This window comes from Narcine bancroftii, chromosome 1, assembly GCF_036971445.1.
Source record: "Narcine bancroftii isolate sNarBan1 chromosome 1, sNarBan1.hap1, whole genome shotgun sequence".
NCBI classification, from domain to species: Eukaryota; Metazoa; Chordata; class Chondrichthyes; order Torpediniformes; family Narcinidae; genus Narcine; species Narcine bancroftii.
Window position 1 is genome coordinate 423375545 of NC_091469.1, and position 497593 is coordinate 423873137.

Genomic DNA, 497593 nt, shown 5'->3' on the forward strand with positions numbered 1-497593 from the left:
ATCTTTACTTCCGTTGACCAAACCAGTACCTGTATTTCCACCAATTCTTGCACTTCGGCCCTTACCCTACCTTCCCAAGACAAAATCAGAGTCTCTCTGATCCACCCCATCATTCTCTGCATTCGACACATTATACTGCAATGCTTTTGCCACCTTCAGTACAATCCCACCACCAGTCACATCTTCCCCTCTCTGACCCTATTGGTCTTTCTTTGGGATGTCTCTCCAAGACTCCCTTGTCAGTTCTTCCTTTGGACCCTATTGAGTGCACAGTGGCAGAACAAACATTCAGATGGATTATGATCTTTTCTCCAAGGCATGCTTGCCCATCTGTTACTTTGCAATGATCAAACATTAGCCACCATAATAAGCCCCAATATAACTTTTTGACAAAGGTTTATGAGATTGGATTTTTTCTTTTGCAGTAGAAACTAGTGGTGACTTCACTGAAGTGATTGCTTAGTGCAAATTCTGAAAGAAAGCCCAAGAGTGATTGCCGCTATAACCTTGCTGTCCTTATCCTGCTCTACACCAGTAGTTGGGCAGAAAATTATGCATTTCTGTTAAGATTTGCTTTCAAAATATGGTCTTTTGACGCATGGCATCCTGCTGAAGTGCATGTATGGGCTTTGCTCACTGAAAACCCATGAAGGAAATGGTCTTCAACTGTGATCCCTTCTCACTTCCTTCTCTCCACATGTACATCCCTCTGCTTTATCTGCCTGATGTGCCATCAATAACTCAAAGATCTATAGGCTTTTATTTACAATAAACTTGAAGGTCATCCTGTGCTGTGACCCAGGCTTTCTGGGGAAGGGTTAAGGTGTTGGAGCCCTTATACAGGGTCAAGAGGGAGGATCCATGGGTACAGTCACAGGATGGGGCGGAGCCAGATTAATGAGTGTACAGCAGTTCCCCACATACACCCCTTGTTGCATTCTTCCAAGCATCCTTGATTAAGGCTAAGTAGTAACCATAGCAACCATATCTGAGAGTGTAGTTCAAACTTTGAATGAAGTTATTAACATTGTATCTGTCACCACTCTGAATGCATCAACTGAAATGAGGTCTGGAAGCACTAAATAGTTTACTGCTAACGGTGTTTAATGCAAATCAATTAGAAAACAAGCCACAAATAAATGACAATCTCTTTAAACAGACAATTTGGATGAAATCACAATGGAATGCTGAGCATTTGACTCTAGGTCCATCACTGAGATTCATGTTGCCAATACCATTATTAAATCAGCACGGACTAATTCCACCAAGTCTGTCTAAAACCTATCTGCACGAGAGCACAGAATCCACTTTCCAGTAAAGTAGGAGGCACATTTCACACTAAAAATTCATTCGTGCATACCGTATGCCAAACTGCGGATCAACTCATAAAATTTTAACTGTTCGTAATCTGAACTTTCTTGTAAGCTTCGGTTTAAAAAAAAAATTTACTAACAATTTTCTCAGTCCATTCCCTAAAGAGATGATCAAAAATCCCAAAATAGGATCAAAGAGAACAAATGGCACCATGAGGAAAATAATACTGCAACTTGATCAGACTGCATTATATTCTACACATCAATAGAGCTCCTATTAGGAACTAAATCACAACTTGCATCATTTTCACTTCAGTTGCTTCCTATTAAATGAGAGGAAATTTTGGAAAATTCCCATTGTTGATGTGCACTTTTGAGACCCAGGCATGAACTCTTAAAAGTAACGTACAGTGCAACTTAAAAAATACATTGGAAATACCTTACCAACTGCCGTGTTTGTATTAGCAGAAGTTTGCAGGATTGGACACTTGTAGCAGAGAATCACTGAAAAGGGAATCAGATTTTTTAAAAACACACAGCAATGCTGGAGGAACTCAGCTGATCTGGTCTTGCAGTGTCCATTGGAGGTAAAGATATTTATCAAAACTTCGTGCCTGAGCCTTTTTTAAGAACAGCCAGTGGTCAAAATAAAGACTGAATACTGGCAGGGGAAGGAGTCCAGACCAACAAAAGGTGTTAACTGGAATATGATAAGAGGAGAAGTGAGAACTGATTTTGGGTCTGTGAAAGGAGACAAGTAAAAGGGAAGAGAGAGAAAGGAGAGAGAGAGAGAGTGCATGCATGCTAGGTAAAAGAAAATGGGAGAGGGGGGTAGAGTTTAACAGAAACTGGAGAAGTCGATGTTTAATACCAGGAAATAAAAAAATAATCAGATTGCATATTACTGGGAAAAGAATAGGTTTTGTTGGAAGAACAGTCTTTCTTTTCTATATTCCTTTGTCTCCTTATCCACTTTAACTTGGACTTTTAATGTCAAAGCCTAGTCGATGAATTTCCAGAGGCTTTTGAAATTATCTGCCATAACTTTAACCAAACAACCATGGGAATCACAGGAAATATGGATTTAATTTCATTTTCCAAGGGCTCCACCGAAGGTAAAGCAGACAAAAGGAATATTCTCACAGAAATTCACATTGCTAACATCTGTTGTTTATGTACCTCCTAAAACTAGCAAATATTCTCTGTGAATGTATTCTTGCTGTGAATAGGAAGACTCTTTTGTGCTTTTGACGTAGATTGAGGATATCTGTGTTTATGAAAGATTCAGATGTGTGGCAGTGAATTTGAAATGGAAAGGTCAAAACCTCATTTTTAACCAAATTATTTTTGTTTAGAATAGACTTAATAACTCATGAAATGTGATTAAGGAACTGTGTCTTCCAAAAAAGTTGAGTGACACAAATGAGCAAGTGGAAAATTGTTTGCCGTTACCGGCAAACCTCCAAAATACCTGCTCTCCAGGAGAACTTCTGTTTTCCAGTTGTGACAAAGAGCTGACTGGAATTTATAAAGCTTTACAGCTTTTCTCAACCTTTTCATTTCCCTATGCCATCGGTGCTCTGTGATTAGTAAGGGATTGCTTAAGGTGGCATGCGAGTGGGAAGGGAAGGTTGAGAATCACTGCTCTAGACCCAATTGTTACTGAAATATTTTGCTTGAGAAAAATTGTCATTGGCCCATTTCCTTTGGAGTTATGAAACTGTGCACATAACAATCAATTAGGTATGATTAAAACAGTGGTTTTCAAACTTTTTCTTTCCACCCACATACAACTTTAACAATCCCTTACTAATTACAGAGCACCTATGGCATAGGGAATACTTAAAGTGGTATGTCAGTGGAAAGAAAAAGGTTGTGAACCACTGCTTTACAGCTTTAGGATGATAAGGTTAGTGTGGCAATTAGCACCACACTGTTACAGCGACAATAACCAGGGTTCAAATTCGGCACTGTCTGTTAGGAGTTTATACTTTCTCCCCATATCTGTGTGGATTTCCACTGGTTGCTTCAACTTCCAGCCACTGTTCAAAACATGCCAGGGTTGTAAGTTATTTGGGTGGCATGGGCTTGTGGGCTGAAAGGGCCTGTTATTGTACTGAATGTCTAAATTATTTTTAAAAATTAAAAATATATTAACAGGAAATATTTGGACCTGCTTCACAATGGCAGTGAAACAAAGATGCCAGAGATATACCAAATCTGATAGCAGGAGTCAGTAAATGTCAAAGGCAGTGAAGTTCACCTATGGATCCATGAGTGTAATTTGGGTGCCTACTAGAGAAGGTGACAAAGAGCATGTATTTTGCCATATAAACTGTACAAAAAACCCTGTATAATGGAGTTTAAAAAAAATTGTAAGGAATATCCAGGCCAGATCCACTTCTTCCAAAGATAGAGCCTGAATACAGCATCTGTGTTGCAGGAATATAGGGGAGATACCAAGATCAAGAAAATTCTTGTTCTGGAAATTCCTTCACTGTGACATTGGTCCCTGAGATATTATGGTTGGAGGTTTCATCCCCACAGCCACCAAGAGAAATTTATGGCTTAGCGCTGAGACAAGGCTTATCTGGGTAATGACAAACTTTGTTCCAACATTTGTGGAATTCTTGTTGAAATCATAAAGTGAGTGCTCTGCTTGACATGAAATCTATTGAGGAACATTATGTGCAGATCATGGAAGAATGCTCTTTCTAATCCCTTTCCATATAATTATTTCTGTGGTTAAGCCATCGATCTGGATTTGTGAATGAAGGTCACATTTAGCATTAACTATCAGCGACTGGATTACTGTGGGAACGGTAAAGTTTTGAAGTTCAGGTTAGCAGTTCGTTGCTCTTGTCCTGAATGTTGCACCCCTGATGGAGTACCTATCATATGGACTCCACATCATAGCTTGCATTAGTCTGGACGAGCAGCGTAAAATACATAAATGTTTACTGGAAACGCAGTAATATTCATAGAGTCAAGAGCTTTTATGGGAAACGCAAGCCAATAATTAATTTGTTCAACATATTTTGCAGGAATTAGTTTGCTTTGTCACACCTATTAATTGGCCAGAGATCAATGCAAATAACCATTCAGAAGATGTGTTTAATTTTTATTTACAACTTCCTCATGGTGATGGGTTTCATTCTATGCAGGAGCTTCAAGAAGCAGTTGAAACATTGAAGAAATAGTTCTCATGGACTCGTGCATTTATGAAGGAGTTTTAGGTGGCAGGTTGGAAATATTTTCAATACTTTTTTGAAGTTTGGTGAAAATCCAACATATATGCACCTCCTGTCCAATGTTTATTCAACATCAGGGGTATTCTGGGGTGTTCTACTCTGATTCTAGCGGGAGAGTTCTAGTGTCACCCGACAGAATAGCAATCAGGAGATTAATTGGGTGATTTCGTGTTCCAGATTCTCTTTGTTGATTGATGCACAGAGACTCTCATGGCATTCACGCCATTCATGGCATTCTCAACGAGCATACAAAGCTTATTTTGATGCCACAAGCAACATTGTTTTGTATGGGAGTCTACAGAGTTGAAATTTAATGCTGCATTGCTTTCAGGAGTCCAGATTTGACCTTGAGCAGTGTGATAGTATGGGATACTATCACCAATGTATATATTTGTATATATTTACATATAGTAGAGGTGATTGGCTGAGAATAAAGGGCTGCTCCTAACCAGACCCAGGTCAGTCTGGACTGGTCGACCTCGATGTACTACGCTCCAGTCTTTTGTTAATAAAAACCTGGGTTTGAGTCAACAAGTGAGTATTGAACCTGGAGATTGAAAGGTGTTGTTGATCAGTGACCTGGGTGTCGTTGTAAGTGAATCCTTGCACGTATGTATAGAAAAGGCTACTTATTTCACAAGGATCTGAGTACAGGAATGAAAGGTTGTCTTAATGAAATGATGTAGTGCTCTGATGAGACGTCATCTAGAGCATGTGTCCCTGTCAGAAGAAGGATACAGTTACAATAGAGTTTGTGCAGAAAAAGCTCAGAGATTATTTCCTGGGAGGAATGGTTCTCCCACAAAGAGATGACAAGCAGACTGGAGCTATACTTTCTTCATTTTAGAAGATTGACAGGAGACCTCTTTAAAAGATATCGATTCTCATGGAGTTAAGGTAGATACAGGAAGGATGTGTCTCCTGTGTGGAGTGTCTAGAACCACAGTCCAAGGATTTAAAATAAACAAATCATTATTCTGAACTGAGATGAAAAGCAATTCTTTCACTTAGAGGATTGAGATAATTGGAATTCTCTGTAGTGATTGTGTGCTACCTCCAGGAGGAATCAGAGACAGAGTGTGTAGCATCTGGCGAATGTTGCATCTCGAGAATGCTGTTGCATCTTGGGTAGATTCAGGATGGATGCCTCCACATGAGGTCAGGCATGTGTATGGTCTGTTCTTTGTGCTGTTTGCTTAGTTAATAAACCTAGTTGTTTTAAAAGAACCCAAGTTTCCTTATTGTATTAGAAGAAACATCACATAGTACCAGGAGTGAAAGAAATAGCCAGGAGTGGAAGAAACAGCCAAGTTCTGCTGTGCACAGGAGTGAAAGAAAGAAAAAGAAACACAGTGTGCATAGTGTGTAACAGTTGATATCAACAGTGAAAATGTGGAGAGTTTCAAAGTCCTGATGCAGTAAAATAGACTGGAAATGTCAAACATGAGTGGAGGATATTTAACCAAAGCTTTATGCACTACCTGCAGGCCATTGGAATAGGTAGCAAACCAGATACATGGAAGATTGCTCTGCTACTTACCATGGCGGGATCTCAACCTCTAGAGGTTTTCAACATATTTATTTTTGCTGAGGAAGAAGACCAGAGCAAATTTGACATGGTTATCGAGATGTTTGATGAACACTGTTCACCAAAGTAAAATGAAACTGTTCAGAGGTATATGTTTCGCTCATGCATGCAGCTGCAGGCAGAGAGCTTTGATACTTTTTTTTAACAGACTTAAAATTAAAAGCAAGAACATGCAATTTTGGATCACTGCAAGATTCAATGATCCATGATCAAATTCTGTTCAGAATTAATGATAAGAAAGTGAGAGAGAAGTTGCTACGAGAGATATAGCTTACCTTAGCTGGAGCTGTGAAGATATGCCACGCCAGTAAATTAGCTCTGCAGTATACAAAAATTTAGGTGAAAACAAAGGCATAGTTATAGCCACAGTGACTGGACACACACACAAACAAAATACAGGAACCAACAAAAAGATGGAGAGACATTCAATTATAAATGATGAAGTACTAAACATGCACCAAAGCAATGCCCAGCTTATAGGAAAGTCTGTAACAAGTGCAAAGGGCAGAATCACTATGTAATTTTTTTTTTCAAAGGGAAACTAAATAGAAGTAGAAGTGTAGACACTATAGAAGACCCTGTACACACTATAGAAGAAACTGCTCTCAGTGATACACTGGGCATGGTGGTGCAGGAAGTGAACAGAGGTGAGCAGAATAAATGGACTGTGTCATTGCATACAAATGGAACTAATATTCCTTTCAAGTCAATGAAGATAAAGCCGTACATCCATGCAAGTCCTGTACTGTTCAAAGCATACAATGAACAGAGCGTCGACACGAAAGGTACATGTAAACTCAAGGTGAAAATTAAAGATAAAGAGCACCACCTCATATCTGCAATAGTCCCATATGGATATTATTCACTGCTTGGTGATAAAGCATGTGAAGACTTAAACTTAGTCAAGAGGGTGTATCACATTAACAGTGAATATGCACAGAACAGCTTAGAGGAAATACTGGATCAATTTCCCAACATCTTCAAGGGGTTTGAAGTTCTACCATTCACCTGTAAGAATCACTTAAGCCAGTAGTGCATGCCCCATGATGGGTTCCAGCACCACTAAAAGAAAAGGTCAAGCAGGAACTTGTCCAAATGATGGCACCAGGGGTCATAAAGAAAATGGAGGAGCCCATAGAAGGGTGAATTGAATGATGTGTGTCAAAGAAGAAGAACGGTGACTTACATATGTGCGTGGACCCAAAAGTGTTGAATGCCACTATAAAGACGGATCATTATCAGATTCCAAACAGGGATGAAATTATATGAGATGGCCGGTGCAAAGTTTTTCACCAAATTGGATGCTTCTCAGAGCTTCTGACAAATAAAACTGCATGATGACAGCACAAAATATTGTACATTCAAATCACTGTTTGGCTGATACTCCTGTCTGAGGATGCCTTTTGGAATTTCCTCAGCTCCAAAAGTGTTCCACAGGACAATGGAGCACATCATAGAAGGCATAAATGGGGTACACATGTACGTGGATGAGATGATCCTATGGAGATCCACACAAAAGCAACATCATGAAAGGTTCATCAGAGTTCTACCACACATCCAGAAGTATAGATTAAAGTTAAACAGAGAAAAATGTCAGTTTGGTGTGATAGAAATCACCTTTCTGTCAGAGGCAGGTGTAGAGCCAGACATCGGCGAGATGAAAGCAATTTTCTAGATGCCCAGACCCACTGATAAAAATGGCATATTGAGAGTGCTGGGAAAGATCAATTTAATTGGTGAATTCATAGCAAACCTGCCTTCCAAAATAATGTACCGAAGGAAGTTGTTACAAGACGAATGTGAATTCAAATGGACAGACAACCCCTCACTGCCACTTCCTGACAGACCTCGCCCCACTGAGGAGGGGCTGCTGGCGGGGGATGTTGGGGCAAGGGTGGCCAGCGGGGGACGTCAGGGCTGGGGTGGCTGGTGGGGTTCATCCAGGCAGGGATGGCTGGCGGGGGATTTTGGGGCGGGGGGGATGTCGGGGGGGGGGGGGTGGCTAATGTGGGCTGTCACAGCTCGGCTGGCCGCTCCTGCACCGAGGCCACTCTCCGTGGAATAGCAATGGCGGTCTTCCCTACCCATAATTCCCTAAGTAGCTGGAACTGTTGTGGGAAACACAGAGCGGTTCCACCTGAATGTGGTATTATGAGTAGGGACGACAGCCATTGCTATGCACATATTTATGATGGGTGGTGCTACGGCACCAGTTACCCTGCCTCTGTCAGCCACGAGGTGCCTCTGGATATGAATAGGCCCTTACAGGTAGACAGGCATTGCTGCAGCAGCCTTTTAGGCTACCACCTGAAAGATGAGCCCGCAAGTTAAGATCCACTCCTGCCACCACACTCAAGGCGGAATGTCCACCTGAAAAGGGCTTAGTGATTCAAGAAGGCAGTTCACTGACACCTTCTTGAGAGTAATTGGGGATGGGCAATTTTGCCATTGATCCCCACATCCCAATATTAAAATAATAAAATTATAAATAAATTGGTGTTTACTGCTCTTAATCTAGAGGAGAAAACAATTTCTCATTATATGGTACCACCCAGTTCAGTTTCACAGTTAATGCAGAAAGAATAAGCAACAAAAATTAATGCAGCATTTTGTAAATCAAAAGAAGAAACAGAACATTTGAGAAAATTCCTGCAAGTCAGGTCACACCTTTGGAAGGAGAAAATGAGTTACAAGTTTCCAGCTGAAGACCATGCAACTGAAAAGTGGGCATAATTTTCGGAGAGTGTTAAACATCCACGGATATAAAAAGAACATAAAAAGAGAAATGAAAGTAGCCATGGTTACTAAGTAAGCCATGGTTACTTAGAATCTGTATTAGGCTGATTTCAACATTTATAAATGGATGTACCTAATTGTCGAGAAGATGCAAATGAACTTAGAAAATTACTGAAGTGGAAGAGGGTGAACAAATTTAAATTCCTGGGAGACACTATCTTGGAGGACTAATTTCACTGTGAAGAAAGCACATCAGCACCTATAATTTCTCAGGAACTTGTGGAGGACTTCAGAAACCTTGGCAAATTTCTGCAGAGGTGTAGTGGAAAGTATGCTGACTGGCTACATGAAGGCCTGGTATGGGGGTACCAATACCTCTGACTGGAAAACCCTGAAAAAGGTGGTGGACAGTATATCACATTGAGAACATTTATAGGGAACATCAGAGAGCATCAGCAGTCATCAAGGATCCGCACCACCCAGGACATGCTCTGCCATCAGGAGAGAGGTACAATTTAGGTACCAAAAAATTGTACTACTAAGTTCAGGAACAGTGGCTACCCCTCTGCTATCAAAGTCCTAAACAACAATCTCAATCAAAGATTCATTTAAGGACTCTTACTTTTCATTTTATTTATTACTGAATATTTTTTTCAGTATTTCACAGTGAGTTTGTTTACATTTTCTGTCTTTAGTATATGTATCTTTTTCTTGAGGACAGTATACAGTTACTGATAAGTAGAAATTCTGCATGGCCCACAGAAAAACAAATCTCATGGTTATACGTAATGTTATGTACATATGCTGGCAATAAATCTGAACTTTGATTTTGATGTATATATACTGTCCATTGTGATAAACATACATGCTCTGCAGGACCATTTGTTGTAATAATATGAAATTGCTTTTAACAATTCTTTTCCTCCCACTGAAGCTGCTCTAACCTGCTGATTTTCACTAGTAGACTGTGTTCTGAGATCAAATTTGTATTTCAGGCCCAAGCTTTGGGTGTGCCTGGACAAATAAATATTTTATTCTGGTGATTCTTTCTTGATTAATATTTAAAAAAAAACACATGCACTCACGTCACTGCCAAGGTATTCAGCAAATGGAAGTTCATCTATTATTCCAATCACTCCAGCTTCTTAAATTGGAAAATGAACCTTAGGTGAGCATGCTTCATATAATATCATCAATTTAAAATATATATTTTCTGTACATTTAAATTAGAAGAGTTTATCATATCACATTTATCACAATGTCAGATTTAGTTAATTCCAATGTTACTTCATAATTGTATGACATTATTAAACTATTTTACTTTGACTGAATGTTCCATCATTATACAGGTATATTGAAGATTTTTATAAGCAACATCCAAAATGGAGGTGAAGAGGGCAGTGGAAACAAATTGCATACAATGTCTTGTTTAAAAAGAGATGAGAAAGAATCATAGCATCTTCAACAATATAAATGATCATTCTCGGATCCTTTTTCAGATTTCAGATTTATGGTCAGAGTGCACACATAACATTCACATACAACCCTGAGATTCCTCAGTGATCACTGGAGACTACTGGGGTTTCCTCTCTTGTGGAAGGAGTAGCAGCAAACATGAATATTGAAAGATATATGGCTCACTCAATATTGTAGCATTTGTTGAGCGAATGTTCCAAAACAATAGAACATAGAGCAGTATAGCACAGGAACAAGCCCTTCAGCCCATATATCTGTGCTGATCAATGTTAAACTAAAACTCTGTTGCTCGCTGATTTAAATGAAAGGGACACAAGGAATCGAGAAACAAAGAGGCTTGATTCAGATTAAAAACATTTTGTAGTAGCGGTCTGTGTTTATTTTTTTTAATGATTTACAAGCCAGTACTTATTTATTCTTCATGCTTTAGAAGGCAGTAGGATCCAAAATGTTCTATTTTGAAGTCAGTATTTTTGACGTTTGAAAACAGTTCTAAAGGTCAGGTAAAGGGATTTCAGTGATTGAATTACCCAAGGGGGTTTCCTGCATATGTTATTTTAAAGACATTCTCTCACTTGGTTTCTGCAACTGTGAGCCATCACAGTAAAAGATTCTAATATATTACTGTCAACATGAGTAAAAATAAATTGGATAAATAAATAAAAACACAGATACATCAGTGGAGTTTAGTCATATTTTGGCTTTTACCTCCAGCTTATGACAATGTAGCTTTCCTGTTCTGCATAACATTTAAATCTGGAAGTTTTATTTCCTGTCCTGCAAATATGTGCAATTGCGCCAAGTGACATAGTTGAGGAAAGTGGAGGTAGGTTAATGACTCAAGTCTCTGCTAGTTTCTGAAGTATTTGACATCTCCATAGTTTCAGTGATGAAAGCAACTCCAGCGCCCAGCTTTCTGGCCCAGATAAACATCTCTAATCACTTTCATGTGGAAATAAAAGGAGCTGGGGAATGGCACAGACTGACTCGTTTCAAGTCTTAATAAGAGGCCCAGGGACATAGTTCTGTGAAATCATGTATAAATCATTTTTTAACCTTAAAGGAGGTCACTTAAGGGAGTTAAAGTTCTGCACTTCGCATACATGTTGCAGCTCAACTTAACACATAAATCTATCCTTTCTCTTTGCCAATACTCATTCTGGGATTCAAAGTCAATGGATATATTTTTTTGTTTAGCTGTGCTCTTTTGTGCCAGTCAATCAAACCTCACATCCACACATCCCACTGACCTCTTCACATTTATAAGCTTTATGATGTAGAGGAAGCCTTTGCCTCACGTTTCTGTTTCTTTTCTGAGTCCCTCTTGACTTGAGCATTATATGAGCAGTCAATTAGCTTAATAATCATCACATTTTTAGTTCAAAGGTATAATGTGCCAATTCCACATGCTTATTAGATTATAAAGTACAATTAAAACATGAGGTATACTTTAAACAACCCGAACAGCTACAGTCAATAGAATGCTTGCTTGTATTTGATAAGTTATATTTATCATGTTAATTTATGTAACCTTCCAGCATTCTGCTTCTTGTCTCAGCTTGAAAAGTGAAACATACCACCTTCTGAAATCCTTCACCAGTTGATAGGAAACATGCTTTGCATGATATGATTGGTCCTCAGTTCATGGCCTATAGGAGATGCAACATTCTGTTTTAACTGCAGTTGTCCCTCTGGTGGTCAGTCATAGGTACAATGGGAAACATGCAAACAAACAGTCTCTGGTGTCCCTCCTCATCAAGCATTGGCTTTCTTTTCCATCACCTGGACTGGAGCCTGGCCACCCAACCTGAGATCGGGGTTGGTGCCAAGACTATTTTGCACCCTAGGGCTGAGCATGGAGGGGTGGGGGAGGTGCTGACCGGGGTGAGCCAGGGAGTGGGGGGGGGGGGGGGTTGGGTGCTGACCAGGCTTGGCAGTGGGTGCAATACCTGATATGATGTTCAACGTAAGCCGTACCACTTCCTCCCTCTTCCTTACCAGACTAATGCGTGTGCTTATAGCACGTTAGTCAGAACCACGTCATTCATAATGCAGAGGGGCTAGAGCTGTTGGAAGCTCTCTTCAACAGCGCCCCTCTGAGGTCTGCACCCTAGGCGGCTGCCAAGTTGGCCTAATGGTAGCACCAGCCCTGCCTGGGATTGGACTATTTGTGACTGGTTCCAGTTGGCTTTAAAACAAAGTCTCAGGTTGGGTGGCCAGCTCAGTTCCAATGTATTCTCAAGGTATTGCTTGACAGTGGAGTTTGGGAACATGAGACCAACAGTATATGTTTGACCGGTTCAGATTGGGTTGGGTATCTGCAGGCACTGGAAGTCAGAAATTAAAAAAAAACAGTGGTGGAAATACTCATCAGGTCTGGCAGATTCTACAGAGACTGAATCAGTCAATATTTAATTAGAAAGAATATTGACCTGAAATATTGACTCTCTCTTCTCATGGCTACTGCCTGACTTGCTAAATATTGTTGAGTAGTTGCATGAAGCAAGTAGAAGTCCTCAAGCCGAATAAACAAATCTCTTATTTAGACTTTGCAATTTTGTCCATATTTCTTTAAATTAAGCCATCAGGGAGATATCACGAGGCCATTCAGAGTTTATGAATGGCCTCTTGAGTATTGCAGGAATAGTCACACTTCAAATAAAGATAGGAACAATCTATCAATATATTCTTAAATTATTTTTTGTACAGAAAGGTAAAGAAGGCACCAAGCAAATTGTAGTTTTGCATTTCATTTTATTAATTTTATTATGTTTAGATGGAATCTGTGATAACCATTTAGTGGGAAGAAAAATTTTACCTTATAGAAATTATGCTCCTCATAGGGCCAGGTTCCCGAGGGGCATTTGATAATGGATTAACAGATGCAGACTGGGGTAGCACAGTGGCGAGTAGTGCTACTTCCTTACTCCTCCAGGAGCCCAGGATCAATCCTGACTTGGTGCTGCCTGACTGGTGATATAATGAGTTTCCCCCAAGATCATCTAATTAATTGGCCACTAGTTTGGAGATGAATAATAGAATTCAGTGGGGAGTGAATGGGTATGTGGGAAGAATGAACAAAAATCAGATTAGTGGGCCAATGCCGTGTCTACTAAGAAGCTAACTTTAATTGACAAAAGCCTGTATTTAAACATTGTGTTTGTAGTCAGATTGCCATAGAAATGTGTGAATGGAAAAGAGATGGGCTGGATACTTTGAATTTTGTCCGTCAGGATGAAGTGGAAGATGGATTGGAATATCACCTGTTTGTTTGTAGCCTTTATGTCACCAGGAATTGTCATATGTGTGTGTGCTACCTATTCTGCATGCCCTTTAATTTAGATTAGCAACAGGCTTGTGGATTGAAGTCAGGAGAGGTAGTAACAATACACATATCAGAGATGGCAGCAAATGAGAGATGTGTGCTCTTCTCCACTAATGCTGCAGTTTTTGAATTATTACTTACACTCAAATCCCCTTAATTCAGTGCAGTTTCTATGGCAGAATTAGAATTGGAGGCAAACTAGCAAATGGACAGATTTCAGCATTCCTGTCCTAGAATTCACTGTAACAATAATAGAAAGAGAATCAATTAGGGGTTTCAAAAGGGAATTGGACAGAAAATAATTTGCAGAGCTATGCAAAGGAAAGAGACTGATGTAAAGTCTCTACAAAAAGTCAGTTCAGACTCATTTGTCCAAATGGTCTCCTGCCCTGTAACATCTCTGTGATTCTGTGTGAAATATTGCTGTCAACAGTTTTTCTACTCACTTGATACTTTCACATGGAGCATGCAACCTTCTAGCTTTTAAGCTTAAACTTTTGCCACAAATTTTAATTTAACAAAAAAACAACCCAGGCACACAGAGAGAATTGTAAATTGAGTGCAGGAAACAGGAATTGTGACAAGAGGAGTGATGACATTTTTAACACTGGGTGGAGCAGAATATTTGCTGGAATAATAATTGATAAGGACAAAATGACTAATGTAAAAATGGCCAGGAGCACATTGTTTAAGCAATGCACTTCAAAGCAACATTTAATAGAGATTTTGCAAGAACAATATGATCCAACTGTGTGAACCAAAGGCCTATTTGCTAAAAATTCCTCAAAGAATGCGGAACCCATATTAGTTGGTAATTTTTTAAATTAGAATTAATATTGCTTCTCACCATTAGAGAACAATCTGTATTTGACTGAAAAAGTGAGGGAATTAAAATTAAGTTTTTCTCTCAATTTCATTGTGGTTTAATCTGGAGAAGCAAGGGCCATTACATTCATAAATGCAACCACTCCTCCCTCCAAAAAAACATTTCCATTGCTGCTCCTTTGGTGCACCTTTCTATGATTTATTCTCTTCTTTCTTCTTCTTCTTCTTTTTGGCTTGGCTTCGCGGACGAAGATTTATGGAGGGGGTAAAAAGTCCACGTCAGCTGCAGGCTCGTTTGTGGCTGACAAGTCCGATGCGGGACAGGCAGACACGATTGCAGCGGTTGCAGGGGAAAATTGGTTGGTTGGGGATGGGTGTTGGGTTTTTCCTCCTTTGCCTTTTGTCAGTGAGGTGGGCTCTGCGGTCTTCTTCAAAGGAGGTTGCTGCCCGCCAAACTGTGAGGCGCCAAGATGCACGGTTTGAGGCGTTATCAGCCCACTGGCGGTGGTCAATGTGGCAGGCACCAAGAGATTTCTTTAGGCAGTCCTTGTACCTTTTCTTTGGTGCACCTCTGTCACGGTGGCCAGTGGAGAGCTCGCCATATAACACGATCTTGGGAAGGCGATGGTCCTCCATTCTGGAGACGTGACCCATCCAGCGCAGCTGGATCTTCAGCAGCGTGGACTCGATGCTGTCGACCTCTGCCATCTCGAGTACTTCGACGTTAGGGGTGTAAGCGCTCCAATGGATGTTGAGGATGGAGCGGAGACAACGCTGGTGGAAGCGTTCTAGGAGCCGTAGGCTCCTATTAAGTAGCCACTGGTAAAAGATCAAGCAAATAGAAACATCCATTGTACGTATATTAGAGACCAATTGTGTAGTTCTCTTGCTTCCCACTTTAGTGGAGGTATGGCATGCAAAATAGAGGTCGAACATATCACGAGACTAGGCAAATATAGGTTAACCATATCGAGTAGAGTTTGGACAAGTGTGTGCAGAATGCAGCACAAAGATTGGACAATTGTAGGAAAAGAATTCAGCATGGAAGTTTACAGTAACTGAGCATATAGTATGCAGATTAAAGGTCGGCATGTATTATAGAGTTTGGACAATTGTATGGTCCAGCTTGTAGCATAGGGGCTGTGTATCTGTCAGTTTACCACATGTTATTGAGGTTGAACAGTAGTATGTAGAGTATGTAAAAGCAGGAAACACTTAACAGGTCAGACAGCACCTTTGCAAAGTGAAACAGTTAATACTTCAAATTGATGCAACTGTTGGTGGAGCTTAGAGATTAGAGTTGGGACAGTGAGCATAACAATGGTGAGCTTTAACCTGAAATTTACAGATCTTCAAACATATATTTTGCCTCTAGGATGGAACTGTAGAACAGAGAAAATTGACCTTCAGAGGCATCTGGTTCAGAGCCTGTTCAATTTCATCAACTACTAGCACCAAGACAAATGATGGTTGGCACTGTCACTCACCTGGAGATTCATTCCTGTGCCCGGATTCAACCCTCCCTTCATCTTTGCCTGTCAGCTTTAATACCACGCATGCAAGCCATGGGAGAGCTTCTAAATCAAATTAATTGGGTTTTATTTTAATAGCTCCATCAGTGGTTTCTAATATTTTAGGTTCTTCTTGTGCCTTTAAAATTGGCAATTCCCTTGTTCTATCATGGCAGAGCCAACAGAACTTATAGTTAGAATTGTGAATATTCTACAAATGATGAGATACATTTTGAATGGTATTAGCATCTTGTGCAGAAGGGAGAAGGTACAAAATCTTAAAATAAGCAAAGTAACCCCCAGCCCATACGATGTCACCACCCTCTTCTCGAGAACACTGATCTCAAAAGACAGTTCAAAGCTGTTATTAAAGGAAGAACAGCCAGTTATGTCTGACACCGATGTTTGATAATGCTGCTACTCGCAGGCATCACAGTGAATCAGTCAACAGCGCTGAGCTAAGCTGAGTTATTGACTGGAAATATACACACTCATGTCAATTATAGGTCACTTGTATTACTTACCAAGCGACACCTTGTCTTTCTGAACTTCCTTTCTTTTTGTAATACTGGATACTACTTCCATTTTCACAGAGTTTCAGAATGAAATGTCTAATAGCCAGCGCTGCTTTTACACTACTGTTAGAGTTTAGTGTGGATTTAAGGAGACCATCAAAATACTCCAGCTTCCTATCTTTATTCTGTTAAATCCATCTCCTTCATTTGTTGAACAGAGGTATAAAAACCTGACAAGAAAATAAAAATGGATTACCGTTTCTGTCATTAGAATAAGATACCCGACTTTATTATGCATCAGTCATAAACACACGGATGAAATAGGATCTATGATTGTTATACATCATTTTTAATGTGGCACTTCCTGGACTGTAAATACTTAGTTGAGTTACATGCAAGTACTTATACCATGAAGGTACATCAATTATGTGTTAAAATTCATGAAGCATCCAGTTTATTATACCCTTCTCCTGTTGTCAAAATAATGTGAAACTGGAAAAGTCTAAAAGTGATGCTGAGAGATGAATGGTGAATAATATCTTCCTATTAGTTTTAGTCATAGAGCCATGCAGTATAGAAAGAGGCCTTTCTGCCCAACTTTCCCATGCTGACCAAAATGTCCCACCCACATTAGTCCCACAGCTTACATTTAGCTGGTATCCCTCTAACCCTATCCTATCCATGATTCTGTCCAATTTTTTCTTAAACATTGCAATAGTACCTGCCTCATAAAAACACCACCATCTGTTAAAAACAAAAGTTATCCCTCAGGTTCCTGTTAAATCTTCCCCCTCACCTTAAACTATATCTCCTGGTTACTGATTCCTCTACTCTGGTCAGAAGATTTTCTGTGTTCACCTGATCTATTCTTCTCATGATTGCGTGCACTTCTGTAGATCATTCCTCATCTTTCTACTCTACAAGGAATAAAGCCTTTGCCTTGCTCAACCTCTCCCAATAGCTCAGGCCCCGGGACCTGGCATCAACCTCATAAAGATACTGATAACTAACATGTTATTCAGGTCTGTTATTCAGACCTCCCATCACTGTGGCACAAGATTCCTGGATTCATGCATCACTTTGGTCTGTTACAACAAACACTTCTGAAAGACTAGCAATTTTTTCACCAACTTTAAGAAAGCTGAAGAGATTACCAACATTATACATTTGTCATCTATTGGATCATTAAAAAATTTGAACATAGACGCGATTCAAAAACTGCATGCTCCTTTCTGAAAGTAACTGATTCCACGCCTGGTATCCAGTTTCTCCCTCTTCCACTCTCTCTCCCTTTTCCTCTTCCTCTCCTCTCTCTCTTCCTCCCCCCTGCCCTCCAACTGTCATATAGTCGAGTTCATTGACTGACCCAAGAAACAGACAAGTCACTTAATGACCCTGTTATATTATTAAAATGTTGCAAATCTGCAATTTCAAATCTATTTCACCTCGATTACTCACCTTATATATTTTCCTCTTTTCCTTTAATCTGCAATGAATGACTGAGTGAAAGTGGTGTCGAACTTTTTATTATAACTACATAGAAGTGGTGTCTCAGTCTGAGATAAAATTATTGATAAAAGGCATGACCTATGATCAGGTTTCTAATTTAATTGAGGTCCACAGACTGAGATCAGAGGTCAGAATAGTGAGCAAGTTCTTAGAAGAGAACAGAAATATAACAGGGTAAAGGGTCTGAGTAGAGCAATAGAAAGAAGCAGAGTGGGAAGCTGCCAAAGGCCCAAAGGTGGTGACAATGCCGTCGGTTTATCACCAGCAGTGGAATCGTTAGATTTCTGAAAACCTCAGTAACTCATAAAATCAGAACGGCCCTGAAACCCAAGTAAACATCTAGAAACCTTGAGCATAGTAATAGAATGCCCAGGGAAGGTGTGTGTGCTCCAAAATCATTTGTCACATTGGGCCGAAAGTAAACTAGAGTGTAGGAAATACCTAGGAAGAGGCAGGGAACCCCTCCATCTCAATATGTTGGTAAGTAAAATATCGTTGCCATTATACTGCTAACCACACTGACCATTATTTAATTCACAAGTTAATTCAATGCTGTTTCATAAATAAAAGAATTTTACTTAATCTCCCTCCCAGCAGATAGGCTAGGAAGCATTGTTGATCATTAAATTTAGACATACATACAGCATGATAACAGGCACTTTCAGCCCACGTGCACATGCTGCACAATTGCACCCAATTGACCAACACATTTTTGAATGGTGGGAGGAAATTGGAGCATCCAGAGGAAACCCATTCAAACATGTTCTTACACACAACACTGGATTCTAATCCCGGTCACTGGGGCTGTTACACCATTGTGCCACCTTTAAATTGCATCATTATTTAGTCAATGATGCTTTGCTCTAACAGGCCAAAATCTAAATGGAAATTCCAAATTGTAGTATGCTGAACATAAAAGAAAATGGTACTTTATTTCCTCGTACTCTCATGTGTAAGTCAAAAAATGTTTTAATTTATTCCACAGAGTAGGTCAGACCAATGACCTTCAACTTTGTCCACAAAATCTATTCAAACTTAATTAATTACATTGGACTGAAGGAATTCAACTGAAACCTTCATTCTCCAAAAAATTCAAAAAACTAAGTAACACAAAAGGCTTTAAAAGAATACATTTGAAAGAGTTATCATAAATGGTTTCAGAACTATGAACAAAATATAAAGCCAAGTAATAGGCTACTTGTATTGCTCATTGCAACAATAACAAATCTCATTTGGGGCTGCTTTACCAGTGTGTCAATCTTGCAGATTGTCGCGTTGTCAAGTTGAGGCTGTCAACTCAACATGAATGGCAGACTTGGGATGCTAGAGACATCCAGTCAATCGCCATTTGTGCACAGAGGAGACGAATCAACATTTCCCAGAATGAAATGGTTCTGTTGGTATAGAAAACAAACAAGTTTGTATGCAATACACTAAAGTGCTGGAGAAACTCGACAGGTCATGCAGCAGCTCTAGGAAGTAAAGGAGGCCAACGTTTCTGACCTGCCTCAGTTTCTGCTCAATTTCTCCAGCACATTTATATATTACACTCGGCCGCAGCATTGCAGCCTTTCTTGAATTTTAAAGCAAGTTCATCTGCTGCGTTAAAGTTTTTTGCTTTCATTTCTAACTGCATTACCACACCTATTGATTTTCAAAGGTAGTCCTGTAGTTTGTGATGTCACTTGGTAAAGAAAGATGGTGCATCAATGTAAGCTTTCCCTTGAATAAAAAAATAATTATTAAATGTTTTTAAATAATTATTAAATTGATTCGAACATGTGTATTAATATTTTGCACATCTTTTCAATTCTATTGAAATTAAGAACACACAAAGAATCAATAATAATTTAGGTATTTTCTTTCTTTCTTTGGCTTGGCTTCGCGGACGAAGATTTATGTCAGCTGCAGGCTCGTTTGTGGCTGACAAGTCCGATGCGGGACAGGCAGACACGATTGCAGCGGTTGCAGGGGAAAATTGGTTGGTTGGGGTTGGGTGTTGGGTTTTTCCTCCTTTGCCTTTTGTCAGTGAGGTGGGCTCTGCGGTCTTCTTCAAAGGAGGTTGCTGCCCGCCAAACTGTGAGGCGCCAAGATGCACGGTTTGAGGCGTTATCAGCCCACTGGCGGTGGTCAATGTGGCAGGCACCAAGAGATTTCTTTAGGCAATCCTTGTACCTTTTCTTTGGTGCACCTCTGTCACGGTGGCCAGTGGAGAGCTCGCCATATAACACGATCTTGGGAAGGCGATGGTCCTCCATTCTGGAGACGTGACCCATCCAGCGCAGCTGGATCTTCAGCAGCGTGGACTCGATGCTGTCGACCTCTGCCATCTCGAGTACTTCGACGTTAGGGATGTAAGCACTCCAATGGATGTTGAGGATGGAGCGGAGACAACGCTGGTGGAAGCGTTCTAGGAGCCGTAGGTGGTGCCGGTAGAGGACCCATGATTCGGAGCCGAACAGGAGTGTGGGTATGACAACGGCTCTGTATACGCTTATCTTTGTGAGGTTTTTCAGTTGGTTGTTTTTCCAGACTCTTTTGTGTAGTCTTCCAAAGGCGCTATTTGCCTTGGCGAGTCTGTTGTCTATCTCATTGTCGATCCTTGCATCTGATAAAATGGTGCAGCCGAGATAGGTAAACTGGTTGACCGTTTTGAGTTTTGTGTGCCCGATGGAGATGTGGGGGGGCTGGTAATCATGGTGGGGAGCTGGCTGATGGAGGACCTCAGTTTTCTTCAGGCTGACTTCCAGGCCAAACATTTTGGCAGTTTCCGCAAAGCAGGACGTCAAGCGCTGAAGAGCTGGCTCTGAGTGGGCAACTAAAACGGCATCGTCTGCAAAGAGTAGTTCACGGACAAGTTTCTCTTGTGTCTTGGTGTGAGCTTGCAGGCGCCTCAGATTGAAGAGACTGCCATCCGTGCGGTACCGGATGTAAACAGCAATGAGCTCTCTGAACCCTTCTCCATTAACAATGGCGTGAAACAAGGCTGTGTTCTTGCACCAACCCTCTTTTCAATCTTCTTCAGCATGATGCTGAACCAAGCCATGAAAGACCCCAACAACAATTTAGGTATATCTATTTAGTCAAAGGTACAATTAAATGAAGATAATACAAATTAATCTGATTTGCATTATTTATTCAGAAAAATATTTGAAAATAAATTCAAGCCATTATACAGTTAGAACAGTATATTTAATGTCTTTGAAAGTGTAAAAAATAAACTTAACAGATCAATTGAAAAGAATGCTGGCACTCACATGTTTCATCTACATCATAGCTCTAAGTCCATTTGTCTTAAGTTGTTTTAACTTTAATGGGATACCACCAGCTCTCCCTCTTCACTTAAGTGGCCTCAAGTGTGATTCATCTGCTGCAACACACTGCAGATTTCAAGGACAAATGTGAAAAACTATTATAACCGGCGCTGGTGTTTGTAACAGCACTGGTGATGGGAATACAGTACTTGGATTTCCACACTCAGTAATGTTAATAGATACTGGCATCAGGCATGGATTTGGGCTGCTTTAACATTACTTAGTAGTTCAGTGATTTTTTTAAAAAACAAGGTAATTATTTAATAAATAACTGCAGTCATAATTTTTGCTATATTTTTAAACTTCCACAAGATGCTAATTTGGACAACTTCATTTATATCTGATCTGAACAAGATTATGATTTACTGGTATTTCTAAAATGTAAAGGAAATATATGCTTTTTATTTTACAGATTTGGTGAATTACCTTTTTATAATGAGCAGTTTCAGAAAATTTAAATATATGGATCCATATATTGAATTATGTGATAATAATAGCAGTTTTTGTCTTACTCTGTCTAATTTGATTGAATTTTGTTGGCTTTACATTCTATTTAACTGGAATGACAAAAAATGTGTCACAGAATTAGGAGCGTGCCAAATCAGGTCGGACATGCCCAAGATAGTTACCATAGGGTACAACTCACAGACATTCTCTAACTATACCGAGGCATTAGACACTAACGTTCTTGTTCTTGACCATCAACACTATTATTGCTTGTCCACCTAACATCAATGTTCCTGGGGTCACCAAGTGAGCACTTTAACTCTGATCCAATTATTAGATGCATGATTACATGAGCAAGGCAAAGATTATGAGCCTGCTCTTCAGACCTCTTGCATGTACGAGACAAATTATGAAGATGATTAGTACATAAAGGTTTACCCAGAGAAAAACAGAAATAATTTATTTCCAGTACAAACTGCAAATAAATAAATGGCTATAAGTAAAATGATACAATAGTTAACACCATCAATTAACACAAAAATTATGATAAAAGAATGATATTTGAAGTCTATCCTTGGTTGGCAGAGTTCAAAAAGCCACATTGTATAGTGAGTGCATGTACTGTACTATTGGTTCTGAAATATATTTCATTGACTTCATTAGAAAGAATTTCAGATGCAGGATAAAACATTTTGATGTTCTATATTACATTTAGTGCTATCAAGTGGGGATGACTTTTTACGCAATAAAATAAAAGGACATAAATGTTTATGATCACAATTTTTGAACTTGCATTTAAATGATGCTTTTCACTGCCTCGAGATGTTGCTCAAAGCACTTCACCACCAATAAAGTATCTAGGAAGATAGGTCTGTGTGAGAACAGCGCCTATTGAGTTTACAGAAAAGAGGAAACAGATTGAAAAACAACAGGTACCCTTGTTTCATTTACAATAAAAGAGAAGAAAAAGAAAACAATCTTCTGAGATACTGGGTAAAAGCACATGGGTGTATATTTTCCATCGGTATTACGATAAAGCTGGAGTTGGCCAAATAACTTTGGTAAATAGCAAGTAACTGAAGAAAACAGACTATTTAATATAATACTTCTATTATTGCTATTAGGAAATCAAATGGCAACATACGGCACCAAATTATTGTAATAGCTCTGACTGATTTCCTCTCCTTGCTTTTGTTGCTTTGAAATCATAAATGTGGCTCTAAAAAAAAGTTAATAATTTTGCTACAAATAACCCAGTGTGGAAAACTTCTCCTTTTTTAAATTTTAGGCATCCCTTGGGTTACTGAAGTGCGCAAAGCACAGTTGGAATAAACCAAATTATTTTCTATGGCTGGGTACATTTTTCACTTCACGGCTGGTATTTCAAGGTGAGTTCAACTATACTGTATAACAAATCACATTCCACTGATCCTGGTTGATACCATTCTCAAGTTTCCCACATCAGTAATATTTAGTTTGGGTTGTAGCGGCCCGCAATTGCGGAGATCGGGCTGGTACATTGTGCGGTAGCACACGGACAGAGATCGCGAAAGCGACTCCCAGGACAATGAACAGGTGGGGGTAGAACCTGGGGCAGGGACCAACAGCCCTAAAATGACATTGGTCAAGCTGGTCAGCTTACTCAGCAGAAACAGGCTGGGAAAGAAGGGCATTCATATGCGCCAGCAGCTCTCTATCGAAAGCACTGTACTTTAGTTCAGGGGGCCACAGATGTTTGCTGAAGAAAGCTCGTGGGTACCAACTTCCTTCTATCTGCTGCTCCAGGACTCGACCGATCACTATTCCTGAGGCAACGACTATGAGGGCCGTGGGTGCATCTTGTCTGGGGTGGGTCAGGAATGCAATTTTGGGCTTCTTTGGTTTCCACAAATGCACATTCGGATTCATTGTCCCAGGTCAGGTCCTTCTCCATCAGGATGAACAGAGGGTGCATCACTTGGGCAGCTTCTGGGATAAACCTGCAATAAAAGTTTATCATCCCCATGAACTCCTGCAGACCTTTGGTTCAGGAAGCTGTGGATGGCCTCTACCTTGTTGGGCAGTGGTGTAGCCCCATCCTTCGTTCCCGCCGGCTATTGTTATTCATATGGCTGACTCAGTCAATCAGCATAAATGGCGGGAACTGGAACAGTATAAAAGCAGCCTTTCCAGCCCTAATAAACGAGAGAGCTTAACTTGCCACACTGTGTGTGTGTGTGTGTGTGTGTGTGTGTGTGTGTGTGTGTGTGTGTGTGTGTGTGTGTGTGTGTGTGTGTGTGTGTGTGTGTGTGTGTGTGTGTGTGTGTGTGTGTGTGTGTGTCTTTGTAGCCGTTGTCTACTGGGTTATAAGGAAGTTTGGATATTAACATATCCATAAAGAAATTGTTACTATAATAAAAGCTCTCATGGCACATCTACTTGTTTAAATAATTCTTATACTGTGCACAGAATTTAACATGTATAAAGTTCACCAGGCTTCGGTGCTCGAAAGGTAAATGTTTACTGCTCAGGAAGGTTCTCGTAGGGTTTGCAGAGAGAGATTTGTTGTTCCAGGATTTCCACAACTGAGGTACCACCATTAGTCACCTCAATGTCTTGCTGATGAATCTTGCCCCATCAGGGTTCTCCAGATGATAACCTCTTTCTTTCAGGCTACCGCAGAGTTCCTTTCTGTTCCCCTTATTCCAAGTGGGGGCTGGAGAACATGTGGCGACCATCGTCAACTCAACAAAGCCACCACACTGGACGGGTACCCCTTGCCACACATCCAGGATTTTGTGGCAAACCTGCACGGGGCAACAATATTCTCAAAAGTGGACCTCGTGTGAGGATATTACTAGATTGTGGTACATCCTGATGACATCCCTAAGACTGTCATCATCACTCCATTTCGGCTGTTCAAGTTCCTGAGGATGCCATTCGGGCTCAAAAATGCAGCACAGACATTCCAGTGACTGATGGAGCCGAGACATGGATGGCACTTTCGTCTACCTCGACGATATCCTTGTGGCAAGTAGAACCTGACAGGAACCCCTTCAGCACCTCCAAAATCTCTGTAGTCGTCTTCAGGAGTTCGGCCTCACCATCAACCTGGCCAAATGCCAGTTTGGCCTGAACACCATCGACTTCCTGGGCCACAGGATTACAAAGGATGGGACTACACCACTGCCTGACAAGGTAGAGGCCATCTGCAGCTTCCTGAACCAAAGGTCTGCAGGAGTTCATGGGGATGATAAACTTTTATTGCAGGTTTATCCCAGTAGCTGCTCAAGTGATGCATCCTGATGGAGAAGGACCTGACCTGGGACAATGAATCCGAATGTGCGTTTGTGGAAACCAAAGAAGCTCTGGCCAAAACTACACTCCTGACCCACCCCAGACAAGATGCACCCACAGCCCTCACAGTCATTGCCTCAGGAATAGTGATTGGTGGAGTCCTGGAGCAGCAGATAGAAGGAAGTTGGTACCCACAAGCTTTCTTCAGCAAACATCTGTGGCCCCCTGAACTAAAGTACAGTGCTTTTGATAGAGAGCTGCTGGCACTGTACTTAGCCATCCGCCACTTCCGGTACTTTCTTAAGGGAAGGGCTTTCATGTCTTTGACGGACCACAAACTACTGACTATTGCCCTGTTGAAAATCTCCAATCCCTGGTCAGTCCGTCAACAGAGACACTTGTCTTACATCTCGGAGTACACCATCGACGTTAAGCACATCCCGGGCAAAGACAACGTGGTCGCGGACACCTTGTCAAGACACAGCATCCACTCCCTGGTCAACAGTCTGGACTTCACAGCACTGGCAGAGACACAGCAGCAGGATGACGAGATCCCGCAGTGCAGGACCGCTGTCACAGGCCTTTGGCTTCAGGACGTTCCAGTCGGCACAGGTACAACCACCCTCCTGGGCAGGTTCGACCTATTGTTCCAATGGCATGGAGGTGATAAGTTTTTGACTCCATCCACGGGCTGGCACACCCATCCATCAGGACTACGATCCGGCTGGTGGCCAGCAAGTACATGTGGCATGGATTGTAGAAACAAGTTTGGGGGTGGGCCAAGGCATTTACGCAGTGCCAAACAGCCAAAGTGCAGCGACATACCAAGGTCCTCCCACAACCTTTCGAGCCAATGGAACGCAGGTTTGACCACATTCACGTGGACATAGTGGGACCCTTGCCAGTCTCTCAGAGTTTCCATTACCTGTTCACAGTGGTTGACCACTTCACCTGGTGGCCAGAAGCAATCCCCCTGGCTGACACATCCACCAGGTCCTGTGCCAAAGCACTCCTCTCGTCCTGGATTGCAAGATTCGGACTGCCACAGCACATCACTTCCGACCGAGGCGCACAGTTCACCTCTAGTTTGTGGACCGACATTGCCAACCTGTGGGGCGCTCACCTACACCATATGACAGCATACAACCCGCAAGCCAGTGGAATGGTGGAGCGTTTCCACAGGCACCTCAAGACCGCCCTCATGACCAGACGAGCTACCATGGGCACTACTGGGCAACCAAACAGTGCCGAAAGAAGACCTCCATGCATCCCCCGCTGAACTCGTCTACGGAGCCCCACTCACGGTTCCCGGAGATTTCGTTCCACAGGCCAGAGGACAGCAGGAGGAGACAATCATCTTCTTGGACAGGCTGTGCGAAAAGGTCGGTAACCTGGCTCTGATTCCACCCTCCAGACACGAACAAGCCAAGCCCAACATCCCCAAAGAACTCAAGGACAGTGAGTACGTGTTTGTACGCAGAGGACCCCATGTTCACCACTGCAGAAGCCATACGAAGGTCCCTTTCAAGTCATCCGGAACAACAGAGCCACCTTTGAGCTGGACATCAGTGGTAAATCAAAGGTCTTCACTACAGATAGATTCAAGCCTGCCCACACAGACCCAGCAGAACCCATGGAGACACCAACACCTCGATGCAGAGGCAGACTACAAAAGACTTTGGGGACTATACCTACGAACACTATAGACTGTAACACCAGTTCTGGGGGGGAGTGTCATGTGGCGGCCCGCAATTGTGGAGATCGGGCCGGCACATCGTGCGGCAGCATGCGGACAGAGATCGCTAAAGCGACTCCCAGGACAACGAATCAGCAGGGGTAGAAGCTGGGGTAGCATCAGACCAACAGCCCTAAAATGGTGTTGGTCAAGCTGCCCAACTAACTGAGCAGAAACAGGCTGGGGAAGAAGGGCATTCATATGCATGGATGTTCCCGCCCACCATTGTTATTCATAAGACTGACTCAGTCAATCAGCAAAAACAGCGGGAACTCGAACAGTATAAAAGCAGCCTTTCCAGCCCTAATAAACGAGTGATCTTAACCTGCCACACTGTGTGTGTGTGTGTGTGTGTGTGTGTGTGTGTGTGTGTGTGTGTGTGTGTGTGTGCGTGTGTGTGTGTGTGTGTGTGCGTGTGTTTCTTTGTAGCCATTAACATATCCATAAAGAAATTGTTACTATAAATAAAAGCTCTCATTTAAATATTGGCATTTGATCTTTGAACCACAATGCAATTGACTTAAGACATATTTGATACATTATCTCTGATGTTTTCTGATTGCACCTGAAGGCTTTAATGCAGTCTGTCTTCAGACTCCAGTGAATTGACTGCAGGCATCAGCTTTTGAAAAATGTTTTCCAATGTAGCTTCAAAAACACTTTATTTTATCAATGCAAGTTCATTTTCAAACTGATTTTTTTTTTAAGGTTTCAAATGTAGTGTGCTTTAAGTATGATTTTGGTAAATGGACACAAAGATCATGTGTCACTTCCGAAGAAAGAATACATCCTGACTTTTATAGATTATTACTTTAACACTATCCACATTAATATTCACTCTACCTGCATGCATGAATCAGGAACAAGAAAGGCAATAAAAGCACCACAATCGGTCTCAGTATCCTGGGTTAAGAAGGAATGCAATCAGTATTCTTGTTCCTGATTTATTACCAGCTAGCTCTGTAGTAAAATATAAAATGTTCGTTCAATGCAACATTAAAATTAAAAAAACCTGTAAATTTTGGAAATATGAAGTAAATGAAAAATTCTAGAAATTCTCAGAATGTCGGGTAGTATTTCCGGAGGGAGAAAAATGGAAATGTTCTGATGAGAGATCAATGAACTAAAATATTAACCTCTGTAATTCACTTGCCAAGTTCTGCCCCAAACTGTTGAATACATGTAACACTTTTGATTTTATTCCAATTCTCTCTTAGTTTCTTTCCATCTCACTCTTTGTAAATATGAATTCATCAAAAAGTCAGAATTTAATTTGTATCAAATGCCATCTTCCCTTCAACTCTGTGCTTGCTAACCTGGATTGGTTCCAAATACAGGAACAACAACTATGTTCTAGGTATTCGACAGAGAACTTTATGGCTGTTACGAACTAAAGGACCCTCATTAGTATTAACACAGGAACAGCAATGCAAGATTCGCCAAACAGTGGTAAATTCAAAATAAGGTTTTTTTATTAAACTATTAATCATATAACAGTTCTCACTTAATTCTAAACTCAAAGCTTAAGCCCCAACTATGTGCAAATGTAACAGTATAAATGTGTGTGCATGCATGTAAGTCCTAACTATTTCAGTTTAAACTTGAGTCTGAAAAGTTATTTTTAAGGCCCAGTCTTTTAAAGTCTTGATGAACTTGAAGGTCTATTCAATTGTAGTTCAGAAGTGATTATGAAACATCAAGTTCATTTAGATTGTTGCTTAAAGCAGTAATGAAGTGTTTGTTAACAGTCCTTAGACTGTTCAAACTCACAAATCTTGTTGAGCTATTTTCCCGGGAAGAGATTTCTTCTTAAATTCTCTCACTGGTAATCTTCAGCTCCCTCTTAGCTTTATAAGAGTTCTGGAGTTTCTTTCCTTTATGAGACTGTAACCTCTATCTTCAAAAGAACAGTCAAGAAGTGATCTCCCTTTCAAAATCCACTTATTTCTGTGGTCCCCTTTTGTAAGGAGTCACATACCAGCACCTATTCTGCTTACTGTAATTTAACCCCTTGTTTCACACTGGTGTTCCAGCTACTGTGACATAGTGCAGACCAGTATCTCCCTCTCTTTCTAGAGATTACTGTTTTACCCCTGTGCATGCCACAGGGTCTTGACTTCTCCACTCCTGCAGTCTTCTTATTCAAAATGTCTCCCTTCCCATGTGACCTGACATTGCACAGCTTCAGTCTGTTTTGCAAAACCTCTCCTGTTCCAACATTTGATTTTGCAGTCTAGCACCTGTCACTCAAATGGATCTGGGGTTGTAGCACTGCCAGCACAAGGCTGAACGTCTCCAGTACTGTTCCCCTAAAGGTACTCATTGTCCTACTATCTATTGTGATTCATTGCTTGTCTACCATATTCATGTTTCCAAATTAACATCTTCACAAGATAAGATAAAGGAATGGAAGTAGGCCATTTGATCCATCAAATTTTATCTTGTTCTTGTTCTCTCTTTGTGTCATAGTGTTTGTCAAATGTGTTGTGGTGTGTTTACCCCTGTAACCAAGCCCACTACATAACCTAAGATATATAATTCTATGCTACGTTCAAATATTATCAACACATCTGTTACAATGGCCATGTCTCATCATATCAATGCAATCTCTTCCTGCGCAGGACATTCGGAAGAACCCTTTCCTTAGAACCCTTTCCTTAATCAATTCTAACCGACAGTGGTTCTCAACCTTTTCCTTTCCACTTGCGTACCACTTGAAGTATTTCCTATGCCATCGGTGCTCTGTGATTAGTAAGGGATTGCTTAAGGTGGTATGTGAGTGGAAAGAAAAAGTTTGAAAACCACTGTTTTAATTGTACCTAATTGACTCGTTATGTGCACAGTTATATCACTCCAAAGAAAATGGGCCAATGACAATTTTTCTCAAGCAAAATATTTCAGTAACAATTGGGTCTAGAGAAGTGATTCTCAACCTTCCCTTCCCACTCAGATACCACCTTAATCAATCCCTTACTAATCACAGAGCACCGATGGCATAGAGATTACTTAAAGTGGAATGTGAGTGGAAAGAAAAAGGTTGAGAACCACTGCTCTATACTATCCCAGTTTTACTTACCTTACCATCTGCAGCTATCTTCAATTGTCTCGGTCTTGAATTTTGAAATTACTCTTTTAAACACCTCAGCTTGACTTATCTATCTCTAATGATCTGAAATTTTAGCAACCTAAAAATTGAATTCACCTACCTTTGGTGTATTACATTTCTTCCAGCACTGATACCCAATTAGATCTAAAACAAATGAAAAATTGTGGAAAAGTAGATCGAAATTAGCATTATGTTGCATAGCACACCACCTCTTTGCTAAAGTGGGACACGTGTGGATCCTGCAAGCCCTTCATGCAGAGCTTGCAATTACATGTCAATGCTGCTTGGAAGAGTCCCAGTGCCTGAAGAGGTCTTCCTCTGGCAACCATAATACAATGGCAGAAAGGGTGCTATGAGATAGGGGAAAATGTAAGTGGGATATCTCTTCTCTTTGGCTTGGCTTCATGGATGAAGATTTATGGAGGGGTAAATGTCCATGTCAGCTGCAGGCTCGTTTGTGGCTGACAAGTCCGATGCGGAACAGGCAGACACGGTTGCAGCGGTCTGAGCTCTTCAGGCACTGACTCGTATGAATGATCAAAGAAATCCAAGATGAGTGAAGGGAGTACCAGTGAATAATTTATCATAATGCTGAGGTTGTGATTGATCCAAGAAATTTGACCACACTAGGACTAAGACTTTGAAACAACTTAGGTATTACTGGCCATGGGGAAAGGTGTGAATAGTAAGTCATGGAGTGAAGGGAGGGTCCGATCTTCACTGAAGTAAGGGTCAAGGTGTTGCAGTGGAGAAATTCTGATCAACTCGTTTAGGTTGAGCAGAGATCACAATTGAATGGGGGTCCAATGATAGACTTAGTTATTCATACTAACACTATTGAATTGTGTAGGCAGTGCAGGTCTGTACATATGTGTACTTCTATAGAGTGCAGCTTCAGAGTGGTACAAGAATCAACATTTTCAATGGATGTTCCTTCTCCCAAGGGCTGCACTTTGGCTCAAAATTGACTGAAAATATCAAGTGGACAACATTTCAAGTTGCAAAGGTCTTTCCACTGCTGCCCAAATACCTTCATTATTTTCTGACCGTTGTCACGGACTAGCTGGTCGTTGAGTGGGCGAAATTTCTTGCCGTTCCAGCAACACAGGATATTGATGGAGTACCCATGTGATAATATGGGGAACACATGGCACCATTAAGAAACTCACATTCCTTACAGGTCCTTGAGCTCACTCAAGAGAGAAGAAATAAAATCAATTCTCCCTGGTAACAACAGTCTCATTAGCTGTCTAATAATTCCAGATGGAAAATAATCCAACAGTTCAGAAACTATAAGAACTCTGTGTGCTTCACTGCCACCCATCAAGGTGATATTGGCCCTATTCTACAGAAGCAGATGAGGCTGCATTTTGTGGCAGATCCTTTTAGGAATAGAGACTTGTCCAGCATTTATCTTTTTCAGTTTGAAATCAAGTTTAATGCTCCCAGAAAGTCCTTTCTGGACATGTTTCTTGCTTAAAGTCCTTCTCCGCACCTCCTCCTCCCTCCTGACAAGCAGCCTTGCTCTTCAAGCCTTCATGCTGCCTGTAATTGGTCATGGCTAAACCTAAACAGCAGTCCTTGGCACACCATTGGTCACAATCAACTTCACAATGAATTCGGAGTGTCAGATCAGCCTGTCCTGCAACCATCTCCTTGAGGAGTTGTACAACTAAGCAGTGATTTGCCTTCTCCCAAAAGTGAAGCAAAGCAGCTGATTTGCTATCCAGATCTCTTGTTTTCACATCATACTTGGAAAACAAGCTTGCTTCATCAGATTAGTTTCAGTATTTTCTTTCCCACTGGACTAACAATCGAGCAAATTTAGATGGAACAAAGTGGCATATCTGCACACGACAGTTACAGGCGGCAGAAAGTGCAATGTCACACCTAAAAATAGTAACATCACACCTAAGGCCAACTGCTAGCATTAGTAAACAATAGCAACCAGGGGCAGGAAAGACCAAGAGAAGAATATTCACCAGGACAATAGAAAATTTTAAAAAATAACTGCTTGTTTTAATTTTGAAAAAAAATGTTCCCTGCAAAATCAATTCATTTCAGAATTATTTTTTTTTAACTTTGTTAAAAATTTCCAAAGAAAATCTGATTCCACGAAAGAGTCATTGTGGGAGATTCATTCCTTATGTCTCAACATGTCCCAGGAAGACATCCTTTCGAGGTATTTTGTTGGCATCAGTCAGAGAGAAATTATAGATTTGTGTCAAACACCATTAGTGTCTTTGGCTTTGCTTCGCGGACGAAGATTTATGGAGGGGTAAATGTCCATGTCAGCTGCAGGCTCGTTTGTGGCTGACAAGTCCGATGCGGGACAGGCAGACTCGGTTGCAGCGGTTGCAGGGGAAAATTGGTTGGTTGGGGTTGGGTGTTGGGTTTTTCCTCCTTTGTCTTTTGTCAGTGAGGTGGGCTCTGCGGTCTTCTACAAAGGAGGTTGCTGCCCGCCGAACTGTGAGGCGCCAAGATGCATGGTTTGAGGCGATATCAGCCCACTGGCGGTGGTCAATGTGGCAGGCACCAAGAGATTTCTTTAGGTAGTCCTTGTACCTCTTCTTTGGTGCACCTCTGACACGATGGCCAGTGGAGAGCTCGCCATATAACACGATCTTGGGAAGGCGATGGTCCTCCATTCTGGACACGTGACCTACCCAGCACAGTTGGATCTTCAACAGCGTGGATTCGATGCTGTCGGCCTCTGCCATCTCGAGTACTTCGATGTTAGGGATGAAGTCGCTCCAATGAATGTTGAGGATGGAGTGGAGACAACGCTGGTGGAAGCGTTCTAGGAGCCGTAGGTGATGCCGGTAGAGGACCCATGATTCGGAGCCGAACAGGAGTGTGGGTATGACAACGGCTCTGTATACGCTTATCTTTGTGAGGTTTTTCAGTTGGTTGTTTTTCCAGACTCTTTTGTGTAGTCTTCCAAAGGCGCTATTTGCCTTGGCGAGTCTGTTGTCTATCTCGTTGTCGATCCTTGCATCTGATGAAATGGTGCAGCCGAGATAGGTAAACTGGTTGACCGTTTTGAGTTTTGTGTGCCCGATGGAGATGTGGGTGGGCTGGTAGTCATGGTGGGGAGCTGGCTGATGGAGAACCTCAGTCTTCTTCAGGCTGACTTCCAGGCCAAACATTTTGGCAGTTTCCGCAAAACAGGACGTCAAGCGCTGAAGAGCTGGCTCTGAATGGGCAACTAAAGCGGCATCATCTGCAAAGAGTAGTTCACGGACAAGTTTCTCTTGTGTCTTGGTGTGAGCTTGCAGGCGCATCAGATTGAAGAGACTGCCATCCGTGCGGTACCGGATGTAAACAGCGTCTTCATTGTTGAGGTCTTTCATGGCTTGGTTCAGCATCATGTTGAAGAAGATTGAAAAGAGGGTTGGTGCGAGAACGTAGCCTTGCTTCACGCCATTGTTAATGGAGAAGGGTTCAGAGAGCTCATTGCTGTATCTGACCCGACCTTGTTGGTTTTCGTGCAATTGGATAACCATGTTGAGGAACTTTGGGGGGCATCCGAGGCACTCTAGTATTTGCCAAAGCCCTTTCCTGCTCACGGTGTCGAAGGCTTTGGTGAGGTCAACAAAGGTGATGTAGAGTCCTTTGTTTTGTTCTCTGCACTTTTCTTGGAGCTGTCTGAGGGCAAAGACCATGTCAGTAGTTCCTCTGTTTGCGTGAAAGCCGCACTGTGATTCTGGGAGAACATTCTCGGCGACACTAGGTATTATTCTATTTAGGAGAATCCTAGCGAAGATTTTGCCTGCAATGGAGAGCAACGTGATTCCCCTGTAGTTTGAGTAACTTTAAAAGAATCATTTTGTTTTATGCAGTTAAACAGAACACTTGGAGATGCTGAGGTCGAGTGCAGTACACGAAAGTGCTGGAGAAACTCAACAGGTTATGCAGCGTCCATAGGATAGGGGCCCCTATCCACCTCCCTGATTGCTGACAAAAGGCCCCAGACCCGAAATGCTGGTTACCTTTTACTTCCTGTAGATGTTTGCATGACCTGCTGAGTTTCTCCAGAACTTTTGTGTTTGGTATTTTGTTTTTTGCTGATCTTACTGTGTAATTGCATGACTGAAGGCACAAAAGCATTTATTTTACAAAATAGTCATCATTGCACTTTAAAGTGGTTCAGTGTATGTGAAGGGCTTTGCAACATTTTGATGCAATACTATATAAGCACAGTTAGGATGTAGTGTTTGTGTTTGCTATAAATCTGACATCACTCTGTCTTCCTACCAACTGCTAGATGGTTTGTTTCTACATGAAGGTTGAAAGATTTTGTGACAGTCCATCAATCTATCTCGGAAGGTTTGTCTGACATCTTGTCATTACAAAGAACACACTTCTTTTCTATGTCAAGTCCTAAATTAAGGAAACATTTTGTACCTGTCAAGGGCTTGTAACTAAGAAACTATTAATATCCAACTCCTGACAACTGCCATTCAGAACTTCTTTAAATGTGCTTCTCGCTAAAAAATGAATGGAGAAAAAACTCAATTCATTCTTCATACTTATATAAACCATACATTTTCTTGGTTATGGTTATCTGAGACAGCTCATAATATTGCTTGAAGCAGTCACAATTTCCCTCTTGTTTGCATTTTGCATTCAAGTTGATTGAAAATCCAAAATAGTCCATTCAATACTATGCACTTAAGGTCTAAAATGAACATTTTTCTTGGGCTCCAAATGTAGAACTTTATGCAGTTGTCAAGTACCTCATTGAGACAATAGACAATGTTTAAAATACATGAATAATGACTCATTTGTCAACAGAAGGATAGACAGCTTTTGAGCTGCTGTTTTCCATCTTTCAATTTTTTTGGTTATTAATAATCTTCATGCATTTCCCTGGAGAAAACAGCAAAAGAAAAATTAAATGACTGTCTCTGACAAGGAAGACAAAACAATGAAACATGATTGAAGAAAATCTCTTGGATTTAATAATCGTTACCCCAAACAATCATGGCATATGAAACCTTGAGAAAGTGAGACTGATATCAGTGTTAATTGATACTGAAAGTCACCAAACACACGTCTAGACAATGCTTAGTTGGGTATGCACAATAACATAAAATATGGAATTTGATCAGAATCTGGATATTTCAGCTTCTGCCCATTTTACATTGGCAAGTAAATTAAAATTCTCAGCATTTAAGAGATGGTGAATTTTTAATCAGTTGCTGGGCAATCCTTGTAATTTTCTTTTAAGTAATCCTGCTTAATCCAACATGACCTATATCTACTTCTAGTAGAATTTGATACCATTGAGATCCAACAGCACTTTTGAAAAGTGACATTAAAAAAAAGTTTTAACAAATTCAGGTAGATATTTTTTCTTAAGTAATACCTAACTCTTGAACTTCACTTAGAGAGTAACTGTATCTTTCTTTGGACTCCATAAGTAGGGTTTTCTTCAGTCACGGGCATTTGACCTAATTCCTGACATGACCTGATTCTTAAGATTTGGAATGGCTTTAAAGGCAGCTGAAAATATGAGGCAGAAACCTTATCTTTAGTATATGCCTAGAGTGGTGACATCTCTGTTGCCGTTACAGGATGCAGAATGGAGTTCTTCCTTGGTAATTCATGCATGCTTATCTCGTCTAACCCCTAGCAACTTTGAATATTCCACTTTGAATATTGTCCAAATGCAAAATACTGCCTAGGCAGTACATCTAAAATAAAACCTGAAAGTTATGGAAATATTTAGCTGTCCAGTGGCTTCAAATTGATGACTTTTTGTCAGAAGTGAGGAAATAAATCCTGATGAGAGGTTGTTCACTTGAAATATTAACTCTGATTATCTTCTGATGCTGTCTGACCTGCAGAGCATTTCCATCTTTTTCTTTTTATGTCATTTCGCCTTCCCAAGATCGTGTTATATGGCGAGCTCTCCACTGGCCACCGTGACAGAGGTGCACCAAAGAAAAGGTACAAGGACTGCCTAAAGAAATCTCTTGGTGCCTGCCACATTGACCACCGCCAGTGGGCTGATATCGCCTCAAACCGTGCATCTTGGCGCCTCACAGTTTGGCGGGCAGCAACCTCCTTTGAAGAAGACCGCAGAGCCTACCTCACTGACAAAAGGCAAAGGAGGAAAAACCCAACACCCATCCCCAACCAACCAATTTTCCCCTGCAACCGCTGCAATCGTGTCTGCCTGTCCCGCATTGGACTTGTCAGCCACAAACGAGCCTGCAGCTGACGTGGACTTTTTACCCCCTCCATAAATCTTCGTCTGCGAAGCCAAGCCAAAGAAAAAGAAAAATGCTGAACAGTTATTTTATTAAAACTATAGAACTTAATTAAGACGGGTAGCTATTACAACTCTAATAGTTGGAAACTCCACAGTTAAACTTGAGATTAACCCATGTAGAGAAATATCTTTTAATAGATCTGTTATGCATTTACTGAGTAGCAGAGTAAATGGTTTGATGGCAAAAGAAGTAACTTTGATTGCTGTACATTTGGGTGCAATTGAAATATGGATAGGAAATATGTCCTTTTAAAGGACAATAGCTAGAGAACAGCAAGCAAAGTTAAGGACAAAGGCACTAAGTTAGTGCTTTTGGGATTGTTGCTGGTCATTAGGTGCTCATCAGATAGGAACATTAGGATCATTGGGTTTAATGATTGTCTGGCAGTGAAAGAAGTGATTTTTCTCTTTTGTGCCTGGGCTTAGCTAATTGCCTTGTTAGAGCACAGAACAAAATCGAATGCCCGTAACAGAAGTTGTCCAGTAATTTAAACTATGAAAGCATTAGACAGCTTTCATTATAAGTTTGCTATATCATCTTTTCAATGCACTTCAGCCAGGTGATTATGTAGACCTAAAGAAGATTTTTCCCATTGAAGGAAAAAATAAAATTTGGTACTAAAATTGCCAAGTATTGTGATCCAAGGAAGATTTAGGGCATATTAGGACCAATAACAGGATAATCATTTTACCATCTCTGTTCTCATCAATCTTTCAAAGATGATGGGAAATGTTAAGTAAAGTGGTCAATATTTGGGTGTGTTTTCACGACAGAATAATTTGTACGTTCTTTAACGCTTTAACTAGAGTATGATAAATACCACTGGAAGCAGCATCTAAAATTCTGACACTAGTGAGACAGAGTGGAAACTTTAAACTTAAAATTGGGAGGTATGTTGAGTGCAATTATTTGTATGGCTGGAAACAGCACCGATCCTGTCACTAAGACTAAAACTTAAAGGGACAAGTTCTACTCACAGTCTACCTATAAATTGCATCATGCATGCCCTGGGGATTGAGCTGGAAGGATTTTTAACTCTCATAAGGATATTTTTTGGCTGGATATGAGAGGCATGGAGCCCCCTAAAGGTGACAGGACAGGTCAAAAAGATGGTTAATACGAGGGGTTTCTCTCCTTTATTTGCTGAGGCATCAACAGTTAGGAAACACCATAAATATACTCATTGAAAAACACGTAAATTCCTTGACGGACTCAGTAGATCAGTCAGCATCATGGAAGACAATGACTCGGGATGATAGGATTAGGCTTGATAATTCTTATTTCAGATGGCACAGAAGTCAAAGGCTGAATGGCCTCCTTCATTAATTTCTATGATTCTATGAAATATCTTTGTTTAGTATTCTTCTCTTCCTATTCTGTATTATCTTGAATTGTAAAAGTTAATATTTGAAACTTGATAGCTTGAATGAATTGGTTAAAAGGTGTCAGACCATGATGATCTCTAATTATATAGTTAAATGGTGCATGAAATTTCATTAATGTTATGCAACTCTTTTGTAATAAAGTCAGGGTTGCAAACCAGTAATTAAGGATACTTTCTGGTGCCAAACAAATGTGTAAAGAATCCTTAATTCCATCATAACACCACTAAACATTTGATCATAAACTTAAAAGTGTTCATTAGTTGTAACCAAATACTCATGTTGTCACCAAGAGGAGTTGGGTTTATTTTTTATTTCATTTCTATTCTTTGCCAGTGGGCAAGTGAGGCAAATTTGAAATGAGTATGTTCTTCTGGCTACATACCATAGATGATTTAGATAAAAAGAAAATTAAATTCTGAATTGCAATTTCTATGAACATAGAAAGTTGCAATTTACTTCCCTGCCTGTGTAAAGATATCAAAATGATATTTGCAAATAAATGTAAGAGCGTCCATAGAGGGGGCTACAGGAAGAATAGGAACTGTTCGCATCAACAAAAATGTGAAATCTTGGGAAAATTGATACAACAAGGGTGATGCCATCATCCACAGAACTGTCTCTAAAATATTCTCTAAGCATATGGCAATACTGACCTACAGTCACACACATAAAATTCTTAATAGAAAATATCAAATAATATGAGGCTACTCTTTTGCTGAAAACTAAAAAAAGCAAAAGCTTTTCCAACACTGTGCTGCAAATCACCTTTATTCAAAGCAGCTTGAGCTTCTCCTAGAGGAAAGTTCTTTGGGAAATTCCATCCATGTACTTTACAAGCTGCATTCCTGGTGGTGCCTGGCAACAAAGTTGAGAAAGGAGAACAGAAAGTGTGTAAACAGTTACTTTCCTGGCCGTGGCCATGAATGTAGGTTTTGTTCTGGAGGGAGATGGAAAAAAGGTTTCAATGCAAAAGAAGAATCAGCGATCGGCCATATTTGCAGCAGTGCAAATTAGAAGAGTGAAAATGGCAATTTTAGGGAATTTACAGAGGAAATGGTAAATGAAGAGTTAGGGAACCCAGAGAGGGTGCAAAGGGGGAACCACTAGGATGTTATTTGCACACCCAGATAGCATTGTGGCGTCAGAAGTGGGCAAGTTCCATGGCAGGTGACTAAAAGCTTTCAGGTGAGACGGGTTTGTGCTGCAAGGAGGAAGGAATGGGACAGATTCTAGTTGGTAATGAAGAGGTTGAGGGCAGCTTTGTGGCTGGGAGGAGTAGAATTTTAAAAATAAGAGTCCAAGAAGTTGGCAATAATTAGAATTAGTGGCAGAGCGTGTTCCAAAGACTTAGAAGGAAATGTTGAAAAAACACACAAATGCTGGAGAAACTCAGCAGGTCAAACAGGGCCTTTATGTAGCAAGGGTAAAGGTTCATGTGGTGATATGTATATACTGTTCTGTGGTTTTAAGTGATTGGACCGCCCACTGATGACTTGATCCCCTGTAACCCCATCCCCTGTGACCTGGCCATAAAGGTCGACCTCCTTACCTCGTTCCATTCATTCGAGCACATGGTGTTGGGCCAGCAGTGGTGTTCAGTCTACACACCTCTGGATACAGGGAGTAATAGTCCGTGACTACAAGATAGTCCTTCCCTTGGCATTTTAATAGGGCAACACCTACCTTCTGGTAAGGTCTGTATGTGCTGGGTGTGGCTTTAGTGGTTCAGTGGGATTGCTTGCTTGATATTTCCAGCATATTGTACAGTTTGACACTTCATTTGTTATATCATTGTTGATCCTTGGCCAGTACATCACCTTTCGTGCTCTTTTCTTACACATTTCGATTCCGAGATATCCTCCATGGATCCTTTTCAGCATCTCTTTCCTCAGACTCTTTAGGATAAGGATTTTGCTTCCTTTCTAGATGATGTCTTCAACCACTGATAGTTCCGTCCTGCAGTTCCAGTACTCTGAAACGTCAGGTGAGCAGTCCAGTCACTGGGCCATCCATCCAAGATGTTTTTTCTCAGTTGTCTCAGTGTTCCATCTTTGTTTGTCTCTGACTTTATGAGCTCCATTTTTGCATCTGAAAAGGGCAGTGCACTTGAGATCATGTCCACGAAGGCATTCACATCTTCATCCATTTTGGTGATTGCGGGCTCTCTCGTATCAACAGCTCTAGACAACATGTCTGCTTTGTACATGAGCTTATCCAGAGTACTGCATTCAATGTATAGCCTAATTTTCATTCATTGTATTATAAATGGACATTCATTCAATGGCTTTTGGAACAATGCAATCAAGTTCAGTTTCTACACTGATTGTTTGTCCTGACACAAACTGATAAAATCTTTCACAGGCACATGTGATGTTGAGCAGCTCTTTTTCAATCTGAGAGTATTACGTCTCTGAGTCTGTCATTGAATGTGATGCATCTGCAGTGGGTTGTCAGTCATCATATTTTTGCAGAAGAACTGCATCAAGCCCACTATGTGATGCTCCTGATGATATTTTGATAGATCTCGTTGGGTGATAAAATCTCTGAACTGGTTCCTCTGTGAGCAGTTTCTTTACTTCGCTCCATGACTTTTCGTGGTCATGATCCCACTCCCATTCAATGTTCTTTTCTGTTCGTCTTCTCAATGGAGCCATCTTTTCTGAGAGGTTGGATATGAATTTACCCATATAATTGACCATTCAATTAAACCTCCATACATCCTTTTTGCATTGTGGCCTTGGCATGTTCCCAATGGCGGACAACTTTCTGGGATCTGGTCTGATGCCCTCACTGCCAATAATGTCTCCTACATATTTTAGTTCTGTCACCCTGAGATGGCACTTCTCTCTATTCAGCTTCAGGTTTGCTTTCCTTGTTGCTTCCAGCACTTTCCTTCGTCTCTCATCATGCTCCATTCTCATGGTTCCCCATACTATGATGTCATCCATTGAGGTATCAACTCCATCCAGGTGCTCATAGACTATATGGATAATTTTGTGATACACTTCAGGAGTGGAGGCAATTCCAAATGGTGACCTTAGGAATCTGTATCTGCCAAATGGATGTGCACAGTCTTGAACTTGCTTCATCCAATTTTAACTGCCAAAATCCTGATGATGTATGTAACTTTCTGAAAAACTTTGCATTTGCAAACTGTGACATGATTTCTTCACCCGTCATAAGCTTAAAGTGTTCTCTCTTTATTGCTCTGTTTAGATCTCTTGGATCCAGGCAAATTCTAAGCTTTCCATTCTTTTTGTCTGCAATGATGAATAAACTCACCCACTCCATTGGCTCATCTATCTTTTGTATCATGTCCAACTCTGCTTTTAGTTGCTTTTGAAGTGCAGATAGAACTTTTCTGCATGGATATGTTATCGGTGGCACATTTATCCACTCTGATCGTGTGGTCTCCTGGAAGGCAGCCTAGACCCTGAAATATGTCATTGCACCCTTTCATGAGTTCATCATAGACTGTTTCTCTTTTGCTTTCCATCACAGGGACTCTTTTTACCATTTTATTGTTCCATTTCTCACAGGCTGTTAAAGCTAGTATGGCCTGTACGGCCTTTGGTACCACAATGATTGTTAGCATGTGCTCTTTATCCTTGTGTTTCACTTTGACCATGTATTCTCCTTGCACTGGTATATCGGCACCTGAATATCCTGTCACTTTCACTTTTGTTCCAAACAACTTTGGTCTTGATCTAATCTTCTTAAAATCAGCTCTAATATTACATTAATTTGTGCTCCAGTATCCAATTTAACTGAAAAATATATGTCATTCACTTTTAATCTCAACATCAATTCTTTTGTTTTCTTTTGCATTTTCAGTCACAATATCTACATAGAATTCCTCTATTTCCCTTTCATCTGCTGCATGAACCTTGCTTTGTTATACTTGGTTCCTTTAACAACGGGCATAATGGTTGCTTTTGTTGCACACATTGCCTGTTTTACCACATGCTGGACACCTTTTTGGTAGCTGTATACCACATCGATGATGTGGCTTTCGATTGTCCCTTTCATTTTTGTTGCTGGGCATACCTCTCTTTCCATTTTGATGAACTTTTTGTTAAACGGTTTATACCTGTTCTTGCTCATTGCAACCTCGCTGCAGCTCGTTTCACTGAACAGCTCTTTTGCCTGCGATTTTACAGTTTCTGTAACTCTACAGAGTGCTATGGCTTTTTCCAGATCTAGATTTTGCTCTCTTAGCAGTCTTTCCCTTAGACTTCTTTCTTTGGCTTGGCTTCGCAGACGAAGATTTATGGAGGGGTATGTCCACGTCTGCTGCAGGCTCGTTGGTGACTGACAAGTCAGATGTGGGACAGGCAGGCACGATTGCAGTGGTTGCAAGGGAAAATTGGTTGGTTGGGGTTGGGTGTTGGGTTTTTCCTCCTTTGTCTTTTGTCAGTGAGGTGGGCTCTGCGGTCTTCTTCAAAGGAGGTTGCTGCCCGGCAAACTGTGAGGCGCCAAGATGCACGGTTGGAGACTATATCAGCCCACCGGCGGTGGTCAATGTGGCAGGCACCAAGAGATTTCTTTAAGCAGTCCTTGTACCTCTTCTTTGGTGCACCTCTGTCTCAGTGGCCAGTGGAGAGCTCGCCATAGAACACGATCTTGGGAAGGCAATGGTCCTCCATTCTGGAGACGTGACCCACCCAGCGCAGTTGGGTCTTCAGCAGCATGGATTCAATGCTTGTGAACTCTGCCAGCTCGAGTACTTTGATGTTGGTGATGAAGTCATTCCAATGAATGTTGAGGATGAAGCGGAGACAGCGCTGATGGAAGCGTTCTAGGAGCTGTAGGTGATGCTGGTAGAGGACACATGATTTGGAGCCAACAGGAGCATGGGTATGACAACAGCTCTGTACACACTGATCTTTGTGTGTTTCTTCAGGTGGTTGTTTTTCCAGACTCTTTTGTGTAGTCTTCCAAAGGCGCTATTTTTCTTGACAAGTCTGTTATCTATCTCTTTGTCGATCTTTGCATCAGATGAAATGGTGCAGCCGAGGTAGGTAAACTGGTTGACCGTTTTGAGTTCAGTGTGCCTGATGGAGATGTGGTAGGGTGGTGGTCATGGTGGGGAGCTGGCTGATGGAGGACCTCAGTTTTCCCTTAGACTATTAACTGGAATACCACACACAAGTCTGTCTTTTATCATCGAGTCAGTCAGTCCACCAAATTCACACGTTTTGCTTCTGTTTCTCAATTCAGTCACATACTGATCAATCCTTTCTTCCATTCTCTGTATACATGTGAAAAATCTCTGCCTCTCAAACATCACGTTACATTTAGGTATGCAGTATGGCTCATTTTTTTTCCAGTTTCATTTTGTCTCTTTCAGCAGCAAATGTGAAGTTATTATACACCTCCAGGTCTTCATCACCCACAACATGTAAGAAAACTGATGCTTTCACTTTATTGCTTATCTCATCAGCTCCGACTGCCACAATGCTATTCAAATCTGTTCCAATAGTTTGCCACATTACCTGTCAACTGAAGTTTTGCTGGTGGGTGTAATCCTTCCATTTATCACTTTGTTAGCTTTTCTTCACTTATCATTTGCTGATTTTAGATTTTACCTTCTAATTTCCTTCATCCCACTCCTGTCATCATGTTTAATCTTATATTCATATGTGAGAGTTCTTTACTTTAAAGTTGATGTAAACAGCACATGAGGCATGCCATGAGGCTGCAAGTCTCCATTACAGATCTTGCTCTGTGTCAGCCCCATGCTGGCAGCCAAGTCTAATCAAACAGGAACTATAATCAAGACCTATGTAAACATGATCACTATCATCACAGGAGAGTGCCCAGATGAAAAAAATGCAGTGAACTCAATCTTCATGCCTGTCAGAGCTGTGGTCAGGTATTGTGATTGGCTCAAATTTCTGACTATTTCAGAGTTTTGAATGTGTATCTGTTTCTCTGTTATTTTTGTGGAATCATTACCTCATTATGAAAAGTGTGCTATTGGATTTCTTAGAAAGTCAATCTTGTTTGAGGAATTAGCTAGGTGATCAAAATTAAATTTAGAGCATATCAATCTAAATTTAGAGACATTTAAAAAATAGATTTAAATTGACACTTTAATATCAATTGTGGTTTGTTAGCAAGAACTATTTTCCAAACAGTTGCTTAAATATTGTCAAAAAGATGGCATCACTGCCAGATTTATTGCAATGGCTGTGCAGCCACTGGTGAGGACCCACAGAGAGTGAGGAGAGAAGACACAACTGTTTTAAATTGCCTGTTAAAGGAGCCGATGGTAGTTTACTTTAAAATCTGTGCCCAAGATGGCGGCGGCTATGTTCAGCAGCATCCTCAAGGGGTTGCAGATTCTGGGGAAGCAGAAGACTGCCCCAGAGCACCAGAAAACAGGTGACCACACTCTGTTTGAGAAGAAAAAGCAGAGGAGGCGACCCATGGGACGGTGACCATGATGATAGATTAATGAGTGACTGCTGGCGACTGCGGTCAAAGGACTCACAACAGACTGCTGGAAACTGACAAGTCTGGCTGAAGAGGAACTAAGTATTGGAACCATGATGCAAGAGGGTGCCAAGGGTGCTGAAGGGTTTGGATTTGGACAGTGGTGGATTAACTACCCTACCGGGACACTAGACTGAACTTTAGTAAGGCTCCCTCTGACCTTGCCACCCTGCCCCACCTTTCGTTGAATAGAATAAAGTGATGTTAAATTACTTTAAATAACTTATATCATTGTACTATGCATAATATCTTCTTTGGCTTGGCTTCGCGGACGAAGATTTATGGAGGGCGTAAAAAGTCCACGTCAGCTGCAGGCTCGTTTGTGGCTGACAAGTCCGATGCGGGACAGGCAGACACGGTTGCAGCGGTTGCAGGGGAAAATTGGTTGGTTGGGGTTGGGTGTTGGGTTTTTCCTCCTTTGCCTTTTGTCAGTGAGGTGGGCTCTGCGGTCTTCTTCAAAGGAGGTTGCTGCCCGCCAAACTGTGAGGCACCAAGATGCACGGTTTGAGGCGTTATCAGCCCACTGGCGGTGGTCAATGTGGCAGGCACCAAGAGATTTCTTTAGGCAGTCCTTGTACCTTTTCTTTGGTGCACCTCTGTCACGGTGGCCAGTGGAGAGCTCGCCATATAACACGATCTTGGGAAGGCGATGGTCCTCCATTCTGGAGACGTGACCCATCCAGCGCAGCTGGATCTTCAGCAGCGTGGACTCGATGCTGTCGACCTCTGCCATCTCGAGTACTTCGACGTTAGGGATGAAAGCGCTCCAATGGATGTTGAGGATGGAGCGGAGACAACGCTGGTGGAAGCGTTCTAGGAGCCGTAGGTGGTGCCGGTAGAGGACCCATGATTCGGAGCCGAACAGGAGTATAATATCATAAAGTTATATGAATCAATTAAGGCTCTTCTATTCATTTATTTTTCATTTTCTTTTACTTTTGTACTTAAACAACTTCCATGTTTTTTGGTTCACAGAAGTGTAAATGAGGATGTAAATCAGCAGATCAAAGCATATCTGATTCAATGTCCATGAGTGCCAGATGACTACGTTTCTCTTCGCTCATTGTTGAGCACAAATAGATTTTGATCCTCTTCAGTGCTGAAAATGAATACTCACCTGAACAATTAGTGATCATTTATGGACAGATAAATTCTAAAGCAAATGTATGTATTTGGATACATCTTATGCAGTCGATCTCTTGCCTGAGCTTGATACATCTCAATGACCCACAAATAATTCCTACCGGTGGGTTGAAGCACTGAAGAAATTGTACGACTCCTGACTCTGAAGCCTCCCCTTGGCCTACCACACACCAGAGGTCCTGATGCCCTGGCTCTGAACCCGCTCCTCAGCCTACTGCATACCGGAGCTCTCATCACCTGAATCTCTCATCACCTGAATCCCCTTGGCCTACCTGAAAGTGCGGCTTACGATTTTGCATCCAATGAATTCAGTTTTTAAATAAAACATTTTATTCACAGATCTCAGATTTACTTTGAAAATAAACCGAATATCGTTTCCTGACTTAGGTTCATGGCGATCCATGCATGTGCGGCATGCAAACCCCGATCCACGCATGCACGAGATACAATCCCTGATCCGTGCCAGCTAATAGCTGAAGGGCTGAATGTGACCAATCAGCAGGGTGCTTACATCAATGACACCCAATTGACTGGAGGCACACAAGGAGATGGCAGATGCCGTTGTCTGAAGCCGAATACAATCGGCAAGAGGAACACAGCAGGAGAAAAAAAAACAGTTGACGTTTTGAGCCAGGGCTCCAATCGATGACAGGTCAGAAAAATATTTGTCACCAATCAGCAATTGCTATAACCAATTTGCTATCTCTTCCAGGCCCCTAAGCTTGAGCCTACTCAGCCTAATGGATCTGGAGCTCAGGTTGCTGATGGTTTGGACTGAAGGCTGTGTGGCTGAGGGAGCATGGAGACAAATCAACGGACACTCAGTGCCTTGGGGGAACACTCTTTTGCTTCTCTTTCTCTGACTGTAAGAGGCTCCGGGCAATTTCTGCTGATGGCAAATCTGTCAGCCTTATGGCAGACTAAAGCAAATTTTGTGTAATATTGCACTTGTTTTATTACATGACAATAAAGGAGTCTTTAATCTTGAGTTAGAATAAATTAGTCCAGGTTTACATGGATTTTTGATAAGATCAGAATAGGAATAAATCTATGACAAAAGAGCTCAGGGAAGTCCAAAATACTTCTGAAATTCTGGTGGAAAATAGATACAGTAAAAATTCACTGGTGAATTCAAGGTCTCTGCAATCTGCAGCCCTTTCAGGAGTCACCCAACTAAACCACAGCTAAAGCCTGCTGTGGTGCCCAAAACAAGGCCTGACCTCAGGTGCACAGCGTCGTGACTTTCAATCCCTGTCTCTGCGGCTGGTGGGTTTGGAGTCTCTGCCCATTCCACATCAGATCATTGTCACATTGAGGGAAAAGGTGTTAGAAGATTTCCTGCACTTCCTGAGCATTCGGAGGGTTGATGCAGCATCAGACATTTCTGACGAGATCTGATGCACTTCATAAGTGATTGCCAATTTTCCCTAACAACGAGTTCAAAATTAACAAATCGTAGCGGTTAACACCACACTATTACAGTAGCAGCAACTCCAGCAAGCACTCTGTAGGAAGTTTGTACATTCTCCTCATGTCTGCATGGATTTCCTCTGGGTGTCCTAATTTCCTCCTACGTTCCAAAGATGTACATGGTTCATAGGTTAATTGGTCAGATGGGTGTAGTTGTGTAATGCAAGCTCATGGGCTGCATCTCTAAATTACAATTAAACTAAATTTAGGTGTAGGTAGAGGGTAAATATTTATCCTCTCACACAGTGGTTAACTCTCAGCAAAATAATTTGCTCATGTATTGATAAATTGGAGTGGTTTAGTGAGGCCTGAACTGGTTAAGCCCTTGTGATATAATTTCACTGTTATTTCTCGGACGGTATGTGCGCAGCAGCATCAGGCAGCCAGACCTTCTTGAGATTAAGTTTGGGTAGATAGGTGATTAGGTTCACTGGGTTATCAGATACAAACTTTGAAGTTTAGCAGCCTTAGAATGTTCCTGAGATTATAAAACATGTTGATGATAGGCTGAGTTACATGAAATTTGTATGGAATGGGCTTTCACATTCCAAAGCTTTGTCATGCTACATTTCAAGTCCAGATCTATGGATCCTAATGTCCATTGGTCTTTTTCATCACAAACCTTACATCTTCAGTCAGTTCCTCCCAGCACCACTTTCAGAGCAGTACCTCTATCTGTAGCACTGACTTAAGGGGAACATAGGATGCAATTGCAGATCTTTTTTTGATCATAATTCTGCATATTATGAACTCTATGAGGAAGAATATTTGCTGAATATTGTACAAATCAGAGTCTGTTCATTTTAACAGCTATTTTGTGACTGTAATTGTTGATACAATTTTGTCATATGATATACTTGTAAAAGTATTTTTTTTATTTCTGTGGCAATTGGATTAACTGAATCCTTTAAAATTTGATTGGATAATTTTATATGCAGTTTTTTAAAAAGAGTAAAATGCTCATATTTTATATTTTACTTCCATTTATTCACATCTGCACCTGTCCTTATTTCAGGAATGGAAGTAGACAACAGGATTATGTTAAAAGTTATTTAGTATTGAATACTATTCAGCCATATCTGCTGGACATTTTGCTATGTGCCCTGTGTGTGTACATGTTAGTGGATATTTACATATAAAACCAATACAGTCTAATCATTTTGTGACATTAATAGGTCTCATTTATTTGTGTAGTTGTCATCTGGCCCCAGAAGAGCAGTCAAAATTCTTCAGATCAATTTAGACCAGTCAGTTGACATCTGTTGGTATCACCAAGTCACCAAATGACAATACATTTTGCAGTTAATTGTGTGAAGCCAAGCTGCGGTGCATGACAATGTCTAGCAGTGCAACAGTGGGACATTATGAACACAGCTCTTTGCAAGAGCTGTCACTTAACTTGTTAATTACAACATTGTGGTTACCACATGTTCATTTTTCTTGAGATACAGTAGTGCCAATATATTTGCATAGTTAATCTTGCCACAGCTCGTATTTATTAGAGATGCTTTCCTTTCAGTCTCCTTGCTTTCTACCAGATTTAATTTCACCCCTGAAGCAGCAAATAAACTTCTTTGAAGTTTGAGCAATTTTACTTACTTTGGCAATTCTTTTCTAAATGCATACAAATCAAACAGGAAATTAATTCCATGGCTGGCTTGCTGACAGTTGCACTTTCACATACTTGATCTCTCACTGATGGACTGAAAGTTTCCTCTACCTGCTATGGGACCCTGGTCCCCATTCTGTTTCCTTTTTTCCTCAGTATGTGCCTCCTCTACCTCTCTGTACCCAAGATCCCCCTCTAACCCTAACCCTTTGCTTTAATTTCTTTGTGTGTCCCCTTTGTATCCTACTTCTCTCTTCTGGATCCTCCTGAATCCCAATGTCGAATGAAGTGCCCCTTTATATCCTTTAAAATTTCTGTATATCCATTCTACATTCTTTGGCTTCCCAGTAGGTCCTCTTTATACCCATCTGTTTCCCCAGGTGTTTGTTTATATGCCTCCAGTACTCTGCTTTTCTATCGATTTCCATAGTTTTTCCTCCATATTCTTCTACTCCCTGCAAGGACTTCTCTATAACCATTTGTTCCCAAGGATATTACTTCTTTATCCATTTGTTCCCGAGTGTGTCATTTTTATATCCCTCCATTCCATTGCTCCCTTGAATCTCTCCCCATTATTCATCTGTCCCTCAGCATGTTCTCTCTGCAGACTTCTGCTATCCAGGAGGTCCACTTTATATCTATCTACATCCCTGTGTATCCAGATCCCTGATTTCTAATATCTTCTTTACATTCCTCAGTCTTCCAATGAATCTATCTACATTCCAATTTTCTTTCTCACATCCTGCGATCCTCCAGGTGAAGTCCCATAAAATAAATTATATCCATCTGAAAACTGATAGAACCAATTTCTAATGGTTGTGCAGACCACCTCAATATCATGATACAGAGAACTGTACAGGACAAAAGTGGGCCCTTTGGCCCACTAAGTAAATACTATCAACTATCCATGGGAAGGGGAAATTATTTCCACTTCCCACTGAAAACACACAGAGAAGTTATGGGAGAATGAGATGGAGGAAGAATAGGACAAAACATAGACAAATTTTTTTTAGATCCATCTGCAGTTCTTAATCTATCAAATGTCCATACTTTCCTTCATGCTGTGGCTAACTGCCAGAGTTCTAAAGTAAAAAAGCAATACAGGAGTATTGGAATTTATTTTGTAACTCATTGTAGAGAGGCTTCAGGGTTATGGCTGTGATAAGGAGAGAGGTTGAATAAGAGGTTTGTGTTTAGTCTATCAGCTTTGTATGACACCTATAGGAAGAACAGGCAGTAGGAGGTGAGAAAAAGAAATCAGACTGAGGATCCCAGCCGTTTAGGTCTATGCATCACAGTGGGTCATAGATCTTTAACAGTGATGGCCAGCATTGTCTACTCAAGGTGGTAAAGCGATGTGGCCATGTCCACTGTGATCTAGTTCTTCTTGCTGCTGCTGTAGCCAAGTTGTTCTTTAAGAAAATAGAAAGTGAGTCAGTGGGGAAAATGCAGCCTGTCTAGATGATCAATGGTTGAATTTCTCAAAATGTGTGTGTTGGGGAGTATAGCCATGGGCTTGCAGCAGCTTGAGAATGAGAAGGCAAATTCTGATGAGCAGTGATCATTAGGGGAGAGCGACCATCATATGTGCAGGAGAGAGGCCCCCATCCAGTGTGTGGGTGGTCCAGTGGGAGGGTGGAGAATGAGCCCCCACCCCTGGAGAAGAGGGTGGAGAGAGAGAGAGAGAGAGAGAGAGAGATGTAGTTTGAGTAGTTGGTTCTGCAGTTGGTGGGATAGGGTGTTAATCTTAGCTACATATGGGCTTATTAAACTTCTTATTCACTCCTCCAGATCCTTTAAATTAAGCTCTGACATTATGTACCATCTACTGCCTTCTAATGTGTGCTTAGAAAGTCTCCTAGCTCCTTTCTGCACACCCCTGCTTTCCTTTAGCACCTCTATTTAGTCCTGTTTCTGAAAATTGAGGAGTATAATCTTCCTTAAGTTATGGTCACCCTGTATGATGGCTTCAACAAGTTTTTGCAATCAGAGTGCATTTCCCTTTTAAGAAGAACTCTGGATTTAATTATTACAGACTGTTTGTCATTTGTAGATTCCCTGCTGGTGTGATAAAGTTAGTATCCCAATAGTTAGCACTGGTTGATTGTTGAAATCATTATAATCACCCCAATATGCTCTCTACTCTTGGTCAAACAGGGACAGGTTAATAGGGAATCATAATCCATGTGCCCTTTTTCTGGGCCTTCTCAAATTAGCCCCCATGAGTTCACCTACCACTGAGAAATCTTAACAATATGAAGACCTTACTAATATTTTTTTTTGCTGAGAGTGCACTGCAGAGCTGCAGAAATCTGCAGGAACTAATTCACAGGCAAGCTTTGGAAGCAAAACTCAACAATCTATAAAGGTCATTTTGTCTGAAATTTGTGTGGGGGCTTACCATTGAGAAATCAAGGAATCTCCCTGTGGAATAGCAAAAGCAGTTAGAATTGTTCAATCAAAGACTGTTGAACTGAAACAGTTATGTTCTTCCTCCACATATGGCACCTGAGCTCCTCAGTATGGGCAGCAATTTGTTTAATTTCACCTAAAATGATCTGTTCATGATGTATCCTTCAGTATTCTGCTGATGTTAGGGAGAGAAGGTGGAGAAACTCCCAGAGCAATTCTTCATAAATCAGTGTGGAGTGAAAAAATGTCATGAAAAAAGGTAAAATGTCAAGAGTTTCCATAGAAAGGTTAACATGGAAATATGAATTGGGAGGCTTTCAACGTCCTACTTTCAAAAATTATCGAGTGGCACAAATGAAATTTCTTACCTCTTTTTTTGAATGAGAAGAAAACTGATATGAGTTAAAATAGAATTGAATAAAATAAGAGGGAGAAAAGCAGAAAAATTCATATACAAATGGGATGTAAAATTGATGGTTGGTGAAAAAGAAAAACCATTGTTGAAGCATCTCATATGGAATGAGATAAATGATGAAATCGGTGCAAAAGAAAGTGAATCACTTAAAATGCCCTTGATTCAAAATTCTTATAACTTTTTCAAAAGATAATAAACTTTTAGAGATTTGGTTTCGTAAGGGAATTATAAATGTTGAAGATTGTTATGAAAGAGTTCAATTAAGATTGCCAATATATCATTTAGAATTTGTTGAAATTGCATTAGTGGTGGCAAGGAAATGTATTGCAGTTACATGGAAATCAGATACACATTTGGGTATGACAAACTGGAAAGCAGAAATTCAAAGTTGTATTTCTTTGGAAAAAAAATAATTTGAGAAATAAATATGCTATATGTTTACAAATTTGGCACCCATATACTCACATATTATGTTTAAATTTATTATGTGTGCTTCCTGTGCCTCTGGACCTGAGAGAATCTCCTCTAAATTGTATTTTGTTTAAATATGTGCATTGGATGGTATCCCTCTGTGTAATCCTGAAAGTTCCTTTCTTTTCTTTCATTTTATACAACTAGATTATATCTTTACATTGACTATTTAGAGGGTGGGGGGTGGTGTTTGAGGAATGGAGGTTTTGGGAGGGGGATTGTATGTAGTTTTAGTTTCTTTTTCCCTTTGTAATCTGTGCTATTATATTAAATTAAATTAAATATTCAATAAAAATCAAAACAAAATGTGCACATGATCATATCCTATGATGTGCATTTTTATTTAACTAATATTGAGCTTACACAAAATGATGATGCTTTTATGGTAAGTGTTGGCAAATTCCTACTTGAAATTTTTTTTGCATACTCATTACTTACTTCCAAACATTTTGAAGTTGACTATTTAGTGCTATCATTCTTACAAATGCCTTGACAATTACATTCAGTTCTTCAAGTAACATATTCATTTATCCACACAATCTTTTTAACTAATTAACTTAGAAGTTCTTGGTTGCAACTTGATTGCATGAGATCAGGACACCACCACACTTGCCCACTGTCACATTTCTTTCAGCCCCACAAATCTGTGCCAGCCAAATGGCCGCAGGACTCTCAGACATTTTCAGTCATTCGTTGCTGCAGTCAGAGATCCCATCTCCTTCAAAGGGGGATCAATTAGTCCAGTCCCCAAGAAGAACAGAGTGAGCTGCCTCAATGACTATCACGTTGACTGTGATGAAGTGCTTTGAGAGGTTGGTCATGGCCACAATTAACTCACACCTAAGTAAAGATCTGGACTCAATGCAATATTCCTACCATCACAATCAGTCCACAGAAGATGCAATATCATTGGCTCTTCACTCAGCTCTGGATCACCTTGACAACAGAAACAAGTACATCAGATTGCTTTTCATCGACTACAGCTTCTTTCAACACAACCATACCCTCAAGTACTGGTCAATAAGCTCCAAACCCTGGGCCTCTCCAACTGGATCCTTGACTTTCTCATCTGAAGACCACAATGAGTATGAATCAGAAATAATGTCCCCTCCTCACTGATGATCAACACAAACACACCTCAAGGATGTGTGCTTATCCCACTGCTCTACTTGCTGTAAGCCCATGACTTTGTGCCTAGTGCAATTGAAATGCCATCTACAAATTCGCTGATGATGCCACGGTTATCAGCAGAATCACAGACAGCAGTGAGGAAGTGTACAGGAGGGAGATAGAGATAGATCAGCTAGTTGTGTGGTGTCACAGCAACAACTTTGCACTCAACATTAGCAAAACCTATGAGTTGATTGTGGGTTCTACTCAGATCATGAAGGGGAAATCAGGAAACCATGAACTGGTCCTCATTGAGGAGTCAACAATGGAAAGGGTTAAAAACTTCAAGTTCCTGGGTGTAAACATCTCTGAAGATCTGTTCAGGGACCTCCATGTTGATGCAATCATGAAGAAGGCTTGCCAGTGGCTATAGTTCTTGAGGAGTCTGAGGAGATTTGGTATGTTAGCAAAAACTCTTTCAAATTTCTATAGGTGTAGCCTAGAGAACATTCTGACGGGTTGCATCACTGTCTAGTATGGAGGTGGCAATGCACAGGACAAGAAAAAATTACAGAGAGTTGTGGACTCAGCCAGTGCCATCATGGGCATTAGTCTCCTCTCCATCGTGGACATCTACAAGAGGTGGTGTCTTAAGAAAGTAGCCTCTATCTTCAAGGATCCTCACCACCCAGGCTGTGTCCTTTTCACACTGCTACAATCTGGAAGGAGGTATAAGAGATTGAATTATGTGACACAAGGACAGTTTCTTCCCCTCTGCCATCAGATTCCTAAATGGACAATGAACCATAGACTCTACCTTACTTTCTCTTATATTTGCACTATTATTTATTTTAAATGTAATTTTAGAGCAATATGTGCATTGTAATACTGCCACAAAACATCAAATTTTGTGACATGTTCATGACAATAAATTCTGTTTCTGATTCTTTTCTTGGAAACCTTGCCATCCTAAGGGGTAAAGCAGTTAACTATCAATGACAAGCCATCTTATGATGGACTCTGAAGCCCAGACCAGAGCACACTGATGCCCATTTGACCATTAATTTTGTCAAAGGAGTTTGAATCCATTCAGATGACTCGAATGATCATTAATGGGATTGACTGATTCATCCAACTCATGCCTGACTTCTGTGTTTTAATACACGAGCATAGATATCAGGGACAACCTAATTGAATTGGTAATCAGTATATTCCTATAGCCAAGTCATAATATTAAGAATTAAATGTGTTTGTTGTATATGCTTGTCAATTATTTGTATGCAATCAACACTATTATGTGCAGGTAATGCACTTCCAGAATTGTTTCCAGGTTTTCCAATCCACAAGATGGAAACATGCACGTTGATGTTCCTCCAAGGTTTATGAGAAATATTAATCACACATCAATGAAGCCTTTACTGGAGAGTTGAGGCCCTTTCTCCTTCAGTTAAGGAGAATCAGGTCTAACTTCTCACCAGTTCCACTCTTAACTCTTCCCCTTCTCTCTCCATCTCCCATTGATAGGACTTTTGATGGCAGAACTGATTCCTTTCCACTGCACCCTCTCATCTACAGGCTTCTCATCTGATATTATCTGCTGCCCAATCATATCTGATCATCAGTGTCACGTTTCTCATACTGGTTGCCACTTCTTTTGGTATCCCTCATGCCTTCAGACTTCAGACTTGATCTGCCTTACCATCACTGCATCCACCACATCTGCCACCCTGATAAAAATAAGCAGGAGATCCATGACAAAAGTTGTGCAGACCTAATGAGGATTTGCAGCAACAATGAATCCAGAACAACCTGGCCAAAGCATTCTAACCAAATCTATGCAGGATAAACTAAGTAAAGATGAACATACTGTATACACAGAGAGCACCATATTGGAACAGTATGCAATCATTTTTCTTGACCAGGATTTACAGTTTTGCTTCATATCTGTTTTCTTTAAATGGTTTGTGCACACATGATAAAGGGACCCGACCTAGAACTGGATTCATTGAATCCTTCCAGCTTCTCTTTGTTCTATCATTATTCCAATATCTGCATTCGGGTGTTTCTCATGCCATTTTCTCCTCCTCGTTCCACAGGATTGATGATTTGATTTAATACCACACTTCAATGATTTTCTATGATTTGGCAATTTAACAAAGAAACTTAACTGCTTTGCCTCTTTTACAAATGGTTGTAGAAGTATAGTTAGGTAAGAGTGTTGTGAAATATGCCTCCTATATAAAAAAAGCATTAAACTCCTTTGATGTCCTTCTGGTGAGGCACTCCATGCAATAGAAGTTGAAGCATTAGTGACCTTCAATGGTAATGGATAGCGGCTGATTGCTATCTCTGTTGACATGCATGCATTAACTGGCATAGTTCAATCACAGCGATACAGCTGTGACTAACTCTTATTGTGCACTGCTCCTGGCCCATGTCCGGAGCTGACCCTCTTGCATCTGATGCACTGTCTGAGGTAAATTGTTACACAAGTATGTAATTTTTAATCCCTTCCCTGACTTCCAGATGCTTTCACCTCTGCCCTGCCTGTTGCTGATAACTGTTGGTTGCTATTATATTTAAGACATGCATTAAATAACTTCTCTAAATTCATACTCATCCCCTGCTGCTTGCTTCATGCCAGGCTAGGTCCATTCTGCATTTTAATATTCAGTTTCTGTTGCCTGGTTTACAATTCAGTCGAAGTCTCCAAGGAGTGGTTTTGAAAAGTTCTTTTGAGATTCTTGTTAATAGCTAGAGGGTTATCTGTTACTTTCACAGATTGTCCTCTGTCCAGTGCCTTGTGTCACAGATCGCTCATCAGGCCTCATGCTTCAGAGAAAACAACTCTCAGCTGTGTGATCTTTAATCCGATTTATGAAGGTGGAAAGAAATGCAAATGCTTCTGTTTGGTTGCACAGAGTATTACATCATCAGGTCTCTCTTGAAGGAGAAAGCCCAAACAGCCTCCCAGGTGGAGAAAAGTACAAGAGTAATTCAGCTGTAACTAGACTCAGGATGGGCTTATGAAACACACATTCCTCTGGGATGGAAACAAAATCACACCGAGAAATAATGATCTATCCTGGTGTTTACACTGCATACCAAACTGCTCCCTTTCCATGGTTCTGTAGGTAATTTTATAGCCCATCATTTTATTGCTTTGTCCTTTGGTCATTTGCATTGCTGGCCCCTTGTGTTAATGAGCACCTAACAAGACTTTATGTTGCGAACAACAGAATAGGAGAAAATCTTGCTAAACTAAAATTTATTTCTTTAACCTATCCTCATTGCTTAAATATCACATGTCAGGAGCTGTTTTGTTTTTTCTTGAGAGGAATGAAATGGTGATTAAGTTTTCGGTTCAGTATTGAGTTCAGAACCATAGCAAGAGTTCAAATCTCATTTTAACTGCTGAGAATTTAAATTAATTAAATATATCTTGAATAAAAATCTGGTAACAGTATCAGTGACCATGAGATTGCCAGATTATTGATACAAAATTTATATGATTCATTGATGTTTTCATGGGAAGGAAATCCAGTTTCCCCACTGTTTGGTCTTCATGAATGTGTAATAAATGCCAGGTTTACAGGTGATGTTTTGCATGTGTAAATAAACAAAAATCTCTGCTATCTTTTATCTATTGTTGATGCAATGCATGACATTTTCTGGATTTACTAAATCTGGTATCTCTAATATGCTAAAGTCTAATAAATATAATTTCATTGGATATTGAATTTTACACATTTGTTCTGTGCATAATGGGCAATATGTCTTGGGCTATCACTAAATTGGGTGGCACTAAAATTAAAATAACAAAATTGGGATATTGTTGCAAGAACAAATTGATGTGTTATTTTCTACTATTTAAAAGCACAGAAAGCTGACTGCATGCTTATAGATGCAGGTTGTCATGGAGATAAAGAAAGAGGAGAAAAAGAAAGTGAAAAAAGAGAGGGACGTTTTATATACAGAATAGCGGGGAGAGGGAAAATTGAGGGGATGGTGATGAAGTTGCATTGCAAGAGCTGTGTGATGGTGCCCTGTAGGTTTGTGGGCTCCCTTCCCATATTGGTTTTGTTCAGCAACTATCAGGTCCAAAGATCAGTGTGTTGAGTACAGAGGTGATGCCCTCTTTGTCAGTACTGCTTAGCATAGCAATGTGAGGGAGTCAGTTGGAATCCTTCATTTGATATATTTTTTAAACTCTTCTATGTGATGTACCTGTTCTATTGTGAGTGAACAATGGACATCACAGGTGGTGAATTTTCATCCAGTTTCTTTGGTTAGTGAAAAATAGATGTTTTACACATTAATGATGGCTTTGTATACGCAAAATACAATGGGAAAATACATTTGGGGGAACCGTGACAGCAACTCTTTTTTTTTAGGTCTACAGCATGGTAACAGGCCATTTTGGCCCATGGGTCTGTGCCACCCAATTTACACCCAATTAACCTACACTCCCAGTATGATTTGAACGGTGGGAGGAAACTGGAACCCCTGGGGAAAACCCATACAGACATGGGGAGAACATAAAGACAGACAGCGCGGGATTCGAACGCAAGTCCTGATCATTGGCACTGTAAAGACATTGTGCTAACAACTATGCCAACCATGATACCTCAAATTTGCAAATACAATTTGGAAATAGAAAGAAATAAATGAAAACTGAGGATGGCAATAATTACAGTGATTCCTGAAAAAAGATAGAGACCCTTTAAAATCTTCATTTTATAGACCTATTTCATTATTAAATATGGATTATAAAATTGTTGCAAAAATTTTGGCAAATAGAATGAATAAACTGTTACCTAAATTAATAAATATGGACCAGACAGGTTTTGTTAAAAGAGGCAATTGTCAGAAATTGTAGCTAGATTGCTTGGTATAATTCATTTGGTGGAAAAATGAGAAGAGTTGAGTGTTGCAGTGACATTAGATGCAGAAAAGGTGTTTGATAGATTAGAATGGGATTTTTTGTTTAAGGTTTTGGATATGGATTCCATTTTTGAAATTGGATTAGAGGATTATATAAAAATCCTTAAGCTAAAGTAGTAAGTAATGGACAAATATTTACCCCATTTAAATTGATGAGATCTAGTAGACAAGGATATTCTTTATCCCTAACTTTATTCATTTTAGCTACAGAACCACTTGCCCAAGCAATTCAGACTGATTTACAAATTAAGGATTTCAGGGTAGGCCAAGAATAATATTAAATTAGTATATTTTCCGATGATTTTCTAATGTATCTGACTGACCCTGAGGCATCTTTACGAAGATTACATGTTCAATTAAAAGGTAATGCAAAGTTTTAGGTTTTAAAACAAGTTGGAATAAAAGTGAAATTATGCCTTTAATGGAAGGTGATTGGGAAAGGGACACTTGTTAAAGTTGTGCTTCTATCAGGGTACAAAAAAGGTACAGTAACAAACCACAAAGTCCAAAGCACAGTCTTTATTAAGTCACACCAGTGGGAATGATGGGTACCAGTAGTGGGTAGACAGAGTCACCTCACTAGTACAGTTTGAACCTCATTCAAATAATCCAGGGCAAGGGAACAATATTTAATGTCCATTCTTGCATACAAATTAGATAACTATTTCTTTGAAAGTATTGTTACAGCTTGAGGTATTACAGTCAATATCTGCACATTTCGATACACAGGAAAATGGTTGATGTCAATTGGCTATTTACATGTCATAATTAAGAGATATGAATTTAATAGCATATATAATGAAAACAGTCTGGGAGGCCAGTTACAATATACAATGATTTCCTTGCTTATTTTGTTTGAGGTTGATCTCTAATTAGCACATGCAAATTTGAATTTCAATTTGAAGTTATCGAGGTTAACAATGAACAATAGTAAAATGGGATGGAGCCAGTGCCGTTAGTATCCCTGGATTTGTTCTTTAGCCTTTGACATTTAAAATTGCTTCTGTCAGGTTCTGTACTTACTCTAGCTAAGTTTGAGTGGGAAGCTGTTTTAAGAAAATTAAAAGCAACTTTTGTTTAAGTAACTATTTGTCTTGGTGGATGTCTATTGCTGCTGGGTTTTGCGGTCATCCGGACATAACAGGCACAAATGAGATTTCTTGCTTTATTTTAAAGTAAAAAATCAGCATTGGTTAATATAGAAATGAACAAAACGGGAGAGAAAAGCAGAAGAATTTATATATAAGTGGCAACTGAAATTGATGGTTGCTGATAAGGAGATAACATTATTGAAAATTTGCTTAATATTTGGCATAAAATAAATTATATTGGTGTAAGAGGGTCTATATCGTCTAAAATGCCATTGATCCAAATTCTTCTTGTAGCTTTTTCAAGGGATAATCACTCTTTGAATATCTGGTTTCATAAGGGGATTGTAAAGAGTGAAGATTGTTATGAAAGGGGTTAATTAATGTCATTTGAGCAACTGAAGAATAAACATCCTATATCACATAATACTCTTTTTTGTTATTTTCAATTAAGAGCATATTTAAGGAATAAGCTTGGACCAACTATGTTTCTACCTTGTTGTACTGAAGTAAAACTTCTTATTAGGAGAGGAATTGTTAAAAAAAAACTTCTATGATATTTTTATTTTTACAAACAAGAACTCCCACACAAGGACTTCATAGATCTAGACATAAATGGGAAACAGATATAAGTATTACAATTGATCAGCAAATATGGGAAGATTTATACAAGGATTGTACGACAATGCAATTAATGTAAAATATAGATGAGTCCAATATAATATTTTACACCAACTACACCTTACACCACAGAAGTTGAATAGACTGAAATCAGATTTATCTGATCAATGTTTTAGATGTGGTGTAGATGTAGGATCATTCAACTTGGTCATGTCCCAATGCCTTTTTGGACAAATTTATGGAATTTTTTGGAACAAGTTGCAGGAATTGTTTTTCTGCAAAGTGCTGATTTATTTTTATTAGGAAAAATTGAATGTCCAAGACCTAAATTAAAATTATAAATTTATCAATTGGAATTTATTAAATTAGCTTTAATAGTAATGAAGAAATACATAGCAGTTACTTGGAAGTCTGATAGATCTTTGGGTATGCTAAGGTGGCATGCAGAAATTCAAAGTTGCATTCCTTTGGAAAAAAATTACTTACAATTTGAGAAATAAGTATTCTATGTTTTATTTTTCCAAACTTGACACCTGTAACCCTAAATAATGGGATTAAATTTGTAATGATACCCTCCCTATGCCTCTAAACCTGTGAGACTCTCCTCTAAGTGGTTATGAAGAATTTGGAGATATGTGCCAGATGACGCCTCTCTATGCAACCCAAAAACTTTCTTTCTTTTTATTCTTCCTTTTTATACACTTATAAAGTTATAGTATGTATATTATTTTTTGATGGTGTAGGTTGGGTGGGAGGGGATTTTAGGATGTGGGAGGCAAAAACCATCATGTATGTAATTTTATTTTGGTTCTTTTGAAATCTGTTATTACATAATTTATGATTACCACATGTATGGAAAAGGTTTTAAGTAACATATCCAAAAATAAAACTCAGGAGGATATAGGGAAGAAAAAAAGGGGGAAGAAATTAGCATTGAAGTCAACTGTTTCATATCACCATTCTTTCCATTTCTATCAGAGCTTGGCCTGTACTGAGGAAAGAACATAAAACTAAAACATTGATTCAATTTTTGCCACTTATTTGTTGCCTGACCTAGTTGTATTTCCTACATACTCTGTTCTTGTTTCAAATTTCCAACATTTGTAGTGTTTTGTCTCTTCGGTGTTGTATCTTATAGTTCCTGATGGTGTTTTTTCTCTATATTCTCTTATTGCTTGCACCTGGAAGTTTGCCCTGAAATTCTGTTTTCATGATTAATCAAAATCTCACAAATGTAAGTTATTTCTGAAACTCAGTATATAACCATTCTGAAATCACTTTCCTCCTTCATTTTCATCAAGGGAAGACCATTCATCTCACAATCAAAATTAATATCTTGTATTTAAATGTGTCTTTTCCTTCAACTTCATTATTTGCAATTTTCCTGCCATTAGTGTAATTGCTAATCTTTTCCTTTAGAGGATGTTCTGTTATTTTCATCACCCCTCAACATTTTGTATTGCCAAAAAAAAATTCATTTTTTCATTACCTCTCACCAGGGAGAGATGATTTCTGGAGAGTTAGCCTGGAGCAATGTTTTAAGGGGTTTGGCAAGGCAATTACTGTAGGAGGGAGAGAACCACCTGGTGTAGTACTTTGGAGGGCAGAGGTAGACTGTATCTGGTTTGTTCGTTAGATCTCAAATATCTTTTTTTTTAAGAACATAAAATGCAATAATGAACAAGAATATGTTTAAAGTGATTCAGGATCTACTTTTTTCAGTATAAATGTTCCACTTTTTTCAGGCATACCTCTTCTAACACATTGCCACCAAAGGCTACAAATGCCCAATTTAAACATGCAGACAATTCTACATTGCCCATATCCACGATGACAATCACTCAGTGCCAGTTACTCAAGCAAAATCCACTTGACAAAATACAGCACCTTTAACCTGGAAAATTATTACAACATGCTTCATAGTCTGATCTGATCAAAATTGGTTACTACGGCAAGACTGATGCAGCATAAAGATGAGTTGTTCTGTTGTTGGACACATTTAATAGAAAGCTGCCTTAACTTGAGAAAAATGTGTTCCAATACAGGGGTGAAAGTGAACCTGTCACATTGCAATAACTGTAAGTGGCAATGAATTTTGACAACGACAAGTCGGACTCAGATTCAACAGTGATGAAATGTTTTGAGAGCCTGGTGTCGAAGCATATCAGCTCCTGTCTGAGCAGCGACATGGATCTGTTCCAATTTGCCTACTGCAGGAACAGGCCTATGGCAGATGCCATCTCATTGGTTCTACACAAAGCCCTGGAACACCTGGACAGCAAAGGCGCATACATCAGGGTGCAGTTTATCGACTAAAGTTCGGCATTCAACCCCATTATCCCTTCAAAACTGATCAGGAAACTCCAAGACCTGTGCCCTTTTACCCCACTGTGTAATAAGATCCTGGATTTGCTCACCTCCAGACCCCAATCAATGAGGATTGGTAAGAACATCTCCTCCACAATCTCCACTAGTACCAGAGTACCAAGGGCTGCGTTCTCAGCCTACTGATCTACATGCTTTTCACCTATGCCTGTGTGGCTTTATACGACAACATTTGCCAATGACACCACAGTAGTGGGATGTATAAAAAGGGGCAATGTGTCAGCATGCAGGAGAGAGATTGGAAACTTAGCTGAATGTTGTACTAACAACAACCTTGCACTCAATGTCACCAAAACCAAGGAGTTGATTGTGGACTTCAGGAAGGGAAAATCAAAAGTGTATGATCCAGTGATGATTGGGAGATCAGAGGTAGAGAGGCTGAGCAAATTTAAATTTCTAGGAGTCGATATCTCAGAGGACTTTCACACTAATATAATTGCGAAGAAAGAATGTGAGTGCTTCCTTTTCCTTGGGGGTTTGGTGTGACATCAAAAACCTTGGCAAACTTCTATGGATGTGTAGTGAAAAGTGTGCTGGCCAGCTGCAGCATGGCCTTGTCCGGGCATCAATGCCTCTGAGCAAAAAGCCATGTAAAAGGTTGTGGACACAGTCCATTACATCATTGATAAAACTTCTTTCACCACCAAGAAAATCTGCACGTCAGAGAACAGGAGCCATCAACAAGGATCCACACCACCAAGGACATGCTCTGTTCCCGCTGCTGCCATGAGGAAAGAGGTATAGATTCCAGAAGACTTGTCCCACCAAGTTCAGGAACAGTTGCTACTCTGCACCTTCAGATTCCAAAACAACAAACTCATACTTCGCACATTATGTATTATTGGGTTTTTTTTTCTGTATTGCACACTCAGTTTGTTTACATTTCCTTCTTTGTCTATATTTCTCTCTTCTGAGTACAGTTTTTTCCACAACTGATAAGTTGAAAATTTTCCTGGCCCACTGGCAAAAAAATCTCAGGATGTATGTGATGCCATGTATGTACTCTAGCAATAAATTTGAATTTAGAGGCCTAAATATAAGAAACCTGCAAAATGTATCAGCTACTTGCTCTAATTATCTTCAATATTTCTTTAAACTTCAGAAATATGAAATGTAATTCTATGTTAGTACATTATTTTTAAATCCCACTTTCACACATGTGGGATCCATTTGCTAGGTAATACAAAATGTATTGAGCTTAACAGATTGAAGTGCAGATATGTTTTAAAGCTTTGCTTGTGGTGACTAAAATTAATCCAGATATGCCCAAGGTAATGTGCTTTGGGAGGTCTAATTCTGTTAGGACATATCGAGTAAATGGCAGGAACTTTCATTTGTGGACAGAGAATCTATTGGGTGCACGTCTGCAGCTCCCAGAAAGTGGAAGCATAGCTGGATAGGGTGGTGATAAAGGCATTTGGTGTGGTTGCCTTTATATGTCATCACATTGATTATAAAAGTCGAAACATCATATTGCATTCGTGAAGGAAACATTGGTTAGACCGTACTTGTGTGCAGTTCTAGTCACCACACTAAAGGAAAGATGTAGTGTACTCAATAGAGAGACTGCAGAACAGATTCATTAAGATGTTGCTGCCTGGAATGAGGACTATAGTTATAGGAAAAATTGGACAGGCTGGGTTTATCCACATTGAGATGCAAGAGGCTAAGTTGTGACATTATAGTAGTTTCAAGCAGTGTCAAGTTTATTGTCATCTGATTGTACAAGTACAACACCATGAAACAGCATTCTCCGGTCCTTGGTGCAAAACACGCAGACACGGAAGCAGACATAGCACACATCTAGACAAACAATACATATGCAGGAAAAGTATTCCATCGATACAAATAAATAAATAAACATTGATTCATTAGTATGAGAGTCTTAGATGGTTCGTGTGAGCAGTTCCTTTGGTCATTCAGTATTCTCACTGGCTGTGGGAGGAAGCTGTTCCTCATCCCGGTGGTGCTGGCTCTCATACGCCTCTATCACTTTCCCAATGGGAAATATGCTGTGTGCAGAGTGGAAGGAGTCCTCAATTAATTTTTGCACCCTCTTCAGACAACCATCTGTTGTTTTGCGAATAGTATCAGGTTGGGTGGCTTCACAGAGAGATGAGTCTGGACACAAGCGTCACAATGAAAGGTAACTTTATTGTACACATGGGAATCAAACAGAGGAAAATGTCAAACAGTACTTAATCTCTCAAACTACCATTTCATCGGATGCAAGGATCGACAACGAGATAGACAACAGACTCGCCAAGGCAATAGCGCCTTTGGAAGACTACACAAAAGAGTCTGGAAAAACAACCAACTGAAAAACCGCACAAAGATAAGCGTATACAGAGCCATTGTCATACCCACACTCCTGTTTGGCTCCGATTCATGGGTCCTCTACTGGCATCACCTACGGCTCCTAGAACACTTCCACCAATGTTGTCTCCGCTCCATCCTCAACATCCATTGGAGCGCTTTCATCCCTCGAGATGGCAGAGGTCGACAGCATCGAGTCCACGCTGCTGAAGATCCAGCTGCGCTGGGTGGGTCACATCTCCAGGATGGAGGACCATCGCCTTCCCAAGATCGTGTTATATGGCGAGCTCTCCACTGGCCACTGTGACAGAGGTGCACCAAAGAAAAGGTACAAGGACTGCCTAAAGAAATCTCTTGGTGCCTGCCACATTGACCACTGCCAGTGGGCTGCTATCGCCTCAAACCGTGCATCTTGGCACCTCACAGTTCGGCGGGCAGCAACCTCCTTTGAAGAAGACCGCAGAGCCCACCTCACTGACAAAAGACAAAGGAGGAAAAACCCAACACCCAACCCCAACCTACCAATTTTCCCCTGCAACCGCTGCAACCGTGTCTGCCTGTCCCGCATCGGACTTGTCAGCCACAAACGAGCCTGCAGCTGACGTGGACATTTACCCCTCCATAAATCTTCGTCCGCGAAGCCAAGCCAAAGAAGACTCAACTCAATAACTATATAATAGGCATTCACATCGGATCCAGTTTGGACCCTGATACTGGTGACTGCTTATTCTCTACACAGTACAAGTCTGAAATACTATATCGTTGTAAGCAAGCACATTGGACACAAGGGACCTCGATACCAGTGGCTGCTTACCCTACCATGCTCTCCCACATGTGTACATATTCACAGATCTGGATTTCAGCAAAGACTCATGATCCCTGTACCTTGGGACAGTCCCTGTTCTCTGTACCAACTGGGGGGATGGAGTGGGCAGCTCTATGCTAAGTACTGCCAAACAATACTACAGTGTAGTGCACACCCTACCAATGACTTCTTCAGTGATGTCCACACTTAAACGACCTGGTGTAGAGCAGCATTTGTAGTCAGGACCAAGGAGCAGAGAGAGCGAACTGTAGCACGTATTAGAATGTATATGGTTCTGAGTTGGCATCAGGCCAATGATGAGGCTGCAGCATTGAAATGAGCCAGTGGGAAGATGTGCACGGATGAGGGGGTGAAGTCCAACCTTGATGGGCAGGTGATGTGACTTCTGGCTAGGTTCCAGACTGGGAATGCGTGAACCTTTGCATTCCACATATAACATTATCCCAGTTGATCATATCGATGTGGGGGGGTGGGTGGGGGGGCGGGAAGGGAGATTCCAGTGATTTTCTCTGTCGCTCTTATGGTCCTGTGGATTGACCTCCCATCCATTTCTCTGTAGAAACCATGCCACTCTCTGATGCAGCCAGGAAAGATGCTCTTGATAGAGCTTCTAGAGAAGGTTGACATAATGGTGGCTGGTAGTCTTTTCCACTTCAGTCTTCTCAGGAATAGCAGTTGCTGTTGTGCCTTCCTGACAAGTGAGGAGATGTTGTGTGTCCACGATAAGTAAACTCCAAGGAACTTGGTTCTCTCCACTTCTCTCTACTACAGGGATGTTGATGTGTAGTGGAGGGTGATCGTACCTGGTTCTCCTGCAGTCCATGATCATGTCTTTAATCTTGTCCACTTTGAGACTCAGGTTGTTACTCTCGCGCCATTTCACGAGATTTTCCATTTCTTTTCTGTAGAGCAGTGGTTTTCAAACTACCCCTCTAAACTCACATTCCTCCTTAAGCAATGCCTATGCCATAATGGCTCTGTGATTAGTAATGGATTACTTAAGGTGGTTATATGAGTGGAAAGAAAAAGTTTGAAAACCACTGTTTTAATTGTACCTAATTGACTCGTTATGTGCACAGTTTCATAACTCCAAAGGAAATGCACCAATGACAAAAGTTCTGAAGCAAAATATTTCAGTAACAATTGGGTCTAGAGCACTGGCAATCCCTTACTAATGACAGAGCGCTGATGGAATAGGGAATACTTAAAGAGGAATGTGAGTTTGGGTTGTGGGAGGGAGTTTGAAAACCATTGCTTTAGAGCGACTCATCTTTGTTGATGAGGACAACTACTGGTTGTCAGAATTTTTTCCCCCCAGATCAGGGAAGTCTAGAACTTAACAGCAAAATTTTAAGGTGAGAGGGGTGAAATTTAAGTGAGGTCTGAGGAAGATGCTTTTGTTGCAATGGTTATGGATATTTGGAATGTGCTGCTAGAGGAACAGGTAGAGGCCGATACTGCTACAATGGTTTAAACAGAAAGTACATGTATTATGAGCAGAAGGTTATAGGCCAAATGTAGGCAAAAGGGAGTTGGTCATTATGGACTCTTTCTATGCAAAACATTTCTTTGATTCTTTGATTCTATGACTTTGCTTACATGATGCATACAGCTTATTTTCCTGGCTTTTTAAATGTCTGCTTCTTTGGGGTGATTTGGGAACATAGGAAGAATGTAGTTTAGTCAGAGCCTGTACCTTGTACTGGAAGTGAACAAGATGGTCTGTGTTTCAAGTGAAATTATAGTGAAAAGGCTTTTTGGTATTGTTGTGTAAAAAGCCAACAGCTAATCACGAATTTGAGGTTGGGAACTTGTTGCAGACCAAATGTCATCACCCTTATAACTTCTGACATTCCTTTGCCTCACACTGTCACCATGTCAAGTGGACTGTGTGAGAGCAGGCAGGATTGTAGTGATGGAAAGCTACGTGATCCTTGTATTGCATTACCCAGGAGAAGGAAAACAATCTTCAATGGCAATGTCACTTCCTCATTTCTGAAAGCTTCCACGGGTTGTGCACAGGGAGTGGGGAACAGTTACTTTAATGTGTTGTCTTTGCATTTTAATGTGAGGTCAGTTCGCACAACACAGAAGGATGCAGCACCTAAAGCAGAGCAGCCCTTCTACGAGCTTCCCTAGATGGCATTGAGCTCCTGTTTTCACTGAGATGCAGGTAAGAAAGAGAGCAATTTGAAATTCTGAAACATTTATTGGCATGCAGAAAACTTCCAGGATTTTAAATACTGGTTATTTTGAATTGCGATAGTAAGTGGCAGTTCACGGAATTAGATTAATAAAGCTGGACATTTTTTTTGATTAGAAAATATCTATTTAGCCAACCATTGTGGAGGACCAGGGAAATTAACTTTAGGCCAATTGCATATTCACACATGTCAACACACATGACCAATATTTGAATTACAGGTGAAGACTGTAAAAAGTACAGAATGGAAGTAAACAAGCAGCCCTGTTTTGCTGTGAGCAGTAACCCCTAGAAAACAAATAAAACTGCAGACATTGATATCTGAAACAAGAACAGAGATAATGGAAAAACACAGCAAGTCGGGCAGCATCTGTGGTTGTGTTGCTCAGCATCTGAGGAACAATAATCACAGTTCTTGCTTCTGGAAGTATTAAGGGGTTAGGGTACCATTCCTAACATTGTCAGATCATGCCTTCGAATTCCTGGGTGTCAACATCTTTGAAGATCTATCTTGGGGCTTCCATGTCAATGCAATCATGAAGAAGGCCACCAGTGGCTATACTTTGTGAGGAGTTTGAGAAGATTTGGTATGTCACCAAGGACTCTTGCAATCATCTTCAGTATGGTTGCATAGGAGTTTATGCACAGGACTGGAATAAAAAACTACAGAGAGTTGCAAACTCGCCTACCACCATCGTGGTCTTTACTCCATTAAGATAATCTACAAGAGGTAGTGTCCCAAGAAAAGTAGCCTGTGTCCTCAAGGACCCTCTCCACCCTGGCCATGCCCTCTTCTCATTGCTACCGACAGGAAGGAGGTATACGAGCCTGAAGACAAACACCCAACAGTACAAAAGCATCTTCTTCCCCTCTGCCATTAAACTTCTGAATGGACAATGAACCACAGTTAGAACCTTACTGTTTCCTTCTTTTGCATCTATTTATTTATTTAAATGTAATTTATAGCAATTTTGCACTTGTAATGCTGCCGCAAAATCACGAATTCTGTGACATATGCTCATGACATTAATTTCTGATTCCTGTAGATTTCTGAACTTCTGATGAGTTCTGCAAAGACAACCAATTCCTCTTCAAATCACTAACCAACAACCTACAAATAACGGATGGCCCCTTTTATGGTCTTAGGTGGTTAAATCCATGGCTAAATGCTGGGTAAAAACTTTGTTAAGGGCTAAGAAGTGTCTGAATTATATCTACATTGGTTGATCTACCATTAGAATTTACTAATGCCATGAATGACTGTACATGAGCTATGTCTCAATTTGACAGTCAATACAATACATTGAAACCAATGCATTCAAGCACATTGCATAGAAATCTACCCAAATAGCAGTATATAAACAAAAGTGCTGGAGAAACTCAGCAGATCACACAATGTTCTTTAAGACAAAGATATATGTTATGAACTAATAAAATCCTATTATTACTAACAAAGGAACAATGATGGAAAATTCACCAGATACTGATAAGTTCAAAATAATATTTTTTATTAAACTATTAATAACATAACATTTCTCACTTAACTCTATCTTAAGCCCCACTATCTGCAAATGGATATATGTGTGCGTGTGTGATTAAATCCCAAACTATTACAGTTTAGGACTGAGTTTCTCAACATTTTTCTTTCCACTCACATACCACTTTAAGTATTCCCAATGCCATAGGGGCTCTGTGATTAGTAAGGGATTTCTTAACGTGGTATGTGGGTGGAAAGAAAAAGTTTGAAAACCACTGTTTTCATCGTACCTAATGGACTTGTTATGTGCACAGTTTCATAACTCCAAAGGAAATGGGCTAATGACAATTTTTCTTGAGCAAAATATTTCGGTAACAATTGGGTCTAACAGCAGTGATTCTCAGCCTTCTCTTCCCACTTACATACCACCTTAAGCAATCCTTGACTAATTACAGAGTACTGATGGCACAGGGATTAATTAAAGTGGCATATGAATGGAAAGAAAAAGGTTGAGAACCATTGGTTTAGGATAATTCTGAAAAGTCAATTTTAAAGTTCAGCATCAAATGACATGTTGAACTTGAATATTTTAAAATTGGAGTTCAGAAGTAATTATTAAGCATTCAGAAACATCATGTCCAGACATCTTTTAAAACTCACAACTTTCTTTTGTAGAGCCATTTTCAGGGCAATGTTCCTTCATATGAATGATTTCACAAACTCCTTCTTATCTTGCTTAAGAGTTATGGAATCTGTTTTGCACGATGATTTCTTTCTTAATAAAGTGTGACATTTTCATGGAGATAAGGCTTCCCTCTTTTCTTAAAGCCAGTCATAGTGGCTATTTCTTTTAAAATAACTCTTTTATTATGAAAAATAATTAGTGGATATGTTTCCAATCCTGTCGATGGCCTTCTCTTCTTCATCTGACCCAAAAATGTCTGATTTGGATAATATATTCATACAGATCTTTCATGTCACATGGTAGGACATCATAACATTGTTTGAAGTTTTCTGAACCTTTTTAACATCTTTATGCTAAACTGCAAAATTTAATCTTAGTCTTCCAAAACTTAAAATCAAAGTAATTGTTTTTGTTTGATGTTTCTCTCCTGCTTCCGAGTAGCATAGGATTGACCAGGTAAATGGTTCTTAAGTAAGCAGTCCATTGTTCTGAGTATCAAGAACCATCATAAAATCTTTTATCTCTCTGCTTCAACTGTAGTCACAGCAGACTTCTCTATCTCTGAGATGATGTCAGCTGCCATCTTGAAAGAATTTCTCTCTCTGTGTTTTTTTTAAAAGCAAATGTGTTGTCTTTGTGCCGCTGAAACCAATCCCACAGAATAACCTTATTAAGTCAGAAATATGAAATACAATTTAACATTAAACTAAAGATTAATCATGGCAAATTTGTCACATGCATAACCAACGTTTTGGACTTGGCCCCTTCATCAAGGTATGAGGAAATAGTAGACAGGCTCCTGAATAAAATGGTAAGGGAAGGGGCGGGGTGGGGGGATACCATTCCCACAGGCAACAGGCTTTAGGTGGATATGAGTCAGAGGGCAGAAGAGAAAAAAAAACTAGGAATTGATAGGAGCAGGGGATTGCTCCTTGTCAGTGAATAGAAAAGGAAGATCATGGAGAATGGTGGAAAGGAGACAGAGGGATAGCAAGTGAGCAAGAGAGAGAGAGAGAGAGAGAGAGAGAGAGAGGGGCCGAGTTGAAACTGAGAATTTGATATTTAATGCCATCTGGTTGGAGAGTGCCCAGATGGAATTTTAGGTGTTGTTCCCCCAATTTGCAGATGAACACCATTTTATTCAGACACTTCCCTGCTTTTTGGTCATACCTTGACGAAGGGCTCAGGCTCAAAAAGTTGGTTATGTATCTTTGCCATAAAGAAGGCTGCGTGACCTTCTAAGTTTGCCAGCACTTTTTTCAATAAACTATCATAATATCTGCCGTGGCGTTCTTGTTTAACTGAAATCTATACTTATCCTGTTTGATTGAAATTTGACTATTTTTGTTTGAATGTTCTTCAGGAAACCCCTTTGAGATGGTTCTTTGCTTTAAAGATTTTTTTAAAAAAGGAAATGTGTTCATTTTTTTAAGTTGGTGAAATCAATTATGCTGGTTCCTATCTTAATTACAGCAATCGTCACATGAACATAATTTTATCAAGGAATCCATGGAATTGCAGTTCTGCAAAATTAAATATTAAATGCATACTGTAATTGAGCTCCAGGGTAATCTCAATTTAATCAGGGTTGAGATCACAGTGACACATATCAAACAATGAAACCATCCCTAATAACCTTTCAGTCTGAGTTAGACTGTTCATTCTTTAACTTCATAAGATGTAATGGTTACTCCTCAGTAAATGCATTTGGGCAGATCAGAAATGGTGAGTGACACTGTAGTTTCTGGCCTGACTCCTGACCTTCCTTAATGCACTTGCTTGTGGGAACGGAACATCTTCCTTCTGAGATTACAACATGAAAACCTCTTCAAAGGGGTTTTAGAGGACTGGACCAAATGGATTGATATAGTGCAAACCTATCAGTCTTATCTGAAGATGAAAAACACTGAAGAAATTGGGAACATCATCTGGAATTTCAGCAGAATAAGGAAACTGGATTTATCTAAATAATATTTTGTAGTTAACAGCTTGTAGTCCATTTCTGTCCCCTTCTGCACAGAACTATTAGAATAATGTAAAAAAAAGACACAATGTTATATTATTATTATTTTTCAAACTGGACTTTTTTTTTCCCTTCAACAAAACAGTCTTTGCTACTGCTAAGGTACTTAGCTTCACATTAATTATATAATAGTTTCTTTACTGTAAGTCTATCATTGTGTTGAGGAATGGCTATCACTGAATGTTAACAAAATGGTTCATTTAGCTTTGTCTGGAAGGCTTCTGCTCAGCTTCATGTCACTGCCATAGAAGTTCGAAGTTCAGTGTTCAGGTCAAAGTTATAAAATGGCCATTCATGACTGTGTCAGCTGCTGTTGAACTTTGAAGCAACCTTTACACTATATGATTAATCATCCATAGGTAATAGCTGGCATGTAGGAAACCTACACAAGAAGTTTTGTTAAGGGAGCCGACTGCAGGTTTGTCAAATAAATTGGCAAAATGTTTCTTTGGTAACTAGAGTTAACATGTATGTAACTTTTTCTTCTAGTGCAAATTAGGTTTTGCAAGATTTCTGTCCTGGAAAATGTTCTCAGAGTTTATTAGTGGGTCTTACAGAAGCTATCAGTACAAGACCCTACATTGCATATTGGTCACTAAATCTGGTCATATAAAAGATCCCAATATTAATACAGAGGCTTGGTGATTGTCTGGATTTTTTTTCTCACTAGAATGTACTTTTCTGAGGGAGGACCTCAAAGAAATTTATAAAACTATGAGGGAAGGTAATCAGAGTCTTTTTCCAAGGGTGGTGAAATCTGAAACAAAAGGGTATTAGTCTCAAGTGAGAGGGAAGAAATTTAACAGAAATTTAAGAGCAAGTTTTTCACACAAAGCATTGAAAGTAATTGAAATAAGCTGATGGAGATAGAGGGAGATGCTATTACAATGTTTAAGAAACATTTGGACAGGTGCTAGACAGAGGGATATCCAAAGTGATGTAGGATTATCAAGCATAGGGCATCATGGTTGGTGTGAATGTTGGGCCCAAGGTCTTATTTCTGTTGTACAAGCCCGTGAATCTATGACACTGAATGGAAGATCTCAGTATTAGTTACACAATGCTGGTTAGGTAGAAGATTTGAATGTTAACCACTGAGTTCCAGTCATGGAGAAAACTCAGTATTGGTTACTGAGTTCTGCTTGTGCAAAAGCTCTTAGCATTACTTACTGAAAATGAGTTCTCAATGTCTGTTATCTGGCACTTGTTACGTAGAAGTGATCAATATCATTTTGTGAGCCCAAGTTACATAGAGGCTCTCAGTGCGGGTCACTGAGCCTTGGTTAAGCGGAGCAAGCAGAACAATCCACTCCCTTCTACTGCCAGACATTGCTTAACTGGGTGCCAGTGTAACCCAGTTAGCTCAATGGTGATGGGTGACAAGACTAGTTCAGTTGAGGCATGGTTACCAGAGGTTTTGATGACCTCATGTATATGGAGGGTATGGTGGGGGAGGCCATCTAGATGTGCATTAGTCAAGCCTGGGTCAATTTGGTAATTCTTTTCTGGTGGATGTGAAAGATCCTCGAGCACAGTTTAAAGAGGAACAAATACTTTTCCTCCACTGTGTCCTGCCAAAATACACCCTTCATCGCCAAAAAACATGTCATCTAATTGCCTCACCAGAAGCAGAATGACCACTGCATTTTTTTTGCATTACAACAGCATCACCAATAGTGAAACATCAAGCTAGATTTAGAGATCAGCATTTCTGAAGTGGGACTTGAACCAGCAAACTACTGATTCACAAGTCAGTGTACAAGCACTGAATCAATGCTGACCTGGGGGTTTCTTCAATTTCTAGCCAGAAATCCATACATTTCAGTCACGCAGCCAACTGTCACTTCAGTCAACTCTGGTATGTTGATTTAGCTCTCAGTTGTCACGTTAGAGCTTTGTGTGGTAGCAAAATATTTGAGCTGAAGGAACAGCTTTAAAAAAAGCCTATGTTTAACTAGCCTTGTTTTATTGAGATTTTCTATCAGGGAATCATTGCTGATGGTCATTGAGAACTTGACAGTTATCTGTTCAGCCCTCTTCAGCCACAGGGAACTCTTTGATGTTCACTGCTTGAGAAGGGGAAAAGTTGAGAAAAAATGATTTTACATGGAAAGTGCTTTGAACATTTTACCTACTTGTCTTTCTCCGTCAGGCACAAGTCAGAGCCTTTCCATCACACAGAAGCTGAAGGTAATGAATTGTTACTGAGCAGTTTGGGAGCGATGGTCTGTTAATAAGCTTCTGCTTACTTGAGAGAATCTAAGGTGCCCAAGTCTAAAAAGCCATTTACTCATCACTTCACACTCTAATACACTTCACTTCTTTTGACGAGCAATTATAGATTAAATCTTGCTCACACACAACACATTTTTAAATCTGACAAGATCTTTACTTCAGTTAGAATGGCAGTCAAGTTGCTCTTTCTCAAGTATGCGAATTGCACTGTCAAACTTCTAAGTCATTTTAAGAAGCCTTTTATCTGGGAAATAGAAGCAATACATGAACTCAGCTGTAAATTGTGTTTTCAAGCCAGATATTGTAGTGACTGGTGAGTAGAATTTCATAGGACTGCAGCAGCTGGTAATCAATACTTCCCCATTTCAATCATAGATGTGGCCACCTGATCCCTTTTATGCATCTCTCTGTCCATTCACACTGCCATTTATGGCATTTCTACTCAGAAAAATACTTCAACACAATTTGATACACCTGCACATTTAAGATCGCAACTGTACACCTTTTGGCCAGATGCCCGCACAACATGCTAAATTCTGTCAGTTAGCTGATCCTTGCTTCCTGTCCAGACAGCAGAAAGCTATGAATATTATTGAATGTCTCTGAAACATTTTAAGATCAACCCTGTAATAAACCTCAAAAAAATTAATTGAATGAGAAAATACACAAAAACAAAAATAATTAAAATTCTTGAAAACTTTTAAAAACAAACTCTGTCCTTGAACTACACTAAATGAACTTCAAAAATTTAAGGGACCTGATATTTCTCCCTCACAGTCATCCATCCAGGTCTATCCTCAAGATAAGTACTGAGGGTTTTCTGCAATGTCAAGATTCTGGCAGACAAAGGCAAACAGTGAGAAGATTCCAATGGGTTGTGTTTGGAACTTGAGTGAGCATTCCAACTTGGAATGTAGGACCATGAACTTGGTGCACTTGCCCAGGAAACTGCCCACAGTTACATGGTGAACTGCTGACACTTGCATATACCCTAATCTGAAGGATGGCAATACTGCACTGGATTTATAGCCAATTGTGTATTTTCCAACAATTAATAAATTGACTATAATGTATGGACAGCACTGATGGCGTAGTGATTAGTGCAACACCTTTACAATGCCAGCAATCGGGACCAGACCAGGGTTCGAATCCCGCACTTTCTGTAAGGAGTCTGTACATTCTCCCCATGTCTGCATGGGTTTTCTCCAAGAGCTCTGGTTTCCTCCCACCATTCAAAATGTACCAGGGGAGTAGGTTAATGGGGTGCAAATTGGACGGCATGGACTCGTGGGCTGAAATGGCCTGTCACTGTGCTGTATAATGCAGCAAACCTGTCAATATCTGAAAACTGGAAATTTTTTAAAAAGTTTCAAATGTTGGAAATCTGAAAGTCAAAAAGAGCTGCACTCTGCAGGTCAAGCAGCATTTGTGAAAAAAGAAACAGAGTTGGTTTCAGGTTAAAGACAATTCATTCCAGTGATCTGAAACATTGATTCTGTTTCTCTGTCCAACAGTGCCAAATTGTTGATTCTTTGCATTGTATGAAAAGTTATTAAGTTAGGATTGTGTTTTTTTGTTGGAACTGGAAACTTCATAAAGCATGTCCTTTATAACTAAATCTACAGTCTCTAAACTGGTTTGTCCAATGCCAGTCTCTTGTGAGCAACACAACATAGTTTGAATTATATTTAAACCATGAATGAAAAGAGGACTCAACACATGCACTGTGGAATACACAAAGGATTCTGTACAGAGTCAATGGCTGTCAACAAAGTATCATTACTGGATTTCACTGCAAGATTCTCCTTTACAATGTAGCTACCTGTGACCCCTGCTGTGGAAGTATATTTCTTCTCAACTTAAATGGGACCCTGGGAAACCCCATTCAGATAAGGACAAAAAACAAACTTCTGGAGGAACTCAGCAGGTCAGGCAGCATCAATGGGAGAAAAAGTACAGTCAGCGTTTCTAGATGTTGACCATTCTTTCTCTCACTAATGTTGCTCCATCAGTTTGGTTCCTCCAGCATGTGTTTTTTTTAACCTCAGTTTCCAACGTTGGTGTCTCTCATGTTTCCCCATCTTTAAATAATTTACTTACACACCTTTCCTTTGGAGTTCAGACACTTTCCCACAAACTAATCTCCTTGTAATGATCTCACCATTCATTTATAATCTTCTATCATTCTCCATTAATCCCTTCATCCAAAACCCTGCACACTTGATTACCTGATCTCACCTGATAGCTCCCACAACTTTAAACATTCCTTCTTGACAGTGCATCTCTTGATTCTTCAACCATTCCTCCCCACCCCAGAAATGGCTCTTGACATGACTGTAGCCCATTTTTCCCATCAGTGAGTCCCCACCCTGATTCCTCTGCTCATTCACCATCTGCGAATGCCTCTTCCAATCTCCCATCCCCAGGCACCAAATACCTCCTCCTCTTTCCTCTGCAGATTCACCCCTGCCTTGGATTCCATTTATGCCTTGTGCACTAAGAGGTAAAATAGACAATATGCTGACTAAGGTGTGTTCAATAAAACACGAGGCTTTAGATGCCAATTAAATCCTGTGGTAACAAGGGCCATTCTTGATTCTGATGGGTCTTTGGTGTGTTTCCAACATTTTCTGTTTTGATGCCTGTTATTCCATTCATCACTCTGCAAAAATCTGAGTTCTCTTATTAGATTTCAGGTCAATAAATCGTTCAACTGAACATTAATCTCATAAACCAGTGTTAATATTCTGAGCTGATAGTAATTGTTAATTTGACTGGTTATGGTTTTCATGCTCAAGATTATTTTCTGAATGATAGGGATCAAATAACTAATATAAATATGCAGATAAATTAGTCTTTTTTAATTCACTAAAATTTGACTATACTGTTATTAAATACTTATTAATGCAAATCAAACTTGTTATGAAGATTTGCTTTAATTTGTATTTAAGTATTTTGATCTTTAAATCTTAATCTGCATTCATGCTGACTCACTGTGAAGGGTTTTGATTCACAGATGGGATGAGTATCAAAACGGCGTTGTTGGGCTACTGGGTCGTTTCTGTCCAGCAAAGGAGAATTATCACCTTTAACAGCAGAATAACCATAAAATTACTTTATAAAATATTTTTGTCATGTTCATCTAATCATGTGCCATAAACACTTAATCAAGACAGCCAATAAAATCAAATTGAACCAATCAAGTTAGAGCATCTGGACTGCAAAATGAACTTTTTTATTCCAGGTCTTTTGCATGCTCTTTGCAACCCATTTCCCCTGTTTCTATGACGTGACATTAAACACTTGCATTTGCCTTGGATGACAAAAACTCTGATAGTATTCATGACCCACTGTTAGGTTTTGGCTGCGCCGTGCCCTTGATCCAAGTGGTTTTCCTTTCCTTGAATAAATATATAATGTTGAGGCTCACTCAAGTGTGACTGGTAGAAGCCAGATCCATAATTTTGACCTAACTGTTCATTAGGAACCAAGCATCATGGGAATTGTTCAGTTCAATGTTACTCCTTGGTTTATTTTTTTGGTAAACTGCAGCACCCACTGCCATTCCTCTATGTCAGCACCTGATGAATGAAACTTTCAGGGGCTGTGTGCAACAATGATGTAGCAGTAATTCCTGTCCTGGCTATGCTGAGTTCTTTGCCTTACAACCACATTTCTTCAATTTGATGCAGCAACCATTGTTTCCAGTGTATACATGTGTTTACAGATTTCTCAGTTGATATAATTTATCTCCATTCATTATTAATGCTGAATAACACCCAGCATTCCTGTCTTCTGTTTCATCTTAATTCAATTATGTCTAGATGATATACGGGCCTTTTAAATATTCTTCTGAATTGATCACTGGGTTAATGCAGCCTTGTAAAAGCAGATCTTCATGGCTAATCTTTTATCTCAGTGCCATGTATCTTGATACCCCTCGTCATACTTCATGCTTCACTGAATATCTAGTTTGGGAGGCCAGTAAATTAAAAATTATATTTAGACATACATACAGCATGGTAACAGGCCCTTTGGACCCATGACCTTATGCCACCCAATTGTTTTGAAGGGTGGAAGGAGGGAATAACCCACACAGACACGCAATTGTACAAACTCCTTAAAGACAGCATGGGATTTGAACTCGGTTCCGATTGCTGGTGTTGTAACAGTGTTGAGCTAACTGTACTCCACATCATAATCCAGTGAGGTCACAACATTGTACAGATGCTGGAATCTAGAACAAAAACAAACTGCTGGAGCAGCAACTGTTGGGGGGGGGGGGGGTTGGGGGCTGGGGAAAAGTAATGTTACTCAACCCTCTGAGTTCCTCCAGCAGTCTGTTTCAATCTAGTGAGGAGAAGTTCAAAAACTTCTCTATTTTTTATAATTTTCCTTAAGGCTCTTGAAGAATTGCTCTTGTGGGGTACTATGAGAAAAACCTGTGAAATCACCCCTCTTCCCTGATTGACAGATACCCAATCAAATTAATATCCAGAGACTGACAGTAATCTGGAGGTATGAGTTTTAATTCCATCATGGCCAATGGCTGAATTAAATCCTCACAATTAAATAAAAAATGTAACTGACCAAGAAACTAGGAATTCTGCTGTCCTGCCTGGTCTGGCTTGTGGCTCCAGGGCAATCAATGACTCTGAAATGGAATGTCCTGGAATCCACTAAGCTCAGAGAGTAATTCATTGTGGACAACTTCTGTTCACCTTGACTGCAATGTCCATGTCTGCTAAAGAAACGCATGTGGGCTCTCTGAACTGGAAAATTACAATGGGCACCTTTAGTTTTTTATGAAAATAGACACAAGCATTCCATCACTAGAATATTAACCACCATAATACTTTCATCTATGTATAGATAACTCATTCCTGACCTTCTGGCTTGTGAGAGATGGCATAAGATGACATAAAAATTAATCATGAACATCCTGTAGAGTTTCATCCATATTTGGGACAGTTTGTGTGTCTTTACCAGGAATTTAATGTGCAGTCATTTAAAGCTATAAGTTCTTGATGCTGAATTTTTGATTTCTATTGTATTTGGGCATCAGAATTGTATAGGCTGCAGAAACAGAAATTAAACCAAGTATTTTGTCTGCTATTCCCTGACAGCGCACATCCCCTTGTCTCCCATTATCATGGTTTCTTCAGCGTCTATTTCCATGATGCACACCCCAGGATGGGATTCTATTATTTATTTTTCTTTCTTTCTTCATCTGTGATTCAAATATATTTTTTTAACCATTTCAGCAATCCCAGTGCATTCACATATCAGGCACTAAAGGCTTTAATGCAGCAGTGCTGAATGTTTTGGTTTTCTTATGAATTCACTTAATTAAAATATTTTTTTAATCCTCGCTTGGAAGAGCAGTCGAAAGGATATGGAAATGGCAGGGTAAATACGAACATTTTCTTTGATATAATCTAAGGGAATTAAAAATTTTGAATTACACAAGCAATCATTTTATTTAATCTCCTGGAACCAGTAATTTTTTTCTAATCACCAAAGTGATGGAATATGCTGAGATGGAATCCTTTCCTCTTTGGTCATCAATTATCAAAGCATTCAGTAAATGTTAAGAGGATAGAAGGAAAGTGAAATTCCAGTGATGTGCAGATGAATAGAGGTTAAGGAGAGTTTGCAATGACTATGATATTTTAGGTCTCTTTCACAAGTGGATCAACATCCTTGGAAGAATATCCTTTTGAATGCTTGACTTACACAGTGTAAGTCAGATGTGTTTTCCATATGTACATCAAAGTCTGTAAATCAAAAAACAAACTGCTGGAGGAACTCAGCTGATCAGACATTATCCATGCACAATGGACAGTCGTCATTTCAGCTATCTGCTTTCATGTTTTCAAGGGAAGGTGTTGACCAGTTAATGTGGTGGTTTTGTGCAATTTGAATATTATTTTCAATTTGAATATTATTTTCAATATTATTGCTATTGTTACAAACACATTTAATTGAACTTTGAATAGATTTCCAATGACAAGTCATTCATAAGGAAACACATTTTTACATGTATGTAGAATAAATTTTGTATGCCATGGATTTGTAGCTTTTCCTTGCATGTGGTTATTGGCCATATATCAACTCATGATCTTCCAGCACTGCTGTGTCCTGATTGTTGATAGCTAATGTAGAAATGCACCAAACTGACTTAAGTTTGGAAAGTTTCTTTGAGAAGAGAACATGTTGTGCAGTGTGAGTTTTTCAGTTGAATGATTTGGAGATTCACAATTGTTGATGATAGGTTTCCATTTGTCATACCATTTTGGTTTTGTATCTGAACCAGGCTTCCATGTAATTTTCCTGGTTGGATCAACAAAAGCTAACTTTCTCTAGTCAGTGTACATTTTTTGTGCTATGGAATTAAATCCACTTGAAGATTGGCACACAAGGCTTGGTAGTAAAAGAAGTTAAACCCTGACCACAGTTATATTCATTTTCAGGAGGTGAAAACATTGATTCTTCTTGGAACAGAGAGGATGGGTGGACAAAAAAAAATACAAAACACTACAAATGTACAAGGTGGAGAGGAACATAATGAAGACAAAACAGAAGTATTATGAGCTAGGAGAAAAAAATGCACAAAATATTAGCTTGGCAGCTTAAAACAGAACAAACTAAAAGAACAGTATTGGCATCAAGGAAAAAGGACAAACAAATTACATATAACCCAACGGAGATCAATGAAAACTTCAAGGAATTCTACGAGCAATTATATCGAACTGAGAACGAAGGGAAAGAAGACAAAATAGATGAGTTTCTAGCTAAAATTGAACTACAGAAATTGCAAGAAGAGGAGCAAAACAAATTAATAAAATCATTTGAAATAGAGGAAATACAGGATATATTAAAAAAAACTACCGAACAATAAAATGCCAGGAGAGATCGGACTCCCAATAGAATTCTATAAAACATTTAAAGACTTATTAATTCCTCCTCTCCTGGAAGTAATGAACCAGATTGAAGAAACACAAAACATGCTAGATTCATGTAGAACAGCAATAATTACAATAATACCAAAGACTGGGAAAGATCCACTAACACCAGCATCATATAGACCAATATCTCTACTCAACTCAGATTATAAGATAATAGCTAAACTATTAGCAAACAGATTGGCTGACTGTGTACCAAAAATAGTAAAACTAGATCAAACTGGATTTATTAAGAAACGACGAACAACGGACAATATCTGTAAGTTCATTAACTTAATCCATGCAGTACAAGGAAACAAGACACCAACAGTGGTGGTTGCCTTAGATGCAGAGAAAGCCTTTGACAGAGTAGAATGGAATTATTTATTCAAAGTACTACAGAGGTTCAACCTACCAGAGAAATATATTAATTGGATTAAAGCATTATATAAGGGACCATTGGCGAATGTGACAGTAAATGGATATATATCAAACTAATTTAAATTAAGCAGGTCAACTAGGCAGTGATGTCCACTATCTCCCTCACTATTCACGTTAGCTTTAGAACCCTTGGCAGAACTGATAAGAACAGAAAATAAAATAAGAGGGATAAAAATAAAAGAGAAGGAATATAAAATCAGTCTATTTGCAGATGACATCATAGTATACTTAACAGAACCAGAATTATCAATAAAAGAATTACATAAGAAATTGAAGGAATGTGGAGAAGTATCAGGGTACAAGATCAACACAAATAAAAGTGAAGCGATGCCAATGAATAATGTGGATTTCACAAAGTTTAATAAAGAATCACCATTTAAATGGCAAACACAAGCAATCTAATACCTAGGTATTCAACTAGATAATAATCTAGGCCATCTATACAAATTAAATCATCAGCCATTAATGAATTACAAGTTGACTTAGAACATTGGAAAGATTTACCACTAACACTGATAGGAGGGTAAATTGCATTAAAATGAATATCTTCCCAAGGATACAATACCTATTTCAATCGTTACCAATTCACCTAACAGAGAAATTCTTCAAGGAGCTAAAGAAAATAATAAGGAAATTCTTATGGAAAGGGGGAAACTAAGGATAGCGCTAGATAAATTAACGGAATGGTACAAACAAGGGGGCTTACAACTACCAAACTTTAAGAATTATTATAGAGCAACACAATTAAGATACCTATCAGATTTTTATCAAACAAGGGAAAAACCAGATTGGACCAGATTAGAACTAGATAAAATAGGGGAGAAGGTACCTGAACATATACTATACAAGTGGGATGAAAAGCTGGTGCAACATAGGAATTCACCTGTACTGCACCATCTGCTCAACATTTGGAAGAAGATTCACATAGAGAAGAAAAAAAAACAAATTATCAATGACCAAAATTAATATTGACGCAAAATCAACTAATCCCTTTCACAATAGATAACCTTTCCTTTAGAGAATGGGAGAGAAAAGGGATCAAAAGAATAGAAAATTGTTTTTTGGGAAATAAATTATTATCTTTTGAACAAATGAAGTACAAATATGGTATAACTCATGGTACAATGTTTGGATACCAACAACTGAAAACCTACTTGAAGGACAAATTTGGAAGCAGGCTGAGGTTACCAGAAGGAAGCAGTTTTGAATATGTGATTACAGACACAATGATAATTAAAATATTTATAACAAACATGTTCATCAAGTTGCAAGAGAAGGAGAATGATGAAATAAGCTGTAAACCCAAACAAAAGTGGGAACAAGATCTAAACATAAAGATAAAGAATGAAACATGGGAAAAGCTATGCTCCAGAACTATGAGAAGTACAATAAACATGAGGTTACACCTGATACAATATAATTGGTTACACATGCTTTACACCATGCCCCAAAAGTTAAATAAATGGGACCCAACAGTATCAGATAGATGTTTTCGCTATAAGAAGGAAACTGGAACAACAGTACATGCAATATGGGCATGTGAGAAAGTGGAAAAGTTTTGGGAAGATCTAAATCAGGTATTAAATAAAATCACATAAGCAACATACCAAAAAATCCAGAGATCTTTCTTCTAAGTAATAAAAGAAGTAGAGAACTTGGCCTCGATTTGGATGAAGCACAAAAAACATTTATTATGATAGCCTTAGCTGTAGCAAAAAATGTATAATGTCAACCTGGAAATTAGAAGATAGCCTGAGAATACAGCAATGGTACATAGAAATGAATAAATGTATTCCATTGGAAAAAATAACATAATTTAAGAAATAACATCACAGTATTTGAACAAATTTGGGAAACGTACATGGAACACAACAGAGAACTCCTACCTCCACCCCTAAAATGACAGAATGAGAAGAAGATGAAATGAACTGACCCAGTGTGTAAAATTAGATGACAGAATTTTCTTGTTTATTTTCATTGTGTGATGACATTGTTTAATGGGTTTAATGTATTGTATATGTTGAATGTTTAGTGGGTGGGGAGGGGGGTGGGAAGGAGGGAGGGAAGGGAAGGGAAAAATGGGATAAAATTACACTGTGTATATTCAAGAAGGAAATGTTTACATGTATTTTGGTCAATATGGTTCATAGTGTGAAAAATTTTAAAAAATTTAAAAAAGAACAGAGAGGATGGAAGAGTTGAGAGAAGTGTAGTGATAGAGTGCTAGTTATACTCCTGACCACTAGAGGGAGTCAGAGATGAGTTGATTGCAGCTTTGGTTGGATTCAAGATAGATGCCTCCACATAGTCATGAGTTCTTTAGCTAAATAAAAATATTGTTATAAAAGAACCAATTTCTTTATTATGATAAAAATAAATATCACATAGTACCAGGAGTGGATGAAACACACAACTGTCCAGAGTGTGTATCAGTCAATAGCAGCAGAGATGCTGTAAATTGGAGTGAAATGTTGATCATAAGTGGAGGTTGTTCAAACAAAGATCCATGCTGTACCTGCAAGCCATTGGACTTGATAACAAACCTGATGCATGGAAGATTGCACTGCTACTTAACTTGGTGGGACCTCAAGCACTATAGGTTTTCAATACATTTGTTCATCAAACAAAAATGAAATGTTCGAGAGGTATGTATTTTACTCATGCATGTGGCTGCAGGGAGAGTGTTTTGATACTTTTTAAATGGACTTGAAATTAAAAGCAAGAACATATAATTTTGGATCACTGCAAGATTCAATGATCCATTATCAACTTGTGTTTGGGATTATTGATAATAAAGTGAGAGAGAGGTTGCTGTGAGAGACAGAACTCAGTTTAGCTAGAGCTGTGAAGATATGACACACCAATGATTTAGCTCCACAGCACATGAAATAGTTTGGTGAGAGGGCAAAAGCCAATGAAAATTAACACACACACACACACACACACACACACACACACACACACACACACACACACACACACACACACACACACACACACACACACACACACACACACACACACACACAAGATGGAAAGACATTCAATTGCAAATAATGTGACACTCCACATGTGCCAAAACAATGCCCAGTCTATTAAAAAGTTTGTAATAAGTGCAAAGGGCAGAATTACTATCTTCCAAAGGGAAACATAGCATAAGTGAAAGTATGCACCTTGTACACACTAGAAGGAACTGCCCCTCAGTAATGCACTCTTAATGGGCATGGTAGTGCAGAAAGATTATAAACCAATAGACACTGAAAACAACCAAGTGTGAGCAGAGTTGAGCAGGATAAGTGGACTATGCAATACATACAAATGGAACAAATATTTCTTTCAAGATGGACAGAGAGACAAAGGTCAATTTGATCTATGAGTGTGACATCAGGGCAATAAAAATAAAGCCATACATCCATGAAAATCCTGTACAACTCAAAGCCTATAATGGACAGAACATTGACATGAAAGGTATATGTAAACTCAAGGAGGAATAAAAGAGGAGAAAGTGCACCACCTCAGGTTCACAGTAGTCCCAGATGGACATGAATCACTACATGGTGACAAAGCATGCGAAAACTTGAGCCTAGACAAGAGGGTGTACACACCAAGGAAACCTACTGTGTTAGCTGATGTGTTATTCAGGGCAATATTGCAGAGTTAAACACACAATGAGAATTCCACAGAAACAGATGTGAATCTCCACATGAACCTGATCACTGAATCTCTTCCTGTATATGACATGAAATCCAAGCAGATCAAAACTGAAACAGAGAAGGAAACAGTTTTACAACAGGTCATCAAGAATCTGAATGAAGGATAGCTTAGAGGTGATTGAAACTGAGCACCAAAAACTGAAAATAGATTGGATAGGTTATGTTGTAGCGTCTTCATTTAATTCAAAGGCAACAAGGATAGCAATTTTGATTAATAAAAACCTTCCAGTTAAGATATAGAATAGGTTGTAATAACTAAACCTAGGTCTTCCGATTCCTTAAAATCAAGATATGTTTGTGAATATTTTTATTAATTTTTATTTTTATTCAATAATTCTTTGGGGCTGTATTCTATAGGGGCGGGAAGGGGAGGTGAGGGGGTGGGGTGTTAAATCATTATGTTTTAATCATTAGTATTTTGGACAAGACAATTATAATTTTAATGCATCTGTGAAAATTTAAATAAAATTTTCAAAAAAAGAAGAAAGACTACACAGTGGCTCAAATCCGTATCTAGCTCTAATGAATTACAGAGCTTTGTCATTTGAATGTAACATGTCACCCGTTGAGTTCCTGATGGGTCATAGACTATACACCACAATTCCCTACTCTGCAGACACAAACAAGAACAGAGATATGTCAAGGATGTCGAATGGAAACAAAAGCATCTGCAATGGAGACAAAAAGCAAACTATGACAAGTCAGCAAGAAGCTTAGGGCCACTGGCAAAACATGACACAGTGAGAGTCAGAGATTCCAACACTTGGGACAAAACGGCTCCTGTTCTGGAGGAAGTAAATCCAAGATCCTACACGGTCAGAACGGAGGAGGGTCAAATACTGAGAAGGAATCGAAAGAGCCTGCAGAAAACTCAAGAGACACTGCAGGAACAGATAAATACAGAAGATCCAACCTGCATAGCAACAGAGGAAACACCAGAAGTGCTATATAGTAGTGGGCCAGCAGAGCCGACACAAACACCTGTGTTAAGAAGCTCTTGACAGATTGAATCTCTAAAAGAAAAAGAACTGAACAGTTAAAAAGTTTGTGCTGCTGATGTGTTTACATTTGTTTTGAACTTTAAATTAAAATGAATATTACATTAGTCATCCCAAGGAAAGGGGGTGAAGTGATAGAGTGCTAGTGATACTCCTGAACACTAGGAGTCAGAGACTAGTTGGTTGCAGCTTCAGTTGGATTCAAGATGGATGCTTCCAAATAGTCGTGATTTTTTTAGATAATGAAATATAGTTATTATAAAAGAACCAACATAAGAGGTACTTACACTTACAAAGAAAATAGAAGATATACCATTAAAATTGCCATTGACAGAGGTCAAGAAATATATAGAATAAAGTTGTTTGGCAAAAAAAACCCATATAAATCAAATTTTTACCCGCTGAAAGTGGAAAGAGAGCATAAAAAAAAAACCTATTCTCTCTTTCTCAGATCTGAATGTATGCAAGTATTCAAGAGTGATGTGCAAATTTGTGATTTGCAGCCGATAAAGGAGACTGTAAGAGGAGAAATAGGAGAAGTGATCGACTCTATAGGCTCTGATGTCTAATATGAAGTATCTGAAGAAGGATCCTCACGGTCCATTCTTCTAGGATATATCCATAGGATGCTCTGTAAATTAGCCAATATTTCAGGACCTTAAATTCACTGAATGACAAAGAAGCAAATCCTATGGGTTTTCTGTTGAACAAGCATATTGTTAATCCTTCTGCACATGTTGTTTTTCCGTCAGTAATATTGGTAATGCTAAAATGTCACATGAATAAATCGAATGCACACATTAATACAGTATTGACAGTGATAATTTTAATAATAGTGTATAGCTTACCTTCTTAATACTTGTTCAGGTAAAATTGTGCTACATTGTTTTGATTTTGGTCTGAAATTACTTCATGTTGAAGAAGAGACTAATTTTTGCTCCATTTAGATTGACCTTTGTAATAAACTAAGAACCAACTCTAGCGAGCCATTCCATCCTTAGGGCGTCATTGTGTCTGGTTGGCATTGTAGACATGGCTGGTGTACTAATGTCACCATACTTCTGATTATCATGCACCATTATTGTTAACACCAGTACAGAAGAGGAAACCCAAAATGGCAGGTTTCTGAAATGTCAGCGATTGAATGATTTTCCTTGATAGAAAAGAGAGATCATTATCTATTTGCTGAAGCATAGACAAGAGCAGGCAACATTCTCTCAGCTTCCTTTGACTGAAAGTCAGTGTAGGAGTGAGTGGACTGGTGAGTCCGTTAATGTCAAGGGAGAAGGCTTAATATAAGCAGTAGAAGTGGGTCATCTGGATGAAAAATCTAAGGTTTCTTTTTTGTTAATCATTTATTTCTCTTATTGTGCCCGATGAAAACAAAGTCGATGACAGATACAATTAAGTAAAAATTTATTTTGGGAATCACATTCCAATGTATTATTCAAAATGACAGTCAATAAATCAAATAAAAACACTTTACTGGATATATTTTCTGCAGCAAAATTACACTGTGTGAATGATATATTACTGACAGAAAGATGAGGAAAGAGGAAACACTTTCATAACAAAATGTATTAAAACCATTCCAAAGTTATAACAGTTAACTAAATGACAGCTTTATAATATCAACATTGGGATTTCAGGTAATTTTCATTCTAAACATGATGAAGGGAGTATGTGAAGTTGATAGCTTATAAACGAGAAAACTGGCAAGTACAGATCCCAGATGAATCATTCTGAACTTCATATATTGATTTGATTGACATGATGTTATTGACAGCAATTAACAGGAACAAAAAGAATCTTTCCTGTATACCTTATAGGATGGTTCTGGCTTGTAAGTATATGCTGGAAAGATTGGCTGAACAAGCATAAATAAGAGAAATGAATGTCAGGTGATGTGGAACTGGTACTGCTAAAATAAACACTTAGCCCAGCAGGGCAGAAGGAAAGATGATTAGAGCTAGTCAAAAAGCATTTTGAGCTACTACAGATCATTTCAAGTGCATGAATAAATTTTCATACATTTCATTTTTATTGCATTTTATTTCTTTCAAAATAAGTGATCTTCACTCTCAAGCAAAACTTCTGGAAAAAAAATGATAAAGTTTTAACATAATGCTCCAGCAGAAATAAGGGTCATTTTGTTTCAAAATTCAACTTTCCTTTATTGTCAGGTGATAGTATAGAACATGTATGCCTTCTGCCTGCCATAAGACAGACAAGCAGTCAACATTAGTGCTGCCTGGCGCATCTTACAGTACGAGAGAAAGAGAATCCCTTCAGAGTCACTCTGTGTCTGTGGATTGACCTCCAGCGCTCCTGCAGCTTCGGCAGCCACATAGTCTCTGGTTCAATCTATCAGCAGCCTGGGCTCCAGACCCAAACCTCCGACATGATCAGGAAGCATTCAGTGCCGAGACCCTTCAGGAGCCATTCTTACCTCAGCACCTTATCAAATCTCGGCTCTGATACCTGGATCCCATGAGCCAATCTCCAGCAGCTCTCAGCCCATGTTGGTCTCTGACCACAAGTTGTTCCCAGACTGTTTAGATTCTTCAGCTGCTGACCCCCCTCACTGATCAGCCGCCATGGTCACTGTCCTGTCAGATTGTCTCCTCTCCTTCTGTTTCTCAACAGGGGGCTGTGTGTTCTTCCCATTTCTGTTGCCCTGTGCCAGTCTGCTGCTCCCTGGAGTCTATATCCCCTCGTGGTTGCTGTCAAGTACAGGTGCCATCATTTTGGACACACACCTAGAATTGCAGGAATTTAGTTTAAAAACATGATCGTCTCCTCTAACAAGCTGTTCAATGCCGGTACAGAGCCACTGACATTAGGACCACCGGAGCAGCACTCTCCAGAGCAGCACTGTGTCTCCTCTCTCTTGGGTCCACACTAACAGAAGGGCTGCAGTTCTTGCTCTTCCAGCAGCACCTCCATTTTTGCATGTTTCCAGCCTTTTGTCATATTTGGTATTAATTAGTTTTCTTCTCCCAAACCATACTCTCTAATCTTGCAGAATGAGGATAAAACCATTAAAAACAAAAAAATCTTCTGAATGATACCCTCTGATGAAGTTGTTGTATATTGTGAAGATGTCCACACGCGCAAGGTGGGAAAGAGATATATTATTGATATACAGTGTAATAAATGTTTTTCCATGGAATATCACTGAATGTCTCGATGGGCAGGCTAATAAATGTTTTTTTGCAGTTGTACTTCTTCAGTCATCAGATATGAAGAACAAGTTTTCATGGGTACAATTACTGCCAACATAAGTTTTCATGGGTACAATTACTGCCAACATCCAGCTGTTTAATTTTTTATTTAACATCTGGTTGCTCATCATAAAGTCTCTCTTTTCAGGTTGCTCACTGATGCACATGGAATACATTTTGTAAGGTCCATGCACAGTGAGATAACTATTCATCATCTGCCATCTGTTATATAAATAATCTCTCCAAGATAATACTTCACCTATTGAGAAAGCAGCATCCTGTCTAAGTAAATTGAATGGATGGTTGAAATCTATACTTGTTCCAATAACGTGGTCCACGTCAGAATAATATATAGAGATACCAACTAGAGAGAGTGAAATTCTAGATCTTATATTGGGAAAACGAGACAGGACATGTGACAGAGATATGTGTAGGGGAACATTTTGGGTCCAGTGATCATAATGCCATTAGTTTCAAGTTAATTATGGAAAAGGAAAGGCCTGGGCCTCGGAATGAGATTCAAAATTGGAGGAAGGCCAAATATAAGGAAATGAGAAAGGATATAAAATGCATGGATTGGGATAGGTTGTTTTCCGGCAAGGATGTGCAAGTTAAGTGGAGGACTTGAAAGGTGAAATTTTGAGAATGCATAATTTAAATGTTCCTGTCAGGATCAAAGGCAAGGTTAGAAGGTTTTGGGAACCTTGGTTTTCAAGGGATATTGGGGATCTGGTTTGGAAAAAGAAAGAGGTATATAACAGTACAGTCAACATGGAGCAAATTAAGTACTTGAGGAGTATAAACAATGCAAGAAAAACCTCAAGAAAGTGATCAGGAAGTCTAAAAGAAGACATGAGGTTGCTTTGGCAGACAATGTAAAGGTAAACCCAAATGTGTTCTATAAGTAAATTAAGAGTAAAAGGATAGTAAGGGACAATATTTGTCCCCTACAAGATCAGAGTGGTCGTCAATATATGGAGCTTCATGAGATGGGGGAGATCTTAAACAGTTTTTTTGCATCATTATTTACTCAGGAAATTGGCTTAAGGAAGGAAGGGAAACAAGCAGTAATGTCATAGAACATATTGAGATTAAAGAGGAGGAGGTCTAAAGATAGATAAATCTCCCAGGCCTGTCATGATATTCCCTCAGGTCTTAAAGGAGACTAGGTAGAAATTACAGGGGCCCTGGCAGAAATATTTAAAATGTCTTTAGCCACGGGGTGAGGTGCCGAGGGATTAGAGGGTAGCCATGTAGTTCAATTGTTTAAAAAAGGCTCCAGAAGTAAACCAGGAAGTTACAGACTGGTGAGCCTGACATCAGTAGTAGGTAAATTATTGGAATATGTTCTGAGAGATCAGATATACAAGTATTTGGATGGTCAAGGCCGATTAAGGATAGTCAGCGTGGCTTTATACATGGTAGGTCAAGTTTAATAAATCTTATAAAGTTTTTTGAGGTTACCAAGAAAGTAGATGAAGGAAAGACTGTGGATGTTGTCTACATGGACTTTAGTAAGGCCTTTGACAAGGTCCCACATGGGAGGTTAGTTCAGAAGGTTCAGACACTAGGTATCCATGGAGAGGTTGTAAATTGGATTTGAAATTGGTTGTATGGGAGAAGTGTTAGTGGATGATTGCTTCTCAGACTGGAGGCCTGTGACTAGTGGTGTGCCTCAGGGATCTGTGCTGAAAGTCCATTCCAAAGGAGGACATGTTCATAGTTTACTTTATATGTTACACACACATATACACTGTGTTTGCATTTGTTGTTTTTGCAATACACGGTATTGCAAAATCAAGAAATCCAAAAACAGTTTGTCTGTGTCTGTGTGTGTGTGTGTGTGTGTGTGTGTGTGTGTGTGTGTGTGTGTGTGTGTGTGTGTGTGTGTGTGTGTGTGTGTGTGTGTGTGTGTGTGATAGTAAAGTATGACCATGTCCTCCTTTGGAATAGCCACCCTAGCTGGGACCATTATTTTTTGTTGTCTATATCAATGAGATGATCTGGATGATAATGTGGTAAACTTGATCAGCAACTTTGCTGATAACATTAAGATTGGAGGAGTTGTGGACAGCGAGGAAAGCTTTCGAAGCTTGCAGAGAGATCTGAACCAACTGGAAAAAATGGACCAGAAAATGGCAGATGAAATTTAATGCAGGCAAGTATGAGATGTTGCATTTAGGAAGAACAAACCAAGGTAGGACATACACAGTAAATGGTAGGGCACTGAAGAATGTGGAGGAGCAAAGGGTTGTAAAGAAAGCTTTTGGCATCTTAGCTTTCATAAATCAAAGTATTTAGTATAGTAGTTTGGATGTTATGGTGAGGTTGTATAAGACATTGGTGAGGCCAAATTTGGAGTAGTGTGTGCAGTACTGGTTGTCAAGCTACAGGAAGGATACCAGTAAGATTGAAAAGAGAGCAGAGAAAATTTACTCGGATGTTGCCGGATCTTCAGGAGTTGAGTTGTATAGAAGAATGAGGGGAAATTTGACAGAGGTTTACAACATTATGAAGGGTGTAGTCAGAGTAAATGCAAGTAGGCTCTTTCCATGTAGATTAGGAGAGACAAATATGAGAGGAATGGCTTTCGGGTGAAAGGGGAAAGGTTTAGGGGAAATATTAATGGGAACTTCTTTATTCCAAGAGTGATGGAAGTATGTAATGAGCTACCATCTGACATGGTAAATATGGGCTCTTAAGTTTTAAGAATAAATTGGATAGATACATGGATGGGAGAGGTCTGGAGGTTTATGGACAGGGTGCAGGTCAATGGGACTAGTGGAATGATATTTAAGCATGGACTAGAAGGGCCAAATAGCCTGTTTTCTTTGCTGTAGTATTCTATGGTTCTAACAGTGAAAATACTGCACTGCTTCCATTGGATTCCTCATGGAGTCCATTGGCAGAGTCCCAATTTCCTGCAGTTCCCTGGTATTGATCACAGAGCTCTTGTCAGATTAGACTTTAGTAGAATATTGATTGTAATCCATTTTATAAACTTAAATGCTTTTAATTGTTTACAGGTGTTGTTAGGAATTTATTATAAATGAATAATGTTTTTGTATACACTTTTAATTGTTTTTGAATGTTTGTGAATCACACTCAGTCAAAGTTTTTCATTTCAGCAATTTTGTGAACATGAACTTATTTGCAGCCTCAGAGAATTGGCCTTTATAACTTACATTCCTTAATTCTCCTGTGCCTTGTCAATGGAGTTGGGACAAGTGCTCTAAGGCCATTTTCACTGGATGTTCAGTACAAAGCCAGTGTAGATTTAGGTGACAGCTTCCTGCTGTCAAGAAGTTGTTGGCCATTACTTAAGCTGTCTGGTCATTTATAGCAGCTTATGCAACTTCTGGATCTAAATTAGCCCGCATTTACAGTATATAAGTATGGCAAAATGCTAAAATCCCTAGACATTGGTCACCAATTACTCTTAAGATTATGTTTAGGAATTCTCCAATGAACTCTTAATTGCCACAATTGTTCCTTGGTCTAGTTTGATTCATCATTACATATTTTTCCTGCAGGCATTGAAAATATTTGTCATGGTTGCAGACCACTGAAACTCATTTGACTTTTGGCTAGAATTAAATTCATCCTTCACTCTTTCCACATCTAGAATTATTGCAAGTTTGATCCATGATTCGTAAAGTGACAAATCTCAATTTGACCAGAAGTATCCCAATATAAACTTTGAATTGAGGTCAGTGAGGTTATCCCACTAATTACAAATAACTAATACTTGAAAATAGATGCATGTGTATACATACTCATACATGTACGTAAATTAATAGAAAGTGGGAAAAATCCCAACTTACTTTCTTATTTAAATGCAAATAAGACACTGCATATATTTCATGCTCCAATGATCAATTACACTTCCAGTTGTGTTACCACGGCACCCTATTTGATTCGCACTATCAATAGAAAATGTAATAGGTAAGAAACTGAGATTATTTTAGGTGCTCCTAAAGTCATTGTTAACTAATAAAAGACTGCTATTATTAGGAATGGTTGATATTACCAAATATACAAACAAGAACATGAACTACAGCTGGCATTCTCAATTCTTTGGAATATCCTTATGCTACAAGGACATGAACTGGCCATCTCTGCGCTGCTATGGAGACCTGTAATATTATTTCTAGCCTTTCATTTAAAACTGACAATGCATTAGCCCCCCTGAACTTAGTCCGCACTGCTATTGTCTTCAAGGAAAGGCTGATCTCTGCTACTTTGCTGCTCTTCCCATGGATCTTCTAGGTGTGAAGAAGATAAAGGACCATTCATTTCAGATTTCTTAGCTCTGAACATGGGATCTAACAGAAAAAAATTTCTGTAAGTAAGTGATGATCTCTATGAGCAGTTTCTTGTATCTGTTGATCCTTCTCCAACAAATACCCTGCTACTTTGCCTTTTGAAGTTTCTGTTGATTTTCTTCTCGATTCTTAGACAATTCTCGCATTTTCTTCATAGTTCTTGGGTAGAATATAATTCCAAAATGAAATTTGTGAATTCACAGTGACTAATTCAGACATTTATTTATCACTATTGTATGAACAACTCAAGATGAACATGTTGTAAGTTACTGAATTACAGCAACAATGCAACATTACAGAGCAGTTTTCTCTTTTTTTAACTGGGAATAAATTAAATTTCAATCATTTTTTTTTCCTTTAAAGATGTATTAAACCCTTTATAACTCAAAATAATGAAAACACCTGTCTCCAACTTTATGGTGATCTCTGGCAACCTATCTGAGCTGAATTAAGGACTTAACATTCAAAATAATCTCTCCTCAAATCTAAAAAGAAATGCTTAATTAGATAGCAGGTTAATTTATTACAGGGGCGGTTATTTTTTATACTTTGCCTACAAAAATTAAGACATATCATGATTCTTTGCTGAGTGTGTTGCATGTGATAAAGAAATGGATTTACAAGAGCAGACTGTAAGGAGCATATATCCATCAAGAAGTGGGCTATTGATTGATGTACTTTAATAGGCCAAGTATTTAGGCAAAACTACTATTGATCATTTGAAATGGATTGCACAAACTCAGTCACATCATGTGTGTAATTTATTCTGCAGTAAACCATTCTTCTTTGTGAATAAAATTTAGATGATGTTACCCACCAGTTTTTATTCAATAATTCATTTGGTGCCACAGTTTAATGTCCTTATGTCTGAACTAAGAGCACCATAAGTATGACATGACTACTGTTTTTGGGAGGACCAATTTGAACATTAATATACTTATGTTGATTTAGAATATAAATGCTGTCAAACCTCTCCATAACAAATGTTGTTGCAGCAAATCTTTTATTAAACTTCATCTACACACTTTTAAGGAAACACAGTTATAATCAGGGGATGGTTTCAATGCTGTATAAGATGAATGTCTTTTAAATTCTAATACATTAATAATAATGAGGTGTGGTTTGCAAATCTCGCTATCAAATTTAAAATGACACCCACTGAGGAGGCAGATACCTTAATAGAGACCAAGTATGAGTACCAGCTAACAATCTAAGTGAAATTTTGAAATTATGTTAAAACATAGAGTGGTACAGCACAGGAACATGCCCTTTGGCCCATAATGTCTGTGCAGACCATGATACTAATCTGAACTAATTCCATCTGCCTGTACATGGTCTATATCATTCTATTCCCTGCCATATTATGTGTCTGTCTAACTGTCTCTTAAAAATTATCATATCTGCTTCTACAATCTTCCATGCAGCAGTTTCCAGGCACCTACCACATTCTGTAAATTAACTTGCCCTGCAAATCTCCATTAATCTTTCCCCCTACCATCTTAAACCTATATTCTCTAGAACTTAATATTCCCACTCTGGGATTTAAAAAAAAGTCTATCTAGCCTGTCTGTTCCTTGGATAATTTCATATACTCCTAATAGATCACCTCTCAGCTCCAAAGAAAACAACTCAAGTTTTCCCAACTTCATCTAAATGAAATACTTCTGCACACTCTCCGAATCCTTCACATTCTTCCTATAGTTTGGCGACCAGAACAGCATGTAAAAATTTTAAATGTGGCCTCATTATTGTTTTATACAGCTGCAACATGAACTTTATTCTCAATGTCCTGACTGAAGAAGGCAAGCATGCCATGCTCCTTCTTTTTCACCCTAGTACTTGTTTCCACTTACAGTGATCTATGAACATTCACCTCTAAATTCTTTTGTACATCAGTGCTCCTTGGGCCAAAATAATAAAGTTTCAATTGTTTGTGGCTGTCATCTCTGCTCTGTTATTCCTTAAGATGGGTGCCATTGCAAATAATTTTAATATGGAAAATGTACTGTCAATACTGATGTTATTGTGATGTATAAGGTCACTTACACAGTACGAGTCAACTTTTATAATGCAGATCCAATACAAGTTATCTGCAAAATTATTAGAGAATGGAAATATTATAAATTAACAATATGAACTTCGATATGAGAGCACATTATTATATTGCAGTGCCTGACACATGGTAAAGTTTGTTCAGACAAAAAAATCATTACAAACCTTAAAGACTTAACAAATTTGATTAGAAGAAATGCAAAAAAAATCAGATGGAACCTTTATGTTTAGAAACTAATGATGAAATATAGTAAATTGAAGCACTGATGTTTATATTAATTTTTCAGCATTTGAATATTTGTTAACCTGTGACTGTGATCCACTCTAATTACTTTTGAGTAAGTAGTGGTTAGATTCCCTCTTGAACTGCTTCAGAGCATCTAGTGAGGGTGGAGAGTTCTAGGATTTAGATCTAGACTTAGAGAGGAATGTGCAGGTGGTGAGGAAACCATGCACCCGCTGCTCATGTCCTTCTGATTAGAGTTTAAGAGTAGCTTTTGAATTGCTTTTGTTGATGGTGCACAGTGGAGCTGGAGTGCACCAGGTTGCACCAGTCTGTGAAGGAGCTTTGAATGAATTGGACACATTTTTTGAACTCCTTAAGCCTCAATCTGTACATACATAATAATAAATGTTATGAGAGATTAAACATACTTGGTTAAACAGAAGAATGCAAGTTGGCACAGTGGTAATTAAACAGTTTCTCAAGGGAAAGGAAGTAATTAAGGCAGAAAGCCTCAGAAGAGAGGCTCACATAACAGTGAAGTGCATGAGCAACATTAGGCCAGCATTTCAGCTAGTGTCTCTGTCACTGGAGGATAGGGGAAAACTTGCCAATATTTCCAAGCTAAGGTAAAAAACCTTTGATAAACTATTTACTTCTCATTAATGGTCAGGCAAAATTATATTAAATTATAGAAAATGCCATTGGGATGAAGCACATTAAATGTGAGAACCTATTTTGAATATATTAGAATAAATGATATGAGCAGCTTTCCTCAACTGAAATTGCTTGTAATACTTCCTGCTGTAGCAGTGGCCATGAAAAACACATTGCTTACATATTGTAACTCATGAAATTAAACAAAATAATGTGTATTGTTCCCCTTTCCCTTTACACCGCTCCTCAAAAGGAGAAACTAAAATCTCAGTGCATGCAGTAAAGACTCTAAAATGTCAACTTTGCCCATTGACATCCAGCATAGCTTTTGAGCTGCAGATCAATATCTCAGGCCATGACGGGGTGCATGCCTGCAGAATTGTCAATGTGCAGAAGGCTTGGAACATTTCTGAGTCTGGTTTTGATGAGTTTGGAAGCACAGAAGTAAGAAGGACAGCTGAAACAAAATAAACATAATGATACATGTTGCAAGGAAAAGAGGCTGAGTAAGTTCGTGTGATATGACCACCTGGCAGGTCAGTGATGAGAAATGGGATTTTAGAATGAATCTGATATATTGTTGCAAGTTATTGGGAAATTCAGAAGGGTTCCCAAAACATGTTCCATAATGTGTATTGTATGTGCCTAATTTGAGAAGAACTGTTCACAAATGGGCTCTGTTGGTTCTACCTGTATCTGTATGCATTCTCTGCAATGCACTTCGTTCAAGTTTAAAGAACTTTCATATACCAGCACTATCCAAAAGTGAAATAGGCTGAATTATTTTCAGATCCATTAAACGTGGAATAGCTTATTGACTCCTACCCATCTCATGCTGAATTTACTGATGAGCATGTAACCATATATAACAATTTACAGTATGGAAACAGGCCATATCAGCCCTTCTAGTCCACACCGATTTATGTGAAACTCCATTAGTTCCACCTACTGACTCCCATTGCCCATAACCTTCCCATCCCCTCAAATTCATGTACTCATCTAACCTCCTCTTAAATGACAGAATGTCTGAGGAGATGTTGTGGTAACTTCATCAGATTGGTATCTCATTTCTAGATATACTCTTCCACACTACTCAATGAAATGTCATTGATCCCCTGGCATGGTGATCACTGGAATATACTGGAAATTGGGGTCAGAACTTATGGCACATGCTAACTTCCAGATGTCTATTATCAAGGTGAAAGTTTCCAGGTCCATTTTTGACTGATGTCATGAGACTTTAAGATGACTGGAGTTAATGTTGAGGATTTCCACAATCACTCCTTCCTAATTGAATGTGTCTCTACTGTTTACTGGTCTGGTAGAGCCTGTCAATGAATATGAGGTTCTCCAGGATTATGTTTGAGGAAGTTCAGGATATTGGCTGAATACAGCTATTTAGTCCATTGGGACAGTGTTCTCAATTTAAGGGCAATTGTGCATTTACAGAGTCATTTGATATAACTGAGGCATATAAGAGGGTAGTTTTGAGTCTGGGTCTGAAATCATTTAATAGTTTAGATGGATTAAGAATCAGGATTGCTTGTACAAAAATCCAAGTACTTTAATGGTCACCATCAATAATTTAACTTAAAAAAATTATTATTGTGATCAATTAAATTTTACTCTTTGATATGTTAGAATTTGAATTCATGCCCATAGATTATTTATCTGGATTGTTATTCTAGTATTGTAACCATTAAATCATTATTCCTAACTATTTAAAAAATTAATCATAGCTATTTAGGAATTCAATGCATAATATCATTAAGCAAAAAAGTGCAGATGCTGAAAGTTTGAAATTGAAACAGAATTGCCTTAAATGCTTGGCAGGTCAAGCAGCATCAATGGAGCCAGAAATAGATTTAACAGTTTTAGATGGATGAGCTTTCCTTTAATTATGCGATAATTGTTTCTGCAGAATGCTACTGAAGAACATGTATTTTCCAGAAAAAAATAATGTCATGGTGACTATTTCTGGCCCATTTGGAAAACACTGGGCAACAATTTTTTTCTAAAGGTTTCCTTCCTGAAAAAAAATTGGAGATAGTCAACACAAATATAATGGCAGCTTTGCTGTATCACAGAGAAGTTAAATGAAATGTTATTGAATTTAACATGTTTAATTGCATAATGATGCTGATGCCACAGATTTTTGTTTGTACTCAGTACTGAGTCTCTCGAGTCAGGTATCCAGCAATAGTATTGATGGATTCCAGTTGACCTGATACCGCTTTTCCATGGTCACAACATACTGGTGAAACGGTTCATCATGTTCATCAATGACGACACCAAGATCAGCAGGGAAGAAGTCCAAGTGTAAATGAAGAAAATATATTTTCAATTAGTCGTTGCACTTCAACGTTTTGTATTTATGAGGTAGACTTAAAATATGTCTGGAAATCACAAAAGTAGGTTATATCTAAAAAAATGGTACATATAGGAAATTTTTAAGGTGATTTTCAAGATCAGCAGCCCAAAATCCATAAATTGCATCCAATAGTGTTCAGGAAGCAAAATCTTAATTGTCCAGTGTAATTTATCCATGCATTTCAACATGTGAGTCACACTTGGGATCTTGCTGGAATTGGTGCATCTGTGGCACATGGTGATATTATTTATTCTCTATTTGGTGCTTGTTTGGAACCTGCTGTCCCATTAGACCAGTGGTTTTCAAACTTACCCCCGAAACACATATTCCACCTTAAGCAATCCTTATGCCATAGTGCTCTGTGATTAGTAAGGGATTGCTTAAGGTGGTATGTGAGTGGGAAGGGAAGGTTGAGAACCAATGCTCTAGACCCAATTGTCACTGAATATTTTGCTTGAGAAAAATTGTCATTGGCCAATTTCCTTTGAACTTATGAAACCAGTCAATTCGGTATGATTAAAATGGTGGGTTTTTTCAAACCTTTTTCTTTCCACTCACATACCACCTTAAGCAATCCCTTACTAATCACAGAGCATTTATGGCATAGGGATTGCTTAAGGTGGAATGTGAGTCTAGGGGGACAATTTGAAAACCACTGCATTAGACAGTCTGGGAGAGCATAGATATTTCAACAGGATGCTGGACCAGCATGTTTAATTTACCCTCATCTTTCTGCTTTCACCCAGAAAATACTACATTGTGCCCCATCTCCAGACTAATTCCTGAGCCCACAACTCCAGTCCTCAATCCATGACCCCTTGAATGTGATTACTTAATCTATTGACATCAGATACTTCAGCCACCTCCAGCCTCAGTATTGGAATTTTTAGATAAAACACCAAAATTCAGTGAATATAGTAGTTATTAATAATCACTTCACAGAATTACCCAGCTCACTTGAATATACAAAATTAAATAGATTACAAACAAATTTCACATCAACATATAGATGTAAGGACTGTCATGATGAAAAGAAGAATAACTTTTAATCTGAAGCCTGATGAGGACATTGCTCACTAACATCCAGATCAACAGTCTGAGCCAAAAAATTATGGAAAAAAAAAACAATGTTACCCAAGGTGGCATTAACAAGATTGGTAATATTTCAATAAAAGTTTGTACAGAGGGACAGTAAGAGGATTGCTACTGTTAAAATACCACCTCAAACAAGGAGATAAGGTTAGCACAATGCACATGCTCACACACACAGATTTACCTGAAGTGGTCATAGTCTCATACAAGTTTAAATTAGCAGGTAAAACAAAGACCATAGAGGTAACATTCCAAATCCAGCAGCAGGATAACCAACAAGTCTGCACAATTAAATTAATTGAGAGCTATATTTTATGTTTCATAAATGGGTGCCATAATATTTTCATAATATTATGGACAGGATTGGCTGAAGTGACTATTTCCATGCGGTAGATCTCATTTGTCCACATTAGTCTCATTTGATAATGTGCCAATTTGAAATGATACTTGGATTGATGCCTATATTTAAAATCCAATTTGATCATTGCACTGGGCAAAATATCTGATGGAATGTGTCTGAAACCTGCATGTGGAGGCAGGGCAGTGGAAATTAGTCTCAAGACTGCACTGGTTGCATATGTGTTTTATTTTTGTCTTAAAACTTCTTAAAATTTTAGAACATTCACTCTTTCCCAGCCTAAATGTTAGCTTTTAACACTGGTCTCTTGGCTCTTCCTCCAGATATTCCTTTTAATCTCTGGAAGCTAGAAAATGAGGAGAATTTCTACAAAAACAAGGAGAGAGAAGGACACCAGATAGAACATGTCTAACTATACACATTTTTGAACCAAAAAGCCAGTGCTCAGACTTTGACAGAGATACTTGTCCATGTCCTTGGAACTTACCTTTTGCCTATGCTCCATCAGACAAAAATTCTGTTGGATTTCTGATGGGTTCCTGCCACAAGTCCAGCACCTACCTTGCTCCTGATGTTTCCATGAACATTAATATCAACGATTAAAATAACTCTTCTATTAAGTCACACCCCTGAAGTTCCTACTGACTGATAGACTCTGGAATGGAAACTCATTGTTCTACCTCTGCAATAGAAAGATCAGATTCATGTGGAGCATAATTCTGGCTATTGATATTATATCCTTCTTAATCAATGAAAGCAAATATTAACATTATTGTAAAACCAGAGCAAATAACCAGGCTATTGTAAATGTGATCATTGGTTTGCTGTTAACCCTAGCCTTCAATTCATTTAGAAGAACCAAGGTCTACGTAGGACAAACATTAAAACAGGCTGTGACTCATTACTGGACCATACATAGACAACTTTGAATGTGTAAAAATCTGACTGCTAACATGATTTCATTAATCGGAATAATACAACCTTCTCCCTTTGTCAGGGACATCTATAACAGTAGTTCTTCTGGAATTAGCTCGCTGAGTGTAATTCTAGGCTTCACAACATGCTGGATAAATACATTAACCAAATAAGATTGCAGAGTCCAAATGTCCCTACCATCTATTTTTTAATTCATGATTTTTTGATGGCTATGACCTGAAAGAGCAAAATTTCACAATGGTATTTGCACTGACACATGCAGACCAGTGAGACAACATGGTAAACGGCATCACCATGTAGGAAACAGCCTGACCACTACATATTATAATAATGACAACTCCATTAAAGTTAGTGTGACATAAAAGCCTCCCTTGCTATTGTGGCCTCACCACTGATTTATCTGCTGCACTTGTACTGAGCTTTTATCACCTTATGCATTACTTCTAATTATATTGTTAAAATAAATATTGGAATAATGCTGTTAATATTTTGTAATAAGAATATATGATTAAAATATTTTAGAATATAATTGGCATTTAATGCGTCAAAGATTCAAGTTGAGTCTGAGTTGAGCACAATTATTTCAAATCTCCATTCTGAAATGCAGGAAAGCACTGGATAAATGCAAATTATTCTCTTATATAGTATTCTGAAAATGTTTATACAAAAACATCAAATAAAGGAAGTGCTAACATGAACTAGCAGGAGGATTGAAGGAACTCATGGTTACTGGTTAAATCTTAACTATTAGATAACCGACAGTGAGTTTTGTGGAGCACAGCATGAGGGAAGAGTGAACATTCACTGACAACCCATCTGTTCTTTTGCTCAGTGGACCAAAGAGGAACATATGAACGATAAAGGCGATGCATCTGCAGCAATTATACTCAGGTTATAGGTCGCAACTAGGAGCATTAGGGTCAGCTAATATCTGGCATTATCTGCCTTTTTCATGGCATCTTGTGCCCCTTCCAAAACAAATGCTATTGTTGGAACTCCCTTACCCTTTTCCACTGAGTGTATGCCATGTATTCAGTTGAATACATGGCAGAATTTTGCTGACTTTTGCAAGGTTTTTCTCCTTTTCTTGAAAAAAAACTAGAGAGATAATAGCCATTCCGCACAGGGACAGATTTGCTTGAAAGAGCACTGTTGCTGCCTGGGGCTATAATGAGCCAATTTTGTTCTCTGAAAATGGGAAAAGCGTAGCAGCTGCAATGTTGTCTGGCTTCTGACAAATGATGCTGTCATTCTTCCTAATGATTGGTAATAGGATGGCATTTCACTTTTCACACAGATGAGACCCTGACATTGACAGAAAGTGAATGAAGCCGGCCACCAGTCCTACTGCAATTCTCTCTAATAATTTGGAAAAGGTTCACATTCACTTTGATTTCCTTGTGCTATTATTGTACCTTTTTCTCATTCTCCCTGATTGTCTAACCTTTGAAAAGATGTATGGGAGGGTGTAAGCATAAACATTAGCCATTGCAGGAATCAACAAGGCAGCAGAAAACATGCAGGCCGACACCAACTTATTTTCATCAGGTATTTCAATATGGGTCAGCACAGGGTTCTTATCCCAGAATCAATGTGCTAATGATGTTCAATGCTGCTCAAATTATGGTAAAGGAAAACACTTACTACCAAATTCTGATCCAAAGCCTCTCTCGGTCAAATGCACATGTTTACCCACAAAATAACTGATATGTGATTTTGGTAAGGAGCCACAAATATCATATCCTCCACTGAATAAGCACAAGACCTCTTCCCTACAAGATGGAGGAGGGGGATTTGTGGAAATAATAGGAACACATAGATGGTGTCAATTAAGTAACTCCTCAGTGTCTGAGAACTTGTATATAAAAAATAGCATTAGCAGAGCTGTTTAATAGTAAGGGAGGGAGGAGAAGGGTAGCTGAAGCTTTGAAAGGCAACTAATTACAAAATGGTTGGGGGAGGGTCAGAGTACCACCTTATAAAAAACAGAGAGTGATGTGTTTGGATAAAGTGGTTTTCACAGAACTCTTGTACAGCTTTTGTTTGGTATATCTATTTCCAAACTATTTACAGGTCCATGACTTTCTATTTTTTTGATTTTTTTTTTCTCAGTGCGAGGGAATTTTGAAGATTACTGCTTGTGAATAACTTCACTTGAATATAAATTACCGATTTCCACGCGTTGTATGTGATCAGTGAGGGAAGTGCTTTACAGCTTGATCTTTGTTCACTCAACACAAATTTTCAAACAAGGGCAACTTACAAAACAAAAGCTGATTTATTTTTAGTTTAAATGAAAATTCAGGAGAAATTAGATAAATAATTTATAAATATTAAAATTTTATATCAACATTCTTTGCATTGGTACAAATAGTACAAAGAAGATGTTTGATGTATAACCTTGAAGTTTTTCTTTCACTGAATCTGTTAAAATCTGCAGTGGTGTGATATGGCACACTCCATATACATAATTGCAATGCAATGACAAGCTTGTCTGGTTTATATTCATGTTCATTGATCTATTGCCTTGATAATCACTCCCAGTGCAGCCCAAGTATACCTTTCAGTCTATTTATATGTTTCATTTTGTTCTTGATTGGAAAGTATTAACAGAAAGTAATGCACGGTTATATTTTCTTGAAACAGTTCTCTCGTCCCTTGAAGTAACTGGGTGAGGATATGAGTTTGAGAGCAAGGATTAAGTTCGAGGTGACAGCCTGCTGCAAAGGTTGCATACTGTTAGTAAAAGATTGGTCCGCTCATATTTCTATGATACCAGCTGCCAGAGGTGCTACCCATCAGGAAAAAAGTCAACAACCAATCCTTTCAGGCTCTTCTGACTTTTGACTTTTCACTTTTCACTTTATTTTTTTTTGAAGGCTGGTGATCGAACCAAAATTCTTAACTTACCAAGAAGCTCTGAAGAAAAGAAGTGAGTTGGCTATTGATCTCCATTGTGGCCATGGAATAGTCTTGGATACACAACAGTTGCTGCACCTTCCAGGTGATGGTACTTCAAGGAAACATATTTTGCTGATATAATGGTGTATGGACATGACATAGCATTATTAATTAGTGAATTAATAAGCAACTTATAGCACGGTAAAGTACATTTCTGGAAGATCTTGTTAGCCATAGAGTCAGAGAGCTATGTCCACTGGAACAACTCGACTAGGGGAGCTACTTTGCACACAGGAGTGTTTGCCTTTACCCCTGCTAAATCATTCTGATTCATGTACCTGTCTATAAGTCTTCTAATTATTGTAATTGTTCCCATCTCTACCACTTCCTCTGGTGTGATTTTTTTTCCCCACCATTGTGAAAACATTGCTTCTCATGTACCTTTTAAATCTTTCCCCTCTCACCTTAAATCTATGCCCTCCAGTTTTAGACTGCTGACCTTGGGAAAAAGACTGTGATCATTCACCTTTTAGATGTCTCAAATGATTGTATATACCTCTCTAAGAATACTCCTCAGCCTCAAATATTCTAAGGGAAAAAGCCCCAGCCTATCCAGTCTCTCCTTAAACTCAAGCCCTCCAGACCAGATAACAGCTTTGTCAATCTTTTCTGCACCCTTTCCATCCTAATGAAATTCTTCCAATAGCAAGGCAACCAGAATTGCACATGATACTCCTTGTGGTCTCACCAACCTCTTGTACAAGTATGACAGCTCTTGTACTCAATTCCCTCACCAATTAAAGTAAGTAACTGTGTCAAATTCCTGTCAATGTTTTGCCACTTTCATGGATCTATGGACTTGTGGCCCTCGATCTTTCTGTTCCACAGTATTCTCCAGGACCCTGCCATTTACTGTGCTAGTCCTTAACTTACAGCTCACAATTAACTGAGTTAAATTCCAACTTCTATTCCTTGGCCCACTTTCCCAGTTGCTTTAGACCCTAATGTACTCTTAGATACAAAAAAAAACCCAAAAAACTCAATCACGGACTTATTTAAGCACTCTTAGTTTTGTATTTTATTGATTTTTTTTCCCCTCTCTGTATTGCATGGTCAGTTTGTTTACATGTGTACATTGTGTACAGTTTTTTTTAACACTACCGACTAGGGGTGGTGATTCTGCCTCGCCTGCAAGAAAAAGAATCTCAGGTTGTATGTTCTCTGACCATAAATTTGAAATCTGAGATAACCTTCCTCATTTTCCCCTATACCACACATTTTGGTGTCATCCACAGAGTTACTAATTATGCCACCTACATTCTCATCCATTACACACACACACACACACACACACACACACACACACACACACACACACACACACACACACACACACACACACACACACACACACACACACACACACACACACACACACAAATAGTATGTACTATAGTTGATGAACAACAGTGCTGGATCTCTGTGATCCAACCTTCTCGATAAAGCCTACCTCCCTCCTCCTGATCAACTACAAAATTAGCAATTAAATTGAAGAGACATTATTTCTCCTGCATAAAGCGATGCTGACTAGCATGTGAATAATATCTCAATTTTTACATACTTGAAATTTTCAATTTTATGTTGATTGCCTGTTAGCTTCTCCCCAGAAAATTTATTCTGCAATTAACAGAAAATATCTTTTTATAGTACATTAATTGACAAACAACCAGCCTTTTTTAAATCCAAAAATGAACAATTCTGTGCAAAATTCTTTGTTAAGAAGACACATGGTGTGTTGGCATTTATTAGTAGAGGGACTGAGTTTGAGAGCCATGAGATAATTTTGCAGCTCTATAAAACTCTGGTAAGACCACACTTAGAGTATTCTAGTCATCTCATTAGAGGAAGGAGGCCGATGTTTCCTACTTAGAGAGGGTGCAGAGAAGATTTACCAGGATATTGCCTGGAATGGAGAACATATTATATGAAGCAACATTCTCTTTGGAGAAAAGAGTTAATAGATAAATAAGATTATGAGCAGCTTAGATAGGATGGACAGCCAGTACCATTTTGCTGGGGAGTTAATAGCAAGTACCAGAGGATACCTGTTTAAGGTGAGTGAAGGAAAGTTTAGGGGAGGTGTCAGAGATTTTTTTTTTAACCTGGATTGATGGTGATGATGGCTGGTATAATATGAACATTTAAAAGACTCAGATAGGCACATAAATGTAAGAAAAATATAGGTTTGTGGATGTGTTAGATTAGATTGTGGAGGAGTGGGCTTATATAGGTCATCTCAACATCATGGACCAAAAGGTCTGTTTCTGTGCTGTAATGTTCGATATTCTATGTGCCTCAAAAATTTACATTTTTGACTGGTTTTTGCTTTCCTTATTTATTTTGCCTGTCTTAATATAATCTAATCTTCTGTCAACTTTCTCTTTGCCTGAATTCTCCCATTCTAAATTACTCTCCTTCTCTGTTTATTTCCCAATTCTCAAATCTCATTAGTTAAGAAGAAATGATTGCAACTCCATCATTCACCACGGTCCAACCATTACCCTCACCACAGTGTTACCAAGGCAAACTTTCAGCAACCATGTTTCACTTGCAAACGTTTATGATGGGCCATATCATTAAATGCTCGGTCCTAAAAAATTCTGGGCTGCTGTAATTAGATGAATATGAGAGTTGTTTTATGTGATAATTTATGTTGAGTTAGTTTGTTCTAATGGTAAACAAATCCTCTGTAATATTATGGATTAAATGTATCTTTATTTTTAAAAAATGACCATTGAACAAAAGGCTTTGAATTGTTTTCCTTGCTTAAATCTATGAATTGCCTTTGAAGGTTTTGTCCTTCACAATCAATGATTATAATTCTTAGGACTGTGATGACAGTAATTTCATTGCATTGGTTTTGCTAAGGAGTTTATAAATATTGGCATTTACCTCAAAAAGATACAATTTGAAATATATTCCAATAAAACTTGTCAAGTCAAGTTTGATTTTTTTTTAGTTAATTTATAAGATACAGCACTTACCATTGACTATGGACAAACCAATAATTCAAAATATTCATTTACAGTGAATTGGAATCAATAAATATTTGATAACACGTATATCCGTTTACACTTCAGTATTTTGCAAAATATAATCATTCATGCCATTTTTAAGTAGAACAGTTTGAAAGAGCTGAGGTTAAGTGAGGTCAGCAGTTTGAAATATTTACTGGACAATGAAAGATTGCAGCCTTGTCATATCAGATTGAAAAAAATACTAGCAGGTCTCAGTGAAATCAATTTTGTGGAAGTTTCTGAATGTAGCCTGTAATTAATGACCAACTCTCCAGGACTGTGGCATATTTTACAACATGCCTATTTGCTGCCAAGAATCACTATAGTACCACAATTCAGGGTTACATGGCAGAGTTAACAAGCTGGAGGTGGGTTTTATCGGCCTATTATACTGATTCTTTAGTTCAAGTAATTATGCAAGTGCAATACTGTGCTTTTGTTTCTTTTATGCCTTTTTTTCACCTCCTATGTCCTTTTTTTAAGGTAATAAAGTAAGCTTTGTCAAAAAAAGATTTTTGAGAAGTATTAAGGAAGGAAAGCAGCTGTCACTGAAATCACGATGACTAACATCAGCTTGTCATCCCTGCACAGGGTGTAAGCGGTTCATGGCACATCTCAGAGCAAGTACTGTGCACTATGCATCAGAGACTCCAAATCTATGGGCTTCTCCTTTCTTTGTCACTCAGGTATCAAACAAGCTTTTCAGTTTACAATAATTATATATCCCACCCATTATAATATTAAAGTGGATAATTTCTACACAATTTAGCACTAAATATTTTAGAGACCGTTTCCCCTATCCCAAATGAACAAGAGCACAACTTGAAATGATTTCCATCCCATTGTAAGGAAAATTTATTTGTGTTTTAACATGTAAAGAATGAACTGATGATATGATGCAAAATCTTGCTGTTGATATTGCTAAACATGTTACAGAGACAGATACACATCAGCTATTGGGAGGGAGTGCAGGCCATTACAGGCTGCAAACTGAGGGTGAACACTATAGATGGCTGTGATGCTTCTTTACCCGACGAGTTGAACACCATCTATGCCTGCTTTGAGAACAAAAACGAAATAGTGCCTACTAGAATCAATGAAAAGGCTGAGAACCCTGTGATATCTGTCTCTGAGGGCGACGTCAGAATATCATTCAAGAGGGTGAACCATCGCAAGGTGTCAGGCCCTGATGGCGTACCTGGCAGGGTACTGAAGATCTGCACCAACTAATGAGCTGGAGTTTTCATGAACATTTTCAACCTCTCATTGCTGCAGTCAGAGGCTCTCATCTGCTTCAAAAGGGCATCAATCATCCTGGTACCTAAGAAGAGTAGTATGAGCTGCCTCAATGATTGCCACTCAAGTAACACTAACTTCTACTGTGATGAATTGTTTTGAGAGGCTGGTCATGGCCTGAATTAACATGTACCTAATCAAAGATTTTGACCCGCTGCAATTCACCTACCATCACAATCACTCTACAGCTGATGCAGTATTGCTGGCTCTCCACTCAGCTCTGGATCACTTCGAAAATAACAATTCATACATACAGCTCGGCTTTCAATACCATTATTCCCTCAGTGCTGGTCAAGAAGCTACAAACTTTAGGACTTTGTACCCTACTCTGCAACTGGATTCTTGACTTACTCATCAAAAGACCACAATGAGTATGAATCGGAAACAATGTCTCCTTCTCAAGACAGACACACCCCAAGGATGCGTGCTTAGCCCACTGCTCTACTCATTATACACTTATGACTGTGTGGCCAGACACAATTCCAATGTTATCTATAAGTTCGCCAATTACACCACAGTTGTCAGCAGAATCACAAAGGCAATGAGGAAGTGTACAGGATGGAGATCAGTTTGTTGAAAGATGTAACAACAACCTTGCGATCAATGTCAACAAAACCAAGGAGATGATTGTGGACTTCAGGAGGAAGTCAGAGGAACATGACCCAGTCCTCATTGAGGGCTCAGTAGTGGAGAGGGTCAAGAACTTCAAATTCCTGGATGTTAATATCTCCAAGGATCTGTCCTGGAGCCTCTATGTTGATGCAATAATGAAGAAGGCTTGCCAGTGGCTTTTCTTTGTGAGGAGTCTGAGAAGATTCAGTATGTCACCGAAGACTCTCGTAAACTTCTACAGGTGTACCATGGAGAGCATTCTGGCTGGTTGCATCACTGTCTGGTATGGAAGCGCCACCTCTCAGGACAACAATAAACTCCAGACAGCTGTTAACTTGGCCTACGACATCACTGGAACCAGACTTCACTCCACTGAGGTCATTGACATGAGGTGGAGTCTTAAAAAAGCAGCCTCTATCCTCAAAGACCCCCACCACCCAGGCCATGCCCTCTTCACTCTGCTACCATCTGGAAAAAGGTACAGGAGCCTAAAGATGAGCACTCAGTGGCATAAGGACAGCTTCTTCCCCGCTGCCATCAGATTCCTGAATGATCAATGAACCAACGTCATTGCTTTACTTTTCATGCACTATTATCCTTTTATTTAATTTATAGTAATGCTGTAAAACGGCTATAATATGAATGTTTTTTAGCTTTATCCATAGCAAAAAAATGTATTGCTAGTATGTGGAAAGATACAAATATGATTGATATTAATAGATGGCATAATCAGATGAAATATTGTTTAATAATGGTAAAAATTACATATGTTTTGCATGATAATTATAATTCTTTTATTAATAATATTCAGAATATTTACATTGATTAGATCTTAATATGTATATTTAATTTTTCTTTAATATTTTTTCTTTTTTCTTTCTTTATGGCTCTCCTTAGGAGAGTTGGCTGAAGGGGGGGGGGGTTCTTTTCTTTTCTCTTTTTTTCTTTGGCTTGGCTTCGCGGACGAAGATTTATGGAGGGGGTAAAAAGTCCACGTCAGCTGCAGGCTTGTTTGTGGCTGACAAGTCCGATGCGGGACAGGCAGACACGATTGCAGGGGAAAATTGGTTGGTTGGGGTTGGGTGTTGGGTTTTTCCTCCTTTGCCTTTTGTCAGTGAGGTGGGCTCTGCGGTCTTCTTCAAAGGAGGTTGCTGCCCGCCAAACTGTGAGGCACCAAGATGCACGGTTTGAGGCGTTATCAGCCCACTGGCGGTGGTCAATGTGGCAGGCACCAAGAGATTTCTTTAGGCAGTCCTTGTACCTTTTCTTTGGTGCACCTCTGTCACGGTGGCCAGTGGAGAGCTCGCCATATAACACGATCTTGGGAAGGCGATGGTCCTCCATTCTGGAGACGTGACCCATCCAGCGCAGCTGGATCTTCAGCAGCGTGGACTCGATGCTGTCGACCTCTGCCATCTCGAGTACTTCGACGTTAGGGATGTAAGCGCTCCAATGGATGTTGAGGATGGAGCGGAGAGAACGCTGGTGGAAGCGTTCTAGGAGCCGTAGGTGGTGCCGGTAGAGGACCCATGAGTCGGAGCCGAACAGGAGTGTGGGTATGACAACGGCTCTGTATACGCTTATCTTTGTGAGGTTTTTCAGTTGGTTGTTTTTCCAGAATGATCCAAAATGAGTGGTGGACTAGCCTCGCCAAACGAACCCAGCTCAGCGCGGACATTGGCGACTTCAGGGGTTTCTACGAGGCTCTAAAGGCTGTGTACGGCCCCTCACCCCAAGTCCAAAGCCCGCTGCGCAGCTCAGACGGCAAAGTCCTCCTCAGCGACAAGATCTCCATCCTCAACCGATGGTCAGAACACTTCCAATCTCTTTTCAGTGCCAACCGCTCAGTCCAAGATTCCGCCCTGCTCCAGCTCCCTCAACAGCCCCTAAGGCTAGAGCTGGATGAGGTTCCCACCCTGGATGAGACATATAAGGCAATCGAACAACTGAAAAGTGGCAAAGCAGCAGGTATGGATGGAATCCCCCCAGAAGTCTGGAAGGCTGGCGGCAAAACTCTGCATGCCAAACTGCATGAGTTTTTCAAGCTTTGTTGGGACCAAGGTAAACTGCCTCAGGATCTTTGTGATGCCACCATCATCACCCTGTACAAAAACAAAGGCGAGAAATCAGACTGCTCAAACTACAGGGGAATCACGTTGCTCTCCATTGCAGGCAAAATCTTCGCTAGGATTCTACTAAATAGAATAATACCTAGTGTCGCCGAGAATATTCTCCCAGAATCACAGTGCGGCTTTCGCGCAAACAGAGGAACTACTGACATGGTCTTTGCCCTCAGACAGCTCCAAGAAAAGTGCAGAGAACAAAACAAAGGACTCTACATCACCTTTGTTGACCTCACCAAAGCCTTCGACACCGTGAGCAGGAAAGGGCTTTGGCAAATACTAGAGCGCATCGGATGTCCCCCAAAGTTCCTCAACTTGATTATCCAACTGCACGAAAACCAACAAGGTCGGGTCAGATACAGCAATGAGCTCTCTGAACCCTTCTCCATTAACAATGGCGTGAAGCAAGGCTGTGTTCTCGCACCAACCCTCTTTTCAATCTTCTTCAGCATGATGCTGAACCAAGCCATGAAAGACCCCAACAATGAAGACGCTGTTTACATCCGGTACCGCACGGATGGCAGTCTCTTCAATCTGAGGCGCCTGCAAGCTCACACCAAAACACAAGAGAAACTTGTCCGTGAACTACTCTTTGCAGACGATGCCGCTTTAGTTGCCCATTCAGAGCCAGCTCTTCAGCGCTTGACGTCCTGTTTTGCGGAAACTGCCAAAATGTTTGGCCTGGAAGTCAGCCTGAAGAAAACTGAGGTCCTCCATCAGCCAGCTCCCCACCATGACTACCAGCCCCCCCACATCTCCATCGGGCACACAAAACTCAAAACGGTCAAGCAGTTTACCTATCTCGGCTGCACCATTTCATCAGATGCGAGGATCGACAATGAGATAGACAACAGACTCGCCAAGGCAAATAGTGCCTTTGGAAGACTACACAAAAGAGTCTGGAAAAACAACCAACTGAAAAACCTCACAAAGGTAAGCGTCTCTTTTTTTATATATATAAAAAATAACATTCATGTTTATGGTTAATTGTTGTATATGTCATATATTATTTGTTTTTTGAATGAATAAATAAAGTTTTTTTTAAAAAAATGAATGTTTCAGCTATGAAGCTGCTGCAAAACAATGAATTTCATGACTTGTTCATGACAATAACCTCTGATTTTGATTCTGTTAAATGAAAGCCATCCTTACAGCTGAGGCAGTTTAACCTCAAAGAAGAACAAAAATGATCCATTTGGAAGCCAACATTCAATATGTCTGAAAGACATTAATACAGTTTATATGTATCTGAGCATATCAAAATTCTTTGAAGCATGCAGATACTGCACAGTAACAGGCCCTTCCTGTCCATGAGCCTGTGCCACCCAATTACACCCACATGACCAATCCACCAATGTTTCTTTGAAATGTGGGAGGAAACCAAAGCACCCAGAGGAAACCCACCTGGTAACAGGGAGAACATACAAACTCTTTACTGACAGCACGAGATTAAACCCAGGTCGATGGTGGGTGCTGTAATAGCAATGTGCTAATTGTGGCGCTAATTGTGCCTTGCTCTGGGGTTTGCTGAAGGTGGGGAGGGAACATGCACTCCAGTAATTGATCAGAGATGGACACGTCCACCTCATTCACTTTATTTCTTTCTACTTTCAGAGGTTCATTTGCTGCCTACCCCCTCCCTGTCCATTCTTCCCGGTGAGAATTATTTTGAGTTGCTGCATACAGGCAGGATCTAAAGGGAAGATCAGAATCTAGCCTGAAGAATGTTCCATCCCATTTCCTGAACCCTGGTTCACACCACTGTCAAGATTTCATCCTTACCCAGACTCTTACTTAAAATCTTTTGTATTGTGTCTGAAATTATCTGAGTTTAATTGGTTAATATAATGATCATTGATCTATTTTGCTCTCTCTTCATCTCTTGTGAATAGTGAATGACAACAAAGTAAATAGTCTCCAACTGAAAATGAATTGGTCAGCTGTCTTTTACCAAATGCATTATGTTAAGATTTAAAAAATGAACTGGAAAATAGATGAGGGTTCGACCCAAGTGTCAGTAATGCCGATAATGATCTGAGAGTAAACATTCCTGGAATCAATGTCAGTGATACAGACAAAGGATTAGAGGCAGCTCCTACCAATTGACCTCTTAACTAATGGCTGTAACTCAAGATCATGAAATGACAAAACCAAGAAGATGCGAAAACAAAACAAGATTTTAACCACACAGAGATGCTGACGAATGAGTAAGACAGGATCAGCCAATACAGTGAACAAACGGAATGGAAGGTATGCAGGTAATCTAAACATAGAATTGGGATAATGTGTCAGAGCCACAGCAGACCACTCCTATCGTTAGTGAAAAGGATAAGGAAAGGTCAAAGGACTAACTTGTTCCAGACAGCATTGGAATGCAACCTGTAATCCAAATCAAAACATTAGCTTTTCAAGGATTTTCATTTGAGGCATCTCAGGATCTAATATCATGCTGTCCTTGGACAAGCATGAGAATATGTGCTCGACAGTCTTTGACCTCATCTTGCATATCTTTTATATGTTAGACTAACCTCAAGAGTTATTGATTTTTCTAACTTGTTTGAAATTGTGAATTTCCCTCCTGCAAATGAGACTAATTAAATTCTCAGGCTGTTCAGGAGGAGAATGACAACAGATGGCTCTTCCTGGATCCTGGCGAACATTGCTCCCTCAGCAAAACAATAACACAGCCTGGGCAGATCTTCATTCCATTGCTGTTCATGAAATGTTGCCAGATTGGAATGGCTGTCATGTCTGGTACACTGTGTTCCAATTGAATTCATTTTGTGAAAAACCTTGAGACACTTTCCTAAAGTGATCAAATGCGGTATTCAGATGGGTAGTTATTCTGCACTACACATTCAAACAAGTACAGTAAATATACGTGTATAAAGCAAAATATTTTGTACCAAAATTCGAGCTCAAAGTAGTGGGTCGCATTATACACACATATTTATGGCAGCGCGAATCGGGCAGGCAAGGGGGAAGAAAGACGGCAGCGCAAATCAGATGGGCGAGGGGGGAGAGTGACAGTAGCGCGAAATGGGCGGGCAAGGGGGAAGAGAGATGGCAGCGTGAATTGGGCGGGCGAGGGGGAAGAGAGAAAGCAGCATGAATTGGGCGGGTGAGGGGAGGGGGTCGTATTATACACAGGGGTCAAATTTTTCTCCCTTTTTCCCCTGAAAAATGGGGGGTTGCATTACACTTGAAACACATTATACACACATATTTATGGTAGTATATATCTCAACTGTTAATCTAAACAGCAAATATAAGACATTTATTCTTCAGTTTATGATTCAGTTATCATGCAAACATTTTGCCATGCTAGTTTGTACAGACTGCTTTTTGACGCAGACAGTAAAAAATTAACAAGTGTTCTGAGAAACTTATTTTACCTACCAAGCACCTCCTGAGTATGTTGCCAATTTCAGCTCCAACACAATGTGTGAATTTGTTGATGATATGTTAGAATACAGAATGGAGATCAAGAATCTGGTTGTGCATGCAATCTACAATGAGCAAAATGTAACTTTAGATACGATGGGCATAGAAAACTTTTGGGCATTTATGTGTTATTTGAAATGTGTGCCCCAAAAACTTCAAGTCCATAAATTGTGTTTGATTTCAACACACGGGGTAAATCAATAGATGTAGACAGAGGAAGCAAGCAAGAACAACAATAAGCAAGACCAAGGAGCTCACTGTAGACTTTAGGAAAGGGAGGCTAAGGGACCACCCCTGTCTTCATTGGAAAAACAGGAATGGAGAGGGTTAGTACCTTCTCTCCTGGAGCCAGCATACCAAACCAACTATGAAAGAGGCACACTAATGCCTCTACTTTCAAATAAGTTTGAGGAATTTGGCATGTCATTTAATACTCTATCAAACTTGTACAGCTGTATTGACTTGCTGCATTACAGTCTGGTTTGGAAACTCAAGTGCGCAGGAACACAGAAGCCTGAAGAAAGCAGCAAATATAGCCAAGTCCACGACAGGCACCAAACAACATCCATTGAAGACATCTATGTGAGGTGCTGCTTTGGAAGGCAGCCTGCATCATAAAGAACCCCATACCCTGGCCACAACCTCTTCTTGCTCTTCCCTTTGGGCAGCTTGAGGTCTATCACCTTTAGGTTAAAGAACAGTTTATTTTTCAAACCCTGACCATAAACTATCCTGAGACCACCAGAAGATCTGCCTGTTCTATTAAAACTTCAGATTTTTGCATAAACTGCAACAGTAAATATTTATTTATCTATCCTTTTATATTTATTATCTATTTTTCTGTCTCATTCATATTGTTGCAATTTCTACCATGTAGTCAGTGTACCTCAAATTTCTGTATGACTGTGGTAAGCAAGCATTTTGGTGCATATGTACATTGTACATATGTTTATGATAATAAACTCTCACATTCATATTCACTCAAGTATCCAGAGAGGACAAACCTGTTCCAATTTGTAACAAAAATAAATGCATTTTTGCCATCTCTATCTATATGCAATGATTCACCACGTGTCCTGAAACCAAATACACTATATGTACTTGCAGTCTTTAAGGGACACAGCATTTCAATTAAGACATAACTGTATGAAAGTTTTCTATGTGGTCATCATGTCCAAAGTTACATTTCACTCATGTAGATCACAATCTGCCATTACCTAAATGAGAATATTGGTCCAGTATTGATCACAATTTGTAGGAGCAGAAATAAGCCATTCAGCACATTGAATCTGCTCCACAATTTGAATCATGGCTGATGTATTCTTCTCTCAACCCCATTCTCCTGTCTTCTCTGCATAACCCTTAATAATCAAGAGCCTATCAACCTGTACTTTAAATATACCCAATGACTTGGCCTCCATAATCGTCTCTAGCATCAAATACTACAAATTTACCATTCTCTGGTTCAAGAAATTTCTCCCGATATCTGTGCTAAAGGGATGTCCTTTTATTCTGAAGCTGTGCCCTCTGGTCCTTGATTCTCTGACTACTATCCATTTAGTTCAATCATTTCAATATTCAGTATGTTTTGATGTCACTCACTTTCCACTTACTGACCTATTAAATTGTTCTTTTCATAAACCAATTCTCCAGCGCAAGTTTCATCAACAATGATCAGCAAAACTCTGAGCAGTGGAAGGTCCAACTGATTCTAAGTCCCATGAAAATAATTGAAGAACTGGTTAAGCCATAGCACCAGAGTGAGTTGGATGTCAAAACTGTGAAAGAGTTTGAATATTTGTCAATAAATATCTCTGAATCAACAAATTTTGAAAAGCCGTTAATACATTAACAAATAAACTTATTAAGATTTAACATGTAAATGATTAAAATCTCTTTTAGAAAATCATAAAAGAATTTAAAAACTTACAATACACTTCAAAACAATTGGGCGGCAAGGTTAGTGTAGCAATTAGCACAATGATATTACAGCACCAGTGACCTGGGTTTGAAATGGGTGCTGTCTGTAAGAAGTTTGTCTCCCTGTGTCTGCAGGGTTCTTTCAGGAGCTTCAGATTCCTCCCACCCTCTAAAACCATATGGGATTTATAGATTATTTGGTGTTTTGAGCGGCATGGGCTCGAGGTCTGGAAGGGCCTGTAACTGTGCTGTAACTCTAAATTAAATTAAATTAAATAATAATTCAATTCGATAAAAAGAACAATGAAAACATCTATAACCTACCTCTTCCCAGTCTAGAGAATGAATGAAGTTGCTGAAACTTTGTCAGATATAACCCAACAGATCTCACACCATATTTGATGGGGGACAACAAAAAGGTTCATGCTTACCCAGGGAAGTACCATATCAGAAAAAAAAAATTACAGAGGCTTAATATCAGATGCACAAGATCCAACCTCTACACTATTATGGAGGAAATGGCCTAACAGTCCAAGTGGAACTGTAAGTATTTTGCTAGTCTGGCCAAGAGATTGGATGTTCATAATTTCTTGCCATGAAGGAATAGTATCATTTAAGAGGTGTCTGAATAGAAACATGAATATGAAGGAGATGAAGGGATACCTGTCAAAAAGCAAGCACCAGATTTTTGGTTTGATTGCACATCATGTTTGGCAGAGACACCCTATGCCAGTGGTTCTGTTCCTGCTCTGTTCTACATTCTATGAGCTTTCTGGAAAGGCAATTTCCTCTTCTTTGTGCTTTTTTTCTTGGTCCAAAACTAATTGAGGTGATCATTATGTCTTATTCTTCTTTCTTTGGCTTGGCTTTGCGGACGAAGATTTATGGAGGGGTAATGTCCATGTACAAAGTATAAAGTATAAAGTATAAAAGGTATTTGTCCTGACAAGCCTGGACTGACTTCCCATTCACTGAGCTGCACTATTGTTAGACAATGAGAAAAATAATTGCTCAATTGATGGTGAGAAGAATTTACACTATGGACGAAAGATTGCAGCCTGATTTCTGAATAAGGAGAGAACCTTCCTAGGGCAGAGCTCTCATATCATATGAAAGAAGAAGACCAATCTATAATTAAACTCATCATAAACTTGACTAAAAGTTGTTTGACAACTGGCTAAACATTAACCTCTAGTTCAGCCTCCTCGTTAAAGTTGTCAAATAATTAGGATTCTTCTGAATATGTTTGGCATTCAAAAATTGTTAAAACATTTAAAACACAAATGATTAAAAATGCAGAAGTTAAATTAATGAATATTTATCAAAGTCTTTTATACCTATTCCCTCTATTGAAAAGAATGAGAAAAGCACTCAGTCGCATAGGATTATCCCCATCATGTGGGGTGAAATCTGGGGTAAGATTAGTGTCAGAGTGCAGAAGAAATTGTGTCAAACTGTTGACTTTAATTTGCACAGAAATTCCCAAACTGCTGAAATGTGATGTTGGCAGAGAAAATTTAGTCCCAAGTTCAAGGGGATGCACCTTGAAGAAGTCAAATAGGGATAGGGCATGGAAGGGCTGATTTACAGAAGGAGTTTGGACTACATATCCACAAGGCCCTCTACGAAGATAAAGGGTGGTGAAGAAGGTGTGTAACAAGTTTGCCTTCACAGGACGGGGCATAAAATATAAAAGTTAGGAGGTAATGAGCAACTTTACATACTACTAGTTAGACCCCACCTAATAACACCCTATAGTGAGGAACGTGTGACTGAGCTGAAGCCCGTGAAAAGGTGATTCCCCAGGTTATTGCCTGGATTGCTGGACTTTCAGTTATGTGGAAAGATCAGATAGGCTGGAAGGAAGTGTAGGGAAGTCCTGAGTGAAGTATAAAAAAAATTATGAGGCATAGATAGGATAGGAAGATAGATTCTTTTTCTCTTGAGAGGGATATCAAAAATAAAGGGGTGAGGGTTTAAGATGGGAAGAAGCAATCAAGAGTCTGAGGGGAAAGTTTTTATGCAGAATCATTGATGAATGGAATGTGCTACCAGAGCAGGTGGTGGAATCATAATCACCATATTTAACAAGACATTCAGTTACTTGAATCTCTTTGGCTTGGCTTCGCGGACGAAGATTTATGGAGGGGGTAAAAAGTCCACGTCAGCTGCAGGCTCGTTTGTGGCTGACAAGTCCGATGCGTGACAGGCAGACACGGTTGCAGGGGAAAATTGGTTGGTTGGGGTTGGGTGTTGGGTTTTTCCTCCTTTGCCTTTTGTCAGTGAGGTGGGCTCTGTGGTCTTCTTCAAAGGAGGTTGCTGCCCGCCAAACTGTGAGGCGCCAAGATGCACGGTTTGAGGCGTTATCAGCCCACTGGCAGTGGTCAATGTGGCAGGCACCAAGAGATTTCTTTAGGCAGTCCTTGTACCTTTTCTTTGGTGCACCTCTGTCACGGTGGCCAGTGGAGAGCTCGCCATATAACACGATCTTGGGAAGGCGATGGTCCTCCATTCTGGAGACGTGACCCATCCAGCGCAGCTGGATCTTCAGCAGCGTGGACTCGATGCTGTCGACCTCTGCCATCTCGAGTACTTCGACGTTAGGGATGAAAGCGCTCCAATGGATGTTGAGGATGGAGCGGAGACAACGCTGGTGGAAGCGTTCTAGGAGCCGTAGGTGGTGCCGGTAGAGGACCCATGATTCGGAGCCGAACAGGAGTGTGGGTATGACAACGGCTCTGTATACGCTTATCTTTGTGAGGTTTTTCAGTTGGTTGTTTTTCCAGACTCTTTTGTGTAGTCTTCCAAAGGCGCTATTTGCCTTGGCGAGTCTGTTGTCTATCTCATTGTCGATCCTTGCATCTGATGAAATGGTGCAGCCGAGATAGGTAAACTGGTTGACCGTTTTGAGTTTTGTGTGCCCGATGGAGATGTGGGGGGGCTGGTAGTCATGGTGGGGAGCTGGCTGATGGAGGACCTCAGGCAAGCATAAAAGGACATGAACCTAATGTGGAAAATGGTATCAGTGTAGATGTGCAAAAATGTTGGTATGAATGTGCTTGGCCAAAGGGCTTAATTCTGTGCAGTAGAGCTCTATGTGACATGAGGAAGTGGTGATCCAAGCTGATATCCCAATAGCTCTTGTTTTCTGGCACAAAAAAAAGTGATATTTGTGTGATTAAAGGAGCTGCTGTAAATTCAACTACATTCTAAAGCATTGCATTTTGCATTGGATTTGTTACCAAAAGTCTGTGATTTCTTTTGTAGAAATAAGAGGCTAACTGCTCTCTGCAATACTGTCACACTGGCTACATCAGACTTCGGAAGAGAAAAGTGAGAACAAATGTAAGTGGGAACCAAGAGGACGATAAGGTGTACATTGTGAGGATCAATTTGCTTTATTTTGCCCTAGAATGTATATTGGCATTTTGCCTAATTAATTAAGATTTAATTACTTGAGGAATAGTCTTCTAGAAGTGTAAAAATTTAGAGATAGTGTTGATGGTTTAGTATGTTAAACATATTAGAAGTTTGCAGCAAAGTGGTGTGGAAGAGCCACTAAGGTGTGATCTGAAGGCAGATTATTATGAACCAGAATTGTTGTGTCTATGTTAGCTCAGTCCCTTTTCAGAAACAGTGTCCAGATTCAATTGATTTCAGAAACCATGGATATAAAATCCAGTTTAGGATATAGCAACTTTTAAGATAGAACCTGAAGATGCTCCACAGAACACACCATCCTACCCACACAATGAAAGCATGCATTGACCAATTGAGAAGGTGTTTGTACCTTATAAAAGTGTTGCACTTCATATGGGAGCAGGGAACAGACTTCAAGTAAAGCTGTTGAAATTTTCTCTGCTGAAAAAATTGGGGTAAATTACACTAGTGAACAACTTTCAGTTTATCGGGCTTCAAAGAGGAGGAAACTGCATGGTGACACATGGTGGGACAAAGAGGAGCAACTTTTCTTATTGAAGAAATGTCCTGAGAGAACACACAAAGCAAAATATTGCTGGCAGCCTAAAATCATAGGGGAGCCATCAATTTCATCATGCAAAACCTGCAATACCTTTCCTTTTAATTTTTGGAGAAGGAAATAATGCCTTCTTTGTCTAATTATGTACTATTTCTCTTTCTTCAGTCTAGTGGCGCATAAGGGCCTTTGGATAATCCTTGACCTTGTCAGAATGAATGAGGAGAAAGTGCAGCTGCCTGCAGGAGGAATGACTTTAAAGTAAAACGCTGTCAAAAATGCATTGCAGCTGTAGAAATCACTGAGGCAAATCTCCAGCCACCTCAATCAGACACACCTCACCTCAGCCCAGATCTGATGGTCCTGGTGACAGGTTGCTCCTTACAAACCACGTTCTACATTACCTTGGGCCAAGAATATGTGCAAAAGTGTAAGCCCAGTAAATTGGCAGCTTGTTTTGTATGTTTCTGGATTTTTGTACCATTAACTATAGTGAGGACAAATGGAACATCACCTGTTTCACAGAATCAGAATCGGAATTTATTGTCATGAACATTAGGGCAGCATGGTTGGCGCGATGCCTTTACAGTGCTAGCAATCGGGTCTGAGGTTTGAATCCTGTGCTGTCTGTAAAGAGTTTGTACTTTCTCCCCGTGTGGGTTTTCCCCGGAGGCTCCAGTTTACTCTCACCATTTGAAACATACTGGGGGTGTAGGTTAATTGGGTGTAAATTGGGCAGCACTGGGCTTTTGGGCCAAAATGGCCTGTTACCATGCAGGATGTCTAAATTAAATTTAAAAAGTCCCAATTTAAAAAGTCAAAATTAGCATCTCACCTCCTGCCATTAAATGCAGTTTCAGTGTAAAAGTGGATATATTGAAGTAACTTTCATTACATGGGAAGACTGCACAGGCTTCTTGAAGAAACCAAATGCTTACAGTAAACTGAGGAAGATTGATTTAAAGGGGCAGAATGTTCAGAAGCTGCTTCTGCTTATATGATGGTTCTAAACCATCAATGTATCAAATAAAAAGTGAAAGAAATTCAGTGGCCCCTTTCAACCACTGGCCATTTTCAGCTTATGCGCAGAGCCTGAACCAACCTGGGTTTCATTCCTTCAATGCAGCTTTCAGATCTTAATGCATTTGCTATAAACAAACACATTGGCTTTCATAACATATAACATAACATAACATAATAATTACAGCACGGAAACAGGCCATTAAGCCCTTCTAGTCCGCACCGAACTAAACACCCCTTTCTAGTCCCACCTCCCTGCACAATGCCCATAACCCTCCATCTTCTTCTCATCCATATACCTGTCCAACCTTTTCTTAAATAATACAATTGACTCCGCCGCCACTATTTCTCCCGGAAGCTCATTCCACACGGCTACCACTCTCTGAGTAAAGAAGTTCCCCCTCATGTTACCTCTAAACCTCTGCCCCTTAATTCTTAACTCATGTCCTCTTGTTTTAATCTTTCCTCCTCTTAACGGAAATAGTCTATCCACATCCACTCTGTCTATCCCTTTCATAATCTTAAATACTTCTATCAAATCCCCTCTCAACCTTCTACGCTCCAAAGAATAAAGTCCTAATCTGTCCAATCTCTCCCTATACTCTAGATGCTTAAACCCAGGTAACATTCTGGTAAACCTTCTCTGCACTCTCTCCACTCTGTTTATATCCTTCCTATAATTAGGCGACCAGAACTGCACACAGAACTCCAAATTAGGCCGCACCAACGTCTTATACAATCTCAACATCACCTCCCAACTCCTATATTCCATGCAATGATTGATAAAGGCCAGCATACTAAAAGCCTTCTTCACCACCCTATTCACGTGAGTTTCTACCTTCAGGGAACAATGTACCGTTACTCCTAAATCTTTCTGCTCTTCTGTATTCCTCAATGCTCTCCCATTTACCACGTATGTCCTATTCTGATTCTTCTTACCAAAATGAAGCACCTCACATTTATCAGCATTAAATTCCATCTGCCATTTTTCAGCCCACTTTTCTAAGCAGCCCAAATCCCTCTGCAATCCCAATTCATGGCCATTAAAGAAATGATATTGTTGTAAAGCAATGGCATCTTCTTCCAAATTATTAATTGCACCGCCTGACATCTGGCAGTAGTGACACCACTCAGTAAAAGCGGAATACCTGTTCAGACACACCTGCCTCTCCAAATTCTGCAAAAACTGATCGGTGAAGTGTGCAGTACCTTTATTTATAATTTTTTTTGCTTAATGAATAATCTGGATAGAGAGTAGCCAGGTTTTTAAGAATCAACACTGCACCAAATTTAGAAAATTGCCCAATCTCTGACTCACGAAGACTAGGTGCAAAGTCTCCTAGTGCTCCAGATAGTATTACATACCTGCCTAGTCATGAGCTGAGGGGGACAACTTTGACATTTGATGATGCCTTCCATTGTTGAATGCCTAGGGAGACCCAATTATATGCCTGGTCATCTTTTTTCAACCAGAGTAGCTTTTAGGAACTGGAGTCAACACAACTGAGAAGCAAAATGATGTGGTGTCTAATGGTGCAGAATTGCAATGACTTTTCCATATTTGGGCTGGAGTGTTAAGGATGGTGAAATGTGTGATGATATACACCAATGCATCCATTGCCTTACACATGTTTTAGAGCAGGAGTTGGCAACCTTTTTTTTTAAAACACTCACATTCCACTTTAAGCATTCCCTGTGATTCCCTTTGTTCTGTGATTGGTAAGGGATTGCTTAAGATGGTATGCCAAACTGCATGAGTTTTTCAAGCTTTGTTGGGACCAAGGAAAACTGCCTCAGGACCTTCGTGATGCCACCATCATCACCCTGCACAAAAACAAAGGCGAGAAATCAGACTGCTCAAACTACAGGGGAATCACGCTGCTCTCCATTGCAGGCAAAATCTTCGCTAGGATTCTACTAAATAGAATAATACCTAGTGTCGCCAAGAATATTCTCCCAGAATCACAGTGCGGCTTTCGCGCAAACAGAGGAACTACTGACATGGTCTTTGCCCTCAGACAGCTCCAAGAAAAGTGCAGAGAACAAAACAAATGACTCTACATCACCTTTGTTGACCTCACCAAAGCCTTCGACACCGTGAGCAGGAAAGGGCTTTGGCAAATACTAGAGCGCATCGGATGTCCCCCAAAGTTCCTCAACATGATTATCCAACTGCACGAAAACCAACAAGGTCGGGTCAGATACAGCAATGAGCTCTCTGAACCCTTCTCCATTAACAATGGCGTGAAGCAAGGCTGCGTTCTCACACCAACTCTCTTTTCAATCTTCTTCAGCATGATGCTGAAACAAGCCATGAAAGACCTCAACAATGAAGACGCTGTTTACATCCGGTACCGCACGGATGACAGTCTCTTTAATCTGAGGCGCCTGCAAGCTCACACCAAGACACAAGAGAAACTTGTCCGTGAACTACTCTTTGCAGACGATGCCGCTTTAGTTGCCCATTCAGAGCCAGCTCTTCAGCGCTTGACGTCCTACTTTGTGGAAACTGCCAAAATGTTTGGCCTGGAAGTCAGCCTGAAGAAAACTGAGGTCCTCCATCAGCCAGCTCCCCACCATGACTACCAGCCCCCCCACATCTCCATCGGGCACACAAAACTCAAAACGGTCAACCAGTTTACCTATCTTGGCTGCACCATTTCAACAGATGCAAGGATCGACAATGAGATAGACAACAGACTCGCCAAGCCAAATAGCGCCTTTGGAAGACTACACAAATGAGTCTGGAAAAACAACCAACTGAAAAACTTCACAAAGATAAGCGTATACAGAGCCCTTGTCATACCCACACTCCTGTTCAGGTCTGAATCATGGGTCCTCTACCAGCATCACCTACGGCTCCTAGAACGCTTCCACCAGCGTTGTCTTCGCTCCATCCTCAACATCCATTGGAGCGCTTTCATCCCTAACGTCGAAGTACTCGAGATGGCAGAGGTCGACAGCATCGAGTCCACGCTGCTGAAGATCCAGCTGCGCTGGGTGGGTCACGTCTCCAGAATGGAGGACCATCGCCTTCCCAAGATCGTGTTATATGGCGAGCTCTCCACTGGCCACCGTGACAGAGGTGCACCAAAGAAAAGGTACAAGGACTGCCTAAAGAAATCTCTTGGTGCCTGCCACATTGACCACTGCCAGTGGGCTGATAACACCTCAAACCGTGCATCTTGGCGCCTCACAGTTTGGCGGGCAGCAACCTCCTTTGAAGAAGACCGCAGAGCCCACCTCACTGACAAAAGGCAAAGGAGGAAAAACCCAACACCCAACCCCAACCAACCAATTTTCCCCTGCAGCCGCTGCAACCGTGTCTGCCTGTCCCGCATCGGACTTGTCAGCCACAAACGAGCCTGCAGCCGACGTGGACTTTTACCCTCTCCATTAATCTTCGTCCGCGAAGCCAAGCCAAAAAAAGATGTGAGACAGAAAAAAAGGTTGAGAACCACTGGTCTAGACCCAATTGTTATTGAAATATTTTGTTTGAGAAAAATTGTCATAGGCCCATTTCCCTTAGAAACTGTGACAATTAAGTACAATTAAAACAATGGTTTTCAACCTTCTTCTTTCTATTCACATTCCATATTAAGCAATCACTTACTAATCACAGAGCAGTTATGACTTAAGGAATACTTAAGGTGGAATGTGAGTTTTAAAAATAGATTGCCCACCCCTGACTTAGAGATTGTAATGAAGAGTTTTTATGTTGAAGAATGAAAATTAGTTTTTTTTTCTGAAGAACCTAAGTTTCTTGTGTGGCACTTTTGTCATTATAATAAATTCAACAGCTACATTCTTTTTAAAATCCACTTTGACCTTAAGATGTTTTCTTGACCTTTTTTGAGTCCAAAGCATTAATGTGCCATGCCTGCAGACAACAGACTAACCATTGAGGTCAGAACCAGAGACTGAGTGGTTTTGGATCAAGTGCTTAGAATGCAAAGGATGCTCCCTGACTTCAAATCATTTCATTTTATGGCAGTAGACAGCTGTCAGTAAACTGAGGCCCTAATATCCTCAAGCCTGGATGTAGGCCATGCTCTCTTTTCAAAAGTAAACAGAAAAGGGAAAATGCACCATATAGTATTTTACATTCAGTCATTTAAGCTACATTTATGCTACATTTGGCTGGCAATTCTGTGTTCCCAATAGCTCTGTATGACTTAAACAGACCCATGCCACTATCATGTTATCATCACCAATTTAAATATCCCTGGCACATACAGTCATATAATTCCACACTTCAAAAAAAGTTCAAAATGCAACATGAAAACTCCTTAATGAGACGGGATCACAATCCATTTTTGCTTTCTTTTCTAGTTCTTGATAGCTGATGCATAACAAGGACATACAACTCCTACTGAAATCAAATTAACAAGACAAAAAAAGCCCCACAGGTTATACCAAGATTTAAGATATCAGTCAATCTATTGTGCTCTTCCTAGCATCAGACACCAACACTGGCTCCTACTTGGCACTGGTCTTCATTTCCGTAGAAGTAAAGTCTATAACAAGTAGCTGACCCTTTCCTCTCACAACATCTGAAGGCTGCGGCTTAAATTGAGACTCACCAACTAAAAAGCAGCTGTTCATTTATTTATTCAATTCATGCCCAATCATTGGTCTCAAATGCAACCACTGAAACTACTGGTACATTTTTTGGTGGCAGAATGTAGAGTCCACACATCAAAAATGACATTGTAGGAATACAACAAAAGACAGAATGCCGGAAAAACTCAGTGAGTCGAGCAGCGTCTGTGGAGGTAAAAGATGTAAGTCAACATTTCATGTTGAGAACCTGAATCAGGAATGAGACGGAACAAGAAACGTTGCCAGTTTATAGTGGTACATGGGGGGGGGGGGGGGGGGGGGGTTGGGATCGAGGCTAGTGGGTGATCGGTGGAAACAGGTGGGGAGAAGGGGTGGGTCTGAGGCTGTTGATAGGTAAAACTGGATGGGGTGGGGATGATGGGAAGATAGAGTGGATGGCGAAGTTGGAGAAGAAGATTAAACAGGTGAGTGTGTGGGAGAGAAGAGCACCAGGCTGTGGGTTACTGAAAATAGAAAATCCAATATTTTTTATTATCAAGTGGAATTGAGACGTTATTGTTCCAATGGAGAAAGCTGAGGGCAGGGAGGTCATAATGGGGGTGGAAAGAAGTTAAAACAACATGCAACTGGAAGGTCACAAAGGCCATTGCTAATATAGTGCATATGTTCTGCAAAATGGTCACCGAGTCTGCGCTTGGTTTCTCTAATATCACAAGCAGTTGAAAAGGTTGGAAGAGGTGGAAGTGAATTTCTGCCTCACCTGGTAGGGCTATTTAGGTCTCTGTATGGCAGTGAGGAAAGAGGGGCAGAAATAGGCATTACATCCTCTATGGTTGCAGAGAAACATGGCAGGTTGAGTGGAGAGGAATTGGTAGACCATGGAGCCCAGAAGACAGCAATCCTAGGGCAGGAAAGGGTGACTGGTGAGGGGATCACCTACCATCCTCTGTCCCACCACCCCCACCTTCCAAACCTGGGTCCGTTTGCTTATCATACCCACCCCACCACCCCCCTACAGCCTTTATCCCACCCCCTCTTTACTGCTATACACAGACAATCCTTCCTCTTCCCACTCATTCTTGATTCATGCTCTCAACCCAAAATATCTTTAGCCACCATTACATTGCTTGATCTGCCAAGTTCTTCCAATTTTTGTTTCAAGTTCTAGCACCTTCTGGTTTCTTGGTCATGTGGGAATACAATCATTCCTGTTTCCCTCCAGGATAAATGGCATTATAACTTTGTCACTTGGTTTAAATTCAGCCACATTTCCTCTCCAAAATATGTGCACAATAAGAACTTTTAAACAGTAGACATATCCATGTTGTTGAGAGCAATTGTGCAAATCGAACACATCCCAGTGAAGTAGCCACTTCCAGTTCAAATAACCATATAACAATTGCAGTACAGAAACAGGCCATCTCAGCCCAATCTAGTCTGCACTGATTTAAGTGAACTCCACTAGTCCCACCTACCTGCTCTCTGTCCATAACCCTCCAATCCCCTCACAGCCATGTCGGGTAGTATTGAGAGAAATGTTTTACTGTGAAAGCAGCACTCGAGAAATTGTTTTAAAATTGATTGCAGAGGAGGAGATGATCATTCACCTCTTTGTGTGCATTTGCTAAGAATGTCTGGTAAAAGATACAACAGCCCTTGTTGAGAGTCACTCGAACGGTTGTATAACAGGACTCTGCGATTAATGGGCTGTTGACAGTGATGGATATTGAAACAAACACCAACTATTGCTGGGAGATCATCATATTACTGAAAGATGCACTTTGGTGTGGCGGAAACGTTTAGTTTTCCAATGTAAGGAGATGGCTGCAAGTGAATGCTGCTGACTGAGTGCTGAGGGATGTATTGAGACTTGATGCAGCCAGCTCAAAGGCATACATGGAAGAACCACAGTATAGGCCCTGCATCTATGTGATACTGAGGCAATTGGGGAAAGGATCACGGTGTAAGGCCCTGCATCCATAGACACTGAGGCAATTGGGGAAAGGATCACTGTTTAATGTCCTGCTTTCACAGGACACAGGACTAAACCTTGTGTAGTAGCCTCTCAAACATTTCACAGGTATATTGTCTACAGATGAACCATGAGTAAAGCTTAGCAAGTGGTGCAGTTGTGTGCTGATCACATTTCTGATAAATGTTATTGTTATGTCTTTGTGTTACTTGGGAGGGTTCTTAAATAACTTAGAGATGCAAGATTCACAAAACCAAAGAAAAAAAAGACTTTACTTACTGATACCTTCCACTATCTCAGGAAACTGTTCACACACTCATATACGGCCCACAGTGGTGCACTACAGTTACTTCAGTGAGAAGGGTGTATTCTTACGCGGTTACAAAATACTTTACATTATCCTGACTATATAACAGTTATTATGAATAAATATGGTTTTGAAATTTAAAAACAAAATCTGATTCAGAATCAGGTGAGGAATATGTCAGGTGAACAAATGGAATCTTTTGCCCAGAGTAGGGGAATTGAGAACCAGATGGCATAGGTTAAGGTGAGAAGGGTAACATTAAGGGTGGTGTGTGCATGCAACAAACTGTTGGAAGAAGTAGTCAAAGCAGGCACAATTGCTACATTTAAGAAGCATTTAAGATGCAAGGATCGAGAACGAGATAGACAACAGACTCGCCAAGGCAAATAGCGCCTTTGGAAGACTACACAAAAGAGTCTGGAAAAACAACCAACTGAAAAACCTCACAAAGATTAGCGTATACAAAGCCGTTGTCATACCCACACTCCTGTTCGGCTCCGAATCATGGGTCCTCTACCGGCATCACCTACGGCTCCTAGAAAGCTTCCACCAGCGTTGTCTCCGCTCCATCCTCAACATTCATTGGAGCGACTTCATCCCTAACATCGAAGTACTCGAGATGGCAGAAGCCGACAGCATCGAATCCACGCTGCTGAAGATCCAATTGCGCTGGGTAGGTCACGTCTCCAGAATGGAGGACCATCGCCTTCCCAAGATCATGTTATATGGCGAGCTCTCCACTGGCCACCGTGACAGAGGTGCACCAAAAAAGAGGTACAAGGACTGCCTAAAAAAATCTCTTGGTGCCTGCCACATTGACCACCGCCAGTGGGCTGATATCGCCTCAAACTGTGCATCTTGGCGCCTCACAGTTCGGCGTGCAGCAACCTCCTTTGAAGAAGACCGCAGAGCCCACCTCACTGACAAAAGACAAAGGAGGAAAACCCCAACACCCAACCCCAACCAACCAATTTTCCCCTGCAGCCGCTGCAACCGTGTCTGCCTGTCCCGCATCGGACTTGTCAGCCACAAACGAGCCTGCAGCTGATGTGAACATTACTCCTCCATAAATCTTAGTCCGCGAAGCCAAGCCAAAGAAGAAAGAGAAGACAGATAGATAGAGTAGGTTTAGAGTAGCCATTCTCAATGGGGCCATTCAGTTCTTTGGGGGCCATAGCACATTTAAATAGGCCATGGACTGCAATCCTAAATATTTTAAAATGTTTCTTTATACAGATGGTAGGAGAGAAGTATGGAAGAAATCAACCAAACTTGATTATTTCACAGGGAAGAGGGCCTATAACTTTGAGCAGAGTCCTAATGGGGGGTTGGGGGGCGGCATAGCTAGAAGAATGTTGAGAATGGCTAGTTTAGAGGGATATGGGCTAAACACAGGCAGGTGAGTCTAGTGGTAGTGGAACACTCTCGGTTCGCATGAGCAAGTTGGGTCGAAGGGCTTGTTTCCATATTGTTTGACTATAACTCTAAAATAACAGAGTTCCTTATTGTGAAACTCTTGACTGCCAGGGACCCTGAGAGGCGATTGAGAAATATTCCCACCCACAGAGTTACAGATACAGGATCCTGGAGAGGCAGTCCTGGGTCTGTAGTTTTTAACAAAGTGGGAGTAGGAGCAGTGAAATACGAAGGATGGTAAGCATCATTTAAGGCAGATGTGCTTGCGAGATAAAAAGATATCAGCCGTCTCACCAAAGTGCCCCTCTCCACATCCCATCCAAGGAATTAATGGACCATGTAAATCTTGGGGCGACATTGAAGCTGTGGATGAGAAGAGCGTACATATACTGTGTACGTGCCATAGAAAGGCGACAGATAATCTACAGCCAAGATCATCTATTCGGGCAGCTGCGCCTGCAGCAGGAAAGGTTACAATGGCACTCAACTTTTATATCAGAGACTCATTTCAAGCCAGCCACAAGAGCTTTATGTGATATTACCCAGGTGCTATCAGGCTGATCACATCTGTCAAGTCACTGATACTACTCTTAAGAGAAATGGAGCATTCATTAAACAGCGTAGAAATGAGGCAGCTGGATGATAGAGTCAAATAGTCTTTCAGTTGGTAGGGTTCTGCTTTCTTTCATCCTTTAAGAATAATATTCTGAAGTAATAGATGGTTGAGTGGAGACAAGGAGTGACCCCTTGGTGAGTTACATGAATGGCAGCTGATAACATTACACTGAACCTTGAATTGAATTGAGAACATTACTCAGGATGTTAAAGTGATGTTTTTGCAATTTGTATAAATCTGGAATATGCAAAATATTCCCTTGTAAGTACTTAGAATCATGATTGTTTTTTTTTCTTGTCCTTTCAAATGTCTGGACCTAGAGCTCCTGGAAATGTGACCCCACCAGTTCTGGACATAAAAGATCATAGACTAGATTGGCATTGGAGTATTCCCTGCAACCAACCACCAGATGCATCAGAATCATAAAAAAATTAAAACACCATTCCTCTTCCTTTAAGTGAATTAATCCCTTTAATCAAATTGAAATCATTCAATTTAAAACTCACCAGCAGCCACAAAATCTTCCTCTCACCTATGATTTTTCAAAAAGATTCTGTGAACAAATGCAAATGGATTTAGAGGGTTGTTTTTAATGAAAGGATTTTAAAAAGTGACACTAAATGCTCAAAGAGTTCATGGAAAATGTGGATTTGAAGATGAAATTGTCCAAACAAGGGACTAGAAAATTCTCCTCTGTTATTTCACTAAATGCATTAGATACTAATTTTACCATTTTCAGCCAATGACACAAATTTCAATGAACTGATAAATGTATAAATGTACTGCACTTTATTACTTGAATGGCTGCATTTTTTCCTGGTATTGTACTGGAACACACTGCTGAGAGAGGAGTTAATGCTGAAATAAAGTTTCATGTTTGAGAGGGAGAGGTAACCAAATATCTCACCATGGCTTTTGACAGAGAAAAGTAATGTTGCATGAGAATAGAGCACTGAAGAAGTCAGGAGCCTTGTTCCCCAAAACATGGATTCAATTTTGAAAAAACTTAACAACCTACAGGGGTGGTCAAAGCCAATTAATTCCCCCCCCCCCCATCAACATGATGGGAAGAGAGCATATAAAATCATGGAGAACCCCTTCCACCCTGCACACAGCATCTTTCAGGGAACAGATACAGGAGTATCAGAGCAAGCACCACTGGGCTGAGGAATAGTATCTTCCCACGGGCAGTGAGAATGCTGAACGACCAAAGGAGCTGCTCACACTAACCATCTGAAAAACTCATATTCATGGAACAATATTTTATTTAATTGCATAGACAAAATACTTGTCCTGCATTGTATGTGTGTTATGTCTGGCTGTGTGTCTGTCTGTTTTGCACCAAGGGCTGGAGAAAACTGTTTTGTCAGGTACTTGTACAGTCAGATGACGATAAGCTTGATTTGACTTGATTTAACTATATTACAGTCACCAGCATTATAAACTAAGCCTATCTCACCTTCAATCTATCCACACACTGGCTGGTATTCATGCAATCCACATTATTATATCCTTTACATGAAGAATTCAGAGAAATCTCTCATCTTGATGCCATCTGACACATTGTAATTGCATCTACACAATTGCGCGCACACACACACACACACACACACACACACACACACACACACACACACACACACACACACACACACACACACACACACACACACACACACACACACACACACACACACACACACACACTGTGGTGATATATTTTCAATCACAATTCCTTCTCTTCCAGGGTAGGTTATTAAAGACCAGTGGGACCTAAGAGGGGGAGGGGCAAGCATGACTCTATGGAGATCACTCTTCCTGATTGGCTAATGTTAAGTAACATGGATGGAAATGGGAGATATTATGTCCCCAGGCAGAGAAGGAAGTGTAGAATGCACCATGGGCCTCTCTAGCTTCCTGACTTATTCACAATTATTTCTGATGTACTTTGTTCTTCCAACATATCTTCACTCATTTCACAGATATTCTTCACACACTGTGACTTCACATGAAGATCCCCAATTCTTTTTAGATTTAGTCAGTGTAGGGTAAAAATATCATATGCTAAGTTTTTTTAAAAATAACTTTATTTATTCATTCAACAAGGTTATTACAGACAGTAAAAAAGTACATATTATGAACAATAAAAAATTTAATATATATGAAAAAGAAGAGAGAAAAAAAAGAAAGAAGACCCCCCTCCCCCTCTCAGCCAGCTCTCTTTAGAAGAGCCAAAGAGAAAAAAAAACCTGAAATATATTTACTAAAATCTAATCAAGGTAAATTCAAATGTAAATATTCTGAATATAGAGACCACTTATTAAGAAAAACAGAATAATTATCATGTAAAACATACATGATTTTTTTCCATTACCAAACAAGTTTTCATCTCATTATGCCATCTATTAATATCAATCACATTAGCATTTTTCCATGTACTTGCTATACATTTTTTTGCTACAGATAAAGCTAAATATATAAAAGCAATCTGAAATGTGTCTAATCCCAAATCTTTCAAAGGCTTCAACTCACCCAACAAAAATATTGTCAGGTCTCGATGTATTTTGATCTTGTACAAATATTCCAAAAACAATTGAATTGCTTTCCAAAAAGATTGTAAATGTACACATAACCAAACAGCATGAAAAAAAGTTCCAACCGAATTACCACATCTAAAACAAGAGTCTAATTCACTAAAACCATATTTTTTAAAACTTTTCAGGTGTTAAATACAATTGATGTAAAAAATTGTAATTAACCATTGCATAACGAACATTTATCAATCTAGTAATACTATCATGACACATATCTAACTAGTCATCATTGGAAAAAGTAAGATTAATATTCTTTTTCCATTTAATCTTAGATCTATCCCATCCCTTTTTTTCCATACTTTCCTGTAATATTTGGTACATCAATGAAATATATCCCTTCTTTGGTACAATCACAAGAAAAGATTCAAATTTAGTCAATTTAGGTAAAATTATATCTCTACCAAATATTTGTTTTACTAGGGATCGAAGTTGATAATAAACAAATAAAGAATTCTCATTAATACCAAAATCTTCACTCATTTGATTAAAGGATAAAAATTTACCTTTTTTAAAACAATCCCCCAAGTTTTTTATACCTTTAGATTTCCAATGTAATAAACATTGATTATACATTGAAAAAGGAATAAGTTGATTATTAAAGTGTTAAAGTCAATAATTTACCCTTAGAACCTGTCGTTCTATTTTTCCTCATCCATAACTTCATTAAATGTTTTAGTATAGGCACATTATATTGTTGTAATAAATTGATGTGTTTCAAATTCAAAAATGTTCACCATCTCAATTTTAGTCCAAATCCATTAATAAACTAATACATTTAAATTGAGCTGCCTCATAATAATTTTGATAATGTGGTAAACGTAATCCCCCTAATGCATATTTACAAGTTAACTTATTCAAAGCTACTCTCAGAAATATCCCCTTCCATAAAAATTCCCTAACCATTTTATTTAAATCTCGCTGATTCAAGAGACATCACCATCAGATGGTGGTGATAGTTTCAAAGAAAAGAAAAACAACAAAAAATACTACCAAAAGGTAGTAACTCCCTAAAAAAACTGGGTGTGGATTACCCACTAGTGTCTGATGACTAACAAAGAAGTTAGTGCAATCCCCTCCTCCCCAGCCAGCAATTAAAAATATTAATGTTACCAAAAAAAATCAGCCTTGAGATTCCAGTCCAGAAGGGGAACTCATTTCAAGAGTAGGTGAGCTCTTTCCATTCCCGTTCTTTCCACTTCTGCCATTTTGCCCATTTTCAAGTCCATCAGATTTTCTTTTAGGAGATAATGGTGGACTTCTTCTTTGTCCTCTGACATCTGGTAACGAATTACCAAAAACCATTGCTTCATGCTCACTCTCAAAGAATTGAGACTGATAGCTTCCATAAAACACTTTCAACACAACAGGATAACGAAAAGCAAATTTGTAATCTTTACACCATATAACATCTTTAACTGGATTAAATTCACGTCGGTGTCTGATGATATCTTGACTTAAATCAGGGTAGAAGAAAACTCTACTATTCTGAACCATCATTGGAACTTGCTTTTGTCTTGTATTTTGAACTGCAAGTCGAAGAATTGTCTCTGTCCAAACAGTTCAAACAACAAACTACCACAGCTCTTGGAGGTTGACCAGGTAGGGGTATTCTTCTTAAAGCTCTATGAGCTCTCTCCAATACCAATCCATCAGGAAAAGACTCTTCCCCCAACATCTGGGGAATCCAATTTTTAAAAAATTTGACAGGATCTTGACCTTTATACCTTCTGGCAAACCCACAATTTTCACATTATTTCTTCTGCTTTGATTTTCCAAATAGTCTATTTTTTTTTTGTTAACTCTTTTTCCCGGGCTCCTAAATCTTTAACTGATTTTTCCACCTTCACTATTATTTCTGTATTGGATTGTACCTGTTGTTTACATTCAGAAAAGGAAGCTTCAAATTTTTTAAAATTTTCCCAATTTTCTTTAGCTTCTGCCTTAACCACATTTAGGTCTGAGCGTATATCAGTATTCATTTGAACCAGCTGGTTCAATTGACCAGTAATAACATCCAAATAAGAAGCAATACCTTCAAACATCATATAAACAGGCTGAGATGCAGTTTGAACTGCAGGATCCGATTCCATAAGTTGTAACTCACTTTCTTCCAGTTCTTCTTCCATTTCCTGTACAGTGGTAGAGTAAGGTAAGTCCTCTTCTAGTTGTTCTTCAAAAGGCAGCATTCTAGTCATTTTGCTGCGAGTTTGGACACCCAACGACGACCCCCCGACTTCCTCAGGGGGTCGTCACTGCCGTCCCCCCGCAGATCATTTTTTCATAAAGTTACGGAGTTCTCCATAATTAACGGCGGTACCCAAGCCCACAGTCGCTATAAACTGTGTGTCTACCGTTACAGTCCTCTTCCTCTGCGCATCCGTCTCTTCCAATGGGGGTATTCTTTGTAACAAGCCTCCAGGCTCGTGCCCAACTTCTCGGGAGCGCACTCCTTCCTCCGCAGAATGGGTCGAACCAGTGCCATCTTGAGAATGGTGAGTAGCTGTAACCTTAACTTTTGTCCCCACTGGAGCAGTCCCCACTGAAGCTTGGGGATTGCTGAAAATGGATCCAAGGCTGTTTCAAGTTGTTTAGGCCCCAATTCTTCTACACTTTGAAACTGTATTTTCTTTTGTAACTGAGACTTAGTTTTTTTTTACATTAGCAGCCATAATGGCTCACCAAAATATCAAACTAAAAATTAAAGTTTTAAAATTAAAAATAAAGTGTTAAAAAACGGGTACTTAAAAGTCTGACCAGAGAGGGCAGGGATTACACGTCTAGTCTCTACGCCATTTTACCACGACCCCCCCCCCATATGCTAAGTATCACCATTCAATCAAGGCATACTAGTTATATTTAACCTTCAAGGAACAATAGTACATATAAATGTGAATACCAAATAGGTTTGAGCATTGTTGGTTACAAGCTCAAAATTTTTAAGCATCCTTTGTACAAGTACAAGGACATCAAATACATCCATTGCTAATCAGGAGGGGGTCAAAAGAAAGTCACTTTGTTTGCATACTGGAAATAGACACCCATGCCATCATACACCTTGGACACTAAACAGTACAATGAATGTCTAAGAAGCCATTTACTAATCTACTTGTGTGTTCAGGCCCTCAACCCAAATTGAAGTTCCTTACTGCACTTTTACAGCCTTATACCAGAGCTGTAAGGAGGGCAAGATTTACAAAATCATAATTCATATCTCATGGATGGGCTGGCCTGAATCGTAATGAAGGAACCAAGTCATAAATGAATTATGACTAGCTCTGGAGTGGTATATCAATCACATCCACAGTGCTTTCTCAACCATTCTATTTATGTCACATATTTAAGTAAATGGCTATAATGTTTAAACAAAAATGGTACTTTGATTGAAATGTTCATCTAAACTACAGACTATATTGCTGCATGGATTGTGAATTGATCCTAATGATCTCTGTGGCTATGATGTGGCTTGGAGGAAAGATTATATTTTGCATAGGTTACACTACTGTGTTTAACATGAGTGCTGTGCCATGAAGCAATTAAAAACTAATAAGAATTCAATTTATTAAGAGAATGAAAAATCTATCAGTTAAAAAGAGAGAAGCTAAGGATTACACAATTTCATTGGATTAATAAATCCTTATTTGGTTTTCTTCAATTACATGCAAATCCCCTTTGGACTATTTGGATTCTGCTGATCCAAATATGATTTGCTATTAATAGATGAATATTGCTTATTGCTATACAAACACTAGTCACATTTTATTTACATTGAATTTAAAATCCATCACCTCCAAGAACAATAATGGTGAACCATAGAAAAAGCCTATGCATTTATCTCAATGTATCGAAGTGCTTTTGCCCAGTCAATTATTTTATTTTGTCACACATTCTATTTATACTCCATTTTTATTATGGAATTCACATTAAGAGAATTAAATAAAACCCATTTCAGTGCAGATCGGCATAATTAAAGTTTAACATATCTAGATTTTAGGAGAAACAAATTTCCAAATTAAATGTATTTTGTTTCAATTTAGCCAGACTTGGTGAGAAAAAAAATGAAGGAGAATTTGAGAGATTTTTAAATAGTTGCCTGTAAAAGGGTTCCATGAATGGTAGCATATATCAAATTAAAAATTTTTTGGAAAAATCAGAAATGTTACATATACCAAAGGATTTGATTCATACTGCTTAGGACTGCAACAAAAAGAATCTACTATGTGGATATATTAAGCACAGGCTATTTCTCTGTTTAAGAAGTTGGTTTGTAATTGTTTTACAGCTGAATTATGATCAACACTCACCTTTGTGGAGTAACCTTTGTATCATTGCACTTTAATTGTGTTAGAATATTTTTAATGGCTTCTCTTGTATTATAATGGATACCTATGGACATTGCATGCTTAGCAGAAATGGTCCCCTGAATGGTAACTACATTAAATGCTGCATAGAACCACAGATATTACAGAAATAGGATTTTAGTACATTATGCTCATGCCAGTTCTTTGTTAAAGAAATTCAAAAGTGGTCCCTCTCCACATTTCTTACCAGAGGTCAATATCTTCCACTGCTTCGGAAATTTATCCAATTTCTACTTAAATATACAGTGATCTCCGCTTCAACCATGCCCTATGGCATAGCATTCAAAACTACATTTACTATAAAATCTAGACCTATGTCACAATACCACTCTTTCTCTTCCTTCCCTTTGCAGTGAATATTTCTTGAATTTTGTTTGAAATATCTTAATTTTGAAAACAAACAGATTTCATTCTTGAATGCCATACTAGTAATTTAGAATCAGAGGCCAAAAGGTCATCTTGGCTGTTGTTTAAATGCCTGCTATGCTATGTCTCCTTTTGCTAATACCTTGATAAAGAGCTCAGCCCTGAAATGTCAGTAATTTATCTTTACACCTCCTATGAATGCTGTGAGACTGGCTGAGTTCCTCTAGTATTTCTGTTTGTTTTTAACTACAATTTCAGTATCTGCAGACTTTTGTGTTTCTCTCCTGTCTGCTGCTGCTCATGGGGAAAATATCTTTTGTGCAGCCATAAGATACATTCAGAATGTCTACACAAAATACACAGAGTTTGGTGGGGGTAAGGCCATGCAAAGGATCTAGACAGACATGTCTTGGATGAGATCTCCGTGAAGAGTATTAAAAAGACGGTTTAAATTTTTAAAATTAAGATTTTCTTTTCATTATGAATGAACAAAATGATCAATAAGAAGCCAAGACAGCAAAAAACCAAACCAGAAGAGAGACCAACTCAGGCATGAATGTCGAGTGAAAGCCAGAAAGGGAGTGGCACAAGAGTGGCCTTGGGACCGGCTAAACCTGGCAGTGCTGGGTGGGGGGGGGGGGGGGGGGGGGCAAAGGGAGACCTGATTATAATCCTGGATAAGATGAAGACTTTATGCACTAATTTCATGGGTGTTGAAACTGCAATGAGAGATATATCAGAGGAGATGATGGAATTTAAAGAGGCAATTGATAATTAATGCAATGAAGGTGACTTGGTTAAAATGCAAGAAAAGCTAAAAAGCTTTAGAAGAGCGGCAAAGAAGTGGGATTTGGATAAAAAAGCTATGCTGGACAAGATTGACCATATGGAGAATTTTAGTAGACATGATAATATTCAAATTATTTGTTTGAAGAAAAGGACCAAAGGTGGAGATCCAACTTGGATCCCATGAGTGTTGAGCAAATAGTGATTGCTCATCAGACCTTCAGACCAAAAGATCTGACTAGTAGCGACCACGGCCAGTCTGATAAGACTTTTGAGTTACCGGGAAGGGGAAATGGTTTTGGGAGCAACATTTGAATATCCTTAAGCAACACAATGGCCACTTGAGATGGACAGTAGAAAGGTGTTATTCTTTCAAGACTTTAGCCCAACTTTGATTAAGCAAAGGAAGGAGTTTGATTATTTAAAAAAGCAACTGTGGTCAAAGAATATAAAATACTCAATGATATATGCTATGACTCAGAGGGTCAAAGTAACGGATGGCAATCAACATTTTATCAAGACTAAGGAAGAAGTGGAAGAATTTTTATGAAGATTATGAAAAGATTAAAGATATTAAACAGGAAGAATAAGAATGTTTATAATGGGACTAAGTAGAAAGTATATTTTTTGAACAGTCTTGTATTTATTATTAAATATTATTAAAATTTGGATGGAAATTTGGATGGAACTTGATAAGAATAGTAGCAGGGTGGAGACATTGGTCTAAGGGGGATGGTGGCCCTGGCAGAGGACCAGTTTTGCAAGATGGCGCTAAATTTTCTTTCTCGGAAGATTCTGCAGGCCTTTTTCCCAGGCTTCCGATATTTGTTTATATCACTGTCAGAGAAGGGCACTATATATATTTGTTAAAGGGGAGAGATCACTGTATTTCCTGGGTAAACTTGTACATCTCACTTTGTTCGTTTTAGATTGGTCACAGTGTTTGAGCTACTGAAAGAAAATAGACACACACGCCGAGAGCACTTCAGTTTATACAAATCTTTATTACAAATTCTAAAGCTGATATCAAACTACAATATGCAAGCCCTTCCCAATTATACTTATCAACACCTAGACTGGTCTCAACTGCCGAGGCGAGGCAATGACTGCACACTTGTAGTAGGTTGTCGGGGCACCGGTAGCAGCTTCTCCACCTCCCCCGACGGGAATGTTGGCTGGACTCTTGGAGTTCTTCTTGCTGAGAGATGTTGCCACCTCTCAGAGAGTCTCAAACTTCAGCAGCGGGACCATGGCTTATATTACCCCAAAACTGCTTACCCAAGCACCTATTCCCAGCACAAAAAGAAAGATAAGCGAGCAAGCTAGCATTCCTAGGCTTCTATTGAAAAACACAACTTTCTAGCTTATCACTTTGAATAAAATGGTTTATTTTGCTTCAAGGTTAGGTTGCTGTCTGCCAGTCTGTGACCAATATACTAAAAAGCAGGAAGAATAAATGTTGTTGGTACACAGATGTCTTTTGTCAGATAACTGTATCTCTGGGCCCCATGGTCAAATTTAGCTTATGTCTGCTGAGTCTCAAAGCAGGTTACTGATTCTCAGCCTTGCAGAAGCAAAAGCATGGTTTAAATCCTCCAATACACTGTATTACTTGATTAATCAAAAAGGTTTTATTGCTGAACAATATTTGTTTAACAATTGGTATAGATAGAACATTAAAGTTTATTAGTCTGAATGTTAACAGGCTAAATAGAACGGTGAAAAGAAAAATAGTCTTGGCACATAAAAAAAACTGAAGGCAGGTGGAGTTTTCCTGCAGGAAACACATCTTACTAAATCAGAACATGCTAAATTAAAAAGAGGATGGGTAAGGCATGTAATATTGTCTACTTTTGGTTCACAGGCAAGACGAGCAGCCATTTTAATTAATAAAAATGTTCCTGTAGAAGTAGAAGATATATTGATTGACCAAGATGGAAGGTTTGTAACGGCACATTGTAAAATTTACACAGAATCCAGGATGCTTATGAATACTTACGCTCCAAATAATGACGAAGCCTTTATAAAGGATATCTTTTTAAAAGCAGCAGAGGGTAGACAAAATATATTGGTCGGAGGGATTTTAATTTCTGTTTGGATCTAATATTTGATAAATCACCGAGAATGGTAATGAGGGCAAAAGCCGCAAAAGTGATGCTATCATTTAAGAAAGATTTAAATCTGATTGATATCTGGAAGCAACTCAATCCCACAAAGAGAGACTACTCATTCTACTCAGTGCTCCATGACTCACATAAAAGGATTAATTTATTTTTAATGTCTGCACATTTAAAAAGCAGAGTGATGAAAAGATGGAATATTTGGCAAGGTTGTTATCAGACCACTCACCATTAACTTTAACTAATGCAATAGTGGAAAAATGAGAAAATGGATACAGATGGCATTTTAATGCCACATTGTTAAAAAGGACAGATTTCTGTGAGATAGAACTATTTTGTGAGATAAATCTCCCTTCCACTGGTAACAGCTTTTCAATATACTTTACACTTAAATCTCTTCTGAGAGGGAAAATTATTTCTTTTACAAAGAATCTAAAAGAGAATATAATGTGGAATTGGATGATTGGAGAAAGAGATAACAGAACTGGAGAAAGAATAATGGGTTTACAAGAAAAATATAGATTCTTAGAGAATAAAAAAAATTGAGAAATAACACATGGCAAATGTATAAAATGGAAAAAAATTAAACTAAGGAAAAATATTATGAATTTGGAGAACAAGCACACAAGTTTTTGTCTTGGAAAGTGAAGTCAGAGGAGTCATCAAGGACGATAAATGCAATTAAACAGAAGCTGATATTCTAACCTACAAATGGAAAGAGATTAATAATTTTTTAGACAATATTATACAAAGCTATATAAATCAGAATTGTTAGGAGATGATAATAAAATGGACGAGTTTCTAGCTTCCAAATTTAGAGGTGAGAGAATAGATGGAACTAGATTCCCCTTTCACAAGAGAACAAAACTGAGAAGGCTCTGAGCACTTTGCAGACTAATGAGTCTCCAGGGAAGGATAGGTTCCTGACTGAGTTCAATAAATGGATGTGCTAGATTGGGCAGTGGAGACTTAGACTTTCCTGGACTCTTTTTCTTTAAAAAAAAATATTTTATTTACAATTTTGAATCATATGACATTAGTTATAACATAATGATACGAACATAATATAATTGAATAACCCCCCCCCCCAACCTCTATCATACACCCAACTAATGCCTTCTATCCTCCCCTACAAAGAAAGAAGAGATCATCACTAAGAACAAAAATGATCAACTTTTTAGCTGCAGAGACTGAGACATCCACCGGAGCAGACTGGGAGATTAAATTTAATACCAAGAGTTTTAAAATATGGGCTCCATACCTTTACAAAAAATGATAATTATCCCTCAAATTAAACATTATCTTTTCTAAAGGAATACAAGATTTCATTTCAGCATGCCATCTTTGCATTCCTAAAACTAAATCAGATTTCCAAGTAATAGCCAAACATTTTTTTAGAAACAGATAAAGCCAAATGTAAAAATTCAATTTGGTACATAGTCAATCTCAATCCTAAAGCAATCGACTCAATGTCCCCTAATAATAAAAAAAATTGGATCAAATGGTAAACTTACTTTTAATACTCACTCCAAAAATAATTTAAATTGTAACCAAAAATTCTTAACCTTAGAATAAGTCTAAGTCGAATAGAAAAATGTTGCTATATCTTGACATAAATCATAAATCTGAATAAATTAATTCAAATTTCTTTAAATCCTTAGGAGTTAAATACAATTGATGTAAAATTTATATTGTACTAGTCTATATCTTACATTTATAACCTTAATCATACTAACATTACACAAATTTCTCCAGACATTTTCATCGATCTTTCTAATTAAATCAAGTTCCCATTTCATTCTTGATTTATGATCATTCATCTTAGGATTTTATTTTGTAATAACTTATACATCTCAGAAATAAATTTATTTGATTTTTCCTTAGTGAGTAATAATTCTAAAGCAGATTGTCTAGGTAATTTTAAATATTGATTTTCCCAATAAACAAGTTTTAACATGATAATAACAAAAAAAGTAAAACTAGGAACTTGAAACTTTTCCTTCATTCGATTGAAAGATAAAAACTTCCCTGCTTCAAAACAATCTTCAACTTTTTAAATCACCAATTGATTCCATATTTTCAAAAAGGTTTATTTTGATATAAAGGCACTTTCGCTGAAATTTTTCCCTTTTCACCTATATGATAATCAAATTGATCTCATATTTCAATTCAGTTTCAAAATTGGTGGATCTATACCAATTAACAATTTTAAATTCTACTTATAAATAAATTCAGACATAAACTTCTCATCAATTTTATCTAACTCTATATTCACCCAACTAGGAGGTTTATTTAAATCAAACTTTGCATTAATAAATTTCATTGGCAAAGCTTTATAATAATTCTGAAAATGGGGAAGTTGTAAACCACCTAATTTAAATTTCCAAGTTAATTTTTCCAAATACACCCTATTCATTTTCCCCTTACATAAAAATTCCCTTACAATTAAATTAAGGTCTTTAAATTTTTTTGTGGGTACTAAACAAGGCATAGATTGAAAAATATATTGAATCCTTGGAAAGATATTCATTTTAAATCAATTCATTCTTCCTATTAAAGTAAATGGTAAATCATTCCACCTACTTAAATCATATTTAATTTTATTAAATAATGGAACATAATTTAATTTATACAAATTATCAAAATTTTTATGTTCTAATACCTATATATTTAATCTGATTATTTGTCCATCTAAATTGAGATACATGTTTATAACCATCATAATCTCCTTCTACTAATGGCATAACTTCACTTTTATCCCAGTTAATTTTATAACCAAATATTTCTCCATAATCTTGTAACTTTTTATATAAAGAAGCTAAAGAATTTTCAGGATTTGTTGCATGAATCAATACATCATCTGCAAACAAACTGATTTTATACTCCTTTTCATTCACTTTAATTCCATTAATACCAACATCTTGTCTTATTGATTGTGCCAGCGGTTCAATTGCTAAAACAAACAATGCAGGAGATAAAGGACAACCTTGTCTAGCCAATCATGTTAGTGAAAAAGGAGAAAGTTGTCCATTAGTGACTACTTTAGCCCCAGGATTGCTATATAAAGCTTTAATCCAATTAACAAATTTTAACCCAAATTGAAGTTTTCATAAAACCTTAAATAAATAATCAATTTTAATCTATCAAAAGCCTTTTCTGCATCTAATGATAAAACTAATGCTGGATCTGATTGTCTCTGAGAACTATGTATTAAACTAATTAATTTAACTATATTATCAGCAGAATATCTTTTCTTAATAAATCCAGCCAAATCTTTAGCAACAATTCTATCATCAACATTTAATAATGATGTAGGTCTATAACACTCTGGTTTTAAAAAATCTTTATCTTTTTTATATATTACTGTTTTTACAGCATTTGAAAAAGATCCAAGTAAAGAAAAGTTACAGTTGCTTGCATTAATACTTCCATTAATAAAGACATGTTTATAAAATTCAGATGTAAACCCATCTTCCCCAGGAGATTTTCCATTTTGCATAGAATTTAAAGCTTTAATAACTTCTTTCAATGTAAATGGAGAATTTAAATCTTTCAGAGCTTGGCAATTGAATGATGGTAATTGAAGTTTCTGTAAAAAAGTCATTAATTTCTTCTTCATTACTCAATGATTGAGATGAATATATCAAAATAATCCTCTCTAAAAGAATTGTTTATATTCTGTGGTTTATAAGTATTTTTTGAATTCTTCTTGACAGCATTAATAACCCTTGATGCTTGCTCCATTGTCAATTGCTAAGCTAAAACCTTATGTGCAATTCTCCCAACTCATAATACATGATACTTTATCCTTGGGGGACAGTGTGTTCTGAATTTCAGCAAGTCCACCTGAATTGTGCTGCCGTATCCACCCCCACCCCCTTCCAGTCATCTGGCCATCTCCCCCAACCACTGGTCCCTCAGCTGCCTGGCCATCTTGCCCAAGCGACAGTCCCTCGGCCACTTGGCCCAAGCGTCGGTCACCCAGCCATCTCCCCGACCACCGGCCGCCTCCCCAAGCACTGGCTGCCTGGCTGCCTCCCCCAAGCACCAGTCCCTCGGCCATCTCCCCCAAGTGCCAGCCGACTGGCCGCCTCTCTCTCCACTTACTGGATTTTGGAGCTTTCTGGATTTTAGATGTCCAGGTAAAGGATCATGTATCTGTGTATTTGTTTAGTTCTATCAATTCATTTCTCAGTTCTATGTCTGAATTGAATTATAATGCATTTTTTAAATTTATCAATTCTAACCTCTTTTTTTACAGATTTGTTTTGTAATTTTTTTCCAAAAATCATAATTTCTTCCAATTTATTTACTTCCTTAAGATAATTTTTTCTTAATTTTAGTCAAATAACATTAATTGTTTTAACGATTTTGTAGATTTATTTAAAATTGGATCTAAACAACAATTAAAATCTCCACCAATTATTATATTTCCATCTGCTTGTACTAAATTTAAAAAAAGCACCTTGAATAAAATTTTCATCATTTATATTGAGCATAAATATTCATAAAAATTCAAGATTATGAATAATTTTGTCAATTTACTAATACAAATCTACCAAAAGGATCAATAATTGTTGATTGTAATTTAAATGGAAAATTTTTATTAATTAAAATGGTTACTCCTCGTGCTTTAGAATTAAAAGATGAAGCTATAACCTGTACAACCCATTCTCTTTTTAACTTTCTCTGTTAAATGGGTTTCTTGTTAAAAAGCAATATTTACTTTCAACTTCTTGAGGTAAAACTCTTTCTTTTAATTGGATTATTGAGCCCATTCACATTTAACATTACATAATTCAAACCTTGTATTATCATATATTAATTTAAAAATATTCAACTCTCCTCTCCACCCTGGGTCATCCCAGTTCTCAAAACATGCCTCAAAAAAAAATATATTTAAAAAAACCCCAAAAGCACCAATTAGGTCAGCACTAACTCCCTTATTAATGAGAAGTGGCACGAGGCCTTGGAAAAGGAAAGTGTAGAAAAAGAACCCGGCTCCCCCAGACAGAATATAAAAATTAAACTTTTATCAGTCAGGTATGATAAGCTTCTTCAAGGTCTCTTTTAACTTGATCATCATCAATTTCAACTTGAGCCTCAGCTGGCTGTCTTCCAGGTGAAATCCCGCTTTTCAATTTTTCTTGATCCCCTTCGATTTGTTGAGGTACAGAATATTTCCTTCCATTTTGTTTAATATTAGGAAACAAATTAGCAAATTCCAAACCTTCAGACTCATTAGCAAAATATTGAGCTCGATATTGTCCATAAAAAAACTTTAAGGACTGCTGGGTATCAAAAAACAAATTTATATCCCTTATTCCACAAAACTGATTTTGCTGGGTTAAATTATTTTCTTTTCACAATTTCATTACTCATAGAAAAATACTCTATTATTCGGAATCACTAAAGGACTTTGTTGTTCTCTAGCTTTTTGAACTGCCATTCTTAAAATAATTTCTTATATTGATAGAGTAGACATTTAATCAAGATACAGCGCAGCAGTTGTCCTGGATACGGTTTTTTCCTTAGAGCTCTATGTGCTCGATCGAGCTCCAAACCATTTGGAAAATTCTCTGGTCCCACAAATTCATGCAACCAATTTTGAAAAAGATTCACTGGGTTATTGCCTTCGAAATCGTCAGGAAAATAACAATTTTCACATTATTTCTTCTACTCTGATTTTCCAACATATCAACTTTCTACAATAAATCTTTCTTCAGAACTTCCCATTCCATGAAAGAATCTTCTATATTATTAACTATATCTTTACATTCTTCCACCTCCATATGACATTCCTGGAAGTCTTCTTCAATTTTTTGAACTTTAATTTTAATTTTATAAACAGTTTTATTACCTTTTCCCATATCTTTCTTCATTATAGACATTTCTTCTTTAATAGCTCCCAACTGATTAGTAAAATCAGCTTTCACTTCAGCAAAATTTGCATCCATTTTCTGACTAATTTAAAAAAATCTTATCAAAAATCTATGGGCCAAGAAGTTTTGGGGTAACATAATATGCATCCATTTTACCTTGAATATATTGATTTTCTCCTTTTTCTGTTTCCTCTCCTTCTGACTGTTGCAAAAAAACTTTATTTTTCTACTCCAGGATCTTCCACTTCCTCCTCTGGTGAGGTTGCCAAGGACTGAAACTGTAAGTGGGCTTTTTGTTTAGCCTTTGTTTGACCTGCGCCTTTGATGGAGATGGGTCCACAGACACCGACTCGATTGCTTCTATGGCACGCATGCTCTAATTTCCACGCATGCGTGTTGTCTCTACTATCACCTCCATAGTTTTCTTCTGTGCTCCAGCACCACGTTTCCCAGCTCCCTGAGAAGGTGGTGCTGGAGCCTGAATCCTTATCTGAGGAGCCTTCATTGGTTGGGGCTGGAGAGGAACCAGGATCGGAGGCTGAGACTTCAAGGAAGGCCCTGATTCTTCCAACAAAGTAAGTTCAGTTGCAGCCGATTTGTTTGTAGTTTGAGTTCTGGATATTGTTGGTGGCCGTCTTCTGATACCTCTAAGAAATTTTCAAAACCAGTTAGATTTAAAAAAATAAAGGTCGGATACTAATTAATTCTGCCAGGAGAGGCATTTTCAATATCTTCTCCCTACGCCATGATGCCACACTCTTCCCTGGACTCTTTTTCAACACCAATTATTACAGTGTTGCCAAAAACATGGAAGAAAATAGCTCATCATATAGACCTATCTTGCTTTTGAATGCTGATTATAAGATAATGGTGAAGGCTTTAGCCAATAGACTGGGACAATATTTACCTAAATTGATACAGATAGATCAGGTGGGATTTGTTAAAGGAAGACACTCTTCAAATAATATGGGTAGGCTATTCATTGTAATACATATGGCTAAATCCAAATTTAATTCCAGTATAACAGTTTTCTAAGAAAAAGCATTTGATTGCTCAGAATGGCCTTTTTTATTTAAAACAATGGAGAAATTTGGAATAGGTAGAACATTCATAAATTGGATAAAAACTCTCTTTCATAAACCACAAGCCAAAATTATAACTAATAATCAGATGTGAGTGGTTTTCCCTCTGAGTAGATCAAGTAGATAGGGGTGTCCCCTGTCTCCAGTACTTTTTTATCTTTGCTAACAAACAGCTGGAGGAGATTATAAGGAGAAATCCGGATATTAAAAGCTTCAAAGTTGAACAAGAAAAACATTAAATCAGCCTATTTGCGGATGGTGCTATTTATCTGACCCAGCTGAGTCTTTGGAGAAGTTACAAGCAACACTAGAAAAAGATGGAAATGTTTCAGGTTGTAAAGATAATGGTGAGATAATGCCATTGACGCACTTTGATTATGAAATATATCATAAAGGAAGATGATTTAAATGGTAAGTAGATGGAATTAAATATTTGGAATAATGACTGACAATAACCTACAAAATTCGTACAAATTAAATTATACTCCCTTGCTAGAGAAGGTAGAGAAGAATTTGCAGAAATGGAAAGACTGGCTGATTACTTTGGTGGGAAGGGCTTAATGTGTCAAAATGAAAGTGTTGCCAAGATTATTATATCTTTTCCAATTGCTGCCTATTTCTTTGCTGAAAAAAATACTTCAAACTATTAAATAATTGTATTAGTAAATTCATGTGGAATTATAAACTAGGAGAATTTAGGCTACCGGATTTTAGGAAGTATTATTTGTCAGCACCAGTCAGATTTATTTAATCTTTCTTTGAGGAAGGAAAAACCCCCCTCCCCCCTCCGAATCTTGGATTCGAATAGGATTATAGTAAATGAAAAAGGGTCAACAAAGGATTTTATTTACAAGTGGAGTGTTAAATAGATAACAAAAAAAGATGGATAATACATCTGATTAGTTTATGGGAGTACATCAAGAAATCAATGAATGCATTGGGGAAAAAAAGCAGGGATATCATTAAGAGCACCATTATGTAAGAAATTAATGCTGCCTATGAATCTGGAATGACAAAGGAATAAGATACATTGAAGACTGCTATGAAGAGGGGATTATTATATCTTTTGGTCAACCTAAACAGAAACATGGATTAGCTAATGGGACTTTCTTCTGCCTTCTCCAGCTGATAGAGAAAGATGGGAGCTAATGTTGATCCCATTTGAAATTAATGAAATGGAACGAGCGATCTGGCTGGGGAATACACCTAAATTCATAACAAAAATGCATTATGCTCTCCAGAGAGAAAGTGCAAAACCAGGTTCAAAAAGGTCAAGAGAGAGATGGGAGTCAGACTTAGGCGTTGGATAGTACGTCATCAATGATCAATGCAAGATATGGACTGGTTCAGTATAACTTCCTACACCAACTGTTTCTCACACCACAGATCAAAATCAAAATCTGAAATATCAGAGATGTGCTTTAGATGTGGGATTGAAATAGGAATGTTTTTACATGTGACTTGGTCGTGTGTGAAGGTGAGGACTTTTTGGGAGGAAATTGCTGAAATATTAACTAGGATAACAGGAGTGGTCTTTGCATGTGACCAGGGCTTTATCTCTTCGGTAATTTTATTGAAATAAATTATAAATTAATTAAATTCCAGATTTCCTTTGTCAAAATAGCCTTAACAGTGGCAAAAATAATGTTTTGCAATTACTTGAAGTCCTCACTCATAAAACGTTGGACTGTGGAGAAAATTGCATACTATCAAAAAAAATAAGTATAACATATTTGTCAAGCTATAACAACCATATTTGGACCATATAGGGGCCCATTTATAATTAAAAAATTAAAGATAACAACAGATGCAGTTATAGTATAAAGAAATGTGACTTCCCGATATGGATTTTTTTAATAGTTAATATAGATGTGAGCTCAGATGGTGTGTGGATTTATATTTGTGGAAGGGGAAGGGGTTTTTCAATGTTTGCTTTTTGAATGAAAAAGTTTAATATATAGTGATATTGAAGATTTTATTATGTATATTTATGAAAATTAAAATAGTCAAGAAAAGTACACAGAGTTTGTCTGCATCCTATGCAGCTCCTTCTTTTAAAATCAAGGGTTACAAAATCATAAAACATTTTAATTCCAATAGTTCAACTCTTTTTCACAAATTACCTATCCTCAATCTCATCACAATCTAGAAATGCATCTCTTTTCTTGTTTTTTTTAAATTATTTTTCACACTATGAACTACACTGACCAAAATACACACAAACATTCCCCTCTTGAATATACACAGTGTCATTTTCTCCCCATTTTCCCCCCTCCCTTCCCTCCCTCCTTCACCCTCCCCTCCCCACCCACTCAACGTTCGACCTATATGATACATCAAATCCATTAAACAATGTCATCACACAATGAAAATAAACAAGAAATTTGTGTCTTCTAATTTTACATACTGGGTCAGTTCATTTCTTCTTCTTCTCCTTCTGTCATTTTAGGAGGTGGAGGTCCGCGGTAGAACTTCTCTGTTGTGTTTCACGTACAGTTCCCAAATTTGTTCAAATACTGTGATGTTATTTCTTAAATTATGTTATTTTTTCCAATGGAATACATTTATTCATTTCCATGTACCAATGTTGTATTCTCAGGCTATCTTCTAATTTCCAGGTTGACATAATACATTTTTTTGTTACAGCTGAGGCTATCATAATAAATCTTTTTTGTGCTCCATCCAAATTGAGTCCAAGTTCTTTACTTCTTATATTACTTAGAAGAAAGATCTCTGGATTTTTTGGTATGTTGCTTTTTGTCATTTTATTTAGTACCTGATTTAGATCTTCCCAAAACTTTTCCACTTTCTCACATGCCCAAATTGCATGTACTGTTGTTTCCGTTTCCTTCTTACAGCGAAAACATCTGTATGATACTGTTGGGTCCCATTTATTAAACTTTTGGGGCGTGGTATATAGCCTGTGTAACCAATTATATTGAATCAAGCGTAACCTCATGTTTATTGTATTTCTCATAGTTCCGGAGCATAGCTTTTCCCATGTTTCATTCTTTATCTTTATGTTTAGATCTTGTTCCCATTTTTGTTTGGGTTTACAGCTTGTTTCCTCGTTCTCTTTCTCTTGCAGTTTGATGTACATGTTTGTTATAAATCTTTTAATTATCATTGTGTCTGTAATCACATATTCTTGTTGATACTACCATTACATTTCCTCTGACAATAATTCCTGGAAGCTTATTCAATACATTGGCAGATGAACATTTCATAGTTCATTTATCATTTGTAATTTTTATTAATGTCCCTTGTAATGTAAATACTCCAGCAACTATACTGCTGCAGTGAACAATGGGTTTTGATTGAATCAATGGATTACCTTCAAATTATAAATTCAATCATGTTGATGCTTCCTCTTTTCTAAAGAAAGATAAATAATTCTTCACACATTTGTTATGTCTCATATTCTGCAAGTCTGGTCATCTTTGTTGTTTGCCTCTGTGATCTGATAATATCGACTCTCAGATTAGGTGATTGGAATTTATGGAGAGTTTAGGATTAAGTCTTTGTATGCAATTATAGAAATGTATTTATGGTCATCTACACTGTATCCCTCTATTAAATCTTATTTAGACTTCCTATTAAATTAAATACTCAGTTAAAATATGGACATTTAAAAATAAGGCAGATATTTGTCATTTCCAGGATGTTTAAAAGGATGATTGTTTTGCTCCTAAATAGTGTTTTGTTATATTATTTCATACGGTAACTTCTTAATTTTCTTATTTACCCCAAATGTGTCATAATATTGGATATTTCAATAGTTAAACAGAAGCAACTTTAGCCTTTCTAATTTTAAGTATGTCTTATTTTTGACCAACTCATATTCAGCCACACGATCAAAGCAAGCCCCATTATTACATGAAATGGATATTCAGCATTGTCCCTTGAAAATTTAGTGAAATACAAAAGTCTGCAGCTGCTGTGATTGTAGCAAAAACACATTGAAATGCTGGAGGAGCTCAGCCGGTCTTTTCAGCGTACACGGGAGACAAAGAATCAGTATATTGCCAATATTTCAGGTCTGAACTATTCTTCAAAGAGTAAGTAGAATAAACTTGAAGCAGGAAATCTCAGAATTCATACAAAATGGGGGAGGAATCAAGACTATCAAAAGGTGTTAATTGGACATGATAAGGGATAAGGTAAGAATTTATCATGTTTGCGTGAATGGAGATGGAATTCAGAGACAGAGAAGGGAAGGCAACAGGGAAGGGGGAGGAAAAGTTGATATTTAATGACATCCGGTTGGAGGGTGCCCAATAAGAAGGTGATTTGCAATACCTCCAATTTGCAAGTGGCCTCCATCTGGCAGTGCATGAGGCCGTGGACAGACATGCCAGCAAGGGATTGAAATGGGTGACCACTGGGAGTTCCACGCTATCGTGGTGGACAGAGCTGAGGTGCTCAACAAAGCAATTTCCCAGACTGCATCTTGTCTCTCCGAAGTAGAGGAGACCACAATAGGAGCACTGGATGCAACAGATTCACAAGTGAAATGTTGCTTCACTTGGAAGAACTCTTTGGAGACATGAATGTTGGTGAGGGAGGAAGTGTGGGTGCAAGAGGAGCATCTCCTGCAGTCACAAGGCTAGTTCCCAAGGAGATGATTGGTGGGGAGGGAGGAGTGGACAAGGATCTATTCTGTTAATTCTATCACAACACACAGCATTTATTTGAGGCCATGGAAGAGGACTGTGGTAGAGTATAAGCCACAACTGAATGGAAGAAGTGAGCTGCAGACACAAAGTAAGTATTCTGATATAGCTTTCCAATCCATTTCTAGTTCTGACTCCAGGCTTGGCTGCAGGTAGGACCTGAGAATTGTTGGGCTAGAAGAAGAATTTGCTTCAGGTGGGAAGTCCTCTGCTGTGAAAGACCCTACTAATACTCATGCTGACACATAAGGAATTAATCACTATGTAAGGTGGACACTTGTAACATTACCAAATGCCCAAAAACCTATTCCTAGCTAACCTTCAAGATAAAGAGGGAAGAGGGCAAAATCTGAAGCAAAAGGAACTGTAAGAAAAATGTATCCCAAAGAAGTGAGTACTCTGGATCTAAGTGATTCTTGCTCCTTCATTTATTATTGCGTCCCTTTTAATCAATATATAACAGCACAGATTCATGAACTAAAGTCATTAATAAGGTATATCCTCATTGTCCTTGTTGACTGTTGAAATAGTATAGAATATAACCAAATTAATATTTATTAATGAAGATATGTCTAAAGGCATGAGAGATAATTTGATGAGTGATCTACTTGCTTTTGTTTAAGTTTTAAATGGTTTTAATAAATGATTAGTACGCCTCAAGTGATGCTATTGGTGATAAAGTGAAGCATCTAGTAATGCTTTCAGAAGTGATATCCCACACAATATCGTAGTTCATTTTGATAAATAAAAGGAACATCAAGCTTCATGGCGACTGCAAAAGATTTGTGCAATGCTGAATAGTACAGTCTCACACACATTCAAAGCAAACTACTATTTGTCATTCACACAGGTTATGCTGCCTTTGTTTTAAAGCCATTGGTCATTTCACAAATGAGACATTTTCCAAATCATTTCAAAAGCTCTCAGTGTCCCTTGTTAGAAAGCTCCACTAACTTTTACATTTAATAAAAGCCTTTCATCTTTAAAAACATTCATAAATATTAATTATGCAGCTATGTACTTCTTGAATTCAAATATATTATCCTACAAGGGAGTTTCATGCAGGCAGGTATGGCAGCTCTGCTCTTATTAATTGTGGCTAAAATAGTGACAAGTGCTTTAAGAGTAGTGCCTGCAGGTTATATGATAAACCAGAAAATTAATTAGCTTTTTAATAAGAGTTCACACATCTGATTTCTTTTGTCTGCAATTTTACTATGTGATTTCTGAACCATTTTTGTAAAAGAGATGGGTTCTGTAATGATTCTAACCAGCAGCTCCAAAATGTGACAAAAAAAGCCAAATATTAGCTAGTGCACTCAGAAAATTTAGAGTTAGCATGCATAATTCTTTATCCTTTAAGTAGATACCATCAAAGTCATTTTGTATCTCATCAGGATATCTGCCAGTGTAACCACTGGATGCTAATACAATGAACCACATATTTTGAATTGATATTTCAGAAGGAAGAAGATTAAACCAAAACTATGCAGAATGGCATTTAATGCATGTGAAGACCAGGAATTTGAAGAATTTACAGTATTAGACTAAATAAGTCACTGGATTTGGATGGAATCCATACTATTGCTAAGTAAATAAGAGTAGAAGACAATCTGCATCTAAAATAATTTATTTGTGATTTCAATGAACAAATATTGGTTATTACATAACATTAAATTTTGCTCAATCATAAATGAAGTGCTGAGAGTTATTATTTGGAATATCTGGGAATCTTCCAACTTCATATAATTGAGAGTTATTTTTGTATGATAGATTTTTTTTCATCATGATATCCTGCCCTAGCAATGCTCACATTTTAATGTTCGAAGACTAGTGAATATCATCTATTCTGCTTCATCTAAGATTCCAGAATGTGTAGTATCATTAAATGTGGAGAAAGCTGTTTATAGAGTTGAATGGAAATACGTTTGAAATTTTGGAAATGTATCTTAAACCAACTACAGTAGTTATTAATAAAAATCAAAAATATGCCCTACTCAAATTGTTTTCAGGTTCAAAACAAGGCTGTCCCCTCAGCCCTTTACTTTTTAATCTGGCATTAGAGCCCCTTAATAATTCAAATGAGATTCAAGGTATTAGTAGAGGAGATCAAATACATAAAAGTCTTTTAGTCTATATTTCAGATCCTACTAATTCTGTCCCTGTGAAGCTCTCTTCACTATCGGATTTTGCTTTTTTCTGGATATAAACTAAATTTTCATAAATGTGAATTATTCAAAAAAAACTCACATGATCCTATTTATGATAATATGCAATTTAAGATTGTTAAATGGTATTTTAGTTATTTAGGCATTAAACTACTAGAATATTTAAAGATATGTTTAAATTAAAATGTTCTCCTTTATTATATTTTGTGAAACAATCTTTTACTAGATGGTCCCCATTGACTTTTGATTTGGTTGGTCGTATTAATGCTTTTAAGATGATAATATTACTTAAGTTTTTATACCTATTTCAAGCTGTTCCAATTTTTATTCCAAAATATTATTTTGATAATATTGATTTGAAGATTTCATCTTATATTTGGAATGGTAAGGGGACCAGATTGAATAAGCTGGCCTTACCGAATTTGAGAATTTACTATCGGGCAATTAATATTCACTATATGATGTTTTTGGATTTATTATTTTGATAAATTTGATTGTCCACTTTGGAATTAAAATCAGACCAGAATTATTCCTTAGCTTTTTTTATAGGACCAGCATTATCTTTTAGACTACTTATGATCAGTAAGTATATTTCCAATCCAATTATTAAATATTCATTAAGTATTTGGTTTCAATTTCAAAGGGTCTTTGGACTAAAAAAATTATGCCTTGGCTAATATTATATATGTTAATTATTTTTTTACACCATCTACTCTTGATTGAACCTTCATTATTTGGAAGATTAAAGTAATTATCTCTTTTCTAGATTTATTCACTAATGGTGAATACTTTCTACAAAGTATAATTTACCATACATGCATTTTTAAAGATATCTGCAGATAAGAAATTCCTGAATATGGTAGTGTAAAATTATCTAACATTACAACAAAAAGATTTACTTGATGGTTTTTCCAGTTAAACCCCTTTCAGAAGGGTTTAATTGATGCTATTTATACTCATATTAAATTTGAGATCAGTCCCCATGGATAAGATATGACAAACATGGGAATCAGAAATTTAACTAATATTATCTCCTGCAACATGGGTAAGAATTACTAGACTAGTGTTACAAGCCCAGAGGACTCCAAAACTCAGCAGCAATAAAAATTCACCAAGACAATAGTTGCATTTAATTTTCTTTAAACATATAAAACAGGATCAAACTTTAACTTATTACTATTAACTTAACCACCTTATAATTCTAAGCACATGTGTATGTAATGTGTATATGTTCAGGAAAGTTCTTTGTTTCACAATCCAATCATTCACTTCTCTCTTCTCCAAGTTCACCGGTATCAGGCAATTCTCGTACTGTGCACAGAATTTAACATTCATGAATCTTCACCTGGCTCAGGTGTTTAAAGTTAAATGGTTACCACTCAGGAAGGTTCTTGTTGGTTTCCTCCAGTCAGTCACTTCAGTGTCTTGTCAAGGAAACTTTACCCATCATGGGTTTTCCAAATGGTAACCTCTTCTTCCAGGTCACCACAGAATTCTTCTGTTTCACTTATTTCAGGAGAAATAAGCCATTTCCTCTTGTAAGGAATACAAGGACCCTCTCTCTCTCTCTCTCTCTCTCTCTCTCTCTCTCTCTCTCTCTCTCTCTCTCTCTCTCAGAAGAATCCTGTCTGTTTTTTCCTCTCTCTGCTTGTAAAAACCAAATACCTCTCCCAAGGCTTCAAACCCAATCTTTGAAAGATCTTATCAGTACTTGAGCGTGGATCCTGTTCCAATTTGCACATCCTTTTGAAGTTCTTTCCAAAGTAGTTTCATTATCTATGGAAAATCAACTGGAGCCTCAACGTCTAGCTTTAGCACAGCTCTTGTATTTTAAATGAGATGTCTTTTGTTGTGTTACTCTGCTTGTGAAGTGACCTACACTAAACCCCCACAATCTATCTAATTTAAAGACATATTTATCCATAACATAATAATATAATCCAAAACACTAGTTAATACTTCTTCACTTTGTGCATGAGTCATTTTTTAAAACAATTTAAAATTGTTCATAGAGCTTATATGTCTAAAGATAAACTAGTTTTCATCTTTCCTAACATGAGCACTACTTGTCATAGATGCAATACTAATGTAGCTTCATGTTCTGGTCATGTCCCGTGTTAGAAAAATTTTAAATAATTTTAAAATTCTATCAATGATATAGGTTATTCAATTATAACCTAACCCTTTAACTCTCTTTTTGGAATTACAGATGTAGGTTGTTTACCTACTTCTGCATATTGAATTATAGCTTGTTCTACAATATTAGCTAGAGGAGCCATTTTACTTCAATGGAAAGCAGATCTGAGATCAGAGGGTGGCATATTTATCATAGCGGCTAGCACAACACTGTTACAGTGCCAGCGACATGGGTTCGAATCCGGCATTATCTGTAAGGAATTTATGTGTTCTCCCCCCTGTATGCTCTGATTTCTTCCCACCTTCCAAAAAAGTGTACTGGGTTTGTAGGTTAATTGGTTGTAATTTGGCAGCATGGGCTCATGGGTTGGAAAGGCCTGTTACCATGCTGTATGTCTACATTTAAATTTAAAAATTTAAATTTCAGTGGGTGCTTTTGCTAATTATTGAAGGTGACAGTATAGCTTTAATAAAACATGTAGCAGAATATAGGGTCATTGATTTTGTAAATAAAAGTAGAAGAGTGTGATACCCAGAATGTCATGCTTAACCCACTTAAACACTATTCTGTCCTACTCGAAGTATTGCTCCCTAACATTGGGCGTCACACTTTAGGCTTTATCTTTTTAATAGTATCTCAGAACTAGAATAGTTCCTTGAATGAGGAATCACAGCCGTGAATGGGCTGGAGGAACTGCTGCTGTTCTCTGTACAACAGTGGCAGCTACAAGGGATTTATTTCAGATGTGAAAACTGTGAAAAATTTCAGTAGTGTAAATAAAGAAGAGCAGTTTCAAGTGACCAGAAAGCAATGACATGTAATACATGGGAGAGAAGCTGAAGTGACATTGTTAAAGTCAGCCCAGACTGTAAGAAAACAAACAGCAGAACCAACTGAGCATACAACAGTTTATTTATTTAACCCTTTGTAACATTAGCAGGAGAAGGGGTACAATGAGAGTTCAGTAACTCATTCTCTACACTGAGTCCCAACTCCAAGCATTGTACTTTCATACACATTTTGGGAAAGGGTCTGCATGAGTCCTATACAAGTTTCACATGAGATTCACACACACGTGGCAATTTTGTGTTTACAAAATATGTTACCTTGTGATGTCTAGTAAAGTCAGAGTGTCTTTTACCCAAGGTTTATTGACATTCTTGTGAAGTTAGCTACTATCTTACTACAGCATAGATGTTAAGAAGGCAATTATATTCCTACCATTGCAAAACAGCTACTGTATTTTCTTACCTAATCCATTAACCCATTATTAAGCATATTCATTCACAACATGAATAAAATACATTTCATGGGTTCTTTGGTTAAAATTTGAAATGCATTGTGTGAAAAGATGCTGATTAAAATTATCAAGCTGAAATGTTAACTCTGTTAATCTTTCCACTCGTGCTGCCTGACCAATTGAGTACTCTTAGCATTTTCTATTTTTTATGTCTCTGAAATTATAGTGGATAGTAGAGTTCTGAATGGCTTTGTACAGATATTTCGAGGGGAAAACTGTAGCAAGATGGTGACAGGAGGTGAATGAAGCTAACTGGATTTCTGAAATCCAGACTAGATGGAATAAGTAGCTGGCTTTTGTGTTGCATTGTTCCATGATGCTACCTAAAGACAGTCAAATGAGAGTTCAGCAAGCTAATATAATGCTTAACATCATAATGAATCACACGTGTTAGATTGTTCCTTAGTTCTGCATGTGGTCCGTGCCAAGCCAATGATCTCAACCAGAAGAGTAATGCACCCTTTCTGCCGGCTGAGGACCTAAAAACTCAACTTCAAATGATGATTTGTTAAGTGCATGATGGTGTTAAATATTTATTATTAAGACAGACATAATCAGACATGTTCTTAAATCTGGTTCTCATTCTTCTGCCACATTACATTTATTTTAACAGAATTCTTTATTGTAATTTCTCTATGATTCAAAAAATAGAAATGATATATTAATAATAGCTCACCAAAAGAAAAGGAGAGGAAAGGAAGAAGTCACCAAAGAAATAAAATGCATTGAAAGTCAAGTATCCAAAGTCTGAGAAATAAGTTACCTCCTCATCCATAAGTCTTTAATAAATCTGGATCTAGGTTATTGTATAAAAAATGACAGAGTGCAAATAGAAATCTGCCTTTTAACCCAGGACAAGAAAACCCAAGAATATTGACACACATATCACTGCAAAAAATTATTTTCTCTTGTGTGTTTGCATATATTTTTCCCCTCTGAAATACATTTTTATTTCCCTTTTCTGAAATTGTCTAAAGACTTCTAACATGAATCAAATAGGAAGCATTTTGTTTCTTGCTGAGGCACGACAGTTGAGAGGAAACAGAACAAGCTGCCAAATTCATTTATAGGAACAAATCTTCATTGAGAATAGAAACGTCATTCACTGACACTGTCATTTCTTCATTGCCCATAAACAAACATCTATTAGTCGATTCCTATGGCAACATCCTGATTTATCTGGTGCATGGTGAGAAGCCTGGCGCACAGGTTGTGTAATCAGAGGCTCTGAACAAATCTCAGAAATGACATTTCATGTTAGTTCTTCTCCGCTGGCCTTCTACAAATGTTACAGCATTTCCATTTGTTTTCAGAAGGGCATTTTTGATTGCATTAGATGAAGTTTTTCCTGGTATCTCAGAGATTTGGTTGTCACATCAGTGGAAGGAATTCAGCCTACCTCTCATCTTTTGAGACATTTGGCTACATTTGCTGAGAAATAACCATTTTCTTCACACTTTGTCAAACATGTTCCCATGAGCTTTGTTAAATGACTTGTCTCCGGTATTGTAAACTGGCAAAAAATTACTTCATCTTCAACATCCCTTGGAGACTTTAAAAGTACGACTTTATGTTCTCAGTAGATAACATAATGATGTCTCAAACAAATAAAAAAGTGATTTCATCAAGTCCAATCATTCATCATTTTGTCCATCTTTATTTCTTTTATTATTCAACATCTTAATTCCTACATTCATGCAGTAATGGTTTAAATTCTGCAGATGCTGCAGTGACTAGTTGTCAATTGTACTGAGAGGTTTCTTCATTTATAAAATATTGACAGAACATATTCATCTTACGCATTAAATTTCATTAGTCCAAATCAAGTATATCTTAATATAATTTGTGCATATTAAGACTTAGATTATTTCTTTTTTAAAATATTTTTATTAATTTCAATAACAATTATGGAATGCGTCATGGAAAAAAATGGCGATTAAAAAACCCTGCAAACATAATCATACAAATGAATTCCAAAGCACAGCCCTAAACTGTACACATATTTAAAATATAGTAATCAAAAATATAGTATTCAATGAAAAAAATTTAAAAAAAGATTTTAAAAAAAGACCTTTAATCAAAACCCCTTCCATTTGACAAGGTTAGAAAAAAACCTGTCATATTTAACGCTAACTTGTTAGAGAGTAAAATTAAAAAAAAGAAAATTCTCCAACAGAATAATTAAATTGATGACCCAAAATAAAATTTTATATTGGTTTAAATAATTTGTATTGTCACCCAATAGCACAAAAAAAGATTGTTTCAAATTTGTGACAATCTTTGGCTTATCAGATATTTCTGAAAAATATGCAATTTTCTATGCCCAATGACAAATAAAGCCTCAACATCCTTCCTTTAACAGCCAACCAGGATTGCACACAATACTTCAAGTATGGCCTAACTAACGTTTTACAGGTAGCCCTCGACTTCCGACCTACACGAGTAATGTCCACCCGCACATATGACTAATTTAAAAATAAACTTTATAAAAACTACAGTGCAAATTCATATTTTGTATTAAAAGTATTGTATACAGTGGTCCCTGCTGCTGTCAGCAGCCTGAACACACCAGTCCCTCTTCCCTGCTGCCCATTGGTAGCCCGAGGTCCCCATTCCCTGCGGCAGCCCAAGGTCCTCGTTCCCTCTGGCAGCCTGAGGTCCCTGTTCCCCACGGCAGCCAGAGGGCCTCGTTCCCCACAGCAGCCAGAGGGCCTCGTTCCCCACAGCAGCCCGAGGGCCTCGTTCCTCACAGCAGCCCGAGGGCCTCGTTCCCCACAGCAGCCCGAGGGCCTCGTTTCCCCACAGCAGCCCGAGGGCCTCGTTCCCCACGGCAGCCCGAGATCCCTGTTCCCTGTGTCAGCCTGTGGTCCCCATTCCCCGCAGCAGCCCGAGATCCCTGTTCCCCGTGGCAGCCTGAGGTCCCCGTTCCCCACAGCAGCCCAAGGTCCTCGTTCTCCACAGCAGCCTGAGGTCTCTATTCCCCGACTTACGACAAAACCCGAGGTACAACCTCAGTCCCCATTACGGTCATAAGTCAGGGATGACCTGTACATAGCTGCAACATGACTTCCTTACTCTTGTACTCAGTACCCTGCCCAATATGTGCAAGGAACAATCCCATCCCATCTATGTCTTTGGCTACTTTTAGGGAGCTTTGGCCTTGAACTTCTACATCCTAAAAAAAAATCAAAAATTCATGTTTCATTTTGCTGAAAATGAATCATACAACTTACAACACCAATAAGTTTTATTCAGAACATTTACAGAATGGTGATGTGGAACATACAATTAATGTCTCTGCAGCATATAACACGACAGTGGGTAGATCCCAATGATCCATCATCTTGCTTTGTTCTGTCTATTAGAACTGTGATGAGAGAGTTCCTCTTCACAGAGTACACTCCTGTCTCATCGCTGGCACCTTATGCATTTCAAACTGTTGCTGGTGTTACTCATTCAGCTTTGATGGAGCTTGTTCCATGAAAGTTAAATGCCACTGTACTAGATAATCACAGGAAGTGCCGTTCATAGCCTGATTTGAGGCTAAATTTGTAGCTCTTGCAGGTGATTCAACTCAAGGGAGCCATATTGATAAAATGAATCTCACACATTCCACCTCAATAAACTAGATGAGGCTGAGGATTTCTGAAAGACTCAGTAGAGCATGTGCTATGGATGGACTTTCCTCCTCCTCATATCTGATCATGCCCTCTCCTGCCTTCAAATTCAAGTTTAGAAATAAATATTATTAATTGACATGGATCATAGAACGCCCTTGATGTGCTAACCTATATATTCTTACCAGAAAAAAAAACCCTCCATACCTCATAACCCTCTCTTTTTCTTTCATCTAAAGGTCTCTTAAATGGCTCTAATGTTGCAACTTCCACCAGCAAGGTATTCCAGGTGTGGTGAAACGCTGCGGTACATCATTTGGCCAACAGGTGGCCTAGAGACATGGCATCCGGCTTAATGACATCTGACCACCAGGTGGGCCCAGAGGGCCTATGGTATAAAGCTGAGATCCTGACAGTGTGCTCTCTCTCTCTCTCTCTCTCTCTCTCTCTCTCTCTCTCTCTCTCTCTCAATCTCTCTCTCTCTCTCTCTCTCTCTCTCTCTCTCTCTCTCTCTCTCTCACACCCCCACACCACCCCCCCTCTCCCGGGATCACTGTAATCACACCTAGCAGCCAACTAGATATGTACGTGAGGGGAATAAATTGTGGCAGGCTGCACCAAAGGAAAACACAGGCACAATACCGTTTGGGCCACATAGTTTTATTCCCCTCACATGAATATCTAGTTGGCGGACCCACTGGTCAAGAGGGAAGAGCTGATCCATGCGAACCAGAACTACGCGTTTGTGACATTCCCTGACAGGATGGAGGACTCTGTCTCCATGAGGGACCTGGTGCTGGCAGAAGAAGAACCAGCCAAAGAAGAAGAAGAACCAGAAGAACCCAAGCCTGACCCAATCGACATACCGTCGGTACCCCTCCAAGCACCCACACCCACCCCTCCAGCTGCACAATGGAGGACAAATGCCACCTCCCTAGGGACCCCCAACCCACCCATATACCCCCAACACCAGGCCAAACAACTGCCCCCCCCAGCCCAAACCACGCACCCTCCCTAGGAGGTCTCAGAGGGTGCAGGAACTAATGGTACACCTGGACTTGTGAGCAATACCAGAACTTTTTAAAAAAGGGGTGAATTTGATGATACACTGCGGTATATCACTTGGCCAACAGGTGGTCTAGAGACATGGCACCTGCCCTAATGACATCCGACCACCAGGTGGGCCCAGAGGGGCCATGCTATAAAGCCAAGGTCCCGATCATGTGCTCTCTCTTTCTCTCTCTTTCTCTCTCTCTCTCTCAGGACCACAGTGAGCACAACTAGCAGCCAACTAAATATTTATGTGAGTGGAATAAAGCTGTGCTATGTGTTGTGCCTGTCATTTTCTTTGGTGCAGCTTTACACATCAGACACCCACAACTCTGTGTAAAAAAAAAACATCTCTGATGTGTCCCCTAAACCTTTCTCCCTTCACTTTGTACTAATGTCCTCTGGTGTTTGCTACTCCTGCCCTGGCAAAAAGGAGCTGGCTGTCTACCTTTTTATAAAGCAAATAAATCTGAATATAAAAGCAAAGATTCTTCAAACTCACGCTGGAAAATTTACCTTCATAAATAGTCCATGAGTGGCTGCAGACTCCAATCCCTCTCCCAGGTAGTGCTAGAGGTGGAAAGGTGCGCTCCACCTCATTGCATAAATGGACATCTGCTACAAGTGGCTAGTTAGGGGTGGGCTGATGGCTTACTTCTCTCTCTCCACTCACTCACCCCTCTCCCTCCATGTCCTCCTCAGGGGCAGAGGTGGCCGGGCTGGCAGGGGCCATCAGGACAGGGGCAGCTGGTGGGGTCCATCAGGGCAGGGGCAGCCGGGCCAGTGGGAGCTGTCATGAGTAGCCAGGCCAGCAGAGCCATCAGGGGTTAGCTGGGATGGGCTGCAACAGGCCCGCTCACCACTCCAGCCTCCGGCACCTCACCGGGCTTCTTCAACCTTCAAGGCCACTTGTCAGTGCCAGTGGCTCAATACATGGCAGGGCAATGACCATCGACCCTACCCATAATCCCCCATGAAGCTGGAATCATTCTGAGAAACACAGAGTGGTTCCAGCTGTGTGGGGGATTATGGGTTGGGAAGATTGCCATTGCTCTGCATGTATTTATGATGAGGGGCACAATGGCAACAGTTGCCCCATTTACAGCAGATCTGGATAATGCACCGAGGCACCACTCTACATAAAATGTTGCTTCATAAACAGGCAGGTTTAAACTTTTTATCCGTGTTTGAAGCTGGCCTCGAAGCAGAGGCCTGGCATAAAAACACCTTATGTCTCTCAGAATCTTGTAGATCTCTATTAAGTCACCTCTCATCCTTCTCCACTCTGAAGAGAAAAAACATAACTCTGCTAATGTTGCCTCATAGGTTAATACAGGAAACATCCTGATAAATCTCTTCTGCACCCTCTTCATAGCTTTCACATCCTTCCTATAATGAGGTGACTAGAATTGAACATAAAAATTGTGGTCTCGCCAGAGATTCATAGAGCAGCAACATGACCTCTCGACTCTTGAAGTCAATCACCCAACTAATAAAGCCCAGCATCCCCTGAACCTTCTTAACTGTATTAACAACCTGCGCAGCAACCTTGAGAGAGGTATGGATTTGGACACCAAGATCCCCCTGTTCTTTCACACTGCTAAATATTTGATCAACACTCTACTCAGCCTTCAGGTTTCATCTTCCAGAATGCATCACCTCACACTTATCTGGATTGAAATCCATCTGCCACTCTTCCGCCCAACTCTGCTTCCTGTCTATAACCTGTCGTAACTCACAACAACCTTCAATACCATCCACAACTCTTCCAACTTTTGTATCATCCACAAACTTACTGACCCATTCAGGGCCAGTGCCAGACTATTTTACACTATAGGCAAAGCCAACTACTTGCACCCCCCAAAAAAAATTGCCAGCTTCGAGCAACTGCTCGACAGGAAGGCAGACATGATCACTTGTTCCCATGTGATGCATGTGCATGGCAAGCATTTGGTGGTTGTGAGAAGAATAGGAAAAGATACTGTCTATTTTTATTTGTATGTGTGGCCACCACAGCAAAATACATATAATAAATCGAACATAAGTTGGTTTCAGTTACCTGCACTTATTTATCTATATTTTATCTATATTAATCTTTTATGATTTCTCTTTAAAATATTAACATTTTGTGTCAAAGGATCCTCCTTGATTCTCTTTACAAATCAATATTCTTTACCAAGGCAAACCTCTACCAGGGGAGTAGGCCCCCTCAAAATCATTGTCCCATGCCAAATGGCCCACCTGCATTCCCCACTCTCTCCATTCTGGCCCACCTTCAAAGCCTGCCACACAGTACTCTACTTGACGTTGACTGAAGCACTGCAGCTGCTGCCAATTGCATCAGAACTATCTGCCTGCGCATAGCTGCACTAAATATTCCCCCATCTGCAGGCCCCAGTACACAAACACATTGGGTATGCGCTAGCTGGCACTCGCGCATGTGCAAAAGAATAAAGATGGCTGAACCCTGCCAGCCAACAAACCCTGGGATGCTGACTAATAAAGTAACAACAGTTTTGCATGTTTGGCCCCTACCCACAGGGCGTCTGGCCATCCTGACCGTGCCCTTCTGAAGTCTGCACCCTAGGTGGCTGCCTAGTTCGCCTAGTGGTAATGAAGGCCCTGGACTCATTCCTCTACTTCTTGTTCCAGGTCATTTATAAAAAAATTACAAACAGCAGGGGTACCAGAACAAATCCCTGCAGAACTTCACTAGTAACTGATCTCCAGGCACAATACTTTCCATCCATTGTTACTCTCTGCTCTCTACAGTCAAGCCAATTCTGAATCCACTTGGTCATGGTTCCATGCATCCCATGGCTCATGATGTACTGAACAAGTCTCTCATGGGGAACCTTGTCAAATGCCTTACTAAAATCTGTATAAGTCACATCTATCATCCTACCTTCATTGATTTTTTTGTTATCTCCCCAAACAACACAATTGGGCTCATGAGACATGACCTTCACCTCACAAAGCCTTGCTGACTATCCCTGAGATGACTGTACTTCTCTAAATGCTCATAAATCTTTTCCTTAAGAATCCTCTCCAATAATTTGCACACCACTGATATAAAACTCACTAGGCTATAATTTCCAGGACCCTCCCTATCAAACATTTTCCATTCTCCATTTCTCTGGACCTCCACTGTGGGCAAGGACGATGCAAAGATCATTGCCAACATCCCTGCTATCTTGTTCCTCCCTTTTCACAGCCACCTGGAGAATATTGTGTCTGGCCCCAGGGCATTATCAATCTTAATGTTTTTAAGAAAATCCAGCACTTCTTATTTCCTAATCTCAACATTGGTCCAATGCGCAAGGCACATATGGCCTCCTTTATCCTCAAGTGGCTCTACCTTCACTCTCTTCATCCTTCTGTTCTTGACGTACGCATAGGCTGCCTTGGGGTTCTCCTTAATCCTCCTTAATGCCCCCTTGCAGCTCTCCTAAGTCCTTTCTGAAGTTCCTTCCTGGCTGCCATATAATTCTCATGAGCCCTTCCTGTTCTTTTTCTTCCTCAATCAAATGCATGCTTCCTACTTCCCCCTACCTCCTGTCTCACCTGTTTTGTCAACCATAGTTCCATTTTCCTATTATCTTTTCCTTGTCTCAGTGGGACAAACAATAGACAGTGGGTGCTGGAGTAGGCCATTCGGTCCATCAAGCCACACCGCCATTCATTTAGATCATAGCTGATCTTCCACTATCAGTACCCTTCTCTCCATAACCCTTAATTCCCCTGTCCACAAGAACCTTATCTAACTCCCTCTTGAACTTATCCAGAGAACCTGCCTCTACCACCCTCTGCGGCAAAGCATTCCACAGACCAACAACTCTCTGGGTCAGTTTTTTTCTCAGAACCTCAAGTAGTCCCTCAAAATCCTCCACTTTACTTCTGTGCTTTTCCCAGAGAACAGATGAACCCAATTTGCTCTCTCTAGTTCCTCCCTAATCCCATCATAATTAGTCCTTCTTCAATTAAACTCTCCAATTTTGTCTACTTTTATCCTTCTCCCCAGCTGTGTTAAAGCACAGGGAGTTGCAGTCACTGCTCCCCTACTGAGAGATCTGTCACCTGACCAGGTTCATTATCTTGTACAAGATCCAGAATGGCCTCTCCTCTAGTCAGCTGGTTGAATTCAACCGCCTGATTCAGTACCTCAACAGATACACTTACCAAACATACCAAAAGCAATTTCTGGTGCAATATAATGCAGTCTTATGTATCTTGCTGAAACTTGCTTATAATTTAATTGCCTGCAAGATGTGAAGCCAATTTTTGGAAACAAAATCTATATATTTGGGAAGTGCATCTTTACATTTACATGTAAGATAATAGAATTAAATACTTCCAAATTTTGTTTCGTAAAAACTCACAGCAGACTTAATGAACCTTGCATAATTTTTACAGTAATTAAGTTACTTGCTCTATTGGCAACAATAGCCTGGCTTGTAGCTTCATGATCTTTTATTTAATTACACCTTTCCTTATGGAGAGAGAAATAACCAATTGCATTTTAATAACAAGAGTCATCACTTTGACATATCTGAGTTAATAATATTCCATTGTTTTTCATTTAGAGAAAAGGCATTAGTTGTGGCTCATTTCTAGTGAACAATATTTAATGTTATCCTTTGCAATAAAGCATCTCCTGGAGGAACTCAGTAGGATGAACAGTATCAGTGAGAGAAAAGGAATGATCAAAGTTTGGGGGCCAAAACCCTTCATCAAGACTGACAGTACAAAGAAGAGATAACTGGTATACATAGTGGGAGGATCTGGACAGGGGACAGTGTGATTGGTGAACCAGAGAGGGGTGAAGGATCATGGACAGAGGTAGATTAGTAGATGCCAGACAACAGATGCAGGGGGAAAGAAAACATTATGTGGAAGTTAAGTCATACAGAGTGGAACGGTGATAGGCAGACACCAGCTATTTGTCTTTTGCACTGTCAGTCTTGATGAAGGGTACTGACCTGAAACATTGATCATTCCATCTCTTCCACTGATGCTGCTTGCCTTACTGTGCTCCTCCAGCAAGTTGTTTGCTGCTTCAGATTCCAGCATCTGCAGTCGCTCATGTGTCTCATTTGATCCTTTGATGCCTGCATGTTACAACAGTAGTTGGCCCCATCAGCAACAATGAGTCTCATTACTTAGAGCAGATTGAAAGCCAGGCTAAGTGGTGCAAGAACAACAAGCTGAGTCTCAACATGGATAAAACAAAGGAAATGATTGTGGACTTCAGGAGGACAAAGGAAACCATTGTTCACTACACATCAATAATTCCATTGTGGAGAGAATGGAAAACTCAAATTTCCTTGGGGTGCATGTGAGGGTTGACCTATCCTGGACTCACAACACCTCCTCATTAGTCAGAAAGGTGCAGCTGTGCCTGCACCTAATGAGCCTGAGGAGGACAAGGCTTACTTTAGTCCCCATTTTGAGAGCAGAAGCACATTTGAGAGTGTCCTATCTGGCTGCATCACTGTGCGATATGGTAGCTGCAAAGCATCATCCAGAAATTTATACAGAGGATCATTTAAACAGCCAAGAGAATCGCTGGGATCTCCCTTCTCTCTATAGATGACATTTACTGGGAGCTCTGACTAAAGCGGGCTTAAGGAATTATACAACACCCTTTCCATCCAGTTACAAAGCCGTCCTGTCCAGAGAAGAAACAAGCCTTCCGTCGCGCATGCAGCCATCTTCAGCGCAAACTCCGGGAAATCCAAAATGTGTTCTGTGCTTAAAGATTCATTTCAATAATTTTATCCACTGCAAAACAAGCTTAAGTTCAAGTGCATTATCATTTGATTGTACATTTATATATATACAACTTGATGGAACAGCATCTCTCCAGACCATGGTGCATGCACAAAACACATAATACACTGCACATAAAGATCACATAAATAATCTATATATAATAATCCTGTGAGAAGGTATTCTCCAAGCCTGGCAGTCCTAATTTTGAGGCTCCTGTACCTTCTTCTCGCCAAACGAACCCAGCTCAGCGCGGACATTGGCGACTTCAGGGGTTTCTACGAGGCTCTAAAGGCTGTGTACGGCCCCTCACCCCAAGTCCAAAGCCCGCTGCGCAGCTCAGACGGCAAAGTCCTCCTCAGCGACAAGATCTCCATCCTCAACCGATGGTCAGAACACTTCCAATCTCTTTTCAGTGCCAACCGCTCAGTCCAAGATTCCGCCCTGCCCCAGCTCCCTCAACAGCCCCTAAGGCTAGAGCTGGATGAGGTCCTCACCCTGGATGAGACATATAAGGCAATCGAACAACTGAAAAGTGGCAAAGCAGCAGGTATGGATGGAATCCCCCCAGAGGTCTGGAAGGCTGGCGGCAAAACTCTGCATGCCAAACTGCATGAGTTTTTCAAGCTTTGTTGGGACCAAGGAAAACTGCCTCAGGATCTTCGTGATGCCACCATCATCACCCTGTACAAAAACAAAGGCGAGAAATCAGACTGCTCAAACTACAGAGGAATCACGTTGCTCTCCATTGCAGGCAAAATCTTCGCTAGGATTCTACTAAATAGAATAATACCTAGTGTCGCCGAGAATATTCTCCCAGAATCACAGTGCGGCTTTCGCGCAAACAGAGGAACTACTGACATGGTCTTTGCCCTCAGACAGCTCCAAGAAAAGTGCAGAGAACAAAACAAAGGACTCTACATCACCTTTGTTGACCTCACCAAAGCCTTCGACACCGTGAGCAGGAAAGGGCTTTGGCAAATACTAGAGCGCATCGGATGTCCCCCAAAGTTCCTCAACATGATTATCCAACTGCACGAAAACAACAAGGTCGGGTCAGATACAGCAATGAGCTCTCTGAACCCTTCTCCATTAACAATGGCGTGAAGCAAGGCTGTGTTCTCGCACCAACCCTCTTTTCAATCTTCTTCAGCATGATGCTGAACCAAGCCATGAAAGACCCCAACAATGAAGACGCTGTTTACATCCGGTACCGCACGGATGGCAGTCTCTTCAATCTGAGGCGCCTGCAAGCTCACACCAAGACACAAGAGAAACTTGTCCGTGAACTACTCTTTGCAGACGATGCCGCTTTAGTTGCCCATTCAGAGCCAGCTCTTCAGCGCTTGACGTCCTGCTTTGCGGAAACTGCCAAAATGTTTGGCCTGGAAGTCAGCCTGAAGAAAACTGAGGTCCTCCATCAGCCAGCTCCCCACCATGACTACCAGCCCCCCCACATCTCCATCGGGCACACAAAACTCAAAACGGTCAACCAGTTTACCTATCTCGGCTGCACCATTTCATCAGATGCAAGGATCGACAATGAGATAGACAACAGACTCGCCAAGGCAAATAGTGCCTTTGGAAGACTACACAAAAGAGTCTGGAAAAACAACCAACTGAAAAACCTCACAAAGATAAGCGTATACAGAGCCGTTGTCATACCCACACTCCTGTTCGGCTCCGAATCATGGGTCCTCTACCAGCATCACCTACGGCTCCTAGAACGCTTCCACCAGCGTTCTCTCCGCTCCATCCTCAACATCCATTGGAGCGCTTTCATCCCTAACGTCGAAGTACTCGAGATGGCAGAGGTCGACAGCATCGAATCCACGCTGCTGAAGATCCAGCTGTGCTGGGTAGGTCACGTCTCCAGAATGGAGGACCATCGCCTTCCCAAGATCGTGTTATATGGCGAGCTCTCCACTGGCCACCGTGACAGAGGTGCACCAAAGAAAAGGTACAAGGACTGCCTAAAGAAATCTCTTGGTACCTGCCACATTGACCACCGCCAGTGGGCTGATATCGCCTCAAACCGTGCATCTTGGCGCCTCACAGTTTGGCGGGCAGAAACTTCCTTTGAAGAAGACCGCAGAGCCCACCTCACTGACAAAAGGCAAAGGATGAAAAACCCAACACCCAACCCCAACCAACCAATTTTCCCCTGCAGCCGCTGCAACCGTGTCTGCCTGTCCCGCATCGGACCTGTCAGCCACAAACGAGCCTGCAGCTGACGTGGACTTTTACCCCCTCCATAAATCTTCGTCCGCGAAGCCAAGCCAAAGAAGACAGTATCTTCAACTCATTACCATCAAGAAGAAGGTACAGGAGCCTCAAAATTAGGACTGCCAGGCTTGGAGAATACCTTCTCACAGGATTATTATATATAGATTATTTATGTGATCTTTATGTGCAGTGTATTATGTGTTTTGTGCATGCACCATGGTCTGGAGAGATGCTGTTCCATCAAGTTGTATATATATAAATGTACAATCAAATGATAATGCACTTGAACTTAAGCTTGTTTTGCAGTGGATAAAATTATTGAAATGAATCTTTAAGCACAGAACACATCTTTTCTGTATCTAGGTTGCACTGACCTACATGAACTGAACATTTGATTATATATATTTTTTTAATGTGAACTAACACATTTTCATCAAAGAGATAAAGCTAATTTTATTGCAACAAAATAATTTTGTTATTTTAAATAATCTGCTGCTGCAGATTCCACTTAGCCATAAAATGTAAATTAAAAAATAAATCACAAAATAAACAATCAAAAGCAAATTTATGCATGTGATATTTCATACAGAATTCAACTAATCACCCTGGTACTACTGACCAAGAGGTTGCAGCATGTTTGGTTTGGCTTGACCTTAATTTTTACATCAAAGCATAAGCCACAATGATCTGAACCACTGAGCTGACAGGCTGCAGAAGTGGAGGGTCACCCTGAGAGAGAACTCAAGTGGACCTTTAGAGCACTGCAGGGAATCACCTCTACCCCTCTGGGTTGGTGCATCGTTAGGTGGAGGACAGACTTTTAGGCTGCAGGGATCTGCTGCATGGCCCTTCACGCTCTGAAATCTACAGCCATGTGCAGAAATTTGAATTAGCATGAGTCACAGGGACATATAGTCATACCTAAAGACTGATTCTGTCCCCAACATCTTTGAGGCATGGCTTCTTCTTGAGCACTCAAGGAGCAGCAAATATATCAGTTGCTGCACCATAGGTGGGAATGGAGGTGTCCGTTACTTTCACAAAGGAGCAAATGAGCTGCAAGTACTACATAAGCCCGACATTGAACAAAGACATTCTGGCAGGATTCCCAATGAACCAAACTCCATGAGCTGCTTTCTCTAGGCTGAAAGCTCAAAGTCCTCTTTTACATCCTCTGCAACAGAACTCACCAGCGACCCTGGCCTCTGGTAGACCAGCATCTGTGTTATCCTTTTGTTCTGGTCTGGCTTCAGGCCACAATGCAGGAGTAACACACACTGTAAACCCTTCTTCTGTAACACCCAATAAGTTACAAGGTATCTTCGTACCAAAACTGGTGACTGTGATTGTGTAATCACAATGCCTTCATTATCTGCTATCTTGGAATTCCTGAAATGAGGTTGCAATACATGGGAGAGGAAACATGTAAGAGGTGCACATTGACATCACTTGATGGTTGCCCATCTGAAGAGATTACAGGATACAGGTGTTGTGGGATCAGCCTTGTCACATCCTGGTAATTATAGTCCCAATAATAAAAACTCTGTGCTTTTCTGTTTGGATGTACATGCCCATTGGTTAACTCCATATGAATAGGGTTATTTGAGAGAGGGTGGGACGTGTGTCATTGTGGAATGTTTGGATGAAAATTTGGCATTGAGTATGAGCTGTACAGAGATGTAAAACACGAATGTAACAGATTGTGGCAGGTGAGTAATGGACATGTGAAATAGAACAGTACATGAAGCAATGGTGCAGTTTGTAGCATATGCCTCACAAAGGTGCATCCACTCATCTTAATCATTCATCACTATGAGTTCACTGCATCTTGACCTCCAAGCTTGATTCCTGGTATTATTTCTGAAGCTACCTGCACCCATTTCTTCTGATCTTGTGTATGCACAGCCACATGGGTTCATTCAATCTCAAAACAATTCACCTGCTTTCGAGCTTCTCCACTGTGCAACATCCAGACAAGTGGAAACTGCAATTGCTATGTTGCACTGGCCTTCATTGTTCCCCATGTTGAATTCTTTCTTACAAATCTGTCAGCATTAGTAACATCCACAGTTCATCCTCCCTTTAAGAAGTGTAGGCTTGCTTGAAGCAGGTTCTAAAAGTCCTAACCACTCAGAATATTGGTCACAAGTTAATACAACCAGTGATTATAGGATGTAGAAAGATCCACATGGTCAAACTTAATGCGGTTGCCTGCAATTGCACTAAATAGGCAGGGGTTTGCACATATCACAATCCAACTTCTGAAGCGAGCTCGGCACAGAAAGGTTGAATTCAGTAATTATACATATTAGCAACAGCTTAGTTATAATTTTATTATAATTACATTTCTAAGGTATTATATTTTTCTATTAAATATACTAAAATATAATAATATGTTCTGGTATATTCTATGAAGAATATATTTTTTTTCTTTGGCTTGGCTTCGCGGACGAAGATTTATGGAGGGGGTAAAAAGTCCACGTCAGCTGCAGGCTCGTTGGTGGCTGACAAGACCGATGCGGGACAGGCAGACACGATTGCAGCGGTTGCAAGGGAAAATTGGTTGGTTGGGGTTGGGTGTTGGGTTTTTCCTCCTTTGCCTTTTGTCAGTGAGGTGGGCTCTGCGGTCTTCTTCAAAGGAGGTTGCTGCTCGCCAAACTGTGAGGCGCCAAGATGCACGGTATGAAGAATATAGGCTGTATTCATTATGGTCAATAGCTAGTACTTTAAAGATAAAGTGAGCAATAGGAGAGACAGCAACCCCAACACTTCAAACAGCTTAAGCTGAGTTTGATGCACTGTATCCTTGTGTTTGCAGCCAGCAATAGCTTGAAGCATGCACAGACTTCAATATATCCTCAGAAGCTAAAGTTCTTTTTTTTTGTTTTTAATTTCACCAACATCCTACCAGATGGGGAATAAAAAAAGCATTTTACTTTAGACAATGGAAGAGCCACAGAAATCAACTGGCCACTGAATCCTATCGAGCTCAGCCACTGCAATAAATGTATTATAGATCATAAAAATCTAACTCCATGCTATTTTTATTAGACAATTGGGTATACAATAAAAAAATCTGACATCTGTACATGTATTTCAGTCTGTGCCAGTTATATTAATCTGCAGGGTAACAGCTGGGAATGACTGGGTGATGTAGTTTTCTGTAATTATGATGTTCATTGTGAACTACAGCTCCCAAGGTTCATTCCTAACGGTACACTTGTGTAACATTTAACAGTTGTATGAGTTTGAAGATCGCACAGTACCAGTTAACCTGCTGACAAATTAGCTATTTAGTTTAGATGACTGGTGTGCAAGGAAGAGATTCACATTCTCTGATTTACTTGGTGGCTGATTGTGTTCTGCTTCACTGTACAGAACTGAAGAAGGGCATCTCCAACCCAAGCCAGCTACAGAATATCACTGGGAATAAAATAGAAAGAACAAGACAATATGAAATCAAGAGATACGCAGGAGACTGCCGATGCTAGAATCTGCTGGAAGTACTCAGCAAGTGAAGCAGCATAGGTGGGAGAAAAAGAATACCAGACATTCTAGGCCAAAACCTTCCATCAAGGTTGGGGATGTGGATATGACCTTCTCTTTGCTAGTTTTACTTCTCCATATCCCCAGTCTTTATGAATGGTTTTGGCCCAAAACATCTGCCACTCTTTTAGTCCCAATGATGCTACTTGACCTGTTGAGTTCCGTCAGCAGATTGTGTTCAGAAAAGTGAAATCAGGATGTTATTTGTAAAATTTGGTGATGTCACTAGAATGCAGAAAAGATACAGTGAAATTATCTGAAGGCTGAGAAATTCAATTACGTGATAGGTTGGAGAAATTCGGGCTACTCCCCCTTAGAACAGGAAGCTAAAACATGATTTGCAGAAGATTTCAAATCATCAAGAGTCTAGTATGACTGAATAATGAGAACCTGTTTCTGAAAACCACTGACACAAGAGGCATCAGATGCTGAGTGCAAAAAAAAATCAATGGCAGAACATTTTCAGGTCAATTGAAGTAACGCAATATGTCAGCATCATTATGCGATTAATCATGCTAAATTCAATAAAAGTTAATTCAATGTTTCTCCAACTTCCTACATGATACAGAAAATATGAAATTGAAGTTGTCTATTGTAATTTTCAATTCTTTTTCAGGAAGTAAATGTTTTGACAAAAAATTGGTGTCCAGTGTAATTGGAGGGCTGTGGGGACAAGCTAGGTAATGTGATTGACTGAATTGCTCTTGCAGAGAGAGGCAAAACTCAATGTGCTAAATTACCTTCTTCATATCCAACTAAGGAGAGAAAATCACAATATGGCATTGAGATAGAGGAAAACCATAAAAAAGTTTAGCAAGAGAGCAGGCTTGAAGAACTGAATGATCTACTCATGTTCCTGTTTTTTTCTATGGTAGACTATACTTTTTGCAAAGTAGATGTAATACTAACATGTTTGTATATATTGTTATCATTGACTCTGTCCTAGTGGGATATCAACATTTTAAAACATCAGCCATTTTACAAACTAGCTAGAATGATCATAAATTTTAAAAAATAATATGCAATAGTAGATAATATCTAATAATATTATTACCTCTTTTCCTATGGTATTCTTTATTGATAAAAATTAAATATATATTGAAAAGAAACTGGAGTTTATGCTTGCCCCTTAATCCTATTGCTTTTTACCTATTTTGTTTTTCTGCTTGTGTGGTGAACTGCTGTACACTCATTAATCTGATTGTACTTATGGCTCCTCCTTCTTGACCTTCCAACATCATAACCCATCCCCAGAAAGCCTGGGTCACAGCACAGGATGACCTTCAAGTTTATTGTAAATAAAACCCTACAGTTCAGTAACTCTAGTCTCTTAAGTTATTGATAGCGCATCAGCTTGGTCTACATTATTTGCTGCCCTTCGGAAACTTCCATCCTTTCACATCACTTATCTGCCTTCACTGCGTCTCCCCTCTTGCATCCTCCTTTTTTGGGGCCTTTTCGTTGTCTCCATGTTCCTGTCACACTTGAATCATTCATGACTCAGTTATTGATCAGAGTAAGTTGAAACATGTCTGATAAAGTGTATCCAGGTAGTGAAACCTCTGAGAGATGCTGCTCTATTCATCGGTCACAGGCATCTGTGGACCACTGCATCAAATGGATCAATCAGACAAGTAGTAAGTAGCCTGTTAGGATCTTAGATACCTGGAAGCTGCATAATCCTGAAGGAACCTCATGTAATGAACAGATTGAGGATTGGATGGTTACCAGGGAACAAGGTGATGACTAGAAATGCCCTTCTCCACAGCCAGGTAGACAGATAGAATTTACCTAAGAATACAAAAGAAAATGCTGAAAGGGTTTTTGTGAAATGACATTGATTTTTTTCTACACAGGCTGCCTGATCTGCTCAGAGTTTCCTGCAGCTCTTCTTGATTTCAGATCTACAGCATATGTCAGAGGATAATATGAAAGGCAAACTACCTTGCTAACTGTATACAATCAACACATATATTAAAATGCAAGAATGTATTTTTTATGGTACTGGTAACCTAACATTCAGATAATTTATCTCCTGAATATTTCGAGCCATGACATGATTTGAAAGAGATATTAATTTATTTGATTATTGTAGCCTATCTTGATTCCTGGGTTTGAGCAGGAACTGATATACTGCTCTTCAGCTTTCTTTTATTATGTTTAGGTTTCTTGTGTCTCCTCAGGTATCAGATAATGTTCGTATCATCATTGTTGCTTTGCTTTCCTTCTTCAGCTATATTCTCCTGTTCTCCACATCCCCCCCCCCCCCACCCCGCCCCCCCCCCACTCACTCCCCCAGCCTCTCCACACAAAATGAGGGCTGGTTTTTCAAAGCAGTCTCTCTGATTCAGAATGTGTGTATCTACAAATGCATACTTTGAATTCATTTTTCTCTCAGCTAAGAAAGGAATTTTTGCAACAGATTATAGATGTTGGTACCAATTTTCCTGATTGGTATTCTGCATACAATGTTGTCCTTGCAGCAAATGTTAGCAGAGAAATTGTTTGCCTGCAGCCTCTCATTTTCTGTCAGTTAATTTAATTTAAATGGATGTGTCATCAGCCACTGTAGGCTTCTGAAATACCAACTAGTGTTCCCCATGAGAGCTGTTTCATGCCAGACGTGACCAATTAAGAAATTAATTCATATATATTGATTCCAAAAACTTTAGAAATGTTAATATAAGTGGATAATATGTACTGGCCTAAATGATTGAGGAACATATTCTCTATTTAACTTGAGTGACATTGCCCACAAAATATTAATAGATTCCTCTGAGCAAACTTACTCTTTTCAAATGAGAGCTTGAATCCATTGCCTTTTTCGAAAGAGCTATGGAATGCTTGACCCGGAAAAGAAGTAGAGAGTTGTGAACCTGATTGAAGAATACCCTCAGGAAGAGTAAAGCATCAAATATAAATGACATTTAAGTCATTGCCACAGAGCTAAAATAATGATTGGGACATCTGTGTGGGATTTAAGGAGAAAGTTAAATTTTTAAAAAAGTTACATTTTTATTGCCTTCTTCTGGGGAATAAGATCACTAATATAAAATTAAATTTTCAGGCTCAGAGAGGTGGTTCAACAAGGAATATAATTTACAGTATTGTTGACTGAATAAGACTTCAGTTTTTCATCAATATTTAGTGCAATAACAAGAGGAAATTAATATGTTTGCATTTGATCTGTGATTACATGATAAGGAACCTGATAAAGTTAGCAATCACACAGCCTGTGGAAGAGCAGCAATAACTAGAAGTCCACATTTAATTACATAATTGTGGATGTCAGAAGTTGCTATCATTTTTATAAGATAATAACCCTATTATATAGACAGCAAACTCTGACACATTATTATTTGTTGTGTTATTACGACTGGAATTCAGGTCAGCTCAATCTCCATCACAGAGGCAATTCCATTCTCCTTCCTTGCTAGAATGAAATGCATTATAGGAAAGTATGGACACATAACCCACACATTTTTATTCCGTTAATGGAGAGTTATAAGCTGTGCACATACGACCTCCAAAGATGTGTTTCCTGCCAGCACACTTCACTGGAAAAGCAGAACTGATGTTTATCTGACACATAAGCACAATAAATTCATCACTTCTAGCTGATTTTGGTTCATTCTTCCAAAAACAACCTTCTACATTGCTCTACAATAGTAATCCAGAACCTCAATGACAAGGAAATATTTTTAAAAAAAGCTCTGAATGAATAAATCTACTCTAGATTACCCTTGTATCAATCCTTGTTTTGATATCTTGGTTTACTTGAAAGTAATGATTTTGGGTTCCCTTATTATACTGTTCAATAAACTATTGCTTGCCTTCTCTTAGCAGCATCCTTACAACTGTATGGTATAAGTATGGTGTCTTCTGCCTTACACGCTGCTGACCCAGCATTATAATTCAGTGTTGTTTATTGCTGTTGTACAGCCATTTGACATTTTAAGTGTCAAATTTACTATCACCCCATATCCCCTTTGGCTTCACCTTTAATTAATGCTAAGGAAACGTGGTATACTCATGACCTTACAATGTGAAGCACCTTGCATTTGTCCATATTTTATTTCATTTGCTCCAGTTCGGTCTAATTATGAATAATCCTTTCATAAATTCCTTGGCAGTTGAATCTCCCATATCTGTCCTAATTTAGTGCACTTGCACTCCATATTTGTTATGTTGATATCTATTCCTGGTTAGAAAAACATTTTTGACTTTCAATTTTGCTGGATTTTCCCAGGAATGTATTCCCATATTTAGTCTGTAGTCTCATTTGTCCATGTTCAATTCTGAAATCTTATTTATCAGAAGGATTCTCTTTTGGTTGGGAATGTATGCTCTTTTTTCTGTAATCCAACGGATTTTATTAAGATCCATTCAGTTCTTTCTCAAGGGAATGCATTTCTTCACTCAAGTAGAGAGTTTATATTGATGGCATACTTAAAAACTACTTGCATGCAGTAGAGGTTTAGCTGTATGCAACACAGAATTGGGCCAGTTTTGAACAAAAGGTCAAGCAGGTCATTTCTGCATTATTGGGTTGTTTAATATTCCATTGGGTAGTTTTTATTACCATCAGCAGTAAATTAACATGCAAAAGAAGCAAAATTTGGCATTTTAATGGTTGGTTGGTATCTGTTCAAAATCATCCTGGTTTGAACAGCTGCAGATAGGATAATTTCCCCTGCAGATACATTTAGCAAGTAAATAAATACTGGAGAACCACATGAGCCCAAGTTGTGCTTTCTGGATTCCATCTCATAGAGCTTTAGGGTTCTCCAGCGCTTTTACTTTGCTTTGTTTGTTTTTCAAATGGAAATGTTGAGGGTTAAATATTTAAAATATTGCATTAAATGAGTGTTAGATTGCAGAAAGCTATTATTTAGAGTTGTTTTTTTTTTATTTTATGATGCTCATTTTGCTGGTCAGGTTTGGGATTTGTTTGAGCTACATTTTACTTTTTAGATTGGCATAAGCTGGAGGAATGACTGTGGCACAAAACTAGTGCATCCATAAAAATTTTATTATACTCCTGTGGCAGTAAAATTAGAATTACTTGCTAAATTAGTTTCTGGTGCACATTGCTATGTAACAATACTCCTTCACAGGTGTCAGTTCATTGCTCATTGGGAAGATTTTCGCAGTAAGGCTCATGCAATTCTATTCAAATTGTGAAAATATCTGCAAAGATGTACCTACAATTTATCTTGTTAATATATGAAATACACGTCCCCAACTAAACATCTTCCAACCGGAATTATTAACTTGGCTAAAATTCTATTCCTTATCAAAAAAACATGTTTGCTAAAGGAACTAGAAATAATCAAATTTTGGATATAATTATTTGAATGAATGTTCTTTAACTCCTTGCAGCATTTCTGCTTAACAATAATCTTGAAATCAGCTGATAGCAAAAGCAGTGGTGAAGCAGAATATATACAGACAGTTTCTCCCACACCTTTCCTCTGAGTTCAGCCTGAACCCATCCAGGTAGGAAAACTCAATCATACCTCACAGAACAATATGACCCAGAGATCTCTAAAAAAGTTTATTAAGTGATGTCAAATCAAGTCAAGAGGCAGGCGTGCACAATCATTGAGGACCCCTTCCACCCACCCACTCAGCATCTTTCATCAGTCCCATCGGGGAAGAGATAGAGGAGTATCAGAGCCAGCTTCACCAGGCTGAGGAACAGCTTCATCTCACGGGCAGTGAGAATGCTGAATGACCAAAGAAACTGCTCCCACTAACCATCTGAGACTCTCATTTGTACAAAGCAATATTTATTTATTTTTCTTATAGATACAGTATAATACTTGTCCTGCATATATATTATTTGCCTGTACAATCAGATGACAATAAACTTGACTTGACAAGATCATGTAGATGGGGGGCGAGGGACGGGAGGGGAGTGAGACTTCAGTGATCCTCTCTACCACTCTCATGGTCCTGTGGATAGACCTCTGATCCATTTTTCTACAGCAACCATACCACACTGTGATGCAACCAGCCAGGACATTCTCGAGAGTTCCTATGAAGGTTGAAATAATGGTGGGTGGCAGCCTTGCCCACTTCAGTCTTCTCGGAGTGAATTCACTGTTGCATTGTTCTGACAAGTGAGGAGCTGAGTGTCCATGATAGGTCACTACTTAACTGAACTCCGAAGAGCTTCGTGCTCTCCATTCTCTCCACAGTAGACTTGCTGATGTCAAGTAAATTCAAGTCAAATTTATTGTCATCTGGTTGTACAAGTACAATCCGATGAAACAGTGTTCTCTGGATCTTGGTGCAAAACATGCAGACACACAACCGGACATAACACACATACAGACAAACAATACATATGCAGGCAAGTATTTCATCTATTAAAAATAAGTAAGTAAATATTGTTTCATGAATATGATAGTTTTGGATGATTAGTATGAGCAGTTCCTTTGGTCGTTCAGCATTCTCATTGTCTTTAGGAAGAAGCTGTTCCTCAGCCCGGTGGTACTGGCTCTGATCCTCCTGTTTCTTTTCCCCAACTGGAGCAGCTGCAAAATGCTGTGTGCAGGGTAGAAGGTGTCCTCAATGATTTTGCGTGCCCTCTTCAGACAATGATCCCAGAAGCTGAAGTTGATCTCTGCAACAACTGTACCACACAGTGATGCAATCTGCTAGGACACTCTTGATAGGGCTTCTGTAGAAGGTTGACATGATGATGATCGGTAGCCTTGCCCGCTTCAGGCTTGTCCAGAAGTGCAGTCACTGTTGCGCCTTCCTGACAAATGAGGAGATATTGAGTGTCCACGAAAGGTCACTAGTTCAGTGAATTGCAAGGAACTCGGTGTTTACCACTCTTTCCACTACTGAGTTATTGATATGTAGTGGAGGGCAGTCATTCCCTGTCCTCCAGAAGTCCATGATCATCTCTTTTATTTGGTCCACATTTAGGCTCAGGTTGTTACACTTGCATCTTTTCACGAGATTTTCCACCTCTTCTCTGTAGTGTGGCTCAACGTTGTTGCTGCTGAGGCCAACTACACTTATGTCAACTGCAAACTTGACAACACCGTTGGAAGCTGGATCTGGCAATGCAGTCGTGGGTCAGTAGCGGAAACAGGGCAGGCTGAGCACACAGCCCTGATGCGCGCCAGTGATCAGAGTGGTGGTGCTCAGCGTTCTGCTAATGACCAGGACAGACTATGGTCTTTCTGTTAGGAACTTCAGGATCCAGTTATGGAGAGAGATGGTGAGTCCCAGGGAGTCAATGAACAGCAGCTTGGCATATGAGGTATCATTCTCCAGGTGAAGAGACAAGGCTATAGCATTATTTGTGGAATGGTTTCTTCAATAGGTGAAATGAAATGGATCCAGCATTTCTGGGAGGTATGTTCTGTTGCGTTCCATCACCAGACATTGAAAGCAATTTATAATGGTGAAGGTCAGTGCTACAGGGCAGTAATTAAGGCCTGCAAGTGCCATGAGGGGTTGCAGACTCCGGGGAAGTGGATGACTGGTGCAAGGCACTAGAAAATGGGGAGAATATCCATCATTTGAGAAGGAGAAGCAGAGGAGACAACCCATGGCAGAAAACCAGTGAGGGGTTCTGCAGCTGAGGAACACACAAATGGCAGGCTGTTAGTGAGTTGAAGAGAGGAACCCATACAGGCAGTGGGCTGCTGGCAACTGCGGTAGAGGAATTCACTGCAGACGGTGGCCTGCTGGAAATTGGCTCGAGACTGGGTGAAGGGATACCAGGTATTGGGACCAGGATGCGAGAGGGTACCTCAGATGCTGAAGGATTCCTAAACATGTCTGAGGTTCGGATCTGGAGCTAAGTTGCCGATGGTTTGGACTGGATTCTGCGTGGCTGCGGAGGCTGCAGAACTGGTGGTGAATAGCGACTTGGGTGGGGGGGGGGAGGGGAGGAACTCTCTTTTGCTTCTCTTTCTCCAACTGTAAGAGATCCTTCAGGCAATTTCTGCCTTAAAACAGAAAAAAAAGGTAGTTTTGTGTAACATGATACAGCTTTTAACTACATGACAATAAGTTGAGCCTTGATATTGATCTTGCTAATTTTATATGTTACTCACTTTTTAATTCTAACTGATTTTGGAAAGAAGACAGGATGTGGAATAGTTAGTGCTCCAGCTCTTTGCAAGTTGAACCCCTGATTCTCAGCTCTGCATACTTTCCAATCCAAATATCACATTTTGATTAAAGCAAACTCCCCCTTTGAATGTACCATGTTCATTCAATTGCCTGTTAAAAGTCCACAAATTGTCTGATAATGGAATGTTTAATGTTGAGTCTTAAGTAGAATGATGGTATCTTTATAGAAAAAGGTTTAAGTTTATCCGCATTCTAAAGGCTGTTAATAGATTTTCCCCTGATGCCAACAGCTACAAATGCTTTTTGAGAACAAACCCAAACTCATCAATATAATCTTGTTATCTATGCAATGACATTAAAGTTGTTAATTTAATCATATAGCAGGAGTCCAGTACAATAGCTACCTTTATGTAACACTATTATGTTACACAGAAATGTGCAAAGTGCATTGGCAACAATGAAAAAATGTTTAAAAACATAATAATGTTCCACGCAGATTATTTGTGGCCGTGTAATCCTGTGCCAAGATACCAAACTATTTCACAATGAAGTATATTTGAATTGTACTCACCACTGAAATGATTGGCAGATCTAGTTGTCAATGTAAGCACAGAAAAGATATCGAAATAACAGGTGGATAGTAACCAGTTAATCTGGTTTTGATGATGTTGGCTGAGTATTAAGTGTTGGCCAGAGCACTCACTGCCTCACTTGTTCTTCTTCAAATAGTGGCCAGAATTTTTTACTTCTATTTCAGAGAGCAGATGGGATGGTTTAATGTCTCATCTGTAAGGCTTCTATATGCCAAACATTCTTTATCTATGTAAATCTAATTAAAGTGAAGTTTCCGAAGCCTTGCACTTTGGTGCAGGACCTTGCTCAGCGAGATTTCCAGAGCTCTTGAACATGAATTTATCATGTTGAGAAAACATTATAGTATTCTGATCATGTAATGATTCCTTGATCAGTGATTGTTAGTTTTAAGAAGCACCTTAACCCCCTCAGATGCAGCAAAATAAGTTATATAACTCAGTCAATTCTATATTCAATTTTCATAAAAACAAGAACTGGTGCAAAGTATATTTGAAAATAAACATTAAGCCAAGTCAAATACCACATTTTATTCCCCAAATCTGCCTATTTCTGATTTTAAATCAATTACACCAGAGAGCAGGTAATTTACTTTTAAGCCTTTTGACTCCTGCTTTCAAGCATCCAACAGAAACTATTTGTAATTTGGTTATTAAAGAAATCCAGCTCTGTCTAATAGAACAGTCTTCATGGGTCTTACATGAAGTGAATTCTAATAACTTGGTTTGTCAGAAAAAAAACCCAATATTTGGAGGGTTAATGGCATCCTTGTGAATTCTCATGATCCACTTAAGAGTTATGCTGAAGCAAACTTTGCACCTGGAGTGCTAGTACTAGAGACATCAAATAATGAGTTCTCTTTCCCAGAACAAACTATTTTAGCCTATCACAACCATCATCACATTTAAAAAAACAATGAAATATTCAAATAAGCACTCGGGCTGTTGATTTCTCTTCAGTTTGACAGGTGATCCACATGAACACATTTGTGGTATGAGATGAGGCAGTCATAGTGAAGTGAAAGAATAATCTTATTATAGTGTTTGGGCATTTCAGCTTCTCCAATATTACCTGGGATTTTCCTCTCTGAAAGGCTAAGAATAGAATACATGTGCATCTGGATATTTTCTTTCCATTCACATACCACTTTAAGTAATCCCTATGCCATAGGTGCTCTGTGATTAGTAAGTCACAGAACACCTATGGCATAGGGATTACTTAAAATGGTATGTGAGTGGAAAGAAAAGGGTTGAGAACCACTGGCTTCGAGGGATGGAATTTTTAAGGTTTATCCAGATGTACATTTTGAGCCAGTACAAAGGTACATTTTCCAGATCAGAACGAGTATCAGAATCAATCTAACATCCTCAGGCAAGTGCCTGCAGGGTCAGTGGGAGTGTATTTTGTAGATAATAAACCATAACCCTAAGTTTCAAGGTAGATTGGGTTGTGATAAAGATCGATGTGAAATAAAGGTCCTGAATTGGGCAAAGGCTGATTCAATATGATAAATAAGTACAGGCAAAAGTAGACAAGGAGCAAGTATTTGCAGTCAAGCGGGGGTTACTTTAAAGTGAAGTGGAAAGGAAATGGAAGTGTATATATAACATTGAAAGGTACTCTACTTAAAAAGAAATTGGGAGGGCAAAGAGCAGGTGTGAAGTAAATGGGAGAATAATTTTATGAATTATATTGGGACAAATGAAAAAAAATAAGGCAATTTGTGTGTGGAGTCAGAGGATGTAGAGGAGGTCTGAAAGAAAACCTCATTTGTATATGCTAGGGAGAAGAACATTGTAGATGGAAAACTTAGGATCAGAGTCAGTGAATACATCACTTTTTTTTTCTAAGCCATAGTTCTACAAGGAGCATATGTTTCTATTTAAGTAATATTTTTTTTAAATTAGAACCCTCTCGCTTGAAAAGAGGTAAAAGTTAAAGTAAATAAGTTCAAAGCAGGCAGGTGAGATGATGAGGAAGGGGCTAAATGGGGGAGGAAGACGGGGTGAAGGAGGAGGAGGGTGGTGTTGGTGGTGGTCAGGTTCAGGTAAGAAGTTTATTTTTTCCTTATGAGAGTAGTTGAAAGATGCTGGGTGTGACGTGATCAGGGTCCTCCCCACTGTGTGCCTGTTGTGTGTGGAGGAAATGTGGCCTCCCTGCCTGTCTGGAATTTGTGTATTGTGGGTAGTCACATGCTCTCCCTATCTGAAACTTATTCAGAAGTTACATCACCTGTCAATCAATATTGGATTTCAGCCAACTATTAGTGCACACTTTGCCATTGGCTAATTTAAATTGCCTAGGGTCATTATTGGTTAGAAGCACAGATCAACACTATATATAACACCAATGCATAGCATATTCTTTCTCTCTGCCTTGTGGTCCAAGCCCCAGACATTGCTCCATGCCACTGTGGACATTGCTGGAAGTGTCGTGGGTAAGGTATGCACTACATTGAAGCTGAGCCATAGTATTTTTTAAAACATGTTATTTAATAGTTTTAAAACCACGTCCACACATACATAATGAATAAAAGTATACATAGAAAAAATACATGTGGGAAATATGAAAAAAAAACAAAAAACCCTCATCCCTCCGACCCTTCTCCACGCCCCACCCACTAATCCTAACTAATCCTCCCTGAAGCTGCCTTCTTTGACAGCCCATTCAAGCACCAGCTGCTAGCATGCTATCTAATGCTCCTCGCCACTGAGCACCAAACAATTACCGAGACTGTCACACTCTAACCTCACCTCCCTATCATGCAATGGGTCAAGTCTGCTAATGCTGCCCACAAGGAGGACTCTGCCCAGAGGTACTCAATAGTAAAGTGGAAGTGGTATATGGCAGACCAAAGCCAGCTTTGAGTGGATGAGCCAACTGCTTGAGCAGGTCATGTCCCTCCCTGAAAGTGACATTCCTCCTCCACAGGTCCCTGCAAATACACCCCACCCCCATAGCCTGGATCAACCTTCCAAAACCTTTGATCAAGACCTGCAGCAACAGGCCTGGTTCACAGATGGCTCCAGCTGGTGGAAGAGTAACAAGCACCTTTGGAAGGCAGCGGCGCTACACCCTGCCATGGGTAAGACACTTACACAAGAGAAAGTGGGGGGACCCAGTGAACTGGCCACGGTAGTCCTCACCCTCTGAGAAACCACAGGCCTTATCCGTATTTACACTGACTTCAGGGCAGTGGTCAATGGCATGGCTGATTGATGGCCTGATGGCATGACACAGACTGGAAAATTCAGTCACCTGTTCTGGGGTCAGCAGCACTGGTGGTTTATCTGGGAGGAGACTGGGCAGAGAGTGCCAGCGGTCCATCATGTGGACGTGTACACCAGCAGAGACATGGTGGAGGATGCGAGCAATGCTGCCATGGACCATGTAGCATAAATCTGCTCAGCCACCCTGCACCCCAATCACACTGACCTCAGTGCACAGGGACCACGCCATGCGATAGTGGGCAGAGCGTTTAGGGGTGGCACCTATGCACGGCAAGTCTAGAACCGCAATAGACATTTTCTCCACCTGCCATCAGGTCACACCAGGGGCTGGCAACCGGGTTAACCAGGTCACATTTGCCACAACATGGGTGAAGGCCAGGATGGCAGGTTGAATATGTCAGGCTGCTCCCATACCAAAATTAAAATAATACATGTGCACAATAGTTAAGACAAACTCAGGTGTCCTGGTGGTGGCGCTCTGCCAGACGACCGACCAGGAAAGTGCTTTATGGGAACAGAAATATGGAATTGAGCAGTGGAGGCTGGTATCTCATGCTGCACAACACAGGCAACTTAGTTAATAGAATGTAGAAATAGTCTACTTAAAAATAAAAATTCTCACACTGACACCTGAAGATATATTACAAGTGTGGCTTCAGTAGACCAGTTAAATTTGTGCCCCACTGGACAGGGGAATTCCCCACTCTTGCACCATCTGGCATCCTCCGATGCCCCCAAAATTGACAAAGTTCACATGCAAGACTCCAAGGAGTCTGGTAGCGTATGTGTGCAGCAGCCTCGGTGTCCACCAAAAAAAAGGGAGATCATTGTGCTTGGTGATATGCGATGTGACGATGCCAGGCAAATCGAACCTTTCATGTCGCCACACTAACCTACTCACCAGAAGTGAGTGAGTTCTCCCAGACCTCCCACTCAACAGAAGAGCCTACCCTTCAAGCTGCTCCTCTTCCAGCTTACACTGATCGGCCCTGTGAAAGCCTATGAATAATACGCACAATGGAAGAGCAACGAACACCTTTGGAAGGCAGCAGCGCTACACCCTGTCATGGGTAAGACACCGGACTGTGGCACCTGTATTACTGCTCTGGCATACACAGCTGTTGATTTCCACCCACACCAACCCCGCTTGATGACAGCTACAGGATGCATGCATGGTCTCTTCAGCCAAAATGTTTTGGTTAAGATGGTGTTCTTTCACTCCCTTCACCCTCTTAACCACTTCACTTCCAATAATCCTTGATGGGATGGGTGTGTCAGGAACTGGTTTCTTTATCCCCCTCAATACAATTTGGTACTCAAACAGTCCTAACTCTCCCAGTGGGTGCACAAAGGGAGCATGCCTTGGCAATGTAGTGCATCTCGTACAATCGACACTGGTCCAAATGAACAGTGGGGATGTGACCAGGAATGGCACCCTGGCATGAGACAGCTGTCAATCCACTACCCAGCTAATAGGGATACTCCTACGAGAATACTAGTATACCCTGGATGTGCTTCTACCAACCTGATCCCTGGGTTCCCACGTAATGGCACAGCAGCAGCCATCTGGATGGGATGTGTGCTTTCAAATGAAGAGGCATACCCAGTAGGATGACCATCCTGGTGAAAACGCTGGCCAAAGAAAGGGCTGTGATACTTCAGATTAAGGGAAAGTCAAATGACCTTGTACCACCTGCTCACAGGCGAAGGTGGTATGAGGGCTTTTGTCAGTGAGACATGGAGTCAGCGACTGACAAGAAAAGCAAACAGATAGGGGGCCAGTTCTTGCAGCATAGCAATCCCTGGGGTGAACAAGGACCCTTTTGGTCTGTGGGGAGTTGTTACGTTATTGTCATTTTCTGAAACAATACCTTTACCCTTCTGTTGTGTCTGTTTATTCACCAGGCACATGCACTGTAATAATGTATTTACCTTATGTAACAATGTATTAATTTCTTTTATTGTGACAATGTTTTTACTTACTTTTTAATGATTAGTGAGTAACGTGTGTAATGTGACTTTGGAGGCGTGGAATGTAGTATGGATTATGGAGAGTCATGTGATCTCTCCAACTGGAACCTCGTTGGAAATCGCATCACCTGCCAATCAAGTTTGGACTCTATCCACCCATTAGTGCAATCCTGACCATTGGTTCCTTTAGTCACCTGGTGATTACCTCTCCAGCTTACTGTGCTATAAATCCCACCATGTTGAGTAGCTCCTCCTCTTTTGCTCTTTGGCACGGAGATGGACATCACTAGAGGAGTCATTGGTAAGGTATGCACTACCAAGGGATTGGGGCTGTTGTATACTGTTGTAGTTGTAGATAGCTAATCCAGTGATCATTGGAGGATCAGAGGTGGAGATGGTGACCAAATGTAAGTTCTCAGAGGATCTTTCCTGGACCCAACACACTAATGACATCATGAAGAATGCATGTCCGCCCCTCTACTTCCCCAAGAGTTTGAAGAGGTTTGATATGACAGCAGACACCCTGGTAAATTTCTACAGAGGTGTGGTGGAAAGTGTGCTGACTGGCTTCATCATGGTCTGGTATGGGAATCAACACCCCTGAGTGTAAAGCTGTCCAAAAGGTAGTGGACACAGCCCAGGACATCATAGGCAAAACCCTCCCCACTATTGAGAACTTCTACAGGGAATGCTGCTGTCAGAGAGCATTAAGGATCCACACTACTCAGCACATGATCTGTTCTTGCTGCCACCATCAGGAAATAGGTATAAGTGCCACAAGATTTGCACCACTAGGTTCAGGAACACCTGCTACCCTTCCACTATCATTTAAGGACTCTTACTTGTGCACTTAATTGATTTTTTCAATTCTCTCTGTATTGCTCAGTCAGTTTGTTTACATTTGTTATCTGTTTGCAGTTCTTTATTTGTTTACGTGTAATCGCTGTGCACAGTTTTATTTTGCACTACCATTGAGTGGTAATTCTCCCTCGCCTGCTGGAAAAAGAATTTCAAGTCAAGTCAACTTTATTTATCATTCATATCATGCTTGCATGGTAGGACAAGATAGCATTTCTCCAACCACGGAGCATATTTACATGGATGTAAGTTAGGAAAGTAGTTAACAGATTAAAATATTAAAGTACTAAGATGCATTCACTGAATGTTCACGATACACTATCCACATCTGTACTGGGAGTTCAGGAGTTTGATGTCTTGGGGAAAAAAGCTGCTTCCCACTCTGGATGTAAGGCCCGAGTGCTGCAGTACCTCCTGCCAGATGGCAGAAGGGACAAAAGTTTACATGTGGGATGTCTGGAGTCTTCCACAATGTTTAATGCTTTTTTGTCTACATCTAGTGCAGTAGAAGCTAGGAAGAAGGTGCCTCTCAGGGTTGTATGTGATGTCATGTATGAACTCTAACAATAAATTTGAAATCTGGTTAGTTCCACTGGGCAATGGTCATTGAGGCCTGTTACTGGGATGATGGTGGTGGCTTCCTTGAAATATATGGGGATGCTAGACTGTTGCAAGGATGTGTTAAAGCTCTCCATAAGGACCACTGTCAGTTGGGCAGCACAGATCTTCAATACCAGGCTGGGTATATTGTCTTGTCCCACTACGGATTCATCCTAGATGGGATCCTCCTCAACTCAACCCCAGCCATGCAAGTGGACTGCTCCTCATGGGAGAAGGACCTTTCTTTGATGTCAGCCTGATCTTCTCATTGAATTATATATAGATGATGTTCAAAGTGAAACATGATAGGCTTTACATGTTGGGATTATAGTAAACACACCGAAATGCTGGAAGAACTCAGCTGGTCTTTTCAGCATTTAAACAAGACAAAAATATTAATTGCTGATGTTTTTGGCCTGAAACCTTCTTCAAGGAAAAAAATCAGAAAAGGCAGAAGGAAGATATATCAGAAAGTCCCAGAATTCAAACAATGGGGGAGGAATCCAGACCAACAAAAGGTGTTAATTGGATATGATAAGGGACTAGTTAGAATTTATCATGTCTGAGATAAAGGATCCTGGGAAAGGAGACACGACAGGGGAAGAACAGGGGGGGGGGGGGTTAACAAAAGCCAGAGGTCGATATTAATGCCATCTGGTTGGAGGGTGCCCAGTCAGAAGGTGTGGTGTTGTTCCTTCAATTTACGGATGGTCTCAGTCTGGCAGTGCTTTAGACCATGGACAGACATGTCAGCAAGAGAATGGGATGGAGAATTGAAATGGGTGGCCACTGGGAGATCCACACTATTACAGCGGACAGAGCCAAGGTGCTCAAAAAAGTAATCCCCCAGTCTGTGTTCAATCTCTCCGATGTAGAGGAGACCACAACGGGAGCACCAAATACAGTAGAAGACCCCTGCAGATTCATAAATGAAATGTTGCTTCACTTGGAAAAACTGTTTGGAGCCATGAATATGGCTGTTTGGAGCCATAAGGGAGAGGTGAGCACAAGTGAAGCATCTCCTACAGTCACAAGGGTAGGTCGCAAGGGGACAATTAGTGGGGAAGGAAGAGTGGACAAGGGAGTCACGGAGGAAGCAGTCCCTGCAGAGGAGAGGAGAGGGGAATATTTTCTAGTGGTAGGATCACATAGTAGGTGGCAGAAATGGCAGAGGAGGATGTGTTGGATGCAGAGGCTGGTGGGGTGGTAGGTAAGGACAAGAGGAATCCTGTCTTTGTTGTATGTGTGGCTGGAGGGGGCAGGGCAGATGGGTGGGTAATGGAAGATTTGTGGGTGAGTGCCGAGTTGATGGTGATAGAGGGAAAGCCATATTGTTTGAAGAAAGAGGACATCTCTGATGATCTGGCATGGAAGTCCTCATCCTGGATGCAGATGCAATGGAGATGGAGGAATTGAAAAAACAATTGAGAAAAAAATACAGAGGACAGTGTGAGAAGAGATGTGGTCGAGGTAGCTGTGGGAGTTGGTAGGTTTATAGAAGATTTCTGTCGAGAGTTTGTCTTCTGTGATGGAGACAGAGAGATCAAGAAAAAGAATGTTGCTAGAGATAGACCAAGTGAATTTGAAGTCCAGGTGGAAGTTGGCTGCAAAGTGGATGAAGTCAACGAGCTCATCAGGGGTGTACGAGGCAGCATCAAAGTAGTCATTGATGTAGATGAGGAAGAGTTGAGAGGACTTGCTTGTGTAGGCTTGCAGCATGGATTGTTCCACATAGCCAACAAAAAGGCAGGCATAGCTATGGGCCCATATGGGTACACGTGCTACCCCTTTAACCTGGAGAAAATGCGATGAGTCAAAGGAAAAATTATTGAGGCTGAGGACAAGTTCTGCCCGCCAGAGGAGGGTGGTGGAGGAGGGGGACTGTTTGGGTCTATTGTCCATAAAGAAACAAAGGGCTTTGAGGCCTTGATTATAGTGAATGGAGGTTTATAGGGATGGTAAATATGACTTGATCGAGTTCAGGGAACTGGAAGTTTTACAAGTGATGGAGGGCATGTAAAGTGTCCTGGTTATAGGTGGGGAGAAATTGGACTTGGGGGGGACAAACAGGATCAAGGTAAGCGGAGACCAATTTGGTGGGGAAGAAGCACACAGACACCATGGGTCTACCGGGACAATTGGGTTTGTGGATCTTGGGTAGGAGGTAGAAACAGATGGAATGGAGTTGGGAAACTATAAGGTTGGAGGCCATGCCAGGGAGCTGACCAGAAGTGATGAGATCAGAGATGGTGTGTGATACAGTGGTTTGATGAGTTTTGGTGGGGTCCTATTGGAGGGGTAAGTAGGAGGAGGTGTCCTGGAGTTGTTGTCTGGCTTTGGCCAGATAGAGGTCAGTGCACCAGACCACAACAGTGCCACACTTGCCTGCAGGATTGATGGTGTGGTTTGATTGGTGTGGAGAGAGTGGAGGACCAGGCGTTCTAGGGGAGTGAGATTGGAATGAGTGATGGAAGTAGTGAAGTTGATATGGTTGATGTCACAGTGGCAGTTGGAAATATAAAGGTCCAGAGCAGGTAGAAGACTGGAACAAGTTCCAGGAGGAGGAAGATGTTTTAAAGTGGGAAAAGGGATCTGTATTGGGGGTGGAGAATTGTGGTTGTGGAAGTAAGCATGGAGATGGAACCAATGGAAGAAGAGTTCAACATTATGGAATTTGCAGATCTCGTTAAGGTGTGGGCGAAGGGGGATGAAGGTGAGGCCGCTACTGAGGACAGGGTGTTCAGTCTTTGAGGAGGGGAAGTTGGAGGGGATGGTGAAGACCAGGCAGGGTTAGGGGGAGGTTAAATGGGATGGAGGGTGTGGGGGAGGGGAGGAGGTTGGGGTGGAGTGTAGGAAGAGAGCTAAGGAGGACGGGAAGGTTTGAGGGTGGAGAGAGAGAGGCCCATGCATTCCTGGATCCAGGGTGGGAGTTTGCGATGGAGGCTCGGTCCTGTAGGTCACAGGGATCAAGGTGGAAAGCCATGTCTGAAGCTTGGTTCTGTAGGTCGCTGGAGCTGAAACGGAGATCATGTGTGAAACCTGGTCCCGTGGGCTGTCGGGTTCAAGGTGAAAGTTCACATCGGAGGCCTTATCCTTTGGGTCATCAGGGTTAAGGTAGAGACCCATTTCAGGAGCACCATCCTGTAGGTCACCGTGGCTAAGATAGAGACCCGTGTTAGGAGCCTGATCCTGTAAACCACCAGGGCCCAAGTGGAGACCCATGTGGGGGGTCCTCGAGGCAGCAGTTTCCAGGGATGAGAGCTTCCACTCTTTGATGGATGCCAGGTATACATAGAATCTGTGGTTGAATGTGTGGATCTGGCAGAGAATGAAATTTAGGAGTGGTCCACGGCAGGTCGTGGCGAGTAAGGTATGGAGCTGAAAGTAGTGAGAGAGTGAGGGTCCACTGGTACCTGCACATTGAGCTGAGGGTAATCTGTAGGATATAGCAGGAGAAGCAAAGAGAGCAGGAGTCAATGCATCACAGGTGATGCACCATCAATTATTTCAAAAGGCTAGAAGTTATAATAGAAACTGATAAGCTTTTATTAACAATAGAATGGAGGCATGTCCATGCTGGTTGACTGTCCTGGACTGAGGAGGGAGCTGTGGCCGAGTTACCTTTATTCAGGGGTCTGTGGGAGAAACCACGGGCACAGTCAGCAAGGGATGTGTTCAGACAAACTATAACAAATACTAACACAGCCACAGCATATATACAGTGGTTTACCACAACAGGTACCCGAGATCCTGGTGGGGGCCAAACTGGAAGACTTGGAACCGGAGGCTGGAATCCATGTGGCACCAGATTGCAGCAGAGGCAAGTCGCCAGGAAAGATATGGGGATGTGGAAGTGAGTCTGGATGAGAACTTGGTTGTAGAGCTTGAGAGCAGCAGAGGAGCAGTGAGAGACTCTCAGAGAATTCTCTTTGAAAAAAGAACTTTTTCACGACAGGCATCCTTTGAAGAGACTTCGCAGTGGATCAACTGAACTAAGTGAAACACGATAGGCTGCAAATGCTGTGATATGACTTCTCTAGCTTTTCTTAACCCCCCCTTCCCCTGTTGTATCTCCTTTCCCTGTATCCTTTCGCACAGACACGATAAATTCTCACGTAGTCCCTTTTCATAGTCAATTAACACCTTTAGTTGGTCTGGATTCCTCCTCCATTATTTGAATTCTGAGACTTTCTGATATATCCAGATTCTGCCTTTTCGGATTTTTCCCTGAAGAAGGTCTCAGAAACATAGAAGATAGAAGATAGGAGCAGGAGTAGGTCATTCGACCCTTCGAGCCTGCTCTGCCATTCAACGAGATCATGGCTGATCTTAAAGTTCAGTACCCCGTCCCCGCCTTCTCTCCGTAACCTTTAATACCCTTATATTGAAGAAATAGATCTAATTCCCTCTTAAATATATTTAAGAGGGAATATATTTAAATATATTTAAATATATTTATCTACTGCCCTCTGTGGCAATGAATTCCACAGATTCACCACCCTCTGGGTAAAGAAATTCCTCCTCATCTCAGTCCTAAATGGTTTGCCTATTATCCTCAAACCATGGCCCCGGGTTCTGGATTTTCCCATCATTGGAAACATCCCATCTGCATCCATTCTGTCCAGTCCTGCCAGAATTTTATATGTCTCTATGAGATCCCCTCTCAATCTTCTAAACTCCAGCGAGTACAATCCCAATTTGCGCAATCTTCCCTCATAAGTCATTCCTGCCATTCCAGGTATCAGCCTGGTGAATCGCCTCTGCACTCCCTCTATTGCAAGAACATCCTTCCTTAGATAAGGTGACCAAAACTGCACACAATACTCCAGGTGGGGTCTCACCAAGGCCCTGTACAGCTGCAGTAAGATATCCTTGTTCCTATACTCAAACCCTCTTGATATGAAGGCCAACATACTATTTGTCTTTTTAACCGCCTGCTGTACCTGCATGCTCGCCTTCAGAGTCTTCAGAGACAAGCCCAAAACATCAGCAATATATCTTTGTCTTCTTTAGATGCTGAAAAGACCAGCTGAGTTCCTCCAGGATTTCTGTGTGTTGACACTGTTAACTCTCAAGGTTCTCTTGTGGTCTGTTATCGCTTTGATACCTTGCCACGTGTGCCTCAAAATAAAGCCATATTGTCTTATAAGTATGGCAGAGCAATTATTTTGCAGCAGATATTGTGAGAGTGGCTGTGTTTGTTGTGCATATGTTAAATTTTTGAGAAGGTTCAAAGAGGAGTCTGCATAGTGGGAATATAAAGCAAGTTCTTTTACTTTTGTCTGTTACCATAGTGGTTTTAGAGGCGGCGTAGAGAGCAGTTGTCATCTTCTCTTAACTGCAGGAAGCCGCATTTGAACTCACTCAGGATGAGAGCATTATAAACAGGAGCTTTAGTGAGGTGGCCACACTGAATATATAAGTAGTGGGTTGTTGTGTAACTGCCAAGAAAGACAGAGTACAGTGTTCTTCTGTGACCATTCCACTTAGTAGCAAGTGAATCATTTTGGATACTGTTGGGGAATTGCCTTTCAGAGGAGAGCAGCAGCAACAGCTGCCAGCTCTGCAGTGCAATAACTGACTCTGATGCACTTCAGCGAAGCGTAGAATTAAAGAGTGCTGTTAGATAGGGGATTTGATAGTTCGGGGATGGGGTGCAGACAGGAATTGGCTGTGGCTGCAAATGAAACTCCAAAATGGCATGATGTCTCCTGGGGGCTAGAGGCAAGGATGTATCTGAGTGGTTAGACACTATTTGCAAAGGTAGCAGTGAGCAGCCAGAGGTTATTGCACTCATTAGTACCAATGACATGGGTAGAAAAATGGATGAGGTTCTGCAGAGTGAATATAAGGAATATTGTAGGTTGAAAAGCAGGACCTCAGAATCTCTATTACTCCCTCTGTTATATGCAGTTGAAGGCAAGAATTATAAGGATAGGCCAGGTGAATGTGTGGCTGAGAATTGAGTCTGGGTGGGGTGGGGGGGGATGGGATGAATTCCGATTTTTGGTCCATTTAGGTGTCTTCTGTGTCAGAGGCACCTTGGAAGAAGGATGGGTGGCCATTTCCAAATTCCCTAAAAGGAGGACAAGGTTATCGATTACCAAAGTTCTTTTACTTTTGTCTGTTATGATAGTGGTTTTACATTATGTTACAAAAAATAATTTTTTAAAATATAAAATGTAAACAATATTGCAAAAAAAAACCCAAAATGCAAACACACTGTGTACATAATAACATGACTATGTCCTCCTTTTGGAATGGCCACCCAAGTTGCACCTGAACTGGAGAGAACCAATATCCTGGAACGGACGTACCTGAGATTGCTTAGAGTCATCTGGCAGAGAGATGGGATTGGACCCAAATTAGTCATGTGGCAGATAAGAAAGTTGAGGAAGACATACAAGTTAAAGCGAGCAAGTCCAGGAGCCCTCTGCTCTCACCCCCATCGCTTCTCCACTTCTTTCTCTTCTACCTTTCACCTGTATCCACCTATTCCCATTCACCTATTCCCTTTCCTCCCTCTTTAACTCTATTCTCCCACCTCCCCATTGTTTTATTCAGGCATCTAGCTGTTTATCCTAATTCCTGACTGTCATGGGTTGTAGTGCGAACAAACAAGCTCAAACTACGAAGGCTATACTACAGGCTTTAATTAGCTTGCACACAACGTTCAGTATCCCTTCTGGCTCCATGTGCTCTACTGCCTACACAAAGGCCAGCATGAACCTTTTTATGGGGCCAGTGATTGTCAGGGAGTAGGTGGAGCCAGCCTCCCAGGTTACCTCCTTGCAGGTACAGTAGGTTGCCCCCTCCAGTAGGCAGGTAGGAATACAGACAGGCAGAGGCAGTCACAGACAGTCTGGTGGTTGCATCACCACACTAACGAAAGTCTCAGCCCTGACATATTGGTTAGCTTTTACTTCCCGTGGATGCTGCATGACCTGCTGAGTTTCTCCAGCACTTTTATGTATTACAGAGCTGGGCAGGAAGTGAGGAAGGTTCCTGCATTTATTTTAATTCAAGAAGCCTGGCTGCTCAGGCAGATGAGTTCAGGGCATGGATAGGAACAGAATATTTGTGATATAAAAGCTATTACAGAAATATGGTTGAGGAATGGTTAGAACTCGCAGCTCAATGTGCCAGGTTAGAGAAGCAATTGGTGTGATAGAGGGGGTCATAAGAGAGGAGAGGGTATTGTATTTTTGATTGGGGGAAATATCATAGCAGTACTTGGAAAATTCCTGGGAGGATATCCAATGAAGGTCCATTTGGAGAACTTAGAAATAAGAAAGGGGTGATCTCTTTGGTGGTATTGTATTATTGGCCCATTAATAGCCAGCAGGAATGAGAGGAACAACTATGTTAGAAGAACACAGAGCTATAGGAATAACTGGGTTGTAATAGATGGCAATTTTACAGTGCAAAGAGCATGGATGGGGCAGAAATTTTCAAGTTTGTCCAGGAGGGATAAACACTTGACCCCTTAGGAAATGAGGCAGAGTTAGTGGGGGATTAGTTGGGACCAATGACCATTATTCTATTACCTTTAAAATAATGATAATCATAAATTAAAGTCTTAAATTGGGGGAAGGATAATTTTGATGGTATTAGGCAGGAACTTGCAACAATTGATTGGGAGAGGTAATTAATAGGTAAAGGGATATCTGGCAAGTGGGATGCTTTTAGAAATGAGTTGAGAAGAATTCAGGACCAACAAGTTCCTGTTTCAATGAATGGGAAGGGTGATGTGAATGGGACACCAAGTTTGACGAGGTTTACTGAGACTCTAGTCAAGGAAAAGGAGGGGGATATGCCAGGAAAGGCAATTAGGTTCAAGTGAATCCTGAGGATAAAGGAAGAAGTACACTTTAGAAGGAGATTAGAAAGGCAAAAAAAGAACATGAGGTATCCTTGGAAGATTAGGTAAAGGAGAATCCCACGACATTCTATAAAATATATTAAGAGCAAAGAGAATAGGATCAGTGTGGCATCTATGTAGGACTTACAGGAGATGGGTGAGGTTTTAAATAAATATTTCTCCTACATTTACCATGGAGAAGTTCATGGATGATAGGAAATTCAGGGAAGAGAACAGTAATGTCTTGAAGCATATGGACAGAAAGGAGCCGTTGACAGCCTTGACCTGCATAAATGTGGTTAAATCTCTCTTGCCTGAACTAATGCATCCTCGAACATTGAGGGTAGCTCGGGAAGAAAATCACTGCAGCCCTGGCATCTATTTTTCTACCTCCATTTGCCATAGTTGAGGACAAGTGTGGCTAATGCTGCGCCTTTATTTAAGAAATGCTGTAAGGACAAGCAGAGATCTACAGGTCCATGAGCCCAACATTAGTGATGGAAAAATTACTGGAAGGGATTCTGAAGGACAGGACCTTTATGCATTTGGAAAGCCAAGGCCGATGAGGGACAGTAAGAATGGATTTGTGGATGGGAAACCATATCCTATGAATTTGATTAGGTTTGTTGAAGGGAAATTAGAAAGGCAAAAAGAGAACATGAGATATCCTTGATAGATTATATAAAGGAGAATCCCAAGAGATTCTATAAAATATATTAAGAGCAAAGAGAAAGGGATCAGTGTGGCATCTATGTATGGATTTGGAGGAGATGGGTGAGATCTTAAAATTCTATTAGAATTTTTGAGGCAAATAGCAGTAGATTTTGTCTATGTGAACTAGAAAGGCTTTTGATAAGGTTCTGCTTGATAGGTTGATCTGGAAGATTGGGATAGATGGTGAGCTAGCCAAGTGGACGCAAAATTAGCTTGGTGGAATGAGTTAAGAGAGTGGTGATGGAGGGTTGTTTTTCAGATTAGAGGCTAATAACATCATGTGCTGCAGGGCCCAGTGTTGTTTGTCGCATACAGTTAAAACCCGTAATCTGGAATTCAAGCAACTGGCAGCCTCAAACAACCAGCAAAAAAAAATCACAGAAAATAAATAGATAAAAAATACATGTTTAAAATTGGCACTCCTCACTGTTAGTTTGCTAATCACGCAGCATTCAGTCTCAAGCAACCAGAAAATTCACTTACCTGGCATCTACCAATCCTGATGTGCTGGACACTAAGGGCTTTACGGTATATTAATGCTTTGGATATGAATGTAGAAGGCATGCAAGTTTGTGAATGCCACCAAAATTGGTGCTGTGGTGGACAGTGAAGAAGGTTGTCTAAGGTGATAACAGGATGTCAACTGGGAAAGTGTTCAATGGAATGGCAGATAGAATTTAACTCAGACCCATTCAAAATGAAGCATTTTGGGAAGTTAAAACAAGATTAGTGAATGAAAGGGCCTTAGAGAATGGTTTGCAACAGACAGACCTTGTCTTGGAGTACAAGTTACCTGAAAGTGGGGACACAGGTGGATGGGGTGATAAGAAGGCATGGCACACTTTTCTTCATCGGTCAGGGCATTAAATACAGGAATTAAGATGTCATAATCTGCACAAGACTGGTGAGATTGCACCTAGAGTATTGTGTGCAAGTCTGTTTACCATGCTACAAGGAGGATTAAGCTAGAGAGTATGAAGAAAAGTTTCCCAAGGATGTTGCTGGGACTAGAGGGCTTGAGTTATAAGGAGAAAAGCTGGTATGAAGGAATTTGAAAGGTGACCTTATAGGTTTATTAAGTCACTAGTGGAATGGACTATGTAGGATGGTCTCAGAGTAGGTGAGTCTAGAAGTCAAAGGCAGAGCCTTAAGAGAAAGGAGGAAGGATTTAAAGGAAATCTGAGGGTCAAGCTTTTCCACACAGAGGATGATGGGGAGCAGGAATGGACTGTCAGAAGACTATCAGACACAGGGACAATTACAATGAACAGGTACAGGGATAGGAAAGGTTTGAAGGGGTATGAACCAAACACAGGTGAAAGGGTTAGCACAGAAAGGCTAATCCTTTATAAAAGAAAGAAAGGGTGGCATGGAGTAGTGGGTCAAAAGGCCTGTTTACATGCTGCATAACTCTGACTTTAATTATACAAGGCACAGGATTTTCATTCTGATTAAGAAATTATTCAATATGGTATCAGATAAACAAATTTTCTCCCCACTTGAATACCATTCGTGACTTAAATGATTACTTTGCATTGTAGTTGACATGGTTGGGCAGTTGTTAAACAATACACATTTGATTTAATGCCATAGTTTTTTTATTCCAATGGACCAGAGGGAATTAAATAAATCTTGGGGCATTTGTTTCTTCTACATAAATACTATGAAGCAATACTCTTGTATGAAAACAATTAATCCAAGCCTCATTAAATGTTAATTCAACAGCTACATAAACAAGGATCTGAATCTATGACTGACTTGTCCAAATTAAACATCTCTAAATAAATAGTCGAAAATATAGTTGCAACCAATTTCATGCTGTAAAATTACAGGGGAAGTACACAATGAGTATAAAATGTTCCATCAAGATTGTTAAAGGGATTGAAACATGCATAATGACATGCAATCTCCCCCCAAAAATGTTAACATTCTTTACTTGAATAACATGAGAAGAAAATATTTGTATCATTTTGGTTCCTTTTAAAGAAATTGCTTTCCAGCCATCCGTTTTAGGTTGTCAGGATCTTGCAAGTTTTTGTTTTAAACACATGCTCATTAATACAGCCCTTCCTTCAGTTAATGATACTGTGATTTTTTTTTTAACGTTGCACCTCACTTCTAGTTAAACAGCTGTGTTTCAAAACAATATGTGTAATAGTTAATATATGCTCTCCTCAGTGCATTTTGGTCATCAGTTATATCAATCATGGCAGTTACATCATTCATTCAAACATTGTTTAAGGTATTTAATGCAGGATTTAGTCTTTACATCAAGTTTATTCTACTGAATCAATTCAAAAGAGCTTTGCAGCTGTCTCATAAGCCTAAATGAATGCTTGAGAATAACTGGCTCACGCTGAACACATCAATTCCCGTTGATCAGCTATTTTCCAAAGAATTCACATTGCACCTCCAAAAATATCACCTATATAATGTGTATGCAGTATTTTTAAATGTTCTGCTATGTATTTTGTTCTTTTTTTTTGCATGAATCCTTTGAGTATTTTTATTATTCCAGTCAATGATGTAGCATTGGAATGAAATGTTTCTTTTATTTCAATGCCATGTAATACTTTTAGAGGATCTAAAACAACAAACAAATGAGTTAAAGTCCACTCAATGTTGTTATTTAGTTTAAGGAGACCATCAATTTGGGCACATCTGGATGCCACACACAGCAAACTGATGTTGTTCTTCACTGAAACTCTAACATGAAACTGAACAAAGAGCTAGTGCTTAGGTTGAATATTTCATCCAAAATGTATCATCTTCATCAGTGCAGCACTCCTTCTTGAGGCACTGTGATCAAGAGGCTCAAGTCTTGGAATGGAGTTCCCAAATCACAATTGCACGATTTTTCTCTCATTTTCCCATAGGTTCTGAAATCAATTATTTTTATTCTGTTACTGTTCGACCATGAGATTATCATGTATCAAACTGAACATTTCATCTTACTGTGACATGCTCACTCTCAAACATTGCTTTAAATGTCTGTTAACATCTGGAAATGTGTCCTTAAACCAAATCAGTTTTACATCTTCTATTCCTACCAAATGAACATGCTTTGATCAGTCACATGTGGCTAAACAATAGCAATTGAATGTTGAAAATACAAGGGGAAATGAGAGAACAGGCTACAAATCACATGACAACATAATTTTGTGTGATCTGTGACCACTAAAGATACCCACTCTGCCCTAAGGAGAAGATTGTACATGCAGCATTAAACACCCCATTAAAAGACCGATTCAGACACATGATCAATGCTGCAGAAAACTGATGAGGAATTGATGCCTCAATTGATACTCAGAAATGCTTCTGGAATGACATTTTAAATGGAGTCCCTTGGATCTACCCCAGAATTCTGAGAGCTGTTCCTTGTCAGGAGAGCATCTTGCATTGAACATCAACGAGCCATTGTCAGTCTGACAGCGTACCCTGCTGCCAACAGAGTTAACTTAAATTCACTTTAATAAAGCTGTCCAGGCACTAGCACATTTCTTATGAAGCACCGAAACAATGTTGCTGTAGCAGATGGCAGATTATGATTTTAATCACCACAGTAATTACTGGATGCTCTTCAGTAGCAAACATTGCAATGCATGATGGGATACATGTGAAATGGTCTATGACTGGCGATTGCCAATTTTCTTGTTGAATATTTGCAGTGTTGAGTTCCATTCAATATCCAAGATCTGATCGGAGGACAACATGATTTTGCACCTTTTCTTCAGAAGCCACGCAGATGGGATTTATGGTAATGTTGCTGAAGGTTCATTCTGCAGCCAAAGTAATATTGATGATTCTCAGCATTTGCACCATTGTCATTAACATTCCATCTGCTAGAGGGTCAAATTGTATAATATAGTATAAGGTCAGGCCAGAAACATGTTTAGGTCTGAATTGCACTAGTTGATTACTTCAATCTTCAATGTGCAATTAGCAGCATCTGTGACACCATGGGACTGGCGGTACTTTGTATAAAGCTCCTCCCACTTAGTCTTATTTGCATTGATCCCATTCACCAAAGGCTGAATCCTTCCGTTCAGTTCAGCCAGTGCCTGGAACGTGAGGAGCAGATAAAAAAGGGTGAATGGATAAGTGAACTAATAGCTTTTCAGTCATCCTGCAGACAAAGCCATCTCTGAAATGCATTTACAGGAATGTCAATATTTAAATTCAATCAGCCAACTTCCATCATCTTTACTGACAGGCTACTCTGAAAAACCAGTTAACTTGTCAACTATTAGTTAGCATACCCAGAATTATAACATTTTAAATCCCAATCCTGAAAGCATAAAGTTCTCTGTGTATTCAGCAATCTGAGTTGACATCCCCTCAGATGAGATATTGTATTTCGGGCCCACCACTAAGATATTATTTTGAAAAAAAAAGGGCAGGTGGTGAATCCAGGTTTCCTTTTCACATCACTGAAGATATATTTGGCTGTTGTTTTAAACTTATCAACAGCACATTGGTGAAAATTCTGAAATAGTGTGTACTTGAAATGGAATTTTAAAACCGAGTAGGAAGGAGACAGATTCTGAAATGGTGTAATAATGTACACAGTGAACTGTGCAACTATAAGAAATAATTAAACTTTACATGTTAAGCAATAAAATTGTCCAGCTGCCTTTTTAGCAGCATTATAAAACTCACAGGTGTCCTTTCCACATTATTGAGTTTTTTTTTGGAATGGAGGCTATGCTTAGCTTGCTCATCTTCACAACTTATCCAATTTTGTCAGTGAAACAACTGCTGGTGTAAATATTGAGCAGATGTTTTTGTGGTGCACATAAGTGTTGTATAAGACGATTGAGATGGAAATATGGAATACCAGCTATAATTTCCTGTATTTGCTTTCACCAGAGACATCATCATACACTCTGTAATTGTATGAATGACGAGTTTATCATGAGACACAGAACAGTAATAGCTATGTTAATCTGTTAAATCTTTCTACAAGGTTTTTGAACACCTCATTCTACATTATAGCCAATGAATTTTCAGTAAACCACTTGTCAAAGCCATTTTCACATTTGCCATATGCTAACAACATAGATTTTTATGACACATGATTACAAGGTCATGTGAATTTCCCCTATTTGTTAAAATGAATAGATTTAAACTATTGTTCTTGGTGGTAGTGGGGGGGCATTAAAGGGAAACTTCATTTTAAGTAAAACATCAGATGGCATAACTTCCATCTAAAACTTTTAACATTGTCAATTTTTACTCTAAAATTTCCCTTCAGTATAAAATGTGTAAATTCAAGAGAAAAACTGGCACATCATGGGATCATTTGCCTACAAATCAGTCTCAGCAATATAAGAGGCAGTGAGTTAAGTGTTCAAACTGAGGTCAGATCACCAAAATGCTGTATGACCAATCATTGTTCTTTTAATGCCATCAGGTATTGGGTCTTTTAAGTGTCCTACTGCACCAAGACACTTAACTAATGTGTTTAAAGCAGATGTCCGCAATTCAAAGCATTAAATTCATTGCTTCCATAAGATTCTTAGAGACAAAGGAGTCCTAAGGTAACAACAATTTAGGACTGCCAGCTTCTCACTGAAGGAAACATTTATTCTCTCATCTCCTGGCTACTGATTTACAAAACCTATTCCTACAGAATCATGACTAGCCTCTACTCACAATCAGATTGACCATTTGGCTGACAGCTGGTTACAAATATGTGAAGGAGGACTTCTGCATGCGGAAACATATTGCATTCTTCTGCATTTCTGGATATCAAATAGGCAATGAGGAATTACAGCCTTCAGGATTACAGGAAAAATCTGAAGGGAGATATAATTTATCCACAATACTGCAAGAAAAGCTAGATAATAGGCTTACAGCATCTTTGTAAAGTTCACCAGATCGCAGAAGATTACACTTCAACAAAAGCAGGTTAATGTATTAAATTCAATCCTTTAAATTTTATTTTATATAATGAGTTATTCTGGCAAATGGTTCAATACAAGACTTACAACAGGTCAAGCACACTTCAAACGCTACATTGTTATTAATGGTACAAACTGATGTAATCAGGTTGGAATTTGTAACTATTGAGGTCATGGAGGGGAGAAGGATGGGGTGGATCAGGAGGTGAAAGGTAGGTAGTCCAAAGGAGGGAGGGGGAAAAGTTGAGAATGGAATATAGAACATTACAGCACAATGGAGGCTCTTCAGCCCATGATGTTGTATCAACAATCTAAACCTTCCCTACCTCACACCCATAACTGTCTATTTTTCTTTCATCAATGTGCCTCTTCAAGAGTCTTTTAAATGTCCCTATTGTACCACCACCCCTGGCAATGCATTCTAAGCACCCACTACTCTCTGTGCAAAAAAATTACCCATGACATCTCCCTTAAACTTTCCTCCCCTCTCCTTATACAGATGTCCTCTGCTATTTGCTACTATTGCCCTGGGAAAAGGTGCTGGCTGTCCATCCTATCTGCCTCTTATAATCTTATCGAGCTCAATTGTTGCTTTTCATCCTTCTTTGCTCCAAAGAGAAAAGCCCTTGCTCTGTTAACATTTCTTCATGAGACACGTTCGCCAAAAAAGGCCATATTCTAACTCTCCTCTGCACCCTCTCTAAACCTTCCACATCCTTCCTGTAAATGAGGCGAACTGAACACAATATTCTAAGGGTGGTCTAACCAGAGTTTTATTGAGCTGAAACATTACCTCTCAACTCTTGAATTCAATCCCTGTACTAATGAAGTCCAGCATACCATAAGCGTTCTTAACTAGTTTATCGATCTGCATGGCCACCTTCAGAGATCTATGGATTTGGATGGGTAAATCCTGCTGTTCTTCCACACCATTAAGAATCCTGCCATTAACAATCAAATCCACCTTCAGGTTTGATCTTCCAAAATGCATCACTTCCCTCTAATCCAGATTGAACTCCATCTGTCACTTTTCTATCTAACTCTTTATCTTGTCTATATGCTGTTCTTACCTATGACAACCTTCTTTGCTATCCACAACACCACCAACCTTAGTATGATCTGCAAATTTACTGACCCATTCTTCTAATTCTTCATTCAGGTCATTTAATCACAAAGAGCAGGGGTCCCAGACTCCCAGAACAGATCCCTAAGGAACCCCACTAGTTTCTGACCTCCAGGTAGAATACATTCCATCCATTACTACCCACTTCTTTCTGCAGGTAAATCAATTATGAATCACAAAGTCAATGTTCTTTGGATCCCATGCCTCATGACTTTCTGAATTAATCTCTCATGTGGGACCATGTCAAATGCCATAGTAAAATCCACATACATCACATCTACATTATCAATTTCTTTTTTTACTTCCTCAAAAAACTTAATTAGGCTCGTGAGGCATGAACTTCCCTTCACAAAGCCACGCTAACTATTCCTCAGCAGATAATGCTTCTCTAAATGCTCATAAATCCTGTCCTTAAGAATCCTCTCCAATAGTTTGCAAACCAATGGCATAAGACTCACTGATCTATAATTCCCTGTTACCTTTTTAAAACAAGGGGACTACCATTCTTCAATCCTCTGGTACCTCTCCTGTGGCCAAGGGACTCAATGATCATAGTCAATGCTCCAGCAATCTCTTCCCTCACTTCCTAAAGTCAATTGGGGATTATCTTGTCTGGGGTGAAACATAAAAGTCTGCAGATGATGTGATTGTAATAAAAACACAGAAATGCTGGAGGAACTCAGCTGGTCTTGCAGCATCTGTAAGAGGAAAAGATTTTGGCCTGACCCCTTCTTCAAGGATGCTCAGAATAAAGACAAAATTGGCTGGGGGAGGAGTCCAGACCAATAAAAAGTGTTAATTGGATATGATAAGAGGATATAAGAATTGATTTTGCCTCTATGAAAGAAGAAAAAGGGAAAAGGAAAGAGAGACAGACAAACAGAGTTGGGGAAAGGCGATGAGGGAAGAACAGGGGCGGGTTTAACAAAAGCCAGGGAAATTAATGTTAATGCCAACTGATTGGATGGTGCCAAGATGGAAGATGAGATATTGATTCACCATTTTGCAGGTGGTATCAGTTTGGCAACACATGAGACCCTGGACACACATGTTGGGGATGGGAGGAGGATGGAGTGGATCAGGTGGTGAAGGTTAGGAAGATCCAAAGGAGAGAGGGGAGGTTTGAGAAGACAGAGTGGAGGGGGAGTTTATAATGGAGGATTGGTTCTATTGGTCACAGGACCCAAGGTGGGAGAACATGATGGAGGCTTGATCCTGTGGACCACTGGGATCAGGGTGAAAATTCATGTTGGAGGCTCGGTCCTGTGGATCATCAAAGCCATGGCGGGAGATTGCAATGGAGATTTGTTCCTGTAGGTTGCTGGGGCCTCCTGTGTCAGGAGCTCTGGCCTGTAAGCCACCAGGGCCAGGGTGAAAACCCACTTGGGAGGTCATGTGCAGTCTCCATGGCTGCAATCTTCTGATCCTTGATGGATGCCAGGTGCACATAGAACCAGTAGTTGAATGCATGGATTTGGCAGAGGATTGAAGTGTAGGAGAGATCCATGGCAGATCATGTCAAGTGAGGTACAGAGCTGTGATAGCAAGAGAGTGGGGTCCACTAGTACTTGTGCATCAAGCTGAGGACAGTCTGTAGGATACGGTGATGGAAGCAAAGAGATCATGAGTCAATGCAGCGCAGGTACCTGAGATCCTGGTAGGGACCAAACTGGGAGGCCTGGAAGTGGAGCTGGAATTCACGTGACACTAGGTGGTAGTGGAGACAAATAGCCAGGAAAGACACATGGCTGTGGAAGCGAGTCTAGATGAGAAGATGGTCATAGAGCTTGAGAGCAGCAGGAAGCGCTGGTCCTGGGAGTTTATCAATCCTAATGCTTTGAAGAAGATTCTGCAAATGATCTTTCTTTATCTCAACTTCCTCCAGCACATAAGTTTATTCTATACCGAATTCATATTGTCCAAAGTCCCTCTTTCTGGTGAACACTGAAGCACAATATTCATTTAGGACCTCCCCAATCTCCAGGTAGACGTTGCCTCCTTTATCCTCAAGTGGCCCTGCCTTCACTCTGTATGTCTCATTGTTTCATATTTCAGTATGTCTCATTCATTTATACTCACCAACTGCCAGAATTTAATATAATAATAAATAAACATAAAAGTTGAATACAATGAGGGAACTTTGAATTAAAAAAACTGTAATTGAATAGAGTTTTTTAATGACATTGTAATGCTGAGCACCTCTTCTGAGAGGACATAGTTTTGGATGCAATGATAAATTCCTCCAGAGACCTATGAAATCTTCATAATATGCAATATGCTTATAATTTGGTTTGTAAAATCTGAATTTAAAACAAAGTGAAAAATAGATGAAAACCATGGAAGAAGAGAATGAATCCAGCATGCTTGTATATTAATATAGAAAATAGAACACTACAACATAGTGGCCCCTTGGCCATTAATGCTGTATCAACCCATATATTCCTTAGAAAAATAGAACTAAACCCTCCCTACCCCATCACCTTCTATTTTTATTTAATTGATGTGCCTGTCTAAGAGCTTCTTAAATGCCCCTCATGTTTCAGCCTCCAGGCACCCACATCTCTCGGTATAAAAAAAACATACCCCTGATGCCTCCCATAAACATCCATCCCTTCACTTTGCACATATGTCCTCTGGTATTTGCTATTCCTGTCCTTGGAAAAAGGCTATGCCTCTTACAATCTTGAAGATTGTCTCCTCTCATCTATGTCTCCTCTCATCCTTCTACACTCCAAAGATAAAAGTCTCAGCTCTGTAAACCTTGACTTATAAGAAATATTTTCCAATCCAAGCAACATCCTGGTAAATCTCCTCTGAACCCTCTCCATAGCTTCCTCATCCTTCCAGAATGAAACACAATATTGTGTGGTTTCATCAGAGATTTGTAGAGTTGCAACGTGATCTCTTGACACTTGAACTCAATCCTTATTAATGAAGCCCAACATCTCATTGGCCTTCTTAACTATCCTATCAACCTGTGCAGCGACATTGAGGGATGTATGGATTGGGACCACCAAGGCCCCTCTGTTCATCCACACTCTTAAGTAACTGACCATTAACACTAGTCAGTCTTCTGGTTTGACCTTGTAAAATGTATCACCTCTGGATTGAACTCCATCTGCTACTTTTCCAACTAATTCTGCATCCTGTCTATATCCTTTTGTAAACTACAACAACCTTCAGCATCATCAACAATAATCTCCAACCTTCATATCATCTGCAAACTTACTGACCCATCCTTCCACCTCTTCATCTAGGTCATTTATAAAAATCACAAAGAACAGGGATCCCTTGTTTATTAAGGTGCCATTCAGACACACCACTGCAGCAAGTGAATAAAAGGCTTTGTCAACAAGTTTCAAAGAGGAATTCACTAGCCAGAATGCCCAATTGGAGAAATTCTTGCTGTTGATTCTTTCTGCCATTAGTGCCTACTCTGTACACTTTGACATTTCAGAAGAAGAGAAAGTAAGGTCAGCTGTTCTCCCGGCTACCAGGAACAATTGCATGGCATATCCCAACCACTAAGGAGCAAATCCAAATGGAATACAACTGGAAAAATCATCGCTGGAAAGATATGGGTCTTGTTGGGAGTTCCCCATTTTTAAAAAAAGCCTCTCTCTGTCTTTAACCTTTAAAATTAATTGCATACATTGCTAAATAAAACTTACATTATTTTCAACTCTTTCAGAAGCATTTATTTTGACTTTGAACTGGAAAGGAGGGAGTGCAAGACCTTAAAAAGGAGGCTGTGAAACAGAAAAGTCTGCAGACACTGTGATTGTAGTAAAAACATGAAACTGGTGGAAGAACTCAGCAGGGCTCAGGCCCAAAACATTGATTAGAACCAGAGAACACTACAGCACAGAAACAGGCCACTTTGGTCTTTCTGGTCTGTGCCAAACCATTTTTCTTTGCCTATTCCCACTGACCTGCACCCAGCCCATAGCCCTCCATACCTCCCCCATCCATGTACCTGTTTAAATTATTCTTAAATGTTAAAATTGAGCCAACATTCACCACTTCAGATGGCAGCTCATTCCACACTCCCACCACTCTCAGTGTGAAGAAGTTCCCCTCATGATCCCCCTAAATTTTTCCCTTTTTACTCTTAACCAAAGTCCTCTGGTTTGTATCTCACCTACCCTCAGTGGAAAAAACCTACCTACATTTACTATGTCTATTTCCCTCATAATTTTAAATACCTCCATTAAATCTCCCCTCATTCTTCTATGCTCCATGAAATAAAGTCCTAACCTGTTTAACCATTCCCTGTGACTCAGTTCCTGAAGTCCAAACAACATCCGAATAAATCTTTCTATCTTATTGATATCTTTCCTGTAGTTACGTGATCAAATTGCACATACTACTCCAAATTTGGCCTCACCAATGACTTATACAACTTTACCTTAACATTCCAACTCCTGTACTCAATATTTTGATTTACCAAGGCCAATTCGCCAAAAGCTCTTTTTACAACCCTATCCACCTGTGGCACCACTTTCAGATAATTATGCATCTGTATTCCCAGATCCCTCTGTTCTAAGGCACTCCTCAATGCCCTACCATTCACCACATACATTCTTTCTTAGTTTATCCTTCAAAATGCAACACTTGTCTTAATTAAATTCCATCTGCCATTTTTTCATCTCATTTTTTCAGCTGGTCCAGATCCCTCTGCAAGCTTTGAAAACCTTCTTTGTTGTCTACTCCTCCAATATTAGTGTCATCTGCAAATTTCCTGACCCAATTTACCACATTATCATCTAGATCATTGCTATAGGTAACAAACAGCAATGGTCCCAGCACTGATCCATAAGGCATATCACTAGTCACAGGCCTCCAGTTTGGGAAGCAATCATCCACTATGACTCTCTGACTTCTCTTGTCGATCTATTGTCAAATCCAGTTCACTACTTCACCATGAATACCTCACATCTGAACCTTCTTGGCTAACCTCCCACGTGGGACCTTGATAAAGGCCTTAGTAAAGTCAACTTCACTGGTAATCTCCTCGAAAAACTCTACAAGTTTGATTAAACACAACCTACCACTCACAAAGCCATGTTGACTATTCCTATTGAGTCCATGGCTATCCAAATACAGGTAAACTCCACTTTATGAATACTCGCTTTATGAAAATTTGCCTATACGAAGAAACCTGTGATTGCTTTTACAAAGAGATTATAATGGATTTATAATGGGTTTTTGCTTTATGAAAATTGCCTCAAATAGTAGTCAATGGGTCTTCATTTTATGAATTTTTGGTTTATGAATGGTTTCTTAGGAACACTCTACATTCATAATTATAATTGTATATTCGATCTCTTATAACACCTTGCAATAATTTACTACTACTGACATCAAGGTCGCTGGTCTATAATTTCCATGAATTCTTTTGGACCCTTTTTTTAAACTACAGAACAACGTGAGATATACTCCAATCCTCCAACATCACACCGTTGCTAAGGTAATTTTAAATATGCCAGCCTTCCTCAAGGTCCATGGGAATATCTTCTCGAGCCCTGGAGATTTATACACCTTTATTTGCTTTAAGATAGCAAGCACTTCCTCTTCTTTAAACTGAATAGGTTCCATGACCTCACTGCTTGTTTTTTTTTACTTCCCATGACTCTGTGCCTGTTTCCTCAGAGAACACTGGTGAAAAAATAACATTTAAGATTTCCTCCATCTCTTTTGGCTCTAGACAAAGCTGACCGTTCTGATCTTCAAAGAGTCCAATTTTGTCCCTTACTATCCTTTCACTCTTAATATACCAGTAGAAACCCTTAGGATTTTCCTTCACATTGTCTGCCAAAGCAACCTCATGTCTTTTTTTTTAGCCTATCTTATTTCTTTCTTGAGTTTTTTCTTGCATCTTTACATGCTTCAGGTATCTCATTTGCTCCATGTTGCCTATACCTGCTATACATCTCTCTCTTCTTCTGAATCAGATCCTCAATCTATACCTTTCTCTCTTATGGATGTTGTGAGACATGCAGAGACCCTCCAGCATGCTTGTGTCTTTACTTTGACAGGAGGTGGTTTGTTTTAATTGCTTCATCTCTTTTTGCCAAAATTGTTTCACCTGATCCTTCAGCAAGACTGTTACTTGTTCCTTTCTTGGCTAAAAATTGATCTCTTCACTTATCTCTGCACTTCATTTTCACGTTCATTTGTTATCTTGGGTGGTCTCCTTAATATCATACATCCTGTTCCCAACACTTTCTGATTCTATGCTCCCCTATAAGTCAGCACCTCAATTTCGTCTGACATGAAGCCATTTAGTCCTTCTGTTCTATCCTAGCCCTCAGAGTATTTACATCAGTCCATTTTCTCTACTTAAATCACAATGTAAACCCCATAATTCTTCAATGCATCAAAAGATATTTTGAGAAGGTGCCATGAGAAGAAATCATGCAAATTCTGTCTGAAAATGCATAGAAATGATGTCCTAATGAGTGTGATGTCAAATCATAACCTGAGATCTCATAAGTACTAAACCTATGTCACATACACAATGTAATATTACTTCCTTGTTTATAAATATATCTATTTTTATTTCATTCTCTGCATTTTCTTAATTTGTTATTTTTTATTTACCTCTCCCAAAGCACTGCATCCCCATTAATGAATCCTGCATTAAATGTTAATTTTCAAAATAATATCACCTCCTCTGATGGTTAAAGTACATGCATAAATAAAGGTTTCTTTCCTTCTGACTGCCTACATTGGCTTCACTGAAAATAGGCTTTCATATTTACAGATAACCTATTCCCCAAACAAAATCATGAGAATGAATCTTTGCAGACAGGCTCCTACACTAAAAGCATCTAAAGAATGTACAAGAGGACTCTGAATAATTAACACAAAACAAGGTGCCATTTTATCTATAAACATGAATAAACAACTTACAAAATACAAGAATGTGCAGTTATTGTTGATCAGAGGGAGTCTGAGATCAGAGATTTTATTTATTTGAGCACTTTTTTTCATTTTAAAGCCATGAATTCAAATGAAAAGCATTCTATTTTCATCTCTTCAGAAACTGAATATTTGTTTAAAATTCTGTAGTAGAAAACCTCAGTGTATTTAAGACTAAATGGCCTAGAAATTGCCAAGTCCCTACAAAATCTGCTACAGAGGTATTGTGCTTTGCAAAGGCACCCCAAAACTAATTTCCCCAGAAACATGAAGCAAAAGGTATGGTGTCATTTGATGTGCCTCTGGTAGGAAAATGTCATCTGGTGAGCAAGGATGATTCATGGCTGAAATCAGTCGTATTTCCATAGTGTGGCAATTCAACCCAGAAATAGTTGCAATTCTGTTTCATTCCCATTAAAAAATGTGATTTTCAAACATGTGGCAGTAATAGATAATGCACTATTTATTGAAATTTCTGGATAAACATTTCAATTTTTCTTATTCCTCTTTTGATGATGCAAGATAATAAGATTATAAAAATATCACAAATTTCTAAGCATTAAGACAACATCAAGGCTTGCAAAATACTACCCTCACGATAAATAAAAAAAAATCCTTAGTATATCCAGATGTACAACTCAGAATTACTAAAATTGAGAAGGAGGTCATCCTTTTTCCTGATCTGAACCTTCATTATACAATTTACAGAGTTCAACATTTCAATCATTATCAATCATATTTATTACAGGGAAATTGTCAAATTACTACTGTGGTACACTAGCAGCACACTGCCTTTTGCAAGTTCTCTTGTAATTATGTAAAAATGAGAAAAAAAAAGATAAATATATAAAACTTTGCTTTTTATTATCTCTCTTTGGCTGTGAGTAAAGGTATGTTTCATTTATTGGGGTGGGGGGGGGGAAAGTTAGTCATTGCAAATATTGGCATAGACGTCTTTCAGGAATGTTTCTTATTAAACCAATGTTGAGATCAGATTTATTTTGTTCATTTACATTTTATCATGCATTTACCAAATTAATCAATTGGCGTAGTTTGTATCAACATAGGTTTCTTCTCAATAATATAAAACCTATAAGAAATATGATGAAATGATACTAAATTTTTTTAAAATTTCATTTTGAAATTCCAATATCAATATTTGTCATTATTATTTCAAGCCAAAAGGATCCCTGTTTAATTCTGAATCTGTGCTAAATTGGTCACCCTCAATAAAGTACATTTGTCAGGTTACTGTGACCTGCTTCAGCTGGTTAAAATATACTGCTATGGTTATAATTGAAGGTCTTTTGCTATAACGGGTACAAATTCAGTGGCATTCACTTTACAGCTGAAAGGCCTTGTGACTAATCAACTCTTAGCTCACAACTGGATAAAGTTGCCAATGTTACTGCAGGGACAAGGAGCACCAGAAAGAAATTGAACAGAGAACATTCCATCATAGACCAGGCCCTTTGGCATGTTAGATTTTAGCCTACTCCACAATAACCTAATCCTTCCCTATCTCACACTTACAACCCTCTATATTTGTTGCATCCACGTGCCCACCTAAGAGTCTTTTATTGTACCACTCTCAGCATTGCACCTCAGGCACCCACCACTATTGGTGCAAATAAAATATTTCCCTCCGATGGCTCCCCTAAACTTTACTCACTCGCCTAAAAAATATGTCCTCTGGTATTTGCTATTGATGGCCCAGATAAAAAGGTGCTGGCTGTCAACTCTACCTATGCCTTACATAATCTTGTATATTTCTATTAAGTCGCCTCTCATCCTTCATTCCTTCAGAGAAAAGCCCTAGCTCACCCAACTTTGCTTCATAAGACACATTCTACAATCCAGGCAACATCTTGGGAAATCTTCTCTGCACCCTCTAAAGCTTCCTGTAATAAAGCAACCAGAACTGAACATGAAACTCCAAGTGTGGCCTAACCAGAGTTAGCAACATCATCTTACGGCTCTTGAACTCAATCCCCCAACTAATGAAGGCCAGCATGCCTTCTTAACCACCATAGGCAACCCTGAGGGATCTATGGACTTGGACCTCAAGATCCCTTTGTTCCTCCACTTGGTTAAAAATCTAGCCATGATATTGAGGGATTAGAACAAACCACTTTAGATGGTGTAGATTTGGATGGAGTAGATTTGACTCTAGGTGTTTGTTTTTATTTAAAAATAGGATCATCAGTGAAATTTACACTGGCACTGTTTTGATAGGAGAATGCATAGCTGAAGCATTAAAGCATTAAAGTGAAATATTGTGGAGAATGAAAATCTGAAATAAAGGCATGAAAATGCTGAGAAGGTTAGGCAAGTCGAGAGAATGGCAGAGAGAGATAAAAAAGATTAAATTTCAGATCAATGAATTTTTATTAGCACAGTATCATTCCCAAAAGGAATTTGGACAGGAAAGTGGTGCTTAAGTTAAAGACTACAATCTCATTTAATGATGGAGATGCTTCTGTTTGTAAAGCTCTTTTATGTTCTGAAGTTGCCTCACCTGCTGAATGTTTCCAGCATTTTCATGTCTTTTATTTCAGAACTTAAAGTTTCCCATTTGTACACTGTAACCCTGTTGCAGCAGAATGCATTGGCACTCACAGGCACAAGCAAACTCTCTTTGCTCCAGCTACGTTTTCTGGAGAAATCAATATTGGATCAAGAAAGTGAATTCAACAATGACAGGTGTTCATTCAAACAAAAACTCATGGGGGTTCCATTGGAGAAGCCTAATCCACTCTGCTTAAGATTCCTCTATATATGGTAATGACACACAAGCAATCTGTTTTTTTTTTAAAAAAGCAACACATCTGAAAATACAAGGAATTCTGTTTCAATAAAATGCAACTTGGAGTCAGATTAATTCATCACACTCTGCCCAGTAATGAACTTCTCCAATCAAATTGCTGCCAAATAATGGACACTAAATCATTCAATTCAATCTCTTTGAACAGGAGGTTAAGTTTACTGTTTTAATTGTCATTCCTTTTAACTCAGAGTGAAACATCATCATGGATTGACTGATCGGTATTAGGGTTCTTGAGGGCTTTGCCACAGGTATCGTAAAACATTTTTTTCTCTTTTGCAGGGCTCAAGCCCAAAACGTTAGTTATGCATCTTTATCTGTTCGACCTGCTGAGTTTCTCAAGTATTGTGTTTTTACTTCAATCATGGTGTCTGCAGATGTGTTTTACTCCATATTATCCTAACTTTGCCTCTAGGTTATTCTTTGCTTTCAATATCTAGCAATTCTGCATGGAAATCAAAGTAATGGGTGTTTGATCAGAAGGTAGCAAAAGCAAATGAGAGTGTGACCAGGTGAATTCATCCAAATTGCTCTTGAGATGGTTTTTCCTTTCTTGTTCAATTTGGGTATGTTATTCCTTCTCTAGCCACAGGATGGAGCAACCCTACACAAGATACCCTTCAGCATTCAGCAGAGATTTTACAAAATGAGCAATTTATCAGAGAGAGAGAAAAAAAAGAGAGAACAATTTATTTTGGTGAATGACTCTAAGCTTTTTAAACAAGCATGCAAATACAAAGAAAAGTCAAGCTCCCGTGTACCTCTAAATTCAGAGGATCTATCCAATCTGCTTTCCAGATGCTAATAATTTTAATGCATACGACATTTTTTTTAACCTTACACAGTGGAATTCTGGGAGCTATGCTGCACAGCAGGGTGCATTTCTTCAACGACATGCAACCCACTTTAAAAATGTGTTTTCAAAACTGAGGATTCTGGAAATAAACAGGTCAGGTAGCATGTTTGGAAAGAGCCAAACAAATAATATGTCCGTTCATTTTGACGCAGCCTGACCTGCTGAGTGTTTGTAGGATTTTCTGTTTTCACTGGAATCCACTGATGTCATATGCAAAGATTGTTTTGTGTGTATACGTAGTGAATTATGAAGGTTTGAATTTTACCTGGTCAGTTATCGGGGAATTTGATAGGACATTTTTTTTCCCCGAATATTCCAATGCCCATATTCTGTGTTCTCTGCCTCCACTCCACCTCCAATTGTGGCTATGTCACTTCGGATTTCATTTTTGAATGAAAACAATCTCTCTCCTCCCTCTTACCAACATGAACCTCTCCTTAACTAGACCGCATCTCTAATTTTCATTCAATCAGCTATGTAATTCCAGATCAATCCTTCTCTAATCTGATATTTCATTCCTCCTTACACTCTGCTCACTAGTTCCTTCTAAATCTTCTCTAATGTCCTCTGGCACCCTGCTATCTGTTCTCTAATTCCACTCTATGCCCTCTCTAATCTGTCCTGTGTTTCTACCCCTTCCTTTCTCTGCTCCTACTAGCATCCATGCTCTGTCAAGTCAGTCAATGATCAGTTGCCTAACAGAATTCCTTGCTTGCTCTACAATAGGGTTAGTGGATTAGAGACATTGCTCCTGAATGACAGAGTTTTGTGTCAAGAAAATTAATACAAAACTGCTGTTCTTTCCCCTTTCCCAACTTCCTCATAATCTTATTTTGCTTCAAGATCACTTCCCAATAAGAGATCAGTGACCACATATTGTGCAATCAGCCATGAATGCCCATATAGAGGGGGGAGTGTCAAGTTTGTAGAGGGAATGTGGGTGAGATTGAAGAGATCTTCAGGAGTTAAAAGTGGGTTGTCTCCCAAATCACGGAGATCCTCACTGAGCCAGCACTGTCTCTATTCTTAGATTTCCTGTTGCTTGCTTATTCCTTGAAGGGCTCAGGCCCAAAACATTGACAATATCTATATCTCCAATGGACGCTGGTAGACGAGCTGAGTTCCTCCAGCATTTTTGTATCTTTTTATCTCAAATCCTGAAGCAGGGCTCAAGAGTCAGGATGAAAGAAATATGGATTCAAGGTTTAGGAGAGAAGGGATGGAAACGAGATGGAAGACAAAGAGAAAGTAGATATGGAACTAAGAATTGGTAAGTCAGAGAAAGAATATAGATCATCCTTGGGAAGCTGGGAGGGATGAAGGCTGAGAATGAAGGCAGAGAAATGATGGGAGGGAATCGAGAAGCAAGCAACTAGAAATGAAGGACATGTAAGAGAAATCCAAGATGGAAATCAGAAAAAAATCAGGAGAAATATAGAGATGCAGAATGAGGGAAATCAGAGAAATTGAGCTTAAGAATGGAAAGGACTGGAAAAGGTGGTTTTGGAGTGGGATGGACTGCGAATAGGAAGGCTTATAAGATAGGAACAGGAGAACTTAGAGGGAGAACCAGATACTGGGAAATGAGGAACTGGGGTCAGATTTTACAGGATGGGAAGAGAAGAGATGGAGAATAAATATGGGAAGAAGTGAAAAAGATGCAGATGTGGAACAGAACATTTCAGAGAAAGAGATAGACTGAAGAATGAAGAGGTCAGGCAGGGATGGAGAATGAGGAATACAGAGATCAGGAAGAGATGGGTACTGGGAATGGGGGAAATGAAGGAAGTGGAGATTTGGAATGCATGGATGGGAAGAGAAAATTTCTCTAAACTGTGGCCTATTAATCTATGGGGTTATTAACCACCTAGAGCAGGGGTGGCCAACCTTTTAATTTTTAATTTAGACATACAGCACAATAACAGGCCATTTCAGCCCATGAGTCCATGCTGCCCAATTAACCTATACCCCTGGTACATATTTGTGAGATGAAATGGCCTGTTACTATGCTGTATGTCTAAATTAAGAATTTTAAATTAAAAGGTTGGCCACCCCTGATCTAGAGCAATTGAGGCAAAGAAAAACTTAATTTCAAGAAGGAATGGGACAATAAAGTGCACATTGCATAGTTGTGCCAGAAGAGAAATAGCCTCTTTTTGTGCAGAAAGCCTAAGATCAAGAAATGGTCTTGAAATGTTGCCTCTAAGCAGAGTTCAGGTCAATATGTCCTGTAAGCAGTCCCAAACCATTCCAGAGCTTCATTTAATTTGGTTTAACTGGTATGCCTTTCAGATTTGATGTGAATTCCAAGTGTCTCTATCCAATGCTCTCACTTCACCTATACAGTACCTGAGACTAAGAATCTGGGAAATGAGACTGAGTCTATTAACTGAAGATCCTGAGCACAATGAACAATATATGGAATTTATTTTTGGGTTACAGAAGAGTTCATAGTTAAATGTAGAATATTGAAGCATTACATTACTACTAAAATACAAACACTATAAATTTAATAAATTTGGCTGTGATACGTGTTGAGTCTGAAGACTAACAATTATTGTCAGTAATTATTATTAACATTAGGAGAAAGGAGCTGCCTGCCTCTTCAATACTCTATCCCATTCTCATTAAGGATAAAATTTTAAAAATGTTGGAAACACCCAGCAGTTCAGACAGCATCTGTGGAAAGGGAAATTGCTCACGCTTGAGGTTGAAGTCCCTTTGTCAGACCTGCAAATTTAACTCATTTTTTTTTCCATGGAGTAAAAATTAGGGGGCTAGAATCCTTCATCAGAATGGACAAGGTGTCCTTGACCCAAAAGATTAACTGTTTCTCATTCCATAAATGCTGCCTCATCTGCTGAATATTTCTTGCATGTTCTGGTTTTGGTACAGATTCCAGCATTTGCAGTATTTTTGATTTTCACCCACTCTGCACCTATTTGTCTTTGGTCATCTACACATGAGTAATAAAAGACCCTCTTCTGCTGGGGCATATTGCAGCCTGCCAGGTTCAATATCGAATTCCAAACTTTCTACCAGAACTGATCAGTTCTGCTGCAGGTCACCCATCTGACAAATTGGCTCACTGTTGCTCTTTCCCCCCAACACAGCCTCAAGCTGCACAATGTCTACCACTCTGGGTTTTACAGCTTTTATATTCCTTTGATTCTGTTCTCATTCTCTAAACACCCTCATTTCATAATTATTATACATTTTCCCTCATTGATCAATGAGGTAACTTCTCTAGATCTTACCCAATAGGAATCCCGTTCTCAACCTATCAGAAAAATCTCCTTTATCTTGTTCATCCTTATTTATTGCTCGCACTTTCCCACGCTCCCTTATAAAGGTTTATATAGGACAGCACAACAATAACAGGCCTGAAGGGCTCATACTGTGCTGTACATAAAGCTTAATTATGTTATAATTAAGCATGATTAATTTTGTTCAAATATAAGATCATAATACATTGATCAAGATTTAGGGCAGCTCCACCATCACTTGTTGCATCATGACATCACCGGTAGAAGGTAGAACAGTCCTCACCCCGGGGATGGCTCCTTGCAAGTGTGAAAGTGTTCAGTGCTGTCCCAGTTTAGGAGTAGTCAAGTGTGAAAAGCCAAACCCCCATTCCTATCCCAGGACACTGAACGGCCAATTTAGTGGGATGCAAGTGTGAAAGGGGCTTTACTTACACTATCAAATGGGGTATCTCATAGCTGCTGCAGATACAACACACTGTAATCTGTATTGATAACCCCGATTAAAGGTGATAATAGGCTAAAATCACTAACCTTAAATTTAAGGTTAGCAATTTTATCCAATTATTGTCATTAATCAGGGTTATTAACACAGACTATTAATTCATAGTACATAAACACAGGGGTCCTTGAAAATCTGGGGCCAGTAGCATATGCCACTTTCGCTATTATGTTAATCTAGCCCTGATCGTTGGCTCCTAAACTGTTTTATTCAACTGATGCAACAGCTAACCACAATCAAAAAGCCAAAATGCAAAGATCCCAGTCTTTCTGAGTCAAAATGCGATAATGATTGTAAAGTTCTTATCATCAGATATGATTTAGTTATCGCAGAATGATTACATAACTATCAAAATTCAATAAAGTGAGTAAAACATAAATATCTGCAGATGCTGTAATTGTATTAGAAACACAGAAATGTTGGAGGAACTTGGCAGGTCTCGTAGCTTCTACAGAAGATAACGATATATAACCGACTGTTTGAGCCTTAGCTCTTCTTCAATTTATGAGTAAAAACCTGGCAAGTGTCTGAAAAATAAAAGCTGGTGAGAAAGAAAATAAGGGCAGAGGGAGGAGCACCAGTCAACAGACAGAAGTAGGAGGGCAGGAGCGGAAAGGTGAAAACTGATTGGGGGAGAGGGTAGCTTTGTGAATGCAGAGCTAGGGAAAGGAGAGAAAGGGAAAAAGAGAGACAGAATAAGAGGAAAAGAGAAATAGGGATAGAAAGGGAGGGGGATGGGAGGCAATAGAAACTGAAAAGTTGAGGTTAATTCCATCTGGATGGAGGGTGCCCAGGAGGTGTTGTTCCACCAATTTGTGGGTGTTCTCAGTCTGACAGTGCATGAGACCATGGACAGGTACGTCAGCATAGGAATTGTGCAGGAATTGAAATGGCTTGCAACTAGGAGATCCCCATGATTGCAGTGGATAGAGCCATGGTGCTGAATAAAATGGACTCCCAGTCTGTCTCCAGTCTCTTTGGTGTGGAGGAGATCACAACAGAAGCACCAGATGCAGTAGAGGAACCCTGCAGATTCACAAGTGTAGTGTTCATTTACTTGAAAGGACTGCTTGGGGCTCTGAATGGTGGTGAGGGTGGAAGTGTGGGTGCAAGTGGAGGATCTCCTGCAGAACAGGGGTAGGTGTCAAGGGGACGATTGGTGGAAAGGAAGGAGTGAATGATGGAGTAATGGAGATGAAGGTGAATAGGGGAGGAGAGGGGTAGATGCATCTTGAGGTAAGATCATGAAGTAGGTGGTGGATGATATATTGGATGCAGAGGCTAGTAGGGTGGTAAGTGAGAACTAGAGAAATCCTGTCCTTGCTGCACACGGTGTGGAGGGGCCCTGACAAAATCTCAACAAACTAGAGTTTGCAACTCTACTGCACTTTTTACCGCATCATTTAGGCACAACTTGAGAATTACTTCAATTAATCATGCAAAAGAAAATTGATCCACTGCCCAAATTGAGCGAACCTTTATACTTGTTATGATCAATTTTTCAATTTTTTTTTGAATGATTGATTGCTCAGCTCTTCTACTATTTTCATATTTTAAAAATGTTTTTAAGAAAGTTGAAAGAACTAAAGAAAAAACACATTTTAAAGATCACAATGTATGGACTCATTCGAAGTACCTCAAACAACGGCTTGCATATCCCATCAATCCATTCCAGCTGAAGGCCTGGCAACTCGTCCTTCCTGTTTCGGTCAAAGATAGCCTGTAGAAAATTTGCCGAGATAGAATTGTGTTTCAGCACACGTCTAACAGTACAGTTACTGCAGGAACTGACATTTACAGATTGCTAATAGCAGTAATAACTCAAGAATTCTTCATGCATTTTTACCTACATTTTGCATGTTCACTTCCAAGGTCAAAAGATTAATTCATTGCTCACTCCATGCATGTATGATTCTTGAGCATGAAGATGCATTAATTTTGTTAAAAGCAAACAAAATAATGAAAGACTCCTAATGAAGGGAAATTATAGCACAAGTCAAGTAAGGTGTTGACAAGCTATAAATCATCTATCCCTGGTGTGCAATTTATAATCAAATTATGAGTGCAGTTCAGCAGGATGCATTTGCCTACACATCAATGTATTTTACTGGGTGTCAGCTGTGACATTACTGTAGGCAGGCTGGTTGCTACAGGCCACAATATTTAAAACACACAAATAATTTTTTTCCAAATAAAGTATTAGAAGATCAGGAAATTTCCATATCCTTTGTTTCTTTATCTTAGAATGAATTTGAAGATTTGCACAAAATGATGTCCTTATGTGAATCGGCAACATCAGAATAGCGGCAAGTTTAAAAGTAGATCCATACAAATAGCGGTAGCAATAATCACTGTGACAGCTGTTAAAGGTCACATTAGAACTCATTTTAATTGGCCGCCTTAGCCTTGTCCCCAGTGAACATGTGGTTGCTGCAAAGAAACTGCTAAGGATTTAGTGCTAACCCGAGACCAGTTCCCAAGTCATAAATTCTAGCAGCTGATCCAGAACTCATAACTACATGGAATAGATTGGTTGTACTGAAGTGTCATGAATGGTCTTCTGAGATTGGACTTCATTTGCCATTTTATTGCATTACGTTGGTAGTCATTCCTGTGTGGTCACAAGATAGAGAACAGACAAATAACTCTGTTCTATGAAGTTTTGGTATTCAGAGAGGTTTTTAATCAGATTGTATGAAAGCGGCATTTTAAAATGTATGGCCAGTGGCCAGATTTTGTGTCTATTCCAATTTGAATCACATCACAATAAAAATTTCTAAACTCTATCAGGGTCTTCTCAATAAAATCATGTTCATCAAAATATGATTGCACATTTTTGAGTCATTTCTACTGCATTATGTGTTTTTTTTTTAAACTTGGAAGTATATTAATAAATTCCTTTTGATAAGCTCTGATGAGAATAACTCCTGTCAATAATGATATATTTTTTTGGTGTATTCCTCAGTGTACGAATGCTTCTTTTTGCTTATTACCTGAATCCTGAATGTATAAAACATAGAAATTTCAAATCACTGTTACCTCCCAACTTACCAAATACCAGCATTTGAAGGAAAAAAATTGCAGTTTCACAGGAATGAACCAACTTGCTTTTATATAAACAGGCTCACAGAAGGTCTCATAATACTTCATATTGTTTTTAAAGTGTGGTTAATTTGGTAAATACGGTAGCCAATTTGTACATATCAAGGTGCCACAATAAAGCAAATCAGAGGAATAATTAGTTTATGCTTTTCCAGTGATTTGTCATAATCAACCTACCAAGAAGATTCCCAGACCTCCCCACCATTGGAGAGCTAAGGAATCTTCACATAGGTTGTTTGGTCTGGTAGAAACTCTTAGCACATATGCACAAGGACTAAAAGAGCATTGCAGTAAAGGAATTTGAAGGAAACCATGGAGTGAAATCATCACCTGGAGCAAGCATCAAATCTCAAATCCAGATCACTCCAAATTAAATCCAAACCAGCAGGGTTTCTGGGTAGAAAAAGTACATGAGGAGTAGGGATGGGGCAATTAGTGTAGCAGCTAGTGCAACACTGAAACGGCACCAGCAATCGGGACCAGGGTTTAAATTCTGCACTGCCTGAATGGTTGTACATTCTCCCCATGTTCTCCGGGTGCTCCGTTTTCCTCCCATTGTAATGAGCCCGGAGGAGCCCAAAACCCAACAGCAATAGATATTCACCAAGACAAATGGTTATTTAAACAAAAGTTGCTTTTAATTATCTTTAAACATGAAAACAGAATCACACTTTAACTTATCACTATTGACTTAACTAACCCAACTTAACCCCCTTATAATTCTAAACGCATTTGTATGTAATATGTGCGTAAGTCCAGAAAAGTTCTTTGGTTCACAGTCCAATTTCACTTCTCATTCTTCCAAGTTCACTGGTTGCAGGGAATTCTTATATTGTGCACAGAATTTAACATTTATAAAGTTCACCAGGCTTTAGTGCTTGAAAGGTAAATGCTTACTGCTCAGGAAGGTTCTTGTCAGTTTTTAGAGAGAGATTTGTTGTATGCTGGATACCCACAACTGATTCCTTTTTAATCAGCAAACTTCAGTGTCTTACCACCTCAGGTTTCTCCAGATGATAACCTCTTTCTTTCAGGTCACCACAGAGTTCCTTTTTGATTCTCTTATTCCAAGTGAAACATTATACCGCCATTCCTCTTCTCTTGCATGAACCAGAAAGCTTTGACTAGGCTGAACTAAGCACTCACAACCCATCTTCCAAATGGGGTCTTCCACAAGCTTTCCAGCTTGTCCTGTTCCAGTCCCAGCTGCTGTGGCTGACTGTAACACTGTAGAACTGATCTCTGTCTCTCTCTCTCACACACACACACACACACACACACACACACACAAGCCCATTTGAATTTCTCTGCTTGCAAAACTACATGACCCTCCTAGAACAGCAAGTTCCACTGCAGACAGAAGTGGCTCCCACAAGCTCTTTCATTTGTTGCCTTTTTGAAATCAACAATCCATTAGTGAAGTCATTTGGGCACTCTCCACTCTCCAAAACTTTTGCAAAGGCTCTGAGGTTCCAACATGTCTAGTATTAGCAGAGCTCCAGTATTTTAAATAAGATCTGTTTTAAAGTGTTTGTATGTGATCTACACTAAAACCTTCCCCAATTTATCTCCCAAAAAACATATCTATATTCTGTCACACCACCCTTCAAAAATGTACTGGGGGTGTTATTGGTCAATGGGTGTAACTTGCAGCATGGGCACATGGGCCGAAAGGACTTGTTACCATGCTGTATGTCTAAAAATTTTATAGGAAGAGAATGTGCTAAATCTTTGGCTTGGCTTCGCGGATGAAGATTTATGGAGGGGTATGTCCACGTCTGCTGCAGGCTCGTTGGTGACTGACAAGTCCGATGCGGGACAGGCAGGCACAGTTGCAGCAGTTGCAAGGGAAAATTGGTTGGTTGGTGCTGGGTTTTTCCTTCTTTGTCTTTTGTCAGTGAGGTGGGCTCTGTGGTCTTCTTCAAAGGAGGTTGCTGTCCGCCGAACTGTGAGGCGCCAAGATGCACGGTTGGAGGCGATATCAGCCCACTGGCGGTGGTCAATGTGGCAGGCACCAAGAGATTTCTTTAGGCAGTCCTTGTACCTCTTCTTTGGTGCACCTCTGACTCGATAGCCAGTGGAGAGCTCGCCATAGAACACGATCTTGGGAAGGCGATGGTCCTCCATTCTGGACACGTGACCCACCCAGCGCATTTGGGTCTTCAGCAGCATGGATTCGATGCTTGCAGACTCTGCCAGCTCGAGTACTTCGATGTTGGTGATGAAGTCATTCCAATGAATGTTGAGGATGGAGCAGAGACAGCGCTGATGGAAGCGTTCTAGTAGCCATAGGTGATGCTGGTAGAGGACCCATGATTCAGAGCCGAACAGGAGCGTGGGTATGACAACGGCTCTGTACACGCTGATCTTTGTGTGTTTCTTCAGGTGGTTGTTTTTCCAGACTCTTTTGTGTAGTCTTCCAAAGGCGCTATTTGCCTTGGGGAGTCTGTTGTCTATCTCTTTGTCGATCCTTGCATCAGATGAAATGGTGCAGCCGAGGTAGGTAAACTGGTTGACTGTTTTGAGTTCTGTGTGCACGATGGAGATGTAGGGGGGCTGGTGGTCATGTTGGGGAGCTGGCTGATGGAGGACCTCAGTTTTCTTCAGGCTGACTTCCAGGCCAAACATTTTGGCAGTTTGCGCAAAACAGGACGTCATGCACTGGAGAGCTGGCTCTGAATGGGCAACTAAAGCGGCATCGTCTGCAAAGAGTAGTTCACGGACAAGTTGCTCTTGTGTCTTGGTGTGAGCTTGCAGGCGCCTCAGATTGAAGAGACTGCCATCTGTGCAGTACCGGATGTAAACAGCGTCTTCATTGTTGAGGTCTTTCATGGCTTGTTTCAGCATCATGCTGAAGAAGATTGAAAAGAAGGTTGGTGCGAGAACGCAGCCTTGCTTCAGGCCGTTGTCAATGGAGAAGGGTTCGGAGAGCTCATTGCTGTATCTGACCCAACCTTGTTGATTTTCGTGCAGTTGGATAACTATGGTGAGGAACTTTGGGGGGCATCCGAGGCGCTCTAGTGTTTGCCAAAGCCCTTTCCTGCTCATGGTGTCAAAGGCTTTGGTGAGGTCAACAAAGTTGATGTAGAGTCCTTTGTTTTGTTCTCTGCACTTTTTTTGGAGCTGTCTGAGGACAAAGACCTCAGACATGTGCTAAATAAGACCATGGAAACTGCATCACCTATACTGTTCTCTGAACCAATAGAACAATCTCATTATTAAGATGAATTTCCTTTGCTGAACAACATAATACTCGTGAACTAACCCTACACTTGATTTATAATCGTCACGCCAAATCAGCAATATCAAAGTACAAGAAAAGGAATTGTAAGTAGTCTACTTTGGTTGAGCAATTAATATTGTTAGCAAGATGGAAGAATTCCCTATTCTTCTGTGGCATGTTTCTTCCTCCCACTCCTATATCCATAAGATCATGAGAGATAGGAGCGCAATGAGACCATTTCGACCATCATGCTGCCCCACCATTCAAATCATTGTTGATGTATTGTTACCTTCAACCCCATTTTCCAGTCTTCTCCTCACCCTTTGATATCCTTATTAATCAAAAATCTATCAACCTCCACTTTAAATCCCTGATCCACTGTATGGTAATCTATGGCCAATACAGCATCTCCAATAATGCAATGCTGATAGCAATGTCACTATTGAACTGATCAAATGAAGATCTCTGGGGGAAACTACTGGGGCAATATTCCTTGCAGTTTCTGCTGATGTTGGAACAGGTTTGAGCATCGAGAGCCAGTTCTGAGACTGATTAGATTAGCTTCTTTATGGCAGCATCATATCCCTTTAAATAGTGAGAAATGAAATGAGGTCCCACTCAATGCTCTTAGCACTGACATGAGCAAATAATGATAAAACCATAGCGCAGAAACAGACCCTTCCAGCCCTTCTGGTCTGTCCTCAACCATGTTTTTTGGCCTTGTCCCACTGACCTGCACTCAGTCCCTAGCCCTCCATACCTCTCCCATCCATGTATTTATCTAAACGTTTCGTAAATTTAAAAATTGAGCCCACATTCACCACACTCCCACCTCTCACTTTCTAAGGGAAGAAGTTCCCCCTCATGTTTCCCCCAGACTTTTCCCCTTTCACTCTTAACCTCTGGTTTGTTTCTCACCTCAATGGAAAAAGCCTTTCCACATTTACTCTGTCTATCCCCCTCATAATTTTAAATACCTCTATCAAATCTCCCTTCATTCTACACTCCAGGGAATAAAGTCCTAACCTGTTTAACCATTCCCTGTAACTCAGTTTCTAAAGTCTGGGCTACATCCTAGTAAATCTTCTCTGCAGTAAATCACAAAAATCTATAGACACCTTGGTTGAAGTAAAACCACAAAATGCTGGAGAGTCAAACAGTGTCCTTTATGTAGCAAAGGTAAAGATACATTAATGATGTTTTGGGCTTGAGCCCTTCATCAAAGTTTGAGAAAATGCCTCCACCTCCAGGCTCACTTACATGACCTAGACCCTCCACTCCACACCTTAGACCTTTCTCCTGCTTCAAGCCTTCTTCCTCTTCCTGGATACCTCGTCCTGGCCAGCTGCCTGCTCTGGGCCTTATTTCCAACTGTCGCTAAGACAATCAACTGTCTCAATTTTACCACCTCCCCACCCCCCCTCGTGTTCCATCCTCACTTCTTCAGAATGCTCTGCACTCCAGTCTCTCTGCAACAATCCCAACCTCACCATCAAACCCACAGACAAGTGTGATGCAGTTGTGGTCTGGCACACTGATCTCTACCTTGCTGAGGCCAGTCAACAGCTCTCAGATACCTCTTCCTATCAACCCATCCCACTGGACCCCACCACTACATATCAAGCCACTGTCTCCAACACTATCTTCGACCTTATCAATCTGGTCACTTCCCCCTCAATGGCCACCAACTAAACTAAACTAATGGCCACCAACCTCATTCTCTCTCCCACCCCCACACTGTCCATTTCTACTTTCTACCCAAGATATATAAAGCCAACCATCTGGGTAGATCCTTTGTTTCTGCCTGCTCCCACCCCACCAAACTAGTTTCATCCTACCTTTATCTTTTCCCTCATGGTCCAATCCCTCCCAACCTACTTCCATGGCATCTCATATGCCATACATCACGTAAATGACTTCAGATTTCCCTGAACCAGATCGCCCCATCTTCACGATGGACTCCCAATCCCTTTATATCTCTATCTGCCACACAGAAGGTCTGAAAGCACTTGGTTCATCCTGGACCAAAGACCCAAACCAATCACCTTCCACCATCACCTTCCTCCGCCTGGTAGAACTTGTCCTCACTCTAAATAACCTCCTTTAACTCATCCCACTTCCTCCAATTCGAAGGAGTAGCCATGTTTGTGGGCTTTGTGGAGCAATCCATGCTAATAAGCCTACACAGGCAAGACCCTCCAACTCTTCTTCTGGTATATTGACGACTACATCAGGGCTGCCTCATGCACCCACAATGAGCTTGTCAACTTCATCCACTTCATGGCCAACTTCCACCCTGATCTCAAATTCACCTGGTGCATCTCCAATAACACTCTCCCCTTCCTGGATCTCTCTGTCTCCATCTTGGGAGACAAGCTATCCGCTGACATATATTACAAACCCTCTAACTCCCACATCTACCTGGACTACACTTCCTCACACACACTGTGCCCTGCAAGGATTCCATCCCCTTCTCTCAATTTCTCCATCTCCACCACATCTGTTTCCAAGATGAGGTCTTCCAGTCCAGATCCTCCAAAATATATGCCTTTTACCACAAACGTGGCTTCCCCTCCATTACCATCAACTTAGCCCTCATTCACATCTTCTTCATTTCCCTCTCATCTGCCCTTTCCCCCTCTTCCCCCAGATGAAACAAACATAGAATTCCCCTCATCCTCACCTACCACCCCAAGAGTCTCAACATCCAACACATTATCCACTGAAATTTATGGCACTTACTACAGGATCCAACCACCAGACATATTTTTCCTTCTCCTCCCCTCTTGGCCTTCTGCAGGAACCGCTCCCTTCATGATTCCCTCATGCATTTCCCTTCTTCCTCCACCTATCATCTCCTGCCTTTGCTACTCCCTTTTCCCACGCCCCTCATTCTTTTGTTTGGACACCTGCCGGCATTGGCCTGAAATTCCAGTTATGAATCTTTACCTTTGCTACATCAAGGACACTGACCTGCTGATTCTCCACAATTGTGCTTTACCTAAATATTTTCTGCTCTCTATCTATCTTATTAGTACTTTTCTGTAGTTAGGTGACCGAAACTGCATTTAATACTGCAAATTTGGCCTCACCAATGTCTTATGCAACTTTAACATAACATCCCAACTCCTATGCTCAATACTTCGATTTCTGAAGGCCAATATGCCAATCTTTATAACCCTATCCACCAGTGATGCCACTTTCAGGGAATTATGTAGCTGTATTCTCAAGTCCGTCTGTTCTACCAATATGTATGCCCTTTCTTGGTTTGTCCTTTCTTGGTTTGTCCTTTCTTGGTTTGTCCTTTCTTGGTTTGTCCTTTCTTGGTTTGTCCTTTCTTGGTTTGTCCTTCCAAAATGCGACATCTCACACTTGTCTGCATTAAATTCTATCTGCCATCTTTCAGCCCAATTTTCAATGGGTCCAGATCCCTCTGCAAGCTTTGAAAACTTTCTTCGCTGTCCCCAATTCCTCCAATCTTAGTCTACAAACCTGTTGATCCAAATTACCTCAAATTTATTCAAATCTCTGATATAACAACAATGGACCCAGCACCGATCCCTGAGGCAAACCACTAGTTACAGGCCTCCAGTCTGAGAAGCAATCTTCCACCATGACTCTTTGGCTTTTCCCATTCCCAATTGTCAAATCCAGTTCAGTATTTCACCATGAAAACCTCATATTTGAACCTTCCTGACTAACCTCAAACAGGGGGACTACATCTGCCTTTCTCCAATCCTCTGCAGACAAAGAAGATTCAAAGATCATAGGTACTACCCCAGTTAACTCTTCTCTCACTTCCCACAGCAACATAGGGTATATCACACCCGGCCCCGAGGATTTATCAATATTGATGTTTTTAAGAAGATCCAATACTTCCTCCTCCTTAATTTCCACATTGTCCAGCACACAGGCCTGTTCTATTTCAACCTCACCCTGATCAAGGTCCTTTTCTCTTGTGAATACTGAAGCAAAATATTCATTTAGGACCTCCCCAACCTCCAGGTACATGTTGCCTCCTTTAGCGGCCCCACTTTCATTCTCATTAACCTTCTGTTCTTCATGTATGCATAGAAAACCTTGGGATTCTCCTTAACCCTACATGCCAAGGCCTTCTCATGATCCCTTCAAGCATTCCTAAGTTCTTTCTTAAGATCCTTCCTGGCTATCATGCAGAATATTTCTCACAAGCCTTTCCTGTTTCCTGCTTCCTATATCTAACATATGCTTCTTTCTTCCTCTTGACTCATTACCTCAGCCACAGTTCCCTTTTCCTACCATCTTTCACTTGTCCCAGGGTTACAAACCTGTTCTGAACCCAGCACAAGTTGACCGTAAACTTCCTCAACTTTATTTGTGTGCTTTCACACTTGAACATCTGTTTCCAATTTACTCTCGCTAGTTCCTGCCTCATCCCTTCATAGTAGCCTTTCCCCAGTTAAGCACTTTCCCATTTTAATTGTTTTTATCCACAATCTCATTCACCAAATCTCCTACCTGATCTCCTAACCAATGAGTCCCCAATTACCAAAGTTCTCCTCTTCTCCCCTCTTCCCTTCAGAGTCAAGGGGCCAGCCTCTATGCCAGAGAAGTGACCATCATGATTGGTCCATGGTAGATCTCCTCACCACACGCCCCCCCCATAGTATCCAAAACAATACACTTGTTGTTGAGGGCAACTGCTACAGATGTGCTCTGCATTGACTTGCCTCTTCCCCTTCCCTCTCCTAACAGTCACTCAGTTACTTGACTCCTGAATTTTAGGGGTGACTATTTCCCTGAAGCTCATCTCTATCGCTGCCTCTGCCTCCTGAATGATCCTGAGTTCATCCAGCTCCAGCTCTTTAACACGCTCTCCTAGGAGCTGCAGCTGGATGCACCATTTTGCAGGTGTAGTCATCAGGCTGCGCTGTCCCAGATTTCCAACATCCTGCAAATGGAGCATTCTACTGCTCTAGCTGCTGACTCCATTAATTCTTCAAATTTAAGTTCAAAGATCTTACCTTAGTGGAACCAAACTCATCTTCAGCCTCCGCATGCCGAAGCCTCATGAGCTAAAATCTGTAAGTCTGACTCACACACTGGCCGCTCTCCACTTTATGACTAGAGGAAAATAAAATGATATCTAAAGCCTGTCCTTACCTATGCCTACCTGCTGAATCCTTTTTGTTCTTCGAATAGGGTGGCCCCTTTTTTCTTAAACTCCTACTATCCCTCGGCTTTTACATGTTTGTGCCAAAGCCTGTTGAGCCAAAGCCTTACCACTCTGACTCAGCCCACTCCAATGACGACCGCCCCCTCAATGCATGTCATTACACACCTGCCTGGCTGCAGGAACATATTCAATGACAATGGATCATGCACCTGGAAAATCTCAAGAGCTCAACTACTCCAAATTTGTGTCCAATTAGTGCTTTAAAAATAAAAAAGGGTACTAATTAATTTCAAGGCTGTCTATTTTCATTTTACATGCGAAGGAGAACACAAAGGAAGTCGTATTAGGGATTTACTACAGGATGAACAGAATGAATATGATTACACAGTTGACATGACACTTCCACTGAAATATTGGAGATTGATGCCACTGAAATAACTTCAGTACTCTAATATATCCTCGCCAGGCTTCTTGGCAATGTCAAAGTTAATTCAAAATTTTCTCTCTCAGTTTGATTTTTAAGTGAGGAGATGGAAAGGAGAGAAGGCCACAGGCAGCAACAGCTGCCAAGAATTGGGACTAGGGGTCGAGGAGGTCTAATAAAGAGCAAGAAGCTGGATATGGGGACTCAAGTTCAGTGTATGCAGGAATCCTACCACTGGACATCAGGCAGGAACAAAGCGAACCAGGCTAATGGTTAGGGTATGTAGCGACTCTTTGCTAACCATTGAATGACACTTAAGAGAAACCCTTCTCCCTCTGTAAATCTGCACTGTTGTACTTTGTGTGAGATGTCCACTGGTCTGCCCACATAACAACCTTTATCACTCCACTTTCAATATATAGGACAATAAATTTGAACTTTTCACTGTATCTCAGTGCACATAACAAAAATAAATATATAAATTTCAATGGTTAAATATCAACCTTTAATATTATGGCATAATATAAGATTGCTGGGAATGAATATACATACTAGAGATGGCAAATGTCCCCTAGTATCATAATGAGCAAGAGCATGTTTGACTGTGCTTTGCATTACCACCAGCATTGCTGCAAGCCTTCAGCATTGAACATAAATAAAGGACTAGGATGTCAGATAAATAAACCTCCAGTGTGTTAAAATATGAAAAGCACAAATATCCCATTATCATCCAGATTAGAGCATTTCATTAATGTTGTGATCATGGCTGGTTTAAGCCCAGTTGAGCCAAACATTTCATTATCTACCAATGGAAAGGTGGGGGTAGATCAACCATCCAAACAGGAGCCATTAAATCACGCTTTGCTACGACCAAAATATATACTGGCATCAAGAGTCAAACAAGCATTAATAATTTTAATTGTTCAAATCCAATCTTGTCAAGCTGCATTTAGCATGTCATTCTTTGTCAACACCCTTCTTCCTTATAATTGAAATAAAATATCCAAATAACTTTGTGATTCTCTTCTGTGGGTTAAGTTTTCTATTTCAAACTATTGCATGAGAAAGGACAGAATATTGTTTAAAAAAAAAAGAATTTTGCAATCAGACACATCATCAGACTGGAATTTGTTTAGCAATTCAGAAATAAAGCTTGACTTTAGATATTGCGCTGCTTGCTCAGCACAGGTCTCAAAGATTAGGTTGAAGTATTGGCCTCATGTGCTGCTTGCCTGATGTGATAATAAATCAAAATAGCTATCAGCAATATGAACTACCAAGCAAGTATCAATATCAGCAAATAAGTATCTATAAGCAAAATCTATCTCCAATCAGCAAAAACCCTGATGTACCAAGTTTCTCACATTAAAGGGAAATGAATAACATGGGTTTGTTCAACTTCTGTAAGACATGAACTAATGCTGAATGATTCATGTAAATTATCTCAGTTGTTGCATTCAGGCAGCCATTTTATGGTCTACGGAGAGTGCTCTTATTTTGCTACTGGGATCACATACTTCTTGACTGTAGGACTTCCCGGTGTGTGTTTATTGAACCAAATGCATCAAGGGTTGTAGTTCAATAGTACTTCATGAGCTCTTAAGCATTGGAGGTTTTGGAAAGGATATTCCTGGTTAGTTAAGATCCAGTCAGTGCAAAGTTTGATGGTGTTGAAATAATTTAATAATTGAACTGTATACTGATGTATTTATATTAGAAAACATGTTCCTATTGTGACTAATGAATTATTTAACAGGTCATAAATTAGTGAACTGATGAATTTTAGAGTTAAAGCCTTTTTCTTGGTGAAAAATACTTGAAGTCTCCTTTCAAATGATAAATGAAGGGTGCACATGAAATTATTATGGCAGGAATGTGTTCTTAATTCACTCTAACAGATTAAATCAATGTTGTAAGTCTAGTGTTATAACATCACAAGCAATAATAATAAATGAAGTAAATTCTTCTTAAGCAGTCCCTCTAAATCAAGGATGATTTATGTAAGGGTTAAAATGACTGAAAATCACTTGTAAACATTTTTTGCCAGTTTCTAGCTGCTAGACATTTTTAGGAGTCTGCACAATGATTTTTGACATTCCTTTGAGTGTCTCTATAGTTACTGCTTTCTTATTAAGGTTAAAAGCCATGTTTTCAACCATCTAAGATAAACAAAGTGGTTAGTTTTTAATTTGCTTTTGTGCTGTTAGAATCAAGAATATAGAGCTGGTCAAGACAATTTTCTTTGACCGTGTACTTTTGAATGAATTAATAACTTATTGTCGGGGGGCATGGCAAGATGGCATAGGAAGAAGTCATGTGGAAACACCTCTCCCCAACTGAATAATTAATGACCGAATTATAAAGACATTTAGCACTTTTAAAAATTTTCAAGAAGTGGCTTAAACTTTGTCTACAGCAACAATAAAGAAAACAAGAGGACAACTAGTGAAGAAATTAACTTTTAAATGTGTAGAAAATGCAGAAGAACCTTTCAGAAAGATCCATGAGAGTCGATTGGAGAGGCCACGAAGCAGCAGAGGAGTCTACAGACAAAGCTGAGTATTACACCGGTGCCTTCCTTGCGTTCGGGAATGAAAGATGCCACTGGTGCGGTGAGTCCCTCCATGGAGTGGGGGGGGGGGGCATGAGCACGAGTCCCGGCATGCACCCGACGAGGCCGAGGAACACAGGAGTGATTGCCCTGACTGAGAACTTGAACACTTGTGCGTGGTCGGCAGCACCGCTGTGACTAACGCAGTGTTGGATGAACTGGGCACGCATGATGACTCGCGCATGTACACTACCCTTAACTGGGTCCAGGCTGCGGGTGGGATCAGCCTCTGCCAGGCTGACCGGTATGAGGGGGGTCCAAACTCGCAGCCAGGTCACCCAGGCTGAAATACAAGCAGGAGAAGAAGAGGAAGAAAATTCTGTGATGTTGGATGAAGAGGAAGAGCAATTATTATGGAAGCAGCAAGAATCATGGAAGGTAGGCCACAAAGGTTTAAAACTATTCACAGACTTTTAAAACTACCTCTGCTGGAGTTTAACCTGTTAACCCTTTATTGGAAGATATTGTTATGTGAATGGAAAATATGTCTGTTCAAGTGAGTCAAGGTATTTTAGGAGTCAATGCCCAATTTGATGATATGAAAGGGAAAATGAACAATATATATGAAGAAGTTTCTGCAGTAAAAATGGATGTTAATAAATGTTTGAGAGCTGTTGATATGGTACACGATAAGTTTAAGAAGAATGAGCAGGCTTTTATTGACTGTAATGATAAGGAGGAGAGATATTCAGAGCGGATGGATTATATTGAGCATTCCATCATTGGTTGGGGCATTCAGAAAAGAGAATACTTGAAAAAATTGATTCATTGGAAAATCAGATTCAGCGTAATAATATTAAGATAGTAGGTCTTCCAGAAGATATTGAAGGAATAGACCCAGTAAAGTTTTTTTCGGAAATGGATTCAAGAAATGTTAAGAGAAGAGTCTTTCCCAGATGAAGCAATAGAGCAATAAGGAAAAAACCTTTCCCAGGTCAACCTCCACGGGTAATTCTTATTTGTTGTCTGTGGTATCAAGATCGAGAGATGATTTTGCGTCTTGAGGTACAAAAAGCTTGTCAAATTCAGAGCTCTCTGATGATTCAAGGCAATAGGGTCTTTTTTTATGGTGACTTGAGCCAAGATATTATTAGGAGATGTAAGGAATTTAATCCTGCAAAATTGGTTCTGTGCAAGAAGGGGTATAGATTTGCTTTTAGATTCTCTGCTGTTTTGAAGGAGTTTTATGGGAATTTTCAGACTCAGTGTTTTGAGAATGATTGTGATGTTTTAACCTTTGCAAATTCCTTGCCAGATAATCAGACAAGTTCTGAAATGCAGAAGCAGTCGAAGTTGCAGGTCTTTCTGAAGATGAACGGGAATGGGAATGGGAAGAAGGCACCAGAAACTCAACGATTGATTGATATAGAATGAAACGACCAAGCTAATCGTGGAATGGAATCTGTGGGCTGAATGTCATTATTTTATATATTTTTTTCATGGAGATCGGTTGGGGGGGGGGGGGTTGGATGACTTCCAGTCATCCGCCACTAGTGGTATTGGCCACACCCAATCTATAGAAGGGGGTACCAATAAAGTGTTTTTTTTTTCTTTAAGGGGGGTTTTCTTTATATATATTCATTTAGTTTATTGAGTTAAATTTTTTTGTTCTTTTTTTTAGTTTAGTGTGTAGTGTTTTGGGTTTTTTTTTAAAGGACCCTTTTAATTTGTACTAGTGCTGACTGTGTTAGGTGCCACTCTAAGGGGAAAAAAAGAATAACTTCAATTTTGCGACTTTTAATGTTGAAGGGCTTAATCAGGAAGTGAGTATTGAATTACATTAAAAAGATGAAGGTTGATATTGCTTTTTTACAAGAGACTCTTTTGACTGAGAAAGAACATTTAAAGTTAAAACATGATTGGGTAGGCCATGTTATTGCATCGTCTTTTAACTCAAAGGCTAGAGGGGTAGCTATTTTAATACATAAAAAGTTACCTTTTATGTTGGATTCATTCTCTGCGAATGCTGGCAGAGTATTTACGGTTATCTGTAAAAATATTTTCCGAAGCTTGGACTTTGATGAATGTGTATGCTCCAAATGAAGGTGATGAAGAATTTGTAACTAAAACATTTTTGAATTTGAATCAGGCAAATGAGAATATTTTAGTAGGTGGGGATTTTAATTGTTGTTTGGATCCATTATTGGATAAATTTCCAAAAACTGTGAAGAAAACTAAAGTGGCTAAAAGATTAGCTGTACTAATGAAAGAATTGAATTTGGTAGAAATATGGAGACGATTAAATCCGACTGAGAAAGATTTTTCATTTCATTCTGCACGACATGATTCTTTTTCTAGAATTGACTTATTTTTGGTATTGGGACAATTACAAGGTATAATCACTCATGCTGAATATAAGAGTAGGATTTTGTCTGATCATTCTTTATTATTAATCTCTTGTACTGGTCCTGAGGTGGTAGAAACTGCTTATCATTGGAGATTTAATGAGATGTTATTTTTAAAAAAACCTGAATTCCTAGAATATGTCAGGGATGACATTACATTTTTTTTTTGCAATCAATACCCAGTAAGTTTATTCTATGGGATGCTTTAAAAGTGTATTTAAGTGGTCAGATAACTAGTTATTCAGCGAGGATTAAAAAACAATATTTGGCAGAATTTGGAAAAAGAAATAAAAGTGTTAGAGAAGAAATTTCAAAGGAATTCAATGGAGGATAATAAGGCACAGTTATCTAGATTGAAATTACGTTACAATACTTTGCAAACTTATAAATATGAGAAAATGATCCAAAGATCAAAGCAACATTATTATGAGTTAGGAGAGTGAGCCCATAAAGTTTTGGCTTGGGAGTTAAAGACTGAACAAACTTCAAGGACAATAAATGCAGTTAGGAGAAACTCGACAGTAACATATAAACCCCAGGAGATTAACAATGAATTTTGTACATTTTATCAAGATTTGTATACCTCTGGGGTGACACAGGATAACAAATAGATTGAATATTTCTTGGCTAATTTAAACTTACCTTCCTTGAATGAGAAAGATGTAAATGAATTAGATAGTTTTTTTTTACTGAGATAGAGCTTAAGGATTACAAACTATGCCTAATGTGAAATCTCTAGGAGAAGATGGATTTACAATGGAGTTTTATAAAGAATTTTATGATCTATTACTTCTGGTATTTACAGATGTCCATACTGAATGTAAGAAAGTACCTGTCTGTCCACAACAAAAACACAAATCAGAAGAACTAAAACATATTTTTTCAACTTCTCAGGAATCAAGTACAACTGCTGTAAAAAATTATAATTGACTAAACTATATCTCACATTGATTAATTTTGTAACACTGTCTACACACATATTCATCCACTCCTCCTGAGATAATGTACAAGCTAAAGAAATGGGTTTGCTTCCGGAGTCTTTTTCTAGGGCATTAATTAATAGTTATGCCAAAGAAGGATAGGGATCCTTTGAAATTTTCCTCATATAGACCAATTTCTTTACTGAATGCGGATTATAAAATTGTAGCAAAGTTATTAGCTAATAGGCTTGCTAAATATTTACCACAATTAATATATGTAGACCAAATGGGGTTTTATTAAGAATAGGTATTCAGCCGACAATATTACCAAACTGATGCATCAAAACAGCAACTCAACCAACCAATGACGGTAGCGCTAGATGCAGAAAAAGTTTTTGATCATATTGAGTGGAATTTATTATTTAAAATGTTAGAAAGATTTAAATTTGGCCCACTCTTCACTGTTTGGGTGAAGGCTTTATATACAAATCCTTCTGCACAGGTGGTGACAAATGGACAGGTGTTGCCTGCATTTAATTTGTCTAGATCAACTAGACAGGGCTGCCCATTGTCACCGGCCTTACTTGCATTGGTTATAGAACCACTGGCTCAGGTAATTAGACTGAAGATATTAAGGGAATTAAAGTTTGCAGATGATGTGTTGATATATTTAACATGCCCTAGAAATTCTTTGGGGCCACTTCAAAATTTGTTGAATCAATATGGAGAAATGTCTGGTTTATAAAGTTAATTGGGATAAGAGTGAGATATTACCAATATCAGATGAGGATTATTCAGATTGTAAACAGTTTATGAAGTTTAGATGGTCTAATAAAATTAAATATGTAGGTGTAACATTAGATAGGGATTATCAAAATTTCTTACAAAAGTATAAATTTCTGGTATTGAGACATTTAATGGAGCCCTGGGTAAGTAAAGTTTCAGCTAAGACACCAGTATATCAGAATAAAGTAATTTCTTTTTCACTTAATAACCCCAACTTGAAAGCTTGGGAATCGAAAGGTATCAAGTTGGTGGAGGATTGTTTTGAAGCTGTTATGTTTCTTTCATTTACTAGACATAGAGAAAAATTTGGGATATCTTCAAGCTCCTTATTTGCTTATAAAGTTCTAGCATTATTGACAGAAAATTTTGGACGGGATCTGGTTTTACCTGGACGCACTAAGTTTGAGATGTTAATTGTTGATAATGGGAAAAAGGGTTCTGTTCTGAAGTGTATGCATTGTTACAAGAAAAGATGGTTCAGGTTGACTTTTATAAAATGAAGGACAAATGGGAGAAGGACTTGTCTATTACATTATCTCAGGAGTGGATGAATATATGTGTAGACAGTGTTACAAAATTAATCAATGTGAGATATGGTTTAGTCAATTATAATTTTTTTACATCAGTTGTACTTGACTCCTGAGAAGTTGAAAAAAATATGTTTTAGTTCTTCTGATTTGTGTTTTCATTGCGTTTCTTACATTCAGTATGGACATATGAAAAAGTTAAACTTTTTGGGAAAAATTCATTAAGTTTTTGGAAGATTTATTCAAGATTGAACTACAACTTGCTCCGTTCGTATCTATTGGGTTATACTATGACCTAAAATTGTGTCTCTTTTTAGAGAAGTTAACTTATAATTTACAAAATAATAATTATTTTTTGTTAAAATGTGGACACTATATTTGAAATGTATGAGTTTACATACAAGGTAAATGTTTTTTTTTAAAGTTGTAAAGGGTTGGCACACTACACAGCAACCGATAATTACCTGAAATATGTATTTTGCTCTGACTTACTTAAGTAAGTTGTTTTGTATGTATTTTAAAAATTCATAAATAAAGTTTTCAAAGAATAACTTTTTGTCCATTTATTAATTGTCTTAAGTATAGTTTCCTGTTTAGAGTGCAAATAAACAGTGGAAAACTCAATGCTATTAGAACAGACTTATTCATTAATGAGCCAAAACATCCAACTACATGTTTTCAAGCAATTATAAAGGGAAATGGTTGCAATAATTAAGTCAAAGGAAACCTGGACTATTGTCTTGTTAGTCCAAGAAAGACGGATTTGAAGACATAGAAAATTAGAAATTGAATTTGGAAGAGGACTAGATTGATTGGGCTCTGTTTAGAGCAGCTTGATAAGAAGAAATAAACAACAATAAAAATCATTGTTAGAAGTGGTAAGCTTTCTGTGTTTATTACAGATTAGAACATGGTTTTGGGCATTGAATCCACTTGTCCGATAAGGACTGTTTTGGTTTTGGAGAGATTGTTGTGTATATTTTATATCTGAGTCCAACGAAAAACACTACAGAGAAAACAACACCTATGACTGCTAGGGAGCAATGCGTTGAGAAGATGAAGAAGGCATAACTAATAGATGAATTGCATAAATGGCAATTAGATACAAAGGGAGACAAGATGGCTCTTCAAGACAGATTGAGGGAGGATATAATCAGGTTTCAGCTGCTGGGGATATGGATTCCACAGAATTACTGCCAAAAATACATTAATAGAAGCTAAGATTAGTTACGAGGTAGTGGTGTGAAGGATGAACAATCTAAAATGGAGACATTGTCAGAGATTAAAGCATTGTCTGACTTACGGGACCTAATAAGATTTCACAATAGGGCATCAAATATTTCCAGCAAGCAGAGCTCTAGAGTTGGCTCCAGAATTTCAAGCACTGAATCTTTGTGTAAAAGAATTTATGCAGTAACAGCAGGTCTTAAAATGAAAAAGACAATGCTTCAGTTTGAACTTAAACGATAAGGAGGAGCAGATAAGACTGATATGGGTGCAGCGACAACATGAAGAGGAGCTGCAGGAGGAGCAGTGATGACAAGAGGAGCAGCGGCAGCAAGGAGCTGCAGGAGGAGCAGCGGCGGCAAGAAGAGGAGCAGCGGCGGCAGGAAGAGGAGCAGCGGCGGCAGGAAGAGGAGCAGCGACGGCAGGAAGAGGAGCAGCGACGGCAGGAAGAGGAGCAGCGACGGCAGGAAGAGGAGCAGCGACGGCAGGAAGAGGAGCAGCGACGGCAGGAAGAGGAGCAGCGACGGCAGGAAGAGGAGCAGCGACGGCAGGAAGAGGAGCAGCGACGGCAGGAAGAGGAGCAGCGACGGCAGGAAGAGGAGCAGCGACGGCAGGAAGAGGAGCAGCGACGGCAGGAAGAGGAGCAGCGACGGCAGGAAGAGGAGCAGCGACGGCAGGAAGAGGAGCAGCGACGGCAGGAAGAGGAGCAGCGACGGCAGGAAGAGGAGCAGCGACGGCAGGAAGAGGAGCAGCGACGGCAGGAAGAGGAGCAGCGACGGCAGGAAGAGGAGCAGCGACGGCAGGAAGAGGAGCAGCGACGGCAGGAAGAGGAGCAGCGACGGCAGGAAGAGGAGCAGCGACGGCAGGAAGAGGAGCAGCGACGGCAGGAAGAGGAGCAGCGACGGCAGGAAGAGGAGCAGCGACGGCAGGAAGAGGAGCAGCGACGGCAGGAAGAGGAGCAGCGACGGCAGGAAGAGGAGCAGCGACGGCAGGAAGAGGAGCAGCGACGGCAGGAAGAGGAGCAGCGACGGCAGGAAGAGGAGCAGCGACGGCAGGAAGAGGAGCAGCGACGGCAGGAAGAGGAGCAGCGACGGCAGGAAGAGGAGCAGCGACGGCAGGAAGAGGAGCAGCGACGGCAGGAAGAGGAGCAGCGACGGCAGGAAGAGGAGCAGCGACGGCAGGAAGAGGAGCAGCGACGGCAGGAAGAGGAGCAGCGACGGCAGGAAGAGGAGCAGCGACGGCAGGAAGAGGAGCAGCGACGGCAGGAAGAGGAGCAGCGACGGCAGGAAGAGGAGCAGCGACGGCAGGAAGAGGAGCAGCGACGGCAGGAAGAGGAGCAGCGACGGCAGGAAGAGGAGCAGCAGGAGGAGCAGTGATGACAAGAAGAGGGGCAGCAATGGCAAAAAGAGGAGCTGCAGGAGGAGCAGCGATGACAAGCAGAGGTGCTGCAGGAGGAGCAGTGATGACAAGCAGAGGAACAGCTAAGAATGGAGGAAAAGGACCAAAAAAGCAATAAAAAGCAACTAGAACTGGACAAAAAAATTGCTGCTAATGAGGCCAGGTCACAGGACCTAGAAAGTTCAATGGTATCTGGTGCTCAAAATAAATTATTGAAAACATTGCAACAGCTACTATAGTAGAGCTACTAAAGTAATACACACACACACACACATGCCAGATTAGACAACTCAAGACAAGACTGACTTTATTCAGGTTTTACAATGTCCCGGGCTCCACGGGACAAGGCGGGACACTGCTATTGGAGTGCTTCCGATCTACAGGACCAGCAGGTTTAAATTGATCCTTGAGAGTGTCCTGCGCCTTCCAGCAGGATACTCAGCAGGACAACGCGCCATTCTCCAGCACGCAGTACCGCTCCGTTAGGTGAGTATTCACCTGTTCGTTTAGTTGTTTCATGACCCGCAGAACCGTGCTGGTAACGGTTCATGACACCGTGTTGTGTGCTCACTTGGCCCGCTACACAGCTGCAACATCAACCCCTCCCCCCCCCACCCCAGAATCATCACTGGAAACTAAAACACCAGTTGCATGTGCATTCGGTGACATCCACATCGTCTGAGCTGGGGGCATTGAATGGGTGAAGTGGGATCCACATGGGCAGGCTTGAGTCTGTCTACACTAAATAGCTTTGTATACCCCCCAATGTCCAAAGTATACACAACCACGTCCCTCCTAATCACGCAGAAAGGGCCCTCATATGTTTGTTGTTACGGCGTTCCTGGGGCCTGTCTGCGTACAAAAACAAAATCAGCATCCAGGAGCGGTGGGGGCATATGTTGTTTAGGAGTTCCGTGCCAGTTGGTAGGAACAGGTTTGCTGACTGTGATACCACATCAAAGCTGCTGAAGGACGTCCAGGTTAGAATTGGCTGCGAAATTAATGTCCCCTGGAACTCTAAGGACTGCACCATAAACCATCTCTGCAGATGATGCAGACAAATCCTCCTTTGAAGCTGTGCACACTCCCAGTAGAACCCATGGCTACTCACCGACCCAATTGGGACTGGTGAGTCGGGCCTTAAGTGCGAACTTTAGTTGCCAGTGGAAACATTCCACAAGGCCATTAGATGGTGGATGTTATGCCATGGCGTGTTGCAGGTGTGTGCTACAAAAGCTCATAAAGGCAGTCCATAATGCAGAGGTGAATTGTGCTCCACAGTCTGAAGTTATGTGCATTGGGACACCAAATCTAGCGATCCAATTGATGATGAATGCCCTAGCACATGTTTCAGCGTCACTGGATGGCAACGGGATAGCCTCTGGCCAGCACGTAAAATGGTCCACCACTGTTAGAATGTATCTCATTCATTAGGCCTGATGGATTCCTATCACCCAGGCCTTGCATATTCAAAATCCACACGCCTTGCTCATGTCTTGCAATTCCAGCGAATCCAGGAGAAACTGGTGGAACCTAGTGTACTGGATTTCCACCGGGGGATTGATAATAAATTTATTTACTCGAAATGTGGTAGCAGTGTCCAATGCACCTACAACATGGCAGAATTTTGTGTCCTCCGCCGTTATGCCCTGAAGATGAAACTGGGTTTCAGCCTGTATAAGCCATACTCGAGGTCATTGAGTCCAGAAAGGAGGCAAGTGAAGTCCCACTGTGTTAACTGCAGCCGTGGCAGCATCTGCCGGTGCTGCTGTAACTGCGTCCATTATGACTGTAGACTCAGACTTTGGCCGAATCTTGCAGTCGATGTCACCAATTATAGCGACTACTATGGTAGAGCTACTAAAGTAATACATGTACACACACGGCAGATTGGTCAACTCAAGACTGATTTTATTCAGGTTTTGCATGCTTGATAACTTTCTTGAGCAGCATGTTAAGGAACCCACAAGAGAAAATGCTCTCCTGGATCTAGTGTTGTGCAATGAGATAAGTAGAGTAAATGATGTAATAGTCAGAGACCATCTGGGAAATAGCAATCATAGTATGATTGAATTTCTCATTCAGATGGAAGGGGAAATAGTTAGATCTAAAACTAATATATTATGCTTAAACAGGGGTGACTACCATAGGATGAGGGAGGGATTGGGCAGAGTGGACTGGGAGCACAGGCTAATTGATGAAACAGTTGAGAAACAGTGGAAGGTTTTCAAAGAAATATTTTGTAATGCTCAACAAAAATATATTCCGGTCAGGAAAAAGGGCAGCAAGGGAGGGAAAAATCAACCGTGGTTAACAAAGGAAATAAAGGAGGGTATAAAATTGAAGGCGCAGGTGTACAAAGCTGCAAAGAGCAGTGGGAAACTGGAAGATTGGGAAAACTTTAAGAGACAACAAGGGGTTACAAAGCGGGTAAAAAGAAATGGGAAAAAAGGATTATGAAAGTAAATTGGCACAAGATATAAAAACAGAAAGCAAAAAAAATTATAAATATATAAAACGGAAGAGGGTGGCCAGAGTTAACATAGGACCCTTGGAGGATGAGAAAGGAAAACTGGTAGCAAAAAATGAGGAAATGACCGAGGCATTAAACAAATATTTTGTGTCAGTCTTCACGGTGGAAGACATGTCCAACATGCCCAAGTGCGGAGTTAAGGATGCGAATGTTGGGGAGGGCCTTGATAAAATAGTTGTTACAAAGAAAGTAGTGATGGAGAAACTAATGGGACTAAAGCCAGACAAATCACCTGGTCCTGATGATATGCATCCAAGGGTTCTGAAGGAAATGGCAGAAGTTATAGTTGATGCATTGGTGATCATATACCAAAATTCCTTGGATTCTGGGCAGGTCCCGGCAGACTGGAAGATAGCAAATGTCACGCCACTTTTTAAGAAGGGATGTAGGTAGAAGACTGGAAATTATCGGCCAATTAGCTTGACGTCTGTGGTTGGAAAAATGCTTGAAGCCATCATTAAAGATGAAATAGTGAAACTTATGGAACATAAGGGTTCAATCAGACAGACGCAGCATGGTTTTAGAAAGGGAAGATCTTGTTTGACAAACTTGTTAGGATTCTTTTGAGGATAAAATGGGTGCGGTGGATAGAGGGGAACAGGTTGATGTTGTATATTTGGATTTCCAGAAAGTGTTTGATAAGGTGCCGCACAAGAGACTTATCAGTAAGTTACAGGAAAGTGAAGTCCGGGGAAGTATATTGGCCTCGGTTGAAAATTGGTTGTCTGACAGGAGGCAGAGAGTCGGGATAAATGGGAGTATTTCAGGTTGGCAGAGAGTGGTAAGTCGGGTGCCGTGGGGGTCAGTGTTAGGCCCACAACTATTCATCATTTACATTGATGACTTGGAGGAGGGGACAAAATGTGGTGTAGCCAAGTTTGCAGATTACACCAAATTGAGTGTAGGAGCAAATTGTAATGAGGATGTGGAGAGCCTGCAGAGGGATATAGTTAAGCTGGATGAGTGAGCAAAGGTCTGGCAGATGGAGTACAATGTTAGTAAGTGTGAGGTTATCCACTTAGGCAAGAAAAATAAAAGAGCTGAATATTATTTAAAGGGTGAAAAACTACAGGATCCTGTTGTGCAGAGGGACTTGAGAGTGAGTGCTTGTGCATGAATCGCAAAAAGTTAGGTTGCAGGTGCAGCAGGTTATTAAGAAGGCAAATGGAATGTTGGCCTTCATCACTAGAGGGATTGAATTCAGGAGTAGGGAGGTAATGTTGCAACTGTATAAGGTACTGGTGAGACCACACCTGGAGTACTGTGTCCAGTTCTGGTCTCCATATTTGAGGAAGGATATACTGGCTTTGGAGACAGTCCAGAGGAGGTTTACTAGGTTGATCCCTGGGATGAAGGGGTTGACTTATGATGAAAGATTAAATCATCTAGGATTGTATTCGCTCGAGTTCAGAAGAATGAGAGGAGATCTTATAGAAACATATAGGATTATGAAGGGTATGGATAGGATAGATGTAGGAAGGTTTTTTGAGCTGGCCAGGGAAAGTAAAATGAGAGGACACAGTCTCAAGATTCGGGGGAGTAGATTTAGGACAGAGATGAGGAAAAATAGTTTTTCCCAGAGAGTAGTGAATGTTTGGAATTCTCTAACCAGGGAAGTGGTTGAGGCTGCCTCATTAAACACATTTAAAATTCGGTTAGATAAATTTTTACATGATAGAGGAATTAGGGGATATGGGGAGAAGGCAGGTAGGTGGAGTTAGGTCATAAATTAGATCAGCCATGATCGTATTGAATGGCGGAGCAGGCTCGATGGGCCATTTTTGGCCTACTCCTGTTCCTACTTCCTATTTTCCTATGTTCCTATACCCCGCATGTCCTGGGCTCCATGGTACATGGCAGGACATTGCTATTTGAATGCTTCCAATCCACAGGACCAGCAGGACCCTGTGAGTGTCCTGCACCTTTCAGCAGGATACTCAGCAGGATAACATGCCATTCTCCAGCACTCAGTACTGCTCCATTAAGTGAGAATTCACCTGTTTGTTTAGTTGTTTCGCGGCCTGCAGAACCGTGCCGGCGATAGTTGACGACATCGCGCTGAGTGCTTGTTCAGCCCACTACATGGCCGCTACAAAATCAAATTTTGATGAAGAACTTGAGAAAAGAAAACTATTAGATACCAAAGCTGAGCCAATGTTAGAACAACAATAAGCGCTTGGTCAAGGATTAAGCAGATTAAGACTTGATGCTGAGCCAGTGCTACAGCCACAATATGGACTTAGTCCTGAACGAGGCAAAGGAGAGGCTGAACCATTGCCGCAGATGCTGATTTAATCAGGTTGATCCAAGAAGCCAGAGATCAAACTCCAATAATGGCCACATTGGACAGAGATGGGAGCCAAATGCCATCTCTTATAGGGTTATATCTTTCCAGGCACTCCCAGCAAGCTGAAATCCAGGTGGACAAAGTGACATACATCTGGGCATGACAAGATGACATGGCTGCATTGTTAATTCAGTTACAGACACTCTCCTCACTGCCCAAGATAAAAATTCCAATTTTTGATAGTGACCCACTGTAATTTCAAGGTTATGAAAAGCTTTAAATGCAGTATTGAAATTAAAAGTCACAGCTCAGAAGATTGCTTACAATATTTGCTTCAGTTCACAAGTGGATAACCATGAGAACTTGTAAAGAGTTGCCAGCATATGACTCCGAATCAAGGATTCCAAAGCGCTAAAGTGGTTATTAGAGAAACAGTTTGCTGACAAGCATAGAATTTCTAGAGCTTATATACTGAAGACTTTTTCATGGTCATCAGTAAGACCAGGGGACACGCATGGCTTACAAGCTTTCGCTCTCTTTCTAAGAGGATGTTGCAATGTCATAACAGAGATTGGCCATCTTTGAGAGCTTGACATACCTCAGAATATGGTAGACATTGTAGATAAATTACCCAACTGGATAAGAGAATTATGGAGAAGACAGTTGTTGAATATCAAGAAAAACACCATGTGGCAGCTACTTTAAGAATTTGGTGGATTTCATTGAAGCACAAATGGATGTTGTTAGAGATCCAGTGTTAAAGGTACTCAAACAATGAGTAAAGAAGTTGAACAGTCCAAATCATGTTCTCAACCAAAATTGAAGTACAATTCCCACCTCTCTGACAGTGGTGGGTATAGAAGTGAGGGAAAATGAAAGTTTGTCTGTTGAGAGAAAAAAAATGTTTCTTATGTAATAATAAGCACAGATGGGAAAGAAGACAGAGTGAGACAATTACCTTTCTGAAGGAAAATGGAATATGTTTTGATAGTCTGAGTAAAGGACACATCAGCAAAAACTGAAAAAAGCAACTCAGCTGTGATAGATGTAGTTAAAAGCATCCCAAAATGCTACACATCTTCAAGGAAAAGAAGGATACAGAAAAGGATCAATAAGATCGAAAGAGTGCAGAGAAGATTCATTAGGATGTTACCCAGACTTCAGGAACTGAGTTACAGGCAAAGATTAAACAAGTTAAGACTTTATGACCTGGAGTGTAAAATAATGAGGGAAGATTTGTTGGAGGTACTTAAAATTATGAGGGGGATACATGTTCTCGAGTGATTATAAAGGGAAATGGTCGCAATAACAGCTTTGAGGATTCTGCGTTGATGGGACCAATATTAGAACTCTAGATGGGGCAAAAACTGCCTGATATTTGTTTGTGAGATGGGCCAAAGATTCCATGCAGTCAGTAATGATGTTGCATTTCTTAAAGTTAGCTCTGAGTACTTCTTTGAACCTTTTTCTCTGTCCACCTGATAATCTCCCATGACAAAGCTCAGAATTAGGTGTCTTTGTTGGGAATAAGTACAGAATAGAAAATTGACAAATTTGTTTATTTAAAATATCATGACTTTAAGTTTGTACTCACAGCTGGAGTCAGCTTCAGTTCAGATCTCTCCCTGTCCCCTTGCTCAAAGAACTCACTAGTTACCAATTCAGCCACCTACAATACAAAAATACACTTGTTTCATAAATTTGGCTGATCTGATATCAGACGGATCAAGCAAATTTTAATTATGGCAGTTCACTATCGATAGGATTCATGCAATATTACTTCTTTTTTCTTAAAAGGGAACTTTCAGTGATAATTGTCTTATCCACCCAGTTAGATATTTATGTATGTGTGTGTGTGTTGTGTGTGTGTGTGTTTAACTAATAGCCATTGTTCTAAAGCTGCTGTATATCCCAAAGGCTCAATTGTTTTCTGAGTTATTCTTTCTCTTTGACCAGCTACAAGTATTTCCAATTTTATATTGGTTATTTATTCAGGTGCCTAAAGACAAAAACAAAACAAAAAAAGGAAAGCAAAGAGCACATTTCCTTTTAATTAACGTTGAAGAGAATACAGGGTATATCTACTCCTTGGAAGACTGGAGAGGTAACATGCCCCATTATGGTTATGTATTTAAATTTTTGTTTGTTCAAGACTAACAAAAGGACAAATGCATAACATAATGTATTTGTATGAATCTCTGTGATAAATTTGTCACTCAGCCACTTGAACATGACATCCTCATGCTTATATCTAAGATGTGGCCAGTCATCCTTTTTAGCAACCAAGTTAATTTCTATATATAAAAAAAATCAGAAAATCTAAACACTTTGTGGCACAGAAATTACTAGTAAATCTAAATAGGACCAAGCAATGTCGCATTTGTAAATAGGTTCGCATATAGTTAGACAGATTGCTTCATAATTCACAAAAAGTATCATTCATTTTTCTGCCATTCTAAATGAGATTATGTGCAATAATTCAAAGAGCAATTACTTTCCTTTATCTAATTTAGGGTGCAGTAATTAACTTAGGGCATTTTCCATACTCAATGTCCACATCATGATATTGAGTAGCAACTTATTGCTCATGCCAAGGGCACTGTGTGAATTTTCAAATATCATAGAACATAACAAAGATGATTCTTGAAAAAGATAAAAACTTATAACCAGTATTTGGCAGCCAGGGGAAGAGAAAAGGCTTCATTTAGATTAATAAGGATACAACTGTGGCAGTAAATGCAATTTATTTGCAGTTGAATGAGCATCTCACATTTTTATTACAAAGTTTTTCACTGTACAATTTAATATTGAAATTATAGTTTTCATTTATTGCTTTTATATTTAGGTGAAAGTATATTTTAAAGTTCAGATATTTCTTATTATTCATCTTGGTCTTTGGAAACTGTATAATAGCATGATGGATAGATACTTCCAGTAAAAAAGAGCTATGCAGTTCCTGCAGATCTGTCCATTGAGGACAATAGTCTCTTTCCAGACATGATTTTTTTTGGATTTTGAGAGGATCAGATATTCAAGAGCTCCTGATAAATAAATACATCTTTATGATAATTTAAAGAGAGATTTGTTTTAAACAGGGAATTTTGCCTAGGTTATTAATGCTGACCCTATTAGGCAAAAATATCCATGTAATGTTTGGTGTGGTATTATAATCAAGAAACAATGCACAATAGTTGATCTTGTTTGATACCACAGCAAAAGGCATAGGATCACATCCAAACTAAATATGATGGAATCCCATAATTAAATATATTTTTCTTCCAGTATTAAACATGGTTTTTTTTTTGGATGTTGTTATGAATAGCATTGTGAAGAAAGCATGTCAGCACCTTTACATCGTCAGGACTTTGCAGAGGTTTGGTATGACATCAAAACCTGAGATAATTTCTACCGATGTGTGGTGGAAGTGTGCTGACCATCTGCATTACAGTTTGGTATGGGGACTCAAATACCCCTGAGTGGAAAGCCATGCAAAAGATAGTGAACGCAATGCAGGACATCACAGATCTTCTCACCATCGAGAACATTGACAGGGAACACTGCCAGAGAGCAGCAGCAATCATCAAGGATCCAACCACCCAGCATATGCTCTGTTCTCGTGGCTACCATTAGAAAAGTGCCACAAGACTTCCACCACCAGGTTCACGGACAGCTGCTACCCCTCCACTCTTACTTTTTCACTTCGTTATTCTTTTTCTCTCTGTATTTCACAGTCAGTTTGTTGACATGTATCCATATCTTTCTGAGTACAGTTTTTGGCACTACCAATAAATTACCAAAATTCTGCCTCACCCGCAGGAAAAAAGTCTCAGTTATATGTGATCTCATGTATGTTCTCTGACAATAAATCTGAACTTTCAATGGCAAAACAAATCAAAGTGTAGGCAATTATGAAATATTAAGTAAAAACTACAATTATATGTATAACTTTAAACAGATCAACATTAAAATTTTACATTTATTATGATAGGAAATGGTTTCCTATACTCACCTGCTTAGAGATTTCCCAAGGCTTGGTAATTGCTCCTAAGTCACAGGCTGTCATCAACATAGACCTGATGCCAAAAGTAAAATGATAATGATAATGATAAATGAAATTGAAAAATAATTTGAACTTGATCATTACAACAAGATGTCAAATATAACATATTTGCTTATTTTTACCAGACAACTAATTTTTCCTTCTTTTGATGATGTTTTAGCTAAATGGAGGCAAAATATTGTGAACAGTGGAAATTTAAACTAAAATACTTTGCACATCAGGCAAGACCTATGGATTGAGAGAGAGGTGAATGCTTCAGGTCAGAGACATAAATCAGTTCTGTTGAGTATTTCTAGTTTTTTAAAAAATTATATTTTCTGTTCAACAATATTATTTTATTGACTCCTGGTAACAATGTTTCTGGAAATGGATTGTTATAATTCATTCACAAATTATTTTTTTTTAAAAAAAGCAGATGTGTGTAAGAAAAGAACTAAAATTGAAATAGTTTCTTTGGAAATATTGAAGTGAAATATCATGAATTAAATCATCCTGAACTGGTGTGCAGAGCTGGAATGATGTAAAAATCTTCCATTCCCTTTCTTGATATCTCTGTTTCAGTAACTCTAGCACAGACAAACATCTATTACAACCCATACAGCTAACTCTCTTAACAACACTCCTCCCACCTTGATCTCTAAAGACTCTATTCCTTTTCCCCATTTTCTCCATCAACATTATAACTGTCCTGCTCATGAGGCTTTCGCACCACTGCCACTGTGATGTCTTCCTTTTTCCTGGCTTCTCCACCATTGTCTTTTCTCAATTTACCACATTTCTGCTCTTCACCCTTTCTCTTCCCAGCCAGAACAAGGATAGGGCTCCTTATTTTCTCATCATCCAACCCAGCAACCTCTATGTACAATGGAAATTACCCAAGGTGGATCTCCACCACCATACATTTCTAGCCCCTTCTCGTTTTAGCATTACAGAGGGACCATTCCCTTCACAACACCTTGGTTCCAATAATTTCAACTAACCATTTCCCTGATCACAACACTTTCCCATGTAACTGCAGGAAATGCAACATTTACTCTTTTACCTCATCTACAGACCCAAGAAACCTGTCCATGTGAAACAGCAATTCACTGGGATTTCTTCCGATTTGGACCATTGTATTCATTTTGGTCAATATGGTCTACCCTATATTGAAAAAAGCCAAACACAAATTGAGCAATCACTATACTAATGACTTCACTTCAGACCACATGAGTGGCCCTGACCTTCCAGCCACATGACATTTTAATTCTCCTTCCACTCTGACCTTTCAATCAACCCTTGGTATACTACAAGTTTCCAAAGATGACCAATGCAAACTTGAGAGATAACATCTCATTCTTCTGTCTAGGGATATTGAATTCAATATGAAATCTCAAATGTTGCAATGATTTTAGATAACCAGACTATCCTGATGAACTGGCCAAACATGATGCAAGGTCAATCACCTGTAACCTTTACTTAGTTTCTATCATCATAGATGTTTCAAAATTTCATCACCTGCTATGTTCTGCCTCTCAGTTCATGGTGGTCATTTGTTCTTTTTTTTCACTTCTTTCTGACTGTCTTCATTCATCTATAGACTGAACAACTCCAAAAGCATGTTTCGGACAAATGTGGTCTCCACTCTATCACAGACAAACATCACCCTACCCTACAATTTGAAACACATTTTTAGTTTCCCCATTTCCAATTCTATTGAAGAGTCTGACCTGAAATGTTAGTTCTGTATTTTTTATTTCAAGATTCCTGATTCAGCAGGTCTTTTGAATTTTTAATTAAATTTTCCCCTGACTTTTATTTTAATCATTTTAAGGTAGTGAGAAAGAAAACCTTGACAACAGACTGTATAACTCATTGGCACAAAATACACAACATAATTTGCTAAGGCATTTACTGGAAGCAAATAACATCTGGCATCACCATATTTTCATACAATATTAGCCAAGTTACTCATCAGAATCCCACAGTGCTCCATAAGTTCAGGGTATTGGGTGATAGATAGGAATTAGTCAACTAAGGCTACTGAATGATCCAGTGATATAAATGATCTTTAAAGTGAAGCTGAAATAGTTTATAGATATCAGTAGAAATCCAATATTGAATAATTATTTCAAAGCTATTGATAAATGCTAATTTTACTTGTAATTCATGAAATACAGAAAACTCCTAGATGTTATAAACTTTCAAGCTTTGTGGCAAAAGAAGGACACATTAATCACAGCTTCTCCATCCACCAACAACTCGAGGACCTAATAAATTGAGCCTCTAGATTATCAACATGGAGATGCCCCAGATAAATTGAGCAAATTGAAAATGGTCACATAATTCTGAGTGATATGTGGTTTGCATAAAACATCATTTATCATATCTCACTCTTTCAATTCCAGGTAACTATGACTGGGTCAGGTTTTCTCAAATCAGTGCGAAACTGCAAGCTCCCAGATTGGATCCAATAATTATGTTGTCCACAAGTCCCAATTTAATGACAAACAGCACACACCAAAGCAAGAGTTAACAATCCTCTCTCTCCAAACATGCCGTTGTGGAGTGATTAACTTTCACGCATTTTTGCTTTTAACCAAAAGGGTCTTTTATGTTGATGATGCCACATCACATGTAATCCAGCTGCGCTGGATGGGTCACGTCTCCAGAATGGAGGACCATCGCCTTCCCAAGATCGTGTTATATGGCGAGCTCTCCACTAGCCACCGTGACAGAGGCGCACCAAAGAAAAGGTACAAGGACTGCCTAAAGAAATCTCTTGGTGCCTGCCACATTGACCACTGCCAGTGGGCTGATAACGCCTCAAACCGTGCATCTTGGCGCCTCACAGTTTGGCGGGCAGCAACCTCCTTTGAAGAAGACCGCAGAGCCCACCTCACTGACAAAAGGCAAAGGAGGAAAAACCCAACACCCAACCCCAACCAACCAATATTCCCCTGCAACCGCTGCAACCGTGTCTGCCTGTCCCGCATCGGACTTGTCAGCCACAAACGAGCCTGCAGCTGACGTGGACTTTTTACCCCCTCCATAAATCTTCATCCGCGAAGCCAAGCCAAAGAAAGAACATGTAATGCCAAATAAAAACATCATGCTTGTGTGCAGCTTTGGCTACATGCCAGGGGTAGGGGTGGGGGGTGGGGGTACAGAATGAGAATCTATAATCCTCCCACTCTTCTTTCTTTCCCTAGTCAAATAATCATCCAAAATCACACAATGACATCAGATTTATGTTGGTGACAGAAAAACATGTACGAGGAACAGTAGTCCAGCACCAGTCAGAGCATTTTAAGGTAAGAATTGGAGGCAAATATATTATTAGAAAATCTGGATTTCATTTGAAACCAAGCCTGATGAGTAAACCAGTGAGCTTACTGATATAATTTTCTATCCAACACTTTTGACAGCTGTTTTTTTTAATTTTAAACTTGCATTTATATTGTATGTTACTATAGCAAAATAAACATGGAGCTGTCATCCATCCTCAGAATGTTGCCTAGTTCAATGGAAATTAGATTCAATAATGGTGTAATGGTTAACCATGTTATTATTTCAAACATGTATTCCTTATGAAGAAGACAAAACAGTTTCAGAATATGGTTTTACCTGAGCATTTGCCTGTGCTTCTCAAGACACCAGTTATGCTCCCCTGACATGACATATTCAAAGAACTTTGAGCGCAACCTGCATTCAAATGAAAATATTTATTTTGTTGTATCTTTGGTTGAAAAGCAATATAGCATTACCATTCCAGACACGATTAAAATAATACACTCAGGGAAATTAGCACAGTCCAACAAACCAACAACTGCATATGCCATAGAAATACTGGCATCTAAATAGTTTCAGTCAGCAATAAATGTTGATAAATGAGCAATCTTCTAATTATATGATTAAATGAAACAGGTTTTAAAATGCTTACTTGAGCATTCAAAAATACATATGGCTAGCACACATATCAAATTGAAGCAACCGATTAAAATCAGTAACTCTGATAAAATTCATGCATAGTCCAGCAGTAAATTCCAGTTAAATAACTTTCTCATCTCTTTAATATCTTCAATTCCATGAATGGTTGGTTTTTAAATAACCATTAAGTGAATGCACAAAAAGGAAACACTGCTGTACAAATCACCCTTGTACACATATTTCTCCAAAGGTTTGTGTACAGATGTTAGGTCTGCCTTAGCCATGAGGGCAAGAAGCAGTTCAGAAACTAGGTCACTGCCTAACATGCAGGTTAACCTAAAAGATATATAAAGAAGAAACAAACATGGAACTTGCACCACACAAAAGTGCTGGAGAGACTCAACAGGTCACATCTCCAACCAGAGGGTATCAATATAAACCTCCAATTTCCATCAACTCCCCTGTCCCTTTCTTTCCCTAATTCCTCTGTCTCCCACCTCCCTGCCCCTTCATTCACCTATCAGAGCTATCCACGTAGCCCTCTGCTCTCTCGCCTATCACTTCTCTGATTATTTCTCTTTTACCCTCCCAGCTCTATCTACCGTTACCTCCTGTCCGTTAGCTTGCCCCTCCCTTCCCTCAATGCCCCCATGCCTTTTTATTCAGATATCTGTCTGATTTTTGATTTTGATTTTGGGGTCAGTCCTAAAATGTTGACTGCCATTTACTTTCAATTGATGCTGTGTAACCTGCTGACTTTCTCCAGCACTTCTGTCCCACTCCACTGGACCCTGTATCTGTAGATTTTATTGTTATCAGGGAGCATGCTCTGATGGAACACCTTATCCCATCTGAATCTGTTTTAGAACAAATATATTGATCCTAAAAATCAATAAGAGTTGGTTTGCAAGGAAAATAGTGCAGCCAATTTGCAAATAAACAAATTGAAAGAGCAGATCTGTTCCTTTTGATACTGAGGAAGAAATAAAATTGAATGAGACCAATTACTTTATTTGAAGTGTGCCATGGAATCTTTTGTGCATGATCTACAGACATTGGGATTCAATATCCTTCTAAGACAATGGCCAAAAGTTTCCAGTTCCCGTATTTTACAGAATAGTCAAATTAGATGGTCGCTTAAAATCTTGGAATAGATCTTGAAACTTCTGACAGGGATAACTATGTTAAGAATCGAGTTAACTTGGCAAATGCAACTTTGCTGAATGGTATTACATTTATAATTGACACAATAATACATTTAAATGGCAAATCTGCATTGAAATTAAAGAGTAATGAAAACACTTACTCAAAATAAAGCATGAGATCAGTGGACAGGATAGCTTGTTTTAGCAATTGCATCAAATCACTGTAGTCTTTGGAGGAAAGGTTGGCGAAAATGTTATGTCCCTAAAATTAAGACAAAGTAGCTTAGTACAAGTGTATGCAAAATGAAAGATTATGTTCCTGGAGTTTTAAGATTTACTTCTCAAAATTCACCTCTCAGATGTCCTTTAGATTTCCTCCCTCTCACCTTAAACCTATGTCTACATTCATCCAGACTGGGAAAAAGTCTCGAACAACCCTATCTATGTCCTTCATAATTTTATAAACTTCCAGTGACGGGAAAACCACCCTATAAAATTGTTCCTTGTAACTATAGCCCTCCATTCCAGGCAAGTCATTGTCAAGTCAACAACATAGAAAAGGTGCCTGGAAACACATGTATGAATCTCATACTTCTGGGAAATTCCAATGGTTTGAAATTTCATTTAAAAAAAATAAAATGTTTGAAATCATTTCTAAAAATTGAAAATATGGAATCTGAAAAATCTGATTAACAGAACTGAAATATTTCCATCTTACTCTGTTACAGCAAGAACAATGCAGCCTGAATCTTAATATCTGTGACCCTTCTCCTCACTCTCCCAATGTTAACGGGGGTCAGTTAACTTCAATACTTCCAAGGAATGCCTTACACATTAAAAGAGACTGAAAAATTTGATGTTGCTTGGAGAAAAAAATAGGCATTTGAAAAGGAGTAATTCTATCATTGTGTCTTGTGATGCTCTTCAGGATCAAGATAAATTTCAGAGACTCTTCTGCAAGCCCCAGTACAGGGTTTTAAACTTTATCTGTGACAGATTTGAAAGCAAATGTTTTGTAATAACAGGGAAATACAGCCAACAAGTCCATGTCCATTTATGAGGCCATGAAAGATTATAATTTTACAGAAGTTGGGCTTCAGCAAAAGTGAGATTCTACATGGACAATTCTACATTTACAATGTATGTTCACAGCTATTAACTGAACTAGAACCCAACCACACATAAACATACTACCTGCAGAGTTTTCTGGCAAGTGATTAGAAACATGGATTCTAGTTGAAGCTGGAGGCACACAAAGGACAGGAGGTCTTATTGAAGTTTTCCTTTACATCCAAGCTCATGATCATACTGACCAATGTGTCTCACTACTCAACTGTTCTGTTTTCTTATAAACTAAGAAAGAGCAGCACAGTGGTAATGCAGGCAGAACAGCTATCATCTAGCTCAGGGGTCCACAAGTTTTTAGACCATCAACCCCTTCATGGAATACTTGATCCCTCATCAACCCCCAGGCATGGAATCCTGACACTGGATGGGGGGTGGCGTTGCTGGACAAGGGGGTGGGGCGCTGGATGGTGTGGGGGGGTGCTAACATAGGTACCATATCTACTTGAGTAATAGATGATCCCGTGCAAAAGTCATCCACCCTATTTTTGGCCTCAGCCACCTGACCATCCGAACTCCCGACCATCCGAATTGCCAACCGTGGATCCTCGCCCCACTGCCTGCCTATTCGAACTCCTGACAGCGGATCCTCGTCCCAAAGCCCACCCCTCTGATCTCCCAACTGCAGATCCTCGCCCCAGCGCCTCCCCATCCAAACTCCCGACTGTGGATCCTCGCCCCAGCGCCTCCCCATCCAAACGCCCGACTGTGGACCCTCGCCCCAACGCCCAACCATCTGAACTTCAGACTAAGAATCTCCACCCCCAGCTCACATGTACGTGAACCCCTGACTCCAGAGCATTACCCCGGTGCCCACCTATGTGAACACCCAACCACGGATCCCCACCCCGAAGCCCACCCATCTGAGCTACTGATGCCCTGACCATGAACTTGCCACCTGGTCCTGGCCATCTGAGCTCCAGATGTTTTGAACAACTCATGAGGTCAAAAGTTTGACCCATTAAAAGTCAGCCCCCCTTTTTTTTGCCCCAAAAGGTGGTCCAAAAAATTCAATGATTACACGAGTATAAAACAGAATACATTCTGTCCTCCCTTTCACTCTAAACAACAGTAATTCAAGGTCAAAGTCAAATACAACATGGCAGCCACCAAGGCCCACTCTCGTGAGAGGTTGGCCAGCATTGCCAGAGGCACTATTTTCAATCAACCCCACCCCCCCCACCCAGGTTTTATCGACCTCGACTTGACCCCCCCCATCAGCATTATCAATTCCCTTTCTGCCCCATGGCATTTATCGACCCGACCCCCCCAATCAGTATTATCGACTCCCTTTCTGCCCCATGGCATTTATTGACCATTTTTGAGACCTCTAGCTCCTGCAACAGGTTTAATTTTAACCTCTGGTCATATTTGCATGGATTTTGCATCTTCTCCCTGTTAATTTGTGGGTTCCCCTGGGTACTCCATTTTCCTCCCTCACCCCAAAGACATGCCAGTTGGTAGGTTATAGAGTTACTTTAAATTACCTGAATTGTAGTGGCTAGTGAGAGAATCAGGGGGATATTAATGGGCATGTTTCAGAGATTAGATTACAGAGCCACAAATGGAGGACTGGGATAGGTTGAAAGACTACCTAAGGAAAATGAAATAAGAATCATTCTCATCTATTTCTTACATGAACATTATTACATATGTTGGTAAGAAAGGGTATTACCCACCTTTCTATTCAAAGGGCTGCCTGTTTTTTTTTTTGCTTTTGCCTTGACAAAGGGCTCAGGCCAAACAGTGATTACCCTTCACTTCCAATGGATACTGCATGACCTGCTAAATTTCTCCAGCATTGTTTGTGGAAGTGTTACTGAGATGGTTTAGCTAGAATTATCTTGCATCTAAATTTAGAATGTTCTAAGCTGATGCTGACACCATTTTTATTTGTAAAACTGCAGGTGGCAATATTTAGCACCAAACATGCTTTTAAAACAGTCTTGCACACTTGCATTATGTGGTGTAAAATTAAATCATAATAATATCAAATGCAATCTGAAACACTGCCCTCTTGAAGCAAAGGAAAATGCAAAACAGCAGAAAGATGCCGATGTTGATCTGAAAGAATTGCCAAGGCCTTGTAAAATTATTAGATTTTTTGTTTCAGGGTGAAAATATCACAGGTGTTCCATTGGATTGTCAATAATGTACAAGTAAAATAATGAAATTTAGTTCTTTCCTTGCTCTCTGCCATGCTCTCGCATATCCTGCCTACTGATCTGCTCACTTTAAACTTAGTATTTGCATCAACCTTCAGATGTAGCACACTATTGTATCCCACCTCCTGCAAGACAAATTTAAACCTACCCGGTAATGCAAGCAAATCTCCCTCACAGTTCACTGGCCCCTTTCCTGTTCAACTGTAACCCAACTTTTTTTTTACAGTTCACCTCTGCATCAGAAGAGATCCCAATGGCCCAAGCAACCATCCACCATTACCTCCTATCTCCTATTATCAAACCAAATTCATGCCCAATTAGCCTCCATGCCTTGGACTGTATGGGCTCTAACGTTTTGGACCTTCCTTGATACCGTTGACTGAAGTCCAGATAAACTGTGTAAATAATTGCCCTCAGCAATATATTTTATTGCTTCAAACTCAAACAAATTAGACAATCAGGATTTCCCACCAACTATCCCTTGCTTTTGTTAGTGTACATTAAATGTAATGTTGCCTCAGTCTGGGGGAAGTCATGGGTCTGGAAGATGCTGTCTATGGACTCTTGGTATGTTGCTGAGGTACATACTTTGGTGGCGGAATATGGGAATGAATGATTGTGGATGAAGTGCTTTTGAATGTGAGAAGAAAACAGGCCACTCCATAAACAAGCATAAGACATTTTGATATTTCATTCCAAAGAGCCCAGGAGAGCAGCAGTGCAATCAGTGCAAATTCATGTTATCCATTTCTCTTTGCCTAGCATCAGAGGAGATTTGATATATGCTGATATTAGCTTGCTGCAATTGGTGGCTGCAGTTTGCCCATTTTATTCAAGTAGGGCCCAATACTAAAAGTGATGGGAATCTCTTGGGCAGGGTTGATTGTTTCGCACTGGAAGTGTCAAAAAGGGCTCCTTCTTATCATTTTATGCAGATTTCTGAACATTTCAAAGCTTTGAAAGATTTTTCTCAGGACTCCTGGGGGTTGTTTCTCTAACTTACTAAGTATCTAAAGTGCATTGAAGCCTCAAGGAGAATATTTGGCCTTTAATTGCATAAATGATAAAAAAAAAAGTTTGAAAATTATTATTTATTAAAAATTGTTCACAGATCCTTTTCATGTTGTTCCCCATGGATATGGAAGATTGAAGCTGATTTATATTTTAATCTTCTTTCTCTGAATAGCTTATGATACATTAATGATGAAAACTACTTTCTATTGGGCCAGTATTTGAAAATGTTCAATTGCCTCAGGGTTCATTAATTATTCTGGAATTTTTTTTTCCCTTATATGCAAGTGTAAAGCAGTCACTGGTTCACTAGATTTGCATTTTAGGGAACAAAGATAAAGTGTAAGTGTTGCCACTTCTCTACTTGGTCCCAAATGCACTCCTGTAAATAGGCAATTAGCATTTACAGAATTGATCCAAATTTAAAAAATATACACACTAATAAAGTTATGTGGAATATTTGAGCTTGCCTCAAAGGCTGAGGGCAAGCATGGAGGGGGTGAGGAGTGCGGTGGGGAGCGGAGGAATACAGTATTAAGCAGTGGTGCTGATTTAATATTGGCGGTATCATCGGAAGAGGTTGGACAAGAAGATAGATCTGCAGCTAAAATTCAAGTAGTATTCATGTTGGGACATATTCTGACATCTTATCAAAATTAAAGTGACCACCAGGCAAAGATATGTTCAAAAATGGCATGGCACAATTGAATGTTTTTTTTAAATCAGGATGGACATTGCCACAGTTACAGCCAAAAATAATTTTCTTATATTCTCTCCAGATTAATTACTAATATTTCATTAGGCTTTGTGAATCAGACCTGCAAATTTTAGGGATCTGTATACCAGGATTAATAAATCTTCTTTGATTTCTTTTATTTCACCTATCCATAGGATGACCTCACACTTATCTGTACTGGAATCCAACTGCTGCAGATTTGTTGTCAATTAATCTGCCAAAGTTTAAAGAGTTAGATATCTAGAGAAGTGAATTTACAGCAATGCCATGAAAGGAGCCTGTACATTTGTTCCAATAGCAGAACCATGACCACTGAAAGGCAGAAAAAGTTCAAATGTCTTCTCAATTCTGGCATAGTATAAAGGTCCAGTATGGTGTACTAAACATATCTGCAGCTTATAGAGACTTCCTATCATGTGGAATGGTTTACCTGGGAGCAAAAAAAAAGTGTCATTTATGCTTCCAGTCTTCAATCATAATTAATCTCACTTACATTGTTTACATACATTCAATTCACTAAAAGCCTCACATGGAATCAAACTGATAGAAACATGAATTTCCATAATGAGCTGCTTGCTGACACCAGGATTTTTATCACATTATGGTGACTGAAGGTGGATGCCACGTTGGGATTCTTTTTGGATGTTACAAGTAAAACAGTGATGGTACGGCAGAGTAGATGGAGGACCCTTAAACCTCCAAGATAAAAATGAGTGTTGGGATATATCTTTATTCTTGCTTAAAATAAATGATTTGGATGTAAAGAGGAAGGATATTGCGAAACATTTTCAACAGCACTCAAGTAGAAGGGAAAGTTCGGAAGGAGAAAGTTAACAAAAACGGAGAAAACCCAGATTCATTACATAAATTATGGATAACCAGCAAGAGTTAAAGCTCAAGGGTGTAATTTCCTGGAATAGTCACAATGATTTGCTAATGAGAAATTTGTGAAAGGCCTATAAAGATGTATCTAGGCATTTGCTATTTTCCCATAAAAGATATGGCAATGCATTTATCACACCCTTCATAAATACACACAACAAATAAAGCAGAAAATAAATTATTCAAACCTTGCTACCAAGTTAAAGTCCACCCTGTTAACACCTAGCTATTAACTGAAAAAAAGTTTCCATCGTTCACACTAGACTGTAATTTACTTAATTACAACAACTTTGCTCATTTCCAACACTGCCCTGACACACTATTAAAATGAAGGGTCATTTTGCTTTTTAAGGATACACTATATATTTTCTTTTGAAGAGATCACAAAAATCGTGGAAAACTTAAAAGCCTTGGATAGAAATTTCCAAGAATAGCTGTTACAGCAGAGATAGAAGAAATCTTTGTGTGCCACTGAATTCTATCTTCAAACTAAATCTGCACACAGATTTCAATAAGTATATTTAAATTACAACTTGTAAGAAGTAATGGCTTAGAACCTGTATCACTGTTTCATACATGAATAAGGATGACTGTTATATGGGGATAACAATTCATCTGATGTCACGCTTGGCTAAAAAATGTGATGACATAAATTATTGGCTAACAAACCAATTGTGTGGCACTAATCAACTTGGTTCCTGTTAAAGAATCCTCGTAAGCATAAACTTTCATTTGTAATAAAATCCTAGCTTTGCTAGGCTTTTGCATTGAGGGGGCAGTCATGCATATATATTTGATATTAGAGTTAGGCTTAATAATTACCACACTATAAATTCTAATGCTATAACTGCATAAAAGTATAATTTATAAACCTTGACACTTTGCAGCTCAGCACCATGTTTATTAAAAACTGAACCTTTTTTTTGCTTTATTTTGCATTTGCAAATCTTCAATGTATTTTTTCTATATTTTTTTGCCAACAGTAACTGCTTTTGGTTTGCTTACCTCACTCTGCAGTATCATTACAGCATGGTTAAAATGATGGTGTTCCAAAGTAGCAGATGTCCCATACAGCTGTGCTAAAGCAGATTGACTCCTGCAAGAGAATTAAATGGTGGCACTGTCAGAGGTTGGTTGGTATACAACGTTTCTTCGGGTATCCTTTGGTTCATTAAATTGAAAGTTGTTGGTGGTGATGAACATCGGTATCTGTTATTGTTAGTGAAATCCAAGATGGCATTTACAAAAATAACTCATTTGTGCTTTCATCCATACTTTACTCATATTTACAAATTTATCTTGAACTGGGTGTTCACAATAGTTTGCTAAATTATTCAAGATGGCTGGACAGAGCAGTGTAGGTTATGTCACATTTGTGGCTCGAAATGTGAAATTGATAACACCATCAACACATGATTTACCTGTTGAACATCAGCGTGTCTTTATTTCTCTGCTTCCATTATTCTACCATTTTGCTCCTGCATACAACGCTCGCATGTCCTCTCACTTCCGGTCAGGTTAATAGCTCAACCTCTATCTGCATACATCTCATGCATGACATCCCTCCTTTCACCGGAAATAAACTTTATATCTTTATGTGTCTTAACCTTTCAATCTAAGTGTATATCTCATATGAATATCACCGAACATAATACATTGCTGTGTTTCTTTCTGTTTAAATGCAAACACTTTAACACTATCAATAGCATTTTTCTGCCTTCAAACCAACAAAAGCAACATCAAATTCCCTCTTCACAAAATGTAACGTAATCATGTTATAACCAAATGTAATATAATGGCTCAACATTTCTCCTGTAGTTATACTAATACAATGGTCACCTCATATGCAAAATGTACATGTTTGAAATTATACATTTTTTTTTCATTTAATACCAAATAGTCGACCAAAACAAAAATGCAATTCTTACAGCACTCAAACATGTACTTCATGATGTATTTATCAAAATCACTGTCCAAATGTTCCCCTCATCATTCCTTTTCCTGCATCAAAATACTTCTGATCGTTGGTTACTGCTACTGATGGTCCAAAGTCAAACCACGTCAAGTATAAAATAAATGTTGGGCGCACAGTTTTCTTTTTCTAATAATGCTAAACACAACAAAACAGCGATGATCCAGGTAATCATAGCACAACTTCGCAAAGGTCTCTTTCTCAGAGTTTGCGATGGTTTATTTCCTATACGCATTCACTGCGTTTTTCACAAGGGCAGCACTCGGCGTACACCCTTTTAATTATTTCTCTTTTTTTTTCACAATCATCACACATTTCCACTTTTCCTTGGCGTGTATCATTACTGCGCTTCCACCGAATCAATGCACTTTTTTTTTCTTCTTTGAAACTCATTCCAACTATCACAAACTTTCACTTTCATGATAATGTGGGCACGATTAGAAATATGGCACAAAATCTTCATATCGCTTAGGTGGTTTCCTGTCCCGTCTCAGCCTTCCTGCAATGCTACTGTCACGACTTGGTTGCTCACCTTCAGCACCGGAAACACTGCTCGCTACGGCCTCTGGTGTTTCTGGTACTCTGGCCACTTCATCGGGAAAACTGGTAACTACCTCTGGAACGTCGTCTGGTCCCTCAGGTTGAGCATCTCGTACTGGATTTCCAACCACTTCACTCGGTGCCGCTCTGGATTGGTACTTTTTGACACCAGACACGTTTCTTTTGTAGAGGACTCCAGCTGGAGACCTGACTGTCACCATACTGCCGCTTCTGGATACAACAGTGTAGGGTTGATGGTAATAAGGTGTGTCTAGCTTACCACCACTCTCTTGCCTCACAAGAACATTATCTCCGGGCATGACGTCTGAGTACCTGGCCCCACGTCTCGAGTCTGCATCCAGCTTTGCTGCCCCCTTCTTTTCAGCATCGTGGTCCCTCATCTCCTGGTCATCCCTGATTTCCTTCAGTTCGGGTATTTTTGTGTGGATTTTCCTCCCGAAGAGTACTTCTGCTGGACTTTTTCCTGTAGTTGCATGAGGGATTGCCCGATAGACAGCTACATAGGATAGCAATGCTTCTCTCCAGTTCTGTCCTTCTGCATGAGCGATCCATAGTCATTTTTCGATGGACTGATTTTGTCTCTCTACTTCTCCGTTGGCTTGCGGCCATTTAGGAGTTACTTTGTAATGGTGGATGCTTGTGGTCCACATATATTCAGCAAATGTCTCTGAGATGAACTGTGGACCATTGTCAGAGTATAGCGTAACAGGCAATCAATGTCTCGCGAAAATCTCTGCCAATGCTTGTATCGTTTTTTTCAGTGGTCGTTGACCTCATCACAGAGTACTCATAGTATCTGGTGTAGTAGTCCACCACTACCATGATTGACTCGCCAGTTGGTAAAGGTCCGAGAAAATCAACAGCTACATCGATCCACGGTCCTGTCAGGAGTTGCGTACTCCGGATCGGCTCTGGGGGATTACTCCTACTTGTGAGTTGACACCCATGGCAGGTTTTGACGAATTTCTCCGCGTCTTTATCACAACCTGGCCACCATACTTTACTCCTGAGGTTTTGCTTGGTACCAACAATACCTAGGTGTCCTTCATGAGCTAATGATATGGTCTTCGGTCTCAACCTCTGTGGTATCACCAATCTACCACCCCTCAACACACACTGCCCGATGCAACAAAGTTCATCTCTAATGGGAACATATGCCTTGTGAGTGCACTTGTCCCATTGTCCACTTTGGATACATTCTCTAACTTCCATGAGTTTTGGGTCATGTTCGGACTCTCTCTCGACTTCCCTCATTGTCACAGCTCCCGGTGTCGACTGGATAGCTACGAAGCGTACAAATCTCTCTGCTTCTGTCCCCAGTTCTGATTTGGATTGTGGGCATCCATCTTTCAACAATCTGGACAGCGGATCAGCAATGTTCGCTTTCCCAGTAATGTGGACTACCCTGTACTTGTACGGTTGGAGTCTGAGCACCCATCGTTCTATCCTGGCACATGGTTTGGACCTGGCGGCATAGATCACTGCCAATGGTTTATGGTCCGTGATGAGTTCAAATTCAATGCCATACAAATATGCATGGAATCTCTCGCAGGCCCATACAAGTCCGAGTGCTTCTTTCCCTGTCTGAGAATATCTCCTTTCAATGTCTGTCAAAGATCTGCTGGCATAGGCAATGATTCTTGGTCCCTCATCATGCATTTGGACCAACACAGCTCCTAAACCAACAGGGCTAGCATCCGCTATGACTTTGGTTGGTACATCCGGATCATAATACCCAAGAGTATCGGCATTCATCAGACTTTGTTTCAGAGCTGTGAATGGTTCCTTCTGCTCAGGGCCAAAATGGAATGGTACACCTTTCCTGGTTAGTTTCCTCAGTGGTTCTGCCAGTGTAGCAAAGTTAGAGATGAACTTTGCGCAATAATTGACCAATCCCAAGAAACTCCACATCTCCGTTGCATTCTGGGGTTCACGTGCATCGGCAACAGCTTTCACCTTGGCATCAGCTGGGTTCAGTCCTTCCCGTGTATGCCTGTGTCCCATGAAGTCCAACTCTGAGACACCAAACTGGCACTTGTCTCCATTCACAGTAAGGCCTGCCCCCTGTAGTCTGGATAGCACAATCCTCAACCATCTGTCATGCTCTTCCTGTATAGCTGCATGGACTATGATGTCATCAGAAATGTTGGCGACTCCAGGAATGCCTTGAATCACTCGATGGATTTCGTACTGGTAGATCTCAGGAGATGCATTGATGCCGAACGATAGCCTCTTGAACCGGTACAATCTACAATGAGTCACAAATGTTGTCATGTCCCTAGATTCTGGGTCCAGCTCTAGTTGATGATAGCCCCATTTTAAATCGATTTTTGAGAACACCTGACTGGTTGTTAACTCCTAGAGTACTTCTTCTACTGTTGGTATTGGGTGTTGTTCTCGAATTATAGCTTCATTGGCCATCCTCATATCAACACAGAGTCTCATGTCATCATTTGGTTTGGGCACGATCACTAGTGGGCTGACCCACTGCGTTAAATGTTCTACAGGTTCAATAATGTCTTGATCAATCAACTCTTTGATTTTGGCCTTGACTTTCCCACGAAGTCCAAATGGGGTTCTGCGCACTGGTTGCGCCTTGGGTTTGACTGTTTTGTCCACTGCTAGCTTTAGTTGTCAACCTTTCAGCTTTCCTACTCCCTGGAAAACTGCGGGGAATTCTTGCTTCATATCCTCGTATGACTGAACTGAATTAACATGAGCTCCAATATGAAGTATTGCCAGATCTTGCGCCGTGCGTCTACTCAGCAATGGTTCTCCCCTCTCGTCTATGACAACAAACTCTGCTTCGGTGTGCTTGTCACCAGCTTCAACAGTCGCAGTGAAACATCCAATGGTCTGCAATGGCTTAGTTGCTGTGTATGGATACAGTTTCTTTGAACACTTTGATGTACAAATGATCATTTTATTTCAATTTCTCCCATAAGTGCCGGTCAATTACATTACTGTCACTGCCTGAGTCTACAATGACCGGAACTGTCACACCACCAATTATCACTGGGACTTTCTCATGATGGTCATCATTCAATGTAAACTGATAGTACTTCTGCCCATCCTGGTTGTCGTCATCATCGTCACTTTCTGGGTCACCTTCTATGGCGAATAGTGCCTTTCTTTCCAGGAGACTTTCCTTTCCCCCAAGCTTTGCCCTTAGAAGCTGTACTCTTCCCATTCTGGTTTGCATTTGACTTCCTTTTGCACTTCTTTGCAAAGTGGTCTTTACCTCCACACTTTCTACAAACTTTGCCTTTCGCTGGGCAGCATGGGTCATTTCCAAAATGACCTCTGTCTCCACATCTGTAACACTCCAAGTCACGTGTCGGCATATTTCTTGGCTGGCTATGGCTATGCGAGAGCCTATTTACTTGTTGACCAACTTCGTCTTTAGTGGGCTGGCTTGAGTTGTCTTTCAGTTTCATGGTATGAAATTGCCCCTCAACAGCCTCTAATGCAGCAGCAATTGCTAAAGCATTGGTAAGTTTCAACTCACCTCCTTTTTCCTGCAATTGCCTTGTGAGTTTGTCTGATCTGCAGTGCTGCACGACTTGATCCAATAACTGGTTGTCCAATTCAGCTGCCACGTAATTGCATTCAACAGCCAACTGTCGCAATCTCGTCACGTACTGGGCGACTGTTTCCCCATCTTCCTGTTTTGTTTTGCGAAACAAATGGCGTTGAAATGTGGCATTCGGTGTCACTACATAGTGTGCATTCAATGCATCTACAGCTTTCTGGTATTCCTCCTTCCTTCCAGTATTCAAAAGCGTCTTAAAAGTTTCCCGAACTGCAGGTCCTGCGGTGAAGAGAAGTAACGCCCTCCGCTGCGCTTTCTGCTCCGCCGTACTCCCATCGAGAAATAGGCCACGACTATCGGCGTAAGCTTCGAACTCTTCAAGCCATGCCTTCCACTTCATGCTTACAGTGCTTGCATCGCCCTTCGGGTCAAAATGAGGAACACCGCGAAGTGCTAGAAATTCAGCTCCAGTGACTGCCATGATGAAACGTTCCAGCTCAAAGCCACAGATTCAAAATCCAAAATGTTTCTCCTCATTGCCAATGTCACATTTGTGGCCCGAAATATGAAATTCATAACACCATCAACACATGATTTACCTGTTGAACATCAGCGTGTCTTTATTTCTCTGCTTCCATTATTCCACCATTTCGCGCTTGCATACAATGCTCGCATGCCCTCTCACTTCCGGTCAGGTTAATAGCTCAACCTCTATCTGCATACATCTCATGCATATTCATTATCATGACAGGTTAATATTACAGTTTTGAGAACCATTGCAATTTGTGGATTTGCTGTGAAGTGGGGTTGGGATGTGACACTGCATTCACTACATTCATAAGGTCATCAATGGGATTGGAAGAAGTGGAAGGATGCTTGAGTTGAAAATACACATTGCCACTGATCATATGAGCTGAATGGCTTGTTTCTGCACTTTAAATTCCAGATAATTCTATGTGATCCTTATAATTTAAATTATTAAGAATGAAGTCCCTTACATATACAAACATTCTGACTTAACTGATATACCAGCTTGATATACCAAATATTCTGTGCAGAATCTTCATATACAGATCCCCACTTTAAAGAAGTCTATTAAATAAGCAAAAAAAAAGGTTTACTGTGTTTCCATAGCCACTATTGTTCCAAATGTATTCTATTGTGATTTATAGAGCTACAAGTGCTGAGAAATGCCAATCATCTCCCCCCACCAGTTGTAACATCAAGTATTCTTTGGTCAGGAACAGGTTTGTTCAAACATTTGGGTGGTTTGTCTTTAATTGTGTGTCGATGGGAGACAGCCATATTGGAATCAAAAAAACATCATGTTCCAACCATAACCATGGACCAAATATTTTACTTTCAGAGGATATCAACACCACAGGCCACAAACTTTTCCCAGTAGCATTTCAGCCCTGTTTCTTTGTGCGGGATTCCAATAAAACAAAACTAGTGTCAGGATGACCAGTGAAATGCACACGCAAGGTATAATATTCTGAGGGATCCTGAGTGCAAGTATACAAACTCATTAATATAATTCTGAACAATATTTAACTGTATGACAAATGGGAAGGCCTGGCTGTGTACAATATTGATCTGTCCTTTCACCATGTTTCCCTTCCCAAAAGGTATCATCCATCTCCCAATTCACCATTGTACTCCAGCTCCCCTTCCCCTCGAGCATACCCCTAGACTCATTGCTGACAGGGAAATTATGGTCCTCATGTCAATTGCATCAAGAAAATAAGACTTGGTCACTTCAATTAATTTACCTAAGTAGGTTGATATGAATTTCAAGAAAGAAGCTTTGCACCACAAACTCCGTTCAACAAAACTATTAGTTACAATAACTACCATAAAGCATGCCAACACCTCTACTATTTTCAAAAACAAATGAAGTTCAGGACTGTCCGCATGTTCCTCAACAACTTCTGCTGGTGCACCATTAAAACACACTATAGCTGGGTGCATCGGTATGAGCACTGCTCTACTCAAGATTGGAGAAGCTACAGAACATGGTAAATACCACTGAGAACATCAACTCTGCCCACTACCTAGGAAATGCAGCACTGAACGAAACACCCATTCTAGTCAGACCTTTCTCTTCATCCTCCCATCAGGAAAAGTTTCAAGACTGTTGAAGAGCAAGATTTGAAATTCAGGGTTGAATTTATTGTCATAGTAATAAAACAGTGTCATATTACATTAAATTTATTTTTGCCTGCTGCAAGGCAGACAGATTCGCCACTGTTAGGAATTGCCTAAGCGCCTCTTATAGTTCTGACAGTTAGACTCACAGTCAGTCAGAGAAAGAGAAGCAAAAGAGTGGACAAAGTGTCCATAGATTTGCCTCCAGCTCTTCTGCAGAACCCAAGAGGATTAAACACAGTTTCTTCCTCACACCCATTTGACTATTGAATGATCCCTATAATAGTTCTCTCATGCTACCCTTGCTGTGCATTAATTGATCACCTTCATCATAAGCTTATGACAGAAACTGTTTTTGCCCAACTGTACGAATGGTAGTGTTGACTCTCTAGACCACTTGGGGAAGAACCCTTCTCAATGTGAAAGTAAACTTGAACTTTATATGGTTGCAAACCTTTTTTCAAAATGGTGTTTTATGTTTGTGGATTCTCAATTACTTTGAATATATTGCCCTTCATTTTAGACAGAAAAATGAAAAAGTCAAAATGAATGAAATGGTACAATTTGAAAAGGAAATGCAATACAAGATGGATGTGTCCACATGTTTAAAATTAACAGGGTGCTTTTAAAAATCTGGTAAAAATTGATTTAGGATACTTCACTTATAAGTAACCAGTTATATTAAAACTTTATAAACAGGAGATAATTCCAACCTCTTGCAGCTAGTTCTTTATATAGTACTTTAGGAGAGATATTAAGCTTTTGGAGAGGATGTCGAAATTTACAGAATCGTAATTCCAAATGTGTTCTTACTCTCTGATGGGCCATCTAGTGTTCAAATAACTATATGCAAGTATTTTAAACAAGGAAAATTATTTCAATATATTTTTGAAATATTATTAAATGTTACTATTATTCCATTTAGAAGATTAATTTTGTATGTACAAATGTCATAATCAATTATTCATATTTTCTTAACGCAGCTAACTAAAAGTGGGAGATATCTCTACAGCTTTTACATCCAAGATGTTCAGATGCTTCATTGTTTATAACCAAACAATGGATTGTAATCTTGAAAGATATACCCAAGTAAATAAAATGCAGAGAAATGCAAGAGATGCAGATGCTGGGATCTTGACTAAACAAAGAGAAACTGGGAGGACTCCAGAGGTTTTGCAGCATCAGTGGAGAGAAATGATGAGATGACACTTCCTACACCTCTTTGTTCACTCAAGATCCCAGCATCTTCAGTTCTTGCAATTCTCAGAAGGTGGAGGGACTCAGAAGATCAGGCAGCATCCATAGATAGAAATGATCAGACAGTATTTCAAACTGTTGACTGACCATTTGCTGTATGCCAGCTGCATAACCTGTTGAGTCCTCCCAGCTTCTCTTTGTTCACTTAATAAAATCTAGCACAGACAATAACTAACTTTGGATGAACACACAAATTCAAATGGAAGTTTAGTGCATAATCTGAATCTTCTTTTCCTACAATTTAAATATGATTTTCAGGTCTGGCACCCTGAACTTTCACAAAAGCTTATGCTACGGCACCTCTTATGGTGGAGAAATTCAAAGAATTAGAATTAGAATTGTCATCCTGTAGCAACTGTGTTGCAGCGCGAAATGAAGAGTGAGGAAATGATCAGACGTGGTCAAGTCAAAGTTCAGTAGAAGTCGTTTTACTCAGTCACCTGCAGCTTTTAAACCCCCCCCCCCCCACTGCGTACCAAATGAAATCATTGCATTGTGACATCATGACATCATTTAGAACCTCCCAAGCCGGTTCAATTAAGCCTCCGGAGAGCCACTACATGCTCCTCCCCCCCCCCAAACTGGCAATAGGAAGCTAAATGTCTAGTGCCATTACAGTCCACCACTCTTGGGCAGTTGTCCGTGCCTTCGCATCGGTGATCATGGCTAGGGCTGATAAAGGACGAGATGAACAGGCTTCAGTTGGTCAAACGCAAATGTCTTTAGATGCCCCTCAATGTCCAGTACACAAGTTGTACGATTGTTTCATAGCACTATGAAGAGGCCCTCATATGGCCTCTGTAAGGGTGGCCCATGTGCACCTCTATGCACAAACAAAAACTCACAGTCCTGGAGTTCCTTAGGGATGAAGGGTGTCATTGTTCCACGCCTTGACTTGAGAACTGGGGCCAATTTTACAAGCTACTCCCGCAGTCTATCTAAGACTACAGTCGGTAGCGCCTCCTGCGGGCATGAACTCCTCAGGTACAATGAACAGGGCTCCATAAACTAACTCTGCTGATGAAGAGTTGAGATCCTCCTTGGGTACTGTTACTTTTCCCAGGAGGATCCAGGGCAGCTCATCTGCCCAACCATGTCTCTGGAGGTGGGCCATCAATGCAATCTTCATGTGCCTATGGAATTGCTCCACCAGGGCATTTGACTGTGGGTGGTAGACTGTCATGTGGATCAGCTGCATTCCCAGCAATCGCGACAAAGCGCCCAGAGTGCAGAGGTAGATTGCGGGCCTCTGTCGGAGGTGACATGTGTGGATAGGGCGAACTGAGATACCCAGGCAGAAATAAAAGCTCTGGTGCACAAATCAGTCAATGAGTCTATCATAGGAACCGCCCCCCCAGCCATTTAGTGAATCTGTTGATGATCGTTAACAAGTACCTAGACCCTCGTGACACCAAAAGCAGTCTGACAATGTCAACATGCATGTGGTCAAATCGGGACTGCGATGGTTGGAAAGGTTGAAGTGGTACCTTTACACTTGTCCAGTCTGCACACATCTTTGCCCAGTATGTGACCTGCTTTTTGAGCCCATGCCATACAAACTTGTCCACTCTCAGGCGGATCATCGCTTGAATTAAAGGGTGGGACAATCCACGAATGGCATCAAAAAATGCAACATCTGCACACAGCAGAGATGATAATGTGAGGTTGACCTGTGGAAACGTTGCACAGGAGAGTGGTACCTTGCAGTCCAAAGGCTACATCCTTGAGTTGCAGGCTCATGACAGCAGTTCTATAAGCTAGGAGTTTGTCGTCCTGGTGATGAGCTTTGGCAAGCGTCGTGTAGTCTACACACAGAGTGGGCACGTACTGCTTGAATGAAGGAGCGGGACAGGTCATCAGCTGGCACATTTCTCTTACCAGAGATATATTTAACCCTGGTTGAAAACTCGGATACGCAAGATAGATGGCATTGCTGGTGGGCTGACCAGGGATCTGATGCCTTTGTGAAGGTGAACGTTAGCGGTTTGTGGTCAGTAAAAACTGTGAAGTCCCTGCCTTCCAAAGAAATAGCAGAAGTCTCTGACCGTTAGGTACAGTGCCAGCAGTTCCTTATTGAATGTGCTGTATTTTGTTTCCAGAGGTGCCTTCTAAAAAATGTTAGAGCCTTCCATTGTCCATTGGTGTACTGTTCCAACACCTTGCCTACTGTCGTATTGGATGTGTCTATGGTCAAGGTGTTTGGTGCATCATTTGTGGATTGACCAGCAATGTTGCCTTTGCTAGAGCATCCTTGATCTGCTGGAATGCTACTGTCGTCTTTGTCCTCTCAAGTTCTTTGGCATCGCTAGACATGAGGTTAAAGAAGGGTTTCATTATATGAGCTGCAGAGGGTAGAAAGCGATAAAAGAAATTAACCATCCCCACAAATTCCTGGAGTCCTGTGATAGTATCAGGCCTCATGAATTTGAGGATGGATTCCACCTTTCTAGGCAATGGAACGATACCCCGGCTACTGAATTTGTTCTTGGAAGGGTTCACAGTTACCCTGAACTGCTGTAGGTGATGGCAGAATTAACACAGATGCTACAGGTGCTCGTTATGGGAGTGGCTGGCAACAAGTATGTCGTTCAAACATGTGAAAACGTCCCACTGTGTCCATCAGTTGTTGGAATGCTTGTGTAGTATTTTTGAGCCTAAAAGGCATTCTCAAAAATTTGAAGAGGCTAAATGGTGTTATGATTGTGGTCTTGGGTATATCCTCTGGGTTTACAGGTGGTACCTGCACACTGTCAATTTTAGAAAATAGTTCAAGGGTTATCAAAGTCCTCATCAGTCCACATGAGGCAGATGTCTTATGGCATATGCTCTAAAAAAAAATTACTCGAAGAGCAAGTAAGGGCTATAGCTGCCTGCCAGTGACAACAGGTTGTTCATTAACTCCGAAGGTGTGCGGTCCCCCAGACCATTGATACGGAGGAGCCATGCAGCTCGCTTGCATCACGAGAGACTGTAAATGCGGAGACGAGGGCTTTTAGGGCTTCATACCTGACGAGAGCTGATGGGTCCCAAAGGAAATCCACTACTCGACTGGCCGTGTCCTGGTTGAGGGTGCTTACCACATGATAGTACTTACTGGTGTCCATTTCTATCTTGCGAATTTGGAACTGCACCTCAACCTGTCCCAACTAAACTTCAGGTTGAGTGGTCCAAAAGACAGGCAGTTTGAGCGAAACTGCTGCGTTGTCCACGTTGGGTCCAAAATCTGTTTGGGCCCGTTGGGGTCACCGATGTAACAACTGTGTCGCAGTATGAAATGAAGAACGAGAAAATGATCAGACGTAGTCGAGTCGAAATTCAGTAAAAGTCATTTGCTCAGTCACCTGCAGCTTTTTAAAACCCCGCGTGTTCTAAATGATGTCATCGCATTGTGACATCATGACGTCAGTCGGAACCTCCCGAGCCAGTTCGATTAAGCCTCCGGTGAGTTGTGACAATAGCACAGACACATACCCAAAAGCAAACTTTGGGAGAACACACAAATTCTAATGAAAGTTTAGTGCATAATCTGAACCTTCTTTTCCTACAATTTAACTATGATTTTCAGGTTCTGACATCCTGAACTTTCACAAAAGCTTATGCTACAGCAATGGAGCATCAATTCTATGCTCCACTTTTTATGGTGGAGAAATTCAAGGAATTAGAATTGCCAATTATATAATTTTGAGCGCTTTCCTGCTGCTCCAGATTATCCTCAGCAAAATAGTTTTAACAGTTCCAGGTGCTACTCATATCAATGACAAAAGCATGTGTGCAAAATGATCTCAATCTTAATTGCTTCCGCTTCTTATTCTGATACTGAATATCATGGTGGGTTACATAATATTTTTGTTACGCTTAGATCCTAAAGATATACAGTTGTTCCTGCCAGTTGCTGATATCAAAGATAATCATTTTACAAACATATAGGTATCATAATCTTAAACAGCACATGTACCTGCGGGCTCACATATACCAGCATACTGAGGAATGACTTCAATTTATAACAAGCTTAAAGTTTAATGTTGTCTTGACCTTAGAGTAAATCTTGAGGGTTACTTTTTTGCTAACTTGTGCTAAGACCTTCACAAAAATCTTAATTTCAATTAAACAATAAAATGTGCATGAGCATGTTCCAATTTTCTTCATTCTTAATATTTTATATTAATAGTTAATGAGTTAATTTCCCACGCATGGAATTAAATAAGACGAGGAATTAAACACAGAAAGGAGACAACATACATTGTATTCATGTTTAATATACAGTATTTATACTGATCAATGTAAACTCAGCTTTCTGCTTGTATAAGTGAATGCTCCAAATCATTGTCGATGAGCAAATGTGCCATTTCCCCCAAAATTATTCCTAAAACTTCTGAAACTTGAACATAAGTTCACAGGTGAAATAAAGTGACTTCTTCATCTTTAATTCAATTTAATATAAAATATAACTAAATTTTATAATACTATGGATGTCAGAAATCTGATTAATACAAGAAATCCTGGAAATAGTCAGCAAGCAGCAGAGTGGTGGCAGAAAGAGTAATGCTTTATATCGGCAACGAAATCCCATCCCAGAAAATCTTCCAGAAATTTATTCTTTTTGTGTTAATTATATCATTAAAAAAAAATCTTATAATTTTACATACTTGGAATTAATTATTTCATATTTGAAAGGAATCATGTAGAAAATCAGGTGTTGACCTCAGGAAATGCAATTTACTCAGACAAAATTCACACTGTCTTATAACCAACCTGTATTTTGAGCACTTGCAGGCCTTCAATGCATCTGAAGGGCGCAGCCTATGCATATCACCAGTTCAAGTTAATTGGTGCTGCTTAAAGCCAGCCTGTGTCTCTTTACGAGACAAAATGAGGTTGTTGCAAATAGTGGAAGTTTTTCTGAAAATGACTGTAGCATTATATAATGGATGGAACAACACAGAAAGAAGCAAGGTCTATATTTCCAATACCACACTGGAATTCTTTGACGAAGAATTAAAAAGTAATTTCTACAAGGAGACAGGTGGAGAGATTAGTGTGGATTGTGGAGGGTCATGTGGTCTCTCCGTCTAGAACCTTGTGGGAATGTGGATTGTGGAGAGTCATGTGGCCTCTCTGTCTGAAACCAGGTGGGATTGTGGAGGGTTATTTGGCCTCTATCTGGAACCTAGTTGGAAGTTGCATAACCTGCCAATCAAGGTTGTACTCTGCCCACCCATTAGTGCTCACTTGACCATTGGCCCCTTTAAATCACTTCTTGATTACCTGGGTTGGACTTCCCAACTTCCTACATTTTAAAATCCTACTACACACAGGAGCTCATTCTTGGTCCTGACTACATATGCTGCTCTATCTTCTTCTTCTTCTTTGGCTTGGCTTCGCGGACGAAGATTTATGGAGGGGGTAAAAAGTCCACGTCAGCTGCAGGCTCGTTTGTGGCTGACAAGTCCGATGCAGGACAGGCAGACACGATTGCAGCGGTTGCAAGGGAAAATTGGTTGGTTGGGGTTGGGTGTTGGGTTTTTCCTCCTTTGCCTTTTGTTCGTGAGGTGGGCTCTGCGGTCTTCTTCAAAGGAGGTTGCTGCCCGCCAAACTGTGAGGCGCCAAGATGCACGGTTTGAGGCATTATCAGCCCACTGGCGGTGGTCAATGTGGCAGGCACCAAGAGATTTCTTTAGGCAGTCCTTGTACCTTTTCTTTGGTGCACCTCTGTCACGGTGGCCAGTGGAGAGCTCGCCATATAACACGATCTTGGGAAGGCGATGGTCCTCCATTCTGGAGATGTGACCCATCCAGCGCAGCTGGATCTTCAGCAGCGTGGACTCGATGCTGTCGACCTCTGCCATCTCGAGTACTTCGACGTTAGGGGTGTAAGCGCTCCAATGGATGTTGAGGATGGAGCGGAGACAACGCTGGTGGAAGCGTTCTAGGAGCCGTAGGTGGTGCCGGTAGATGACCCATGATTCGGAGCCGAACAGGAGTGTGGGTATGACAACGGCTCTGTATACGCTTATCTTTGTGAGGTTTTTCAGTTGGTTGTTTTTCCAGACTCTTTTGTGTAGTCTTCCAAAGGCGCTATTTGCCTTGGCGAGTCTGTTGTCTATCTCATTTCATTTCATCTCATTTCATTTCATGCTGCTCTATACTACATTACAAACTGTGGACATTGCTGGAGGCATTGTTGCTAAGGTGTGCTCTACACTTAGATCAGGACTGTAGTATTATGTGGGAATATTTACTATTGAGCTGTACCCTGTTGGAACGGGGAACTAGGAGTATGTGTTGAAGTCCCTGTATAGTAAGAGTTACTGAATAGTACTGTGTGGGTGAGAAAGCAGCCACTGGTATTAGAGATTGCTGTATCCAATGTGATTGCTTGCATTATTTGAAGTAACAACTGTTGTTTTGTGTCTTCCCAGTTATTATTTCCCTATGTGTGCAATAAATATTGTCCTTTGCTTATTTAGCCTGTGACTAGATTTGTTTCTCTGTGAACCCACTGAACTACATCTGATCATGTGTAACAGAGCTAATTGCATGCACCACCTGAAGACATAGAAACAATCCAAACCTCACATGGTGAAGTTCAGTATATGCAATTAGCATATCCCTCCTTTGCATAATTACCCTCATTAATATGTCACACCAAACTAACCCACTTGATTAGCACAACGCTAATCATTTATAGTTCCAGCCAATGACTACTTTATATAGCAAATGCATATATACAATTATTTTCCATCACCATATCCCTGCAACCTAGTGGATCATGGAATGGTCAAGTTTCTTTGCAAGTTATGCACAATCCTGATAAAGAAATGTATTCTTCTTTCTTCATTGTCAACTTGTCTATATCCTGCAAACTCCCCACCAAACAATGTTGTGAGAGCCCCTTCACTGGCTTTACCAAAATCTTGAGGGAAAATAGTGACAGCCAACAGCACCCATTTCTATCAAATTTTGCCTAATTCATCTATCTCCATCACTCATCTATCAAAAATTCCAGTCAGTCAGAACCTGGATGTGACCTAGATATGCTCCATCCTATCCTGTACTCATATCAACACAGAGTATATTCTGGGTTAAGTCAGAATCCAAAAATCTGGCAAATGCAATGCAATTTGGGGAAAATATGAAAGGATCTATTTTGACATGGAAATAAAAAGGAAGCATATAATCTAAATGCTGAAAAATCCTGAGTTTTTAAATGCAGAGGAATCTAGAAATTGTAGTACATTTATTTGCAAAAGCCTGATGGGGTAGTATAATTCTTTCTTTGGCTTGGCTTCGCGGACAAAGATTTATGGAGGGGTAATGTCCACGTCAGCTGCAGGCTCGTTTGTGGCTGACAAGTCCGATGCGGAACAGGCAGACACGGTAGCAAGGGAAAATTGGTTGGTTGGGGTTGGGTGTTGGGTTTTTCCTCCTTTGTCTTTTGTCAGTGAGGTGGGCTCTGCGGTCTTCTTCAAAGGAGGTTGCTGCCTGCCGAACTGTGAGGTGCCAAGATGCACAGTTTGAGGCGATATCAGCCCACTGGTGGTATTCAATGTGGCAGGCACCAAGAGATATCTTTAGGCAGTACTTGTACCTCTTTGGTGCACCTCTGTCTCGGTAGCCAGTGGAGAGCTCGCCATAATAACACGATCTTGGGAAGGCGATGGTCCTCCATTCTGGAGATGTGACCTACCCAGTGCAGTTGGATCTTCAGCAGCGTGGATTTGATGCTGTCGGCCTCTGCCATCTCAAGTACTTCGATGTTGGAGATGAAGTCGCTCCAATGAATGTTGAGGATGGAGCGGAGACAACGCTGGTGGAAGCGTTCTAGGAGCCGTAGGTGATGCCAGTAGAGGACCCATGATTCGGAGCCGAACAGGAGTGTGGGTATGACAACAGCTCTGTATACGCTAATCTTTGTGAGGTTTTTTAGTTGGTTGTTTTTCCAGACTCTTTTGTGTAGTCTTCCAAAGGCGCTATTTGCATTGGCGAGTCTGTTGTCTAACTCGTTGTCGATCCTTGCATCCGATGAAATGGTGCAGCCGAGATAGGTAAAGTGGTTGACCAATGGAGATGTGGGGGGGCTGGTAGTCATGGTGGGGAGCTGGCTGATGGAGGACTTCAGTTTTCTTCTGGCTGACTTCCAGGCCAAATATTTTGGCAGTTTCCGCAAAACAGGACGTCAAACGCTGAAGAGCTGGCTCTGAATGGGAAACTAAAGTGGCATCATCTGCAAAGAGTAGTTCACGGACAAGTTGCTCTTGTGTTTTGGTGTGAGCTTGCAGGTGCCTCAGATTGAAGAGACTGCCATCCGTGCGGTACCGGATGTAAACAGGTCTTTGATGGCTTGTTTCAGCATCATGCTGAAGAAGATTGAAAAGAGGGTTGGTGCGAGAACGCAGCCTTGCTTCACGCCATTGTTCATGGAGAAGGGTTCAGAAAGCTCATTGCTGTATCTGACCCGACCTTGTTGGTTTTCGTGCAGTTGGATAACCATGTTGAGGAACCTTGGGGGGCATCCGAGGCGCTCTAGTATTTGCCAAAGCCCTTTCCTACTCATGGTGTCAAAGGCTTTGGTGAGGTCAACAAAGGTGATGTAGAGTCCTTTGTTTTGTTCTCTGCACTTTTCTTGGAGCTGTCTGAGGGCAAAGACCATGTCAGTAGTTCCTCTGTTTGAGCAAAAGCCGCACTGTGATTCTGGGAGAACATTTTTGGTGACACTAGGTATTATTCTATTTAAGAGAATCCTAGCGAAGATTCTTTGGCTTGGCTTCGCGGACGAAGATTTATGGAGGGGGTAAAAGTCCACGTCAGCTGCAGGCTCGTTTGTGGCTGACAAGTCCGATGCGGGACAGGCAGACACGGTTGCAGCGGCTGCAGGGGAAAATTGGTTGGTTGGGGTTGGGTGTTGGGTTTTTCCTCCTTTGCCTTTTGTCAGTGAGGTGGGCTCTGCGGTCTTCTTCAAAGGAGGTTGCTGCCCGCCAAACTGTGAAGCGCCAAGATGCACGGTTTGAGGCGTTATCAGCCCACTGGCGGTGGTCAATGTGGCAGGCACCAAGAGATTTCTTTAGGCAGTCCTTGTACCTTTTCTTTGGTGCACCTCTGTCACGGTGGCCAGTGGAGAGCTCGCCATATAACACGATCTTGGGAAGGCGATGGTCCTCCATTCTGGAGACGTGACCCATCCAGCGCAGCTGGATCTTCAGCAGCGTGGACTCGATGCTGTCGACCTCTGCAATCTCGAGTACTTCGACGTTAGGGATGAAAGCGCTCCAATGGATGTTGAGGATGGAGCGGAGACGACGCTGGTGGAAGCGTTCTAGGAGCCGTAGGTGATGCCGGTAGAGGACCCATGATTCGGAGCCGAACAGGAGTGTGGGTATGACAACGGCTCTGTATACGCTTATCTTTGTGAGGTTTTTCAGTTGGTTGTTTTTCCAGACTCTTTTGTGTAGTCTTCCAAAGGCACTATTTGCCTTGGCGAGTCTGTTGTCTATCTCATTGTCGATCCTTGCATCTGATGAAATGGTGCAGCCGAGATAGGTAAAGTGGTTGACCAATGGAGATGTGGGGGGGCTGGTAGTCATGGTGGGGAGCTGGCTGATGGAGGACTTCAGTTTTCTTCTGGCTGACTTCCAGGCCAAATATTTTGGCAGTTTCCGCAAAACAGGACGTCAAACGCTGAAGAGCTGGCTCTGAATGGGAAACTAAAGTGGCATCATCTGCTAAGAGTAGTTCACGGACAAGTTGCTCTTGTGTTTTGGTGTGAGCTTGCAGGTGCCTCAGATTGAAGAGACTGCCATCCGTGCGGTACCGGATGTAAACAGGTCTTTGATGGCTTGTTTCAGCATCATGCTGAAGAAGATTGAAAAGAGGGTTGGTGCGAGAACGCAGCCTTGCTTCACGCCATTGTTAATGGAGAAGGGTTCAGAAAGCTCATTGCTGTATCTGACCCGACCTTGTTGGTTTTCGTGCAGTTGGATAACCATGTTGAGGAACCTTGGGGGGCATCCGAGGCGCTCTAGTATTTGCCAAAGCCCTTTCCTACTCATGGTGTCAAAGGCTTTGGTGAGGTCAACAAAGGTGATGTAGAGTCCTTTGTTTTGTTCTCTGCACTTTTCTTGGAGCTGTCTGAGGGCAAAGACCATGTCAGTAGTTCCTCTGTTTGAGCAAAAGCCGCACTGTGATTCTGGGAGAACATTTTTGGTGACACTAGGTATTATTCTATTTAAGAGAATCCTAGCGAAGATTCTTTGGCTTGGCTTCGCGGACGAAGATTTATGGAGGGGGTAAAAGTCCACGTCAGCTGCAGGCTCGTTTGTGGCTGACAAGTCCGATGCGGGACAGGCAGACACGGTTGCAGCGGCTGCAGGGGAAAATTGGTTGGTTGGGGTTGGGTGTTGGGTTTTTCCTCCTTTGCCTTTTGTCAGTGAGGTGGGCTCTGCGGTCTTCTTCAAAGGAGGTTGCTGCCCGCCAAACTGTGAAGCGCCAAGATGCACGGTTTGAGGCATTATCAGCCCACTGGCGGTGGTCAATGTGGCAGGCACCAAGAGATTTCTTTAGGCAGTCCTTGTACCTTTTCTTTGGTGCACCTCTGTCACGGTGGCCAGTGGAGAGCTCGCCATATAACACGATCTTGGGAAGGCGATGGTCCTCCATTCTGGAGACGTGACCCATCCAGCGCAGCTGGATCTTCAGCAGCGTGGACTCGATGCTGTCGACCTCTGCAATCTCGAGTACTTCGACGTTAGGGATGAAAGCGCTCCAATGGATGTTGAGGATGGAGCGGAGACGACGCTGGTGGAAGCGTTCTAGGAGCCGTAGGTGATGCCGGTAGAGGACCCATGATTCGGAGCCGAACAGGAGTGTGGGTATGACAACGGCTCTGTATACGCTAATCTTTGTGAGGTTTTTTAGTTGGTTGTTTTTCCAGACTCTTTTGTGTAGTCTTCCAAAGGCACTATTTGCCTTGGCGAGTCTGTTGTCTATCTCATTGTCGATCCTTGCATCTGATGAAATGGTGCAGCCGAGATAGGTAAACTGGTTGACCGTTTTGAGTTTTGTGTGCCCGATGGAGATGTGGGGGGGCTGGTAGTCATGGTGGGGAGCTGGCTGATGGAGGACCTCAGTTTTCTTCAGGCTGACTTCCAGGCCAAACATTTTGGCAGTTTCCGCAAAACAGGACGTCAAGCGCTGAAGAGCTGGCTCTGAATGGGCAACTAAAGCGGCATCGTCTGCAAAGAGTAGTTCACGGACAAGTTTCTCTTGTGTTTTGGTGTGAGCTTGCAGGCGCCTCAGATTGAAGAGACTGCCATCCGTGCGGTACCGGATGTAAACAGCGTCTTCATTGTTGGGGTCTTTCATGGCTTGGTTCAGCATCATGCTGAAGAAGATTGAAAAGAGGGTTGGTGCGAGAACACAGCCTTGCTTCACGCCATTGTTAATGGAGAAGGGTTCAGAGAGCTCATTGCTGTATCTGACCCGACCTTGTTGGTTTTCGTGCAGTTGGATAATCATGTTGAGGAACTTTGGGGGACATCCGATGTGCTCTAGTATTTGCCAAAGCCCTTTCCTGCTCACGGTGTCGAAGGCTTTGGTGAGGTCAACAAAGGTGATGTAGAGTCCTTTGTTTTGTTCTCTGCACTTTTCTTGGAGCTGTCTGAGGGCAAAGACCATGTCAGTAGTTCCTCTGTTTGCGCGAAAGCCGCACTGTGATTCTGGGAGAATATTCTCGGCGACACTAGGTATTATTCTATTTAGTAGAATCCTAGCGAAGATTTTGCCTGCAATGGAGAGCAACGTGATTCCCCTGTAGTTTGAGCAGTCTGATTTCTCGCCTTTGTTTTTGTACAGGGTGATGATGGTGGCATCACGAAGATCTTGAGGCAGTTTTCCTTGGTCCCAACAAAGCTTGAAAAACTCATGCAGTTTGGCATGCAGAGTTTTGCCGCCAGCCTTCCAGACCTCTGGGGGGATTCCATCCATACCTGCTGCTTTGCCACTTTTCAGCGAAGATTAATACCTAGGAAACTAACATAGCAGTCCAAATTAAGGGGTTTATGCTTCAGCTATATTGTGTGCTGGTAAGATAGAATCTGAAATATTTTGTACAGTATTGGTTTCTTACTTAAGCAATGATGCTAATGGAATCATTTTGGTGAAGGTTTAGAAAACTGATATTTGGAATGGTAGTCACCTATAAGATGAGAGGTTAGTCAGGTTAGACTAGTATCTGCTGAAATTAAGAAGAATGAGATTTGGACGTGATGGTTGAGGAGTAGATGATTCCTCTTATGGGTGAACCTGGAACCAGGGGTCAAAGATTAAAATTAAGAGTTTTCAGTTTAAGGCTTTCCCCTCTCCCTCCCCCCCCCCCTCCCCCAATGTGGGTTTCCAGTCTTTGGATAGTGAGCACAAGGAAAGCACATATTGGGTATTTTGAAGGAAGAGTTTCTTGATAAGCAAGATGGTGAAAAGATATAGGGAGTAAGCAGAATTGTTGAGTTGATATTAAAATCAGATCGGGCATGACTTTATTGAATGGCAATCTTTTCTCCTAATTTGTAGAAAAGTATATAATCCTTCTCACAACTTACCTCTTCTTCCCACCTCTCTGAACTTGTTGAATTGGTGTAAGAAAGCACACCTTTTCCCTGTAACTCTGTTAGATCAGAAAGAGTACCTGCAAATAATTTCATCAGATATGTGTGCTGCAATGAGAGTTGGCAAAGGAGAGGGGTGTGGAGGGAGATAGCTTACCATTAGAGCTAAGTCATACACAAGACCAAATAAAAGGAGAAATTGCTCTAAACGCTCAGCAGGGCTGGCAGTATCAGTGAAAAGCGAAACAGAATGTTCAGAGCAAAAACTCCTCATCAGAATTGGGAAAGTGGGGAAAAAAAAAATCTTCTGAGCATTTTCAACACTGTTTTATTTCAGATTTCCCAATTTAATTATTCTAATACAAAAAATGATGCTATACTTACAGTAGGAGGTAAGGAGTCTGAAGGAGAAATGTAATCTACAGGAAAGAATTGATACTCATATAACAAAACTGCTGGTGCACAGATAAACTTGCTTGAATCTACAAGTCTTGTGTCAAGAAGCACATGGGAGCCCAGAGATAGATTTTGCATGAAAATCTACACAGAGAAACACCACCTCAGAAGTTCAGACAGCTTTTATGCATAACGGAGGGTGCTGCTTTGACAAGAGCAGGCGCTGTGTTCAAAGGGATTAATTGATCTCTCAGGGACCTAGCAATCTGCCCTCTAACAGACTACCAAGAAAGCAACAGCACACATCACTATCCTACTCACCTCTTAAAACTGCCCCTGCCCAACCCAATTGTGAATCTGTGGACGTGTCTCCCTGCAGCAAGGACCTGTTGCCCTCCTGAGGGAGGCAACATGTGTTCTTGCTCCTATACCTCTCAGTTGCTGGCACATGGTGCATACCCACAGTCTGATGTTGAGCCATCCAGCTCCATAATCACTTAAAGTTCAGATTTATTGTCAGAGTACATACAACCCTGAGAATATTTTTGCTGGGGGTCAGGCAGAATTTTTACTTATTGGTAACTGTAAATTGAATTCAAGAAAAAAAAAGATATGTATAGAAAAGAGATATGTAAACAAACACTGCAGTGCAGAAAAAAATTATAAATAATATGCAAAGAAAGAGCCTTGAAATGAATCCCTGATTGAATCTGTTGTTTAGAAATCTGATGGTGGAGGGTAGCAACTGTTCCTGATGGTATGAGTCTTGTGGCACCTGCATCTCTTTCCTGATAGCAGCAGCTAGATCAGAGAATAGGCCTGGGTGCTATGGATCCTTCATGATTGTTGCTGCTCTCCGATGGCAGCATTCCATGTAGATGTTCTCAAAGCCTGTGTCCACTACCTTTTGCAGGTCTTTCAGCTCAGAGGTATTCTACCACACCCCCCACCTCCATAACAGCCAGTCAGCACACTTTCAATTATAGATCTGTATACATTTGCCAAGATTTTCAATGAAATACTAAACTTCTGAGGAAGTTGAGGCACTGACGTGCTTCTTTCACAATTACATTCATACGTTGGATCCAGGAAAGGACCTTTGAGATCGTGACTCCTATGAATTTAAATTTGCTCACCCATTCTACCTCTGATTTCCCCCAATGATCACTGGCTTGTATGCCTGGCTAGTTTTCTTTTCCTGAAGTCCTTGGTCTTGGTGACTTTGACTGAGAGTATGGTATTCGTACACCATTCAGCCACGTTTTCAATCTTCCTCCTGTGTGGCAACTCGTTATTCCTTTTTATACAGGTCACTACTGATGTATCGTCTGCAAATGTAAATTGTCTTGTTGTCATACCAAGCCACACAATCACTGGTGTAAAGTAGATCAGAGGCATGGTCATGTAGCCCCATGGTGCACTGGAGCTGATGGAGATTGTGGAAGAGATGTTCTTACCAATCTGCCATGATTGGGGTCTGAAGGTGAGGACATCCAGGAACAAATTAGACAGTAAGGTGTTGATGCCCAGGTCTTGAAGTTTGCTGATCAGTTTTGAGGGAATGATGGTGTTGAATGCCAAACTGTAGTTGATAAAGAACATCCTGATGTATGCATTTTTGCTGTCCAGGTGTTCCAGGGCTTTGTGTAGAGCCAATGAGATAGCATCTGCTGTAGACCTGTTGCTGAAGTAGGCAAATTGGAAAGGTTGTTGCTCAGACAGGAGCTAATATGCTTTAACACCAATCTGTTAAAACATTTAATCACTGTGGTTATGAGTTCTACTGATTAATAATCGTATTTTTTTTAAATATGACAACCAACCTGTAGAACTTGGTAAGTTACCACACTCTTCTTGGCACTGGTGTGATTTAGACCTATTTCAAACTGGTGGATACCACACTCTGCTGGAGTGAGGTTTTTGAAGATATCTGTGAATACATTGGCCAGTTGGTCAGCACAGGTTTTCAGTATTTGGCTATGTTCTCCATCTGGATTAGATGCTTTCTTTGGATTCACTCTCCTGATGGCAGTCTACATATCATCTTCAGATACTGGCAATAGACAAATGTTAGGGGACGTGGGATTTGAGATCATCCTTTCATCCACAGAATCTTCAGCCTTCAATTAGAGTAGTATTGAATTTTGAAATGAGCAACTGGCCTAGTGCATTTGTGTACTTTCTCCCAGCAAGCCTTTCAAGGCTTTTATGCAATTCTCCCAAAATTGGTGGAAGAGTAAAGCAAAAATGGAGCTCACAGTCTGATCCTCTGACAGAAAATACACCAAATTCATAATCATGACCAGCTGGGCTTTATTCACTCTCATCTGTTGTGAAGTTGATCCCGAGTTATTTATCACCAATATACAATGAAGAACAGATGAATATATAGTATTCAGCTAAGAATAATGATAAACATTGAAGTGGACAAAAATAGCACCTTTTACAGAGGAATGCACGTTGCTGTCTGCACCACAATTTTTTTTAACCACTCACTTATTTTAATTTTTGGCACCAAATGACAACACCTAGCTACTTTAGGTTTGGCCTGTAATCTTCAGTAATATATGAAATTGCCGGATTCGCAGTGTCTGCAGAGAAAAGCTGCATGTCCATTCAACTTCGGACTTCATCTCTGCACCCCAGCTTAGATCTTAAATAGATATAAAGTTCTTGAGTTTGCAATGACTCAGTTGCAATGAACAGAACTTTCTATTTAACTCTGCCACCAATGAATTTTCTTTAAAATATGAATTGATCATTTGAATAACAGATGCATTTGATTAATAATCACATATGAAATTCACATCTTGATCAATGAGGATAGTTTCAAATGTTGCAAAATCACAGATTACGAGATAATTTCACGTGTCCAATACATGTCTATAATTTTCTGTAGAAATCAATCCAGCTGTCCTGCCATTAGCTACACTTGTTTTGGCTTTTTAATACTTTTGCATCGAACATTGCTAAAAGTAAAAATTAATACTGTCACAGCCAGGGAAATATGAGTGAACAAGAAATGGAACAACGTTTTTCCTTTATCAGATTAGGCTGAAGGATTTTCTAAATTAAAAATGCAAATAGTCAGGAGAAAATGCAAAATGTTTAATCATCAGAAGAAAGAAAGTATTAGTTTAGGGGAAAAAAATTAAACTCAATTAAATCATTTTTATTATATTTTGTTCTTTATTTTTTGAATTAAAACCTGAGCTTAAAATCCTTATTTGCATGATCATTTTCAACACCAGAATGGCAATATGACAGTAATTTGTACTTCTCAAGTCAGTGGACAGACATTTACTTGGAAATGGATAAGGCTCGACTTTCTGTGGACAGCTGAATTCATTTTGATAGCAATGAAACATCAATGAACTTCAAACATGATCCAGGTATTAAAATTTATTTGAACATCAGAGCAGACGGTATAGATCACTCCATTTCAGAGCATAACTTTTGGAATCCACATTTAACCTTGCATCTGTCCTAATCTGAAATTGCTGGATCATTTGAAGATAAATAACACTTCCATTAGCCTTGGGTCTATTTTGAGCCATTATGTTTACAGTACCATCAAAGTTTGCATCTTGAGTCCAATCTACCATCTTAACAAATCATGGAGGATAGAAAGGCTTGTGTCAGTAAAGAATTTTCACATCTGCAAGATATTTTGATGAAAAATGCACTTATAATAATTGTGCCTGCCCATCTTTCATGGTATTTTATCGGATATTAAATTTACTTTTACAATTACCTTTGATTATTTGGCATTAATTGCAACAGAAGCTTGATATTAGAAAATATGTTTGCTTTAACAGTAATCCATATAAAAAAGCAAACAGTTTTCTTTCGATGCTGAATCAGCGAAATATCGGTTTATCTTTCACTTACTTTTCCTGAAAAGCGTTGTTTGTTCCTCTGTGATCAAGATCATGACAAAGGCAGCCCACCATCAAAGCTAAAATCTCAACATCGGTCAGAATTTCCTGAAAACCAGCAGTCTGAAGGAAGGATATTGGACAAAAAATATCATTTTTATTCACTAAAGTGAGTCCAACAGTCAATTTATATTGATCATAAAATTATACCATTAAGTCTCACAGAGGATTCAGTACCCATTTCACGAAAGGGTACGGAATAAATTTGACAAGATGTTTCCTGAATTAGAGGGTATGAGCTGTAAGAGAGGATGGACAAACTTGGGTTGTTTTCTTTGGAAGACCAGAGGCTATGGGTGAGACCTGATAGAAATTTCTAAATCAAAGAGGGTAGATAGTCAGGGCAGTCAGAATTGTTCCCCTGGGGTAAAAATGTTAAATACAAGGACATGCATGTTCTCTAATCCAGGACACTTTCTGGTAAGTTTTCTCTCCACCCTTTCTAAAGCTTCCTCATTCTTCCTAGTATGAGGTGACCAGACTAAGAAAAATGCATTTAAGAAACTTCTGAAGAGAAACATGAATAGAAGGATTTGGGTAAAGTGCAGGCTGAAGAAATTTGGTTTAATTTGACATCATGTTTGCACACAGACATCACAGGCATTTTACATTTTTAAGTTAAATTAAACGATACTGCACAATAGAAGGCCCTTCTGGCCGATGAAACCTGTGCAGTTCAATCACACCCAATTAACCTACCAAACTCCTACATTTTGGAGGGTGGGAGGAAACTAGAGCCCCTGGAGACAACCCAAGCAGTCACAGGGAAAATGTACAAACTCCTTACAGACAGCATCCAATTTGAAGCCGGGTCGCTGGTGCGGTAATAGTATTGCATTAATCACGATACAAAATCTGAAGGGCTTGTTTCTGTGCTGTATTCTTCTAGGTTTAAGATTAAACCCTATATTAAGCAGCAACTCACTTTTGATGATATTTACAAATCGAGATGAGATTTGGAGAGGCCATCTGCAGGTGGCTGTCTTTTCATTTCCTTGTGGTATCCATCAGATTTGGGTGGTTTTATCAGACTTCTAGAAGAGAGGCTGAGCTCACTCCCCAGACCACAGTAGTGATGCTGAAGTGGAGAAACTTTCAAGTTCCTAGGGGTGAACACTTCCAGCAACCTGTTCTGGTCCGCTCAAGTCAAGGCAAAAGCCAAGAATGTGCACCAATGCCTCTACTTCCACAGAAACGCAAGGATCTGCACACCTTAACAGCTTCTACAGGTGTACCATTAAGAGTATCCTATTAGGATGCTTCACTGTATGATGCAGCAACTACTCGAGCCAAGATTGCCAGAAACTGCCATCAAATAACATTCACTCCCACCATCATCTCCATCTACAACTCCTACTGCTAACATATTAAAAGACTACCTTGGTCACACACTCTTCACCTCCCTCACATCAGATTATGAATGTGAGATCACGTACCACCAGATTCATGGACACACTTCTGAATGAACCTCAAAATAGTAAAATGATGTGACCTTGACTCTATACCAACTGATCTCTCCCTGTGTCTCTGCACTTTTGTTCTGTGATTTACTTAGTATACTATGCATGAGAACATCTAACTTGTATGCTCACAAAATAATCTCTATCACTGCATCTTTGGTGCATATGACAATAAACTTGAACTTGAGTGGTTTCAGTAACTGCAGTGGATTTTGAGGATGGAACACACTGTAACCATGCTAAAGAATTAGGGTGCCAATTTAGTGGACTGCTTTATCATGGATGGTGGAGATTTTCATGAGCATTGTTAGAATTGGAGTCATCAGGCGTTGAAATTGTGATTTGTGCCTTATAGATGGTGAAAGCAATGCAGTCTTCAGAGAGGACTCACTTGTTATAGGATACACAACCCTTTTGTAGCTATGTTACTTTTGGACAATGTCAGTGGTGGGAAACTCAACAATGATAAAGGCACTGAACATTAAAAATTAATGTTAGCACATGTTCCGCACACATCAAAGACACTAATAAAATGATGGATGAGAAAACAAATGGACCAGTTCTAAGATGAATAATTGCTTTTGGTCAATACTGGTCAAAGCAGAAAATATGTTTGAAAATGGACAATGAAGTTCAGTTGTAGAATTGTTACCAAATCATAATAATTGTATTTTGTTACCCAATTGTGCAAAATTTCTTTAAATTACAAAATTAGCATTGACCATAGCATCCATCATTTATTTTCACATCAAATTTTTAATTGATTTACACCAGCAACTTTCAGGTGAAATAATATAGATGGAATTTGTATAACAGTTAAAAGTTAGAATTCAACCAGATAATTGGAGCATGTTTATGGAAAATAATTATGGAATTTATCAACTTGCCTGTATCAAGCAAAACCTACAAATACTTGTGTTAACGTTGTGGAATCAATTGGAGTTTGTGCCTCTTAACAATATCTTCATTAACTGGTGTCATCTACTTCATGGAATGATTTACATCCATAGTCTTTACATATATCTAACAAAAGCTCTGACTTACTGTAATCATTGCAAACATGCATTGGGCAACATTAAATGCATGACGCCAGTTGTGATATGGAACTGGGCGGTAATTTTTTCTCACAGTGAGCAGCCAGCGACACAGAACCTGAAATAACAATGAAATTTGTATGTATTAAATACTTCTGACAGTTAAAACTGATGTCCAAGTCAAATATGTTTCTCTTTTCTTTTGGTATTGATATAAAGTAAGAGGTAGCTTGAAGGAAAATCCTTCATTTTGATTACAGATAGATTTATATTTAATTTAATTTTTGTTTGGTAACTTAGAATTAGGAATTCTATTTTTGTTGTAAGTACTATTCAGAAAATAATAACCAGTTTACAATGACATAATAATGAAATTTAGCCTGTGGAATAATTGTGAAATAAAATAATCAAGTTAAAATGTGCTAAATGGCTAGGCAAAAAAAAAGTCTTATTAAAAGCACAGATTTATAAGTTTATGGAAAGTTATCATTTCATCAAAAAAGGAAAGAAGGAACAGAGCCAAGCAGAAAGTACCATCTTTCTCAGTCAATCTGTACAGTTGCTGGTGTTCAGGATTAATTCATAAAATCAAAGGTTTGGCCTCAGAACTGAATGTCAGCTTTGAATTAAACTCTGGAGTTCACTTAAATCCACGACCTCTGATTCAGCCACAGAGATGCAAATAATCTAAATGCCTTTTTCAGAGTTTGCCAATTATTTGGTTTTGCTATGTTATTAAACAAAAAGCTATTTAATGGAGATCCATCTGGAGTTGCAATTTCATTTTGTGGAAATAATCAAAGATTCATCAGACATCAACTGAAGATAAAGTTGTCTGATATATTCTAAGAAAAAAAAAGTGGTCCGGAGACAAAAAAAAATGTCTCAGCCAAAAGCAGCATATAGGATGGGAATCATGTAATTAATTCATGTAGGTGGATTGGATTTATCCCTATGTTTATAGTTCAGGTTGAAATTTCAAGTCATGTCAATGTTGTCATTATGATGAGGAAGCTTGACGTGTGTCAGTTAATTGTCCTCAAGACATTTGGAAAATTAGTTCTTGATCAAGATTACATTGGACCGGCTGTTGTTGTTTCATGACCCTAGAGAACCAAATATCAGAACTAAATGTTCACAAGCCAAAAGCAACAGTAACATGAAAAATATGAAGGAACAAAGACAGCTGGGTAGTCTTGTTTATGTCCCTCACAGGTATCTGTAATGATGGAGAAGCAACCATCATTCAAATAGTAGAATTAATTTTGTATACAATGGAACAGAATGACTTCTGACAGCATTGGACATAAGAGTCCCTCTTGCACTCATTACTGAGGTGTATTCAGTCTATTCATTCTCTTTACATGGGATTCCATCTGGTAAAAGATACACATGACATCTCTTAGAGATTAAATGAGTACCTCCTGCCTTTCTGGCATTTTAGCACAAAGTGAACATAATCAGAAGGAAACTTGTGTAGCAGCATTTATAGGGAATTAGTACACTTTTGGATTGATATCACATCATATGTAAATCATTAATGCTATTTTTGCAAAAAAAATAATACATTTCTGCTGGAGTTAAATGGTCAGAAAATAGTTCCATTAAAAATGCTACTCATAAGTTGCATTCATCCTTAAAATTTTGCAGAATGCAATTTGCAGTTTGATTGTAAAAATATTTTTAATAGAGTAGCAAAACTTTTTTATTTAGCAAAATCATATATATTTGCCCTTTCATTCTTTGTGTTGGGTTTGCATAAGATTTTATTTTGTGCAAAACCTGAATTTAAGCATACCCTTTGTGTATCCTTTTTTTTTTAACCTGAAATAAAAATGTAAAATTAAAATAGAAAATGCTGGAAATTCTAAGCAGGTCAGGCCACATTTGTGGGAAGAGAAACAGTTAAAGTTTCAGATCATTTAAGCTCCTTACAGTGTAATAAGCTTCTTTCATCATCTCCCCAGATCCAACCAAGGGACTTTGATCTGAAATGCTTTCTCTGCTTCACTTTCCACTGATGTGACCTGACCTGTCAAATATTTCCAACATTCTGTTTTTTGCTATAGCCACTGTAGTGCTTGGACAACCGCTCGGTGCAGGATCAGATTTTCCAAACAATTAACATAAGTAATTACACTGATGTGAAAGGAGATTGTTGCAACTGAGCTAGTGTGACAGCTGGAAAAGTGGATGTGCTCCCACTTCCATGTTCCTCCTGTCATAGGTCAAAGAGACTCTTTGTTCTTTGACCCTGCATGATTCAAACCTAATTGGTAACCTTCCATGTCCTAGTTTTAAGTGCAGTCATATCTCAGTTATTGAATTTAAAACCTACCTACCTAACCTTGGCCTGATGGGATCCAACACTTTGTCAGGTTCCAGTATCAGAAAAGTGATGTTCACCAGCTCTGATCGGATTCAGATGAGGCATGGCTAGGTCAAATGTCAATTTTATCCCCAAGGTGACCTTTAATTGGACCTCTGTCCGCTGAGACAGTGAATGTTACAGGGCAAAGGTGTGAGAGCAGAAATGGAAGAATGGAGCCTTGGTCCGCCAAATTTATTCTGTGGGGTCAAGAAAGCTAGCAATGTAAAGCAACAGCAGACTGCAGTGGGGATTGGTAGTGGGCAGACCAGTTTTAGGCTGATTAGGGACTGACTCAGTGTACATTTGATGAGAGGCCAGCTGACTGGAATAAAGATTTGCTCTAGTCCAAGAGAGAACCCTGCTGTTCAACCTGGCCTATAACTGCAACTTAAAAGCATTGGTCTGTTTGAATCAGTTCATCGGCTGACTGTACAGGCTGAGGATGAAAGGAGTTACATACACCAAGCAATTTACCACAGTAACAACAGCAGTTGTATATACCTGGGTTCCAGATTTGGTCATGCAGTATTTTTATTTAACATCAACCCTTGTGTTTGTTTTGTCAATGGTGATTAAGATTCATCCCGCTCATTCTATGCAGTCCATATTTTAAACTGAGCCTATCAATGAAAAGTTAATACCCTAACCTTCCAGATCATGAACTTTCACAAGATACAATGAACAGCAGCTTACCGGGGATAGAGATCCTGGAGTGAAGATGAAAGGTAAAAGCATTCAATGAAGCAGGAAAATCAAACAACAGTTGTTGTGACGAAGGACTCAGACTCAATGTTGCTTAGAAATCTTTATCTCCTATGGAGGCTGTGAGACCAGCTGAGTTCCATTCATGAATTTTTATTACAATCACAGCATCTACAGAATTGCATGTTACTCTACAGTTGTTGCTCAGCGATTTCATTTGAAGAACTTTTCTGCTTATCACATTAGCTGTGCTTTATGCACCTTTAATTATTTAATAAACAAGCAACATGGTGCATTTTAGTTGAGAACTGGAAAGAAGACAAAGCAGCTCTTGATAATCTGCCCTCATTTCACCTATCTCCTGTTGAAGAGAGGCACCTATGTGCTAACTGTCACCATCCAATTGTTGCTCCAACTGTGCAAGAGTCAGCCTTCCAAGCACGTCAGTCAATTGAGCTATTCAAAACAGCTGGAGCAAGAATGACAAAATAGTCTTTAGTAAACCAATATTTCACAAGCTTCATATTCCCAATTTTTTTAAGCTTGTATGAGGGGAAATCTGCACATCGAGGAAAAGCTTCTGTGAATATAGTCAGCAAACCTTACAGCGACTTCCTCAATTTAAAACATAAAAGAACATCTGGCTGCATACTTCCACTACCTTGGATAACTGGTTGAGTATTATATTAGATGGCATGGTTGGGTCTGCCACCAGTTTTGATATCAGCAATGGCTTATGCAGTAAAACCCCTATTATCTGGATCCAAGCAACCAGCCAAAAAAAGGAAAATAAATAGGTAAAAACATGGAAGTTTAAAATTGACATTCCTCTCCATTAGTTCACCAATCCATGCAACAGGAAATTTCAAGCAACTGGAAAATTCACTTGTCCAGCAATTTCTAATCCCCATAGGTGCCATATACCAGGGGTTTTACCGTAATTAGCAAACTTGCACTTCAGATTTATAAAGGAACTGGATACTGAAGGATAAATGGCAGAATTAATATCTGCCACAACATGGGATGAAAGGTCACTCACTTGAAACATTCACCTTGCTTTTCCTCTCTCCACAGATGCTGCCTCATCTGATGAGTATCTCCAGCAGTTTGTGGTTTTGCTTCAGATTAGAAGTACCTCTGCTTTATAATCTCCCACACATTTTCTTCCTACCTCATAATCTACTTTGAATTTCTGTACAATCCCCAGCTCCATGAACATTCTTAGTGAGGCTGTGATCATTCCATCATTGTCGAGGGAAAAATCATTGAAGAAAAAATGAGCAATTCCCAGCTCACTCACTGCAGGAAGTTTGGCAGCCTGGATAAAAGAACACAACAGTTGAACAGCACATCAAGGATGAAAACAATTATTTTATGCAGTTCTCATTGACAAATAGCACAGCAGACAGTCACATGAAAACCAGCAGAACGTTCATCCTCTTCGTGATATCATTGCCCAGAAGTTCATGATCATCCCCAGCCTACCCTGCTACCAGTGCTGTGGTTTGAGGAAACCAGATATTGTACCCTGAACATTATCTGTCGGCTGGATACCAAGGGAGGAGGAGGGACATTTAAGCTAGTCTGAGGACACTACAAACTAATCTCTTGAGAGGAAAGTGCATGAGTGAACCGTGGTCTTCAGAGCTAACAGACTTGGTGAAATCGTGAAGTAATGGTGTTCAAGGGGAGTGTAAGATTCACAAGACTGTGAAGGTCTTGGGTGAATGATGGGGTTTGGGGTGTAATGGGCTTTTGGAGTATTGAATAGAGTTTGGGTAAGTGATTAGATTCAGAGGAGTAATGGATTGTATGGAACTATGGCAAGCGATGGAGTTCAGGAGAGCATGTAGGGTTTGGTGGACATGTGCATCTTGGGTAAGTAACAGGGTTCATGAAATTATGTGGGCTCTGGATGGGATTATGCATCTCAGAAGGAATTGAGAAAGAAAGTAAAGTCTCAGGAAAAGTGATGCCCTCCAGCATGCATCATGCCCTGCAAAAAGACAAGAGTCTGACTTAAGCATGGACGTCTCCTCTTATTGCTTTTATCAAATTCAACAGATAGAGTACCTCTGATCAAGCTCAGGTTCAATTCCTACCAGCCATTTTGTGGAAAATGGTTGGTTGGATGAAGATAGTAGTAGCCATGTGATGCAATCTTACTATTCCTTGTGATTAATCATTGATTAAGTCCTTGTGCAGTTAAAAGCTAAAGTAAGATCTATGCAGTGCAAACATGAAATGTTGAAAACATGAAAAAGCTTAAATGGCATGAATTAATTTGTTGGTGACCAGTAAATATGGATGTGTGGTGAACAAGAATGTATTTATTAAGGGAGCTAATATTATCAACATTAACAGAACAGATGTCTAAGTATTTCAATACATTTTCATATGAAGATTTAATTCACTGCATTAATAAAAACATTTTTAAATACTCAGTTTTAGTTGCATGAAAACTTTATCATATTGTCATTGTTTTCAAAACATTTTATTTTCACTTTGAGGAAATGTACTTCATTGGCCAGCATACACTCAAGGAGCATTTGGGACAAGCTGAGATTTTAACTTCAAAGGTGTGGATAGACGTTAAACTGGCAAATATTCATCGACGCACAGATCAAAACGCTCACTGAATTGAGGCAGCATAAGGGGTTGCAGTAAAAGCATGAGCAGCAAAGGCTCATGGAGAAAGCAGAGCCACAAAGGGATGCACAGAAGGGAGCAGAGGTAGGACAGGACAGATAACTGAAAAGGAGCAGTGTATGGATCACACTTTTTTAAGCTGATGCATGTAGAGGCAAGTACTGAGTTTTTTCTGATAGTACAAATAGCAGATTGCTGAGACAATGACAGATGTGTGATTTTCTGGAAGACTTGTTCTATTCTAGATCTGGTAGTCAGGGTTCTTAAAATCAAAACCATTGCAAGATGCAATCTTCCACCAATTAATGTGTGACAGGTGTACAACCACAAAAAGGATTCCTCAGAAGTTGCTGTGGTCCTCTTGCAGTCATTCAGGATTCCTGATATTTTAGAACTGAAAGCAAACTTAAGGTAAAATTGTCAGGAGATGAAGGATACCCACTACAAACTGGGCTAATGACTCTGTTTCAAAAACCAGTAAATAACACTTAATACTGCTGTCACAAAATGAGATGATCATCAGATGTTAGTCAGATCTGGAGGTACCCTTCAATACATAAGAGCAATACTAGAATATGAAACAAAGCCTTTTATCCATTGAGCATGTTCCACCATTCCATGAGGTCAAAGCTGATCTCTGATATGATTCAATTGAACCATAATTATGTCATTTCCCTTATTACATTTCTGACAAAAATACATTGCAAATTTAACTTTTAAAATTAACCAAATATCAATTCCAATTTGAACAAATGAGCTGTAAATTTTGTGAAAACAGTTTCTGTCTTGATAGGTTTTGTTTGTTGTTATTCTGATTAGAATACCTGTCCTAAATTTCACAAAGGAAATAATTCCCCTATGTACGCATGGCTTTCATTCAATGACTTGGGAACTTCAAATCACCTTCAGTGCTTTAATTTTAAAGGAATACATCATTACAAGTTTTTACAGTCTTACTACTATTTTATCATTCTCAGAACTATCAACCCATTCCAGCTGTGACAAAACTTTGCAGGGCTTTAACATTATTTCTGCTTCCTTGTGCTTAAAAACAAAGGCAGGCATTCCATCAGTTTTATTTTGTGCTTGTACCTTCCAGTGATCCCCAAAACCTTCAGCTTTTTATCATTCAAAACATTTATTTTATCCAAAAACAGTTATGTTTTGTGAGCTATTTTCCACAATTTTGTCATTTGAAAAATGGATCATCTCTGAATTTCAGTCCTCCCATCTGCTCCAAGGCGGCAATTGGCGGGAAGGGATGAGAAGACAATGGAATTGCAGAGGAAGCAATCCCTGTAGAAAGTGGAGAGGGGAGGGAAGAGAAAGATTTGTCTGGTGGAGAGATACCATTGTAGATGTCAGAAATTGCAGAAAATATATTGATTGGTGGGGTGGAAGTTAAAGATAAGGAGAAACCTGTCCTTTTGGCACCATAGTAAGGGAGTGGCCCATGGCAGTTTTACAGGAAATAGAGGAGATGTAGGTAAGCCATGTTTTTGAAGAAGGAGAACATATCATATTGTCTGGAATGGAAGGCCTCATCTTGGGTGCAGATGTGGTGGAGATGGATGAACTGAGAGAAAGAAATAGAATCCTTTCAGATGCATGTCTTCTCATGTGAACTTTCCACTGTTCTGCCCACAATCACTATTTGATTTTGCTCACTAATGCAATTACCTGGGGGTTGGAAAAAAACATCAGCTCCCTAACTAGTTCCTTGGAAAAGGAAGCATTTGAGCTAGTTCATGATAAACATAAATTTGTGAATATGAACCCTCAGAAAGAATAGTCTTCTCTGGGAAACAGACACTCGACACAGGTTGACTGACTGCTGCTACCAACATGTAGATTGTAGCGGGCTGCACTGATAGACAAACGAACCAGATCACGGAGATGCAGGGTCGAACTGGGTTGACATCACAATGGTCATGGTGGGAGGGGCCGAAAAGGATTATGGGAGTGGTGCTGATAAGCTCTTGGAGTGCCAGTAAAGTCAGTTGGTTGGTTCAACTCACTCACAGCTTCTGTGTTTTTTTTTCTTTTGTTCACTGCACAGCACACCGACCACAAGATAATAAAATATATAAATTAGTATTGGAAGGATAAGAATGTTGTGAAATATTGTGAAGAGGATTAAATTTCACACATTCACAACTTTTTGATAATGCTTTATTATGTCCCAGTAGCTAGGGTGGTAAAAGTGTGTAGCATTCTCATCTTATGTTGCAACTCTATAGAATTCTGGTTCAGTCACATTTGGAGCATTGTGTACTGTTTTAGTTGTGGTGTTAAAGAAAGGATGTGGAGGCTTTTTGGAGAGGATGAAGAAGAGGCTCACCAGCATCTTGCCTGGATGAGAGAGTATTAGTTATAAGGAGTGTGAGAGGTTTAGCAGAAGTTCATGAAATTACAAGCGGCATGGATTGAGTAGATGGTCAGAGTATTTTTTCCCCAGAGTTGAAATGTCAAATTTTAATAAAAATTACAGCACTGCTGGAGCTGCCATAATGGCAGTGCTGGTGCAGACACAGGAGAGCGAGGAGAGGAGACAGAGCGCTGCTCAGCAAGGTCCTATCGCCCATTTGTAAAGCCGATGGCTTCATACAAGCTTCAAACAGCCAGTTAAAGGGGCTGCTGTGTTTCTTTAATCCTGCAACCTCTGAGGTATGTGTCCAAGATGGCACCATCTGTGCTAGCTGCATACCACAAAGGAGAGTTTCAGACCAGCCTAGGGCACCAAAAATAGGGAGAAGCTTGGGAGACAACCATGCAGGGAGGGTGACCATGGCAGCAGAATAGCAAGGGGCTCAATGGCTGAAGGACTTTCACAGGTTGCGAGCAGCTGATGAAGACCCCACACAGGCTGCAGGAGACTAGCTCATGGGAAATAGGTATCAGAATTCGACAGGGTGCTGAGTGCAAAAGAGACTCCCAAACGGCCTTGGGTGCTGAAGATTTCCTGATCATATTGGAGGCTTGGACTTGAAGTTTTGGTTGCCAATAGATTAAACAGATGACTGTGCGACTGCAGAGGCCACTGGAGGTGAATCCACAGACACTCAGTCTCTGAAGGGACTCCCCTTTGCTTCTCTCTTATTGTTAGGAGCACCAGGCAATGCTTGTGATGACCTTTTGTTTGCCATACAACGGAAAAAAGTTGGAGTACATCATATACAATTTATATGTATTATTATGTGACAATAAAAAGGAACCTTGAACTAGTCAGCATAGATTTAAGAGTGAGAGGGAAAGAGTTTTAAAAAGATGTACAAGGCAAGAATTTTTATTCTCAAGGAACTGACAGGAGTAGGGGTGATGGAAGCAGATATTGTTATGACGATTAAGACGCATTTTTACAAGTACATCAATGTGTAAGGAGTGAAGAGAAGTGGATGATGCTTAGGCAGGTAGAGTTAGTTTAATTGGCAACATGGTCAGTACAGCCTGCTCTTGAACTGGACTGTGTTACATTTCATTTTGTCATTTGGTAACCAGAGCCTACCAAATTTACTATTTGATAGTGGATCATGCCTTTTCCATCACCTTATAGTCAATATCAGGACATGAGTGCATTAAACAAATTTTCCCATTAATATTTGTTTGTTATTACAAAAAAAATGAAAAGATTGATCATTAATAAACTATGATCAAATACTAATTTATCTATTTTGTGAAGATTTTATTTAGGAATTTAATCTGCACACTTGATTTTGTCAGTCATAACACAGTAAAAGCAATAACCAATTAAAGTATTTTGGGGAATTCTGTCATGTGAGCAGTGACGGATTGATTATCTGTTTAAAGAAGGATTTTTAGAAAGGCAATATAATTATGAAGAGAATGCAATAGAGTTCTTTTTTTTTTAAACCAAATCCAGTAATAGTAAAGCAGAATGGGAATTTCATTGATGCATTTAGTTTCACAAAGAGAGTACTTATAAAGGGCAAGAGAGGAATGGGGACTGAAGCAATTTAAAAAGTCTTAATTTTTTTTGCATCAGTTCAAAATAATTCGGGATTAAACATCCTGCTTTAGTGTTGTATGGTATAGTTAATGTGGATGTGGAAAAATGTACCATTGTTAAGGGATTGCACAGAACTAAAACATTCTCTTTGAAGGCCTACATATGTAGCCTTAACAAGATGGTGTGTGCATATGTGCCTGTTTCAGATTATAAAGATGAAATGAGATAGTGGGGAGATGTGGGGTAGTGAGAAAGAAAACTCGCAGGGAGAATGGGAGCAAGGGAGAGAGATCAGAATCAGAATTTATTGTCATAAACAAGTCATGAAATATGGTGTTTTGCGGCAGCGTCACAGTGCATCTTATGACATTACTATTAGAAAATAGTAGTACACGAAAAGTGAGGCAGTGACTTTGGTTCATTGATTATTCAGGAATCTGATAGCAGCGGGGAAGAAGCTGTCCTTGTGCTGCTGAATGCTGATCTTTATGTTCCTTAACCTTTTTCACCCAATGGAAACAGAATGACCTGGGTGGTGGGGGTCTTTGAGGATAGAGGCTGCCTTTTTAAGACACTGCCTCATGTAGATGTCCTCGATAGAGTGAAGTCTGGTGCCCATGATGTCACAGGCCGAGTTAACAACCCTCTGGAGTTTATTCTTGTCCTGAGAGTTGGGTGAAGTGTTAGGATGTGTGGGAAGAGCAATGACTGGGACATAAAGCAAGATTCAAGAGAGACATCACAGTAAAGGTGAGAGATTAGAGAAAAGGGACTGTCTGGGAAGAGAACCTGGAGCAGGAGAGATCATCTGTGAAAGGAGAAAGAAAGAATAAAATTGGAAGAGTTTGCTGGAGGAAAACAACTCCCATGATCCATCCATCCAGCTTTCTGTAACCTATTATGGGGGTTGAAAGATTGGAGATAAGGTGAATACATCAAGATTTGCTTTGCCTTTGGCCAAGTATAAAGAAAATGATCATCCCTTCGTTTGAAGTCAATAGATGAGAATCATGAGAGATGCAAAATATGTATTTGATTCAATATCAAATGCTTAACACAATAAATAACGTCAATATTTTATCCTCTTGTGACTGATTTTAAACTTCTTCCCAAACATTGTACTGATTTAGAAACTCCTAATTCTTCCTTTACTCTGAATGGCACATCATCGGGAATAAGAAAAAAATCCAGAAAAATGTCAAAAGGCCCACTTAAAGAATGACAAATTATTTCACATCTCCTCTAAATATGTGTTCGGAATTCAACTCTGATATTTTAATCTCTAGAGTAAATATCATTAATATTAATAGTAAAAATGCAGTGCTGGAGAAACTTAGCAGGTCAAAGATTGAAATAAAAACAACGATGGGATTTCAGTCACTGGATCTGCAGACGTTCATTAATGTTAAACTGTGAAATCCCAGAAAGGACATAGATATGGCACTCAACATCTTTTCCAATGTTAGGCCAAAAAAATAGCCTACAATTACTGAAGACTGGTTTATAAAAGTTGCCTTTGTCCTGATAAGAACAGGACATTAATAGATGTCCAAAATACTTCCAAAATAATTGATGATATCATTAAATTATATTATTCGAATCTTGAACTTGTCTATTTCATATAAATGACATTGCTAATAACTAAACATTTCCTCTTAATATATATAACTTTTTAATAGAAATAGCTATCCATAAAATAATAGCAATAATTTATCAGTTTTGTGATTAAAGTAATTTATTTCTCACATTTACATTTTACTGAACAGCACAAGAGGCAAATATCATAGAAACAGCATGTTCAAGGAAGGTAACATGCAGTAACTCTTTGTATAATAGGGGAATGCAAGCCCTCAATTTGCTTTCTTCCCCCCACCATTTCTGGGTTTTATTGCTTTAATAAATAATCTGCACTGACCACTCTATGGCATTTGGTATTATTCATGTGGCAGCAGAGAGTCAGCAAGCGAATGCATTACATTTAATCATAGGCTTCCAGATTTATAATCAACAACCTGTTTACTAATTTATAAACCTAGTCACGCATGTTGATAGATAAAACATCTTGTGAATGAAATTCCCAAGATAATCTATTATTAAACAAGGGTTCAGCACAATTGAGTAAAAAACACTGACAGTGTGCATCCAATTATTGATTTAATATCTCCATTTTAAAAAATTCAGAAGGACATCTCTTCCAGGATTTAATGGAGGATGTTATTTGAGATGCCTGTTCAATGGAGGTACTATTGGAACTTGCAGTAGGGTTATTTCATGGGATGTTAAAGGAAGCAGTTTACCTTCAGTCGATCAACCTCTACTTTTGAGCATGTTGCATGGTAGGACAGCAACTGAAACAATAAACCAGATAAGTCAAACCAGAATGATATAAAATTGTACAACAGATGTTAAATGAGATCAAAACACATTACTGCATTAACTTTCATTTGAATTACAAATTCATCTTGACAGCATAACAATGACCATTTTAATTTCTTTTCACCACAGTGGCAATGCAACATTTTTTTTCAGCACAGAGAACTGTAAAATTTCCGAACTCTATACAAGTGTATCGCTTTAATAGATTCAAATTTTACCTTGAAGAAAACAAAAAATAGTTCCGCTCAATTATATCCCAATTTTTTTAAAAAAAAATTTTTATGGGCTATCTCAGGAAGAATCCAGGGAGGAGTCCTGGCCATTCCTCATTGGCACTGTCAACACACAGTGTGCAGACAAGTTCAATAAATGTATTAGTTTTCTGCTCAGAATCTAACCTCTTTAAACTTCAGAGCAAATGAGAGTGAAATGAAAATTTTACTTCGTATTATTTTTTTTTAATGAGCTACCTGTGATAACTACACATTTTGCTCCTTGAAATTTCTGTTAAAGATGTGGCAGGAATTTGGTTGAAGCCAGACATTCATGGCCAACATACTGAAATTTCAAACAACTTGCTCTGTACACAAATAAGACATGCATAGAGAGAACACCCTTCAAAACTATTCGGAACCTACTACTAGAGAATATAAATCCTGCACACAACCCTTGATTTCTCTAATGCAGAATGAGGAGGGAATACATCATTTCAACAAATTTGAAATCATTCTGATGAATTATTTATTACTGAATATTCCATAATCAAGTTCGCAGATGACACCACATGATCATAGGGGATGAGGTCCAGTTCCTGGCCACATGGTGTGCCAACAGCAACTTGGCACTTAAAATTCAGAAGACCAAGGAGATCATTGTAGACTTCAGACACATTGGAAGCCACACTCAAGTCCCTATTGACATCAATGGAGTTGTGGTGAATTGGGTATCAAGCTTCAGATTCTTTGGTGTCCACATTTTGAATGATCTCACCTAGTCTCTGAACTCCTCCACCCTGATCAAAAAGGCATAACAGCACCTTTATTTCATGTGGACCATGAAGAAAATACACTTCTATCCCAGGATATTGATGGATTTTACTGCTATATCATTGAGAACATACTTACTAATGGCATCTCAGTGTGGTCTGGCAATTGTCTCATATCAGACTGTAAAACACTTCAGCCGATGGAGAAAACTGCTCAGTGGATTATCAGTATTCAATAGCCCACCATTGAGAACATCTATCAGGAACACTGTCTGGACAGGGCAAAGAGCTCATCAAGGATGCAACTCACCCTGACTATAGACTTTTTGCTCTTCTTCCATCTGGTAGGTGCTATGGAAACCATCGCTTTCGATCCAGCAGGCTCAATAAGAGCTTTATTCCCCAAGGCTGTGACCCTGCTAAACCTTAAATCACAGCTCTGAGTGGAACTGCACTCACATTGTACTCTCAGTACTTTTATAAATTGTTTGCTTGTGGAATGTATTTGTTTTTATTTACACATCGTTATGTGTATATAGCACTTTTTAAACTTCTGGTTGGATGCTAATTGTATTTCATTGGCTTTGTATTTTACTTGGCACAATGACAATAAAGTTAGATCTAATCTTTTTTGCTGTATTTGACCAGTCAGTTTGTTTACATTTCTTTATTTTGTACACATTTCTTTTCCTAGAGTACAGTTTACACTATTAATAAGTAGAAATTCTGCCTGGCCTTCAGGAAAAAGAATCTCAGAGTTGTATGTGATGTCATATATTTTGTCTGATAATAAATTTAAACTTGACTTGAATAAAAAAATAATAACACCTCTTTTTCAATGCGTCCATTTGGAGAGCAAAGCCTTATTCATTCTTTTCCTTCCACACATATATGGAGTAAGCCAATGAATGCAAAGGCTGCACAGAATTGGTTTCTGGAAATCCTACTTTCTTACCATCTTTTGCATCTCCTCTCTCACAGACTACCCTTGTACATAGGAACGCAGTATTAAGATTGGCTGATGTACAATTTCATTCATTTTCCATCTTCATACCATATTTCTAAATATATTTGCAGTTAACAAAAAAACATTCAAATTTAAAATGAACAGATTATCCACAATATCCTCTGATTTCCAACACTAATTTGATCCAAAGCATAACCATATCTTTTTTTTAATTTCTTAACCCCGTTCATAGAAGGTCTATTTCTAATTTTTGGATATCATACTCTTATTCTGAACATACCAGCCAGCAGAAACAAAAAGTCTCTGTTTCCTTATCAATAGCCATTGTTGTCTTCTAATTATCCATCACATTGCATGGAGTTTGAGCCCATCTTATAAAATCTCAGCTTCTAATTTAATTCAGATATTCCTTGTAACATTCTGGTAAATCATACTTCCTTTAATGGCAGTAAATATTTCCAATTCATATTTCCAAGAAATAAACAAAAAAAAAACAAAGGGCCACTCATAGTTGTTGATACAGCACAATACAGTGGGCTGAAGCTACTGTATTGTGCTGTACTGTTCCACATTCCTCAACACTTGTCCCATCCTCTTCTAAATATAATGGCCTGCATCTTTAAGCCTTTTTGAACATTTTCTTGAGTTAAGTAAAAAGACTCGAATCACTTGCGATTTACAGCCATTTAGAAAGCACTTAGATGGATTCTTTTCATATTTAATGAAGATAGCCTTGCACTTGCCTCACAGTGCATTTGCTGCATTTTACCATTTACTTTCTGTTTATCTTCACTTCCATCACCTTTTGCTGGAACACCTCAGTCCTGCATTTAAGATCTGCAAGCAAGACCTGCACAGTTGTAGATGAGGTATATATGGACTCAAATGAATGGTATAATAAATATTCACAGATTTGGCTATTCTATCCTTCCACTGCATTTTTACATCAATTTACTCATACCTGAGCTTGATTCTTCCTTTGTGTGCAATTGTAGACATGCTGTCTGGAAGATCATGCAACAGCAACTTTTAATATTTTTTGTACATTTTTCAGAATGGCCTTCTGGGACCAGCATATGTGTCCATCTGAGCAGAGTTTGGAGTGTGCCCATTAACACAGATTCTCCACCCTTTACAATTGTTCATGTCTGACCTGTCAAGTGAAGACCCATTATTTATCTCATCTGTCTTACTGAGGTGCAGGCAGTTGAGCAACTACACCTTGCAAAAAAAAAAAAAAAAAAAAAAATCCAAGCCCATATTGTCTGGGGTACAACAGCTAATATTGTACATGTGAAGTTACCATCAAAGGGAAAATACACAAACTAATATTGACAACTTGAAAGACTGTTGCATTGTTTCACAAGGAAGATGGCTTTATTTGTCTCACAGTACAAAGCAAGTCAACATAGCTGACTGTTGCATGATATATGAATTGCAGACATTGTGCCACTAGGTAATATGGAACATCATCACCTCACCTTTGATGGTCAGGTTGCAAGCAGATTTAGTGCTGATTTTGTATAAAACTAAATTATGTTAGATCATTGGGCAAGGAGAGCCCTCCAAGGTGACTTTATTAAGGTAGATTCCTTATGATATTATTCATCAGTGCAGTTCCAGGCATATTAATAGTCTGGATTTCCAGACTAAGGGATTGTCCAAATGAATATTAGGATCCTTGATCTTCTGAACTGCAGATGGCAATTGGTGAGGATTAACAACACCACCTATGTATTAACCCCCAACACCAGTGGTCCACAGCTGTACATGCAGTCCCTCACTACAGTCCTTATACATTCATGATTGTATGGCCAAACACTACTCTAATTCCATTTACATGTTTGCAGATGACACTACTGTACTAGATCACATCTCAAAAGATGATGAGATGGAGTATTGGAATGAGATGGAGAGCTGAGTGGCAATAATGCCAGGAAAACAACCTCTCCCTCAAAGTCAACAAAACAAAGGATTTAATCAGCAACTTCCTGAAGTGGAAGATACATTGTATCCATGGAGCTGAATTGTAGATGGCAGAGACCTTCAATTGTTTTTTTTTTGTCCTGGCCCTATGGCTAAGAAAGTGCACTAATACCTCTACTACCTCATGTCCCCAGTGCCTCTTACCAATTTTTATAGATGCATCATAGAAAGTAACCTATTGGGTTACATCACAACTTGGTTTGGAAACTATTCTGCCTAAGACTGCAAGAAACTGAAATAAAGAGATGTGAATATAGCTCAGGTCATCACACAAGCCAACCTCCCCTTCATGGACTCTGTCTATACTTCCCCCATTGGTTCAAGAAAGCAGCCAACATTTTAAGGGGCCCGTCCCTCTTTGGTTACATCCTCCTCCCCTTCTATCTGACAGAAGATATAAACTTGAAAACAAGGACCACTGGATTCAAGGACAATTTCTTTCCCTATGTTATCAGACTCTTGAACAGAGTTCTCATTAGAAAAAGGACCTCCTGATCTCACAAACACTGCCTTCTCATCATCTTCCACTGTTTTAACTGCACTTGTTTATATAACACCAAACTGGAATTTTGTTTTAATTTTGTACTACATGTTGTACTCAAGATTGGGCTAACTTGATATACATGACTATAAACAATTTAATTCCTTTATGGAAAACATCCAAGTACATTTCAATATACATTTCTGGAGTCCATTTTAGCAAGGACTATTATATTTGTGTCAAATGCATTTCAATTAGTAGGCACACATTCACAAATTCAGAAAACCATAACAGCCACTACATGCAAATTTTCCCCCAGTGATGCATTTATAACCATGTCCTATAGGGTCATCTTCCAAAGGAAAGGAGACCAGAATGACCACTGGAGAGAGTACACTGACAATGTCTCCAAGAGCTCTATTCACTGGATAGGTATTCATCACAGTAATAGCACCTTAGTTTGGCTGGATTGAGCCAGTGGCCCAATGTGGCAAGGACTGGTGAATATCTGCCAGGTCCTTGCAAAGGTGGCCCATTCCCAGATATTTTCATTTTCTCAGTCTATCTAATGTCTGTCCAAATCTCAGTGAGGCCTGCTGTTTGCAATAAACTACTCTTCTTGGGATTGAAATAACTTTTTAGGAGGCTGATGCTGTTTTCTTACAGTCTTTAATCAGCTCAGAACTATAGATTGTTCATGACTCCTTAACAGAGACTCATTAACAAGGCAAGGAAGTGATGACATCACAGCTGCCATTTCACTGTCTCATAGCCTTTGCTAAAACATGCTGGGATCACATGGCCAAGCTCCCACTGGAGGCATTGGTCATGGGTTTGATATGCAAGCACAGGTCATATCTGCTGCATTTCAAATTGATGCCCCGTTAGCTAAACTGTGGCACTTCTGTTGTTAAGACTCTCATCAGCAAATAGAATCCTATTAATATCATTCTCTCTACACGACAAGAAACTGGTATGTGATCTGGCTAATGCCATATTCCTGGGCAATACATCCACTGAAGGTCTCCATTTGTCCTCATCTATTGTCATTCTCCTCCACTAACTTCAGCCTCCTCTACATTCATCTCCTGCTGAGGTCTTCAGGCCAGGATTAAAATTCTCATCATGATCAAGTTGTGGAGAATGTAGTAGGTAAGGGCAAAGTATCTTGATCTCTCTGGGGTGGCACAAACATCAGAATCTTAAGTTGAGGACCCAAGGAGAACCCTCCATGAATCTGCTCATGACTCTGGTTCTCAGGAACATGTCACCAGCCAGATTACATACCATGTAATCATGTAAAGACAAAGGTGAGAGCTGGGGAAACTTAGGTTATCATTCTTTCCCCCAAAAGGCATCCCTCTATTTATCACATTGGCTGAAATATGGTGAGCATTACTGTGAATAAACGAATTATGTGAGTTCCTCAGAAACACAGCAGGAAGTATGACTCTTTTGTTTTATGATGCTCAGGGAGTGATACGCCTTGCAGTTCTATAACTTCCCAGTATTTACAAACCAACCTTTGGATCCAGTGGTGATTTCACTGTTAAGTCAATGAATAGTAACCCAGAGATCTGGTACAACAATTGAAAGATCTGAGTTCAAGTCTCACCATGGCTGCTACAAAATTCATATTCAGTTAATAACTTGGAATTAAACAGAAACAATCAGTTTTAGTGAAGCCATTTGGTTCACCTATGTCCCACAAGGAAGGAAATCCTCAACTGGTCTGTTGTACTTGTGATTCTAGAGCGGTGGTTTTCAAACAGTTTCTTTCCACTCACATACCTTCTTAAGCAATCCCTATGCGTGCTCTGTGATTAGTAAGTGATTGCTTAAAGTGGTATGTGAATGGGAACAAAAAGGTTGAGAACAGTCCAGAGGTTGTTTACTAGGTTGATCCCTGGGATGAAGGGATTGACTTATGATGAAAGATTAAATCGTCTAGGATTATATTTGCTCGAGTTCAGAAGAATGAGAGGAGATCTTACAAAAACATATAGGATTATGAAGGGTATGGATAGGATAGATGTAGGAAGGTTTATTGAGCTGGCTGGGGAAACTAAAATGAGAGGACACAGTCTCAAGATTCGGGGGAGTAGATTTAGGACAGAGATGAGGTAAAATAGTTTTTCCCAGAGAGTAGTGAATGTTTGGAATTCTCTATCCAGGGAAGTGGTTGAGGCTGCTTCATTAAACATATTTAAAATTTGGTTACATAAATTTTTACATGATAGAGGAATTAGGGGATATGGGGAGAAGGCAGGTATGTGGAGTTAGGTCATAAATTAGATCAGACATGATCTTATTGAATGGCGGAGCAGGCTCGATGGGCCATTTTTGGCCTACTCCTGTTCCTACTTCCTATGTTCCTAAGTTCCTAACCACTGCTCTAGACCCAAATGTTACTGAAATATTTTACTTGAGAAAAATTGTCATTGGCCCATTTCCTTTGGAGTTATGAAACCGTGCACATAACGTGTCAATTAGTGGCTTCAAACTTTTTCTTCCCACTCGTATACCACCCTAACCAATCCCTTACTAATCACAGAGCACCAATGGCATATGATTGCTTAAAGTGGTTTGAGTTTGGAAAGAAAAAGTTTGAAAAGCACTGCTCTAGACCCAGAGCATTATATTTTACTCTGAAATTGTCACTGGAAATGGTCTAGCAAGCTATTCTGTTCAGAGATAATAAGAGATGGGCAATGAGTGTTTGCCAGTGAGGTCAGAAAATCAATAAATAAGTACTGCATGAGAGCAGTCTATCACTCCCTGAATCATCAAAGTTTTCAACCCTCACAAATTGATGAGCTCATTCCAAATGTTATTCTCTCCTTGAGGAGAAGGAAATGAAGTCTGGTTTTCTTGAGAGAAAAACATCAATGGCATCCCTGCTGCTGAGAGTAAGTTGCAAATAGGGGAAATAAACAAGATCCAGCCACTGACACTTTGAATAATCCACCATCAGCAAGTTCCGACCACCAACAATCTTGACCTCAAAAGACAGGTTATGGAACTTTTACCTGTACTTTTCTCTTTATCACTATACCCCTTGGTTTTGCTCTATTGTTCTCTTTCCACACTCCCACTAATTGTATAGTATGTATTGGTTGATTTACCTGGACAAAACACTTCACTGCAACTCGGTCTAAACGACAATAAGTAATTTAATTCAATCATCTTGGAATATTTTCACTACCAGATACACTGCTTCCTGGATAGAGGGAGGTAGAAACATGGCTCCTTCTGAAAACTTGGGGAGAGGATCTGCCGTGCAGCCTTCAGGCATGTTTGCTTTTATTCCCTGCCTCTCTTATGTCTCCAATTCAAGCAGCAGTCTATGGCACCACCACAGCAGTACAAAGAAGTAATTTGGTGAACTCATGGGACTCCCTACCATAAGAACTTGTTGAGGCCAATTCATTAGATATATTCAAAAAGTAAGTTGTAGGTGACCCCTTTGGCTAAAGGGATCAAAGAGTATGCAGATAAAGCAGAAAGAGGGTAGTGAAGTCATATTGTGTTCAACAGTAACCTCTGCAGAAACTGTGATTGTAGGCAAAGCACAGGAGTTCTGGAGAAACACCCCTACCCCTTCTTCTTCCTCCTCATACATTTGCTTCCTATGGATGCTGCAGGATCTACTGAGTTTCTCCAGCACTTTTGCTTATTCTCCAGCTGTGATCATATTGAATGGTGGATCAGGCTCAAAGTGCTAAATGGCCATCTCTTGCTCCTAGTTTCTATGTTTCTACATCAGTTGACCTCACTCAGTGTCATTGAGACACTCTGGACTGCTGGCAGCCTCTGAACTCAAATACGACACACTGCACAAGTGAAAAGTAACAATGAACAGTTTTAAAGTGCCTGATTCACTGTCACTTCCTCTTGATTGTTCATCATCTGTTCTAAACAAATGTCCTGTGTAATGTGCATGGCAGTGGCAGATGCAATTTCACAGGCAGCACCATTTCCATGATTTACTTACAAGGACGACACACAACATTACACAATGTTTAAGAATTTCTAAACATTTTTACCTTTTCATTTCACTGGGATATTTTGTGAAAAATAAACGTGACTGTCTTCACAGGTGAAGGACTACCACAGAACTTCACGAAAAACCACATTATCTTGTGACATGTGCACTGTAATGAGATATCTCTCTCTCCCTCAACACTGATTCTTCCTCCACTTGATTAGTTTGTTTTTATACAAATCATTAAAATTGAAAAGATGGATCCAAGAAGTGTAATCAGATTCAGATTGACATTGAGTTGGTGGAGCCATTGACCTCTTTGTGGAATCTTTGATCTCTCATCAACCGCAAGCATGTAAAATAAATAAATAAATATTATCAATGATAATAGACCACTCTGCTGACCCCTGCATTAGAGGAAGTGAAGAAAAGCTTGGTATTTAAAGGTTTTCAATGGAACAGGAGGTGGGTCTTTGAAAGTAAATTCCAGACTGTTTAGATAGTTGAGGGAAAGCCAACAATTGTGATGAATGAAGATATAAAATGAGCCTGAGCTGGGGGCGTGGAAGGTGCTGAGGATATGTAAGACGACATCAGGTTACAAGAATAGGGCAGAAGTAGATTAGAAAGGGCATGATCCAGAATAGCTGAGGTTTCAAAAATGGGGATGGAAACTGGCAGTCATGGAGCGAGTCCGAGTGGCCAAATTCAGTGATGATGGTGGTGTAGCACTGTGCTTTGACAAGGAACAGCACGAGGCAGAGTTATAACTGGTCAATCCTATGAAGATACATGTAATGGATTTTGGTAATGGAGAAGATATTGCTTGGGAAATCGAGATTGAATCAAGCAGAAAACCCAAGTTGTGAACTGTCTGATTCAACCTGACATAGAGAGAGTGTGGAATAGAGGGGAAGACTGCAGAGTTTATGCAAGGCAGGAAAGTATGAATGTTCTCCCAATGTTTAACTGGATGAAACTGCAGTTTATCCAGCACTGGATACTTGACAAGCAGTGGTCAAGGGAAGTGCAAAAGAAATAGAAATGATGTATCTTTGCTGGCAATGACACCAGTTTGCCCTTGTTCACTGAAGATATCCAGAGGTGGAATTCTGCATCACGAAGTATTGTTGAAAAATCTAGGGTCAAACATCATTCAGACATGACGCCCAGAGCTTTAGAGCTAGAATTCAACTTTTGGTACCAAGAACTTTAAAATAGTTCAATGCTTGGTAATGGAGTAACCAATTTTCAACACTTCAGGATAAATTGAATGTGGATTCCCATTCTCTGTAAATAGTCCAGTGAAAGGTTATTAAGCAATGCAATTTCATTCCTATTATGGAAAGGTCAGCAAAGGACCAATGATTGAAGTTTTTTTTTTAAAAACTGAGCACAACCATTTAATCCCCAGGGAGCACTGCTTTTAGGAGGGAAGGGAGAAGTATTAATCAGAATCCTATTATTATATCTGATGGCACCAAGAATTGCAACTTCTTAAGAGCAATTTTACAGGATTCAAATCCATGCAATTTCAGCAGAATGGTGTCTTTTCCATGCAAACATCTTATTATATAAAATAACTCGATCAGCCATACAGATTTTTCCCTACACCAGAAATATTTAGAAATCAACCTACAGAATTATATTGAGTATTTCAATTTTCCACCCACAAAAGAATACCTGCTGTAATACAACTCCAATGAGCAAAGGAAGTCGAACTTTCACAACCAAAAGGCTAGGTAGAGTGTCCAGAAATTTAATCAGGACATCTCATGTGTTTTTTTTTTAATTTTAATGCTAAGTAATTCAGGGTTTGTATACAAATAATGAGAAACAAAACTGCAATCCAATAACATTTTGCACAAAATATAATGTTTGCATGATCCCACATACAAGTTGTGTATGTATCCCACATACAAGATGTTGCTTTCAGGGCATTAATGACACAGCAGTGTATATGTATCTCTCTATCTCTATAAATTGTTAACAACTGATGCCTCTCCTGTGAAATTGCTTTACCAGTATGTAATTAGTTCCCGGTGTTGACCATCTACAGGAATGCAGGTCTGAATAAGCCCTGAACCTACACAATTTAAAGAAATAACTAATCATTTACAAGCTTGTTAGGGATTGAGATGGAAGCAACGTCATTTAATTCATCAGGGCTGGAAGACCTATTTGGAGCAAGTTTCGATGAGAAGGGAGGTGAAAGCAGCTGGGCATCATTCATGGTTTAGTAATGATTCTGCTGGACCTTCTGTATGATCCAGTTTACAGAAAAGGCCAAAAGGAAGACAAAGGACACAATCCCAAAGCACCACCTCCAAGAGTACTCTAAGTACCTTTAAATAATCTTTGGAAAAAAGACATTCAAGTACTAAGGTTTTTCTAAGGGAGAGATGACAGTATCACCTTTTGCAAACAGTCCTACCCATGCAAGGATATGTGAAGGTGAAATCATTTTCACTTTGAAAACATTCTCCCAGTATCAGCAATAACACCTCACTGCAGAATTTATTTGCTCATTCTTGATAAGGAGGCAACTGATGTTACCTGCATGTAACATTGCCAGGTTGCTGCTTCCCTTATAGTTCAGAGATTGGTGTACTCCTCTATGTCTGGACTCCACATTTAAACCTGATGCACTCCATAAACTGTAAATTCCACTTCTTAATATTCAATTTTTTGTAAAATCACCAATAAAATATGATGTGCATCCAGAAAGCATGGATTAGCATAGAAAAGGAGACCAAAACCAATGATGACCTAATACAATGTAGACATTATCTTTCTTTGGATCGTTTCCACTACGGCAATGTATATGGTCACCACAGCATTCAAATTTACACCATCCATGAATTAATACAGCTGCTAACAACTTTTGAAATGATACCAGTATATACTACATATAGTTTATTTGCACCCTTCATAACTTAATGAGGCTACTTCACAAAACATGATTAGTCTCAACACAAGGTGTTCAGGGCACATACATTGCAATAGGCAAGGACCAGGTCACAAAAGAGCTCAGCCACCTCATTTATCCTTTCACTTGATCTTGTTTTACTAGTTCAGCTAATTTAAGAGAAATCCTAACCAAAGGTCTGGATTCCTCAGATATCATAAGTAGCTACAACTCTACCATCAATAGAATCAATGGACCTGAGCTATTGATCCAGTCAGCAAGTTTCAGTTCCCACAATAGTAGTCTGATTACAAGTCAAATTTAAAAAGAAAACTCAGGAAATAAATCCATAAAAGTAACAGAGATGTTCTGAAAACCCAAGTGCTTCACTAATATTTCTTAAAGGACATTGATTTAATTCCTCACCATGATAGAAGATTTGCTCCATGCCCATCATAATGTGATGCATTTAACATCTCAAGTGGCTCAGCAGGTCAATGCAGACTAATAATGCAATGGTCATGAATTGCTGAAGTGAGAATGTTTTTTTTTTCTAAATTGCACCATTTGGCTCCTGAAATAATAACCCACAAGATTCCACCGATCTACTGGCTTTTGTTATATTAGCAAAACAGAATGAGCTGGCTATTGAAACGTTTGTTTCTTTATTGACTTTATTTTATCAGTGAAGAATTATCAAGAAATATTTCCTCAGCAATACCATATATCACGGGACAACGACAATTTTATTTCCTGAACATTTATGGATTTTGGGCTGCTGATCAAAAATCTTACAATGTTCCCATCACATACCTTTTTTTTGAAAGAAACAACCTATTTTTTGTTATTTCTGGTCATATTTTAGGTTATACACTGTGTTAGCATCATTAGATGATTAAACATGCAAAATTCAATAAAAGTTAATATAATGTTTCTCCATCTTCTTACATGATACAGATGATCTGAAATTATCTGTGTTCATTACATAACATAACATAACAATTACAGCACGGAAACAGGCCATTAGGCCCTTCTAGTCCGCACCGAACCAAACACCCCTTTCTAGTCCCACCTCCCTGCACAATGCCCATAACCCTCCATCTTCTTCTCATCCATATACCTGTCCAACCTTTTCTTGAATAATACAATTGACTCCGCCGCCACTATTTCTCCCGGAAGCTCATTCCACATGGCTACCACTCTCTGAGTAAAGAAGTTCCCCCTCATGTTACCTCTAAACCTCTGCCCCTTAATTCTTAACTCATGTCCTCTTGTTTTAATCTTTCCTCCTCTTAACGGAAATAGTCTATCCACATCCACTCTGTCTATCCCTTTCATAATCTTAAATACTTCTATCAAATCCCCTCTCAACCTTCTACGCTCCAAAGAATAAAGACCTAATCTGTCCAATCTCTCCCCATACTCCAGATGCTTAAACCCAGGCAACATTCATCTTGAAGTTGTCTATCATAATCCCCAATTATTTTTTTTTTAGGAACCAAAACTTTTGAAAATGTCAAAAGCAGCTAAAATCATGCACTCTGAGTAATTAAGAATAATAGTTCCATATCTTGAATGCTTGACTTCTTTGATAGCTGGGAGGTGAGGATAAAGATTAATCGTGTCTGTTATAAAGGCTTTAATAATATTGAGGAAATTTAGTTCACAGTGCCTGTGAATTTCTGGGATGAAGGTCCCATGACTAATGGAGAAGGGTGCTGGGAATATGGATTTTATTGAGTACGAACAAGTTGTACTTTCTGTCAAGAAGATTGGGAACCATTAATAAAACCCACAATAAACCTATCAGTTTTGCTGATATTGTATGTGAGCCAAAGCAAAAGGGGTCTGGATAATGAGAGGCAGGATGAAATTAAACCAGTGTGCTTAGTGAATGGTAAGCAATGCTTAGAAAGTATCAAAGAGCTAGTATTGAAGAAATTGAGTTCCTTGTCATCTTCAAAATGTATATATACAATATTGAACAGTACAATCTTTATTCAACCATTGTTCAATAATTTCCACAACTGTTTAAAATATTATAAATTTAAAAACCTACTGACATCAAGAGCCACCGTTTGCTTTGCCCAGGATTTCTTCACTTCATTGTACATTATTGTATTGTTGATGCCAAGACCACAGAAAATGACAAAGGCCTAGAGTAAACATCAGAAAACACATCAGGACTTGATAGATTTTGGACAAAGTTAGAGTTGCAACCTTCAATAGTGTCTTACAGCACTTATTTTAGGTATTAAACTTGGCTAATGAATTCATGCTAAATATTTCAACATTTCAAAAATATATGAAGTATTTTATCTAATTAGATAGAAAATTCTTCTTTTAGAATAAATTCTGAATGAAGAAATGAAATTACTAGTGCAGATAAAAAGCACATTTCCAGAAGTTGTATTTCCTTGGCACAAAACAGAGTACAGAAAGTTTAGATCCTGTCAGATTATTACTAATATACTAGCATTATCTACAATTATTATAGATTTATGAAAATTTCTGGACAAATTATATTTCTAATACCCATTACTTTGAATAGGTTTGCTTTGGGAAAATTATACCCATCCAGATTATAAGGACACAAGAAGAGAATAATTTATTCCTTTTACTTCGAATGTTCACTTTTACGATATTTCAGTATTTGAGTTTTCAGTTTTGCTGATGCAAAAGCAACCTGTTAATTAATTCTTCAAGTGGGAAATACAATCCACATAAAATTCAATGCACAAAGGATTAATTCAATATGCATACATTGGATTTTCCATAGGGCTAGTCCCAAACAATCCTTTGTTATTCCAGCAGATATTGGTGAAAAAAATATACATATTATTACTGTAAAGTTATATGGAAGATTAGAATAACCATGGAACTTCAAGGAATTGTGTGGTATCATGACAAATAAGCAGAAAAATAACTAAACGCTCACCACATTCATTTACCTATGATAGAACATTTCCACATTTCCTATCAATACATTTTTACTACACTAATTGATTTGGTAAAGTTTTGATTAAATGTGTTCACTTATTAGAAAAGCCGCTGAGTCGGCCAATGTCTAACCCCAACTATAACTGGTCTGGAAAAGCTGGCAAAGTGTTGCTAAACTGGGATTCTCCATTTTTTAACCTCCTAAAAAGAAACTGTGAAATATCTGCAGGATGATATAGGAGTGTGAAAGATACTTGTAAATGGTGATGGGGTGGGGGGTGGTGAATGAATTGGCTTATGAAGAAATGTTGTGTGTTTGGATCTATATGCATTGGAGTATAGCGAAGGAGGATATCTTATGAAAATGTTGAGTTTTGTTTTGAGGAAGATTGAAAACAGATGCTGAGCAGATTTTTCTCCCTGAAGGGATACATTGATCTGGTGGGTTTAATTTTAGAAGAAAGGGATACCCATTTCAGATATTGATGTGGAGAATCTTATCTGACATTGACATGAAATTTTAGAATTCTCTATCTCAGAAAGCCGTGGAGGTGAAATCACTGAATATATTAAAGAATGAGATGGATAAATATTTAAACTACAAGGAAATTATGGAAGAAGGGGAGAAAATACATATTGTTGAGACCAAATTTGGACCACCCATTATCTTACTGAATGACAGAACAGCTTTAGGGGTCAAATTGCCTACACTTATTACACAAGAAACTGCACATGCCAGAAATGGAGACCAAAAAAAACAATCTGCTGGATGAACTCAGAGGGTGAAGCAGGGTCAATGGAGAGAAACAGAATTATTGCTCTGCCAGGTTGAAAATTTCACCAACTCTTCTAAGGCTTCTAACTGAAACATCAACAATTCCCTTTCCCTAAACTGATGCTGATTAACACACCAAATTCCTGCACCATGTTATTTTATGGCCTACTGTTGTTCTTGGTTTTTATCCTACTCACTGTGAATCACAGGCAAGTTAAGTAATATCGCAGATGAAATTGATATGACTTGATAGCTATTTGCAAAAGAATGGTTGAATAGTGACCAAATGTTGAAACTACAAATATGCACAATGGAATAAAAGGGTAATTCTAATTTGAGAAATCATTGGGATATGGAACGCAAAGAGAGAAATTCTCACAATATCCAAATAAGTGGCAGAAAAATTGCTGTGAGTTATTAATAGGCTTCATATTAGTGTTGCCGCAAAAGGCGTTCGTTAGGAAATAAAAGATGCATGCATCAGAGGTAAAACTGTAATAATTTGAGACATTAGTCATCTTAGAGGTGCAATAAACTAGCAGTCTAAAAATCACCCCATCAAATACAACCAAAATAGCTTTCTTAACTATTCAGGGAACATGCTATTTTAGATCATTTAATGGATTAATTAACTAGTTCTCTTCCAAAGGAGACTTTGTGAAATGTGGAAATCCCAGGTCATTCTGACAGATTTGGGGCCCAAATCTCTGTGTATGAATTTTATTGTGACATTGATGTATATGGACTCGTATGAGAAAGCAACTTCATTTTGGATGTCTCTCTGTTTTACGACTTAGTGAAATTCTGCATTGCCAACACAAAACATTTTGAAGGTAAGATTTCTTCAACACAATGCAGTACAACAAGATATCCATTTCTGGGTAACAAGTTTGCAGAAAGAAAAATCAAAACTCTCTCCACTACTAAATAAAATAATATTTCATTGTCATATGATATTGCAACTGACAGACCAAAACTACAATTCTGTTCCAAATCTGACAATGCTGATACAAGCAGCACTTTTGAAATAGCCACCTCCCATAATAATGTAAAAATAAAAAACCCTTCAAAATTTCTAAATGGTACAGAAAAAAAGGATATTTATGTTAATGGTCATAATTTGAAGTGCTTACATTGTGATTAAATTAACCAGTGCCATTGTTTTTCCATTAAGTTGGTATGAATATAAACACCCATGACTGCCATTGTTGCACAGTTGTTTAGAGCCTCATACTAGGAACAACTACCATTACCCAATCAGTTCTGTGAGAGAACATTTTCTTTTTCCATTTCATAGAACTCCACAATGTCTATTTAAACATGAGCCGCCTTGTGCAGAAATCAGTTTTGACCCTAAAGTATCAAAATCTTCTACGTATCATAGAATGGGATGAATATTGCATTTTTCAATGGGCACAATTGTCATTTTCAATCATGAATGCACAGAGAAATAAATAACCTCACCTCAAACAATCTTTGATCAGCATCATCAAATGTTTTCCTATCCAGCCTGTTCAGTATCTGAGCAACGCCTGCAGTAAGAAAAAGTTTAAACATCATTGTTTCTAGCATTTGAAGAACTTTATTTTGATCATTATTACTGCATTCATATTACAGCTTACCTGTTCCGTGTCATAAAATGAAATAATTAATAGAACAATCTATTCAGAATACTATGATTTTATAGACGTGATTAAACACTACACTAATCAATCATTTTAATAAAATATATTCTGATTAGTTGGCAAATGCAGCCATGATAATCCAATGACACATTACAAACACATCACAGGCAAAGCCCTCCCCACTACTGAGTATATCTGCCTCAGAAAGAAGCAGCACTCATCAAAAACGCTCACTACCCAGCACACACTCTGTTCTTGCTGCTGCCGTCAGGAACGAGGTACACATGTCACAAGACTCGCACTGTGGCAGCTTGCCTGGCTGGAAATCGAACTGGCTCATGAAGTCTCAGGCAGTGCAATGACATCGACTTTGGCTAGGTGTAGCACGGGGGGCGGGGCTGGGAGCTTCTAAAAAGTGCGTGGTCTGACAGTAAACTGCTGTTTTTCGTTTGAACTCAACTCAACTATGACCCTTCAATTTGCACTGTAATTCAGCGAACGGCTTTTGGACCCACAATGGACAATTCAGCAGTTTCCCCTCAAACTGTCAGTGTCTGGACAAATCAACCAGGCTGAGGCACAATTCCTGATTCATCAAATAGTGGCAGATGCCACTAAATACTACTATGTGGTAAGCACCCTTGACAAAGGAATGGCAGGTCGAGTAGTCAACTTGCTCTGTGATCAACCAGATCACGGCAGGTATCTGGCTCTTAAAGACCTACTTCCCAGCATATATGGTTTCTACAAATGTGAGCAAGCTATGCACTTCCTGCATATGGATGACTTGGGTGACCACATCCCTTCAGTGCTAATGACGGACATGTTGGCACTGGCAGATGGTCATAAACCTTGCTTGCTCTTTGAGCAAATATTCTTATAGCAGATGCCAGAAGATATCCACTTCATGTTGGCTGATGAAGACTTTGCAAACCCCTGTGCGGTAGCTGGCCGTGAAGATATTCTGTGGTGCGTGAAGCAGCAGGACAGATGCTCCACTGAAATTAGTGCTGTTTCACGCCCAAAGGCCCAGGCTCAACTCGCACCAGCAACAAGGACACACACAACTCCCAATAAAGAAGTCATCAAGATAATGATGGGGTTCTTGAGTACACCGTTGCTGACCATCCTGTGCATTTCCGCTAATAGCTAAGGCAGCTGGTCATTGTAACAGCCTACTTTATGTATGGGAAAAGCTCTCCTGGCACAAGTTTCTGGTCAATACAGGAACTGAAATTAGTGTCCTTTCCCTGATTGGGCCCTGTTCTCATGGCAGTTAACAAAAGTACAATCCACACATACAATACACGAACCATATCCTTGCAGTTTGGCAGTAACAAATTCTATTGGAGGTTCACACTGGCTGCAGTCTCTCAGCTGTGTCTTGGAGCAGACTTTCTCAGAGCTCACTCGCTGCTGGTAGATTTAAAGGAGCACAGACTGATAGATATAAAAACCTTTCCATCTTTCCACTGAGGAGAAGCCAAACTACCTGCCCCACATTTGGACTCAGTGGTGTACTCCACTAATGAATTTGCCAAGGTTCTTGCGGAGTTCCCAGACATCGTTGCACGACAATTCTCCATGGCCGCACCCAAATAATGAAGGTTCACCCATGTGCACGTCAACATCGTCAGCCCACTCCTGGTGTCATGTGTGTCAAAATACCTGTTCACTATTGTGGACAGGCTCACTAGGTGGCCAGAAGTAGTACAGTTGTCAGATTCTTCTACCGAGTCTTGCACCAGGACACTTGTATCAGCCTGGGTGTCTTGTTTTGGTCTTCCCTCCCACATCACCTCAAACAGAGGTCCACAGTTTACCTCTACACTATAGAACACATCATCTCGACTGCTGGGAACACTGCTCCATTGCATGACAGCCTACCATCCGCAGTCCAATGGCCTGATCGAAAGATTCCACAGGCACCTAAAGACTGCATTGATGACCTCCCTCCAGTCACCAGACTGGACAAATAAGCTACCATGGATACTCCTTAGTATGTGGCTGCACCCAGGAGGACCTCCAGTCATCATCGGTGGAATTGGTATACAGGGCTCCGCTCTTCATACCTGGAGAATTTGTACCAGCAACCCGGGGACAAGAAGAGTCACCCTCTGAAGTCCTAAATAAACTGTGAGAGCAGCTCGGCAAACTGGCCCCAGTTCCCACATCGCAACATAGCATCATGTCATTCTTCGTCCTGAGAGACTTAAATAGCTGCACATTTGTGTTTCTGCATAGAGGTGAGCATGGACCACCCCTGCAATGGCACCTGAAGGTCCATTTAAAGTACTGTGGCATAATGGCACAACCTATGTGCAGGACATAGATGGGAGACCAGAGACATTCACAATTGATCGCTTTGAACCTGAACAAGCCCGTAGCAGTACCACCAGCGCACAAATGAGGGAGACGACTTGTTTTGTATGTGTGAGTTCTTAAGACAACACATGGATGAAGGAAAAGGTTCTTTACTTTAAAATTGATATGAACAGCACCATGAGTCTACAAGACTTCATTACAGATCCAGCATACTGTGTGTCTCCTGCTCTGTATCAGCCCCTGGTGGCAGCCAAGTCTAATCAAACAGTAAGGCATTGCTAGATGCCTTGCATCCATGATCACTATCATTACATCTCCCTTTCTTCAAACAAAAGCAGCTTACTTTTAACTAACATGTTTCTTTGTATAACTGCAATTTTAACTTTAATACCAAGAACTTACATTTTCATTATTATCAACATTGTTAACATTTTTTAAGCTTGTTTTGTGTGCTTCACATTGAAGAGCGAATAAGATAGCATTACTTCATTCTATAACAGTAGTCTTTAAATTTGCTCAATGAGTCTCTTAGGAGGATTCACGTGTCTTGACGACCTCCTGATTTATTGTCCTTGAATCCGAGTTCTTTGAACCTCCTCACTTTCTCCCCCTCTTTTGTTTTAAGGAGGTTCTCCTGAATGGGTAGGTTTGATCTTAGCGTACATCCCATAAAGAGTTGTGCTGGGTGACACCACAATCAAGTGGTGTTGTGCGGTATACTAGCATGCTCTGGTAGAAGTCTGTTCCACTGTCTTTTGCCTTGTTCATCAGTCTTTTCACTGTCTATACTGATTTTTTTTCCACTAGACCATTGGACTGTGGAAAATAAAGACTTGACGTGGTGTGTACAAAGTCCCATTCTTTGGCAAACTGTCAGAACTTTAAATTACAAAACTGGGATCCATTGTCTGTGAAGACCTTGCTTGCCATGACATTTCTGGAGAATAAGGCTTTCATACCCGTTATTACAGTATCTGAAGTAGTGGTGTTCAATTTACACACCTCTGGATAAAGGGAGTGTATCTTATACTTTGTGACCTCAAGATAATCCTTCCCTTGACATTCGAATAGGTCAGCACCTACCTTCTTGTGGCTTTAGTGGTTCTGTAGGATTGCTTGATATTTCTGGCATATTGAACCGTTTGACACTTCATTTGTAATATCTTTGTTGATTCTTGGCCAGTACATCACCTCTCATGCTCTTTTCTTATACTTTTCAATTCTGAGATGTCCTCCATGGATCCTTTTCAGCATCTCTTTTCTCAGACTCTTTGGGATAAGGATTTTGCTTCCTTTGTAGATAATGTCTTCAACCACTGGTAGTTCTGCCCCACAGTTCCAGTTCTCTGAAACGTCAGATGAGCAGTCCTGCTTCATGTTGGGCCATCCATCCAAGATGTTTTTACCCCAGTTGTCTCAGTGTTTCATCTTTGTTTGTCTCTGACTTTATAAGTTCAATTTTTGCATCTGATATGGGCAGTGCACTTGTGATCATGTCCATGAAGGCATTCACATCTTCATCCATTTTTATGTTTGCAGTCACTCTCGTGTCAACAGCTCTAGACAATGTGTCTGCTGTGTACATTAGCTTACCCGGAGTTTACACCACATTCAATGTATAGTGTTGCAGCCTAATAATCATTCTTTGTATTCTAAGTGAACATTTAATGGATTCATTTAATGGCATTTGGAACAATGCAATCAAGGGCTTATGGTCAGTCTCTACACTGATTGCTAGTCCTGACACAAACTGATTAAATCTTTCACTGGCTATCACTGATATGTGATGTTGAGCAGTTCCTTTTCAATTTGAGCATATCACCTCTCTGTGTCTGTCATTGAGTGTGATGCATACAAAATGGGTTGCCAGTCATCATATTTTTGCAGAAGAACTGCACCGAGCCCACTATGTGATGCACCTGATGATATCTTGATGGGTCTCGCTGAGTCGTAAAACCTCCGAACTCGTTCCTCTGTGAGCAGTTTCTTTAGTTCCCTCCATGACTTTTCATGGTTGTGATTCCACTCCCATTCAATGTTCGTTTCTGTTCGTCTTCTCAATGGAGCCATCTTTTCTGAGAGGTTGGATATGATTTTACCCATATAGTTGACCATTCCATTAAACCTCTGTACGTCCTTTTTGCATTGTGGCCTTGGCATGTTCCCTAATGACTGACACCTTTCTGGGATCTGGTCTGATGCCATCACTGCCAATAATATCTCCTACATATGTTAGTTCTGTCACCCTGAGCTGGCACTTCTCTCTATTCACCTTCAGGTTTGCTTTTCTTGTTGCTTCCAGCACTTTCCTTAGTCTCTCATCATGCTCCATTCTTGTGGTTCCCCATAATATGATGTCATCCATTGAGGTATCACCTCTGTCCAGATGCTCATAGACCATATGGATAGTTTTGTGATACACTTCAGGAGCTGAGGCAATTCCAAATGGTGACCTTAGGAATCTGTATCTGCCAAATACTGCCAAATTGAACGTGCACAATCTCGATCTTGCTTTATCCAATTTCACCTGCCAAAATCCTGATGACGCATCTAACTTGCTGAAAAACCATGCATTTGCAAACTGTGACATGATTTCTTCATGCGTCGGAAGTTTAAAAGTCTTCTATATTTATTGCTCCGTTTAGATCTCTTGGATCCAAGCAAATTCTAAGCTTCCATTCTTTTTGTCCACAATGACGAGTGAACTCATCTATCTTCTGAATCACATTCAGGCTTTCCACCCTGTCCAACTCTGCCTTTAGTTGCTTTTGAAGTGCAAATAGAACTTTTCTGCATGGATGTATTATTGGTGGCACACGTTTATCCACTCTGATTGTGTGTTGTCCCGGAAGGCAGCCTTGACCCTGAAATAGGTCATTGTACTCTTTCATGAGTTCATCATAGATTGTCTCTCCTTCACTTTCCACAACAAGGACTCTTTTTACCAGGTTCAGTTTCTCACAGACTGTTAAATCTAGTATAGCCTGTACATCCTTTGGTACCATGATGAATGCTAGTATGTGCTCTTTGTGCTTGTGTTTCACTTTGACCATGCATTCTCCTTACAACTGGTATATCGGTACCTGAATATCCTATCACCATCCCTTTTGTTCCATACATCTTTGGTCTGGGTCTAATCTTCTTAAAATCAGTCTCTGATATTATATTAATCTCAACATCCAGCATCTGTTTTCTTTCTTGTTTTCAGACACAACATCTACATAGAATTTCTCCATCTCCCTTTCATCTACTGAATGAATCTTGCTTTTGTTGCACATATAGCATGTTTTACCATATGCTGGACACTTGTTTGGTAGGTGTTGTGTACTGCATCAACGACATGGCTCCCAATTGTCCCTTTCATTTTTGTTTGCTGGCCACGCCTTTTCTTCCACTTTGATGCACTTTTTGTTAAACAGTTTATGTCTGTTGTTCCTCACTGCATCCATGTTGCAGCTAGTTTCACTGAACAGCTCTTGACTGCAATTTTACAGTTTATGCAGCCCTTGGTTTTTTCCAGGTCTAGATTTTGCTCTCTTAGCAGTCCTTCCTTAGACTATTATCTGGAATATCACACACAAGCCTGTCTTTTATCAGCGAGTCAGTCCACCAAATTCACACGTTTTGCTTCTGTTTCTCAATTTAGTTACATACTGATCAATAGTTTCCATTTTCTGTACACGTAAAAAATCTGTGCCTCTCAATTGTCACATTTAGGACTGCAGTATGCCAAGCTACTCCCTTTTACAATAGACAACCTTGCCTTTAGAAAATGGGAAAAAAAAGGGATTAAAAGAATAGAAAATTGTTTTTCAGGAAGTAGATTCTTATCCTTTGAACAAATGAGAGATAAGTACAATATAACGGGAGATACAGCGCTGGCATATTACCAACTGAGATCCTACTTGAAAGATAAATTAGGAAGCAACTTGAGTTTACCAGAGGGAAGTAACCTTGAATATGTGATTACAGATACAATGTTAATCAAAAGATTTATAAAAAATATGTATATTAAACTGCAAGAAAAGGAAAATGAGGAAACAAATGGTAAAACTAAACAAAAATGGGAACAAGATTTAAATATAAAGATAAAAAAGGAAACATGGGAGAAGTTATGCTCTGGAACGATGAGAAATACAATAAATACGAGGCTGCGTATGATACAATATAATTGGTTACACAGACTATACATTACACCGCAAAAGTTAAATAAATGGGACCCAACAGTATCTGATAGATGTTTTCGATGTAAAAAAGAAAGGGGAACAACAATTCATGCAATCTGGACATGTGAGAGAGTAGAAAAATTTTGGGATGATCTCAATCAGATATTAAATAAAATAACAGAAAACAATATACCAAAGAATCCAGAGATCTTTCTCCTAAGTAACATAAAAAATAAAGAATTTGGAATTGACTTGGAGGATGCACAAAAAAGATTTGTTAAGATAGCCCTAGCTGTAGCAAAAAAATGTATTATGTCAACCTGGAAATTGGAAGATAATTTGAAAATACAACAATGGTATATAGAAATGAATAAATGTATTCCATTAGAAAAAATAACATATAGTTTAAGAAATAATATTGAAATATTCGAACAAGTATGGGAGCCTTACATTAAATACAATAGCGAAAACCTACCGGGAACAAACATTACCTAAGTTGATGGAAGGAGAAGAGAAGAAAAAAATGGACTCAGTAGAATTTCTGGTGTATTTTTGTTGAATGACAACATTGTCTAACTGAATTAATGCAACCTAGATTGTATAACTAAAATGGATGAGAGGGGGGAGGGATGGGGGGGTGGCTTGGGAGGAGGGAGGGGGGAGGGAGAAAAAGTCACTGTAAATGTGTGGAAAAGAAAAAGTGTATATCATGGCTATTGTGATTTATGGTGTGAAAAAAAAAAAATTAAAAAAAAAAAAAAAAAAAAAAAAAAAGACTGCAGTATGCCTCAAACAGTTTCATTTTTTTTCTAATTTAATTTTGTCTCCTCCAGCAGCAAATGTGAAGTTATTATACACCTCCAGGGCTTCATCACCCACAACATGTAAGAAAACTGACGCCTTAACTTTATCACTTTTCTCGTCAGTTTCGACTGCCACTAAATACAATCCAAAATGCTGTTTTAATCGGTTCCAATTTTCAGCCACATTACCTGTCAGCTGAAGTTTCACTGGTGGATGTAATCCTTCCATTTATCACTGTGTTAGCTTCTCTTCACTGATCAGTTGCTGACTTTAGATTTTACCTTTTAAAATATTTCCTTCTAATTTCCTACTGACACCATGTTTCATCTTGTATTCATGTGTGTGAGTTCTTAAGACAACACATGCATGAAGGAAAAGGTTCTTTAAATTTTATATGAACAGCATTATGAAGCCATAAGGCTGCAAGTCTCCATTACAGATCTAGCATTATGTGTGTCCCCTGCTCTGTCACCCCCTGGTGGTAGCTAAGTATAATCAAACAGTAAGGCATTGTTATTGCATTGCAACCACTATCTTTATCATTACACCACCCAAACACAGCAGGAAATCAGAGAGAGACACTGGCATTAGAGCCTCTGAAAGCCAGTTCTATGGGGGTGGGGGTGGGGTGTGGGTGGCATGTGGCAGCTCACTCACCAGGAAATCAAACCGGCTTGAGAAGTCTCTGGCAGCACGATGACGTTACCTCCGGCTTTGCATGGCAGAGGTATTGCTGGGAGCCCATGGTTTTAAAATATGCACGGTTCCTACAGTCAACTGACATTTTCCGTTTGAACTCAACTTGACAACGACACTTCATTTCACAGTGTAATTCAGCAAACCACAGCCCCACCAGGTTCAGGTACAGCTGCTACTCCTCCACCATCAGTATCCTCAATGACAAACTCAATCAGAGACTCATTTAAGGACTCTTACTTGTGCACTTTATTGATTTTCTGTTTGTTCTCTCTGTATTGCACAGTTTATTTACATTCTTTATCTGTTTATAGTTCCTTTATCTGTTCACATGTTTACGATGGATAAAGGAATATCAGGGTTTTATGTGATGTCACGTATTTTCTCTGACAATCAATCTGAAAAATCTGAAATCTAAAGTAAAATACTGCAGATGCTGGAAAACTGAGATAGAAACAGAAAAGTGCTGAAGCTAAAAGTCAGCAGGTCAGGCAGCATCGGCAACAGGAAAAACAGGATTATTGTTCCAGGTCAGTGACTTTCCATCAAAACCAATTCTGGCAAAAGATCAAAGTTCAGATTTATTGTCAGAATACATACATCCCTGAGGTTCTTTTCTGGTGGGTGACGCATGGAATCTCAAGGATTAAACCCAATACAAAGAATTTAGCCTTTTTGATATTAGCTCTACATTTTTTTTTAAATTCTCAAGCTTTGAGACATTATGACACTTTGCTTCTAATGTTCCTGATCTGGTTCAGATGGTTGAAAAAAAATCAGTTAAGAGCACTGTATACAGTTTTACTCTGAAATTATTTTTTTTTAATTTAGTGATAGAGTAAAAGAGCATGGAATAGGCCCCTCAGTCCAACTAATTCATGCTGACCAGGTTGGCATTCTGGCATAGTTTTGTTTGCCTGTATTTGGTCCATATGATTCTCAACCCTTCCTATCCACATATCTATCCAAAACTCTTTTAAACATTATAATTGCATCTATTTCAATAGCTCATTCTGAAACTAAAAGGATAAAACTAAAACACCCTCTGAATGAAAATGTTGCCCCTTTCACTTTAAACCTATCTTCTCCAGCTCTAAAATAGTCTACCCTGGGAAAAAGACTGAGCATTCACTTTATCCATGCCCTTCATTATTTTACACAAGGTCACCACTTGGCTTCCTACACCCAGACCTAACCTATCTACCATTCTCCATAAGTCCTGGTGATGCTCCTCCACACCCATTCCAGCTTGTTGATATCCTTTCAAGAGCTGGGAAATCAGAACTCCACTCTATACTTTGTATTTTCACCAACTCCTTTTACAGCAGAATCATGACATCCCAACTTTTACACTCAGTACCTCACCCAATGAAGGCAAGTATGTCAAATGCCTTCTTCACCACCCTTTCAACCCAGTTCACTGGAGGCTCACATCTCCAAAAAATATATAATTTGTCTGGTTCAATGGCACAGCTGGTAGAGTTTCTTCATTGCAACCCAATTGGCCTTCATTTAACTCTGACCTTTGGTGCTAACTATGTGGAGTTTGCATTTTTCCTTATTACTATATGGATTTCCTCCTTTAGCTTCCAGCACAGACCTGGTGAGCCAAATGCTCTGTTTGCATGCTGTATCTTTCATGTACTATCTTACAGAAATATTAATTAAATATTAAATTCTGAGGTTAGTGATTGATCAGTCAAATAGTTCCATTTCCTAAATGATTAGGGTATAATTACATCATGAACATAAAATTATATCACTGAGATAATTCTTCTAAAATTGAACTAGCTTAATGAGGAGAATTCAAGGCAAGTAAGACAAAGTGTTTCTATTCCAGTGGAAACAGGGATGAAAAACGTGACTAACAGCAAAAACAGGGAAAATGCTGCTTTTCTATAAAGTTTATCCCAGGAGCTTCAGTGGAAGGGTGAAAGAAATACAAGATAAAACACTCAATGATATTACAAATAGTGATACTGACACATCACGAGAAAAAAAATTCACTATGAAAATAACTGCAAATTGACTACAATTATAAAATTTGAATGATAAAAATTTGAAGATGAGTTTTCAACTTCTTCAGGGAAATGTTCATAATCAAATTGCCACCAACCAGCTAACCTACTTGCGATATTGCCAACAGCACTGCATGATTTTCATATCACTAACCCCCCCCCAAAAAAAAGAGTTATTTCTTTAAGCTCTTTGAACCCAAGATGCTCATGAAAAACAGGAAGAAAGCAGACAAGGAAAACTATGTATTCAAAATCCTGGCTAATTTTACATTTTTGTATTATGTGCAGCATCTAAGAAAAACATACAGATAAGGTGCTGATTTGCCCAGTTTCATAGCTGAACACATAGAGGATGAAATTGGCATGAAAGTTATTTTTGTGCAAAAAAACATTGTTAAATTTATATTGATGTCTCCACTCACCAATGATCTGATGATTACTATTCCAGATGGGAACGCACAACACGGAGCGAATGTGAAAACCAGACATCTGGTCTGCCTGAAAAGTAAACACACAATGAAAATACGAGCATCATTAACATTTTATATTTTTCCAGGACATGAAAGGCATTATTTTTTAAGACAAAATTCATGCTCCAGTTATGTTGCTTTTTTTTTATTATCAAGACATCCTCTTGTTGTTCACTTCAATTATATTTAACTCTTCCTTGTCCTCCATCTAATGAGTAGAAAATAATAATTTCAAAGCACAATGAATTATTTTTCAAGTGTAGTCGTGCATTAGCTTTTGTGCAAACAAGTAATGAAGGCTGACCAGATTGTACAAGGTCTTTATTTTGGTAGAATTGCTTAACCGAAAAAAAATGGTCAAGCTATCAGCTTCCCACTCTTCTTGAAATTGTGCCATGTGATCTTTAATTTCTACTTACACACCATCATAGACAGGTGGGAAGTCAGTTTCATTAAATATATTTTGAAAAACTTCATCTGTAATCAGAAACTACCCAAAGATGCTTTAAACATAGTTACAAAGTCAAATCCTGCTGGAGGATTCTTTCTTGTCTAGAAACAATATATGTTCTAAACTGAAAATGTTTGTAATCCAAACCAAAAATTGAGCTGGAAGATTGTTAATTATTGTTTTAATTAGAATAAATGACTTGATATCTAAAATGAGTGCTGAGGATTGGAAATGTGTTTAATTCTTACTAAAATCCATGAAGTTGCTGCAAATTATTCCTCTAACTGTTTTTTTCTTGATCTTTGTCCCCACTATTTTTCATTCAATTCATTTACTCCCACTTGGGCGCTTCCACAGAGCTTCTGTGATTGGGAGGGCCTTAACCACAGACTAATTAAATGGATTGTTTGATTTGGTAATTGGACATTACATTGCAAATTAGTCTGCTTCAGCCCCAATAGTGCACATATTGAATTTTAAAATGGGCAAAATGTAAATATTCCAAACTAATCTGAATAATTTAAGGTGGGATTTGGAAAGGATGGGAATTAAGCACTGGAAAATATTCAAAATCTCCCAGGAATTCATTCCTGGTTTTTTTTTTCACTCCTATCAGACTGATTGAAAGTTGACATTCCTCACTTTCCTAAACCACACAAAATCTATATTTGACTTACCCCATACTACATCAGCAGTAAATGAATAAAAGCCTGACCTGTTCTTCTTATATGAAGCATAGACAAGCACTTATTGCTACTATTATACATGCAATTTAAAGATTCCAGTATCATTTAAGAAGGCCATTCCAAAGGAGGACATGGTCATAGGTTACTATATACAGTGTGTTTACATTTGTTGTTTTTGCCATACGGAAACCGTATTTTACATTTTTGTAGGATATGCAGTATCTAAGGCAGTGGCTCTCAACCTTTTTCATTCCACTCACATACCACTTTAAGTTTTCCCTATGCCATAGGTGCTCTCTGATTCATAAGGGATTGCTTAAGGTGGTATGTGGCAGAAAGAAAATGTTTGAAAACCAGTTTTAATCCCTATGCCATAAGCGCTCTGACATTAGTAAGGGACCGCTTATGGTGGTATGTGAGTGGGAAGGGAAGGTTGAGGTTCACTGCTCTAGACCCAATTGATACTGAATTATTTTGTCATTGGCCCATTTCCTTTGGAGTTATGAAACTGTGCACATTAGGTACAATTAAAACAGTGGTTTTTTTCAACCTTTTTCTTTCCACCCAGTACCATCTTAAGCAATCCCTTACTAATCACGGAGCACCTATGGTATAGGGAATACTTAAAGTGGAATGTGAGTGGAAAGAAAAAGGTTGAGAACCACCAATCTAAGGAAAACATAGAGATAAAGCAACCTCTGTGCCAATTGGGTAAGTACCAGTTCTAAAAATCTCTTTACTTTTGCCTCAGTAATAGCTGATTGTGTTAATGTTTTCATTCTTTATCTCATCCACAACACAAAAGAAAGTGAAACTTTGCTCTCTCATTACCATCTAAATGTCATAACAAATGTAATGTGAAATAAATTCTTTGAAGGCATTCTTGATTTAGAGCTAGTTTCTAAATAACAATGTTTCACAAGTAATGATAAAAATCAAGCAGGAGGCTCATCTAATTTATCCACTGAGGAAAAATTAATTGCCAGGAAGCAAGATCGCTAACATCCCCTAAAATGTTTTTTTTTAATTCTTAGTTCATCTTTTCATTCAACACCTGAGCTTAAAAGGGCTGAATTTATTATATAATGTGTTTAACTAAACAGTTAAAGCACAATGCTGGAGAAAATCAGCAGGTCAAACAGTGTACTTTATACAGCAAAAATAGATATTTAACCAACATTTTGGGCTTGAGCCCTTCATCAAGGTATAAACAAAATGTGGGCAGGCACCCGAACAAAATGGGCAACGAGCACAGTCCCAAAGGCAGGAGGGATAGGTGGATAAGAGAGAGAGAGAGAGAGAGAGAGAGAGAGAGAGAGAGAGAGAGAGAGAGAGCACACAAAAAAACAAGGGGAAAGGATTCTGTTAAAGCAGTGGTTCTCAACTTTTTCGTTCCACTCACATACCACTTTAAGTTTTCCCTATGCCATAGGTGCTCTGTGATTCATAAGGGATTGCTTAAGGTGGTATGTGGTGGAAAGAAAACCAGTTTTAATCATACCTAATTGACTCAAACTCCAAAGGAAATGTTCCAATGGCAATTTTTATCAAGTAAAATATTTCAGTAACAATTGGGTCTAGAGCAATGATTCCCAACCTTCCCTTCCCACTCACATACTACCTTAAGCAATCCTTTACTAATCACAGAGCACTTATGGCATAGAGATAACTTAAAGTGATATGTGCGTGGAAAGATAAAGGTTAAAGGAAAGGGAAGGGAGCCTGGAGAGACATGGGAAAGAAAACCGAGGGATGGAGAAGTGCGAGGAAGAGGAGCAAGTTATAAAATACTGAGAAACCCAGCAGGTCAAATACATAAGCAATGTTTTGGGCTTACACTATGGTGGAGAAACTAAGCTTGAATTTAAAATCTTCTGCCTCAAAGCACCAATCAGTCTATCATTTGGTTTCCTGTTGAGAATGTTTGTCTGTATTGGGCATAAACTGAAAGAAGACATGGAGTTTCCTTTATTTGGGGAATAACAGAATAAGTTGATAAATCTCTCTTGTAGTAATGGTCATTTTTCTTTAACTGGATATCACAAATCCCCTTTTAACTTGCTCCAAAATAATCTAAAAAGCTTTCTCACAGTCAAAAGTAAAAATGGAAAATAGACACATTTAGCAAGTCACGCAGGCCCTGTAGAGAAAGAGCAGAGTTTACATTCGAGGTGAGATGGCTTACATTCAAACACTGGCCACCACCTATAGTGTGCAATAGGATTAGAACATTAGAGCATGAATGAGTCCAATATATTGGAGTCAGGAAACCTACCACCATGTAACAGTAACATATTCCATAAAATGAGAATAGCTGAGCCATCTGCACTACAATATTTAATTAAAGATTTGTGCTCCACTAGAGATAATTTTGAAGTGAACCCCCTCTTTTCACTGCAAGGAAATTAATAATTCCCATCATAATAATGACATATAAAATAGAACCCTTCAGCCCTCGATGTTGTGCTGCCCAATATATTTCTAGCAAAAAAAAGTAATAAACCCTTCCTACCTCATAACTCTCCATTTTTATTTAATCCACGTGCCTGTCTAAGAGTCATCTGGTACTTGCTATTGTGCCCAGGGAAAAAGGCATTGGCTGTGCACCCCATCTATGCCTCTCAGAATCTTATAGGCCTCTATTATGCTTTCCTCTCAACCTTGTACACTCCAAACAGAAAATAAAATCACAACTCTGCCATCCTTGCTTCATGGGTTTTTTTTACCAATCCAGGAAATATCTCGGTAAATCTCCTCTCCACCCTCTTCATAGTTTTCACATCCTTCCTATCATGAGGTGACCAGACTGAACACAATACTTTAAGTGAGGTATGTAGAGTTACAACATGACATCTCGACTCTTGAACTCAATCGCCCCATTAATGATGAAGTCCAATATCCCATAGGCCTTCTTAACTATCCTATTAACCTTAAGAGATCCCAAGGTCCCTCTGTTCATCCACACTCTTAAGTAACTGGCCATTAACACTGTACTCAGCCTTCTGGTTTGTCCTTCCAAAATGCATTGCCTCACACCTATCGAGATTGAACTCAATCTGCCACTTCTCTGCCCATCTCTGCATCCTGTCTATATCCTCTTGTAACCTATGACAAAATTCAACACCATCCACAGCTCCTCCAACCTTCGCATCATCCACAAAGTTACTGACCCGTCCTTCCATCTCTTCACCCAGGTCATTTATAAAAAAATCTCAAAGAGCAGGGATCCAAGAACAGATCCCTGCGGCACTCCACTAGTCACTGACCTCCACGCAGAATGTTTTCCATCCAATACTGCTCTCTATGTGCAAGCTAATTTTTTTATCCACACAGCCAAGATTTTGTGGATCCCTTGCCTCATGACTTTCTGACAAGTATTTCATGGAGGACCATGTTACTAAAATCCATACAGACCCCATCTATTGCCCCTACCTTCATCAATTTCTGTTGTTACCTCCTCAAAATACTCAATTAGGCTCATGAGGCACAACCTTCCCTTCACAAAGCAATGCTGACTATCCTTAAGTAGACTTTACTTCTCTAAATGCTCATAGATCCTAAAGAATTCTTTCCAATAATTATCACACCACTGACATTAGACTAACTGGTCTATAATTCCCAGGATCCTCCTAATCAACTTTCTTTAGTAAACTAAATTAAACTTTCTTTAATTTATCAACTTATTCTGTTATCCCCCAAGTAAAGGATCACATTTTTTATTTTTCAAATCTCCAGCACCTCCCCATGACCAAAGCAGACTCAAAGATCATAGCTACTGGCCCAGTTATCTCTTCCCTCACTTTCCACAACAACCTGGGTATATCATGTCCAGTCCCAAGGATTTCTCAATCTTAATGTTTTTAAGAAGATACAACCCTTCCTCTTCCTTAATCTCAACATTGTCCAGCACACAGGCCTTTTCTATTCCAACTTCACCCTGATCAAGATCCTTTTCTCTTGTGAATACTGAAGCAAAGTATTCATTTAGGACCTCCCCCAACCTTCTCTGTCTCCTTCATCCATTGGCAGCCCCACCTTTCTCATCATCCTTCTGTTCTTCATATCCACATAGAATGCCTTGGGATTCTCCTTAAACCTACTTACCAAGGCCTTCTCATGCCCCCTTCAAACTGTTTTAAGTTCATCCTGGCTACCATATAATTCTCACGAGCCATTCCTGTTTCCTGCTTCCTATATCTAATGATTGCTTTCTTCTTCATTTTGACTAGCTTTCGTCAACCTCAGTTCCCTTTTCCTACTATCTTTTCCTTGACCCAGTGGGACAAACCTATCCTGAACCCAGTGCAATTGGTCCCTAAACTTCTGTGATTTCACCCTTGAGCATCTGTTTCCAATTTACTCTCACTAGTTCCTGCCTCATCCGATTGTAATTATCCCTTTCCCAATTAAAAATTTCCCCATTTTTGTCGGCTTTTATTTTTGTTCATAGCTATGCTAAACCTCAGGGAGTTGTGGTCACTCTCACCCCTCTGAGAGGTCCGGCATTTGACCAGATTCATAACCCACTATTAGATCCAATATGGCCTCTCCTCTCATTGGCTGTGTTAGGAATCCTTCTTGAACATTCTTGACAAATTCATTCCTATCTCTCCCTTTTGCAGTGAGGAAGTGACAGTCAGTATTGGGGAAGTTGATGTCTCCCATAATAACCATGCAATTTCCTAAATTTGCCTGCTTATCTGCTCCTTGGTGTCCAGAGGGCTATTTGGGGACCTATAGATTACTCCCCGTACAGTGATAGCTCCCTTCCTATTTCTAACTTCCACCCACATTGACTCAGTGGACACTCCCTCTGCAACGTCCTCCCTTTCTATAGCCGTGATACTATCCCTGACCAGTAATGCTACTCATCCACCCCCCTCCTCCCATCCGATTCCTTATAAAACATCTAAATGAATGAAATTAATGAAATCACATCCTCCATAAAGCCTTGTGTTCCTGTGATTTCATTAGAGGGTCAGTAAATATGCTGGCATTTTTTATGTCTTTTTTCCTTGATGGAGAAATTTATGGCTTAATTTTCTATATAGGGATCTGACCCTCCATCAGGGCTAATGGAAAATTCATGATGTGACGACTGCAGTTTTTCCAATCATGGCGGAGACGGAAAAGACCAGCCAGCCTGCTCTCGGCAAATTCAGCCCTTTATCTCCCATGTTTTCCTTCTGCATATTTGTCTGATGTTGATTATATCACTTGGGTACTTGGAGAAACTTGGTCATTTTATTCTGGAACATATAATAAAGGAATATATTAATGTTAAATGTTTATGTAGACTATGCTGGTCATGGTTCAATGTTTCTTTGTGACTGAGCCATGAGTGCTAGCTGTAAGGCTTTAATCACAGACAGAGCAGCTGCTTTAATATTACATAGATTTTTCTTCATTTTGCAGCAGTCAGGTCTCTGAAGGGTTGTAAAACCTGGCACCAGAATTTTGAGCGGGAATTGGGACACAGCTACTGACATCTCTCTTTGTGATGACTGCTGCATCTCCTTCAATTGCGGAAGCAGTGATCTGATTGATGTGGCATGTCTATAAATTATATTCTGAACTTTTGTGGCATCCAGATTGGATGTGGGTGTTAAATAAATGTGAAAATCTGAAAGTAAGCCTTTAAACCTTGGGTTCTGAAAAACCTCGGTTACTATGGTGATCTGATATTTCTTTCAAGGTACAAATTGTTCTGCACATAATAAAACAACATGTAAAATACATTTACTTGTACGCAATATTTCAGTGCTGAGCATCTGGAAGTTGCTTTCAAACCACATTGATTCATTGTACAGGGAGATTCATTCCTGAGCTATTAATTTCTAGATTTACAGATGCTCCATGACTGACTCCAGTTCTGCAGTTGTTGTAGAAAAAAATGTACATCTAAAGTTTGAAATTCAGCTTCATAGATAATGCTGATTTGGTGTCATCACACTGCCACCTTTTGTCGCCTTCAGTAAAAATCTTAAACTGGTTCTCATGTCAAATTGAGCCGTTTTGCTTCTGAATAACCTCCAATTAGAAAGGAAATATAAATTCCCAAACAAAAACTTTGCAATACTTATACTATTCGAAGTCACCTTCATTGAGATTTGGTTTTTAACCTGGATTCCCCCCAGTTGGCTGCCATGGCTTCTGCTGAGGGCTTTTGGTTCTTTGCTGACCTTACAACAAAATTATTTCTGCGAATCTTGAGAACTTTATCCCAATGAAAATACCAAGGATTCATAAATGAGATGGAAGTTGCTGAAACAAGAATCAGGATGCGAACTGCACCCTCTGTCATTAAGAAGCAATTAGCAGAGAACTATGATGAGGAAAAGATATCCAAAGGATCGTGATGCCTCAAGTTACTGAAGGTCAGGCACAACCAACAGCTTTACAGCACATTTTGTGCTTAATCCCCTTAGAGTAACAGAAGAGAAAACTCATCAGCAAATATTAAATCCAGGAACTTATATCCTAAATGAGATAATTATTAATGACTGTCAACAAAATTCTGTGGAACATAAAGTGAACAATTAAATGTTTGTTGCTTCATTTCTTCAGGTAGTGAATTGTTATGGGAGAGACATACAGCACAGTAACAGGCCCTTTCAGCCCATGAACCAGTGCTGCCCAAATATCCCAATTAACCTTTAACCCTGTATGTTTTGAAAGGTGGGAGGAAACTGGTGCACCCGGACGAAACCCACGCAGACACAGGAAGAATGTACAAACTCCCTACAGACAGGACCGGATTTGAAACTGGGTGGATGGCGCTGTAACAGTGTTTAACTGTGCCATCCAAATTTCACAAATATAACACATTTAATTTCTAAGTGGCTCGTTAACTTTCTTTTCTTTCCCTGATCATAATATTCTATGCCTGATCTGACACTAAATTTCCCATCATTTTTTGATCCTTGGTTACAAATTTCTACTGAGTTTTGTACAGCATCAGTAGCTGTAGGGAGACCTGAGAATTTTATAAAATTATGAAGGGCATTGATAGAGTAGGCAGTCAGAATCTTTTTCCAGGGACAAAATATCACTAGAAAACATGCTTTTAATATGAGTAGGGTTGTGTCTATCTGGAAGATAGACAAATGAAAATGCAGGGAATCAAGAGACATGTATCATGTATAAGAGTTTTTGTTTAACTTAAGCATTGTGTCTAATGCAGACATGTAGTCCAAAGGGCCTGTTCTTGTACTGTTTTATGTTCCTTTACAAACAAAGGTCCCAGATATCATGATGTTTGCTCTATGGAACCGTTCACGCCACCAACAGCTTACAAGGAAATATTACTTTGTGCTGAAGGATGCAGCAAATTCTAGCCGACCACAGTAAATGATAAAATATAATTTTCTCAAACTTAGAATATTTTATCATTTGGCAGCTCAATACCAGATTACAGATCTACCTTGCAGGCTGAACGATTCTGCCAATCTCAATAGAATGATTTTTTAACTGCAAGGGTAACATCCTTGCCTGACCTGTTCTGATGTATCACCCTAAAGTGCATTTAGATAATTTTTAATGAATGGATAATTGGGTCACTGAATTACTCTAGGGTCATCAAAAAAGAAACATCACAACCATCACCCATTTTAGAGCATATTGGATGCAACATTAAACTGATAGGACAGCAGAGTTCAACCAGCCACACAAAAAGTTGACCTTCCTTATTTGTTTGCAGAAATTGTAGTTGAGTTTCATTATTTCAAACAATGTTCCTTATATACAAAGCTACTTCCAGTTTTTAAGATGGAGGGCTCCTGATTTTCTACATGGCAGTGAGAGAACAGTCTACCTGTCTCCTGCCTTCTTGCAAAGCTAGCATCTTTTAAATGGCTATAATTCTGTTATTTATTACAAGCTTACCCTCAAATGTCATGTAACATATTAATAATAAGTGAATAAATGGTCAGTTGCTAATGCAACATTGAACACCTTCTTTTGTTCAGCAAGAATAAAACTTCAGTATGCCATGATGGCATAACAAGGATACTATGAGTCATTCAAACTGAATAATGGTGATTTTCTGAATCCATGCCATTGGGAAATATCTCAGCTGAGCACAACACTTCAGCATCAATATTCTCGAATAAATAATTTGGTAAGTGGAAAGCAAGAACACAAGTTGATGATCAACCAATGCATGAAGACATTAAACAAGATTCACAAGTTTGACCGTGAATATTCTGGCATGCAGAGAGTTTTCAAAGACTTTTAATTTTAAAACCCTGAAAAGATTGACATTTGAATTGTACAATCCATCCCATAATTTGGACTTCATATCATAGTAAAAAATAACCATTTAAAAAGTAGTAACTCATGATAATCCTAAATGTTATGTGTCCTCTTAAGATACCAAGCAATGAACTGTTCTAATTGCATTCCCACAATACAAAATACAGAAACAAATATAGTGGATACATTTAAATATTCTGTTTCAGCTCAGTTAATGCAGAAGTCGTCTCTGATCTCTCCAAAGCTGGAGGAAAATTTGAGCAGTGAGGGCCATGCGCTTCATCATCTTTACCAGAATTTGTTTGTCCCTCCATTTCTTCACCTGTCACAAGCAAGTAATGATGGGAAAATATTGATTAGGTGCTGGACAACTTCCAGCTATCTCCCAGGTCCTTTTCATCTCTGGAGTGCTTCCATAAACATGCAACACTGTTTGGCGGAAATGGGCAACTTCCCCACACCGTTTTGGCCAGTTTCATGACTAAAAATCTCTTATATCCACTCCAACCCTCATGGATATATAATCACCAAGTAGTTGAAACACAAGACAAAAGACAAGGGAGGGATCTTTCAAATGTGTGATCCTTCTTATCCCTCACTGCTCCTCTAATGCTGCAGATGGTACAAGAACTGGATGTGGCAAAGTTTTCTAAATCTAAAACCAAAACTAAGGATATGCTGGAAATCTTAAATATGGGCAGAAAGTACAGGAGATACTCAAAAGGTTAGGCAGCATCACAGGAAAGAGAAACAAATTTAGTTTCAAGTCAGTGATCTTCCTTCAGAATTAGAGAAAAAAAATAGAATAAAACATGCATTAAATTGTAGAAAGGGAAAGACTGGAGACCAGGTGAATTCAGATGATAGATGCAGTCGGTGCCATCTGAGAGAGAGTGGTGAAGGCATGGCAAGCAGGGCTGATCTGTCTGGAGAACGTGTATATCAAAGAAAATGAATGAGAACAGAGGCATTAATCAATGCTGGAACTGTGACAAACAGAGCAAGACATCTGCTGGAAATTGGAAGTAAAAAAAAAATTGGTAAGAATACTGAACACATTAAATAGCAGAAGAGATTTTTAAAAAACCTAGTTATGTTACAGGTTGATAAGCCTTCATTAGAAATGAGTAGCTGTAACACAAACTGGAAAGGCTGGTTATCACAAATTGTTTAATTCAACATTGAATTCCAAGGGAGGAATTATGCCTTAATGGAAGGTGATAAGGTATTTCTCAAACACACTTTGTACTAATTTAAATAAAATACTGAAAGTCAGGAATGGACTGGGATAGAAAAAAGAGTGGCAAGCAACAGGAAGCCCAAGGTCATCCTTGCAGACTGAAAAGAGGTGTACAGCAAGTTCAGATTCAAATTTCAGATTTATTGTCAGTGAACATACATGACATCACATACAACCCTGAGATTCTTTTTCCTGCGAGTGAGGCAGGAAATTGCCAGTCTCAGCTTGCTTTCTCCATTGTAGATGAGACTACTTTATTAGACAGAATGCAGTACACTCAAGCCTGACAAGTCTGTTGCATTGGAATTTTTGGTACATTGTTCTCACAGAAATCTTTGGCACTTTGAAGATTTAATCATCCATCAGTCTGCCCTGATTCCATAGACTTTTTCCGTCCATTTCAGATAGTAACCATGATTTGATTTCCTCTTTCATTATGAACCTCTGTTTATACAAATGAGTCAGATAATATGGTTGCAAATAACTTTCGCTGATATATATAATTTCATTCCACGGGTGTAGTCACTGATTGTTAATATTCTGCCATGAGTACAAAGGAAAGAATTATCTTTATGCAGCATTTTTTCCACAGCTTTTGAAAATTCCAAGCTGCTTAAGAGTCAGAGAAGTTCTTTTGAAGAACTGTTTTAGGAAGTGCAGCAGGCAACATGGTCCACAAACTGCATAGTGATAACAGCCTGACACCCAATTTCATCGTTGATGTTAAACTGTTATGTTACCTGCAAAATATGAATCACTCTCAAATGCTAAGAGAATCTAAGACAAGAGGGTACAAATTCAGGATCGAAGGGTGTACTGTTATATGTTATATATGCTTAGAACAGAGATGCAGAAGAATTTCTTCAACCAGAGGGTGGTAAATCAGTGAAATTTGTTGCCACAGGCAGTTATGAAGGCCAGGTCATTGGGTGTATCTAAGGCAGAGATTATTAAGTTCTTGATTTACCAGGGTGTCAAGAGTCATGAGGAGAAGGGCGGGCAGTGGGGCTGAGTGGGGAAATGGATCAGCTCATGATTAAATAATGGGGCAGACTCGATGGGCTAGTTCAGCTCCTATGTCTTATAGTATTATGTTATGAAGATCAATATGATTTCATTTGCTATACATTCTGGTATTCAGCCATAAGAAAACATTCATCAAGAAAAGATTATTTTTCTCCAAAGTTCAGATTTATTGTCAGAGTACATACATAACATGAAATACATGTGGTGCTCCAGTACTGATGGAGATTGTGAAGGAGATGTTGTTACCAATCCTCATTGATTGGGGTCTGCAGGTGAGCAAATCCAGGATCAAAGTATATAGTGGGGTATTGAGGCACTCATGTTGGAGTTTGCTGATTAGTTTTAAGGGGATGATAGTGTTGTAAACTGTACTGTAGTTGATAAAGAGTATCCTGATGTTTGTGTCTTTGCTGTCAATGTGTTGCAGGCATTTGAGTGGAGTCATTGAGATGGCATCTGTCATATGACTGTAACTGCAATAGGCTAATTGGAATGGATCCATGTCAGATTTCAGATTTAGAGTTAGAGTACATACATGACATTGCAATCAACACTGAGATTCTTTTTCCAGCAGGTGAGGCAGAATCACCACTTGTTGGTAGTACAAAAAAAAACTGTACACAGAGTATACATGTAAACAAATAAAGAACTGTAAACAGATAATGAATGTAAACAAACTGTGCAATACAGAGAGGTTAAAAATGTACATGAAGTGCACAAATAAGAGTCCTTAAACGAATCCCTGATTGAGTTTGTTGTTGAAGAGTCTGAGCCTGAACCTGGTAGTGTGAGTCTTGTGGTACCTATAGCTCTTTCCATTTGGCAGCAGCGAGAATGGATTGTGTGCTGAGTGGTGTGGATCCTTGATGATTGCTTCTGCTCTCCGATGGCAGCATTCCCTGTAGATGTTCTCGATAATGGGGAGGGTTTAGCCTCTGATGTCCTGGGCTGTGTTCACTACCTTTTGCAAGGCTTTACATTCAGAGGTATTGGTGTCCACATACTAGACCATAATGGAGCTGGTCAGCACATTTTCCAGCACATCTGTAGAGGTTTTCCAAGGTTTTTGATGTCACATCAAACCTCCACAAACTCCTGAGGAAATAGAGGTGCTGATGTGCTTTCTTCATGATGCCTTTAGTGTGTTCAGTCCAGGAAAGATCCTCCTAGAGTGACTCCCAAAAATTTAAATTTGCTCACTATTTCCACCTCTGATCCCCCAAAGATCACTGGATTGTACACCTCTGGCTTTCCCTTCCTGGAGTCAACAATCAGCTCTTTGTTTTGGTGACATTGAGTGCAAGGTTATTGTTGGTGCACCATTCGATTTCCCTCCTGTATGTTAACTCAACAACTTTCTTTATACAACACACTACAGTGGAATCGTCGACAAATTTGTAGGTGGTCTTATTGTTATACCGAGCCACACAGTCATAGGTGTAAAGTGAGTAGAGCAGAAGGCTAAGAACACAGCCCTGTGATGCTTCAGCACTGATGAAGATTGTGGAGGGTATGTTCTTGCCAATCCTCACTGATAGTGGACTGGAGGTGAGGAAATTCATGATCCAATAGACTGGGGAGTTGAGTCCCAGGTCTTGGAGTTTGCTGATAAGTTTTGAGGGAATGATCAGGGGTGCAATGCTGCCAGAGCTCACTAGAGTGCCACTCCGGCACCTCAGGGGGAAGCTCCAGCACCTCATGGGGTGGGTCCGACACCTCCTTGTCACAGTTTTTGGTGCAAACTGGCACCTAGAGAATTAGCACTGCACGCCTGGGAATGATGGTGTTAAATGCCGAACATGTAGTCAATAAAACCATCCTGATGAATGTATCTTCACTGTCCAGATGTTCCAAGGCTTTGTATAGAACCAATGAAATGGCATCAACTGTAGACCTATTGCTACGATAGGCAAACTGGAACGTATCAAGACAAGAGTTGACATGCTTCATAAAACACTTCATCAGTCTGGATGTGAGTGCCATTAGTTGGTAGTCATTTAGGCAGGTTACCATACTCTTCTTGGGAACAAGTACTATTGAGGCCTGTTTGAAATGGGTAGTGTGATATTATGTAAAGAGATGTTTTAAAGGAAAATAGATTGTGGGGTTTATAATTAGGTCACACATTGATACAAATACTTCAATAACAGATCTCATTTAAAATGCCAGAGCTTGGCTTAAGCCAGACAGTCCAGTCTCCAAGTGCCTTTGCAAAAACTTTGAGGAATGCCTATAGAGACTTCACAAGTAGGTGTTAATTGGACATGTTGTGTAGTAATGGAGTATTGTTTTGGAAAGTAACAGATGAGCGGACTCAGAACATTAGGTTCAGTGCTGCAGTTGGCTGTTCTAGGAAGGTCATGTGGTTTTGCAAGCAGAGTGTGTCAAACAGACATTTCTCTGTGTGAGTGAGAGAGAGAGAATTCAGTTCTACAGTTCAGCAGCAGCAGCTGGGACTAGAACAGGATAAGCTGGCAAGCTTGTGGAAAACCCCATTTTGAAGACTGGTTGTGAGTTCTAAATTCAGCCTGTTCAAAATCCTTGTGGACCATACAAGAGGAGATGGAGAGCTGTATAATGTTTCACTTGAAATAAGGGAAACAGAAAAGGAACTCTGTGGTGACCTAAAAGAAAGAGGTTATCATCTGGAAAACCCTGATGGGGCAAATTTCTTCGGCAAGACACTGAAGTGGCTGATCGGAAGGAATCAGTTTGTGTCCAAACGAGCACCAAATCTCTCTCTGAAAACCAAAAAGTAGCCATTTGTGTTGGTGAATTTCTATTACTGTTGAGTTTTGGTGTCTTCTGGGCCCATAACAGTAGATACCACGACCTGTCAGAGTGCAAGGTTGAAGATATCTATGAATGCATTGGCAAGTTGGTCAGCACAGGTTTTCAATACTTGGGCAGATACTTCATTCGTCATTTTGGCCCTGCCACATCTGTTGGGTATCTTTGTCGTTTCCTTAGATTCACTCTCTTAAAGGCAGCCCACGCGTCATTCTTGGATACTGACAGTAAAAGATCATCAGAGGTTATTGGGGTGTGCAGTGGTTCTTCTTTGTCCTGGTAGTGAAATCAGGCATGGAAGGCATTGAGAACATCTGAAAGTGAAGCTTTGCTGACTCCTCTGCACCCCATTTGGTTTTGTAGCAGGCCCTGCCACAGCTGTCAGGTATCTTTGTTGTTTCCATTCTCATCCAGAATATCCACTTCACTCAGAAGATGGGTTTCTGCAGATCATCCTTGTGTTGTGTTCATCTAGAGCTTCTGGTTGGGAAAAACTCTGAACGATTTGATGGGGATGCACTCATCCATAGCTGTTTTGATAAAGTTTGTAATGCCCCTGGTGTAATCCTGCAGATCCTCAGCTGAGTTCTTGAACACAAACCAATCCACTGACTCAAGGGAGTTCTGTAACTCTTCCGCCTCCTGCATCCACCTTCTGGCTATCCTGATCGCTGGAGCCTCTCATCCAACAGGTTTTTAGAAGGTGCATGCAAGTTTGAAGAGCTCACATTAGAAATGCAAAAACTTTTTTTACATGCTCCATGAGGGAGAAATAGTTTTATTTAAATCATTCCATCTTCTTTGATCTCCTGAAAGAACTCATAGTTCTGGGTTCAGAGTCTCAGGGCATGCAAGGTGAGAATATGGATAGAGGAGGGTGATATAATATTCCAGTCCTGAGACTGGAATATTCTGGTAACCTCATTATAGGAAGGATGTGGAAGCTATGGAGAGGGTGTAGAGATTTACCAGGATTGGGAAATAAGTCATAAATAATGCAAGGTTAGCAGATCTGGGACTTTTCTCTTTGGAGGCTAGAAGGATGAGAGGTGATATGATAGAGGAATACAAAATTATGAGAGGCATAGATAGGGTGGACAGCCAACACCCATTTCCCAGGGCATGATCAGCAAACACCAGAGGACATATGTACAAAGTTAAGGGAGTTCAGTGGAAACATCAGGGGTAAGTTTTTTTTTACACACAGAGAGTTGTGGATGCCTGGAATGTCTTGATAGTGGTAGAGGCTGAAACATTGGGGGCATTTAAGAGACTCTTAGATAGTCACGTGGATGAAAGAAAAAATAGAGGGTTATGGGGTAAGGAGGGTTTAATACTTTTTTTTAGGAAGAAATATATGGGTTGGCACAACATCAAGGGCCAAAGGGCCTGTACTGGGTGCTGCATTGTTTTTACGAAGAAATACCTCAATATTCCAAATGTGAAAGAATGTCCTTTAACTTGACATACTGGCCCAGTTTTCTTAAGTAATCTAAACATGACTCACCTTAACCATTTGTTTACACCAGCCTTATTTTGTGGGATAATGTAAACCATATCTTTGTCCATCTTTATAATTAGGTAATGGACATAGAACACAACTGAAGGGAATTACGTGTTGGTTCAACTCCTTGATCAGAAGCTAAGGAAACTCTTTTGATGAAAAGATGATCAGGATGTAAAAAATCACTCCGTGTGATTTTTTTTCAAAACATGACCATTTATGAGAGAATTAGATAAACACAAAGAAAAAGAATTTAAACAATAAGAATGAAAAATAAAGAAATGACCTTTGAGTAGACAGCTCCAATTTCTATTTGGCAGCAGCAGAGACTTTTATTAGATCAAGATGCCCTTTCTCTGTGCCAAAATTTGTGCAACAGTAGAAAAGGGGCTTGGTTGGCATTGTGGTTAGTGCAACGCTATTACAGCACCAATGACCCAGGGTCAAATCCGGCAGAGTCTTTAAGGAGTTCATACATCATCCCCATCACCTGCATGAGCTTTCCCTGGGTGCTCTAATGTCCTCCCAGACTTCAAACATGCATAGGATCGGAAGGTTAATTTTGTGTAACTGGGCAACACAGCAGAGTTGGCACCAGAAAGAGTGTTATAAGGGGGCATTAGGATAATGAGGAGGGGGGTGCAGTCCAACATTCAGGGTGGGGTTGCTGGTGGGTGCTTGTGGATTGGTGGATGCTAAACGAAAATTAACATCCTGTCCCTTCGACATAACAGCTGAACGCATTGCTTTTATTGCATGGACAGTCACTAGTGTGCATCAAGTTAGATGCTAGTGATGACTGACGCACACTCGTGACGCGGGCGGGGGCAGCTCTGATGGTGAGCAATGGCCACGAATGTATGGGGGTGCATAGCAGCTTGCTTGGTGGATGCCCCCCACCTTTGGTGCCATCCCTGCAGCACAGGTTCTAATGGCCAGAATCAACATCTTGCATGTCGGAAATAAATTTTAAATTTAAAAGGGGTTAGTATTTATCTGAACAACAGAAATTTATTGAGGTGTAACGAAATGGCAAGCTAATTTGCAATACAATTTTCAAATAGTCTTGATACCCAAATACAATCATAGATCTAAATATTAGATTGGATTAACATTAATAACTGAAATTAATTACCCAATGGCAAATTAATTTAATTAACTTCAAATTAAAGATTAGCCCCAAGGTAAAGGTTAAAACCATTCATTCAAGCATCAAAACTAATCATAATTTAATACATATTATCAAGGTCATTTTGTTTTAAAACTAGTTCATTGTTATTAATTTATAAAGTCAGATTTACTGGCAGAATGGCATACCATATTAATAATGATGGTTATTACTGCTTATTCTTTCTTTAGAATAAATCTGACAGCAATTTTTAAAATGTGGACATGCAGTTTGATAAATGAAATCAGAAGTTGGTTGTTAAAGATATTCTTCCTTTCCACAGTTAACACTTTTATGTTCCCTACAATAAAAATGAATATTATGGTATAAACATTTTATAGTTGTCCAGAAATTCTGCATTAGAATGACTGAAGAAGCGTTAAAGTTGCTAATATCAGGGATTAGTGACTTCCTAATAGTGTAATAATTTTTTTTTTTAATTTAAATTTAAATGCAGACATACAGCATGGTAGCATGCCATTTTGGTCCATGAGTCCATGCCGCCCAATTTATCTACACCTCCAGTACATTTCAAACAAAAGTAGAAGTTAATACATTATAATTACTTTTGAACAACCTCTCTAACACTGAGGAATTCATTCTCGACTTTGGGGTGTCATTATTTCAAAAGAAAACTCATGTCAACGATGAAAAAAAGCAATTTTCATTTTTACCACCCATCTCTTTTATATCCTCATCTGTATTTTCTAATTTCCATTACATTTCATACTTTAGTTTACATTTCCTGTTTTACAGTTTGAACTTTGTTATCTTGGTCCACCAAGTGAAATGTGCAATGTTGTAATTGTTGCAAGTTGCATCCAAGATGCAAAGTTTGGTACACCCCATTAAAAGAAGCACAATTTAGAAAATGGAGTACAAATAGTGAAGGCTACTATATTGGGGATTTTATACAAGTGACAAATATAGTGACAAATCAAGTGAAGTGTCTTCAAATTGTTTGGTTAAAGAATTTCATTCCATCCTTTTTTTCCTGCTCATAGGTGGACACATCCCATGTAAAAGGGACCAAAATGGAACAGATCGTGGACAAGGAGTTGTACAGTATTGACTTTTGTACCTTATAAATGAACTGTAATAAAGAATCATATAAATATGCCTCATAGAATTTTTTTTATTGTTTTGAACACAAACCCCAATGAGGAATAATCTATAAGCTTTGCTCCCAAGTATCATGCTAATAACTTCTTGTATCTGCAAATAAAAACACAAACAATTATAATATGAAACTAACTACAAGGCCTAACAGTGAAATAACCCCTTTCAACAAATGATGCACTTCATTTTTAGTCTGATATAGTAATGATAATTCTGCCCTTGTAATCAACATAATTTATAGGGACTAGTCTGCATTTCAGGAACTATATTATTGCCATGAATGGCTTACACTGAGGTGATTGTTATATTTTCTCCCGAGACTCACGAATAACAAGCACTGTCCATTGACATAAAAGACATTAATCTTGCAGATTGTACTACGACGCCCCTTAAACATCCTGCTAATCTTGTTTTTAACAAATCAAAAGTGATTTAAAAAGGAGACATTACACAATGATTGAAGGCAATATAATTAGTTGGATTTTCTCTTGCATTATTTTATACAACCTGTAAGTGTTCTACTGTGATGGTTTGTGTCTAATGACCAGATTCCTGAATTGAATGGATGAACTTCCAACAATTAATTTATAACTAGTGCCGGTCTTGCTCAATCCATTTAGTGTCATTTACAGGCAAATTTAATTAGGGATGAAACATTTCACTCTGTTCACACATCCATGAAATTCCATCTCCTGTACTTTTTTGGATTAAAAACACATCACGGACAGAACAGCTAGTTCAAAGCCTTTTCTTTGCTTCTTCTCTTAGTAAGGTGCAGATGGAAATATATTTGAGAAAAAACCTGGGGATTTTTGAAGAAAGGTCTCTTCTAAAACAGAATTCTTCAAAATGGGGCAAGTAACTTCAACAGAAATGCCTTGCATACTATAATATTGTGTAATTCCAAAGGCAGATGTTTTACTTGTACCAGAAAGAGAATACCCTTCTACACCCATTGAATAATACTTCCTGAAGACTTTTGAATAAGTATCGTAAAGTTTATTTTCGGTGCCTTAATAATGTTGTGAGTTCATACTCCATCCAACTGTTTATCTTTACATTTCTCACAGCAGCAGATGTCCTCCAGATTCAAGGTTAGTTTAGTTCTTGCTGTTATCAGGTTCATGAATGGTCCTCTTATAAGTAAAAGATATTCTCATTATCTCACAAAACTCTACCTGCAGTTTTATAAACTGGAGTTTTCTCTTTATAATGGATGTGTTGATAATATTTGAAGTTAAGATAGGATTATATATCTTAGGTTATGTAGGGAGCTTGGTTACAGGGATACATACACCACAGCACATTTGACCAACACTATGATACTAAGAGAGAACAAGAACAAAAGCAGATTTGATTGGCGAAATGGCCTACTTCCAATCTTTCATCTTATCTTGTAGATGTTAATTTGGAAATGCCGAATATAGACAGTAATGTAATTAAAATGGACCACAATGGATGACAGGACAATGTGTGCTTTTAGGGAACTCATGCTGGAAAGTGACAGGTGCCAGACTTTGCAAAGTCAAATGTTGGAACAGGGGAGGTTTTGCAAAACAGACAGAAGCTTTGTGGTCAGGTCACATGGGAAGGGAGACAGGATAAAGAAGGTGGGAGGACATTGTTTGTGAGGCAGAGCACATGGAGCACAGGGAGCTGAATAGAACCTGTCCTTTGTAAAAGGCAGGGTGTAAAAAAACCTGTCCCTTGTGAAAAGGGAATGTAAAAAGCAGTGATATTTGAACTGACCTTTGTGAAGAACAGCATGAAAGCAAAAGATCTCCAAGAAAGCAGGACTGCTGTTCTATCATCAGGAAAATTAGTTCTATAACCTTAAAAAAGCTAGGGGAAAATGTGTGAATACACCAGTGAGAAGAATTCTCTCTAAAAACTGACTTCTGGAACATAATTTAAAGATCCTGGGATTCGACAAGAGATTTGAAACAGGACTTTAAAATTGACATTTCCAGAAGCAAGCTCATGTAATAGTCTGAAACCACACACACACACACACACACACACACACACACACACACATACACACACACACACTCATTTTACACTTGTGCATAGTGGGGGTTGATTTAGCATTAAGTTTAGAGTTATTAAGAGATGTTATGTGAGGAATAGTTTAATTAAAAGACTTTTTTTTCCAATTTACCATTGCCTGGTGAATTTTCCATTGCTATTCCCATGTTAGTGCTAGTTAAGGGCTTGCTAGTTCGTAACATCTTTAATACTAGATTATGCATTTTTTTTCACTATTTGTTTTAATTAAATCTGTTTTGATTTGCCTGGATAGCATGTAAAATAAAGTTTTTTTTTCCCACTGTACCTGACAATAAACAATTCAATTCAATTATTTTTCCATTTAAATTTTTCATTTCTTGCCAGATTATCATCTTGTGCCAGTTGTTTTGACCCACCAGAAACAGGCCAGATTGGTGCATTTGATAATGATTTTTGACTCAGGATTCACCAGTCCTGTTCTATTCATGCTTGTGTTTAGTGTTTGTGTAAATAAGACCCAGTGAGGTAGTAAGATGGCATTGCAATGCCAAAGATGTCAATGAAGCAAAGTCTTCTCCGACTGTTCTAGAGAACACAAATGTTCACTAGGGATTGTTCAGAGGAAAGAGTTTCCACATTGCCATTGTCATATTCCTCAAGATTAAAACTGGTGGAAACAGATTAACCATCCCTCTTTTCACACAGAGACTTTGATTTTTGTGTATTGCCTGCAGCAATAGTTAAAGATGAGATGGGTGTGGATTGATTCTACAGAAATCCGCTTTTGGTTTGGAGAAATAATGGAGGTGTAATGGTAAACTTGAAAAGTCACTGAGCAGTTCCTGAGTGTGGGATCTTTACATTTTTATTCTTACCTCAGTGTCAAAGCGAGGGTCCTGATAGGCATCACTGATATTCACTGGAAGGCCTGTTGAAGCAACCAGCTCTGCGATACTGTTGTTTATCAACCAACCAGAGCAGGATAATTTCTCCATGCTAGCTTTGACAAGGATTTAATTAATATCAAAATTAGGATTTCACTGAGATCCTACATGCCTTGAATTCAATTACAATTTTACAGCCTGCACATCCTCTTTAGAAAATAAAGATTTAATTTGTAAAATATGCAAGTGACAGGATGCAAGAACTGGTACTTATTTAAATACAGTTCCCAAGTTTTGGGAAGTAACTGGCAACAGACATCTTGGAATTGATTCAGACCTCTTGCAAAGGATCACATGGTCTTTACTCGTGTGTTTAGTAATTATATTTCATCATTTAAGCAAAAATGATAAAGGAGATTTTCCACTTTAGACTTCCTATCTCACACGAGGAGCATGTATCTGGAATCTGCACCTTCAAACTGTGATGCTTCAGCCATTAGAGACAGCATCATGGGAAATCTTCCCAATTCAACTTTCCTACCTGAACAAAAACATTAAAACATTACCAATTAAAAAAAACACCAGGTGGAAATCTGAAATAAAAACAGAAGTTCTGGAACTACAAATTACTTTCAACTAGAATTAGAGGATTGATAGACTTTTGACATTTAGAAGAAGCAGGGGATCCATAGTGTTTTGAATAGGAAAGTGTTGAGGTTGAAAATCAGCCATAATCATGTTGAAGAATGGAACAGGCTCAAAGGGCCTCAAGGCCTACTTCTGCTTCAACTTCTAATCTTTTTGAAAAACTGGATAACTCCTCCTAGAAAGCTAATTTATCGCTCCCTTGGTGCACCTGGACTTACCATATATTTCACATTTTTGATCAAAAGACAATTTATGAAATCTAGCTAGTTAGTAAGCATTATCATTTTTATGCTACTTCTTTACTTTTGATTGCCAATTTAAAATAATAAATGTTCATAATTTTGGAGAAAAATATTATTTATTGCCCTTTTTAGGGTGAGAAAAATGAATGCACACAGCAGGTTTGAGGAAATAAGATTGCTTTGTCACTTGATATGTACAAACGAGGCAGCTACAATACAGTGCCATTTTGTGTTGTGAGTGTATACTCTTGATGAGCTGGTACAATAGTTTGATGATTAGGTTTCTATCGGTTGGCTCAATATTGTGGGTTGAAGAGCCTGTACTGTGCTGGAATATTCTATGTTCTAACAGTTAAAATAGATAGGCAAAGAAACTATTATGAAATATCTGATATTCAATTGTTAATTTTTTTTCTTTGAAACTTATATCTGATGGACATTCATCTGAATCCTTAATCTACAGATTGTGTCCAACAACAAGCTATGTGTCCACTTTGGATCTTGCCTTAGAATGAAATAGACCCATACACCACCCAGAGTTTTACCTGTAACATAATGATAAATCTATTGGCCCTCCATGATGCATGACTGCAATTTTTTTTATAGTTGACAATTTTTTTAAATATTGCTGACATAAAATTACATTTTAAAAACAATTTTGCAGTAAATTAAAAACAAATAAAAGCCTAAATAATCTAAAAATTACAACATAAAAGTAAAAACCTAACTTATTTCCTCATTATGAATCACTATTTAAATGATTGGTCTAGGTTTCCCAGACTCCACATGGACTCAGTGCAGGAGCTGACTTAAGGAGGCATTAGCCACTCAACAGGTCCCAAGTGGAGCGTCGAACAAAATGGATACTGACATTTTTATTGTCAGAGGGTATATGATAGGGTTTAGAATCTTTGTGTGAAATGAAATTGCTGAATTGCAACATTTAAATTTAGTCGCAGACAGCCCAACTCAGACCATTATAAACAATCCATCTGCACAGTATCATGCATCTCAAAATATTGCTACACACATAAAAGGAGCATACTTTTCAGCATCTGAACCAAACTTAGATTGTATTGCCCATGTGGTGTAACCCACCCTGACATAATGTATAAAGTAACTAAAGTTAACTTTTTTTTTCCAAATGGTATCTCACAAATGTAATGAAATTAATAATAAAAAAAACAAATATGTAAGTATAAAATCAGTTATGTTCCTCACCTGATATCACTCTCTGCACAACACAGTGGAGACATCAGTTCAAAGGTCTTTGAAAATTTCACCACCTGCCCAACAATGGAAAAGACATTGTAATCCATCCTCCACAATGACATTTTACCTCTCTGAAATGGTGCTTGAATTGAAGTTCTGTTAAACACGTCAAGCATTAAGCAATCCCATACAAAAGTCACTCAATTTGGTCTCGGGTATCAGATCTGTGTCAAACTCATCAACCCAAATGCACATTATCTTAGCAACTAATTTTTTTAAATGGGTCATTTAATGCTCATTTGGCTGAATTAAAGTTTGCTGAAGTCAAGAAGTTGCTGTTTCATCTTGTATTCGTATGTGTGAGTTCTTAGACAACACGTGGATGAAGGAAAAGGTTCTTTACTTTAAAGTTGTGGTAAACAGCACCATCAGGCATCTCATGAGACTGCAAGTCTCCATTACAGATCCAGCATATTGTGTCAGCCCCCTGCTGGCAGGCAAGTATAATCAAATAGTAACTATAATCAAGGCCTTGCTAGTTGCATTGCAAACATGATCACTATCATTACATCTCCCATTCTTAAAACAAAAGTAGCTTACTTTTAACTAACATGTTTTCTTTGTATAACTTTGCAATTTTAACTTTAACACCAGGAACTTACATTTTCATTATTATCAACATTGTTAACATTTTTTAACTTGTTTTGTGTGTTCACATTTACATACACTAAAACTTGAAGAGTGAATAAGATAGCATTACTTCATTCTATAACAGGAGTCTTTAAATTTGTTCTCTGAGTCTCTTAGGAGGATTCACGTGTCTTGACAATCTCCTGATTGATTGCCCTTGAATCTGAGTCGTTGCCTCAGACAATGTCTTCTCAGATGTGCATTCAGGTTGTTCAACATTATCCGTCTTTCCTTCTATTGTAGTTGGTACCATTTGAAGATCTCAACAATTTCTTTGCAGAACAGCATCTTCATCTATCTGAATGGTGTCTGATCTTGGTTGGACTTCACTAAGGTCAGTTCCCTTCTGAGTTCATAAGTTTGTTTTGTCTTTTAGCCTTACATGGTCACCAGTGTAGAGTTCCGGTAGGTTTTTTATTCCTCTGTCAAAGTAATACTTTTGCTTTTCTTTCTGTTGTTCTTTGAATTTCCTCACCTTCTCCCCCTCTGTTGTTTTCAGGAGGTCCTCCTGAATGGGTAGGTTTGATCTTGGCCTACATTTCATCAGGAGTTGTGCTGGTGACATACCACACTCGAACAGCATTGTGCAGTATACTAGTATGCTCTGGTAGAAGTCCATTCCACTGTCTTTTGCCTTGTTCATCAGTCTTTTCACTGTCTGTACTGATTTTTTCCACTAGACTATTGGTCTGTGGAAAATGAAGACTTGACGTGGTGTGTACAAGGTCCCAATGTTTGGCAAACATTGGAACTTTAAATTGCAAAACTGGGGTCCTTTGCCTGTGAAGATCTCATTTTCCATGTCATGTCTGGAGAATATGGCTTTCATACCTGTCATAACAGCATCTGCAGTGGTGTTGTTCAGTTTACACACTTCTAGATACAGGAAGTAATAGTCTGTGATGAGCAGATAGTCCTTTCTTTGATATTCGAATAGGTCAGCACCTACCTTCTGGTAAGGTCTGTGTGGTGCTCGGTGTGCTGAGTGGTTCTGCAGGATTGCTTACTTGATATTTCCAGCATATTGTACAGTTTAACACTTTATTTGTTATATCATTGTTGATTCTTGGCCAGTACATCACCTCTCGTGCACTTGAGAACATGTCCATGAAGGCATTCACATCTTCATCCATTTCGGTGTTTGCGGGCTCTCTCGTGTCAATGTGTCTGCTGTGTACATTAGCTTACTTGGAGTGTATATTCACTGCATAGCGTTGCAGCCTAATCATCATTCTTTGTATTCTAAGTGAACATTCATTTAATGGCTTTTGGAACAATGCAACCAAGGGCATATGATCAGTCTCTACACCGATTGCTTGTCCTGACACAAACAGATGATATCTTTCACAGGCACATGTGATGCTGAGCAGCTCCTTTTCAATTCGAGTGTATCGCATCTGTCACTGAGCAAGATGCATACGCAATGGGTTGCCAATCATCATATTTTTGCAGAACTTCACCAAGCCCATTATGTTGTGAATCTGATGATATCTTGATGGGTCTCACTGGGTCATAAAACCTCAGAACTGGTTCCTTTGTGCGCAGTTTCTTTAGTTCCCTCCATGACTTTTCATGCTTGTGATTCCACTCCCATTCAATGTTCTCTTCTGTTAGTCTCCTCAATGGAGCCATCTTTTCTGAGAGGTTGAATATGAATTTACCCATATAGCTGACCATTCCATTAAACCTCTGTATGTCCTTTTTGCATTGTGGCCTTGACATGTTCCCAATGGCAGACACCTTTCTGGGATTTAGTCTGATGCCCTCACTGTCAGTAATATCTCTTACAAATGTTAGTTCTGTCACCCCGAGCTGGCACTTCTCTCTATTCAGCTTCAGGTTTGCTTTCCTTGTTGCTTCGTGCACTTTCCTTAGTCTCTCATTAGTCTCTCCATTCTCGTAGTTCCCCATACTATGATGTCATCCATTGAGATATCAACTCCATCCAGGTACTCATTGACCAAATGGATAGTTTTGTGATACACTTCAGGAGCTGAGGCAATTCCAAATGGTAACCTTAGGAATCTGTATCTGCCAAATAGACCATTGAATGTGCACAGTCTTGAACTTGCTTCATCCAATTTCACCTGCCAAAATCCTGATGATGCATTTAACTTACTGAAAAACTTTGCATTTGCAAACTGTGACATGATTTCTTCATTCATCGGAAGCTTAAAGTGTTCTCTCTTTATTGCTCTGTTTAGATCTCTTGGATCCAGGCAAATCTAAGCTTTCCATTCCTTTTGTCCAAAATAACAACGAGTGAACTCACCGACTCCATTGGCTCATCTAACTTCTGAATCACATTTAGGCTTTCCATCCCGTCCAACTCTGCCTTTAGTTGCTTTTGAAGTGCAAATAGAACTTTTCTGCATGGATCTATTATCAGTGGCACACATTTATCCATTCTGATCCTGGAAGGCAGCCTAGACCCTGAAATAGGTCATTGTACTCTTTCATGAGTGCATCATAGATTGTCTCTCCTTCACTTTCCACAACAAAGACTCTTTTTACCAGGTTTAGTTTCTCACAGGCTGTTAAACCTAATATGGCCTGTACATCCTTTGGTAACACGATGAATGTTAGCATGTGCTCTTTGTCCTTATGTTTCACTTTGACCATGCATTCTCCTTGCACTGGTATATTGGTACCTGAGTATCCTGTCACCTTCACTTTTGTTCCATACATCTATGATCTGGGTCTAATCTTATTAAAATCAATCTCTGATATTACATAATTTGTGCTCCAGTATCCAATTTAACTGAAGAGTATATATCATTCACTTTTAATCTCAACATCCAGTCTCTGATTTCTTTCTTGTTTCTTCTTTGGCTTGGCTTCGCGGACGAAGATTTATGGAGGGGTATGTCCACGTCTGCTACAGGCTCGTTGGTGACTGACAAGTCCGATGCGGGACAGCAGGCACGGTTGCAGCGGTTGCAAGGGAAAATTGGTTGGTTGGGGTTGGGTATTGGGTTTTTCCTCCTTTGTCTTTTGTCAGTGAGGTGGACTCTGCGGTCTTCTTCAAAGGAGGCTGCTGCCTGCCAAACTGTGAGGCGCCAAGATGCACGGTTGGAGGCGATATCAGCACACTGGTGGTGGTCAATGTGGCAGGCACCAAGAGATTTCTTTAAGCAGTCCTTGTACCTCTTCTTTGGTGCACCTCTGTCTCGGTGGCCAGTGGAGAGCTCGCCATAGAACACGATCTTGGGAAGGCGATGGTCCTCCATTCTGGAGACGTGACCCACCCAGCGCAGTTGCGTCTTCAGCAGCATGGATTCGATGCTTGCGGACTCTGCCAGCTCAAGTACTTCGATGTTGGTGATGAAGTCATTCCAATGAATGTTGAGGATGGAGCGGAGACAGTGTTGATGGAAGCGTTCTAGGAGCTGTAGGTGATGCCGGTAGAGGACCCATGATTTGGAGCCGAACAGGAGCGTGGGTATGACAATGGCTCTGTACACGCTGATCTTTGTGTGTTTCTTCAGGTGGTTGTTTTTCCAGACTCTTTTGTGTAGTCTTCCAAAGGTGCTATTTGCCTTGGCGAGTCTGTTGTCTATCACTTTGTTGATCCTTGCATCAGATGAAATGGTGCAGCCGATGTAGGTAAACTGGTTGACCGTTTTGAGTTCTGTGTGCCCGATGGAGATGTGGGGGGACTGGTGGTCATAGTGGGGAGCTGGCTGATGGAGGACCTCAGTTTTCTTCAGGCTGACTTCCAGGCCAAACATTTTGGCAGTTTCCGCAAAACAGGACGTCATGCGCTGGAGAGCTGGCTCTGAATGGGCAACTAAAGTGACATCGTCTGCAAAGAGTAGTTCATGGACAAGTTTTTCTTGTGTCTTGGTGTGAGCTTGCAGGCGCCTCAGATTGAAGAGACTGCCATCTGTGCGGTACCGGATGTAAACACTGTCTTCATTGTTGAGGTCTTTCATGGCTTGTTTCAGCATCATGCTGAAGAAGATAGTAAAGAGGGTTGGTGTGAGGACGCAGCCTTGCTTCACGCCGTTGTCAATAGAGAAGGGTTCAGAGAGCTCATTGATATATCTGACCCGACCTTGTTGGTTTTCGTGCAGTTGGATAACCATGTTGAGGAACTTGGGGGGGCATCCAAGGCGCTCTAGTATTTGCCAAAGCCCTTTCCTGCTCACGGTGTCAAAGGCTTTGGTGAGGTCAACAAAGGTGATGTAGAGTCCTTTGTTTTGTTCTCTGCACTTTTCTTGGAGCTGTCTGAGGGCAAAGACCATATCAGTAGTTCCTCTGTTTGTGCGAAAGCCACACTGTGATTCTGGGAGGACATTTTCAGTGACACTAGGTATTAGTCAAGCCAAGGAAGAAGAGGTATTAGTCTATTAAGGAGAATCCTAGCGAAGATTTTGCCTACAATGGAGAGCAGCGTGATTCCCCTGTAGTTTGAGCAGTCTGATTTCTCGCTTTTCTTTTTGTACAGGGTGATGATGATGGCATCACGAAGGTCCTGAGGCAGCTTTCCTTGGTCCCAGCAGAGCATGAAAAACTCATGCAGTTTGGTATGCAGAGCTTTGCCACCAGCCTTCCAGACCTCTGGGGGGGATTCCATCCATACCTGCTGCTTTGCCACTTTTCAGTTGTTCAATTGCCTTATATGTCTCTTCCCGGGTAAGGACCTCATCCAGCTCTAGCCTCAAGGTTGTTGAGGGAGCTGGAGCAGGGCGGATTCTTGGACTGAGCGGTTGGCACTGAAAAGGGATTGGAAGTGTTCTGACCATCGATTGAGGATGGAGATCTTGTCGCTGAGGAGGACTTCGCCATCTGAGCTGCGCAGAGGATTTTGGACTTGGGGTGAGGAGCCGTACACAGCCTTTAGTGTGTCATAAAAAGCCCTGAAGTCGCCAATGTCGGCGCTAAGCTGGGTTCGTTTGGCGAGCCTAGTCCACCACTCATTTTGGATCTCCCGGAGTTTGCGCTTAAGGTGGCTGCATATGAGATGGAAGGCTCGTTTTTTCTCTGGCCAGGAAGGATTTGCAAGGTGAGCCTGGTGGGCACAACATCTACATAGAATTCCTCTATCTCCCTTTCATCTACTGCATGAACCTTGCTTTGTTGAACTTGGTTCCTACAGCAACGGGCATAATGGTTGCTTTTGTTGCACATATAGCCTGTTTTACCATATGCTGGACACTATTTTGGCAAGTGTTTTGCACCATATTGACGACATGGCTTTTGACTGTCCCTTTCATTTTTTATTAACTGACCATGCCTCTCTTTCCACTTTGATGTGCTTTTGTTAAACTGTTTGTGTCTGTTCTTGCTCACTGCATTCTCGTTGCAGCTAGTTTCACTGAACAGTTCTTTTGGCTGCAATTTTTCAGTTTCTTAAGCCCTACAGGCTGCTGTGGTTATTTTCACGACTAGATTTTGCTCTCTTAGCAGTCTTTCCCTTAGACTATTATCTAGAATACCACACACAAGTCTGTCTGTTGTCAGCAAGTCAGCCAGTCCACCAAATTCACACGTTTTGCTTCTGTTTCTCAATTCAGTCACATACTGATCAATACTTTCTTCCATTTTCTCTATACATGTGAAAATTCTGTGCCTCTCAAATGTCAGGTTATGTTTAGGTATGCAGTGTGCCTCAAAATGCTCCATTATTTTTTCCAGTTTCATTTTGTCTCCTTCAGCAGCTAATGTGAAGTTATTATACACCTCCAGGGCTTCCTCACCCATGACTGGCAAGAAAACTGATGCTTTCATTTTATCACTTTTCTTATCAGCCCCAACTGCCACTAAATACAATCCTAAATGCTGTTTAAATCTGTTCCAATTTTCAGCCACATTACCTGTCAGCTGAAGCTTCACTGGTGAATGTAAACCTTCCATTTTTCACTTTGTTAGCTTCTCTTCACTGATCTGTTGTTGACTTTAGATTTTTACCTTTTTAACTATTTCCTTCTAATTTCTTTCATCCTACTTCTGACACTATTTTTCATTGTGGATTTGTATGTGTGAGTTTTTAGACAACATGCGGATGAAGGAAAAGATTCTTTACTTTAAAGTTGTGGAAAACAGCACCATGAGGCATGCCACGAGGCTGCAAGTCTCCATCTTGCATACTGTGTGTCATCCCTCTGCTGGCAGCCAAGTCTAATCAAACAGTAACCATAATCAAGGCTTTGCTAGGGGCCATGTAAACATGATCATTATCATTACAGTTGCCTGCTAATGTCACTTTCATTTGTTCTGAAACAATCAAGCACCTGAAGGCACATAGACAAAAAACAAGGAAAGAGGAACAATTAGATTGCCAAGTATCTGGGACAGCAAGGAAAGAAGGCATAAATGATCTTGAAAGGCTTCAGTTGTTGTTTAAATCATGCAAATAAAAACAAATAATATAGAGTGGGATGATTATGGATATACTGATGCATTTTTAAACTGCTAGTTAAAGTGATGTAAAATGTAGATGCTGTAGCGACTGCTATGGCAGCGCTACAGAATCAAGAGATGTCCACACGGTGCAAGGTTGAACCAGTAAATGAATTTATTGTTTGAATTCCTCACACTGTACGCAGGGAAACACCCACTTCCAATGACATTAATGCCGGCTTCCAGAAGTGACGTCAGCGCGTCGTGGCATCACTCCCTGTGCTGGTCGTGCGCCACCTAGAAGCGATGATGTCCCCCAGACAACACATGTCATTAACCACGGGCTCCTCCTCAGGATTGAAGGGGGACCACGCCATTTTGAGTCAGGCAACTGGAGCGGCAATTTGGCCCATCTAACCACACGGTCACTTGGCCCGTAACAATGCAATAATTAATCACCTAGGGCTATAATGTTGATCTACAGAAGAAGGAGAAAGAAAGTCCCAGGTTCCTATATTTCATTTTTTTGTTGTTGTTGTCTGAAGGGAATTTAGATATAGTTTTGAAGGAGTCTCTGAAATCAGGCAGTTCAGTTTTGGAGCATTCATACAAATACTTGATCATAACCAGCAAATGAAAATTAGAGGGGAAGGTGCTATTTTATCACCAAGAAATGCTAGACAATTATATACTACTTTGTCCTCAATAACAACACATGGAATCCACTGATGATTTGGACATTAATCCCCTCCTCGATTACACATTTTCCATGAAACAAAGGTAAAAGTCAGATATAGATATGTACATGAAAATGATATTTTTGCAGAGGAGCTAGTGGAGTTGTTCAAGTGACTTGAAGGGCCGACATGGCCTGTTTCCGTGCTGTAAACGGTTATATGATTATATGATATTTCTAATAAATACGGGCACTTTTCAACACTTTTGCAACTAAGCAAATGTATTCCAGATTTTAAAACAATCAACTAGCTTGCAAAGAAAAATCACGACCCTAAGAGAAGCAAATGCTTTGAAAGTGGATTTGGAAATAAGGCAGAACTGAATGATACATTGGATAATTTAACAGTGTTGCCACGGAATGTTAAAAAGAAGGCATTTTTTTTCCATAGAATCTCTCCTTAAAAGGCCTTTCTATAAAACCCCATGTTACTGTGATACTACAATTAAATCCTACAATTTGGTTTGTAGCTGTAAATGTAAATGCTTACCCGAGTTACTTTAATAGCATTGCTTATTCCATAATATCTATTATTAAGAAAGAGTAAAGCAGTAAGATCTGGGGAACATCAGCTCATTCATTCCTCATGGTGAAAATGCTTGGTAACCTATCCAACCCTACTATAGTTATTTGATCAAAAGAAGGAGAAATTATCCATCGCTGGCTTAGGGAAACTGGAAAAGAATAATAAATTAGCCAATTATTTCTCACAAAATAGGAATAGATTTTAAAATAGACCCAGGTCTACTTTCTCAAATGTTCAAATCTTAACAAGCTGCCTGTGGACTGTCCTTTTTGTACAGATTGTATGCCAAAAAAAAAGTGGCCCTTTCATTCCAAGGGAATAGTCAAAATATAATCCACACCTCTTTCAAAGTTCATTATTGATATGGAAAGCAAATATTACATCTCAACTCAATAACTCGTCATAAGTCCAAAGGATATCAGGTAGAAGCACAGAAACTGAGAAAATACTGTCTCCAAAAACTGATGAAAGTGTTACAATGTTAAGTAATGTAAAAATTCCCTACAAAACAATGCTTTACAAATAACATGCAATTTAATACTAATGATAGGGAAGGGAGAATTCTATAGTGTGATATATTCTGAACTATAATATACCAAGCATCATGGAGTAAGTTGACACTGTCTAAATTTGTTTTATTTGTAGGATGTCTACTTAATAGGGAAGGGAGAACTCTATAGGGTGACATATTCTGAACGATAATATACCAAGCATCATGAAATAAGTTGACACTGTGTAAATTTGTTTTATTGGTAGGATGTCTACTTTGGTAAAGGAAAGAGGCTTCCATTTGATCAATCTGAATGAGATTTGAATTCTTACCTCAGATAGAGGAAGTGCTATGTAGAAAGACTATAAAAGAAATGAGACTTCATTGAGGAATATTATATTCATCACTGATCATGCGCTGCTTAAACAATTTTATGCTGCTCTAGGCTGAAACAAAGGAAGCAAATAAAACACTTACAGGGGACTCGATGTCTTCAAGCAGAAGGACAGAGCATCGTTCACACTGCAGTAGGGTCAGAGCTCGTTGCATGATTTTCCTAACAACCTTCTCCAGTTCTGTTTGTTCTTCAAACAAGTCATTGACAACCTTCAGTAATGCCTGAAACCATCAGTTAACCAGGAAGTGTTAAGTCAGTAAGATATCACAAATGCCCATCTAGTTTTAAAATAAAACAGCCAAGTGATTTTTGAGCAGAGAATAGCTGGGATAGGACAAAGATCAGAATTCCTGGTCAATTTTGGAAAATTTTATTTAAATAGGGCTCAAAAAATTATTGAAGATTCGCTCCCATCCATCATCTTTGGCCAACTACCATCAGGAAGGAGGTACTGGAGCATCAAGTTCAAGACTGCCAGGCTGGGAAATGGTTTCTTCCTGAAGGCTGTGAGACTAATGAATGGTATCCTGCAACTTTGGGTCTCATAAATAAAATTGAGTAAATTATTTCCAGAATATTTATACATATTTATTTTATATTATATTTTATGTATGTATGTGATTGATATGTACTGTGTGAGAAATATATTATGTGTGTATGTGCATGCACTGTTGTTCGGAGAAATATTGTTTTGCCTGGTTGTATATGTACAGTCAGATGAAAATAAACTTGCACTTTAATAACCAGCTATTATCCTGTTACTTTGACTTGTACCATTCTTAACAACTGGAATAAAGGAATCTATTTTCATCTTTTTATGTGTATGCTTAACAAAGCATTACATGGAGTGAAATCATTGTTCAGATATTGTGCACCAACAGACTTCACAAATAGCAATGAAGTGAGATATATTCATCTATTTTTTGAGGGGAAGTTGATGAATATTGACCAAGTAGATTGGGGGAGCTTCCTATCCTTCCCCAAAAGATATTAAGGGATTTTAAATGCTCACTCCAATTATCATGAAAATCAGATGGGATTAAATATCTAAACTGAAAGGGAACCACATAGCACTCCATCAGCTTTATGCTCATGTTGGTGTCAGTTACATGCGACATATGATCAGGTTTTGGTGGAGCTGGTATTAATTTCCATCAAAGCAAACTATTGCCTGTGGTGATTTTAGCAAAAATACAGCTTTTTATGCACAGAATTTTGTTATATTGCGGGGAAGGTGGGGGGGGGGGGGGGGGGTTGGGGAGGAAGCAATGAAGCGTTTAGTCCCTTGCTCCTTCTCTAAAGGTGGGTGAAAATGTTGGTCTGTTTTGTTCTTCCTGGTGAAACCTTTGGGATCAGGATCATACTAAAATGAGAGTTTATCTGAGCAAATTGTACAGCTCAGACATAAATGTAAACTTGAAATCACGAGCCAATCACAGTGTCAACAAATTGGTATGTGTGTCATGTTTGATATGTTTGCCATTCAAATAAAAGTTATTACCTATTTAGAAAAGCACCTATTTAATTTATATATAATACCGAATTGGCTTTACCAATAAAGTACATTTTATCTTTATTATTTTGAGAAACAAAAAACTATGTTCATGAAATATAGGAAGGATATCTAACTGGAAGCTGAACAATATCCACTTTTTACTCAAATGCTCAGCCATAATTACTTCAATAGATTATTTCAAACCATGGATTATTAATGAACACTTCTTGAGAATACATACCCTACTTCTATCATATTCCTTGCGAGATGCTGCAAAGAGTTTTGCATTCGATATGGATATTCCACAGAATGGCAAGTACATCTGCAGTACCTGGAGAAAAGGAAAATAGTATTTCAATAATCACAGTTTGAGCCCAATAACACCAATGATTAGAAATTTGAGTAGAAAGTGAAATTTCAACACATGTCCCTTTCTTTCATAGCTGGAGACCTGGGCTCAATCCTGACATCAGGTTCTCTTTGTGTGGAGTTGGCATATTCTCCCTGCGATGGCAAGTGCTTCCTCAGAGTACTACTGTTCCCTCCCACATCCCAAACACATGCGACCTGGTAGGTTAGTTGGCCACTGTAAATTGCCTGGGAGTGCAGGTGAATGCTAGAATCTGAAGGGAGTTGAATAAAATAAATATGATTAATGTAAGATTAATGTAAATGGGTGTTTGATGATTGGTGTGGACTCTGTCCGCTTACATGTCTGTTACCACGATGAACCTCTATATACATATTCAACAAATTACACTTACATTTGATTTTCAAAATTTTAATGCACATCACAAAATTGTCATATTTGAAAGTAATTCACCCAAGATAAATAAGTTTAAATAATTTGTGATTGGCTTAATTTTACTTTGTGTCTCAAATAATTGTCATATTCAACATATGTGAATTTTACTGAAAACGAAATGAATATTTTGTGCCTACCTATCTCATTTCTTCAATTTTAATCCAGATCTATTGGTCTTGTCTCCAGACTTTTACATTGTTATCATACAAGATAGACTTTGATCTTTCTTCAGTACATCAGAAGCACAAATTCAAGACCCATAAACAACATGATCTATTCATAAATAAGCCACTGAAGAGTTAAAGCCAGTTCTGCATTCGATAAAGGAGATATGTTATCTAGTCATAGATGCTTATAGAATCCATTGCACTCATTTTATGGTTGATAGGTCCCTTAAGTAACATCCATACTGCTAACTTCCAACCCTCCCTCCCTCTCACTTCTGGTGTCCTCTGCTCTCCTGTCAACTGATTTCCTAAATGCATAACCCCAATATTTCTGACCCTCCCTTTCTTTTCCACCCAGTTCCACGCTGGATTCTCCCGGAGTAATGATCCTCCTGTATGACAGAATTTGTTGGCAGCAATTAAGAGAGAACCTCACAATAACTGCCATGCACCTTTTTTTTTTAACATCCAAAGAATCTATACTCTCACTATAATCAACAAATAAAATATCACCATGGCTAAATATAAGGCCATCAATAAAACATTTTCATTCATTAAACAGGTAAGAAAGAGCATGCAAAAATAATTCACACAACTCCCAAATGGAATTTTCACTCCAATCAATTTGTTCAGTGTAGTTTTTCCACACTTTTTCAATCAGCATGGCTTATTGACACATAAACACATTCAGTTTAACATACCACTAAAGAAGGAACAAAAACATGCAAAATTACATTGGGAGGGGGAACTGAATTTCGGCCTGTCCAAAGGTCCCTTGGAGCTGGGTGGCTGTACATCTGTCAGCCAGACAAGGGCCGAGCTGGATGTCCAATTGCATAAAGTGATGATGACTGAGGAAACAAGATTCTGGCCTGTGGTGCATAAACTTTAACTTTGGCAAGAATCACAAAGTCATTGTGGGGAAAAAAAACAAAGGGAACAAAATAAATATTTTTTTCAGTGACAAAAAGTAAATAAAAAAGAGAAAGTTTTGCATTCAGCTGGAGATCAGGGTTAAACAGGTAATGTTTAAATTGTAAACATGTGCTTGATGAGAAGTGAAAACAAATCTGAGAACATGAGGCACTTAGGGAAGGAAACCAATTATCAAACATGAAAGCAGTGGAATCATGCCCTTGTCTGGCGAACAGATGTAAAAAGTTCTACAACCACCTACCTCCAAGAAATCTTCAATTAACACAAACTTTGACAAAAGCAAATAACAGCAACAACATCATTCCATTACGTTACTCATGCCCAAATCTTTTGAAGGGATTTTGTCATGAATTTTGATGTAGCCCCTGATCAACTGATCTGGGCCCAGAGTGGACGGGACAAGCAAAAATGTACCTCCTTAACCAATCATACTGAAGAGTAGCATTGTGCCTGAGCCACAAAGCATAAACTAAAATAAAACCATGTGCAGAGAAGTGAAGGAAAGAAAGTGCAATAATGAGAGATAAGAAAAGTACAATAATTGTCATCCATTTTTGAAATCCTAAATAATGAATCAATCTTAAAAATTCATTAATACTTGAAAGAGCAAGTCTAAATCTTTTCTGCTTTGTTTGAGAAGATGTGAACTGAGTCTTGAAATGACAACTTTGTCCATCATCAGGTATCATTTATTTATCGCAATTAAGACCATACAGCATTAAAACCAAGATAGCATGGCCCTGACCCGGTACAAAAACTACCTAACAATACAATGCAACATATAATCAATTTTCAGAAACCAGACAATGGTACAAGGAGCCAGGTTACAGCTAGATTTTATAAAATATCCCACAGTTTCAAGTGAAGAAGAACATTCCCTGAGCCTGAGTTTGTTACATACACTTACAGAAAAAGCTGTGGTGCTACAAAGTAAATGTGACACCAAATCAATGATTTCCATGTTGAACTGCTCATACATTGCCACTGAAAACTCCTGTATGATTTATACTTTAATACAAGCTAGCACTGATAGCCTTTCTGCAGGTTGATAGGTGATTTCCAACTGAGCTGTAACTGGACAGATTGATCAGAATGTCCACCACAAGAATCTAGTGAGAGGACCAAACCATTTTCATGGTCTGCTCAGGGTTCAGCGCTGCAGGACCTCACAGGAGCTCTGATCTGGCACCTCCTTGTCACCGTTTTTCGCACCTAAAAAATTAGCACTGCACCACTGGTGAGCTACTAATCTTGGTGAGACAGAGCTTTCTTTGCTTTAACATGGTTGTGTCTGACTGACATGGAACTAACTTTGGCTATGATATGCCTTCCACATAGTTATCCTCTTTTGTTCTAGTGCCTTCAGTTTCAGGAAATAAGTGTGCATACTGAAAAGTTTTATTCCATATTTCTCACATCTGTAAGCACACTAATTTTCCTTCTAGTTTTCATGATGGGTAATCAATGTACATCTCCTTCTGCTAGTTTTGATTGAAGAAGGTATGGTATTGTTCATCATTTTCCATAAAATTTAAACCAACTTTTGAACTAACCCTTGTAAGAAGTGCTTTTGTTTCATAATAGTTAATTTTTACTACTTTCAGTAATGATTTTACTTTCGGTAATGATTTTATGATCTTCTTTCATCAATAAATGAATTGATTGCTAAAAGTGGAAATGCTCATAGCATCGCTGAGTCACATATTTTGCCTTCAGTGACCACAATAATATTGGTCGTTAAGAACTTAAATGCCAAATAAACAATTGAGGCAATTCATTTGTGTAATTCCACTGTTTCTGGAAGAATTGATGAGACAGCAAAGGACATTGAAAAACAAATGGTCATTTCATTAGAATATTTAAAAAAAATTCTCTTCACAATCAAATGAATCTACTCTGCAAGAGAAAAATACTCTTCTCAATGCTTATGCCACATTCTGGAATGGAAGTGAGCTGATGGAACAGATGGTTTTTACCAAAAGAATAAAACAAATGTTAAGGAACAGGCTATTTTCAAAGAAGTTAAGAATTGCATTAATAAGAATAATACATTTACTGCCCTTCTGCAGTTATACAGGGCCCTGGTGAGACCCCACCTGGAGTATTGCGTCCAGTTCTGGTCTCCAAACTTGAGGAAGGACATACTAGCTATAGAAGGTGTGCAGCGCAGATTTACAAGGTTAGTTCCAGGGATGCAGGGTTGTCATATGCAGCAAGGCTAGAAAAACTGGACTTGTATCCATTGGAGTTTAGAAGGATGAGGGGGGACATGATTGAGGTATACAAAATCATCAGGGGGATAGACAAGGTGAAGTCTGATTACTTGTTCCCAATGATGGGGGAGACGAGGACTAGAGGGCATAGTTTAAGAATACAGGGTAGGCCCTTTAGGACGGAGATGAGAAAGCATTTTTTTACCCAGAAAAGTGTGAATCTGTGGAATGCTCTGCCACAGAGGGTGGTAGAGGCGGATTCGCTGACTATGTTCAAAAGAGAGTTAGATAAGACTCTTGTGGGTAACGGAGTTAAGGGTTATGGGAATAAGGCTGGAAAGGGGTACTGATGGTAATGATCAGCCATGATCTAAAATGGCGGTGCTGGCCCGACGGGCCAAATGGCCTACTCCAGCTCCTATTGTCTATTGTCTATTTTACTGAAAGTCTCAGTTATCCAAAAATTTTCAGCGGCAACATGACATCACAAGTTGAAAAAAAATTTCACCTGACATGCTCATGTGGGGCTCTGACATGCTGTTAGCACCATTTTGGTAACAACAGAGCTCAGAACCAGCCGGGAAGACAGACATTGAATGGCTAAATGCTGGCTCAGGGAAGCAGGCTGGAATCTCGAGCTATCAGTGAGCAACTGGAGGAAGTCTGTGGGTTAGGCAGCGCATGGGAAGATTGTCTGCATTTCAGGAAATTCCCTCCCCTCTCTCTTTCCATTTCTTCTTTACCCTCCACGTACTTGGTTCTCCACTGTCCTGGCTTCATCAAGGAGAGCAGCCTCTCGGGAGGAACGGGGACCTTGGACTCCCGGGCAGAAGCAGGGACATCAGGCTCTTGGGCAGGATTGGCGATGGGTGTGGGAGGGTGTCAGGGATCGGCGACAATGGTGGTGAGGTGTTGGGATTGGTGATGGTTGATACAAGTATTCTGCTGATGCTACTGGTCTACTTAAAGCCATTTCTCGGTTATCCAAAAAATTGGGTTGACCGAAAAACGTCTGGTACCAAGAATTTCAGATAATCGGAAATGTATTCCATTCGACAACATTGTTGCCTGTGTAACTGAAGATGCTGCTTCAATGGTGGATGATGCAGAGGGTTCATTACACACCTGAAAAATATTGTACCTTCCATCTTTATATCATTGCATCATTCATCGGGAGAACTTAGTGGCTAAAACTTAAAAGAATGTTTAAACACTTTGCTTTCAACTGTCATAAACTTTATATAAAATCTCATCAACTTCAAGATTGTCTAATGCTTGTGTGAAGAAAATACTGAACATTTTCAGTCACTGCTGAGGTAAGGTGGCTGTCCAAAGGAATTAGTCTTCAACGTCCTGTTGCACTCAGTTTTGTTTCTTTTTTCATAATGATCATGGAGCAAAAGTCATTGATGCAAAAGCAGACATATTTTATCTGGCAAATATCTCTGACAAATCAATTTATTGAACAAGACCTTACAGAGTGTGATGACACGAATACGTAACTGCCAATGAATAGCTGCCTCCCCCACCCCCCCCCCCACCCCCCCCCCCCCCGATGACTCGCTCTCATAATATCCCCATTGATTGTAAGGAAGCCATTGTGTCTGAACTTTAAGATCAGCCATGATCTCATTGAATGGCAGAGCAGGCACGAAGGGCTGAATGACCTATTCCTGCTCCCATCTTCTATGTTTCTATGTGCCTTTCCTTAAAAAGTTCAATGTCTATTGGAGATCGATCAATCTATTTATCTATCTGACATTAGAAATGTTTATAATTTGCAAATTTGAACACCAACGCAAAAAACTAAAGCAAAAACACACAGATCTGCAGGAAAGATTTCTTTGGCTTGGCTTCGCGGACGAAGATTTATGGAGGGGGTAAAAAGTCCACGTCAGCTGCAGGCTCGTTTGTGGCTGACAAGTCCGATGCGGGACAGGCAGACACGATTGCAGCGGTTGCAGGGGAAAATTGGTTGGTTGGGGTTGGGTGTTGGGTTTTTCCTCCTTTGCCTTTTGTCAGTGAGGTGGGCTCTGCGGTCTTCTTCAAAGGAGGTTGCTGCCCGCCAAACTGTGAGGCGCCAAGATGCACGGTTTGAGGCGTTATCAGCCCACTGGCGGTGATCAATGTGGCAGGCACCAAGAGATTTCTTTAGGCAGTCCTTGTACCTTTTCTTTGGTGCACCTCTGTCACGGTGGCCAGTGGAGAGCTCGCCATATAACACGATCTTGGGAAGGCGATGGTCCTCCATTCTGGAGACGTGACCCATCCAGCGCAGCTGGATCTTCAGCAGCGTGGACTCGATGCTGTCGACCTCTGCCATCTCGAGTACTTCGACGTTAGGGATGTAAGCGCTCCAATGGATGTTGAGGATGGAGCGGAGACAACGCTGGTGGAAGCGTTCTAGGAGCCGTAGGTGGTGCCGGTAGAGGACCCATGATTCGGAGCCGAACAGGAGTGTGGGTATGACAACGGCTCTGTATACGCTTATCTTTGTGAGGTTTTTCAGTTGGTTGTTTTTCCAGACTCTTTTGTGTAGTCTTCCAAAGGCGCTATTTGCCTTGGCGAGTCTGTTGTCTATCTCATTGTCGATCCTTGCATCTGATGAAATGGTGCAGCCGAGATAGGTAAACTGGTTGACCGTTTTGAGTTTTGTGTGCCCGATGGAGATGTGGGGGGGCTGGTAGTCATGGTGGGGAGCTGGCTGATGGAGGACCTCAGTTTTCTTCAGGCTGACTTCCAGGCCAAACATTTTGGCAGTTTCCGCAAAGCAGGACGTCAAGCGCTGAAGAGCTGGCTCTGAATGGGCAACTAAAGCGGCATCGTCTGCAAAGAGTAGTTCACGGACAAGTTTCTCTTGTGTCTTGGTGTGAGCTTGCAGGTGCCTCAGATTGAAGAGACTGCCATCCGTGCGGTACCGGATGTAAACAGCATCTTCATTGTTGGGGTCTTTCATGGCTTGGTTCAGCATCTTGCTGAAGAAGATTGAAAAGAGGGTTGGTGCGAGAACACAGCCTTGCTTCACGCCATTGTTAATGGAGAAGGGTTCAGAGAGCTCATTGCTGTATCTGACCCGACCTTGTTGGTTTTCGTGCAGTTGGATAATCATGTTGAGGAACTTTGGGGGACATCCGATTTAATGACCTGTTAAACCTCAATATCTCATATTGGATATTAGATCCATTCGAAGATCAACCCACCAATGTTGACACAGAAATTCCAGAGAGGTTGATTGATCTTCAGAGTGATATTAACTCCACGTCATAAGTTCAATCAATTTTAAAAAGATTTTCGGGTTGTGAGTGGTCTGCCAAATAAATGTCCAAAGCTGTAAGAAAAAGACAAATGTTTTTCATTGCCTTTCCCTCAACCTAAATTAATTGAATTGTGGATTCCGTAAAGTAGTTTCCTTAATAAAATCTGGAAACAGACTTGATATCACAACAGGTGATCTTCGACTGTCACACTCCAATTTAGAGCTTGAAATCAGAAAGCGTGCACAAGAAGCACTCAAGGAGCTGACTAAAATTTTCATTTTGTAATCATTCATTTTTAAAATTCTTTTTACTAAGTTTTCACATCCTCAAGTTTATGCTTAAGGTTCCTGAATGGCTCATTATGTACAAACCAATGCACACTCAGAATATTTTTTTAAAAATCTAATATGTATGTTCATATTTTTTTTCTTTCTTACATGCTCAATGAGAATGATTTTCTATTTGTCTATTGGTTGTGGAATCACAAGCCATAGTTATTAAGCTCCGAGGAAAATCCTTGTTTTGTTTTTACCTCATGTAACATTAAGAAAAAACTAAGCTTGACTGCTTTCCAGGGAAGGAGCCCATAAACTCTAAGCAGAATCCTAAGGGGGCTAAAGCCAAAAATAGGTTGAGAATGGCTGATTTACAACATTATTGCAAAGTTAACCTTACATATATTACACGGTTTGCAATGCAATATTATCGCGGGAACTTAATACTTCACTCGCTTCTCCAGAAAACCTGGGGACAGGAGAAGGCTACGCAATCCCTCAGGCTTACTCCACCATTTAATTAAGTCATGCTTATTTTGAACCTTGACTCCATTTACCCGCCAGATCATTACAATACAAATTACAAATGTATTAATATTAAATTGTCAAATTCCTTCCTGAGGTTATTTCTTGAGTGACTGGTTCACAAGCTTAAAACTGGCTATGGCAGTGCTAACTAGTAATGCATGATTAAGTGGTGATGAAAAACGTGAAATGGGAAGTGGTGCCTCTGGCAGTCAAATAACCCCCTTTGCTCACTGTTTAAGCCTGTGCATGAATAATGGCCACTTGAGCAAGCTTCCAGTGGGCATTGACCACCTACGCAGTCAACTGGAGGTGGGGGTATGAAATAATTGGTCAGTTAACAGTTCTGTTTCAATATCTTGCCACTGATGCATGCTTTTGCTCAGCATTCCTGCACCAGTGGGAAAATACTGCTGTTATGTGTATCAGGCATTCAGGCATTACATATCAGGTTGAAACATCCCAATGGGGTGGGGGTGGGGAGGACATTGTTATCTCAGTGCTTTAATAAGGTAATTGCCTGCATTTTATTATATTCAATCTCTAGTAGAGATCACTCTGATTTATTACATGTTGGTCATACTTATGCTCTCAAGCTCTGATTTCAGATTATTCGTAAAACTTGCTTAAATTGTTCGCTTATACCCCTGACATATTTGTAGCTGAATCATCAACTCAATCTTTGGCACTGGCCACATCTGAATTTATCATGTTTTCAGCATCACCTATAAAGCTACCAATAAGCAAGATATGACTGGCTTGAGTTTTGGATACTGGGGTTTAATTTCAATACATGACATTTTCAAAATGCCATCTGAAAACTGCTTCAAGTAACTTACAGATTACTACTCTACATTATCATTGATAATTCAATAAGTCCCTTTGTTTACAACAACCCAAATAAAATAAAACAATTTCAGTAAAAGCTATTAAACGACCCCTTATTTCAAGCCGTGTCAATCCTCATTCTGTTACATTTCATGGTGCACTTATTCAGTTTAAAATCCACTTACTCACAAATAATGTTTATGTCACTTTATTCATTTATACAGACAGGTCCTTGTTCTGTACTGAGTTACTGAGAAATCCTATGGATCATGCTTTTAAATTGTCCTTGACACCCACTTAAAAGTTGGAAGAGAAACATAACCCCTACTTGATCATCACAGGCAGTGATGACATCTTGGTTGATCCCACCTAAGAAAACTACACCTAAAAGGGCCTGATAATCATTATTTCTTTACTCATTGTCAAGAAGATGTGAACATTTGCTGGCAAGAACAGCATTTATTGCCAATCTGTAATTGCTCTCCATAAGTAATAATAAATCATCTTTCTTGAACCCCCTACAATCTTGTAGAGTTACCCTCACAAGGCTGCTTCACAAGAAGATCTATGATTTAGAAATTGCAAACATTGAAGCATTTGTGAAAATATTTCCATACAGGATGGGGTGTAGACAGGAACCTGCAGATGCTGGTGTTGACAAGCACCAATTGCTCTTGTTCTTCTTGGTGGTGGAGGTCATCTGGGAAGTGCTATTAGAATAGATGAGACAGGTAACTGTAGCAAAATTTGCACTGTATACGGTGCACCAATGTTTAGGTAAATGGATAGGATGCCAATCAAGAGATCAGCTTGTCCTGGATAGTATCAAATTTGAAAGTGTTGTTGGAATAGTCTTCATCTCAACAAATGGTGTGTATTCTATCCCACTCCTGATTTGTGCCCTATAGATGGTGAAAAGTCTATGCAGAGTCAAAAAATGAATCACTTGTGACAACATTTTGAACTTTAGTAGTTAGGCCAGTTGAGTTTCTGATCAAAGATGACCCCCAATGATGTATTGGTAGGGGACTCAACAATCAAGACAAAAACAAATCAAGGACGCTTATGGTTCATCTTTTTTTCACAAAACAAATTCCTATAAATTTGAAATGAAGATGATGCCTCTAAAAAGCAAAATCTTCATGGCTAGGATTTGCCTTGGGATATCCTGAGGTCATAAATGATGCTAACGTCGAAGTACTCGAGATGGCAGAGGCCGACAGCATCGAATCCACGCTGCTGAAGATCCAACTGCGCTGGGTGGGTCACGTCTCCAGAATGGAGGACCATTGCCTTCCCAAGATCGTGTTATATGGCAAGCTCTCCACTGGCCACCGAGACAGAGGTGCACCAAAGAAGAGGTACAAGGACTGCCTAAAGAAATCTCTTGGTGCCTGCCACATTGACCACCGCCAGTGGGCTGATATCACCTCAAACCATGCATCTTGGTGACTCACAGTTCGGCGGGCAGCAACCTCCTTTGAAGAAGACCGCAGAGCCCACCTCACTGACAAAAGACAAAGGAGGAAAAACCCAACACCCAACCCCAACCAACCAATTTTCCGCTGCAACCGTGTCTGCCTGTCCCGCATCGGACTTGTCAGCCACAAACGAGCCTGCAGCTGACGTGGACATTTACCCCCTCCATAAATCTTCATCCGCGAAGCCAAGCCAAAGAAAAAAAAAAGAAAATGATGCTATATAAATGTCTTGTGTTTTTATTATGACGCCATCCTTTTGTCGCCTTTCCATCCATGAAGATACCCAAATTTCAACGTTTTTTTATATTAGAAGTCGTCATCATCGAACAGGCCTTTTGGTGCAACTTAGAATTGATGCTCTGAGACTTACAAACCACTGGATTTCCATGTTGCTCAGTGCAACTCATTAACATACGAGGAAACATTTGCTTTGACTGGTAACCTACCCATTCATTGATCCATTTCCTCAATTATTTTGTAATAATAGAGTGTAATACAATTATATGCCTACAAGAAGGAAGATCATTTACTTTGTTGGGCTTAAGGGGATTCCAATTTTTTCACAAGGAACTATAATTATTGTAAAAGCAATTTGGGGACTCACCAGTTGCAATTTTGTCAATTAAACAATATTTCCAAGCGGACAAAATTAGATTTATGCCAAAACAAACTAATACCTTTCTGCCCTTCACCACTGGCATTGAGTCAGAGTAGAGGATTCACAATATTGACCATATATTTCAATTTACAAGTCAACTGGCAGTATATATTGACTCACTTTTTCAGCCTCACTTTAAAGGTTTTATGGTATATCCGGCATATAAGTTGTCCCCAATCTTCTGGCTGTCTGAGATGCCCCATTGACCAGTGTATAAGTCGACCCCCAAAGCTTGTGATGCCTCAGATGGGCTGTAGACCAGTGTAAATGTCGGCTTCCCATAGATCACATGGATTGATCTGCTGGGCATTGGCTGGAATGATTGCTTCATGGAGGGTCCATCAACACACTGCGGCACATAGTGAAAATATGAAGCAACCTTTAAGTTGAAAGTGATAGAAATGTCCAAGAAAACCAACAACAGTACTGCCTCAAGAAAAACTGATGTGCATGAGAAGTTGGTAAGAGACTTTAAGAAAAATTCTTAAAAGCCAATGTTCTTTGAGAAAAGGTATCACTCGTTGGCCAGAGTTGGAAAATCAGGTTCCAGAATGAATGCGTGAGCAGAGGCAAGATTGCTCCATAGTCACCCGAAATAAAATAAGAACATTTGCTCTGCAGTGGGTCAAGTTGCACCCAGACCTCAGTGATGATTTCAAGGCTACAGTAGGCTTTACATGGACTTAATTCAAATTGCTTTGATCAATGTTTTAGATGTAATAAAGAGATTGGAACCTTCTTACATACAGTATGGCAATGTGAAAAAGTAGAAAAATTTGGGAAAGATATGAATATTTTACTGGGACAAATTATGAGGCTACAAGTTCCAAAAGATCCAAAAATATTTTTGCTAGGTGATATTCATAATTTGAAGTTAGATATTTATCAGAGCAAGTTTCCACGTGTAGCAATAGCAGTAGCAAAGAAATGTAAGGCAGTAACATGGAAATTACACAATAATGTGGAGTTGAATAGATGGCAAACGGAATTACAAAATTGTATATGGTTAGAGAAAATAATGTACAATTTACTGAATCAACCAGAAATTTTTTTATAAGATTTAGAAACCATATATGGATTTTATTGGTAAGAGTTCATCTACAGCATCCACTACTCCCACTCCAACTCACACTAGTTAATTTAGAGGTTTAAGATTAATTAAATTTCAAATTTACAAATATAATCAGTAAATGATATATGATAAATTCAGGTAGGCTTTTTTTTCCTTTTTTTCCCTATGTTTTTGGGGAGGGAGGGGGAGGGTGGGGAGAAAATATAAATCATGTATTCTTTTTGCATCATTTTATTCATCTGTATGGTTATGGATAAGTGTGTTGTATTTGTCATTGATGCAAATGAAAAATAAAAATTTTAAAAAGGCTACAGTAGGCTGGTGCAATCATTTCATGAAGGGGAAAAATCTGGTATTACGCCAGAAAAACAAAAATTGCACAGAAACTACCAAAAGATCTTGATCATAAAGTTGTTAGTTTTCACCAATTTATTATACGTAACTGCAGAAACACAAGTTTGCATTGGCAAATATCGAAAACATGGACGAAACCCCCATAAATTTTGACATGATAGGCAATAGAACAGTGGATTGGAAAGGTGTTAAAACTGTACAAACCAGAAGTACAGGCCACAAAAGGACTAGGTTTACCATAATGTTATTATACACAGCCAAAGGGACAAAGTTAATACCCATGGTAATATTCAAACACAAAATTAAACCCAAAATGAAATTCCCTGCAGGTATTTTTGTATATTTTCATGAAAAAGGATGGATGGATGAAAATGGTGTAAAACTATGGATAGACAATGTGTGGAACAGGTGGCCAGGAGGTTTACACAAAGAACGGAATTTGCTGGTCTGGGATATGTTCATAGTCACTTAACTGAGAAGATTAAAAGTAGATTAGCACTACATAATACTTACATGCAGTTATCCTGGGTGGTTTGATGTCTAAATTGCAACCTTTTGATGTCTGCTTGAACAAGCCATTCAAAGACCATGTGCATGAGGAATGGAATTCATGGATGTCGAGTGAAGAAAAGTCATTTACAAAAGATGGGGCAATGCATGCTGCATCACTTGATGAGCTGTGTAACTAACTACGTGCTCAAGGCATGGGACAAGTTTTAAGTAGAGACTGCCTCGACTTCTACGCCAAAATATACAGTACATATATTTTACTGATTTTCCCCAAATCTCCATCAGTTCCAGATGTTCAGAGGAGTCATTATAAAGAACTGAATTATGAAAACCACATTTAATTGGAAACACAGTATTTGCTATTTATGATAATAGAGTATTGTGGATGCTTAGACCTTTCCAATGAAATATTTAGACTATCTATATCTGAGTACACTAACAACTAACATTTATAACATTCACAATAGGGAGTAAGATATAAAAGCTAAAGGTAAAAGGTTCCCTTATTGCCATGTAATACTACATTTCAAATGTAGCATACATGAAATCCATAAGGCAGACAAAGAATCAACATTTTGTCCAGCACCCCTCACAGAAACCTACAGCACTTGGTGTTTCAAGGTGGTCTCCCATCCAAGTACTGACTGGTCCTGTGCCTAGTTAGCTTCTGAGATCAGATAATCCCAAGCATATTCAGGCTATTAGATGCTGAAACAAACACATTACAAAGTATTATCTCTACATTATTATCAATCACAATGGCAATGTATTAAGACAATTACAGTAAGGAATAGAGGTAAAGAGGGAATGGTAATGCAAGACTGTGCATATCAGTGAACTGGGAAATGCCACAATAATGCATAGGTCAAAATAGAGCAAAATGGCTTGAGATTGGTGCCAAGAGAGGATTCCTGGAGGAGGTGGTGGGGTAGTTTACATAAATGTTAGCTTTGTAGGAAAAGTAGTTTATCATCACCGGCATCAGATGAAATACATTTAAAGTGTTTGCTGTAGAAAAACCTTTAAAAATTTCTAACATTTCTTACAAATTTGTGTTGAAATAGATTATGTTTATTTGATGTCAAAACCATCCTACAAAATCATAGTATGTGTATATTGTTCTGTAATTTGCCTGGTGTCAGTTAACTGGAACTCTTTCTAAACCTTGCCAATTGTCTTGCTGTATCATTGCTGTATCATTCTAATAAGGATGCCAAGTGGCACTCTTTTCCAGTCATTTCATTGGTAATTGCAAACTTTCTGGACTTGCATCTGTTCTTTTTTTCCCCAACCACTTAGAATGAAGAATAACTTGAAGATTAAAGCAAAACAATTCCACCTGACCCAGCATGCCAATCTGTTATAGTTTAACAACTTCAGTGATTGGATGATTCATATGCATTAAATTTTCTCACAGAAAGTGGAGAACCATAAGAATTCCCTACTCCAGAAATTTTGGCTAGATCATTGGAGGTGTTTAAAAAGCCAGTTTTTTTTTTAAAAAAAAGAACAGGATATTTTGAAAAATGGGGAGCCAGCACAGAAAAGGAGATGAAACCAGGGGCAATTCAGCAAAATCATCTTAAATGGTGGGACAGGCTCTTAATTCCTTGAGACACAAGAGACTGTAGATGTTGGAATGTGGACCACACCCAAAAAAAAATCTCCTGGAGGAATTCAGTGGGTCAAAAAGCAACAATAGGGGGTGGAAGTGGGTGGGGATTTGTCAATGTTTTGGCTCAATACACTTCAAGATTATTTACTTCTATTCTTGTGTGTATAAAATAGCTATGACTTGCATAACATCTCATTCGAGCTTCTCATCCCAAATTAAAGATACTTAGGTTAAACTTACAAATTTTCAGATCAAGTGCCTCAGTTGACATCCTAATTTTTCCAAATCCTGATTGTATGGTGTGCATTCAAGCATTTTCTGCTTTCATTTAAGATTCTCTCCCTGTAGCTGCATGTACAAGTGAAATGCGTACCTCTCAAAGGTTTCATTTTCTTTGGTGAACAGTGTTTATCAAACATCTCGATAACCTTGTCGAATTTGCTCTGGTCTTCAGCCTCGACAAAAATAAATGTTTTGAAAACCTCTCGTGCTTAAGGTCCCACCACAGTAAGTAGCAGTGCAAGCTTTCGTGTATCTGGTTCGCTGTCATGTCCAATGGCAGTGCTTTAGGTAGATCACAGCCTTGTGCAGATTCTTTGGATATCTTTCCATTCACCTTCACCAGTGGTTTGTTGATTTATTTTTGTGGGAAAAGGTAGACCAAATTTGATTTGCAATCATTATTCTGTATTTTAGACACCAGCTTATTTGAGTTCCATATTTGTGTGGAAGGTATACACTTTCATTTGGTTGGATCATAAAACCTAATTTTCAGTTTCTTTTTACTGAATAATCTTTTTTTTCTGTTTGCTGTATCATTCTAATAAGGATGCCAAGTGGCATTTATTTTAAAGTTGTTCATTTGTAATTCTTACAGCAAAAGAAATCCAGATGTTATAAGAAACTTAGCATTTTAAATTTTATTTTCTGCTTATCATTTTAGCAGGAATAAAATATTGAACAAGTCTCAGTTATGTTTAACTCTTTGTAAAAATATTTCTGTCACATTCCTAGACACGAAGACATTGAAAATGTTATTTTTATCCTCTCTCCGTAGGATAGAAAGCAAGGATGGTGTTTTCCTAGCTGGCATGTTTAGAACCAATGGTCAGTCTCAGAATAAGGGGATGATCGATCAAGGCAGAGTTGAAAAGTAAGTTCTTCATCTGAAGAATAATGACTGCTAGTAATTCATTACCCACAAGGACAATGAAAGTGCAGTGGTGATTGTATTCAAGGCAGATTTTTAGGTTTAAGGGAATCAAAGGGTGTGGACTAATGCAGGAGAGTGGCACGAGTAAAATGGACAAAAAGTTTACTGAATGACAGAGTAGGCACAGCCAAATGGACCAAAAATGGGTCAGATAAACTAAAGAAAATCCAGTATCAGGCAAGACTTTTAAACAAAACACTTAAAGAAGGTATTTTATTTCTAGAATCTACCTTATCAGACATCTATTATTGAGTGAATGCGTGATAGTTAAGGTTTACAGCTGCAGAACCATGGAGCAAAATCAGGCCTACTTCCTGATCCAACATGAGGAGGTATGGAACCTGGCCCAACATGACATAAGATTGATATAAAATGCTCAGCAGCTGAGGGAATAGCGTTTCAATTCCGCATTTTAACTCACCCATCCAAGATGCCTGGTTGGAGTCTTACTCGAAGACGTGCAAAATTAGTTTGCGTCAGAGTTGCTCAGGGAATTACACTGGATAACAATAATCCCAAAGTTCCCATTGCCCACCTCCCCAACCTGGATGAAAGTTTTGGTGGCAAAGAAACATACTTTGGTAACATAACACAGTACCAATTTAAACATAGGAAAATACCATTATCTGGGAAACTGAGTAGCTTGTTTTTATTAAATCAAGTTACTAAAATGGATGAGGAATTCCAATGCATCTTTTCAAGAATCTTCATGCCCAGGCTGCTGATGGTTTAAACTTGAAGGAGGTGCCAGTGCACTTTGGGATCTATGATCACAACTCTATTTGTTTTAAAATAGTTATGGAAAAAGAGAGGACTGGTCCACAAGTTAATGTATTAAAATGGGACAAGGCCAGTTTTGATGGCATTAGACAGGAACTTGCAAAGGTTGATTGGGAGAGACAAAGGGACATCTCTTAGAAGAGGGAGAGATCGAGTTCAGGGCAGCATGTTCCTGATAAAATGATGGGAAGGCCAACCAGAGATAGTGAGGTTCTGGTCAAGAAAGGAGAGGGGGTATATGTTAGGTATTTATAGCTAGGATCAAATGAATTATTGAGTACAGGGAATATAGGAGTACAGGTAAGAGGGAAATCAGGAGGGCAAGGAGGATACACAAGATTGTTTGGGCAAATCACGTAAAGCAGAATCCAAAGAGATTCTACAAAATATCTTAATACCAATAGTGTCTAAAGATCATCAAGCCTGTCTATGTGAGGAGCCACAGGAAAAGTCACAATCAAAGAGTTCTCATCATTACTTTCTCTAATGAAAGACATAGATGCTTGAAAGCAGAGGCAAACTAAATGTGATCTCTTTAAGAGTGTCCACATGATGGAAATGGAGGTGCTTAAGATTTAAGAATATATAAAGGTAGATAAGATGTATCCTAGAACATTATAGAAGGCTTGAGAAGAAATAGACAGAGCCCTAGTGACGCCATTTGAATCGATATCATAAATGAGATGCCAAAAGACTAGAGAGTGGCTGGTCTTGAATGTTTATTTAAGAAATAAATACAGGCTGGTGGTCCTAATGACAGTGGTGGGCAAGTTACTGGAGGAGATACTAGAGCCCCTCGGATGCCCCCCAAAGTTCCTCAACATGGTTATCCAACTGCACAAAAACCAAGGTCGGGTCAGATACAGCAATGAGCTCTCTGAACCCTTCTCCATTAACAATGGCATGAAGCAAGGCTGCGTTCTCGCACTCACCCTCTTTTCAATCTTCTTCAGCATGATGCTGAAACAAGCCATGAAAGACCTGAACAATGAAGACGCTGTTTACATCCGGTACTGCACGGATGGCAATCTCTTCAATCTGAGGCGCCTGCAAGCTCACACCAAGGCACAAGAGCAACTTGTCCGTGAAGTACTCTTTGCAGAAGATGCCGCTTTAGTTGCCCATTCAGAGCCAGCTCTTCAGCGCTTGATGTCCTGTTTTGCGGAAACTGCCAAAATGTTTGGCCTGGAAGTCAGCCTGAAGAAAACTGAGGTCCTCCATCAGCCAGCTCCCCACCATGACTACCAGCCGCCGCCCCCCCCCCCCCCCCACATCTCCATCGGGCACCCAAAACTCAAAACGGTCAACCAGTTTACCTATCTCGGCTGCACCATTTCATCAGATGCAAGGATCGACAACAAGATAGACAACAGACTCGCCAAGGCAAATAGTGCCTTTGGAAGACTACACAGAGTCTGGAAAAACAACCAACTGAAAAACCTCACAAAGATTCAGCTCCGAATCATGGGTCCTTTACCGGCATCAGCTACGGCTCCTAGAACGCTTCCACCAGCGTTGTCTCCGCTCCATCCTCAACATTCATTGGAGCGACTTCATCACCAACATCGAAGTATTCTAGATGGCAGAGGCCGACAGCATCAAATCCACACTGCGGAAGATCCAACTGCGCTGGGTAGGTCACGTCTCCAGAATGGAGGACCATCGCCTTCCCAAGATTGTGTTATATGGCGATCTCTCCACTGGCCACCGAGACAGAGGTGCACCAAAGAAGAGGTACAAGTACTGCCTAAAGAAATCTCTTGGTGCCTGCCACATTGACCATCGCCAGCGGGCTGATATCGCCTCAAACCGTGCATCTTGGCGCCTCACAGTTTGGCGGGCAGCAACCTCCTTTGAAGAAGACCACAGAGCCCACCTCACTGTCAAAAGACAAAGGAGGAAAAACCCAACACCCAACCCCAAGCAACCAATTCTCCCTTGCAACCGTGTCTGCCTGTCCTGCATCGGACTTGTCAGCCACAAATGAGCCTGCAGCTGACGTGGACATTACCCCTCCATAAATCTTCGTCCGCGAAGCCAAGCCAAAGAAAAAGAATGTTTCTATTTGAGTTTTAGAGTGGGATTAATGGAATGTGAGAAATGTACATCCATTTTCAATAATTACATAATCTCTTCAAGCAGTCTGATTTTTAACATGATATTTTCTCATATTAATAGCTGGATCTTTTGGGAATGTTTTGATCAGTTTTTCTTGCTCACAGCTTCCTGATGCTAATTCTCTACATTGTCCTCATTAAATAATTACACAAATTAAGAATCACATAAGCAAATGACCTTCTTGATGTCACCTTCATTACCTCAGCACCAATCAGACAGAATATATGCATGCTTGAACAACACAATGCCATAAAGATTTAGCACAGAAATTCAACCAACAGAAGGCTCTGGGTTAGACTAAGTATTGTGCAAAAATGTGCGTTTTTCAACACAGGCCACCATGCAAATCAAAGTTAAATACTATTTCTTACACTTGGAAAAATTGTTCTCAAGATACGTCTCAGAATCATGTTTGCAACTTTATTTTTTAATGTTTGTTCTTTATTTTTTAAACTTTGAGGGTTGAACTTCACTATTTTAGCTGGAAACTATATTTAATAAATAAAGAGTTGGATGGGCAGCTGATCGCAGCAGTTCAATCTTAGAACAAATATTAAAGTGTGAATTATTTTAATGTGCATCATCAGAGAAGTGAGTGATCGTTTTACATCTGCATCTTCTGGTTCTCACGTTGCCAACACTAGTTTAACACAAGATAATCAACATCAAAATTATCCTCAAAGTGAGATTTTTTTTCCTCCATTCTACAATATGAAATGATTCAAAGAGTTTTCTAAATATTGCAATAACCACCAATATGCTAACCAGAATACCATACATCAATAAATGGAATACAGAATAACAGTATACTTCTAAGAAACACTTCAGTTGAAGACTGAATAATATTGATTTACAACATCTTTAAAAGATAGCAAACAAAGCCACTGCTTTTTAAAGGAATCCTCATAAAATTGTTATGAGGCCACACACATAATCACTTCGACTATATGAATATTGAAAAAAATGTTACCTAGTTCTAACTATTCTCCTTAAATAATGGCTTAGGATCTTCAAAACACAGAATTCTTGACAATCTTTTGAGAATTTATGGGAAATAAAGTTGATAACTACAACAGTAGACATTAAATTACCCCTTTACAGCAAGAGATAATAAATATAAACGATAGACATACATTTATAGCTGCCGTGAGAGCAAGAGTCTGATTGAGGTTACATTTTATATTTATAGGAAATGTTATATTCTATTTGGAAAACAGCAATAATATTTATTGGGGTTAATCTTATTGTACAAGTGAAGTGATGGATGCTTAAAAAAAAACTTGAAACTCAAGAAAGACTACAACACGTAAATAAAAATCCAACATGAAGAATTGAAATGGAGCTACTTTCTCTCCCAAACTCCGCAGTTCATTTCTAAATTCTAATTCTTAATATGTCACTAATGTCCCAAAGATTCACTTATTAAATGTATGATAATATTTTTCCTAATTATTTCCAAGTGACATGATGATTAATGCACAAATAATGGCTCAAAGATCTTGACTGCAGTTAAAATGAACATTTGGTTACTGCAGATTAGTGATCTGTTTACTCTTTTGATTGCAGTGAAATGAATGAAATCATAGATCAAATTGATCATGAATAGTAGCTTTAAATGCTCTTGTGTCGTCATGGTGCTTAATTTAATTAATTGATATTTTCATTCATTGAAGAAATAGAAAACAATGCAGAGAACATATCACAACTTTATATACTAGGAAATGAAATCTATTTGCTGATTCATGTCCTGGTATTCTACGGAATGAAGAATACCAGCATAGTCCTTCTCCAAATATAGTAAAAATAAGTTCAATTAAAATTATTTTTAGAAGTTTGTGAGCATCAAGAAAATGAAAATAAAATCAGTGAGCTAATGAACAGCAGAAGCATCTTTATCAAAGCAGTTCCTAAAAATACATGATCCAAAAAAAATCACAAAAATAAACATGAAATTGACACACATTTTGTGACAAAAAAAATTGCTGTTTGCAAAAAGAAAACCTACAAAGCCTGTAATATAACAGATTTTTCAACTAAAATATAGGATGTATGATCATTAATAATGTGAACACTGCCTTAAATATATTTTGAAAAGCAGCTGCAGCTTCGCAACTGTGTAGTCTCACAGAGGAAAGAACAATTCTTTTGAACTCCCAATGGTGGCAGCATTTGCTGCTCTTTGCACTTGCTTGCATTGATTTCTCAGATGAAATAGGATCTTCTGCCACCACGTGGTAGCTACTAGACATTGCATCTATCAATAAAAGGGTAAAATATGGTTTGAGGAAATTATTGCTTTGCTCCCATCACTTACAAATATTCTCAACTCGCCTACTACTTGTAATTTCTGGTTGTACAAGTGGCTCCTTCTGGCCCCTTACAAAGTTACACAAATCACTAATACACACATGAAGATTTTGTGATGGCTGCTATATTCTATTTTTAATTAATCTCGACTTTGGAGCTGTTTGAGTGAAGAAATACAGAACAAAGTTAGTCATGACCATCATCCCAATGCTAAAAAGGAATACTAATACAAAACAAGATATCCATAATATTGCTGAAAGAGTAAACAAATAGTAACGAAAGCTCCGTGTCTCCCTGATGAATGGGCCCCCCCACAGGATATATATACACACCTTATACATATAGACAACGGCTCTGTATACGCTTATCTTTGTGAGGTTTTTCAGTTGGTTGTTTTTCCAGCCTCTTTTGTGTAGTCTTCCAAAGGCGCTATTTGCCTTGGCGAGTCTGTTGTCTATCTCATTGTCGATCCTTGCATCTGATGAAATGGTGCAGCCGAGATAGGTAAACTGGTTGACCGTTTTGAGTTTTGTGTGCCCGATGGAGATGTGGGGGGGCTGGTAATCATGGTGGGGAGCTGACTGATGGAGGACCTCAGTTTTCTTCAGGCTGACTTCCAGGCCAAACATTTTGGCAGTTTCCGCAAAGCAGGACGTCAAGCGCTGAAGAGCTGGCTCTGAATGGGCAACTAAAGCGGCATTGTCTGCAAAGAGTAGTTCACGGACAAGTTTCTCTTGTGTCTTGGTGTGAGCTTGCAGGCGCCTTAGATTGAAGAGACTGCCATCCGTGCGGTACCGGATGTAAACAGCGTCTTCATTGTTGGGGTCTTTCATGGCTTGGTTCAGCATCATGCTGAAGAAGATTGAAAAGAGGGTTGGTGCGAGAACACAGCCTTGCTTCACGCCATTGTTAATGGAGAAGGGTTCAGAGAGCTCATTGCTGTATCTGACCTGACCTTGTTGGTTTTCGTGCAGTTGGATAATCATGTTGAGGAACTTTGGGGGACATCCGATGCGCTCTAGTATTTGCCAAAGCCCTTTCCTGCTCACGGTGTCGAAGGCTTTGGTGAGGTCAACAAAGGTGATGTAGAGTCCTTTGTTTTGTTCTCTGCATTTTTCTTGGAGCTGTCTGAGGGCAAAGACCATGTCAGTAGTCATGCGGCTCCGAATCATGGGTCCACTACCGGCACCACCTACGGCTCCTAGAACGCTTCCACCAGCGTTGTCTCCGCTCCATCCTCAACATCCATTGGAGCGCTTACATCCCTAACGTCGAAGTACTCGAGATGGCAGAGGTCGACAGCATCGAGTCCACGCTGCTGAAGATCCAGCTGCGCTGGATGGGTCACGTCTCCAGAATGGAGGACCATCGCCTTCCCAAGATCGTGTTATATGGCGAGCTCTCCACTGGCCACCGTGACAGAGGTGCACCAAAGAAAAGGTACAAGGACTGCCTAAAGAAATCTCTTGGTGCCTGCCACATTGACCACCGCCAGTGGGCTGATATCGCCTCAAACCGTGCATCTTGGCGCCTCACAGTTTGGCGGGCAGCAACCTCCTTTGAAGAAGACCGCAGAGCCTACCTCACTGACAAAAGGCAAAGGAGGAAAAACCCAACACCCAACCCCAACCAACCAATTTTCCCCTGCAACCGCTGCAATCGTGTCTGCCTGTCCCGCATCGGACTTGTCAGCCACAAACGAGCCTGCAGCTGACGTGGACTTTTTACCCCCTCCATAAATCTTCGTCCGCGAAGCCAAGCCAAAGAAGAATACATATAGAATACACATACATAGACAGACAGACACACACACACACATACACACACACATACACACACATACACTATATATGTGTGTGTGCACACATACACACACATACACTATATATGTGTGTGTGCACACATACACTGTATATATGTGTGTGTGCACACATACACTTTATCTTAAATGGATCAAATACTGCACACAATGTTCAAAGTACAGATATATTGCCAGAGTACATATGTGATATCACATACAACCCTGAGATTCTTTTTCCTGCTGACCAGACAATTTCTCATTATCAGCAGTGCAAAACGATGTACTCAAGAAAATATATGTATACAAAAGAGAGAAATGCACACTAAGAAAGGTAGACAGACTATTCAATACAAAAAATGAATATTCAATGCCTCATGAATTGGTGTTTTTTGAGGAGGTAATGAAGAAACTTGATGAGGTTAGGGCAGAAGATGTGGTCCGTATGGATTGTAGTAAGGCATTCAACAAATTCCCCCATGAGAGAGTTGTTCAGAAAGTCATGAGGTACGTGATCCATGGAAACTTGGCTGTGTAGATAAAAAAAATTGGTTTGCATGTAAAAAGGAGAGTAATAATGGAAGGGAAGTAGAGTTCTGCAAGGATATGTTCTGGGACTCTTGCTCTTTGTGATCTTTATAAATGACCTGGATGAAGAAGCAGAAGGATGGGTCAGTTAAGTTTTCAGATGATACTGATGCAAGCTTCTGTTTTTTATTGAGTATTATTTTGGGGTTGTTCAAGGTGAAAAACAATCATGGATTTCTGGACATTTTCCAGACAGCCTGGCACCGTTAAAAAAAGTAGTGCTTTGGAAGAACAAAATGACAATGATTGTTTATTCAAGAAAAAACCAGATGGGGCCATTACAGGTCATATGATTCATGACTCACGTGTTTGAGACACTTGAAGAAGGAACATTGAGTATTAATCAAGCAAGTCATGTAATTAAGACACTTGAGAAGCAAGATTGATTAATAAATAATCAGGGATCTGCAAGAGACAGAAATGAAGTGACTTTGTGTGAAATGGATACTTCTTGTTGGGGAAACAGTGATCCACCGTGACCAGTGTAATGGTCACTTTAATTGGCCTATATCTGGGTAAAGGAATGTTTTTATTCAATGTTTTCATATTGGACCATGGCCATTCATTATTTTGTTTGTAAAATTTATTTAAAATTTTACAAAATACAAGTATGTAAAATACAAAATAAAATCTAAAACTACCCCATACTCCCCCCTCCCAACTACCCCACCCCTTACAACCCTCCCCCTGGGAGCTTATTAAAAAAACATACATAAAATCATAGCAGGCTGTTGTGTGGTATTTCAGCTATTTACATCTTTAAACACAAATAAAAAATTTTCTTAACATCTAAGCCCATACATTCCAGATATAAAGTCTACATTTTAACAAAAAAAGTATAGTTATTTCACAAACTATGTTATATTCTCTAAATACAAACATGATTGTATTTCTTTATGCCATCTTTGTATACTCAATACAACATAACTTTTATAAGTTACAGCAATACATTTTCTAACCACCACCAATCCTAATCATATAAATACAATTTGAGGTATTTCCAATTGCAAATTAGCCATAATATTCTTCATATAACCCAATAAACACACCCATTGATTCACATATAAATATATTTGGAATAAGTCCCTCAAAAATTTAATGACATTTTCCCACACCAAATGTACAAAAGTACCTGTCTGGTTCCCACATCGAAAACATAAATCTGACTCACTGAAACTATATCTTTTCAATTTTTCAGGAGTTAAATATAACTGATGTAAAAAGTTATAATTAACTAAACTATAATGTACATTAATTAATTTTGTGACACTATCCCAACAGATATCAGACCATTCTTCCACAGATATAGGAATAAATAAATCCTTCTCCCATTTAACTCTTGTTCTAAATATATCTACCTTCTTCATCTTTTCCTGTAATAACAAATACATTTCTGAAACAAACCCTTTTTTTTCCTTATCAGCAAATAATTTCTCAAATTTCGTTTGACCCAGTAGTATTAAATCTTGACCAAAACATTTCAATAACAAATCACGTTCTTGATAATAAGCAAATAAGGTGTTTTGTAATATGCTAAACTTCTCTCTAAGTCTATTAAATGAAAGAAATGAACCTCCTTCAAAACAATCTTCCACTAATATCAATCCTTTTGAATCCCAATCCCTCAAATAAGGATTACGCATAGAAAATGGAATTAACTGATTCTGATATAACGGAGTTTTAGCTGAAATCACCTCTCTCAATCCTATAAGTTGATTCCACTTATACCATATCCCCATCAAATGTTTCAATACAGGTAATTTATATCGTAGCAAAAGCAAAGGATTCCATCTATATATAAAGTGATGTATTGATCTTTCCTTTATCTGATCCATCTCCACTTTTGCTCATATCGGAGGCTGGTCAATATCAAACAGTCTATTAATAAATCTCAATTGTGCTGCTTGATAATAATTTTGAAAATGTGGTAGTTGAGGACCTCCCAAATCATATCTCCATGTCAATTTTAGCATAGATACTCTGGATAACTTACCTTTCCATAAAAACAAACGAACTACCGTGGTAGCGCACTCGCTCGTCAACCCGGCCCCACGTAACGCCACGTGGCGGGGAAGCCCTGGGAAGATGGTGCCATCGGGGGTTTCTTCCTCAGTCAAAACTCCCATGTAGCGTGCGCCCCAGGCAGTGTGGTGATGTCATCACGCATGTGGTGACCGAAAAAACGCTGCCCTTAAAGGGGCACACACCAGATTCAAATAAATGTTGTTAACAACCCTCAACATGGTAACTGTGTTTCTTACACTGCTCACACCGCCATAGTGGTGACCCCGACAAGCCCAGACATTTTTCTGCACTCAAGTAACATGGATTTGGCAGAGATTAATGCTGCCTCCATCAAGCTTCCCTTCTTTAGAACCCACTGCTCAAGAACATGGTTTGGGCAAGTAGAAGCGCAATTCCAGCTTTGCAACATCTCCACAGATGCCACAATGTTTTACCACGTCGTGAGCGCGCTAGACCAAGACACAGCAGCGAGGGTGGATGACCTCATCCACCACCCCCTGGCTGTGGGCAAGTACACCGCCCTCAAGGATCTGCTGCTGGAAACTTTCAGAATACTCCCCAGCAATAGGCTTCCAGGCTGCTACACCTGGATGGGCTTGGGGACCGTAGTCCCTCGGTGCTGATGGACAAGATGCTGGCCCTGGCGGAAGACTACAAGCCATGTTTTCTCTTTCACCAGATATTCCTGGAGCAGATGCCGGAGGACATCTGACTGCACCTTATGGGTGAGAACTTCTCAGACGCACAAAAAGCAGCGGCCCGCGCAGATGCCCTCTGGTGAACAAAGAGGGAGAATGAGGTATTCCTCAACCAGGTAACATGACCTAGACCCAGTTACCCACAGGCCACCCCCAAGACCAAGCCGGATGAGAACCAGTCAACCTGATGTTTCTACCACCAGCGCTAAGGAGCACAAGCCCGTAAGTGCTGGCAACCCTGAGGGTTTCAGGGAAATGGTCAGCCCCAACCGCCATTAATGGCTGTGATGGCTGGCCACTGAACAGCCTCCGTCATGTTACAGACAGATCCACTGGCTGCTGCTTCCTGGTGGACATAGGGGCTGAGTTGAGCATCCTCCCTCCATCCCACAGCCTCAGAGACTCACACCCGATCTCGCCATCCAACCCTGCAGGTGGCCAACAGCTCCACCATCAGGATCTATGGCACCTGTAGGGTACAGATCCAGTGGGAGGGAGAAATTCCACTGGAAGTTCGTCCTGGCCTCAGTGGGCACCGTGCTGTTGGGGGCCGACTTCCTGAGGGCTCACGGTCTCCTGGTCGACATAAAGGGCAAGAGGCTGGTCAATGCCTGCACATTTCACTCCATACGGTTGGACACAGCAGATGCACCGTAACCACCGCTAGGGATGAGTTCTCCAACATCCTCCATGAGTTCCCCACCATCTTGGACCCGTGCTTCAACGATGCCATTCCCCAGCATGGGGTCTTCACCACATCGCCACGCAAGGCCCCCAACTGCATGCTAGGCCCAGATGGCTGCTGCCCGAAAAACTCCAGCAAGCGAAAATGGAGTTCTCCAGGCTTCAGGAGCTGGGAATAGTCCGACACTCGGACAACACCTGGGCATCACCACTCCACATGGTCCTGAAATTATCTGGGGGCTGGAGACCCTGCATGGACTACCGTTGGTTGAATGACACAACCACTCCCGACAGGTACCCAGTGCCCCACATACAGGACTTCTTTGCCAACCTGCACAGTGCACGGGTTTCTTCAAAGTGTACCTCAAGCAAGGATACCATCAGATCCCGGTGCATTGAGACGACATGAGTAAGACAGCCATCATCACCCCCTTCAGCCTCCAAGTTCCTCCGCATGCTGTTACAAGATCAAACCAGAAACCACCAAGAAGACATATCACATAGGGGTAAAGATGAACAATTACTTTATTAACAAAAAAAATTCGCCTTCAAACTTTAATTCAAAATCCCTCCTTTTACAACAATGCCCACTGGTTACTATGCAAATCTCTATAATAGTGTAAAACTAATAAATTCCCCAGCCTAAATATGACATAAGAAATCAAAGTCTAAGCTACCTTTCCAACGAGCCCACAGAAAAACTTAGACACAAAACAAAAGCACAACACACACAAGACTCACAAAACTTCAATCTCAACGGAAGCAAAGATCATAAACAAAATTCAGTTTGTTTGGTTAACTGAAGCCAAAGATCTTTGCGAGCGAGAGCGAGAGAGAGAAAGCACAAAATTCGAAGTTGTTTTGTTGTGTTGCTTGCAGAGAGAGGTCCGGATCCTTCTGGCTGCCTTTGGAATGTTCATCCTTTTTGAAATCCCAACATTCTAAACTGTCCTCCACACCATGACTCATGCTCTGGGCCTTCTTCCACTCCACAGCACCCCCAGTGGTGGTTTATCATCCAAGTCCAGACATTTCTTCATTTTCTGCACATGCTCAGTCCATCTCCCACTCTCTCAGCAGACCACCTTCACCTTGGCTCTCTAAGGCAAACTGTCACTTTTTAACATAAAATCACACAACACATAGGCCAATACACAACACAGAACTCTGAAACAATGCCCTTCAGTCTAAAGAACGCGGCCCAAACATTCCAGCGCCTCATGGACACAGTGGGAAAAGATTTTGACTTTGTGTTCATCTACTTGGACGATATACTGATTGCCAGTCGCAACCATGAAAAGCACAAAGCCCACCTCCTCACCCTCTTTGCCCAGCTGGCGGATTTCGGCCTCACGGTCAACACAACCATATGCCAGTTCGCCAGAGTTCCTCAAGTTCTTGGGGCACACCATTTTGGTGGTTGGGGCTGCCCCAGTGCCGGAGAAGGTGGTGGGTGTCCAACACTTACCCAAACTCTCCACCCTGAAAGGCCTGCAGGAGTTTATGGGGATGGTGAACTTTTACCATCGGTTCATCCCCGGGGCCACTTGCACCATGCGCCCATTGTTCGCACTCATGGCCACCAAAGAAAAAACTCTGTCCTGGCCGGAAGAGGCGGACAACACATTCGTGGCAACAAAGGAGGCTCTGGCTAGCGCAATGCTGCTGGTACATCCATGACTGAAGGCGCACATGGCACTCTCCATGGATGCCTCAGCTACAGCAGTGGGGGGTCCTGGAACAGTGGCTCAATGCTGGCCTTTTTCAGCAAACAGCTGTGCCTGTTAGCACCTTCAACCGGGAGCTCTTGGCACTCTACCTGGCCATCTGCCATTTTCGCTACTTTCTGGAGGGCAGGCCATTCACAGTTTTCATAGATCACAAGCCCCTCACCCAGGCACTGGCGATGGCCAAGGACCCATGGTCCACCAGGCAGTGCCACCTCTCGTACGTGCTGGAGTTCACTACCGACATCTGGCACAGGGCTGTCAAGGACAATGTGGAGGTAGACGCACTCTCACACCCAGCCCAGCCATCAACACTCTTGCCCCCAGCCTGGAGTACACTTAACTGGCTCATACCCAGAGAAGCGATGCGGAGACACAAGCCCTGTGGACCGCCATCTCGGCCTCGAACTCAAAGATGTCCAAGTGCCCAACAGCCTGGACATGCTGCTCTGCAATGTTTTGACAGGTACCTCATGTCCAGTAATCCTGCCACACTGGAGAGCGAGAATCTTCAGCATGATCCATGACCTCGCTCACCCGGCGGTAAAGATGACCGTGCGGATGGTCGTGGAGTGATTCGTATGGCATGGACTAAAGAAAGAGGTGGCGGAGCTGGCCAGGAACTGCCAGACCTCCAAAGTCCACCAATACATGCAGGCCCCCATCCAACACTTCAACTCAGTGGCTCGCAGGTTCCAGCACAATCACGTCGATGTTGTTGGACCCATGCCGGTATCCAGGGAGGTGTGTTACCTTCTCACGGTAGTGGACCATGCCATGAGATGGCCCAAGGCTATCCCGTTCAAGGGGGTCTCTGCAGAGATATGCGCCAGGGCTCTGATTCAGAGCCCCGGCACACATCAGCAGCGACAGGGGCGCACAGTTCACGTCCGCCCTGTGGACACAGATGGTGAAACTTCTGGGGTTCAAGCTCCACCACACCACATCACCCACAGACCAACGGGCTGGTGGAGAGGTTCCACAGGCACCTGAAGGCATCGCTCATGGCCAGACTCACCAGCCCCGACTGGGCAGACGAACTACCTTGGGTCCTCCTCAGGATCAGGATGGAACCCAAGGAGGACCTGCAAGCCTCATCGGCAGAGATGATATACAGCGCACCGTTCTCCCTGCCTGGTGAGTTCTTTGGCCTTGAACCTGGCACCGCGACCACAGATGCAAACTTGCTGGCGTACCTCCGCAGGAGACTAGCCTCCCTGGCTCTCCCACCTCCACTCCACCATGGCACCCAGCCAATCCACCTCCCCAAGGTGCTAGACTCTGCCCAATTCGTTTTTGTGTGGAAGGGACCACAGGGAGGACCACTGCAGTGCCTGTACAAGGGGCTGTACAAGGTCTTGCACCGGTCCTGCAGAACCTTCACCCTGGTTGTTGGGGGGAGGGAGGAACTGTTTACAGTAGACCGCTGCCCATTTGGACTTATCACAGCTGGTACAGATGGCCAGGCCCAAGTGAAGGGGACACCCGCCCAAGCAGCAGGATGCGTAGCCAGTTCTGGGGGGGTTGTGTGGCAGTGCACTCGCTCATGGCGAACTGGCCCCGGTTGTAATGCCACGTGGTTAGGCAGCCCTGGGAAGATGGCGCCATCAGGGGTTTCTTCTTCAGTCAAACCTCCCATGCGGCGCACACCCCAGGCAGCATGGTGATGTCATCATGCATGTGGTGACTGAACCAATGCTGCCCTTAAAGGGGCACGTACCAGATTCAAATAAAACAGTTGTTAACGATCCTCAGCGTGGTGGCTGTGCTTCTTACACTGTTCACACCGCCACACTTCTCTATTTCATTCCTTAAAAAACTTTCCCAGAAAAACACTCTGAAAAGATTGAAACAAATATTGAATATGACAATATATATTCATTTTAATACAATTTACCTGCCCAATCAATGTTAACAGTAGATCTTTTCATCTATTTAAATCAAACTTAATATTTAATAATTTTTTCATAACTTGATTTATTCGTTCAACAAAGTTATTACAAATAAGAAAAATACATATTATGAATGATTTTAAAAAATTATTTTTTTTAAAAAAGAAAAAAGAACCCCCCTCCCCCTCTCAGCCTACTCTCTTTAAGAGAGCCAAAGAAAAAAGAAAACTGAAATATATTTACTAAAATCTAATCAAGGTAAATCTAAATGTAAATATTCTAAATATAAAGACCACTTATTTAAAAAAGAATAATTATCATGTAAATTAAAGGTAGCAAATTTCAAATTCGACATCTCTAATACAATTGCTAGATACCAAAAATAGTCACAAAATTAATAATAACAAAAAAAATTATATATAGAACCCTCAAATTAAAATATATAGGACCTCCAAATAAAAAATAACATTCATTAATAAGAGTTAAAAAAACAACAAAAAAAAACTACCAAAAGGTAGTAACTCCCTAAAAAAACTGGGTGTGGATTACCCATTAGTGACTGATGACTAACAAAGAAATTAATGCAATCCCCTCCTCCCCAGCCAGCTAGTCAAAAATATTAACATATTACCAAAAAAATCAGCCTTGAGATTCCAGTCCAGATGGTGAACTCATTTCAAGAGTAGATGAACTCTTTCCATTCCCGTTCTTTCCATTTCTGCCATTTTGTCCATTTCCAAGTCTATCAGATTTTCTTTTAGGAGATAATGTAATGGTGGACTCTTTCTTTGTCCTCTGACATCCGGTAACGAATTAGCAAAAACCATTGCCTCATGCTCACTCTCAAAAAATTGAAACTGATAATTTCCATAAAACACTTTCAACACAGCAGGATAACGAAAAGCAAATTTGTAACCTTTAGCCATAAAAACATCTTTAACTGGATTAAATTCATGTCAGCGTCGGATGATATCTTGACTCAAATCAGGATAGAAGAAAACTCTACCATTCTGAATCTTCATTAGAGCTTGCCTTTGTCTTGCATTTTGAACTGCAAGTCGAAGAATTGTCTCTCTGTCCAAACAGTTGAATCAACGAACTATCACAGCTCTTGGCGGCTGACCAGATAAAGGTGGCTTCTTAAAGCTCTACGTGCTCTTTCCAATACCAGTCCGGCAGGAAAGGACTCTTCCCCTAACATCTGGGGAATCCAATTTTTAAAAAAATTGACGGGATCTTGACCTTCTATACCTTCTGGCAAACCCACAATTTTCACATTATTTCTTCTGCTTTGATTTTCCAAATAGTCCATTTTTTATTAACTCTTTTTCCTAGGCTCCTAAATCTTTAACTGAATTTTCCACTTTTACGATTGTTTGTGTATTGGGTTGTACCTGTTGTTTACATTCAGAAAGAGAAGCTTCAAATTTTTTGAAGTTTTCCTGGTTTTCTTTAACTTCTGCCTTAACCACATTTAAGTCTGAAATTATATTAGTATTCATTTGAACTACCTGGTTCAATTGACCAGTAATAATATCCAAATAGGAAGCAACATCTTTAAACATCATGTAAGCAGGCTGAAGTGCAGTTTGAATTACAGGATCTGGTTCCATAATTTGTAACTCACTTTATTCCAGCTCTTCTTCCATTTCCTGTACAGCAGTAGAGTAAGGCAAGTCTTCTTCTTGTTGCTCTTCGAAAAGTAGCATTCTAGTTGTTTTACTGCGAGTCTGGACACCCAACGATAACCTCCTGACTTCCTCAGGGGGTTGTCGCTGCTGTCTCCCTGCAGACCATTTTTTAATAAAATTACAGAGTTCTCCATAATTAACAGCGCCACCCAAGCGCATAGTCGCTGCAGACTGCGTGTCTGCCGTCAAAATCTTCTTCCTCTGCACTCCCGTCTCTTCCAACTGGAGAGTTCTTTGTAGCAAGCCTCCAGGCTCGTGCCCGACATCTCGGGAGCATGCTCCTTCCTCCGCAGAATGGGTCAAACCAGCGCCATCTTGAGACTGGTGAGTAACTGTTACCTTTACTTTTGTCCCCACCGGCGATTGTTGAAGCTTAGGGTTAGCTGAAAACGGATCCGAGGCTTTTCCAAGTTGTTTAGGCCCCAATTCTTCTGCACTTCAAAACTGTATTTTCTTTTGTAACTGAGACTTAGTTTTTTTTACATTAGTACCCATAATGGCTCACCAAAATATCAAACTAAAAATTTAAGTTTTAAAATTAAAAATAAAGGGTTAAAAAATGGGCATTTAAAAATCTGACCAGAGAGAGCAGGGATTGCACATCTGATCTCTACGCCATCTTGCCATTTAATAATGGAACATAATTTAAACTATACAAATTACACCCAGATACTAAATTTTATTTGACCATTTAAACTTTGTAAATTGCTTACTATCTGAATAATCTCCATCTGATATTGGTAATATTTTACTTTTAACTATATAACATTTACAGCACGGAAACAGGCCAATTTGGCCCTTCTAGTCTGCACTGATCCAAGTACCCTCCTCTAATCCCACTTACCAGCACTCTGCCCATATACCTCCATCCCCCTCCCATCCATAAACTTATCCAACTCTTTCTTAAATGACAAAATTGACCCTGCCTCCATCACCTTTCCCGGAAGCCCATTCCACACAGTAACCACTCTCTGAGTAAAGAAGTTCCCCCTCATTTTACTCCTAACCATTTGCCCATCAACTCTCAACCCATGACCTCTTGTATCCATCTCTCCTACTCTCAATGGGAAAAGCCTTTCCACATCAACTCTATCTATCCCTCTCATTATCTTAAAAACTTCTATCAAATCCCCTCTCAGCCTTCTAAGTTCCAAGGAATAAAGACCTAATTTGCTCAGTCTCTCCTTGTATTCCAGATGCTGAAACTCAGGCAACATTTTTGTAAATCTTCTCTGCACTCTCTCTATCTTGTTAATATTCTTCCTATAAATCGAGAGTTGATTGGCCCAATAGCTTGGGCCAATGGTTCTATAACTAATGCAAATAAGGCTGGCGACAACAGGCCAATTTGGCCTAGGGTCTAGTTGATCTGAACAAATTAAATACCTGTGAAACCTGTCCATTCATCACCACCCAAACAGAAAGATTAGTATATAATGCCTTCACCCAACCAATAAAGAGTGGTCCAAATTTAAATCTTTCTAACACTTTGAATAAAAAATTTCACTCTACACGGTCAAAGGCCTTTTCTGCATCTAGTGCTAGTATCATTGTTTGGTCGAGTTGCTGTCTTAAAGCTTTAATTTTAGTAATTAATTTAGTAATATTATCTACTGAATACCTATTCTTAATAAATCCTACTTGATCCACATGTACTAATTTCTGCAAAAAATTAGCCAATCAGTTCGCCAAAACTTTGGCTACAATTTTATAGTCTACATTCAATAAAGATATAGGTCTATACGACGCAACTTTTAATGGGTCTCTATCTTTCTTTGGTATAACTGTTAACAATGCTCTTGAAAATAACTGAAAATAAACCTGTATCAGTGGCTTGTTTAAGTACTTCCGTATACACCAGAAATAACAAATCATGAAATTCTTTATAAAATTCCATTGTTAAACCATCTTCTCCAGGTGATTTTCCACTTGGCATAGATTGCAACACCTCCTTAAGTTCCAAATCAGTAAATGAACCCTCTAACATCTTAATATCTTCTTCCTCCAATAAAGATAAATCCAAATTTAACAAAAAAAACAATCTGCTCCTCATCAGCTGTCCCTTCAGATGTGTATAAATCCCAGATAAAAAGTATGAAATTCATCATTAATTTCCTGTGGTTTATGTAATTCCTGAACTTCTCTGAACTGCATTAATTGTTCTAGAAACTTGTTCAGTCTTCAACTGCTATGCTAAAACTTTATGTGCTCTTTCACCCAACTCATAATAATGCTGTTTCAATCTTTGAATCATTCTTTCATAATTATAAGTTTGCTTTGTTTTATAACAAAGCTTCAATTTAGATAACTGTATCTTATTCTCTTCTGTTGCATTTTTCTGAAATGTCTTCTCCAATACTGCAATTTCTTTTTCTAAATCTTGAAGTTCCGCTTTATATTGCTTCTTCACTTTTGCTGTGCAACTAATAATTTGACCCCGTAAATATGCTTTTAAAGCATCCCATAACGTAAATTTACTTTGAACTGATCCCGCATTTGTTTCTAAAAAGAACCTAATCTGATCCCTTACATATAAAATAAACTCAGGCCTTTTTAACAACATCTCATTAAATCTCCAACAATAATTAATTCCCGCCATCTCGACAACATTACAGGAAATTAACAACAATGAATGTCTGACAGAATCCCACTCTTATACACAGCTTGTTCAACCCTACCCTGAAAATGAGCTGATACCTCCAAAAAATCTATTCTTGAGAATGACTCATGACGTCCAGAATAAAAAGAATAATCCTTCTCAGTTGGATTCATCTGTCACCATATTTTAACCAAATTTAAATCTCCCATCAACTCAATTATTCTTTTTGCCATTTTGGTTTTCTTCACAATTTTTGGAGACTTATCCAACAGTGGATCCAAACAACAATTAAAGTCCCCTTCAACCATAATATTCTCATTTGATTGATCCAAATGCAAAAACACATATGTAACAAATTGTTCATCATCTTCATTTGGTGCATATAAATTCATCAAAGTCCAAGCTTCTGAAAATAATTTGCAATTAATCTTCAAAACTCTGCCAGCATTCTCAGAAAAAGATTTTAAAGCAAAAGGCACCTTTTTATGTATCAAAATCACTACTCTTCTAGCCTTAGAATTAAAAGAAGATGCCTGCACTTGTCCAACCCAATCTCGTTTAAATTTCAAATGTTCTTTCTCTGTCAAATGAGTCTCTAGTAAAAATGTAATGTCCACCTTCATCTTTTTGATGCAGTCCAACACACGTTTCCTTTTTATCGGATGGTTCATCCCTCTTACATTAAATGTCGCAAAATTCAATTTACTAATTTTCTCATTCAAATGACACCCAACAGAGCAAACCCTCACAAAAAAATAAGCTCCAAAAAAACCTTTCTAAATTTACCAAAAAAAGATTTAATGTAATTTTTTTAAAAACCATAAATATAAAAACAACAAAAAAAAACACCAAAGTGGTACCTCCCTCTACTAACCGGGTGTGGTCTAAACCACTAGTGGCAGATGATGTGAGAAGACACAGAGCCATCCATCCCCCCAGCCGATATTCTTATATAAAAAAAATCTTGTTCATACTGAAAAATTCAGTCCACAACACCTATGATGCAAATTGCTTGATCTTCAACACCAACAGCACCAGTAACTTGATCATCATCTCCCGTCTGAATCAGATGTTGTTCCTCAACTTTCTTCCTGCCGTTGCCATTCCCATTCCTCTTTGGAGATCACTGAGATTTCAATTATTTCTGCAACTCAAAATTATGTGGGTTATTTGGCAAAGAGTTTGCAAAAGTCAGAGCTTCATTTTCATCATCAAAAACCTGAGCCTGAAAATTACCATAAAACACGTTCAACACACCTGGGTATCCAAATGCAAATCTGTAACCTTCTTCCATAACACAGCTTTAGCTGGGTTAAACTCTTTACGTCTTCTTATCACATCCTGACTTAAATCTGCATTAAAAAATCTATTACTCTGAACCACCAAAGGTCCCTGATTTTGGCAAGCCTCCTGCACTGCCAGATGTAATATCATCTCATGATTCTGGTAACGTAAACAACGGAAAAGCACCGCTCGTGGTGACTGGTCTGAAAAAGGCTTCCAAACCTTCTGAGAATGCTTCCTTTCCCAAAATCTCTGGTATCCATTTTCGAAAAAACTTCACCGGATCCATACCTTCAATATCCTCAGGCAATCCAAATATCTTAACATTATTACGCCGACTTTGGTTTTCCAGTGAATCAATTTTCTTCAAAAACTCTAGTTTTTGGACATCTCGTAATACAATGTTCCACATAATCCATTCTCTCAGTTATATCATTCTACTTTATCATTGAAATCACGAAACGCCTGCTTAATTTCTTTAAATTCATCCTGTACCACATCAACTGCTCGCAAACATTTGGCTACATCTTGTTTAATTAATGACACTTCTCTCAGTTCAGTCAATTGAAACTTATTATCCTTAAATCCCTGCGTAACTTGAGTTGCCATTACTATTCATCTGACGCATAAATTCTTCTGACACAGACAATGTAGTATCTTCCTCTACCTGCACAGTTTGAAAGGTTTGTAAAGTGGGAGATTTAAGTCTCTGAAATCTTTGAGATTAATGAGGCCCACCTTGTATGATTCTGGCAGCATGGAGTATTGCTGCATCTTCATCTTCTGGTGTCTGTAGTAATTCCTCTTCATCTTCTTCCGATTCCAGTGCTACAACCTCAGCCCGAGCCACACGACTACGGGTCCGAACTCCCTCCCAAACAGAGAGAGGCGTTCCCACAGCCTATGTCTGGTAGGGAGTTGTGTGCATGCACGAATCTCTGCGCATGCCCAGATCAGCTAGGGCCCAGAAGCGCAGGTCCTCTGCCTCCGTGCCCGAACTCAGCACATCGCCGGCTGTCCAACGCGCTTGTGACCACGATTGGGAACAGAACCCTCACCTCTGCGAGGCCCCACATCCCCAGGCATGCAATCGGAATCGCGCCCGCTCCCCCCTTCTCCAAGGAATGGCTTATCGTGTCGGTGCCATCTTGCATGGTGGAACACAAAGCGGGCACCGGTGTAATTGCAACTGTAGCCTGAGTGGTCCGTTAAGGCTTCTGCAGCTCCAGAGTCGACCCCTGTGGATCCCTCGAAGAGGTAGGCCTCAATTCTTTAGCACTTTCAGCTCTTTTAAATTGTAGTTTTTTTGCAGCTTGAGCCTTAATTCCTTTCATTGTGACTGTAAATAACTTTTTAAACTTCTTCAGAACAAGTTTTAAGTATTTAATTGTCTCTTAATTTCGGGTATTAATTATTCAGCTGGGGAGAGGTGGAATTACATGTCCTCTTCCTACACCATCTCGCTGCGTCCCCGACTGTAGCCATTCTGATCTTCATTTTGTCTGACCCTTGCCTGGGGTTTGGAAGCATCATGGAAGTCACAAGTTTTGTTTCCCCAAGTAAGGAAGAGGGAAGTTGTGACAATCATTTGTATGAAAGAACATTTCTCTGTAAGCAACTCGACAACTATTTTTGAGTTTTGAGCAGTCTGATCACTCAATGCCTCATCTACTTCATAGTTATTTCCCTGTGGCATAGGTGCTCTGTGATTAGTAAGGCATTGTTTAAGGTGTTTTAATTGTTCCTAATTGACTCACTATGTGCATGGTTTCATAACTACAAAGGAAATGGGCCATCGACAATTTTTCTCAAGCAAATTATTTCAGTAACAATTGGGTCTAAAGCAGCGATTCTCAACCTTCCCATTCACATACTACCTTAGGCAATCCCTTACTAATCACAGAACACCGATGGCATAGGGATCACTTAAAGTGGTAGTGAGCGGAAAGAAAAAGGTTGAGAACCACTGGCACATGTGATGCTGCATTCATTAATGGGGGATTAAATTCAGGAGTAGAGGGATCATGTTACAACTCTACAAATCTTTGGTAGGGCCACACTTGGAGTATTGTGTTCAGTTCTGGAAGATATGGAGAGGGTGCAGAAGAAATTTACAAGGATGTTGCCTGAGAGGCAAGGTTAGCAGAGCTGGGACTTTTCACTTTGGAGCACAGAAGGATGAGAGGAAATTTCATCGGTCTACAAGATTATGAGAGGCATAGATAGAGTAGGCAGCCAGCACTTGTTTCCTAGGGCAGGTTCAGCAAAAATCAGAGGACAAAAGTACAGAGTAAAGGGAGGGAAGTTAAGGGGAGACATCAGGGATAAGTTGTTGTTTTTTGGGTATTTTTTAAATGGAAGCTGAAACATTGGGGGAATTTAAGAGACTCTCAGACAGACACATGGATGAAAGAAAAATAAGGGGTTATAGGTAAGGAGTGTTTTTAAGGAATATATAGGTCAGCACAACATTGAAGGCTAAGGGGCTTGTACTTTGCTGTAGAGATCTATGTTGTATATCAGGAGTGAGTAACTTGTTTTTAAACCCACATTACACCTTAAGTATTCCCTATGCTTTAAGTGCTCTGTGATTAGTAAGGAATTGCTTAAGGTGTTATGTGCATAGGAAGGGAAGGTTGAGAACCATTGTTCTTGACCCAATTGTTACTGAAATATTTTGCTTGAGAAAAATTGTCATTGGCCCATTTCCTTTGGAGTTATGAAACCGTGAACCTAACGAGTCAATTAGGTACGATTAAAACAATGGTTTTCAAACTTTTTCTTCCCATCTACATACCATCTTAAGCAATCACTTACTAATCACAGAGCATTTATGGCATAGGGAATACTTAAAGCGGTATGTGAATGGAAAGAAAAAGGTTGCCCACCCCTGTTCTATGTCATAGTAAATAATGTGCAATGTAAGATTCATTAAATTACTACAACCACTAAGGTTGCCTCTAAAGTATCATCACTGACCACCAAGATTTGGCAAACCCCCGAGTCAGATACTGCAGAAATATCCCAAATAGTTCATTCCAATGTGATGGTCTAAATTTGAGTCTCAACATTAATATGTCAGTCCGTTCCTTTCTCTTTTTTTCCAAACTTGATCTTAAACACTGCCATGAAATTTCCTTCAGCCACACATGATGGTGTATTCTATATTGTACCGTACTTCAGAAATGTAAATATATTTGGAGGTAATTTCCTCAAACTTGAGCAGATTTCTCAACGTTCCTCAGAATTAATTTTGCTACTGTCATCACCAGTTACATCATCAATGAAGATTAGTGTATCAGTAACAGTGGCAGCCATACGTGCCCAGGTCATAACACTCCCAGCATCATGTTTCACAGATGTGGATCTTGGGCAGTTCCTTTATGCCTCCACAATTTGCTCTTGCCATCACTTTCATACGGGTTCATCTTGGATTCATCCATCCACAGATCTTTTATTCCAGAATTCAGTAGGCTGTTTTAAATACTTCTTGGCAAACTATAATCTGTCCATTCTGTTTCTGTGGCCTGCATATTGCAGTGTAGCCTCTGCATTTCATTCATGAAGTCTTCTGCAGACTGTAGTTATTGGCATATCAGCACCCTTCTCCCGAACCTTTTTTGGATCTGAAGGAGAGGTGTTTGGGGATTTTTCTTCATTATGATGAGAATTCTTCTGTCATCAGCAGTGAAGATCTTCCTTAACAATTACTGAGCTCCCCAGGACACTCTTTCTTCTTAATGAATATATCAAATTGTTGATTTTGGTCATCCTAATGTTTGGGGAAGGTCTCAATTTTTTTGCCTCATTGACTTTCATGCTCCTTTGACTTTCATTGGTTCAACTCTGTCCTCGTGTTGAAAAACAGCAACCACAAACTCCAAAGGTGATCAAAAGCTTCGAAGCGAGCCTAGCTCTCTTATACCTGCACCAATGAAGCAATTAAACATACACGAGTAATCACAAACCCCTGTAAAGCCAAATGTCCCAAACATTCCGGTGTCCTGAAATGAGGGGACTATGTATAAAAAAAAAGTACTGTAATTTCTACCTGGTCAAATCAAAATGCACACAAATAACCTTTAATCTGGAATGTGCACTTTAATCATATTTGAATTGTTTGATTACAAATTTGAAACTGTGGCGTATAGGGGTAATTAAAGAAAAAAATGTCTGCCCCAAACATTATGGAGGGCACTGGATGTGGAATGAAATAGGAAGTGGTAGCGACAGTTACATCATGCAAAGTGCATTTAGATTTTTTTTAATTTAGAGATACAGCAGAGCTGAATGCAGGTAATTGGGATTAGTACAGCTAAGCATGGACAAAGTAGGCTGAAAAGGCTGAATTCTGTGGTGTAGTTTTCTGATTCTATAGCTTGGCTGAAGACATGGTTACTAAATTTACTGATCTCACAAGAAGAGGACACAAGGATAAGTGAGTGGGTAAAAATCTGGCATATAGTTTATATAATTATAATTTTGGCAGGGAGAAGATAAAAGTAAACATCACACCATCTAAATGATGAGAAACTGCAAAACCCTAAAATATAGAGAGATCTGTGTAGTCTGGTGCAAGGTTTAGTTAAGTCTTGTATGCAGCTAAATCAAATATTTAGAAAAGGTCAAATGTTGTCAACTGCAATTAACAAAAGTGCTGGACAAACTTAGCAGGTCACACAACATTTGCAGGAAGCAAAGGGTAACCAAAATTTCGGACCTGAGCCTTGATAGGCTCGATCAATAACCATACAGGCTGCAGGAACAATAGATTTTAACGCACACAAAACTTTGGGTGTCCTAGATCCAGGTACAGGACTGCCGGAAAGGGGGTGTTAATGCGGCCTTTATGGCCAAGGAAAAAGGGGAGGAGATTTAAGGTATGAGTCATTAGTGGGCTGACCAGCCTCATAAATACAGTAACTAGTAAGGGCTATACAATAGAGGAAAACATATCTGTATAAGCCTTTCGTCAAGGTATGAGCAAAGAGCATGCATGCACCTGAATAAAAAGGTTGGGGGAGGAGAGGAGAGGACAAATGTTGTCTACTTCGAAGGGAACAAATATAAAGAAGGGAGGCTAAACCTTCAGTTCTATAAGCTATTGGTGATCTTATCTATGTCAAAAATTAATTACCTCATTTAAGGAAGGAAGGTAATATGTTGGTATAATACACGCAGCATATGTAGGGAGTAAAAGGTAATCAGCATTTTGGGCCAGAGCCTTTTATCAGCAATAAGGACAAACAGGCAGACAACTAAATAAACAGAGAATGAGGAGGAGGAGAGAAGGTTGGAAGAGGCAAGAGGAGGGACATAGACTAACAGGTAAGAGTTAATAGGTGTGTAAGAGATCAGTAACACTGATCATGGTGAAAGATCAGTATCACTGATCTAAAAGAAAAGTGAGGATTGTGAGAGATGAGTAAAACTGATATGCAAATATGAACATGAAGAAACTAAAATTGATACATGGGTAAATGAATGAAGCCAGTACAAACAGGATGAGACATGGATATTAGAATGCAGGAAACAGAATCAGTCTGAGTAAGATAAGGATCTCTTTTTAGACAGAATCAGCAAGTTCACTGCATGAATGAGATAAGGATAGACAATAGATAATAGAATATAGGAAGTAGAGTTAGTATGAATGAGATAAGGGTCTCCTAGCCCTAGACAGAAGTACCAAGTTCTACATATATAATTAGTAAGCCTTACACAGATTTATCAAGTTATGTATATTAAATTAGTAAACCCTAGACAGGATTAGCGAACTCTGCATATGTAGCTCTGAGGCGGAAAGGTGTGAATGGGGACAAGGGCAAGGTTGTGAATAAGGACAATGAGGATAATGACATGAGAAGACACCGACAGGATACCCCCTGGTCCTCCAAGTGCGCAGAAACAGCAGGTAGGCAGGCAGGATTACCTAATGCCAAACCGCTCCAGCAGGCAGAAGAATGTAAGGGGGAGGGTATTCCTATACTTAAATTCACTGTATAAAAGTTGGGTGAGCCCCAGTGTATGTGTGTATTCCCATGGTAAGGGGAAGCACCCAACTTTGCATTGTTGTTTAATAAATGTTCTTTGTTCTCAATTTTTGTCTCGAGCAATTTCTGTTAAGGTACATCTATTTCTAACAGGTGCACAGGCAGGATGGTGGAAGAGAAAGAAGCTGAGAATTGATAGGACAAAAGGGCAAAGCGCCCTATTACAGATAGGATGGTGGAAGAGAAAGAAGCTGAGAAGTGATAGCACAAAAGGGCAAAGGGCCCTATGTTGGAAGAAGTTCAGAGAAGATTTACCAAACAAATACTGATCCTGAAATCTGTTAAAACACAGATGCTGGAGGTAAAGATATATTAATGACATATTGGGCCTGAGCCCTTCCTCAATGTATTCCTGTGGCATCAGTGTTTTTAATCACAATCACAGCATCTGAAGACTTAAATTTGTTCAATTTGTGACAGAATATAGATATATTTTTGGGAGATTAATTGGGGCAGGTTTGTTAGTGTAGGTCACATACAAACACAAAACAGATCTTATTTCAAATACTGGAGCTCTGCATGCTAGACATCTTGGAGCCAACAGTCTTTGCAAAAGAATTGGAGAGTGCCCAAGAGACTTCACTAATTGATTGTTGTTTACAAAAATGCAACAGATGAAAGAGTTTGTCAGAGCCGCATTCTGTCTGGAGTGGAATTTGCTCTTCTAGGAGCTTCAAGTGGTTTTGCAAGCAGAGAGAGTAAAACAGGTTTTCATACAGAGCGAGAGAGCGAAGAGTTCTACAGTTTTACAGTCAACAGCAGCAACTGGATCTGGAACAAGACAAGCTGGCAAGCTTGTGGAAATCCCCATTTGGAAGATGGATTGTGAGTGCTTAGTTCAGCCTGGTAAAAGCCCTTGTAGTTCATGCAAGAAAAGAGGACTGGCTGTCTAATGTTTCACTTGAAATAGGAGAAACAAAATGTGGTGAACTGAAAGAAAGAGGTATCATCTGGAGAACCCTGAGGGGGCAAGTTTCATCAGCAAGAGACTGAAGTGGCTGATTAAAAAGGAATCAGTTGAGGGTGACCTGGAACAACAAGTCTCCCTCTGAAAACCAACAAGAACCTTCCTGAGTGGTAACTATTTATCTTTCAAGCACCAAAGTCTGGTGAACTTTATAAATGTTAAATTCTGTGCACAATATAAGAATTGCCTGCAACCAGTGAGCTTGGATGAATGAGAAGTGAGATTGGAGTGTAAACCAAATAACTTTTCTGAACTTACAGCCATATGACATACACGTGCACTTAGAATTAGAAGGGGGTTAAGTTAAGTTAGTTAAGTCAATAGTGACAAGTCAAAGTGTGATTCTGTTTTCATGTTTAAAGTTAATTAAATGCAACTTTTGTTTAAGTAACCATTTGTCTTGGTGAATATCTATTGCTGCTGGGTTTTGGGTTCAGAAAAGTTCTTTGATTCACATTCCAATCTCACTTCTCACTCCTCTAAGTTTACCGGAATCAGGCAATTCTTATACTGTGCACAGAATTTAACATTTATGTATTTTCACCAAGCTCTGGTGCTTAAATGGTTACCATTCAGTTTCAGAGAGAGATTTGTTGCCCATTGGACAAACACTAACTGATTTACTTCCATCGGTCAATTCAGTGTCTTCCTAAAGAAACTTGCCCCATCAGGGTTTTCCAAATGATAACCTCTTCTTCTGTAGGTCACCACAGAGTTCCTTTTGTTTCCCTTATTTCAAGTGAAACACTCTAGCCACCCATTTCCTCTTGCATGGACCACAAGGGCTTTCAACAGGCTGAATTCAGAACTCACGACCCGTCTTCAAAATGGGGTTTCAACAAGCTGCCAACTTGCCATGACTGCAGAAACTAGTTATCTCTCTCTCTTTCTTAGAGAAAGCCTGTTTGGTCTCTCTCTCTCTGCTTGCAAAACCACATGACCTTCTAAAAACCACAAACTACAACCAGACAGATTGCAGTACCGCACCCAATCTTCTGAGTCCATTCATCTGCTTTCGAAACAATAATCCGTTACTCCACAGCATGTCCAATTAACACCTACTTGTGAAGTTTCTATTGGCATTCTTCAAAGTTTTTGCAATGACACTTGGAGCTTGGACCGTCTGGCTTGAGCAAAGCTTTGGAATTGTAAATGAGATCTGTTTTGTGAAGTGTTTGTATTTGTTCGTTACCTACACTACCTCCACAATCTATCTCCTTCAAAAACATATCTAGAAACAATGTAAAATATGATATAATCCATCACAGTACCCGCGCACTGGAAATACGCTTTTTTTATGCATGTTGTGATGTCAGCCAAGGGGGGCCATGGCAGGAACAGTGCAAGTGTAAAAGTCAGGCCTGAGCCCTAATAAAACTCAGAACTTAACCTGACGTGAGTGAGTGAGTGAGTGAGTGAGTGAGTGAGTGAGTGAGTGAGTGAGTGAGTGAGTGAGTGAGTGAGTGAGTGAGTGAGTGAGTGAGTGAGTGAGTGAGTGAGTGAGTGAGTGAGTGAGTTCTTTCGAGTAGCACGTGGCTACAATATGTCATTAAATGATGGTGCTGGCTTGAGAAGCCTGGTGGCTTCCTCCTGCTCCTGATTTGTAAGCGCATACATTTGTAATTCAAATTCCCTTAAACATTGTGACACAACCATTAATTAATATGCCATTTAAATATCTCCAAATCTGCTAAATTAATTTACAAGTGAGTGAATTGCATCTTGGGGGTGAGCCCGAGATGCCGGGATTCGCTGCCGAATCCTCCAGAGGTGTCGTAGGTCTATCAGCTAAGGAAGGAGGGCACCCACTTGATAACCCAGAAGAAGCCACCGCTTACTTGACTACCTTGCAGAGTCTAGGCAGCAAATCTCAGGAGTGCAATAAGGGATATTAACGTCTAGTCCTACAAATCTATGAATAATCGTGGATATTCCAGAGATACAGAAACATTTAGAGAACAACAATTTTGCTCAACATTAGCAAGACCAAGGAGCTTTCGACTTTCAAAAGGCAGGCTGACTTCATTGATGGGATGACAGTGAAGGAGGATAGATCCTTCAAATTCCTATATCATAGGACCTCTCTTGGAGCCAGCACACTGAAGCAACTATGAAGGCACAACAATGCCTCAGCCCTTCAAGAATTCTGATTTGGCACGTCATTGAATACTAAAGGTGTTCTCTAGCAAGTATACTGACTGGCTGCATCATGATCTGTTTTGGTAACTCGAGTGCCCAAGAATACAGAAGGCTGAAGAAAATGTCAAACATAGCCAACTCTTATCATAAGCACTGACCTCCCATCCATTGATGACATCGATATGAGTTGATGCCAGTCAAAATCACGAGGACCCCCATCATGTCGGGGTCACAATCTCTTCTCACTGCTACCTTCAGGCAGAAGATGTAGAAGCCTGAAGTCCAGCACCACTTGGTTCAAGAAGAGAAAAGAGATTTTATCCAAGCGGCTACCAGTCTCTTGAGTTGAGTTGTCCATAGTGTCCTTGACATTATTATCAGTTGCTATACATTGTTACAAGCTGTAAAAACTTAGTTAGATGATCATTAAACCTTGTTAAAAGATGGTTAAATGGTCAATAAAAGTTGTCGGAACATTTTGTAGAAAAAACTAAAAACTAACAGACCTGGTTATCTCTCTCTTGAAGCTATAACCTTCAAAAATGGCTGTTGCCAGGAGATGGCATGAAATATATTAAACAATCCCTTGTAAGCTACAAAACAGAATTTGCTTGCAAGAAGTACATTTTAACCCTTACAATACCAGCCCATAATTATTATATCTAAAAGATAATAATTACCATCACAAAGCAAAAAGAAAATGCATTTCATAGTAAGCTTATATGGGTTAAATTTTAACAGAAAGTGAAAGCCAATTATCAAATCTTTCTGCTTCTTGTAAAAGACAAATTTTGGTAATTTGTCTCTTCAGAAAGCTAGTTTTAGTCTTGATCCGAACTTGACGTACAAGCCCTGATTTGCCCTGGATGGTGTCCACAATCTTCCCCATCAACCAGGAATTTCGAGGTGCTGAATGGTCCATGACATTCATTCCCTTTTTCAGACTTGAAATTTCATCTACAAATCTCTTCCACTGACAAAAGTGGATTCTCTTCATCTCAGCATTAATCAATTCTTTAAATGTGAGACCTCTCTTTTCTTGAGTCTCAAGATTACCTGTCTTTTTTTGTGGTAGATCTTTTTGATGGATGTTATCCAATTGAAATTGAGCAGGAACATTGCTTGTTTGTTTGTTCTTTCTTCTACGACTCAGAAACCATCTTTTAAATCTGAGCATCCATGCTGTTGCCTTTTTCAAATGATACCAGGATGAGAATTATTGGATTAAGTGAGTAACTGTTTCCATCTTAACAGGATTTGCAGTCTTACTCCTGATTTCAGGGTCTTTTGGTAAAAATTCTTTTTAATTTTTCAGGATTTTGAGGCCACTCCTTTTGAGGCTGCAGAAGAAATCGAGACCCAGACACCCAGATTTCATTCTTCATAAAAGATTGAACTTTCAAATCTCAGGAAGCCAGATCGGCAGGATTGGTAACTGCGTTAACATATCTCTACTGTATTGGAAGTGAGACTTTATCAATTTCAATTACTCTGTTAGCCATGAAAGTTCAAAACCTTGTGGTTTTATTGTTGATGTATTTGAGCACACAGGTTATATCAGTCCAAAATATGGAGCCTGTTAGGTCCATCTGCAGCTCTCTTTTCAACACTGTGTCCATTCTGCTCACCATGGTAGCAGCCGCCAACTCCATTCATGGGATAGTGACTGGTTTCAATGGAGCCTCTCTGGGCTTTCCCATTCCAAATCCACTATGTACTTAATCCTTGTTATTGTGCAGGAACAGGTAACTAACAGTTCAATTACCGTCTTCACATGCATCAGCAAAATGATACAATTAAGCAGATGTTATAGTTCCAAAATTTCTGGGTTTGAAGTATCTGTCAATCTTTTGATTCTTTTTCAATCTTTTTATTAAACATATTATAAGTGAACAATACATTTGGAGAATAGAATACAGAATTGAATAGTAAAAACGGAAACGTCAATGTGTTGCAATACATAACACAATGTATAACATTATAACATATTGAACAATTTCTCCTCAATTTGAAATATTCAAAGAGAGAAAAGAAATTGTTGTTAAAACCCACCTAACATCCCAAATAAAAACAACAGCAACGATAACAAAAAAAAGCTGGGCAGCCTAAACTGAGAGGTTCATCTGTCAATTTTGACATCTTCCAGCTTATGAAGATCCTGAATTAAACACGTCCACTTTTGTCCAATGGATTCTGTTATCTCATTATCGCAATCAATCCTCTTCCTACACAAATCTTTCAGGATCTCCTTGGAACTCAGAACGACTGGTGCCAATATTCCTAGAGGATCATATATCGAACTGACTGTTGATAGAATCCCCTTTCTTGTGAGAGGTCGGTCCTTCAAAATAATTTCGAACTTAAAACCATCACACTGAACACACCATTGTACACCTAACACTCTCTCCACAGGAAGGTTGTCATGGTCTATGCCCAAATTCTTCATTTCCTTTGCCCAGTCTCTTTTTCAGGTATGGCAGCTAATACCTGGCAATTGTTACTTGTCCATTTGGAAAGTAAAAAAACCTCCTTTGAAACACATTGCCTTCAACTCTTGATAAAGAGCTACTGCTTCTATAATTGTAGCTGCAGAAGTGAGATGGTCATCCTCATAAAAGTTATTCCTGATGGTGCTTATAGCTTGAGAGTCAAATTGTTCCATATTGTCCTCAGCACACTTCCTAAGGGCAAAATTCACACAACTTGGTGATGAAGTCACTCCAAATAGAGGTCCAGTCATTCTGAATGTAGTATCCATCAGACCACCAAAAGAATTGTAACAAACCAGTCTCCATTTATGACTTTTACCTGATGGAAAATTGACTCAATGCCTGCAGTAATAATGACAGACTCTTTGGGGAATCTAGTTAAGATTCCTATCAACTTACTGGTCAAATTAGGACTCTGTAAGAGTTGAGAATTCAGTGACACCTCCCCTGAAAGTTTGCTTCATAATCAAACATCACATGAAGTTTTTTTTCTTCTGTGGATGCAAAACCCCATTGTGTGGAAAGTATCATTTTTTTTCTCCATTACTACATTCCAAATTATTATCTGGTACTTTCTCTACATAACCTTTGGATATCATGTCAGACATGCATTTGGTGTAGTCTGAATGAAAGGAAGAATGTTTCTTGAATCTTCTCTTAAATTCAGTGTATGTTGTTCAATAATGCTTACATTATCAGGCTTGTATATTTCCCTTTTCTTTAAAAGTAATCCGATGCAATAATGATTATTAACCAGCTTGAGACCAATTTCAAGAAACACTGGTCTTCCTTTGAAGGTTCTTGGTCATCCCTGATGCACCAAGGAAAGTCATTCTTAAACTGTTGCTCTCACAGCTAATCAATCGATATCTTGTTGATATTTATAGCCAACTGATTTTGAACCACCTTTCTTTCTAATGGTCCGTTAATCATCCAAGCAAGCATAGTTTTGACACCAAATGGTCCATCTCCCACACTACTCATCATATCTAGTGGTTCCAGAACTTTTGGCACATCTGAATCAATCAGCAACTCAATCTCAGAGTTGATTTCAAATAAACAAATTTTATTTAAATGTGTCTACGGTTCAATGTCACTTTGATGTGAGATGTTTCCTTTTTGCACAGGCATAGTTTTGAGTGTATATGCCTGGGAGTTCACAAAAATTGTTCTATCCAAACCAGTGATCGCTAGGCTGAAATTACATTGGTTTCAATGTGTTTAACTTGACCTATAGTTCTTAATGGAATTTTTGTACTTCTTCCTTGAAGATTAAGCTTATTCATTAGCCCCATAGTGCAAAATGACACAGTGCTTCCAGGGTCAAGAAATGCATAGGTATACACTATAGCACTTCCTTTCTTGGCCTTGACTTGCATAGGTATTATCCAAAGTTTGCAGTTATTTTCTCCAGCCCCAGCAAGACCATTTGTTAATACAGAGACTTCAGCATTGTTTTTATCTGCTTCTTTTCTTGTTGTTTGTTCCTTCTCTGTTTTCTTCTTTTCCTGAAAGAAATGTAGCAGTTTGGGATTTTTTCAGCTACATATGTCTCAGTTGAGTTGCTTTTTGCAGATTTTGCTGATGTGCCCCGTATGTCCTGGGTTGTACCATTGGAGGTTTTAATAAACACTGAGAAGCTTGTAAGTTTACAGCAAAAAATTTACTCACATCTCAGGCTGCTGGTCATGTATGAATACAGTGTTGCACTGAGCATGCATGCTCACCACTCAATGTGATGTGGCTCTTACGATGTGTCTCACTGAGCATGCTCACCACTCAAGTGTGATGCGGGTCTTGCAGTGCTCCTGCTACAGCATAAAATAGTCCGAAGTTTCCACTGCATATAACATGTCCTTTACACAGACAGCCAACAAATACTTAATTTTCCTTCAAGAAAGCGATTTTCTCACTATGTGACTTCCTTTCCATCTGTGCACACTTTCCCAAATCATGTTTATCATTACAGAATAAACATTTCTTCACAACAGGCAAACTTTCATTTTCCTTTAGTTCTTTATCTGCAAATGCCAGGGAGGTGGCAAATGTACTTTTAAAAATTTTGGTTGAGGGTATGATTGGACCTCTCAACTTCTTTACTTACCGTTTGAGTGCCTTTGATATTTCCATACACTGGATCTGTGACAATGTCCACTTGTCCTTCAATGAACTCATTAAATCCTTAAAAGTAGCTGTTTCATCGCATTTTTTTGGTATTCAACAACTGAACTTCTCCAAAGTTCTCTCTTCTGGTAGAGCAATTTATTAGCATATTTGTAGATATGTCAAGCTCTCGTAGATGGCCAACCTCCATCATGATATTGCAACATCCTCTTAGAAAGAAGGCATAAACTTATAATCCCTTCATGTAATCTGATGTTATTGACGACCATGAAAGAGCTATAGCAATTTTATGCTTGTTGCCAAAATGCTTCTTAGTAAAAACTTAGCCTTTTGCAATCCATCATTCGGGACCATATAATGGCAATTCTTTACAAGGTCTTGTGCTTGTCCACTCGTGAATTGCTCCAAATAATATAGACAATCCTTCAAGCTTCGGCTTTTAATTTCAATACTGTATTCAAAGATTTGCATAAACACTTGGAATTGGAATGGGTCACCATCAAAAACTGGAATCTCTCTTTTGGGCAGAGAAGAGAGAGTCTGTAACTGAATTAATGATGCAGCCATTTCATCTTGCCATCTCATGCCTGGCGCAAGTTACTTTGTCACCCGGATTTCTATTACCTGATGGGAGCGGGTAGTATTCATAAGATGGTATTTTGCTCACATCAATGTTCATTAGATTCATTATTGGGGTTTGATATTTGGCACCACTGTGCCTTAACCTGCCTAGTTTGGGGCCATGCAAGTCTTGTAACTGTAACACTGGCTTTTCTTTGCTATTAAATATTTTATTTTTCTATTGTCCTTCCTTAAAACGTCACTACCAAATGTTAAACGCTTTAGATGATTTACTTTGAGCACCAAATGCTTCGAACCTTCTAGTCCCCTCAATCTAGCCTGATTAACAGCAACGTTTTTGTCCAGCTCCAGATACTCTTCTCGCCTTCTCAACTGCTCCTCTTTCTTCTTTAGCTGCTCCTGGTTCAGCTCCTCCTCTCTTCCTCTAGCTCTTCTGAGGCAAATTTAATTTGAAGCAATTATTTTTTCCATTTCAAGAGCTGTCGCGTCTGCCTGAACCTTTAAACATGTAGATTCTATCTACATTTATTAAATTGTACCGACAATAACCATACCAGCAGTGCGAGTATAAAACAGCTTTAATAAACTAATATGTACACCAAGAGGTCTTGTCTCTCTGCAAGACGAACCTGGAAGGCTAGACTGTAGTTCTGGACTGTTTTATATACAGGGTCACCGGGATGACCCCTGGTGACCTAGTGGTGTAATTACATATCACCACAGATTCTGTATTTGAAACTCTGGAGCCTGCTCTAGAACTCCTCTTACTTCTCCTGCTTCCAACACTTGATGCACTATCACCTGGTCGTATATCATCCTCTATTTCAGAGGTTGTCTTAACATCTGACTTTGATTCCACTCTGGATCACCCATTCTCCTCATCACCATCCTGGGGCACAGCTTCAGCCATTTCCATGTGGCTGATCTTAGTTTCTATTAATGTTTTGTTGCAGAAATCCTGTGGCATTTGTATCCCCAGCAGCCATAACTTTCTGTTTTTCTATTACCTCATTCAGTCTTGCATGATGAGTGTGATAAACCACTGTAAAGTATTATTGTCAGATCAAGCATACCTATTGGCCAGTTATATCTGTGGCCCCTCCCCACAGGCTCCTGTATAAAGGTGGCTGTTCCACAGTTCCCTGCAACTCAGTTCCTCAAACCAGAAAAGCTGGAAATCGACCCTCAATCACCAGCTCTGAACTCTGGCTCCGCAGTTTTGAAGCATTCCTGCAGGCCTCCTCTACCATTGTGCTCTCTGAGACCGACAAACTGCAAGCGCTGCACTCCCGGGTCGGCATCCTGGTGTACTCCATGACCAGGGATGCCACAATGTACCAGGAGGTCATGAACATCCTAAAAGGGCAATACCTACATAAAATCAGCATTGCCTATGCTAGACACCTTCTAGTGACTCAAAAAGAACAACCCGGTGAGTAAAACGCTGAATCTCTTCAGGCCCTGTAAGCACTCGGCAGGGCCTGTGAAAGCAAAGCCATGTCCACCGCGGAGTACACAGAGGACCTGATCCGGGACGCCTTCGTTGCAGGGATCAAGTTAAATTACATACAACAGAGACTTTTGGAGCAAGGGGAACTCAGTTTGTGGAGAGTAGTCGAGTTGGCAAGTATGCTGGAGTTGTCTCTCCAGAGCATGGAGACCTACTTGATAAACAACACGACCACCTCATGGTTACCCCAGTCACAGCCATCCTGGGACCTGCCACCACTTTCCCACTCCACTAACGACCAGACTACATCAGCAGTACTCCATGAAAGCCTCCTGATGCTCTCAACTGGCTCTGGTAATGACCCAACCACAGCTGCGTGTTCAGGGAACCCCTAAAGTGCTACTTCTGCGGCCTGGGCAAGCATCAGAGAAAACACTGCCCAGTGAAGGATTCAATCTGCTCCAGCTGCAGAAAGAAGGGACACTACGCTGGTGTGCAAGTCCAAACCCTTTCCTAGCAGCACCACATGAGGATCTGTCTTCCACAACACCGCCATCACCCAGGGCCAGCAGTACCATGTGGGGTCCACCATCTTCCAGACCCAGCTGTGCCACATACAAGACATGGAGGCTGCCATCTTGGGTGCCATCTTCCAGATCTGGCAACACCACATGCAGGTTGGACAGCCATCTTGGACACTGCCATCTTCCACCCAACTCTGGCCTCCATCACCCTCAACCAGCACAGTCTGCACCAACATGCCATCAATTCTCATGCTCCTGCTAGGGAACAAGCAACTCATCACATGGCCATTTACTCAACTCGACATAATTCTTTTTCTAGAATAGATTTATTCTTGATTTCTGCACAGTTACAGGGGAGATTTAATTATGCAGAGTATAAACATAGATTATTGTTGGATCATTCTTTGTTGTTAGTCAAATGTTTAGGTACTGAATAACTGACATGGCTTATCGTTTGAGATTTAATGAGATGTTATTAGAGAGACCGGAATTTATTATAAATGTAAGGGATCAAATAATTTTTTTATTTACAAATGAATGAAGGTTCAGTACAGAGTAAATTTATTTTATGGGATGCTTTAAAAGCCTATTTGAGGGGTCAATTTCTTAGTTATACAGCAAGGATTAAAAAGCAGTATTTATCAGAAAGTTTAAGTTTGGAAAAGGAAATTGAAAGTTTGGAGAAAAAAATTTAGAGAAAATATACTGAAGATGATAAGTCACAATTATCCAAATTGAAATTATGTTATAATAATTTACAAACATATAGATATGAAAAAATGATTTTGCGATCTAAACAACGTTATTATGAATTGAGTGAAAGAGCCCATAAAGTTTTGGCGTGGCAACTTAAACTGAGCAAATATCGAGAACAATTAATGCTCTTAGCAGAAATGGTGAGATTACATAGAGACAAGAGGATAAAAATGGAGATTTTTTTAAATTTTATAAAAATTTATATACATCAGAGGGTGATCAAGAGATGGATCAAATTGACTCTCTTTTTATCTAGATTGGATTTGCCATTATTAAATGAGCTGGATGTGAAGATTTAGATGCTTCCTTTACTGATTTAGAGTTGAAGGAAGCTTTGCGTTCAATGCCCAATGGGAAGTCTCCTGGAGAAGATGGATTTAGAATAGAGTTTTATAAAGAATTTAATGATTTGTTATTTTCACTATATAATGATGTATTGAAACAGGCAATGGAAACTGGTATATTTCCAGAATCCTTTTCAAGAGCATTGATTACAGATATACCAAAAAAAAAATAGGGATCCCTTAAAAGTGGCTTCATACAGACTGATATCATTATTGAATGTTGACTATATAAAATTGTGGCTAAGGTTTTAGCTAATAGATTAGCAAATTATTTGCCAAAATTGGTACATATTTATCAAGTAGGTTTTTTTAGAGGTAGATACTCAGCAGATAATATAGTTATATTGATTTCATTAATTAACGCAGCAAAACCGAAACTTAATCAACCAATGGTAATATCTTTAGATGCTGAAAAAGCATTTGATCAAGTTGAATGGAAATTTTTGTTTAAAGTATTAAAAAGATTTAATTTTGGTCCATTATTTAGAGGTTGGGTTAAAGCTTTGTATGCTAGACCTTAAGCAAGAGTAATGACGAATGGTCAGATCTGAAATTCTTTTAAATTATCTCATTCTACAAGACAGGGTTGTCCTCTTTCTCCTGCTTTGTTTGCTTTGGTAATAGAACCTTTGGCTCAAGCTGCTCAGCAGGATTTTAATATTAAAGGAATTAAGGTGAGAGGAAGTGAATATAAGATTAGTTTGTTTGCAGATGATGTTTTGATATATTTAACAAACCCAAAAAGTTCATTGAAGTCATTACAAGATTTACTGAATCAATATGGTAGGTTATCAGGATATAAAGTTAATTGAGAAAAGAGCTGATGAAGATTATACAGATTGTAGGCAAAAGACTAAATTTAGATGGTCTAGTAAAATTAAATATTTATGAGTAGTTGTAAACAAAGAATATCAGGACTTGTATAATTTAAATTATATACCTTTACTGAATAAGATTAAAATTGATTTAAATAAGTGGAAAGATTTACCATTGACTTTCATTGGAAGGGTTAATTGTATAAAGATGAATTTATACCCTCGAATACAATATCTCTTTCAATCAATAACATGTGTAATACCAAAAAGATTTTCAGGAAATAAAGTAATTCGGGTATTTTTATGGAAAGGAAAATTGTCAAGAGTTTCTATTCAAAAATTAACTTAGCGCTATGAGTTAGGTGGTTTACAGTTACCTTGTTTTCATAATTATTATGAAGCAGCACAGTTGGTTTATTAGTAGGTAATTTGATATTGAACAACCCCCTAGATGGGCAAAAATAGATTTCTGAAAATAATATTACTTGTTTTATTTATAAATGGAATCCTTTATTATTACAAACATTTAATATCTTTCCTGTAGTTAGGTGACTAAAACTGGCCACAATATTCCAAATTTGGCTCATCAATGTCTTATACAACTTTACCATAACATCTCAACTCCTCTGCTCAATACTTTGATTTATGATGGCCAATATGCCAAAAGCTCTCTTTACAACCCCATCTAACTGTGATGCCACTTTCATGGAATTATGTATCTGTATTTCCCAGATCCCTCTGTTCTACCACACTCCTCAACATCCTACCATTTACCATGTATGTCCTCTCTTGGTTTGTCCTTCCAAAATGCAACACCTCATACTTGTCTGCATTAAATTCCATCTGCCATATATTCAGCTGATCCAGATCCCTTTGCAAGCTTTCAAAACCTTCCTCAGTGTCCACAACCCCTCCAATCTTTGTGTTAGCTGCAAACTTGTTGATCCAATTTACCACATTATCATCCAGATCATTAATATAGATGACAAATAATAATGATCCCAGCACTGATCCCTGAGGCACATCATTAGTCACAGGCCTCCAGTCTGAGAAGCAATCATCCACCAATACTCTCTGGTTTCATTTTACTACCTCACCATGAATACAAACGCCTGAACCTTCCTGACTAATCTTCCACTTGTGACCTTGTCAAAAGCCTTACTAAAGTCCATGCAGACAACATCCACGGTCTTTCATTCATCAACTTTCCTGGTAAATTCCTCGAAAAACTCCATCAGATTAGTTAAACATAACCTTTCCACATACAAAGCCCACATTCTTCCATACCTTGATGAAGGCCTCAAGCCCAAAATGGTGATTATGTATCTTTATCTTTTTCTATATAAAGTACATTGTTTGATCTCCTGAGTTTCTTCAGCATTATGTGTTTACTTCAACCACAGTGTCTGCAGACTTTGATCTTTTACTATTACTGACATCTGGCTCACTGGCCTATAATTTCCAGGGTTACTTTTTGAGCCTTTTTTAAACAATGGAGCAATGTGAGCTACCCTCCAATCCTCCAGCAACATGCCCATGGCTCAGGACATTTTAAATATTTCTGCCAGAGCCCCTGCAATTTCTACACTAGTCTCCCTCACGGTCTGAGGGAATGCCTTGTCAAGCCCTAGGGATTTATCCATTCTTATTTGCTTTTAAATAGCTAGGAGCTCCTCCTCCAATTTGTACAGGATCCATATCCTCACTCTTTGTTTCTCCTTACTTATCTTGATTCTGTGCCAGTTTCTTGAGTAAATACTGATGTTAAAAAAGAAACATTTAAGATCTCCCCATCTCTTCTGGCCTCATATATAGCTGACCACTCTGCTCCGTGTTGCCTAAACCTGCTATATAGCTCTCTTCTTCCAAACCATATCCCTAATATCTCTCAAAAACCAAGGTTCCTGCCGCCTGTTAACTTTTCCTTTAATCCCGACAGCAACATACAAACTCTGTACTCTCAAAATTTCACCTTTGAAGGTTGCCTACTTACCTCTCACGTCCTTGCCAGAAAACAACTTATCCCTAGCCACACATTCTAGATCCTTTCTTCTTTCCATAAAATTGGCCTTTCTCCAATTTAGAAGCTCAACCCAAGACACAGACCTACCCTTCTCCAGAATTAACTTGAAACTAATGACATTATGATCACTGGACCTAAAATGTTCCCCTACAGTTACTTCTGTCACCTGTCCTGCCTCATTCCATAATAAGAGATCCAGTATTGCACACCCTCTAGTTGGTACCTCTATATATTGGTTTAGAAAACTTTCCTGAACACATTTGAGAAACTCCAAACCATCCAGCCCTTTCACAGTATGGGAATCCAAGTCAATGTGGAAAGTTAAAAATCTCCTACTATCACAACTTTGTTTCCTGCAGCTGTCTATCGCTCTACAGATTTTCTCCTCCAATTCTTGTTGACATTTTGGATACCTCACAAACCGAAAGGAAACATAATATTCAGAATATTAACACCCTGTAGAGCTCTTACTTTTTCATCATCTTCAGTGAATGGCACTCCAGCAGGATTTTTGTTGATGGCTTGTGCTACCCCGATAATCTCTCCATCACAGTTCTGGATCGGCATGCACAGAATGGACTTTGTCTTGTATCCTGCCAGTTTGTCAATTTCATCATTGAATCGATGATCCTTTAGGAAATAAAACAACAGGATATTTGTTTGGTTTTATGAAACAGGAAAGAAAATTATGTAGGGTGATACAGGTTAATTGTTTTAATTCAGCAGTCTATAAAGAAAACCAAACTAAATGCATTGTGGAATAAATGCCTGTCATCTTTCAGCAATTCCCACAGTCCATTAAGGTATTACACAGATTTTAAAAATGAGATAAGTCTTCGGATAAAACTGGAACAATGGAATTTAATATGGATTCGTACAACAGTGTGCAGGGTGCCGATTTTCAAACTCAGTTTTTGTGGGATAAATGATGATACAACTCTTGATATGGAAATTGCCAGCTATTTATTTCTACTTAAGTATGTTTAATCACACATTTCAAATTAAAATTAATCTCCATCAGAACCCCCTTGCATGGGCTGTCCAGGTTCCAGTGCACGCATTCCTGCAGTCTGGAATGAGCCAGGCAGCAGCGTTCCCTCACTGGCATCACCCTGTGCAGGAAGACCAACATGTTTTGGGCAGACTAAAGAGTGTTTTTCACTGAATTCATGATCTTCCAAGAGCTCTGGAAGTCTGCTTCTGCGATCGTCCACAGGAACAACCTGTAAATCAGTGAGTCTTCTGTGATGCTGCTGCTGGGATGAACTGTGACAAGGACCCTTTCATCCTTCTCCACATACTATTAGCAAACCTGCAGTCTGCAAACAGGTGGGCAACTGCCTCCTCCCCATCACAATCACCCCAGGGTAACGTGCATTGCATGTGATGTTCCAGTCAGTTAGGAAGGATCTGACCAGGAGGGCTCCTCTCACAGCCAATCAGGTCATGTCCTGTTGCTGGTTAGTGAGTGCTGGTGATGAGGCATTCTGCCAGATAATCTGGACTGTCTGTTCAGGAAACCACTCCACAGTATCAGCATATTACCATTAACTCTCTCAGCAAAAATGCTTTTTGAAACAAATTTAAGGAGATTGTTTAGGTCATTTTAGTGGCCTGCTAAAATACTGGTCTGAAGTCCATCCAGGAACATAGTTCAAATTGTACTAGAGATAGAATAACAACATTTGGAGTGCAGTCTATACCGAATAACAATTCAGTGTACTCATATGGGTTAACATTAGTGGGGTAAATGTGGAGGTAATATAAACATACATGACACCAAATATGGTAAGTCAAACACAGATTTAGAAAACTATTCCAAACTATATCACCAGAAGAGGATAAGGGGCTATTCTTCACAAAAGGAAAAAAATTAACTTATTGGCAGGTAAAGTAATTGAATGAGAGAAATAGAAATGATTTAAGATTAGGTGCCATGAGAGCACTGGAGTTATAGGTTCATTCTGCATTGCTGAGCTAAGATGTTGAATGGCCTTCATTATTCATGACTCACTTGTGACCTTACAACTACAGAAGACTTTTCACAAATTGCTCCTTCAAGAGAATTGAATTGCCGAAAGAACATTGCATTCTGTTCGTGGATTTCATTAATACACGATCCCATGGTGCTATATTATTCAACAGTCACAGACCTGTACAAATTTTGTCATAGTTTGTATCATGACCTTGGGCAGAGAAAAAAGGCCTTAAATTGGAAAATAATATAATTTGGTATTTTTGCTGTAAACCCAGAATCTTGTCATGGTGTTGATAACCTTACCATCCAATGATTTGTCACTATGGACAACTTTCAAAGTCAAAAGGGAAAGCATTCAATAGCTGTGTAAAATGCACAGTATAAAACTGTCATCAAGGTTACATTTTTCCATGTGTTGCTGAAGCTGTGGTAAAACAACAGACTACTTACTCTTGACATTGAATTGCATTACTCTTGCCAAGTCCTCCAATATTAACATCCTGTGGGTCACCACTACCTAGAAACTCATCAGGATGATGTAAATACTATGTCTACATGAATAGATCAGAAGTTGGTATCTTGAGGGAATACCTGAAAGTCTTTCCACTATCTAAAAGACATAAATCGGAAGTATGACAGAATACTTCACACTTAACTGGATGAGCGCAGCTTCCAGAATTGTGAATTATGTTTTTTTCTTAAATTTAGACATATAGCTCGGTAACAGGCCATTTCAGCCCACATGTCCATGCCACCCAATTACACCCACATAGCCTAAACCCCAGGTACATTTCAACCAGTGGGAGGAAACCAGAGCCCCCAGGGAAAATCCACACAGAGAACATACAAACTCCTTACAGAGAGCATGGGATTCAAACCTTGGTCCTGATTGCTGGCGCTGCAAAGGTATTGACCACTACATCAACCATGCTGCCCACAATTTTTACATGAAGTTTTACATCCAAGATAAAGCATCCCATTTGACTTGTATTCCATCAACCGCGTTAACATTCATTTCCTTCATCATCAGCTGTACAAATTGTACCATCTACAAATACACTGCAGTTACTTGCCTAGATTACTTAGTCAATACCTCCCAAACTTGTGATTTCTACCACCAAACCTAAGTGATCATCTTCATATGCAGGTTGCTCTCCAAGTTGTACACCAGCATGATACTCCACCCAAATCTGACAGCACTGAAAGTCTAATTTAAATAGATAAATCAATGTCAAAGGGGCAGCTTACCACCGCTATCTTAAGGACAACTATAGACAGGCAGTTAAAGCCACCTAGTTCCAGAAAATTGAGCAAGTGTGTACCATGTAATATCGCAATTTAATTTCTAATGAATTTTCTTTGGCTTGGCTTCGCGGACGAAGATTTATGGAGGGGGTAAAAAGTCCACGTCAGCTGCAGGCTCGTTTGTGGCTGACCAGTCCGATGCGGGACAGGCAGACACGATTGCAGCGGTTGCAAGGGAAAATTGGTTGGTTGGGGTTGGGTGTTGGGTTTTTCCTCCTTTGCCTTTTGTCAGTGAGGTGGGCTCTGCGGTCTTCTTCAAAGGAGGCTGCTGCCCGCCAAACTGTGAGGCGCCAAGATGCACGGTTTGAGGCGTTATCAGCCCACTGGCGGTGGTCAATGTGGCAGGCACCAAGAGATTTCTTTAGGCAGTCCTTGTACCTTTTCTTTGGTGCACCTCTGTCACGGTGGCCAGTGGAGAGCTCGCCATATAATACGATCTTGGGAAGGCGATGGTCCTCCATTCTGGAGATGTGACCCATCCAGCGCAGCTGGATCTTCAGCAGCGTGGACTCGATGCTGTCGACCTCTGCCATCTCGAGTACCTCGACGTTAGGGGTGTGAGCGCTCCAATGGATGTTGAGGATGGAGCGGAGACAACGCTGGTGGAAGCGTTCTAGGAGCCGTAGGTGGTGCCGGTAGAGGACCCATGATTCGGAGCCGAACAGGAGTGTGGGTATGACAACGGCTCTGTATACGCTTATCTTTGTGAGGTTTTTCAGTTGGTTGTTTTTCCAGACTCTTTTGTGTAGTCTTCCAAAGGCGCTATTTGCCTTGGCGAGTCTGTTGTCTATCTCATTGTCGATCCTTGCATCTGATGAAATGGTGCAGCCGAGATAGGTAAACTGGTTGACCGTTTTGAGTTTTGTGTGCCCGATGGAGATGTGGGGGGGCTGGTAGTCATGGTGGGGAGCTGGCTGATGGAGGACCTCAGTTTTCTTCAGGCTGACTTCCAGGCCAAACATTTTGGCAGTTTCCGCAAAGCAGGACGTCAAGCGCTGAAGAGCTGGCTCTGAATGGGCAACTAAAGCGGCATCATCTGCAAAGAGTAGTTCACGGACAAGTTTCTCTTGTGTCTTGGTGTGAGCTTGCAGGCGCCTCAGATTGAAGAGACTGCCATCCGTGCGGTACCGGATGTAAACAGCGTCTTCATTGTTGGGGTCTTTCATGGCTTGGTTCAGCATCATGCTGAAGAAGATTGAAAAGAGGGTTGGTGCGAGAACACAGCCTTGCTTCACGCCATTGTTAATGGAGAAGGGTTCAGAGAGCTCATTGCTGTATCTGACCCGACCTTGTTGGTTTTCGTGCAGTTGGATAATCATGTTGAGGAACTTTGGGGGACATCCGATGCGCTCTAGTATTTGCCAAAGCCCTTTCCTGCTCACGGTGTCGAAGGCTTTGGTGAGGTCAACAAAGGTGATGTAGAGTCCTTTGTTTTGTTCTCTACACTTTTCTTGGAGCTGTCTGAGGGCAAAGACCATGTCAGTGGTTCCTCTGTTAGCGCGAAAGCCGCACTGTGATTCTGGGAGAATATTCTCAGCGACACTAGGTATTATTCTATTTAGTAGAATCCTAGCGAAGATTTTGCCTGCAATGGAGAGCAACGTGATTCCCCTGTAGTTTGAGCAGTCTGATTTCTCGCCTTTGTTTTTGTACAGGGTGATGATGGTGGCATCACGAAGATCCTGAGGCAGTTTACCTTGGTCCCAACAAAGCTTGAAAAACTCATGCAGTTTGGCATGCAGAGTTTTGCCGCCAGCCTTCCAGACTTCTGGGGGGATTCCATCCATACCTGCTGCTTTGCCACTTTTCAGTTGTTCGATTGCCTTATATGTCTCATCCAGGGTGGGAACCTCATCCAGCTCTAGCCTTAGGGGCTGTTGAGGGAGCTGGAGCAGGGCGGAATCTTGGACTGAGCGGTTGGTACTGAAAAGAGATTGGAAGTGTTCTGACCATCGGTTGAGGATGGAGATCTTGTCGCTGAGGAGGACTTTCTAATGAATAAACGCTTACAAAATCCCAACTTTCTTCTTCTGAAATGAAGATTTGATGATAAATCAGATTTTTTAAGATTGTGAGTTGGAGCTACATTCCTTTTGCAGCTTACTGTAGAAATTGATCACACTGGAGATGCACAACTTTTGAAGGGGATAGTTCTTCTCTAATCCATTTTTCTACTCCTCAAAGGGCATTTTGTTGGGGTAAGGAGATGCATAATAGCAATAATACATTTCCAAATACCAATATTGACCTGTTTGGGAAATCTCTGAAAAATCATTACAGATTTTATTTTCAAAATATCACTAGATTACATTTAGATCCTCTTCTGTCTGAACAAATGAGTATGTTTCAATTAGGAGGGACATCTGCTCATTGCTTGACTTAATATCACAAAATACCACAACACCAGAATCCAACAACATACAACCATTGAAAACAAGAATTAAATCTTATCCAACAGTAAAAACTTGTATTACTTCACAGGTAAATAAATGTGAAAGGAAAATACACTTGAAATCTGAAACAAAAATGAACATTCAGGTTAATTGACACATGAACTCTGATACTATTGACCTGTTCAATGATTCCAGCATTTTCTGTTCTTATTTTTAATATCTCATGACCATTTTAGTCTACAACTTTTTTTAATTGAATGCTGTACATTATAATTCAACTATATAACTAAAATACCAGTTACAATAATCCAACAAAACTCTCAGACTGAAAAAAAAAGTATTGGAGGATGGTTTCGGTGATGGGAGGTAGGGAAAGTGAGATGATGATCAGGTGCAGCTGAGCAGTCCTATTAGTTTCAATTGGATTCCCAATCACGGGAGAACAAGGCAACAATGATCGTAGTCAACAGTGCTCATTAATATGTCAGCGGCTAAACTTTCACATGCAAGGAAGAGCCAGAAATAGGTTGTGGCAGAAATGTGAGTAGCTCTTTCTGTCTAGAGTTGCATTCTCACTCAGCTTCAAGATACAATTATGATCAGGGCCATCTATCAAACTTTTGTCAAATGATCATTCTATTCTTTAATAGTTCTATTCATAGAAGAGGTAAAATATTCTTCAATGGAAATTTCCATTTCTTTCTCCTTTAGCTATGTTTTTTTTTTAATAATAAAAGTCCAATCCCAATAATATGTCTTGTCCCTTCTTCATTTAATACACATCAATCTAGATACAGTACACATTTTTGGTACATGTGCAGAAGAGAAAACAAGTTTGATGAAAACTGAATTAAGTGATTTTAAAAGACCCAGTGGGTATTCTGGGAACACTGTCACAGTTAGACATCTGAATTTCCAGCAAGAGACGAGATAACGTGAGAGAGGGAGAGAAAATAAATAAGGTGAATGGTGGAAGGTGCATAGGTGGAAGGACAGGGTGGAGTGTTTGACTGAATCCATTGAATATTATGTGCTTCCTTTGCTGCTAGGATCCCCTGGTATTGACATTGTTTAAAAACCTATTGGTTTTTTTATTGATATGGGGTTCTTTGGCTGTTTCCTTAATTGTTATATACATGTTATATCCCTGATTCAGATATTCTGCTTTTCTGTTGTTTTATTTATTTTAATTAAACAAAAATTATGAAAAAATAAAATAGCAGATCTTGAAAACATTACTCACCAACACAAAAAAAAATGATTGCTTGATTGAGGAAATTCCTTTGACACACATTTGGCATTAATATTCAAAACACACTGAAATCACATTCATAAGTATTCTATACTTTCATATTTAATGTGACGGCAGGAATCCCAATGATCATTTAGGTGGACAATCGTGAATACATTTTGACCCATAATTTAATTTATTCCCACCTTTTGCTCAAATCTGACTTAAGCACATCTTTTATTAGGATGACCCATTCAAGGCAAGCTTTTATCTAATGCAACAACAGGACATTACAATAAACTTATGAGTCATCTTTAACTGCAATGATGGTCCAATTTTAAAGTTTAATATTAATGAAGGATCACCATAATTACATAAGGAATGATGAAGAGAATTGTTATAAGAACAGTGTAGATCTAAAATATAGTAACTCACAGGTTAGGAACCAGAGAGGAGCTCTATGACATTGCAGGATTCGGGAAGAACAGACTGGTTCCAATAATACAAGGTGCCAAATCACATGCAGCTCGTTCAATGTGGTCAAATAATTTTTGATGATACAAAAATAAGGCTTCAGCGCTTGACGTCCTGTTTTGCGGAAACTGCCAAAATGTTTGGCCTGGAAGTCAGCCTGAAGAAAACTGAGGTCCTCCATCAGCCAGCTCCCCACCATGACTACCAGCCCACCCCCCCCCCCCACATCTCCATCGGGCACACAAAACTCAAAACGGTCAACCAGTTTACCTATCTCGGCTGCACCATTTCATCGGATGCAAGGATCGACAACTAGATAGACAACAGACTCGCCAAGGCAAATAGTGCCTTTGGAAGAGTACACAAAAGAGTCTGGAAAAACAACCAACTGAAAAACCTCACAAAGATTAGCGTATACAGAGCCGTTGTCATACCCACACTCCTGTTCGGCTCCGAATCATGGGTCCTCTACCGGCATCACCTACGGCACCTAGAACGCTTCCACCAGCGTTGTCTCGCTCCATCCTCAACATTCATTGGAGCGACTTCATCTCCAACATCTAAGTACTCGAGATGGCAGAGGCCGACAGCATCAAATCCACACTGCTGAAGATACAACTGCGCTGGGTAGGTCACGTCTCCAGAATGGAGGACCATCGCCTTCCCAAGATCGTGTTATATGGTGAGCTCTCCACTGGCCACCGAGACAGAGGTGCATCAAAGATGAGGTACAAGGACTGCCTAAAGAAATCTCTTGGTGCCTGCCACATTGACCACCGCCAGTGGGCTGATATCGCCTCAAACCGTGCACCTTGGCACCTCACAGTTCGGCGGGAAGCAACCTCCTTTGAAGAAGACCGCAGAGCCCACCTCACTGATAAGACAAAGGAGGAAAAACCAAACACCCAACCCCAACCAACCAATTTTCCCTTGCAACTGCGTCTGCCTGTCCCGCATCGGACTTGTCAGCCACAAACGAGCCTGCAGTTGATGTGGACGTTACCCCTCCATAAATCTTCATCCGCAAAGCCAAGCCAAAGAAAAGAAATATATACTGCATTATTATATTTTCATTCATTCCAAAATTATTGTTGGCAGGATCAATGAAAAAAGATTCAATACTTAATTCCTATATTCACTATTTTACAAGTCACAAAAATAAATGCAGTTGCAGAGAGCATTCACCATATCAAACTCACACCGAGAGATTTCCTTCTCGAACAACCAAACCTTTTTAATGGTACCATAACCTGTACAGAATTTTTCTGTATATTTCCAGTGTGCAATGCAATATTACCAGACACAAATACATCTTATAAAATCAAATTTATTGTCATCTGATTGTACAAATATAGAATAACGAAACATCCTCCCGGATGTACAGCAAAGTGATCATGTTCATGTTTTCCGTTGCAGTGATTCACAACACCAACATGTCAGTTGTAGACTTGCCGTGGCAAGAAATAATATTGGTCTGCAGACCAATAAAAGATAGAAAAGGCTGGAAATATTCAACAAATCAGGTAGCACCTACGTTCAGCTGAGAGGATACATACAACCTCTGTTTGACACATCATAAAAGATGTTAGCACCCCCTTGCAAAGTGCTGTACCCCATACATTCACGTGGCATTCCTCCCCACCGACTCCCATTTCCGCAAGGTGCTGTGTCCCCCCATATGCTTGTGGTCATCGCTTAGCTTCAGACCCATCCCTGCCACTAGCATGCATCAAGTATCACTAGTATCCAACTTGATCCACACTAGTGACTCTCCACACATTAAAAGCAACTCTTTTTGCTACTACATCAGAAGGATGGAGGAGGTTTACATCTACTCGGCAGGTAGGCCACTACCTGTGGCCCCCGCCCACTGAGCAATTTTATGACTGTCGGACTGTGCCCCACCTGGTTACCCTAATGCCCTCCTCTAACACTCGTTCTGGCACTGCCCCTGCACATCTCTATTTCAATGTAATCCCTCCATACATGAAACTTGAGTTCAGCTTAAACCCTCAACCTTCTTACTCTGAAGCCATTCTTCTGATGAGATCTATCTGACATATGATGGAATAGTGTGTTCTAAAATAAGCCTACAAAAGATTATTAATTTATTTAAGGGTAGGAGACATTCTTCAGAACTGCATCTCTCAAAAATAAATTCCATGTATAACAATACAGTATAGATTAAGTCCACAGGTTAAGAACATCCAACTCATGGACAACACATACTTAAAAATGGACTACGCTCAGTGGTTCATTGGCTCGAGGATGGAGAATGCCATCTGCCATTTTAAGTCAGATCACATTGCCGTTAACACTGTGTTGAGAGTGCGACTTTCTATTTGGCAACTTTTTCTCTTATTTACTCTTGTAACCAGCCTCCAAAGTGTAAATCCAATGCAAGTTATGGTGATGCATCAAGAAAAGGAAAACGATGAAAATAAAGAGAAAATAATAAAGTGATCAGAAAGTGAAACACCATCGGTCATTGGAAAAGTGTTAGGCTACAGTTGGTCAATGATCAGAACAATTTTAAAGGATAAAGTGAGATTAATGGAGCATGTGAAAGGCCCTGCCCAATGAAAGCTACAATTATTACTAAGCAATGCAGTGGTTTTATTATTGAAATGGAAAAGCTATTAAAAATTTGGTTAGGTGATCAAAATCATGCCTGTTAGCTTTAATTTAGTGCAAGGCTCGAAGCCCTTTCCATGCTTTATAAGCTGCTTGTGCAGCAAGTGAAGGTGATTGTGATGAAGAATTTGTTGGTTCAATCATTTAAAGAGCGGAAAAATGTCCATAATATTAAAGTGCAAGGTGAAGCAGCGAGTGCCGATGTAAGTGCTGCGAGTGATTTTCCTGAATGTCGAAATGAGGAGGAAGGTTATTTGTCAGACCAATTATTTAATGTAGACAAGACTGACTTATTTTGTGGGAAAAAAAATGCCTGAAAGAACCTACATTTTGAAAGAGGGAAAAAGTCCATCGAAGGATAATCTAACATTATTGTTTGGGGGTGAGGGGGGGGTAACACATCAAGAAATGTCAAGCTCAAGCCTTCACTTATGTGATGCTTCCCTAAATCCGAGGACCCCTCGTCGTATCATTAAGGCATCTCTTCCCTTTATTTGGAAGGCAAATGCAAAGGCTTGGATTACAATTGCCATTTTTGAAGATTGGTTCTTGAACCATATTGTCCCTGCTGTTGAACGCTATTGTTTGGCCAAGAAAATTCCTTTCAAGATTCTCCTCGTGTTTGACAATGCACCCAAATATCCAAGCACTTTAGATGACATTCATCCCAATGTAAAGATCATATTTTGACCACCGCCACTTCAGTCAATGGATTACTGTGTCATAGGCTCCTTTAAGGCCTAGTATTTATGACAGACCTTCTCACAAAGAGTCAGGGCTACCCAAGATGATGTGATGAGCTTAAGAGAATTCCCGAGGAATTATAACATCTATGATGCCATCAAAAATATTGCTGATATATCGAGGAGTGTGGAACAAATTATGCCCCCAATTCGCACATACTTTTCAGGGGTTTACAGCTGATGACATCGCTGAAGCCAGGCAAGCTGTGGTTGATATTGGTAATCAACTGCAGTTGGACATTAATGAAAATGATGTCGTAGAGTGTCATGAACATTGCATTGATATGGTTGGTCCAGGTCAGGTCACTGGAAATATTACTAGCAAGAACTTGAAGCTATTTTCTATCTCCACTTTAGCACCATTGATGTCGTCAGGAGAGTAGACTCCATCCTTATCCTCCTGAAGTTTATGATCAGCTCCTTTCTCTTGCTGATATTGAGAGGTTATCTTAGCATCAGGCCACTAGACTCTCATGCATTCTGTCTCTTCACTTATTAACATCCAAATATGACTGTGGTGCTGTTACTGAACTCCAGTTCTAAGATGGAGTTGGAGTAGTATTTGGTTACAAGTTGTGGATGCTGAGGGATTATAGTAGGGAACTGAGTACACATCCTTGCATGGCACCAATGTTTAGTGTGATCATGGAGGAGGTGTTGCTTTCCATCTTCATTAATTGCAGTCAATTTGACAGGAAGCATAGATCCAGTCGCAGAGTGGGGTAGCGAGCCCAAGTCCTTGAAGATGGAATGTGTTTACTCGGGATTACGTTATTGAAAGCAGAGCAGTGTCAATAAACAGTAATTTGACAGGTATTCAGGTGTGCCAGGGCTGAGCAGAGGGTCAGAGAGATGGTGTCTGATGTGGATCAATTTAGACCAGCTATTCTTAACCTTTATTTGACTCTGTTCAAAGTTCATGGGTTCCCTTCCCTGTGAAGCAGTCGTTTAGATGGTTTCTTTAGTATAGATGACACTTTCCAAGTTCTAGTATTTCCCAATTTCAAAATGAGTCATCTTCAAGATTCTGAATTACTATCTTATTAATCTAATAACCCAAACTTTGCAGTTGCAGCTTTAAGTAGCTTTAATTCATTGATAAAATTGATAAAAATTTTGCATAACTTTGCATTGAGATTTTCATAATGATAAATAAAGCATACTGTATAATAATAACAATATTCAACTTTAAACAGATACAAGAATAGACAAAATTAAGACAAAATACAATGTATTATGATGAAATCAAAGCATCTCGTGCTTAAGTCCACTTCATAATTCTTCGAAGAATGAGATGCAAGCTTTCAGTCCGCTCGGACGTTACGACCTATGACATCATAGTCACTATGGTAACACTACAAACAATATTTTTTCTTAAAGGGGTAGGCACAAAATTAGCTATGAATCAAATACACAAGGTTTTAACCTTTATATTCGGGCCCCTAATTATTAGAATAGACATTAATGACTAATATGTAATAACTACTATTACAAATACAAAAGTAAATATGGTAAGTATAAGTTTAGAAATCAAAACTTTCTGCTTCTTGTAAAAGACAGATTTTAGTAATAGGATGATTTAAGTAATCAGTCTTGTTTTTAATCCGCACTTGCTAAACAAAACCTTTTTTGTCTGGAACTGTTTCCACGATTTTCCTCAGCAACCAAGAATTTCTTGGTGCCGAATCGTCCATGATAATTAAATATCTCCACATACGAAATTGCATTTAGCTTTTGATTATTTTTGTCTTTCTTGTAATAATGAAAGATATTCTTTAATCCATCTTTTCCAAAATAAGTCCGCAATAAAGTGCAGTTGTCTCCATCTACATCTTGAATAAATATCTTCATTGTGAAATAATGCATCATGAATTTTATGTTGATTCCAATTTTAAATTGCTTTTTGCAACTCTAAATGACCTCCTGTAAAGTTAGATCCATTATCAGAACATAGTTCTTTCACTTGACCACGTCTGGCAACAAAATGTCAAAAAACATTGATGAAAGAGTTTGTATCAAGCGATGACTCCACTTCAATGTGAATTGCTCTCGTAGTCAAACATGTAAAAATAGCTCCATATCAATTTTCAACACTTCTTCATCGTTTTACTTGCAAAGGACCAAAATAATCAGCTCCCACGTATGTAGATGGGGGTTCATCAGGTGAAGCTCTGTTTTGTGCCAAATCTGCCATTTGTTGTTGCCCCCATTTGCATGTTGACAATTAAAACATTTTGATGTAATTCTTTTGATCAATGTTGAAGCCCCAAGTATCCAATATTTCTGGTGTAATTCTGATAACACATGATTACAACCACCATGTGACTTACTATTGTAGCATTCAGATTATTCTTCAATTTTTGCTATCTCAGTATCAAATGCATTTTTCAGACAAAAACGAATTATTTCCAATTCGGTGTTCATCGTTTCATCAACTATTAAGTAACAGCTCTTTCAAGACTTCAGATTCTATTTTTTGACATGATTTAAAAACATAGTTTTTAATCTGAATCCATGCTATTGTCCTTTTCAAACAAAACCATGAAGAATAATAGCAAATTAATTGAATAATCAGATCATTCTCATTAGATACTTGAATGGTATTCACCTTAGTGTTTTGGATTTCTGGATCCTCCACTGAAAATTCTTTGATCTCTTCTGGATTGTGTGGTCAATCTTCTGGAGATTGCGAAAGAAATTGAGGACCGAACACCCAACACTTGAAATTTTGATCCTTGTGATGCCATATCAGCTGGATTATCCACTATTTTAACATATCTCCATTGATTAACATGCAAAACCTTCTCAATCTCATCAATTCTTAGTCACAAATATACGAAACTTCATGGTTTTGTTATTAATGTATTTAAGCACTGATGTACTATCAGTCCAAAACATAGAATCTGTTAACTTCATCTGATATTCTCTTCTTAACACAGTGTCCATTTTACTTGCCATAGTAGCGGCAGTCAATTCCATTGTAAGTATAATGACTGGCTTTAATGGCACCACTCTGGCTTTACCTACTACAAGTCCACAATGTACTTGCTCTTGGTTATTTTGCAGTACTAAATAACTGACAGTACCATAATCACCTTTGCTTGTGTCAGCAAAATGGTGTAACTGACCCAATGATGAGAAATATGAAATCTTACCGTCTTGTTGAATAATTGGGGAATAGCAATATATACACACAAAGCTGCAACACTTGGCAGATTACAGAAAAAAATTGGATAGGATATGTGGATTAGCAGGACACTGAGAAAAATGTTAAAGGTACAAAATCCTGAGCTTTATACATAGCGGCATGGAAATAGCCAAGAAGTGCTAGTTTGTCCACAATTGACATTGTGTGCAATGTTGGAAGCTACATTTTAGAAAAGACAAAGATTTCAGAGAATGTCCTGAAACAGAGACAAACACTAGCTTTGTGGATAGACTGAAGAAGCTAAGGTTCTCTTTGAAATTGAATCCATGACTTTCTATCCCACAGACTAATCAGTGAGGATTGATGACAGCCCCTCTTCCACAATCAACCTCAACACTGGGACTCAGCCTTTTTTTTAATACTCTCTGTACTCCCATGTCTGCATGGGTAAACATCACCCCATATCCATCCATAAATTCATGGATGACACCATCATCACAGACAGAAGCCTTCCAACAAATGACAGAATGGAGTATAGATGATAGAGGGACTTGTGGCTTGGTGGCAGGACAACAATCTCTCATTCAATGTCTGTAAGATCAAGGAGCTGGTGATGGATATCCAGAAGAGGAGAGAACCGCTCTCCTCAGCCTTTATCTTCTGGCCAAGAAGGTGTACCAGCACCTCCTCTTCATCAGAAGCCAGAGGAAATTTGGCATGTCATGGACATTCCTTAACAATTTCTGCATGTTGTGACAGAGTATTTAGAGGTGGCTTTGGAGGAATTGCTAGAACAGCTTGCACACGCACAGAATTTTTGCAGGACTTTTGCAGAGTGCTTTTTGCAAAAGAGCAACAAAGTATCAATATACGGCTTGCCAGGGAGAGCATATAATTTTTATAGGCAGACAGAAGAGTTTTTCTCTCAGAGAGGGAGGGTGTTGCTCTAGAAAAAGCCTTTGACAGGGTAGAATGGAATTATTTATTCAAAGTATTACAGAGGTTCAACCTACCAGAAATATATATTAATTGGATTAAAGCATTATATAAGGGACCATTGGCAAAGGTGACAGTAAATGGATATGTATCAAACCAATTTAAATTAAGTAGGTCAACTAGGCAGGGATGTCCACTATCTCCTTTATTGTTCGCTTTAGCAATGGAACCATTCGCAGAACTGATAAGAACAGAAAATAAAAGAGATAAAAATAAAGGAGAAGAAGGAGTATAAAATCAGTTTATTTGCAGATGACATCATAGTATACTTAACAGAACCAGAAATATCAATAAAAGGACTATATAAGAAATTGAAGGAATATGGAGAAATATCGGGGTACAAGATCAATGCAAATAAAAGTGAATCGATGCCAATGAATAATGCGAATTACACAGAGTTTAAAAAAGAATCACCATTTAAATGGCAAACACAAGCAATCCGATACCTAGGTATTAGATTAGATAATAATTTAGGCCACTTATACAAATTAAGTTATCAGCCATTAATGAAGATATTACAGGATGACTTAGAACATTGGAAAGAATTGCCACTAACATTGATAGGGAGGGTAAATTGCATTAAATTGAATGTCTTCTCAAGGATACAATACCTATTTCAATTGTTACCAATTCCCTTCACAGAGAATTTCTTAAATGAACTAAAGAGAATATTAAGGAAATTCTTATGGAAAGGGGGGAAACCGAGGATAGCGCTAGATAAATTAACAGAATGGTACAAACAAGGTGGTTTGCAGTTACCAAACTTTAAAAATTATTATAGAGCAGCATAATTAAGGTATCTATCAGATTGTTATCAAACAAGGGAAAAACCAGATTGGACCAAGATAGAGCTAGATAAAATAGGGGAGAAGGTACCAGAACAAGCATTAAAAGTTCACCAGTACTGCATTATTTACTCAACATATGGAAGAAGATTCACGTAGAAAGGAAAATAATTACCAACTACCAAAATTATTATTGACGCAAAACCAACTAATCCCTTTCACAATAGATAACTTTTCCTTTAGAGAATGGGCGAGAAAAGGAATTAAAAGAAGAGAAAATTGTTTTTTGGAAAATAATTCATTACCATTTGAACAAATGAAGTACAAATATGGAATAACTCATGGTACAATCTTTTCATTTCTTTGGCTTGGCTTCGCGGATGAAGATTGATGGAGGGGGTAAAAAGTCCACGTCAGCTGCAGGCTCGTTTGTGGCTGACAAGTCCGATGCGGGACAGGCAGACACGATGGCAGCGGTTGCAGGGGAAAATTGGTTGGTTGGGGTTGGGTGTTGGGTTTTTCCTCCTTTGCCTTTTGTCAGTGAGGTGGGCTCTGCGGTCTTCTTCAAAGGAGGTTGCTGCCCGCCAAACTGTGAGGCGCCAAGATGCACGGTTTGAGGTGTTATCAGCGCACTGGCGGTGGTCAATGTGGCAGGCACCAAGAGATTTCTTTAGGCAGTCCTTGTACCTTTTCTTTGGTGCACCTCTGTCACGGTGGCCAGTGGAGAGCTCGCCATATAACACGATCTTGGGAAGGCGATGGTCCTCCATTCTTGAGACATGACCCATCTAGCGCAGCTGGATCTTCAGCAGCGTGGACTCGATGCTGTCGACCTCTGCCATCTCGAGTACTTCGACGTTAGAGATGTAAGCGCTCCAATGGATGTTGAGGATGGAGCGGAGACAACGCTGGTGGAAGCGTTCTAGGAGCCGTAGGTGGTGCCGGTAGAGGACCCATGATTCGGAGCCGAACAGGAGTGTGGGTATGACAACGGCTCTGTATACGCTTATCTTTGTGAGGTTTTTCCAGACTCTTTTGTGTAGTCTTCCAAAGGCGCTATTTGCCTTGGCGAGTCTGTTATCTATCTCATTGTCGATCCTTGCATCTGATGAAATGGTGCAGCCGAGATAGGTAAACTGGTTGACCGTTTTGAGTTTTGTGTGCCCGATGGAGATGTGGGGGGGCTGGTAATCATGGTGGGGAGCTGGCTGATGGAGGACCTCAGTTTTCTTCAGGCTGACTTCCAGGCCAAACATTTTGGCAGTTTCCGCAAAGCAGGACGTCAAGCGCTGAAGAGCTGGCTCTGAATGGGCAACTAAAGCGGCATCGTCTGCAAAGAGTAGTTCACGGACAAGTTTCTCTTGTGTCTTGGTGTGAGCTTGCAGACTGCCATCCGTGCATTAATCTTTTCATACCACCTACTTAAAGGACAAATTGGGAAGCAGACTGAGATTACCAGAAGAAAGCAGCTTTAAATATGTGATTACAGAAACAATGATAATAAAGATTTATAATAAACATGTACATCAAGCTGCAAGAGAAGGAAAATGATGAAATAAGCTATAAACCCAAACAAAAGTGGGAAAAAGATTTAAACATTTTTTATCTTAAAATGAAATATGGGAAAAGTTATGCTCTGGTACTATGAAAAATACAATAAACATGAGGTTACGCATGATACAATATAATTGGTTACACAGGCTATATATCACGCCCCAAAATTTAAATAAATGGGACCCAGCATTATCAGATAGATGTTTTCGCTGTCAGAAGGAAATGGGAACAACAGTATATGCAATTTGGGCATATGAGAAAGTGAAAAAGTTTTGGGAAGATCTAAATCAGGTATTAAATAAAATCACAAAAAGCAACATACCAAAAAATCCAGAGATCTTTCTTCTAAGTAATATAAGAAGTAAAGAACTAGGCTTCAAACTGGATGAAGCACAAAAAAGATTTATTATGATAGCCTTAGCTGTAGCAAAAAATGTATAATGTCAACTTGGTAATCAGAAGAGAGCCTGAGAGTACAACAATGGTACATAGAAATGAATAAATGTATTCCATTGGAAAAAATATCATACAATTTAAAAAAATAAAGTCACATTGTTTGAACAAATTTGGAGAACTGTACATGGAACACAACAGAGAGGGCTTGCCTTGGACCACCACCCCCTAAAATGATAAAATGAGAAGAAGACAAAATGACCTGACCTAGTGTGTAAAAGTAGATGGCACAATTTTCTTGTTTATTTTCATTGTGTGATGACATTGTTTAATGGTTTTATTGTATTGTATAGGTTGAACGTTTAATGGGTTTGGAGGGGGGTGGGAAGGAGGGAGGGAAGGTAGGGGGAAAAAAGGGGAGTAAATGCCACTGTGTATATTTAAGAGGGAAATGTTTGTATGTATTTTGATTGATATAGTTCATAGTGTGAAAATTTTTTAAAAATTAAAAAAAGAGAGGGAGGGTGTGAAACAGAGAGAGAGGAGATAGAAATCAGCTCCAGAAGGACAAAGCTGGCAAACTTTTGAAAGACTGTCTGGTCAAAGGAGAAGGCTGGCTGTCTGAAAGGTGATCTGAAAGAAGAAGGATCATCTGGAGAACCCTGAAGGGAGCAAGTTTTGTCAGTAAGGCTGAGTGGAAAGGAGTCAGTTGCGGATATCCTTGAAAAGGAATCTCTCTCTGAAAACCAGCAAGAACCCTCCTGAGTTTTAACCATTTGCCTGTTAAGCACCAAAGACTGGTAAATTTTGTTAATGCTAACTTCTGTGCACAGTACAAGAATTGCTTGCAACCAGTGAGATTGGACTGTGATCCAAAGAACTTTTCTAATCTTAAATACACATAGTATTAGAGGGGGGATTAAGTAGGTTAAGTAAGCTGATAGTAATAAGTTAAAGTCTAATTCTGTTTTCTTGTTCAATTATAATTAAAAATTACTTTTGTTTATCTACCCCTTTGGGTTGTGGTACATATTTATTGCTGCTGGGTTTTGGGGTCCTCAGGACTCCGTAAAAATGTACACATTTAAACCATGTAATCAGGATGCATTGCTGCTTGGTACAGCAACTACCCCACCTAAGACTGCAAGAGACTGCATAGGACTGTGAATGTGGCTCAGGCCATCACAGATAAATCCATCTCCTCCATCAACCCCAACTGCCACTGCTTAGCAAAAGCAGGCAAAAAGAAAAAAATTTAAAACATTGCACCCCGGCCACAGTATCTTTCTCACCCTCTGATGAGGAAGATGATCAACGAGGATAAGATCATAGCCCTCCTGATTCAAGAACAGTTTCTTTCCTGCTGTTATCAGACTCCTAATTCAACCTTAAAATAGTAAGCATATACTATCTTTGTTCTGTACCAACTAGTCTCTCTATCTCTGCACATTTTGTACTGGGTCTTACTTGATGTACTATGTATGAGATGTCTAACTGGTCTGTTGGTAAAACAACCTAGACCACTGCAATTTTTGGTACATATGACAATAAAGTTAAACATTGTTTACTTGTTTTGAGGGTTGAGGATACCTGACAGAGGTATTTAAAATCATTGAGGGTGCAGGCCCAAGAGAAAAATTCTTCTCATTTGTTGATTAATCAAGAACTAGCAGAAGGACAAAACATTCTTGTACAGTGCATGTTGTTAGTATCTGGGATACACTACCAGAGAGTGAAGAGGAATCAAACTGCAGTATTCAATATCCGAACTAAAAACATTTACAGGATGGCAACATCAACCGAACCGCTTTTGCATAGAGCTGCTGAAGCTTTGATAAACTAAATAGTCTTTCTGCGCTATAACAATTTTTATGAGTCTGTAAATAAATATGACTTTTTGACAGTACAATCACTTATGAATATTACTTCCCTCCACTAAATCTTAGAACATCCAAATTGCACAGTATAGATATTCCCAAGCAGTCATACATCTGGCAACATCAAAAATAAAGTCCAACTACAGTACATCACAAGATCATAAGATAAACAGAAGCAGGCCACTAGGCCCATCGGGTATGTTCCATGGCTGTGCACCAAGCTAAACTAAACTCATGCCTAGTTCCAATTACCAGCCTTTCTCCCATATCCCTTGATACCCTTACTAATGAGATACCTATCCATTTCCTGTTTAAATACTCCCAGTGATCTGGCCTCCACTGCTTTGTGTGGCAGTGAGTTCCACGACCCCCTGACTATAGAAGTTCTTCCTCCTCTCTGTTTTAATTGGATAACTTCTAATTTTAAGACTACGATCCCTTGACCTCGACTCGCCCATCAAGGGAATCATCTTATCCACATTCACTCTATCAAAACCTTTCAATATTCAAAATGTCTCTATGAGATTCCCCCCTCACTCTCCTATAGTCCAACAAGTACAATCCTAGAGCTGCCAAACGTTCCCCATACTGCAGCCCCTGCATTCCAGAAATCATCCTGGTAAATCTCCTCTGCACCCTTTCCAACAACATGCCAGATAAGTGTATTTTTTTTTAGTGGTTTGAGATTGCTTGGTTGTGTGAATTGATGAGATGCACTCATTTTAAATGTACAGTACATATTTTTTTGCTGGTTGCTTGAAAATCAGGGGTTTTCTTGCATTTCACTGGATCTTGAACAAGCAGTGGTATATCTACATGAATTTGGAACAAGAATCAGCTGTAAATAATTATATTATTTAAAATTCAGTTTAATATTTTAAGTTGTGCACATAAATTTAATAATATTTTTCAATAAATTACATTTGCATCATAGTATAAATATATCAATTTCAGATTACACAAAGTTTAATTATGTCTGAACTTAAATCAGCATTAAAAACACCCTATTACTTTTAACCATTAAAGGGTCCTGGTTTTTGTGGGCATTTTGTACAGCAAGATGTAAAATCATCTCATGATCCTGATAGCGCAAACATCGAATAAAGACTGACTGTGGAGGTTGACCTGGAAAAGGTTTTTGCCTTATTGCTCGGTGCACTCTATCCAATTCCAAACCGTCCAGAAAACCCTCAATCCCTAACATCTCAGGAATCAACCTCCGAAAGAATTTACTGGTTCCTGTCATTCCATATCTTCTGGAACCCCTACAATCTTGATATCATTGCATCGACTCTGATTTTCCAACGAATCTATCTTCTTCAGCAACTCCCTCTTTTGAATTTCCCAACCAGTGAAAGAATCCTCCATGTAATCCACTCTGCTTTTATACTGTTCCACTTGATCCTTACAATCAAAAAAAGCTTCTTCAATCTTCTTAAATTTATTTTGTACATTATCAACAGCCTTCAGACATTTATTGGCATCAACTTTTACAGACAAAACATCAGTTTCCACCTGTTACTGAAGTGATCTCCAAATTAAATTAAGATCTAGGCTTGAAAGAAGGTTGTTGAATGGCACCTCATTTGAGGGATATGTTTTAAAGAAAAAAACCAGAAAAGATAAATCCAAAATAGTGTTGTTATTTGCCAGGTGAAAAAGTTTAAACAAGTATACAGCATTTTACAAAACAAATCGTTGCTCATTTGTTGAGAAGAGTAGCTTTACGGCTGTCCAATAGTCTGGATCTCAAAAATGCTGCTGAATGCACCACATGGTAAAGACAGTGGTGTCCTTTGAGCACAATGGGATGAAAGATCAACTGCTGGAGAAGCATGGAGAAATGTTAAGGCTCAAAGAAAGGGTTCATCTGAGGAAAGGCTTCCATGTGCCACAAATCTCCAATGATGCTGAATGTTAATGCTCCTGAGGAAGGGACAGAAAGGAAACTCTCAATCTTTTAATTGAAAAATAAATAAACCAGATAATATTGATGGCACAATAATGCATAATTTATTGTGAAAATTTTGGAAGAAAAGAGGCAAAAAGGAAAACTACGCAAAGTTCTTTCACATTCCACTATTGTACATTGTGGCATTAATCCTCTAATTTGCCAAGAAGTACTGTTGCCAATAATCTGGTCGCTTGTAGTAACTCCCCCCTCCATTGTTTGAGGAGCTTTCCCACCAGTCTCAGCCACTCAATGCTGGTAGGAGAAACAACCCAAGACAGCCATTCTCAATGGGGGCCACAGCACATTTAAGTAAAAGCTTTGTTTTCTTTTTGCCTCGCCTGACAAATATGTTCCATAGTCAGTAGGAGAGTACATAAGTAACCAAAACTTGGCTGCTTCACAGGGAAGGACCCATAAACTTTGAGCAGAGTCCTAAGGGGAGCCAGCACTTCAAAAAAAAAGTTGAGAAGGGCCATCCTAGATTGTGATCCTTCCCTCCAAAGCCTTCAAATTCACTGTGCCAAGCATCAGTGCCTCTTTCAACATGTGCACCTGAAGTATGGAAAGTGCCATTCAGCAGCATTTCCTCACTGACATTTCATTAGCTGGAAAATCAACGTTTGAGGCAGACCATAAAATATCTTTCACTGAGTTGATGATCCTCAGGCAACTCTGGAGGTCTGTCTCCGCAAGTTTCCCCAGGAACAGCCCATAGTCCAAAAATCAGAGAATCCTGTGTTATGCTGCCACTGGGGATGAACTGAGACAAAGACCCTTGCATCCTTCTCCACACATTCTTCGCAAATCCACAGTAGGGCAGATAGGATGCAACAGTTCCACAAACAAAAAACCCCACCAAAAAATGGGAATGCAGTTCCAATGGCCGAGTACTAGCATTTGACTTCCTGCATCAAAGTCATGGAAAACCCATGGGCTGCAATCTAGGGTGAGGAGATCTAAATAGCTTATGTAGCTATGAATGCTCCAATTGACAAATTTTATATTAATAAATGCAAGATTTACAATGAAAAACAATGGTTGATGGAAATAAGGAATATAAATATTATATTGTAGCGGGCACACAGCATGGTATTGCGAACCGCCAACATCAGTTCACAGACTTGCCTGACACATCACGAGCTAGCAGTGCTGGGCACCAAAATACAGCGAGTGGATCAGATGAAGCCCCTGCCTAAAGGGGTGGGGTGCTAATGGCTCATAGCTTTAACCTGCTGGTCCTGTAGACCAGCAGCTGTTCACTAACAAGCTCATTAACAGGCAGGGAATAAAAGGTCTGTGTATGTCTGCAATAAACCAGTCTTGAGTTGACTACCTTTGTGTGTGTTTGCCTTTATTTAGTAGCATCTACCGTAGTAGCTGCTACAATATTTTAATTCAATCAGATGGCTCAACTGAGAATATTTTACACAGGTTACACACAAGAAATATTTCAAATGTTGTCAAGCAATAGAAGAATAATACATAATTTGAAGATGCAAAAATAAATCAAATCAGAAAAGACAAATTTAGAGCATCAAAATGTTAAATCAGTGAACATTTCAATGATGGGCCAGATCTTCATTTTCTAAATTAAATAATTGAGAGAGGAAATTTTAAAACTAATTTCATTACGGACACTAAATAGTATTTTTTTTCTCTGAATAATGTTGTTAAAATTACATTCCCATCTATGAACCTTTGAAAGAGCCATGGAATCAAATCAAACTAATAATTTGATTCACTAAATGATATTTTATTAGATTATAATATCATATCAGTTACATTTTTCATTTTTGTCATCAGCTGTGCAAATGTAATTGAGCACATAGAATTTCAATACTTAGAAGTTATTTAATCTGATCTCAAAGCACATTTCTGTTAAAATCATGTTTGCTTAAAGTAACATCACATGGCTGAGGTCACAATCTTATACAATTCCATTTAAGAACATTGATTTTTTAAAAAATCATTCTAATAAAAAGGAAAATGGCTTTCTGTAGTTTTATATCCATAAGATTTTCGTAGAAATATTTTAAGATCCGAAGCAGGTGAAATAACATCTTGAGGGTTTTTCAAAGGATTCAAAATATTTTCCGACTTTTGATTCATAATTTAGTTTAGTCCATATCAACCATTATTCCAGATTTTAGATTTCCAAATAGTTAATCAAAAATGACAAGTAAATACTCAATTCAAATCTGCATATTGTTGCAACTTTGTAATTCTTGGTTTCTAAGAACAGCCTACATTAAACAGAGTTTAATAGTTAAGTATATACAGTAGGTCCTGTTACTGGACATTGCAGCATCAATCCACCAGCAAGGTAATTTCGACAAAAGCTTTCAAAAATGTTGAGAAACATTGATACAAGTCCAAAGAATTCTTAACTGACAGAAAGAAAAATGAAAGGAATTGACTCTGTCAGGAACCATATTTATTGCCTGAATAATTATAAAGGGAGGTCCACTCCAAGAAAATTCCTATGATCCTGTTATGGGAGGATGCTCCTCAGCTCCTCAATTGTACTCTAGCATCTCATTAAATCTTAACAGCATCCGCTCCCCCCACCCCCACCCCACCCCCCCCACCCCACCCCCCCCCCCCCCACCTACCCACCTCAAATCCTTATTCCCGGAAACCTTTTTAGAATAATTTAACAATCTCAGTTTTGAAAGTTATAAGGTGTCCAAACCATTTTTAAAAACTCATTTGCTACTCTGAAAAAAATTTCACTTGATTTTCTCAAAATGGCCCACCTCTAATTATAAGGTTAACATTTCCTGTCTCGTGTCTGCTATCAGATAAAATTCTACTTCCCTGTATCTGCTTTACTGAATCGTTGCAACATTACTTCATCACTCTGATATCAATCCACACTGAACTAGACAAACATGGAGAACAAATCACCTAGGGAGTTGATGTGGAAATTATGAATTGGTTCTTAAAGTTAATCATTTGCTTCTCTCTCTGAGTCCTATGCAGTGATGTTCACTGTTGTTTTAACAATGGTCAGTTTCACACATACCTCAGGTGAAGCATTCCAGGTGTGGATGCTGCAAAACCAGGATTCAGAATTGGCTTATAGAGAGGGTGGTATTAAAAGGAGCGCATGCTCACTGGAGGTCAGTAACTAGTCGTGTTCTGCAGGGATCGCTGCTCTCTGTGATTTCCATGAATGACTTAGACAAAGAAGTGGAGGGTGGGTCAGTGAGTTTGCAAATCGCACAAAGGTCGGAAGGGGTGAGGATAAGTGCAGGAGGATGTCAAAGGTTACGACAAGAAATAACAGGAATGTAGAGTTGGGTAAGTGGCTTTCTGCCACTTCAAATTCTGAAAAACATGCAATGATTCTCTTTAGAATATCAAATTTGAAAGAAGAGTATGTGGTTAAAGATAGGGTTCTTAACAGTGTGGAGGAACAGAGGGATCTTGGGGTCCAAACGCATGCAAGTTGATAAGGTAGTTAAGAAGTATGCTGGCCTTCATTAATGAGGGGGGATTGTGTTCAAGAGCCACGAGATAATGAAAAACTTTACAAAACTATGGTTAGGCCATACTTGGACTATTATGCTCATTTCAAGTCACATCATTATGAGATAGATGTGGAAGCTTTTGAAGTAGTGCAGAGAAGATTTATGAGGATGCTGCCTAATTGGGAAACATAAATGTTGAAGAAAAGTTGAGCAAGCTCAGACATTTATCTTTAGAGAACAGAGGTTGAGATACAACTTAGTCAACATGTATAAGAATGTGAGAGGTATAAATAGGATGGACATCCAGCACCATCATCCCCAGGTGGAAGTGACCAACACCATAGAAAACTACAGCACCAAAACAGGCCCCTTCAGCCCTTCTAGTCTTTGCCTAACCAGTTTTTTGCCTAGTGCCTCTGACCTGCATGAATTCCATAGTCTTCCGTTCCTCTCCCATTCATGTACCTGTCTAAGTTCTTCTTAAATGTTAAAATTGACCTTACATTCAACACCTCAGCTGGCAGCTTGTTCCACACTCCCACCATTCTCTGTGAGAAGAAGTTCCCCCCAAATGTTATCCCTAATCATTTCCCTTTTCACCCTTAACTCATGTACTCTGATTTGTATCTCACCTGCTCTCAGTGGAAAACCACCTCCCTCGTAATTTTAAATACCTCTATCAAATCTTCCCTCATTCTTCTATGCCTCAGGGAATAAAGTCCTCACCTGTTTAACCTTTATCTGTAATTCAGTTCCTCAAGTCTGTGAAACATCCTTGCAAATCTTCTCTGCACTCGTTCAGTCTAATATCTTTCCTGTAGTTAGGTAACCAAAACTGCACACAATACTCCAAATTTGGCCTCACCAATGTCTTATACAACTTTGCCATAACATCCCAACTCCTCTACTCAATAATTTGATTTATGGAAGCCAATATGCAAAAGTTCTTTTCAACCCTATTCACCTGTAAGGCCACATTCAGGTATTCCCTGATTCATCTGTTCTACCACACTCCTCAGTGCCCTACCATTCACCGCAACCATCCTTCCAAAATGCAACACCTCACACTCGTCTGCATTAGATTCCATCTGCCATTTTTCATCCCATTTTTCCAGATCATTGATATAGATGACAAACAACAATGGTCCCAGCACTGATCCCTGAGCCATACCACTAGTCACAGGCCTCCAATCTGGCTTCTCTCTCTGGATTCTCTCTTCCAGCCATTGTTGGATCCAGTTCACCATGATACCTAGCATCTGAATGTCCCTGACAAACCTCCCACGTGGGACTTTGTTAAAGGCTTTACTAAAATCCATGTAGACAACATCAACAGCCTTTCCCTCATCAACTTACCTGGTGATCTCCTTGAAAAACTTAGTAAGATCATTTAACACTACATACCATGTACAAAGCCATGTTGACGATCCCTAATCAGTTTCTGGCTATCCAAATAATTGTATATCCAATCTCTTCAAACACCTACCAATAATTTACCTACTACCCTAGCTCACCAGCCTATAACTTCTAGGGTTTATTTTGGAGCCTTTTTAAACAATGGAACAACGTGATCTACCCTCCAATACAACACCCATGGGTAAGAACATATTAAATATTTCTGCCAGAGCCCCTGCAATCTCTGCACCAGCCTCCCTCAAGGTCTGTGGGATTTATCCACCCTTATTTGCTTTAAGACAGCAAGCACTTCCTCCTCTTTAATCTGTATAGGCTCCATGACCTCACTGCTTGTTTTCCTTACTTTACATGAATCTGTGCCTATTTCCTGAGTGAATAATGAAGAGAAAAAATTTAAGATTCTCCCCCATCTCTTTTGGCTCCATACAAAGCCAACCACTCTGATCTTCAAGGGGACCGATTTTTTTCCCCTACTATCCTTTTCCTTTTAATATACCTGTAGAAACTCTTAAGATTTTCCTTCACGTTGTCTGCCAAAGCAACCTTGTACCTTTTTTTTGGCCTTCCTGATTTTTTTTAGAGCTTTTTAATACATTTTTTTATACTCCTCAAGTACCTCATTTGCTCCTTATTGCCTGTACTTGCTATACACCTCTCTCTTCTTCCAAACCAGATCCCTATTATACCTCAAAAACCAAGGTTCCCTATGCCTGCTAACCTTGCCCTTAATCCTGACAGGAACATAATGTTGTGTGTGGAGGAAACATGGCCTCCCTGCCTGTCTGGAATGTGTGTATTGTGGGTGGTCAGGTATCCTCCCTGTCTGAAACTTATTTGGAAATCACATCACCTGTCAATCAAGGCAGCCATCCATTAATGCACACCTTGCCATTGGCCAAGTTAAAATCACCTAGGGTCATAACTGGCTAAAAGCACAGAGCAGCACAGTATACAACACCAATGCACAGCACATTCTTGCTCTCTGCCTTACGGTTCAAGCCCCAGATATCGCTCCACAGCAGATTGCTACTGTGGACATTCCTGGAAGTGTCGCAGGTAAGGTGTGCACTACACTGAAGCTGAGCTGTTAGTGATGCAATAGATCAATACTTGCAGAGAGCTGCAACCCTGTTGGCCAGGGAAAAGAGAGAGAGAGAGTGTGTGTGTGTGTGTGTGTGTGTGTGTGTGTGTGTGTGTGTGTGTGTGTGTGTGTGTGTGTGTGTGAGAAAGAGAGAGAGAGAGAGAGCGAATACAGGTCAAGTATAGGTTTATCAAGTCAGAGGTAAATGTCTATTTCACTGCTGAAGTGAAATAGTGATTAAGTACCGTTGACATTCTCCTTGCTTGTTTCCCATTTATTAATAATAGTTACATGTGATTGTAACACTTGTGTCCAGACTTGTCTCTCTGTGAACCCATTGAACTTCTTCCCAACATGACAAATGGCACTGCAAGCAGGGTTCAAAGAGTTTCGGCTGGAGATATTTGAATCTTAACCATGCGAGAGTGGAAGATCGTATTAACAATGTGGGAGATCGTATTAACAAGTGCATGTATGAGTGGACATCCTGTTGGATTTTCAGGTGGCCAGAATACCCGACTCTAAAGCTACCTATTCTACCCCAATATGGCTGTCGGGTTGCCACCTGAAAGTGAAGAACCCGGCCAAGAGGAGCACTTACCTAACCCTCCTCGGGTAGGTATATTCTCTGGCTCAGAGAATCCCTCGTTGCACCTGAACGCGAATGCAGCAGTGACTACAGAAACCTGGGGTCTACGAATCGTGCACGTACGTTCAAGACATTTCAACCAATTAGAAAAACCGTCAAGAAATTATTAACTCTCTACAAAGTAATTTGATTTCCTTACGTTAGTGATGGCCATCCATTCATTACCACACTAACAGAAGTACTCTGATATACGCGATACAGAGGCTTGCAATTCATTAGCAGACCCCCCCCCTATCACAATTTTCCCATCTGCAGCACCAGCCAGCACTTCAAACAAAGTTTGTATTTAATTTTTTTTTTATAAAGTCTCTTTTGCCATCCTTTGCTTTCTGCAAATGTCTTTGTTTGCTTTCTTAAAGCAGTCTCCCTGTTGGGTGTGTGTCAAGGGTTGAGATCAGTGAAGTGTCTCTCTCAAGGAACAGAAGCGAGTTTCCTAAATATGTTCACAGGACACAAACAGTCCACAGGAGCTGCGTTCGCTAGGACGAGGCTCTCCTTCAGCCGGCACGTTCAGGTGACAGAAAGGCGTCTTCTCCGTGGCCACCTGAATGTCCCAGCTGCACTCCCCCAGCTGCGTCTGAGCATCTGAAAGCAGCTACTATGTACCTGCTCACCAACAGGGGCAGCAGGAGGCAACCTACAGACAGGGAAGGAACTCTAGGGTCAGATTATAAATCCCTGGGTGGACTCATGACTGTCAGGGGTTCAGCCATTTGGTGACATGGTTAGAAAGCCACGCCATGCCAGTCAATTGGGTCGACAGGTTGGACCCCCATTGGAGAGAAGATAGAGCACCACATGGTCTCACACCTGGAGTTACTGGAGTTTCCTGAGGCCAGGGGTTGTTGTGGGGAAGCCCTATGGTTACTGATAACCCTACTTAGGTGCCAGTGGGGTATCACATCCGAGCTAATTAATTAGGACAAACAGAAAGATAGGGAGATAGAATCCCTGCAGCCTCACTGTTGTGCATTGCAAGAGGCAATTAAAATCATCGAGGCAGCTTTCAAATTGATTGAAACACAGCAGCTGCAAGCAGCTGACTGGTCTGGCTCATAGCTTGACCCAGGGAGACAAAGGGGGCCCCCAATTCCCTTCTCTCTCATAGGGAACCGAGCACCCTGCTTTTATGCTGAAAAAGTATTAGATTTGGTGGACTGGACACAAGGGTTTTCAAACACACAAAGTTTTTATTACCACACAACAATTTATAGAAGAACATGGGAAATGTTACGGGAATAAACATGCACAATTTATAAAGGAGTGTGGGAAAATGCTAAACAGTACACAATTTATAATTCACACAGGCAGTGCCAACATTTGTAAGGGTAATACACACTCTCTCAGACTCCTGATCATTGGGAGGCAGCCCTGGTACAAATGATACCCACAGGGGTATATGTGCATATTCAGACCTCTGATCGTTGGGTGATGCAGCTTCACTGAAAGTATCAATCTACAGCAATTTAAAGTATAGTGATACTATGGCCCAGCTTCAGTGCAGTGCGCATCTTACCCATCACCCTTCCAAGTGACGTTCACAGTAGTGACCATAGCATGGAGCTATCACCAACGAGGCAGAGAGAGCCCAACATGCTCTGCCCTGGTGCTAAATAGAGTGCTAATTTGTGTGTCTAGCCAATAGTGATGCTGAATGATTTGATTTAGCCAACGGCAAGATGTGCACTAATTAGTGGCCGGAGACCAACCTTGACTGACAGGTGATGCAATTAGTGGCTAGAGTCCAACCTTGATTGGCAGGTGATATGACTTCTGAATACATTCTAGATAGGGAGGGAACATGTGACCACCCACAATACACATATTCCAGATGGGCGGGGGGGGGGGGCACATTTCCTCCTCACACAACATTCCATCCCACAGAAGCCACATCACTCTGGAATTACTATTATGACAATCAATTACTTTATGGATATGTAATAACTATATTTTTAAAAGATGCATTTAAGATAAAAATTTTAAAAATGATATAATCAAGTGAATCAATATCTACACAAGTGCCCTCTGAATGCTGGACATTTTGGAAGGTCGGCAGGGAGTCCTCGTGGCAGACCTGGGACAACATGGTCACTGGTTGGGCTGATAAAGGCTCGGGCACAAGCCCCCACCTTGTGTTGATCCCTCTCCCCTGCTGGACAGTGGCTTGGACTTTTCCTAAATCATTCTGAGAGCCAGACCAGAGAGACTGCAGCTGCTGTGTTTTGATTAGCATGGCAATTGCCTACTTAATTTTAAAGTCTAAATTGATTGCTTGGCCTTGAGCAATCCACAGTGCCTCTTGCAGTTCCCAAGATTCATGTTGCAGGGATTCTATCTCCCCATCTTTCCAGGTCATTTTTCCCTTGGGCAGTCAGAACTGCCTCCTGCAGTTCAAAACACACATCTCACAGATCACAACTCTTAAGTTGCCATTTCCAATGCTCATCCCACAGGGATTCTATCTCCCTATCTTTCTGGCTACTTAGCTCAGATGTAATATCCCACTGGCACCTCAGCAGGGATACTAGTAGCCATAGAACTTCCCCACTACACTTCCTGGTCTCAGGAAACCCCAATTCCTCCAGAAGAGAGACCAAATGGTGCCCTATCTTCTGCTTGTGGGATCCAACCTGTTGACCCAATCTATTGGCCTGTTGTGGTTTTCTAGCTATGCCACCAAATGGCTGAACCCATGATGGTCATTGGTCAACCCAGGGATTTTAAACTCTGACCCCAGGGTCCCTTTCTGACTTGTGGGTCACCTCCTCCTGCTCCCCTTAGTGAGCAGATTCACAATAAACCATGTACCCAACGGGATACCCACACAATCTCCCACACAGTTAAACCATTCTCCCACTCCCACATGGTTAAAACTCCACGTTTGTCCAGTCATAACTCTTTTAACCATGCTCGCAGCGCCAATTCTTGTGTTGAAAAAGTATCATATTCGGTGGGTTCAAAGAGAGACGAGTCTGGACAAAGGATTTGCAATCACACATTTTGTTAGCACACAACACCTTGGTGGTCGTCTGATTGCCAATGCCTTGTGGGCACCATCAGAAGTGGTTGATGATGGCTTCACCCTTTGCGAATGGATGGTGACTGCTTTCAGAGCCAGGTTCACTGCCCTGCTAGAATGGGGCTGACATGGCTGGCTGCAGTGGTCTACTGTTGGGATCGGAACATGAGTTGTTCGGGAGGGTGTGCTGATTGTGGGTATCTATGGGGGAGCCTGCAGGCACCACCTTCCAGGGAGCACAAAGGTGACTGGTGCCTTGGTGGGCTATATAGTGTCCACCGCATGCCCTGACCTTAGAGGGGTGGTCTTCCCCCTCATGGGACTGGCAACTAGGAAGGGAGCCTGAGAAGCCATTAGCCTCTTAGAGGGATCAGTGCACATGGAGCTGGGAGCTCCAGATCAAGTTTTCAGGGCTGAGGCGGTTTAGTGATGTCACACTGACGGTGATTTACGGAGACAAATATGCTCTCTGGAGGGAGCATTGTGGGGGGAAACCCCATGGGAGTAGAGCTTCCTGTGCATCACCCACTCTGACCTGGAGCAGCCTCTCCTCTGGCCCTCCCCCACCAGAGGTGGCCCCTGACTAAGCTATTTTGTGAGCTCTCCCAAATACCCCACCCCATCCCACCGAAGAAGACTACCCTTGAAGCTGTTCTTCTTCTCGATGTGATGATCTATGAAATGCTCATCTCAACAGACTGATGTGATCCCTTCACTGTTTTCAGCTATCACCGTTCCAGCAACCAGCAAGAAACAGCTTTTGTCACCTATTATGCAAAGAACTCTCAGCAAACCAGGCAAGAACTGTTGCCACGGAAACCTAAACCTCAACATTGGACATTTGATCACATCTTTTGTTTTGCACATTCTGGGTGCAGATTTTGTTTTATTTTTCACATTTTTAATATCCTTGAGCTGTACTAATAATGTCCTTAAGCACCCTCAGGGAATAAGAGTTATATAGGACATATATCAAGGGGTACTTTGGATATATGTTTGCCGCCCTGCCCCCTGCCTCACCACGCGATAGCACATAATGGCCATCTGAGTGCTGTGCATAGGGAGTGCACAAGTGTGAGCCAAGGCACGGAATGTACAAACCAAGAGAATGCTCTGGCACCAGATGAATGACCTTGGAGATGTTGATGGAAAGGGTGCTCACATTTGCTAGTCCAGCCAGAGAAACCAGGTACCTGCCCTCTGACTCTGGGGAGCAGCTCCCTTAGCACCCTGGTCCATCAGAAACACAGCAAACCTCTTCTGAATGACTGAAACTCAACCTGCCACAATAATTCATTCATTCCCTCCACTACCACCTTTAGTTTAAGCTATCTATAAAATGCTGTGCAACAATTTACTAATGCTTGTTTAATAGAGTCTCCCAAGCAGGTGATAGAACTGGGGCAGCATGGTTGGCATAGTGGTAGGTGCAACACCTTTACAGCACCAGTGATCAGGACTAGGCTTCAAATCCCATGCTGTCTGTAAGTTGGTACGTTCTCCCAAGGTCTGCGTGGGTTTTCCCCAGGGGCTCCGGTTTCCTCCCACCATTAAAATTGCACAGGGGGATTGTAGGTCAATTGGGTGCAATTGGGCGGCATGGGGTCATAAGCCAAAATGACCCATTACCGTGCTGTATGTCCAAATTAAATTAAATGTAAATTAACTATTAGAAGGTCAAAAAGTAAATTAGCTATTAGCCGCTGCTATGGAAAGCCATCAAGACAACTTTGACTTGGATATATCCAGAGATTCGTGGGGGACTATGGAGCAAAACACAATGTGCAGGAGGAACTCAATGAGTCAACCAGCATCAAGATTCAATTTATTGTCATTGCAATAAAATTGTGTCATATTACATGAAATTGCTTTTGCCTGCTGTAAGGCAGACAGATTCGCCATTGGCAGAAATTGCCTGAAGCGCCGTCTTACAGTCAGGGAAAGGGAAGCAAAAGAGAGCCCCCCCAGAGTCACCAAGTGAACGTAGATTCACCTTGAGTGCTTCCTCAGATTCCGCAGCCACACAGAGTCTAATCCAAACCACTGCCAATGTGAGTTCAAGATCTGATCCTCCGATGCAGTCAGGAACCCTTCAGCACCTCCTTGCATCCAGATTCAGATACCTGATACCCCCTTCAGCCAGTTTCAAGCCAGTCTCCAAAAGTCCACAGCCTGGCATGAGCCTTCCAACAGTAGTCTCTAGCAGCCTACAGCCTCTGTGGGTTGCTTGCCTCAAGTCGCCAGCAGCCCACCGCATGCGTTGGTCTTTCAGCTGCAGAACCCCATCACTGGTCTATTGCTGTGGTCACCGTCCCATGGGTCATCTCCTCTGTTTCTTCTTCTCACATGGGAGATGGTCTCCCTGTTTTCTAGTGCCTTGCATCAATCCTCCACTCCCTTGGAATGTGCAACCCATCATGGCTGCTGCCAGTCAGAGACGCTACCATCTTGGCTGCAGACCCTGTGATCATGGGATTTTAAATAAAACTACTATTGGCTCCTTTAACAGGCCATTCAAAGCCTGTGCAGTTGACTGGGCAGTTGGACCCTGAGGGTCCGCACCAGCGCTGCCGTTTCAGCGGTTCCAACAGTGCCACCATTTTCTGCTTTAGGAGTAAGAAAAAGAATAATCGATATTTCGGGCCAGAACGCTTCATGGATACATTTATCTTTTATTTCACTGTAAAATGTATTTTTGTTGTATTAGAACAAATCAGTGCCAATATCAGAGTACTTTCAGCACAAAGTAGCTTTTCCAAAAAAGTGATAGATCCAGATAGTAAAGAACAATAAATGGTGGTCTCATATCCTTTAAATATGGAGAAATTGCAAAATGTTTCTGTTCTTTTAAGGTTAAATCATAATACAAGACAATATCTGAAGCAAAATAGAGAGAGATAGTTGGGCATTATATTGGATCAGTTCTTGATGGAAAGACCACAGTCTGTCAGATTACCAGCAGCAAAACGTCAAACTCCATCACAGTAACTACTCGTGCACCTCAGGGCTGTGTACTCATTTTGCTGCTGTTCACACTGTTGACTGTGTTGCCAGATTCATCCAACAGAATCATCAATTTGCAGATGATACCACAGTATTTGGCCTCATCAGCAACAATGATGTGTCGCATTACAGAGAGGCAGTTGAAAGGCTCTTGAAATTATGTGAGATCCACCCGAGTCTCAACTTGGACAAGACAAAGGAGCAGATAGTGGTTCCATCATGGAGAGGTTGAGAGCATTCCTTGGCATGCATTCAAGGGTCAATCTATCTGGACTCAAAACACCTATTCATTAGTCAGAAAGGCATAGCAGTGCCTGCACTTCCTAAGGAGGTTTAGGAAGGCAAGGCTACTGACTCCCATCTTGACAAATTTTTATAGGAGCACAACTGAGTGTATCCTGTGTGACTGCATCATTGTGGGGTGCGTTAGCTGCAAAGCATCAGACCAGAAGTCCATAGAATCATTAAAACAGCTGCGAGGATCACTGGGGACTTCCTTTCCTCTAGACACGATGTTTACTGGGAGCACTCTCTAAAAGGGCCTCAAAGAATTACCGAATACCCTTTACATCCAGTGCCCAGTATCTTGAACCCATTACCTTCAAAAAGGTGGTGCAGGAGCATCAAAATAAGAACTGCCAGTCTGGAAAATTGCCTCTTCCCACAGGCTGGGAGACTGATGAAGGATATCCTGTATTCATGACAATCATCCCAAATATTTATTTTGATCATTTATGTGATCTTTATGTATGTATGTATGTTTTTGTGCACATGCCATCATCCAACGAAATGCTGTTTCATTGAGCTGTACATGTATAAACATGAACTTCTGCTTGACAAGTTGCGACAAAGATTTTCAAACATTGGCACCATTTTTAAAAAAGCAACAACGCCAATCAATATAAAAAGCTTGATATAGAACATGTTAGGGAGGGTACACAATGTTTTCCCTCTAATTTTTAGTAGTCAGTGTGTGCAAAAATATTATGTTGTGCACCTTTTTTCTTGTGACAAAAGTAGGTGCACATTGAATGTTTGTGCAAATGTAAACTTGGTATGTGATATTGAAAAACAAACTAACTAGTTAACAGAAACAGTTAGCTAAGAGATTACTTTCAAATAAGGATATTATTATTTACTACATTATTTTAGGTAACTAACCTTTTGTGTGCACATTAATTTCTTTTGTGAACTGGTCACAAAATGTGTGCATGCGTGCACGTGTACAGTTTAGAGGGAACAGCGATGGTACAGCAATTTTAAATAAAATGGGAATAAGGTGGTTAGCATTATCAATAAGCACAGAAACAGTTTTTTAAAAAAAACCTGCTCTTATCATTTTCATATGGATATACATTTGGATAGCACATCAAACAAAGTTTTAACCTGTCAATGAATGATTCAATTCAGCATGATATTTTATTAAATAATGGAACTGGCTCAAGGGGCTGTGACTCATCCTGCTCCTTATTTGCATTTCAGCCAATATGACTAATGCTCAACTCTCCTCTCACAAACTGAATTTTTCTTAATCAGTCTTCTAATTCTGGCTTGAATATGTATTGCTGGGCTGTAATGGAAGATTTAAAATGTGTTTTTTACTTTTGCAGCCTTTGCTTCTGCAAGGTTGAGAACCTGCTTGTTTTTTAGAATCAGCAGACATAAGCTAAATTCCACCGAGGGGCCAGCGATGCAATTATCTGATGAAAGGACATCTGTGTACCAACAACATTTAATCTTCCTGCTTGTTTTGGTCACAGACTGTCAGAGGCCTAGCCTTGATGCAAAATAAACCATTGTATTCAAAGTGATAAGCTGAAAATTATATTATTCGATAGAAGCCTAGCATGCTAGCTTGCTCGCTTATCTTTCTTGCTGTGCTGGGAATAGATGCTTGGGTAAGCAGTTTTTGGGTAATATAAGCCATGGTCCCGCTGCTGAAGTTTGAGACTCTCCGAGATGTGGCAACGTCTCTCAGCAAGAAGAACTTCTAGAGTCCAGCCAACGTCCTGGTCAGGGGAGGTGGAGAAGCTGCTACCAGCGCCATGACAACCTACTACAAGTGTTCAGTCGTTGCCTCACTTTGGCAGTTGGGACCAGTCCAGGCGTTGATAAGTATAGTTGGGAAGGGCTTGCATATTGTAGTTTGAAATCAGCTTTTGAATTTGTAATAAACATTTGTATAAACTGCTTTTGGTGTGTGTGTCTATTTTCTTTCGGTAGCTCAAACACTGTGACCAGTCTAAAATGAACAAAGTGAGAGGTACAAGTTTACCCAAGACAATTGGCATAGTCGGCAGGATTGGTCTCAAGATGTTTTGCCAAAAGAAAGAGGTGAGCCCTGAGCAGTTCTTGATTCTGGGATGGACTTCCAAAGACGAAGGGTTTGGCATGTTGGCCAATACCCTGTCTTTGTTGGGAACAACCATTAGTTGGGATGAAAAGTTAGATCCATCAAGTGCACTTCTGGGAGAGCAGGTTGCCACTCTACTTCGAGAAAGTAAATTTCCTGGTAAAAAGGGGACGTTGACAGACAGTTTTTGGCAGCTGGCCACAGCCTTATGCTGCGCTGTTCAGCGTGAAGCAGAATTAGTTCAAAGAGAAGTAGAATCTCAGCACAAGATAGAGCAACTCGAGGAGGGGTGACAACACTGTTCCATGATGAGCGAGATTGTTCGCACCAGTCAGGACTGAGCCAAAAAATTGGAAGATAAGCATGTCCAAATGATCTGCTGGAATATTAAACTCCGGCAGTAGCTCTGTGCAGATAAAGAAAGGCATGGAGTAGAATCCAATTCATATCGTATTCGTGCCATGATAAGGAATGGCGACGACCCTGATGTAATTGATGAATGGGACGGGAATATCTGGAATGATGACCATGGTAATAATGCAGATACTCCTCAGCATGTGCCTAACATACTACCCTCTCCACCTGCTGTTCACGCCCACCCCATAAGGCAGCAGACTTCCCAAACAGACGGAAGGGGGGATGATGTAAGGGAAGAGATTGAAGGGATAGATACCCCGATCTCCCAAGCGGACCGAGGGGAAAATATCCAAACCCCTGCTTATGCTCTATGGCCTACCACCTCTACAGAATGGCCTCAGCCTCCTCCCCTAGACTGAGTGGAGGACCCTGTGGGCCAAAGTGGGAACAGGGGTTGGAAGGAGTCAATGATCCGTGACTTCTCTATAAAAGAGCTGGCTGCCATTGGAGATCAATTTAGGCAAAAGGCGGGAGAAACTCTGGCAGCCTGGCTCCTGCGTGTCTGGGAACAAGGAAGGGTAATGTATTTTTAACCCCTGAGGAATTGTTGGGATTAGGACCACTGATATCCAGGTCACTGCTGAGCTGTGGGGTAGAGGGAGAGAGGTGGATTACTTACTTACTAGGGGGATGCCCTGCTACTAGTATACCCATCACCAGTAGATTGGGATTTACATTTGCAGAATAATTGGGGAACCCCAGAGGAGAGTATAGCAGTAATTCATCAACAGGCCCTGGCCTCTGCCTTGTATGCAGGGCATTTGAGGCAGGGGAACATACATCATCCCCAGCTGCTGAGTCTTCCTGGCCCAGCTGTGCCCTCTGCTCCCACTGCTGCTTCATTCAAGCCGGCTTCTCCTGCTCCAGTTACCCATGATGAGATACAACAAATGGTTAACAAGGCTCTTATGGATAATAGTAGCTTGTGGTCCTGGAAGCCCCCGAACCCTACTAAAGCATGAAGGTGTGGGCAGGGCTCCCGTGTCTACTCAATTGAGATACGGCGGATACACGGGGACCCACGGCCCTACATACCGTTAACAATACATTGGGGTGGGGGTAATGACCGCCAATATTTGACCTTGGTCAATACCGGTGTGGAGCACTCGGTGATTCCAGGTAACCCCGACCTCTGGACTGGACCAACATTTCAAATAAAGGGGTTGGGAGGAGCGGTCTCCCTGGCAAAGGAAATAAAAGTCCATGCCACGGTGGGTGAGAGCCCTTCCCCTGTATGGTTACATGCACTGGTGGCTGCCACTAACGAGTGTATCCTGGGTATTAATATGTTGGCAGGTACAGCCCCTAATACTAGACAAGGGGGATTTGCATTTGGAATTCGGACTATTACAAAAAGACTAGTGGTGAGTCAGGCTAAGTGGGATCCTGTGATGGTGCCACCCCCCCCCCCCCATGAAACCAGTGTGCATTCCACAATATCACCTCCCTGGAGGGCAAGAAGAGATTAGTGCCACCATCGATGCTTTGCAAGAAGAAGGGGTAGTGAGGCCCGCAACGTCACCCTTTAATAGCCCTGTTTGGCCAGTCCAGAAGGCAGATAGCTCCTGGAGAATGACAGTTGATTATCGTTTTCTGAACAAACATGCCCCACCATATGCTTCGGCAGTTCCGGACATTGTTACCCTTATTGAAAACATTGCTACTGGGAACTCAGGAACATGGTATGCTGTCATTGATCTCGCTAATGCCTTCTTCAGTATTCTTATAGCTGAGGACTCACAGGATCAGTTCGCCTTTACCTGGAAGGGGTGCCAGTATACCTTCACCCGCCTCCCTCAGGGTTATGTACACTCTCCCACTATTTGCCACGGCCTAATTGCCCGTGATTTAGAGATGGTGCCAGTATCTCCTTCTCTCTTGATTCACCATTATATTGATGATGTAATGATCCAAGGGGCCACAGAAGAGATGGTACAGGAAGGTTCTATTATAGTACAGATGCTACTATTATCCATAAGAGTGTCCAAGATACCCCTGCCAAGGTACAGGGCCCATCCCAGATGGTTATTTTCCTTGGAATTCAATGGCATGCTGGAGAACAGGTGGTTCCCGATAAAGTTTGCAATAAAATTGCAGACTTGGCCACTCCTACTAACAAAAAAGAGACCCAGCGTTTCCTGGGGTTATTGGGATACTGGTGACGCCATATTCCACACTTGGCATTGCTTTTACGTCCTCTATATAAGGTTACCCAAAAGAAAACAGACTTTGTATGGGGTGACGATCAGGAAAGGGCGTTCCAGTCCGCCAAGCAGGCTATTCTTCAGGCCCTGCCCATTGCTCCCCGCATCCCAGATACCCCCTACGAACTACAGGTCTCCATTACTGATGATGTGGCCTCCTGGAGCCTCTGGCAGAAACAAGAGGGCCGCCGAGTCCCGCTGGGATTCTGGTCACGAACCATGCCAGAGGCTGCCACTCATTATTCTGCTTTAGAACAGCAGTTACTAGCCTGTTACTGGGCCCTGCTGGAGACTGAAAGAATGACAGGCAATGCAGATGTTCAATTGCGACCTACACTTCCAATAATGAATTGGGTCCTGGCTAATGACGCTAATCTAAAGATCGGACGGGCTCAGCAGTCTTCTATTGTTAAATGGGTGGTATATTCAGAGTCGTGCGACCAGAGGGCCTAAAGGGGTGGGCCGCATACACGAACAGGTGGCTGATCTTCCGTCTCGTCATAGGACATTGAACCCGCCTTGCACCCTCCTTTACCCCCTTCACCAGTTCAGTGGGGTAAACTACATGATTCGCTCACTCCTGGTTTACTGATGGTAGCAGCCGGTGGGTGCAAGGAAAGCATAAGTGGAAGGTGGTGGCTTACCATCCCAAGTCAGGAACTCACATTGGAGGAGGGGGATAATGGCTCCAGTCAGTATGCTGAGTTGAAGGCGGTCACTTTACCACTAGACCCCCATGATCACCCTCTTTGCCTGTTTACTGATTCCTGGGCTGTGGCTAATGGACTAGTGGTATGGATGCCTGATTGGCAAAAGAATGACTGGCTGGTGCATGACTGCCCAGTATGGGGCAAACAGTTGTGGCAGCTGTTGTGGGATGCTTCCCATCATCATGAGATAACCGTATATCACATTGACGCCCATACCAATGCGACATCGAACATGGCACAACATAATGCAGTAGCAGATCAGCTTGCCTCTATCAGCCGCGCCGATACCGTCCCCCTGGCTAGATGGGCACATGAACAGAGAGGCCATTTGGGGGAGAAGGGCTCAGCTATGTGGGCCCGTACACATGCTTTACCCGTCCATCAGGGTGATGTCCGCATGGTTGTGTGTACATGCCCAGCATGTCAGCATGTGAAGTCCCGCACCGTTCCTCCTGGTCCGCATGGCCGAATAAAACGGGGTGCTCGCTCAGCTGCGGTCTGGCAAATTGATTACATAGGCCCCATGCCAGACTGTATGGGTAAACGTTATGTCCTAGTAATGGTTGACACCTTTTCGGGCCTGGTTTTTGCTTTTCCCACTAAAACGGCTGACCAAGCTAGCACTATCCAAGGACTAAACCATTTAATTTCTCGTTATGATGTTCCAGAGGAGATTCAGTCTGATAATGGCTCGCACTTCTCCGGGAAGGCAATCTGTGATTGGGCAAATGACAACGGTATCTTATGGGTTCACCATATTCCTTATTACCCGCAGGCTGCTGGGTTAGTTGAATGAATGAACGGCTTACTGAAGGAACAAATTCATTTGTTAACACCACTGGGGACCCTGAATGGGTGGTGCCATGTGCTGCAGCAGGCAGCTGACAATTTGAATCATCGCCCTTTCCACCTTTCCACCGACTTCTTCACGCTTCTGAACTACAGCCTATTCCAGAGGAAAAACAGCCATTGCCCCCCACTCCCAAACTAGAGAATGCCGGACAAAAAGTATGGGTGGCACCACCAGGTAGCGGCCCTCCTGTAAAAGGAGAAATAGTGACACCTGCCCAGGGTAACACTCGGTGGGTAGCTATTGAGGGACAGGATGATTTAGTCTGTTTAAACACTGAAAGCTTACGGTATCGTGAGTGACATGTGTCAGGCTTCTTTGTTCCAGGTTCTCTGTCTTATGCTCCTGGTGATCTGGCTTAACAGCTGCTTTGGTGTCAACAATTGGATTTGTAATGACGAGGACGTTCCGAGGGAGTTGCCCGTGGGGGACACGGTCCGATGCATTACATCAAGGAAGTCCTCGGTCACCCGCCTCAAGTGAAGTCTCGGTTCCTATATTTGGTTTGTGGATTGGGTCACACAATTCTCCATCGGTTGCTTGCATTATTGCTTGTTTTTGTGATTATTGTAGTTTTGATTTCTCTTTTTGTACTCTTATGCTTGTTAAGTCTCGTGTCTGACAGCCTGTAACAAAGGGGTGGAATGTAATGGAAGATTTAAACCGTGTTTTTTACATTTGCAGCCTTTGCTTCTGCAAGCCCGAAAATCTGCTTGTTTTTTAGAATCAGCAGACATAAGTTAAATTCCACCGAGGGGCCAGAGATGCAGTTATCTGAAGAAAGGACATCTGTGTACCAACAACATTTAATCTTCCTGCTTGTTTTGGTCGCAGACTGTCAGAGGCCTAGCCTTGATGCAAAATAAACCATTGTATTCAAAGTGATAATCTGAAAATTATGTTATTCGATAGAAGCCTAGCATGCTAGCTTGCTCGCTTATCTTTCTTGCTGTGCTGGGAATAGATGCTTGGGTAAGCAGTTTTTGGGTAATATAAGCCATGGTCCCGCTGCTAAAGTTTGAGCCTGTCCGAGAGGTGGCAACATCTCTCAGCAAGAAGAAGAACTTCTAGAGTCCAGCCAATGTCCCGGTCGGAGGAGGTGGAGAAGCTGCTACCGGCACTCTGACTGCCTACTACAACCCTACAAGTGTGCAGTTGTTGCCTCGCTTCAGCAGTTGGGACCAGTCCAGGCGTTGATAAGTATAGTTGGGAAGGGCTTGCATATTGTAGTTTGAAATCAGCTTTTGAATTTGTAATAAACATTTGTATAAACTGAACTCCTTTCGGTTGTGTGTCTATTTTCTTTCGGTAGCTCAAACACTGTGACCAGTCTAAAACGAACAAAGTGAGAGGTACAAGTTTACCCAAGACATGTGCCAAGCTTCATCAGGCACAAATGACTGCCTCACTGTCTCTCCTTTTACCATTTTATAATCTTTACAAGATGGAGCGTATTGGACAATCTCTGGCTTCTTGCATGTTCCATAACTGCCAGCTGATCTGTCAATATAAGCCTCCTAGGTCTGGTGGACAGTTTGAAAAGGAGAAATCCAACAATCAGAACAAGGACCAACTAGAATAAGACAATTAGTTCAGTGCTTCCTTTTAAAATATTTTTATTGAAATTCTACGTGCTCGCTTCGGTAGCACATATACTAAAACTGGAACGATACAGAGAAGATTAGTATGGCCCCTGCGCAAGGATGACACACAAATTCATGAAACGTTCCATATTTTTAAAAAAAATTAATTCTACATCGCAAAATGAAGAGGATATAAGAATACATGTTAAAAGTAAAAAAATCATACATTGCACTTCAATCATACCAGTTCATCAAAGGTACTCCAAATTCTCAATTAAAGAGAGGAAAAAATATTCCTTATTAGTCAACATCTCAGCATTAACACCAAATCAAAAATTATGAAAGTAATCAAAAAAGAGTCCCCATAATGTTTGAAATTTTACATTCAAATCAGAAATTGAGCAAATAATCTTCTCCAAATTTAAACTTGACATAATGTCATGTATCCATTGAGTATGAATAGTCAGGGAAACATCCTTCCATTTGACTAACACTGCCCACCTAACTAAAAGAGAATAAAAGCTCATCCATGCAAATCCTATGCCATTAAAGTTATGCCACTCTCTCCAACAGTAACAAACATGCGAGTCCTATGGGCTACTTTAAATTGTAGGAGGGAGTGGGAGCACATAAATATGAGGTATTAACCAATTTAAAAATTACATTTCAAGTTTCCTCAGAGATTAAAGGCTATAGGTCCCGTTCCCAAGGCTTTTTGATATATTTAACAGACAATTGTTCAAAATAAGCAAGACTTCCTTCAATAAATAAGTCTTTGAAACATTTAATGCCTAATTCTTTAAAAGCTACGTCATTCATGGAAGGTTTAAAGAAATAATTAGAAAAAAATAGGACTAGAGAGAGAAAATCTCAGTAAACCAAAACATTTTCTAAATTGTATTCAGATCCTCAAAGTATGTTTAACCAGTGGGTTGTCAGTTAATTTATTTATAAATATGGGTCGTGAGGATCCAAAAAAGAGAAAAAGTAGAAAAATTTGTAATAGAGCTAGATTCCAAAGGGACCCATATTGGACAGTCTTCACAGTTAATATAATATGAACAAAATCTAAGATTTAATATAGTAATGACCCAATAATAGAACCTAATGTTTGGTAAGGCTAAACCTCCATTCTTTTTAAGTCTTTGCAGATGGACTTTAGCCAAGGGTATATGTTCTTCAATATACAAGAAGATAAGATTGAATGAAGGGAATTTAAAAAAAGACAGGAATAGAAACAGGCAAAGCCTGAAAAAAAGTATATAAATTTAGGTAATATATACATTTTAATGGAGTTGATTCGACCAACCAATGATAAAGAAAGGGGTGACCAATTAGATAACACACCTCTCACGTATTTTATTCAAGTGAGAAATTTTTCATTGAATAAGTGTTTATAATTTTTAATCATTGTTACACCCAAATAAGTAAATTGATTTCTTATAATTTTAAAAGGAAGGTTAGTATTTATCAGTACCAAATTATTCAAAGGAAAAAGTTAACTTTTATGTAGATTTAACTTATAACCAGAAAATTGACTAAAATTAGAAATTAAAGAAAGCATAGAAGGCAATGAGGACTCAAGATTAGAAATAAAAAGCAATAAATTAGCAACATAAAGCAAAACTTTGTGGGCTGTGCCCTTCCTTAAAATGCCAGTAACATCATTAGATTCTCGAAAAGCAATAGCTAAGGTTCTAGAGCTGGGTCAAAACACAAGAGCATCCTTGTCTCATTCGATGCTGAATTTTAAATGTTTTAGAATTCTGAAAATTAGTAAGAACACAGGCAGAAGGGATTAGATATAATAATTTAATCCATTGAATCAAGTCAGCCTCAAAATCAAATATTACTGTTCTTAAATAAATAATTCCATTCTACCCAATTAAAAGCCTTCTCTGCATCCAGAGATATCATACATTCTGAAACCTCCTTAGAAGGAGAGTATATAATATTTACTAAACAGCGCAAATTGAAATGGGAACACCAATTTTAATAAATCCAGACTGATCATCAGATATAATAAATGACAAAATATTTTTCAAGTCTACGAGCCAAAATTTTGGATAGAATTTTAATATCAATGTTGAGTAGAGAAATTGGCCTGTATGAAGAGCAGTTGACTGGATTTTTATACTTTTAAAGAATTACCAAGATGGAAGCCTTGTAAAAAGGACAGTGGCAACTTTCCCAGCTTAAAAGAATCAGTTGAAAAAAACCAGAACATAGGTGAAGTGCAAGCACTGAGGAAAAAGCCTTATAAAGTTCTCCAGGAAATCTATCAGGACCTGGTAACTTCCCAGAATGTAATGAACATACAGCCTCAGCAATTTATTCATGTGAAATAGGTTGATCCAATTGCTTTTGATTATCAGCAGATAGTACAGGAATATTCAATTCATCTAAAAAATTATTCATTACAATATTATCCTTAAGAGAGTCTGAAATATACAGTTCAGAATAAAATTCCTTAAAGGTATTATTTATTTCTAAATGATCAGTTGTCATAACACCATTAGCGTTACAAATTTCTTTGACTGGCCATTTGGCTACTAAAGCTTTTAATTGATTAGCCAATAACTTGCCCATTTTATCTCCTCAATGAATATAGAATTAACTTTTACTTTTTAAGAATGGTCTTTCATTTGGATACATTAGAAGAAGCTCATATTTAGTTTTAATTTCCACATGCCGTTTATATAAAGCAGGATCTGGAGTTAGAGCATACCTTTAATCTAGTTGTTTCCATTGGTTAACTAAATTAGATTTCTCTTTATTTGCCTTTTTCTTAATGCTTGCAGTACAAGAGATAATTTGTCCCCTAATAAAAGCCTTAAAAGCCTCACAAACAATAAGACTAGAAGTTTCTTCCACAATATTTTTTTCAATAAAAAAGAGAATAACTTGCTCCTGCAAGAACTTTAAAAAAATCTTTATCAGATAATAGGGTTGAATTTATTTGGGGAAGACCATAACCATATAACCATTTACGGAGTGGAAACAGGCCATGTTGGCCTTTCGAGTCTGCACCGGTTCACTGATTTTGTGCGCCCTCTTCAGGCATTGGTCCCGGTAGATCTTCATTCAATAACGATGGGCGAATTCAATGCAGGTGGAATTTCGCTGGGTTTACCCATCCCCACCAGTACTGTACCCCAGTGTTACACAGGGGCTGACCCATCCTCACCAGTACCATACCAGGAAAGTTTAAAGATAATAACACAAGAGCATGGTCAGAAATTACTGTATTTTTATATTCACAAGACTGAATTAGTGGGATAATGTGACTATCAATAAAAATAGTCAATCCAGGAATATGTATGGTGAACGCAAGAAAAAAATGAATATTCCCTGTTCGATGAAAAAAAAACACCAGGCATCAATAATACCACATTTGACTAAAAAAAGATTGAATGAATAAAGCTGATTTATTCAAAGTGGATAGTTTAGAAACAAAAACTTATCTAAAACCAGATCCTTAATTTTTTTCAACATAAGCAAAAATCTTATTTCGTTTTATAGAGTGATTTAACCCTTTATCTATATCATATTCTTCTAAAGTTTTTTGAAAAGAATCCAATTTTGCATCCATCTGCTGAAATTCATTTCTGAATTGTTGTAATTCATCAGAGGATTCTTTCCTATGTTGTCAAAGCAAATCCATGATAGACTCCAAAGGCACAAGAGGGTCCTCTTCTTCTCTAAGAGCTTTACTCCTTGTAGCTATATTTGTTAATCCAATTAAATTCACTAAGCAATGTGGAGTTTAAGAATAAGAATTTAAAAAGGTTGGAAACATTAAGATAATTTGGAGCAACTTCAAAAAGCTGCTACTCCATCAACGGCCAGCAGGAAGTCCTTCAGTGTGAGTGTTTGAAAGTCTTTTGATTTTCCTGAAAGCTTCTGTCTGAGGCTCTACTGATCCATGCACTGTCATTTTCAAAGCACAAGACACCACACCTCCACTAAACCTTTGGAAGAGCAGAAGTATGGTTCAAGATTCTATCCATGCCTTTATCAGTCATTGAGTACAAAAGTTGGCAACTCATATGGCACCATTATAGAACTTGAATTAGATCAGATTTGAAGTATTGTGTGCACTTCTGGTCCCCACACTATAAGACAAATGTGGAGGCTTCAGAGAGAGTGCTAAAGAGGCTTGCCAGGAATGTTGTCTGGATTGAAAAGTATTAGCTATGAGGAAAGTATGAACAAACTTGGGTTTATTTTCTCTGGAGTGGGGGCTGAGACGTGGCTTGACAGAAGTACACAAAATTATGAATGTCAGCGATAGGGTAGATAATCAGAGTCTTTTTTCCAGGGTGGAAATGTCAAATACTAGATGGTACATTTAAAGTGAAATGGGGAAATTAAAATCTTCTTAAAATTGTAAGGCTTTTTGCACAGTGGTATGCATCTGGAATGGGAGGTGGTAAAAGCAGATATGCTCACAAGGTTTAAGAGGCACTTAGTCACATTTGTGAATACACAAAAAATAGAATAAGAATCAGAATTTATTGTTATAAGCATCATGAAATTTGTTGTTTTGCAGCAGTATTACACTGCAAATATTTCTATAATAGAGCAATAAAAAGACAAAGTAAGGTAGTGTCCATGGTTTATTGTTCATTCAGTATCTGATGGCAGAGGGGAAGAAGTTGTTGTTGTATCACTGAATGCTCACAATAGAGCAATACAGACCACTTGCAAGCCAATGGAGTTAGGTTTATTTGGCTTCATGGACACACAGACATGGTGGGCTGAATGACCTGCACTGTATTTTACTATATTCTTTGTTCAAGTTGTGAACTGAACAGGGTTCTATATTAAAGGTGTAAGACGTCTTGGCTCTTGTACTCAATTGACCCAATGATCATTATAAAAGGTCAATGTTGCACATTGAAAACTTCAATGACACTCAGAGAAAAATTTTTAAAATTTGTATCTCTCTTCTCAATACATAGCTGCAGAGATCAGATGTTTTCGAGTGAGATTACAGCCTGGAAATCATTCTGACTAATATATAGAAATCATAGAGCTAAAGCAGTTCTGTTGCACACCAGACGACTTGTTTTGCTTCTAACAATTTATTGGATGCCAGCAGCCAGGTAGCTGTATGATTAATCACAACTCAGATTACATTGAAAGATTACAAAGCAACAAACGGGGAAATATTCAAACTCTAAAAGAGAAAGAAAGTGCTTGAAATACTCAGCATTTCATTCAGTATCATATCATCTCATCAGATATAACATTTCAGGTTGCTGATCTGCCCTCAGAACAAACAGCAATGTTATCAGTGTCGAATGAAAGTTGAGTGGTAATTGCTGAGTAACTATTTACTGCATGTTTCAGCTGGATATAATCTGACCTGTGTTACTCTGTAAACAGACCTATTTTAATGATATACCTCATGTATATTTTGAATCCACAAATGGATCAGGACTACACATCAATGATTTATGCCCATCATAAATTCATCATTCATGAATTACCCTGCTTGAAAAAAAACATCTCAATTACTACAGGTACCACTAGATATTGGATAAATAACAGAAATAGTTCCTCTTATCATCAGTGTTGCAAAGCTCGTTTTTGGCACAAAGTGTTCTCTCTCATTTTGGTAATGTTAAAGTCGCATAATTTTAAAAGTGCCAGAAAGTATTAATCTTTGTTTGCTACCCATCTAATGATTAATCTTTGCAGCATTCTATTGATTTATTCAAATCTCTGGTATACAGAGACGATGAAAGAAAATACATTTGTTATTACATACTCGTTCACCTGCAAAATAAGCATGACCTCGATTTTCTTGACCCATGGTCACTGTTGTCCTTTTTAAATTTATGCATTGTCCTTCGCATTCTATTTCAAATTGTACAAGGGCTCCTAAATCTCCTGAAAAGCTAACAAAATCATGATTTTCTATTCATTCTTTCAGTTCCACACTATTTTGCTTATTGACTATGTTATACATTGAGGGACTTTGTTGTTGTCACAGTATGCACATCATTGGAGTTTTGCTTGGCATTTTGTTTCATCATTATTATAGTTTTGTTGAAATTGATTACATTACTTCCTCACCAAATTTCAATCCAAAGCATCATTTCAAACTGCACATTCCTACATGCTAGATGCTCACAAAATGAAAACATATTCTTTACCATACAGAAAAAACCTGAGAGTGCTCAATCTTGAATTTTAGCCATTGATTTAATGACCAGTCCCATTGCTGATTTTCCACTCTCAATATTTTTTTGATTTCAATGCTTTGATTTTTTTTTAAATAAAGTTACTAAAGACTAAAGGATAATAAATCCACAGCATTAAACAACAGTGCTCAAAAATTACCTCAGTATTGGGGCAGTGCCCAAACAATCCCTCATCTCATAACATGTCCCAGAGTTTCTTGTTCCTTCATTTCTTGGTGAATGTAGATTTGCATTTGTATTTAAATCCAAATATAACTGAATATCTAAATATGCTGTTTGAAATATTACAATTCTTTTCGTAATCAGGATGAACCTTTGTCAAGTAGTAAGAAATTTTTGGTCACCTAGTAAAATACACATTTTTCCCCAAAGCTAAACTTTATTCACAATAAAAAAATATATACAAAGAAAAACATGTAGCTTTTCCTCACATTCTTAGTATCATATCATATTTACATTTTGTTACAGTATATTGTAGTGTTAACCATTTATTTTACTACATGGCACCATTGGCTCTAACTTAGTCCTCTATTGTTTGAGGGGCTTCTCCACCAATCTCAACCACTCAATGTCCAGTAGTGGAAATGATCCTACACTGTGGTCCTTCCCTTGCATGACTGTTAGATGTAGATTGTGGAGAAACAGGTGTCCTCCTTACCTGTCTGGAATATTATGAATTGTGGATGATCACATGTCCTTCCTCTCTGAAATTTATTCAGAAGTCACACCACCTGTCGATCAAGGTTGGACGCCGGCCACCCGTTAGTGCACACCTTGCACTAACCATTATGTTAACCATGCCACCCCTGGACGGATTAAATAGATGGCGGACCAGTCAAATGAGTTACATCAGAGCAGTGCTTTGCTATTCTTCTGGTTAACTGTTCCACTCACCTGCTTGCTGTCATCTAAACCTTCCAAGATAGACAATAGGAGTTTCTGGGAAGCTGTGTTGTTTGTGACTTTACTGACATTCAGACTAGCATAGTGATTCTCAACCTTCCCCCCCCCCAAAACTCACATGCCACCTTAAATAATCCCTACTAACCAGCGAGCACCTATGGCATAACATACCGAGGAGCTCTATGGTTTGTAAGAGATTAAGTAAAGTTCTATGTGAGTGAGAAAATAAGGTTGAGAACTTCTGGACTAGCATAAAAGGATCTATTTATCCTCAATATGTCCATCTGCAAGGATGTTACTAAGTCCTTCTCTTCCATAAGACTGTGGACCACAAAGCTCCCCATGTGAACCTTTTGGAAAGAGACATGAGCAAGTCTCTTCCTGCTCCACTAAGTGGACTCTGATCAAAAGATGATTTTAGAGGATTTCAAGATTTTTTAAAAAGTGTGGCTTGATAGTTCTTTACCTCCACTATCTCACTTCTTGCTTTCTGAACACCTTTGAGCATAAAGAACATCTTGATTTTTCTCATTGGCTGCTTCCCACCAGTTCATTGGGGAGTCAAAAAGGGGTTTCACAGTTCTCCAACCTATGTAATCCCTCTTTAGTTCAACATTCTCTGGGGTCAGCAAATGCTTTCAACTTCTACATTCCTCTGCCTGCCTTCTGGTCTCCCTGTAGGTGACCAGGATGACGCTAGTGGTTTTGACAGATACAGGATTCAAGAGGAAGGCTGGGTTGAGCGGTCCAATCTCAACAAGGTGGGCTGCGGTCGTGCTCCATCTGTAGGGCTGCTGAAGGTGTCACACAGCTGTGCTTCTTTAGCCTTCTCAAGTAGGCATCTGGAGGAGCTGTCCCAGTCTGCTGATGGTACTGCCAGATTGCCCAGCCACATCGATGATGCGGTTAAAATCACCAGAAAGGTCATCACATGCAGAAATTGCAAGCCAAACACTTCGATCAGCCAGAGCAGTGCATTACATCGGCTACCAGTAAAGTGTTTTGCAGTTATTTGGCAACCTCCTTAATTCTCCCCTTAGAAATGATATTGTTAAGACTCAAGCTGTCAAATCCCCATAAATGTAACAATGATCATTTAAACTTAATATTTGGTTATAATTTCAATGCACTTAATTATTTACGAATGGAATGATCTTTCTGAAAATCCTTTCCAAGATTTGCAGTCTTATTTCCTTAGAACACAATGCAGAGATTTCAGGTTGGGACAAAGCATTCAGTAATGTCCTGGGCCATCTCAGGTCTTATCCCAGCAACGACCTTTGACTATATCCGAAGGCAATGATACTGATATTTTTAAATCACCCATTCAGCTCAGTTGGAGTACTGTGATAAATCCTGGACATGACAATTATGAGAAGTGTGTCAAGGACTTGGAGAGAGTGAAAAAGAGATTGAATAGAATGGTACCTGGGGTGATGTTCTTTAGATATGTGGCGAAGATATAGAGCGCTAAGTTTTCAGCTCAAGAGATTTAACTGCATTGTTGTAATTTGAGTTATTTTTATAGAATATCATATATACACATGTAATAGTTGCATTTTGTGGACCAATTTTTAATGTAAAATTTAAGGGTCAACTATTACACACATACCACTTTTGGCCACAGTAGGTGCCTGCATCACTCAAGTCGTCATGAGCTCAGATGGGCAGGCAGCTAGCAAGAGCCAGGTGGTTAAGTCCACGCTTGGGACTTCAGATAAGCAGGCGGCTGGCTGCAACCAGGTGGTCAGTCTACATTCAGAGCATTGTAAGCTCGTTTAGGCGGTCGGCAAGGGCCTGGGTGAAAGTCCGCAGTTGGAGCGTGTTGTGAATGAGGAAACAGGTTTAGTAGGTCTCAAAGGCAAGGACTCTGAATGCAATTCTAATGGGGAAGTATTTTATTTACAGAAGGCAAGTATTTTATTTACAGACGGAAATGGTAACTGATGCAGCTCATGCAGTTTACAGCAGCCGTGGGAAAGAAATAGCAGACGATTAATAATGAATGTGGGAAAAATGTCATGGGAACAAAATACAAACACACATACTCAATGATCAAGGAAAATTCACTATGATGCCCACCACCCCTTGACTCAGTGTAGGCACAGCTCTATGCTATAGGGACACTAATTAAATGCTCCCAACCCTTTTAACAGTGCACATCTTACCAACAGTTTCTCCAGCACCCTTCCACATTTCTAGACCTGGAGTGAAGCAGGGTGGTCCCAAGCTGACAAAGAGAGAGAACAAAGAGCACATGGCACCTTTATAGTGCTGGAAGGGCCAGCCCAGATCATTTACAGGGTACAAGTGGCTTGGTGCCAGGAGAGTTAATCCAATTACAACAGCCAATGGCCCAAGGCCAAGTACAGACAGGCTGGAGAGGTCAGTCCAGGTAATTTACATGGAACCAACAGTAATGGGTGGCACAGAACCAAACTTTAAATGGCAGCTGGTGTGTCCCCCAACTAGGTAGGGGGCAGTGCCATCATGTGACAGCCACAACCCTTCCCAATACAGAGTGTCAGGAGCTTGGATGGTCTTGTGGCCAGGGCTTAGGTGAGAGTCTGCGGTTGGGAGCTCAGATGGGAGGGTGGCCAGTGTCTAAGTGAGAGTCCATGGTTCGGAGCTTGGATGAGTATGTGGCCAGGGCCGAGGAGAGGGTCCACAGTCAGGAAGTTGGGTGCTTCGGTAGGTGGGCAGCTGAGGCCTTGGTGAGAGTCCATGGTCAGTACATTAGAGCTCAGATTGGCAGGTGGCCAGGGCCTAGGAGAGAGGGGGCAGGCAGCCAGTGTCAAAAATAAGGGGGGGGGGGGGCGGGCAACATTTGCATGGTATTGACTATAACACTGAATATAAATAAATATAAATTAATTAATTCAACTCGCAGGAGGCTTTGCTAATAGAGGATTTGGGATAATGAAATAATAACTCAAGAAAGAGATAAATATACCTGAAGACACATAACATACCTTGCCAATCTCAATTTTTTTAAAATATAGACATACACCGTTTTTAGCCTACGACTCCGTGCTGCCCAATTTATACCCCGTTAATCTATACCCCCTGTATGCTTTGAACGGTGGGAGCAAACTTTTTCTCGTGTGGAACAGAGTGGTGGGGCTGGTGGACAATTTTTGTCTCTAGAGCTGTAAAAGACAAGTTTGTAGAAATCAAAAACCAGCAGGGGGATGGATTGTGGTAATCATAACACAAATGTTTGTCTTTTATAGCCCTTGGGATGAAAATTGTCCCTCCCCATCACTCTGCTCCACTCTAGAAAACTTGTACCATTGGTCAACAATTGAAATGCTAGATTTCCTTCATCCACTTCCCACAAAACACCAACTAAACCATATAAAAGAGGCCGTTTCTTCAATAATCCAAGTCGCCAGTGCTTTTAGAAGATTAAAATACCTCCTGCTGCAGCATGCGTGACACCTTCAAAAATAGTTTTTCAACTAGAAACATAGAATACTACAGCACAGAAACAGACCCCTTTGGCCCTTCTAGTCAGTGCTGAACCATTGTGGGTAGGAGAAGCATTTTGATGAAGGGCCTTTAAAAGGGTTCAGGTGCACATCCTTAGCATCCATAGATGCTTAGTTTTTTTTTCTGAATATTAATTGTGGAGACTGTACATCTACTTCCCCTTGCCATACTGACAACTCTGGTGGAATGCATCATTACATCACTTTTGGTAGATCACTGCCCTCACACAATACCAATGGTCTTCCAATGTACCCATACCCAAGATGCACCTTTTTGTGATTAGAAAGGGACATTTTGTATTGTCAACCATGATTCTATTCCAGTCTATTGTTTATATTATAAACACTTTTTTTCCTGAAATATTCTCGTTTTTCATAACACATCCTAAAGTAATGGTATCCCTAGTTCACATTAGCTATTCCCTCCCTTCAATTTTTTTTTAAATTTTCCTAAAATGTCCTTATTTCATTCTCTCTCCGTATTTCCTGTTTCACTCCAAAACGTAGAAAATACAGTTCAACATAGTTAAACCCAATGTGGACAAATTTGCAGCGTCTAGTTTTGGCTACCTGGTTCAAACCAAGCTTCCCCCTCTCCCCCAGCCCCCACCTCCCTCCCAATGTTCTGTATCATGAAGTCTCGCCCTATTGCCTTTTGTGTCATACCCATTGGGTCTTCGGTTCTCACAGTTTGCATTGGTTTACTTTGGACCAAGTGTTTGATGTGAAAGAGACAGAAAATGGGTCCCCGTAGAAGTCGCCCTTGATGTCTTGAGTTAAAAGGTGACAATACAAACCAATGCTCACCTCGTAGGCGTCAGGCATGTTGATCGTCTCCCCGTGTTCAGCCACATAACCGATTATTCCTTTGCCCCACGGTACCTGGACTTCGTTGGAGTTCTCCATGCTGGACGATGGCACCACCGTGGTCCCCGAATGCACATCGAAAAGCTTGGAGACCAGCCTCTTCTTGTGGGGTGGCCCCTCGACCAGGAAGAGGGAGCAGCGGTCAGCGTCCACCATGATGCACAGGTTGATAAGGATCTTGGAGCTGAGGCTGGCGAGGTCCAGCTCATTGGAGATGTCCTTGACCAGTTCCAGGAAGAACTCCCTCTCGTTGGTCTCCTTAAGCGAGCGCTTGGAGTCGCTGGCGGCCGAGGCGTACTGAGGAGCGCTCACCCTGGACTCCAGCAAAGCGCTGAGCAGGTGCGCGGGGGTAAGCGGCAGCGAGCTGGCTTTCCGCAGCAGGGCTCTCCGACTGGGGCTGGGGGCACGCTCGGCAGCTCGCAGATACACCAGCTCGTCGTAGGTGTGGTGGCAGGTCATGTCCCGGGAGCGGGCAAAACTCCTTCTCAGATCTTTCTGGCACGACCGGTGGAGCGTGGCTTCGGCTCGGCAGACGTGCTTTTCCTCGCCGAGCCCCGCTTGCCCGCTTCCCGTTTGCCTCGCCGTCTTGTGCACCTTCAGCCACTTGCTCACTGACTCGCGTTTGCCTTTCCTCAGCAGGTAGTCTTCGAAGAGGTCGGGGTGTCGGTCCAGGAACGCTTCCACCTCCGAAAAGTCGATGGTGGCCATGGCATGGGATCGGAGAAAAGTTGGCTGCCCTCGAAATAAAAGTTGCCAGCATCTCCGGATCCGGGACTGGGACCTTCCCCTGCTTGTCCCGGCAGAGTGCTCAGCCCTGCTCGCCCGATGCTCTCCGCACACTTCCACCCCGAAAACCGTCTGTCCTCAACGCTCGGCGTCGCGGATTTAACAGGGGTGGAGAGAGGGCGGACCCCAGGGGCTAGCTAGCCCAGAACTGTCCCCCCCCCCCCCCCCCCAAAAAAAAGGCCAATTCTCGTCCATTCAAATTATTTTCTCTCCGGAAGGAAGAGTTGAGATGAAGTGTGCCAGCCCAGGCAGTCCTGCAGAAGCAGTGCGCGTTTCCGAATGCGAAAGTGGTCTGGTGCCGCTATTAAACTGCTGTGAGAGTAATAAATCTTTCACAAACTAATCGCTGGCTGCAAAGTTTGTCGAGTGGCAGAATCTATCACCGTGTTTTTTAAAAATCATGATTCGTCCCTCAAATTGAGGACTTAAAATATATATATATATTTTAAATCTTGCTGAAAGAAGTACCTATCGTTCAAGGTATTTACGCGGAACTGCAGATACTGGTATCCGAAGCGACTGGAGGAACTCAAGAGGCTCAGGAAACATCCATGGAACAAAATTGATAGCCAACGCTTCCCGTCTAAAACCTTCGTCTGCATTTTTATTTAAAATGTAAAAGGGAGATGGCCAGTATAAAAGGGGTAAAAGGAAAGTGTGGGGCAAGAGCTTGCAAACGATAAGGAGGGCTGATTGGCAGATAGTGTCAAGTGGGAGAGAGAAGGGTGGAGAGAGCGACAGAGGCTGGGGGCTGACAGAGCAAGTGCAGATTACGGAATCTGTAAAAAAAAAGGAAGGTGAAATGTGGGACCAAGTAAAGGAGGGGCAGAGCTGAGGTGACAATAGGCGGGGTGATACGGAACCCAGTGGGAGGGGAGGTGAATGAGGCGATGTAACATGTTGCTGGTTGAAATGTTTAAGAATTATATGTTTAAAGTGAAAGCTGGTGAGGTGAATGTTGATGGCCAAGGCAACTCAATTCCTGTTCTGACTGGTGGGAGGTGGGGTGAATACAGAAGGAAGGGGAGGGGGGGGGGATGAGCTCCATCAACCACAAGTGAGGGAGTGTCATACTTTTTGAAGATGGTATATTTTCAGATCTCCTGGGTAGAAAGCTTCATGATGAGAATGGATGTGGGATGGGATGGGGGTGCCTTACATGAGAGCAATTGTGAAGAAGTGTTGTCCAGATAGCTGTGAGAGTTGATGGGTTGGATGTCAGTGGATAAGTTTCTCTTGAGATAGAGAAAGATCCAGAAAAGAAAGGTGTCGGGAATGATCTAAACCAATAGTTCTCAACCTTTTTCTTTCCATTTACATACCACTTTAAATAGTCCCTATGCCATTGGTGCTCTGCGATTAGTAAGGGATTGCTTAAGGTGGTATGTCAGTGGGAAGGGAAGGTTGAGCATCATTGCTCCAGACCCAATTGTTACTGAAATATTTTGCTTGAGAAAAATTGTCATTGGCCCATTTCCTTTGGAGTTATGAAACCATGCACATAACGAGTCAATTAAGTATGATTAAAAGTGGTTTTCAAACATTTTCCACTGACATACCACCTTAAGCAATCCCTTACTAATCACAGAGCAGCTATGGCATAGGGAATACTTAAAGTGGTATGTGAGTGGAAAGAAAAAAAGGTTAAGAACCACTGATCTAAATGAATTAGAGGGCAGAATGGAAGTTAATATGGAAGTTGATGAAATTGATGCAGGAGGCAGCACCAATATAATTGCCAATGTAGCATAAAGAAATTTGAGGTATAGTACAAGAGTAGACTTGGAGGTTAGGCCATCTCTCTTTTTTTTTATTATTATTAAATTTTTTATTTTTCACACCATAAATCACATTAGCCGTGATATACACTATTTCTTTTTCACACATATACAGTGACTTTTTCTCCCCCCCCCCTTTCCTCCCAAACCACCCCCCCACCCCCCCCTCTCATCCATTTTAGGTATACAATCTAGGTTGCATTAAGCCAGTCAGACAATGTTGTCATTCAACAAAATTACACCAGAAATTCTACTGAGTCCATTCTTTTCTTTCCTTCTGAGGTTAGGCCATCTCCATGTAGCCATTGTAAAAGCAAGCCTACCTAGGACTCGTGCAAGGCAACATGGCTACACCTTTAATTTGTAGAAAGTGAGTAGGGAAATTCAGCTAGGAGAAAGAAAATGTTAGCGGAGGGGAGCTGGTTGGATCTGCTTCATAGAAAGTAAGCCCTTCCTGGTGGGGAATGAAAGATTTTTTTAGGAACCGGACATCCATGGTGAAAATGAGTGGCTGCGGCCTGTGAATTGGAAGTTGTTAAAATAATGGATATCTGAGGTGTTTGAGATGTAGATGGGAAGGGACAGGGACTGGATGGGGGTGTATCTGGTAGATTGGAATATGAGGATTTAAGTTCAATGGGAGCAGAAACAATGGTTCTACCAGGGCAGTCCTATTTGTGAATCTTGGGTATGAAATTTTAAAAGGAGAACAAGGGACTGAAGACCTTTCAGGTTGTAAGGTGTGGATGGGAGATCTTCTGAAATATTGCAGTCTTGATGGCATGAGAGACCACGAACCCGTTAGTGGCTAGTGTGGGCCATGGTCTGGGAGTAGATATGATAACATGCAGGAGATCTACAGTCTAGCCTCTGTCAATTAGAGGGTCAGTCCGCCAAATCTACATCATCTTTGTTTACCAGTTTTGGGACAGGAGTCATTGGCTACAAAGTAGTGATGACTACTTTAAATGTCCAAAGAATGAACGTGTATCTTGTAAATGTTTACATTCCATTAAATATTTTAATTTTATATTTATTGGATTTTGTTGTTAGGATTTTTAAAAGACCAACCTAATGCGTATTTTAGTAAAATCTGGACTTGATGCAGATATTATTGTTAGTTTGATACAATGGGTGGTATCACCATCCGTGATAGCAACCAATCCTCTCATTGAGACAAAGAAGGGTCTCAGAAAGGCAGTGGAGAAATTAATTATGCCATCGGGAGTGCCCATCTGGAAAATCCACCTTGACGTACAGTGCACACAAAATTGATTGCTGCTTTGAACCATTGGGTGACGAGCTTCACAGTTACTATTGTCCCCTGACTCCAGCAGTCTGTTATTAATAGGCATGATCCAGGTTGCCATTAGATACCATTATTTGACGTCAAACCTGAGATAGTAGGTCAGGAAAACAGAACACTTGTCTGCCTTCCTCAAACAAGGTTTATAGAACCACCACCTATTGGAGTGGACTTGTTCCATTCCCCTGGGCAATAATAAGGAGTGGGAGTCTTTCGCTTAGGCACAGTTTGAATAGGACAGCTATACAGTACATCGCTCCATCGGGAGATTGAGGAATTGCCTTGGCATTGGGAACAGGAAACTTTCCTAGTCAGTTGCAAAAAACAGCCACTTTGGAACCATTAAAATTGACATTTAATTAGTATTGATGTCCTTCCATTGCAGGAATGCCAGGCTGCCTCCCCTAAAATATATTGATCACAGCTAAAATGCTGTCCATCAATTACTTTAATTAGCCCCCCCCCCTCTCTTCAAGGGCATCAAATTTCCAACTCGTCTCTCTAATGACATATCTTAATTTCTTCTTTTACAGCTAATTAAAATATTTTAATTGAATCCATTCAATTCGCTTAACCTTAAAATCTATTTGACCTTTAAAATCACATGATGGATCCTGTCACTATGTTAAGTTTCTCTATGAATAAGTAGTGAGCGAATGCAGTGTGAGGATGGATGGATGCAAGTGTTAGGACAAGCAGAATTTTGCAGGACTTTGGTATCTCTGCATGATCATCGTGGGCGAGGCGGATTAGCCACTTGACACAAATGTATAAACTTTGGTAATAGCGATACAGTGTTGGAAAGTTGGATTGGGCATTCCTTTTGAATGGTGCAGACAGAATGAGCCCAGTGGTCTCTTTACCTGCTCCTTTTTGTTCTGTGGTTCTAAATGAGTAAATAACACACCTCGGAGACTTTTTAAGATTGAAATGTGGATTGGATATTTTTGGGGTGATATCAATCTCGTGTTCCATCTTCATTCACTGTGCTTTGGAATTTAAGTTGTTTTGCTTCTACTCCCACTTTGTGGATCTGTGGAATCTGTTCAACAATTCTGTTACTCTGGAAAACCTGAAGGATAGGAAAAAGCCATGGAGTGATCAAATTAAGTTGAAACACTCCAAAAAACACTATCTGGAAGACTCCCTGTCAGTGAATGACAACGAAATGAAGCATTTATCTCTTAAGTGGTGTCTCCGGCATGTTCCGGCCACAGGAATCGTTGGTATCAAAGCCATCTTTCAAAAGCAAATAAACGAACATTTGAAGAAGTTGAAGACATAGTTTGGTGGAGAAAGTGTTCGGAGTGTGATCTGAAATGATCCAGCAAGGAACTTACATTCCTCAATTGGTCTCCTTCATCAATCGTTTTGGCACACAGTGAATTCAATGATTTATGTCATCATCTTGACTCTTTGAGACCCTCGATGTGAACCCATTCGGTGTTCTCACAGCCAAATACAGGTACATCTTGATGTAAAGTCATGTTTAAAAGTTCTTGGGGTGTCAAAACTCTTAAAATTAATAAACTTCTACAAACATGACCAGTGACCAGATCTCCTGCAAATTGGAGGCACCCTCCAACCAGATGGTATTAACATTGACATCCAGTTTCCATTTCCACCTCTCCCCAGCCTTTTTTTTTCTAATGGGGATTGGACTAGTTCCAAACATAGTGAATATATGAACAAAAATTAATGATTTTTAATCTCTTTCAATTATTGCTAAAACTTTTGCATTTGAGCATTTGGCTTAACTATAATTTAACTATCATTTGGGTTAATGCAAAAATAAATGATGATTTAAACCTTAAATTTTTGCTTCACAATGCTTCAGTTTGACTTCAAATTGGCTGTAAATAGGAAAAATAAGTCAATGTTTACATTGGATATCCATTGAAAGCCTGACAGAATCTGTTCAGCACAAGAGCAGCCAATAGTTCAAAGCTTTACTATGGACAAGCAGCATCAAGTTACAAGTTAAAATTTAATCCTGAAATTGACTATATCCAATTTTATATGGGAAACCAGGAGAAGGTAACTGTAAAATACAATGATTTTTTTTATTATTATTCAAAAACAATGGAAATGCATCAAATGGAATCTATCACTGCCATTTCCAATTGGTTTGTTTACTCACGACCTCAATTCCATGCCATCTTACTGATTAATTTTTTTTGTTGAAAATGCTTCTAATTATATCATTTATTGTCATATACATGTACATATGCACTGAAATTCCTGCATACTGCACCAAATGGGTACCCAATTAATAAAAATTACAATAATAGAAATTGAATAAAAAAAGAGACAATAAATACAAAAGATAGATAATATCCACAGTTATCCTTGTGCATGAAAAAAGTGAGTCCTTTTGTCGAGTTGGAGCAGACCATGATTAGTGTTACACAAGGAGGTTCAAACGCCTGATAACTGTTGGAAAAAACTGACAGATGCCAATCTTCATGATTCTGTGTATTCTGCCTGAAGGTAGCAATGAAAAGAGGTTGTGATCAGGTTGATGGGAGTTCTTTATGACTGCCTTCTTGAGACACTGCCTCACATAGTAGATGTCTTCAGTGGATGGGAAGGCAAAGCCTAGGAGGACCTAGTCATGTTTGCTACTGTCTGCAGCCTTCTGTTTTCCAGGCCCCTCAACTTACCAAGCCCAGTTATGATGTAAACAGTTAGTGTACTCACAGAAATTTGATAGAGTATTCAATGAAATGCCAAATCTAGTCAGACTCCTTAGAAAGTAGAGGTATTAGTGTGCTTTCTTCACTTTTACCTCAATGTGCCAGAAGAGGTCTTCTAAAACATGAACTCCCAGGTACTTGAAGGTTCTAACCTTCTCTCCCTCCAACCCATCAATGTGGACAGGGGCCTGGTCTCTCAGTCTTCCCTTCCTAAAATCAGCAATAAATTCCTCGGTCTCGGTGACATTGAGATTAAGTTTGTTGTCCTAGCATCACCCAACCAGATTCTCCATCTTTATTCTGACTCATCATTTCCAGTTATTTAGCCAACAATAGTCATGTCATCAATGATTGAGTCAGAGCTAAATTTGCCTGTGAGTGTACTGGGAAATAGAGCAGGGATCTCAAAGCAAATAGAGATGGAAAATAAATACAAAACCAATTATCAGGATTACGGGCATCATTAAAAGTTCATGGACTACTCAGAATAATTAAAGGAAAATAGACAGCAAGTCCAAGGCTGCTCATGGGGCATCAGTGGTGGTTATTACGCAAAGCCTTGAAGTGACAAGAAATGAGATTCATACCTCTTCCTGGTGCACCATTACATAGATGATTATCTGATGGCTGCAAGTCCATGGCACCAGCATCCTTGAATCCACCAGGGTTCCATTCTTGAATAAGTAATTCAATGAATGAAAATATACCCTGTTCAAGTATGAGCACAGAGATGTTCAATGATTTGGACTTGGTGAAAACTTACATATAACTTGCAGATATTATGGAGAGTGGAAACAGGAGAATCAAACAGGAGAACACCAAAAAAGTAAAATTTGGAAATGACAGGGGTAGCACAGTTGATATAAATGATATCCTTGAAATGTGGAGCTTGCTGGCATTCCAGATTTCTTCCTTTGGTAGCCATGTTTTCAGCTGCCTGGCCATCCCATCCAATTCAGAGAGATTCTCTAGCACAAAGATATTTCCTAAATCCGCCTTCTGAATAAAGTTTTATTTTCAACTGATTTAAAGTTTCTTTCTTTACATATATGTAAACATTTGTCTGAACACAAACTGATGGAAGCACTTCGGGCATTTGTATAACATAAAAATGCAAGTTGTTTTTGCTGCTTAAATAATTTCACTGCCCCTATTATTTTTGTGGTGGAATTGATTTTGCTACATGTCAAAAGGGGGGGGGGAAATAATTAGGTAAAAACTCAACCATCAGATAACAGCCAGGCCAGCTGAAAGTGGGAATGGTGCCAAGTAGTTGCTGTTGACAGCTTGATCCAATTGCAGTAAATGTACCTACAGATCAGAGGTAAAGTAGATTCTCAGTTCCTAGAGTGCAAGGTCTTGTTGAAGAATTTTGGCCCCAAAAGTAGGCCATTCTTTTTCTCCCACTGAAGTAGTTGGAGGTTGCCACCTGCTTCAAAAGGGCTTTAAACTGGTGCCCAAGAAGAACAAATTGAGCTGCCTCAATTACTATCGCGCAATAGCACTCACATCTACTCTCAGGAAATGCTTTGAGAGATTGGTCATGGCCAGAATTAATTCATGCCCCAAAGTAAAGAACTGGGCCCACTGCAATGACCCTGCTGCCACCATTGCTCCACAGCAGATGCAATCTCATTGGCTCACCACTCAGCCCTGGAAAACATCAACAGGTACATCAGGCTGCTTTTCATCGACTACAGCTCAGCACCATCATACCCTAAGTACAGGTCAGCAAGCTTCAAACCTGGGCCTCTGTACTTTCTCTGCAACTGAATCCTTGACTTCATCATCAGGCTCTAGTTTCCTCCCGCCATTTAAAATGTATGGGAAATGTAGGTTAATTGGTATATTTGGGGAGCATGGGCTCATGAGGCAGAAGGGCCTGTTATTGTGCTGTACATCAAAAAGAAAGACCACAGTCAGTACAAATCGGAAACAGTGTCTCCTCCTCACTGACAATCAACACAGATGCACCTCAAGGATGCTCACTTAGCCCTTTGATCTACTTGCTCCACACCCATAACTGTATAGCTAGACACAATTCAAATGCTGTCTACAAATTTGTGTCATCAGCAGAATTATAGACAGTAATGAGGAAGCATACAGGAGTGAAATCGATCAGCTGGTTGAGTGGTGTCACAACAGCAACCTTGCACTTAACATTAGCAAAACTAAACAATTTAGTTTAGGAGGGGAAAATCAAGAGAATACAAACCAGTACTCATCGTGGGGTCAGCTGTATAAATGGTTAAGAACTTGAACTTCCTGGGTGTTAACATCTCTGAAAATCTATCCAGGGGCCTCCATGTCGATGCAATCATGAAAATGATTTGCAAGTGGCTATACTTTGTTAGGATTTTGAGAAGATTTGGTCTGTCACCAAAGACCCTTGCAAATTTCTACAGGTGTACTGTGAAGAGCATTCTGACTGGTTGCATCACTGGTCTGGAGGTGCCAATGCACAGGACAGGAAAAGACAATGGAGAGTTGTGAACTTAGCCAGTACTATCATGGGCATCAGTCTTCACTCCATCAAGGACATTCTCAAGAGGTGGTATGCCAAGAAAGCAGCCTTTATCTTAAGGACCTCATCACCCAGGACATGCCCTCTTCTCACTGCTATGATCAGGAAGGAGTTACAGGAGCCGGAAAATGAACACCCAATAGTACAAAAACAGGTTCTTCATTGCCATCAGATTTCTGAATGGACAATGAACCAAATATATTACCTCACTTTTCTCTTGCATTTATTTTTATGTAATTTATAGCAATTTTGCTCTTGTAATTCTGCCATAAAACAACAAATTTCATGTTCATGACAATAAACTTTAATTCTGAAGGAAACTAGTTGAGAGCTTCAGGAGATATTTCTCTCACATGCTATCTTAGTGGTGGACATGATCTGCAAGATCCCTCAGTTCCTCCATGCCTCACAGCAGCTAATATATCATGTACTGCCTTACTGAATTGCACCTTTCAAAGTGCATCATCTTAGAATCATTACATCAAAACCCTGCAGCAATCTGATGTTTTCTTGTCACTGTTAAATCCATGTCAAATTTTTGTATCATCTATGAATTTCAGTTTTAAGCCCAGCATTCTTGATTGTAAATTGTTAATGTATTTTACAAGTAACAAACATTATAGAACATTACAGAATAGAAATACCTACCATTTTTAAAAGTACACACCAGCCATCAATTTTAGTTACCGACCACTTCCAACAATCTTGTGGAATTTTAGATACAGTTTACATATTTCCCCTTGGAATTTCTTGGCTTTTTAATCTTTTGAATAAAGCTTACCATGTGTCTAAAACTAAGCTGAGATGTATGTTGCCAACACTAGATACCCTCCTTGAGCTTGAGGCCACTAAATCTTCTTCACTGTCTTTCATTTTTCCAACTGATTTATTGTCAGGTAACTATTTCTAGTCTGTTGTAAATAAAGCACTTATAAACATAATAATGGTGAAGTGGTGAAGACACAAATGTATGGTCAATGGAGTCAATTGTGAATAAAGCACTTATAGACATAATAATGGTGATATAGTAAAAACGGTGAAAGTATGGTCGAGGGAGGCTGGAATTAGTGGACCGGAACATATTCAAGAACTCATCCATGGACTGGAATGAATATGCAACAGGTGTCACTGACTTCATCAGACCTGCATAGATGAGTGTGCGCCCATGCGCAAACACTGGGTGTGTCCCAGCCAGAAGCCTTGGATGAATCAGAGAATCCGCAACCTGCTGAGGGTGAGCACAAGGGTGTTTAAGGCTGGGGTTCGAGATCTTTACAAGTCCAGGTACGACCTGCGGAAGGCCATTTCTGAAGCAATGTGGCAATTCTGGAGGAAGCTAGAAACAGATACACACCAGCTTTGGCAGTGATTGCAGGCCATTACAGCCTATAAAGTGAGGGTGAACACTATAGATGGCTGCGATGCTTCACTACCTGATGAGCTGAACACCTCTATGCCTACTTTGAGAGGAACAACCAAACAGTACCTATAAGAATCCCTGAAAAGGCTGAGGATCCTGTGAAATCTGTTTCTGAGGGCAACATTAGAACATCATTCAAAAGGGTGAACCCTCGCAAGGCATCAGGCCCTGGCGGCGTATCTGACAGGGTACTGAAAATCTGTGCCAACCAACTAGCCAGACTGTTCACAGACATTTTCAACCTCTCATTGCTGCAGTCAGAGGTTCCCATCAGCTTCAAAAGACCATCAATCATCCTGGTACCCAAGAAGAGTAGCGTGGGCTGTCTCAACAACTACCACCCAGTAGCACTAATTTCTACTGTGATGAAATTCTTTGAGAAGTTGGACATGACCAGAATTAACAGGTACCTAAGTAAAGATCTGGACCCACTGCAATTCGCATATCGTCACAATTACTCTACAGCAGATGCAATATCACTGATTCAGATCCAGATCTCCTCGAAAACAGCAATTCATACATATGGCTGCTTTTCATAGACTACAGCTCAGCCTTCAATACCATTATTCCCTCAGTGCTGGTCCTTTGTACATCCCTCTGCAACTGGATCCTTGACTTTCTCATTGGAAGACACAGTCAGTATGAATTGGAAACGTCTCCTCCTCACTGATCATCAACACAGATGCACCCCAAGGATGCATGCTTAGCCCACTGCTCTGCTTGTTATACACCCACAACTGTGTGGCCAGGCACAATTCCAATGCCATCTGCAAGTTTGCCGATGACACCACAGTTGTCGGCAGAATCACAAATGGCAATGAAGAAGATGGATCAGCTCATTGAATGGTGTAATGACAACAACCTTGTGCTCACATCAGCAAAATCAAGGAGGTGATTTTGGATTTCAGGAGGAAGTCGGGGGAACACGACCAAGTCCTCATTGGGGTCTCAGTAGTCAAAAGGGTCAACAACTTAAATTCCTGAGTCTCAACATCTCCGAGGATCTGTCCTGTGATGTGTCTAAGGAGATTTGATATGTCACTGAAGACTCTCGTAAATTTCTACAGAGGTACCATGGAGGGCATTCTGGCTGGTTGCATCACTGCCTGGTATGGAGGCGCCAACTCTCAGACAGAAATAAACTCCAGAGCTTGTTAACTCGGCCTGTGACATCACAGGCATCAGACTTCACTCCATCAAGGACATCTACATGAGGTGGTGTCTTAAAAAAGCAGCTTCTATCCTCAAAGTCCCCCACTACCCAGGCCATGCCCTCTTCACTCTGCTACCATTGTGGAAAAGGAACAGGAGCCTAACGAAGAACACCCAGTGGCACAAGCTTATCTTCTTCCCCACGGCCATAAGATTCATGAATAACCAAAGGTATTGCTTTACTTTTTGTGCACCATTATTATATTTTTAAAATAGTAATGTCATAAGAAAGTTACGTATGTTTGCCCTATGAAGCTGCCGCAAAACACTGAATTTCATGACTTGTTCTTGCCAATAAATCCTAATTCTGATTCTTTTGTCCAATTAGAACTTCAATTTTTGTTCTTTCCTTTAACTATTTGATGCACAAGAATAATCTCGAGCACAAAAATGCAATCCTCTTGAATCCCTTACACCTGACCAGTTTCATTCCACAAAATGCAATGGAAAATTGCATCCCTCATCTCCCCAGATCGCACTTGCTACAAAGTGGCAAGAAAAAGTCTGTGAAAATAATGTGGCAATACCGAATCTTGTATACCTTTCACACTGGCCGTGTTCCAATTAATATTAAAATTCCCATTATTATTGTCTATCCATTTTTTATTTATCTCCTTCTTATGGTTTGAAAGTCTGAAGAACCCTCCAAGAGTATAATTTTTTTATTCTTTAGTTCAACTCATTCAAGAATCCTCCCATATCATTCCCCTCTCAACACTGTTGTTATTTACTTAATCGACATTGCAACCACTCTTTTATTCCCTCTCTTCACATCATCTAGAAACCCTGTAACCAGGAATAATCAGTTGCCCTTCCCTCATTGAACCATTTTTTTAAAATAATCAGCAATATTTTAGAATCATAGCTTCAATGAGTCATACAAGGTTGATATAGGCCCTCTAGCTTACTGACTCAGTCGATCATCAATCACCCATTTTTACGTTAATTGCAACCATTTTATTCTCCTTGCATTTCTATTAACTCCCTCCGGCTCCCAGATTTTACCACTGACTTGTACATTAAGGACAATTTCAAGTGGCCAATTAAATGACCAACCTGCACACCAGCAGTTGGAAAGAAACCAGAGTATCTGAGGAAAACCACGCAGTTATTGAAAGAGTGTGCAAATGTGACGCAGGCAACCCTGAAGGAGTGCTGGAGCCAGGAGGTAGATCTATGGCTTTATCGCTGTGCTACCTACAATATTGTTTCTCCTTATGTTACTGGTACTTTTGGTTCAATGCCCTGTATTTAGATATCAAATCTTTTTTCTAAACTATTTTCTAGCTTTTTCTTGCTCGTTTTCAGTCTCACTGCCATTTCTTTTTTATCTTTCAATTCCAGTTCTCCATTTCTCCTTGTGGAATCTGCTCAGCTTCCCAGTACCTGTGAAGCTAGTTAAAAGTCTTCTCCCCAGCCACTGGCTCTTTTGATATGCAACACATCCAGTGGTGTCACTAAGGAGATAAATGACTAACAAAATTATAATTACACCATTAAATTACAATATCATATGGCCAGCCTAAATGTATTTACATTTACATAGTTTCATGTGGTTAAAGTGAAAATTCAGTAAGAAAACAATAACATTTGAAATAAAAACATTTAAGAACTACATCAACATTATGTTGATTTTAATGCTAAACTTTATTGTTAGATGAAATACATTTATCAAGTTCTAGTTCAAGTTTTTTTTTAATTTATATAGCATATTTCTTTTAAAAATACATTGACCAAGGCAATCGTCAAAACTAGTACAGTACAACTCCGAATAGGATGATCTCAGATTATGTCTCATTAAGTCGGAGGAAGTTGTGGACCATCCTGCATTTTATGTCTTCCACACAGTTGGTGAGGCTGGTGATTTTTGATTGGTCATCCGGTTATAGGGGGAGGAAGAGCTGGGTGTCATTGGCTTAACAGTGGAAGAAGATGGCATGTTTCTACATGATATGGCTGAGGGGGAGCATGTACAATGATAAAAGAATGGAGCCAAGGATGGATCCTTGTGGAACCCTGCAGGAGCGGGTGGCTGAGGCAGATATGTAGTTGCCTATGTTGGCCATGAAAGCCCTATTAGTGAGGTAAGATTTGAACCAGCTCAGGGCCACACCATTGATGCCGACCTCCTGCTGGAAACTGTCTATCAGTATAACGTGATCGGCAGTGTCGAACACTGTGCTGAGGTCTAGGTGCATTAGAACAGCAGTGCTGTCCGAGTCTGTGATGAGAAGTAGGCCATTGTATACCCTCAATAAAGCTGACTTCATGCTGGATTTATGAATTAGGTTTGCATAATCATTAATGGCCCAAATAATGTAGAACTTGTGGACAAGTGCAGATGGAACTAATACAGTACCAGAAAAAGAAACAGGAACAAATACACATGCATTTCAGCGCTAAGTGAACATCTTGACTAATTCAGAACTTTCCTAGCCTTCAAAGCTGCAAACTTCTGAATCACTTCATCAAAATCAATGACTTTCGCCAGTTCACTTTCAATTGATAATATCACAAGATCGGAAAACCTCGACTGTCCCATGGTAGACTGCAAATAGTTCTTTATAAATTTCAGCTTTGAAAAGATTGTCTCACATGAAGCCACAGACACACAGGAAATCAGAAATTATTTTAGGCTTAGTGAAAGGGATGGGAGAAATTCTATAAAGTCCTATTCAGCTATAAATGTCAAAACATCTAATGTTTTCCAATATTATAAGTAACTGAGCAGAAACCTTTTTTGATTTTTCTCCTTTATTTTCAAAAAGGTTATTGATATAGGTTCACAAATACTAATTACCACAATATTTTAGCTAAAACACCAGAAAATTTGACAAAAACAGCAACTATAAAAACACTATCAGCAACAAAAACAACAGCATGTGCTTATAGTGTGTGTAGACTAAAACCATGTGATTAGAAGCATCATTGTAACGAGTAATAATGATGGCTCTGACAAAAGCTCATTAGCAGGTTCAAAAAGTAAATTAGCTTATAGTTTTAGCCTTGTAGTTATATTGATAGATGCAAGATGGGCTTATGAAAAATGTTTTTGTTGTTATAACTACCATATATTTTGGTGTATATCAAGTCATGAAACCCTAAAGAATTTCTCAAGAGAAGGGGGGGAAATCAACAAATAAATCAGATATACATTTGAGACCTTAAAATCACTGAAAAATACAGATTGACATCAATTTGGCGTATAAGTCGATGCTGGAAGCACCTCCTTATTGCTGGCACCGCCGCTCCCCAACACCACCCCACCTCTGGGAGCTGGCTTAACCACTCCTACCTGGGGCCCTGAGGTCATCGTCACTGCTCCTGTCTGGTAGGCTGAGGTTCCTGCTCCCGCCAGGAGCACGATGTCGGCACTCCAGCGCCGTGGGCTGTCATTGTTGCTGTCTGGCAAGTTTGAGTTTTTTTTTAATTTTGAGTTGTTCCTGGGAGTCCCGGACAGTCTGAAAAATGGGGGTTGACTTATATTTCGAATATATCATAAAATCCTTAAAATTAGGCTGAAAACCTTATGCACTAATCAACTTATATGTGAAAATATATAGTAACTGCAGGGATATTTTTTATAAAGAAATATCAAATTTCTGGTGAAACACTGCACAAAATTTTTATAGAGCATCATTTTGGTGTCACCCCCTCTGATGGTGTCACCTGATGTAGTCTGCACTTTCCATACCCACCTGGTGATGCCAGTGAACACATCTGATGTATGTTGATTCATCTTCCTCACAATTGATCTCGTTACCTTCTCTCATGTACTTTCCCTCAGCAACACATTCATCCATTTGTGTCATCATTCCCATGTGGAACCAGGTTAAACTGGAGATTACAACCTTTGTGGCTTTTGCTTGATCTCTTTCCCATCTCTTTAGAATTTGCCTGTAGCACCTCATCCCTTGGTCCACTTTTGTCACTGGTTCTCAGTAAGACCCATACTTCAACTTGTTCCTCCTCCTCCTCGAGAATATTGGCATAGTTGATGTTGGAATCAGGGCTGTGATGGCAGAAGTGCCTCTTTGCTCCCCTACTTTTAGAAGCCCTCAAGTATATTGTTTTCTTGCCTTTTCTCCTCCCTCCCTTTCATTCAGCTGAGCCACTCACGTTGCTTTTGTCTTTGCTCCAGCAACATTCCACAGAGGAATATTTAATTGAAGTGTTAGTTGGAGAGTACAAAAACAGTCAGTAAGTCTATTTCTCTGTGTGGGCTCTTGAAACTCAGTATCTGAGAAATACCATCCTTTTGCTGTTGCTCTGGCTCCAAAACAAGGAGCTCAAGTTACACCACTAAATAACACTTGACACACGAAGCATCCTAAAGGACCCAAATTGCTCAAGAAAGTGGACATCCACTAATCTGCTGTTGCATATCTTCTCCAACTTTCCACATCCTCTTCAGATAGAGAACATATACAATTCTTAAAAAGGTAGAAGAAAATCGCAATAACTTTCCTGAAAATGCCATATTGAAATACAACTTCTAACCTATTCTGAGCATATATAGCTTTTGTAATACACCAATAGATCAAAGCAACATCAATCTTTAAAGGGAAACTTCTTGGAAATGAATATATAAATTAGTGTCATACTGGTGAAATTTAGATGATTAAATAGTTCTCAAGTTATTCAAAGGAAATGACGGAGAAGGTAAAGAAGAATAACTTCAATTGGTTGACAAGTTCAACTCTTTGACCAACGGGCTAAATATTGGTGCAGTGTTTAATGCAGAACTATTTTCCAGCAGAGAGACAGCCTGAAGACTACCTGGATGCATCCCCAATCTGGCACCTCCTGGACTACGTTCTGGTGCGAGGAAGAGACAAACGAGATGTGCTCCACACCAGGGAATGGCATGGAATGCCACACTGACCATCGCCTTGTTCGCTGCAAGCTCAACCTTCACTTCAAGCCAAAGTTCAAGAACAGTGGTGCCCCCAGAAAGAGGTTCAATGTTGGAAACTTGCAGTCAGACGTAGTGAGAGGAAACTTCCAGTCAAACCTCCAAGCAAGGCTCGAGGATGCAAACTGCCTCACGGACACGTCTCCTGATACCCTCTGGGATCAGCTGAAAATGGCCATACTGCAATCCACTGAAGAGGTACTGGGCTTCTCTTCCAGGAAAAACAAGGACTGGTTTGACAAAAACAACCAGGAAATCCAGGAGCTGCTGGCAAAGAAGCGATCTGCCCACCAGACTCATCTTGCAAAGCCTTCCTGGCCAGAGAAAAAAATTAGCCTTCCATCTCGCATGCAGCCACCTTCAGCGCAAACTCCGGGAGATCCAAAATGAGTGGTGGACTAGCCTCGCCAAACGAACCCAGCTTAGCACCGACATTGGCGACTTCAGGGGTTTTTATGAGACACTAAAGGCGGTGTACGGCCCCTCACCCCAAGTCCAAAGCCCTCTGCGCAGCTCAGATGGCGAAGTCCTCCTCAGCGACAAGATCTCCATCCTCAATCGATGGTCAGAACACTTCCAATCCCTTTTCAGTGCCAACCGCTCAGTCCAAGAATCTGCCCTGCTCCAGCTCCCTCAACAACCCTTGAGGCTAGAGCTGGATGAGGTCCTTACCCAGGAAGAGACATATAAGGCAATTGAACAACTGAAAAGTGGCAAAGCAGCAGGTATGGATGGAATCCCCCCCAGAGGTCTGGAAGGCTGGCGGCAAAGCTCTGCATACCAAACTGCATGAGTTTTTCATGCTCTGCTGGGACCAAGGAAAGCTGCCTCAGGACCTTCATGATGCCATCATCATCACCCTGTACAAAAACAAAGGCGAGAAATCAGACTGCTCAAACTACAGGGGAATCATGCTGCTCTCCATTGAGGGCAAAATCTTTGCTAGGATTCTCCTTAATAGAATAATACCTAGAGTCGCTGAAAATGTCCTCCCAGAATCACAGTGTGGCTTTCGCGCAAACAGAGGAACTACTGATATGGTCTTTGCCCTCAGACAGCTCCAAGAAAAGTGCAGAGAACAAAACAAAGGATTCTACATCACCTTTGTTGACCTCACCAAAGCCTTTGACACCGTGAGCAGGAAAGGGCTTTGGCAAATACTAGAGCGCCTCAGATGCCCCCCCAAGTTCCTCAACATGGTTATCCAACTGCACAGACTGTCGGGTCAGATACATCAATGAGCTCTCCGAACCCTCCTCCATTGACAACGGCGTGAAGCAAGGCTGCGTTCTCGCACCAACCCTCTTTACTATCTTCTTCAGCTTGATGCTGAAACAAGCCAATAAAGACCTCAACAACGAAGACGATGTTTACATCCGGTACCGTACAGATGGCAGTCTCTTCAATCTGAGGCGCCTGCAAGCTCACACCAAGACACAAGAGCAACTTGACCGTGAACTACTCTTTGCAGGCGATGCCGCTTTAGTTGCCCATTTAGAGCCAGCTCTCCAGCGCATGACGTCCTGTTTTGCGGAAACTGCCAAAATGTTTGATCTGGAAGTCAGCCTGAAGAAAACTGAGGTCCTCCATCAGCCAGTTCCCACCATGACCACCAGCCCCCCCACATCTCCAACGAGCACACTGAACTCAAAACGGTCAACCAGTTTACCTACCTCGGCTGCACCATTTCATCTGATGCAAGGATTGACAAAGAGATAGACAACAGACTCGCCAAGGCAAATAGTGCCTTTGGAAGACTACACAAAAGAGTCTGGAAAAACAATCACCTGAAGAAACACACAAAGATCAGCGTGTACAGAGCCGTTGTCATACCCACGCTCCTGTTCGGCTCCAAATCATAGGTCCTCTACCAGCATCACCTACGGCTCCTAGAATGCTTCCATCAGCGCTGTCTCCACTCCATCCTCAATATTCATTGGAATGACTTCATCACCAACATCGAAGTACTCGAGCTGGCAGAGTCCGGAAGCATCGAATCCATGCAGCTGAAGACCCAACTGCGCTGGGTGGGTCACGTCTCCAGAATGGAGGACCATCGCCTTCCCAAATTCGTGTTCTATGGTGAGCTCTCCACTGGCCACCGAGACAGAGGTGCATTAAAGAAGAGGTACAAGGATTGCTTAAAGAAATCTCTTGGTGGATGCCACATTGACCACCGCCGGATATCTCCTCCAACCATGCATCTTGGTGCCTCACAGTTCGGCGGGCAGCAACCTCCTTTGAAGAAGACCGCAGAGCCCACCTCACTGACAAAAGACAAAGGAAGAAAAACCCAACACCCAACCCCAACCAACCAATTTTCCCTTGCAACCGCTGCAACCGTGTCTGCCTGTCCCGCATTGGACTTGTCAGTCACAAACGAGCCTGCAGCAGACGTGGACATACCCCCTCCATAAATCTTCATCTGCGAAGCCAAGCCAAAGGAAGATTTTACATACAAAAGATGGGCAAAGCTTTAGCCTCCCTTTTCCCTAATTACCAGTTCATGCAAAGTTATATTTTAAAATTTAAATGTGAAATTCTCTTAACCAAATATTTTATGTAGTGTGGCTCAAAGGGAAGTCATAGATGTGAGCATCACATATTTCTATGTTTCTATAAAATCAAAAGAAATAAAACAACTTTTGGTTCAACATGAAGGGAAAATGCCAATGTGTTCAATTTAGGAGAAAGTGCTTAAGATGAACAGTAGATGTCTCCCAATCAATCTAATGTTTATTTGATCAGATACAGAGCCTTTGGCACCCAATTCAAGTCCAACCATGTGCAGTGCCATATCTAGGTAAAGGGGCACCATAGGGCTGCCACTGTCATCAGCACCCCCCCCCCCCACCAACCCCATTAAAAAAGAATGCCCAAAACACCGGCAGAGACCAATCATTTGAACAAAGTGAAATCAGTGTGTCTGATGTGGGTCATGTGTGGCGATTCAACAGGCAATGTAACAAAACAACACGATCATGAACTTCAAACTCTTCCCAAAAGCCAGTTATTAGCCCAATGGCAAAAAAAGGACAAAACCTTCTCCGCTCAACAATCCAATGCAAAAGCTGGGCACTCACTCATTTTTTAATTGAAATTCAAAACCTGATAAATATGACTGAAAACTACTACCATGGATTTTTATTATTTGTGGTTGTTTTTGTAAAGTTGTCACCATATGTGGCTTTATCTGTGTATACATGCACAGGAAATACAGCTTTTCAGCCCGGTGAGTGACTTCAGAGCCCCTCCCTCGCTTGAATCAGTTGACAAAGTTTGAATGCATGGTGGGGATTTGCATGTTGGTCGCAGCCCTCACCTCATTGCCAGGCAGAACCGCTCGCCGGCGAGTGAGTCACTGCTTCCCCTCTGAGGGATAATTGCACAGAACATGGCATCATCAGCTAGTCATCAGTGTGTCTCTGTGATATTGGAGTGAGTAGCCTGGTCTTGTATTTCATGCCAATGCTACAATAAGTCTTTGTGTTAAGAGTCTATTTGATGTAATTTCCCCCATCTCCTCTGTAACACATACACACACACATTTGGCATTTGACCTGGGTTTTGTGAATAGAAAGTAAATAAGGGCTCGGCACTGATGGAGCGTCATCATTAAGGAGAGAAGGAGAGGGTTGTCGACGCATTGTGCCAGAGCACTTACCACCTCCTCCTCCCTGCCTCACACTGGAGCACAGGACTCCGCTCCACCTGGCATCCGGACTGACAGAGGAGAGAACAGCAGCCAGTGAGTTACTGTCAGACGCTTGTTTGGGAAGAAGGACACAGGTCAGGAGGCCAGTCTTCACAGCCATGCTGTTTGCCCAGAACTGATTCCCTTTGGTGGACCCATTTATTCCTACCAAAACAATCTGATCAACAACTCGCCACCTTGATCCCCCCCCCCCCCCCCCACCCCTTTCCTTGTCCATAGACCTGCACAGACAGCAGCCATCCTCATCACACCCCAAAAATGTTTCTAAAGGTGGCCAGCTTCCATCTCTCGGAAGCTCCCTCCGTGCAACAATCCTTATAGAAGCCAGCTGTTCAGAGGGGAAAGCAAGCTTGGTCCTTTGATGCCCCCGACAGAGGCGACAGGGAACCGGCCACCGTGGAGAGCTCTATGCCCATTTCTGTCATCCGGTGTCTACCCGCCGGCATTGCTACCGCTCACTGCAGTTCCGCTCAATGCAGGATGAATTGGCAAAATGGCCATCTTTGTCTTCCTTACCCATAATCCCCCTCACAACTGGAACTGTTCTGCCAGCAGCAGGGAAACACTGCCCGTTCATCCCACATTGAGTGAAGTGCCAGAGTGGCCCTGAAGCAGCCCGATGAGATGGCACTCCGGGGCACTCAAGTGAGCCCTGGCACCGCAGCACTGCACCCCTGGGATGGAGATTTATTATTGGGCTAGGGACTCAGATATTGGGCAGGTAAGGTGAGGACACTGCATCGCACCCACCCCCACCCCCAGCAAGTGGTGCCCAATTTTGTGCATCACCTACCATATCCTAGATATGCCTATGACCATGTACCATTGTGACAGCTCACTTATATTTTCATCTGCAGATGCTTAGGCTCTCTGGATCACAGGTGCTTCCAAATTACATTAGAAAATGCAGTATTCAAGGTGTACTGAACGAGCCACAATGTTCAACGTCAAGACCTATTGAAATCTATATTCTTTTCAGAGCGGTAAAGGTACTAAACCTTATTGGGCTCATAAATAATTCTTCAAAATGCTCGAGTTCAAACTTTAAAGAATGTTGAAACCAAACCCATTTGGTTTGTTGGTTGGCAAATGCTCAATAAGATTTGAAGCAGGCTACAAACTAAATTCTTCATTGGCGCAAGTATTTCTGTGCAACTGGTGAACTCATAAATATTTGATCAGTCATATATTTTGTACAGAGCTGCCTCTAGAGGGAAACAACATCAATAAAGCTAATATTATATTAAAATATTACTTTAAATATTTATCCCTGTAATATACAATATTCCATGCTTCCATCTGACATTGAAATAAATGCCTGCAGCATTCCAGTACAGATCATTTAATTTGATCATAAGAGCCTGTTTTCATCAGTCACTTCCTGCTACAATATTTTTAGTGGCAAAATACAGTAATTTAAGAAAAAACAAAATACTTGTACATCAAACTTCTCCAGTGAATTTAATTCCAGGCTTTTCCATCTCTATTACTTCCACAAGTTCTTAGACCCCCCCAAAAAAAAGCCACAGGTGAGATCTGGATAGCTACTTCAGACTTGCATAAGCTTTATAAGAGTGAGTTCTAAGTCTCCTGGAAATTCACCCAAACCATTGAAGTATCAGAAATGTAACCAAGTATCCAGAAAGACATATCATTACCCCACATCTATCTTTAGCTGAGTGCATTCTAGTCATCAAACCTATTGGTTTTGATGGGTCTGCAAGTAGCATGCAGAATAGTACGTAATCGTTTTCAGTCCCCAATTTTTTCAAAATAATCCATATACAATAACAACTTAATTAGGATTTCATCAGGAGCAAGATTACCTGTTTCATAATGCTTCCTCTTCCCTTCATGTTTCTTCGAATGATTTGGGAATAAACTTTGAACATACTGAGGCAGTGCTAACAAATGTTTCTTCAAACTGTGACAGATCATGATTTCAGTAGGCTAATGCTGACTATCAGATGAAATTGTAATGACTGTGGTTTGTAAACAGTCGTCAGGGCAGAGCACAATGACACAATGGCTGTAAGTTTATCTTTATCAGTTACCTTGTGCTTTAATCTTCTTTCTCAATTTGTTCACCAAAATTAAAATAAACCATAAAAGTGTTTATGAATATATCAGTATTTTATTAATTGCAAGTAGAAAATTGCAGTTCGCCACCAATTGGAATCCTCAACTCAATTTCTCTCTGAGCTTTTTCAGCATTTGCTTCTTGTCTACAGTTAACTACGACATTCTATACTGCCCAGGAGATTATTAAATTGTACTGACAATAACCATACCAGCAGTGCAAGTATAAGACAGCTTTAATAAACTAATATGTACACTAAGAGGTCTTGTCTCTCTGCAAGACGAACCTGGAAGGCTCGATTGTAGCTCTGGACTGCTTTATATACAAGGTCACTGGGATGACCCCTGGTGACCTAGTGGTGTAATTACATATCACCACACTTTTAATTACTTTATTAACATTATACATAAATATTAATTTATTTGTTCCAAACTTCAAGCATATTTTTGCACATAATTTTTAAAAATCTTTTTCCATGCAATAAATGTAATCTGATTAATACTAAAAATAAATACAACAACTAGCCACAGTTTTAAAACTCAGATTATTGATTATGAGACTGCCGGTCATATTTTAATTTTCTGCATCTTATTCCTCAGGCCAGTTTGAGGTCCATCTAATTGCAGATGTGAAGTGGAACCAAAATCCAGTTGTCATGCACAAAGATTTGAAGGCTGTCTCCAAAGACGCTGTTTCATAGATTTTTTTGGGGATGAAGAAATTTCTCCTGATCTCAGTTCTAAATTACATGCCCATATCCTGAGGCTGTCATTCTGCAGTAATCAAAAACATCCTCCCGATACCTTGTTTGTTTCGCCCTGTTAGAATTTATATGTTTCTAAGAGTTTCTCTCTGCTCTCCAGTGAGCATAAGTATAACTAACTTGACCTCTCTTCATGTATTTCCCACCATCCCAAGGTTCAGCATTGTTAACTCATTCTGCATTGCCTCCATGGCAAAAGAATTGTTCCTCAGTGAGGGAGACCAAACCTGCCCATAAAAACAATGCATGGGGCATTAGAAAGGCTACTTACAGCTACAGCAAGATATTCTTATTCCTATACATAAATCCTCTATCAATGAAAGGAAATATACTTGGTCATTCTAATAACCTGCTGTAGTTAAATTTTTGATGTGTGGACACATAGGTGCTATGCACCTTTCTCTTCAAAATAACAATCTGACTTTTTTTTTTACAAACTGAGTGAATGCTTCATGTTTTCTCATATTAAAATGCATCTGCCATGCATTTCCCCATTCCTCTAACTTGTCTGCAGCATATCGAATATTGAGCACTGTACAGCTCACACTACCACCCAGCTTTGTGTTGTCCACAAACATAGAGATTTTACATTTAGCTTCACCGTCCAAATCCTTGATACCTATTGCAAAGTGCTGAAGTGCATGCGTTGATTCCTACAGCACTCCTCCAGCCAATGACAGCCACTTGAAAATAGGACCGTTTCCTATTTTTTGATCAATTCTGAATCCTTGTCAATGTGTAATCCTTATTCCCATGTATTGCAATTTTGCACATTAACCTATTATGTGAGCGTTATCAAAAGTCCAAATATACATCCATTGATTCTCTCTCATCCATACTAGTTACAGTATCTTCACATTTCATCTTTTCTCCCCTTAATGCTTTTTAGTTGCCTTATGTTGGTTTTGAAATTCTACCCAATCATCCAGCTTCCCACTAATTTTTGCAGGAATGTATGCTGACTTTAACTTCCTTTGTCAATCACAGTCGCCTGACCCTCCACTTTGCTACTTTTTCTTTGGGATGAATCTAATCTGCATCTTCTGAATTATTTCCAGAAATTCCTACCATTGCTGCTCCACCATTTTCTCTGCTTGGATCATCTTTAGTCAGGAGTTCTTTCATGTCACCATAGTTTCCTTTACTCAATTGTAACTCCAACACATTGAACTTGAGCTTCTCCCTCTCACACTGTAGAGTGAATTCTATTATTTTATGATCACTACCTCCAAAGGGTTACTTTACCTTATGCTCCCTAATCAAGTCCACTTCATTGCACAGTACCAAATCCAGAATTGACTTTTACCTCATGGGCTGAACCACAAGTTGCTCTAAAAAGGCATCTCATAGGCAATTCACAAATACCTTTTTCTTGGGCTCCAATACCAACCTGATTCTCCCAGTCTCCCTGTATATGGAAGTTTCCCATGACCACCGTAACATTGCTTTTCTCACATTCCCTCTCTATCTCCTGTTGTGTTTCATCTTGTGTCTCAGTGAGATTGTTCTGTCAAGATTGCCAATGCAATGTTTTCTGGGGAACAGTGTTTTGTCAAACTAGAATCCAAAAATTTCACACAAAAATGTGGCAATGTGTTTCAGTTAGTGCAAAATTGCCAGAGAATTGAAGATAATAAATCTATTTTAAAGCCTTACTAGATTAACTTT

General features: G+C 39.9%; 2 protein-coding genes and 1 non-coding gene across 7 annotated transcripts; 2 read left to right on the plus strand and 1 right to left on the minus strand.

The window, feature by feature from the left end:
- Nucleotides 1-201225: 201225 nt before the first annotated feature.
- On the minus strand, nt 201226-473438 carry LOC138751620 (dual 3',5'-cyclic-AMP and -GMP phosphodiesterase 11A-like). Of its 5 annotated transcripts, XM_069914140.1 has the most exons (21): nt 472671-473438; nt 419506-419664; nt 362913-363002; nt 361257-361397; nt 360036-360083; nt 352002-352066; nt 349882-350002; nt 328712-328787; nt 318120-318187; nt 315004-315096; nt 301550-301600; nt 293808-293954; nt 289574-289681; nt 287023-287132; nt 261675-261765; nt 254912-255012; nt 253303-253380; nt 249646-249709; nt 247231-247305; nt 220735-220818; nt 201226-201764 (listed from the first exon to the last, which is right to left on the minus strand). In XM_069914140.1, the coding sequence occupies exons 1-21, from the start codon at nt 473436-473438 to the stop codon at nt 201612-201614; spliced, it is 2691 nt and encodes an 896-aa protein (XP_069770241.1). In that variant the 3' UTR covers nt 201226-201611. The 5 variants fall into 5 exon arrangements, with proteins under 5 accessions (XP_069770241.1, XP_069770242.1, XP_069770244.1 ...); XM_069914141.1 differs by lacking the exon at nt 360036-360083; XM_069914143.1 differs by lacking the exons at nt 360036-360083; nt 419506-419664; nt 472671-473438 and adding an exon at nt 390320-390461.
- On the plus strand, nt 239700-241055 carry LOC138754216 (golgin subfamily A member 6-like protein 6). The gene is given in 1 exon segment (XM_069918141.1): nt 239700-241055. A coding segment is annotated over 1 exon segment (1356 nt).
- LOC138752097 (U6 spliceosomal RNA) lies at nt 461306-461412 on the plus strand. Its single transcript, XR_011350371.1, has one exon. It is a non-coding gene; the product is annotated as a U6 spliceosomal RNA (small nuclear RNA).
- Nucleotides 473439-497593: the final 24155 nt, after the last annotated feature.

Coding starts and splice junctions, on each gene's coding strand:
- LOC138751620 (XM_069914140.1), bottom strand. CDS start 473,438: ATGGCCACCATCGACTTTTCGGAGGTGGAAGCGTTCCTGGACCGACAC. Junction 289,682..293,807: donor AATTCAAAGTAGATTATGAG/GTAGGAAGAAAA, acceptor TTGTTATTTCAG/GTTCTGTGTCGCTGGCTGCT. Junction 220,819..247,230: donor AACTGAAGCTGACTCCAGCT/GTGAGTACAAAC, acceptor AATTTTCTACAG/GCTATCTTTGACCGAAACAG.